The sequence below is a fragment of the Girardinichthys multiradiatus genome, chromosome 3, assembly GCF_021462225.1.
Source record: "Girardinichthys multiradiatus isolate DD_20200921_A chromosome 3, DD_fGirMul_XY1, whole genome shotgun sequence".
NCBI lineage: Eukaryota > Metazoa > Chordata > Actinopteri > Cyprinodontiformes > Goodeidae > Girardinichthys > Girardinichthys multiradiatus.
In genome coordinates, this window is record NC_061796.1 from 24,340,999 (window position 1) to 24,917,714 (window position 576,716).

Genomic DNA, 576,716 nt, shown 5'->3' on the forward strand with positions numbered 1-576,716 from the left:
ATAACAAAACTCAGGGAAACAGATCTAAGCGAAACTATGGACAAAGATAAATAACCAAAAGAGGCATAAGAACCTAGAATAATCATTAACTAAAGTAAACTGAGAAACTAGAGGGAACATAAGAAACACCATAACCTAAGATATTAGAAACTGGCAAAATAATAATTAACAAAATAAATAATAAAGAAACCATAACTACAAAAGTAAACAAACCTAATCCAACACTGACTGAACTAACTGGGAAGGAAGCAGAGAACGTGAGGACTAGAATAAAAAGAAACCAAGATGTAAACAATAACTAAAGCTAACTTATCAGGAGAGACTGGAAGTCTAGAAATTAATTTGAGGAACTTAGCTAGAAAGGACTACAATTATAAAGGGAACTGCCACAGAGAAAATAATAACTGAAGGGGAAACTAATGACAAGGAGTAGCAGAGGAAAGAAAACTAATAAACTAGAAGAGTGCAAAAAGAGAACAAATACCCAACCATAAATAAACACAGATACTAAACGGGAAACTAAACTAGAGAACCCAAGGAAGCCAGAGAACTATAATAATAAATAATAATCATAAAAATAATAATAAAGACAAAACCTTTCTGAGTCATTAATAAGAAAGCAACAACAACTAAAGGAACTATGAATGAGGGGAGAGAGAACTGCAAACAGTAGGAGGCAAGAGAGAGAACAAAACTAACACCCAAAATAACTGAAGGAATAAACAAACACAAAACCAAAACAGAGTCCAACATTTCGCACCCCGACAAAAATAAGAAATACCAGTGAACTATATACAAATGAGGACAAGGGAATCAAATATGTTTAAAAACCATGACCAATAAAATGATGCAAAATTACCCTTCAATGTTATTTCCAATTTAAATCCCACTCTTTAAATGTATTTCCTGTCTCTGCAGGTGTGCCCCAGGGTTCCGTATTTGGAGCTTCTTCTGTTCTCTTCGGTTACAGGGGTTATGACCCCCCCAAAAATCTGATCCAGTCAATAAAACCCCACCATAAAATAACATCATTCTGATTTACAAATATATCCTGCATGAATAACTTATTTTATAACTTTTGTTTTGATTTGCCAGCAAAATAACATCATCTGGTAATGTAACACCCCCTCCTCCTCCCAAAAGCTTTGCATCACCCAACCCGCTTTCTCCACCAAGAGTTCACTGTTTGTTGTACTTTAATTCAGTTGCTGATGAGAGTGGTTGTACTTTTAAAAAAGTGGGCCGTCAACAATTTTTCACTGTTGGTCGACAACAGCACCTTGTAAAAAGAGCAAAAATCTAAATGAGGTAAATATACATGTATTGTTAAGTTAGTTTTCTCTATGCTGCTCGCACACGTATTGAATGGCGGCGCATGTAGACTAGCTCTGTAATACAGTGGTACCCAGGTGCTTTCTTAGACCTGTCACCTGGACCTCTGGGGCTGAAGCTCCAGATGTTTTCAGAACAGCCCCGAATCTCATGAAAGAAGACATTTAGGAGTTTGTCTGTTCAAAAGATGCATTAAGCCCCAAAATGACAGACTTCACATTTTTATTAAAAAACAATCAGATTAGTTTCTATTGTGTTCCATACAATAACTGCCTGCTCTACCCAACCTGACAATGAGTCGAAGGAAAGAGAAAACAAAAAGTATTTGTGCGCAACTACGCACACAGGCTGAGGCGGACTGGTAATTTGTCCATTCTGGAGAAATCCAGCACATCTGTTCAGTCCAGGAGTGTTGGCCTGTCTCATTTATCACCAGAAAAGTTACACTGAGTTCATCAAACAGGGCTACAATAGGAGAGACGGCTCATTTCAGAGCAGCGGTGGAGCCCAGAAACAGGTGGAAGCAGAGCGGCTTAACCCAGACCGAAGTTAGTGTTAAACCTAAGAGTTGGCTCAGAATGGGCTACTTGTAAGCTAGCGCTACTCACTGATTCACCCAGCAAGACATGAGGTGGAGGTTCACTAATAAGCATCTTCAGGATCACTATCAGGATAGAAAACAGTAGGAACCCCCTTTGTGAGCTTCTAGCTGAATCTACATCATGATGTGAAAAATATCTGGTCCTTTAGTTCAGTCAAAATCAAAGCAATAATCCTAAAGTTACTAATCACAATAAAAGGTCCTTCAGATCAACACATTGCATCTCATTGCTGCAGCCGGTCCTAAAGTCCAGTTGATATATAGACTGAAACAAGTGTTGCTCAGTTAACCAGGAAAATATCTCCTGGTGCAAGAGCAAAAGTAAGCCTCCCTCTTCTCTATCATATGGTCTGATCCTAAACATACAGCTCTGGGTTGTTTAAAGGTGCAGAATTAATGAGAAATAAATCATAGGTAATCAAAGGGGGACCATTACTTAACTGTTTTATTTTTCTGAATAATATATGTAATATATAAACTAAACTCATTAAACAAGGATACAGTTTTACTCAAATGTAATACATACATACCACTTTATGTATACATTTATTAATAACTGTAATATTAGTACTGATAACAGGACAAAAGGTGAGAGTCCAAGAAAGGTCCAAGATGAGGGTCCATGTTCTATTTTAAACACCTTTTTCTCTACAGATAGTGTTTATTAATAAAGACTGAACCAATGGCTCAAATGCTCAGTGGAGAAAAACAGTGGAATGAAAGATCGCAGTAAAACGACAGGTTCAAGAAAGAAGGCACATATTTCAATAAAATGTTGGGATAGCTCACAGTATAATTAAAATGAATAGGTGTGTTTTTAGGGTCTTACCATTCCATTAAAGTCTAAGAAAATCTATTTTATACCAGTTATCATTTTAGAAATGTAAGAAATTATGACAATGGAGCCTCAGGTGTGGGAGAGAGGGTGAGATAGTACATATTTAAAAAGTCATTTACATAGATAAGAAAAGAAGCACATTTATTTGAGCCACAGTAAACATAGTTTCTCTGAGTTTAAGAGCAACGTTAGACCGACGGACTGAGTAGAAAGTTTTTTCTAAATATCACAAAATGTATCATCTGCTTCAGCCAAAAACTTTTTTCATGAGTTGCAAACTGTTTCTCTTTATCCTTCATGTGATTCAACTACTAACAAGAAATTAAAACCATGTCAAGTTATTGTGAAGATTTTTTGTTTGATTCACAATAATTTACATTCAATGAAAATCCAGCCAAGGCAGAGACCTGTTACAACATATGTTCTGTTACTTTAACTTTAAGTGACTTATAAACTGGGCCGCTTAGTGCCTGGGCTAAAGACCCCAATGGTTCAAACCCTAATAGTGCCCCTGGTGGTGCCTCTACTTTATAAGTTAATTTGTTCCATGATGGAGCTCTTAACTGGAATTATGTATATGTGGAATCCATTTTCCTCTTTGAAATTAATTGAAATACAATTAATTCATTCCAGACCCCTGGAACACCACAGTGCAGCATTCATGAATATGATGGTGCTCTAAAAATGTTAAACATTTGGTTCTGTGTTAGAAAAAAGATGAAGTAAAGGTAAGCTTTTATTAATTGCTGAACTGATGTGGAACAGAAAAAGTGCAAACAAAACACAAAAGTTAGGTAAGTCACAGTAAAAGCAATGTAATTAATTTTGAAAACAGGAACGCCAAATTAGCCTGACTCCTTTTACAAAAGTAAATGATTCAATAAATAAATAACTAGGCAGAGAGCTTAACCCCCCCAATGGTAGTCCCAAAGTTCTGACCTTGGCTGGGGTCCCAACCAGTGTTAGGAGTAACGACGTTACAAAAAAGCGGCGTTAGTAACTGCGTTACTTTTTCGGAAACGGAGTAATCTAACTAATTACTCTTCTCATTTCCATAACGCCGTTTTGGTGTTTACAATGTAACATGACGCATCACTACACTCAATAAGCGGGTTTTAAAAGGAGCACATTCTGCTGCTGCGCAGAGATCTACTTTTCTTCCGCAGCTGCAGTGAGTTTTTTTAAAGATCTTCAAGGAAAAAGCACAAAGTGGGTGAGGGGGCACATGACAAAGGAGGGGAGTCTTGTAAAAGACAGCGTTTGAAAGCTGGAAGTATGGGCAATATTTCATGTTCAGTGAAGTTAAAAGATAAAATGTGCATGTAATATAAACGTTATGTCTGGGAACAAAGAAATGATCCCTGCCGTGACCAGCAACTCCAGTCTTGTGAAGCACCTCACATCGTCTCACCCTTTCACAACACTTGTGCTTAACAACTCGAGCCGTGCTGCAGTCAGTGCATGCTCCAACAATCCTACACAATGCAAACAGAAAAGACTTGATTTTTCTTGTCAGCAACTTTTAACATCATTTAAGATTCTAAAAAGTAACTGAATAGTTACTTTGCCTAGTAAGTAGTTACTGTGATAGTGGAGTAACTGAGTTACTAACTCAGTTACTTTTTGGGGGAAGTAACTGAAACTAGTTACTTTTTTTAAGTAACGTTCACAACACTGGTCCCAACACGGCATTTAAGATTAGAATATTAAATCAGACCAATAAATAAATATATTTTTAATACAGAAACATGGGTTTAATGAAGAATATGTTTAATACCTGCTTAATGGTTGTTATTTTCAGGGGGGATTTGAATCTGACAAATGAGGCTCATCTGAACCCATATTGTAATTTCTTGAGTATGACTATATTCACACATTATATATAATGTGTGTGTTTTGAGTTGGTGTGTTTAAGAACAGGATCCTTACAAAATAAAAGCTTGATGTAGATGATAAATGAAAGCAAACATATCAAATAATTAAACAGACTGTTTCATAACTTCCATATGAAACAAGTGTGTTGGTATTTTACAGTGAAAATACCTGCAAATAACTAACAGATGTTATTTTTGTAGCATTACAAAAACATTAAATGCCCAATAAATTTTGTTTATTTTTCTATTGAACTGCTGAAATGTATTACATTAACCATACAATTAGACATTATTTAATGTTAAATAATATCTTTACTTTATTACTCTACATTTTTTCCAGATTGATGAAATTTCTGTTCGTGAGCCATTAAGGCTTCGCCTGGGTATATGCTGGGAGTAGTTTTCTTATATTTACTCCTAGTTCGCACTCCTGTGCCCCCCCAGAAATTAGGAGACCAGGACTCACTAGAAGAGCTCTGTTCTTCTGTTTTAAAAGGATTGCTTAATTTTTCTTGCTTACTTATAGGAGTTTTAGGAACTGCTACAGCTCCTTCTATCTCTCCTCCAATTTGTTGTGCTGCAGCCTCCTGGCCTGCTTCCTGCTTGGCAGGGGGCTGCACTCCTCGCTGTCTGGATGCGACCACTGTTTCCTCATGTGGGTGCACCAAGACCGCAGCTGTCAGCTTCTCCTTTCGCTTCTCCTCCTTATCTTGCCTCTGCATGTCTCTTAACTTACTTTGTTCCAGCCATTTGTCTGAGAGTTTATACTCAACCTTTCTCTGTCCCTTTTTAGGTGGTTTCTTGGTTTTCATTATTTCTAATTTTAAATCTCCTTGTAATTTTAAGATATCCTTAATATTTAGTTTACCCAAGAAACCATGTTTTTTATTCCATCTATGACAGATCATACCTGCTCCTTCTACATAGTTATCCATAAACTTTACATCTCCTTCTAAGTTAATTAGTTTACTTTGTTTCTTCCCCATGATGTTTAATTTTAGTTCACAATACTATAAATGTCCCAGATAGAAGTTCACTGGCATGAGATTCAAGGAGAGGACATTAACACGCCCTTCTACTGCGACTAATCCGCAGCGGTGTTAATTTTCTGGGATTAAACCCGACCTTTATCTCCAAAAATCACCAATACGTCTTTCTATTCTGGGCAAAAGAAAACACAAGACCAGCAGAATCTTGCTATGATTCTTTCAAAATGCTTAGTCTTCCAAACACACACAACAGCACTCACACAGTTAGTATTTTAACATATTTATGTCCCTTCAGCAATATGTATGGTCGACCTAGCTTAATTTATGAGCTCCCTTATTATTCAACATTTCATTTCCTTACGGCGAAATGCTACCAACCAAATTATCCAGTTCCCTTACGGCGGAATTACCTAGTCATTTCTAGTCACACTACCAACGACTTATTATAACCTTTCTTTAATGTTAAACAAAACGTCTCACCTCTGAGCTGACTTCTAAGTGACTCTGTCGGACCTCCCAGAGTCACCCAGCGTCAAGCAAGACGATAACCCACTGGTCAGATGCAAATGTCACACACCGGGACTTTCAGCCAACAGGCCTAGGTGCGGCTGTGCGGCAGCGCTTAACTTGACGTCAGGCTGTTCCCGGAGATCCACCAGTCACTGCAATAAAAAATAAGATCGGTTTAGTTCTTATAAAATCCTGCTCAAAGGACCAAGTAATGTTAGGTATTTTTCAATCAACTCAGAGGTAAGGAACGACACAGAGTCAGTTTTACTTGCAGCAAGGGTAGCTCACACTCTGCAGTGCAGACTACAAAGTGTTGGCACCCCTCTCTCTTAATTTATACATGCTGGTTCACACACAGTTCAACAAACATTCAGGGTGTGTGTGTGTGTATGTGTGTGGGGTCAGAAAGTTTAGGGTTCATGTGTCTTGATTTTAAACAGAGAAGAGAGGGAAAATGGGGACCTGGTACGAATAGCCCCTAGACGCTGCTGATAAAAGCATAACTCACTCCTCTCCCCATCTCCCTTTCTGTGGCATGTAGGAGGGAAAGGCACTTAGAGCAGACATGAATGATAAACAATACAAAAGTTTTCAAACCCAAACATTTAGTCAACTAAGAATTTACATTTAATTCACGGTTTTGTTATTTTGCAATGTCTAAAGTGTGTGTGTGTGTGTGTGTGTGATTTGATCACTGTGTGTGAGATTTGACCACTGTGTATGTTTAAACATCACTAAAATGCATAAGAGTGTATGTAGGATTTGGGAATTAGTAACTGGAGGAGTAGTTGACATTTATTGGTCTTTAATACTACCTTGAGGAATCTAGGAGGGCCTTACCTGTACAGAAGGTAAAGGTGGGCTACAAATATAATAATAACAACAAACTTCCTCTGCCTCTCCAAACTGAACTCTGCCACTTGCCTCATGAGAACTGTAACCGGCAGTAGCCTTGGTGGCAGTTGTCGAGGAACCCAGAACAAAAAATGAGAGAGATGGATGTGACAAAAGGGACGACATTCCTGCCAAAATAAAAATAAAAACATTGTGTAAACAATCTCAATCTCAAACAGTGGAACAGCAAAGGTTAAAATGTCAATGTATGGAATGTATCTCACCTTCTGTTACGACTTCAACAAGTATATAGCTGATATGTTCCCGGACTCTGTTATCGCACAAACATACTCTTTGGGAAAAGCCAAGAGTCATCATCATCAAAGGTAAGCTGAGTCACATTAAGTATGAGTATTGTGTATGTGTATGCCTATTTGATAGGTGTGAATTCAAAAGACCTGATGAAGTCATAAGAGAAGTTTCCTATGAATATACATGGGTTGGACAATGAAACTGAAACACCTGTCATTTTAGTTTGGGAGGTTTAATGGCTCTTCATTGATTGCACATTGCACCAGTAAGAGCAGAGTGTGAAGGTTCAATTAGCAGGGTAAGAGCACAGTTTTGCTCAAAATATTGAAATGCACACAACATTATGGGTAACATACCAGAGTTCAAAAGAGGACAAATTGTTGGTGCACGTCTTGCTGGCGCATCTGTGACCAAGACAGACAGTCTTTGTGATGTATCAAGAGCCACGGTATCCAGGGTAATGTCAGCATACCACCAAGAACGACTCTCCACATCCAACAGGATTAACTGTGGACGCAAGAGGAAAAATATGTTCAGCCGACTCAATAAGACTCAATAAGCCTGGTTGTTCCGAATCTCAGGGTTCCAGCTATTTTGGACAAAACCCTTTTACACCTTAAGGGTCTCTCTCAACTCTGATCACCAAGACCTAGGACATCAGTGCTTGTCTACTAAGAGCAAGGGAACAAATACTTCAGTTGCCTTCCGCCCAAGAAATCAACTAGTTGCCTCCTGAATAATTCATCTTGATCGGGTGAATGGAAGATCCTCCGTCCTTCTAAGCCTCCACTTCAAACACTTCAGTCTCAGCATTAAGGAAGTTAGGTTAGGTTAATTTATTATTTTATATTATTTGATTATTCTGTGTTGTTTAGTTTTATACTGTTACTGATCCCTGCTAAAGCATTACCAATTAAAGAAGCACATACAATTTCAGAGGAATTGTGGACAGTCAATTTTTTGTCACCTTATAATTTTGTTTTTCAATGGTAGTAAAAACGTATTTGTGCATGGTTAAAAAATAATTAGAGGAGATTTTTAAAGGTTGTCTTAAGCTCAGACTTGTTAAATAACATCATTGGGATTCAGAGTCACTAAAACTAACCTAGCACAGTTACCAAATGTAAGTTGTAAAATTAGGGAAGTGAGCAGCCGATGTGATTATTGTGATTTAGCTGACTGCAGGGCTACTCAGCCCTGCCAACATAGGTTGAAAAAGGGTGTGACTCCTGGATATACAGGTCCTTCTCAAAATATTAGCATATTGTGATAAAGTTAATTATTTTCCATAATGTCATGATGAAAATTTAACATTCATATATTTTAGATTCATTGCACACCAACTGAAATATTTCAGGTCTTTTATTGTCTTAATACGGATGATTTTGGCATACAGCTCATGAAAACCCAAAATTCCTATTTCACATAATTAGCATATTTCATCCGACCAATAAAAGAAAAGTGTTTTTAATACAAAAAATGTCAACCTTCAAATAATCATGTACAGTTATGCACTCAATACTTGGTCGGGAATCCTTTTGCAGAAATGACTGCTTCAATGCGGCGTGGCATGGAGGCAATCAGCCTGTGGCACTGCTGAGGTCTTATGGAGGCCCAGGATGCTTCGATAGCGGCCTTTAGCTCATACAGAGAGTTGGGTCTTGAGTCTCTCAACGTTCTCTTCACAATATCCCACAGATTCTCTATGGGTTTCAGGTCAGGAGAGTTGGCAGGCCAATTGAGCACAGTGATACCATGATCAGTAAACCATTTACCAGTTGTTTTGGCACTGTGAGCAGGTGCCAGGTCATGCGGAAAAATAAAATCTTCATTTCCATAAAGCTTTTCAGCAGATGGAAGCATGAAGTGCTCCAAAATCTCCTGATAGCTAGCTGCATTGACCCTGCCCTTGATAAAACACAGTGGACCAACACCAGTAACTGACACGGCAACCAGACCATCACTGACTGTGGGTACTTGACACTGGACTTCTGGCATTTTGGCATTTCCTTCTCCCCAGTCTTCCTCCAGACTCTGGCACCTTGATTTCCGAATGACATGCAGAATTTGCTTTCATCCGAAAAAAGTACTTTGGATCACTGAGCAACAGTCCAGTGCTGCTTCCCTGTAGTCCAGGTCAGGCGCTTCTGCCGCTGTTTCTGGTTCAAAAGTGGCTTGACTTGGGGAATACGGCACCTGTAGCCCATTTCCTGCACACGCCTGTGCACGGTGGCTCTGGATGTTTCTACTCCAGACTCAGTCCACTGCTTCCGCAAGTCCCCCAAGGTCTGGAATCGGCCCTTCTCCACAATCTTCCTCAGGGTCCGGTCACCTCTTCTCGTTGTGCAGCGTTTTCTGCCACACTTTTTCCTTCCCACAGACTTCCCACTGAGGTGCCTTGATACAGCACTCTGGGAACAGCCTATTCGTTCAGAAATGTATTTCTGTGTCTTACCCTCTTGCTTGAGGGTGTCAATAGTGGCCTTCTGGACAGCAGTCAGGTCGGCAGTCTTACCTATTATTGGGGTTTTGAGTGATGAACCAGGCTGGGAGTTTTAAAGGCCTCAGGAATCTTTTGTAGGTGTTTAGAGTTAACTCGTTGATTCAGATGATTAGGTTCATAGCTCATTTAGAGACCCTTTTAATGATATGCTAATTTTGTGAGATAGGAATTTTGGGTTTTCATGAGCTGTATGCCAAAATCATCCGTATTTATCTTCAATAAAAGACCTGAAATATTTCAGTTAGTGTGCAATGAATCTAAAATATATGAATGTTAAATTTTCATCATGACATTATGGAAAATAATGAACTTTATCACAATATGCTAATATTTTGAGAAGGACCTGTAGGCTGTCAGAGGCTATAGGCATATACTTCCAGACACCAGCTTCAATAGATTCTTCAGTAATCCTGTTCAGTGTAATACTCATCAGGTTAGGAAGATCCGGACCTGTTAAAAGGAGAGCTTATTTGAGGAATCCTCTCAGAATTAGAGAGTAGGAGGAAGGAGTTTAGCTTATCGGACAACAAAATGTGACCCTGGTTCTATGTTAATCTTTATGAACCTGAGTGTAATAGTTGTGAAGATAAAGTTTGATTTCATAATATCACCAAAATCTTAAATATTCCCTATAAAAATATGCCTTGTTACCTGCGCTCTTTCCACCATGACTTTACCCACCTGTTCACTGCATCAAAGGAGAAACCACCTAACACAGTGGTGTCCAAACATTTTACACCATGGGCAAAATTGCCAACAGGAAAGTACTCCATTTTGTTTCAATTTGAAATTGTAACGAATTTTAATACGCAATATTTCAATGTACCAAAATAGAAAATAAAAACATTTGTAGGTTCGAAAAAGGGTCTCAGATGTTTGCCTTAATAAAAGGCGGATTGTTGGTCTAGAAAATATTTAGTTTATTCCCAGCAACATAAATAAGAACTTTCTTTGAAACCCCTAAATGTTTTCAGCCTACTATAACATTAGATTTAATGCAAAAAACAACAACAATAAAACTCATGGCTAATAAATGCATAATAAATGTTATGCATTTATACAACTTGGTGTTGTACCTAATATTGAAGAAGATATAAATTTGTCAAAGATAGGTTTGTCCTAACAAAATTATAAACCGTGTCCATCTGCATCAGCTCCATTCGCTTGAGGGCCAAATTTGTACCATTCTTAAACTATAGTCAGGGCCCATGCAAAACTACTCCAAGGGCCAAAAATGCCCCTTTAGAAAAGGACTCTGGAAACCCTTGACCTAACACAACAAACAAAAACAGAAACTCTCCTACCATAACTTTTCACATTTTGACCCTTAACAACACCAACTCCTCAGTGACTAAATAGGCAGAGAAAATGTTTTTATGAATCCACATGTAAATTAACCCACTATCTCAAAAAGCAGTGCTTATCTTTACTGGTAATCAAACACTGTTTATAGGATTTGGTTCAATGGCAGCTGTTGATAGCTTACAAGGTTTCTGTAAACTCATAACACACATTGTACCATGACTTGAATAATCAAAGTAAATAAGGCAAAACGAGAGAACACATAGAAAAAGCTAGCAACAATATCAATCCTTCCCCTTGTTCATTCTGGGAAACACCCTAATTCTTTTGTTTCAGTAAATCGCATAGACACATAAACTATTTCAAAGCTAACCTTTATTGTGGAATGCATTTTTATTCAAACAAGTTACCAATACTACACACTGCAATACAACAGTGAATAAATTACATAAAATCTGAGAAGATACTTTCATTCTGTTCGAAACCTTTGAAAGTAATAGAGCAAAACAGTATACATCAGCAGAGACAACTCTGCTTTGTCATTCCAGGCTCAGTATTCGTCTAGTTCTCTACGAAACACTGCATTTAGGAACTCAAGACGTGCCACACTGATAAGACCAGTTTGCAGTGATGAAATGAATGACTGAGATCAAACAAAGTGTGGTTTTACATATCAGGATATAGTGAAAAGTGTCTGCTAGTCCTAAAATGATCTATTCTAAAATGTCTGTTAAAACACGCAACAAAATAAAGGCATTATTAAACAAAACAAAACCAAAAAACTAGGTCAACCATTACTGCTTTCTATGGATTTAAAAGTAGAAAGCAGACCGGGCCTGCTTATCACTCGTGTATTGGATCATTACTTCTAAAACACCTGGAGTTTTGGCAGTTTGCTGCTGTGCAGCAATATCTGTGTGTCAACTCCAATAAGGACAGACATCAGCAGTGACTTTAGAGAATCAAATGCTGCTGGCTGTGAATGTGGGAAACACTTTAAGGACATTTTCATGCTATTTAAAGTTCAGTTGCTCCTAAATAAGAAAATAAAAAATGTACTGAACTTATACAGTGCTTTTCCAGTCATACTGACCACTCAAAGTGTTTAATTAAAGCACTAGAGCCACACATACAGGGGTTGGACAATGAAACTGAAACACCTGTCATTTTAGTGTGGGAGGTTTCAAGGCTAAATTGGACCAGCCTGGTAGCCAGTCTTCATTGATTGCACATTGCACCAGTAAGAGCAGAGTGTGAAGGTTCAATTAGCAGGGTAAGAGCACAGATTTGCTCAAAATATTGAAATGCACACAACATTATGGGTGACATACCAGAGTTCAAAAAGGACAAATTGTTGGTGCATGTCTTGCTGGCACATCTGTGACCAAGACAGCAAGTCTTTGTGATGTATCAAGAGCCACGGTATCCAGGGTAATGTCGGGATACCACCAAGAAGGACGAACCACATCCAACAGGATTAACTGTGGACGCAAGAGGAAGATGTCTGAAAGGGATGTTCAGGTGCTAACTCAGATTGTATCCAAAAAACATACAACCACAGCTGCCCAAATTACGGCAGAATTAAATGTGCACCTCAACTCTCCTGTTTCCACCAGAACTGTCCATCGGGAGCTCCACAGGGTGAATATACATGGCCGGGCTGCTATAGCCAAACATTTGGTCACTCATGCCAATGCCAAACGTTGGTTTCAATGGTGCAAGGAGCGTAAATCTTGGGCTGTGGACAATGTGAAACATGTATTGTTCTCTGATGAGTCCACCTTTACTGTTTTCCCCACATCTAGCAGAGTTACGGTGTGGAGAAGCCCCAAAGAAGCGTGCCACCCAGGCTGTTGCATGCCCAGAGTGAAGTATGGGGGTGGATCAGTGATGGTTTGGGCTGCCATATCATGGCATTCCCTTGGCCCAATACTTGTGCTAGATGGGCGCGTCCCTGCCAAGGTCTACGAACCATTCTTGAGGACCATGTGTAGGCGGTGCACCAATACACACAGCAAGACTGGTGAAAGATTGGTTTGATGAACATGAAAGTGAAGTTGAACATTTCTCATGGCCCGCACAGTCACCAAATCTAAATATTATTGAGCCACTTTGGGGTGTTTTGGAGGAGCGAGTCAGGAAACGTTTTCCTCCACCAGTATCACGTAGTGACCTGGCCACTATCCTGCAAGAAGAATGGCTTAAAATCCCTCTGACCACTGTGTAGGACTTGTATATGTCATTCCCAAGACGAATTGATGCTGTATTGGCCGCCAAAGGAGGCCCTACACCATACTAATAAATTATTGTGGTCTAAAACCAGGTGTTTCAGTTTCATTGTCCAACCCCTGTATATACACCAGTATACAGATCAGTAGGCAACTTGAGGTTAAGTTGTCTTGCCCAGGGGCACATCGACATGTATTAGGAGAAGGCTGGAATTGAACCTATAACTTTCTGATACTCTCCCTGTTGACCCACAGGATTATTTATAAGTAAAAATTTGAAGAGAACTGCCAACGTTCGCAGGAGTGGAAGTCCCAAGAAATTTACTCCAAGGTCAGACTAAGCAATGCTATAGGAAATTACAAACAGCACCCAATAGCTACCATCTCAGATACTACAGGCCTCAGTTGGCATGTTAAAAGTTAGTTAATACCAGGACCATTAGAAAAACACAGAATAAGTGGAACGTTCAAGCCATAAAGGCTTAAGTTAATGTTACTGGGACAATGAGAAAGAGGCGACATATCTTTAGAGTACAGGAAAATATCTCAGTTTAATGAGAGATCTTAAGCACTGCCGGCTCAACCTAAACTGCCAATGGGAACAACACAACCCCAAAACATGTCACCAGTTTAAAATTGAAAGCACATGTACACCAACAAAACTCCACCACTTGCACAAGAATGAGTTGTCTGGAAGAAGTGCCAACGAAATTGTCTTTGCTCTAAAAATAACATAACATGACTTAGGTTTCTAAAGCTGCATTTGAATGACCCACACGACTTCTGGAACAATGTTCTTTGAACAGATGAGACAAAAATAGAGATGTCTGGCTGTAATAGAGATCACCATGTTTGGAGAAAACCAAATACAATACATCAGCACAAAGACTTCATATTAGCTATAGGTGGTGGAGAGGTGATGATCCAGGCTTGTTTAACAGCATCTGGAGCTGGACAGCACCACTCACATTAGAAAGAAGTGAATGGCCCTGTAATGGCCAATCAAAATCCAGATTTCAGCATGAGTGAAATGCTGTAGCGGGATGTTAAGAGAGCAAATGTCTGCAAACATCGGTAAACCGTGTTGGCAAAAATTTCTCCACAAAAATGTAAGAGACAACTTTTATTTTGTGCAGCTAAAGATGGTTGTATATGCTATGGAGTCACCTTTAACTTTTTTTTTTTTTTTTTTTCCTCATTTAGTTTAATGAGAATGTGGAATCTATTGAGGTCAGATTGAAATTGAGTTTTATACCCTGATATGTAAAAACACGACTCAAGCATATTCTACTTTCTTTTTACTTTGACTGTGTGATGTAATCAATAAAATCCCTCTTGTGGTGCCTCAGTATATACTAATACAACAAAAGCAGAAAGGAATAAAATGTAAAAAAGAAAAGACAGAAAAAGCACTAGACACGACTACATGAGATTTGGGTTATGCTGAAAAAGGCCCCCATCCCCAAGCGATCAGACATATGCACATTCAAGCAGAGCTGGAGAGGATGGAGTAGAGATTCTTTTTTTCTTCTGGATACCAGCTGAGCAGGTCAGGGATCAGACTGGGGGCAGGAGCAGTGCAGTGACACTGTAATGACAGCAGCTACCTGTAAAACACAAACAGAGCAGACAGAAGACATCAGTCATCCAGAAACGACATGACAGCCCCACTACCAGCTCCTCCTCAGTGATCCCATTGAGTGTTACCAAGGCGCACAGGGTTCAGAACTCTCACTGGAGTTGCCGACCTGTTATTTGCTTCTTTTGTGAAATATTAATTGGTACAAATTCTAAAAGTGTCACAGGTTATGGGAAGTAATTTATGATTAGTGGTCAATGGCAGAGTTTTAATTAAGTCTAGGCCAGAGTTCAGAGTGCTTGAGATGGAAGTGGTTCATTAATCACCAACTAGCAGACCAGCCCTTAACATGAAAGGCTAATGCGCATCACTTTTATCTGAGTTACATTTAATAACTATCCTCTTGGAAACATATGGCTGAGAAAAGCCCTCAAAGTAGAAACGGATTTCAGGTGACATGTTGCAGTTTGATCATAAAATACAGGTCCTTCTCAAAATATTAGCATATTGTGATAAAGTTCATTATTTTCCATAATGTCATGATGAAAATTTAACATTCATATATTTTAGATTCATTGCACACTAACTGAAATATTTCAGGTCTTTTATTGTCTTAATACAGATGATTGTGGCATACAGCTCATGAAAACCCAAAATTCCTATCTCACAAAATTAGCATATTTCATCCGACCAATAAAAGAAAAGTGTTTTTAATACAAAAAACGTCAACCTTCAAATAATCATGTACAGTTATGCACTCAATACTTGGTCGGGAATCCTTTTGCAGAAATTACTGCTTCAATGCGGCGTGGCATGGAGGCAATCAGCCTGTGGCACTGCTGAGGTCTTATGGAGGCCCAGGATGCTTTGATAGCGGCCTTTAGCTCATCCAGAGTGTTGGGTCTTGAGTCTCTCAACGTTCTCTTCACAATATCCCACAGATTCTCTATGGGGTTCAGGTCAGGAGAGTTGGCAGGCCAATTGAGCACAGTGATACCATGGTCAGTAAACCACTTACCAGTGGTTTTGGGACTGTGAGCAGGTGCCAGGTCGTGCTGAAAAATGAAATCTTCATCTCCATAAAGCTTTTCAGCAGATGGAAACATGAAGTGCTCCGAAATCTCCTGATAGCTACCTGCATTGACCCTGCCCTTGATAAAACACAGTGGACCAACACCAGCAGCTGACACGGCACCCCAGACCATCACTGACTGTGGGTACTTGACACTGGACTTCTGGCATTTTGGCATTTCCTTCTCCCCAGTCTTCCTCCAGACTCTGGCACCTTGATTTCCGAATGACATGCAGAATTTGCTTTCATCTGAAAAAAGTACTTTGGACCACTGAGCAACAGTCCAGTACTGCTTCTCTGTAGCCCAGGTCAGGTGCTTCTGCCGCTGTTTCTGGTTCAAAAGTAACTTGACCTGGGGAATGCGGCACTTGTAGCCCATTTCCTGCACACGCCTGTGCACGGTGGCTCTGGATGTTTCTACTCCAGACTCAGTCCACTGCTTCCGCAGGTCCCCCAAGGTCTGGAATCGGCCCTTCTCCACAATCTTCCTCAGGGTCCGGTCACCTCTTCTCGTTGTGCAGCGTTTTCTGCCGCACTTTTTCCTTCCCACAGACTTCCCACTGAGGTGCCTTGATACAGCACTCTGGGAACAGCCTATTCGTTCAGAAATTTCTTTCTCTGTCTTACCCTCTTGCTTGAGGGTGTCAATAGTGGCCTTCTGGACAGCAGTCAGGTCGGCAGTCTTACCCATGATTGGGGTTTTGAGTGATGAACCAGGCTGGGAGTTTTAAAGGCCTCAGGAATCTTTTGCAGGTGTTTAGAGTTAACTCGTTGATTCAGATGATTAGGTTCATAGCTCGTTTAGAGACCCTTTTAATGATATGCTAATTTTGTGAGATAGGAATTTTGGGTTTTCATGAGCTGTATGCCAAAATCATCCGTATTAAGACAATAAAAGACCTGAAATATTTCAGTTAGTGTGCAATGAATCTAAAATATGTGAATGTTAAATTTTCATCATGACATTATGGAAAATAATGAACTTTATCACAATATGCTAATATTTTGAGAAGGACCTGTATATATGGGATCCAAACTTAACATGTTTATAAAATCTATTTAGTTTCTAACATTATTTTTGATACTTAGTGAGGAAAAAACACAAAATGTATAATTAAAAATGTCAATTTCCTTAGCAAAATATGCATAGAAATCTACCATATAAAATGCTTAAAATTTAATGCGAAATTAAATGGATGACTGAAAATTCTTCTTCAGGGTAACTCCTAACAGCTTCAGTGAATTAATCTAAGAAAATCCATCCGTCCATTTTCTATACCCACTTCTTCCGTACAGGGTCGCAAGGGAGCTGGGGCCTATCTCCAGCAGTCTATCAGCAAGAGGCAGGCATGTTGTCCCAGTGCATGCGTAGGTTCTCTCTGGGTACTCAGACTTCCTCCCACAGTGCAAAAGCATGACTGTTAGGTTAATTAGTCTCTCTAAATTGCCCTTAGGTGTAAATGGGTGTGTATGGTTGTTTATCCTGTATGTCTCTGTGTTGCCCTGCGACTGGCGACCTGTTCAGGGTGTGCCCCGCCTCTCGCATGAAGACCACTGGAGATAGGCACCAGCTCCCCTGACCCTGTAAGGAAGAAGCGGGTATATAAAACGGATGGATAGATATTACAATTGTATTGTGAATTGTGTAGTAGGCTGAGTGAGGTATGAGTTAGTTTTCCTCTATTTCTTTATGATGGGTGATGAAAACCCCAAAGACATAGTATATGTTAAATGATACCACAAAACCAGCTATGACAACTGTACTATAAACTATTTAGCACATTAAAGTGTATCTCATTAAATCTAATATTTCACATAATGATGTTAAATATTTGGGAGTATGATCATTTACAAGTACAGGCCAATGTAGTATTTGAAGACATTAAACGGAAATAAATATATTGCTATTGGCTTTGTGTTGCTAATTGTAGTTAGCACCAAAATAAAATACAAATCCCACTGACTTTCTACTGGAACACAGTTAAGTTGTGTGCAACATCACTTCCAGATGTGAGTTCTGATGTTCATTGTAAATGGAAAACAGCATAGATATCTTCTTCATATCATATTGTTGTTGTAGCTCATATTATGCAGGTTTCTTCAAAGAGCTGTTGTAGATGCTGATGGCTGTGGGCAGGAAGGACCTCCTGTAGCGCTCCGTCTTACAGCACATCTGAAAAAGCCTCTGACTGAAGACACTATTGTTTTAGGACAGTCTCATGAAGAGGATGCTCAGGGTTCTCCACAATGTTCTTCATTTTATAAAGAATACTCCTTTGCTCAATGATCTCCAGAGGTTCCAGAAGAGTCCCCAGAACAGAGCCAGCCTTCTTTATCAGCTTGTGGAGCTTTTTTAAGTCCCTGGTTCTGATGGTGCTTCCCATCTCATGACAGAAGAGATCACACTCTCCACAACAGACTTATAGAAGATATGCAGCATCTTGCTGCACCGAAAGACCTAAGTTTCCTCAGGATGTGCAGTCTGCTCTGTCCCTTCTTGTAGATGGCTTCCCAGCTGCATCACCACTCCAGTCTGTTGTCCAGGTGAACACCGACGTCTTTATACTCCTCCACCACCTCCACCCTTCTACCATGATGGAAATAGTTTTTGACTTATTCCTGTTTCTCTTAATATCTACAATCATCTCCTTTGTTTTATTCACGTTCTAGATGAGATGATTGTTTCCACAACATGGCACAAAGCAGTCCACCACCTTCCTGTACTCAGCTTCTTGTCCATCTCTGATCCACCCCACAACTGCAGAATCATCAGAGTATTTCTGCAGGTGAGTACAGAACCCTGTGGTGCTCCTGTGCTGCTGACTACCTGGTTAGACACACAACCCTTATTTAAACATGAATGAGCTTCAAGCCTACATGAAGCCTTGAATTAGAGCTTAACATATATCCTGTTTTAGGTTACAGTTAGGCCAAACAGTTTAGCCATAAGGACAGTATTTATATGTTCCATAGAAACAGCAGAACATTTGTATGAAATGTAAATAAACTGCATATTTTTTGTTTTTGTTTTACAAATACCTTAGTTTAACTGTAGTGATTGTAATCATGTATGGAGATCTGCCACATTCTTTTGTTTGTTTTTGCATATCTCAATTTAAAAATATTTTATTGTCACAACGAAAATTCCAAAATCTACTCTTCTATTAATGTTTTGGTTTAGCGTAATTATGAATTCTTCCTGACAAGCATTAAACATTGCAAAAATAATGCAATATATCTCTATGTTATTAAAACTACAATGAAAACACTAAAAACCTTTTTTTGTTTTGTTTATTCCCATGTACCGAAGGTGTTAATAGTACCACGCTCATTTAACAGATAAAAATGCGAACATCTGCTGCAGGCATGATGATTGTTTAAATGACAAACATGGACATACTACTATTGCGTCTGTTTACGTAAAGGGACATTACAACTTCTTTTTTTTTACACTGCAACTTTAAATGACTCACTTTCCATAGCATATGTAATGTAATCTCTCTGTGTCGAAAAATAAAAGCACCTCATACTCTTCATACATTCACCAGGCAGTTTATTTGGTACATCTTGTTACTACCAGGTTGGCCCCTTTTTTATTTCAAAACTGCATTAGTGTTTTGAGGCACAGGTTCAACACGTGTGGGAAACATTGCACAGAGATATTGGTCCATCAGTTACAGCAGATTTATCAGCTTTACATTCATGATGCAAATGTTGCCCATCTGCTTAAGGGTTTCATGTGTTGTGTTCAGAGATGGTATTCTGCACACCTTGGTTGTAAATGAGTGGTTACCATCTTAACAGAGGTCTCCTCTGACCTCAAACAACAAAATACTTTCAACCAAAGAACAGCTGCTCACTGGATATCTTCTCTGTAAACCTGAGAGATGGTTGTGTGTGAAAATCCCAGTAGATCAGCAGGTTCTGAAATACTCAGACCAACAGCGATGACACATTTAATTAGGTTAAGGAGGCCTTATAAGTGACACACTTTATTGTCATGACAGGATATGAATCATGATGTTTCATCATGTTTGATACACCTTATTTTTTCCTATATGGACAAATTTAAGAAAATTCACCAACATACATGACAAGATAATTAATAATATGGCAGCTTAAACAGCAGTTTCTCATCCAGTGTCTTTTACATGATGTCCTGTTTATGTAGCCACAGATCCACCATTCTGGTTCTGGAATTTTATGGAGCAGTAAACGTTTATAGCGCCTTTCCAATCATACTGACCACTCAAAACGCTTTACACTAGAGCCACATTCACCCCGACGCACTCACTAACATGTACATATTTATTCACCGATCTATAGGCAATTTGAGGTTAAGTTCCTTGCCCAGGGGCACATCGACATGTAGCATGAGGAAGCTGGAATCAAACCCACAACCCTCAGATTGGAAGACGACCACTCTTCACTGAGCCACAGTTACCTCCATATGTATTTCACACCATACAGGTATAGCAAAATTTTACCTGTATGGTGTAAGGTCTGTATGAAGGGGTGCGTATGAATTAAACAGAATGAAATGAGAAATAAAATATAAATTACATTTCACACTGTACGTTTTTGAGTCTGGAATATAAAAAAAAAACAACCAAACCTAACATTACTCTTTAGTGATAATGGCTACACGTACATTAAACACATAATTAGGTAAATCATCTCCCTAACAGACAGCTAAATTACATCAAATAACCTATAAAATATTGAAGATTTGGCTGAAAAGCTATTGTCCTATGTGGTTAGGGGACGTTGGAGAAATGAAAATCTCCCATCTGAGTAAACGGGATAACTGACTGTGATGCAGGAAAAGTAAGCATGAAGAGGTGAGAAAAGGGCGAGAGGGAAAAAACGGAGAGCACCGGAGGGAGAGGAAGAGTGATGACAGGATTATGAAGTTCGACAGGAGAATGAACATGACTGCACTGCAGAGCCTGTCCATGCAAGGACCCCAGGCAACCGTCAGATTGGTGATTTTGTGCCCATCTGCACAATGTTACGATGCTGACCAACTGGAAGGATGTCAGTTTAGGAAGACAGAAGTTGAACACACCAACCAAAGGTACAATTAAGTGTGACTGTATTTGCATGTGGACATAGAGAGGAAACAAGTGTCAGAACTATCATGATCTGAAATATGAGAACAAGGGGCGACTGAAAACTTTGTCGATCATGGTCACATTGAACCTCAGTCTGCCTGCTGCTAAATAAAATGCGTTATATGTTTAATAAACACACACACACACAAACACACACACTTTTCTCTTCATTATCCTGTAATCATCTACAATCATCCTTCACTTGGTCTTTCTTCATCTTCACCTCACCCCAGCGTTGGAACAAAGTTCTTAGTTATTACAGGTTACACTCATTGGTTTTAAACTTATGTTTGATGAGCAATGGACTCAATAATGTCTGAAATTTTAGAATGGAACTTATCTCACAGCTCATTTACAGGGCAACGTTGAACTGGAAGAGTAAAGTTGGTTAAAGGTTTCAGTTGCAGTGTCCTTAAAAAAGCATTTCTTATAATATTTATTTGGCTAATTGAGTTAATGGAAATGATGCTTTCAAAGACTGTATTCTTACCAGCCACTTTTGGTCCGCTTTAAATATACCAGGGTTCGTTTCCCTGTTAGTCCAGACATTTTGTGCAGGTGTGAATACACTCAAGCGAACTCAGCTGCAGAACAGACCACCAGACCGAGACCCACTTTTTGAAGTGGTCTCGGTCTGCTTCCAAACAATCTCTGGTGCGGTTCACATCTGGTGTGAATACTAACCGGCCTCCATCCCACCCAACTACAGAAAACATACGACTCTTTGGACTTAACAAGCCACCGTAGCAGTGAGCGTTATACTGAAACCTTACTTGAACCGTGCTCTGTTGCAGAAAGCTGCTCATGCTGCTTGTCTTTAATCAAAAAAAAAAAAAAAAAGACTAAAGCAGGATTGTTTTGAAGATCCCATGGGATCACATACCCTCCTGGACTCTCCTCTGTCCCAGACTACATACAACCAGAAAATGACTCCCAGTCTTCGGATGAAGGTGGTAACATTGGACCTGCATGTGATAATGAAAACTGTAAAACACAAATTCATTTACTCAAGTTGGAACATCTAGCCTGAAATCAGTTATTAAAGAAGAACATGTCTAAAACTGAACTAAATGAATTAACTCCACAAAACAATAATAAACAAGTTCTTATGTTGACTACCTACATTTTCTATTTTGATGACACTTTTTAATGTTTCCCCAAATCTTAAAATTTAATCAGCTCTAACATTATTTCAGCAGTTTGTGTCTATATTAATTAAGCTACAAATAAATTTAAGCTTTGATTTTTTAGCTTTTTTATTTTGGAGTCGATTCCACCAGAGTTTCCAAACTTTTCAAGCACCTTGTTAGTGTAATGTACTGTAGATTAGTGTCAGATAAGTGGTCAGGTGACCACGCAGATCGGCTTTAAAATGAAGTGTCTCTTACCAGTTCATCGCTCAGACATCGTTCTTGCTCATATCCTTCCTCTGTGTCAGCCGAGTCTCCTCTCCAGAACCATACGTCCTACTCATTCTGTTTCCCAGTCTTCTCTGTTAACATCCAGGTCAACTTGTAACACTGTTCTTCTACCCGCGACTGTGTTAACAAGTGGGGGTGTTATTATATCAAATTGCGTGCTTCCACCTACCCACCGCTAACTTCTGCCGGAGTTCCCCAGCACGCTACACACCAACACAAATCTCAGTATCCGTGCCTCATTCTTATCCGTGACAATTAGTTACAAGTCTTATAGTCTTGCCTGAAGAGATATGTTAATAAAAACTCTTCCAAATGCATTTCGTAACAAACACTTTGAAAAAACAATTTGCATCAACTGCTTTGAAATATTCACTGAAAAGCCAAGTAACCTATTAGCTAGTGCCTAGTGTTATTCAATTTACAAATCACATCACACTATAAAATATCTGATTGCTATTAGCCCAAAGAGATCTATTAGTTTCATTTCTAATTGGTGGGAAGGCACAAGTGACAAGTTCATCACAGAGAATAGTAACTTTTATCAGACTTGCTTCCCACGAGACCCAGGTTTGGCAGATAGGGGCTTTAATTTTAGGGAGTCAGTTCAATCTTTCAAAGCTGACATAAATATTTCAGCATTAACCCATGGGAAAATCGCGATCAGATCCTGTTGACCTTGAAAGCACCTGAAGCTTGGCAGAATACATACTGAAAGGGTCATAAGAGTTGTTGTTGTCAGAGAAACACCGTACCCATTACCAGAGTTGCAGGCAACTCATTGTTTAGAAGTCTCAAGTAAGTCTGAAGTCTTTATTCTCTAGTCCAGAGTCAAGTCTCAAGCAAAGACAAGTCACTCTCAAGGCAAGTAACACGCCTGAAACTTTGAATTTCAAGTCCTTTTGAGTCTTTTTTTAAGAGTGTGGAATTATATGTTAAATGTAAATAATAGACAATGTGTTATTTCTTTATCTCAACATGTGATTAAACAAAATATACACAAGGTAATTCTGAAATTGCACCTCTATATTCTACAGTTCAATTAAACTTAGCTGCAAGAATAGTCTTCCTTTAAACCATAATTTTCCAGAATAAACATTCAGTAAAAAAGCAAAAGCAGAACTTCATGTTCAGACAAAAAGTGCTGACATTTCCACAGTACAATACAAAGAACCATGGGAGTAAATGTATCTCCTCTCCTCTGTCATCTGGTCTGTGAGTGTTTGTATGTATCTATGTGTGAGTGCGAGAGAGACAAAATAAATATATGAACCGAACAATGAACAGGAATGTGCACTTTAAGTTATTTCCGTTCTAAGGTCAGGTCTCAGCTATTCTGTATTACATCTGCAAAAGACCACATTAGCCAAAAATGTGTCAGTCATTTGTGCACAATGAGGCAATAGAATGATGCTGCCATAGCTGAAAACTCGCTCCACTGGAGCACTACATGAAGGCTCTGCCGAAACTCTGGTGGCCACATGAAACAGTGAAGGGAGAGTTTGCTCGTTCATTGCCCAGAACAAGCGGGTGTTTTGTCCATCAGCAATATCCAGATTGTGACTTCGCTGTAGCGGTGGACTGGTCCCCACATCCTTCTTATGCCTCTTACAGTAAGCTTCAAAGAGTCCTCCATCTTCGCAGTCTTCTTGATCTTCATCACCAGGAGTCACAGGTTCCTTTGACTTTGCAGGATCTGCAGCATCTTGCAGGATGAGACTTGAAAAAATATCAAATGAACAGCAACAAAAGTGCCCTCATTACAATTTTTGACAAAACACAGAAAAAAATTACACTAAATACAATCTTTACCTTTAACTTTTTGTGTCACCTGTGTCTTTGTGTCACGACTGCCCAACACATGGTTTTCCACTCACAACAGAGAAAATGCTGGATCCAAAGCAACGGCTTTGAGGTACATTGGATCTGAAAAGGGGAGAGTGATCTCTTCTGCTCAAGCCATTCTCACACCGATAAAAATTCCAATAAATCTTTTGTTCAAAGATGCCTGGAGACTCCCGACCAGACCATTCAGGAATGGACTTGAGGCTTCAGTTTCTCAGGATGTTGATTGAGGATCAGCATGAATGGAACAACAGCACTGATCGTGATTATTTTCTCACCTTGTGTCAAAGCGAATGTTTCTTCGAAAGGCTTCAATATGTCCACCATCTCCTTCAACAGGTTCCACTCTAGTGCTTTGAATAATAACTCCTTGTGCCCAGCCATTTCAAGAACAGCACAGTGTTGTAGATGTTGACATTGGAGAACTGCCTCCACTTGTCTCAGTGTTGAATTCCATCTTGTGATTACAGCAGCAGGGCTACCTTTCTGTTCACCAAATTCAGCTTCAAACACATCTTTGAATGTCATGTTTGTGTGCATTAGTGAGCTGAGCTTAGATAACTTTGAAAGAGATGGCCATGCCACTGTGGTCTCTGTCAAGCCATCTGTCACCACCAGCTGGTGTGTGTGCAAAACACTGCAGGCGCCGTTTCTTTGCCATAGCAGCATCTAGTGTTTCCTGATCTTCCAAGGTTAAGTCATGCCAGAGCGCTGGGTTGTCAAGATGATCACCATCATTGTCATGTTCCTCACTTTGCTCATTGGGGAAGCATACAGTGAATGCTTTCTGCATATTGGCAGCATTGTCACTAATAGTCTAGTTTATCTTTGATGTTGTATTCATCACATATAGCTTTACATTTCTCACAGATTATTTTGCCTGTGTGTAAGCCTTTGAAGCGGTCAAAGGCAAACAGTTTAGATTTTAGCTGTGTCTCTTTCTGTATCCACTGCATAGTGATACCAAGAAAACCTCATCTTTAGGTCCGATCAAATGTCCAAAGTGACTGAAACATGATCAATCTCATTCAACTGAGTTTTTAACATTGAACGTTTCTCTGCAACAAGATTCTCTATTTTTGATGCAATTGTTTTGTGACATACTGAGCTGTATTTGCTGTCAACTACTGTCTGAAAGTCCTAAAAACTCTTGTTTTCCACAGTAGACAGGAGCAGGTTGCAAACAATAATCAATTTACATAATAATGCATTTTTGATGGCTTTCTGCTAGGGATGATTCACGCTGTACTGCCTGGTATGAGTGTCTGGATATTGTGATATGGAAGGCTGTTGAGGTTCATTTGTGATCCTCTTGTTCACCTGGTATTCTTCAAATCCATCAGAGGTAAGCATATTAAACTGATGTCAGAAAATCCATTACAGCCATTCATGAATTGCATTTGACTTTAAAGCTGTTCCTGCTTATCTTAAACAAATATTAACACTAAAAACTTAATTGTTATCAGAATGAAAACTAAAAAAAAATAAAATAAATGCATTTAAACACTTCACAAAACTCTGAATGCAGTTCTACTATGCAATGTTCAGCATTTGCAAATAAACAACAGCTAATTACATAAGATCACTCAGAATATTTTATGTGATGTATTGACATAAATGAGTGATATGTGTGATGGACAGAAGAGTAAGACCATGTATAGCAGGGCTACTCATTTACATGTTAAAATTTCACTGGGCCAGACATTGTATTTGGCCTATCCACAACAGATAAAAGAAATGCAAAAGTTAAACACAGCCACACACTCATTTCAAATTAAGCTCAGTGGTTTTAAATTTGGATGTGATGGTAAAATAAATATTTGTCATTTGTTTATTTAAAGAGCTACGTAACTGGGCAAAAAACAAATAGACCTAATTGTTGGGGCCATCCATTTTGGTCGCACATTTTGACATGCGCAGCTCAACAGACGTCACAGCCCTGACATTACTGGGAGTATAAACCGGCTGAGATGCAGAGTTTCATTGCCATTTCCCGCCTGTCTCACAGGACGGCGCATCGGAGGCGCATATCTGGAGAGAAAAAAGCTCAGAGGTGAACTTTTGCTCCACAAGGCCATTCCCGGAAGAGCTTGAAAGCTGAAAATCTGTCTGATACGAGAAGATCAGGAGATATATTTACCGATTGAAGACCACATCGACACCCGGCGCAGGTGGAAACCCACAGAGGTTCTATATCCAAGGAGATGAGTTTTCCTCCTTGTGTAATGCAGTCGACTAATGGTTCATCTTTTCCCCTCCTGGACGGACGAGAAATTACCGGGGTTTTTTCTTAATTTGATCCTCCTCCCCTCATTTTTCTTCAGACCTGATCCTCAACCGGTGGAGAGCAGAAATCAACTTCAAAGTAATTCCGTTCTTTTCATATTAAACCGGATAGGTGCATTTAGAGGTCTGGGCAGGATGAGGCAATGAAGGTGATTTAGAATCACCAGTAATTAATCTAAGGTATTAACTTGTTGCATGCAATACTGATTGAATTATGTTATGCTGAGCTGTGTTTTGATTTGGTGCGCAAGCGCTGCTGAATTGTGCGTGGTTAATGTTTGTCCGGCTGACCCCAAATCAGCCAGGAGTTAGAAGTTGGACTTTTAAAAGTTTTTCATTCAAGGCAACTGCAGTCTGGGCCTCGCCCTACCACTCTTTGTTCCAGTTTTATTGCTGGAGATTTTCCACTGAGTTCCCGCCTCAGAGTTTATGACCCTTTGTCAAGATTTGGGGCGGTCAGCTGGTTGTGGCTAAAGGGGCGTGGCCCCACCGTTTTATCAACTGATTGCTGCGATCGAGACATCAACACGACAGGATGATTTCTTTCCATTTAACCCAAATTACACATTTTGTCCATAAAACTACTGGTTTGATCTTCATAGACACTAAATGCACATATATTTTTTTCTTTTATTATTATTGTTAGGTAGTAATTTTTATTCCCTTTGTGTAGAATAGTGCTTGTTAGTTAGGTGAAGGTTTTTGGACCAGAATAATGGTATATCAGGATTATTTGGCTTCAATACATTTTCATATATATAATTAAGAGAAGCGTTTGTGTTTATTTCGTGCATGAGTGATTAATCTGTCAAAACAAGGTCGAAGTTCCCCCACCTTCGGTGAAGCAGTTGAATAAACAGTGACAGTTTGTGGTTTGGTTAATAATTTGTAATTATTAAAGAGCTTTGAGCCCATAATCACAACACCAGAGGACATCTCTGATTTATATTCGTAAGTAATGATTTTTGGTTAAGATATAAATGTTTTTCAAATTATGATTTTAAATTATAATTCTTGATGAATATTAATTAATCAATAATCATAATCCTTACATAATGCTTAATGCACTGATTGCAGTAAACTATTTATTCTCAATCTCATTTGACCCAGATGTCTCCAAATATACAATCCATCTTTTGATGGAACTGGACCCGTTTCAATATTATGATGGGGAGGACACAAAGAGAAACATTCTTCCTTAAGTTCAGTTACAGGACCCACTTTCTCAAACGAACCCCGGCTCACCATACACCGGCGATCCTGAGCTAACAAGCAGCATGTTATTCTTGGATAGTCTTGTAGGACTGATTTAAAATAGCATGGCAAAAATAGCATTCACATTAAGGCCAAACAGTATCATCAACATAGCCTGAAAAAGATTTTCTAATAAGACGAAGTTTGGTAAAGTCAACTATATCATTGTAGCAAAAGAAAAGTACCACATACCGTTCTTTATGCAACTTCAAAATGTCGGACATCATGTCGGACATGCCGCGATCACTTCTTGGGTGTTTTGCATAGTGCATTTCATTTTTCAATATGGTTAATTTGATTGGCTGTGCTGCAGCTAAAACACATATAATACACAGTTTGTTAATACCAGATGAGTAAAATTTATAATGGTGTGCACTTTTTAAATAATAAGTGTTTTAAACTTTAGATTTTGGGTAAAATATTAAATCATTTCAAGTAAACAGATTCAAGTCCAATTCAAGTCCTAAGTCATTGGTGCAAAGGTCAAAGCCAAGTCACAAGTCTCTAAACATTTCTTCAAGTCAAGTCTAAAGTCATAAAATGAATGACTTGAGACCAAGTCATGTGACTCGAGTCCCAAACTCTACCCATTACATTTAATGATATTGACAAAGAAAATTGTCATTTATCTTGACAACTGTGAAAGTGTGTTGTGCTCTCCCAAATGTATGTGAGTTGATTGTACTTACACAGTCGGTTACAAGTATTGTAAATACAATTCAGATCACAAAATAAATACCATTACACTTAAAAACATTACCATTTGATAGAAGACTGAAATATGAACTGTTTAAGTAACGCAAGAACTATACTGTATGTATTCAATAACATGTTTTAGAGCTCAGAAAGACAATGTAGAATTTGTTGTTTGTTGAGGTTGTTGTGCTGCCTAAATAATTGCGGTCTTTTTGAGTTTAAATAACTGGTCAGTATTTGTCGTGCATGTAATAAGCAGTGTTGGCTTAGCTTTTCTTTTGTGATTTTTTTTTTTTCCTACAGGTGGGACAAATCCACGGTTTAGGTACCCTTTTTATTCTGAAACAAGTTTGATAAACTTCCTTACAGAACAAACAGGGCCGTGTCCAGCGGAGTGACCCACCAATCAGACGGGCCACCCCATGTGCCCCCCCAAGCTGGGACGATCAATTCTAAAATATAAATTAAATGTAAAATTATGTTGTCACATTGACCCTCAGAAATCCGAGTGTAACTGAATGCAGCACCTACTGCCGCAGCACTGGTTTTCGCCCACACCACAGAAGTAGGGAAACGTCAAACACAGCTGAAATGGCTTTTATATCAGAGGACCACATATAAGATACATAACGAGAGTACTAAAAATATCCTGGTAGGTTTGTTAACTAAAGTAAATATTGGTGAAATTAATTAAATATCACAGAACTATAAGTAACCTTAAAATAATTGTTAACGTCAAAGATTACAGACAGTATTTGGATAGTTGGCATAAAACAGCTCAAGTAGGAATATAAAATCCACGATGTAAGCTGCTGTATGGAGCTGCAGAACATTTCGTCCATGTGGATTCAGTGTTTGGGGTCCCCTGTCGAGGCTAAGAGGGGTCCACTTGTTGTCCTGTTGGGGTCTGCAGAGATCAACCTGTAGTGATGTAGAAGTCTCTTTCTGGGTCATCTGTCATCCATGGTTCATTCTTATCTCAGCAGGCTGCAGTTGTCCTTCAGAACACCATCTTATCAGTTGTTGTGGACTTTCTTGTAATCTCCTGTATGTGGCAGAGGCTTCTGGTGTCTGATTCACAGAACAAAAAATGTTGGAAGTGAAACAACACCTTGATATTGGTACCTTGAACTTTGTTCAGCAAATGAACAAAATCCTATTTTAATTTTTAACTGTTGCTTCCCAGCATCAAGGGGACCTGTTTGTATGATGAGGTTTTTCACGGTTGGATGCTCATTTGTGATCATCAATATTTTCTCTGAGATATCAAATATCAAATTATTGACAAAACTAAGCACTTTGGCATTTTTCTTGCTGCAAAAGCATTTAATCTCATTTACTGCTCTGTCACCCACTATTATTATTGTGAAGCAAACAACAAATAGGACATAATAACAGAAAACTTCAACATGCATAACTGTTGACCCCTCATAAATTCAGTACTTTGTGGAGCCACCTTTTGCGTCAGTGACAGCTACAAGTCACTTTAGATAAGTCTCTATGAGCTTGCCACATCTTGGGATTTTTATGCCCATCCCTCAAGGCAAAAGTGCTCCAGCTCCTGTATGATGGATGGTTTTTCGCTTGTTAACAGTGCTCTTCAAGTCTAACCACAGATTCTCAATTGGATTGAGGTCTGAACTTTGACTAGGCCACTCTAACACATGTAAATGTTTCTCCTTAAATCACTGAAGTGTTGCTTCAGCAGTATTTTGTGGGTCATTGTTCTGCTGGAAGGTAAGCTTCCATCCCAGTATCAACTTAAAGGCAGACTGACACAGGTTTTGCTCAAGAATATTCCTGTATTTAGGAACATTCATTTTTCCTTGACTCAGATCAGACACTGCTGCTGAAAAACATATCCACTCCATGATGCTGCCACCACGATGTTTCACTGTGGGGATGGTGTTCCTGGGGTGATGGGATGTGTTGGCTTTGCGCCAGACATAACGTTTTTCTTGGTGGTCAAAAAGTAAAATTTTAGTCTCATCTGACCAGAGCACCGTCCATTTGGGAAGTCGCCCACATGCCTTTTGGCAAACTCAAAACATGCATTCTTATTTTTAACACTAAGTAATGGCAATTTTCTAGCCACTCTTTTACGAAGCCCAGCTTCATGGAGTGTACAAAGCCATTCAGAAAAGGTGTGTTTGATCATGTGACACTTTGATACTACTTATGTGACTTTTGCAGGTAAGTGGTACAACCACTTACCTTCCTTCAAGACACCCTTATGAGGACCATTACATCGAAGCATGTGACGTCACCTGGTACGACGGAGCCGGGGTCCCACCTTGGAGCCAGGCCTGAGGTTGGGACTCGTTGGAGAGCACCTGGCGGCTGGGTTGCTCCTCGCTGGACCCGGGCGGGCCAAGCCTGAATGAGAGACACAAGGCCATTCCCCAGTGGGCCCACAAACTGCAGGGGGAACCGTGAGGGACCGGTGCAAAGAGGATTGGGCAGCAGATGAAGGTGGAGACCTCGGCGGCCCAATCCTCGGATGCTCAGGCTGACTCTAGGGACGTGGAATGTCACCTCACTGGGGGGGGGGGAGGAGCCTGAGCTTCTACGGGAGGTCGAGAGATATTGAGTAAAAACAGTCGGGCTCACCTCCGTGCACAGCATGGGCTCTGGAACCCATCTCCTCGAGAGGGGCTGGACTCTCTTCTACTCTGGAGTGGCCCACGGGGAGAGGCGGTGGGCAGGGGTGGGTTGCTTATTGCTCCCCAGCTCAGCCATCTCGTGTTGGGGTTTACCCCAGTGGATGAGAGGGTTGCATCCCTGCGCCTTTGGGTTGGGGACAGGTCTCTGACTGTTTGTTGTTTCGGCCTATGGGGCAAGCGGTAGTGTGGAGTACCCGGCCTTCTCGGTGTCCCTGTCGGGCCAAGCGTGCCGTGGCCCGGGCTGTGGCAGAGGCAAAAACGCGGGCCTGGGAGGAGTTCGGTGAGGCCATGGAGAAGGACTACTGGTTGGCCTCAAAGCAATTGTGGCAAACCGTCCAGCGCCTCAGGAGGGGGAAGCAGTGCTTCGCCAACACTGTTTACAGTGGGGGTGGGAGGCTGCTGACCTCGACTGGGGACATTATTGGGCGGTGGAAGGAATACTTCGGGGATCTCCTCAATCCTGCCATTGCGCATTCCCTGCTGAAAGCAGAGGCTGGGGACTCGGGGTTAGACTGGCTGAAGTCACCGAGGTGGTTAAAAAGCTCCACTGTGGCAGGGCTTCGGGGGTAGATGAGATCCGCCCTGAGTACCTCACGTCTCTGGATATTGTGGGGCTGTCATGATTGACATGCCTCTTCAACATTGCGTGGTGGTCGGGGACAGTGCCTTTGGACTGGCAGACTGGGGTGGTGGTCCCCTTTCATAGGAAAGGTGGCCAGAGGTTGTGTTCCATCTACAGGGAGTTCACACTCCTCAGCCTCCCTGGTAAGGCCTACGCCAGGATTTTGGAGAGGAGAATCTAGCCGATAGCCGAACCTCATCTTCAGGAGGAGCAGTGTGGTTTTTGTCCCGGCCGTTGAACACTGGACCAGTTCTATACCCTCTACAGGGTACTCGAGGATTCATGGGAGTTTGCCCAACCAGTCCAAATGTGTTTAGTGGACCTGGAGAAGACTGTATCCCTCGTGGTACCCTGTTGGGGGTGCCCCAGGAGTATGGAATCGGCAGCCCTTTATTAGGGGCCATCTGGTCTCTGTACAAGCAGAGCAGGAGTTTGGTCCGCATAGCCGGCACTAAGTCGGACCTGTTCCTGGTGCATGTTGGACTCTGGCAGGGCTGCCGTTTGTCACCGGTCCTGTTCATAACTTTTATGGATAGGATTTCTAGGCGCAGCCAAGGGCCTGAGGGGGTCTGGTTTGGGGACCAGTGGATTCCGTCTCTTCTTTTTGCAGATGACATGGTCCTGCTGGCCCCCTCTAGCCAAGACCTACAGCATGCGCTAGGGCAGTTCACAGCCGAGTGTGAAGAGGCTGGGATGAAGATCAGCTCCTCCAAGTCCGAGGCCATGGTTCTCGACCGGAAAAGGGTGGCTTGTCCTCTTCAGGTTGGAGCGGAGTTCCTGCCTCAAGTGGAGGAGTTCAAGTATCTCAGAGTCTTGTTCATGAGTGAGGGAAGAATGGAGCGGGAGATCGACAGACGGACCGGTGTGGCTGCCGCTGGGGCACATTGTCGGTCAGTTGTGGTGAAGAGAGAGCTGAGCCGAAAAGCGAAGCTCTCAATTTGCCGGTCGGTCAATGTTCCTACCCTCACCTATGGCCATGAACTTTGTGTCAGGACCGAAAGAACGAGATCTCGGATACAAATCGCAATAGAAATGAGCTTCCTCCGTAGGGTGGCCGGGCACTCCCTTAGAGATAGGGTGAGGAGCTCGGCCATCCGGGAGGGGCTCGGAGTAGAGCCGCTGCTCCTCCACATCGAGAGGAGCCAGTTGAGGTGGCTCGGGCATCTATACCAGATGCCTCCCGGACTCCTTCCTCGGGAGGTGTTCCAGGCACGTCCCACCGGGAGGAGGCCCAGTTTTGCAAAAACTGATGAAGGATGTCACAGCTTCTAGGAATTGGTTTAAATCAAAGGCTGAAGTTTCAAAAAACACCCTAATCTAGGCAGTCAAAATAGGCCTCTCACATCTTCTTTAACTCATCAGTCCACTTCGTAACAGTCAAAACCACAGGTTTAAAAGTTTTTAGTTTCTGCCATTAGGCTGGAATGAGGTAAAGCAGAAAGTGAACAGAAAGTCCCTATGTAGCCCTTGTGACACCCAAATATGTAGCTTTTAAGCTGTGTAGCAGTGGTCCAGTATGATTTTATCCCTGGTGGGACACTTAATGCTGCGGTCCGCTCAATACAGCTGGATTCTCGGCATCAGCTCGGAAGTCATAGTTTGTAGAGATGAAAAGCAGCAGTTGGACCATTTTGTTAGCCAAGAATTGGACATTAGCCGGGTGGATGGAGGGCAAGGGTTTGCTGAGTACCTGTTGCCGAAACTTCACAAGTGTGCCTGCCCGTTTTTCTCGACTGCGTCCCTGGTAGAGCCCATAAAGAGATTCCTCCACGCCAACTAAGATCACTGTGAAGTTGGAGTTGATGGAAAATGGATAAAAAATGTTGAGCAATGTTTGATTGTTAGGAGTTCCTCTCTAGTGTAAGTGATCACTGAAAACTGCCCTGACTTTGTGAAGTGCCTTGAGACGACATGTGCTGTGAATTGGCGCTATATAAATAAACTGAATTGAATTGAATTGAAAAGTGCCAGAGAGCAGATTAAACACACAAAAACATGCAAAGTACAAGAGAGGGAAGGACCAAGGCCACCATCGGCGGTGCCATCCTGAAGCCATCTTCCCTGATCTGAAGGAAGGTATTTATCCTTTGGCTTTACACCAAGAGTTCCAGGAAAGACTGTTGGTCGGTTTACTTTCATTTACATCAAAATTCTGTTTTTCTGTTGGTGCTAGTTAGCAGTCTGTTAGTCTTCTCACTGTTTCGAATAATCGGTAGGGTTGTTTCATTTCCATTCACAGCATTTTACCTCTACATTCAATTCAAGCCAATGAATTTTCATTTCCATCACTGCTATTTTCTGGATAAAGCCAAATGTTGAATGGAGAGGCATCTTATACTGATTATCTTGTGTTGCCACAAAAATGCAGCTGCTCCTAACATTTGGTCCCTCTCTGAAAAGTAAAAAAATATATATAATTGGCAAAACATGAGTGTCCATGATTGTCACTGCTGTAAAGTAGTTTAGTCCAACCTTTCTTTAGTTAAGAGAAATAAGAAGAGTAAAATAATGCCAGCAAACAGAGAGCAAGTAAAGCCATAGTTTCGGCAGTCCTCTCCTTTTCATAAGACTTGTGTTTTGTCTTGTGATGAAGCATTCTGAGGGAAACTCAAAGATGCCATCGCTTGTTGTGATTCTGAGAACACTTAAGAGTGTGCTACATTGCTTGCACTTCATTATGCGCTGCATTCACTTGGAGTCAGACATCTGATTTTTACTAAATAGACATTCATAATAGAAGCTGGTGAACAAAAAAAATGCTACTGTATTTTTCTTGACCTGACATGAGTTAAAGATGTCATTCAGCTGTATGAAAAGCTGCTAACAGTTGTGTGCAGCTAGCTGAGCAGACAAACCTGCAGCTGAACGGGAAGCATTTTGTATGGATTTCAGATTAAAGGTCATGCGAAAGAATTAAAATGCTTCTTCTCAAGTTTTGGGTAATCATCCCTCCACAGCTGTGAGCTGAAGGAGTCAGCAGCACTGTCAGATCACCGTTGTCACAGCATGTCGTCTTCCACTTTGCAGTGACAGAGCATTACCCAACCAACCGCTAATCCCCTTCAGCAAAGTTTGCAGTAAGCTGACAGCATAGAAGACGATAAATAAGGATTTCCTTTTTTTTTGCCCTGACATAAAAAGTTGGTTAGCCTTTTCACTCTTTGCAGCATTTATCTCAACAGATTCAGATAGAATTTACTGACAGGTAACATGCACAGAAGCATCTTAAAAAGTAGAAACAAAGACCTTCCAGGCTGTTCTTTCAGTGCAGAGTCAAGTTAGTATCAAATCTGTAACCAAAGAAACTTTGCCCACTCTGCGTAGAGAGACTGAGGACGTCAGTGACAAATGTCTTGCATTAACTTTGTTGTTTATGTTTCCCACAGAGGATGTGAAATAACCCTATTAAATCAAGTACTCTCCTGGCCATTAATCTCAATGCAGCTGACTAGTCCCTCAAAGCTAATGGGGTTTAGAATTTGCATGAGGCAAGTTTACCCACAAAGCTTCGCCTAAGAGGATTGCTGTTCAGACAGAGAGCTTATTGTCACACTTGTTCATAGACACGGATTAACGATACTGGCCCCAAAGAACTCCAAGAACTGTTGCAGTAACTCATAAGTTCTCCCTTACTGGCTCAGATATCTGTCACAGAAACACAGACATTCAGTCTGCATGATGCATGACAATATCTCTAGTTTTAGTCTAACTGACTGACTGACTGACTGAGATACCAAAACATGTCCCGCTACAGGCTGCAATGAAGTCAATTCCTTCTTACTAGAATATATGTTTTTGTTAGTTTGAAACTTTTAGAGTCGACTTTTTACATTCTCAAACATTCTTGTTTTCAAACAATTCCTCATTCCTGAATATTCAGTATTTATTTTTCTGTCATATCATCAAAGCCTGCCTGATTTCTGGCTCTGTGTTGTCAGCGGAGCTTTTTACATCATTTGAATAAGCTACTTTTGGTGTGAGCATATCTGCTGTGATATAGTGACTAAAGCAGCTTTGCAGTCTAAATATAACATGTATCCACTGCATTAATTCTTCATATTTACCAGAAGAAAAAAAGGTGCAGTAAATGTGGCTTACAGTAGACCCGTGACTAAAGCCCTGGTGGAAAACATCACATGAAAAATACAGACGTTCTGCCGAAGTTCTGACAAAGTTTAATTGAAACAGCGCAAATTTTTCAGGTTACTCATTAAACTACATAGAACTGATATACACTAATATACACTACACTAACCATTCAATAGTTCAATAAAGCTCTAGCTGTATGTTTAGGGTAGTAGTCCTGTTTGGAAGATGGAGCTTGGCCCAAGTCTCAAGTCTGTTGCTGTCTAGGACGTTTTTTGTTTCCAGGACTGTCTTGTGTGTAGCTCCATACATCTTTCCATTCACTCTGAAAACTCTCCGTGTTCACGCTAAAGAAAAACATCCCTTTAGCATTTTGTGATACAGTGATCCTAAATGATTTGCAATAGTGTTTTCAGAAGTTAGTGTTTAGTTTCACACTGAACTTTGCATGTAGGCCAAAAAGATGACAGATTAGAATATCTTCTTTCATGTGCTGAATTTGTCCACAATGTAATTTGTAAACTGCAAAGCTAAGCTGGACCTCTGAAGTTATATCTTGGCCTGGCATTTTGTTAAATCTGACACATTTCTGGAGGGAGTCATCGACTTAGCTATTACTGTCAATAATTTCATGTTCTATCTTAGAAAAAGCCAGTGCTGCAACTGTTGGGTACTAAAGTTTTCATGCTGCAGATTTTACTATTGGTTCCAAGCTTATCTGTTTAGTTGTATTTTCCTACTTGATGAAGCCACTAAAGGAGCTACTGCTGCCATTAACTCTTTACATTTTCTTTAACATAGAAAATTTACCAATGTACCAATTCTTCTATGTCGATCATAATAGTTGGCAGCTCACACAGATCCAGATTCAGCTAGAGGTTTCTTCTTGTTAAAAAGGAATTGTCCATTTTACTGTCGCAACATGCATGTTCGGTATGAGGGAGAGCTGCAAAGTCAATGGCTAAATGATGTAAGCTGTGTTTCCTTGGATAGAAAACCTATTCTTCTATCAGAATAATAAACTGAACTGTACTGCAGTGTTTCATAACATAGATTGCATTGGAATGTATGTCACTGACTTTAAATGTCTGTAGGATTGGTTTGAAGGATTGGTTTCTTTGTATAAATAGGACTTTTTATAAATTGCTATTAGATGTAATTTGTTGTGAATCAGCGCTACATAAATGAACATGATTTAACTGAACAGAATGAGATTAAATTACACACCGGTGGACTCTGTTCTGAAGCAGTTGGTTGCAATGGATTGCAACCAACTGCGGTTGGCATGCACAAGTCCTCTGTGCATGCCACTCTTAAAATGTTTATATGTAAAAGAAAAAAAAAAAAAGAAAACCCTGTATTTTATCTAGATCCAATTAGATATTGCTTTGTGTTGGTCTATCAAAACAAATCTAAAAAGAATACAATGAATGTGGTTGTACTGTGGAAAACTGGGAAAAAGTTCACAAAGTGGGAATATTTTGGCTCTGAAGTTCTTTTTGTTTTATTAACCACAACACTGCAAACATCATTTATTTGAACAAAGTGAAGGTTGAGTGTGAAAATCTATGCCAACTTTACTGCTGTTGGGACCCACAGCCATGGATTTCAACATTAAACTCCGGTACGAACTCTTCTGGAATTTTTCAAAATAAAGTGCATTAACCTTCTTCTGGCACAGACAGGAAGCGGGATAACTGCGGACTTCCTGTGACGCCACTACCCAAAGAAAAGCACAGCTGTTGGTACATCCGCCCTCTTTCCACATGGCCTCTAGTGGGACCGGTCAGGGGAGGCCCAGCGCGCTGATGTCTCTTTGCTGGCAAACAGACATAAACTCTTCAAACTGGATCCAAGAGTGTCATACGATCATCGATCATATGCACTAAATTAAGTAGGAATGAATTGCTGTTTGTGTATCCGGTATTCATTCATGAACAGGGGTAATTAAGGTAAAAGCATTGCTTGACTTTCTCTCCGAGCCCTGTAGGAGAGGACAGGACGGGCCGCCCAGCTACAGCTCCGGAGCTAACCCTGTTATTCACAGAGTGTATGCACCTTCAACCCCCGAGGTTGAAGGTGCATTCACTTAGCTGAAAGCTAACCGCTTGTTGACTGTGGACGTTTCTTCAAGCTTAGCCCCTTGGAAACGTTTCCTCACTATGGTTCATGAGGTTAGGTGTTTTGGGCAGAGACAGATTTAGAATGAAATGATCTAAATGTTTCTCATTTTATGAAGTTTTGTTTGTGTTGAACTCAGCTGTCTTGGGGCTAGCAGGCTATCTGCATCACACGTGTTCCTTGTGTGTTTTTAAAGTTAAGACAAACTTAACTTGAAGGGTGATTTTAAACAAAAGATTGATCATAACGCGCCGTCCGCGCTTATGCATTTTAACCCTTTTATTAACGATATTTTAAAGGTATGTGTTGATTCTGGTGGTAAGCAGATCATTATTGAAAACATTATTTTATTAAAATAATATTTTATCTGATCTTGCATTGTGAGTGGTTGTCTAAACGTTTGCTGATTATTGCTTAAGTTAGTTACAAGACTAACTTAACTTCACTTCCAGATTCTTCAAGATAATCCTTGGTTCTCAAACATAAACATTGCATGGTAATGTTGCATCACTCTTTTGGTCATGATTTTCAATCATATTTTTAATCAACTTGTTTATATTGTACATAACCCATTAGTCTTCCCTATTCTTTAATTCTGCTTGGTAGTTTAGTTGGATTGTTTTAGCATAGTAAAGAGTTTGTTGATTGAAATATGTTTGACTTTGAGTTAACTTATTTTTGTTAATAAATTCTTGTATTTTAAGAAATTGTGTGAATTCATTCCATGTGTGTGCAGAGTTTATGCTGTTCAATAATGTCAGAGCTCGTCTTACACCTTTCTATTTTGTCCTAATACCATCGCCTTACTGGGCTGGTATTCACAGGACAACCCTTAACAGACTGAAATATTATTTGATAAAATATTAAAATATTAAAATTAAATATTAAATAATATTCTCAGATTAATAATTCCAACACTGCTTACATCTTAAGCTCTCACAATCAACACAGATTTTAAAAAGATGAGGTGTTCACACTAACAGACTGATTTTTGTGTCACAACTTGAAAAATGGGGTCAGACACTTAACTGCACCTGCTGAGGGATCACAGACTACAGGATGTAGAACAGCTAAAGCCAACTGAGCACATCAAATTCTCAAGGCGACTCCAACATTAACAATGTATGATAAACAGGTTCTTTCTATGTGAAAAATATTTCTTCAGAAAAGTCCCATTACCTTTTGTTCAATATATGAATCGTTTGCTTTATTTAAACAAAGTCCATAATTATTTACTGTGTTTTAGTCTTAAATATCCAACTATCTCTCCAATGTTAGTAGTTAGTTGTTTATTTCCACTTAATTGTAATTAGGTTATATTTTGTATTATGCCCAGAACTGTTTTGTAATTATTTTGTCTATTTGTCTAGTTACAAATAAAGAAAAACAATAAAACTAAAACGTTATCTTGTAGCTGTTGCTGTGTCCCAGTCTCTCTTTTTCACTCGGTTAGCCATCCATTCACTCTACCTGACTGTGTCCAGATCTGCCTCAAAAATTTTTCGTTTTTTTTAACTGCAATTGAGGTTGTGTCAGGTTGGTTTCTTCACAAACCTGCAGACTCCAGTCTTCACTCCATTTTACACTAAGATGTTTGCACCAAAAGTCTCTGCAGAGTGACTGCAGCTAGCGCATACTAACCATACTGGTCTCGTAGAAACCTTTTCACTATCCAGTTAGTTAAACACCTCCATACATGAAGATGCCTAAATGGGTTTGGACTTTTGTTTTATATGGCAAGTTTGTAGCTGCAATGATTATAGGAAGCTCATTTCAGGCGCTTGTATCCGGGATCTCATTCTTTCAGTCAAGACCCAATGTTTATGCCCAAAACTGACAGGGAATGCCTCTTATGAACTTCAACACAGGTAGAGAACACAACACATACTCAAATTAACTAATGGCAAAGCCAGTACACTGACAGACTTTCTAAAACTGGGAATCTGGGGTAAAATAATAATCTAAAACTCTTTGAAGAAACCTGCATAATGTGAGCTACAACAACATTTAATTTCCCTTTAGGATTAATAAAGTACTTTTGAATTAATTTGAATTGAATGTATTCTGGTCCCAGCTTTAGTTAGGAGTGGAAGCCAGTAAATAAATTGCTGAGTATTACCACATATGAGCACCTCTCTGAAACTAGTTTTTCCAGTTTGCGGCTTTGTAGCATATAGGTGTGAATCAATTAACTGATCACCAAAATTCATAAAAAGCTTGTGGTTGCTGTCCAGTGATCTAGCAAGGAGTTTTAGAAAACTCCCAAGCTATCAGAAGGCCATCATTCGATAGTGAGAAAAATAAGAAGCAAAAAATAAACATTGCAGACAATCATCAGTCATCCCAAAAGTGGATTTTAGGAAATGCTTCATTGTGCAGTTCTCAAAGAAATAACATTTTTCTAACTACACAAGTTATCTTTTTGAAGCTACTGAAAACTACCAGAAAAGATTTATGACAGTAACTTCAAAAAAAACTGAATGGTGGTGCAGCTGTTAGCACTGCTTCCTTACAGCAAGAAAGTCCTTGATTTGAATCTTGGCCAAGGATCTATCCACATGGTGTTGTCTCCAATGGGTTTTTCTCTGGGTACTCCAGCTCCCCATAACAGTGCAAAAGCATGCATGTTAGTTTAACTAGTCTCTCTAAATTGCTCCCACGACTGAGTGTGTGTAAGCATGGTTGTTCGTCCTGTGTAGATCTGTGTTGGCCGGTGATAGACTGGTGAGCCAGATCACATGATCTTATGCCTCCTACCTGCAGGGACATGCTCAACATGGACTGAACTTTACCAGGAAGCTGTACAGGATGTACAGCTTTATTGGGTTAATCAACTTTTTTATAACATGACTGAAACATTCTCACCTATGGCCTTGCTGTGTTGCAAATCAGCTTCAAAACCACATAAGAGAAAAGCTAGCTAACTCATGACAGAGGATAAGATATAAGACACCATTATCCATTTGACTCAGTACCACTTAGGAGGTATAGGTCAGCCTGATAAGTCCTCTCCATCACACCTACCCAAAACTGTCTCACCTTTAGAATACAAAACTGTACCTGCATACAGTAAACCACAACAGATATAATAAACACAAAACAAGAACATATGTTCATAAGCTGAGTACATGTTTACACTTACTTAGTTAGTTAGTTAGTTTTCCAAGATGTTTGGAACAACCTACCAGCAATTATGATGTTTGTTTACAGGTAATGAAGGTTTGAATATCACATTAGGCCAATAACAAATATTTTAATACAGGAATGTGGGCTTCACGAAAAGTATGTTTAATAGCTGCCTAAAGGTTATTTTCAAAAAGTACTTTAAATCTTACAAACTAGCTTCATTGGAAGCCATATTCTAATTTATTAAATTCACCATGCTCACCTGACAGTTGATTTTTGTTTTGGTCAAACATTTAAAACACTCTTAATCAGATCGAAACACCCACTGAATCTTTATCTTCCTTCTTCCTTTGTTATCTGTACTGGATGTATAATGCTCCATGAATACTAAAAAGTGGAAGGCCTCATTTTCAGCTGCCAGTGTAGAATTAAAACATTTTAGTAGTATGCACAAACAGAGACCACTCTCCACAAATGACTGTGTAAACAAGATGGGAGGGCAGCAATGGTAACATAATTCGTATAGAACAAAGTGTCTGTTATCACAATATTTAGAGAGCCATAAAGAACCACGTTATTGATTTCTGAGCGGAAGTGGCTCCCTGGTTATTTCTGTCATTGTTACACTCATTAAACTGATGTATGGCACAGACCATTCTTTCTGCCTCCTTTCTCTGCTCTCCATTCTTCTTTCATTCACTGTCTATCTTATTGTCTATGACCACTGATAACATATTATTGAGCTGCGGTGCTGAAGTATCATCTGAAAGGTGTAACCGCAGTCACCTTTGCACCTGATGTGCATTTGTATTTATGGGAGTTTGATCTTCAATAAACATGATTTGGGAAAGAGCAGAGCAGCTGTGGATCAGCAGGAAAAAGTACTTCTCTGCCAACTGAAAGTTAGTTTCTCCTCTCACCACATGTAAAAGTGTCCTTGGGCAAGACACCAAACCCAACATTGCATGCCAGTGTGTGAAAGGATGACTTGTAAGTTTTCAGAGAGGCCATAGGTGCTACACTGAACAGATCACTCTATTTACTGTTAGAAAGCATCACACTGCCAATATTAACAAATTGCAACACAATACAAATAGTATTTAACTTTTGCACCTTAGTATGTTTTTATTTTTTGCATAATTCCTTAATGAGACAAACCAAGATGTGAGAACTTCTTCCTCTGCTTGCTCTCATTTCTTCTTCTATGAGATTTCTAAATGAATAGAAAAACAATTAGGCATAACTCGTTCGTTAGAGTTATACAATAGAAATATCTGTGTTTGCGCATTCCAAATCCATTCAAAAAGAATCATGCTGATGACTGTGCTGCACGTAGAACAACCAAGCTCTCTTGTTCATTATAAATGATGGGATGCTATGTATTATCAGGTTGTATTATTAGAGACTTTGCACTGTTTGTGCTCCTGTTAAACTGATATGTTTTTCATACAAAAATGGTGAAGCCATAGCCAGAAAGCCAGTTCAGTCTCTCACATTACATTAAAAGTCTTTTCCAGTAAATGTTGGCTTGACTGTCTTTTGTTTGTTCTTTATAGGATCACATGCATGGAGGAAATTTTCCATTGTAAATCACATTGGTTGTCATGGTGATCATGTGAAACAAATGCTTCACAGTGTTAACAAATGGTGTTTTAAACACTGGGGAAGATTTAAGCAATGCAGTCTTTTCAATTTAACTGCATCGCATGTTCTGTCCATTTTTATTTTACTGCTGATTCACAAAGCAGTTTGCACCAACTACGAAATAACCTAAATCAAACACATCCATCAAGTCCAGCAGGAGGGCACCATTTGCACCATTTTTTCTGTCTGGTTGCAGTTGTCCTCCCTTTAGCAACAAACCCAGCAGATGCAGAAAGTGATCAAAGATAGATAAAAAATCTACTTCACAATGATTTATAGAAAAAGTAGTGCAGGTCCTAACATGCTGTTAATGCAATCTCTAGTTGGTGTACTGTTGGCGAGCACAACTAAATAAGTAATTCCCGCCTCTGAATGGCACAAATGTAGCTATCAATCAGGGTTATACAAGCTGCACTCATCTGAGGTTTTGTCTTCAAAATATATGGTTGTGGTTCTAAATACAAAGAAATGGGTTATATGGATAATCTGTGGGTGCTGGTGAACCAACAGAAGTTTGCATTATGTAGTTATATTGAATATTTAACCATCATTACCTTCTACAGCATATCTTCATTTCTACCACTATCATTTACTTTGAAGATACATGAAGAGAACAGTTCATTCTACCCTCCATATAAACACAGCTGCTAAAGAACAAATGTATTCTCTCTAAAAAACAAACAATGCTTTCGTAAATGATCAATGCAGCACTGGGACAGCCCCATATATAAAGGACATCATGCATATTCGGATACACATGTAGTGTACTATGCTTATTAATTCTGACTCTTGCTTTCAGAGTAATTATAGTTTAAATGTCTGCCCAATATCAGGCCTGTACGATGTACACTGCATCATCTGTGGCAATCCACGAGGGTCATCCAGATCCTTCTGTGACAAATAATTTGAAGTCTAGTTTTTCTATCCGCTGACTAAACACATGATTATTAACACATTAAGATAAAACTCCCAGTGAAAGTCAACAATGCAAAGGTTTTACAAAGAACAGTAGTTTATTTTCCTTCCAGCTCCTGTTGAAAACAGTAGTTTCCTCTGCCTTAACAAGGACAGGGGTTGAGATATGATGGCCAAATGTTTGATTGAACTCATTGTTTTTTTGGTAACAGTGGTGATGTCATCAGCAGAAGCATAACTTATGCTACAACCCCAACATCCCCCAATTAAAACATAAATAAAAACAGAATACACTGATTTGCAAACCATGTTCAACCTGTATGCAATTGAATACATGACAGAGGCAAGATATTTCATGTTCAAACTGATAAACCTAATTTATTTTTTTGCAAAAATCTTTTCGTTTTGTATTTCATGCTTGCAACATGCAAAGCCGGACAGCGGCGTTTTACCACTGTGTTAGATCATCTTTCCTTTTAACACTCAATAAGCATTTTTGAAACTGAGGACACTAATTGTTGTAGGTAGAATTATTCCCCATTCTTGGTTTCTGTACAACTTCAGTTTCCCAACAGTCCGGGGCTGCTGTTGTCATATTCGGTGCTTCATAATGCTCCACACATTTACAATGGTAGACAGGTCTGGACTGCAGGCAGGTCAATCTAGTGTAGTAAAACCCACACTGTTTTACTACACGTGCAGAATGTGGCTTGGCATTGCTTTGGTGAAATAAGCATCGATTGATTACTTTATTGTCATTGTATCCTGTGTTTAAATGAAATTAGTGTTGGTAGAAGGTGTTTCTGGTTCTGTTTGTGCAATGCTTCAGTTCCCTGTACCTTCTATACCTCCTGCTGCAGAGCAGTGGGGTAATGTCAGTGTGGCCAGGATGAGATGGATCAGCAAGAATCTTCTTCGCTCTGCATAGCCCCCGAGACTCTGCAACATCCTTTAGGGAGAACAGGGGGCAGCCGATGTTGTCCTGTGCTGATACTCTGCAGGGCTTTCCTGTGCAGCTGGCGTACCATGTTAAGATGCCATATGCCAGCACACTGTCCACAGTGGTACAGTAGAAAGTCGGCAACAGGTTTGTCTCCAGGTGACACTTCCAGAATATTCTCAGAAAGTGCAACCTCTGCTGGGCTTTGCAGACCACCGCTGTTGTGTTGATGTTCCATGTGAGGTCATCAGCTACATTGACACCCAGAACTTGAATGAGGAGACTCTCTCCACAAAGACGTTTATTTGCAGTGGGGCATGATCTGCTCTCTTCCTCCTCCAGTCCATCACCATCTCCTTGGTTTAACTGGTGTTCAGCCAAAGATTATTGGCTGAACACCACGAGACCAGTTCCCAAACTTCTTACTTGTATGCTGACTCATTGCCACCGGAAATAGGTTCCACCACTGTGGTGTCATCAGCGAACTTGAAAATGATATTTGAGTGGTGGTGGGGGACATAGTCATGAGTGTAAAGTGTGAACAGGAAAGGACTCAGCACACAGCCCTGAGGCAAACCTGTGCTGTGTGTTTGGGTTGAGGATGTGTGTGGTCCAACCCTCACTGTCTGTGGGTGGTCTGTCAGGAAGCTAGTAATCCAGGCACAGGCGATGGATGGGAAGCCCAGGTTAGTTAGCTTTTTGGCAAGGATGTTTGGCAGGATGGTATTAAAAGCTGAGCTAAAATCTATAAAAAAAGCATCCTGACATAGCTCCCCTGATTCTCTGTGTTGCTCACAGCAGCAGGAAGGACAGTTGCAACAGCATCGGCTGTTGACCTATTTGCTTTGTAGGCAAATTGGTCTCGGTCAAAGTCCCTGGGTAGATAGGACCTGAGGTGGGGAAAAACTGGCCTCTCAAAACACTTCATGACTACAGATGTTAATGCCACCCATCTGTAGTCATTTAGACTATTAATTAAACTTTTTTTTTTAGGGACAGGTATGATGGTGGCTGCTTTCAGGCAGTGTGGAACCGTTGCCTGCTTCAAGGAGATGTTCATTATCCTCGTCAGGATCACTGAGAGTTGGTCTACACAGGCTTCAGTGTCTTGTCTTTGTAGTGTATTTAATTGCATATAGGTTACACAGGAATTCAACTCAATTCAAATTCAAATGCTCACCATACCACTGAGACTGTCCTTGTCAACATGTTCAATTCAAATTCAAAAATTCAAATTCAAAAATAATTTATTAATCCCAAAGGGAAATTAAATGTTGTAGCTCATTTTATTCAGGTTTCTTCATAGAGCCGTTGTAGATGCTGATGGCTGTGGGCAGGAAGGACCTCTTGTAGCGGTCTGTCTTACAGCAGATCTGAAGAAGCCTCTGACTGAAGACACTCTATTGTTGTACAACAGTCTCATGAAGAGGATGCTCAGGGTTCTCCATAATGTTCTTAATTTTATGAAGAATCCATCTTTGCACAATGATCTCCAGAGGTTCCAGAAAAATCCCCAGAACAGAGGCACCCTTCTTTATAGCTTTTTGAGCTTTTTTAAATCCTCTGATGCTGCTACCCAGCAGATGATGGCAGAAGAGATCACACTCTCCAAAACAGACTTATAGAAGATATGCAGCATCTTGCTACAAATTCCCAAAGGTCCTGAGCTTCCTCAAGAAGTACAGCCTGCTCTGTCCCTTCTTGTAGATGACTTCACAGTTGCATCTCCACTCTAGTCTTGTTCTCCCATGACAGAAATTGTGTTTGACCTTCACCTGTTTCTCTTAAACTCTACAATCATCTCCTTTGTTTCATCCACATTCAAGATGAGATGATTGTTTCCACACCATGCCACAAAGCAGTCCACCAACTCCCTGTACTCAGCTTCTTGTCCATCTCTGATCCACCCCACAACTGCAGAGTCATTTGAGCATTTCTGCAGATGACAGGAGTCTGTCTTGTACTGGAAGTCTGAGGTGTACAGAGTGAAGAGGAATGGTGAAAGTACAGTCCCCTGTGGTGCTCCTGTGCTGCTGACTACCTGGTTAGACACACAACCCTTCAGTCTCACAAATGGTGGTCTGTTTGTCAGGTAGTCTTTGATCCAGGAGATTGTTGAGGCCTCCACCTGAGTCTTCTGGAGTTTCTCACAAAGCAAATCAGGTTGAATTGTATTAAATGCACTGGAGAAGTTAAAGAACAAGATCCTCACAGAGTTCTGCTGGCTTTGTCCAGATGACAGTAGGTTTGTTGAAGCAGGTGTATGATGGCATCTTCAACTCCAACTCCACAGTGATAAGCAAACTGAAGAGGGTCTTGATAGTTTATTGTTTGCTTATTCAGGTGGGCCAACAGGAGTCTCTCTAGGACCTTCATGATGTGATGTCAGGGCATCAGGTCTATAGTCATTGAGGACTGATAGGTGATTTGTTTTTTGGATGCTGAGCTTGTTCCTGAACTGAACCTTTGAAGAATGTGTTTAGTTTATTGGTTCTGTCCAGACATCCATTGGTCTAATCTTCCTTCTGCTTGAAGCCTGTAATCCTCTTCATCCCTGACCACACATCTCTGATATTGTTTTGCTGGAGCTGCTCTCCAGTTTCTTCATTTACACCTTCTTGTTGTCTCTTATCTTGACTTTAAGTTGCTTCTGTATACACCTCAGTAATTCCCTGTCTCCCTCTCTGAAGGCTCTTTTTTTCTCTGCAATTGCAAAGTGCATTCTGTTTTTATTTATGCTTTACTCAAGGTTCCAACTTTATTGGAATTTGGGTTGTAACTACGCATGCTGGGCATAGGTGCAAATTTGGTGAAAGAATTTTCAAACATTTCGGGTGTTTTTTTTGTAAAACGACAGTTGACCATTTAGCTTGTCAGGGCTATAAAACTACCTATTGGACTAGAATGTGAAACGGATGAGTGAAACATTAGCTTCAATTGACCAAAGATTGTTAATTCAGGTATGCCTCAGTACCACATAGGGAGAGGTTCAGTGCACAGAAAAAAAACAATTTATGTTTTTACTATGATTGACTTTTCACTTATTTAATTTCACTTTATAAATTTTCACATAATGCCTTGTGGAACTACTTTTTGGATGCAGATTTAAGTGATAATCCCAAACTTTGAATTAGACTGGATAATTTCTCAGACGGTTTCTGAGAAAGCGCAAAATCAAATATAAATAATGTTTATAAAAAAACATTGTTATTGTTTCAGTAATAAACCGTTTATTTTTACTTCTGATGGTTTGTACATTTCTTGCAAATGTATTCATAACTTTTGATCTTTTTCAAACTGGTTCACTTTACGTCCACTCAAATTATTGCATAACTTTAAAGTTAAAGGGGAAATGTTCTGGAGTTACATTTGGCAGCAAGTGAACTCCATGAAGCAGTGAAAAGGTATGCATAATGGCTAAGCTCCAGGACCTTTCAGCAGAGTTCTACACAAGGTTCTGGCCACTGAACCTTTCCAATCCTACCTTCCAATGGAAATTCTGGAAATCTCTTCACTCTCTCCAAACATGAATTTTGTTAACATAAATCCTATCCTCAGGCTGGATAAAGATACAAAGACAAAGACACTCATTTTTTATAAAAATCAATATGCTATAAATAATACAAGAAGCTCATCAATCAATTCAATTCAATCCAATTTAATTCAGTGACACTTTTTAGCGCCAGTTCACAACACGTCACCACAAGGCACTTTACAAAGTCACTTCAATTGAATCATACAAATGTGAAGTCAGGTACACACTAATTAAAAAGGTTTAATTGTTTCATTAGATGCAAGTAAGGCTTTTGAGAAGTTTAACTGGAAATGTCTATTTACTACCTTACATAAATTTAGATTTAGACATACTTTTTGTTATGGTTCAGATTAACATGTAGCTCACCTAATGCTTGGGTAAAAACAAATTACTAGATTTTTCAGAGCTTTAGTTTTGAAAGAGGCATCAGACAGTGCTGTCCACTCTCCCACTCATTGTTTGCTATATTCATTAACTCAATGGTGACTGCAATATATCAAAGGAAAAATATGTATGTAATTCAAATAGCTAATAGAATCCACACAATTTCTTTATCGATTATGTGTTGCTCTTTCTGGAAAATACAAATCAATTTCCTAAAGAGACAGTAACCATAATAAATACATTCCAAAAATGTCAGATGTACACTATTAATTGGAACAAATCAAAGGCCCTTCCATCAGTCAGTCATTTTCTACTGCTTATTCCATAGTGGGTCACGGGGGAGCTGGTGCCTATCTCCAGCAGTCTATGGGCGAGAGGCAGGGTACACCCTGGACAGGTCGCCAGTCCATCGCAGGGCAACACACAAACAACCATGCACACACTCATTCATACACCTAAGGGCAATTTAGAGTTACCAATTAACCTAACATGCATGTCTTTGGACTGTGGGAGGAAGCCAGAGTACCCGGTGAGAACCCACACATGCATGGGGAGAACATGCAAACTCCATGCAGACAGACCCCAGGCCGGGAATCAAACCCAGGACCTTCTTGCTGCAAGGCAACAGTGCTAGCAACTGCGCCACCGTGCACAATATAATACTCTGGCCAAATTATAAACATCAGGTACCTGGGCATCAATATGGCCATTATTGATGGAAAATAATTAATACCCTTTAGTGTTTCTGATCATTCACATGACATTGTTTAAAAAAGGAAAATCTATCATCCAGTCAAATTTAAGATTAAACAAACATAGAACTTCTTAGAGTAATAACTAGCCTTAGTAAACTTCCACCCCTAAAGTTACTCTCAAAAACATACATAAAACTTTCATAAGTAGATTTAGCAATCTCATTGTCTATTAGTAAATGGGATGTTGATCTATCTGTGGGTACAAATTTTAACTAAACTATTGGAGTAAAATTATCATTAACACTTTTAGAATGACTAAAATGCCAACCTTCAGCTGATACAATACCTAGTCCTTCATACACAGGAAAAAATATGTTCCAAATGTTTTTCTCCCTTGCTAACACATGTCCAAACTGCATGGGAGATTTACGTGATGGCTATCTTAATGCTTTCTGACACTATCCGCCTGTCTATGGCTTTTGGTTGAAAGTATGTGAAGACCTGTCAACATCAACTTGTTTTGGTGAAAATAGCACAATAATTAGCAAAACCCATGAGTTGTTTGACTTCCAGGTGGAACATGTTGGATATAAATCATTCTAAGAACTGAGTTTTGACTTGGCAATAAATGAAATGCAGCATGGATATATCCTGTTATAATGCACATTTAGGAAAATTGTCTAAATCTTTCCACTATTTTCTCTTGATTTATCAAATCAGACTGAGACTAATATCCATCTTCTCAGTTTCAACAATTATATTGGAACTGAACTCATAAAATGTGTGATTTTCTAGCCAACATTAAGTTCCATAGCAGTGAGTAAAGTTGCTTACCATCAAACTTGTGGTTATAAGACCAGCTTAACAAACACAGCGAGGCAGTAATTTCACTGAGATTAAAGTGAGTCTAAAATCCAAATGTTTGATGGAACTCACTGAGTTTGCCAAGCCTATTACGACTATGATGAGACAAGACTGTGCAGGGCTGAACTCGAGTAGAGAGTAACATCATTTTCCCCAAATAGGAATAATAATACTAAGTGTTTCTCCGCCTCACACAAACACACAGATTTGTTGTAATCCTGCCTCATCTGCTAAAACATAGATTTTGGTCTCTTTCCATAAACATGAAGTGCTGCTAATCTGAGATCTGAGTAAATAAGCGGTCGAATCCTGCCTGAAATACATGCAGTAAAAATGGCCCTGAGGGTAAACTGGAGAAATCAGCGAAAAAAAAAGTGTTAAGAGTCAGGATCATGAGTTATGGATCCTTTTAATTTTATGACATTGCACACCATAATAAAACTAAGTCAGAATAACAAGACTAACCATCTAGTGAAAAACAAATCTACTATATTCTGCTAGTAAAGGCACAAAGCACTAGGCTTTACTTACAAATGGACAACGTGAAGGGAAAGCCAAAGGACTGAAGTCCAAGAAAAACAAATGAACCTAAAATGTAATTAGACATATTAATTAAACATTAATGATGTGTCTGTAGGTCATTATGTTACTGTCATGTCTTAATTTTGATTTGATATGTATTGTAAGAACGGTAGAGGGTGTGGCTTTAACCACAATGTCTGCCATAAATCAGTACCATTATAATGTTTGTAGACTTATTTGTTAAGAGGGTTTTGCATCAAAGTGTTTTTGTAACAAAGTGTGAGTAAAACTAGTCAATAAAATAAACTTGTTGCATTTAAAGAATCCAGACAGTATTGATGTACACATTGCTGTAGTTAATTTCTGTCTGTACAAGGTTGTTAAGCATGTGTGATGGTGACTGAACTGTAGGACAAATCACAATTACTCAAAGCAAAATATGATCTAGGCTTTACCCTTGAGTCTGCTGTTAAAACATACTTATCAAGATTTTTATCTTTAGAAACGTTAGGAAGTGCTTTGACAAATCAGCAAAAAGTTATCTTTTTCTATAATTTTTACATAGATATGTATTATTTGATCTATTTAAATAACAGTAGATCGTAACAATGATTCAAAGAAAGACATTTTTTTGTCTGAAGTTTTTTTTTTCTGACAGCAAAAGTAAATAATTAATAATTTAAAAAAATAAAACGTATTGTGTGCAAAACAATACTTTCCCAAATGTATTTTTATTTAGGTCTGAAAAGCAATAGAAACAAATGTTTATTCTGTTGTTAGATAAGGGAAGAAGTCAATTTGCCTTCAAATTCAAGGTCTATCTGAAGTTCTGACCTCAAACCTATTGAACATTAGGGAACATGGGGCTGAATAAAATCAATGAACCATTACCTAAGTATAATAGTAGTTCTGAAGTTAATGTGTAAATAGCACAATCTTTTCTGTAGCTTTGCTGTTTGGAATGTTAGAATCTGATGTTGGCTAAAGCAAGTCAGCTACCCAGCCTGCAGCAGGCTGTTTATTAATCAGTCATGGTAACTCAGTTAGCTTGCTGTAAACATTTGTCTAGTATGGCATTAGCTTTAAAGAGTTATGTGTGTTGTTTACATGGTTGCCATGATAGTTTGTGTTTTTTGTGACTGGTTCATTTAGAGGAGGTCCCCGTCTTAGATCAAATGACTAACAGCTCGTAGCAGAGGTGGAGACCGAGTGCTGCTGATTGCTTCAAAGAACCAAATAAACATCTCAATATATGGAATTTAGACGGCAGGACCAGATAGGTGCAACATTTTTCTGGTTTTCAAACAGTGATGGCAAAAGCATTTGATTACCTCTTAATTTATTTCTTTACTGCATTAAATAACCCACTAAAAGCACGTTAAAGTTAATAAAATTAGTTCTATAGTGTTGGCCTCCCATTATTTTCGCACTCTAGCTTAGGAAACATTTTGCTCTATTGATAGATAGGATTTGATTTTAGTATTAACCAGATATTACACTTGTGTGGCATTGCAAGGGTAAAATGTGTCCTTTAAAGATGACATATCATGCAAAATCCACTTTTTTAGCACTTAAATATCTTTTGTTGTGTACTTTGAGACTGTACTAGTGCAGAAAAGTTTAATTTAGTCTCTCCAGGTGCTGCGTAGATATCTTTATATATAATTATCTGTTTGGGTTGTTGGGACCCACAGCCATGGATTTCAACATTAAACTCCGGTACGGACCTTTCTGGAACTTTAAAAATAAAGTGCATTAACTTTCTTCCGGCACAGCCAGGAAATGGGATAACTGCGGACTTCCTGTGAAAATAAAAGCACAGCTGTTGCTACATCCGCCCTCTTCCACACCATTGACCATCGGGATAGGAGGGGAACAAAGCGCGCTGATGTCTTTTGATGGCAAAAACACTTAAACTCTCAGGAATAGCCGCCCAGCTACAGCTCCGGAGCTAACCCTTTTGTTCACAGAGCCAAGGCACCTTCCACCCCCGAGGTTAGCTGAAAGCTAACCTCTTGTTGACTGTGGGCGTTTCTTCAAGCTTAGCCCCTTGGACAACGATTCCTCACCACGGTTCATGAGGTTAGGTGTTTTGGACAGAGACAGATTTAGAATGAAATGATCTAAACGTTTTTCATTTTATGTAGTTTGTTTGAAACTCGGCTATCTTAGTGCTAGCAGGCTATCTGCAGCACACGTGCCGGTTTGTGTTCTTTGTCTGTTTTAAGGTTAAGATAAACTTCATTTAAAGGGTGATTTTAAACAGACCATTGCTCATAACGCACTGTCAGCGCTTATGCATTTTAACCCTTTTATTAACCCTGGTATTTTAAAGGTATGTGTTGATTCTGGTGCTACGCTATCCGCTTCTTTGTTAGCTTAACTGCTAACCAGCAAGAACACGTGCTTGCTACTAAAGAGTATTCAACAGAAAGGTTTTTAGATTTCAAGCTAGTGAATAATAGTTCCTAAACATCATTTACTACATTTGTTAACTAAGTAAACACCATTAAGCCCCATTTCTCCAGAACGATTTGTCTCTTTTCCAAAATTCTCCCTTAATAATATTTCTTTAAATATTATTTCAATAACTAAAGGCAGCTAATTAGACACTGTTGAGAAATGGTCATGCAGAAGGTTGGTTTTATTCAGCAGATCATTATTTAAAACATTATTTTATTAAAATAATATTTTATCTGATCTTGCATTGTAAATGGTTGTCTAAATGTTGCTGATTGTTGCCTAAGTTAGTTCCAAAACTAACTTAACTTCACTTCCAGATTCTTCAAGATAATCCTTGGTTCTCAAACATAAACATTGCATCACTCTTTTGGTCATAATTTCCAACCATCTTTAATAAACTTGTTTATATTGTACATAGCCCATTAGTCTTCGTTATTCTTTAATTCTGCTTGGTAGTTCAGTTGGATTGTTTTAGCATAGTAAAGAGTTTGTTGATTGAAGTATGTTTGACTTTGAGTTGACTTATTTTTGTTAATAAATTCCTGTATTTTAAGAAATTGTGTGAATTCATTCCATGTGTGCAGAGTTTATGCTGTTCAATAATGTCAGAGCTCGTCTCACACCTTTCTATTTTGTCCTAATACCATCGCCTTACTGGGCTGGTATTCACAGGACAACCCTTATCAGACCGAAATATTATTTGATAAAATATTAATATTAAATAATCTCAGATTCATAATCACAACAGGGTCATATTTTTCAATCCATTCAGTTTTATTTTCTATTATGTTTTTTTTAAACTATTACGTCACAGTATGTGCTGCAGCACCTGACCAATTTCACGTATCAGCCTTTTTTATTCCTCACTGCAATTGAGGAATTGCAGTATAGTTCAAGCTTCAGTATGCCTAAGTTGCAAGTAGATAACTAAATGTTCGGTTGTTGGGTGTATTAACTCGCACAATTCATTACACCATCATCCAGCATCAGAACCTCTTCAAAGTGCCTGGTTAAATTTTATTTTTCATAAAAATCTACCCATATCAGTGGGGAAATTCCTCTGTTTCCATGAAGCACTTCAAGGACAAGTTCTTCAGCAACCTCCAATATCAAGAAGGAATTGCTAAAAGACTTCATCTGATTAAGGGATCAGTTCCTTCTGTCTGTGGAACCGATGGACACAGCAAAACAGTAAGCCGCAAATAACGCTAAAATGATGAGAAACTTTATGTTAGACATGAATTTATTGTGTGTTGATATGTCGTCCTGGACATTGTTCTGATAGCAGAAGCATTGTGCCTTCTGCGTATGTTTGTGCCGTGTGCTGCTTTTAGCTCCTTGAGGACAGAACTGTACTGCATGTTTTAAATAGTATTATTGCATAAACAGTTTTGCATTGTTTTTACCGTTTTTGTCTTGTTTCTGCACCTCTAGATACTTGTATCTCTGCTATCAAACTAAACAAATAGGTCGAATGGAACGCTCTGTGACCTGAAGGTGAGCGGGGTGTGAAGTGCCTCAATATCATTTATAGAGACCGTACCAAAACCAGTTGCTCTCAGACGCATCTCGGAACAAGGATAAAAGAGGAGCCTGTGGAGCTACAATAACAAGGAATTCACATCAAAGCATTGCAGTTCCACTTTATATAGACCACAAATGAATAATTTAAACGTGAAAATGAAGGATTTAAAATCATATTTCCTCTTTAAAACAAATAATTCACTTTTTAAGTATATATAACCAAAAATGCAGTTCCTTAATTTTGATTAGGCATTTAACATTGTAGCCTATATTTCTGAAGACTTTAGTTTATCTTTACTGTGTGATTCCTGCTGTGCTCAGGTGAACACAATCAGACAATAAAACTAGAACAGTCCACTTCACAACAAGATTGTTTTCTTTATTAGCTTTCCGAATTGTCATGCTTTTTTTTAAATAGAGCTTTTTGATCTACTGTGTTACCATTTTACTACCCCAGAAGAAAGAAAAAAGACAATGTTTTATGCTTGCAATGACATCTTCAGTTGAATATGAGCAGAAAAAAAACCAATAGCAGGAAAGCTTCCCATCTCAGACCGAAATAAGGGTATAATTACTTTGGTTCAATCTACAACCCATGTACAGTAGCAGTGTTTATTAAAAGAAGTTCAAGTCAGCTTAAAATAATACTCAGGAATTTATAATGAATTAAGATTGAACTTTAAAATTAGGGCAATATATTCAAGGTTTTTTCTCTATAATTATGCACATTTTTGTTTTTTTTCCAATGTGATGATTTCAAGTAACATCCCAGATTTGAAACCTAGTTATGTCCTGCTGCCATAAATAACAGGATTAAAATGTTTTATTCTCAGTTCTTTAAAAAGACAAAACAAATCAGGGCCCATATTCACAAAGATTCTGAGAGTCCTCTCAGAGAGCTCCTTACTTATCCTAAGAAGTCCTGCCAAGGACCTCTATCTTAAGAGTGATTCAGTTTTCTGCTGAGAACAACTCTGAGCAAAGAGACAACAGAACTTCCTATCTTAGTGAGGAGGTGTGGTTGACCCAGTTGCTAGGTGTGACGCTGTCTTCTGAGAGCTGATTGGTTGTTGCAAAAAAACAAATGGTTCCTACTAAACAATGGAGATAAATTAACCGATGATAGAATTTAGGCTGGATTCTGAAATGTGTAAATCATTGATGTACGTAAATCAATTGTCATTATTTTGATTTGCTTATTAATATGTTTATTCGGCATGCTGGTCTTTTTCATACTGCATCTATTTCACAATTAAATAAAACTCAGCCTTTTACTGTGATCACCTTCTTGCATAAAGAGGTTTACTTTGGCAAAATGACCACAAAAAAAAAAGCGTAGAAAAAAAGATGGAGAAAAACCAAACTAATCAGCCGAGCAATGCCTGAAGAGAGGAGTGTTAAAAGGTAGATTTGGTCCTGGGATCACGGTGGGAACAAACAGGCATTCCTGAGCAGATCAATGCGTCGTTCCCTCTGCTTTCAGCACCAGCTTGGAATGTGATCAGCTCTGGTTCCTGATGCAGTCAGAAGCTACAGAGGAGATTGCAGAACACCAGAAAACTTCTCCACAGATAGGGAGCGTTGTAGATTACCCTTTAGGCTTAGGCTGCTGACATCATCTTGTACAATACAGCAAATACTTGTTCACCTTATTTACATCTTCCTTCAGTTTCTTCACATTTATTTTTTGAAAGCATTTTACTGTCTGTAAATATTTAAATAATTCTGTACTATATTGTTTGTAATTTTGTTCACATTTTATTCATGGTTATTTATTATTGTTTCTATTATTTATTTATCCATAACAATATTACTTTACTAGAGGTGTACCTTTAATCTGTCCTGCTGCTGAAACTTTTTTTATTTCACCCTAGGGGGATGATAAAGTTGATCTTATTTCTATATTAACAATTGTATGACTGTTCCAGAAGATGTGTTAATTTCTCACATATTAAAGGGGTGGATCCCTATTATTGTAATTATGAATATTAATATATTATTTAATATTTTCTATTAATACTTTAATGTTTTATTAAATAATATTCCAGTCTGTTAAGGGTTGTCCTGTAAATACCAGCCCAATAAGGTGGTGGTATTAGGACATAATTGAAAAGGACACAGAGAATGAATTCACACAATTTCTTAAAATACAAGAATTTATTAATAAAAATAAGTTATCTCAGAGTCAAACATATTTCAATCAACATACTCTTTGCTATTCTAAAACAACCCAACTAAACTACACAGCAGAATGAAAGAATAAAGAAGACTAATGGGCTATGTACAACATAAACAAGTTGATCAAAGAACGTTGAAATCCATGACCGAAAGAGTAATGCAATATTTATGTTTGAAAACCAAGGATTATCTTGAAAATCTGGAAATGAAGTTAAGTCAGTCTTGGAACTAACTTAGGCAATGATAGGTATAACTTCAAACAACCATTCACAATGCAAGATCAGCAAATCATTCTTTAAAATATTATTTTATTGAAATAATGTTTTATCTGATCTTGCATTGTGAATGGTTGATTGGAGGAATACCAATTATTGCCTAAGCTTATTTTTGTTAATAAATTCTTGTATGTTAAGAAATTGTGTGAATTCATTATGTGTGTACAGAGTTTTGCTATTCAACAATGCCAGAGCTTGGCTCATCCCTTTCAATTTTGTCCGACTACCATCACCTTATTGGGCAGGTATTCACAGTACAACCCTTAACAGACCAAAATATTATTTAATAAAATATTAAAGTATTAATATAAAAAAATATATTCATATTCATAATCACAACATTTGGCATCCCTGGGTGGGCATTATTATGAACAGCTCACACTGTACATATACAATAATGAATAAACCACAAATGCACATTATTGATGCACCAAATGATAATCTTAAAATCAGCTGTCACTGATCACAATAGGACTCAAAACGTAAGAGTTCTAACATCAGATGTCACTGATTATATTTAACAGAACCTTACAACTCGTAACATTCCTGGAGTTCACAATTTTATATTTTTGTCAAAGGTAATAACACCAATAATATTTCTGTGCTAGTAACAATCAACTCTGCTACATAGGCAAAATTTGTGATGTTCTGACACTCTGGTTTCTTCTATGTAAGAAATAACTTGAGACTTGGTTTAACTTCACAGTTAACCTCACTGTCCAGACAGTTGCTGCACATCTGTATCCATATGTTGTGTTCTGTGTAAGACCATAATTTGAAACTGAATTAACTTTGCAGTAAATTTTTGTATCTGACCTAAGATTTTTGATGCATGTATCCATGTTATTTCCTGTTGAAATAACAGGATTTATTGCCAGATTAAATCCCAAATTTAATCTAATCCACCCTGCCATAAAGGGGGGTGTAACAAAAGCCAAATTGCATGTATTACCTTGAGGAAGATGTAGCAATTTTCTTTTTCCTCGTACTCGTACTTGTCGTCATCCGCTTTATCCGGGACCGGGGGCAGCAGACTCAGCGGAGACGCCCAGACGTCCCTCTCCCCAGACACCTCCTCCAGCTCCTCCGGGGGGAGCCCAAGATGTTCCCAGGCCAACCGAGAGACATAGTCCCTCCAGCGTGTCCTGGGCCTCCTCCCGGTTAGGACGCGCCTGGAACACCTCCAGAGGAAGGCGTCCAGGAGGCATCCGGGATAGATGCCCGAGCCACCTCAAATGGCTCCTCTCGATGTGGATGGCCGAGCTCCTCACCCTATCTCTAAGGGAGTGCCCGGCTTGTATCCGGCCCCCTCTAGCCAAGACCTGGCTAGAGGGGGCCAGTCCTCTTCAGGACCACGTCATCTGCAAAAAGAAGAGACGAAATCCTCTGGTCCCCAAACCAGATGCCTTCCGGCCCTTGGCTGCGCCTAGAAATCCTGTCCATAAAAGTTATGAACAGGACCGGTGACAAAGGGCAGCCCTGCCGGAGTCCAACATGCACCGGGAACAGGTCCAAATTAGTGCTGGCAATGCGAACCAAACTCCTTCTCCGCTTGGACAGAGACTGGATGGCCTCTAGTAAAGGGCCCCCGATTCCATACTCCTGGAGCACCCCCCACAGGGCATCACGAGGGACACAGTCGAATGCTTTCTCCGGGTCCACAAAACACATGTAGACCGGTTGGGCAAACTCCCATAAACCCTCAAGTACCCTGTAGAGGGTATAGAGCTGGTCCAGTGTTCCACGGCCGGGATGAAAACCACACTGCTCCTGCTGAAGCTGGGGTTCGACTATCGGCCGGACTCTCCTCTCCAATACCCTGGTGTAGGCCTTACCAGGGAGGCTGAGGAGTGTGATCCCCCTGTAGTTGGAACACACCGTCCGGTCACTCTTCTTATGTAGGTGGACCACCACCCCAATCTGCCAATCCAGAAGCACTGTCCCCATCCGCCACGCAATGTTGAAGAGGCGTGTCAACCATGACAGCCCCACAACATCCAAAGACTTGAGGTACTCAGGGCAGATCTCATCCAACCCTGAAGCCCTGCCACCGCAGAGCTTTTTAACCACCTCGGTGACTTCAGCCTGGGTGATGAAAGAGTCCAACGCTGAGTCCCCAGCCTCTGTTTCCACCAGGGAATGCGTGATGGCAGGATTGAGGAGATCCTCGAAGTACTCCTTCCACCAACTGATAATGTCGGTACTTCCCCCTCCTAAGGCGCCGGACAGTTTGCCAGAATCGCTTCGGGGCCAACCGGTAGTCCTTCTCCATGGCCTCACCGAACTCCTCCCAGGTCCGAGTTTTTGCCTCTGCCACAGCCCGGGCCGCAGCACGCTTGGCCTCACGGTACCCGTCAGCCGCCTCAGTAGTCCCACAAGCCAACCACAGCTGGTGGGACTCCTTCTTCAGCTTGGCAGCGTCCCTTACTGCCGGTGTCCACCACCGGGTTCGGGGATTGCCACCATGACAGGCACCGCAGACCTTACGGCCGCAGCTACGAGTGGCAGCATCGACAATAGATGCGGAGAACATGGTCCACTCAGACTCTATGTCTCCAACATCCCTCGGAATATGGTCAAAGCTCTCCCGGAGGTGAGAGTTTAATACATCCCTGGCCGAGGGGTCCGCCAGACGTTCCCAGCAGACCCTCACTATGCGCTTGGGCCTGCCAAGTCTGTCCGGCTTTCTCCTCCCCCAGCGGATCCAACTCACCACCAGGTGGTGATCAGTGGACAGCTCAGCCACTCTCTTCACCCGAGTGTCCAAAACATGCAGCCGAAGGTCTGATGATACGACAACAAATCGATCATTGACCTCCTGCCTTTCTTTTTCCTTTCCATTGTAAACATAATCCACCCTGCCATATAGGGGAGTGAAGAATCACTAACATCACAAAATTACCTTAAAGAAAGGTTAAGAATGGTGTCTAATCACTAGTTCCTCCCAAAGAAAGGTGAAGAATTAATGCTAAATTCACAAAATATCCCTAAAGAAAGGAGTAGCATTGTTACACTCGGAGCATAGTGTTGTTATAAGTGACAGGTTGAATGGTCAACTTGTGCACCCATTTTACACTCATGCAAATATTTCCAATATATGTATGGTCAAAGATACATATATAGCTGGACATACATTTGTTAGACGTTGTTGCTTTTAGCAATATTCTCATAAGTTTGCTGTTGTCTGTAGTGTCTACCAGAACGATGGAATCACACTCGTTATGAATTCGGCAGACGTCAATTTAACCTTGCTGCATGTGATAAAAAGATTCAAGAATTACTTGATATAATTGCAAATCCAACTAGAGAGATTTGGATTTCAGATGTTGTTGGTAGGCTTACCTTGTTGTCTCAGCAGAAATCACAACTGGAAGCTAAACGATATTTCCAGTCACAAACTGGGTATCAGATGGCCCTTGAAAGAGAGAATGCTGTGAAGCTTTAGCTCTCAAAAGCTGAGGAGAGGATGGAGAAAACTGAAGCAAAGTTAGAGGACCTGAAGGCAGATGAGCTCAGGAAAGCTGCATCCCAAAAGAGTGGAAAGATGCCCCTCTCAGGTACCTGATTTGCATTTTCACTCACAGCTGCTGCAGTAGCCACAGCAGGAGGCAGACTCAGACAACAGACATCCATCGCCTACCATCCATCGAGTCCCTCCTTCCTAAGCTCAGTGTTCAGCTTCCACAGACCCTAACAGAAGTGTTGGAAGTCAGAAGCTCTCCAGTGGTGTCCTGCCAAATCCCATTGCAGTGAACAACGACCAAGATGACCGAGTGCCAGACTCGCATGTGCAAGTGGTCCAATTGGGTGGAAGGAGCAATCTTCCAAACTGATCTGCAACCCTCTCTCTTCTGACTCTTCCACCATTTCATGAACCTAACCAGGTTGACTTCTCAGATGGACACAATCCACTTTGGGAACATGGTGTCCGTTTTAAGCAGCTTGAATCCCTTGCTAAGGACATAGACATTTTTATTCCAGGTAGTCAGGAGTTAAATATTGTTGCTTACCTGCTTGAGGTTGAACATTGTCTTCTTGACTTGTGTTTTCTTTCTTTTCGTGACAAGCTGAGGCTTGTTTGGAAAACAACAGTTGAGAGTGTTCATGTGTTCATAAAAACTCTTCCTCCAGAAATTAGAGACAATTACTTAATTCTTTGTAAAGCTCTAAGAGAAGAGTATTCTGTTAACAGAGATGAAGCCGCTGCCACTATTGATGCTTTAGCAGTCCTGCAAAAAGCGGATGTACTTCCCAGAGAGTATTTCCACCATTTGAAGACTGCTTGCTTTCAGGGATGTTATGCCCCAGGTCTTGAAGAGGACCACACTTTTAAGTCTTTGTTTCTTCACAACCTCCATGTAAGCGTGCAGTATGGTGTGACCATGCATTGCATAACAGAGGATCTCTCCATGCAGGAGATTCGTAGACATGCACAGCTTGTGTGGGAAACACATATCCGTTCAGACAGAGCAGGAAATGGCAAGGTTATAGTGTTAAAACATTCAAACTGAGAACAGGCCTAAGAAAAAGCTCAAAGTCAGTCCCCAAAGGTGCCAAAACCTAAGCCGGTAGTTAAAAGACAACCATCTTTTCACAGTGCACATCAAAGTGTAAGGTTGGTGGTAGAGAGTGGAGCCACTCCAAAGATGTCATCACAAAGGAGTTTGAGATGATCTGCAGGTGTATTATAACTGAGGTAACAACGTTCATAAAAGATATGGCAAGTTGTTGCAGTCCAGTATCAACCCTGTAAAATCTATCAAACAAGGTATGAAGATGGTAAATAATTTCCAACACCCTATGTTATCTTTTAATCTTTTTCTTTCTTATGGTTTTGAACTTGAGAAATTATTAAGGTTTTAAAAGCAGTATTATGATGGTGTGAAAATTATTACAGGATTTTTCTTTTGTTTTTTTTCTTCACATTTTATTAGTATTAGTCTCTGCCCAAACCTGCTTCACTCCTGTCCAAACACTAACCTCTGAACTGAAAATTAACTATTGAACTGTTGAATGGCTGAGGACTGATGGTTAGCCCCAAAGACTGTGAACTTCATCTCATTCTTCGCAACTAAAGGGGGGGATGTTGGGACCCCAGGCATGAGTTACAACATTAAAGGCCAGTAAGAAATTTCTGGAACTTTCAAAATAAATCGCATTAACCTACTCCCAGTACAGCCAGGAACAAGAACTAGGGGGAGTAACAACGGACTTCCCTAGACGTCACTGTTTGAATAAAAATCCCGCAAGCCAACAAACAGACCTTCCACGCAGGTCCCCTGGAAGGAGAGACACTCCGCACTAATGTCTCTTTGCTGGCAAACAGACATAACTCTTCAAACTGGATCCAAGAGTGCCGTGACATGCGATCCCGCGATCATTTGCACTAAGTTAAGTAGGAATGAACTGCTGTTTGTATATCCGGTATTCATTTTTGAACAGGGGTTATTAAGGTGCAAGCGTGGCTTGACTTTTCTTTCTGAGGTCTACAGAAGCAAACTGTGTTCCAGGAAGTTCCCAGCAGAGACCCTGTCTCTGTAATGCAGAGTGGAGCAGTTTTTCCCGGTCTGAAGGAAGGACAACGGGACCGCATCACCGTGGCTATAGCAGTAACGTGCAGTTCAGTCGGCCCAGCAGAACAAGCTATGGAGGTTAGCTGCAAACTAAACCTTTGTTCACTGTGGATGCTTTCTTCAACTTTGTCGCCTCCTCAGCACGGTTCACGTAAGAGGTATTGTTTGGGTGGAGAATCATAGCTTAGAATGAAATAATCTAAAAATTGTTCGTTTTAGGACGTTTGGTTTTGTTTGTATTGAAAATTCAGCTATCTTAGTGCTAGTAGATTAGCTGCTCAGAACATGTGCTCAGTTTATGTGTTCTGTGTTCGTGTTTTTAAAGTTAAGACAAACTTTATTTAAAGGGTGATTTTAAACACAGAAGATCGGCCATAACGCGTAATGCATTTTGACCCTTTTATTAGTGGTATTTTAAAGGTATGTGTTTGATTTTGATGATAAGCTACAAGTTTCTTTTGTCAGCCCCGACTGCTAACAGCTAAGAACACGTGAGTCCGCTAAAGATAATTTACCCAAAAAGGTTGTTAGTTGTAAATCTAGGAAATATTTCCCTAAATATTATTTTACTAAACTTGTTAGCTAAGTAAACACCATTAAGACCCATTTATCCAGAAAGATTTCAAAATAATATTTCCTAAAATATTTTACTATTTCCTTAATAATATTTATTTAAATATTGCACGGTGGCAAAGTTGGAAGCACTGTTGCCTTGCAGCAAGAAGGTCCTGGGTTCGATTCCTGGCCGAGGGTCTTTCTGCAGGGAGTTTGCATGTTTCCGTTGCGTGGGTTCTCACCGGGTACTCCGGCTTCCTCCTACAGTCCAAAGACATGCATGTTAGGTTAATTGGTCACTCTAAATTGCCCTTAGGTGTATGAATGAGTGTGTGCATGGTTGTTTGTGTGTTGCCCTACGATGGACTGGCGACCTGTCCAGGGTGTACCCCGCCTTTCGCCCGTAGACTGCTGGAGATAGGCACCAGCTTCCCCGCGGCTCACTATGGAATAAGCGGTAGAAAATGACTGACTGACTATTTCTTTAAATATTATTTTAATAAATAAAGGCAGCTAGTTGAACACTGTTGAGAATTGGTCATCCAGAAGGTTGGTTTTATTCAGCAAATCATTCTGTAAAATATAATTTTATTAAAATAATGTTTTATCTGATCTTACATTGTGAATGGTTGTTTGAAGGTATACCAGTTATGGCCTAAGTTAGTTCCAAGACTAACTTAACTTCAATTCCAGATTCTTAAAGATAATCCTTGGTTCTCAAACATAAATATTGCATGATAATATTGCATCACTGTTTCGGTCATGGTTTTCAACCATCTTTGATGAACTTGTTTATATTGTACATAGTCCATTAGTCTTCCTTATTCTTTCATTTTGCTTGGTAGTTTAGTTGGGTTGTTTTAGCATAGTAAAGAGTTTGTTGATTGAAATATGTTTGACTTTGAGTTGACTTATTATTGTTAATGAATTTTATTTTAAGAAATTGTGTGAATTCATCTGTGTGTCTACAGAGTTTTGCTGTTCAATAATGCCAGAGCTTGGCTTATCCCTTTCAATTTTGTCCTAATACCACAGCTTTTTTGGGCTGGTATTAACCGGACAACCCTGAACAGACTGAAATATTATTTAATAAAATATTAAAGTATTAACATTAAATATTAAATAATATATTTATATTCATAATCACAACACTATCGAGCTGGTACTGTTTTATTATTGATTAATGTTCATTGTTTGGAGAATATCTCTCCTTTCTCTCGGTCTACTCCTAACATTCCTTCACGTTGGGAGCTCTCTTGAGGCCTAAGGTGCTTTGTGAATACTTACTAAACTGCTAAGAAAAATCTTAGAATTTGAGAAAACCTGAGACGTTTCCTGGAATGAGATCACTAGGAGTTACTTTTAGTCTTAGGGTTCTTTGTGAGTACAGGCCCAGAACTTTAGCTAGCATGGACATATGCTGAGGGTAAATGGAAAATCACTTACTAAAGGTTGACTTCTGGAACATTAGAAATTACTCACTCAACCAAATAACTCTGACTTAAGTAGTCTTCATAGTTCCGGTGATAATGGCTAATTCTTCAAAGATGAGCTTATTCAATAGGAATGCACGACCCTTCAACAAAGTAGGTGTAGTGACTCATTCTGATTCAGATTTTAAATTCATATCATGGCTTTACCTTGGATGAGCTCTGGAAGAGTAAAAAGAAAACTTGAAACTTGTTTTCTTAACCAATGTTCTTCACTAAAACATGGCTTTTACTCATCACAAAACATTTTACTGAAACAAATTGGGCATTATGTTCATCACTGAAGTCCTAACAGGAATTATTCTGGTCAGAGGGAACTAGAGGTTCTCCAATGCATGTTTTGTGGGTTCCAGTCTGACCCTGATATCTGAATTTAAATGTCTGCTGAAACTGATCCACAACCCAGTTACTTTAACAATTGTTGTTTAGTTCTTGTCACAATCTGTTTGAGTTTTGATTTTTCATTTCAAATTAGTATTAAGTGTGTGAGTTTGATATCTGTTTTGTCCTTGTTGTTTATGTTATCTAGTTACTTATTTCTTAGTATATTCTTGTATTCCTTTACATTTAGATTTATGTTAGGTTTCTTCCAGTGTTTCTGCGTTCCTCTCTTCTGTGTCTATTCCTACCCATTTCCTCTCCTCCCTCAGCTCTGTCTCTCTTCATTGGTCTCAGCTTTTACTCATTCCCATCTGATTACTCTCACCTGCTTGCCATGCCTTTCTCCTCACTTCTCACTCTGTACAGGTCCTTCTCAAAATATTAGCATATTGTGATAAAGTTCATTATTTTCCATAATGTCATGATGGAAATTTAACATTCATATATTTTAGATTCATTGCACACTAACTGAAATATTTCAGATCTTTTATTGTCTTTATACGGATGATTTTGGCATATAGCTCATGAAAACCCAAAATTCCTATCTCACAAAATTAGCATATTTCATCCGACCAATAAAAGAAAAGTGTTTTTAATACAAAAAACGTCAACCTTCAAATAATCATGTACAGTTATGCACTCAATACTTGGTCGGGAATCCTTTTGCAGAAATGACTGCTTCAATGCGGTGTGGCATGGAGGCAATCAGCCTGTGGCACTGCTGAGGTCTTATGGAGGCCCAGGATGTTTCGATAGCGGCCTTTAGCTCATCCAGAGTGTTGGGTCTTGAGTCTCTCAACGTTCTCTTCACAATATCCCTTAGATTCTTTATGGGGTTCAGGTCAGGAGAGTTGCCAGGCCAATTGAGCACAGTGATACCATGGTCAGTAAACCATTTACCAGTGGTTTTGGTACTGTGAGCAGGTGCCAGGTCGTGCTGAAAAATGTAATCTTCATCTCCATAAAGCTTTTCAGCAGATGGAAGCATGAAGTGCTCCAAAATCTCCTGATAGCTAGCTGCATTGACCCTTCCCTTGATAAAACACAGTGGACCAACACCAGCAGCTGACACGGCAACCCAGACCATCACTGACTGTGGGTACTTGACACTGGACTTCTGGCATTTTGGCATTTCCTTCTCCCCAGTGCTGCTTCTCTGTAGCCCAGGTCAGGCGCTTCTGCTGCTGTTTCTGGTTCAAAAGTGGCTTGACCTGGGGAATGCGGCACCTGTAGCCCATTCCCTGCACACGCCTGTGCACGGTGGCTCTGGATGTTTCTACTCCAGACTCAGTCCACTGCTTCCGCAGGTCCCCCAAGGTCTGGAATCGGCCCTTCTCCACAATCTTCCTCAGGGTCCGGTCACCTCTTCTCGTTGTGCAGCGTTTTCTGCCACACTTTTTTCTTCCCACAGACATCCCACTGAGGTGCCTTGATACAGCACTCTGGGAACAGCCTATTCGTTCAGAAATTTCTTTCTGTGTCTTACCCTCTTGCTTGAGGGTGTCAATAGTGGCCTTCTGGACAGCAGTCAGGTTGGCAGTCTACCCATGATTGGGGTTTTGAGTGATTAACCAGGCTGGGAGTTTTAAAGGTCTCAGGAATCTTTTGCAGGTGTTTAGAGTTAACTCGTTGATTCAGATGATTAGGTTCATAGCTCGTTTAGAGACCCTTTTAATGATATGCTAATTTTGTGAGATAGGAATTTTGGGTTTTCATGAGCTGTATGCCTAAATCACCCATATTAAGACAATAAAAGACCTGAAATATTTCAGTTAGTGTGCAATGAATCTAAAATATATGAATGTTAAATTTTCATCATTACATTATGGAAAATAATTAACTTTATCACAATATGCTAATATTTTGAGAAGGACCTGTATATAGGCTCTCTGGTTGTTCTCATTGATTACTGGATTCTGCTGTTTGCCAGCGTGTTCCATGCCTGTCTCTCTGCCTATGTATGTTCCATCTTCCTTGTAACTTACTAAATACAGGGGCTGGACAATGAAACTGAAACACCTGGTTTTAGACCACAATAATTTATTAGTATGGTGTAGGGGCTCTTTTTGCGGCCAATACAGCGTCAATTCGTCTTGGGAATGAAATATACAAGTCCTGCACAGTGGTCAGAGGGATTTTAAGCCATTCTTCTTGCAGCATAGTGGCCAGGTCACTACGTGATACTGGTGGAGGAAAACGTTTCCTGACTCGCTCCTCCAAAACACCCCAAAGTGGCTCAATAACATTTAGATCTGGTGACTGTGCAGGCCATGGGAGATGTTCAACTTCACTTTCATGTTCATCAAACCAATCTTTCACCAGTCTTGCTGTGTGTATTGGTGCATTGTCATCCTGATACACGGCACTGCCTTCAGGATACAATGTTTGAACCATTGGATGCACATGGTCCTCAAGAATGGTTCGGTATTCCTTGGCAGTGACGCATGTGGGGAAAACAGTAAAGGTGGACTCATTGGGGCAGAGGAAGCAGTCCAGCTGCTGCTGGCAGTTTGAAACTTCGCTGAAATGGAAGGTACATAAAGGGTAGGAACTTGTGTGATTCCTTTCTGCTGATAAAGCAAATATGAGGCGAATGAGGCAGACACACAGAAACAGCTAACATGCTGAAGGGTTCCAGATGATAGCAGTGCTAATACTAATAGTTGTTGTCTGAGAGTAACCATGAAAAAGCTCAGTTAAGCTTCTGTATCAGTAACAGTACAGTACCAAATCTTGAGATAACACAAGATATTATCTGTTAAATATTAGCTACTCCCAGAGACTCCAAGAACAGTGAGCAATATAAACTGCTATTTGGTGCAAAAGCCCAGACAACAGTCAGAACTCAAGGAAGGCACAAGGAAGAGACCCTCTTGCTCACCAAGGAGTAAAATACATTGAAGTTGCAGTTGTAATGTAAGAAAATGTGAAAGGGTTTTGGGAGTGTGAATACTTTTGCAAGGCATTCTACAAAGCAAAAATCTTGCTTTACTGCTTTGACCACAGCCTCAGATGATTAAATATTTTCTGCTTTACTCAATTAAATAATTTCTTTCAGATAATAAAGTCACTGAAAACAGCAAAGCATCAACTGTCTAATGTAAAGTTTTTCTCTGCATACTACCTAAGCCACATAGAGGCAAAATTCATGATCCATTCATTTTAAGCACCTGTTCAGTATTTCAGCTATCATCTTATTTAATGGCATGCATAGGGCTCTGAGGGTTCTGAACAATGTTGGTGAGTATATGTTATTCAGAATGCAATTTTATGAAAGTCAAACCTTAAAAAAATGGCACAACCTTCAGGTAGTGACACCACAAGTGCATTGCACCACCCAACTTTTTTAAAAAAAAGCAATACAAAGCATTAAATGCATGTTCTACACTTCAACAAAACTGTATTACCATTAAATTTCAATGTAAAACAGAAAGGGATAAGGTCAAATGCCTTATATAGGGATGGACGTGTTGTGATGTGTTATGGCTCTTACCAAAGAGGGTGGTCTCATTTTCTTGCTGAAACAGCAATAATGAGAATGAGGATGGCAAGGATAAAGGCACCGGCAAGCAGAAGGTAACACTTTCTTTTCCTCAGCTGCCTCTGTGAAGAAAAAAGGATATAAAAAAATGGATCTTAAGGATCTTAAAAAAATTAACATATTTTTTTAAGATGATATGTAGGTTTAGGTAAATGTTCCAGCATCACATTCCTATGGTTGTATAGGCAGTTGGATTTTCAACTAAGTCAGGATACCACATAGTTTTTGGAACAGGCCAAATAATTGTGCCACATGGGTGTCACAACTCAGACACATATGCACCATTGCTAAGGAATCTGCTTAATGTCCAGTTAAATTTCACTACAATGAACGATAATAACATTACCTAATCTCATGCTATGTTACACAGATGCTCTGTCTGCACTGAAAAATATTTACTTACTTCCGAATGCTTGATGCTTGTAATGAGGAAAACTGACCTAATTTCTGATTAAGTCAATTATTACATATTTGAACACTTCAGACCATACACAGAGCATTGAACTTTAAGCCCCAAATGGTAGGTTGATCTGTAAATATAGAAAAAATATGCCATCTGAGTGGTTGTTGGACAGTATTACCACCCTGTTAAAACATGAACGTTTTATTGTTTCCTTAACAGCTTGTTAAGGAAATTATAAGAGCAGTGTCATGATTCATGAGACAAGAAAAAAGACAAAAAGGAAAAGTATGTGAAAATGAAATATGCCCTTTTTCCACTGGCTCGTTTTAGGCGGCACAGCTCCGCTCCACTCAGTTCGGTACGGTACCAGTTGTGTTTCTGTTGACCCACTGACAGCTGGATTTATGGCAGCTGAAACTCCGCCTACAGCCGTCAGTGTAGTGCGCCGTGCTGCTATTAACGTTATTCTGTGACATTGTCACATTAAAGTAATCTGCGTGAAATGATAAAAATTTATAAACACAAACTAAAAACATAAACAAACAAAATACAAATAATGTTTGTATTATTGTATATGCCAGAATGTCTTATGCTTTTTCATGTATAAAAGTATCCACTGGGTTTATTATCTGGACCACAGCCCAGCCAGAACTTACAAAATAAGGCTCAGAGGTTCTAAATGTGAGGGTGGCTGGGTAGGAAGACCAGCAGAGAGGAAAGACGCTGCTGTCTGGATGGTGAAGCTCCAAAGTTTGTCTGACGAAGCTATTTTGGGCTTTATGAGGAAGTTTTTGTCGATGTAGGCAATCTATTTATGGGCAGCTGCTCTCTGCCTGCAGTAGTTCGCGTAAGGACCGTCAATACATTTCTGAACCAAACACGCTGTTTCATGGTGGTTGTTTTGTTTTGTGTGTTTTGGGGGAAATGTCTGTGTGTCTGAACAGCTGATTTTATGTGTGATCAGCTGATTTAGGTTGTTATTAAATACAGCGCTCTGCCTGCATGTACTGTAATTCAGAAAGCTGATGTGTCCTTTTTCTTTTCTTTCAGCCTTCAGGCATGGTTTGTGATTTGTAAATAGTAAAATTCTATTTTGATTTGACCCACTGTGGCCATTGTGGTCCTTAATATTATTGCAGTCGATCTTGCGTTTAATTAACTTTTCCCTGCACTGTCTCAATGAAAATGTTCTCATTTCTTCTGGTCCCACGGCCAATCAGTGAACAGCAAGTCTGTACGTCACATGCGGTCCCGATCGGACCAGCTCAGCAGGGACCAAAAAACTAGGTTCCTAAATATGTACAGAGCACATAGAAGACTGGCCTCTAAAAAGGTTGTATGTTCAACTGCACAAACAATTTAAGATTTAGCCTGTCACCCCCTAAATATTGTTGTTGTGGTGCCACAACGGAGAAATATGAGTTTGTAATTTTGACAAAAAAACGCCATAAAAAGCTGGATTTACCGATCTAATTTGGCAACCCTTTACAATTGATATACTACAAAGTAAGGCTTATATAAATAGCCTTAATAGTGCAGCTATTTCAGTTTATGTAGTCCTCTTAAAAAGAAAGGAAAATCCATCATAGAAGGCTGGCCTTTGGTTTTTTCGAAGCTGCGTACTTTAAAGCAGATCCCAAGGTAAATGGAAAGAAAATGGCGCCATATAAATGTAGATGAGTCCTACCTAATTTGGAAAAACAGTCTCTTGTTTTATAGAAAAACCCTTCACCAAGATGGAACAACATTTTTCTCTCCATTAACAGGGGAGAACAAGAGTTGCCCAACCTATGGTTTATTTTTAGTACTGTAGCAAGATTTACACAAAGTCATAACTCTGTCAAGGTGTCTATTTCCTCAGTGTCCAGTTGTGATGACTTCATGGAATTGTTTATGAATAAAATTGATTATATTCACCTTGATCAAAGTAATATATCACTGATGATACTTGTATTCTCATAACCTCAGATACTTGCCCTGTTAGATCTCAATACTGCATTTGATACAGCAGATCACAATATTATGTTACAAAGCCCCAAAAATTCTATAACAACACTTCAGGTTATCCAAAATGCTGTAGTCAAAGTTTTGATGAGTAAGAGTAATAATTTTCTCTAAACTTTAGCTTCTTTTTTTCCCGGTTAAATTTACAAAATAATTTATACTTAGCCTTCTTATTTATAAGAAGACATATTAAAGCCCTTAATAATCAAGTTCAATCATATATTAGAATTCTTATTGTTTTAATATGCTTCTACCACAGTACTTCCCTGTTACATGTCAGATTAAAAAACCATCTGTAATTGTTGCTCATTTTTCTGTCTTGCTGGAGGACAAACTTGCTGGAGGACATACTGAATTTTTCCCACTTAGTACTTTCTTCTACTACTCTCCATGCTATTCAATGGCAGCAATTATTGCTCAGTATTAGTTTTTCCAGGACCCATGGTGTTTTGTATGTATGCTGAAAAAGTTACATTTTGGTCTTATCTGACCAGAGCACCTTCCTTTGCTGTGTCCCTTACATGGGCTTTAGCAAACTGCTAACTGAACTTTTTATGCCTTTTTTCAACAACAGCTTTCTTCCTGCGACTCTTCCATAAAGGTCAGATCTGTAGAGTGAGCAGCAAATAACTGTCCTATTAACAGCCTCTCCCATTTAAGCTGTGGATTTCTGCAGTTCTTCCACAGTCACAATGGGACTCTTGTATGCTTCTCTGGTTAATGCTGTCTTTGACCTTAGGTGGACATCCATGTCTTGGTAGGTCTGCAGCTCATTCCATGTTCAGATGATAGAATGAACAGAGCACTGTGAGATGTCCAAAGCTTTGGATATTGTTTTAGAACTTAACCATGGTTTAAACTTCTCCACAGTTTTCTTCTTCACCTGTCTGCTGCGTTCCTTGTTCTTAATAATGCTGTTTGTTTTCTAGTGTTCTCCAACAAACCTCTCAGCCTTTCACAGATTAAATTACACATATTTAGGGGACTTTAGAAGGTGATGAGTTTCAATTTATTTTACGTGATGGTAAAAGAAGAAAGGGGGCTGAACAATATTGTGGTTTGTATTTCTGAAACTGTAGCATTTTCCATTCATTTTACAATTAATAAATAAACTTTGTGACAGTCTATCACATAAAATGCCAATACGTCATTGAAGTTTGTTAATGTGAAAATGAGAAAACATTTGGACTGTACATAACGTTTAAACCTCATCCACAGAAATGTTTCCTTCAAGGTTTTATGAATAATACCAGATGCAAACATTTACAGAAAAATACACAAAAATGTAGTGTCCCTTTTTGTTAAAAAAAGTTTTCAACAATTTTACCAACTAAATAATTTTTATTTTTGGTTTAATTGCTTTATCAGCAACTGTATAATTGTGATTTTAAAAAGACCAATAATTAGCCTTTGATGTACAAAAGAAGAAGGTGTTAGCCGTGTTGTGCAGGAAAAGAGCAGGACACAGCAAAGAGCTCGGGTTAAGCGGATATTTATATATTTTTCTTAGCTGCTTGTCTCCTCAGGCGGTGACGATGTGTTGGAGCGCAGAATCTATGTTGTTTTGAAATGCTTTTTCTCCCATTTTTTTTCTAGCCTGTTTTCTGCTACAAAGGCAGCGAGAGCAGCGGCATTAGACCAGAGCCCAAGCTGGAGTCTTCAAATCCTGACACGCTTCAAAGCACGGAGAGAGCAATTCATCTTCTTATCTGAGACTCAAAACAGGCTTTCTGTGTGGAAGAGAGAAGGAGAGAGGGGAAGAGTGAAGATGGATGAAAAAAAAATGCTGTCGAGTAATTTTCCGTTTAAACGTTCCACTCCACAACAATTTGCATAAGCAGCCTTGCGTCTGTGATAAGAAGATTGGTAATTTTCAAAGGCTCTGTGGGGATTGAGAATTAAAAGCCTTTCTCCACTATCTCGCCTCATGCAGCTGGCCACCACAGATTCCCCTGCTTCTCTCACACATTTCCTCCTAAACTACTCCTTATAAACTTTCTCTTTCCCTCTCCTTTTTTTCCTCTTCTCCTTTCTACTTCCTCCCCACCCACTCCTCCCATACACTCATCCCTCTCTTTTTCCTCTCAATGCTGCTGTTATTGGGGAGTACACAAAAATAAATAAGGTAGATTTGAGGAACAAGAAAGGGCTTAACATAACAAAGGAAGTTTTGCAGTATTTTTAAACTGCAATTTTACAGAGCGCTCTGCAGGCTAAGATGGAAGACAAAGCAGAAAAGAGATTGGACGCTCTAACCAGCAACAACTTAATCTTCCAAGTATGTCTCCTTAGCGCTGGCACTTCAGGGTATATAGGTGACGCAGGCATGAGAAAAAATACACTGTTTCACACCTTTTCAAAATCAACTTTGAAATCTAAAATGGAGACCAGTTGGAGTGGATCTCATGTTTTTTGGGATATATTGAATGTAAGCTCAGGAAACATCTGGCTACCTTATGTTCGCATTAAATTACCCAATATGCTCTCCAGGCAATTTCTATACATGAAGCAAATTTTTATCATAACATAAAATATCAGTTTTATGAAAGGTGAATCATAATAATTTAGGTTCTGTTAGATCCATTTCTTGTACATTTTCTTGTCACATTTAACCAACGGATTTCCAAACTGCCATCCACAAACAAATGCTTATTTCTAAATTTTTGCAGTTCCAGCAGCAGCTCACTCTTTTCTCAGTTATCAAGGTTCAGGTGAGCTGCTGCAGGGAAGAAGGGGCTAAGTGGCTGTGTTATTGCAGCTCTGCTGTCTGAAGACGGCAGATAACTTGAGGAGACAAAAATGGCTCAGTTTATGATTTGACCCAAATTAGTAGCATTTAATAATTCATTTCGAAATAATTATTTTGACAACGCCATATAAATAAACTTGACTTGACTTGAAGAGCCTAATGGTGCAGTGACCTGTCAATCACATGGGTGCCTCCTGACATCCTGCCATCCAGTCAGGTTCCAGAGCTGGCCAATGCTACCCTGCCACCCACCTAGCTCCACCCATGGTGTCACAGTTTGGCTGATACTGAACTGGGAAAAAAATCTATGTGATGTGAGGGATTAGACTATGTTCAAACCTCGACTTAAAAAGCTGTGATGGGACCATAAAAGAGTGGTAAATATTATCAACCCCCAACAAAATAAATACATGTGTTTTTTTTACAGGATGACATAAACTATTTTATCATTGGGGATTTGTACTTATTGCTTCTGCGTTTCAATTTAGTCTTTGCGTTAAGATCAGATTGTTGCTGGCAGGGGAATATCTGAGTAAGGCATTGTTAGGATAACCAGAGCACGTTGTCTTTTTTGATTAGAAATTAAGCACTGAAAGGTCCAAGCATGGAGGTTGTATGGAGGTCATTTTTATTTAATTTAGATGGATCTGCTTTTAATTATAATTATCTTTTAAAACTCGTACTTCAGTTGGTAACATAAGGAAAAGGAACCCACCAAAAGCATTCTCTGACAACAAACTGAAATTTTCCAGGAACAATGACGCTGATGCTGACACATCAGATTCATGATTGTAACATCAACACATCATATTAGATCTCAGAATGTGCCATAAGCCTTCTCCAAGTCTAGTCTACAGAGCACATATGAGCAAATCCAGGCTTCACTCATTCATTTCAGTTCAATTCGATTCAATTCAGTATTATATATTTATATAGCGCCAATTCACAAAACATGTCCTCTTAAGGCACTTCACAAAGTCAATTCAATCGAATCATACAGATTTAAAGTCAGGCACATACATTCCAATTAATCCTAACCATTGAACAGTGCAATCAGATTCAGTTGTTTATTCAAAGTGATTGAAAGGTTTTCTGTCTAAGGAAACCCAGCAGATTGCATCGAGTCAGAGACTTGTAGCATTCACTCCTCCTGGATGAGCATGTAGCGACACTGGATAGTCACTGGCGTTGACTTTGCAGCAATCCCTCATACTGAGCATGCATGTAGCGACAGTGAAGACGAAAAACTCCCTTTTAACAGGAAGAAACCTCCAGCAGAACCAGAACTAGGCTCAGTGTGAGCGGCCATCTGCCACGAGCGACTGGAGGTTTGAGAGAACAGAGCAGAGACAAAAAAAGAACGTCTGTGTTCTTTTGTCACACAGAAGCACTGATCCAGAAGTACTTTCTACGGGAAGGAAAAGTAAATGTTAATGGATGTAACTCCTTTAGTGGCTTCATCTAGGAAGAAAAACAGATAAACTCTGAGCCAGTTTTTAAGTTTAGAGCATGAAAGACAGCGCATACAGTTAGTCACAGTAAAAGCTCATTCAGTAGCTATGTCTAGGAGAAAAGTAGGGTTAAACACTGAAATACAGGGCCAAGTGTATCATTGGTAGAAGGTCAGCATTAAGTTGTTGGCAGCAGAAGCATGGACAATGCCCCTCACCATGAAGGTGTCAGAGGAAGATACAGAGTCAGGCCAGGTGTAGCTTCAAGGAAGGGAAAAGAAAGAGAACATAAAGTTAAAAGCTGAAATAACAGCAAACAATGAAAAAACTGGAAAGTAGTATGAGAATGTAGCTGAGAGAGGGCCAGTGGTCATTATGTCCTCCAGCAGCCTAAGCAGCATTTAATGCCATCCAGGTTAAGTGATTGACTAAGCATTTTCTTTTTCAAAGACTCCCGTCCAAAGACGACAACTTCTGTCTTGTCTGAATTTAGAAGCAGAAAATTTTAAATCATCCAAGTTTTTGTCTTCAAGAGATGCTTGTAGTCTGTCTAACTGGTAGGGCTCATCAGGATTTATGGATAACCGGATAACCGGGCTAAAAATGCTGAGGGACTTCTAGATCCAATCTTGCAAACATTTGATAACAAGCCAATTAAATAATGTGGTGGTGGACAAGGTAGGGCAATAGTGATAGTCATGAAAATCCCAATAGACAGAATTGTCCAGAAGGAAGATACAACTCTCCAGAAAAACCAAGGGCTCAAACAGGTTATAGGGAAGCTGTGTGAACACAAAGCACCAGGAGTTTTCGGAGCAGTGACCACTACAATAGCAAAGTGGGTCCAGCAGAGTCATTAGGGTTTGTGACCACCTAACACCTAAACAACAGCATACTGTAATAACACTGTTAATAAAGTCTAAGGCACTGCTTGACAAATCAACTATCACAGTAATCTCTACATGTTTGAAATTCTTGCTGTGTCTCCAGGAGGAAAAAATCTTGTATGACATGAGAAATATCCTCATAATGCAGTAATGCAATGATAATGACCATAATATTCTTCCCTTTTTATCGCATCTGCTTGGAAAAATTGGAAGTCCATAAAATAAATAGTATTTACAGCGGAACTGCCTGACTTGTAATCGGCTTATATGCAATTTACATAAACCTCAGACTCCCTTGCAGCCACCCTGATTATGATATTTAAGAGGAACAGCAAATAAACACAGACTTCATGGCCAATTTCGGCATCATGAGGGAACAACCAACAATAATCATCATAAGCAATGCAGCAAAAACCCTAAACACCATGAGCATATTTGATGTTTTGCAGATTGGCTTTTGTAAAAAAAAAAGTCATGCCCTGTTGCATCTTAAAGAAAAGTTTATAGTTCAACCTTTTACAGTTAAGTGTTGTGTTTATTATTATGATTTTGATTTAGTTTTTATTCCAGCAGGAGCTACTATTGCAAAATGTTGATCTATTAGTTTATGTGGCCAACATGGTAAATATTATAATATCAGAATATGCATATTGACAAGTATGTTATACAATAATACAATATTTAAGAGTACAATATATAATACACAAGCACAGGGGTAAGGCACAAGACCCATGGATGCAGGATACGGTACTTAATGCAGCATTTCCTGTCGGTCTACTTACAAAATAAAGGTCACTAGTGCCACAAAATAAAAAATAGAAATAAATAAAACTGCCACCTTAACCTTGAACCGCCACCTTAACGTGGTGGAAGGGTTTGAATGGTCAAATGATCCTAGAGACTAAGTTCTCTGGGGCTTAAATGCCCTTGGTAGGGTCTCCCATGGCAAACAGGCTCTAGGTGACGGGTCAGACAAAGAGCGGTTCAAGAAACCCTCATGACAACTATTAAATCGAGGCATGTGACGTCACCCAGTACGGCGGAGCCGGGGTCCCACCCTGGAGCCAGGCCTGGGGTCGGGACTCATCGGAGAGTGCCTGGTGGCTGAGTTGCTCCTCGCGGGACCCGGCCGAGCCAAGACCGAACGAGAGACGCAAGGCCATCCCCCAGTGGGCCCACCACCTGCAGGGGGAACCGTGAGGGACCGGTGCAAAGAGGATTGGGCGGCGGACAAAGGTGGAGACCTCGACGGCCCAATCCCCGGGTGCTTAGGCTGGCTCTAGGGATGTGGAATGTCACCTCGCTGGGGGGGAAGGAGTCTAAGCTTGTGCGGGAGGTCGAGAGATATCGACTAGAAATAGTCGGGCTCGCCTCCACGCACAGCATGGGCTCTGCAACCCATCTCCTTGAGAGGGGCTGGACTCTCTTCTACTCTGGAGGGGCCCACAGGGAGAGGCTGGGGTGGGTTTGCTTGTTGCTCCCCAGCTCAGCCGTCTCATGTTGGGGTTTACCCCGGTGGATGAGAGGGTCGCATCCCTGCACCTTCGGGTTGGGGACAGGTCGTTTCGGCCTACGGGCCGAGCAGTAGTACAGAGTACCCGGCCTTCTTGGCGTCCCTGTCAGGGGTGCTGGATAGTGCCCGTCCCGGGGGCTCCATCATTCTGCAGGGGGACTTCAACACCCACATGGGAAACGACAGTGACACTTGGAGAGGCGTGATGGGGATGGCCTCCCCGATCTGAATCCGAGTGGTGTTTTGTTACTGGACTTCTGTTCTAGTCACGGATTGTCCACAATGAACACCATGTTCAAACGTAAGGGTGTTCATCAGTGCACTTGGCACCAGGACGGGCGGTGGCAGAGGCAAAAACTCGGGCCTGGGAGGAGTTCGGTAAGGCCATGGAGAAGGACTACCGGTTGGCCTCAAAGCGATACTGGCAAACTGTCCGCCGCCTCAGAAGGGGGAAGCAGTGCTTTGCCAACACTGTTTACAGTGGGTGGGAAGCTGCTGACCTCAACTGGGGACATTATCGGGCGGTGGAAGGAGTACTTCGAGGATCTCCTCAATCCTGCCATCACACATTCCCTGGTGGAAACATAGGTTGGGGACTCGGGGTTGGACTCTCTCATCACCCAGGCTGAAGTCACCGAGGTGGTTAGAAAGCTCCGCGGTGGCAGGGCTTCAGGGGTGGATGACATCCGCCCTGAGTACCTCAAGTCTCTGGATGTTGTGGGGCTGTCATGGTTGACACGCCCTCTTCAACATTGCGTGGCGATCAGGGACAGTGCCTCTGGACTGGCAGACTGAGGTGGTGGTCCCCCTTCATAAGAAGGGTGACAGGAAGGTGTGTGCCAACTACAGGGGGATCACACTCCTCAGCCTCCCTGGTAAGGCCTACGCCAGGGTATTGGAGAGGAGAGTCTGGCCGATAGTCGAACCTTGGCTTCAGGAGGAGCAGTGTGGGTTTCGAGCCGGCCGTGGAACACTGGACCAGCTCTATACCCTCTACAGGGTACTCGAGGTTTCATGGGAGTTTGCCCAACCGGTCTACATGTGTTTTGTGGACCTGGAGAAAGCATTTGACTGTGTCCCTCGTGATGCCCTGTGTGGGGTGCTCCAGGAGTATGGAGTCAGGGGCCCTTTATTAGGGGCCATCCGGTCTCTGAACAAGCGGAGCAGGAGTTTAGTTCGCATTGCCCGCACTAAGTCGGACCTGTTCCCGGTGCATGTTGGACTCCGGCAGGGCTGCCCTTTGTCACTGGTCCTGTTCATAACTTTTATGGACAGGATTTCTAGGCGCAGCCAAGGGCCAGAAATGGTCTGGTTTGGGGACAAGAGGATTTCGTCTCTTCTTGTTACAGATGACGTGGTCCTGCTGGCCCCTTCTAGCCAAGACCTACAGCATGCGCTCGGGCGGTTCGCAGCCGAGTGTGAACCAACTGGGATGAGGATCAGCTCCTCCATGTCCGAAGCCATGGTTCTCGACCGGAAAATGGTGGCTTGTCCTCTTCAGGTTGGAGGGGAGTTCCTGCTTCATTGGTAGGAGTTTTAGTATCTCGGGGTCTTGTTCTCGAGTGAGGGAAGAATGGAGCGGGAGATCGACAGACGGATCGGTGCGGCTGCCACAGTAATGGGGGCACTGTGCCAGTCCGTTGTGGTGAAGAGAGAGCTGAGCGGAAACGCGAAGCTCTCGATTTACCGGTCGGTCTACGTTCTTACCCTCACCTATGGCCATTGAACTTTGAGTCATGACCGAAAGAACGAGATCCCGGATACAAGCGGCTGAAATGAGCTTCCTCCGTAGGGTGGCCGGGCACTCCCTTAGAGATAGGGTGAGGAGCTTGGCCATCCGGGAGGGGCTCGGAGTAGAGCTGCTGCTCCTCCACATCAAGAGGTGCCAGTTGAGGTGGCTCGGGCATCTATACCGGATGCCTCCTTGACGGCTTCCTCGGGAGGTGTTCCAGGCACGTCCCACCAGGAGGAGGCCCAGGACACATTGGAGTGACTATGTCTCTCGGCTGGCCTGGGAACGCCTTGGGCTCCCCCCGGAGGAGCTGGAGGAGGTGTCTGGGGAAAGGGATGTCTGGGTGTCTCTGCTGAGTCTGCTTCCCCTGCGACCCAGTCCCAGATAAGCAGAAGAACACGAGTACGAGTAAATAAAAAATAATGCATAGTGAAAAAATCTTAAATTCCTTAGGTTTAGTGTCAGTTTTATTCAGCTCACAAGTGAATTAGAAAAAGACCAAAATAATTTCTTACACTAAACATAAAATAGACAACAAATATTGCGTTTAAATGTTTATTGTCATATTGATATTGCATACAGTGATATTGCAACAATACAGGTGCATCTAAAAAGATTGAATATCACGATAAAATCAATATCTCTTATCCCTTATTTGAGAAAGGGAAACTCATTATACAGATTCATTCCACCTTGAGTGACATATTTCATGCCTTTATTTCTGATAATTTTGCCGATTATGGTTTATAGATAATAAAAAGCCAAAAATTAGTGTCTGAAAATGAGAATATAGTGAAAAAGTAAAAATTTGGAGACTCATGGTGTCACACCCCAATCAGCTAATTAACTCAAACACTCTAAGTGGTTTCTAAGTCTGGGTCACAGGCTACACATTTTAAATTAACCGTGTATCTAGAGATGTTTGACAGTGGTGCTTTCTACATTGTGCTAGATAATTTCAAAGACATTAATGACTTTTTTCCCTTTACCCCTTCTAGTAAAAAACATTACGGTATATACGGGTTCAGACGTTACACCAATAATTTTAAACTTCCCATTCTGTCAAAAGTGGTAATAGTATTGAACCTGAAGATCTGCAAGCAGGTTCTCAGAAAATATGCTGGTAGTTTATTGACAACAGAGAGGAATTAGGTGAGACAGATCTGGAAAAAATCCATAACAATTGGACAAATATATCTGTAATAGTCATGTACAGAATCCATTTCACAAGTCTATATGGAATTATGAAAAACATGATTTTAAATATCAGTCGTGACTGTTTTTGAAAATCTCTTTCTCACCAATGACTGCATCTGCATTTTGACAAAAGTTGCAAATGCAGCAGAAAATGTCAATTATTAAAAATAACTCCATTAGTATGAACAGGGCCTGTGAAAGGAAGGGATATTGCTGCTTGTCCTGAAGATTCTTCACAGCCATGTATTAATTACCTGTTGGACCATGGACCTTTCACATCTAGAATGCTGGTAGAGTATGTAATTCAAAACTTCTCAAAATTATGTATTTTAAATAAAATGCTGGAAACATAGCCTTGCATAATGTGCCAGTTAGCCTACAAATAGTTGTCTTGATCTCATGACTTTATTTTCAGATATACCATGGTTCTTAAAAGTGTTAAAAGCTCTCTGTTAAAATGACAAGCTTTATGGCATAGAATAGACGCATAAATCTGTTTCAAACTTTCAGAACTTTAATGTGTCATGTATCCTAATGAAAACACAAGAAATATAACCTGCATTAATCTGATTATACACCCTTTCACTGATGCTTTGCTGAAACAGCTTCCATTCAGTTTCAGCTTTTAGTCTGCATGAGTTTACAGCTGCCATGAGTTAAATAAAATCTGATGAGCCTGAAATAATGTGATTGTCATCATTTAGCTAAAACCATTGGTGTAGCACAAAAACAACACATCACATCATCAGCACAAGACTCAAATATGGTGGTGGCAGCATTATGTCCAGGGTGGGGCTAGGAACAACAATCAGTCGTACACTACACAAATCTGTCCTTTATGGAAGAGTGGCAAGAAGAAAGCCATTTCTCAAAGATATCCATAAAAAGTCTTGTTTAAAGTTTGCTACAAGCCACCCGGGAGACAAACCAAACATGTGGAAGAAGGTGCTCTGGTCAGATGAAAACAAAATCGAACTGTTTGGCCACAATGCAAAACGATATGTTTGGCGTAAAAGCAACACAGCTCATCACCCTGAATACACCATCCCCACTGTCAAACATGGTGGTGGCAGCAACATGGTTTGGGCCTGTTTTCCGTCAGGAGGGACAGGGAAGATAGTCAAAATTGATGGGAAGATGGATGGGGCCAAATAGAGGACCATTCTGGAAGAAAACCTGTTGGAGTCTGCAAGAGACTTGAGACTGGGATGGAGATTTATCTTCCAACTAGACAATGATCCAAAACAAGCCAAATCTATAATGAAATGGTTCACAAATAAACGTATCCAGGTGTTGGAATGCCCAAGTCAAAGTCCAGACCTGAATCCAATCGAGAATCTGTGGAAAGAGCTGAAGACTGCTGTTCACGAACGCTCTCCATCCAACCTCACTGAGCTCGAGCTGTTTTGCAATGAAGAATGGGCAAGAATTTCAGTCTCTCGATGTGCAAAACTGATAGAGACTTTGCCCAAGCGACTTGCAGCTATAATTGCAGCAAAGGGTGGCGCTACAAAGTATTAACGCAAGGGGGCCGAATAATAATGAGTCAAAGTATGCATCCAAATTAACCAAAGAATGGATGAAAAAGAGTAAAACTAAAGTTCTGTAATGGCCTAGTCAAAGTCTATAACTAAATTTGACAGGATATCTCCAGGGTTCTTTCAGTCTGAGAGATCTGCAGAACTTTTGCAAAGTGGTCAAATATTGCCAAGCCAAGACATAATGAAAGAAGACTGAAGGCTGAAATCTAATCTAAAGGTGCTTCAACCAGAAAACTGGTTCCTTTTTGCATTATTTTTTCATTTAACAGATTAGTATGCTTTTGAGATGAATTGGACTGAATAAACAGTATGTCATACTACAAACGGGAAAGGTTTTGAGATAATTTATCAAGGTCTCAGTTTTAACAGGCCTGAGTAAACTTTAGCCAGTATGTTCTATATGGCATGGGTGAGTCATGTTTAGGACTCACATGCACCACAAACAGGAAAAGCAGGTCTTAGTATGTACAGAAATGAGATACTTCATTCTGAAACACGCTGAAAACATGAAAGACACGTGAGCACTGCACTGCATGATGCAGAACAGCAGACACTGATGTGTCTGAGGAAAAATTACATTTCTTAAGTCATCAAGTATGGCTAAAGCTGTTCCATTTGGCCGCTTTACAGATCAGTTTGGAAGTTTGTCCCACTGACTTTGTACGTCTGTCTTCACCTCTGTTGTTTTTTTTCCATTCAGCTGCTCTGCCTCTGCAAAGATAGCGGATGTCTGGATTGGTGGAGAGCTAAATTGCTCAGTGTGAGCTCCGTCACGGCTCAGCTGTCCTTGAGATAATGAAATGACAATTAATGGGAAAGCTGTTGCCATTCGCTCGTTTGTTCGTTGGAAGTGGAGCAGCAGCTTGGGAGGAAAGACAGAGAGGAGTGCAGTCAAGACGAAAGCTGGAAAGAGTTCAATTGTTGTTTTAATAGCATATATAGTAGCTTATTGGCTGTCAATAATTTATGTAAATCAGGAGCTGAGCGAATAAACAGATTAAAAACAGGTTAAAAAGCATTTTGTAATGGTTCATAGCCACTTGGCAAACAATGAATGTCTGTGGATTTACAGGTCAGCAGATGATGCAGTCAACCTGGGACTAGACTTCATCCTGCACCACCTCAACCATCCAGGGATGACGCCAGGACCCTGTTGGAGGACTTTGCCTTGGCCTTCATTTTCATCAACCCAGACATCCTCCACCAGAAAATCGCCCAGCTCACAGTGCCGGCCTCCACCTGTCAGTGGGTCACTAGGTTCCTGACTGACAAGCAGCAGCAGGTGAGAATGGGAAGCATCTTCTTCTGCTCAACAACCATCAACAGCAGTGACCCTAGCTGTGTTCTCTCCCCACTAATTTTCTTCCTGTACACAAATGACTGCACCTCAGCGGACATGTCTGTGAAACTCCTGAAGTTTGCAGATGACACCACTGTTGTTGGTCAGATCCAGGACAATAGTGAGTCTGTAGACAGGAGGTGGATCGGCTGGTCCACTGGTGCAGTCAGGACCACTTGGAGCGTAACCTGCTCAAGACTGTGGAGGTGATTGTGGACTGCCTCACAACACCACCCACTGTTCCTCCCTCACCATGGTTAACAACACTGTGTCTACTGTGGATCACCTTGTGTTTCTAGGAACCACCATTTCTCGAGACCTGAGGTGGTCCTCACACATAGACACTGTTCGCAACAAGTCCCGGCAGAGACTGTAGTTCTGCAGCTACTCAGAAAGTACAGCCTTCCACAAGAGCTGCTGGTCATCTTCTACACTGCCATTCAGTCTGTCCTGTCTTCACCCATCAATGTTTGTTTTTGCTCATCCACAAAACAGGACAGGTCTATAAAAACAATAAGATCTGCAGCGGGGATCATCAGAGTTAACCTTCTCTCCATCCAGGACCTGTACAGGTCTTGGGTCATGAAAAGGACAACTAACATCTCTGCAGACCCCACACATCCTGGACACAGACAGTTTAGACTTTTACCCTCAGGTCAGTGCTATCAGAGCACTATTCACAAAACCCAGCTGCCACAGAGACAGTTTCTTCCCCTGGGCTGTCTCTCTGATGAACACAATGAACACCTGACAGCTAGGGTAGGCAGCTACTCTGCTGTGAAACAAAATAAGCATATTTGCACTCTCACAACCTGCCTTTTCTTTTTTCTTTTTCAAAAATATTGGCTGTACATACACAGTCAATCACATTCACTATACTGTCTTTTATTTCCTCTAAAGTTTATATACAGCATTTAGAGTTAATGTTGGTACAATGTGAGCACTGGAACCTGAAGTCAAATTCTCTATGCACACAATCTTGGCTAATAAAGATGATTCTCATTCTGATCTAAATCCAGCCCATCTGAGAGTCAGCGGGCAAGAGGTAAACTAAACACACACATATATATATTTAGAGATTAATTAACCTCTCCTCTTTCGGGTTGTGGGAGTAACTGGGGGAAACTCTCCATGGGGGGGGGGGGGGTGGGCATGCCATATTTCAACCCACAATGTTAGGCCCTACTCACGATTTTAACCTGCATCTTCTAAATCTACAGGTAACCATGCTGACAACCATGCCTCAGTGCAGCTGCACTTCGTGTTTACTCTTCCTTTTGCAAGATCGTGTTTACTTTTACAAGCTGTTGTTCCTTGCTACATTTCCTCCTTTTGGATTCATCTTTGGTTTTCCATTCCTTGTCTAGCAGCATTTTTTAGCCATTTAGGCTTGTATTTTAATAACGTAATATATCTTGCTTTGTCTGTGTTTTTGAGTCTCCATCTTCTCAAGTTTTTCTGAAGAAAATATGTCAACTTAAAAATATATTTGAATTCTTGCTATCTATGGCTGATGTCTATTAAACAGGGTTTCTGTTAAAATGGTTAGGAGATGTCAGTATCTTACCTGCAGTAGGTAACTCGTAGGCCCCTATGAAATCTGTTTTTTTTTCCCTAAAAATCTAAATTTTAGTTTTAGAAGTAAACATCAAAAAGTATCTATTCATTAGTTTATTGTATAAAATATACACAGATGGAAACGGAGACAAAACAAAATTAATTTAACTGGTTTTTATAGTGTTACAAGTGCATTTTCTTGTGGTTTTACCAGTGTGTCTTGTAAAAGAAAGGTAACACTTGCTTCACATTCAATAAAGGAACGCTCCTTTTTGGAAAACACAAACTCAGATATGAACTTGTTGCATCTCATATGCTGTGCAGTGTTTTGGACTGGTTGAATACTGCAGGTAGGTACAGGACCAGTGATGCTGAAGTTGTTCCAGGTGATTAATTCAGTTAAGTGCAGAGCAAGCGACATACTTTACTGCTGCTGAAAAATTGTACACTGACATAAAGATCTTGTTTGGTCCATCCTTTCTCCACTGTAGCTACATGTGAAACCTTAATATTACCAAATCAGTATATTATTCAAATTGGTTAAAATGTTTCTCTATCTAAGGAAACCCAACAGAGTCACTGATTGGAGCATTCACTCCTGGATGAGCATATAGCAGCAATTGCTTGAATTGTGTTACTGACTTTGCAGCAATCCCTCATAATGAACATGTAAAATGTTTAGATAAAAAAAAAAAAAAAAAAACAGTGACAAAGGTTTTATATAAGTTCATATAAAATACCGTGAACCAAGATTAAAAACAAAATTAGTTAGAAACATTATTAACAAATTTATTGAAATGCAGTCCTTGAACGTAGCAGGAAATGTTTTTGATTTGAAATAGGAAAAGGAACTGTGACACGTTTTTGTTAGCGGGTTTCTCTGCCTAAGTCAGTTTTATGCAATCAGTCACTACAGTGTCCTGTTCAGGATGTGTATCCTGCTGTTTTACTTATTAAACTGTCAAAAAGAACAACAGCATTTTTGTGATCCTTTTGAAAACCCTGTCTGTACAAAGCATGCATGTAGTGATAGTGGAAAGGAAAACTCTCTTTAAAAGGAAGAAACCTCCAGCAGAACCAGAACCTGGCTCAGTATGAGCAGCTGTCGGACATTACTGACTGGGGTTTGACAAGACAGAGCAGACACACAAAAAGAACACAGAAGCACTGATCGAGGAGTACTTTTTATGTGAAAGAAAATTAAAAGGTTAAAGGCGGTAGTAGCTCCTTTAGTGGCTTCATCTAGGAGAGAAAGACAGCTAAGCAGATGAACTCTGAGCCAGTTGTCAAGTCTAAAGTATGAAAGAGAGCACATACAGTTAGTCACAGTAGAAGCTCAGTCAATTGCTATATCTAGGAGATAGACAGGGTTAAATACTGAAAGACAAGGCCATGTGGATCATCGGTAGAAGGTGAGCATTAAGTTGTTGGCAGCAGCAGCTTGGCTGATGTCCCCCTCCAGGAAGGTGTCACTTATTAAATTTAAACACTGTATTAGTTTGTTACATCTGCATACTGAACCAACAGGGCTGTACTGGATATTCTTGGTACAAATCAGAATCAGAATCAGCTTTATTGCCAAGTTCGTACATACAAACAAGGAATTTGCCTCCGGTACACTTTGCTCTTTTGTTCTGTTTTTGCATTACAGAATATACAGATTTACAATTTACAATGTACAATATACAATGTACAATGTACAATGCAATATTCTGCATTACAGAATATACAAATTGACAATTTACAATGTACAATATACACATATCTAATAAAAAAGGTGCATTTGCAACATCTGTATGCTGTTGTTCTGTACTCTATTGAATGTTCATCAGAGAAACAGCCTGGGGGAAGAAACTGTCTCTGTGGCGGCTGGTTTTAGTAAACAGTGCTCTGTAGTGGTGGCCTGAAGGTAAAACTCTAAACAGTTTATGTGCAGGGTGTGTGGGGTCGGCAGAGATTTTGGCAGCTCTTTTCTTGACCCTAGTCCTGTATAAGTCCTGGATGGAGGGAAGGTCAGCTCTGATTATTCTCTCTGCAGTCCTGATTATTCGTTGCAGTCTGGACCTGTCCTGTTTTGTGGATGAGCCAAACCACACTGAGATGGATGAAGACAGGACAGACTGAATGATGGCAGTGTAGAAGATAACCAACAGCCCCTGTGGAAGGTTGAACTTCTTGAGTTGCCTCAGGAAGTACAGTCTCTGCTGGGCCTTCTTTCGAACAGTGTCTATGTGTGAAGACCATCTCAGGTCCTCAGAGATGGTGGTTCCTAAGAACCTGAAGTGGTCCACCGCCGATACAGTGTTGTTGAGGATGGTGAGGGGGGTGCTTGGGGGTGGTGTTTTCCGAAAGTCCACCACCATTTCCACAGTCTTGAGTGGGTTAAGTTCAAGGTAGTTCTGACCGCACCAGTGTACCAGCCGATCCACCTGCTGTCTGTATGCAGACTCATCACCGTCCTGGATCAGTCCAATGACAGTGGTGTCATCTGCAAACTTAAGGAGTTTCACGGACGAGTCCGATGAGGTGCAGTCATTTGTACTGTTACACCTCTAGTAATTTACTAAGATCCGGTAGATTATGTGTTGTGTTAAAAAAATGTGTTTCCTTCTAGCTCTTTTCAGCTCTGGTTATACAAACACAGCAGTATTACGATTTGTCAAATTATCAAATTGTGGCCCAATCATTTCATTTATAAAGACATTTACACTGATTCTAATAAATGCTAAATGATTTGTGGCTTTTATTTATCTTATTTTATTGTCAAATACAGGACTGCTTCATATTTTAAGGAACAAATTTGAACATCATTTTAAGCTGTCGGCTAGTCAGAGAATATCGTGTCAAAGCAACACTGATATAAGTGTCACTAGGTCATGTGACGATTATTAATTCAATTCTGTAAAACGGGACACATTAGGAGTATCAAACAATCATAGGAAGTAAAAATATATAATTATAACGGCTCAAAGGAGTGGTGTTTATTCATTTTATACTACCTTATTACTACCAACTGTGTTTAGGCGAACTGGCACATACCTTATTATTACTCTGGACTCAAAACATTCTGCTATGCAGTGGTTCACATAGGAAGGTCTTCGTTACATACCTCAGCCTACCATCGTCTTCTCTGTAAAGAACTAAGGAGTTCATTGTAATTAACCTTCTAATGGAAACATAATGGTGGGCAAAGATTTTAAAACAAGGGTCACATAAACTAAAACCTGTTAGTTGAAAAAACAATATCTCTTTAACTGGTGTGAAGATGCCAAATATGCTAATTGTTTCTACTAAATCTCATATACTGACTACCATTAACCTGCCAAGAAAACCTTGCTTAAAAAAATAAAACGGAACTGTCACTTTAAGACTTGATGTATACAAGATAATTTTTCATGACATTTTAATAATTTAATTTGTTTGAGTAACAACAGTTGATTTATTCAATTTTTAAGCTTATTGGTAAATAAATACTAGGTGATTGCTCTTTGCTTTAACTTAGAGATATTGGATGGGGAATATATTAATATTATTATTTCAAAATATGAAAAGCACAGAAATTCCTTTCCCATAGTTATCTGAACAAACAGGTAGATTTGATGCAGTTCTGTAGATGTGAACTGCATTAAAAGAGGTGTATACTTTATTAACCCCATGGCACTTCAATCAATACATTATATACCATAGCTAGAGGCTTACATGGCATAGGCACACAGAGAGCAGGCCAACTGTGACAGTCCCTGGAAAAATGGCAGAATATTCACATATTTCCTTGAACAGAAAGAGCAGAACCAGACCCTGGGGCATCTTTTAAAATGTCTCTCCAGAATGTACTCTGAAGTGGAAATTTTAACCACCCCAAACCACAGAACAGAACAAAAAACATTCCTGTTTAATTTTAACAGCAGTTGTTGCCTAATAATACATTTTACTCTAACTCAACACACGTCTGGGCCAACACTCGAAATGCATAATTACTATTTCTGTAAAAGGCACTCATGTAGTACAAATTATATATGTTGTTCTGTTTGTCTGTAAGACTCAAAGCAAGCACTTCACGTTTCCTCTCTCTACACATAATTCATTGAACTGAAAGCAGAAGCTAGTAGAAGATGACATGAAATTACATCATCTGTGTTGTTATGCTAGCAGGGGGTGTGATAAAGCTGTGTAATCAAGTGAGCTAAGTCTCTGTTTGCATGGCTGATTAGGCTAAGCTTTCTGTGGGTGCATTACAATGCAAAGGCACAGTATAGTTAGAACAAAAAGACTATGCAAAGTGAGAAACAGTAGACCAGAGTACAGTGCAGTTAATTGGTTACCTGATACTGATTGGCCTTGGCAAGCTCCTGGTTGGCCGATTCCACGTTAGATGATGTGGTCTGAATGTAGTCTTCAATACTGTCTGAAGAAAAAGAGACAATTTCAGTCACTTTCTATACAACAATCCACATCACTGAAGGCAAGCAGTAACACAGCGTCACAGTGTTTGATTTTATGTCGTAATAAATGTGTGAATTTGCACCTCAATGGGTTTAAAAATCTTCACGCACAAAAAGTCAATATACTTTAATAAATCACGTTTATAATGGCCAAAGCAGCAAAAGCTGAAACATCCTGACTCTTTCATGTGTCCACCATCACATCTTCATAGGTCTGACAAGAACAAAAAAAATCAATAAAGTCAGAAGAATAAGACAACGCTGTATATTTATTGTGACAATATACCAACCTGACATTTCTTACTCCGAGCTTAAGTAAGATGGTTCAAGTTACACATATTAGCAGCATATTGGATATAGAGTAAAGCCCCTATGACATTTCAACCAACCTAAGATGTTCTTCTCAGGATACTTTAAAAGACTGCACCAATCTTCCCTCAGACTGACCTTTTGCTTTAAAAAACCAATGGAATCACATAAGTGAGCCATCCTAGAAGGGCTGTTTGCACTCTGTGTCTCTACTTTGCAACCTAGTCTGCTACAAATTTCACTAATTCTTTTTCAGTCAATTAAGAACAAATCTGCACTGCAATCAGCAAAAGATGGTGCATTCATAAGCCAGAAACTGATACCTCATATTGCAAAAAAATAAAAAGATAATACAGTTTCAGCCATTAACTCACCATCAGCATGAATGCCATTATTTTTGGCCTTTTATTTTTTTAATTGAGGTATTTCTTCCAGATTGGAACTATTATATAACATAAGATTTAAATTTATTAAACCTAGAATTGGGTACAAAGTTTAAAGTTTCACTGGATTTGTCCGTTAAGAGCACAGGGTCTTAATTACATATACTGTATAAGATGTTTATTAAAGCCCCCACCAATATTTGTTAAATGTCCATTAAGCTCCTGGCATCATTCTTGCTGGATTCTTTAGATTTAATTTAAATAGGTTAAATCTGTTTTTTCACAGAGTGCTGATTCCAAGCCTATTTATAGACAGTTGAGTGGAAAGAAAAACTGTGCCAGGAGAAGCTGCACCTGCAACACTATTAACAACAGCCTTGAGGGGATTGTCAAGTAAAATCCATTCAAGAATTTGGGGAAACTTGACAGGGCGTAGACTAAGGCTGGAGTCAGTGCATCATGCACCACTCCGCACAGACTAATCTATACATGGGCTACAAGTGTTTTACCTGGACTATGGATTAAAAAAACTCAACTGTTGCTCAGTGGTCCAAAGTCCTATTTTCAGATGGAAGTTCAGTTTACAGTTGGAAATCAAGGTTCTAGAACTTGGAGAGCGGACAAGCACAGAATCCTTGTTGCGTGAAGTCCAGTGGGAAGTTTCCACAGTCAGTGATGATTTGGGGTGCCATCTGTCATCTTTTGGTGTTGGTCTACTTGATTGTCTGAAGTCCACAGTGAACTCATCCATTCGTAAGGAAGTTTTAGAGAACTTCATTGTTTCTTCTGCTGAAAAGCTTTATGGAGATGCTGATTTCATTTTCTAGCAGGACTTGGCACCGGCCCATACTGCCGAAGGTATCAAAAGATGATTCCAGGACAATGGCCCTGTGTTTGATTGACCTACAACTGGCCCGACCTGAACCTAAGGAATGACCCCTTAAGAAACATCTTAAGGTCCTGGAGTGGCCTAGCCAGTCTCTAGACCTGAACCCAATCGAAAATCACTGTATTGCCCAGCGACAGCCCCAAAATCTGAAGGATCTGAAGAAGATCTGTATGGAGGAGTGGTCCAGAATCTCTGCTGCAATGTGTGCAAATCTCATCAAGAACTACAGGAAATGTTGCAAACAAAGGTTTCTGTACCAAATATTAAGTTTTGTTTTTCTGATTGTATCAAATACTTATGTAATGCAATTAAAGACAAATTAATTACTTAAAAATCTCACAATGTGATTTTCTGGATTTTTGTTTTATATTCAGTCACTCACAGTTATATATGTACATATATTATTTTGGCTGAATTAAGGCAGTTAACCACAGTTGTATTAAAAGGTGACCATTATGATGCGCTTTGAATGAAATTATTTTTAAAAAGAAGACCTCACAGTCTGATCACAATTAGTTTAGACTTTTACGTTCAGGTCAGCAATCAGAGTGCCTTTTTGCAAAAGGCACCCCCAGGCTGTCTTTTTGCTGAACACAATGAACACCTTATAGCCTTGGTAGGCAGCTACTCTGCTGTGAAACAAATAGAGGTGGGTGGAGAAGCCTAAAATTGTACTCAAGTAGGTTCAGCATCATTTTAATATATTTTTACTCAAAAATTCCTCTAGTAAGAGTAAAAGTATTTGGTAAAAAGGCTACTTAAGAACTGAGTAACCGATTATACCGTCTGAATGATGAAATCAGACAGACAAAAATATTGAGTTATGTGTAAATTCCGGTATTTTTATATAATGAAGTAAAAAATTTGTAAAAATAAATGACAGCAGTATAATAACGCATTCTGGTAGAAGAAACCCCTTTCCAAATCAAATTTTACTCTCAAAATAAAGATTTCAAACCAATACTTGCTGTAGGTAATAAATAAGTTAGAACAGTGCAAAGAAGTTCACTGACAGTATCTGTATTGTCTACTAGGAGTGCAACAGTTGACGGTTTCCTACAAAAAATATCTGATGTAGCCCTGTTGGTTCAGATCGCATGTGAATTGACAAATACAGGCTTGTTTTCTACCTGGACCCATGCAGAATGTTTATGTGGGGAACTGCTCGATGCCATGATCTCTGGGGCAACTTTAGAAAGTGACTAGATTAAGACTAGTTAGTTTTTAAACATTAAGGTTTCTTATGTAAAGAAAGAAAAAAAATTAATAACCAGAACTTTATATCATCATTCAGATTTTTCAACAACATTTAGGTACATTGGTGCTTTGTTTTTAACTGAATTACTAACCTGAAACAACATCGAGCTGACTGTAAACATCACCGGTACTGCAGAAAAATCAGTTGATGTCCTAATGGCTACCTGTAGCATTAAATTAGTCCAAACTTTATACATGTGATGCAAGTCAGAGGAATCTGTGTTGATGGGAGGGATTTTTCCAACAGCTGCATTGAAGTCCACCTGGGACACTAGGAAGTGGAAATATCAAAACAACTCCAAAGCCTACTTCTAAGACTTTATTCATTGAAAATAATCCAACCAAATCTCCACTCAGATCTAAGCGTTCAGCTTTTTTAAGTTTTAGAACATAATTAAAATATAAAGAATTTCAGAAAATGAAATTCTCTGTTACCCACTAATTAAAGTATGTAAAAAAGTGCTCTGAAAACAAGCCTTAAAACAAACCTAAAACCTGAATATGTTCTGAACTGTAATTTGTGTGTAGGACCCTTACATCCCTGCTGTTTAGTGTAACTTCACTTGACCTCCAAATTGCACAGGAGGCTCAATAGATAGAAACTGATTTAAGAACAATGAAGCTTGTGTACAACAAGTCTTAATTTAACATAAACGTCAAGAGTGTTTTTGTGCAGAGAATTTATGGTTATACATGTTTGTTTTTCATTCAAGTAACTAGAGGTGGTTGGAGTAGCCAGAAACTGTTCTCAAGTAAGATTAAAGTTAAAAATGAATGGGAGTCCATTTTGGCAAAAAGCTACTGAAGTTAATGTAAATAGTTACTACCCACCTCTGGAGACAAAATAAGCATATTCCCACTATTACAACCTGCCTTTAATAAATATTGGGTAACTAATGGGTGTGAAAGCCTTGTGTAACTAATGTGGTGTAGCTGGAAAAAAGCCAGATAAAATAACAGAGAGAACACAGAGGGAGCTGAATTAAAACACAAAACGATCTACTAACCAAAGAAAAAAGAAATAACACTGAAATAAGAGCCAAAACCAAAGTACACAAAGAACACAATACAAGAAAGAACTAAGAAATTCAACACAAGAAATGGACTAGCTGTGTGACAAAGATAGACAGCCCTAAAAGAACCCAAATGTACAGGTCCTTCTCAAAATATTAGCATATTGTGATAAAGTTAATTATTTTCCATAATGTCATGATGAAAATTTAACATTCATATATTTTAGATTCATTGCACACTAACTGAAATATTTCAGGTCTTTCATTGTCTTAATACGGATGATTGTGGCATACAGCTCATGAAAACTCAAAATTCCTATCTCACAAAATTAGCATATTTCATCCGACCATTAAAAGAAAAGTGTTTTTAATACAAAAAACGTCAACCTTCAAATAATCATGTACAGTTATGCACTCAATACTTGGTCGGGAATCCTTTGGCAGAAATGACTGCTTCAATGCGGCGTGGCATGGAGGCAATCAGCCTGTGGCACTGCTGAGGTCTTATGGAGGCCCAGGATGCTTCGATAACGGCCTTTAGCTCATCCAGAGTGTTGGGTCTTGAGTCTCTCAACGTTCTCTTCACAATATCCCACAGATTCTCTATGGGGTTCAGGTCAGGAGAGTTGGCAGGCCAATTGAGCACAGTGATACCATGGTCAGTAAACCATTTACCAGTGGTTTTGGCACTGTGAGCAGGTGCCAGGTCGTGCTGAAAAATGAAATCTTCATCTCCATAAAGCTTTTCAGCAGATGGAAGCATGAAGTGCTCCAAAATCTCCTGATAGCTAGCTTCATTGACCCTGCCCTTGATAAAACACAGTGGACCAACACCAGCAGCTGACACGGCACCCCAGACCATCACTGACTGTGGGTACTTGATACTGGACTTCTGGCATTTTGGCATTTCCTTCTTCCCAGTCTTCCTCCAGACTCTGGCACCTTGATTTCCGAATGACATGCAGAATTTGCTTTCATCCGAAAAAAGTACTTTGGACCACTGAGCAACAGTCCAGTGCTGCTTCTCTGTAGCCCAGGTCAGGCGCTTCTGCTGCTGTTTCTGGTTCAAAAGTGGCTTGACCTGGGGAATGCGGCACCTGTAGCCCATTTCCTGCACACGCCTGTGCACAGTGGCTCTGGATGTTTCTACTCCAGACTCAGTCCACTGCTTCCGCAGGTCCCCCATGGTCTGGAATCGGCTCTTCTCCACAATCTTCCTCAGGGTCCGGTCACCTCTTCTCGTTGTGCAGCGTTTTCTGCCACACTTTTCCTTCCCACATATTTTCACTGAGGTGCCTTGATACAGCACTCTGGGAACAGCCTATTCGTTCAGAAATTTCTTTCTGTGTCTTACCCTCTTGCTTGAGGGTGTCAATAGTGGCCTTCTGGACAGCAGTCAGGTCGGCAGTCTTACCCATGATTGGGGTTTTGAGTGATGAACCAGGCTGGGAGTTTTAAAGGCCTCAGGAATCTTTTGCAGGTGTTTAGAGTTAACTCGTTGATTCAGATGATTAGGTTCATAGCTCGTTTAGAGACCCTTTTAATGATATGCTAATTTTGTGAGATAGGAATTTTGGGTTTTCATGAGCTGTATGCTAAAATCATCCGTATTAAGACAATAAAAGACCTGAAATATTTCAGTTAGTGTGCAATGAATCTAAAATATATGAATGTTAAATTTTCATCATTACATTATGGAAAATAATGAACTTTATCACAATATGCTAATATTTTGAGAAGGACCTGTACAACCCAGCAGAGCAAACACACACATCATGATGTTCACAGATTAAAACTACTTAATTTTATATTAATAAAATTATCTGAACATTTCTAACTTTAAACTTGTTAGATCTATAACATTTCCAAATGAAACAAGCTTTCAACATATTCATGTTCAACATTGCTGACTGAAAACCAATGTAGTCTGTTCATATATTGTACAAATGAACAGGGTTTTAACATCTCCTTTGTTTCCTGTCCCAGTGTCTGTCTGCTAAATAACCTTGTTGACTGTGTATCTTCACTCGTGGGCTTAATATTGTGTGACCATATTGATGTGCCAGCATGAATAGGCAATAAAAGCACTAATCTGTTCCTCTACAATCTATTCATTTCTTTGTATTATTGTACCTGCTGTTTTCCCTACACACAACTCCACAGCACAGCCTTGTATTATTCATATCTGCTACTACACCAAAAAAGCCATGTTCACAAAGAGGCCCACGGCAATTTCAGTGCATCCCTTTTTAATTGAAAAGGTCCATTATTGTCTGACTTAGTAATGATCAGATTGGACCTGTGCTGTGGGATAATGAACTCTGTGGTCTTCCTATAGGTCCTCCTCAATCTATCTGCTCACCCATTTGGATGTTCCACCATGTTGCCCCACCTTCCAAATCCACAACGCTCTACTTGCATGTAACTAGTAAGTCAGCATATTCAGCTTCAAGCAGATATTTACATTCATTGTATAAAAAGACACACAACCTTTTCTTCACTGTTTGACATTAAATCCAATTAAACATTTTTCATGTTTTAGTTCAGTTAGGATGATCAAATTTATTTCTCTTTGCTAAATGCCTGAAAAGAGAGAAATTGAGATTTGTTTTATTTAACTTTCTTCATATTCAGAAGTTTACATATATTTCCTCAGTAGAATCGATTTTAAACTTGGGTCAAATGTTCCATCAGCTTATCACAATAGTTTGTTAGTGTCTTGGCCCATTTTTTCTGACAGAGCTGGTGGAACTGGGTCAGAATTGTGGATCACCTGGCTCACATTCACTTTTTCAGCTCTGTTCATAAATGTTTTCTGGGAGACCTTGTTGGTATTCTTTAGTGGTATTCTGATGGACATTGTCCATTATGAAGACCCAGTGTTAGGGTTTGAAAACCTTTGTATTGTTTATCACTCATGTCTGCTCTAAGTGCCTTTCCCTCCTACATGCCACATAAAGGAAGATGGGGGAGACGAGTGAGTTATGCTTTTATCAGCAACATCTAGGGGCTGCTCGTACCAAGTCCTCACTCCTTCTCTGTTTAAAATCAAGACACATGAACCCTAACCTTTCTGACCCCACGCACACACACACCCTGAATGTTTGTTGAACTGTGTGTGAACCAGCATGTATAAATAAAGAGAGAGGGGTGCCAACACTTTGTAGATTTGCGCTGCAAAGTGTGAGCTACCTCTTGCGCAAGAAAAGAACAGAGACTCTGTGTCATTACTTCTTTCCTCTGAGTTGACTAATTAATACCTAATATTAACTTGGTCCTTCGACGCCGGAGAATTTTTTAAACCAACCTAATCTTGTTTTTTTTAACAGTGACTCTGGGATCCATGGGGGAAGCCTGACGCCGAGTGAAGCACTGCAGCACAGCCTCCATTAGCCTGAGTAGCTGAAAGTCCAGGTGTGTGAATTCACACTTGGCCGGTGGGTTACTGCCTTCCTCGGCACGGGGTGACTCCCAGAGGATCCAGAGAGTCACCAAGAAGCCAACTCCGAGGTGAGACAGTTTTAAAATAGAACAAGCGCTAAGATAAAAAAAAGTTGTTGGTAGTGTGTCGTCGTTAAGGACACTGCATTGGGAAGGTTTTATCCTGCCGGAAGGGGATCGCAAGCGACAAATCGTTGGTAGTGTCTCGCCGTAAGGAGACAGCAATTGGATAGGTATTATTTCGCCGAAAGGAAAGCAGATGGTCTGCTCATAGATAACTTTGTTACCCCTGACCCGAGGAGGGTCTATGGCCATAAAGCACAAACTCTTTTAAGTTGAGAGAACACCCACATACTCTTTAAATACTGTGTGTAAATGTTGACACCACACTGAACTCAAAGACAATGATGACACAGAAAAGGTTTATTTTACCGAGCTACAAAATAAAGACCACTACTCCTATGATGACATGTTGTAAATGAAAATATCTTTGACGCTTGAGTGTACTCATAATTGTACTTCATAAAATGACTTTATAGCAGAAATTTGAAAGAAGTTTCTATTTAAGTGAAATGAGAAAAAGTACAATGATGACATGAACAAGGCTTGTTTTAATTATTTTACTTTTATTACATTTTGTTTTCTTTGATTTATTATATCATTATTGTACTTTAACATGGTTGATGGTCGCCTTGGGCGGAGGGGCGTGTGAGTATTTTTCCCACAATATAATATGCTTACCGTCCATGGGTTTTTCGCTTACACAGAGTGTTTTCTTTTACATGTATCTAATCATGACTTTATTCGTGATAAAAAAGGAGGGACTGTTAGGGTTTGAAAACTTTTGTATTGTTTATCACTCATGTCTGCTCTAAGTGCTACATGCCACAAAAAGGGAGATGGGGGAGACAAATGAGTTATGCTTTTATTAGCAACATCTAGGTGCTGCTCGTACCATGTCCCCACTCCCTCTCTGTTTAAAATCAAGACACATGGACCCTAACCTTTCAGACCCCACGCACACACACACACCCCCTGAATGTTTGTTGAACTGTGTGTGAACCAGCATGTATAAATAAAGAGAGAGGGGTGCCAACACTTTGTAGATTTGCGCTGCAAAGTGTGAGCTACCTCTTGCGCAAGAAAAGAACAGAAACGCTGTCATTACTTCTTTCCTCTGAGTTGACTAATTAATACCTAACACCCAGCTTTAACTTCCTGACTGCTGTCTTAAGATGCTGAGCTGACCTGACTACAGCCAGGTTAAAAGAGCACACATCACCCCTCTGTTTGTTAAGTTCCACTGGCTATCCTTAGCTGCCTGCATCAAATTCAAATCATTCATGTTAGCCTACAAGGTTATGTCACGACTAGTAGTGCCTACACCTATTTTGGCACAACCACCCCCCACCGTTGTATGTATTAAAGTTAACCAGACAAGTTATTCCGGCTTTAATGTTATGTAGAAAACTTGAATAAATATTGATGGCTGCAGTCAATGTTCCCTGAAGAATTCAGCAGGTTAAACTCATATAAGGGTTTTCTAACATCAGTTAACAGCAGTTTCAGGTGGAAAACACAAACAATGAAACTGATCTGTCAGAAGCTACAGATCATACGCTAACTTCAGCTTGGAACAACAAAACAAACTGGCTGCTAGAGTAATGCTAGCATTACATTACAGTAAACTCAACTGTAATGTCAGGAAGATGTTACAAATGTTAGCATTCACTTTCAGGCACTCTGAAAAGTCATTTTAACCCAAACCGCAAGGGCTGTGGTTGTTCTTTATATTATCAATTTATATTATCAATTTTTTCAAGTGAGCATGAGAAGAGGTTGCTAGTCAGTGCTGTACATCATTGCTAATATTTTGTTTCAATGTTTTTTATTTATTTTTTTAATTGTCACAGCAGCGCTCCCTTAAGCAGTCAGCACCCTAGGCAATTGCCTATGTGGCCTATCCCAAGAACCGGCCCTCCCTACACCATGCTCCATTCAATCCAGACTCTTTTTCTGTGTTGTTCTACGATGGTGGAATGACCTACCGAATGCTACCAGAAGAGGGGCAATCCTGTCTATCGTCAACAAATTCTTGAGAACCCACCTGTTCAGCAAGCACCCACCCTGTACTTCCCTGCCCTTTCTAAATGGTAAATGAACTGAACTTATGTAATGCCTTACCAGTCATACTGACCACTCAAAGCACTTTAGACTAGAGCAAAATTCACCCAGATGCACTCACTTACGTGCACACATTCATACACCGATACGCAGATTAGTAGGCAATTTGAGTTTAAGTGCCGTGACCAGGGGCATATTGACCTGTGGCAGGAAGAATCATTTTATTGTCAAGTTTGTGCACAATAACAAGGAAAATGACTTTGTTCTCAGTAAGGATTTTTTTTCCAATATAAATGGAAGTATAAAACATCTTTAAAATGTGCATATACAGTCATATTCAATAAATTAGAATATTGCTGAAAAGTTCATTAATGTTAGTAACTTAATTCACTTAGTAAAACATTATATAGTCTATTTACACACAGACTCATGTTTTAAAGCCTGTGTTTATGTCAATTATGGTGATTTTTCTGCTTACAGCTAATGAAAACAAGATATATATTTTTTTTTATAACCGTGTCCTGTCCGGCAGAGTAGCGCTCAGAATTGTTGATTGAGTGCCAAGAAGAAGCCCAGCAGATTTACTTTCACAAGTGGAACATTATAGCTTATGCTTTAATGCATGAAAGACAGAGAGGTGGGGCAAAACAGAAAAAGGGATATGCAACTCAGTATAGAACATTTGTATATCTGTTAACACCTCAATCTAAACACCTGTGGGTCTGAGTGTGAGCACGCTTGTTTATACAAGGTTTCTCCATAAAAATATGCAATAGCGAGTGTGAGGAGCCACAGACCTGCCCCCCTGGACCTGTAACAGATACAGAGGAGATCCGAGCCAGAGACATCCAAAGTTCCCCCAGAGCACAGGAACACCAGGAGAACCACCGCCGGGACTACCGCAGCCCCCCCCCCCAGAGAAGAGCAGGGGAGAGTCCCAGGGGAACCACCCAGCAGCCACAATGCAGAAGCTCCAGGGAGCTGCAGCGACGAGCCCACAGTCCCCTCCGGCAGCCGTCTACGCCAGAGCAGATCCAACCATGGACCCAGAGACCCGAGACCCCGGGACATATCACTCCCCAAGCAGAGTCCAGACAGAGCCCAGGGGTCCAGGCCCCGGCAAGCAGCCACCAGGAGTGAGCCGTCTAACACCAAAGCAACCAGCCCCGGACACCGAGAACCACAAGTACACCAGCGGACAGAGACACCAGCCATCGGCAGGGAGTGTAGCGGGGAGGAAATGGGCCCCACATTTGATGGGGGGCCTGTTTCAACATGACTGGTAGGTAAATTGGTCTCTCTAAGTTACCCTTAGGTGTGAATAAGTTTGTGCATGGTTGTTGCCAATGCCAATACAGAACATGTTTCACTTTGCACTCTCTTACCAGTTTACTAGCAGCATCTTCACAACCACTTTTAGTTTTGCACAAGGGTTTATTCACACAGTTTACACCAAAACATGTTCATTCTCTGGGACACAGAACCCATCTCCTTTCATAAGAGTATGATGGCTGGATATTCCCATGCTGTTTATACTTGCATATTTCTAGCTGTCTCTGTAGTTGTTTGTGCAGCCAGCTGGTCAAATAGACTGAATGTGCTCACTACATCAAAGGCCAGATTACACTGCCTTGGGACAGGACCAGTTCTTATGTGGTCCAAATGCCAAAAAAAGCTACTTTCACAAATCAAATAAAGCTCTTATAAATGCCCAATTGAGTTTATAAGATTCTGCCAATAGTGGAGAACAATGTAATCCAGGTTTGAAGTGTCTAAGTAATGTAGTTTTTGAGTTTGAGCAAAATTAGGTGGAATTGCCCTTTAACTGTTTCCCGAATCGGAAGCTGCAATGTCGTAATTACAAGATCTTTTCTCATAATTATGAGATTCGGATTTCGTAATCATGAGATCTTTTCTCGTAATTACAAGATAAGATCTCGTAACTATGACATCTTTTTTTATAATTACGTGATCCTGATCTAGCTCCCATAATGTAGACATCTCCATTATCATTATGTTCTAAATAGTATTTTCATTCTTGTTTAATATTTTGTACAACATTCAGGTTATTAATAAGGGAGATATCTTGCCACCCCTGTTTTAAAGGGGACATATTATATAAAATCCACATTTGTAACCCTTAAATACATTTTGTTGTGTACTTGGAGTCAGTAGGAGTGCCGAAATGTGGAATTTTGTCTATCCAGGTGTGGCATTGATATTCTTATATTCTTTTTGGATCATATTTTTCAGTCTGTTCAGTTTTCTCTATTCTCTATTACGTTTTTGAACGGTATTTGCTGCAGCTAAACAACTAAATAAAGTCATCAACTTCTGGCTAACCAATTTACATATCTGCCATTTTTATTTCTCGCTGTGATTTTGTAGTCCAAGCTCAAGTATGCCGATGCTGCAAGTAGATTAAGTCTAAATGTTCGGTTGTTGGGTGTATTAACCTAATAATTCATTACATCGTCCCCCAGTATCAGAACCTCTTTGAGGTGCCTGGTTAAATTTTATTTTTCATGGAAATGTTCCCACATCAGTGGGGAAATTCCTATTTACCCACTTCAATGAAAAGTGCTTTCAGCAACCTCTGCCAGTATCAAAAAGGACTTCATCTGATTAAGGGGTCAGTTCCGTCTGTCTATGGAAACGATAGACACAGCAAAGCGGTAAGCTGCAAATAACGCTAAAATGACAACAAACTTTATTTTAGACTTGAATCTATTTTGAGTTGATATGATGTCCTGGTCATTGTTTTGCTAGTAGTAGCATCGTGCCTTCTGCTTATGTTAGAGCTGTGTGCTGCTTTTAGCTCCTTCAGTAGATAATCATATGCATGCTTTGAATATTATTATTACATTAACAGTTTTGCATAGTTTTAGCCATAATTGTATCTCTGTATTCAAACTACAAAAATTGCTGAACGGGTTAAAGTCTAACACTCTTTGACCTGGAGGGGGCCAGGGTGTAAATTGCCTCAACAGCATTTAAAGAGACGGCACCCAAAAGTTCTGAGAAACACCTCAGAACAAGGGTAAAAGAGGGGCCTGTGGAGCTACAATAACAAGGAATTCAGACCAAAACATTCCAGTTCATCTTTACATAGATTCTTAACTTCATCACATTTATTCGCAGGATTGGCTTCTCTGCATAGCAAGTATCTTAGCACTCTTTCATGTTTAGCTAGCCTATCCTCTATAGCACTCACCCTGCATTTGGCCTCAGACCTTTTTGTTCCAAGTCGTCTGTACATGTCGCAATATCAGTCAGATTCATCTCTATTCTGGTGAAAGGAGCTTTAAGTCCCAGAATGAGTCTGTATTTTGCTGTTGGAGGTTTTGTAACTCTGCCAGCATGTCGTTATCCGTGTTATCACTAAAGTTGACCATGTTGTTAGCTTCTCCCTTGGTTTTCAGTGAAGTCCCTTTGGATATTGTTAGCTGCTTTGGGGGTTTCATCTTCAGTTTTACTTAATTTTCCATCTTTCTTGTTCCTTTTTCAGGTCGACATGTTTGTTAGATTCTGTCTTTCACATAATCTGGTATTCATTTATCCAGAAACTTACTCAAAATGCCGATTTTTAGTAGGTCTGTTGGAGCTTACAGCATGTAGAAGTTCACATGCTGTACTCGGCCATGAAGTAGGCAGAAGTTCTCACTCTTCACTACTTTTTACTTATGCTTGAGTAAAATATATATTTAAGTAATGCTGCTCTTTAGTACTATTTTGGCTACTATCTAGACATTTATCTTATTCAGCTTTAAATTAATCTGCAAATGAGCTAATTCTCCTCGAACAGTCTGAAAGTTTGTCCACCAAGAACAAAGCTAAAGACAGTAATCTCGGTTTGGATCTATTTATCAGACCTTTCACCTCATGGCAGAATTGATCTACCACCCCATCAACAAGATATTTTTCAGGTTTGTCTCTTTAGCTTCACTGTTGCTTGACATTTAGTAAAGACCAATATCTTTTGAGTGTTCTTGATTGAGCTTGATGGAACAATTTGTGACCTAGCAGCAGATCATGAGTATCTCTGTGCTAAGCTTAATTTTTTGCCCAGACTACAACACTTCAGGAAATGGAGAAGCATTTACAGAAATCAGTGTGTCTAACTGGACTTTCTCTCACAGGCCAATGTCTCTGTAATCCTGACTGCATTTTGCAGATTTTCTGGTTAAAAAGTTTGTTTTGACCAGAAGAATTTTTGGGTTCATGTTATTACTTAAGTGTATTATAGTGAGGCATCTTTTTAAAGTTTTATCTTTTCTAACTTAGTCAGTCAAGGCAAATGAACCAGCTTTAAACACACAATAAAACCATGGCTTACCTATTGTGTCTCCTTGTTCATGGACCATGCTGGCTAGATCCTTCATGATTTGACTAACATCCAGCATGTTTCTCTGCAGAAAAAGAGAAATTAGTCAGTTATTGGGTAATTATGCTGGTGAATTCAGCATCACTTTGTTTAGCATCCACTAACTGAGAAATAAGCTGTTGATTGTTGTGGTTGATGTTCAGCAGATATTGTACATTTATTGTTTTTCTCTGTATAATCAAATCAAAAAGGAATGTAAGGAATATGATTGGATCAGGGATCAGGCTAGAGCACATCACCCAAGTTCTAAAGTCATTACACTGGCTCCCTGTATCTCAGAGAATAGACTTTAAAATAAAGATTTGTTGTCATTGTGTGTTGTCAACCTTCCAGACCACTCAGGTCTTCTGGTTCAAATCGAATCTGCATCACCAGAATCAGAACCAAACATGGAAAAGCAGCATTCAGTTATTTTCCACCAATCTCGAAAAAACGTCCAGAAAACTACAGAAATGTAGAATTCCTGAGCTCTTTTAAATCATGGTTAAAAGCTCATTAGTTTCAGTCTGTAGTCCAACTTTTCTTTACTTGCCTTTATGCCATTACAATGTGCTTTTTCTGTTTTCGTTTTTTAAAGTTTTCATCATGTAAAGCACTTTGAATTGTCTTTTTGTTGATTTTCTTTTATACAAATAAACTTGCCTTGCCTCTGAACTACATGTAGATCCACCTTAAGCTGCAACTACTTCAAATCATCCTTTTGATGTTTCAGACTTGCTTTTAAGAAAACACGCAAACAAAAAAGCCATAACACCATCAGACTGTTTAGTGTTTCTTTCTTTCTTTCTTCTGTTTCCTTTTTGTGTTTGTTTATCCTCATCTATCAGAGAATGATAGTTGTGTTCCTAGGAACAAAAAAGGTACCATTTTTGCATGATCATCTAATCAAAATTGTAGTCCCAAATCTAAGGCATATTTGTCACGTACTGGACTACCAATGCATCCTGGATTCCATGTCAGTGAGATAGAGGCACACAAAAGACTACAGAATACTTCCAGTCAGTCATTAACAGTGATGGGAATAACAACATTAAAATAAACAGTGTTACTAACGGCTTTACTTTTTTCAGTAACGAGTAATCAAACGAATTACTTTTTTCAGCATTACGCCTTTACCGTTACTGACAATTAAATGGGACGTGTTATAAACTAAAGCTACTCATTGAAGCTCTTGTCATCTGTCATGGCTCACAGCCACAGGAGCTTTTTTTCTTTGGTGAAGGAAGTAGGAAGGGTCGAGACAATCGCATAAGTGATGATGATTGGCTGAAGTAGAATAAGCTTTCATTGTAAGCCTATCAGAGGCTGTGTTTAGTTTACACACAAACCACAAACGCACACAGCAGCCCTGCCCAGGCAAACTAAGAGATGTAAGCTGCAACAATGGTGGGTCTGGAGGTAAAGATTGCGTTTTCAAAGCAGAAGTACAGACACTACTTTATTCTCCTTGTGGTAAAAGGCAAGAACGTACATATGAAGTAACTATTAAAAGTTTGATGTGAGTAGACTACTTGTCCATGTAATTCCACTTTATGCAACTGGCTTGTGAAACCTTAGGAAAAAATCTAAATTTGTAGACATACTTAAATATAAAAAAGTAGCACAATAGTTACTTTCCCTGGTAACAAATTACTTTTATAGTGAAGTAACTCCGTTACTAACTCAGTTGCTTTTTGGGAGGAGTAACTAGTAACTATAACTAATTGTGTGTTTAAGTAAAATGCCCAACACTGGTCATTAAGACCCCAGAAATACTAACTACTTGTTCAATAACAATGTATGCTGTGTTTAAGCTGCTTAGCAAAATGTAATGTGAACCAAACTGTTGGTTTAAAGTGGTAAGTCAGACCTTTAGTAAATTCTCTGTGTTTTGTGAAGAAAATGACTAGTATTTTGAATAAAAAAGTAATACTATTGTCTAGATTAGACTAATTATGAATCTGGTAAAGAGTAGCAGTGTGTTGCAGAGCAAAAAATCGAGAAGTCAATCAAAAACTAAAAGCTTTTAAAGTTCTGCAAAACATTCCTGATCTGCTGGTTAATAAGTACAGCAGGTGATTTAAACATATTTTGGTCATTTTTGCTTTCTGAGAAGGCTGCAAGTACTCAGTTCGAATCCCACAAGCTGCCACCTTGGGTCCCTGAGTAGGACTCTTAGCCCTGAAATGCTCCCTGGGTGCTGCTCCCTGGGTGCTGCTCCCTGGGTGCTGCACAGCTGCCCACTGCTCCCTATGTGATGGGTTAAATGCTGAGGACAAATTTCATTGGAATGTTCAATTGCAATGAGAAATAAAATAAAGATTGAGAAGATATTTTGTTCGTGTTGCAATAGTTTTTAAAAATTTACAGCACATTAAAAACACTTTTTATTTTTTCATTTTTTTAGGCTGATACTCTGTGAGTACATTAATGGATCAGCATTACAGGAACCAGCCTATAATATTAATGATTAAGATACACTTAATAAAGAGGTCTCATTAAACATAATTTGATCAAAGATGTCAGAACCCAGGCCAGTCAGAACATTTTCATGTTTCATGTGGCTGTACAAAGAGTTTCTCAGTGAAATTCAATGAAACTTTAATAACCAAATTCTGTTCGTTTGTCTTTAATCCTAACTGCTCTGTGCTTTGCTTAACTAGAACTAATATTTAAAAAAAACTTCACAGTTTTTGTTCACTTATTCTTCTGTCAGGGCACAGAGCAAACAGGAGCAGTTCTGGATGACCGCAACTAATTCTCCACAGTCTCTGAGCTTTGAAACTGCTCTCAATATTTCTGCTCAAAGCAAATGAAAGCTTATAAAACCTCTGTCTATCTCCTGCTCACAGGTCCCCCCTCCTACTCTCTATTCCTCCATTATGGTGCTGTGCAATCACAGCTGCGTTTGTGTAGACTAACCCACTGGGCCATCCATCACAGGTGGCGGAGATTGCTGTGGAAACTGGCAGTCATCCTGTCACTTGGCAAAAAATGCTTGAATGGAGCCAAAAAGGCCTCTGGCAAACCTTGCTCTGCTAAAGACTTTTTTGAATTTACCTTTAGGCAAGCAGGTCTATCAAGCTGTAATAGAATAACAAATTTATTTTACCTGGCAAAGCACTGGGCAATCAAGGCTCATTTCATCACAATGGCAAAACAGTGTGGAGCCAATTTAGTGTCTGTGGAGAGCTGTGTGTGTGAAACACACACATATACACACCAGAGGAAAATGGCAAAGATGTTATAGGTTAGGGCCTCTGCCTAAGGGCTGACTGTGTGGCCAGGCTTGGAGCCAACAATGTGCCCTTTTCTATTTTTCATAGGCTTTAAATTCTGATAGTAGTGAGTCTAACAGCCTCTGGATACAGGCAATAGGCTTAGAACTAGGGTTGTAGGTTTTTCCATTATGTTTCCAACAGCAGGTTTATTACAGCCGGTTTCCCAGGGCACAGTATATCAGCACTATTCAGAGGTGGTTTGTTTCAGTCCTTCAGGAAAATTAGGCCAAGCAAAGGGCTAGTTTCAAATTTTGTTTATTTACTACCTGCTGAAATTATGAAGTGAAATTTTATAATGTATTTATTGAGTACAGGTCCTTCTCAAAATATTAGCATATTGTGATAAAGTTCATTATTTTCCATAATGTCATGATGAAAATTTAACATTCATATATTTTAGATTCATTGCACACTAACTGAAATATTTCAAGTCTTTTATTGTCTTAATACAGATGATTGTGGCATACAGCTCATGAAAACCCAAAATTCCTATCTCACAAAATTAGCATATTTCATCCGACCAATAAAAGAAAAGTGTTTTTAATACAAAAAACGTCAACCTTCAAATAATCATGTACAGTTATGCACTCAATACTTGGTCGGGAATCCTTTTGCAGAAATGACTGCTTCAATGCGGCGTGGCATGGAGGCAATCAGCCTGTGGCACTGCTGAGGTCTTATGGAGGCCCAGGATGCTTCGATAGCGGCCTTTAGCTCATCCAGAGTGTTGGGTCTTGAGTCTCTCAACGTTCTCTTCACAATATCCCACAGATTCTCTATGGGGTTCAGGTCAGGAGAGTTGGCAGGCCAATTGAGCACAGTGATACCATGGTCAGTAAACCACTTACCAGTGGTTTTGGGACTGTGAGCAGGTGCCAGGTCGTGCTGAAAAATGAAATCTTCATCTCCATAAAGCTTTTCAGCAGATGGAAACATGAAGTGCTCCGAAATCTCCTGATAGCTACCTGCATTGACCCTGCCCTTGATAAAACACAGTGGACCAACACCAGCAGCTGACACGGCACCCCAGACCATCACTGACTGTGGGTACTTGACACTGGACTTCTGGCATTTTGGCATTTCCTTCTCCCCAGTCTTCCTCCAGACTCTGGCACCTTGATTTCCGAATGACATGCAGAATTTGCTTTCATCTGAAAAAAGTACTTTGGACCACTGAGCAACAGTCCAGTACTGCTTCTCTGTAGCCCAGGTCAGGTGCTTCTGCCGCTGTTTCTGGTTCAAAAGTAACTTGACCTGGGGAATGCGGCACCTGTAGCCCATTTCCTGCACACGCCTGTGCACGGTGGCTCTGGATGTTTCTACTCCAGACTCAGTCCACTGCTTCCGCAGGTCCCCCAAGGTCTGGAATCGGCCCTTCTCCACAATCTTCCTCAGGGTCCGGTCACCTCTTCTCGTTGTGCAGCGTTTTCTGCCGCACTTTTTCCTTCCCACAGACTTCCCACTGAGGTGCCTTGATACAGCACTCTGGGAACAGCCTATTCGTTCAGAAATTTATTTCTCTGTCTTACCCTCTTGCTTGAGGGTGTCAATAGTGGCCTTCTGGACAGCAGTCAGGTCGGCAGTCTTACCCATGATTGGGGTTTTGAGTGATGAACCAGGCTGGGAGTTTTAAAGGCCTCAGGAATCTTTTGCAGGTGTTTAGAGTTAACTCGTTGATTCAGATGATTAGGTTCATAGCTCGTTTAGAGACCCTTTTAATGATATGCTAATTTTGTGAGATAGGAATTTTGGGTTTTCATGAGCTGTATGCCAAAATCATCCGTATTAAGACAATAAAAGACCTGAAATATTTCAGTTAGTGTGCAATGAATCTAAAATATGTGAATGTTAAATTTTCATCATGACATTATGGAAAATAATGAACTTTATCACAATATGCTAATATTTTGAGAATGACCTGTATATCTTTACTCAGCAATACTTCAGGACTTTGTCAGCCCAAAGTAATAAATAATACATTCGTATGACTATTTGTGGGTAGTTAGCACTGTAGCTTCATGAAGGTCCCAGCCCAATCCCATCAGTGTTCTGTTTGCATGATCTCCCATTTTGGTCATTTTCTGTACATACTCTGGTTTCCCACAGTCCAGAATTATGGTGGAATAAATAGCAAATTTAGATGCTCTGAGATGAGAGTGTATAAGCATGCCTGTCTGTCCTATATATCTCTGTTTTGACCCAATAAAGGACTGTCCAAGGTGCACCCTGTTCCAAGCCCCTGGATTCAGGCACCAGCATCTCACAGCCCTGAGGAATGCCTGTTGTTTTGTTTATTAACCAGATATCTACTGAAATTAAAAGGGGACTAAATCACTGAACCCTGGGCAACACAACAAAGTTTTAGAGGCTATGGAGAGCTGCATCTCAGAAAACTGCAGAGGTATCTCAGAAAATGTAGAACTTGAATGGGAACCTGGATTAGGAAGAAATATCCAAATGTATTAAAATAAAGGCTGTAGATATAAATAAGTAATTAAAATTATTCTATTTTAAACTTATCAGACACCTTTTATTTTGAGCTTAATGAAATGAATTTATATCACAAGATATCGATTCAGTGGTGGTGACGACAAGTTTATGCCCCTTTGAAAGAAGTATAATGTAACCTTTGCCTTGCAATCAATGTAACAGGCCTAAACCTAAAAGTCTTCACAGGAGGCCTGAGTGCACAAAGGTAAAGGACTTATAATGATGATTTTTCTTCAAAGTTTCCTTTTAGAGTTTTTTAAAGCACAAATTCCTTGTGATTAGGTATTCCATAAGGTCAATACATTCAGTGTTGGAAATGATGCTGTTTGGATTAGATGCCTCTACTGACTATCTTCTGATCAGGCAGCCACAGAAACCCATTTCCTTTGAACGCATGAATAGATTTGTTTTTCTGTTCAAATGGCTTTGTCTTTTTGATTTAAAAGTGTCTGAAATTAGTTTTTAGAGTCTTTGTAGGACTCATGTTTTAACTTAGTTTTAACTTTTGATTTCTTTTTTGTTTAGGAAGGTTAGACCATCATTTGGAATTATGCAGCACTCTTTTCTGTTTAGGTTTAGGCAACATGATAGGGTTTTAGGAATCCAGAACATACACTGCAGTTCCGCTTTTAAATCCTGTTTCAAATCTGTTGAAAGATAAATTGGTGCTTCTTGTATGACAAACCTGATCTCTGTCAGGTGCTTAAACAAGAACACCTTGAGGTTTCACCTGACTGAACAATTAGTTTGGAGTTTTATATTTCATCAGGGTGTAAGTGTTTACTGCAGAATGGCAAAAATGGCTGGCAACCCACCTCGCTGCAAGGATATCCTTTACCAAATACAATAACTCATTTGACTGAAATTAAGAACTCTGTCATCCAGGAGTGGAGCTGCTGCTCCTCTGATACCAAAGCAATCAGTTATTTGATCAGGTTTGTGGGCACTTTCCTTTGAAGTTTTCTGTGCTCATTCCACCATTACAGTGGGAGAAAACCATGGGGTGCACCAAGTACTTATATATATATATATATATACAGGGGTTGGACAATGAAACTGAAAAACCTGGTTTTAGACCACAATCATTTATTAGTATGGTGTAGGGCCTCCTTTTGCGGACAATACAGCATCAATTTGTCTTTGGAATGACATATACAAGTCCTGCACAGTGGTCAGAGGGAATTAAGCCATTCTTCTTGCAGGATAGTGGCCAGGTCACTACGTGATACTGGTGGAAGAAAACGTTTCCTGACTCGCTCCTCCAAAACTCCCCAAAGTGGCTCAATAATATTTAGATCTGGTGACTGTGCAGGCAATGGAAAATGTTCAACTTCACTTTAATGTTCATCAAACCAATCTTTCACCAGTCTCGCTGTGTGTATTGGTGCATTGTCATCCTGATACATGGCACCGGCTTCAGGATACAATGTTTGAACCATTGGATGCACATGGTCCTCAAGAATGGTTCGGTAGTCCTTGGCAGTGACGCGCCCATCTAGCACAAGTATTGGGCCAAGGGAATGCCATGATATGGCAGCCCAAACCATCACTGATCCACCCCCATGCTTCACTCTGGGCATGCAACAGTCTGGGTGGTACGCTTCTTTGGGGCTTCTCCTCACCGTAACTCTCCCGGATGTGGGGAAAACAGTAAAGTTGGACTCATCAGAGAACAATACATGTTTCACATTGTCCACAGCCCAAGATTTGCGCTCCTTGCATCATTGAAACCGACATTTGGCATTGGCATGAGTGACCAAAGGTTTGGCTATAGCAGCCCGGCCGTGTATATTGACCCTGTGGAGCTCCCGACGGACAGTTCTGGTGGAAACAGGAGAGTTGAGGTGCACATTTAATTCTGCCATGATTTGGGCAGCCGTGGTTTTATGTTTTTTGGATACAATCTGGGTTAGCACCCGAACATCCCTTTCAGACAGCTTCCTCTTGCGTCCACATTTAATCCTGTTGGATGTGGTTCGTCCTTCTTGGTGGTATGCTGACATTACCCTGGATACCGTAGCTCTTGATACATCACAAAGACTTGCTGTCTTAGTCACAGATGTGCCAGCAAGACATGCACCAACAATTTGTCCTCTTTTGAACTCTGGTATGTCACCCATAATGTTGTGTGCATTTCAATATTTTGAGCAAAACTGTGCTCTTACCCTCCTAATTGAACCTTCACACTCTGCTCTTACTGGTTCAATGTGCAATCAATGAAGACTGGCTACCAGGCTGGTCCAATTTAGCCATGAAACCTCCCACACTAAAATGAAAGGTGTTTCAGTTTCATTGTCCAACCCCTGTATGTATATGCAAACCAGGGCGCTGGATCTCTGGGTTTTCCTTCAGGACCTGTTACCCCTGTTACCTGTGCACTCCCCTTTATTTTAAAATAGTGAAGTCAACGTCCACCTTGGCATATGTCACAACCTTACAGAAAATTTTATCATGCTTGATGTTCCACCGTAGCAGATCATAGAACACTTTCGCATGCCTCACCAAAGTCTATTATCGTCTTGTGTGCATCATTACAGTGAGCTCAGGCACATTTTTTTAGCACTGTGAGAAAAGTTTTTTTTTTTTTTTTAGCAATTTTGTTTCTTGTTTCTTTTTCTGAAAAATCCAACAAAAAGCCAGGCCTTTATTTTTAGAAAGTTTAACTTGGAGCTGCAATAGCTCCAGGGGGCAGCTTTTTACTGATAACCAGGGTCTTCGCCACACATGCAAAACCTGAACTTACTCGCCAAGAATCAATAAACTGTCCTGGGGCCTTTGTTGGATGCTCCCAAACATTATGGTCTAAGTCTAAGACTTCCTCAGGGCCAAAACTGACCTCCGAACCTCTGGCACTAGTCAACAGTGCTGCTGTTTGCTGCTAAGAGTGACTAGGAAGAAAACCTGAACAAATGAAGGGCTTTGGGTGTCTTCATATTTCTTTGAGAGCCAATCTGAAATTCAGACATCTTTTCTGTCTGACACCAGCATCGCACCAGAGACAACAAACAATTAAACTAGAGGCCAGGAAGGAAAATAATCATAACAAACCTGGTGGAGCATCTGATTGACACCTCAGTCAACATGCCTCATGTAGCTCCAGCTGTAAGGATTCGTCTGATTCAGTTTGATATAAACACTGAAGAAGCTGCAGCTCAGCTTAAAGCTTTGCAACCTGTGCAGATAACACGGTGAGTGAAAAGCCATGTGAAATAGTTCCAGCACAACACCTTGTCTGGCTGATCAGTTTTAAGATCAGCAAGACTGCTGGTATTTGGCCGCTTTGCAACCAAAAGGTGTACAGTTTTACCTGTTTATATATTCTGAGGCCCAATTTCATTTCAGGGGTTTTACTATTCATTACAGCAGGAAAAAAATGGTATCCTAGAAAGTGCATTAGACAAAGGGTGACAATTTTTTTCTTTAGAATGATTGAAGTTTATAGAGACGGACATCATTGACAGTAAAATATGAAGTTTTCCATCTCTGAGCAGTGATGGAAATCACTGCAATCCGATGTGAATGTTTTCTATTGTGCCTGCAGAGGGAAGTGTGGCACAGCAGAGTACTCCTGTCAGTGTCTTTAAAGGGAACCAGCACCACTAAGAGCCTGCTAAACACACAAGTCAGCTACGTGAAGGCAGAAAGCAGACAGACTGCAACACCTGGCAGAGGGTTGGAGAGGTTAAGGGTGTTTTCACATAGTGGTTACTCTCATGCAAGGACCTTTGAACCTGGTAGGGACCGGAACCATCTTGTTTGCATATATATATATATATATATATATATATATGAAGAGGTGGGAGAGCAACACAAATGATAAGTAATAAGAATTCCAAAGCCACATTCTGTTATTGAATGCATCGCTGCGTCTAAAAAAATAAACAACAAGCCAGTTAAGAAATGTATTGGCTGACAGAGTCATGTCACATAAGCCAGGTTTTACTGCAATCAATCTTCCTTATAGAGCAAAGTGCTAGTTTACAACTTTGTTTGATAAGTAGCTTTTACCTACAAACAGAACTGAAAAATGTACAGATATTTCAGAACAGTTTCAGCTAAAGGTGAGAAGTGGACTGCCTACCCTGTAGCCAGCGATGAAATGATTCTCATGAATAAAACCATTTCTACTGCCCCTTTATTGTTCCAGTCTACCAATGTTGCTTCCAGTGAGTGATTGGAGCCTCTGATTCAGCGAACACGATCCTCTCTACAGATGATGGTGTTTTTATTGTTACTACTCCTGTTTTGTTCTCACCCAATTCTGGCTGCTCTGACAGTGTTGTTGTTTGCTGCACATTTTGGAAAACCTTTACCTTTAAAAGTCACATTAAAGGTTGAGGCTGATTATTGGCCTGAAAGTTTATGTGCTTGCAGGATGCAGAGATCTTGATGATGGTGGATGTTTTGCAATTAGCACAGGGTATGACAGAAAAATAGCAGTGTTGAGGTTGACGTGTTTATTAATCGGTAGGGTATTTTGTGTGAGGTGATTTTGTGTGAGATGTAATACAACAATGTTGGCGGCTGTCCTGAATTTAGTAAAATCATTGGAAAATAATAAATTTTTACATATATAAATGTTTGATTTAACTTTTTGGCAGGAGAGGTATGTGACGCTATGTTTTAAAATTGGCAAAACTATAACATACAGATTGCCAACATCTACAACAAACTATTTTTGTGCTGCTAATATTACGTTCGACAGTATATTACAACAGTATATGTTCGAACTCTTAAAACATATACTGTCAAAAAAACAACAGAACCCGATGAGTCTCCAACAAGAATTAAAAGATACAGGGAGACAACTTAATCAACAAACATATTTGTGTCTTATATGGTTAATATCGATTGGCCAATTTGATGTGAATTGCGTCAAGCAAGATAAGAGAAATAATCTCATAAGGGCAGATGACCAACCTGCTGTGAGTAGCACAACAAAAGTTAACTAACTAACAGTCCAGAAAAGCAAGGGCCGAACAGAACAGAAGGAAAAAATCAGCAACTGGATTATTTATTATGATGCAATGTAACAATCCCTTCATCTTTCTAGCAACACAGAAGAGGATCTGTTTGCTTTTCCTCGTGTTCCAGCCAGTAGCACACGCAATTTCCTCATTTAAATAGGGCGGTCTGCACCTGTTTTGCACCTTTATCCATTGCACGTGCAATCTTTGAATATCGCATGTAACACGCCCCCTTATTGCACGTGCAATTTATTTATAGTACACGCAAATTAGCATCTGCTATTTGGGATTTTTGAAGATCTGGCCCATAATGTTATAAAATGATCAAATACCACCACAGTCGTATCCAACACTTCGTAAATAACATCACCGACACTTATTAGTTTATTAAATAATATTAAGAAACACTAGTCGCTTCTACACTGGTCTTTTATAAAAATGCTACAAAATATAAAATCCCCTTAACAGAGTCTGAGCTAATGAAGCACACACGGTTTCATTGTGAGACTTTCTTACAGCAGCATTTTTAAAGATTTTTTTTTTTCCATAATAACAAAATCAAAATGTCTCTCCAGTAACCATGGACAGCATAATCCAGAGGTCAGTGTTAAATCAGATTGGAAAGCTGCCGATTTTCTCTGGGGCGGTAAGACTGAGGGAAACTTAGTCTTGGTGACCATTTCAACAGTTCCTTCCACTCCTCTTTACTGAGAAAATATATTGTTCAACATGGGAAGAAAATCAGGTCATCCTTTAAATGTCGTATGTAGTTTCTCTAGAGTTTGTAGGCCTGATCAGTGACAAATATATGGTACAACATATAAGCAGGAATACCAACTGTGGAACCAAAAAATATGACAAAAATAGTTGCCTATACTGCACGAAGAGCTATTCCTGGGTTTATAATTAGCTTCCATAGAGACATAAAATAAGATAACATTTTCTAATAACAATTTGATTTTATTATTTTGCAACACTTCAAACAGTCACTAGTATATTAGTGACTGGAGCTTCGTCCAATTTTATTATTTTACCAAAACTCATGTACAGAAGTCAGAGTGCTCTAAAAGGTTATTTAGGAAGTACTGATAAGACTTTGGGGACATTTGATGATGAAAAAAATATTCATCTTGGAATCCTTTCAATATAGAAAATCGAGTGTATGATTTTATTTAAATGCTACAGGAGTTAAAATAACTGTAAAAATCTGTAGCAGCGCAGGTGGTAAAGAAATACGTCTGACGATAACCCCGGTCCTACACAACACTTGCATTAACTACTGATGGGCCTTACCCATTTTAAATATGTTCCCTGCTCTGATGTATACTGGCGTAGTTGGTGGGCTTCTTTTACCTAAAACCTAAGCACAGCAACACCTTGTGAGGAAGGAGTCCCACCATTTTACTCTGTGTTTTCAATGTGTTTAATGTGATTCCTAAAGGAATAAACTGTCTACTCTTTTTAATCATGTGTTTGAATTACACAATCAATGATTTTTGTTTAATTTGTTACTTGTAAAATGTTTATATTAAATTACAGTACCTATACAGTAACAATTTCAGATGTTAGATAATTTGATATACTCAAATGTCATCTAAACACACTTTAGAAGACAACAACAGATCCAATTCATATCTGTATCTTTAAATTGATCTAATTTATACCAATAAAATCAAATATCCATATTCAGTTCCATAAAATGCATCTTAATCATAAAAATAAACAATACAGTTGCATTCAGCTGATCCAGTAAGCCTAGTTGATATGACGTTATCCATCTAAGGGAGTCCAGCTGTTGGAATAATTGAATATAGATTTATCTTATATTTTCTCCTATTCTTTAACTTGACTATTTGATCTCATAACCTTTCATGATGTTTGTGTGAGTAAAGGATGTGTGAGTTTGTCTGCAGGCAAAGGTCATAAATGGTGCTGAACTAGCAGAGAAGGAAGCAGTCCAGTTGAGGAGGTCATAAAGATGAAGGCTGATTACACTGAACAAAAGGCACAACTGACCCTACAAGTTAGAGGAGACTGTGGGAATGTGTTGTTAATGTATAAAGCTGTTTATGACCTGTTTACGATGCAGTTGTTGTTTTCCCCCATCCTTTAGAGAACAATGTTTTTGTAAACTAGGGACCCCCGAAAGACATTAAAAAGAGGAAGCGGTCGGATAGGCTTCAGAGCGGTGCGAGATCTGTAACTGGGCATATCTTGACCGTTTCTCCTCGCAAAGCGAGTAAAAGAAACTAATACTTTGTCTCTCTTTTCTTTTTGTGTTGTTATAAGTATTGTTAGGTTGGTTAAACCTGACACCAGCTAATGGCAGCAAGCAAACGTGGTGACAGAGGATAGGGACGACTCCGTTTTAAAGGCTCCCACAGAGTCGGGTGTACTGTGAGCAATCCAGACTCTGAGCTCACTGTTTTTGAACATTTGAGATTTCATAGTCCAGCCAATCACCAATTTCCTACATTTCTTTCTGACAAATTCTTACATTTCCCAAACTTTCTGCCATGGGGTCATTGGAAGAGGAGGAGGAACTGATTTCCCCTGTAGCTTTGGAAAAACAACAGAAAAGAAGGTGGTATGTAAGGCCATTAACCCAGACTAGAGACAAAGAGGAATACAACCTCTCAATGCGGCGCAGAGAGGGCCAAGGACACTGCGCGTCCTCGCAACTGGTTCCTCGGAGCAGTGTGTCACATATAAAACAGTTCCATGTGGAGACCTTTTCCCACTGAAGTTGACCAAAGTGCTGCACCCATAAAAGGTCCGGAAGTATGAAAATAAAAAGGAAACTATGCAAGAATACCAGCAAAATTCTGTAAATGAAAATGAAAAATGCAAAAAATTTAGTTTGGTTTAACTGACGGGATATAAAAATTTGATGTTTAGTATTTTTAAAGTATGACATGCTGACTGCAGCACGAAGATGGTTAACACTAGAACTCCCAGAATTCTAACACTACTAGAACTCCCAAGCCCATCAATTTGACGGCGAGCATTCTGGATGCGAGGCGGTGATGATGTAATCACATTACATTGGTCAGAATGCTACAGGTTTTCTTGCACGCTATAAAATTATGGTTTTGACAAGAATCAATAATAGTATTTGATCAAAACCTATTAAGTTTTATTATTATTTATAAATAGTACTGAAAAATAATACAGAGTAGTGGGTACATTTAAAAAAAAAGCTTTACTAATCTGACCAAAAGCTGGACAGCTCCATGTTACGCCCCCCTTTCACTCCGCGGACATAAACTAGTGCTAAAAATGCCTTCAGCTCATCCACACTCATGTCTGAGGAGGAATCATCTCCCAAAACTCTGTTAGCCTCAGCAACAGCACAGCCCTGAACATGGATGAGCATTTCGGCGTCCTCCAAGCAGAGGAAAGCGGTCTGGGCATTTTGGATCTGGCTCTGTCAACGCGTTCTGGCTCTGACTCCTCCCTCTACTTTCTTCCTCCCCTACCACTGTCCACACAGTCAAATCCTTTCCTATCTCCTCCTCCTTCCCAGGTGTGCACTCGTCTTGCGATGAAAACGCTGTAAACCGCAGAATAGATTGTTGTTAGTGGGCTACTATATCTATGACCTAACTTATTGTTTATTTCTATTTCCATTATTAGTACCTTGTTTTTTAGTTTCTCTCCTGCCAGTGAGCTGGTTTGCTGGGTTTATAGCTGGGCACTGGGCACCAGGCTCGTCTCCCTGTCTCTGAACATGTGCTGATTGTGGCAGTGTTGCTATAGTTTATAGATTATTAGTTTACTAATCTATAAACTATAGCCTAAAATGATAAAATCGTTACATAAGCTAGGCTTTTACTTCCTTGAAATAATGCGCCACAACCTCCTGCTAATGGGACGACTCGTGTTTTTTAGCCGGGGGAGGCTCACTCTCTGACCCACTGTCACTGGAACTGAATGCTGACCAATAGCTGTCAGAATCCCTCTGGACCCCAGAATCATAATCATGTAATTTTTGAAGCATTTCCAATGCCTCTTGAGCAGAAAATATCCTTCTAGAAGCCATTTGTAGGACGCCAACAATCTCCTTCTCAGACTGCGTTCTAGAGTAGCGGTTGCAAGGCAACGCTCGCACGTTTACTCAGCCACGGGAAAAAAAATATCAATGTAAATAATAGGGCCGTCAAAATAGCGGCTGTGGTAGTTAGAGGTAGAAATACTTAGATATTTTATTTACTTTGTTATTTTTTTTAAATAGAGACATAGGAATACACAAGACTCAGGTTTAGAAAAAGTCAGGATGCCAGGAAGATAAGAGTTTTAATAAACCAGAGTTATGGCATGTCAAATTCTCAAAACCGTCAAATTGACGGCCCTGGGAGTTCTAGTGTTAAATACTTTATTCTGCATTTCAGCTTATGGAAGAGCATCTGCTCACCTGACCTCAGTGATACTTTGGAAGTGTGAGAAAGAGAAAATCTGACTGCTGTTCAGTGATTTAAAAACAAAGTTTCTGGTTCTGAAAAGCACATTTTGCTATTGATAGTATTGGACTTTGAACTGTAAAGTCTCATAGCTAAAGATTTCTCAGTTAGGACTGAGATTTTATTTAATGTCTAGCATATCAATCCTTTGAAAATATTGTGGTTGGGAAACAAACATTCCTGCTGACATCGCAAACATTCAGAGGGTTTAAATGTTTTGCAAGAGGGTAATGGCAAACAACAGGCATGTGTTGGGCATCAGCCAAAAAGGAAAATTTAAGTTTATATAGCAAAGAGTAGTTTTCTTGCAAATGGAAAGTTCAATTACATTTTCTTCACTTTTCACATATGGATCTTGTTCTTGAACAAGCCATTTAAGCCCAACTTGTCTTTACTGTATGAATGTGTGTGTGGGTGTGGCTAGGTGAACGAGACTTGTAGTTTAAAAGTGCTTTGATCTAGTCAGTACGAAAAGGCATTGAAGATTATTTTATCATTTTTATTGTCTTTTGCTAACGATCTAGCAGTAGGGGGTGTTATATCAGACTTTTTAATTTTGTTTTGTCCAAAAAAAAGTTGAAATGGGAAAAGATATGTAAACTGGTGTCACAATTATTCAGTACTGGCTGTGTGGAAACCGAAGGCCATTGTGCATGTGTGGGTCTGATTTTAGGAGGGTGTATTGCTGTACATCAGCTGTACTCTGGGTCAAGGAGCACATCAACAGATTCTGTCATGTCAGGTGTGATGTGGCAACATTCTGTGATGTATCCAGTCTCCACAGACACATTAGTCATCATTTGCTGTCAACACTTGTCATTTCAATTTATTCTGTTCTTGATGCATCCTGGCAAATTTATAGCCTGCAAGAGGGAAAACTATTTACAATGTGAAGGCGGCTCGATGTGGTCTGTGTTTTTTTTTTTTTTTTTAATGAATCAATCAGCAGGTTCAGAAACTACATTTAATAAAAACAACACAGCATTTGACACCAAAATAAGGAGTTCTGTATTGCCCATTGAGGCAGCTATGCAGGCAAGTGTTTAAACAGCCCAAATGAAGATGTCGCAGATAAATGGGGTGGGAATCTTTAGACACTTGGCGAATCAATTCGATAAGACTCAGAAGGCTAATGTAATTATATATAAATTGATGACAAACCATTGTATATACAGATTTTTCACTTAGTCTGGAACCAAAAGAAATTCCTTCATAGTGATCTGCTGTTTCTCTGCTAAACTCTCCCTTACTGCTCATGCTTGGAGCACACAAAACGCTAACTGCTGCGCATCAGACAATGCAGTTATGTTGACATTAGATGCTGTGGGAATGGCTTCCCGTGCATCATACTTTACATGCTTGTAATTTCGCCAGTTCGTTTTGGTCTAGCTGTAGTGTGTTGATCGATGGTTCAATGAAGTATTTTTGAGCTGGAAAGTTATATCCAAAGAGCGTTGCTCAAAAAGTCCTAATTTCCATTGACTCTTGATGAACCTTTGCACTAATAGTTGGAATGAACCTAAATTAACTTTGTCTTTTCTGAGTTAGCATTGCTAGCTTTATGGGCTTCTGGTTTACTGTGTTTTCTTTTAAATACCGACATTCTGTATATAGCTTAAATCTTATCCAATTAATTTTCTCTCGGCCTGTAATTCTCACAGTAAACTTTCTGGGCATCGCACTTACATTCATGAGCCCTGCCTTCTGTGTTACGCCTTGTGCGTTCTTCAAAATTAGGTTCTAAATCTACATTAAGAAAATCAAGTTTTGACGTTTGTTAATGGAGTCAGAATCGTGCATCTCTACTTCTTGATGCATAGAAAAACAGATTTTTTTTCTCCCACTCCTACATGTGAATGTTATTGTGCAATATCAACTGAAGAGAAAAGATGCATAAACACTTGCTATCCCCTTAACAACAGCACACAATTGTGCTGAGATGTGCTCCTCTATCACCTCCACCCACATCACATATGGAACAGCAATGTGGACCTGAGAAGTGCCCAGATTCCTAGATGTTTTTGTTTTCTATTCATGCCAACTCCTATATTATGTAACCTGTACAGCATGTTACATATAAGAGTACAGTCATTATTAAACAAAGCACCCTCTGCCAGTTCCACAGTTTTAAGGTAAAAATTATCTGGACCTTCTGGTTCTGATATTATTTACATTTTACCTTAAGCACACTAAAGTTCTCTCTCTCTCTCTGTAAATCTATATCTAGTCTATATATATATATATAAATATATACACTATCACTTCCATGGCTGCAGGTGCATCAATTTTGGTATCAAAAAGCTTGACTGGCCTGTTCAGTCCTGACCATCTTTGGAATGAATTTGTCACATTCTGATTTTGGGTCGGACCAAAATGCAGACAAGAGCTGGGCAGCCGCATGTTGTGAGAAGACTTCAGTCTTTATTCCAGAGGTTTACAAAGAAATGAAGCAAGGTACAGCAGGTACAACAAAGTCCAGATCCAAAATTTACTCAAGCTGATTCTGCAGTCAAGGCACATAAACGTGGGGTAGAGAACGGAGTGTGAACGAACAGGTGTTACATGGACGCAGGGAGACAGAGGGAGCAAGTGAACCTAATAAGATTAAGACATGAGGAAATGGACTAATTAACAAAACAGTGAAAAAGACCTAAACGAAAACTATAGACCAAGATAAAACAGAATCAAAGCATAAGAAATCAAGAAAAACCAAGAACTAAAGGAAACAGAAAAAACTGGAGGAATCCTGATACAAAAGTAAACAAACCTAAAACCACACTGACTAAATAAACTAGAACCAAGTAGGGAACGTGAGGACAAGCAAAGATGTAAACAAAAACTAAAGCTGACCTAACATAAATAAACACAGAGAATCCAAGGAAGATACAGAACTATGAAAAACACAGTAATCATGAAACTATTCTAAGTAAGGCAACACTAAAGGAACAAGGGCGAGAGGAAACCAACAATACTGGGAGGTGGTAGAGGAAAACAAACTAATAAACATGATACAAAAAACAAAAATAGAAACATCTAGACAAAATACACCATCACAAGAGACCAAAACCAAAGTCCAAAATGTCACACCATGACAGAATTAGAATGGAAGCTGCAGTTCTGGCTTTTTCATCTAACTATGAACACACTCCTAAACTTTGAGGAAGATGTTTACAAAAGTTTTAAAGTTGCTATTGCTGACAATGATGGGTCCATCAACAAATTGGAGCTTATAGATTAAGAATATGATGTCATCAAATCTCATGAATGTAAATGTAGAAAGACAAATATATTTGGTAGTATAGTGTATTAGTACACCATATAATTGTCTTTCTATAAAAAAGGAACAGCCACTGTGATTGTTTATAACTAACAGCTTGTTACAGCAACTATGAAATGCAGTTTTTAAATCATAATTTTTAGCAGTGGTCTCAAACCTTAGTCCTCTAGGGCAGGTGTCCTGTAAATTCTAGATGTTTCACTGCTTCACCACACCTGCGATTGTGGACTGCAGTTTGAGAAGCTTGATATAGAGAGTCATTACTTTTGTCATATGTAAAAAATATTAAAAGTCTCTTGACACAAAAGCCTTGCATCTCCAACAAGCTCTCTAGGGCTCTCTTACAGAAATGGGCTTTCCGTGTTTGGAATCACTGCATTTGAACTATGATGGGTACATCAATTAATTAAATATTGGAACTGGCTGTGATATCTTATATAGACAAAAACATTAAGACATCCACAATGGCTTAAACAATTTTGTATGATGTTAAACATCTGTTTACCTGTCTGTCTAGTCACAGTGACAGCAATGTCACAATCTATTTCACAATGCAGTCTGCAAAGACATGAATAATCAAGTAGCTAAGACAAGTAATTTTCATCTGCTAGTCACTGTGATTTCTTCTAACCCACCACACCCCCTCACATGGCTCTCGCTCTCTTTTAGAAGTGTGTTTAATGCAGATATGAAATTCTCCTCACATCTCCCACCCAAACCCAAAGGCATGGGGAAAAGAGAACAGTGTCACTACTGCAGTGAAAAAAGAAGTAAGTAGATTTACTCACATTTTTGCTACTGAGACAACCGGGAAGGACGTGTAAGAAAAAAATTTACATTTCTCTCTAACAAGCTGTATGAGAGACATGTTTGTTTTAAATGGTTTAAAAATGTAAATACATTTTTTCCTTTCCTGGTGGACATCCAAGGTCAAACATCCATGTATAAGATGTTGCCAACAGAAGGGACTGGAGGGCAGAGAGGAGACAGGGCTGAAAAATGTTAAAGACAGAGGCAACAGTTAAATACATGCACTGACTTATCTAAATTCCAAAACAACAAAAATTAAGGTATTCATTTAACTCTTTAGCTTTTGCTTTTGTAGTCTTTACTGAAATGTCTGTCGGCCTAAAGACCAGAAAATGTGTCCATCAGTTTAACCAGGGGAACTTGGTATAGAATCGCCTTTAACCTTCAGTATGGTGACTTGATCACCCGTGAGACTAGTATAACATTCTTCAGATTAGAAAATGTGTTATCATTGTTTTCACCTCATATGTGCTCTTTACACTACAAAATTACTGCTGACATTGGCAGATTGTGTAATTAAATAAAACCAATAACTAAACCGACCTGATCCACTAGATGTTTACCCATTTTTAATTTTTTTTAATCAGTGTGTGAGCTAAATGAAAGTCAGCTTGCATATCATTATAGTGACTTCCCCACCAGGCATCTCATGTTTGGAGAAAAGGCAATGCGAATGGCTTTAGACATCAGAGTAACAAAGCTGGTCAGTACCTGAACAGAAATTAACCTGTTAAGCCAGAGCATACCGGTACAAGAGCAGAGAAACGCCCATTTGTCGGCATCGAAGGAGGAGGATAAAGATTTGCTTCAGAGGAGACGTGCAGTTCATGAGTTTTTCTATTGGTAATTCTTTTTTGCGCATTTGTATACATAGTTTATATTGAATATTCCTTTTTCGCATCGTTTACATAGTTTGCCGTGGATTATTCTTTTTTCAATAAAATTCCTACAGCTGGTGACAAAATTAACCAATTTTGTTAGATTTTTTTTCACTATATTGATTTTATGTTGTGCACGATGGTACATTTTGATGATACACAAGGCAAATGTCAATGTAAAAAAAATGTCCAACAATGAAAATCAGCACTTTTATTTGACCAGACTCCCTTATACAAGTTGAAAAACACTTTTGGCACAGCTTTGGCACATTTGTAGTGGTGCATTTAGTGTCCCATTCACAATGTATTCACTCTTTGATAACTTTCTGCTGCCTTCCTGGCTGCTTTGTGCACCATTTATTTCTTTCCTGTTTTTTTATTTATTTTGCATTTCTTTACTTTAGGTATTACATATCATACAACCTGTAAGTGATATCTAGCTAGTCCAGGCTACCATGGATGTTTTGTACATGTCTAAATTCTGTGGCATGACCTACACAACTCAGAGACACCACGTTTTTTGCACATATGCTTCAATGGTACAAAATGTACATAAATGCTAAATGCTGAAGGTTTGGGAAGTTGGCCCTGTGCATTCAGCTGGATCACTTGAGGCACTCATATGCATTAATGGAGTTAAACTTTCATCCCAAGATTGTTTAGTGTTTGTGTAATTTATTTAGTATGGACACCATGGCAAAAAGCAACGATCTGTCTTTATGAAGTAGCACACTGTAAATTAACCCCTTCCTCCCAATGCAAACATTGCATAGAAAACAGTACACACCATAAACTATACAGACTTAAAAATTATGAAGGGACTTGATTTTACACAAAAACACACATTATGTCTTATGAAAATGCTTATTACCTCTCAGTTTTAGCAGAGTCTTACACCCTGCAAGCAGAAAATTAAAATATAGTTTTCATGAAGTGCCTACTCTGTGACAGAAAAGGAGTGTCACTTATTAGGGGGGAACATGCAACCTGAATGAGTGAATAATAAAGTTTGAGTGGAATATTAGTAATTTGATTTCACACTAGAGTGATATTCTCATTAATTTTGATGGGGAGGCCACCAGTATGCCGTCTACCATCATGAAATTAGCTGATCAGATTGTGATGAGAGGTAAAACAATACAATCTAATAATAAATGTGCTTCATAATTAACAGAATTTTCAAAGATTCTGCAGAAGATGGCAAATGAATATTCTTTGCTTATTAGAATGTACAGGGATTGGACAATGAAACTGAAACACCTGGTTTTAGGCCACAATAATTTATTAGTATGGTGTAGGGCCTCCTTTTGCAGCCAATACAGCATCAATTCGTCTTGGGAATGACATATACAAGTGCTGCACAGTGGTCAGACGGATTTTAAGCCATTCTTCTTGCAGGATAGTGGCTAGATCACTACATGATACTGGTTCCGGAAAACGTTCCCTGACTCGCTCCTCCAAAACACCCCAACGTGGCTCAATAATATTTAGATCTGATGACTGTGCAGGCCATGGAAAATGTTCAACTTCACTTTCATGTTCATCAAACCAATCTTTCACCAGTCTTGCTGTGTGTATTGGTGCATTGTCATCCTGATACACGGCATCACCTTCAGGATACAATGTTTGAACCATTGGATGCGTATGGTCCTCAAGAATGGTTCGGTAGTCCTTGGCAGTGACGCGCCCATCTAGCACAAGTATTGGGCCAAGGGAATGCCATGATATGGCAGCCCAAACCATCACTGATCCACCCCCGTGCTTCACTCTGGGTATGCAACAGTCTGGGTGGTACGCTTCTTTGGGGCTTCTCCACACCGTAACTCTCCCGGATGTGGGGAAAACAGTAAAGGTGGACTCATCAGAGAACAATACATGTTTCACATTGTCCACAGCCCAAGATTTGTGCTCCTTGCACCATTGAAACCGACGTTTGGCATTGGGATGAGTGACCAAAGGTTTGGCTATAGCAGCCCGGCTGTGTATATTGACCCTGTGGAGCTCCCGACGGACAGTTCTGGTGGAAACAGGAGAGTTGATGTGCACATTTAATTCTGCCATGATTTGGGCAGCCGTGGTTTTATGTTTTTTGGATACAATCCGGGTTAGCACCCGAACATCCCTTTCAGACAGCTTCCTCTTGCGTCCACATTTAATCCTGTTGGATGTGGTTCGTCCTTCTTGGTGGTATGCTGACATTACCCTGGATACCATGGCTCTTGATACATCACAAAGACTTCCTGTCTTGGTCACAGATGCGCCAGCAAGACATGCGCCAACAATTTATCCTCTTTTGAACTCTGGTATATCACCCATAATGTTGTGTGCATTTCAATATTTTGAGCAAAACTGTGCTCTTACCCTGCTAATTGAACCTTCACACTCTGCTCTTACTGGTGCAATGTGCAATCAATGAAGACTGGCTACCAGGCTGGTCCAATTCAGCCATGAAACCTCCCACACTAAAATGACAGGTGTTTCAGTTTCATTGTCCAACCCCTGTATCTTTTAGCTGATTTCAGATGTAACTTTGGACTCATGGTCCCCAAGGTGCAATGGTAGAATAGGCATAATTTGCTGTGGGATAACTTTTTTTAACTTTCGACCCATGTGTGGTGTGTTTCCCCTTGAACATTTTCCTATCTTATGCCTTTTTAAAAAAACAAACATTTTTGATTAAGTGTCATTCTGTGCCAAAGCACATAAAGTGCAGATGGAAGGTGACAGTAAAACAAATAAATCTGAAGTGCTGCACAGGCTGGATGGTGATATATATCAACCTCTCTCTTGTCAGAACATATGGAAAATTATAATGACACACAAGAGTAATGAGCCAAGCCTAAAAGCTGACCAGAGATCTACAACCAAAAGCCAGAACAGTTGAGAGTGAAAAGGTTTCCAAAACTCTGCAAATGGCACAGATGTTCTTATATCCAGATAATGCAACGTAACTTCCAGTGATAGCTGCAGCTTGTAAGCCTCCACAGGGCTCCAGTCTCTGAAGGTGGAAAATTAACCTCAGATCCAAACTTTTTGTGAGAGAGGGAGAGAAACTGATAATGATGACAGAAACCAGGTTCCCTTGGTGCTTTGGGAAGAAAGCATGGTGTGTTGGGACTCATTACTGATTTAGTGGTGGGAAGATATATGAATGGGAGGCTGTTTGGATGGAAAGAAAGGATGTGAAGATGGTGGTGTGGAGCTGAAAATGAGCATTGTTAGATTGTATCACTCCCCAAAGGAGCAACGTCAAGCCCCTTAGCTCCTGCTTGTGTGCTGCTGCTGACATTTGTCCATACAGCTATGACCAAAGAGCAACAAAGACTGCCCTGTCTGAACACCAATCATCTGCCTGGCCCATCTCTGCCAGGGTGCTAAAATGAGACTGTAATTTTGTACCGAGGCTCTTTCACAATGTGTCACTCCCTGGAAAAAAGATTGGTGCTCTTCCTTTTTTTGTTCTTATTCAGAATCTGACTCCTTGCAGTAGGATTAACGTATTTGGAACACTGATGAAGTTCAGACAGCTCAACCGGGCAGAAAGATACATCTTCATTATGCTTCTAAAGTGCTCCTAAAACATTATCATTAGTCTTGAGAGAGCTGGATGGCAAGCCAGGGTCCACAATGGGGCTGCCATGTAAAGGCTTGTCATTTTAAAAGCAGAATGTGGCAGCCTGTGTCAGGTAACTAACTGTTTTTTTTACAGACAAATGTTATTGTGGATAAAAAATGCAGTTGAAGACATTTTTGCCATTTTTGCCATTATAACATTTATTTGTCGATTAGTGAGTTTTATTTTACGTCCCTTTTACACCAGATTACGCCCGTCCTAAGGTCTCCAAGACCTTCACAAATATTTGAAAGCAAATTTGGAAAACGTCCTCCAGCTTAAAGTCAGTCATGACCTTCTGTACTCTAAGTCTTTGCCAAATATGCTTTTCTGTGCTGCTTTCCTAACCATATTAGAACAACGCTAGTGCCTAGAGAATCACATCTGCACTATGATGTTTTATTGAGGTATGTGTGTATTTTTCACTGATTGCTGTCAGACTCCTACAACAAGACGCTAAAACTGCTAGTTGGTTTTTACATTTTTATGAGTGTATTGTAACATTATATTCTGAAGTTTTTGCACTAGTGCGTTCCTTCTCGTCCTTTGTGGTTAATACTGAAAACAATGCCAGAGCTTTTTTTTTCACAGACTAACAGTTACATTACACTTCCAAACTTCAGCAACCTCCACAAACATGTCTTGGCACAATTTGGAGCTAAAAACCCTACATAACCACCCAATACATAGCTATTTCTATGTACAAGGGCCTGTATAAAGCAGTATTTCATAGTTTGTTGCACATGCATGCAAAGCATTAGTGAAATATGACACACATAGCAACTATGATTTTAAAAACATGGCAACAGCTTCCTTGGAGTGTTGCTAGCCCAGTGTCTGCATGACTAAGTTGTAGCCATCCCTTTAGAACAACAAGACCTGTCCCACCTGTAGTTCTCTCATGACCAAGCCATGCAGGTGTGTGGCAGCCCGATAGGATGGACCGCATGCCCCACCATGGACCACCATATGCTACCATCAAAATAATAAACCAAATTAACTTTTGAAACAAACGTTTAATGCATGCCCAAAACAGTTTGAGAGCTCACTGTCACATAAAATCAAAAGCCTAATGTACCTCAAGAGGCATCAAGAAGGAGTGTATTTTAATAATCTCACCTATGGTGCCTCTGGTGGAGAGGGCAGACCCTCTTCCCCACCTGTTTTTCTTTTTAAATGCACTCTACAACACACATCCACATTTGAGACGGCGGAGGTAGGCTTGGGGTCTTTTCACACACCCGTTCGGTGTTTGACATTTGGGGTCAGAGGCCAGGAGAGGGAGCGGGCCTTCTGGTTGGGGTCTGGGCTGGGGTGGGGGTTCGGGTCTTGGGGGTTGACTGGTGCCGGGTCTGGCATTTTTGGCTCCCTCAGGATCGCTTGGATTTCTTTAGATCTCGGTCTCTGGCTTCGGTGCCCAGTCCGTCTCCAGGGTTTGGGTGTGGGGTTGGCAGGGTACCTGGTCCTTGGCGTGCTGTGGTGGCCTTCCTCCGACGCTTCCTTCTGTGGCTGGCCCCTGATTAGGCACCGGGCTACAGTCATGCGGTCGGGTGGGTGGGCCAGTGGAACATGTCTTGGTGTGCTGCTCTGCTGGCTGTCATGTCCGGGGAGAGATCGGGGCAGTGGGCTAGAGGGTGGTGTGGAGGGGCTGCAGAGTGTGGGTGGGGCATTGTGTCCTTTTTTTGGATGTGGGATCACCGGCATTTGAATTGGCTGAGTGGCGATGGTAGATCGAAGCTGGTTAATGTTTCTCCCTGGGCAATTGTTGCAGTGGCAGTGATGTGGTGTGTTTGTGTGGATACGGAGGGCGTGGTGGGGGACGCCGGCCCTGGGTGGTTGCTGCTGGCAGTGGACCTCTTGCCGGGGGAGTTTGTCCCATCTTGGTGTGGGGTCGGGTGTTCCGTTGTGGGCGCTGTGCTCAGTGGTGTCTGCCCTGTTGCGCCTGTGAGCGGAGGGTGGGGTGGCGTTGCGTGGGGCCCTTGCCTTGCTGTCGCGGCGCACTGTGTGATGGGGGCCAGGATGCGGTGGGGGTACTTGGAGCGGGGCTGCGTGTTGAGCTTGCGCTGTGTGTCTGTGGCTTCGTCGGCTTTTCGGGGATGGATCTCACCTGAGGGGATGTGCCCCTGTGGGGAGGGCGTTTCATACCGTTTGGGTTCGAGGACATGTGTTCGATATCTGTGTCCTGGTTGGGGGTGGCCCTGTGGGGAAATTCATGTTGGGGTTCATTGGGGTGGGGAGCTCATGGGATTAGGGTCAGAATTCATTGGGGTTTTGGGACTGTTTCATCTTGTGGCGGCTCTAGTTTGAGGTGCTTTGGTGTGTCCTGGTTCACTCCCGGTGGCAACTTGCCGGGGCCTGGACCCCTAGGCTCTGTCAGGCCTCTGCTTGAGGAGTGATATGTCCTGGGGTCTCGGGTCTCTGGATCCATGGCTGGATCTGCTCAGGCATAGACAGCTGCCGGCGGGGCCTGTGGGCTTTCCAGGGGTTCCGGTGCTCTGGGGGTCCTTTGGATGTCTATGGCTCGGATCTCCTCAATATCTGTCCCAGCTCCAGGTCTTTGTCTCCTCACACTCCCTATTGCATATTTTTATGGAGAAACCTTGTGTTTAGATTTAGGTGTTAACATATACACAAATGTTCTATGTTGAACCGCATTTACCACTAAACACATTTGGTGTTTAGTGGAACCGTGCTTTTGGTAAAAAGCTGTTGATATGAATGTTTCTGCAGGTGTAGAAGTAAGCAGGGTGTTATCCTGCATTCTCATAATTCTTCTTTCTCTCCTCCATTCTTTTCTCCGTCTCTCTCTTTTTCCTTTTTGCCCCACCTCTCTCTTTTTCGTGTTTCTTATTTGTTTCCTTTTCGTTTCTCTCTCCGTGTCCATAACAATTGAAATAATCCCTAAGCAGTTTTTAATAAAGTTTCTTTAAAAATATCAAGCAGAGCTTTAAAGCATTAGCTGTAATGCTCCACTTGTGAAAGTAAATCTATTGGGCTTTTTCTTGCCACTTTCTAGGACACAGTAAAAAAAAAAAAAAAAGCCTAATGTACCTCAGAAGATTTAGACTGATTTTCATCAATTTAGCAGACACCTAGATCAAGACAAAAAGAACAATTGCATCAAATTTTAAAACCCTTAGCTATTAAAAAGTCATTTTATTTTCCTTCTAACACTACATGTCAGACACGTCACCAAATATAGATAGCAGTGAATGTAAAGGGCTCAACCACCAAAGAGTACCAACCGTTACATTTTTTATTTTATAGCCACAGTTAAAAGGTCTTATGAATATGTTTGTGTCATCCTTAAATGCATAAGGAAACAACACGAGCAGCTCTCTACCTCAAGCAGCCTCTAGCTTTCTAGCAGCTGATGTAAAGTTTACTTGGGTCTAGGTGTATAAAGTCTCGCAACAGACAAGCATGGACATTGTCCATGCTTGTCTGTAGCAAGTCTCTTTAACTCAATTCCTGTTACAAGTCTCTTTAACTCAATAACAGGTTGTTAGTTTTCATTGCCATAATGTAACTGAGGTCATGCTTATTCCCAGCAGGATCACCCAGATAATACATTCGGACTGCAAGCTTGAACCAGGTGAATCTTTTACAGCATCAACACAGCAGCTTAACTGAAACTTCTTCCAAACCTACACAGCAGGGGTCAGTGACATCAGCTAAGGAAAAGATCGTGGACTTGCAACTATAAGACGTTTCAGGGGTTTCTTGCCCCACAGCATCTTAATAATATCAAGATCTGGGCTTTGATTTACAGGTATGTTTTGGACTGTCACATTGCAGGGTCCAGGTTGGCCGCAGCTTTAACTTTTTTACAGGTTGCCTCTCATTTTCCTCAAGCACTTTCTAATGCACAGTGGAATTCATGGTGGATTCTATGATGGTGAGCTGGCTAGACCTTACTGCAACAAGGGATGTCTAATCCTGAGTTTTGTTTCCTGGAATGCTGTTTTAGAATTGTGCCAAACATGTCCTCTGTTCTGGAGTTCAAATAATTCAATGTTAGACTCATCAATTCAAAGAAAGTTATTTTAGATGTACTGGAGAAGCAGAAGAAAAAGACTTGCTTGGATTTCCTACTAAAACTGTGCATGTCTTTAAATGCAGAAAACTGTGTAAGCACAAAAACATCCAGATGTATGAACCTGTGCGTACGCATGAATTCAGGAACCTTTCCTTTGTACATACCAATCACTGTGGGATTACCTGACTTTTCCCTTGTTACCCTTCTCTTTACATATGCATTAAGATGGTCAAACCTGAAAAAATGGAAATTTATGAATATGAGACGTTTCTAAATGGGCCGTATAAAACCACAGACTCAGCAACTTGTTTTTCAAAATCATCCAGACATCACTTAATGTTGTGCACCACCGACATGGATCACAAATGCTTTTACTGTAAATGAATGTAGAAGTACTTTATCTTTTTTACAGAGGGAAAGGGTGAGGCTGCAGCATTTAACACAACTGGCCAAGTCATGGAAGGTGGACCTTCAGCCCACTAGGCATTGATACTGTATAATAATTCTTAATTTTAGGCAAGTAAGCATCACTAAAATACAGAGGATGGACAATGAAACGGAAACATCTGGTTTTAGACCACAATACTTTATTAGTATGGTGTAGGGCCTCCTTTTGCGGCCAATACAGCATCAATTCATCTTGGGAATGACATATACAAGTCCTGCACAGTGGTCAGAGGGATTTTAAGCCATTCTTCTTGCAGGATAGTGGCCAGGTCACTACGTGATACTGGTGGAGGAAAACGTTTCCTGACTCGCTCCTCCAAAACACCCCAAAGTGGCTCAATAATATTTAGATCTGATGACTGTGCAGGCCACGGGAGATGTTCAACTTCACTTTCATGTTCATCAAACCAATCTTTCACCAGTCTTGCTGTGTGTATTGGTGCATTGCCATCCTGATACACGGCACTGCCTTCAGGATACAATGTTTGAACCATTGGATGCACATGGTTCTCAAGAATGGTTCAGTAGTCCTTGGCAGTGACGTGCCCATCTAGCACAAGTATTGGGCCAAGGAAATGCCATGATATGGCAGCCCAAACCATCACTGATCCAACCCCATGCTTCACTCTGGGCATGCAATTTAGCCATAAAACCTCCCACACTAAAATGACAGGTGTGTCAGTTTTATTGTCCAACCCCTATAGAAATATCTTGGGTGTGTTCATGTTTGGTGGCAGCAGTGTCAGAGCAACGATGCCAACAGAGAGCTACTGTGTGTCTCCAATAAGGCACAGTGTTTGACAAATGGGTTGCATGTCATTGTCATCTCCAGCCCCAGCATAGAGAATCTCAGACTGCACACTACCTGCTTACCACTTCAAGGCAGGAACACACAGTTTAAGGCAAGATTTAACATTTTGCAGCTGAGGAGCCTGACATTTTTCCACCCAAAAGACGTAAAGCAAAAATACATCCAAAAAGCAATTAAATATTGAGCATAACTACATGTAGGAAAGCATAACCGACGCTTAATTATTATGTTTATTGTGGACTCTTTTACACAAATACCAGGTTCATTATTTAAACTAAAAATGAATGCTACCAAATGTGTCAGAAATTTGTCAAAACTAAGTAATTAAGTTTTTATAGTTTCTATCAATTTTTAGATCAACAAATAGTAAGTTAAAAGATCCATCCATTAGTGATGTTACTAATCAGAAATGTCTCTGTTTCTTGGTAGCTCTTGTACAGAATGTCTTCTTTACATGCCTGCTGCAAAAGGTAAATTAGGTGGCATTTTAATTTCAAACATACCTTTCAGGTAAAGGCCTTGATAATTGGGAAGCTTTCAATAGCCAGAAGCAGCTTTGGAGAACTGTCATGACGAAATATTTTTATAATTTTGAGGGTAGCAGCAGAGAAGGTTGCCTAACTGAATTTCAACTTACTAACTTGGCTATGTTAACCTCCAGGCTGCAAATAGTCGAAGAAACATAAAACATGAAAGTTGTCTTTCTTTTTCTCCATTTCAACCATTACTACATCAAATAAATCTTCTTTTTACATTCATGATATTTAAGATTTCAAATCAGATTTATAGACATGAAATACAGATTTCTATTTCTATTTAAATGCAGGTTTTCCAACAGTTGGTCGTCCTGGGTGAATGTCAGCAAACAGATTATATTCACAAACTGAGTGACTTTATTCTATGCAATGGGGGCACAGAATGAAACCTTTAGAGCAAAAGGTTATCTATGACTTTTTGACTGACTCATCCATGGTGTTAATATGAGTATGAAAGAAATATCATCCTACGGAACATTCAGAACTACTTCAAATGTATGCATACATGTTAAATCCCTAATGGTCCCTGGGTTCGACTGCCAAACAGGGTCTTTCTGCATGGAGTTTGCATGTTCTCCCTGTGCATGCGTGGGTTCTCACTGGGTACACCGGCTTCCTCGCACAGTCCAAAAAAAAACATGACTGCTAGGTTAACTGGTCTCTCTAAATTGCCCTTAGGTGTGAATGAGAGTGAGCATGATTGTTTGTCCTGTATGTCCCTGTTTTGCCCTGTGATGGACTGGTGACCTGTCCAGGGTGTACTCCGCCTCTCGCCCATAGACTGCTGGAGATCGGCACCAGCTCCCACGTGACCCATTATGGAATAAGCGGCATAGAAGATAAATAAATGAATGAATAATAATTCAGTCCAAAAAAAGAGTGTCAAACAGAGACACAAGGTGTTGTGAAGCCCAACACAGTGGCTTCTGTGTGAGCGGAATAGATATGTGGGTTTCTGCAACACCTCAGAACCTGACTGAGGAAAAGGGTCTAATGCTGTGGAAGACTTCTTTCTGGTACCAAAAAAAAACTCATCCATCAGTTTTCAATGACTCTAGACCTGTTGCCCTGATGTCTCACATCATAAAGGTCCTAGAGAGACTCCTGTTAAGTAACCAAACAAACACATATCAAGACCTCCTGCAGTTTGTTCATTGCAGTGGAGTTGGAGTTGAAGACTTCCATTAAAAACAATTGTTGGTGGCTTCCTGTCCCAAGCTTGTGATACCAGAATTATACATGCTCAACAAAACAACAGAGTCTTGCTACTACCACTTTCAGTAATGTCCCAACGTCACTTATCCAACAGCTTGTATTTCTGCATTGTCTCTGAGTTTTTAGCTCACTAATTGGACTTTACTTGAAATCTTCAGGTTTGTTGTGATAATATCTTACTTCAATCTGAAGCAGAGCCTCCTCTCTTTGACGAAGCACCTCCACGTCCTCCTCACTGATCTCAGACAGGAAAGCTTGACCTCCCTCCTCAGTAACTGCTGCTTCTCCAAACAGTGGGTCCTCCTGGTTCTGGTCACTAGATGGAGTTTGGGGACTCTGAGGACGCATGCAGAAGTATACAAAGGTTAGTGCCATCTATGAAGTTGTCATATAAATAAACTAATGCCTGTAGTAAACATACAAACTCTAGAAATAAAGACCCTGGGTGAGATGCCTGACGTTCCTTTAGAAATCACAGCCTAGATATCTGGAATTGGATTGGTGTTATTTAGTATTCTGCTTCATTTGTGTCTGTTTACATCATAAATGGTATTCATGGGTTCAGTGACATTTAGGAAGGCGCAATAAGACTTTGTACATGAATGTTTCTTAGTAAGAAATAGATCCATTATAATTTATTTACAATCTGTTTAAAAGTGACCTAAGCTAAATTTGTTTTAGCGTCATTCTATAATATATAATTCTAATTATTTGAAAAATATTTCTATAACATCCCAAAGTGTCAGGCCACAGAGCTGTGTGCAGGTTTCTCTTGCTGTGTGAGTGTTGTTTCTCCTTTCCTCCACCAGGGTGTGACAGCTAGGTGTAGCTGCACAGCATCAAGAGCAATCACTGAGGAGCTTCTTAAGCAGCTGAGACCTTGGAGGACATTGTTTACTCTGCTAAGTGGTAATCAGACCAACAAACCCTGCTCTGTGTTTGCCTTTGTGCTAACCCGCCTTTGTTAATCCCAGCTCTGTTTCTCCCTGAAGGCTGCTGTCAACAAGACCCTGCTCTGGATAAATCCTCCGTGGTTCTGGCTTTTACCCTGCTGGCTGTCAGCAACCCTCTTCCTGGAGAACCCACTGTGGTTTAGCCTCCTGCTGAATGGTAAATACTTCAGTGAATTTACCTCAGTCCAAGGACCGCTCTGGATCCACAAGATCAGATTGCAAGATCGCCTCTCGCTTCACCTGCCCTGCCTGTCCACCCTCCAACACTATTCACCATCTGGAGGAAATTGCTCGCACAGCACGCCTGCCTGTCAACTGTGGCTTGCTCACTTCTCCTCAGAACCAACCCACTCATCTACAAGTAAGCCTGGGACTCTTACCTTTAACAATAAGAACCACCTGCCTGATAGTAACCACTCTCTTTCTCCTAGTGAGCCGATCCCTAAAGGCAAAGTCAACTGTCACCACAAAAACTGACTTGGCTGAACATGGCGGCCACTGCCTAATCTTTTAGCCATGAACGCAGCTGCCGCATTCTTGCTGAAATGGTTGATGAGCGGTTAAAGATGAATAAAAAGCTGCAGTACTGTCTTGTTAATTCTGTTTTAAATCATCTGAGGAAACGTATCAGGGAATGATGACATTTACAAAATGCCAATTTGTGTAGTGGGCATGTAAAGAGTAACTGAAAATAAGACTACATTCAGTACACATGTTCTCTTTAAAATATGTGCAAAGACAAGAAAACAGAGCAGGAGCCAAAGTTAGCTGACTTTTTTGGATTGCTAATTTTTTTTGTTGAGTATGTATCAGAGCGTAGGGACCAACCTGGGCTGACTCACAGCGCTGTGTCCATTGGCCAGTGTGACTCACCACTCAGCTAATTCTGCAACAGTGTGCTCACTCCTACTCAAAGATGCATACCACTGTGGAATGTTTTAGTTTGGCAAACAGATGAGAGGAAAAAAGACTGTCAGGGCAATGATGCTGACACCTTATTCCACAAGTTCACAAGCTGCTGACGAGTTCAAACAACTTCAGGTTTCCTCATATTGATTTCTAGTCCATTATGATGGCTATTTTAAAGAAGTGTGTGGGAAATAGTCGATACCTTTGGTCGTGAAAATGCGTCCAAATGCATATGTATGAGATTCAAAATGTCACCTTTCATTATTTGATATTCTCCCACTGCAAATGTTTTCACTTGAAAAAGACTCCATTTTACTATCGCATAAAATGTTGTCTGACCAAGTAGTTCTTCCACAGTACACCCACTGATTAGCAAACTTGCTGGGACAAAGTGAAATCGGTCAGAGAAATATAATTTAGCATGCAGCTTTCCACCCCCGAAGGCCTCTCTGTCAGGTTCTTGCAGACCTTGGTAATATGCCTTCAGAGGGGAATAAAATGATAATTTATGTGACTTTCCTCTCTATAAAAAAGATGGATTATTAGGGGTTCTATGTGGAAACAAATGTTCCTCATTAAACCGTTTCTGCAAGTTCAAGCTGCAGTTGATTCTCCCTTCAGTTAGGAGTACAGGAAGTGTTCAAGTACATGTCCTTCAGTAACTCTACAGAGGTGCTGACAAAACAAAACACTTCCTTTATACACCCCTTTCGCACTAGAGTATTGCCTCACTAAGACATAAAAAATGGTCAGAATGTGAACAGACTTTCCAGGGTCTTGGCGAGGTCTTCTGGAGCACAGCACAGTAGGCTCTCAAATACAAGCAAAATGGCAAGCAAGTTCTCAGATTGGTTAGAGAATGCTTATAACCTCTGCATGGAGATGGTGTGGGCTTATTGTAAGTTTATATAAGAGGTGGGCATCAAGGGGCATACTGGCAGCATATCCATTCAGTGAGGAATGTGAAACTGGATGGTCACTGCTGTCCTCCATGCCAAACTAAAACTGTGTCATGCACACTGGCCTATGTACTTTTTTCAAGTGAACTATAACTTGTAGACAAAGCCATGTGGGTGACGATCATGGCTCCCATTGGAAAGAAATGACGGGGGCGGGACAGAGTACAGACCTGGAAATGGAGGAAAACAACTTTGGAAGTACTGCATGCAACACCTCTGTTCTGCATATTTGTGCCATGATTACAGCGGCAATATCATTGTGAGGGTCAAGAGCAGCTCATTCAACACAGATTGTGCAACATTCTATTCATATATTTTGCCAAAGAAGATGCTGTTGTCTGCTGTTTGGATTATGATTATTGATTAATTAATATTTATCAATAATTATAATTGAAAATCATAATTTGACAAAATTAATTTCTTAACCAAAAATCCTTATTTATGAATCGAAGACAAAGATATCCTCTGGTGTTGTAATTGTAGCCTAAAGCCCTTGATAATTACAACCATTAAATACTCAGTAATAATTGATAACTATTACTTGTTGTCACTGTTTAATCAACCATTTCTGCCAAAACGTGGGGAACTTTGACCTTATTTTGACAAACAAATCAGTCTTGCACAAAATAATCATCAACGCCTTCTCTTTATCTATGTGAATATTTATTAAATCAACAGCCCTGATACAACTCGCTCTTCCGCTTCACTAATCTTCACCTAATCAAACATGCAAAATTCTACACACAAAGGATAAAATATCTAACTAAACAAATAAAACAGACAGCAGTGGGTGTGTATGGAATAAACCAGCAGTTATGGCAAACAAATGATAATGTGACGTGAAGCGGAGTTTGGGGAGCAGCCTGCCAGAAAGTGTATCTTAGTTACTGTAAGCAATAAAACATCCCCCACCGTTGGGGATGTCCGACCATACAAAGGGTTGTAAACCTTTTGGCGGCAACTAATAAAACATGAAGTGTTGAAGACAAAGAAAATGGTTGACTATCACCATGAAGTTATTATAGCAGTTCAGTTCCACAGCGCACCTGCGCTTGCTCTCAGGTGTTACAACAAAGCAAAACACACACAGCTGGGAAGCACAGGGGCTTTCAGATGTCCACAGCAAATCAAAGTTTCAATAAAATGTTGCATGCACATACAGTGTAGAACACATTAGACTATAATTGACGATTCTAAATCGTACTAGATCCTACTCTACCCTGCCCACGCTATTCCTAATAAAGAAATAAAAATAAAATAAAATAATGGATTTTACTTGTTGAAGTTTTCCTTCTGGGGCAGCGAGTGAGTGGGTTACTGCGCATCCGCAGTTAAACTCCAAGAAGAGCGGTCAATCTGGCCTCCTTGGCAAAAGGGGAAAATATGATCTGACCGTTAGCAGTCGACTGGAACAAAACAAGGGTGGCAATCCATCTCCTTGAAACCTCTGTGAGGGTTTTTTCTTCTGTTATGTGTTTAACTCACGTCGTGTTAAACTCATGCCCAAGATTTGCGCTCCTTGCACCATTGAAACTGACGTTTGGCATTGGCATGAGTGACCAAAGGTTTGGCTGTAGCAGCCCGCCCGTGTATATTGACCCTGTGGAGCTCCCGACGGACAGTTCTGGTGGAAACAGGACAGTTGAGGTGCACATTTAATTCTGCCGTGATTTCGGCAGCCGTGGTTTTATGTCTTTTGGATACATTCCGGGTTAGCACCCGAACATCCCTTTCAGACAGCTTCCTCTTGCATCCACAGTTAATCCTGTTGGATGTGGTTCGTCCTTCTTGGTGGTATGCTGACATTACCCTGGATACTGTGGCTCTTGATACATCACAAAGACTTGCTGTCTTGGTCACAGATGCACCAGCAAGACATGCACCAACAATTTGTCCTCTTTTGAACTCTGGTATGTCACCCATAATGTTGTGTGCATTTCAATATTTTGAGCAAAACTGTGCTCTTACCCTGCTAATTGAACCTTCACACTCTGCTCGCTCTTACTGGTGCAATTTGCCATCAATGAGGACTGGCTACCAGGCTGGTCCAATTTAGCCTTGAAACCTCCCACACTAAAATGACAGGTGTTTCAGTTTCATTGTCCAACCCCTGTATAAGAATTCTTAGTTAGTTCTTCTTTAAAAAGCTCTCCTGTTCTCCACTCATTACCTGTAATAACTGCACCTGTTTGAACTCGTTATCTGTATAAAAGACACTTGTCCACACACTCAATCAAACAAACTCCGACCTCTCCTTGATAGCCAACAGCAGAGACTGTGTAAGGACATCAGGGATAAAATAGTAGACCTGCTCAAGGCAAGGATGGGCTACAGGAACATAGCCAAGCAGCTGGCTAAGAAGACAACAATTGTTGGAGCAATTATAAGAAAATGGAAGAAGTTCAAGATGACGGTCAATCTCCCTCAGTCTGGGTCTCCATGCAAGATCTCTCCTTGTGGGGCATCACTGATCATGAGGAAGGTGAGGAATCAGCCCAGAACTACACGGCAGGACCTAGTCAATGACCTGAAAAGAGCTGGAACCACAGTCTGAAAAGAAGACCATTAGTAACACTATGCTGCCATGGATTAAAATCATGCAGCGCACGCAAGATCTCCCTGCTCAAGCCAGCGCATGTCCAGGCCTGTCTGAAGTTTGTCAATGACCATCAGGATGATCCAGAGGAGGAATGGGAGAAGGTCATGTGGTCTGATGAGACAAAAATAGAGCTTTTTGGTCTAAACTCCACTCGCTGTGTTTGGAGGAAGAAGAAGGATGAGTACAACCCCAAGAACACTATCCCTACCATGAAGCCTGGAGGTGGAAACATCATTCTTTGGTGATGCTTTACTGCAAAGGGGACAGGACGTCTGCACCGTATTGAGGGGAGGATGGATGGGGCCATGTATCAGGAGATCTTAGCCAACAACCTTCTTCCCTCAGTAAGGGCACTGAAGATGTGTTGTGGCTGGGTCTTCCAGCATGACAACGACCCGAAGCACACAGCCAGAGCAATTAAGAAGTGGTTCCATAAGGTCCTGGAGTGCCTAGCCAGTCTCCAGACCTGAACCCAATTGAAAATCCTCGGAGGAAGCTGAAAATCCATATTGCCCAGTGACAGCCCTGAAAGATGAGGATCTGGAGAAGATCTGTAAGGAGTGGTGCAAAATCCCTGCTACAGTGTTTGCAAACCTTGTCAAGAACTCCAGGAAACGTCTGAGGTGTGTAATCGCAAACAAAGGTTTCTGTACCAAATATTAAGTTTTGTATTTCTGATGTATCAAATACTTATGTCATGCAATAAAATGCAAATAATTTCTTAAAAATCACATAATGGGATTTTCTGGATTTTTGTTTTAGATTCCATCACTCGGAGTTGAAGAGTATCTATGATAAATATTAAAGACTTCCACATGATTTGCAAGTGGGAAAACCTGCAAAATCGGCAGTGTAACCAATACTTGTTCTCCCCACTGGCATAGATAGATAGAGAGAGAGAGAGAGAGCAGCAGCATCATGATTGCCTTTACTATGAGATTCAAGTCAAAAAATACTTTATTAATCCCAAAGGGAAATTAAATGTTGTTGTAGCTCATATTATGCAGGTTTCTTCAAAGAGCCGTTGTAGATGCTGATGCCTGTGGGCAGGATGGATCTCCTGTAGCGATCTGTTTTATGTGCTTTTCAATTTTTCTATAGTTGAGCCACATTTCGGTCACTGACGTAATGGTAGCTGAAGGGTGGTTTTAATCCAGTGTGAAGTGATCCTTATTGATACAGATGAGTTTCTTTGGGTAACGTAGAGTCACCCAGACTCTAACATGGACACCTGCAAGGAGCATGCTCAGGTATGAAGTAATGCTACAATGTACTGATGTTATTTAATAAAAGCAATAAAATGTTCACATCTGATTGCAGACAGAGGGATAAAAGCTGACAACTGCAGCTCACTTAACCATTTTTACAGCTTTGTTTCACATCAATTAATGAGGGGGATTTTTAAATTCCAGCCTTTGACTCTGCTCTGACCTGTCCACAAAATGAAAAAGTCTTTCCATTCAGCCATGAAAGGGAAAGTTACAACAACTTATGCGTCACTGCTATATCAGAATGGAACACATTAGACAGGGCTTCAACGTAGCTCGTGTGTGGATACAAATGGCATCTCATCTCATCATGCCACACTCACATGAATAATGGCGAAACAAAGGGAGGATTTTCACCCACAGCATCAGCTCACCTTCTTCTTGTCTTTCGGTACTGGAGGGAGCAAGGCCCTTGAGCGCTCTGCAATTTTCTGTAAGAGAACCAAATGCATAGACAGGGTCAGGAGGACTGTACTCCTCAATATTAAAAGATTTTTTTTTTATTCCTGCCTCCACATGCATGAAGCAGCATAACAGATGTGTATGGTTATCTGCCAGCAAACTGTTGATTTATCTCTTAATGGTCAGCATTTATGAAACATGGCCTTGAATTTCAAATACCTTCTGAAGATCCCCATAGCGCTGCACTGAATCTGAGAGTTCAGTCTTCAGTCTGGTCATACGAAGACGTTCTTGCTGTGCAACAAAACCACACTTGCATTAATTAGCACAAATATTGTGTAATCTGCTGTATATTCTTCAGAATGACAGCCCATGACGGAGGAGTGGCAGCATAAAATACCCGTGAAGAGCTGCTGATTATGTCAGAGAGCTGTTTGATGAGATGACTTGTGCTGGTGATGACTTTGTTGGTTTGCTGCTGAGTGGAGTGTCTGGGGTAGAGACACAGAGACAGAAAGTACTGGATTATAGTCAGGCATTAAATTACATAAAGCTTATCACCAGCATATGGTAATGAATATAAATCCACTGGCCACTTTATTAGGTACACCAGTCCAATTCTATGTTATTACAAAGAAGAAATCAGCCATTCACATTTCAGAAGCTTAGTACATTTCAAGATCAAGATTAGAATCAGAATGAGGAAGACGAGGGATTTACAGGTCCTTCTCAAAATATTAGCATATTGTGATAAAGTTCATTATTTTCCATAATGTAATAATGAAAATTTAACATTCATATATTTTAGATTCATTGCACACTAACTGAAATATTTCAGGTCTTTTATTGTCTTAATATGGATGATTTTGGCATACAGCTCATGAAAACCCAAAATTCCTAACTCACAAAATTAGCATATTTCATCCGACCAATAAAAGAAAAGTGTTTTTAATACAAAAAACATCAACCTTCAAATAATCATGTACAGTTATGCACTCAATACTTGGTCGGGAATCCTTTTGCCAATTGAGCACAGTGATACCATGGTCAGTAAACCATTTACCAGTGGTTTTGGCACTGTGAGCAGGTGCCAGGTCGTGCTGAAAAATGAAATCTTCATCTCCATACAGCTTTTCAGCAGATGGAAGCATGAAGTGCTCCAAAATCTCCTGATAGCTAGCTGCCCTTGATAAAACACAATGGACCAACACCAGCAGCTGACACGGCACCCCAGACCATCACTGACTGTGGGTACTTGACACTGGACTTCTGGCATTTTGGCATTTCCTTCTCCCCAGTCTTCCTCCAGACTCTGGCACCTTGATTTCCGAATGACATGCAGAATTTGCTTTCATCCGAAAAAAGTACTTTGGACCACTGAGCAACAGTCCAGTGCTGCTTCTCTGTAGCCCAGGTCAGGCGCTTCTGCTGCTGTTTCTGGTTCAAAAGTGGCTTGACCTGGGGAATGCGGCACCTGTAGCCCATTTCCTGCACACGCCTGTGCACGGTGGCTCTAGATGTTTCTACTCCAGACTCAGTCCACTGCTTCCGCAGGTCCCCCAAGGTCTGGAATCGGCCCTTCTCCACAATCGTCCTCAGGGTCCGGTCACCTCTTCTCGTTGTGCAGCGTTTTCTGCCACACTTTTTCCTTCCCACAGACTTCCCACTGAGGTGCCTTGATACAGCACTCTGGGAAGAGCCTATTCGTTCAGAAATGTCTTTCTGTGTCTTACCCTCTTGCTTGAGGGTGTCAATAGTGGCCTTCTGGACAGCAGTCAGGTTGGCAGTCTTACCCATGATTGGGGTTTTGAGTGATGAACCAGGCTGGGAGTTTTAAAAGCCTCAGGAATCTTTTGCAGGTGTTTAGAGTTAACTTGTTGATTCAGATGATTAGGTTCATAGCTCGTTTAGAGACCCTTTTAATGATATGCTAATTTTGTGAGGTAGGAATTTTGGGTTTTCATGAGCTGTATGCCAAAATCATCCGTATTAAGACAATAAAAGACCTGAAATATTTCAGTTAGTGTGCAATGAATCTAAAATATATGAATGTTAAATTTTCATCATGACATTAAGGAAAATAATGAACTTTATCACAATACGCTAATATTTTGAGAAGGACCTGTACTTTGACAGTTTGGTCTGACTGCTTCAGAAACTGCTAGTTCTCATAAAATTATTTATTTGTGACTGTTTCAGTCAGAACTGAAAAGGGAATTCCTCCCATGTCAGCCAACTATAAAATCTTTGAGTAATTATCGAAACAAAGCTCTACATCTACTACAAGTGCATCTATCCAGTCAGTTCAAACATGAGTAAATCTATGTCTGGTGCCTCTGATTCAGCTGAAGGCATCCACTGTCTAGCAGGTGATGTACCTAATGTTACAGACAGGAATTCCCAAACATTTTTCAGGTGAAAAACCTTGATCAATCAATACAAAGAAAACAAAGAATCAGATCTGGAATAGTGTAAGAAATGCTCAAGTTTGAAAAAGTTTAAATATTGATGACTAAAAGACCATAAACAGTGATAAATACATTTTCATCAACAGCACTGAACTTCAAAGAAATTATGGCTATCTTCAAAAACTATCAAGAACTTCATAACAGTCTTTTTTTTACAGAAACAACATAAAGTTTACTAAGAAGAAATACTCTTATTTAAATGCCATAAATACACACTAAACAAACTAGTTCACATCATGTTGTCAGGAGCCATTAAGCAACAAATAGTTTACTCTCAACATTTAGCATGTTTGGCCGACACATGTCAGACTCCTCCCACAGTACTCAAGAGCTGTGCTTCGTCTTTCTGGTCCCTATGCCATCAGGTTATCACAGAATGGCCGCTTGCCTCCTCCTGCTTCCATGCTTGACTTGATGGATCATTGTTCTGTTGAGAGATTCTGACTTAAACATTTCAGGTGCATAACTAGTTATACTGCAGGATGCAATTCAAACATCTACAGTTGTAGGACCACCCATGGCATCAACAATGACCATGTCACCCATGTAACTTGGACCGCATCAGATGACGATGTTCATATAAATTATGTAAATTGATATCCAATAAACTTTGGAAAACCTTTCCTAAAATTTCAGTTTTTCTCATGATAAACTCAGTTAGCATGTGGATTAGGACGACCATTCATATTCATTAGAACGACTGATAAAAGCACAATATATTACCCAGAGAAAATAAAAAAATTTTTTATTGTAATATTTATTTATAATTATACACTTTTTATGGCTTAGTTAAACAGTCCTTTGTGGCTAGTTTGATATTTTAATATTTTAGTGTGGCAGCAAGTCTGGAGCTCAGCTGGGGGCTCAGTTTGAAAGATTATGTAATAATTATCATCTATTTTTCTTAATAAAAAAGATTACATGTGCTGTGATTTATTTTCCCTACGCCAATAATAGAGTGTCCTGATGGGGAATTTTTCAAGTTGGTCTGGATATCAGATCTTACATACTACAAAACAAAGCAGGATTTATTCACTGACGGGTGGTTTTATTTGGCTATATATGTTGATAACAGCTGAGTCTTCTCTCATGTTTCCTGCTATAAATAGTATAAATACTATTTATGAAATATGTACTGTTGTGAATGACAAGAGGCAAACAGATATATCCTGATTCATTCATTTAATCAGCATGTTCGCACTTTGAGGCAGCCTTTTTAAAGGTGGCCTGGGCTTATATTTCATTTAACCAGCATCGTGAAGATTAACTTGACTCACATAGTCATGAACATTTTGACAGCCATATTCTCTATTGTTCCATGTTTGTTTTTGTTTGTGACAAGACCCACTGAGGTGAAAGGTAGAAAGTACAACAATTTTTTATTACTCTGCGGCATGACCACTAGAAAGCCAGGTTAAGGCTGTTATTAAATATCTATGCTGTCAGGTCATCCTCAGGTTACAAGACACACATCACTCCTCCCTGCAATTTTCCTGACTTGACACCATATTGGTCAGGTCTGCAGAGATGGGCTGCTACACAAAAGCGTTTTAGTCATGGGTAGTCAAATATTGATCTCTATGAAACTGATGGCAGAGAACGGATGTGCAGACCTCAGTGGATTGGGGCAAATTGTAATTTAACATTGCCTCTGTTAGAAGTTCGAATGTATGTCTACAAAATTTATGTAATTTGTTTCAAAAAATGTATGTTGAAGTTTATTTTCTCTTTTTCTCAACAATGAATGGAAAAGTATTTATTGGCATTACAGCAGCTCCCCCTTACTCTCCCCTGCAGGCATTGCAGCAGGAATACCTTGCTAGCATTCAGTATATCAATATAATCTCTACTGTAGCCCTGTAGAATGGTGTGTACATGCTGCCAAACAATGATGCACAATAAACAATCATGCACAATATATTTTATTCTGTTTAATCATTATATTTTAATTTGTTGATTATCTAGAGGAACAGTTTCCAATTTACAGTGAAATCAAAATAAACTGATTTGACTGGAAACGAGACCCTGGTTGGTCCTTTTGTTTTTCTGCATTTTGCAAATCCTGTTTTTTAACCATTGTTGTCAAAATTTGTTTCTTTAAAAAAATGTTATATAGGTTTTACAGTCATTAACCCTATTCTTTCATTTATCCATATATTCGCTTATCCTTGTAGGGTCTCAGGGGGTTGGTGCCTCTCTCCAGTGGTCGTTGGGCTTGATTAACCCTATTTATGTTATTTACATTCCATCAACACAAAAACATATCCTTCCTATTTTAATGGAATCAGTCTGTTCTTCTTAGTCAACAACCATTTGATAGTTTCAGAGGAGGGCAGAGGGAAAAAGGAGAGCTCTTTAAGCACTTCATCTATTTTCTAAAAATACTGCCTGATCTGTGCATTGGTGCTGACGATCTCTGATGATTCATCCATGAGTCAGTGGGAGTCCCGCCCACAGCAAACAATCAGATTTTGCCCACTTCTAAGGACCACAGAAGGACCTGTGCAGTATCAGTGCACAGCGGTAAATCTGCTGGTCAGAGTCCTTCCTCTGAGCAAGCTTCCAGTTAGAAACAACCTGATGAAAATGGAGCTGCTCATGCTGCAAATTTCAATCAGCCACTTCTGTTGTATGTTTCACCTGCGTGGCTGCCATTTGCTTTTCCTTAGGGATTGGACTGGTTCTGGTAAAGGCAAACTGTGAGCAGCTGGCTGCAGGGGGAGGTGTAAGGCACAGGGGAGGCACTGAGTGGGATCTGCATTCTGGAACCTGTGGTGACGGGGTGCGGTTCTTAGCCTTCAATCATAATTTCAGGATTCTAACTGATGGAGTGTTCTAACCACTGAGACCTGACAATCTTTAAACCATCATGCTGGACTTGCTTCACACAGCTTGTTGACCTTTCATTGATTCACCTGACAAATCAGAACATTTGTAAAAACAAGTGCGTTACAATGACACCTTGCCAACATAAAAGTAGAGTCAATTCATCACAGCAGCCCACTCAACATCTTAGCTAAAAACGTCATCGATAGCAGCTATCAGAAACATTATGCTTTCAGTTTATCTGATGGCAGCTGAACTATCTAAACAAAGATCTGGGTGCTTTTCTGGAAAACAACTAAGAGAACAATGTGATCAGGTCAAAGTTAGCAGCAAAACGCAGTTTTTATTGCAGAATCATTTCCACTGTTGACTGAATAAGAATCAGGGGTAAAAATCTTTCAGTGAACTTTCAGTACATGTACAATAATTCCACATTGAGTTCTATTTTTGTTAATGTTCTTTCATATATTTTAAAGATTTACATCATATGTATTTAACTTTTGAATGAGGGCATCTAGAATGTACATAACTTTTTCCATATCATTAAGAGTAAGTAGAAAAAAACACTCCACTGCTATCATTCACAGAGCTACAGCTATGAAATCTATGTGACATGTAAATATGCCTCTCAGATGGAATATACACCTACAGTTATTCATACACGGCCGAAAAGCAAGAGGTCCCCACACTAATGTGGGTTTCAGAGGCGATGTGATGCCGGCTTGTTGTATAAGAGTGGGGGAGGATGAGGTGAAGAACCACATCAACACAGAATCTGTGTGATAAGATATCTGTGGCTTTTCTACTTTCTCCTGCTAATGCAGTGAAATAAATATTCATATCATAGTGTCTATGTATACTTTTAGTGGTATTAGTTTGGTGCAGATTAACTGTACTGTAGAGGAGTACAAGAATGGCTAGTACAGTCTTCTTCTTCTGTGTTATTTTTTGGCAGTTGGCAAATAACGTTATGATGTGCATTACCGCCACCGACTGGTATGGAGTGTGGTTCTTCATGGTTTTAAATCTTATTTACCGTTACAACAATCAAATTCTATTTATTAATTTAGTGCTTTTGAAAAATCTAAGTATAATTTGAATATGCTTGCTACCTAAACTTCTTTGCAAAGTATCTCTCAAAATAAAATGTTCTTTAATACCTACAAATTCTCTCCTTAAAATTGTTCTTTCTTGTTCATATTTCTGACACTTCAATATTACATGTTCTATTGTTTCCTCCTCTCCACAATGATCACATTTTCCTGTATTATGTTTCTTTATCTTGAACAATGTAGAATTAAGTCCTGTATGTCCTGTTCTTAATCTTGTAATTAATCTTTCCTCTTTTCTACTCCTTCCTGTTCTTACTTCTCCTACTATCTTGTTGATTCTGTAAAACCATCTTCCTTTCTTTTCTTCATCCCACCTTTTTTGCCACTCTTTCCTGATTCTCTATTTAATTATATTTATTGCCTCTGACCTACTAATATTTATTTTAAAGCTAATGTTGTTTTGTATTGCCTTCTTTGCTATCCTGTCCGCCTTCTCATTCCCTCCAACTCCTACATGTGCTGGTACCCATAAAAACACTAATATTAATCCCATTCTTTGTATTCTAAATAAAGTATGTTTTATTTCCAACAAAATGTCTGGTCTACCCTCTGAATGATTATGTTTTAAACTTAATAATGCTGAACTTGAGTCTGAACAAATGATTGTTTTTAATGGTTTTATATCCTCCACCCACTGCACTGCTAACAATATGGCTAATAATTCTCCTGAATATACTGATAATCCATCTGTAATTATTTTTCCTACTTTTATTTTAAATTCTGGTATTACAAATGCTACTCCTATTTTTTCATCTGTTTTTGATGCGTCTGTGTAAATCTGAACATAATGATAGTAATTGTTTACATATTCTTGTATTATACTTGAATCTAATCTACATTTTGGATCCTTTTTCTTTTCCATCAATGCCATATCCACCACTGCTTCTGGTAACAGCCACGGTGGCACTACTGGCAAAGGCAACATTGAACTTATTTCTTTTTCATATATTTGAAATTCTTCTGCTATATTATTGATAATCCAACCAAAACTCTTAACTTGTTTTTTTTCTTTTTCCCAGCATGGTTTTAAAATATCACATGTGGGATGATCCGGATTATTGCTTTGTAAGTTTATCCAGTAATTTATTGCTAACTGTTTCCTTCTTAGATCTAATGGCATCTCTCCCATCTCTACCTGAAGTGCTGCTATTGGACTGGTTCTGATTGTTCCTGTACAAATTCTTAAAGCTTGATTTTGTATATTGTCTAATTTTATAAGGTGAGTGTTTGCTGCTGATCCATAAATTATACTTCCATAATCAATATTTGATCTAATTAATCCTGTATAAATTCTTTTTAATGATGTTCGATCTGCTCCCCAATCAATACCAGCCATACATCTCATAATGTTTAATATTCTTTTGCATTTATCTATGATTCTTTCTATATGTACTTTCCATATAATTTTTTCATCAAACCATATACCTAAACATTTTATATTTTTTACTTGTTCTAAAACTTGATTGTATAATTTTAGTTTTATATTTTCTCTTTTCCTTTTCTGTGTAAACACCATTACTTTTGTTTTATCCACTGAGAACTTAAATCCCCATTGATTTGCCCATTGTTCTATTCTAATAATCTCATCCTGTATTTTCTTTTCAATAAGTTTGATATTACGACCCCTTTTCCATATAGCTCCATCATCTGCAAATAGTGAGCAACCGACTTCCTTACCAATATTTTTAAATACATAATTTATCATTATAGAAAACAATAACGGACTTATAATACTTCTTTGAGGAGTACCATTATCTATTATATATTTACCTGACAATTCTTGACCAATTCTTACTTGTATTGTTCTATTTGATAAAAAATCTTTAATCCAGTTAAACATTTTTCCAGTAATACCCAGTTTATTTAATTTAATTAATAATCCTTCAACCCACATCATGTCATAAGCTTTTTCTATGTCGAAAAATACAGCTACTACATTTTCTTTGTTTATTTGTGCTCTCCTAATTTCATATTCTAAACATAATGCAGAGTCATTTGTGCTTCTCCCTTTTCTAAACCTATTTTGATTTCTAGATATATATCCATTAATATTTAAATAATATGTTAATCTATTATTAATCATTTTCTCCATTATTTTACAAATATTTGATGTTAATGCGATCGGTCTATAATTTTCTGGTTTTGTGTTATCTTTTCCTGGTTTAGCTATTGGAATAATTATTGCTTCCTTCCAGCTCTGTGGCAGCTCTCCCTCCTCCCAGACCTTATTGTATAATTCTAATATTTTGTCTTTTGCTTTGTCATTAAGATGTTCTATCATCGTATAGTACATTTGATCTTTTCCAGGTGATGTATTTTTTGTTTTCCTGGTTACAAAGTTCAATTCTCCTTGTGTAAATGGTTCATTTATTAATTTATTTGTATCTACATTATTTTGCATTAATTCTTTATATTTCATCTTTGTGATTTCCCTACCTTTCTTCCCCTCTTCACTAATATTATTTGAACTATGAATTTTACTAAATGTTTTAGCTAATATTTCTGCTTTTTCTTTATCTTCCGTTATAGTTGTATTATCTATTTTTAATATAGGATATCCATATTCTTTTCCAATACCCTTCATTCTTTTAATCGTTTTCCAAATTTGATCAATTTTTGTTTCTCTCCCTACGGTATTACAAAAGTTTCTCCAATATTCTCTTTTTGCATGTTTAATGATCTTTCTTACCTTTGCCTGCTTTCTTTTGTACTCAATTAGATTCTGATAAATTGGGTTACTTTTTAGCATTTTAAATGCTTTATTTCTTAATTTTATTACTTCACTACAATCTTTTGTCCACCATGGCACAATTTTTTTATCGTTCTTTCTTCCTCCTTTTTTTATTGATTCTTCTGCAGCCTGTAAGATTTTTTTACAGATATTTATATTTAAACTATTTATATCAATTGACTCATCTATTTCTTCCAATTTCTTTTGACTTAAATATTTAAATTTTTCCCAATCAGCCTTATTAAAGTTCCATCTTTTATATAATCCTGTATTCCTGTTATTTATTAATATTCCTGATTTTAATGGGGTAATGATCACTGCCTACTGTTGTATCTTTGTCAATGTCCCACTCACAGTTATTGGCTAAACAATTTGATACTATTGTTAAATCAATCACAGAATCTGTACCTGTTTTTACATTAATTCTTGTTCCTCTTCCATCATTTATACATACCAACTTTTTTATTTCCATTATTTCTTCAATAACTTGTCCATTTTTATCATTACATTTTCCCCATAATGTGCTGTTAGCATTAAAATCTCCACACCAGACTACTTTTCCTTCTAAGTATCCCATTAATTCATCCATCAACTCAAATGATAATATTTTACATGGATTATAAACATTTATTATCTGACATTTTTCTTTTTTATTGTAAATTTCAACTACTATGTATTCTAAATTTTTACCTTTTCCTAATATCTGATATTGTATCCCTTCTTTTATAAATATTCCACATCCTCCTCCACTTCCTTCTTGTCTATCCCTTCTGATACTATTGTACCCTTTAAACAGAAAATCTAGGTTTGGCTTTAACCACGTCTCCTGTATACATATAATTTCTGGTTTTTCTTCAATTCCATCTACAGGTCCTTCTCAAAATATTAGCATATTGTGATAAAGTTCGTTATTTTCCATAATGTCATGATGAAAATTTAACATTCATATATTTTAGATTCATTGCACACTAACTCAAATATTTCAGGTCTTTTATTGTCTTAATATGGATGATTTTGGCATACAGCTCATGAAAACCCAAAATTCCTATCTCACAAAATTAGCATATTTCATCCGACCAATAAAAGAAAAGTGTTTTTAATACAAAAAACGTCAACCTTCAAATAATCATGTACAGTTATGCACTCAATACTTGGTCGGGAATCCTTTTGCAGAAATGACTGCTTCAATGCGGCGTGGCATGGAGGCAATCAGCCTGTGGCACTGCTGAGGTCTTATGGAGGCCCAGGATGCTTCGATAGCGGCCTTTAGCTCATCCAGAGTGTTTGGGTCTTGAGTCTCTCAACGTTCTCTTCACAATATCCCACAGATTCTCTATGGGGTTCAGGTCAGGAGAGTTGGCTGGCCAATTGAGCACAGTGATACCATGGTCAGTAAACCATTTACCAGTGGTTTTGGCACTGTGAGCAGGTGCCAGGTCGTGCTGAAAAATGAAATCTTCATCTCCAAAAAGCTTTTCAGCAGATGGAAGCATGAAGTGCTCCAAAATCTCCTGATAGCTAGCTGCATTGACCCTGCCCTTGATAAAACACAGTGGACCAACACCAGCAGCTGACACGGCACCCCGGACCATCACTGACTGTGGGTACTTGACACTGGACTTCTGGCATTTTGGCATTTCCTTCTCCCCAGTCTTCCTCCAGACTCTGGCACCTTGATTTCTGAATGACATGCAGAATTTGCTTCCATCCGAAAAAAGTACTTTGGACCACTGAGCAACAGTCCAGTGCTGCTTCTCTGTAGCCCAGGTCTGGGGAATGCGGCACCTGTAGCCCATTTCCTGCACACACCTGTGCACAGTGGCTCTGGATGTTTCTACTCCACACTCAGTCCACTGCTTCCGCAGGTCCCCCAAGGTCTGGAATCGGCCCTTCTCCACAATCTTCCTCAGGGTCCGGTCACCTCTTCTCGTTGTGCAGCGTTTTCTGCCACACTTTTTCCTTCCCACAGACTTCCCACTGAGGTGCCTTGATACAGCACTCTGGGAACAGCCTATTGGTTCAGAAATTTCTTTCTGTGTCTTACCCTCTTGCTTGAGGGTGTCAATAGTGGCCTTCTGGACAGCAGTCATGTCGGCAGTCTTACCCATGATTGGGGTTTTGAGTGATGAACCAGGCTGGGAGTTTTAAAGGCCTCAGGAATCTTTTGCAGGTGTTTAGAGTTAACTCGTTGATTCAGATTATTAGGTTCATAGCTCGTTTAGAGACCCTTTTAATGATATGCTAATTTTGTGAGATAGGAATTTTGGGTTTTCATGAGCTGTATGCCAAAATCATCCGTATTAAGACAATAAAAGACTTGAAATATTTCAGTTAGTGTGCAATGAATCTAAAATATATGAATGTTAAATTTTAATCATGACATTATGGAAAATAATGAACTTTATCACAATATGCTAATATTTTGAGAAGGACCTGTATATACCATTTAAATTCCTGTCCATTAGTGATTAAACTTCTTGCATTCCACTGTAATATTATCATATATTTCTATCAGCTGGGGTTCCTCCTTGCCTCCCATCTGTTTCCAACTTTTTATTAATGTTTTCCCAAGATCCTTCTTTAAACCCTAAGAACTTTTCTGCTCCTCTGACTATTATTTTAATCTTTTCTGTTTTGTGTTTAGCCTGTTCAGTGCAGTTAATGACATAAGCCATGAATAATATCAGTTTTTCCACAGACATTGTAACATTTGCCTCTGATTCTACTTTTCTTTGTTGATAAACTGGAATCCTAATGTGACCTTCATCCCTTGATCTTTCTTTCTGTACATTTTTTACTGCTTCGGCATAGCTTATGTTTTTAGTCATCTTAATTTGTTGAATTTCTTTTGCTTTCTTCCTTACCTGACAACCCCCGAATGTAACTCTATGTTGCCCTCCACAATTGCAACATTTTTCCTGCACTTCTTCCCCACAATCTTCAATTCTGTGATCTTCTCCACATTTTGGACATCTTTGTTTTCCTTTGCAGACAGCTGCTATATGACCATATCTCTGACATTTAAAACATCTTAGTGGTGGAGGAATGAAAGGCCTCACAGGAAAACTCAGATATCCTATTTTAACATTTTGTGGCAACACCTTTTCTTCAAAGTCTATTAAAATTGATAGGCTTCCTACTCTTTCTCCATTTATATTTTTTGTCAGTCTTTTGAGATTTTTTATCTTTGCACCAACAATGCTTTTTTTTAATTTGTCTATATCTTCCTCCAGAGGAATGCCATAAATTACCCCCCGAATGATTTTATCTTCTCCTATAATCTTCCTCTCTGTCACCGTTTTCTTGCAAATGTTTTCAACTTGTAAGGCCTTTCTTCTTTGTTCTTCGGTTTTACACACCACCAGTATATTTCCATCTCTCAAGACCTTCACCATTTCAACATCTCCTATCTTTTTTTTTATTTATCTAGATAGTGAAATAACACTCAGGTTCTCTTTTTCTTCTTCATTTTTTATCTTTAATATTATTTTACATTCTTCCCTTCTGATTTTCCTCCTAACTACTCCCTCTTCTTCAGAACTGTTTTCTTCCAGCTCTCTTTTACTCCTTTGGCTGTCTAGCAATTTCCCTTCTTCTGCTTTACCTCTTCCACGTCCTCTCCCTCTACTTACTGGCGTCCATTCATCAAAGTCCATATTGTCCTCCTGTGTATCCATTCTGAACCATTCACATACCAGTTTATGCCTTTTACTGCCACTTCCAAAAGTAAATAATTTCTACCACTGTGGGGTTCTAAGTAGACCAGCGTTTTCAAACCGAAGTTTCGCGCTCCGCCGACACTCAGCCTCACTCCCCAGCCTCTTCCACCATCCGCCAGTGCCTTCAAGGAAGGGCTTCGGCTACTACAGTCATTTTCAATAAAATAGAATATGTGTTCCTATGAGGCTCATTTGTCAGATTAAGTACCTTTCTAAAATAATCTTTTAGCAGATCTTAAACATACTTTTAATTAAGCTAATAATTCTCCATTAACAATGTTATTTTATTAGTCTGATGTAATCTACTCTTAAATGTCTTGTTTTCATTAACTGTAAGCAAACAATCCTCATAATAAACAGAAATATAGGGTTTAAAACTTCAGTCTGTGTGTAAATAGCATATAAATAATATGATGTGTTTTACTTAGTGAATTAAGTTACTGAAATAAATGAACTTCTCAATAATATTGTAATTTATAGAATGTCTCTATATTTGGTGGTAATATAGGCATTATTGTATCTCATCTTTATGAATATTAACACAAACTTGTAACAATGTTGATGCTAAAATGTCAACAAGATCTAACTTGTGTCTCTATATTTCCTCATAATGCTCTTTACTTATGATGCTATCTAATTTGAGAAGTACACCAGTCATCCCTGTATCAGAACAGAACATGCTTCCATCCCTGAGCTTTACAGGAAGTTCTCAGGCTGGCAAGCTTGTCCTTTTTCCTTTTCATGTAACAATGGAAATAATGGCCAGACACTTGGATTCTAGATTTATTAAACCAAAGAACATGTTTCTAAACAGTAATCTGGCTTTTTATGTCATTTTTGGATTAATGGCTTCTTCCTCTCTGAGTGGCATTTCAGCCCAATGTGGTACAGAATTAGTTTGAATGTTTGAATGAACCAGCCTTAGCCTATATCTTCACATAGTCTTTTACCTTATTTGTGGGACTAAAATACAGACTTAGCACAAAAACCCATTGACCTCTGGGACACAGAGCTCTTCACCTTCCTGAAAGATATGATGAATATACTTGTAACAAATTCTCTGAGCATGTGAAAGTGGCACCTCCAGGCCTGACTAAATATTGATTCCATTTGGCCCCATAGTCTCCATGGACCTTGTTTGCTTTGCTCATGGTAAACTGCAAACATGAGTTCTTATGACTTTCTTTCAGAATTTGCTTCCTTCTTGCCACTCTTCAATGAAGACCAGATTCATTGAGTGTACAGTGAATAACTGTACTATGAACAGGTGCTCCTACCTCTGCTGTGGATCTCTCTAAAAGACAATCATGCCACAAAACCATATAAAAATCATAAAAACACTCCACAATTATGCACTACTCTTTGCTGGCCCTTCAAAAGAAATCCTAGTGAAACAAAATTTGACAAAATGTGGAAAGGTTCAAAGGGTGGGAATATTTTGGCAAAGTACTGTAAATGGTTAGGACTAAAGTGGGAGCTTTACTTGTACGGAAATCTGGATTCCGACTGAATGAGCAAAAGCATCCTTCTGTGGAAATCTTTTGGAAGAACCAGATCCGTGGTTTCTTTCTTTCTTTTCTTTAGTTAACAAACAGCATCAATGCAACAAAACAAATACAGACAGGTAAAAGTAAATGCAGCCAACCACTGAAAGCTTCCAAGGCCATCATAGAATTGTTCGATGGGATTGATGACATGCCAGCTAAAACAGCAGGATGTGATGCATTTTAGACGGGTGCAATCATCTCAGATTGGACACTTTGTCAACAATGTTGAATCTGGACATTTGTAGGAGCTCAGTTGAAAACAGAAATCAATATGGAGGAGGATGTAAAAACAAAAAGAAAATAAGACTACTTAGCTTGTGGCTGTGTGTTACTCACAGGCTCTGACGCAGCTCTGCTGTGTCTCTGGATGTGCCCAGTGACTGAAGACTTTTCTCCAAGGTGACAACTGAAGGAACAAATGAATGAAATCAACTTGAGAGAATATCCTGGAATCACACACACCTCCAGACACTTCCAGAATCCAAACAACAAGCATAAAATATTTTAAATAAATAAACTAGAATCGAAATGCCTAATTGCAATTCAGACCACATAATTTTAATACATTTTAGGAATCATAGAATCATCATCTCAATAAAACCAAATCAAAAACTCTGAAGAACAAACCTTAAATCAGTATTCTGTTATAATCAAGCCCAGTGATGAGCTTATCTAACCCAAAGTTCAAGCCCTTATTTGATCTAAACAGAAGTTTATAACATAACTAAAACACATCAAAGTTAATCTGAATCAGCATTTTTCAGTAATGGTGTAAAATAGTCCAAAACTTGGACCTAGTCCTAGCCAAGCAGTGGTGAAGATAACCCTCTGCAAAACAAGGTTCTCATTCAAGTAATCAATATATTATGAAGCGTTGCTGAGTGTTTGTACATTAACAGAGACAACAGTGTGCCCCTAAAATATGTCCACCTTACAGATTTCTTCTGTTTATGCTATAATGTTTCAGATCATCAAAAACATTCCATTAGAGAAATAGAGTAAATACAAAGAATATTTACTAAGGTTATATTGAGTTATTTCTACATTTTCTTCTAATTGTTAGTTTGAGTCCCTGAAAAAGACTAAACAGCATTGAATAGATGTGCAGCAAAACTAAGGGGACTATTCCTTTCGAGCTCCAACAGATCTGCAGAACAAGAGTCACAAGGAAGGCTGAAGCTATCCATGCTAACCCAAGCCACCACTATACTATAAATATAAGCTGCTGACATCGGGCTGCAGATACATGGTGATAAATTCTAATTCAATTCAAATTCAAAAATATGTTATTAATCCCAAAGGGAATTTAAATGTTGTGGTAGCTCATTTTATGCAGGTTTCTTCAAAGAGCTGTTGTAGATACTGATGGCTGTGGGCAGGAAGGATCTCCTAGCGCTCTGTCTTACAGCAGATCTGAAGAAGCCTCTGACTGAAGACACTCTGTTGTTGTACAACAGTCTCATGAAGAGGATGCTCAGGGTTCTCCATAATGTTCTTCATTTTATAAAGAATCCTTCTTTGCACAATGATCTTCAGAGGTTCTAGAGGAGCCCCAGAACAAAGCCAGCCTTCTTTATCAGTTTTTTGAGCTTTTTTAAGTCCCTGGCTCTGATGCTTCTTCCCCAACAGATGATGGCAGACAAGATCACACTCTCCACAACCGACTTATAGAAGATATGCAGCATCTTGCTGCAAACACTGAAGGTTCTAAGCTTCCTTAGGAAGTACAGTCTGCTCTGTCCCTTCTTGTAGATGGCTTCACAGTTGCATCTCCACTCCAGTCTGTAGTCCAGGTTAACACCGAGGTATTTATACTCCTTCACCACCTCTACCTCTTCTCCCATGATGGAAATAGTGTTTGACCTATTCCTGTTTCTCTTAAAAACTACAATAATATAATTTGTTTTATTCGCATTCAAGATGAGATGATTGTTTCCACATCATGCCACAAAGCGGTCCACCAGCTCCCTGTACTCAGCTTCCTGTCCATCTCTTATCCAACCTACAATTGCAGAATCATCTGAGTATTTCTGCAGATGTACCTGAAGTCTGAGTTGTACAGAGTAAAAAGGAATGGTGAGAGTACAATCCCCTGAGGAGCTCCTATGCTGCTGACTACCTGGTTAGACACACAACCCTTCAGTCTCACAAACTGTGGTCTGTTTGTCAGGTAGTCTTTGATCCATGAGATTGTTGAGGCCTGCACCTGAGTCTTCTTGAGTTTCTGACAATGCACATCAGGTTGAATTGTGTTAAATGAACTGGAGAAATAAAAGAACATGATCAAAATGTCTTCTACAACACTGGAACATTCCTCTGTGCCAGGCTAATGTTGAAGAGGTGCTGCAGAATCCCACAGAGCCGCTCTGCACAGGCCTTCAGGGCTGTAGGGCTGACACTATCTGGACCTGCAGCCTTATTCTGGTTCAGCTTGCTCTCCAGCTGCTTCTTGCACACCTCCTTCCTGTCTCTTATCTTGACTTCCTGTCTCCTTCTCTGAAGGCTTTGTTTCTAATTAAGCAGGTCCTTCAAGTCACTGGTGACCCAGGGTTTGTTATTGCAGAAGCATCTCACTGTTCTGGTGGAGATGGTGTTGTCCACACAGACGTTCATATAGTTGGTCACACACTCAGTAATGGCATTGATGTCCTCTCCATGTAGGCTTACTCAGCTTCCTGTGACCATCTTCTCACCGTTCTTTTTATGACAGGTTGCTTCTGAACAAGAGGCTTATATTCCGAGCAGAGAGAAACAATATTGAGACCTTATTTGCCTATAGGATGTCTTTAGAGATGTATGAGTCATGGACATTTGCATATAACAAATCCAATGTTTTATTTTCTCTGGTAGAACAGCTGACAAACTGTTGAAACGTTGGAAGTGTAGCAGAGAAAGAAGTTAAAATTACCAGATATTGCCACAAACACATTGGGGTATTGCATCTGTAGCTTAGCAACAACTAAGCTGAAGACATAACATACAGTGTCGGCAACAGCTGATGGTGGAATGTAAACTGTTGCCAAAATAATACTGATGTGTTGGGGCTTGAGCAACGGACAAACCCAGAATGCAGACTAGCAGGCAGCATGATGATAAGTGGAAAAATATTTAATAACAAAAGAAAAACTCACTCACAGGATGTGACGGCAAAAACAGACATGGGCAGGCTGGCAAGACAGGCTTGGCGTGAACAGCAGGACATGAGCATGAATTGAAAACATTGAAAACAAGACATGATATGAGAATTGTTTCCGCGATGACTAACTGAACAGGTGTGTATATATGGAGTGAAAACCAGGTGGAGCATGGAGACAGATTAACTTTGAGCAGGTGAACTGAATAAACTTAATTGACATACAGAACAAAACGTGGCTGCGGAAAAAAACAGGAATTCAAGAATACAAACTAAAAGAAATCAAACTAGAAAAACATGAAATCAAAGCATAACCAGAAGCCCAATCCAAGAAAACAACTTAGCAAAACATGAATACAAAAACTAAAGCATGACCAGGAAAACAAACAGAAGAACGATTCAAAACTTCAACTGTGAAAAAGATAAAAAGAAAAAACCGAAAACAATAACCAAACAACCCCAAATCATAACACTGATGAACATCCTTGGTAAAAAAATATGGCCGAAATTTTACCGCTAACAGTTCAATATCTGGGCTGCAGAAATAACTAATCACAGTAACGTGTTCTGGATTACACCATCTGTTGTTCACAAGTACTACTAGTCCACCTCCTTTGCGTTTGACGCTCCTCTTTAAGCCTCTGTCAGCTTGTATGGTTAGAAAGCCTGACAGAGAGACACTGGAGATGGTGATATGATCCTGCAGCCATGTCTCAGTGAAACACATAATACTGCATTTCAGATACCTGGGTTCATCAAACCTGTTTTCCAACTATCTCGCATTGTTTTTCTCATCAGCAAAAAACACGAATAATTATTTGACACGGTTAACAGGTAAACAAACCCTCATGTAACTATAGCATCTGAACTCCACTCTACCAGGGCCTGCAACAAATTTGCTAACTTCTTAAATGAAAAAACCTTAAAGATCAGAGGGGCAATCAACACATCCATATCAAGTCCAGTACCAAAGTTGTTTCCAACTAGAACTGACTTTGAGAAAAATCTCAATTTCACCAAATAAACTACAAAAACTTTGAAGAAATCGTACAGCAACTAAGCTCTAATTCCTGCTGTCTTGATGTTATACCCACAGCCTTCCTTAAGAAAGCTTTGCCTGTCATCACATTTTATTTAACTCAAATAATAAACACATCCCTTTTTCAAGTGTTTTCCCCCAGGCCCTAAAAACAAAAATTAACACAACGCTATTGAAAAAGACTACTTAAACAAGCTGCTACTGCAGAACTACGGGCCTATCTCAAACCTCCCCTTCATCAGTAAGATTATTGAAAAAGCTGTGTTTCAGCAGTTAAACAACTTCCTAACAATGACCAGCCGCTTCGATGTCTTCCAGTTAGGCTTCCGTTCTCACCACGGTACATAGACTGCCCTTGTCAAGGTATTCAGTGACATCCGTATAAATTAAAACTGTGGAAGAACCACAGTGCTGGTATTATTGGACCTTAGTGCAGCATTCGACACAGTTGATAACTCCATTTTATTAAAGCTCCTGAAAAACTGGCCTCGGCCTTTTTGGAGAAGCACTTGTTTGGTTTGAATCCTGTTTAAAGTACAGGTACTTTTTTGTGTCAGTAGGAAACTTTACATCAGAGACCACAAAAATCACATGTGGCATTCCCCAAGGGTCAATCTTGGGGCCCCTGCTATTCAATATCTACATGCTCCCCCTAACTCAGATTATAATAAACAACAACGTAAGTTATTATAACTATGCAGACGACACAAAGCTATACGTTATGATGTCACCAGGTGACTATGAACCCATTCAAGCACTGGGTACATGCTTAGAAGAAATCAATGCATGGATGTGCCAAAATATTCTTCAGCTGAATCAAAACAAAACTAAAGTAATATTTAATATTATTTGTTATCTTTTTTATTATCATCTTATCATTTTAATTATTAATTTTTACTCTCTTTAATTATTTGTGTTCATTAATTATTTAATTACCTTTATGCCAGTGTAATGTACTTTTCCTATTATGTCTCTTTCTGTTTTTTTTTTTCATGTACAGCACCTTGAATTGTCTTCCTACTGAAAAGTGCTATTTAAATAAATGTTCCTTGTCTTGCATTGCCAACAGTACAGTAAAGTATTGATACATTTTAATTAGTTTGAGTTTGGACTTTGCTGCAAATTAGAGAGAGATCTCGAGGGGGCTACAGATGAGAGTAACAATTAACACACACACATTATATATATATATATATATATATATATATATATATATGTATGCCTCCCCAGCCCCCCCTCTAGCTCCGCCCCTACGTACTGGCAAGAACTACTTTTTAAAACTACTTTCACCCCTGATCATAACAAATGTAAAAACAATGTAGCTGCAAAAATCATTTTAGCTGCACACTTCCAATACTGGAGAGGATAATCGTCCAAACAAAAAAAAATGTATCCACCACCTGAGTAATTAGAGTCCTTAAAAAAAGAATATATCAGAATGAAGGTAACAGAGCTACTCCAACATGCTGCCACACTGAGCAGCTAATTCTGGAAAACAAGTGAAATACAAAAGGTAGAAATTTTAATTTGTTCCTGCTGTGTTAGCCTCATTAATAATTTGACTTCATAGTTCCATATAGAGACTATAGAAGCCAATGTTAGTATCCTGGTTGTATCAAGAACCAATTGTGTATATATTTGCATTTGAAAAGATATTCTTTATTTCCACTGCCATATATACATAAATAAATCCTCACTGAGAGCAAAGTGTACTGGAGTAAAATTCCTTGTTTGTCTGTACAAACTGTGCAATGAAGCTGATTCTGAATTCTGAATGTTTTGGTTTAATTGTGTTTCTGTTAGTTGCATTTGTACCTACTTTTCTTTGAATTGCTCTTTGCTAACTGCCCCTTGGGGACAATAAAGTTTGATCGTATTTATCTTAAATAATAGTTTGGGATTTCACTCATTAATTTGTTCAATTATTAATGCAAAAACCCTTGAAGGAGAATCTCCAGTGATCACTGTGACCTTAAGCTCAACCACAGTTGCAGTGAGTCAATGATCCAAGGCAATCTAGGAAGTCTACCTCTGAATGGTTCCAAAAAAAGGTTTTGAAATGGCCTAGTCAAAATTGTGAGATGCTGTGGTGCACCAAAAACATGCTGTTCATGGTCAACATACTATCAGTGTGGCTGAATTTAAACATTTTTGCAAACCAGATAGGGCTAAAATGTGAAAGAACTTCCCAGTAATTAAAAGCACTTGATGGCAGTTGTTGCTTCCAAGGCTGGCTAAGCCACTCATTAAGTTTAAAGGGCATTACACATTTAGACAGGGCCAGATTTGTTTAGATAGTTTTCTTTGCCTAAAAATGAAATAATTATTTACAAGCAAAAAACAGATGCAGTCTTAAGGGGCTTTTTAAGGTGGAACAAGTTAATACCAAATGTAACGTCTTGAAATGCATCAAAACAAACACTGCTGTGTTTGTTTTGTTCTAGCTGTGGGGATAACACATTTTGAATGATGATACAATGTTACTTTCATGTTGCGGTGAAGAGAATATTGACTGTAGTGACAATGACACATCTATTCTTGAGAACTAAACAGCTACTGACAATGATAGTGTAATTGATTGCACAGAGACTTAATGTGGATGTTAGATGGTGTAATGTGAATAAAAATAAAAAATGAAGGAAATACATTTACATTTGTGATCACAGCTGTTACACCTTAATTTTAACTGTGTCCTTGTAAGATCTTAGTTAAGGGCTAGACAGTTGTGCCCCTTAGCTATCAATCAACATCACAGAAAACATTCTAGGGTGGTAGTGCACAACGTATGGGTAGAGCTATGATGGGGGGATGAGGCCTTGGTCTAACCTAAAGTAAACCTAGATGATTCACTAAGGGAAGAGTTCCATCAGAATTAAAGTTGTGTTAAAATTAAAGCTTAATGACTAACTTCAGATGAGTTTTTTTAAATTCAAAAATACACAAATGTTTAGCGGTTTGTCGATGAAGATCAATACCACCAGCTAGTTCCTGGGGACCGAACGGAACCAGTCAAGGTTTGGAGTTTTTTTTTTGTTTGTTTTTTGTTTTAACTCAAACAGAATATTAAGTAAATCTCTCAGTAAAAACTACAACCAAACGTACATCAAAAAAGGAGATACAAAGTACATAGAAACCTAGAATTTGAAGAGGGGTGTGCCTTCATTTTACCCACACACATACAGTACACACTGAACTTGAGTCATAACTTTACCGTTGGCGTTGATCTGGAAGATACTGGTGGAGGCTTCTTGAAACACATCTTGTAGTTCTGAAGGGCTGACCTGTGTGGCTTTGAAGAAAACATGGTGTGAGCAAAAACTACACTATAGTCACATATAGTACACCATACTAAGCCATAAAAAAACAACACAGTTCAAACATGTACAGCATTGCAACAAATCACTATACATAATGAAAGTTTGGAGAGATCTGGATTTTTCTTTAATGTGACCAAACTTCATACAACCTGCAGGTTATATGATAACATTATTAACCAGTGTCAAATAACACAAGAAAGACATGAAGATTTTTGTTGGGTTTTCTGGCAGCAACATACACTATTTAATATTCACTGATTCCACACTTTGCTTTCTGTGGAAACAGCAACAGAACAGCATAAATTATTACGTACATTTCAGTCTAAACAAAAAAATAGATCTTACCCAAACCTTGCTGCTATCAAAAAACCCGTCAATTTCCTCCTATATTAGTCTTATCTGTTCAGTTTAACTACTTTTTTTGACTTTTGACTCCCAGCAAACATCCAACAGAGCATTTTACAGAGATGGGACATTTGTATGTTCATTATCATCTTTTTGTTGGTTTTACGTGCATTTTGGAAGGAGGAGGGGAGGAGGTTGGTCACGTGGTATTTATTTGGTCATGTGACAGTGACAATTATGTAGCACAAGATTGTGGGGTGTTTAACTGATGCTGAGAATCAATGTCAGCGGTGTAGCTGTTTGCTCACTGCGGATCAAAGGGTAGGGAAATATATATCGTTGTACTCATCGTCTTCCGCTTATCCGGGACCGAGTCGCGGGGGCAGAAGACTCAGCAGAGACGTCCCTCTCCCCAGACACCTCCTCCAGCTCCTCCGGGTGGAGCCCAAGGCATTCCCAGGCCAGCCGAGAGACATAGTCCCTCCAGTGGGTCCTGGGCAGTCCCCTGGGCCTCCTCCCGGTGGGACGTGCCTGGAACACCTTCCAAGGAAGGCGTCCAGGAGGCATCCGGTATAGATGCCCGAGCCACCTCAACTGGCTCCTCTCGATGTGGAGGAGCAGCGGCTCTACTCCTCACCCTATCTCTAAGGGAGTGCCCGGCCACCCTACGGAGAAGCTCATTTCAGCCGCTTGTATCCGGGATCTCGTTCTTTCGGTCATGACCCAAAGTTCATGGCCATAGGTGAGGGTAGGAACGTAGACCGACCGGTAAATTGAGAGCTTTGCTTTTCGACTCAGCTCTCTCTTCACCACAACGGACCAGCACAGTGCACCCATTACTGCAGCAGCCGCACCGATCCGTCTGTCAATCTCCCGCTCCCTTTTTGCCCCACTCGTGAACAAGACCCCGAGATACTTAAACTCCTCCACTTGAGGCAGGAACTCCCTCAAACCTGAAGAGGACAGGCCACCCTTTTCTGGTCGAGTACCATGGCCTCGGACTTGGAGGAGCTGATCTTCATCCCAGCCGCTTCACACTCAGCTGCGAACCGCCACAGCGCATGCTGTAGGTCTTGGCTAGAGGGAGCCAGCAGGACCACGTCATCCGCAAAAGAAGAGACAAAATCCACTGGTCCCCAAACCAGACCCCCTCTGGCCCTTGGCTGCATCTAGAAATCCTGTCCATAAAAGTTATGAACAGGACCGGTGACAAAGGGCAGCCCTGCCGGAGTCTAACATGCACCGGGAACAGGTCCAACTTAGTGCCGGCAATGTGGACCAAACTCCTGCTCCGCTCGTACAGGGACCGGATGGCCCCTAATAAAGGGCCCCCGATTCCATACTCCTGGAGCAACCCCCACAGGGCATCACGAGGGACACAGCCGAATGCCTTCTCCAGGTTCACAAAACACATGTGAACCGGTTGGGCAAACTCCCATGAACCCTCGAGCACCCTGTAGAGGTTATAGAGCTGGTCCAGCAGTGTTCCACGGCCGGGACGAAAACCACACTGCTCCTCCTGAAGCCGAGGTTTGACTATCGGCCGGACTCTCCTCTCCAATACCCTGCCATAGGCCTTACCAGGGAGGCTGAGGAGTGTGATCCCCTGTAGTTGGAACACAGCCTCCGGTCCCCCTTCTTATGAAGGGGGACCACCACCCCTGTCTGCCAGTCCAGAGGCACTGTCCCCGACCGCCACGCAATGTTGAAGAGGCGTGTCAACCATGACAGCCCAACAACATCCAGAGATCTGAGGTACTCAGGGCGGATCTCATCCACCCCCGAAGCCTTGCCTACTTTATAACCACCTCGGTGACTTCAGCCTGGGTGATGAAAGAGTCCAACCCCGAGTTCCCAGTCTCTGTTTCCACCACAGAATGCGTGATGGCATGATTGAGGAGATCCTCGAAGTACTCCTGCCACCGCCCGATAATGTCCTCAGTCGAGGTCAGCAGCCTCCCAACCCGACTATAAAAAGTGTTGTCGAAACACTGCTTCCCCCTCCTGAGGCGCCGGACGTTTTGCCAGAATCGCTTCGAGGCCAACCGGTAGTCCTTCTGCATGGCCTCACCGAACTCCTCCCAGGCCCGAGTTTTTGCTTCTGCCACAGCCCGGGCCGCAGCACGCTTGGCCTCACGGTACCCGTCAGCCACCTGAGGAGTCCCACAAGCCAACCACAGCCAATAGGACTCCTTCTTCAGCTTGACAAGACCCCTTCACTGCCGGTGTCCACCACCGGGTTCTGGGATTGCCGCCGCGACAGGCACCGCAGACCTTATGGCCGCAGCTACGGGCAGCAGCATCGACAATAGATGCGGAGAACATGGTCCACTCGGACTCTATGTGTCCAACATCCCCCAGGCTCTGCTCAAAGCTCTCCCGGAGGTGGGAGTTGAATACATCCCTGGCCGAGGGCTCTGCCAGGCATTCCCAGCAGACCCTCACTATGCGCTTGAGCCTGCCAAGTCTGTCGGGCTTTCTCCTCCTCCAGCGGATCCTACTCACCACCAGGTGGTGATCAGTGGACAGCTCAGCCCCTCTCTTCATCAGAGTGTCCATAACATGCGGCCGAAGGTCTTATGATACGACAACAAAGTCGATCATCGACCTCCTGCATAGGGTGTCCTGGTGCCAAGTGGACACCCTTATGTTTGAACATGTTGTTCATTATGGACAATCTGTGACTAGCACAGAAGTCCAATAACAAAACACCGCTCAGATTTAGATCGGGGAGGCCATTCCTCCCAATCATGCCTCTCCAGGTGTCACTGTCGTTTCCCACGTGGGCGTTGAAGTCCCCCAGCAGAATAATGGAGTCCCCGGGAGGGGCACTATCCAGCACTCCCAACAGGGACACCAAGAAGGCCGGGTACTCCGCACTACCGCTCGGCCCATAGGCCGAGACGACAGTCAGAGACCTATCCCCAACCCGAAGGCGCAGGGATACGACCCTCTCATCCACTGGGGTAAACCCCAACACGAGACGGCTGAGCTGGGGGGCAACAATCAAACCCACACCAGCCCGCCGCCTCTCCCCGTGGGCCACTCCACAGTAGAAGAGAGTCCAACCCCTCTCAATGAGATGGGTTCCAGAGCCCACGCTGTGCGTGGAGGCAAGCCCGAATATTTCTAGTCGATATCTCTCGACCTCCCACACAAGCTCAGGCTCCTTCCCCCACAGCGAGGTGACATTCCACGTCCCTAGAGCCAGCCTAAGCATCCGGGGATCAGGCTGCTGAGGTCTCCACTTTCGTCCGCCACCCAATCCTCTTTGCACCGGTCCCTCACGGTTCCCCCTGCAGGTGGTGGGCCCACTGGGGGATGGCCTCGCGTCTCTTGTTTGGGCTTGGCCGGCCAGGCGCTCTCCAGTGAGTCCCGACCCCAGGCCTGGCTCCAGGGTGGGACCCCGGCTCCAACGTACCGGGCGACGTCACGTGCCTCGATAGTTTTGTCCTCATGAGGGATTCTTGGAAATATATATAATATATACAGGCCCTTCTCAAAAGATTAGCATATTGTGATAAAGTTAATTATTTTCCATAATGTCATGATGAAAATTTAACCTTCATATATTTTAGATTCATTGCACACTAACTGAAATATTTCAGGTCTTTTATTGTCTTAATACAGATGATTTTGGCATACAGCTCATGAAAACCCAAAATTCCTATCTCACAAAATTAGCATATCATTAAAAGGGTCTCTAAACAAGCTATGAACCTAATCATTTGAATCAACAAGTTAACTCTAAACACCTGCAAAAGATTCCTGAGGCCTTTAAAACTCCCAGACTGGTTCATCACTCAAAACCCCAATCATGGGTAAGACTGCCGACCCGACTGCTGTCCAGAAGGCCACTATTGACACCCTCAAGCAAGAGGGTAAGACACAGAAAGAAATTTCTGAACGAATAGGCTGTTCCCAGAGTGCTGTATCAAGGCACCTCAGTGCCAAAACCACTGGTAAATGGTTTACTGACCATGGTATCACTGTGCTCAATTGGCCTGCCAACTCTCCTGACCTGAACCCCATAGAGAATCTGTGGGATATTGTGAAGAGAACGTTGAGAGACTCAAGACCCAACACTCTGGATGAGCTAAAGGCCGCTATCGAAGCATCCTGGGCCTCCATAAGACCTCAGCAGTGCCACAGGCTGATTGCCTCCATGCCACGCCGCATTGAAGCAGTCATTTCTGCAAAAGGATTCCCGACCAAGTATTGAGTGCATAACTGTACATGATTATTTGAAGGTTGACGTTTTTTGTATTAAAAACACTTTTCTTTTATTGGTCGGATGAAATATGCTAATTTTGTGAGATAGGAATTTTGGGTTTTCATGAGCTGTATGCCAAAATCATCCGTATTAAGACAATAAAAGACCTGAAATATTTCAGTTAGTGTGCAATGAATCTAAAATATATGAATGTTATATTTTCATCATTACATTATGGAAAATAATGAACTTTATCACAATATGCTAATTTTTTGAGAAGGACCTGTATAGTTCACTGAGGAAACTATGAATGCCAACATATACTGTGACATGCTGAAGCAGAGCAAAATCCAATCCCTTTGGAAACTGGGTCGCCCTATTAAAGAAACTGAGGATAAAGGTGCTGGACTGGCAAAGGAAGTCTCCAGACCTAAACCCTATTGAGCATCTTCCTGAAACGGAAGGTGGAGGACTGCAAGGTCTCTATTATCCACCTGCTCTGTGATGTCATCATGGAAGAGGATTCAAGTGGAAAACTGTGATGCTCTAGTAAACTCCATGCCCAAAACAATTCAGGCTGTGCTGAAAAATAACGGTGGCCACACAAAATACTGAGATTCTGGGCACAAAACCTGTACACTACTTTACACTGTATCAAAGTATCATATCTTCAGTGTTGTCCCATGAAAATATATAATATAATATTTCTCAACTTGTGAGGGGTGTACTTCTGTACATCTTACTCAAAACAATACAGACAAACCAGAAAACAAACCAGAATATGAACTTAACTGGTATAAATTCAAACCGAGCCTAAACCATAAAAAGCAGCACAGTAGTCTTCATAACATCAAACATGTGACTGTAGTCTGCTATCAAAAGCACTGCTCTTGTGTAAAATCAAGTTAATTGACAAGTTATAGAGACGTGTGATGAAGTGGTCTGCATTTTAGCCAAATGATACTAGCCTTATATAAGTAAGTACAAGCTGCAGTTGTCTATGACTTCAAAATTTCAGCTGTTGCCCTAACTACAGGGCCGCTCGAACTTGAATGGCACCGGCCCAGAAACCGACCCCCCGCCCGATGCTGGCCCCCAACGACCACCAGCCCCATCTAGAGACAGGCCACAAACTGTAATCCGCAAAAACAAACAATACATACAAAGAAAAAAAATAAAGGAGGGGTCCACCTGGTCCAAATAAGCCAGCCAACCAGAGCTGCCTCCGGAAGAAACAGTAACAACTGCCAATGAACTCCAATGTCAACCCTATGAACCTCCGAGGGGCCTGCCAACCTGCCCGGAGGAGCAACACCCAATATTCGCCGTTTATAAAAAAGTCATATGCTGCCAGTTTTTTTTTCTTAAATCCCTCACAAGAGGAGGCTTTAATGTTCACAAAACAATTCCCCAAATGAGTTTTGCACAAATATGTTTAGTTTTACAGCAATTTAAACACGTAATGACATTTAAAGGCCCCTAAGACATTCAATTCAGTTCAATTCAGTTTATTTATATAGCACCAATTCACAACACATGTCGTCTCAAGGCACTTCACAAAAGTCAGGTACATACATTCCAAATAAAATGGCTGACTGTGAGCCAAAAGGTACAGAAAGCACCTTTTTTTTGCAGCAACACCCCATGTCTGATATCATTACAAACTAGAGACACTCATCTTTCTAACAAGGCATATCTCGTGTTTCCAGCACCTTCTCTCGTGATGTAATTTGTATGCATAGCTCATGCGCTCTGTGTACGTCAAATTAGTCTGCTGGCTGCTACCTTGTGTTCTGCTCACGGAAGAGGAAAATTACCAGTTTTAAGACATTTAGCAGACCAGTGACATTGTAATGGCATATTCTTCGAACAGCTGAGTCAATTAGGAGGAGTGTTAAGAAGATGTGCTTTGGAGTAGGGGGTGAGTTCATGAGAAAGTTACGGTGTTACTTCTTTCTTCCAGCAGATTTACATTACATATCTCCTACTTCATTTTAAATTCAATTAGATAACCTTCATTATTTCGAGTATTGTCCAATTAAAACCAGCACAATATGGCCGTGGTTTTAGAACAATAGATGAAAGAGTGATTCGAGCACTGCAATTCTCAAAACAGCAAACACTGCACACACATGGAATAAAATTCCCACAACCTCTATCCAAAAAATTTAATTTTAACAACACAACAATCGAACTACATGTTAAATGAGGTAATAAACTATATACAAATAAAAAGGGAAAGGGGGACCAATAAAATGTATGCAATTTTATCACAGTTCATATTATTTCCCAAATTAGAAATTAATAATATTTTATTATAATCTGTATTATAATCTAGCTTGTCTTAATTACCCTCATGATTTGCTGGATAAACAAACAGCAGATCATAACTTAACTTTTGGCTGTTCTTCGATCGACAGATACGCTAACATCAGAGAGTATCCAACTTTGGATCCAAAGACCCTTCGAAGTAGAGTCTTATGACAGCTTGAATTTTTTTCGAATCTGTGTTCACCTGCCTGCTTTCAAGGATATACTCCAGGAAGGTCTTTTACTTCTCTGCTTTTATGTGGCATCCTTTCTCAAGGAGGTGTTGGAAGACCAGTCAGATAATTTTTTGATACTGAGATAAAGAAAGAAGTGACTATGCCATGGAGGTAAACAAACACATTGTCATTGAGGAACTCATGAAGGACATTATTCTCTTAAAAAAACGGATGGATCATTGTGAGGCTGAATGGCATCACAAGTTACCTGAAGTGACCAAGTGGGGTCTTTAAAGTGGTTGTCCATTTCTTAACTTCCTGAATTCTGATCAGATGGGGGGCATTGTGGAGATCTAGTTTAGTAGATGATCGACCAATGATCTCCCTGAATAGCCAGGCAGATTAGGTGTTCAAAAGACTTGGGCTCAACATGACACGGTTACTCATCTTTTGTTAGAATTAAAAATGTGTAAGGTCCTTCAACAGTTCGTAAATCATGCTGAAATACTGTGAAGCAAGAATCAGAAATTACAGAAGGCTTCTTTGGATTTAATATGAATGGACAATTTTTATTTAAGTGCAAAAAATTAGTGGTAAATATGAAGATATGTTGACATCTTTTTACTAGACAGGTGGACAGAAACACCACACATTTAATCTAAAGTGTAATGAAATATTCAAGCTGTAGAGGCTGTGCACTGGCAGCAAGATGCTGTGTGGATATCACCACAGATTAAGTTTGGTTTGTTTTGAAAAAAAAATGTCGTTAGTTCAGAGGGAATCGTAATTTCCAACCACACTGTCATACAGCATCAGCACATGTGTGACCAAGCTGCTCTAACAGAGATGACGAACCGCTGAAAAAATATCTCGAAGGCAGATGAGTGTTTTAACTTGTATTTGCAAAGGATTTATAATGAATGCTCTAATAACCCCAACAAAATCATGATTGGTATACAACACTTATATACTATCAAAAGTCTTATTTTATTCATAAATAGTAGAATGTTTTTTGTGAAAAGTCTGATTCACATGCAAAAATTATAAAAAATAAAAATAATCCTAAGGAGCAAATCAAAACATAGAAACATTTACAAACCCTGGAAACTAAGCCAATGAAAAGTTCATATATGTGGTCTCCAGACATAAATTCATGCTTATAAAATTGCTGTCACACTGTTTTTTACCTTGCCACAAACAACTATACTGACAAATGCGTTGGGTCACATACTTTTACACACTTTGGAACTTAAGTTCTCATTTTCAATCCATTATGTTTAATATTATGTTAAACCACTATTTGCAGCTATAACAGCTGCAGCTCTCATAGGAATTTTTGACCACTTTTCTAGAAGCACATACAGTAAGTAAGGCCAGACACTGCTGTGAGATGTCTTTATGGACCTTACTTTGTGCACTACTACACAGTCATGTTGAACTAGGAAGGGAACATCCCCATACCTTTCCTTAAAAGTTGGGAATTAAACTTGTCCAAAATGTCTTTGCATGCAGAAGCATTAAGAACTCATTTCTCTGGAGGAGAAAACCAAACTCCTGGAACACCAAACATCGAACTTTACACTTGACATACTGCAGTCAGGTAAGTGCTGCTCTCCTGGCAGCTGCCAAAACCCAGACTCTTGGCAGAAAAGGTCATATTTTAATCACTCCAGAGAACACACTGCTGGCACTGCTCTAGAGTCCAGTGCCAGCCTGCTTCTCACTATTGCATTCAATGCTTTGAATTGGACTTGGGGATGCAAGACTTGGCTGCAGTTTCTCAGCTATGGAAACCTATTCCATGAAGCTCTCTGCACACTGTTCTCTAGCTAATCTAAAGGACACGTGAAGCTTAGAGGTCTGTGGATATTGGCTACATTCAAACAGCAGGCAAATGCGGCACAAATCAGATTTTTACTCATATGCGACCCGTAATCCAACTTTTTCATGGCAGTTTAAACGGCCCCATTTGTATGCGGTGTCACATCAAACTGTTTTATATGTGACACCGAACTGATAGACCGAGTGGCCATAGCCACCATGCACCACACTGACAGGTGTGCAGTGCATGCCTGGTGGAAAAGAAATGGCGCTAGCCTCCCAACTAGTGCATCAAACTTGCTACTATCCATTCCCCTTCTTCGCCCCACTGACAGAAAGTGTAGGAATTTGTCACAAAAAAATTAGGAAATTGGTGAGCTCTAATACGAAACCTCAAACAACCACAGACAATGTGCGAGAACACGGCGCGGGTGACAGTTTGCGCAAAGTACATCCGACTGTGTGGGAGCCTTAAGATTTGTGCTCTTTTTTTTATTTGTTGTTTTATGATAATGGTAATTATATTGTCAGCTCCCATTGCACACCAATTTAAAAAATGATACACAGACGTCCGTTCGTAAACAGTGTGCTGCTGTGTGAACACAGCTGGACCATTGTCTGCTACTACACCTGCCAGCAAGGCATGCATGGCAGTTTACAGGTAGTGGGCGTCACAGCTCTGATGTGATGTCACAGCAAGCTATATAAGAGCACGTGAGACACTCCAACATTGCTTTTTCTCCTGCGAGAAACCGGGACTCGGTAACCATGCAATGGAAGCGCACATCATTGGAGAGTAGAAACTCACACGTGGGTTTCATTCAGTCTCCTCTCTGGCCTAACTCATAAGAAGCTCGATGAACTTAGAGCTTACTGTGATAAGAAGACCAGTAGGTTTTGCCTTAGAGATCAAAAGGCGTGGACCTGACACACAACTCAAGAAAAACCCATGGAGGTTTTCCAAGGAGATGACATTTCCTCTTTGTTTTTGCTCCAGTCGACTGCTGACGGTCCGTCATATTTTTCCCCTTTTGCCAAAGAAGAAGCCGACCATCCTTGAGTTTGTTACAAACGCATAACAACTCTTTTCCCCTGTTTTTCTTTCTCTCTTCTCTCTACTCGCTGCTCCAGAGAAGACGACACCAAGTCATTTCGTTTTTCTTTTATTTCTGTTAGTGCGATAGAAATAGCTTGGGCAGGATAGAGTAGGATTTTAGGGCGATTTAGAATCACCACTTATTGTAGGCCAATGTGTTCTAAGTTGTATGTGCATGAAATGTCTAATTGATCCTTTGACTGCTGTTGGACTCTGAAAGCTGCTGTGATTTGAAGCTGTGCATGTCTCACTGTGTGTTGAACTCCTGAGTGCGGAGTCAGGTGAACTTAAAAGTTGGACTATTAGAGGTTCTCAGAAGCCCAGAAGTTGCCGCTAGAACCTCATAGTGGAACACTCACTGTTCCATTGTCTTCACTCTTAGTGTCTTTCCACAGGTTGTCGCCTAAAAGTTTATTTCACTGAGCTCCCACTTTTTTTTTTTATTGGGGGGGGGATGTGTGTCAGGAATGTGTGAATGTGTGTATGAATAGGTGGATGACTGAATGTAGTGTGAAGCGCTTTGGGGTCTCTGGGGACTTGATAAAGCACTATACAAGTACAGGCCACTTACCATTTATGGCTGCAGGCTGGTGGAGGCCGCTCCCAAAGGGGCTGTCTATGTGAAACGTATTGCTGTACCGATTACATGTTCCACATTCCAAGTCAATACAAAGCTTTGTTCCATTACCCTTTTTGCCCATAAACTGCTGGTTTGATCTCCATAGACACTCAATGTTGTTTTTATTTTTGTTTGGTTAGTTATTATACCCCTTTTTGTAGAATTGTGCATGCTTGACTAGGTAAAGATTATTGAATCAGAATAGCAAAGTGTATCAGGGCTGTTGATTTAATAAATGTTCACTTAGATAAAGAAAAAGCGTTTGTGTTTATTTAGTGCAAGAGTGATTTGTCTGTCCAAATAAGGTTAGTGTTCCCTGCCAATTGGTGGAACAGTTCATAAGCAGTGATATTCAGTGTGATTTTGATTGATAATTATCAATTATTAATGTTAATTAACTAATTGTAATTATTAATAGCTGTAAGAGTGCATAGCCATAGTGCATCTCTGACTTCTATTTGTAAGCATTGATTTTGGTTAAGAACAATTAATTGCCTGATTTATGATTTCTAATGATAAATTCTGATAAATATTCATTAACCAATAATCATAATCCTTACACCTCAATATTCTGGATTTTATATACCAGTGTATTGTGATGAAGAGTGTAAAGCTTACAGTATACAATTGCACTAGGACAGGGAAAGTTAGGGTTGTGGTGACATCACCATCTTATTTCTCTAATTTATTTTTCCATGCTTAACAACTGCCTGACCATTTGGAGATGAAAGCTCATTGCTTAATAAATGCTTGATGAATGCCCTCATGTGGTCAAATAATTACAAGCTGATTAAGAAAATTGCCTTCAGTTGGAATCAATATGTGTAAACCTTCACTAATGCAGACAGAGTGCATACATGATGTAGCTTGATATTAAGTAATGTTATCAGTGGTCAGCTCATGCCTCAGAATATTTCGGCATATCCAAAATAATCAGTGGGAGCTTGGCTTTGTTGTTGATCAAATACTACAATATGGGATGCACTGGAGGAGGTTGTTTGAGTGTCAGATGGACATATTATTGTTGTAGAGAATTGTTGTGCATTTTAATAATATTCACAATTTTTAAGACAAATTATGAATAAAAGATTAAAAAGTATTTTTAAAAAGTTAACCAATATCTGGAGCTCTCTCAAACCTGGATTTATTAATAATTTTCAGGTCAGCACCTGGAATCATGCTCAGTTTTATCGACTAAAGAGGTTCTGTACAAAACAATTACACAGGAGGTCATCTTAAGGCACCAATTTCAACAAAAACTTGTGAGGACATAAAACAGATTCAGTAAAATGGCTGAAAAAATGTTTTGGAGTAAACATCAGTGATGAGTGTAACAATGTGTTTTTGGCCAGTCTTGCAGTATTTTCATTACTGACTTGTTCCCACGTTGTCCTCTACACATTTATGTGAGGGAATGGGCTGGAGATAGGAGGAGGAACTGCTTTCATTGAGTAGAAAAGGCCCAGCTGTCATAGACATGCTTTGCTGCTCATGAAAATATATTATTCTGCTTTATATTGAACTACTGACTGATCCTGTGTTATTAGTTTGTTTGGTCAGAAAATTGTAACAAACATATTGTACAAATAATTCAAAAACAAATAACTGACTGTCTAATCACTGTGCATAATAAAGCATTAAATCCTATTCATGTTTTACTAAAATAAAATTAAAATAAAAGGACATTTGATATTTATAGAAAAATTAATCAGAGCAAGTGTCTGTAGAGGAAAAGGGAATAAATGATAACAGAAAGCTGTTAAGTATATTCTTACTTAGCATGTCTCCAAGTCCTAATGAGAAACTGCAGTGAACTGATTATAGCTGATGATCATCAGTAAAGTTAGCTTCTCTCTCTCTTTTTAAAAGAACAGAATAATCAAAACAAAGTGCAATGATGTCTAGTTCTGAACTGTCCCAACATGCTGGGGATAAATTATCATCAATGCAATGTTTCAGACAATCTGCAACCTGTACAATTATACTCTCAAATCAAAGAGAAGCCTAATCAGGAGTTCCCATCTCATCACACTTGAGGTCACTGGTTGTCTCCTTTTTTATTGTCCTCAAAAGTGCAATCAAGTCCCTGAGCAGCTGGAAAAATGAAGACCTAGTCAGGCCCCAACTGCTAACACTGTAGGTGGAGCTAACTGACAAATATGCTTTGATCGACCATAACGCTGACAGGTAAAGTGGATAGTAGGCCTGTCCTGTAGCAGTGATGGTCTAATCTACACGTTGTGATGTGTAGGACTTTTTGGATGGACCCTGAACTATACGTAGAGCTTTGTAGAGGCAGGATGTTAAACATATCCCCAACATTTTATTTCCGCCATCTCCCAGTTTACACTAATCTGTAGTTCATATTTACTTGAAATTACACAACAGGGGTTCAGTATTTGTGTTCCCAAAAACAAAATTTAAACCCAGCCATTCATGCATGATATCACACTATTTTGCATTAAAATACATTGATAAAATCCACCAACCTTAGTGGAAATATTTAATTAAAGGAGGTCAAGAGTTCTGCTTTCAGCATCTCAACGGATATGGAGAGAGAGAGAGAAACACTCTTATCAGAGCCTTTTTTAAGAAATTCTAACTGGCAGCAGCTGCAGAAAGTGTGTATGGTTACAGTTCCTATGAGACATCTCGCAGGCTTTAATTATTAAAGATCTATGGATCATTAAAGAACTCCTTCTGAGTTAAAGCGATTAAAATTTTGTTTCAGAAATCAACCTCTATGAAATTGTCATCAATTATGTGTTTAGACAGTCGATTGTAATCCTGATTGGAGAAAATGTATGACATCAATGCTGTTTGGGTCTGACTTTGGTGGCTGAGGATCTTTGCTCCCTGATTGAAGCCGCACCCAGGAGAAAGGGAGCCACTCAGGGATGTTCAATTCTTGAGAACAAACACTGAAGAACCCACAGTCAAAATGCACCCTATAATATTTGAATGGCATCCACACGCTCTAAATACAAACCAATGAGATCGATTGACATCTGACAGAAGCAAATAAGCCCACAGACACCACTCCCCGAAGTCATAGAGGGCTCTAGAGGTCAGATGGTGACGTCCAAAACTAAATTCCCAGGATCCCCTAGATGTTCTTTGTAACTGGGACTACAAGGGTGGTTCTGGTAAGACTGGCAATTCATGAAAAACTTAAAAAAACTTTAATGTTATTTGGGTTCTTTTACAGACAAAAATCCTATATGACTGCTTCAGTGAACAAAATTAGCAGAGACAATGATTCTCAGTGTGTCGGGCAACGGTGGGCCATTATTTACAGAAATGCACCTTCCTCAGCTCTTCACTGCTGTGACATATAACACTCTGCTTTTAGAACTCATCACTGTGATCATTTCCTTGCCACCCTGGCCTACTGTGAGGGTAAGGAGTGTCAAAATAAGGTGAGATCTTTCCATGTAATCCATGCAACATTTAGTAACTGCTCACAGTTAACTCCATAAAAGTTACAATAAATATCCTTATATCATTATGTGTAATCCATGCAATAATTATTAAAACACACAGTTGAAGCAGTGGGGAGTGAAACAAGCATGTTCTCATATACTGGAGCTGAGAGACTGGAGAGGCCTGTGTGGAGCCACATATTATCTGCCACATGTTATCTGTCTTATCTTTTGCAAAAATATAAACAAGTATATCCAAAGAAATGATGTATGATGATTTTACACCCTTTCACATGTATTGAATAAAATTAGTAGTCTTTGATTAACAAGTTAAAAGATGTATGATTGAAATGTGGTTAAGAACTGAGAATTAGAGGAAAAACATTATGGTCTGACATTCTCAATCAGCTATATATGAAAGAAATATAACATTAATCATTTGTACAGCATGAATAAAAAGAATGAAGTTATGGTTTTGCAATGGTGTTTTAAAGTGAATGCTGAAAGCTGAAGAAAGAAATGTGTAATACTGTGTAAAGTTTAAAACTGAGCAGATTAGGGAAAAATTGGAGGATGACTGGGAGTGACGAGAGCCAGCTGCATGCTAACGGGAGGAAGGGCGGATGCGACTACAGACCAGCATGGCTATTATTGGCATCTCCAAGGCTGAGAAGCAGAATCAGTAGGTCACAATGACCATGACTAAGTATTGAGCAATAACCAAGAAGCTGAGCTGAATAGGTTGCACAATAACTACGAAGCCTAATAAGGGCCTGACCAGTGAAAGCATCAAGCGCTATAAAAACAATGCTGAGAGCAGAAACGGGGTGGTTTTCCTCACAGAAGACCAGCGAACAAGTTCGGACGGAGAAAATAAGCTTGGATGGAAAAGGAACAGAGACACAGCCCCACTGATCGACTGCATTAAAAAAGAGGATCAACCCGTGAGCCCAGAAAGGACTGTGCCTCAAAATTAAGAATCTGATTTAATCTAAAGCCTTTTTATCCAGAAAACAGAAGTGAACTTGACCGGTGAACAGCTGATTGCTCTAAGTTTCAGGCTTCTGGAAGTCCTGAATCAACTTCAGTTATGTCCCCGGGTTTCCTTCAAATCTTCAGCCTCTGGAAACTACTGTCTTCTGAGAGAAATAACAACAAAGATCCTGTTTAACCATCAAAGTCTGGAGCATCAGTGCCTGCAACTTAAAGGAAGAAGACTGAAGATTAAGTCGTATTCCCTTCAAGAAACTACTCGTTGTTACCAGAAGAATTTTTCTCCATCAGGTGCATGGATGAGCCTCCGTCTTCAAAGCCTCTTCAAACCCATTAGTTTCAGCATCAGGGAAAGACAAGTTGAGTTGATTGATTCATTTCTATTATTGAAATTATTTTGTGTTGCCGAATTTAAGCTGTTACTGACCCCTGCAAAAGAATTACTAATTAAAGAAAGCATATAAAATTCTAGTTAAATCATGGACATTCAATTATTTGAGTCACCGTATTGTTGGTTTTTCATTGGTGGTAAAAAGTCTTGTTGCCTGGTTCTAAGATATTGTAGGAGGGTTTTATAGGTGGCCTTAGTCAAGTTTGTTAAAACAGAGCCCTTGGGGCTCGTGCTGAGCTACTAAAATTAACCTAGCCCATATACCAAGAGCCAGTTGTAAATTAGGGAATGAGCAGCCGTGAACAAAAGTGACTGTCGAAGGTGTGGATGACTGCAATAGGCTACTCGGTCGCCCGGACCTCCAGTTGAAGAAGGGCGAGACTTTTGGATGAAGGCTGTCAGAGCCTAGGCGAGTCATTTCCCGACACCAGCTTAAACAGAACTTTCAGTAAACCTGCTTAGTAAGACCTTTCAGGTTTAGGGAAGTCCGGACCCGTTGGATGGAGAGCTGGATTGAGCAATCCCTTTAGACATGGGGAAGTAGGAGGGAGGGGTTAGCTCATCGGACAACAAAAGGAGGAAAAAACTGTGGCTAGCATGCATTTATGAAGCATAAATGAGAATCTTCCTCTTTAACTCTGTCACCACCTATCTCAAATAACTATTAGAATTAGCTCCTATTGATCACATGGGTCCCCAAAATCCACATTGAATTTAAGAGCTGCTTTTTCACATGTAGCATTGTGGTCATGAAACAAACTGCAAGGCTCGTTTTCAGATCTAGCATTTTATTCCCCTGTGTCCATTCTAAACACTTTTGAAAACCTTTTTAACTGAAGAATGTTTTTATTTGAATCCTTCAGATTATTTTTATTACAAGTAAACTGTTTGTCTGTTCTTTATTATTGTATTAATATTAAGTGTACTATATTGGTGTGCATCTTGGCCAGGTTCTTCCGAGCAAAATAAATATTTTCTCAAGGGACTTCCTGGTTAAATAAAGATGAAAAACTTATTGACGTAAAGCAAAGCTCCATCAAGCTGGAAAACCTGGAGATCATCACCAAATTATTCCTGGACTGTTGGAAGAAATTCCTCTTGAAGGATGTTTAGATCCTCATTCATGACAGTGTTCTTGGGCAGAATTGAGAGAAAGCCCACAACACATGGTTCATGTTTTAGTTCTTCTCAACAATCTGAAGAAAGACACCTCACTCCTTTGCTGCCATTCTTGTCACAAGGTGTTTTCTTTATCTCATGGTTCATACAGACAGACTCACATAAACCTCACGCCAATGTTGTGCACATTCTGGAAAATTCTGGAAAATTTTTCAGTGATCTTTTCATTTGCTGGATAATCTTAAAACTCCTGAAGCATTTTCATTGCAACTGAACCTCTTTCCTTGACGTCCTTAAAAACATGCAAAGCTGCTTGCAGGCGCTGTATTGTCAGCAGCAGCTTCCTTCCCTCTGAAGCCGTTTTAATACAAAGTGGATCTGCATGCTGCATGCTTTTATTTGGAGGTAACCACTCCTATTGCAAGAAGACAATCAGACTGGAATCCTGTTTCCCCTGTGTTGATGATATGACTACACTGAAATAAAGTTTGATGATCATTACAGCAACCATGCAGTATAAATGAAATTTTCTTGGAAAGCAAACTTTACAATAAATTATCCTTCATCTGATCACTGCACAATAAACTAACAATATTGTCTAAAAAACCTGAAGCCTCAAAGCTGAGTTCACAAAATAGCATCAACAGTTTAAGCAGCAACTGTTTTTGAATAGTTAAAGTAATTAAGAAGTCACAAAGACAGCAGTAATCCACCCAGGTTGTAACGTTGTTATCTTCAATGCAAACCCAAGCTAAGGTCAACACAGATGTGTATTATGATGCAGGACCAGAGAAGCTTGGAACAATGGTATCTCAGGTGGTCCATTAATCTGCACGTGGGTGTCTGACACGTGGCCCACTTTGGCCACTTACTGCCCATCAGCAAAGCATGGGGCTGAAGAAGCGAGCATTCATCATAGCTTTGTCACATTCAGTCCAGCATCGTGCCTCATTTGAGCTTAATAAAGCAGGCCTGCATTTCCTGGGTGCTCATCAAAGGCAGCTAACTGTGTCGATGGGTCAGGTCCAACAGTGGGCTGTTTTTCCTGCTGCAGAAATTCAGGTGGGATTCCTTTTAACTACAAGGATGCAAGAAAGTTGGGATTCTGCGATAATTAGATTTTATCACTCCACCCACTGAGGTAAACCTATTTTCTGTGCTGAATTTCATCTGTTTTCTAAGTCAAATGGCAGAATAAATATATGCTCTTATCTAAATGTTCCTGAAATTTAGTCACCTTTTCAACACCTTTTTTTTTATGTTTTAGTTAACTTTTTCATATAAACTAAAATTGTATGTATCAATTTCAAAAGTCCACAATAGCAACCTTTTATACATTATATATGAGATACACTGCTCAAAAAAATAAAGGGAACACTTAAACAACACAATATAACTCCAAGTAAATCAACCTTCTGTGAAATCAGACTGTCCACTTAGGAAGCAACATTTATTGACAATCAATTTCCCCAGACCTGAATCCGATTGAGCACATCTGGGACATTATGTCTCATCCACCAACGTCAAGTTGCACCACAGACTGTCCGTGAGTTGGCGGATGCTTTAGTCCAGGTCTGGGAGGAGATTCCTCATCAGCCGACTCATCATGAGCATGCCCAGGCATTGTAGGGAGGTCATACAGGCACGTGGAGGCCACACACAACACTGAGCCTCATTTTGACTTGTTTTAAGGACATTACATCAAAGTTGGATCAGCCTGTAGTGTGTTTTTTCACTTTAATTTTGTGTGTGACTCCAAATCCAGGCCTCCATTGCTTGATAAGTTTGATTTCCACTGATGATTTTTGTGTGATGTTGTTGTCAGCACATTTAACTTTGTACAGAACAAAGTATTCAATGAGAATATTTCATTCATTCAGATCTAGGATGTGTTATTTGAGTGTTCCCTTTACTTTTTGAGCAGTGTATATACAGGGGTTGGACAATGAAACTGAAACACCTGTCATTTTAGTGTGGGAGGTTTCATGGCTAAATTGGACCAGCCTGGTAGCCAGTCTTCATTGATGGCACATTGCACCAGTAAGAGCATAGTTTGAAGGTTCAATTAGCAGGGTAAGAGCACAGTTTTGCTAAAAATATTGAAATGCACACAACATTATGGGTGACATACAAGAGTTCAAAAGAGGACAAATTGTTGGTGTATGTCTTGCTGGCGCATCTTTGACCAAGACAGCAAGTCTTTGTGATGTATCAAATGTCAGCATACCACCAAGAAGGACGAACCACATCCAACAGGATTAACTGTGGACGCAAGAGGAAGCTGTCTGAAAGGGATGTTCGGGTGCTAACCCGGATTGTATCCAAAAAAAACATAAAACCACGGCTGCCCAAATCACGGCAGAATTAAATGTGCACCTAAACTCTCCTGTTTCCACCAGAACTGTCCGTCGGGAGCTCCACAGGGTCAATATACATGGCCGGGCTGCTATAGCCAAACCTTTGGTCACTCGTGCCAATGCCAAATGTCGGTTTCAATGGTGCAAGGAGCGCAAATCTTGGGCTGTGGACAATGTGAAACATGTATTGTTCTCTGATGAGTCCACCTTTACTGTTTTCCCCACATCCGGGAGAGTTACGGTGTGGAGAAGTCCCAAAGAAGCATACCACCCAGACTGTTGCATGCCCAGAGTGAAGCATGGGGGTGGATCAGTGATGGTTTGGGCTGCCATATCATGGCATTCCCTTGGCCCAATACTTGTGCTAGATGGGCGCGTCACTGCCAAGGACTACCGAACCATTCTTGAGGACCATGTGCATCCAATAGTTCAAACATTGTATCCTGAAGGCGGTGCCATGTATCAGGATGACAATGCACCAATACACAAAGCAAGACTGGTGAAAGATTGGTTTGATGAACATGAAAGTGAAGTTGGACATCTCCCATGGCCTGCACAGTCACCAGATCTAAATATTATTAAGCCACTTTGGGGTGTTTTGGAGGAGCGAGTCAGGAAACGTTTTCCTCCACCAGTATCACGTAGTGACCTGGCCACTATCCTGCAAGAAGAATGGCTTAAAATCCCTCTGACTACTGTGCAGGACTTGTATATGTCTGTGAGGGATTTACCCCCTCCCTAACAGGTGCTGTTTTTTGTACTTTCAACATTCTTATTTAGTTGGTAAATGTATTGCTTTGTTGGGAGGAAGTTATTTGCTTTATTTAATCTTTTGTTTTAATCATTCTCTCTTCTCTTTGAGGTCACCTGGTCTTGTGCCCATGAGCAGTGCTGACAAGGACCTGGTGTTTTCAATCAGCCTCAATGGGAAAATCCATTGTTTGAGAGAGAGGGGAGATGTTTTCTGGATTTTGATTGGGCCCAGATTGTTTTTGTTTTAGTTTTGAAGTTGTTATTTGTAATTAAGTAAATATTTTTCTAGGAATATAGTTTAGTACAAATTTTTTTCTGTCTGGAAATGTAAAGGTTGACTCCACCCCTTAATTAGTCCAGGTAGGAGCCAATGCTTTAAACACCAGGTGTGTTAGATCAGTGGGGGTGCTCTCCCTCCTGTGGTTGGAATGTATGTGATGCTGTGAACTGGAATGAAATGTTTGAAGAATGGCATAAAAAAAAAAGTCAGAGCTCTACAATTCCTGGATTCTGTCTGATTTTTTTTTGTCGCAAACCAACAATGTCAATCCCAAGACGAATTTATGCTGTATTGGCCGCAAAGGAGGCCCTACACCATACTAATAAATTATTGTGGTCTAAAACCAGGTGTTTCAGTTTTATTGTCCAACCCCTGTATATATACACAGAGAACCCATTAGTTATCTTTTCATTGTGCATATGCATGAGAAAATTCAGGCAAGAGGACTTCTATAGTCTCCATTTCTCTTTAAAGAAAAATGGGCAGACAGATGTATCTTTATATCAGGGTATTTCTAACCAAACAACCAGGTTGATAAATGTGGTTTAATATGTTTATGTTTATCCAAGCAGACAACTGTGATGAAATGTCTGGATGTCCACAGGTGGCTTTGTGTACACATTTAAAATTACTGGCCTAAACTGATAGGACTGATAGCATAAAGAGGAGAAATATGGAGATGGCATCAGTTAAGAGGGAGAGTTGTTGCAAATGGAACTTTGCAGACTATCATTTTATCAGCTATGTATATCCTCCATCCCTCTATGCTTTTTCCATCATTTCCTATGTGCCTGTGGTTGTTGAGTAGGAAACACATTTATTTTGATATTGCTGTTTATAAATTTACACCATGTAACACAATTCTTACATGGTGTAAATTGACATGACAATAGGTGACATGAATGTATGGGTGCATGTTAATATGCAGTGTGCCTCATATGTGTTCAGGTCTGTATAAATAGTCAGTTACACGACTCTGTCTGCCATTGCCTACCTAACCCCAGACCTCATGGCACATCACTGTTGAGTTTGGGAAGTAGTTAAAAACAAATGATCTCAACATGTACTACAGCATAACAGTAATGTCAGGTTGCTGAGCTACTGATTACAAAATCTGTAGTGTATCTTATCTACTGTTATATTCAATAAACTGTAGTATTAATTAGAACAACATATGGCAAGTCAGTATGTGTTGACACTGAAAACTGTTTTTTTATGCTATCATGAATAAGACACTGAGCTGTGTCGGCGCTGACACATTGCCTCTCAGAGCGAGACGATGTGGAGGGCTGGGAGCTTTCACCGGGAGAGGATGGAGAGATTAGCCTAATCGACAGCTCTATTAGAGACTTAACCTGTGCTTTGATCATTTCCTGAGCTCCCCCTCAGATCAGCCTGAGTAACAGCCGGCAAATCTGACAGGCTCCTGCTCTACCCACCATTACACCTACACTCTCACATCACCACCACCACCACCACTGATATCCCTCATAATGTACTCAGGCTCCACTACGATGAAAGAAAGCCTTTCTGGAGACTTAGGCGTCCATCTGCTTGGCCACAACAGAAATGATTTTGAGAGAGAAGCTGACTGTCCTATTAAATCAAAGGCAGATGTACTGTATGCTTAAAGTCTCTGGAGTCTACAGACAAAAAGCCACTGTGAGTTTTTTTTCCCTGTGACAAAACCTCCCTTCCTTCCTCAATGTGCTGCTAAACTAGACCATAATAACTCAGTGAGGAACAGAGTAAATTAGTCTAAAACATGATCTATAAATTTCTCTCGCATGTTTTCTCTCAGAATTGTAAATAAAATCAAAACCAATAAACAAACCTTTGATTAAACAAACATTATATCCACAACGAGTGCATGTAGTTTAAAAAATTAAACAATGATCAGATGCAATGATAATGAAATAAATAATAATCTTTGCTGTCTCTCAGATTTCTTGTTTTAAAAAGGCCTTCACTGATAAACATATACAGAAAATATTTAAATGTACCCAAGTTAGTTGCTCTGCTTATTGTAAAATGGCCTCTGTTGTCTGTTATAAAAACTAATGGAAAATAGAAAAAAATAACTGGAATAGATCATGTAATATTTGCACATATTTTATTCATAGTCACATAAGAAATTGTCTCTATATGATTACCTTTAGTAAAAGTACAATAATTACTATACTTTACTACATCTTGGTATCAACACCATTTAAACGTATTCCATGATTTCACTGATTTTATTTAATACAGAAAAGCATCAATTAGTCCTCAAATGATAACATCATATAATACTAAAATGATCTATTATATGTTGCTATTTTAATACAAAGATTTAAGTAGCTTGTCAGCGGTAGTTTTATAACATCCCTGTTTTGATGTGTCAGACAGATTCGTTTTTATTGTGAGGGTAAAGTACATCAGCCATCTTTTAGTCAGCTGATGTAGTGTAAAACAAAACCTGTGGGGAACTTTAACTTTTTTTTTGATAAAGTCAGGAAAAACTCGGATCCCTCCGGCTCCTTTGCTAGCATCTCATTTAAAGGGATTTAAACAGCAGGAATGGAAGAAATTAGCTGTTTTCAAACTGTAGCTTGTTTCCTGGTTTGTTGCTGAGGGCAGTGATGGGTGTGGCCTGTGCTGCATTGCCTCTTTTCCTTTAGTACTTAATTTGTTCGGGTCAGTTTGGATCAGGTCAGTTTAACACAGTTTGGTTATCTTTCCATTACAGTTGACTACCATTTCAATAAGGGTCGGATAGTTGATAGCAAGGCAGCCTCACGGTCCGAAGTGATGTGATAGAGACACAAAACAAACAACAAGAACAGCCTAGCTTTTGGCTGTGGTCAGACATAGAGTGAAAGAAGAGAGCCAGAGAAGATTCTGGGCAGTGAGATCCAAAGCACAGGAGAGGAAGCCATGGAGGGGTATCAAAATGAAGCGTACAAGCTAAAGGACATGTGAGGGTAAGCTAACGCAATGTTAGCTTGCCATAGTGGTCACGCACTGTAAGCTCAGCATACGATTTAGCGGCTGAAAATATTAGTTATTTTAATATGCTGTGACTACAGGTCCTTCTCAACATATTAGCATATTGTGATAAAGTTCATTATTTTCCATAATGTCATGATGAAAATTTAACATTTATATATTTTAGATTCATTGCACACTAACTGAAATATTTCAGGTCTTTTATTGTCTTAATACGGATGATTTTGGCATACAGCTCTTGAAAACCCAAAATTCCTATCTCACAAAATTAGCATATTTCATCCGACCAATAAAAGAAAAGTGTTTTTAATACAAAAAACGTCAACCTTCAAATAATCATGTACAGTTATGCACTCAATACTTGGTCGGGAATTCTTTGGCAGAAATTACTGCTTCAATGCGGCGTGGCATGGAGGCAATCAGCCTGTGGCACTGCTGAGGTCTTATGGAGGCCCAGGATGCTTCGATAGCGGCCTTTAGCTCATCCAGAGTGTTGGGTCTTGAGTCTCTCAACGTTCTCTTCACAATATCCCACAGATTCTCTATGGGGTTCAGGTCAGGAGAGTTGGCAGGCCAATTGAGCACAGTGATACCATGGTCAGTAAACCATTTACCAGTGGTTTTGGCACTGTGAGCAGGTGCCAGGTCGTGCTGAAAAATGAAATCTTCATCTCCATAAAGCTTTTCAGCAGATGGAAGCATGAAGTGCTCCAAAATCTCCTGATAGCTAGCTGCATTGACCCTGCCCTTGATAAAACACAGTGGACCAACACCAGCAGCTGACACGGCACCCCATACCATCACTGACTGTGGGTACTTGACACTGGACTTCTGGCATTTTGGCATTTCCTTCTCCCCAGTCTTCCTCCAGACTCTGGCACCTTGATTTCTGAATGACATGCAGAATTTGCTTCCATCCGAAAAAAGTACTTTGGACCACTGAGCAACAGTCCAGTGCTGCTTCTCTGTAGCCCAGGTCTGGGGAATGCGGCACCTGTAGCCCATTTCCTGCACACACCTGTGCACAGTGGCTCTGGATGTTTCTACTCCACACTCAGTCCACTGCTTCCGCAGGTCCCCCAAGGTCTGGAATCGGCCCTTCTCCACAATCTTCCTCAGGGTCCGGTCACCTCTTCTCGTTGTGCAGCGTTTTCTGCCACACTTTTTCCTTCCCACAGACTTCCCACTGAGGTGCCTTGATACAGCACTCTGGGAACAGCCTATTCGTACAGAAATTTCTTTCTGTGTCTTACCCTCTTGCTTGAGGGTGTCAATAGTGGCCTTCTGGACAGCAGTCAGGTCGGCAGTCTTACCCATGATTGGGGTTTTGAGTGATGAACCAGGCTGGGAGTTTTAAAGGCCCCAGGAATCTTTTGCAGGTGTTTAGAGTTAACTCGTTGATTCAGATGATTAGGTTCATAGCTCGTTTAGAGACCCTTTTAATGATATGCTAATTTTGTGAGGTAGGAATTTTGGGTTTTCATGAGCTGTATGCCAAAATCATCCGTATTAAGACAATAAAAGACCGGAAATATTTCAGTTAGTGTGCAATGAATCTAAAATATATGAATGTTAAATTTTCATCATGACATTATGGAAAATAATGAACTTTATCACAATATGCTAATATTTTGAGAAGGACCTGTAGTCCACGGAACCATTACTAATAAAGGCTAAAAAGTGAGTCGACCTATAGCAAACCGCTCTGAGTTGACACTAGTGGAAAAGGCACATATGACTGAGACTGCTGCTACGATCAATGAGTCGTTTTCAATGTTCCTACTTGGGAAATTGTTCAGATATTAACAAAATTACAGTCCTGTGGTTGAACAGTGTGAGGCATAGGATTCGTAGTGTAAAATGTGTCTGGGCATTTTGGACCTGCTGCAGCATATATCCATCATCCAGACAGCCTGGTCCAAACTATGGGGCTTTCAATTTCTCTTCCATGTTTTTTTATTGCTTTTTATTTCTTATTACCTTCTCCATGTCTCAGAGGTGACTAGGAACAGAATTCTCAACACAGCTAAGCTGCCTCACTGACTAATTTCATAAGTGATACTGGGTCTAGTTTAAAACAGCTCTGAATGTTTAATAAATTATAAAGTATGACTTCATGAAAGAACCTAAACTAACTTCGCATTTTATTGTCCATGATATGGAAAAAAATATTCTGCTCAGTGCAGAGTTTATGGATTAGTATTAATTACATCTGCAGGCTGAAAAGTTTTAGTTTTGCTCCAAGTCTTTTACAAAAGGGCACCATTATTAGTGGAAGAGACCTGTTAGTGAAAGGTTGTTGTTTTATTTAATTAATTGGGTATATTATAGTGAATAGTATCATTTTTTGGTGGTATTGCTTGGAAACAAATTGAATCGCAGTAAATCATACTTTTGTCACCCTAAAATGAAAGAATCTAATTGCATCCTAATAGACAAAACTAAAACATCTTCAAAGACCCCCCAGTGTGTTGCCATCAACAAAAAACAAAAACAGTTGTTAGGGTTTTATGACTTTTTATATTGTTTATCACTTGTGTCTGCTCTAAGTGCTTTCTTCCCCCACATGTCATAGACAAAGAGATAGGAGAGAAGGGTGAGTTATGCTATTATCAGCAACATCTAGGGACTGGTACCAATCCCCACTCCTTTCTCTGATATCAAGACACATGAACCCTAACCTTTCTGACCCCACACACACACACACACACACACACACACACACACACCTTGAATGTTGTTTGAACTGTGTGTGACCAAGCATGTATAAATAAAGAGGGAGAAGTGTTAATACTTTGTAGTTTTGCACTGCAAAGTGTGAGCTACCCTTGCCGCAAGTATAACTGACTGTGTCGTTTCCTTACCTCTGAGTTGACTAAATAATACCTATCATTAATTTGGTCCTTCGAACCGGAGATTATAAGAACTAAACTGATTTTATCCTTCTTTGCAGTGACTGGCGGATCTCCGGGAGCAGCCTGACGTCGAGTTAAGCTCTGCCGTACAGCCGCATCTAGGCCCGGTGGCTGAAAGTCCCGGTGTGTGACGTTCGCATCTGGCCGGTGGATTATTGTCTTACTCGGCGCCGGGTGACTCTGGAGGTCCGACAGAGTCACCTAGAAGTCAACTCCGAGTTGAGACAGTTTTAAAATACAGTACATGATATAAGAGTAAGCGCTATATAAATAAAAGAAGAAAAGTACTTAAAAGTTGTTTGGTAGTGTCTCGCCAAAAGGAGACTGCATTGGAAAGGTTTTATTTCGCCGCAAGGAAATAGTGATAAATTTAGGTAGGATCTCGCCGCAAGGAGATCAGAGACGACTAGGCGCCGTAAAGTGAACTGGATAATTTGGTTGGTAACATTCCGCCGGAAGGGAATGAAATTAAGTGTTGAATAATAAAGAGAGCTCATAAACTAAGCTAGGTCGACCATACATATTGCTGAAGGGACATAAATATGTTAAAATACTAATTGTGTGACTGTGTTGTTTTGGGTGTTTGGAAGACTAAGCATTTTGGAAGAATCTTAGTAGGATTCTGCTGTTCTTGTGTTTTCTTTTGCCCAGAATAGAAAGACGTATTGGTGATTCTTGGAGATAAAGGTCGGGTTTAATCCCAGAAAATTAACACCGCTGCGGGTTAGTCGCAGTAGAAGGGCGTGTTAATGTCCTCTCCTTGAATCTCATGCCAGTGAACTTCTATCTGGGACATTTATAGTATTGTGAACTAAAATTAAACATCATGGGGAAGAAACAAAGTAAACTAACTAACTTAGAAGGGGATGTAAAGTTTATGGAGAATTATGTAAAAGGAGCAGGTATGATCTGTCATAGATGGAATAAAAAACATGGTTTCTTGGGTAAACTAAATATTAACGATATCTTAAAATTGCAAAGGGATTTAAACTTAGAAATAATGTATACCAAGAAACCAATTAAAAAGGAAAAGAGAAAGGTTGAGTATACATTTTCAGACAAATGGCTGGAACAAAGTAAATTAAGAAACATTCAGAGGCAAGATAAGGAGGAGAAGCGACAGGAGAAGCTGACAGCTGCAGTCTTGGTGCGCCCACATGAGGAAACAGTGGTCGCATCCAGACAGCGAGGTGTTCAGCCCCCTGCCGTGCAGACAGTTGCAGGGCAGGCAGCTGGAGCACAGCAAATTGGAGGAGAAATAGAAGGAGCTGTTCCTAAAATTCCTATAAATAAGCAAGAAAAATTAAGTAATCCTTCTAAAACAGAAGAACAGAGCTCTTCTAGTGAGCCCTGGTCTTCTAATTCCTGGGGGGGTACAGGAGTGCGAACTAGGAGTCAAAATAAGAAAACTACCCCCAGCATATACCCAGGTGAAGCGTTAATGGCTCACGAACAGACATTTCATCCATCTGAAATACATTTAGAAGGAGACACATTCCCTCTAGTTGAGGTAGCAAATCCATACATACAAGTCCTTCTCAAAAAATTAGCATATTGTGATAAAGTTCATTATTTTCTATAATGTAATGATGAAAATGTAATATTCATATATTTTAGATTCATTGCACAGTAACTGAAATATTTCAGGTCCTTTATTGTCTTAATATGGATGATTTTGGCATACAGCTCATGAAAACCCAAAATTCCTATCTCACAAAATTAGCATATTTCATCCGACCAATAAAAGAAAAGTGTTTTTAATACAAAAAACGTCAACCTTCAAATAATCATGTACAGTTATGCACTCAATACTTGGTCGGGAATCCTTTTGCAGAAATGACTGCTTCAATGCGGCGTGGCATGGAGGCAATCAGCCTGTGGCACTGCTGAGGTCTTATGGAGGCCCAGGATGATTCGATAGCGGCCTTTAGCTCATCCAGAGTGTTGGGTCTTGAGTCTCTCAACGTTCTCTTCACAATATCCCACAGATTCTCTATGGGGTTCAGGTCAGGAGAGTTGGCAGGCCAATTGAGCACAGTGATACCATGGTCAGTAAACCATTTACCAGTGGTTTTGGCACTGTGAGCAGGCGCCAGGCCGTGCTGAAAAATGAAATCTTCATCTCCATAAAGCTTTTCAGCAGATGGAAGCATGAAGTGCTCCAAAATCTCCTGATAGCTAGCTGCATTGACCCTGCCCTTGATAAAACACAGTGGACCAACACCAGCAGCTGACACGGCACCCCAGACCATCACTGACTGTGGGTACTTGACACTGGACTTCTGGCATTTTGGCATTTCCTTCTCCCCAGTCTTCCTCCAGACTCTGGCACCTTGATTTCCGAATGACATGCAGAATTTGCTTTCATCCGAAAAAAGTACTTTGGACCACTGAGCAACAGTCCAGTGCTGCTTCTCTGTAGCCCAGGTCTGGGGAATGCGGCACCTGTAGCCCATTTCCTGCACACGCCTGTGCACGGTGGCTCTGGATGTTTCTACTCCAGACTCAGTCCACTGCTTCCGCAGGTCCCCCAAGGTCTGGAATCGGCCATTTTCCACAATCTTTCTCAGGGTCCGGTCACCTCTTCTTGTTGTGCAGCGTTTTCTGCCACACGTTGTCCTTCCCACAGACTTCCCACTGAGGTGCCTTGATACAGCAGTCTGGGAACTGCCTATTCGTTCAGAAATTTCTTTCTGTGTCTTACCCTCTTGCTTGAGGGTGTCAATAGTGGCCTTCTGGACTGCAGTCAGGTCAGCAGTCTTACCCATGATCGGGGTTTTGAGTGATGAACCAGGCTGGGAGTTTTAAAGGCCTCAGGAATCTTTTGCAGGTGTTTAGAGTTAACTCGTTGATTCAGATGATTAGGTTCATAGCTCGTTTAGAGACCCTTTTAATGATATGCTAATTTTGTGAGATAGGAATTTTGGGTTTTCATGAGCTGTATGCCAAAATCATCCGTATTAAGACAATAAAAGACCTGAAATATTTCAGTTAGTGTGCAATGAATCTAAAATATATGAATGTTACATTTTCATCATGACATTATGGAAAATAATGAACTTTATCACAATATGCTAATATTTTGAGAAGGACCTGTAGGTGACGCTAATCACCGACAGCCGCCAACTATTCTAGTATATAGACCATGGACACAGGAAGACAGAACTGCTGCTTTAAAAGGTATCCCATCGATACAAGAAGGCGTGGAAGAATTTCTAGACGCTATTACAGAACTCAGAGGAAGTTTTCATCTTAATGGCAGAGAGATGCTCCAGTGTTTTACCCAGTTGTTTGGCCACCGCTGGTGCAGATTTGCAGGAGGTTTCACTGGATGCGATGATTATGGTGACATACTAGCACATAATTCACTGGATTTAAGGGACGCCTTATGCTTACTCTTTGAAAGAATTCGAAGAGTTTATATACAGACAACAGATTATGGTAAAATCTCACAATGCAAACAGAAGGACGAAGAAGACCCACAAGATTTCTTGGATAGGATGAGACGTGTTTTTAGAGCAAACTCTGCTATACCATATGATGAAGCAGAGGCAGGAGCCTATCAGCAACAGTTGAAGAGAGCCTTTTTGCAAGGCCTTAAAATTGAACTCAGACGGTATATAGATAAACACTGGGTTCATCAAAATACAGGAACTGTTACACAAGCTTTGGAATACGCGGAGCACGCTCATAAAACACAACGAGAGAGGAAGACAGATACGTTTGGAATGCAAGACAGTTTAATGGCTTTGCATCGCTCAGGGGCAAGCGGGCAAAGAGGACGGAGGGGATTTAGAGGTCACAGAGGAGGAGGAGGAGGGCCACGACACAGTTACACACAGAGCAATGTGTGCCTGAGGTGTGGAAAGATAGGGCATTATGCTAGAGAATGTAGGACAATTTTACAAAACCCTGGCATAAGAGATGAAAACTGCTGGATCTGCAATGAGCCAGGACATTTTGCAAGAGAATGTAATGAAAAGCGGGTGTATAACCCCAATTCTACCCAGAATTGACAATTACAGCCACAGCCCCCACCTCCTCCCCCACTAGCAGAGAAAAACAGTAGTGAAATGGAGGAAGTTGATATACAAGCAGCACGGGAACTTATAGCACTAAGTAGGACACAAGATTTGCCATATAAAAACATAATAATAAATGGCAAAGTATATAGCTGTTTGTGTGATACAGGGGCATGTAGAACTGTGCTAACTGAACCTCCACCCGGAGTAAAATATTCTAACACCGCAATGCATGTTAGATCAGCAGCTGGCACATCAGAGGTACATTACCTAAGTGCACCAGTAACAATAACAGAACTTGAGACAAAACTTACTTGTCAGGCTCCCGTTCTGATAAGTCAAAAATGTCCAGTAAACCTGTTGGGAAGAGATCTTATGCAAAAGTTGCATATAAATATAGTATCAACAGAAACAGGTATGAAAGCTGTAGTAGAAGAAGGGGCCCTAGTCCTAAATGAACTCTCACAGCCGCATTATTACTGGTCCCTCGATCTAGGCCCCACACCAACAGCTCGAGAACTGCTGAGGAGAACCAGAGAAAAACAAACTTCCCAGGAGGCACAGTACATGCCAGATACTGAGCTCCATGTAACCATGAGATATAAAAATACTGCAGGGCCAGATTATCAGTATGATACTGTTTTTCACAGAGAAAATAATCAGACTGTTACCATACAGCATCTGTATGTTGACCCCAAAACAGGGAAATCTTCCACCTCAATCATACTGTCAGGAAGACAGCTTCAACAGTTTAAAGGCAGTACACCTCATCTGTCATTAACTAAACCTGTGGGGGGTCAGTGGAAAAAATTAGAAAACGTTATACAGCGTGCTGAAAGAGGGAGATATGAGGCTTTAACAAGCTCTGACTGGAAAGTAGATCCTAACACAGGAATCTGGAAACTCACTTTAGGGTGGATAGTCAAAGTTCATCCAAAGACACATTTGGATGAGGCAAAGTGACAGATACAGGGTCTAGCTGAAAGCAAAGAGAGCAACAGGCACCCTGCCTTAGCTGCTGTCCCACCTGAACTGTGGTTCCAATCATCGACTGATGTAGGATTTATAAAGGGGTTTCCACCATATAAGGTTAAATTAATATCTGAAGAACGGCCAGTAGTTCGCCAGTACCCCTTGAAGCCAAAAGCTGAAGAGGGTATTAAGCCAGTAATACAGGATATGTTGAAATCAGGAATATTAAGGGAAGCACCTGATGCTACATGCAACACACCTATCTTTCCAGTGCAGAAAGCCAGCACAGGAAAGTGGAGGATGGTTCAGGATCTTAGACCGATAAATAAAATAGTGTGACATGCGAGTCCAGATGTCCCAAATCCACATACATTACTGCATTCATTAACTCCAGATAAAAAATATTTCTCAGTGGTAGATCTTAGCAATGCTTTCTTTACAGTACCACTGCATGAAGAGTCACAGCATTTATTTGGCTTTCAGTTTAAAGGGAAAAAATACACTTACACCAGACTACCACAAGGCTTCAGTGAAAGTCCACATGTATATACACAAGCCTTAAGATACTCTATGAGCACCTGTGAGGTGCCTGAACATAGTCAAGTCCTGTTGTATGTAGATGATATTCTTATAGCTTCAGACACTCAACAACACTGTGAGGAAGCTACTATAACAGTTTTGAAACATCTCTACCAGACGGGGCACAAAGCCTCTAGGGATAAACTGCAGTTTTGCAAGGAGAAAGTGATTTATTTGGGACATATGTTATCACAACATGGTCGTTCCCTCCTAAGTAGTAGAAAAACAGCCATACAAGAAGCCCCAAAACCACGAACTAAACAACAAATGATGTCCTTTCTGGGACTGTGTAATTTTTGCAAAGAATGGCTACCAGACTATGCAGCCATTGTACAACCCTTGCAATCTATGATCTATGGCAAAGACATGACATTAAAAGACAAAATCACATGGACTAAGGAAGGAGAAGTAGCATTCACAGAGCTAAAAAATCTGCTTCAAACAACAGTCACCTTAGCTCTGCTGGATTATAGCCAGCCTTTCACACTTTGTGTAGATGCATGTAAGGGTTATATGAAAGCTGTATTAACCCAACCATTTGGCTCCAAAAACAGACCTTTAGCATTTTATTCTAAAAAATTGGACTCTGTGGCATCTGGATTTCCAAATTGTCTGCAGAGCTGCATCGCCGCAGTAGAAGCCGTGAAGCAGACAGCTGAAATTGTGTTGTGCCACCCGCTCACACTGAAAGTTCCTCATTCAGTGTCACTTATATTGCTACAAACTTCACTTCCTTTTTTGACTCATGCAAGGCATATTACGTTGACCTCATTGTTACTCTCACAACCAAATATAACTCTGCAAAGATGTGGTCCACTGAACCCTAGCACATTAATTCCAACAGCAGAAGATGGAAAACCACATTCTTGCAAAACAAAGGTTGAGGAAGACACAAAACCTAGGCAAGATATCTCTCAGACACCTCTGGAAAACTCACAAATAATTTTTGTAGATGGATCAGCATCAAAAGATGAATATGGAAAAAACAGAGTTGGTTATGCAGTAACCACTGAAACTAAAATTATAGAATCACAGGCCCTGCCCCATACATGCTCAGCACAGACTGCAGAGCTGTATGCTGTTATCAGAGCGTGTGAATTATATGAAGGAAAATTCCTAACCATTTATACAGACAGCCAATATGTATTCGGTTCTGTTCACCATTTTGCTAAAATATGGGAAAATAGAGGGTTTAAAACATCAGCTGGAACAGAATTGACACATTTTAATCTGTTAAAACGACTGCTGTTAGCTATCCAGCTACCTGCAAAGATAGCACTTTGTAAATGTAAAGCGCATCAATCTGATGAAGTCATGGAAACGAAGGGAAACACCTTTGCTGATATTTCTGCTAAAATAGCTTCGAGACTTCCCCTCACTTTGAAAATGTCAGATCTCTTGTTTATAGATACAGATGTGCTGAAAGATTCACAACAATCTGCACCAGCTGCAGAAGTTAAATCTTGGCTGAATAGAGGGGCCATAAAGAAAGATGACATTTATCATTTGGGAAATAAGCCAATATTACCAAAGAATTTATACAAGACAGCGGCCCATGCGACACAAGGGGTTTCCCATGTGTCGAGAGGGGGAATGATGCACTTAGTAAATCTACATTTCCACACCATAAATTTTTCTGACTATGCAAGAAACTTTTGTAGATCATGTATTATTTGCTGCAAACATAATCCACAGGGGAACATGAGACCCAAAAGAGGCCAGTTCCCAGCAGCTATCCATCCCTTTCACACGATACACATGGATTTCATAGAGTTATCATGGTCAGGGGGAAAGAAATATTGTTTAGTGGTCATAGATGCATTTTCAAAGTGGGTAGAATGTACCCTGCAAAGCACTGTGATGCGCTCACAGTGGCGAAGAGTTTAGTGACACATTACTTCCCTACATATGGTATCCCACAAATCATAAGATCAGATAATGGGACTCAATTTGTAAATAATGTAATAGAACTGTGCTCTAAAGCATTAGGGTTTCAGTTAAAAAAACATTGTTCTTACCACCCACAATCTGCTGGGCTGGTTGAACGAACAAATGGAACAATAAAAAATAGATTAAGGAAAACAATGGAAGAAACAGGGAGGCCATGGCCTGAATGTCTATCTCTGGTTAAATTATGGATGAGAATAACTCCAAATCAAACTGGTCTCACACCATTTGAAATAGTACATGGCAGACCTTTTCCATTGCCATCAGAAATGGATGACATAGGAAAAGCACAGCAGGAAACATCATTAGCTGAATGGATGAATAAGATGTTACAAACAAAAGAAGTACAGTTGTCCAGTAGTCTGCCAGTAAATTCTGCTCTGATTTCACAGGAGAACCTGAGGCCTGGGGATCTGGTCCTGATTAAGACACTCCACAGAAAGGACTGGAGCACCCCCTGCTGGAGAGTTCTTCTGACCACACCAACAGCTCTGAAAATCGCAGAGAGACCATCCTGGATCCACAAGAGCCACTGTAAGCTAATATCACCATTACAGGAGCCAAACCAATCGACGGGGTAACAGGGGAATGACCTGGTACAAAGGGGTTTGATCCATATGGTCTAACATCTCAAACCGGCGAAGAAAACAACTGACCTGTGCCCAATTTAGCATGGCTTTCTGTGACGTGTGGACAGGACTGATAAGCCTGAGCATAAACCTGGTAGCAGGGCTCTTTCTCTGTTTAAGACAGGATCCACAGGATGCAACATCACACGAGAAGAGATGGACAAGATGAACACTGGACCCAAAAAGCAGATGATTATGATGACATGTTGTAAATGAATGTATCTTCAATGCCTGAGTGTATTCATACTTGTACTTCATAAAATGACCTTATAGCAGAAAATCGAAAGAAGTTGCTGTTTAAGTGATTGAGAAAAAGTGCAATGATGATATGAACAAGGCTTGTTTTAATTCTTTTATTTTTTATTATTATTACATTTTGTTTCTTTGCTTTATTATATTGTTTCACTCTGCCATGATTGGTGGTTGCCTAGGGCGGAGGAACCGTGTAAGTGTTTCCCACAAAATAATCTGTTTTCCGTCCTGTGCTTACACAGAGTGTTTCATTTTACATGTATTTACTCATGACTTATTTGTGATAAAACAGGGGGGAACTGTTAGGGTTTTATGACTTTTTATATTGTTTATCACTTGTGTCTGCTCTAAGTGCTTTCTTCCCCCACATGTCATAGACAAAGAGATAGGAGAGAAGGGTGAGTTATGCTATTATCAGCAACATCTAGGGACTGGTACCAATCCCCACTCCTTTCTCTGAAATCAAGACACATGAACCCTAACCTTTCTGACCCCACACACACACACACACCTTGAATGTTGTTTGAACTGTGTGTGACCAAGCATGTATAAATAGAAGAGGGAGGAGTGTTAATACTTTGTAGTTTTGCACTGCAAAGTGTGAGCTACCCTTGCCGCAAGTATAACTGACTGTGTCGTTTTCTTACCTCTGAGTTGACTAAATAATACCTATCAACAGTCAATGGCAATTTTTCAGCTCATGACAGCAAGACTAAAACTAAATAGGAAGTAAATTCAAATGACAGCAACTGATAAAAAATATTGAAAACAATGGGAAAATATTCAGTCAGATCTAACTTCTGTTGTGTGAAAAGGTGGGATATTTTTACATTTTATCAGTACTACTGTGCATTAATAATGTTTTAAGATGTAATATATACATTTAACATTTAGGTAAAAATGTTCTGATGGACAATGCTAATTTTAGTTGTTAAAATGAAGACAAATGCTGCCTTGAAGTTTCAGATGGTTATCTGCTTTCACATTTTCTAATTTAATGAAGAGGTTTTTAAGTTTAGTTTTTTACAATAATCCCCTTATTATGAGCATAAGATCTGGGTTTTGGAACTCCAAATGAAGTTGTTTCCAAAAACAAAAGTCTATCTGTGCATTTGACCACAGCAACATATAACTACAAACCGTTGCAACTCGCAAAATCACCTATACTTGCAGTAGCCAATTAGAACAGCTGGGCACGGCTCTGCATGTTGTGTGTTGCATTTCCAGAGACCTGCATTTGCTCCGCTGAAGGGAACACCTCCTGGAGGTGCGGCTTTAAAGCATCATGTGTCGTGCTGCATAACCGGGAATGAAACACGTGGTGGTGGTGTTGGAGCACTACCATTCTTCGCCAACTGCCAATGTAAAGAAGAAGAAGACCGAAACACATTAAAAAACAAGAAGTAACATGTCTATTGCCAGGGGATTAAATCTGCTGACTGCATTGACAATCAGATTTGATGAGTAGGATTTTGACATCCATTTTATTATTATTATTAAAGATTTAACTTTATTTGAATTAGGTCCCCTTTTATGTCTAATAGTTGTTGCCAGCTGAATAAATATATATAAATATCTCCTATGATCATCAGAAAAGCTTGCACCTCTTCGTTGCTACCAAAAAAGTAGGTAACGGTACTGAAATAACGGTAATGGAAATTCTCGCGAAGCGAGCCGAGTGGCGCAAAGTCGGACCACATTGAGCCAGTGGAAAAGGGGCATGTTGGGTTAGGATGTCATTTTGTAGCCTATGACTATCATGATAACTGTATAACTACACTGTGTAGTAGGCTATTTCAGTACACTTACATTCCGTGTTTATGAAAAAAATGGCTTCCTATGCTATTATTTGCATTTAACTGTTAACCATTTACATTAAAAAATACCATTTAAGAGACATGTAACCATTTTTATGTCAAAGAAAATGAACAGAAGTCTTTTAAAGAAGCCTTGTTTCCTCCAGAGGATTGTGCACGAGCTTGAGGCGCATGTTTAGTCTTCTGCATGTTGACTGGACGGAGACCAGGAAGGACAGAAGGGTTTTTCATGGGGAAAAACGGTTGGGGGCGGGGCTTACACCAAACTAAACTCACTCATGGTTCCAATTTGTGCAGGGTTAGGGATAGTTTTTTTTAAAACGTATGCACAGACTGCTCAGAGGAAGTTTTGAGTCCACTTTTTGCTTAAAAACAATCTACTACAAAACCAAAACCAAATTTGTATACTCACCTTCTCCATTCACCTCTGCTGGTGGCACAGTGTGTTTCTGCACAAAACCCCTTTAACAATCCAAGGGTAATCTGGAAAGTCCTACCCCAGACCAGAAAGTATGGACCTGGGAATCTGAAATTACTCTTCTAAAATTTTGACGCAATGTATGGAGGGCTTTTAAAATCTCGGGTAATGGTTGAAAGTCCCTGCAGTGAAAAAATGACCTATTGTTTACACCAAGAATCAGCTGTATGTGCTCCACTGTAGTTGTGATGCCTCCCCATGTCCTAGAGGTATCTTTTTTGTATTCTTGTTTGCTTTTTGTTTGTAGTGATTTATTTTTTATTTTTAATGATGTGTCTATCTGCGTGCTTCTATTTTCCTCTTGTTGCTGTACACTGAGAATTTCCCTGCTGAAGGAATCTAAATGTAAATCCTTGTTTCCCAGTTTCCTTGGAGTGTGTGGCCTTACAAATACCACATATCTAGTAGTTCCTTAACACCTACACAAACTGTTCTGAAAAGGCTCAAGCACTGGTGTCTATGCTACGGTTTCCCTGTGGTGACAAAGGAAAATTAAGACATTTGCTTTCGCTTGTGAAATCTTCATAAGAAAAAAAATAAAAACTTTAGTTATTCCAAAGGTAATCAGCGTATTTCTCTATACAGAAGATGACCAACCACCCAATTATTGCAAGGTCTGGCCAACAAGAAACCAACATCATTAGTCTTTCTTTCTATTTTCCACAGTTTGTGACAGTTCAGTTTCCAGCCCTACATGTGCTGAGTTTCTCTCCATCGGTCACGGAAAATCTGTTTTACACACATACACCTCTAGCTTGGCTGAACATGTTTTGCCTCTGGGCTTCTGTCTCACTCTTACCCCATTACAAGGCTAATGAAAGCACCAAGAGGATCAAATCCAATGAAGCTGCTTTTCACACCATTTAACCCTTTAGAAAACCTGTGACCTCTGTATGAGAGCATGAGCATCAGGACGCACACACACTAGCAGACACTTATATCTCCTGCTTCAACAGACATTTTATTATTGAACAGATTAAATGCTCTCAGCCATTCAGCATCTTATTGAACCTCAAAGCTGAATATCTGACAAAGGGAAAAATGTCATACCCAGCTAGTGACTGAATTTTGTGTTAACTGTGTTATGTATTGTGATATCCTGTGTAGCACACTGTTACATCTGGTTTTTGGTACTCTGTGTCCTGGCCTGGTTCTGGCTTATCATGCTCAAGGTTCGCTGCCTTGTCGGAAAAAGAGACTAATTAAAACTCAAGTTACTTTCACTTACCTTGCTCCTGGAGTCTTCTCCGCACGTTGGTCCTACAACAATCCGTAATTATGACAAAAAATGAACCTTGCTTTCTATGTATAGAAAGAAATTTGGAAATATGATGCTGAACATAAATATATGTTATCCTGACCTATCTCTTTAGTACATCATTGAAAATACAACATTGTCTTGTTTCCAGACAGGATGACTTTCAGTTGAAACCCTAGCCCTTATCCTCACCTTCTCACACCAGGATTAAAGTATAGCCCTGTCCATTAGAAGCTTCCAGCCCATCTGTCCAGTATCACACTTGTGATTGTATTTTAGTCGTCTTTAATTTGGACATCATTACGACCATTTCAAAGCATGTACCTATGATCAGTCTGGTTATACTTCTGAAATACTTAAACCATTTCAATCGTCTACCAATATAGTTTAATGCACCTTAGTTATAAATTACAAAAAGGATCCCTTCAGGGCACTTTACATGAAATCAGACAAGACCAAGTTGACTTATTATGCCAAAATTGCTTAATATAAAGTTATCATGTCATTTTAGGAATGCTGTACTGTATATGTCTGAACTATGGAAAAAGTAGGTATACTCAATGATTCAGTAGTAGCCTGTAAAACCTATTTTAGCAGGAATTCTTACAAGTCACTGTCTCATATGTCCTTATCAGTCCCCATCATTGAGAAATATGGTCTGTTTTTTCATTACATTCTTGCTTTAGTTCATTCAGGTTTGAGCATTTGTTTCTCTACAGATTTACAACTGTTGAGAACCTGGCTGTCTGAGTCAATGTAGTGCATTTGCTGCTGTGTTTGGAATCATTTTGCAGTCACATGGTCAGATATTAGCCAATCACAGATGGCCACACTTCTGCCTCCATGAAACTGGTATATAGATGAGTTCACGGTTCATCCAAGGACTGGAGTCTGCCCATGCCCTGTAACTTTAGATGAAGTCCAAATCATCAAACCGCAATCGCCATGCTTGGCAGTTGTTAGGAGGTGTTTGTGTCAATTTGCTGATTTAAGATTTTTTTTGTTTTATTTAGATCCAGCTTTACAACACTAAAATACCTTGTTTATGAAATAAAATATATTAGCAGGCTATGCTTTGTTCTAATTAAACTGCTATGAACTTTTGCATTCATCACGTTATCTCTGTTGTGGTCTGAGTTGTAGCTCTTCCTCTGAACATTTCCCCATATGATCTAGGAGTTAATTTGCAGAGACATCCACTTCTTGTGGGATTGAATGGTCTTTGAAGTTTTTAACTTTCATACTAAATAAGGTTTGGCTTCTTTGTTTAACCCTTCCTAGAATGCTGAGCAGTTGCTTCTTTAAGGTCATTGCTTATGTTCTTCCGCCTTGGGGTTGATTTTCACACACATAGACCATACTAGCAAACTGCTAAACAGTTGCTTTTATCAAGGTTGTCACACTTGCTTAGAATCATTGAATCAAAGTTTTTCAATTGTGTCTTTCATTTTCAATTATAAATCAGGCCAAATTACAATTTGTCACCTTTTACTACTTTGCCCACATAACTTTAGAATGTGCTGATGAAACTGGTTTTCACATAAGGGCCTACATAGAAACACACCTATTGAACATATTCCTTTAATGTTATGCTCAGCGAATGCTTTTTATTTCTACTTCCGGTTTATGTGATTTATGTACTTTTTATACTTCAGCTCATATGTATGTGGTACAGATGCCTGAATTATTTATTTTTTTCTCATTCACCAGCGCTAGGCTGGTTTAAATCTTATTTTTCTGAAATACTCCAGTTTGTTCATGTAAATGATCAATCATTTTAAACTCCAGGGTTAATTGTGGAGTACCATAGGGTTCAGTACTTAGGCCAATTCTCTTTACTACATATATGCTTCCAATAGGTAAAATTATCAGGCAGCATAGAATACATTTTCACTGTTACGCTGATGACACTCAGCTTTACTTATCCATGAATCCTGATGAGCCCAACCAGTTAGACAGACTACAAGCATGACTTGAAGACATAAAAACTTGGATGACTTTAAATGTTTTGCTTCTATATTCAGACAAGACAGAAGTTGTTGTCTTTGGACCGGAGTCTTTAAAAAAGAAACTGCTTAGTCAATCACTTAACCTGGATGGCATTAAATTCACCTCCGATAATAAAGCAAAAAACCTTGGTGTTATTTTTGACCACGACATGTCATTTAAATCCTATATTAAACTAGGATTTCCTTCTTTCATCTCCGGAACATTGCCAAAATTTGAAATATTGGCCATGCATTTGTTACTTCAGGGCTGGACTATTATAATTCCTTACTATCAGGATGTCCACAAAATGCAGTTAAAAGCCTTCAGCTGATTCAAAATGCTGCAGCAAGAGTTCCAATGAAAATTAAAAAGATAAATCATATTTCCCCTACTTTAGCTTCCCTTCATTGGCTCCCTGTTAAATCCAGAATAGAATTTAAAATTCTCCTCCTCACATATAAAGCCCTTAATGATTTAGCTCCATCATACATCAGAGATCTGATTGTTCTATATGTTTCTAACAGAGCACTTCGTTCTCAGACTGCAGGTTTACTGGTGGTTCCTAGAGTCTCTACAAGTAGAATGGGAGGCAGATCCTTTAGTTATCAGGCTGCTCTCCTGTGGAACCAGCTCCCATCTTTAGTCCGTGAGGCAGACACCCTGTCTACTTTTAAGGCTAGGTTTAAAACTTTTCTTTTTGATAAAGTTTATAGTTAGAGTGGCTTAGGTTATCCTGTGCTATCTCTGTAGTTATGCTGCTATAGGCTTAGGCTGCTGGAGGACATAATGACCACTTTCACCCTCTTCGCTACATTCTCACACTACTCTTTAGTTCTGCATTATTTCCTGTTATTTCAGCTTCTAACTCTATGTTCTCTCTCTTTTCTCTTCCTAGAAGCTACACCCGGCCTGACTCTGTGTCTACCTGTGACACCTTTCTGGAGAGGGGCATCGTCCAAGCTTCAGTTGGCAACAACTTAATGCTCACCTTCTACAGATGATCCACATGGCCCTGTCTTTCAGTGTTTAACCCTTTCTCTCTCCTAGACATGGCAATTGACTGAGCTTTTACGGTGACTAATTATATGTGCTCTTTTTCAGACTCTAACCTTGAAAACTGGCTCAAAGTTTATCTGTTCTTTCCTTCTAGATGAAATGACTAAAGGAGCTACATCCATTAACATTTACTTTTCCTTCCCATAGAAATGACTCCTAGATCAGAGCTTCTTTGTTCTCTTTGTGTCTCTGCTCTGTTCTCTCAAACCCCCAGTCGGTTGTGGCAGATGGCCGCTCACACTGAGCCTGGTTCTGCTGGAGGTTTCTTCCTGTTAAAAGGGAGTTTTTCCTCTCCACTGTCGCTACATGCATGCTCAGTATGAGGGATTGCTGCAAAGTCAACGCCAGTGACTGTCCACTGTCTCTACATGCTCATCCGGGAGGAAGGAATGCTGCAAGTCACTGACTGAATGCAATCTGCTGGGTTTCCTTAGACAGAAAAACATTTTATCCAATTTGAATAAATAACTGAATCTGACTGCACTGTTCAATGATTAGGATTAATTGGAATGTATGTACCTGACCTTTGTGAAGTGCCTTGAGACGACATGTGTTGTGAATTGGCGCTATATAAATAAACTGAATTGAATTGAATTGTATTAATGACAAATGTGTTTTGCTTTAGAAGGTTGGAACGATGGTGACTTCAGGTGGACTCTGATGAAACCACAACATTAAGAGTCAAATGTGGGGGGGGGGCAGTGAGTGGAGTAGCAGTAGTTTGTGCGACCCATATACGGAGACCTCAGTCCTTGAGCAGCCATCCTGGGTTCGATTCCCAAAACTGGAGGCCTGTTCTGTATGTCTTCCCCCTCTCTCCACACCGCTTCCTGTCTGCCTACGTCTGAAAATTAACAAAAATACAGGCCACTAGTGCTGCAAATAAAGGAGTAAAATGTGATGATAAAAATAAAGTTTAGAGTGTATTCTTGTATTTTACATGTTTAGAAAAAGTTTGATTTCTGAAAGTGAAATGAGAAGTTCGTTTAAGAAGATTTTATATTAACTTCCACTGTAATAACTATCCTTACTGACTATAATGTTAAAATAAGATGTTCTATAGATGAATACAGGTAGTTACACATTTTTTCTTTATTGATTCCTTTCGATCATTTTCAGAAAGGAAGAAGGCTTTCAGATAAGAAGCTAAACGTTTTTAAGGAACAAGAGAAGTCCAGTTGTGTTCTATTTAAAACACGTATTGGATTACTCCACTCCTCCATAAAGTACAGATTTGTTTAGTGACTAATAGTTGTCCTGTTCTCCCATCTGAGCCCTGTGTCTTTACAGCTCCTCTAGAGTTACAATGAGCCTCTTGGCTCCTTCTATGATGAATGCTCCTCTTGTCCAGTTTGTCAGTTTAGGTGGATGTCCATGTCTTGGTTGGTTCATCTTCATTCCATCTTCAGATGATGGATTGAACAGAGCTCTGGGAAATGTTCAAAACTTGGGATATTGTTTTAGAAGCTAACCCTGCTTTAAACCTCTCCACAACATTCTCCCTGACCTGTCTGCTGTGTTCCTTGGTCTTCATGGGGCTGATTATTCTCTAATGTTCTCTAACAAAGCTTTGAGACCAGAAACAGCTGCAGTTAGACTGGGAATAAATGACACATAGCTGCACTCTGTTTCCTAATTAGGTGACTTCTGAAGGCAATTGGTTGGGCTGGATTGTATTTAGAGGAATCAGAATAACTGGGATAATACAAATGAAGACAGCAGTTTTCCAATTGTTGGTTATAAAATATTTAGAAAATTATTATTACATTATTTTATCCCACATCACAATTCTTCTCTACTTTGTATTGGTTAATGACATTAAGTCCATTGAGAATACTTTGGAGAAACTTGTGGCTGAAAAGTGACAGAAGGTAGAACATTTCAAGGGGTGTAAATATTTTTGGATGACACTATACTCATACTTTTTTCCTTAACCACAAAAAACTCACTTTAATTACTGCTCTTGTTCAATCCTGCTATTTATGTTGTAACAGGTCACCACAAGCAACTTGGCTCACACATGAAACTAAATCATAATGATGACTGTATCTGATTGGTTTAGTGAAATGCATCCTGAATGCTAAAATCCTGGGTGAAGGACCTTTTAGTGTGCAGCATGAAGAGGAACATTCATCAAAAGAATCATAATTTGCCCTTACCTACTGGCTGATAGCCCTGCCTTGTGGGACCCCCAAATGGGTTACGACTGCCAAAGGAGCCTCCATCTATGGACCCGTATGACATTCTGTGGTTTGATGGTGTGTCAGCTGCAGGTAACTGGTAAGTAAAACACAATTGACAAGAATCAAACAAGATAAAACAATTCATTTCCAGTTCAGTCTGCTAGCCTTGAAATTAATGCACTCACAACACTGACAGTAAATGAATAAAGTAAATAGGGGTTGTATTATGCCTTAAGGTTTTAAACCCATAGCAGATGGAACTGCTGAAGAAAGCTGGTGATGGAAGTTTAAAAAGTGCTCCTCTCTGACTATTACCAATTTTCAAAACTGTCTTTTTTTGTTTTTATTAATGGTTATTATTGTTCAGATTGTTGTTTGGTGCCCTACACTGTAAAATACATTTCCCCTCTGAAGGACAATAAAATTGAATGACGTTGCATTGACAATCTATATGTAAATGAGAAAACACGTTTTTTGAGCATTCCATAACTTTCCCAGTCTTTTGTTGCCCCTGTCTGAGCTTTTTTGGAAAGTGTTGAAAACATCAATTTCAAAATGAGAGAATACTTGCATAAAAAAACACATTCATCAGTTTGAATATTAAATATATTTGTAGTATATTCAATCATATATAGGTTAAACAGGATTTGCAAATCACTGTATTCTGTTTTTATTTACATTTTACACAATGTCCCAACTTTTTTAGAATTGGGGTTGTTGTCAGAGTTGTATCCATCAACGATGATGATGAAGAAATTTTGTTGATGCCTTTTTTCATGATGATAATGAGATGATGACGAGCTAAACATGGCTCTTTGATGACTAAAGCTATGCTAAAAGCCACAGGGGTGCGTCAGTGACAAAATGCAGCCCCAACCATGACCTGTGCACAAAGAAGAACAAACTCAAAAGTACAGGTACATTATAATTTTGGCCAATGCTGTTCCTTGTACATTTATAATTTCTGGTAGATTTTCAAAGAATATTATTTATCTCTATTCAGCACCTCTGTTAATTTTTCCTCCCTCAGCTCTCGTTATTGCTGTTGCTTGTGGACCCTTTTCTATCACATTTTTTCCTTCCTCTAGATTTTCCTAGGAATATGCTTGCATACAGCATCCTGTGGACAACCAGCTTCTTTAGCAATGACTCTGTGGTACACCCTACCTGTGGAGGGTCGTAGTAACTGCTGGACAACAGTCTAGTCAACGTTCTTCCCATGATTGTGTCAGCCGAAATATGGCTATAACACATCAGTTCTGTATCAATTTTTTTAATAGGTTTGGTAATATTGATATTATCAGACAAACAGAATTTCGGGATTTTCTTTATAGAATTCAACTTTTGTAAAGCATCTATGTAAGAGGACACTCACTACTGAAATACATTTATTTTTTGCCAACATTCCTTTTTTTTCAGATCACACTTTTGTTGCACAGGAGAAATCAAGCAGGTTAGAAACATTATTTAACAGCGAATCAGTTTCCAAGTCTCAATGGATTATCTGTATAAAAAGGACACATGAGACAAAAACCAGTAATGTGGCATGCAGGTGTACTGTGTAGTTGTGCTGCTAAAGGCTTATAGCCTACTGGAGGACACACTGACCAGTTTTCCTCATTCTCCTGTCGTTTCCCATTACATTTTCTTCATTGACTGGTGCCATTAACTTTTCTTTTCTCCTAACTCTTCTTTGCTCCTTTTCTCCTTTTGATTCCCCATACGAAGTAATTCTGATCTAGTGCTTTGTAGTTTCTCCCTCTTTTCTGCTGTTTTCATCTGCTGAATTGTTCTGTGTTATATTTTAACTGGACTGAGTCAAACTTATATGAAGTACATGAACCTGACTGAACTGAGTTGTCTTTGGAGTGAACTGGATGGAGTTGTATTCCGTAACATTAGGGATAGAGATTTAATATGTTTGTCTCTGTTGCGGTTGTTTAGGGTTCAGAATCATATGATACACATGAAAGAAAGATGTTCATTTAAGAAAGATGTTGCCCCTTTTTTACAGCACCTGATGGACAGCAGTGTTTACAAGCCAAATACATATAAAACCTGTGGATTCAATCCACATCTGTAAAAAAGTATGAGAACATTTTCAACATTCTTTGTTTTATTTGATAAAGAGAGAAAATACAATGTGCTGTATGAAAATTACAGACTGCAGAAAACATAAAATGCTTGAAGTAGGTCAGACCATGCCTGAATGAATACATTAGTCAGAGGCAACTTTACAACAGATTTGCATTCCTGCAAGGTCACAATTAAACGTGGATGTGGATCAGTTGAGGACAGCAACTGGAACATTTGGAGCCAAGGAACAAGTGAATATTTCACAGTCAGCCTCTTCAGGATGTTACCACATAACCCACTTACATGAATAGAGAGGCACAGGGCACAGAATGCTAATCAGAACACTGCAGAAAAGGTCAGAACATCATGCGAACATGTGTTTGACCTGCGGCCAAAGACACACAGATGAAACGCTAATCAACAAATCTCTCGGCCCTTCAGCATGCCTAGCAAAGGTCAGAGTACAACATTGGTCAAGTGGCCAAAACTCTTTCCCCAACCGTGAAAGACAAGCATTCAGACAAGCAGGAGAATGTGATTACACTCCGAAGTCCCTGTGCTGCCCATTGTTCCAGTCAAGCCAGTGATTCCAGCTTATAACACTGGCACATTGGGAGCAGAAGCAGGATGGAGAAGCAGCAAGAGATACAGTGTCCGCACATTACAAAGAGACAGATTCAGTTGAACAGGAGAAGCTTTAATCCGATTAAATTTCATTGAGAAAAGAGATTAATTACTTTTGGCAGTCCATAAACAAGCTCCACGCCGCTTTCGTTGTCCGATGAGCTAACCCCTCCCTCCTACTTCCCTATGTCTAAAGGGTTTGCTCAATCCAGCTCTCCATCCAACAGGTCTGGACTTCCCTAAACCTGAAAGGTCTTACTAAGCAGATTTACTGAAAGTTATGTTTAAGCTGGTGTCTGGAAATGACTCGCCTAGCCTCTGACAGCCTTCATACAAAAGTCTCGCTCTTCTTCAACTGGAGGTCTGGACAACTGAGTAGCCTATCGCAGCCATCCACACCTTCGACAGTCACTTTTGTTCACGGCTGCTCATTCCCTAATTTTATAATTGGCTCTTGGTATATGGGCTAGATTAATTTTAGTGGCTCGGCACGAGCCCCAAGGGTGCTGTTTTAACAAACTTGGCTAAGGCAACCTATAAAAACCTCCTAAAATATCTTAGAACCAGGCAACAAGACTTTTTACCACCAATGAAAAACCAAAAATAAGGTGACTCAAATAATTGAATGTCCACGATTTAACTAGAATTTTATATGCTTTCTTTAATTAGTAATGCTTTTGCAGGGGTCAGTAACAGCTTAAATTCGGCAACATAAAATAATTTCAATAATAGAAATGAATCAATCAACTCAACCTGTCTTTCCCTAATGCTGAAACTAGTGAGTTTGGAGAGGCTTTGAAGACGGAGGCTCATCCATGCACCTGATGGAGAAGTTTCTTCTAGTAACATCGAGTGGGTTCTTGAAGGGAATACGACTTAATCTTCAGTTTTCTTCCTTTAAGTGGCAGGCACTGATACTCCAGGCTTCGGTGGTTAAACAGGATCTTTGTTGTTATTTGTCTCCGAAGACAGTAGTTTCTAGAGGCTGAAGGGTTGAAGGAGACCCGGATACATAAATAACTTTGATTCAGGACTTCCAGAAGCCTGAAACGTAGAACAATCAGCTGTTCACCGATCAAGTTCACTTCTGTTGTTTGGATAAAAAGGCTTTAGATGAAATCAGATTCTTAATTTTGAGGCACAGTCCGTTCTGGGCACACGGGTTGATCCTCTTTTTAATGCAGTCGATAAGTTGTCTCTGTTCCTTTTCCATCTAAGCTTCTTTTCTCCGTTCGATCTTGTTCGCTGGTCTTCTGCGAGGAAACAACCCCGTTCCCTCCTTCAGCATTGCTTTTATGGTGCTTGGTGCTTTCACCAGTCAGCCCCTTGTTAGGCTTCTCAGTTATTGCGCAACCTATTCAGCTCAGCTTCTTGATTATTGCTCAATACTTAGTCATGGTCATCGTGACCTACTGATTCTGTTTTCCAGCCTTGGAGATGCCGGTAATATAGTTGCATCCTCCCTTCCTCCCATTAGCCTTGAAAAGGTTCGCTGTCAGCATACATACAGCATTGTAATGCATCTTTGAGGGACCTTAAAAGCGCTAATAAAGGTCTGATGTTCTGATGATCATTGCCAAACTTATATCTTAATAGGGTTTCCAGAATCTTTTCCGAAAAATCATATAAAGATAGCAAAGGTCCTACCTGTATTGAAAATACTGATAACCATAAGAAAGTTCATAGTCTTCAATTTTTCACAATTCTTTTACAAACAGGATATTTAAACTTTCATGTGGCCAAATGTCTGTGTTTGACTTTCTGTTTTTGTGAAATAAATGTCTTTCATGTTATGTAAAAATTAGAGTCCTCAACAGTACCATAATAATATTAGGTCAGTTCTTTATGGTAAAACAAAAGATTTTAACAGATGTTTAGGCTTTTTCCAGTCAGGTTCAAAACGATCGAATTAGACTCAAACTTAACACAAGATGAAATTAACCTTAACAGAATTACTGGACTGGATGGGCTGAAATAGAGAAAACTTGAGTTAATTGAAACAAACTTTAGTTACTTGAACTAAATACAAAGCTGACTGAAACTGTACGGTGTATCTATAAAACTGGGTAAGATAAACTAAGATTATAAGATATAATATGCCCTTCATTTTTTGTGTTCATCAGTGAGTGAGTTTTTATTTTTTATTTTTAATAAGAACTAAACCAAGCACTATATAAATCAATAGCCACTACCAAAAACAGTGATCTCATTTTTAAATGTAATAAGGACTTCCTTTATTAAAAAAAATTTAATAAAGTCCCCAATAAAATAAAATATGATAAAAAAAGAATAATATGAATTTGGAGAAACAGAGGCTTTAAAACCTCTGCAGGAACAGCACTGACACTGTCGAACGTAGAGGAAATAACTTTGCATATGTTTCCGCAAAAGGCTGCATTTAAACTTCCCATAACACTGAACATGTCAGATCTGTTATTTATAGATGCGGACATCCTGAAAGACTCACACTGACAGCAGCAACAGAAGTTAAAACTTGGCTGAACTGTGGACTTGTTAAACAGAATGACATCTATCAGATAGAAGATAAACCAATCCTCCCGAAAAAATGTGTACAACACAGCGGCTACAGTGACACATTGGGAAGACCCACGTGTCAAAGGGGGAATATGTTACATCTGGTAAAGCATTAATCCTACACTATAAATTTTTCTGACTATTCAAAGAATTTTTGCAGATCATGCATAATTTGTTGCAAACTCTGCAGGAGGAGTAGTGAATGTATCGCTGAGGAATGTACAGAAAAAGTCTTCAACACCCTTCCCCATGTCTCCTTCTTCAGGTTTCATGGTAAATTCCATAGGGGGTGCAAACTAACATAAAGTTTCAGAGCAAATCTGCACCCTATGTGTAAATTTCACACTAAAATCGAGCCGCTTATGCTTGTTTTTTGGGGATATTTCTAAAAGGGAATGGCTGAGGAAGGAGGGAAAAGAGGGGGAGGTGGATTGTTTAAGTAAAGCGCAGCTTATAGCCCAACTTTGAGCCGTTATTGGCCTCTCCCCAAGATAGTCTGCATCTCCAAATCGCAACCCCCCCATTAAGCACCAGTGAGTCCAGAGCTTCGGTTTTCCGGTGAGACTGATTTAATTTTATTGTACATTTTTCAGATCCTTATAAAAAAAAATCATTATCTTTGCAATTTGTTTTTTGCTGTAACACCATTTAAACCCATATTGACCGCTTCGGACAGCCAGAGAGTGGGGGAATACTGGCTGTGAATGCCATGTTGAGGGAGAGCCTTCCAGTAACAGCATTGATACAAACAATCTTTGCGTTAATGCAGCTCCAGTATAGGTGCAAACAGATGTTTTCTATGGCACGGAGGTGTTTCACAATACTACAAGGAGGGAGAAAAATAAAAAAAAGAGGATAGTTTCTGCTCAGTCTGCCGTGGGATGATACCCTTCATCTTATTAGAAAATGGCGGGTGTTGCACCCTTCCCCTCCCCTCCATTCATTCAAAAAAAATAAAAATATGCAAGGGCATAAACCTCCATGGCAGCAAAAATTGATATCTTGCAAGAGATTGCTCGAATTGTTTTTATATTTCTGCTTTTCTCTTTTTGCATTGTTTAAAAAAAAAAAGAAAAAAGCTTCAGCCAATAATCTGTATGTTTTGTTGTTTGCACCACTTCCTAACAAATCCAAAAGGCTGGAGAAGAGTGACTTAATTGATCTATAGCAAGTCAAACGATTATTTACACGTGATCCTATTTTATTATGATAAAAACAATGTTTTAGTTTGCTTTAAAACGACTCATAGGAGCTACAAACACACCGTTATAGTATTACCGTATTTTCCGCACGATAAGGCGCACCGGATTATAAGGCGCACCTTCAATGAATGGCCTATTTTAGAACTTTTTTCAAATATAGGGCGCACCGGATTATAAGGCGCATAGAATAGAAGCTACTGCAGTCAAACGTTTGACTGGGGTTGCGTTATGCACCCACTAGATGGAGCTGTGCTAAAGAGAATGTCAACAAAAATGTCAGATAAGTCAGTCAGTCAAACTTTATTAATACACTACAAACCAGCGTTCTGATAACTCCATTCACTCTCATGGTAAGGTCTCCTCTACATAGAATTCTATTGAATAAAGCCAACCGCACGTTAGCAATGCATTGGAGTCTATGAAGTTGAAGTTGAAATCAAACGTTAGTTAAAACGTGAAAGGGAACTTTTCCCTGATTCAGTAAACACGTAAAAGAAACAGTTTGATGCACTAAATCAAACGTTAGTACTGTTAACCTTTCCTGTTTCTGTCCCCTGACCGTAGTCTGATGACACAGGGGAGACGCTTTCTCCAGGGCCGAAGTTACTAGTTTCCTCGGGGTTAACTCCCTCACTCATACGTTGCTGAGTTGAGCATGAAGAAACAGCATCAAAACACTGAGTTGTTGACGAGATTCGGGGTTCTTTTTAATGACTTTGCAGCACGTAGAAACACAGGGCTTACAGACTCATACACCGCTGCTCCGGTCGCCGTCTCTACCCACCCCACACACACAATAATACCGACGTCACTCCTTCACTCTTGATTCTCAGCTACGGCAGCACACAGCGCCACCTCTGTCCGGAGGAGTAATGTCAACATCTTCCATACACACACACGAAACATACACCCCACACACTGAGCTTCTAATCACATATAGTTCAGGCAATTCCTGCAACAGTACATTCAAACGTTATACACACACAAGTGGTGTTGGACTAGGAGTAAGCACAGTACAGGTGTTTACCGCTATTACTTCGGCGACGCCCCTGACTACGTTAGCCGTAATGCTGCAAGCGGTGCGGCTTTGTAGTTTACCAGTCGTACTGAAACATTTTGACAGAGCGCCGTGTACAACCAGTATGGATCAACCAATTAACCAATTGATCCATATATAATGCGCTCCGTCATTTTTTGAAAAAATTAAAGGTTTTTAAGTGCGCCTTATAGTGCGGAAAATACGGTATTTGGATTCAAAGGGCAACAAGTGTTTGTATTCATTTTTCCTGAACTTTTAATCGTGTTCCGATCCAATTCTGAAGCAAATCCTGCGCAGCATGGGGTGTAAAATAATCATTTGACATCTTATACTTGTTTTAAAATTGTATTTTACCACATTTATAGCTTACAGTTTAATATAAAACTGTATTTATTTAAATGCCTTTTAAGAAATCTGTATTTTCCTATTTTCTGCCCTATTTTGCAGCACACGTTCCTGCTGTAGTGTGTGTTTTCACAGGGTCACATGGGTATTTGCAGGCAGTCACACATTGCAGCCACAGTGTAGCCTATATACGGCCATGCATTGGCATGCATCTCTGTGCTGCTCTGGTTAGAAAACTTTCCTCCTGCAGCCTGAGCTTCTGTTTCGGTTTACAGTTTTCATTTTTGACTGATGAGCTAAATTTGTTTTCACATTTTTTAAACACCTTAAATGTAATCAGGTTTTGCAATGTCATGCATGAAAGAAGTAAAAAAAAAAAATAAATAAATGTGATTTTGCATCAAGTTGCCAAATATATTTCAATGATTATTGTAATTTTAAATGTGTCATTTAAAGAATTGGCTTAGTGTTTAGTAATTTTTCTTTTTAAAGCATTTACTTACAGCATCTGAAACTGAAATAATATTTAAAAGTCTTAAGTGTAAACACCCGTTAACGTTATTCTTAAGTGATAAAAAAACATTTATTTAGACTATTTTAACAAGTTTGTTTGGATCAATGAAGCTGTCATATGTCGTACAAATTTTTTTTTACCACTTAGGGTTTGCAAGAAATAATTATAATATGAGGATATTTTCAAATTTATAGTAAATTCATTTCTCAGACTGACACAATTTTGCATTTATGATGCATTCAGGAATCATCTTTAATGTGAATAAATATCCTTTAAACCCCTCCAATATCTAGTTTTCATGAAACACTTTCAATTCCTATACTAAATGTTAAAAAATTTAACATTTTGGTTTGTGTCATCTGTATTTTCTTCACTGATAATTTTTGGCCTTTGCGGTTTTGCAGACCAACCTGGCCCAGATGTGGCATCAAGCTGGCACATCCAGCAAGCGTCTGACATGGCAAATGCGACATCAACCAGATGTTGGCCTGGTCTGGCAATGATGGTACGGTTCACATGATGCATGCCACAGGTGGACCAGTGCTGGCTTAGCTTGCTGTGACCCATATCTGTCCATGCCAAATATGGGCCAGTTGTGGAAATACAGGTCCTTCTCAAAGAATTAGCATATTGTTATAAAGTTCATTAATTTCCATAATGTCACGATGAAAATGTAACATTCATATATTTTAGATTCATTGCACACTAACTGAAATATTTCAGGTCTTTTATTGTCTTAATACGGATGATTTTGGCATACAGCTCATGAAAACCCAAAATTCCTATCTCACAAAATTAGCATAGCATTAAAAGGGTCTCTAAACAAGCTATGAACCTAATCATCTGAATCAACGAGTTAACTCTAAACACCTGCAAAAGATTCCTGAGGCCTTTAAAACTCCCAGCCTGGTTCATCACTCAAAACCCCAATCATGGGTAAGACTGCCGACCTGACTGCAGTCCAGAAGGCCACTATTGACCCCCTCAAGCAAGAGGGTAAGACACAGAAATAAATTTCTGAACGAATAGGCTGTTCCCAGAGTGCTGTATCAAGGCACCTCAATGGGAAGTCTGTGGGAAGGAAAAAGTGTGGCAGAAAACGCTGCATAACGAGAAGAGGTGACCGGACCCTGAGGAAGATTGTGGAGAAGGGCCGATTCCAGACCATGGGGGACCTGCGGAAGCAGTGGACTGAGTCTGGAGTAGAAACATTCAGAGCCACGATGCACAGGCGTGTGCAGGAAATGGGCTACAGGTGCCGCATTCCCCAGGTCAAGCCACTTTTGAACCAGAAACAGCGGCAGAAGCGCCTGACCTGGGCTACAGAGAAGCAGCACTGGACTGTTGCTCAGTGGTCCAAAGTACTTTTTTCAGATGAAAGCAAATTCTGCATCTCATTCGGTAATCAAGGTGCCAGAGTCTGGAGGAAGACTGGGGAGAAGGAAATGCCAAAATGCAAGAAGTCCAGTGTCAAGTACCCACAGTCAGTGATGGTCTGGGGTGCCGTGTCAGCTGCTGGTGTTGGTCCACTGTGTTTTATCAAGGGCAGGGTCAATGCAGCTAGCTATCAGGAGATTTTGGAGCACTTCATGCTTCCATCTGCTGAAAAGCTTTATGGAGATGAAGATTTCATTTTTCAGCACGACCTTGCACCTGCTCACAGTGCCAAAACCACTGGTAAATGGTTTACTGACCATGGTATCACTGTGCTCAATTGGCCTGCCAACTCTCCTGACCTGAACCACATAGAGAATCTGTGGGATATTGTGAAGAGAACGTTGAGAGACTCAAGACCCAACACTCTGGATGAGCTAAAGGCCGCTATCGAAGCATCCTGGGCCTTCATAAGACCTCAGCAGTGCCACATGCTGATTGCCTCCATGCCACGCCGCATTGAAGCAGTCATTTCTGCAAAAGGATTCCCGACCAAGTATTGAGTGCATAACTGTACATGATTATTTGAAGGTTGACGTTTTTTGTATTAAAAACACTTTTCTTTTATTGGTCGGATGAAATATGCTAATTTTGTGAGATAGGAATTTTGGGTTTTCATGAGCTGTATGCCAAAATCATCTGTATTAAGACAATAAAAGACCTGAAATATTTCAGTTAGTTTGCAATGAATCTAAAATATATGAATGTTAAATTTTCATCATTACATTATGGAAAATAATGAACTTTATCACAATATGCTAATATTTTGAGAAGGACCTGTAGTTATATCGTCCATGTCACAGCATGTGAAGGTGTCAAAAAGTTTGTGAAAATATATAAAATAAACATGTGTATGTTTCCCAGGTGGCAGGTATAGGGACCTAATTTCAACATTTTCTTTCTATACTCGAGATTTTTTTATCAACGGAAGGTAGGGAAGGAAGGAAGGAAGGAAGGAAGGAAGGACACTATCACATTCATATTTCATTAGAGTCAATTGGAACACCAAGGATTAGTACCCAAAATAAATGGGAACAGAGTATAACACAAAGGTTTTATTTTAAAAAGTACACAGCAATATCAATCAATATCTGCAGTGAACCACGGAGAAAAAATGCCTGTTAAATATCCAACTAAAAGCTACCATCCATCTTAAAATAACTTCACTGAAGGAGTAAAACCAAATATCTGAATTAAAAACTGACAGAGGATGATGAGAAGGACTTAACTAAAGTGTCGGTTACTCTTAGTGGAAAGCTGCAGGCATCCAGGTTAAGGATGAGGCTCACTTCTCCCTTTGTAGTTTTATTAAGTTTAATTAGGTTTTGCTCAGTTTTGTCCTCATTACAATTCCTTTGTGCATGGTTCTAGAAAGTATATTGGTCACATATCTGTGCAAAGTTTTTATTCAACTGCTCTCATCAATTTAAAAATAGTTCAAATCAAATAAGTAGGAAAATAAATCCTACATAAGATAACTTCCATATTTTCAATAAAGAAGATATTAAACATTCACATACAAAATAGACAAATCAAAATAAACCTTCCATTAACTTTCTTCCACATTTGTCAAGCTAACATCCAGCATTCTTTGATGAACTAGCTAAATACAGGGGTTGGACAATGAAGCTGAAACACCTGGTTTTAGACCACAATAATTTATTAGTATGGTGTAGGGCCTCCTTTTGCGGCCAATACAGCGTCAGTTCATCTTGGGAATGACATATACAAGTCAGTGGTCAGAGGGATTTTAAGCCATTCTTCTTGCAGGATAGTGGCCAGGTCACTACGTGATACTGGTGGAGGAAAATGTTTCCTGACTCGCTCCTCCAAAACACCCCACAGTGGCTCAATAATATTTAGATCTGGTGACTGTGCAGTTTGGCATTTCTCTGATGGCTTTACCAGCCCTGCTCTCAATTCTGAAACATCACCATCCATTTCTGCCCAAAGATGGCAGAACATTGCTCAGAACAAAAACAACGTACTAAATTGAGACTTTAGCAGGTGGAATATTTCACTACTTTGGAATACTAAATGCATTCCATATGGTTCTGGATAACGTATGGTCAGTAACCATTTAAATGTGTGATATACTACAGTACTGGTGCTGCATCTAGACATTTTTTTTTAATTCTGATGTATTCCCCGTTTTTACAGTAAAGAATACATTTTCTAACAGCAAACGTGTGGCTTTTAAGGCAATTTTACAACCCACAAAAAGCTTACTCCAGCGCATCAAATGCCACTTTTGTATGGGGACAGCCTTAGTTTGTAGAGGAAAATAAGCCCTAACACTTGTAAACAGAGCAGAAGTGAGACAGAGCAGCTTGCTCCCTCATGTGACACCGCAGGACACAGAAAGATGGTAAATACAGGCATGGCAGGACAGAGTGACTAGATCCGCAGCTTCTTACCACCCCCACTGCTTTTCATTTAGTCCTCCACTCCTTTCTCAGCTGTCATTATCAGCACCACAAGTCTTAGGCTTAGCCTGTGCAGGCAACTGAGCAGAAATAAGCCAACACCCTGGCCACAAATGCTGCATTCATCACAAACAAGCCAAAGTGTGTGTAAAAGGTTAACAGGAGGATGTTCTGAGACAGATTGCATTATTTTACACAGAGTAATTTGGGCTTTTTTGTAAACATTTGATTATTTTTAACTGTTGTTTTTTTTTTTTTGCCAAGCAAATTATTTAATACTCAGGAGAAAATCCCTTTAAACAAACCTTAACACTAGGCTGTGGGCAACTTTTAACCACCACAACAGCAAGTTTATCAATTACTCTAAAACCTTGTAAATGGTTAAAATGAAGAAGCACCCAATTGCTGCTGTGCCTAAATGGAAATATTAATGTAAAACTGATTTTATGACTGTAAACTTAGTTGTTTCATTGTAAAAAAAATGATTAAAAAAATGTAATTGCTGTAAGGCTTTTGCATTGGTTTCCTAAAACAGGTGGTGCCTATATTGTGGTACATGTTGGTGAATTCACAGTGTTCTGCTGTGTCGTTATGGGGCACGTTGTTTTTTCCATGATGTCATTGGCTTGTTTTATTTTATATTAAATGGTCAACTAAGCTTTAGTCTGGTGATCAAACTATGTATGCTACAGTGTTAAATGCATAGTAGGGTGATGGTGGTGTAATATTAAGTGACATGAAAGGCAGATCACAATGTCATGAGGGTATTCTCATGACCATCTATTTGGTCTTTTATAAGGTTCCAAATGAAGGGATTCTTTTTTGGAGTGAGTAAATAACTCCCAAAACTTATGCTATTTATCTTCTAAATAGCATAAGTTAAAGTAATGGCCTCCAGGACACATGTGACCCATGTATATTTTTATGTGGCTCACAAAAATAGATTTTAAATATGAATACAAACAACCACTTCATTCAGTATCAGGACTGTTCAAAGTAGAAACAGTGTTAATGTGTGGCATTATGTGTAAAAAAAAAAAAACTATGACCAAGTCATGCTAAAGCAGTGGTGTTCATTCTGGTTCTTCGCAGATAGTGTCCTACATATCTTATTTGTGACTACACCAAGGTCAGTCACCAGTGCAAAGGCTTTAAAATTGTAAGGTTTTTCAGCTGTTTAAAATCCGTTTAAAGAGCTGCCAGAGGAAGTACCGGAGTAAACTGAACAGAAGATTTAAAGCATAAAGTAAATGTAGTGTTTGTCCTCCCAATTTGTTACTTTTCTCCGCTGTTCAGCTGGCTGAAAGAAGGCTGCTACACATCCTATCACATAAAGTCAGCTGTTTGTAAATAATTTCTGGTCACTAAAAAAGATATCCACTCATTGTGTAAACACTAAATAAGGGCCACTCATCACTCTTTGTAATTTTTAAAAATAGCTGGAGTTGGGAAGGTTTGAATCTGTTGAGCCCCTATATCTGTTAAGCTGCAGACTGCAGACTAAAATTTATTAGCATAAAAATAATAAATAAATGTTATTTTTTATTAAAGGTTACTTTAGTAGCAGTATGGGTTACTGTTGCTTTTCTGTTTTAAATATGAAGCCAGTAGATCAAGTTATGCTTACTAAAAAAAATTGTAAATATGATACAATAAAAAGGTTTTCATACAGTGTGAATGTCATACTGGTCCACTGTGCCCACTGTGGATGTGAGCCTGTCCACCACACCTCATATGAATCAATGGGTCATTCACTGGTCCCTGCAGGACTTCATGATATGGTGAGGAGGTAATTAAACAATTTGGATCTGCTGTGTTGCAGCAGAGATGAATCTAAAACATTCAGGACAACCCTGAGGAACCGGAAATGGACGCAGCTCAGTTAAAGTGTTTATCGGATGTTTGAAGTTGTTTTGAAGAAGTTTGTCAGATGGAATGTAAGAAAAGAACCACCACAGATCTCCAAGATGATGTGTGAGTTTTGATTTCACTGAGAAATATGCAATTTGAATGTAATTACACTGCAGCCTCACTGGGTGGAGAAATCAGAGGCACAGACATGCAGTGAGGGTTTTTCACTCAGCTCTGATGAAGTTACGGGTTGGTCTTGCATCAGATGGTATGACAGAGAGTGGGACTCAGCTATTAGAGCTAATTTTTTCTACTGCAATGTTAAACCCTAAAATTAAAACTTAAGATTTTCACTGTAAGTGTTGTAAGCTGCTTTGACAGCTTGTGATAGAAAACGTTTGCAATTAAAAGTGAGACAAAACTGTTTAAAGAAAGCAAGCACACAAAATGACTCTTTTATCAAAATAAAAAAAAATACGCTCTTATTTTATATATGTATTTTGTGAATTGAGGACAATTATCCTTTGTATGTGGATAATTGGACATAATACATCTAAAAATGATTTTTAAAAGTTTTTCAGTAAATATTCACAAGATAAAAGGTGGCCTTCAACTTGAACCTAGGTTTTAATTTGCCCTGAACATTGTACAGTAGTTGAGTTTAAACCACATGGTATACTTTAAAAAGCTCAGCAATACCTTCTCAACACTAAACAGCAGCCACTGAAGGCTCAGTCATTTTCAGGAAACACTCTGCTTTGTCAATCTGTGTAAATAACATAATTCTGTATTGCTGGGTCCTGCCATAGCAATGCAAGGAGGCACCTATTACTATCCACCTCTAAACAGGACTCGTTATTTATTATTCTAAAGTAAATGGGAAATGGCCTGAACTTGTATAGCGCTTTATCAAGTCCCCAGAGACCCCAAAGGCCTTTACACTACAATCAGCCATCCACCAATTCATACACACATTCACACACTTGCAGTGGTGAGCAACAATGTCGCCACAGCTGCCATGGCACAGACTGACAGAAGTGAGGCTGCCATACACAGGCACCACCGAGCCCTCTGACCACCATCAGCAGGCAAGTCAGGTAAGTCCTTGGGCAAGTTTCTTGCCCAAGAAAATAATGACTGAGATGGACAGAGCAGGGATTTGAAGCGGCAAGCCACAAGACGAACTCCTACCACCCCATCTATGTTAATGCGGCATGAACCATGGCACGCACTCCTACAATATATATATATCAAAACGTCCGGCTCGGTCTTGAGTTGTGTGCTATTACTTTAATTGGCTTTTTGAGTTACCATGGTGATGTAATCAACAAAAAACCATGCCGCAAAATCCCAATAGAAATGAACGGAGGCAGGGGAAAATTCACTGCTTTGAGGCTCTGCTGTGTGGACATGCTTTCACCTAGGAACAGAGTATAACTTTGAGTTTGAAGAGAAATCAGTCATCTTTTCAGAAGTGAGAACGGTATATTGATACCTACTACGGTTTCTCTAAACTTAGACTAATTTTGACTTCTCTCTCACAGCCACAAATTTCGCTCTACAGTCACCATTTCCGGTCAGTTTGTAGGAATGGACCTCTTCTTTTAAACAAACTCTTCGTGATTCCTCTAGGTCTCACGGTTTTCCGTCAATCCTCTCCCGATCGCCAGGTGTCAATGATTTCGGAACCCCTTTCACATGTATTTTCAGTAACAGTTTCTTTCTCTCATTCAGTCTCCAACTGTAAATGAAGTAGAACTATGAAAACCGCCATGATCGGTGACGAGGGATGGCAGTCGGCCACGGTTCAAACATTTTTCAACTACCATGTCTTGCCTGGTCTTTGACTGCAGCTTTCTCCTCTGCAAGAAAAGGTAGAGTTCTGTTGCTATGGTAACGGCTCCCCAGCTGGCAGCACACGCATGTGTCTGTGTGTAATAACAGGTACACTCTATTCTCTGCCCGAGTCTGCGTACCTTAGAGTCTCAAAAAGGGGCACGAACAAATCGGCGCTGTACAAAGTGACAGATATTGTACAAAATAACACAAAAATTACAGTTTTAGGCCACATTACAACAAAAGAAGAATTCATACTGATCTTAAATACCTAAGCAGCTCAAACCAGCAGTGGAAAACAAGATTTATGATTCATGCTTTCATTTAAGTGTACCAGCTGCTGTTTAAAAACAGAGCCATCGTCGTATAGTTGTCAGATAATGCATATATTAGGTGTTCCAAGTTGGCCTACAACAGAGCTGCAGAGTTTCAGTCATGAGGACTTTCAAAATAAAAGCTAAATTAGCTCTACTTTTTTTATTTAAAGCTGATTAAGTAAAATACCGGAAATTTAACATAGGAAGCAGGCTCTATATAACTAATGGAACTAACCCAGACCTGAAAGGGATACTGGACTTTCAAAATAAGACTAAACATACTCATTATCTTTTTTACTCACCACTCTTTTACTCACCACACCCAGACTTAATTACTGTCAGACCTGTCAGCAGGTTTGGGAATAAATAGTTAGAGCATAAGTAATTTAAATTCAAGTAATATTACTTATGGAAATATTCATGTTTACACTTTGTATTACATCTAATTATTTGTGACGTTTGCGAAAAAGCAAGGCTATGTTTAGTAGCATTTTGGGCTGTTTTTATATCGTTAAGTTTTTTGTTGCCAACTAGACTGTGTTGACAAGGTAAACACATTTACCTTAAACACTGAAAACAGCAAACTTCTACAGGTACAGTAGAACAGTTCCATAAGACTCCCACTGACTCGAGAATGTTTCTTTTCTCGGGACCAACCAGCAGAGTTGGGAACGGGGGGACAACTGAGGCAACAACAGTTAAAAGACATAAAACATCAAGGATTCCTTTATTGGGAAGAAGATTAAAATAGAGCCAGAAGCAATTATTTTCCGGTTGAAGAGGAAAAAACATTACCGTCCAGAAAGAGTTCTGGAGTCCAACATGTGTTGAAATATTGGAGAAAAAATGTAAGTCATATTGACAGATGATTATTACCCTTGAGTATACAAGTACATGACAGAAAGCTTTTCTTTAAAATATGGAGGGTTTTGCAAAAATTAGAACTACTTGAGATATAAACTTGCTGATTTAAAAAGATAAAAAAACGAGATGAAAAGTTTGAAACCAAAAAAAAAAAATTGCACGAATTTCTGGAAGCAATTTTCTGATTACGTAAACTTTAAAGCAAAGTGTAAAATTAGTAAAACATTGTTTGGATCCTCTCAGTGCTTATTTCCCAGATAAAAAGGACCCCAGACTTCTTCTTTTCATATTAAACTGGATAGGTGCATTTAGAGGTCTGGGCGGGATGAGGCAGTTAGGATCACCAGTAGTTAATCTAAGGTATTAACTTGTTGCATGCAATACCGATTGAATTATGTTATGCTGAGCTGTATTTTTATTTGCTGCGCAAGCGCTGCTGAATTATGTGTGGTTAATGTTTTGTCCGGCTGATCTCAAATCAGACAGGAGTTAGAAGTTGGAGATTTAAAAGTTTGTCATTCAAAGCAACTGCGGTCTGGGCCTCGCCCGACCACTCTTTGTTCCAGTTTTATTGCTGGAGATTTTCCACTGAGTTCCCACCTCAGAGTTTATTACTTGTTGTTAAGATTTGGAGCGATCAGCTGGTTGTGTCCAAAGGGGCGTGGCCCCACCGTTTTATCAGCTGATCGCTGCATTCGAAACATCAGCAACATGAGGACTTCTCTTTTCATTTAACCCAAATTACACATTTTGTCCATAAAACTACTGGTTTGATCGTCATAGACACTAAATGCGCATATATGTTTTTGTTTTATTATTATTGTTAGGTAGTCATTTTTATTCCCTTTGTGTAGAATGATGCTTGTTAGTGAGGTGATGGTTTTGGACCAGAATAATGGTATATCAGGATTATTCGGCTTCAATAAATATTCATATATATAATTAAGAGAAGTGTTTGTGTTTATTTCTTGCAAGAGGGATTTATCTGTCAAAACAAGGTCGAAGTTCCCCCACTTTCGGTGAACTGGTTGAATAAACAGTGACAGTTTGTGGTTTTAGTTAATAATTTGTATTATTAAAGAGCCCATAATCACAACACCAGAGGACATCTCTGATTTCTGTTCGTAAGTAATGATTTTTGGTTAAGAAATTAATTTTTATTCGAATTATGATTTTAAATTATAATTATTGATGAATATTAATTGATCAATAATCATAATCATTACACTATTAATCTGCAAGCTATTAGAACTACAGCTGCTATGACAAATCTGAATTATCTGGTAAGTAACTAAAAAGTAACCAAACCTAAAATGTTACATTACTTTAAAAGAGCTCTGGGTAACTCCATAGACTTTCTGCAGTGAATCAATACCCTGAACAAGACTTGATGCAGAACAGTAAACAATGTCATCAGCATAAAGATTCAATTCAGTTTATTTATATAGCACCAATTCACAACACATGTTGTCTCAAGGCACTTCACAAAAGACAGGTACATACATTCTAATTAATCCTAATCATTGAACAGTGCAGTTAGATTCAGTTATTTATTCAAATTGGATAAAACGTTTTTCTGTCTAAGGAAACCCAGCAGATTGCATCCAGTCAGTGACTTGTAGCAGTCAACCCTCTTGGATGAGCATGTAGCAAAAATGGACAGTCACTGGCATTGACTTTGCAGCAATCCCTCATACTGAGCATGCATGTAGCGACAGTGGAGAGGAAAAACTCCCTTTTAACAGGAAGAAACCTCCAGCAGAACCAGGCTCAGTGTGAGCGGCCATCTGCCACGACTGACTGGGGGTTAGAGAGAACAGAGCAGAGACACAAAGAGAACAAAGAAGCACTGATCCAGGAGTCCTTTCTATGGGAAGGAAAAGTAAACGTTAGTGGATGTAGCTCCTTTAGTCGTTTCACCTAGAAAGAAAGAACAGATAAACTATGAGCCAGTTTTCAAGATTAGAGTCTGAAAGAGAGCACATATAATTAGTCACCGTAAAAGCTCAGTCAATTGCCATGTCTAGGAGAGAGAAAGGGTTAAACACTGAAAGACAGGGCCATGTGGGTCATCGGTAGAGGGTGAGCATTAAGTTGTTGCCAGCAGAAGCTTGGACGATGCCCCTCTCCAGAAAGGTGTCACAGGTAGACACAGAGTCAGGCCAGGTCTACCTTCTAGGAAGAGAATAGAGGGAGAACATAAAGTCAAAAACTGAAATAACAGCAAATAATGCAGAATTAGAGAGTAGTGTGAGAATGTAGCGAAGAGGGTGAAATTGGTCATTAGGTCCTCCAGCAGCCTAAGCCTGTAGCAGCATAACTACAGAGATAGCTCTGGATAACCTAAGGCACTCTAACTATAAACTTTATCAAAAAGGAAAGTTTTAAGCCTAGCCTTAAAAGTCGACAGGGTGTCTGTCTCACGGACTAAAACTGGGAGCTGGTTGCACTGGAAAGGAGCCTGATAACTAAAGGATCTGCCTCCTATTCTACTTCTAGAGTCTCTAGGAACCACCAGTAAACCTGCAGTCTGAGAACGAAGTGCTCTGTTAGGAACGTATGGAACAATCAGATCTCTGATGTATGATGGAGCTAAATCATTAAGGGCTTTATATGTGAGGAGGAGAATTTTAAATTATATTCTGGATTTAACATGGAGCCAATGAAGGGAAGCTAAAGTAGGGGAAATATGATCTCTTTTTTAAATTTTCATCAGAACTCTTGCTGCAGCATTTTGAATCAGCTGAAAGCTTTTAACTGCATTTTGTGGACATCCTGATAGTGAAGAATTACAATAGTCCAGCCTTGAAGTAACAAATGCATGGACTAGTTTTTCAGCATCACTCCTGGACATGATATTTCTAATTTTGGCAATGTTCCGGAGATGAAAGAAGGAAATCCTAGAAACCAGTTTAATATAGGATTTAAATGACATGTCCTGGTCAAAAATAACACTAAGGTTTTTCACTTTATTATCGGAGGTCAATTTAATGCCATCCAGGTTAAGTGATTGACTAAGCAGTTTCTTTTTTAAAGACTCCGGCCCAAAGACGACAACTTCTGTCTTGTCTGAATTTAGAAGCAGAAAATTTAAAGTCATCCAAGTTTTTATGTCTTCAAGACATGCTTGTAGTCTATCTAACTGTTTGGGTTCTTCAGGATTCATCGATAAGAAAAGCTGAGTGTCATCAGCGTAACAGTGAAAATGTATTCTATGCTGCCTGATAATTTTATCTATTGGAAGCATATATATAGTAAAGAGAATTGGCCCAAGTACTGAACCCTGTGGTACGCCACAATTAACCCTGGAGTTTAAAGATGATTTATCATTAACACGAACAAACTGGAATCTGTCAGACAAATAAGATTTAAACCTGCCTAGTGCTGTTCCCCCGATCCCTACAGCATATTCCAGCCTTTCTAAGAGAATATTGTGATCGACTGTATGAAATGCAGCACTGAGATCTAAGACACAAGTCCATTATCTGAGGCCATAAGAATATTATTAATGGCTTTCAGCAGCGCTGTTTCAGTGCTATGATGAGCTCTGAAGCCTGACTGAAACTCTTCAAACAGGTCATTGCTGTGTAAATTCTCACACATTTGATTAGCAACTATTTTCATAAAGATGCAAATTGGCATCTGACATGTTCAGACCAAGATCATTTCTATAGATAATGAATAAGAGGGGACCATGAACCTTGTGGCAGGCACCCCCTTGTGGGCACCCATCCAGAGCCCCCAACACGCTACATAGGCTTCAGTTTGCTGCAGTAGCAGGAAATATAGATCCTTAGGCTGCCAGCTAGGAACCCACCACACTGCAATGTAGCCAAAGCTCCCATAAAAAAGCTCAACAACAATAAACAACGAGAGGTAACCCCTAACCTAAGCAAAGGCAGCCTTACCCACAAAGAGCCAGAGCAAGTGACAAGTGCCCTGTGGGATACATTTGTAGATAGTCTTCAGGTATATCTGTCATGCAGTTCGGACATGTATTATTGTAAGAAAACCCCACTTGAAACATCCCTTGTCCTGTGCAGTGTGTTCTATTGAGTATTTTATATTGTAATTGCTAAAGATTGGTTTGTTGGTATTTTATTCTGAAAATGTTTTACTCCAGTGGCTGAAAGCTGTACTGAAAGGTAGATCAATGTCCCATTTAATGATAGGAAGTGAGATTGTCTAAACATTTATACACATTTAAGAAAGTAACTTTGAGAGCTGAAGTTTAAGCTGGTTATTACTTCACTCTCAGACTGCAGGTTTCTTGGTGGCTCCCAGAGTTTCTAAAAAATGAATGGGACACAGATCTTTTAGTTATCAGGCTTCTCTCCTGTGGAACCAGCTCCCAATTTTATTCCGTGAGGCAGACACACTTTCCACCTTTAAGATTAGGATTAAAACTTTCCTTTTTGATAAAGCTCATAATTAGAGTGGCTTAGGTTATCCTGAGCTATCTCTGTAGTTATGCTGCAATAGGATTAAACTGCTGGAGGAGATAATGACCACTTTTCCTCACTCTGTTACATTCTCCTACTACTCTCCAAATTTGCACAATTTGCTGTTATTTCAGCTTTTAGCTATATGTTCTCTCTCAGTTGTTTTCTCTTAATTGAAGCTACATCAGGCCTGGTATTCTGTTTAGCTGTGAAACCTTTCTGGAGGGGGGCACTGACTGAGGTGTTCTCCTTCTACAGATAATGCACTTGACCCTGTCTTTCTGTCTTAAACCCTTTCTCTCTCCTAGATATAACTATTGGCTGAACCTTTACTGCAACTAACTATATGTGCTCTCTTTCGTTCCTATAGAATTGCAAAGTGGCTCCAAGCTTATCTGCTTAGCTGTGTTTCTCTCCTAGATAAGGCCACCAAAGGAGCTACTACTGCCATTGATTCCTTTTCAGCAACATAAAAAGTACTCCTGGATCAGTGGGATTTTGTGTTTCTTAAGTTGTGTGTATGCTCTGTCTCCTCAAACAGTTGTGGTAGATGGCCACACACACTGAGAAAGGTTCTGGTTTTGCTGGAGATTTGTTCCTGTTAAAGGGAATTTTACTTTCCACTGTTGCTACATGCTAATCCAGGAGGAGTGAATGCTGCAAGTCACTGACTTAATGCAAAATGGCTAGTTTTCCTTTGACAGAAACCTTTTCTCCTAATTTCAATAATAAACAAAATTTGACTGCCTTGTTCTGCAGTGATTGTTGAAATTGTTTTTTTCTTTATTCTTTTTCAGTTGATTTGCAAGACATTTGCTTGCATTATTACTTTGATCAAAGTTTTCCAAGCATAATTTTTGTATCTGGAATTGTGCTCTTGTTTCAGTATTCAGCTTACCTCTAATTTTAGTTTTCTGTCAGGATGTGGCTAAAAGAGGAGCGAACTGCAGAGCATAGTAGTGGCAAAAAATAAAGATCTTAATAAAGGAAATACGAAAACGTACAAAAATGTGTTAACAGGAACTTGAAAACACAGGTAGAGAACTGAGCAGAGCAACAGAGACACAGGGACGAAACTCAAAGACCATAAAGCAGAACAACAGACATGGAGCAGGCAGGCAAACAGAAGAAACCAGCCAGGAATAAAAAGAACCAGAGAGCATATATACTGCGAAAAGTGTGGAGAAAAGGCATGGAAAGTAGGTGAGAGCAATCAGGTGGGAATGAGAAACAGCTGTGGAGAATTAAGGCAGAGAGCTGAAGGAGTGAGAGAGAGAAAAGGGAGCAGAATCTTAACAAAGACACAGGGAATCTCACAGAATAATAATTAAAAATTAAAGCAGAATGACCTAAGACACTACACACAAAGGAACAACTGATATGGTAAGAATTTGGAACAAAATTAACAACAGAGAAATCAAGAAACAGAAACATGAAAAAAGTTCACACTCAAACACCCAACACTGCAGGATGATGACATTTTCTTATTTCATTGAACATATTGTCTTTTGGGGTAGAACATAAACGGCTTCCAAAGCTTCTATTTTCTGTTCTTGTTCTAATTCAGTTGCTTTGCTGTACAAATGTATTTCTATTTACAACAAATGTGATCACGACCTCAAAGAACTTCAAACCCACCTCCAAAGGCAGTGAAACATAAGAATGACTCAAGGCTTTTTTTCACTGTAAGCGCATTACTGTCATTGGTCTGGAAACCAAGGCAATAGGACATGATGACCATTAAAAGAGCAGTGCTGTCTCTGAAAGAAAAGATGGACTCTAATGAGGCAAGCTCATTTTAGCCAATCTGCTCATTTTGTCATCTGAAATATCCTGATTCCCATCTCAGATTAAAGCTCCCTATCTAATTATCTCTCTTACACAGTACAACTAAGTCGCTCAGGTCAATGAATATATAAATGTGTTAGATAAGATTAATTTACCAACCCAGAAATGTCTGGTGGAATTATTTCACACTGCACAGCGTACAGCAGTGGTTCCCTTTTGACCCTGGTGTTTATGTGTGGCCTCAGGCAAGTTCAAGAACTCAGTGAGATGAGTGTGGAGATAAACTCTTTTATCAATTTATCTAATATCCAGATAAGAGAAAACAGTTAAACAATATTCTGATAAACAGAAGTTTAGCAGTTTTAATGACGGCTAAACGTTTTTATTCCTGGGCAAATATTTAATGATGTTAATAATAATAATAATTTAACAATGTGTCTGATCTGCTGATCTTAACAGATGAATGTGACCTGGAGTGTAAGACACCTTTAAGTGCTAAACATGACAAAGAGTGATATAAAAAAAACAACAATCGATAAACACTTTTATTTTTTTTATAAAAACAATTCTGAGCAGTGTAACATATGTACCACCCTGTACTTTCATACCTCCAAATTCAATATAGTTGCCTTCCAAAGTTGGCTTATTTTTAAACAGTGTGTAATTTTATCTCAGTAAAAAGGCAACAGTTTTATTACGTCCTCACAGGTTGGTAAAAGAACATTAGAGAACAAACAGCTGCAGAGAGCCATAATTCAGGTGGAAGAATGTGTCCACAGGACAACTATTAGTCATGCACAAATCTGACCTTTTATAGAAGAAAGGCATTGTTGAAAAAAAGTTAGAAAAGTTTTATATGCAGTTTTCCACAAGTTACATAGGGGATTGCACCAAACCTGTGGAAGGCAGTGTTCTTGCCCAAAACTAAAATTGACTATTTTGGCTCACATGCAAAATGCTGTGAATGGCAAAAAACCTTCACCCAGATCACACCATCCCCATCGTGAAGAAAACCTGTTCGAGACTACAAAAGACTTTCGTGGTGTGATGGTTCATCTTCCAGTCACAAGCTTAAATATACAGCCAGAGCTTCACTGGAAAGCATAGCCATGTGTTAGAATGGCCTAGTCAAAGTCCATTTATAAGTCCAATCTGAATGAGCTTGAGATATTTTGCAAAAGTGAAAAGTGGGTAAACAGAGTATTGACTTGAGGAGGATGAAATACAAATTCACATTAGTTTAAACTTTTCAGATTTTGATTTGAAAAAATAAAAATAAATCGAAAACCATGTATTATCTTCCTATGTCTTTGAAGTTAGAGACTACCTTGTGTTGCTTTACATAAAATTTCTTAAATTCCAATTAAATAGATAGAAGTTTGTAGTTTTAATGAGAGAAAATGTGAAAAGGTTCAAGAGGCATAAATACTTTGCAAAGCACTAGAGCATGTCATTGTCTAAAGCACACAAACTAAATGTAGAGGTATAAACAACACATCCCCAACACTGCATTAATGTGGGACTTTAGCCGCAGGCATACAGACACTTTAATGCGGAGGCCTAAATATTCAAAGCAATACAGACTGCTTACATGGACTCTGTAAGCTCTCTGATCATCCGGCGAGGAAGCATAAATTACTGCAAAGTTATCCCAGTAAGGATAGATTACCTCAATCTCACTTTAAAATAATTGCAATAAAACAGGGCAGAATTGATAAATGTCTCATGTTGTATTCTATTACACTTCAAAGTCTTGCCATTGATGCTACAACAATATTCCATCCCATAAAAATCAAGACAAGGAAGTAGGTCTAAAGGTCTTTAATATTTCTTTATATTTTTATATTTATTTTTAGTAATATTTTTGACTAAAATGAAAAATCTATCAGAGTCAATAAAACTGGGTATTAGGATTTCCTAAGTTTTTGCAAGTTTGATCTGAACACTATAAAAAATGACAGGTGTCTGAAAGAAAGACAAAATGGAAAAAATGTAAATGAGCTTCCCTACACAGTCGTGCTTATCTCTTCAGGTTTATACACATGTCAGCCAATAACATGGATGCAACTTAATACCTTTGGGTCGAGATCTGGTGAAAATTACTTGATGAGGTTTAAACTGAGCACCAGAATGGAGAAGAAAGGGGAAGAAAAGTGACTTTAAACATGGTTGTTGGTGTCAGATAGGCTGGTCTGAGTGTTTGACAAACTGCCTATCTACGGAGACTTTCATTCAAAACCATCTCTCCCCTGGGTTTACAAAGAAAGAAACTATAGGTAGCGATTAGCAGTTTTGTGGATGGACATGCCTTGTTCATATCAAAAGAAAATGGGCAGACTGGTTTGAGATGATAGAAAGTCTTTAGCACATCAAATAACTACTTGTTAGAACCAGGGTAAGCAGAATATCATCTATGAATACACAACACATTGAATCTTGAAGCAGATGGGCTACAGCAGCAGAAGACCACACTGTAATGATTGAATGTAAAGTGCTTTGTATACTAGGTGGCAACAATGGACTTGTGTGTGTTTAAAGGTGATGAAAAGAAAAACAGAGCAGATAACCTATATGTGCAGACACGTGAGCAGAGCTATTTTATGCCTGAGCAACAGAAGAGGACTTTCAAACGCAAACATAACATGGTGTCAGAAGTGAACTAAAACTCTGATCGAAAACCACCAGAGAGTTAGAAAATGAGAGATTGTTGATGAGAATTGGTGTGCCTTTAAGCTACTCTTTTAACAAGTCAAAGCCATGGAACCTGAGACCGAGTCGAAAGCTAGAAAGGTATATGTTGCTAATAATAGCAGGACCCCAAACCTTAGTAGTTTTAAGCCCTTTTGTGTTTTTGGTCTTAATAACAGTGAGATGTTAGACGCTTTGCTCAGTAAATTTGATGGTTTTGATTAGATGGACTTAAGAAGAATCATTGTTATAAGGGATACGTTTTTTGTTCCCATATGCAGCATGAACTGTTTGACGGTTTTCTGACAGACTTGAGATTAAAAGCCCAGTCATGCACCTTTGCATTGTTGAAGGACTGCATGATCAGAGATCAGATTGTTTTTGGCGTGCATGATGGATAGCTCAGGGAAAGGCTTTTGAGAGAACCGGAAATGACTCAAGATACAGCTATTAAGACTGGTCAGGCAAGTGAGCTGTCCCTGAAAAAGGTGAGGATGTTCTGCAAACCTTCTGCAGGAGCTACAGTATTTCACATTTCAGAGACGGAGCAGCGGTTGTCAGAGCATTGTCCTGCCAGAGGACACGACATGCACAGACACAGCCAGTAAAGCAACCAAGTTTGATTGGGTGATTAGCTGTAACTGGTGTGGTTCACATCTTTAGCCACAGCAGTGTCCAGCCTATGGTAAGCAATGTTAAAATTGCTTATCATTTTGCAAAGCAATGCTTCATCAGGAAAAAGGAGAACAGAAAGAGGAATTGTGTAAACTTAGCTAAAAACACTGACCTTTTTGTTGGCATTGTAAAAATGAGCTAAGTAATAGAGGTAAAGTAAAATATATTGCCAGAGAAGATAAATGGATAGCTCCTCTACTGACAAATAGGATTATAGTAAGCACAAGATTGGACACTGGTGCCAAAGCAAATCTTAGCATCTGACATAAACGAAACACAGAAAAAGCCTCAAATGAGGGGAACTAAGTTTTACATGAAAGACAAAAATGGACGACCAGTTGAGTGCATCACATGTAAGCTGAGTGTTACAGTTAAAAGGAAAATACATAATTTGTTCCTCTCAGTAGTAAATAAGGGTCCTGAATGACTTCCAGGAGAAACATCCTGTGAAGAGCTGGGACTGGCAAAGAACGTTTATCACATCAGCATGGCTTTGAACACACCTAATAACGCTGTGGATTTCAGTGCTCCAAGTTATGAAGATGTTTTTAAAAGATTTTGTGCATTACCATTCACATACACGACTCAGCTGAGAGATGAGGCACAACCAGTTGTGCATGCTGCAAATTAGGTTCCAGCACCATTAAGAGACGGTCTTAAGAAAGAGCTGGACAGGATGACTATATTAGGAGTAATTAGAAAAGAGGATGAGCCCACAGATTGGGTTCACTCCATGGTGATCACAAAGAAAAACAATTAATAGTTTAGACTATGCAGGGATTCAACTTCTACCACCATTACTACTGTCATTAGTAGTAATGGACAGACTGCTGTGGACAGACTGAGATACAACCATCGAGGTTTGTTATCTCTGCACACAACCCATGGACAAATAGACCTGAACTCAAAAACCACAGATCATCTACACAAATGGCTTCCATTTTGTCTGCCAAGGAAATTTACCATCAGAGTCAACTTTTAAATCGGGTCACAAATCCACCCTCAGATCTGCAAGAGTCAACCTGAATAAGGCTATCAGAACAAGAAAAAGCACATGGTCAAAAGATGTCATTTCATACACCACAAAGACACCAGAGAATTATGACAGGGAATCCGATTACTGAATAAATCTGAATGTAGATATGCCTAAATGAAAAAGGAATACTTGGGACTGATTTATGGATTAAAGCAGTTTCATAGCTATATGTATGGACTTCATCTTTTACAGTAGAGACAGATCACCAACTACTGGCTGCCATCATGAAAAAGAATCAGAATGAGATGTCAAAACAAATTCAGCTTTTGATAAGGATGGTAAAATTTGTGTAATTCCCCCTCCAGGCCACATGGAGGCAGTATGTTTTTGAAACTCAACAACACGCACAAACACTTCCTGCTTACAAAACGGGAGAAAATTAGCACTTTGTTGGAGAACCATTGTCAGATTCAAAAAAGTCAACAGCACAAGTACTTTCCAATTCGCCAATGTTATGTTGATATTGTCTTCTTCTGTGGGTTTTAAACTGGTCAACAGCCATTATGTTGTGCGCATGCGCATTGATTTATACTGATTTTAATCATACTGCGCATGAGCCAGGACTTCCCCATAAGAAAGATTATATTTTTCCCATCTACACAACTGACATCTACTACTGTTGTCATGTAAATAAACACAACTAAACTTTTCTTCAGAAAACGTGGTTGTGTAAAGTAGCCCTAATTCCATACAAAATAAACTCTCTTAACTTTAAAGTTGGGTTTTTATTTTGAAACCCCTAAATGGAGATGTAATTTGCTAAATGAGTTACCCTGGAACCAGAACTTATCACAGCCCTTTAAAATGCTTATTTACCCTGTCGTGTTGAGGCAATGAATAACAGCCATTTCATTGTCTATTATGTCTGATAGTCCACATCCTTTCTTTATCTTTTTTTTGCATCAAAAAATGCAAAATGGCAAAATATATTACAAAATATGCATCTGCAATGCAATCAACCCAAAATCCCATTGTTGTAGAAATGCAGATTAGGCTGTCTAAGAGCCTAAATCCTGGTCTGTGTACAACTACTGTATGTACAAACCACTACAGTATGAATTTAAGCGTGTTTATAATTGTTGATTAAAGCAAGGGAGGTTTTGCAAAAGCCATAAAGAGAACCAAGTTTTACAAGGCTGATTTCAAGCTTTTTGATGTGCATATTTGGCGATATAGACAGCCACATGACAGATTTGTATGAAAGGATCAAAGGGGAGAAGAAAATCAAAAGGCAGTGTGTTTTACAGCTCAACACTCTACAGCAATCTCTTCAGCAAAGAAAGGAATGAGGAACACTAAAATCAGAGTCTGTATAGAGGAACAATTGGCTCTGCTTCAACTCCTCTGTTCACTGTCACCTCTCCAGCTGACACTGCCTAACTAAACTGGGGCTCGTTTGGGGTTAATAAAGCTTCTTCACATGTTCCCGGTCTGATCTCAGGCCATTCTGTTTGTACTGCCTTCCTCTGAAAACAACATTCCCTCTCAAGAGGAAGGCAGGAAAACAAAAACACCTTTGGACGGTGAAATTGCCTTGTCACACAAAAATAAGTCATTATTGAGATAAATCACCCCACTGTATTCCATAACTACACTCTGCCTTAGTTTACCTTCCAGTGGCACCAGACATCCTGAGTCCTCACATGTATGGAATCTACAGAATAAAAGAGACTACAGCACCTAATAAGAACAACCATTGGGCCAATTCTTTTTACTTTATATAAATATGCTTCCACTTCAAAATTATCAGACAGCATGGGATAAATTCCCACAGTTAGGCTGATGATGTTTAGCTATATTTATCCTTAAATCCAGACGAACCACTTAGGCAGACTATTTGGAAGTCTTAAAGACATATAAACCTAGGTGACCATAAATCTTATGCTTTTAAAAGTAAGAAGTTGTCATCTTTGAACAGCAACACCACAACTACGGCATTATCTTTACCAGAACATGTCATTTGGGATTATGATCCAAGATGGCGACGCAGATGGTCGCCTCGGCGTGTTGGTGCACATTGTTTTGTTTATTTCCAACTTTTCTGCCTACTGCTCTGGAATTTTTGGACATTCTGGTCAAAGGTGCGCTCACCTTTGTTCACGCGGTGAAACGCCGGAAGAGAGGGAAACGGGCTGGGGTGCTGGTACGTCTTCACCAGCGTGGACTACGGACACCGTTACCTGGAATATTTCTCTCTAACGTGCGCTCACTTCCCAACAAAATGGAGGAACTACAACTGCTGTTGGGGAAAAACGGGGACTTTTATTCATCGGCAGTTTTGTGCTTCACGGAGACGTGGCTGTGTGGATTAATACCGGACTCTGCGCTGCAGCTGGCAGAATTCCAGCTCTACAGAGCGGACAGAGACACGGAACTCTCCGGCAAAGCGAAAGGTGGAGGAATCTGTTTTTACCTCAACAGTGGTTGGTGGAACGACGTGACAGTGATTCAGCAGCACTGTTCTCCAGACCTGGAAGCCTTCATCATAAACTGTAAGCCTTTCTATTCCCCCCGTGAGTTCGCTTCGTTCATCCTGGTCGGTGTTTACATCCCGCCGCAAGCTAACGTGCAGGTCGCACAGCGCATGCTCGCCGACCAGATACTGAGTGTGGAGCGGACCAACCCGGACTCCTTAGTAATCGTCGTTGGCGACTTTAACAAAGGTAATCTGACCCACAAACTCCCCAAATATAGACAGTTTATAAAATGTCCGACCAGAGAGGACAACATTCTGGATCACTGTTACACCACCATCAGAGACGCTTATCACGCCGTCCCACGTGCTGCACTGGGCCAATCCGACCACATCATGGTCCACTTGATTCCTGCATACAGGCAGAAACTAAAGCTTTGCAAACCTATTGTGAGGACGACAAGGAAGTGGAGCAGTGAGGCTGTGGGGAATCTCCAGGCGTGTTTAGGCTGTACAGACTGGGATGTGTGTTCAGGACTACTACCAACAGTCTGGACGAGTACACAGAGGCTGTGACTTCCTACATTGCTTCTGTGAGGACAGCTGTGTAACATCATGCACCAGGGTGAGTTACAACAACGACAAACCCTGGTTCACAGCTAAACTCAGAAGGTTAAGACTGGATAAGGAAGAGGCCTTCAGGAGTGGGGACAAAGACATATACAGAGAGGCTAAGTACAAGTTTGGCAAGGCAGTGAAAGAGGCCAAACGACTGTACTCTGAGAAGCTCCAAATCCAGTTCTCAGCCAACGACTCTGCGTCTGTCTGGAAAGGGCTCAAGCAAATCACCAACTACAAGCCGAAAGCCCCCCACTCCATCAACGACCGACGCCTCGCCAACGACCTGAACCAGTTCTACTGCCGCTTTGAAAGACAAAGGGACAGTCCTGCAACCATCCCCCACGACGCCCCCCAACAGCTGCAGCCACAATCCACCACCCCCACCTCCCCAACCTCAAGAGGGGCCTTGGCACCTCCAACCCCCACCCTGAAGTTCCCCCCCACCAGCCCCCTACCCACGCCGAGGACGGCTCTTTCTATCCAGGAGAGGGACGTCAACAAACTCTTCAGGAGACAGAACCCCCGGAAAGCTGCTGGTCCAGATTCTGTCTCACCAGCCAGCCTGAAGCACTGCGCTGATAAGCTGTCTCCAGTCTTCTCAGACATTTTTAACACCTCACTGGAGACATGTCATGTGCCAGCCTGCTTCAAGTCCTCCACCATCGTCCCTGTTCCCAAGAAGCCAAGGACCACAGGGCTTAATGACTTCAGACCCGTCGCCCTGACCTCTGTGGTGATGAAGTCCTTTGAGCGCCTTGTGCTCTCACACCTAAAAGACATCACCGACCCCCTCCTGGACCCCCTGCAGTTTGCCTACAGAGCCAACAGGTCTGTAGATGATGCAGTCAACCTAGCCCTTCACTTCATCCTCCGGCACCTGGACTCCACAGGAACCTATGCCAGGATCCTGTTTGTGGATTTCAGCTCTGCCTTCAACACCATCGTCCCAGTTCTGCTACAGGAGAAGCTCTCCCAGCTGAGTGTGCCCGACTCCACCTGCAGGTGGATCACTGACTTCCTGTCTGACAGGAAGCAGCGCGTGAGGCTGGGGAAGCATGTCTCTGACTCCCTGACCATCAGCACCGGTTCCCCCCAAGGCTGTGTTCTCTCTCCTCTGCTCTTCTCCCTGTACATCAACAGCTGCACCTCCAGTCACCAGTCTGTCAAGCTTCTGAAGTTTGCGGACGACACCACCCTGATCGGACTCATCTCTGATGGTGACGAGTCTGCGTACAGATGGGAGGTGGACCATCTGTTGGACTGGTGCAGCCAGAACAACCTTGAGCTCAACGCTCTAAAGATAGTAGAGATGGTTGTGGACTTCAGCCAGAACCCAGCCCCAACTGCCCCCATCACTCTCTGTGACTCCACAATTGACACTGTGGAATCTTTCCGCTTCCTGGGAACCATCATCTCCCAGGATCTCAAGTGGGAGCCAAACATCAGCTCCCTCAACAAGAAAGCCCAGCAGAGGATGTTCTTCCTGCGGCAGCTGAAGAAATTCAACCTGCCAAAGACTATGATGGTGCACTTCTACACAGCCATCATTGAGTCCATCCTCACCTCCTCCATCACCATCTGGTACGCCGCTGCTACAGCCAAGGATAAGGGCAGGCTGCAGCGTGTCATTCGGTCTGCTGAGAAGGTGATTGGCTGCAGTCTACTGTCGCTCCAGGAACTGTACACCTCCAGGACCCTGAAGCGGGCAGGGAAGATTCTGGCTGATCCCTCCCACCCCGGTCACAGACTCTTTGAGACTCTCCCCTCTGGCAGGAGTACGACGCTGGACTATTGTAATTCTTTACTATCAGCAAGTCCACAAAATCCAGATGAAAGCTTTCAGCTGATCTAAAACGCTGCAGAATTCTGATGAAAATTAAAAAGAAAGATCATATTTCTCCTATTTAGCTTCCTTTAGTTGGCTCCTTGTTAAATCCAGAATAGAATTTAAAATCATCCTCACACATAAAGCCCCTAATAATCAAGGTGCAAGGTGACATTGGTGGATGGAGCGAGACATGATGTCCCAGATGTGCTCAATCAGATTCAGGTCTGGAGAACGGGCTCATACCATCCTCATGGAGTCAGTTTCTAACCGTTTGTGCAGACACATGCACATTTGTGGCCTGCTTGAGGTCATTTTGCAGGGCTCTGGCAGTGCTACTCCTGTTCCTCTTTGCACAAAGGCGGAGGTAGAGCTCCTGCTGCTGGGTTGTTGCACTCATACGGCCTCCTCCACATATCCTGGTAGCGCCTCCAGGCTCTGGACACTATGCTGACAGACACAGCAAACCTTCTTACCACAGCTCGCATTGATGTGCCATCCTGGATGAGCTGCACTACCTGAGCCACTTGTGTGGGTTGTAGAGTCTGTCTCATGCTACCACGAGTGTGAAAGCACCACCAACATTCAAAAGTGACCAAAACATCAGCCAGAAAGCATAGGTAGTGAGACGTGGTCTGTGGTCCCCACCTGCAGAACCACTCCTTTATTGAGTGTGTCTTGCTAATCGCCAAAGATTTCCCCCTGTTGTCTATTCCATTTGCACAACAGCATGTGAAATTGATTGTCAATCAGTGTTGCTTCCTAAGTGGACAGTTTGATTTTACAGAAGTTTGATTCACTTGTAGTTATATTGTGTTGTTTGAGTGTTCCCTTTATTTTTTTTGAGCAGTGGTCTGCTTTTGGTCTGCTTCTGTACTGTATATATATACACCAAAAAGTTTGGACACACCTTCTCATTCAAGGAGTTGTCTTTATTTTCATCACTATGAATATTGTAGCTTCACACAGAAGTCATCAAAACTATGAATTAACACATGTGGAATTATATACTGAACAAAAACGTGTGAAACAACTGAAAATATGTCTTATATTCTAGGTTCTTCAAAGTAGCCACATTTTGCTTTGATTACTACACACTCTTGGCATTCTGTTGATGAGCTTCAAGAGGTAGTCACCAGAAATGGTTTTCCAACAGTCTTGAAGGAGTTCCCAGAGATGCTTAGCACTTGTTGGCCCTTTTGCCTTCACTCTGCGGTCCAGCTCAACCCAAACCATCTCGATTGGGTTCAGGTCCGGTGACTGTGGATGCCAGGTCATCTGGCGCAGCACCCCATCACTCTCCTTCTTGGTCAAATAGCCCTTACACAGCCTGGAGGTGTGTTTGGGGTCATTGTCCTGTTGAAAATAAATGATGGTTCAACTAAATGCATACCGGATGGAATAGCATGCTGCTGCAAGATGCTGTGGTAGCCATGCTGGTTCAGTATGCCTTCAGTTTTGAATAAATCCCCAACAGTGTCACCAGCAAAGCACCATCACACCTCCTCCTCCATGCTTCACGGTGGGAACCAGGCATGTAGAGTCCATCCGTTCACCTCTTCTGTGCCGCAGAAAGACACGGTGGTTGGAACCAAAGATCTCAAACTTGGACTCATCACACCAAAGCACAGATTTCCACTGGTCTAATGTCCATTCCTTGTGTTCTTTAGCCCAAACAAGTCTCTTGTGCTTGTTGCCTGTCCTCAGCAGTGGTTTCCTAGCAGCTATTTTACCATGAAGGACTGATTCACACAGTCTCCTCTTAACAGTTGCTCTAGAGATGTGTCTGCTGCTAGAACTCTGTGTGGCATTGACCTGTTCTCTAATCTGAGCTGCTGTTAACCTGCGATTTCTGAGGCTGGTGACTCTGATGAACTTATCGTTCACAGCAGAGGTGATTCTTGGTCTTCCTTTCCTGGGGCGGTCCTCATGTGAGCCAGTTTCTTTGTAGCACTTGATGGTTCTTGTAACTGCACTTGGGGACACTTTAAAATATTTCCCAATTGACTGACCTTAATTTCTTAAAGTAATGATGGCCACTCATTTTTCTTTACTTAGCTACTTGTTTCTTGCCATAATACAAATTCTAACAGTCTATTCAGTAGGACTATCAGCTGTGTACTGTATCCACCTCCTGCACAACACAACTGATAGTCCCAACCCCATTTATAAGGCTTGAAATCCCCCTTACTAAACCTGACAGGGCACACCTGTGAAGTGAAAACCGTTTCAGGTGACTACCTCTTGAAGCTCATCAACAGAATGCCAAGAGTGTGCGGAGCAGTAATTAAAGCAAAAGGTGGCTACTTTGAAGAACCTAGAATATAAGACATATTTTCAGTTGTTTCACACTTTTTTGTTCAGTATAAATTTCCACATGTGTTAATTCATAGTTTTGATGCCTTGAGTGTAAAGCTACAATATACATAGTCATGACAATAAAGAAAACTCTTTGAATGAGAAGGTATGTCCAATGTTTGATGAATAGGGTCAAACTGGAATTGAATCTGTAAGATTAGACTGAATAGATTTTTTTTGTTAGGACCTTTGAAACAATATTTGTTTTGAAATGGTGCTATATGAATAAACAGAAACCACATAACTATCCTGCTAACTCACTAACTCAGATCCGTGGTGCCAACTTAAAACCAGTTTATGCTGAAAAAAACTTTTAATATTTTTTTTCCTGATTATTTAAGGTAATGCACAGGTAATGCAACAGAAATTGTTTAAAAGAACAAGAAAAAAGTAAATTATACCAACACTGCAATCCACTGTCTGGTAATTTTCTCTATTGTCTACCAGTAAACTGCTCACTGTGTCTCCCTGTGTTTCATGATCAATTTGAACAAATTGATAGAGAAAAATTGTCTTTACAGGAAAAAAATAACATTGAAAAATGTTGTGAAATTTTTCTCAAGGACTCTGAAATGCTGAACCTTTCAAAGCAAAATCTAATAAAAATGTTTTTGCACATAAAGTGTTTGTGGGCTCAGCCCCTTATAATGGCTTTCTACAAGGTTTTTGCCTCTAATAAAGCAAGAAGGGTAACTTCAATGAGAAAACAGTGCAAGAACTGCTCACGCAGGATATGTCAACCGGCTTTGTATGAGTTGTCCACTTATTCACTGTCTTTCTTTGTTATCACTAAGAGCAATGCATTTTGAACAAAACTTAATTGCAGCAGTGCTTCATCATCACGTAGTGTAAAGAGAGTTACATTTAATATGGAGAACAGCTGGCAGGATGCAAACAGTACATGTACATCTTTACAGACTTATGTTTTTGTTGTTTTTTTAATTCCACAGGCATTTGGAGCTGAATACAGCTGTATGTTTTTGAGAAAGCATAACACCACCTACCACAGATGTTCCTAAATGGAGGGACCCGTTAGCTGGCCTTGCCAATGTCAGATTATAACAGTGGCGCAGTTGGTAGCACTGTTGCCTTGCAGCAAGAAGATCCTGGGTTCGATTCCTGACCGGGGGTCTTTCTGCATGGAGTTTGCATGTTCTCCCCGTGCATGCGTGGGTTCTCACTGGGTACTCTGGCTTCCTCCCACAGTCCAAAGACATGCCTGTCAGGTTAATTGGTCGCTCTAAATTGCCCTTAGGTGTATGAATGAGTGTGTGCAAGGTTGTTTGTGTGTTGCCCTGTGATGGACTGGCGACCTGTCCAGGGTGTACCCTGCCTCTCGCCCATAGACTGCTGGAGATAGGCACCAGCTACCCTGTGACCCACAATGGAATAAACAGTAGAAAATGACTGACTGACAGTTAGCTGGCCTTGCCAATAACAGATTAACATTTCTTTGTTTGACTTTTGACTGAAACAAGAATAACCATTGTATTATGTTTTAAACGCTGTATCAGCATCAGTTAAATACTGAACATTGTGATAAACATATTTTTTAAAGGTGAGAATGAATGATCAAAAACTAGAAACATAGCATTCTGGTCATCAATGTATTAAAAATCTATATATAAATGATCTAGTACCCAGTGTAACATATGTATACATATATTGAAATAAAAAAAGTTAAATTATGTACAATTACAAAAGAACAGCAGCCATTACCTATGAATTATCTCTTTATTTTTTTCCCCTCATACAAAATTGGCAGTTTAACTCTGTTTCTCCTTTGGAAGAAACCACTCCCATCAAAGTGAGAAAATATTTTTAAAACAGAAAAATATTTTGTTATGGCCATGGTATGGCCAACCATGATTGGTAAATTGATAAATTTCGTTTAGAGATTTCCTTACTTTGTGGTGCAGGGCGGACCAGCGCAGACTTGTTTCATTTAAAGAATTCTGAATCCAGCTGTTTTATTTTTAGAGCAGAGGGTGAATTGATCTCATCTTAGATACCTGTACAACAATGACCTTTTTAAAACATGTGGAAATTAATCTTTAATGAAGAGGAGACACTAGGTAGAAAATCAAAATCTTTGATAATTTGATTCATTTGAAAATAATCTCATGAGGCTTTTATGTTCTCTTTCCCTCATGAAAGCTGTCAGCTTTCACCACATCCAACCCAAATCTGCCAAGTAAAACTATTTCATAGGTTCTCTATGAACGTCTGATGTTAGTTCGGCAAAAACACAGGTGTGTGAGCAGGCAGTAGCCACAGCCACCCATCAAACTTTCTTTAGAAATGTTCAGATTTCACATTACAGCCACAAGCCTCAGAGTATTTTACTGGGATTTTATGTGAAGTGGAAGGAAAATGCCTCATGGTTCTGGCCATTCAAACAGATAAATAAATTTTTATCTAAACCGATCCACTCTAGCTCTGGCTGTATGTTTAGGGTTGCTATCCTTTGAGTGAGATTGGGGTGGGTTGTGGTGTGGCTGGGGATTAGGGGAGGTGCAAGTGGTGGGCTAATATTAATATTCAGTAATATAGGTCTATTTTAACCAACATTTTTTGAAAAAAACACTACAAGCTGCTTAGTTGATGGTTGATTATAAAAGACCGACCCATTGCAGAGATAATTATCTGTATTTGTTCTTTAACCACAGATAGCTTTAAGCTACTGTTTGAAACCTCAGCAGAATCGAATCTTTCAGAAGAGATTGAGGATGTTAGAAATGTATAAAAACATCTACTTCTCTGGCTGCATCATCCAAAGCATCCGGACCCACTTCACCACTTTGTGGTATAGATGCAGCACCACCGTAGCATCAGCAGAGATTAGTGTGGAGCACTGAGCAGCTTGATAAAGCATCTCTAATATATCTGCAGGGCATCTATGCATGAAGAACACATGTTGAACTATTGACCTTATCTGGCCCGGAAATCTCTCCATTCTAAGCTGGAGAAGACTAGACAGGTAGCCCATTTCAGGGCCATTGGCCTGGTTCAGGAGCAAACAACAGGAGACTCCCTTTAAGGAGTCTGTGCATGCAGCTGAAGCAGTGGCACCAGTAGCACGAGTGGCAGCGGACAAATGTAACTCCATCTTTAACTAAAACTTCGGAGATAAACAATCTGTTACAAATCTTCAGAGAGAAACAATCTGTTACAAAACTTCAAAGAGAAACAATCTGTTACAAAACCTCTTTTTAATCTGACTCTTTTTGTTTCTCTGTCCTGATTCTTTTTCCTGTATCTATGGTATCTTGGAAGTCATGTACACAGGCTTAGGGTTGTTTAAAGGTCCACAATTATAGAAGCAGAAATAGGGGTACTAATTCACAGCTGGATTTTAATGTGAATGTGTTTGTTGTTATTTATCTTAACATTAATAAAAAGTTAAACTTTATGTCAAACTATTAATTTTATTAAACTAGTCTAATCCAAGCAGTAAAATCCAAGCAGCAGGTATAGAACTTTTCAAAAGTATTAAAACAACTTGAACTTTTTCACATTTCCAAATTCCAACCACAAACTTCAGCGTATTTTCTGGGATTTTATGTGACAGACCATCACCAAGTTATGTATCATTGTTAAGGGGAAGGAAAATGATGCATGTTTCTTTTAATGGCATACATTATATGCACCCAATTTGGGCGAAAGTTTCAATGCAAAGCTTTTTGATTGATTTGGGTCTGGACTTTGACTGGGCCTTGAATATGCTTTGATCTAAGATTCTGTATTCTCACAGCATGATGTTAATAACACCATGTTTTTCTGTGGGTATGCCATGCCCCTTCGGTCAGTTTTTTTTCACCCATAGCATTTTCACTATGTGGAAAAGAACAGACAATTAAAATGATTGCTGTGTCCTCTACAAACTTGAAACAGAACTTCTTGTGGCTTTCTTTCAACAATTGCTTACTCTTCACCACCCTTCCATAAAGATACAATTTGTGGATTTGCATGACTAATAGTTGCACTTTCAACAAATTCAACTGAGCAGCAGCTCCTCCAAAGTTACCATGGACTTCTTGGCTTCTTCTCTGATTAATGCTCTCCTTGCCCTGGATTTGTTTAGGGTCGCCTGAGTAAAGGGGAATGAATAAAATGTCCACCAGATTTTATTAGTGAATTTTTGTTTTGTTTTTGCTTTTCTGCTTTTACTTAAAATTATTCACTACTTTGTATTGTTCTATAACATAAAAAGTCTATTGAAGTACATTGAAGTTTGTACTTTCATTATGACAAAATATGAAAAGGTTTAAGAACCAGGGTACTGTAGTAGATGATTGGAGCACAAAATATGATAGAGAGGGAGACCGGAAATACCAGAATGAGGGCTCTATAGCAAGAGTGTATGAGTGGAGAAGTTTAAAAAGCAGCATACTTTTTATTTACATCCATCAAAATGCAAAATGTTGTTAGAGACATGGATACCAGGACAACCTTGTTGGTGGCTGTTAGTACAGGTCCAAAAAGTGTGCCCTTTCCAGAGAAAATCCAGGGCTGTGTTGTTCTCCCAGTTCTCCCCACCCTCAAGTAGAATTTAAGAAGTGTAAAACATCAAGTCTGTGGAACAGCTTCTATCCTAAAGAAAGTTAGATGATTATCTCCTTCAAACATCCAGATCAGAAACTACACACTTGTACTGTTGATCATTTAACTGTAGGTTTTTGGTTCTTTCTTTAAAAATCTTTAATAGCATCTCTACATGTTGTTCTGTTGTTTTGTCCAGTTTTATCACTGTTTCCTAAACGTTTTTAATTTTCTCATGTTGTTGCTTCAGTGTGAAGTAAAGCATGACCTTGCTGAGTACTTGATTCATACTTTAAGTTTTTCTTGTTGTTTTCTTGATTGTCCAATCACAATGATCCCATAATGCCACATATGAACTCTGTTTCTTCACAATCAGCAATTTCCTAACCAATACAAAAAGGTTTTACAATTAATCTGCTGGAGAAGAAAACTTCATCAGTAATTTCATCAGGTTAGGGGAAGCAGAGGAAGTGATAATTTTTTTTTTTTTTTGCACACCCTTTTTTTGTCCACTGCTCGTTATCTGTTGCAGACCTTCATGTGTTTAGGAATCATATTGAAATCATGCAATTTAAATTATGTTAGAAACCCTATGAGCCACTGTCCCCCTATCCAAAGCTATAACTACGATGTCAGCAAACATTTTACATTTCAACTGCAATCTATAGCACTCTCAACGTCTCTTGTTGTCCCAGCAACCTGTCTATATTTTCAAAAGTACACTGCCCCTGGATGCTGGAAGCCTGCAAGAGCACACTTTAGACTAATCTCCGTGCAAAACGCCGTGGCACAATGAAGTTTCTTTTCGTTGCATGGAGAGTGTTGCTTGTTCATAACAGCAGAAAGTTTAGATACTTTCCATTGCAGCCAGAGCAGAGACAGGACAATAAATTAGGTAGAGTGCTAGCAGCACAGTTTGGGCATGGGTAGATTGACTTTAGGCCAGCGTGGACAGTCACGATCAAGCAATGTTCACAGTCATTTTCAAGCTACACAGGTATGCGTCAGCCACACATACAGTAAGTTATCACTGCTGCTACCAGGATGCAGCACCGCCATAATGACAAGCTAAAATCTTATGGGGTAAGAACGCTGTCAAAAACAATGTGTATGTAAAGATAGAAATATGTGCATATTAGTCAATAGTTGTGCATAACTAAAATCCACAAGAGGTATTGTATATTTTCTCTATAAGGATACAGACTAAAATGTTACAGCTTCAAGAAATTACAAACACAAAGTTCAAGTTTACAGTTGTGGTTTATTCTTTATGAATACAATATGCTATAACAGTTTGTGAATACGATTTATTTTCTATGAGAATACGAATTTACATCAGCGACTTGGCATCACGTGATTTCAGGCTGGTTAGTGGAGCACAGAGTTAGTCGATTCGCGTTGCGCATGCGCTGTCACACTCCTCACCGCCTGTAAACGTAGTGCCGGAATGGGTGATAATTCAGTCTAAAAGGAATATTAGGAACAGAGTCGAGATAGGGGGGAAATCAAGAGTATTATAAATAAAGCATTGTTCTTATTTTTATGAAATACAAAACTAAAACATAGAATATAGTCGGTGGAGTTATACAATGATGTACAGTAGATGGCGGTATGCACCTCAGAATTTGTTGCATACCGCCATACAAACTGTTATAGCATATTGTATTCATCAAGAATAAACCACAACTGTAAACATGAACTTTGTGTTTGTAATTTTTTGAAGCTGTAACATTTTAGTCTGTATTCTTATAGAGAAAATATACAATACCTCTTTTGGATTTTACTTATGCACAACCATTGACTAATATGCACACATTTCCGTCTTTACATACACATTGTTTTTGACAGCGTTCTTACCCCATACAATCTCACCATGCAGGTTTTGCGTATGCTCAAAACTAACTTATTACGGGGTTAAAGGTTTGTGGGTAGTAACATCTGTTTGGCTACTCAGCTAAGACACTGTGAGAGAAATCCCCAGCCAACAAAGTCACTGTGTTTCTTCTTTGATGGGCAGGATTTCCACAGGATTGTCTGTGATTCGTTTGTGTCTCGCCTGACCATTTTCCTTATTTAGAGACTAAAGAGTCATGGCAGAGTAAAAAAATAAATAAAAAAACAGCAAGAGAGAAATAGGCCAGAGACTTGGCAACCCTAAAATTGTGAACCTGCGCTCCTGTCGCCAGTCTTTTGTAGCCTCCAACAGGTTTTCTTCCAGTATTGTCCTGTATTTAGCTCCATACATCATAACATTAACTCTGACCAGCCTCCTTGTCCTGCTGAAGAAAAATATCTCCACATCATGATGCAGCCATCACGTTTTTTTTCACTGTCTGGATGCCATGGTCAGAGATGGACAAGTCTACCGTGCACTGCCGAGTAAAGTCAAATGTCATTTTGAGAACCCATATTGCTATCCCTTTTAAAACACACATAGGAAAGGCCATTAATCCTGTTGTCACACATGGCTGTTATCTCATGTAGTTTTTTGTTTTTGTTTTTACAATGTGTAAACAATGGCCTGATAGTGCTTGTGCCTCTGGTGCTACAGCATATCAGCATGTTTCCCTCTAAACATAAATTTGAAACTACAGCTGCACAAAGAAAACTGGCTAACGGTAATAAACAGTAATAAAGCAGAGCAGTTAGCACTCTGACACTGTCTTATCTTCCTCACCCCGCAGAAAGCCTCATGTCATCGCACAAACAAGATCTGCTTATCTACAGCAGCGCTTTCTCTTCCTCTTCAATAATATGTGTGGATTTGCAAGTTAAAAGTAAACAGTTAGAGGGGATATTTCGATGGAACATAAAAGATCAGTTATCTGTGTTTGTTCTCTGTCGCAGCCTTGGCCTTAGGAAGGCAAACACCAGCAGCAGTCTGGCTCACTACATAAACAGTTTGTAAGGAGAGAGACGTGAGGATGGGACTCTCTCAGGATATTTTACTGATGCCATATTTATGCACTTTTTGCACTGATTTAAGCTCCATTGTCAGTAGGAGAAAAATTCAATAATAAAACTATAAACAACAACCAGCATCTGACATGGGTTCTTTACATGACTCACTGAACACAATGAGACAAAGTGCAGTTTTCTGATAGGGATACACTGATGGTGCTGCTGGCTTACTGGGTGAAACCATACTCTGTACCTAACTCCAAGATCTGTGTCTGTAATAGGAAAAAACGTTTAATGGGTGTGCAAAGCATAGAGACTGGTAATCTGTCTTAGAACTAATAAGCAGAAATAGACACATTGAGGAGAGGGGGTATGATGCTGAGAAAGGTGGGCATGGCATTGCCAAATGGCAGCTCCACAGGCCAGAAGCCAATGATAGAAAATATTCATGTGCAGTAGTTTTTCACTGGGACATGTTTAAATGAAATTGAAGAGTACACAAATACAATAAAGGTGCCATTTCACTGCAAGAATGTTTTCCAGAAGAACGGTTTGGATGGAGACTGAACTATAAATTGAATTTAGTGGTGAGAAGGTGCTAAACGTTTATTGAAGGTTGTATATTTCCAGGGTTCTGACACAGTCATCTCCCAGTTTAACCTAAAGAAAGCAACTTCCAGTTATTACAACTAATTATAAGGTTTGCAGAAAAGATCAGAAGGACATCAAAAATCATGTTTCTACAAAAAGGGCAAAATTTACCCCAAGAGGGAGATGCATTTGTCTATTTGGTATTTTGCAATAATGATAACAATTCCATACATTGCTATAATATGTATGTCACATTTATTCTATACCCAATCTTGTCATATTTGAATAGTGATTGTGGAGCTTAGTTCAGAATAGTTGGACCTCAAATGTCCACCTTTTTAAACTTACTGACTGTTAAATTACACAAAAGGAGTAACTGGTATTCTTGTTTATATTCTGGCTACCGGACTCGAGGTACACAAGAGAAGCCAGAAGCAGAAACCAGGAAAACAAACTGGATGCTCTCCACCAAACCATTGAAGTTCTACTCTCAGCGGCAGGGTAATAACACAAGGCAAGAGCCATCCAGAGTTGAGTCTGAACATAACTTGGCTAGGAGCCTGTAACAAGGCCATTGAAATCTTCCAGAGCAAGACGCAGCACATGTCAGTGTATCAGATTAATTTATAGGAGCCTCCCAGAGGGGTGACCCAAAGACGCATAATTGTGATGATAAAAGTACCCCAGAAAGGGGCCCCCCCATCCAACTACTGACTAATAACAATCCTCTGTACTACGTGGTAGCTCATAACAATCTGTTCATGTTAGCTTCATAATAATGACCACATTAATGTCTCGCCAAATGATTGTATTAAATGACTTTAGATCATTTAGGAAACAAGATAAAACTAAATAACATGTGACATTCAATATCTGTTAAGCTAAATGTGATGTTATATGGACACTTGAATGAATACAAAAGCAGTGTGTCTTGCTTCTGAAGTCAAAGTAAAAAAGGCAACACTGTTAATGCCATTGCCAAAATTGTCTAGTGTTGCAGCATAACCATTACTTTATCTGGACCCCAAGCGGTTGTTACATTGGACTAAAATATTTTTGATGCCTCTACATGTGTCACAGTTATGTCTAGCTGTATCTGTATATATAAACATCCCTGAGATGTAGAGAAACAAGTGCCTAAGAAAACCATACTGCAAGTTAGTGAAAAAAGACCCCATAGATGGCCCTACAAGAGAGAAAATGTTATCATTTAACAACACTAATTAGCTACAGCAGGAACTTGTATTTGTTTTTTCTGTCTGAATGAGGGAATGTTTGCATGTTTGATGTCAGCGGCTGTATAATTTGAACCTCCCTTTCAATTACAACATGAGCAGAATTAGCTCAATTCTGTTTAGAGTCAAACGACATGTCAAGAATTAACTAAATGAAAATGAGCTTATAGACTTTCTGTGGAGTGACAGTGTGATCAATATTATATATTGTGTAATAATACTATATGTTTTATGATATAATTCTATAATACTGATGACTGCTGACATCCTGATGCCTGTGCAGATCAGTTACAGGCCTGGTCAGAACAGAAATTACAATGTCAACCTGGAATGTACAGAATTTTTGGTTTTTGAATTATGCATTTTGCCACAAGCAGTCATTGCAGCCACGGCAAAGTCAGACTGGGCTCCCTGCCGAGCGGAGCTCTTTTATATCCCTGCTTAGCGTGTTAGTCAGTTATGGTTCCACGTTACTTCTCTCAGCCACAAGGCTTTCCCTGACTTCCTCCTGTTTATTAAAAATTACCATGTAACTATTCAAAGGGGACAGATCATGCTTTTAAATATTTCCTTTTCACACTTGGATTATTCAGTTGTGGTCTAAATAGAGTGGAACTGTAATGCTTTGGTCTGAACTCCTTGTTATTGTAGTTCCACAGGTCTTTCTTTTACCCCTGTTCTGAGGTGACTCTGAAAGCAACTGTTTTGGTGCCGTCTCTTTAAATACTATTAAGACACTTCTCACCCCGCCCCTCTCCAGGCCAATAAGCATTCCACTCCAACTTCTTTGGCCATTTTTGTAGTTTGATAACAGAGACACCATTATCTAGCGGCGCAGAACATTTTTACTCCCAAATTAATTAAAAGGTGTCAAGAAGGCATGTCCATCCAGCCTTACATGTTTGAGCCAGAGTGTGACTCAGAGAGAGAACAGAATGAATACGACGAACCTGCAGAACCACGCGTTCTAATGAATGCATCGCAATTGTGTGCTATTACTGTATTTACTTCCTCTCCATCAATATCAAGTAACTGCACAAAGGAGCATAGTTAACACTTCGGAGCGGTTCTGATGTTGGAGGACAGTGTAATGAATTGTATGGGTTAATACACCCAACAACCAAACATTTAGACTTATCTTAAGACTTGCAGCTTCAGCATACTTGAGCTTGAACTACAAAATTGCAGTGAGAAGTTGATCAGCCAGAAGTCCATGACCTTGTTTAGCTGTTCTGCAGCAAATACTGTGATGTAATAATTCAAAAACCGTAATAGAGAACAGAAAAAAACTCAACGGACTGAAAAATATGACCTAAACAGCACCTGGAGAGACTAAATTGAACTTTTCTGCATCTTAAGTGCTAAAAAAATGAATTTTACATGATATTCTCCCCTTTAATGTAGGAGCTTACTTGGAGGCTGGAGGCTGTTACTACTTTTATCTTGGGTAGCCATTGTGTTACAGATTGACGTCGGAGTTCAGTATATCCTAGGAACAACCTCTGTGACCTTTGTTTAGAAATATATTTGGTAATCACAAATAATCTAAAAAGTGAAAAGTTCAGTCCAATCTTATGTCAGAAAGTGAGAAAAAGTATTATCTTTTTGTGCAGTATATGTATATATCTAGTTTCAGAAATCCAATCATCTGTCAATTCTGATAAATGCATCAATAGGCTTACCTAATTTCCCCAATATTCTCATTGTGATTGTTAACCTAAGACAGCCTCCCTGTGTTTTAGTGTCTTTGGGCAGCTTTAGTGAAACAGCTAAAATTTTTAAAGCCTTTCAGTTTCCATGTAGCCTCCCCACTTAAAGGTTCAGTAGGTTACTTTTGTAAAGAACATATTTACATATTTGTTAAATCTATCACTATGTCTTGACAGTAGAATATGAGACAGATCATCTGTGAAGAAAAAAAAAAATCAAGCTCTTCTTGCTCCTCCCAGTGGTCATAATGCCATTTCCAGAAATACACCGCTCCCATTTAAAAACAACCATTCAGAGCCAGGAGGAATGTCTCACCAGTGTCAATCACACACGCGCTGCTTACACCAAGTAGTCAAAGTATGTGGAGGTCATAGTCAATGTAAAGCTTATTATTTATGTTTTGTCCCTACTAGTGAATGTGCCATAGCTATAGCTATTTATCCACTGTCATCAGTGGACTTGATTACTAGCCTGCGCGCTCACAGCAGGCTCAACTGTGGGGGGGAGCTGAGGAGGGAAGGTGTGCTTGTTCAAATCTTCAGTCAGCTTCAGTCCATGGTGTTCTCACAACTCCCTACAGCACCTTTAAAACAGTGATCACTCCCACGACCAAAACTGAACAGAGCTGTGCGTGTTTCCAGCCGCTAACCTGACACTAGCTTTCAAATCAAGGTTTGTGCTCCAAATCTCAAGAGCTCCAAATGTGAGGATACCACATTAAAAAAATTCCTTTTTTATGATTCAGTTCTTTGTCATGGGTAAAAATGACAATGACATAATAAACACTTACTGGCATTTCACAACGATCCCTGACCTGTGTAGGTCTACTGCAGTCATCACTTCTCTCAGGAAGAATAACCTGAGTATGTCTCATTGGCTTCCAACCCTGTCATTCAGTGTAATAGTAAGGATTTTCCTACAAGGAAACCAAAAACCCTGGATTGGCTGAAATCTTCATGCAGATAGCCTAACCCTGACCCTCTGAAGTGTAGCTGAGGGTTTTGTTAATGTTCCTCCTGCAGCCTTTAGCTTTTGAAGCAATAACCATGAGAAATTGTGTTCTGAATATAGATTAAATAAAAAAAAAAACTCAACAAACCAGTATTCCTTGAAAAATTATCTACAAATGATTAAATTGCTTATAAATAAATCAATTTCCACTGTAAAAGATGCATTTCAGGCATCTCAGCCTCCCAACTCTTACATGACCAAACCAGTCACCAGTCTAAACCACCTCTCACCAGCTGTGAAATAATAACAAATCCTAAACTCTTAGTATATTTTCTCATCAACAGTTTTTTCACATTTTCAATACAATGAAAAATACAGCATTCATTTAGTCTGGCTCTCCTATGATTGCTCTTAGTCCCCGAGGGCACAGAAATAGTTGGAACAGCCAAAGATGAAAGTAGTGCCATCTTAATAAATTCAGAAATTCATCTTTTTTTTTATCAATTTCTATCATCTATATAAGGAGGCATTTTTTCCTTTGCATATGGAAGATGAATTCTGGGCTTTCCATTCCGCAGAAAAGGAAAGAAAATAAAAGAAAAGAAAAGGGAAGGAACATATAGTGGCCAGTGAGAGAACAAAAACCTTATATGTGAACCTATGTACTGCATTCAGCTTCGAAGGAACAGTTAAGCAGGTCACGTTTCCAAAATAAGAGAAATAAGTATAGGAAGTCCGCTTGAAATGTGTGTGAATATTCACTTGAAAAGAAATGTTAAAGCCCTCTAAAAGTATGAGTCTGAGTTGCAACCCAACACTATTGGTAAAGGAACATTAAGTGGTCATGTCAGTCCTCAATATCTTAATTTTACCACACAGTGTTATACAAGCCAGGTCAACAGAATGTCTCCGATGTCAATCTGATCCCATTGAAGAGGAGTTGGTTTGGAATTTCGTTTTTCTCTGACATGCTGATAAAGTCACCTGAATAGAAACTGTCTTATTCCTTTTTTCACATTGACAATGTGCCATCTTTTAGTCTAATCATTGAAATATTATTTGTTCAGAGTTCAGCAGAATATAAAACCCTGTTTTATTTAAGTAATTTTTTTTTATCATTAACTGATCATTAAGCAGAGTTGGAGGTAAAGAATGTGAAGAAGCCAAATTACTGTGGATCCATTTAAAAACCACTGAAGTGTTGTAAGCACGACTGCTGATCCCAGAGTCCTGAAAAACTGCAACCATAATGGACTAGACTGAAAACCACACCATTAACATTAGATGACCAACAAAAATGCTAATGAAAGAAGTTGTGCATCACGTGTACATGAGCACAACTGATGACTCAATAACTCCTTATTAGTTTTGCCTTCTGTTTGACAGTAAACCCTCTCCTCCAAACTCTTCCACGTTTGTAACCCCCCCCCCCCCCCCCCCCCCCCCCCCCCAGTGATTCTGACTTCCTAATGAAGCTGAACTGTGTTGTTACACTTGTATTCAGAGGTGTACAAACACACATCAAGGACACGAATGTCATGTCAGTTTTGAGATTTTAATGTTTTTAATTGTTTTGCATAACACAACTTCATTGGATATTAAAACAGTAATTGCGTGCACAGCATTGAATGTGCAGCCATATTCAATAAATGAAGAAATATTATTGAAAAATAAATTTTTTGCAGTAACGTTATCTCGGAGTGAAACCCATTATATCGATGAATTCCACACAGACTGATTTTCTCAAGCCTTTATGTATGTTAATCATTAAGATTTTCTGCTTCCAGCCAATGAAAACATGACATTTAAGATTCTAATATTACTTCAGACTAATAAAAAATTTCTTACACAGAAATGTGGGCTTAATAGAAAGTGTTTGTTACCTGCTTGAAGGTTCCTGATCTGACAATTGGCTTTATATTGTAAGGGGGAGTCAGGATAAGCCTAAACTAGCTCAGTTATGGTTGAGGTGCAAACATACCCTCCATTTCTGCTACCTGTATGACCCCCTCTCTTTTCCAATGGTTATAATCAATCTGACAGAGAGAGGTATCCCAATCGTTGTAGTTTTTAGTATAACAATGGCCATCAGTGGGCTCTGGATGGACGAACTATCTACTTTTAAGGCTAGGCTTAAAACTTTCCTTTTGGATAAAGCTGATAGTTAGAGTGGCTTAGGTTATCCTGAGCTATCTCTGTAGTTATGCTTCTATAGACTTAGGCTGCTGGAGGACATAACCACTTTCACCCTCTTCACTACATTCTCACACTACTCTCCAATTTTGTATTATTTGCTGTTATTTCAGCTTTTAACTGTGCTCTCTCTCTCTTCTCTTCCTAGAAGCTACACCTGGCCTTACTCTGTGTCTTCCTCACCCTCTACTGATGATCCACATGGCCCTGTCTTTCAGTGTTTAACCCTTTCTCTCTCCTAGATGTGACAATTGACTGAGCTTTACTGTAACTAACTCTATGTGCTTCCCTTTCTAAACTTTAATATCTGGCTCAGAGTTTATCTGTTCTTTCCTTCTAGATGAAACGACTAAAGGAGCTACATCCATTAACATTTAATTTTCCTTCCCATAGAAAGGACTCCTGGATCAGTGCTTCTTTGTTCTCTTTGTGTCTCTGCTCTGTTCTCTCAAACCCCCAGTCGGTCGTGGCAGATGGCTGCTCACACTGAGCCTGGTTCTGCTGGAGGTTTCTTCCTGTTAAAAGGGAGTTTTGCCTCTCCACTGTCGCTACATGCATGCTCAGTATGAGGGATTGCTGCAAAGTCAACGCCAGTGACTGTCCACTGTCTCTACATGCTCATCCGGGAGGAGGGAATGCTGCAAGTCACTGACTGGATGCAATCTGCTGGGTTTCTTTGGACAGAAAAACTTTTTATCCAATTTGAATAAATAACTGAATCTGACTGCACTGTTCAATGATTAGGATTAATTGGAATGTATCTACCTGACTTTTGTGAAGTGCCTTGAGACGATGTGTGTGAATTGGCGCTATATAAATAAACTGAATTGAATTGAATAATGTTTGACCCATACAGAGTTAAATTTATACATCCATGGATACTAATAATAGTTAAAAATTCCCTGTTGCACATCATTCTAACACTCTTTGTAGCCATCAACAAGCTTTTGCAATAATTCTGGAACGATGTTAGACCACTCATCTTGGAAGAATCGATTTATTTATATTTGTTGGTTTCTGAAAAAATTGGCCATGAAGGAGATGCTAAAGATTGTTGAGGTAGTCCACATTCTTCTCTATTCTGTCCATTTTGCACCATGCACCAATACCCTTGGCAGTGAAACAGTTACACTGTGACCTATTACCACAACCAAGCTGGACAGCTGATGCAGTGTTTTTAGGTTTGAAAGCCTTAGCTTGCCTTACCCTTTGTGCTTGAAGCTTTTTTCTTATTCCGTTACCTCTCAGTTCCTGGCTATAGACACACAGCTTCCAATTCATGCCACGCTCAAGCCTCTGTGGTTCCTGGGTTTTTTCAGAACATCCAAACCAATTTTCTTCTTCTGGAGCTTGGCAAAAGTGGTGACACATCTGGATAACTTGTTTTAAGGTACAGTTGTTTAAAACAAGAAACCATATATTTTGCAATCTGCAGATCATTTGGAGCCTTTTAGAGATGACTGATTACCACAAACAGCCCGTATAACCTTTTATACGCTTGGAGCCCTGCTAGGAGGTGCACCATTTTCACTATTAGTACCTCTCACTTTGATCACTTGATGCCTGCTGGCTCCAAAGCATTGTGACCAAAAACTAGCTAATGTTCTGAATGCTTCATTCTGCTTATTTTCAGTAACATTTTGGTCCTTTTTTCAGTTGGAAAGACACACTTTCATGCAGTTTGTTCAGTGTCTAATTTCCCTGAAACTAAACTTTTCATGTTAGCTAGAACAGATATTTGCAGCTGTACAAGACTGTTTGGTGTCTGAAAGGCAACAGCTGTCTTTATGGATGAGGCAGGTGTCAAAACACACCTTTTAGCTTGATGAGCATCAGTCACACTACCAAGAGTCACAATGCAACTGGAATACTTGAGCTCAAGGTGACTTTGGATCAGAGGGCTGAAACACTATTCTGCTTTCATTTGTTTGAAAGGACCAGAGAGGTTGTCCTCTCTGCACTTATTTTATTGGACCATCAATGGCAGGTGACATTGCTGCCTCATCTGAATACAAATGTCGCAGCGAGCAGGTGATGGTCCTGTGAGGAAATTGTTCATTGTTCCACAAATTCCTTTCTTTATTCTGTGTTTAAGGAGGGTTTGGCTCTCTTTTCCCTCATCTCTCAACCCCCCATCCCCCCCCCCCCCCCCCCCCAACCTCATTTCAAAGCTGGCTCTGGCATTTCTTTAAAGGACATTCAAGCATGCAAGAGACTTATTATGGCCTCCTTTCAGCTGACCTTTTTTGGAAACAGTAGCCATTATGTTACCACAGGGTTTTGTTTCACGTATCCGTATACCTACAGTAATATCTCAAGTGAGTCTAATAAATAAATTTGTCAGCTTCTAATATTTTTAGCATTGTGGCTCTGGCAGAAAAAAAACCCCAAAATCTATAACAATACCGAGGGCTTTGTATTATTGCTAATACTGAAGCATAATAACACAACTTACACAATGGAAGTGTAGAGATGTCAGATATAGAATTTGATGTCATTATACAATTTGTATTGCAGGAAAGGCCTTTTCATTCTCCTCAAAGGTAATGTGTTTGCCATTCTAAAAACAGTTAAGTAGAACACTCTCTTATCTGAATGGAAAAAAGAGATTTTGTGTTTGGAAATTGACTGCAGCATGATTACTATGCTGGCACAAAGTTAGCCATTCCACACTGGAGTGTTTTTTAAGATGCACCCTTAACTTTCCCCTGGAGGCTTGCTTTAAAAAACATAGCATGTGAGTAAAGTTATTCGAAGTGTTTTTAAATAAGAACATCATCTATTAAAAGTTATTTTCTCCAGAACACTATTTATTTGTTCCTGCTCTACACTGGTGTTTTTCCACTTCTCCATGTCAAAACTGAAGAGTTCTAACCCTCCCCATGATCATGGGAAATGTTTAATGACTGAAGGTGACTGAAAGAATGAAATCAGAAAATTATCTGGAAGGAGTGTTTTTTTATGTATTCAGAGCATTGTTTTATTTTTTCATTCAACAACAGACCCCAGCATCTGATTAAACTGTGAACCTTTTCAAGCTAAAACACAAGTCCCCACTCCACTCAGTCCCTTATCACTTATTCTGTTTCACAAGAAATCATATATAGGTCCTTCTCAAAATATTAGCATATTGTGATAAAGTTCATTATTTTCCATAATGTCATGACAAAAATTTAACATTCATATATTTTAGATTCATTGCACACTAACTGAAATATTTCAGGTCCTTTATTGTCTTAATATGGATGATTTTGGCATACAGCTCATGAAAACCCAAAATTCCTATCTCACAAAATTAGCATATTTCATCCGACCAATAAAAGAAAAGTGTTTTTAAAACAAAAAACGTCAACCTTCAAATAATCATGTACAGTTATGCACTCAATACTTGGTCGGGAATCCTTTGGCAGAAATTAATGCTTCAATGCGGCGTGGCATGGAGGCAATCAGCCTGTGGCACTGCTGAGGTCTTATGGAGGCCCAGGATGCTTGGATAGCGGCCTTTAGAATCAGAATCAGAATCAGAATCAGAAAAGCTTTATTGCCAAGTACGTTTTTGGACATACAAGGAATTTGTTTTGGCGTAGTCGGTGCAATACAATACAAATTAAACAGTACAAACATATCTACAATATAATATAAATATAAGTGCACAGTTTTAAGTGAGTGAGAGTAAATATAGAGCAGTATAAGATGCAAGAGCAATACAACAGTGCAGGTGATCATTGTGCAAGTAAAGCAGTGCAAGTAAGCAGGAGTCCAAGCTGAGCGTTAATGTAACGCATAGAGTTACAGGTTACAGGTGTCCTGTCAGCAAAAAAAGGGGGGGTGTGGGGGAAAGGGAGAATGTCAGTGTGGTTTCCGGGCTTTGTTAACCAGGCTGGTGGCAGATGGGAAAAAACTGTTCTTGTGGCGTGAGGTTTTGGTCCGGATGGACCGCAGCCTCCTGCCAGAGGGGAGAGTCTCAAAGAGTCTGTGACCGGGGTGGGAGGGATCAGCCAGAATCTTCCCTGCCCGCTTCAGGGTCCTGGAGGTGTACAGTTCCTGGAGCGACAGTAGACTGCAGCCAATCACCTTCTCAGCAGACCGAATGACACGCTGCAGCCTGCCCTTATCCTTGGCTGTAGCAGCGGCGTACCAGATGGTGATGGAGGAGGTGAGGATGGACTCAATGATGGCTGTGTAGAAGTGCACCATCATAGTCTTTGGCAGGTTGAATTTCTTCAGCTGCCGCAGGAAGAACATCCTCTGCTGGGCTTTCTTGATGAGGGAGCTGATGTTTGGCTCCCACTTGAGATCCTGGGAGATGATGGTTCCCAGGAAGCGGAAAGATTCCACAGTGTCAATTGTGGAGTCACAGAGGGTGATGGGGGCAGGTGGGGCTGGGTTCTGCCTGAAGTCCACAACCATCTCCACTGTCTTTAGAGCGTTGAGCTCAAGGTTGTTCTGGCTGCACCAGTCCAACAGATGGTCCACCTCCCATCTGTACGCGGACTCGTCACCATCAGAGATGAGTCCGATCAGGGTGGTGTCGTCCGCAAACTTCAGAAGCTTGACAGACTGGTGACTGGAGGTGCAGCTGTTGGTGTACAGGGAGAAGAGCAGAGGAGAGAGAACACAGCCTTGGGGGGAACCGGTGCTCATCCAGAGTGTTGGGTCTTGAGTCTCTCAACGTTCTCTTCACAATATCCCACAGATTCTCTATGGGGTTCAGGTCAGGAGAGTTGGCAGGCCAATTGAGCACAGTGATACCATGGTCAGTAAACCATTTACCAGTGGTTTTGCACAGTGGCTCTGGATGTTTCTACTCCAGACTCAGTCCACTGCTTCCGCAGGTCCCCCAAGGTCTGGAATCGGCCCTTCTCCACAATCTTCCTCAGGGTCCGTTCACCTCTTCTCGTTGTGCAGCGTTTTCTGCCACACTTTTTCCTTCCCACAGACTTCCCACTGAGGTGCCTTGATACAGCACTCTGGGAACAGCCTATTCGTTCAGAAATTTCTTTCTGTGTCTTACCCTCTTGCTTGAGGGTGTCAATAGTGGCCTTCTGGACAGCAGTCAGGTCGGCAGTCTTACCCATGATTGGGGTTTTGAGTGATGAACCAGGCTGGGAGTTTTAAAGGCCTCAGGAATCTTTTGCAGGTGTTTAGAGTTAACTCGTTGATTCAGATGATTAGGTTCATAGCTCGTTTAGAGACCCTTTTAATGATATGCTAATTTTGTGAGATAGGAATTTTGGGTTTTCATGAGCTGTATGCCAAAATCATCTGTATTAAGACAATAAAAGACCTGAAATATTTCAGTTAGTGTGCAATGAATCTAAAATATATGAATGTTAAATTTTCATCATGACATTATGGAAAATAATGAACTTTATCACAATATGCTAATATTTTGAGAAGGACCTGTAGTGTTTCAATTCACTTAGTAGAGAGTTAACAAAAGTAATTGCAACATCCCATCAGCAGCAGAATATCTGTCTCTTCAGGACCAAGGGCAGGCCTCCAATGACTTGGTAATGATTTCCCTGACTGGAGTGGAATAAAACAGCCTGAGGACTTGGCCTGAGATAAGGACGAGTAATGATCTTTGGCCAGTGAGTGAGACATGCTGCGGCCATTTCCACTTTTGTGGTCTAATTCTACTCTCCAACAAATGCTCTGCATGGAGTCATTGCCCCACTCAAGGATGTGTACTGGAAGTCCAGCCGAGAGAAACTAAGGCTCAGTGTCTGGGATGTGCTGGGAAGTTTCTTCGGGAAGCAAATGCTGTCCTTCACCATGGCATTTAGAAAGGCCAGTCTTTCATTATGGTAAGGGGATGAACAGAGAGGGGGTGCTTCCTGGCCCTGTCTGCAGGACTACAACAGATGGCCAACTGGACAGCCACAATGGGGCCTTCTGGTGCCATCCTCATGCTACATATGCTTCACCCTCCGGCTATGACTTCCTGGAGGTTGAAAATTCTCACAATATTTCACAGCCATCACCATGACTACACAGCCCTTATTGGATGAACAGAATTCAGCATGGATAAACACAAACACACACCAGCATTAAGACCCTCTTCAAACAGTAAATCCCCATATGTGAAGCAGTCCAGAGAAGTTTTTGGTTATTTGTTTAAAAACTTAACACAATCACTGCAGTAATTTCCTCTTAATATTCCTTCACTTTTTGATTTCTCAAATCAGGATGCTGGCTTGTTAGAACCAGATGATAAGATTCATCTCAGTCAACTTCCACAAAAGCACACTCTTGAGCTACATTATTTAATTCGATTCATGTGATAATCAGAGGAATTTCCAAACACAATGCTTAGCAGTCATCTGGATAAGCTTAGTGTAAGAGTTGGCCTGCTTTGTTCATATGATAGGCTCTTTCTAATCTGTGAAACACTTTCAGGGCAAACACAAGTGATTTTATTGTTATCAAAAGGGTTCAGCAGAGTGTGGTCAATGAACTAGCCAGGCAAGAGGGTGGATTAACAAGCAGAAAGTGCTCTGAAGAAATAAAACCAGGATTACAAAATCATTGTTCGAACCAGATGCACCCATGGACAATGGGTGCAAGTTTGATCAACATTTAGTTTTTTTAAATAAAGTTGATGTCATATAACTATAATATATGAAAAAGACTCATTGCAAGTCTTTGCAAGACTTGATTCCATCTGTAATGCTTTTTACTTGTAAGCAAAGGAAAAGTTTAGTGCTTTCGGTCAGCTGCCTGGCAGTGCTCAGCAACATCTGGAGCAAAGACAGGAAAACGCTGGTCATTACGAGTGAAAATGTACTGGCATTTTCACAGAAAGAAAATGATTTACGCTTAAAATGAAGCTATTAGATACAAAAATAATTTTCTACACAAAAAAAACTAACTAAAATGTGTGGTTAATAAGAAAATGTTTGTTAATCAACTGTACAGATCCTAAATCCCTCTTGATATTTTGAAGACATCTCTATTATTTTATTGCTTATTTTAAAACAAATTATCTGGTCTTTCTAAAACAACAATATGGTTTAAAGTTTTTTTTTTATAGTCAGACACAATTATCGAAATTTTTAAAATAGATATTTTAAGCTAGGCAGGGTACAGTAGTGTGATGTCATTTAAGCCTATAAAGCATAAAATGGAAGAGAATGAACTGAGAATTTGCTTTACATTGGTCTAAAAATTAGGAAATAAAAAAGATGTTGGGAAAAATTAAGCCTCCATGTTTTTAAAGTATCCTGGCAAGACTTACATTGATTCATTCCTGTTCTGATATATGTGAAGAGTGCCTGTGTCTCTGTATTAAGATCAGTGGTTTGAGATTCACAATGTTCTGTGGCGTCAGGTGGTTTTTGTATAACACTAATCCTTGGTGTTGCCAAGGATTAGTGGTATCAACACCAGGGGTCATGTTAAGCGAATATTTTGCGTTCTGGACAGTTTTTTTTTTTAACTGTGACGGAGAAATCTAAAGGCCATAAGTCATTTTGATAGATTGCAAGCCGCACTCCTGACCACTTGGTGGCGAGTTAACGTATTAATTCTCTGTTTTCACATTTGATGCATGACCTCGTTGGCTTTCAAATGTCACAGCAGCTGAGTGTTTTGTCAAAAAGCCCAATAACGACAATGGTGTTGATAAAAATGTGTAAAAAGAGGGACTGATGCAGTGGAAGATATAGAATAAACAAGTAATCAGCCCGCTGCAACTACGGAGCGAGTTCAGATGCAGCAGTTCTCCTGGCTGAGGAGGGAGGATGAAAAAATGTCTTGCAACGTGTAGAAAAGCCAATATAAAAAACGGATTTGTCCAAGAATGAACAAACATGCAGAAATTGTCATAATGATAATTAAACTCTGAACATGGGCAACAATCACGGAGGCAGAGCAGCAGTTTAACTGATTTATTAAGCATAACAAGGTTGAGACAGAACCCGGACTGGAATTGCCAGAGGGATCTGGGTAAGTACTGAGGATGAGAGGAGAGAAGTTATTCTTACTGTAGTTATTGTATAGGTAGTTGTGCAGGACAGAAGTGAGGTCTGCTTGCTGTCTGTGGTGGATGATGGCTTGCTGGAGGAAGTAAGTTTTCCCACGGAGGCTGGGTTTGGCAGGAGGAATGGCACGGAGGTTCTCAGTACTGACCTAAGTGGTGTTGGAGGGTGGACAGGAAGGTGAGCAATAGTTTGGTGTTTCCAGGAGATGTTGTCTGAGTCGCGGAGCTGGAGACAGGAGAGGAAGGGAGACTCAAGGCCAGAGAGGCATGGAGTAGTTCTAAGGAGCTCGCCTGAGCAAAATACAGAGAACAGGAGCATGGAATCCAAAACACGGTCACCAGAGGAATCCAGATTTGTAAAGGTAGGTCAGGGACTTGAGTAAGCACCGGCTCATGAACACAGGAGAACTGCAGACCACTGTCAGGATACCAGGCTGGCAGAGATAACGTTCTGACATCTCCTGGTTCCTGCTTCTTAAGAAGCTCTCTTGATTGGAGTGAGTAACACCTGTGGAGCTGCACCTGCCAGTCACACCCTGTAGGGGGAGAGAGACAGCACCTGCACAAACACCTGCACACAACCTCTGTGGGTCTGACGGACATAAAAAGAATGAAAATAAAGGCTATTGAATGTTTAATTATTATCACTTTAAAAATAAGGTGACAGGTTAAAATAAACTGTGACATGATTTTTTTTTTACCCTGTCAGTCAAAATGACAGACAACAAAAAGTCTAGCCCTACCTCTGTTCAACCTCTGAAGCACTTTGCTGCCACTCTGCCAGATTGAATTATGACCAATTATGCATATTTTCACAAATTTTCATACTGCAAAAAACAAAATTTATATTTATTGCATATGCCATATTAATTTTAACAATCTCAACTTTATTTGGAATCTGTTTCTCTGCAGAATTAGGTTATTTGTTTAAGAAACAATTGCATTGACACAAATATTTTTTATATAATTGTAATTAAACTGAGGCAGTAAGGGCCACCTGGGAATTGAATTTCAGCACTCTGAGTGCCTCAAGGAAGTCAGACTATTATTAGCCAAATGAATTGGAAGGTAAATCATTCTTTCAGTTCAAGTATTCTGCATGCAGAGGAGAGTAAGGAGTCTAGACAGTGTAGTGTGATATGAAATAATGTTAAAATTTGGTCATTGCTGCAGTAGTGTTTGAGTGACAGTTGCATTGATTATGTAGCAGATAATCACACCTGCTGCAGTGCTACAGAGCTGTGGTGCTTTTATGGCAGAATTTTTGACATGTCCAAAACATCCATGGCAGCCTAGCTTAGCTTGTGATCTAGTTTTGTATGCTACAGTGTTAAAGATGTAGGAAGGCAATGTGGGAGCATTATTTAGCAATGGCATACAGCACTGACACAAAAGAGAGATGTGCAAAAGTGAGACAGGGGGTTGTGTAAAACCTGACCACCACACTAAAGATCTACTGGGTATTAAAATATTTTACAACAGATCAGCACAGAAATCAGCAATGATGCTCAATATGACCACTAGTAACCACAGGAGGTTTCTGGAACAAAGAAAAATGGTAGAAAGTTAAACTTGTAAATCTTCTATCTTTATAGTTTGGTCAGACACATGACTAATGAAGAAACAACACAAACACAGCTGCTCATTATATGCATTCTGTTGTTCTATCAGTCCATTCTCAGGGGAAAGTAAACCATGGCATCTCTATGCCCTTGTCAATACTTTGTGGAACAAACAAAGTTGTGAAGCAGAACTAGGAACTAATTTCATTAGTGGCTGCCATTTGTGACTGATTACAAAGTGTTCTCAGTGGCGGGCAAGGAGGTCTAAAGTTTTAAGAGGTTAATAACCAGTAACAATCAATTACTTATCCAATTTGAAATGATCAATGGGGTTTCCAAACAGCTAGACAGGAAGATGAGTGGAGGAATAAAATAAAACCTCAAATATGCAGAGCAATGACCTACAACTTGGCTGTACACATGCAAAAACAAAAAAGACTGTTAAAAGGTGTTATCTGTGAAGCCACTGTATCACAATGCACATCATGGTGATAATCTGCAAAAGTATTCATGCCCCTTAAACTATTTCCTTATAAAGGCAGACTGTGGAAGAACCACAGTGCTGGTATTATTGGACCTTAGTGCAGCATTCGACACAGTTGATCACTCCATTTTATTAAAGTGCCTTGAAAACTGGGTCGGCCTTTCTGGTACAGCACTCCATTGGTTTAAATCCTACTTGAAGGACAAGGAATTTTTTGTGTCAGTAGGTAACTTTACATCAGAGACCACAAAAATCACATGTGGCGTTCCCCAAGGGTCCATCTTGGGGTCCCTCCTATTCAATATCTACATGCTCCCCCTAACTCAGATTATAATAAACAACAGCATAAGTTATCATAACTCTGCAGACAACACACAGCTATACACTACGATGTCACCAGGTGACCATGAACCCATTCAAGCGCTGGGTAAATGCTTGGAAGAAATCAATGCATGGATGGGCCAAAATTTTCTTCAGCTGAATCAAAACAAAACTGAAGTAATAATCTTTGGACACAAGGAAGAGCGTTTAAAAGTTAGCACATAGCTTCAGTTAATACAGCTAGAAACCACCAATTAAGTTCGAAATCTGGGTGTAGTGATGGACTCAGACCTAAACCTTCAGAGGCGCATAAAGACTGTAATAAGGTCAGCCTTCTATCACCTAAAGCACCTCTCCAGGATTAAAGGACTAATGTCTCAGCAGGACCTTGAAAAACTAATTAATGCGTTCATCTTTAGTAGAATTGATTACTGCAATTGTGTCTTCAGAGGTCTGCCTAAAAAGTTGATCAGACAGCTGCAGTTGATCCAGAATGCTGGTGCCCACGACCTCACTAAAACTAAGAAAGTGGAGCACATCACCCCAGTTCTAAAGTCCCTACACTGGCTCCCTCTAGCTCAGAGAATAGACTTTAAAATACTTCTGTTAGTCTATAAATCACTGAATGGCTTAGCACCAAAATACATTACAGACTTGTTGTCAGTGTATCAACCACCCAAACCTCCCAGGTCTTCTGGCTCAAATCTACTCTGCATAACCAGAACCAGAACCAAACATGGAGAAGCAGCTTTTAGTTCTTATGCTCCACAAATCAGGAAAAAACTCCCAGAAAACTGTAAAATCGCTGAAACCCTAAGTTTCTTCAAATCAAGATAAAAAACTTATTTGTTTAGAGTGGCCTTTGAATGTGTCATCTAAACATTATTAGTTCAGTTTTCAGTCCAACTTTCCTTTCATTTTCTTATCCATCATTCTATTCTCTTTATTTTTTTTATTACCTCTGTTGTTTGATTTTCTCTATCATTATAATGCTTTTCCTTATGTACAGCGCCTTGAATGTTTGTGGCTGAAAAGCAGTATATAAATAAACTTGACTTGACTACTATGAAGCAAACAAGTAGTTTAACTGCCACTACATGGTCATTGTTAATTAACAAAAGACACTGGAACCATTCCATCTAAAAATTAACTTCCAAACACCAAGTTAAGGACCCAATCACTATTAACTTTGACAATCTCGGCATGTGTTATCAACACTTTGGATGTCCTGTATTATTGAGACTGACAAATGTACATATTTAGCATGTAGAAGAAAAAGATACATGGTGTGTGTATGTTTTTAAATGGCTTTTGAAAGAGACCATGGAGTCCACCGATCTCAAGTCCAAACAAAGAGTTCCAGAGTCAATAAACAAAAGGCTTTTTCTACTTTTGTTTTCAACTTAGAATGGGGCATCCTCTGCACGCCCTGATGACTGGAGCCCAGGAACCTGCAAGGGTCATATGGATAAGGAGGTTGAATGAAATACCCCGGTGTCTATCTGAGGAGCTCTCTGAGTCAGTAAAAGAATCTTAAATTGCACCCTGAAATAGACCAGAAGCCAGTTTGATGGCATCAAGATTGGAGTCACGTGTGAAAGCTTGGATGATTTTGACAGAAGTCTGAGAGCAGCATTCTGCACAACTTACAACCATTTTAAGTGAAGTGAAGTCAAGTTTATTTATATAGCGCTTTTCAGCAACAAGGCACTCAAAGCGCTGTACACAAGGAAAAACATTACAGTGATACAGAAAATCAAACACAAAAACACATCAAATGACACTAATAATCCTTGGGAGTAATAATAATTAATAATCCTTTCGGGTTTACTGGTAGAAATTGGTTCCAAGCCACTCTTAATAATAAAGCATGCAAGCAAATATGCTAAAATCATTCCACTGAATTCTAACTAGGGAAGCTGAGTCACTGGTACAAAACAGCTTTAATCCACATTTTCAGGTGCTAATAATATATTGCTGTTACTGGTAGTGAAGTTGAACTAAGTAATAACAGTCCATTGTAGTCTAACTAAGAAAGTTGGGTCATTGGTGTATAAGCAGCTATAGTCCAAATTTTCTATTACTAATAATGTTTGGTTGTCGCCTGTAATCCTTCTGATAAAACAAAAAATCTATGAAAAAGTAATGAAATCACACAATTAGGTGCAGGGCTAAGCAACACACAAGAAGAAACAATTTTGCAAGAGTGCGATGGAATCCTGGGGGTGCGAATATATAACTGAGTGTGTGTGTGCAAGAATTAGACTGTCAACACAGATAGAGCGCCATTGTCCTTGAGGAGAGAGATGGAAGCTTTCTCAATCGGCCGCAAAGTCTTCTCTGGGTCACAGCTGTTCGGGGGTACTGGGAAAGAGCCCCATGTTTACATAACATCCAGGAGATATTTTGTCGATAGCCACTTAGCAGAAGCTGCCAAAGCTACGTTGGGGCACCAGATTTAGAAAACAATACGTGTTGTGGTTCAAGCAGTTGTGTGGATTTCCAACCACTTTAACAGTTTTTACTGTTATCTCTCAATTGTGAATCCAAATATCCAAATTTCTGGGACTTTCCGCAGTTCTAGAGCAAAAAACCTTCTCCATGATTAAATCCTTTCACCTCTGAGTCCAAAAGCCGCTTCCAGGCTACGATTCTGTTCAAGAACCGTATCCAGCCTGCGGCTTAGCTCTCTTAACAATTCAGTCTGAGCATTGATCCCTCTGCAGATTCCATCCAGCATTGCAGGCAGCTTTGGGATGCTTTGAACAGCCGCCCACGTTTTGCTACTCACTCGATAAGTCAGGTAACCGCTGGCTCCAAAAAGGAGAAATCCTATTATCAAAAATCCAAATATATAAACTCCAGTTTTTTAGGGAGGAAGACATGTGAATAGTGTACTGCAATAATATAAATGCGATTTAACAAAATGATTCAGGACGTTCAGGATGTAAAACAATTCTCAGATGATAAAAACAGGAACAAACCAGAGACTTGACCTGTGCATTCAAAGTAAAACTGGAGTCAAAGGTTCTGTGAAGCTTCCTAATGGAGCATTTTGCTAAAGTATCAAGAGGTCAAAGAGTCTGTTTTATCCTTAAAAATGGGGCAGAAAACATACGTAAACTGTACATTTCAAATCTTTTTCGTAAAAACTTTTGAAACCCACATATGTTATTTATTTTTCTTGCAATGATACACTACTTTGTGTTGGTCTATGAGGTAAAATCCCAATAAAAAAGCCTTCTGAATATTTTTGCAACTTATTGTACATAAACTGCCAGACCGGTCATCCAAACAAATTAGGCCAATAAATTTCCACGGATGTGCAAGGCACCAACGAGTTATGAGGATCCTTGCATAGCCAGTGGTACACTGGGTAATTCATGTTTGGATCGAAAGGGCAGATTAATATATGAAATCTTACCGCAACAAACAGTAAACAGTATTGCCAAGTCAAGCATAACTCTAAAGTACACTCTGATACTTTAACAGATCACGCTACACCCCTGGTTATGTTTCGTCTCAGACAGTGCACAAACAAGGAGAACAGTACAGTTCATTTGCAGAGATCCATTAACAGCTGGTGTATGTTGCTTTCACCTCTGACTGAACAACACAGAAGCAGAAAAGGATGTACCTATTTAAGGAGAATCTCGCTTTCACACACACTGAAAACAATTAATTTCTTCACAAAGAATATTCAGGAAAAAAAAAACTAGGAAAAACTGAACATTCAACTTGGGCAACAGAATACAATAACATTTCATATATTTTATATATTTCATATATTTACTTTAGAAGTTAGCTGAAGAGACAGCTAGAGAGTAAAGTAGAATAAGGCTGCTGGTCCATATGGTGTCTGCTTCAAAATAACCTCTGTCATATGGACAAAGGCAGCAGCTCTGTGAGGATCATGTTCTTTGATTTTTCCAGTGCATTTAACACAATTTAACCTGATTTGCTTTGTCAGAAACTCCAGAAGACTCAGGTGGAGGCCTCAACAATCTCCTAAACAGACCATGGTCTATGAGACATAGGGGTGTGTGTCTAACCAGGTTGTCAGCAGAACAGGAGCACCACAGGGGACTGTACTCTCAATCCTTCCTCTTCACTCTGTACACCTCAAATGTCCAGTACAAGACAGACTCCTGTCATCAGCAGAAATACTTTATTAGAAATGGACAAGAAGCTGAGTACAGATAGCTTTTGAACCGCTTTAGGGCATGGTGTGGAAACATTCTCCTTATCCTGAATGTGATCAAAACAAAGGAGATGATTGTAAATTTTAGGAGAAATGAAACTAGATCAGACACTATTTCCATCATGGGAAAAGAGGTGGAGGTGGAGGAGGAGTATATTCACTTTTGAACTAAATTAAATCATGTCCACTCAGAGGAAACATGTTGATAAAATTTTATTATTTTAAACCTAAATCTGTCAGAAGATGGATGGATGGATGGATGGATGGATGGATGGATGGATGGATGCTTCTACATTTCTAGAATCAGTAACGGTGAATTAGCTGGATTAAGTCATAGCCAGTTTATAGTAACTTCTCAAAATCCCAGGTCTAACACATTTCTTGTGTATTAATTTTTTTTTTCTATTTTATATTGGATCAAATTACTGATTATTTTCTCAATTCACTGGCTGTTTAATTTGTTTCATATAATATTTACTGGAAAAAGCAACATCAGCACTGATTTTCTGATGTTTTGAAGCCCTCTTCATCTTATTGGTTGTTCTGAGGAACAAGTACACCTTTTAAAAACATTTTGGAGATGCAGAAATGATTCATTATTACTCTGTGATTTAAAATTATATTTGGGTAAATGACTTTTTAAAGGCTGGTCTGGACTTTAACTGTAGTCATGTTTCTCTTTGCACCAGTGCTAAGTAGAAACAGAAGCACAATATTTGACACAAATCCCTAGTAAAAGTCCCAGTCCATGTAGAGGTCAGTCCTAAGTTAAAGTAACCCTTTACGAAAGTACACAGTAGATGATCACACTATCATTTCAATCCCTACTGAATATTGGTGTAACCAAAGGTGTTTAACAAATAGTAAGGAATAATGCATTTTATTAAAAAAATATGCATATTTTCATGTATATTTTCCTGAGAGCTTTAGATTTGGTTTTAGAGTCATTACTCCTAAAATGGCAAGCAAATCTAATTATTTGCATAGTGTGACCATTTGCCAAAGGATGATACAAAGAAAAAACTTCTGCATATAACAACAGATAGCAGGTCTGAATGGGAGCCATATGTAAATGTGTGGGTGTGTCTCTGAGCTTCCCCATCAACATCTTAACAGGGAGTCAGAAATATTCAATTCTGATACAAATGAAACAAACATCAGTTAATATCATATATGAAGCATCAAAGCAGTATTACTACCTACAATACTAGCTATGTTACTAGATGTACAGCATCTAGCAACAGGTGCATTACGAATAATTATGGTATGTTTTAAAGAGGACCTATTATGCAAAATTCACTTTTTGATTGTTTTTATACTTTCATTTGGGTCTCTAATGCTTCTACAAAACAGTCTAAACGCAAAAAAACACAACAAAAAAGCCCTTGTTTGGCTATAAATGAATGTTTTACTTTTTTAGGAAACACGCGCTCTCAAAAGCTGTGTAATAGTGAAAAATTCGGTCCCTACTGTTAGTGGCAAATCTACAGATGACAGAAATGTAAAATCTTACTGTTGTGTCTTATAAGTTTCGGTTTCGTTTTCACAAGTACGAAGTGCTGGTTAGGGGCATGGCCAGATGCAGTTAATTTGCATTTAAAGTGACTCTTTTAGTAAGGGTGTATTCACACCAGGAAAGTCATTTGGTCCGCTTGTTTGGTCCAGACCAAAAGCAAACTTTATTTTTTTCATTTTGTGCAGTTTGTTTTCACATTGTACTTTTTGCAAGTGAACTATTGCTTGTAAACAAAGCCATGCAGGTGACGATCATTGTTCCCATAGGACAGAAATGACAGGGGCGAGACAGAGCACAGACCCGGAAATTGAGGAAAACACCTGTAGACGTGCTGCGTGCAGCACCTCTGTTCTGCATATTTGTGCCGTTATTACAGCTTTAATATTATTGTGAGTGAAGAGCAGCTCATTCAACACAGACTTTGAGACGTTCCATTTATAATTTAGGAACCCCGTCGGAGAATGCGTGCTAAACGCCGACGTTCTCTACGTGCCTTGTCCCACAACAAGCCAGTAGCGATGCCAGGCAACACACAGTTTATCAGGTATGATTACCTTCCAACACACCTTTGCTAGTCGCTACGGTGGCTTTTTATGTCCAAAGAGACGTACGTTTTTCGTAGTTGGTTCGGATCGGGGCCGGTTTGTATTCAGACCATAAGTGAACCGCACCAGAGTCTGTTTGGAAGCGGACCGAGACCACCTCAAAAAGTGGGTCTCTGTCCTGTTGTGTGGTCCGGACCAGGGTTCGCTTGAGTGTATTCACACCTGCACAAAAGGTCCGAACCAAGGAGGGAAACGAACTCTGGTCCGTTTAAAGTGGACTAAAAGTGTCAAGTGTGAATACACCTTTAGAATGAGCACTAAAACAGCTCATTCTAAAAGGAGCTAAAAAAAAAGGGAAACTGAGGAGGCAAAATCTCATTATCTGAAAATGATTTTGTGCAAAAAATTTAATTAACATGCTTTCTATAGCCCATAGACCTATCCCAAATGTTTAAAAGGAAGTATAATAGGTCATCTTTAAAAAAGTGAGTAAAGCTCTACATTTGCAGATGCACTAGGAACTCAACACATTCTACTCCAAACCAAACATGAAGAAATTCAAAGCACAATGGAAAAAAGTTACACAGATGCACTGAGGATATTTTTGCCACATCTATCCACACATGGAGGCTGTGAAAGTTCATTTTTAGTATGCCAAAATAAATGACTAAACCTTCCAACCTTTCCCAACCTCCATAGACATTGAAAACGATGTGAAGTGTAGCTTCCAAATGGATTCTAATTGTCTTTTTATTACAGTTTTGCTTCTCATTTGACGTTCTCCGAAGACTTCCCCCCAACATAATTTTGGGCCAGGGGGAAAGGGGGCACCACATCATGATCTCATTTAGGGCACCACAATAGCTACAGCCAGTTGGGCTGTAGCTATTGTGCTTCCACTTACTGTATGGAAAACAGAAAGATCCAGTAACAAGTGTTAAGGAGCCCAAATAAAAGAGAAGTTGTGTTCACAACTGTCTGTCAGTTCAAGGCTAAAAGCAGAAATGATGCAGCAAGCTACAAGCTGGCAAAACCAAAATCACAGACATCTCCATTTAGAAGCAAACAATGAGCTTTGTGGTTAATGTACAGGAGCACATCACAGTCTTATGTCCTGCAGAAAACTAAAAAGCAAGACACATAGCCAAAAGATGGACTTTTGAAAAGAAGTGTCAAATCTGTCTTGTTTAGGGGCCTGAAGATGAATAAAGATGTGGTCAAAGTCAATTATTCTAGACATTATAAAGATTAAACAAATTTTGTGAATACTCATACTCGTCGTCTTCCGCTTTATCCGGGACCGAGTCGCGGGGGCAGCAGATTCAGCAGAGACGCTCAGACGTCCCTCTCCCCAGACACCTCCTCCAGCTCGTCAGGGGGGAGCCCAAGGCGTTCCGAGGCCAGCCGAGAGACATAGTTCCTCCAGTGTGTCCTGGGTCGCCTGGGCCTCCTCCCGGTGGGACGTGCCTGGAACACCTCCCGAGGAATGCGTCCAGGAGGCATCCGGTATAGATGCCCGAGCCACCTCAACTGGCTCCTCTCAATGTGGAGGAGCAGCGGCTCTACACCGAGGCCCTCCCGGATGGCTGGGCTCCTCACCCTATCTCTAAGGGAGTACCCGGATCTCGTTCTTTCGGTCATGACCCAAAGTTCATGGCCATAGGGGTAGGAACGTAGACCGACCGGTAAATCGAGAGCTTCGCTTTTCGGCTCAGCTCTCTCTTCACCACAACGGACCGGCACAGCGCCCCCATTACTGTGGCAGCCGCACCGATCCGTCTGTTGATCTCCCGCTCCATTCTTCCCTCACTCGTGAACAAGACCCCGAGATACTTATCCTCTGGTCCCCAAACCAGACCCCCTCCGGCCCTTGGCTGCGCCTAGAAATCCTGTCCATAAAAGTTATGAACAGGACCGGTGACAAAGGGCAGCCCTGCCGGAGTCCAACATGCACCGGGAACAGGTCCGACTTAGTGCGGGCAATGCGAACCAAACTCCTGCTCCGCTTGTACAGAGACCGGATGGCCCCTAGTAAAGGGCCCCCGGCGCTGGACGGTTTGGCAGAATCGCTTCGGGACCAACCGGTAGTCCTCCTCCATGGCCTCACCGAACTCCTCCCTGGTCCGGGGTTTTTGCCTCTGCCACCGCCCGGGCCGCGGCACGCTTGGTCCCACGGTACCCGTCAGCCGCCTCAGGAGTCCCACAAGCCAACCACAGCCGATAGGACTCCTTCTTCAGCTTGACAGCGTCCCTTAGTGCCGGTGTCCAACACCGGGTTCAGGGATTGCCGCCGCGACAGGCACCACAAACCTTACGGCCCTGCGGGCGGCAGCATAGACAATAGATGCGGAGAACATGGTCCACTCGGACTCTATGTCTCCAACATCCCTCGGAATCTGGTCAAAGCTCTCCCGGAGGTGAGAGTTGAATACATCCCTGGCCAAGGGGTCCGCCAGATGTTCTCAGCAGACCCTCACTATGCGCTTGGGCCTGCCAAGTCTGTCCGGCTTTCTCCTCCCCCAGCGGATCCAACTCACCACCAGGTGGTGATCAGTGGACAGCTCAGCCCCTCTCTTCACCCGAGTGTCCAAAACATGTGGCCAAAGGTCTGATGACACGACAACAAAGTCGATCATTGACCTCCTGCCTAGGGTATCCAATTCGTCTTGGGAATGACATATACAAGTCCTGCACAGTGGTCAGGGGGATTTTAAGCCATTCTTCTTGCAGGATAATGGCCAGGTCACTACGTGATACTGGTGGAGGAAAACGTTTCCTGACTCGCTCCTCAAAAACACCCCAAAGTGGCTGAATAATATTTAGATCTGGTGACTGTGCAAACCATGGGAGATGTTCGACTTCACTTTCATGTTCATCAAACAAATCTTTCACCAGTCTTGCTGTGTGTATTGGTGCATTGTCACCCTGATACACGGCACTGCCTTCAGGATACAATGTTTGAACCATCGGATGCACATGGTCCTCAAGAATGGTTCGGTAGTCCTTGGCAGTGACGTGCCAATCTAGCACAAGTATTGGGCCTAGGGAATGCCATGATATGGCAGCCCAAACCATCACTGATCCACCCCCATGCTTCACTCTGGGCATGCAACAGTCTGGGTGGTACGCTTCTTTGGGGCTTCTCCACACCGTAACTCTCCCGGATGTTGGGAAAACAGTAAAGGTGGACTCATCAGAGAACAATAAATGTTTCACATTGTCCAAAGCCCAAGATTTGCGCTCCTTGCACCATTGAAACCGACTTTTGGCATTGGCATGAGTGACAAAAGGTTTGGCTATAGCAGCCGTGTATATTGACCCTGTGGAGCTCCCGACGGACAGTTGTGGTGGAAACAGGAGAGTTGAGGTGCATATTTGATTGTGCCGTGATTTGGGCAGCTGTGGTTTTAGGTTTTTTGGATACAATCCGGGTTAGCACCCGAACATTCCTTTCAGACAACTTCCTCTTGCGTCCACAGTTAATCCTGTTGGATGTGGTTCATCCTTCTTGGTGGTATACTGACATTACCCTGGATACCGTGGCTCTTGATACATCACAAAGACTTGCTGTCTTAGTCACAGATGCGCCAGCAAGACATGCACCAACAATTTGTCCTCTTTTGAACTCTGGTATGTCACCCATAATGTTATGTGCATTTCAATATCTTGAGCAAAACTGTGCTCTTACCCTGCTAATTGAACCTTCACACACTGCTCTTACTGGTGCAATGTGCAATCAATGAAGACTGGCTACCAGGCTGGTCCAATTTAGCCATGAAACCTCCTACACTAAAATGACAGGTGTTTCAGTTTCATTGTCCAACCCTTGTATATACAGTACAGACCAAACGTTTGGACACACCTTCTCAGTCAAAGAGTTTTCTTTATTTTCATCACTATGAATATTGTAGCTTAAAACTGAAGGCATCAAAACTATGAATTAACACATGTGGAAATTTATACTGAACAAAAAAGTGTGAAACAACTGAAAATATGTCTTATATTTTAGGTTCTTCAAAGTAGCCACCTTTTTCTTTGATTACTGCTCCGCACACTCTTGGCATTCTGTTGATGAGCTTCAAGAGGTAGTCACCTGAAAGGGTTTTCACTTCACAGGTGTGCCCTGTCAGGTTTAATAAGTGGGTTTTTCAAGCCTTATAAATGGGGTTGGGACCATCAGTTATGTTGTGCAGAAGGTGGATACAGTACACAGCTGATAGTCCTACTGAATAGACTGTTAGAATTTGTATTATGGCAAGCAAAAAGCAGCTAAGTAAAGAAGAACGGGTGGCCATCATTACTTTAAGAAATGAAGGTCAGTCAGTCCGAACAATTGGGAAAACTTTGAAAGTGTCCACAAGTGCAGTCACCAAAACCATCAAGTGCTACAAAGAAACTGGCTCACATGAGGACCGTCCCAGGAAAGGAAGACCAAGAGTCACCTCTGCTGCGGACGATAAGTTCATCCGAGTCACCAGCCTAAGAAATCGCAGGTTAACAGCAGCTCAGATTAGAGAACAGGTCAATGCCACACAGAGTTCTAGCAGCAGACACATCTCTAGAACAACTGTTAAGAGGAGACTGTGTGAATCAGTCCTTCATGGTAAAATAGCTGCTAGGAAACCACTGCTGAGGACAGGCAACAAGCAGAAGAGACTTGTTTGGGCTAAAGAACACAAGGAATGGACATTAGACCAGTGGAAATCTGTGCTTTGGTCTGATGAGTCCAAGTTTGAGATCTTTGTTTCCAACCACCGTCTTTGTGCGGCGCAGAAGAGGTGAACGGATGGACACTACATGCCTGGTTCCCACCGTGAAGCATGGAGGATGAGGTGTGATGGTGTGGGGGTGCTTTGCTGGTGACACTGTTTGGGATTTATTCAAAATTGAAGGCATACTGAACCAGCATGGCTACCACAGCATCTTGCAGCGAATGCAACATCTGCTTTGCGTTTAGTTGGACCGTCATTTATTTTCAACAGGACAATGACCCCAAACACACCTCCAGGCTGTGTAAGGGCTATTTGACCAAGAAGGAGAGTGATGGGGTGCTGCGCCAGATGACCTGGCCTCCACAGTCACCGGACCTGAACCCAATCGAGATGGTTTGGGTTGAGCTGGACCGCAGAGTGAAGGCAAAAGGGCCAACAAGTGCTAAGCAGTATATAATTCTACTTGTGTTAATTCATAGTCTTGATGCCTTCAATTCAATTAAATTCAATTCAATTCAAAGATACTTTATTGATCCCCGAGGGGAAATTAGAATTCCAGTACAACCCATCCAAAAATACATCATGACACAAGACAAGGGGGGACGGGTCACCGAGGCTTTGCTGCCCACTCACAGGCGCTGCCCTTGTTAGATGAGAAAAAAGGCCACATTAGGTAAGTAGAGGAAAAAAATCATATTTCACACTTTATCCTTAGCAGGATACAGTTTGAGATTGCAAAAAACCTCAGCACAAAGAAGCAACAAGTTGACAAAACAACATCATGCCGGGAACGGTGAAGGTGGTGTGAGGGGTGCATATGTTTATCTTGAGCATGTGTGTGTGTGCAAGTGATTGTGTGCAAGTAAGTCCATGAAGCACTGTCACAGAGGCCATTGTCCTTGATGGTTCGTTGGAATGTTCATCAACCGGCCACAAAGTTCTGAGCAGGTCCACAGGTGTCCTCAGGGAAGGGAGGGAGCAGATGGAGCAGAGCGTCATGTTTACATAACTTCCAGGAGAAGTTGAAGATAGCCAGCCATCAAGGCCGTGCAGGGGAGCCAGATTCAGAAAAACAATAATTATTTGGGTTAGGCTGACTCTTAATTTTCCGTCAGCCTTGAGAGTCTTGCTGGTGCTTCACAAAGGCAAATCCAAATAGACAAATTCGTGGTCTTTCTGCCAGATCTGAGCGAACAACTTTCTCCAAGATTTATCCCATTTCACCCCTGAGTCCAGGAACCGCAAACTGCCTGCGATCCTAAGGATCACATCCAGTCTGCGATTCAGCTCACGTAACATCTCAGTCTGAGTGTTGATCGCCCTGAAGATCCCATCACACGTGCCAGGCAGCCTTACAATGGCCAGAACAGCTGCTGACACTCCGAATTTCTCGATATGCCAGGTAACCGCTGACTCCAAAAAGCAGAAATCCTGATATCAAACATCCAATTATATACACATCTTCCACATCCTCGACTGACATTATCGACAAACACACAATCCTCCACTTCCAGGAGTCCATTGTGTATCCAGAGAAAAACATCCAGTCCGGACAAGTTGGGATCTCCTTCACCCTGTCTTCTCCTCGAGAAAATTTGATCAATTGCATTGAGAGACCAGCTGACCAAATCCATAACTCAGAATTTGGAAGATATGCAAAAAGAGGCTCCAAAGACAAGACACAGAGCTGAAGCAGGGCAGATAAATTCAGTGTGAAGCCACAATATTCATAGTCATGAAAATACAGAAAACTCTTTGAATGAGAAGGTGTGTCCAAACTTTTGGTCTGAACTGTGTGTGTATATATATATATATATATATATATATATATATATATATATATATATAAATAAAAGCATGACAAGATTTTTACTGCTCCTCATTCTGAAACATAAAAGAAGAGACATTTTATATGTTGATAGGGTTTAAATTACAACCTTTGTAGCCACAAACAGCGGTATTTCATTTCAAGAGTAAGGTCACATTGTGTTTTGGATCACATGTACTTATAACACACTTTATACTTTTATGCAGAGGGTATTAGTAAAGAGTAGAGTGTATATCCCAAAGTATAGCTTTTTACAGCACATGAAGAACATTTGTAGAATAGAAATGAGAGAAATGCAGGAATCCCCTGTACTAAAACAGATAAAAATACACACTTATCTCACTTTATCACACATCCACACATCTCCGGCTAGACTTGTCCATGCAAATACCTTAGCATCACACACAACCTACAGGTACAGCCTTTTAACAGATAGATTTCTACAATTTAAACATCTGTGCTCTATTGTTGTCTACAGAAAATCTCCCTTACAGCCTCCCATCCCCCTCACCCTTGCCTTTTCTCTCCTCCCCTCTCCTCCTCCCTCTGTGCTACGTGAGGCTGCAGCATCCCTCTTTAAGGCAGAAAATGACAGGGTGAAGAGGAGCGAATGCTCCAGCTTTACCTTTCAACGCAGGGAGTGATGTGGGGAATTCAACTGAGACGTTGTTGCTCCTGATTGTCGGCTAATAACATCATATGACCATAAACCAGCTGCTCTTTGTGCTCGGTCATATGACCAGCTTTAGCTCTGGAATAGCGCTCTGGGATTTGTAGTTTGGTAGTGTAGACAAGCCAGTGTTTCAACTAAAGACTCATTTAGAAACCATTTCTCCATTAATAATTATGTAAACACTAGCAGAACCCTTACTGATTTTGTTTTTATCAAGAAGCTACATAAAAGCAGTAGTTCTTTTAATTGGATGAATAAATGGGTGCGATCACCTCTATAAAAGCTGAAATGATGGGAGTTTTAAAATCAGTAGCATTCCATACAGTGGAATGCTGCTGCGACAGTCAGTTGATGAGTTCAAAAATAATAAAGATAACAGACCTGGGACTAAATGTTTTAACAGCTGAACATTGCTTTAATAAAGTTATTATATATTCATTCAAAATATACAGTATATACAGGACAGACAGACAGACAGAGAGAGAGAGAGAGAGAGAGAGAGAGAGAGAGAGAGATAGATAGATAGATAGATAGATAGATAGATAGATAGATAGATAGATAGATAGATAGATAGATAGATAGATAGATAGATAGATAGATAGATAGATAGATAGATAGATAGATAGATAGATAGATAGATAGATAGATAGATAGATAGATAGATAGATAGATAGATAGATAGATAGATAGATAGATAGATAGATAGATAGATAGATAGATAGATAGAGGAAATTAACTCATTAAAAGAGAAAATCCGGACTTTGTCTTTATAAGTTTTATTCAAAGGCATTCAGCGTTTGAAGACCGTGTCACTGAGGTTGGTCAATGAAGCAGAGCCTCGATAAACATTTACACACAGTATTTAAAGAGTATGTGGGTATTACGTCAACTTCAAAGAGTCTGTGCTTTATGGCCCTAGACCCTCCTCGGTTCGGAGGTAACAAAGTTATCATCTACGAGCAGACCATCTGCTCTTCCTGAGACATAACCCTCCAGGATGTGTTTTAACCATTAAACGTCTGATAATGGTTTTACAGACCAACTCCTCTAGGGTAACAAAACAAACAGGTCAGAGGGGAGAGAGGTAATTCAATTCAATTCAAAAATACTTTATTAATCCCAAAGGGAAATTAAATGTTGTTATAGCTCATATTATGAAGGTTTCCTCAAAGAGCCGTTGTAGATGCTGATGGCTGTGGGCAGGAAGGATCTCCTGTAGCGCTCCGTCTTACAGCAGATCTGAAGAAGCCTCTGACTGAAGACACTCTGTTGTTGTAGGACAGTCTCATGAAGAGGATGCTCAGGGTTCTCCATAATATTCTTCATTTTATGAAGAATCCGTCTTTCCACAATGATCTCCAGAGGTTCCAGAGGAGTCCCCAGAACAGAGCCAGCCTTTTTTATCAGCTTGTTGAGCTTTTTTAAGTCCCTGGCTGTGATGCTGCTTCCCCAGCAGATGATGGCAGAAGAGATCACACTTTCCACAAAAGACTTATAGAAGATATGCAGCATCTTGCTGCAAACACCAAAGGACCTAAGCTTCCTCAAGAAGTACAGTCTGCTCTGTCTCTTCTTGTAGATGGCTTCTCAGTTTCATCTCCACTCTAGTCTGTTGTCCAGGTGAACACCAAGGTATTTATACTCCTCCGACACCTCCACTTCTTCTCCCATGATAGAAATAGTTTTTGACTTATTCCTGTTTCTCTTAAAATCTACAATCATCTCCTTTGTTTTAGTCACGTTCAAAATTAGATGATTGTTTCCACACCATGCCACAAAGCAGTCCACCACCTTCCTGTACTCAGCTTCTTGTCCATCTGATCCACCCCACGACTGCAGAATCATCCGAGTATTTCTGCAGATGACAGGAGTCTGTCTTGTACTGGACGTCTGAGGTGTACAGAGTTAAAAGGAATGGTGAGAGTACAGTCCCCTGTGGTGCTGCTGACTACCTGGTTAGACTCACAACCCTTCAGTCTAACAAACTGTGGTCTGTTTGTCAGGTAGTCTTTGATCCAGGAGATTGTTGAGGCCCCCACCTGAGTCTTCTGGAGTTTCTGACAAGGCAGATCAGGTTGGATTGTATTAAATGCACTGGATAAATCAAAGAACATGATCCTCACAGTGCTGCTGGCTTTGTCCAGATGACAGTGGGTTTGTTAAAGCAGGTGTATGGTGGCATCTTCAACTCCAACTCCACAGCGCTACGCAAACTGAAGGGGGTTCTGATGGTGTACTGTTTGTTTACTCAGGTGGGCCAACAGGAGTTTCTCTAGGACCTTCATGATGTAAGATGTCAAGGCAACAGGTCTATAAGTCATTGAGGACTGATGGGTGAGTTTTCTTTGGTACCGGAACAAGACAGGAGGTCTTCCACAACACCGGAACCTTCTTCTGGGCCAGGCTAAGGTTGAAGAGGTGCTGCAGAATCCCACGGAGTTGCTCTGCACAGGCCTTCAGGACTCTAGGGCTGACATGATCTGGACCTGCAGCCTTATTCCGATTCAGTCTCTCCAGTTGCATCTTCACTTGACTTCTTGAGACACACAGGTGGAAGCAAAGGAAGCATCAGCATCTTCTGATATGGTTGAATGCAAACATGTAGAAGCAGAAGGGTCTAGGGCTGAAGTGGAAGATAAATAATTTGAGGTGTTACTGGACAGCTGTGGGTCCTGTGGGTCAAAGGAAGGTGGAATGTCTGTTTGGCTGTGAGCAGGAGAGGAGGATGCGAAGCTTGTTTCTGAACTGAACCTATTGAAGAATGTGTTCAATTCATTGGCTCTGTCCAGACCTCCATCGGTCTGATCATCCTTCTGGTTGAAGCCTGTGATCTTCTTCATCCCTGTCCACACATCTCTGATATAGTTTTGCTGGAGCTTGCTCTCTAGCTTCTTCTTGTACACCTCCTTGCTGTCTCTTATCTTCACTTTAAGTTGCTTCTGTATACTCCTCAATAATTCTCTGTCTCCCTCTCTGAAAGCTCTTTTTTTCTTGTTAAGCAGGTCCTTCAGGTCACTGGTGATCCAAGGTTTGTCATTGGGGAAGCATCTCACGGTTCTGGTGGGGATGATGTTATCCACACAGAAGTTTATATAGTCGGGTACACACTCAGTCATGGCATTGATGTCCTCTCCATGTGGCTGGCAAAGTGCGTCCCAGTCTGTAGACTCAAAGCAACCTTGCAGAGCTTCTTCAGCTTCCTGTGACCATTTTCTCACAGTCCTCTTTATTACAGGTTGCCTCTGAACAAGGGGCTTATATTTCGAGCAGAGAAAAACAAGATTGTGATCTGATTTGCCTAGAGGAGGTCTTGCTGTAGAGATGTATGAGTCCTTGACATTTGCATAAAACAAATCCAATGTTTTGTTTTCTCTGGTAGAGCAGCTGACAAACTGTTGAAACGTTGGAAGTGTGGCAGAGAATGAAGCATGGTTAAAATCACCAGAAATTGCCACAAAAGCATTGGGGTTTTGTGTCTGTAGCTTAGCAACAACTGAGCTGATGGCATCACATGCAGTGTCGGCAACAGCGGAAGGTGGAACGTAAACTGTTGCCAAAATAACACTGGTGAACTCTCTGGGTAAATGATATGGACAAAAACTTACTGCCAACAGTTCAATATCTGGACTGCAGAGATGACACTTCACAGTTACATGTCCTGGATTACACCATCTGTTGTTCACAAGTACTGCCAGTCCACCTTCCCGAACTGTTTCACCCGAAGCAGAGACAGAATGAACATATCAACCACTCACTTTTTGGCTGCTCTTTGATACATTTAGCTGATAAAACAGAGTGTGTCGCTCCTGAATCTACAACAAAATAAATTTCTTTACCTATCACCATCATAGAAAACATAGGCATTCTTTTAAAAGCAGGGTTCTGTGTATGGAGATACATGCCTGGTAAAACTACAGAGGCACCTTCTAAGTGTAATATGGCCTCTGTAAGCAACCTATGTGAATCAGTATCATCATGTAACTGTGTGTGTGTTTGTGAAACCTCACGGTCCTTAAGAGACCCCTCCTCAATGCGAGTGACAGCCAGATCCAGGGTCCCGTCCTCCCCCCGTCAGTTACCACTGTCAGGCCGCTGCAGTTTCTCTGGACATTCCCAACTTTCCACAGTAATGGCAAGCATCGGAGCGGGACCACTGTCCCCTTTCCCGACCTCTGCCTCAGCGTCCCCGGCCTCGTCCTCGAGGAAAAGAACCACGTTGATTTGTACTGCAGTACAGGGTCAAGGCAGCGTTATACAAATCAGTCTCTCTTTTGTCCACTTTTTTCTTCTTCCTGTCGTTGATGACATCATCGCTGTGTAAAGCATGTCTTTTTAGCTCCTCAAAACGCATGTCTCCAACCAACATAAAGAATCTTAGTTTGTGCTGCGATCTCAGGGAGAAGTCCTAACATAATATATCCACAAAGCATCTTTTCCCAAGGGCACAAAACAGTAAAGTCAACAGGGCGTTCCATACCTGAATGTTTATTGAACGCTTCTTCCATCCGGTAAAGAAAATCAGCGACAGTCTCATCAGGACGTTGTTTAACTTACTCTTCTTCCTCTTTTAACTTCTCCTCGTTTTCTTCCACTTTGTAGCCATGTAAACTCATGAAAGCTAACAGGAGAGGAGAGGAAAGGTATTTTCTGGTCCTTTGATGATCCTGGTCACTGCTCATCTGTAGGCTGGTGCATGATCACACCTTCTGCTCTGCTGGGGCCACTGTGCTCAGTGAGGTCCGCCTGCACTGCAGGTGGATGTGTGGGTTGACTCACGTGCTGATGCTGAAGTGGACTGGCGAGTTGTCTTGGCTGACTTGCGGGCAGATTTGCTGGTTGACCCGCTAATGGAGGAGGATGGGAGTCTAGATCGAGGTCTGCCATCTTGAGGGCCCACAACTCCGTCTGTAAAGATGGATATAGACAGGAGGGTGAAGCATCACTAGGTCTATATGGGGGTGGAAACGTGGGGTCATCAACGGCACAATCAGCATTGTCATACCTGTTTCTCATGTTTCCCGGTCAAATCTTTTCCCCCTGCCATCTGTTTCAATTCGGACTTTCTTTCCCTACGCATAGCCTCTGTAATCCATTCATTCCAACACTTCACCCATATTTCTCTCTGATCTAAATCTTGTTTTTTAATCTTTTTTTTTTTTTTTCCCCCAATCACCATCCATTAACTGTTTTATTTTATTCAACTGATTTACACTCAAACTTCCACCTTGTGGAAAACCAAACTTATCCTCCCAAATTAAAGCACATGTAACACAATCATCCCCACCTTTTTCTTTCATTATTTTATCAATCGCAGAGTCTGGAGAAGGAGGCACCCCTGATGCCTTTGAGGTTCCGGAACCCTTTTTTTTTTTTTTTTTCTTTACCGGTTCAGCGGCACATCTGCCGTCTGGCTTTTCTCTTTTATGAGGTGTAGAAAATTGCAAAAAACCACCCGCAAAATGGAGGTGGACTGTGGACAACTTAGTCTCCAGGCTGGCCAGGCGTCCGTGTCCCCTCCTGCGGTTTCCTCTGGAACGTTAGATCCTGTTCGTGACGCCAAAATTGTAGTGGAATTTTCTTATCAAAGTGGGAGAGAAAATTAACTCATTAAAAGAGAAAATCCAGACTTTGTCTTTATAAGTTTTATTCAAAGGCATTCAGCGTTTGAAGACCCTGTCACTGAGGTTGGTCAGTGAAGCAGAGCCTCGATCAACATTTACACACAGTATTTAAAGAGTATGTGGGTGTTACCTCAACTTCAAAGAGTCTGTACTTTATGGCCCTAGACCCTCCTCGGGTCAGAGGTAACAAAGTTATCATCTACGAGCACACCATCTGCTCTTCCTGAGACACAACCCTCCAGGATGTGTTTTAACCATTAAACGTCTGATAATGGTTTTACAGACCAACTCCTCTAGGGTAACAAAACAAACAGGTCAGAGGGGAGAGAGGTAAGGGAAGTTCAGAGCATTAAAAAGAATTTTCCACAACAATAGATAGATAGATAGATAGATAGATAGATAGATAGATAGATAGATAGATAGATAGATAGATAGATAGATAGATAGATAGATAGATAGATAGATAGATAGATAGATAGATAGATAGATAGATAGATAGATAGATAGATCTTTCATTTCTTGTAATTTTGTTGATTATGTCTTATTCGCAACAATAACCCAAAATTCAGTGTCTCAGATATTTGATTATTGTGAAAAATGTAAATACTGGAAAACACTTGGTGTAACATTCTAATTAGTTAATTGACTCAAAACACCTGCAAAGTTTATCTGCACATCTAAAAGGTATCTTTCTCTGGGTCATAGGCTGCACTATAATGGGAAAGACTGCTGACTTGACAGATGTTCAGAAGACCGTCATTGACATTCTCCACGTAGAGGGCAATCCACAAAAGCTCATTGCCAAATAAGCTGGTTGTTTACATAGAGCTGTATCCAAGGATTTTCATAGAAAGTTGTGTGGATGGAAAAAGTATGGCAAGAAAGGCACCATAGCAACAAGGATGACTGCAGCCTTGAGGGGATTGTCAAGCACATTCCATTCAAGAGTTTTGGGAGGTGCTTCACAAGGAGTAGATTTATGTTAGAGAAAGTTCATCAAGAGGCACTCCTGAACCCCATACAGAATATATATATGTATATATATATATATCCAACCCCTGTTGGATATATATATCCAACAGGGGTTGGACAATGAAACTGAAACACCTGTCATTTTAGTGTGGTTTCATGGCTAAATTGGACCAGCCTGGCAGCCAGTCTTCATTGATTGCACATTGCACCAGTAAGAGCAGAGTGTGAAGGTTCAATTAGCAGGGTAAGAGCACAGTTTTGCTAAAAATATTGAAATGCACACAACATTATGGGTGACATACAAGAGTTCAAAAGAGGACAAATTGTTGGTGTATGTCTTGCTGGCGCATCTTTGACCAAGACAGCAAGTCTTTGTGATGTATCAAGAGCCACGGTATCCAGGGTAATGTCAGTATACTATCAAGAAGGACGAACCACATCCAACAGGATTAACTGTGGACGCAAGTGGAAGCTGACTGAAAGGGATGTTCGGGTGCTAACCCGGATTGTATCTAAAAAACATAAAACCACGGCTGCCCAAATCACGGCAGAATTAAATGTGCGCCTCAGCTCTCCTGTTTCCACTCGAACTGTCCATCGGGAGCTCCACAGGGTCAATATACACGGCCGGGCTGCTATAGCCAAACCTTTGGTCACTCATGCCAATGCCAAAGGTCGGTTTCAATGGTGCAAAGATGTCCTCTGGTGCAAATCTTGGGCTGTGGACAATGTGAAACATGTCTTGTTCTCTGATGTGTCCACCTTTACTGTTTTCCCCACATCTGGGAGAGTTACGGTGTGGAGAAGCCCCAAAGAAGCATACCACCCAGACTGTTGCATGCCCAGAGTGAAGCATGGGGGTGGATCAGTGATGGTTTGGGCTGCCATATCATGGCATTCCCTTGGCCCAATACTTGTGCTAGATGGGCGCGTCACTGCCAAGGACTACCGAACCATTCTTGAGGACCATGTGCATCCAATGGTTCAAACATCGCATCCTGAAGGCGGTGCCGTGTATCGGGATGACAATGCACCAATACACACAGCAAGACTGGTGAAAGATTGGTTTGATGAACATGAAAGTGAAGTTGAACATCTCCCATGGCCTGCACAGTCACCAGATCTAAATATTATTGAGTCACTTTGGGGTGTTTTGGAGGAGCGAGTCAGGAAACGTTTTCCTCCACCAGTATCACGTAGTGACCCGGCCACTATCCTGCAAGAAGAATGGCTTAAAATCCCTCTGATCACTGTGCAGGACTTGTATATATCATTCCCAAGACGAATTGACGGTGTATTGGCCACTAAAGGAGGCCCTACACCATACTAATAAATTATTGTTGTCTAACACCAGGTGTTTCAGTTTCATTGTCCAACCCCTGTATATATATATTACAATTACAATTTTAAGGTCTATTTCCCATGATTGTCTGCTACTATGAGTATCATAGTAGCAGACAATCATTAAATCTTTTTAAAACTTTTAAGTGGTCCAACACTATCCTACTCTTATATCAGACACACAGCCCCATATCATCAATGAGTGTGGATGTGCTTTTTTTCTGCAGGTACTCATATTTTATGTTTCATTAGGATAGCACCGCTTCTGTGATTTATTTTTTATTTCAGTCTACAACTTTTTTACTGCATAATTTTGCAAAATGTACAACGTGTAGGAATCTGTTACAAATTTGCCTCCAGGTTTATGAAAGGGGTTATAAATGTGTAGATTCAGACTGGCATTAAGAGCAAACAAATGCAGAAAGTGAGAGGTAAATATAACACAATTTTTATTCAAAAACAGAAAGTCAAACTTGAAGCAAACTTTGAGCTATAAATGGAGAAGCAGCATTCAGTCACCAACTAGGGACACAAATCTACTGGACTCGTCGTAATATTCGTCTTCTGCCTATCTAGAACCGGGTCGTGGGAGCAGCAGTCTCAGCAGAGATGTTCAGACTTCTGTCTCTCCAGACATCTCCTCCAGCTCCTCCGCAGCTTGGCTGGAAGGAACGTTGTTGAGAAGGGAAAAGTTAATCTGTCTCACAAGTTTCTGGTGGAAAGGTACTTTTGTTGCACCAACTGGCTACTAAAATCAACGCATTTTCAGCTTCTAGGCCTTTTTATATCATCTCTGCTGTAATGTCAGAACTGCAACGGATGTTGGGAGGTGTAGTTAAAGTCTGTTTCTGGGGCAAGATAGCCCCAACACTCCTACAGTCAGAATGGGCTCATGGAGTTGGACCCAATTGCAGACAGGCAGGTAGGAACAGTTTGGTAATTAGAATAATTTAATAACTAAAAGGTGAAAAACTTATAGGCAGGAGAGAGCATGAACACAAAATGCACCATGAACATAATAAAAGAACAAGTAAGAAAATAAACCTAAAGAAAGATAAAATAAAGCACCCCCTGGAGAATAGAAACAATTATGAGCAAGATCCAAAACAAAACTCAAAAACCTACAAATCATGACACCTATTGACACCACTTATCGTACAAAGCATTTTCTATTGCTGAGATATGAACAAATAACCTAAGAACAATTCACAAAACACCAATCTGTATGTCCCTCTCTGGTAGGATAGTGTGGTCAACATTACCAAAGCAGCATTAAGGACTAGTAATAGCAGGAGTGAAGGCTTATTCTGATCCATGTTACATCTGAGGTCATTTACAATCTTTAGCAATTTTTCTGCTATAAATGAATCTATTATTAGTATGGTATTTTTTTGCAAGGTTTCAAGTTTAGCTGATTAGGAGCACACTGATCTAAAACCTTACTTGGAAATAGGCAGGTTAGAAATTAGTACATTTTAAAAAATATGATTAATAATTAGTTGCTAAGCCCCATATGAGGAGTTCTCATCATAAAGGCTTTAACAATGATGTCATTCTGAAGAGAATAGTTTACAATATTAAAAACATCATAAATATTAGACCACTGTATGTGTTCAAAATGGCAAATGTGAAACATATAGTTAAAGGCTTCTCAAGACCCTGAAAACAGCAGCAGTGGTTTGAAGGTGCAGTCAATGGGACTCCTGCACCACCTCTTGGCTCAAACCCAGGCTGCAGTGTAGGCCTGACAACTCGACCCACTGGACAGAATATATGAGCTAAATCTGACCTTTGTCTCCTGTTTTATGTGTACTATAAAGCCATGCCTTGTTGGCAGAACAAATACAAGGCAAACTGATTCTGACACAGTCAGAACAGTGATTCCTTTGCATGGATTTAGACTCTAGATTATTGTCTAACTGGTCTTTGATGCTCCAAGCTGTATCACACGGTCATAGAAAATAAGATTGTGTTGCTCATTATAACTGGAACAACAAGGGACTGCTGTGTCCTAAAATATTATTGTCATCGTTCTACCAAGCTTTTTTACCCACATGCAAAAACTCTCAGGAGACTAGGAAGGTTTAAGGTATTTATTTGCAAGGATCACAATAAGTGTTGGGAACTTTTAGGCAGCTCTTGCTCTTAGGGAAAGCAGAAAGGTGTGTTTGGATGGAAGAATGAGGAGGAATGGTCAGAGTGAGGATTTGTTACGGTTGCGGGGGAATGTGGAATCCAGGAGGGGAGGTCATGTTCACTCAGGAAGCTCTGAATTTGCGGAGGCAAGCAGTACGTTGGAGGGCGGACAGGTTTAGGCAGGTGGAGCGCGTAGGGCAGGTCGGAGTCAGGCTGCAATTCGGAAATGTGGAGTCCCTGAGATCAGTTGGACCAGACAGCACGGAGAACACCAGGAGGTCCCAGGAAGTTGCCTAAGGAGGCACCTTAGAGGAAGGAACAGAACTTGAGGTTACAAGGGTTTCAACACAAGGTTTAAGTCAGGATCGAGATGCGAGGGCTTGAGGTACCACAGAGTACGACACTCAGGCGTCGAATGATCAGCAACCTGCTCCTTATAAGCTGCCTTAACGAGACGGGTAACTCACAGGTGTATGAGATGGCAGCAGCTCAGCTCCACCCTCTAACTGAATCTGCTGAATAAGTCAAAACAGAAACAGATCCTGACAATTATGTGCAAACAAAGCTGAATAAAATGTTCTCCAACTCAACATTTGCACACCATGGTTCAAGAGGAAACAGAGTCGTGTGTTATTTACAGTTATTTGTTGGCAGTGCTCTATTACATTTGATCATAGATGACATATGAAACCTTGCCTCTAACAGACTGACCTGTTATGAAGTCAAAACAGTCAGAGACAAATACTGCTGGAGGATGTTGGTTCTCAAAGAGAAATGACCTGCTGATGTCACTCATTCATTAGTAATTAGTTATTCTCCAATTCATTATGTGCATGTTAGAGCTTTTAGCTTTTTACCCAGATATAAATGGACCAGCAGCTGGACCAGCACCCTTCCCATGGCAAAACAAAAATCTAATGTTGAGCCTAAAATTAATCAGTCAGTCAGTCATTTTCTACCGCTTATACTATTGTGGGTCGCGGGGAAGCTGGTGCCTATCTCTAGCAGTCTACAGGCGAGAGGCAGGGTACACCCTGGACAAGTCGCCAGTCCATCGCAGGGCAACACACAAACAACCACGCCTAAAATTAATCAGTCCTTGGCAAAATAAGTTAAAAGTAATCCATAAAATAAAAGTTTTGGAGTGGCCCAGCCAAACTCTCGACCCAAATCTTAAACAGAATCTGCGGAGAGAGCTAAAGATTACAGTGATGGCAAGATGACCTTCGAGCCTCAAAGACCTGAAGTTCATCAGCAAAGGCAAAACATTTTTAAAACTTTGAAAAATTGTGGTGTCTGTAATGACATCCAGCTCAGCTTTGGATTCATCTGACTGCTGGCTTGTCCAAATGTGCTCCAGCAACTTTAAACAAGCATCAACATGCATTTCCTTTAGCAGCGGTGTGAGTGTACATAAAGGCCTTTGCAGATGAGTGCATCCTTATTGTTTTAATGGGAAAAACTGAACCTGAAGCTCTCTGTGAGTGCTCTGTGAGTCCTTGGCTCTTGAACAACTATTTTGATCATTCTTTTGACCCCTCTGTCAGAAACCTTACAAGGGCCACCAGGACAAGGCTGGTAAAATTCTATATTTTCCTCTTCTGGCATATGGCTTCAAATGCGCTGACTGGAACATTAAGAGAATATTGAAACATTAAGAAATGCAGCTGTAGCAATTCCCAGTAATATGTTTTGAAACAGTGAGGCTTTTCCGAAGGTCTCTGGCATTAACCAATTATACCACTCTTTGCAATACTTTGTTAATTAGAAACCATTTAATAGGCAGTCAATTAAAATTACATAAACCGATACTGATTTGCAGATCGTAGCAGAAGATTTCAGTATTTAATTTTTGTAAAATTTCAACAAAGCCATTACTTGGGCAGTTCTTTAACAATACCAAGAAACAGACAGGTATCAGAAAAACGTCAATCAAAAGGATGTGCAGTGCAGAGCATGGAGAGTCTAATTGGGCAGTCAACACACTCATCGACATGTCTAAACCTAATGATGCAAATATCTTTAAAAATACACATATAGCTGAGGCCCTTAGGCACTGAATGTTGTAAAGTTCAACATTTTAAATAATTCACATAATGAATCAATGTCCTCCACTGTATTGATGGTTCCTGTCAAATTGATGCCAGATACAGACTTAATAAAGTCTATCATTCATTAAGGATTCCATCTCTAAAAAATCATTTTGTAGAGGAGGACTGCCCTGGCACACATGGGGTAACCAGCTTCTTGTTAGGATGTGTCTAAAAGGCTGAGACACAACATGTGAAAGAAGAGAAAAGGAATGGATGTCACTTAAGTTAATGTTACATTTCCCAGAATAGGTCACTCAAAGTCTGATTAATAAACATAATGAAGGGTATTGTCCACCTCCCCTGACAATTGTAATGCAAACACACATAATCTGTATCCTTGATCTTGTTGGAGAACTATGGAAGAAGTAGTCTCATAAAAATCAGACTTTCTTTAACATTGAATTTATAACACTCTGCAATTATGTAATGTCTTTTTATTTTAAATTCACCATCAAAAATTTCAGCTGCGAAAATTTGCAGAAAAAAACATTTGCCTGCCAAAATTTGGTGTACGTGTGTGAGCTCTCCTCTACATATGATCTCTGCTGGAGGGCATGGCTACCTGCTGCTCACCTGGCAGCAATTTGCCATTTGGCTGCTGGGGATTTAAGGAGCTGTTTGATGAGCAGACCTCTCCTGAGGATCACCGTTCTTTCTAGAGTCAAGCCACAAAGATCCTGTTATCGTCTGAACTCTTTGGAGGTCTTACCTGGTTTTGAGTTCACAGTCTCCTGCACCTTTCAGGTTGAGTTCCTGTTTGATACTTACCTCTAACTCTGGACCTTTCCAGGAAAACCTCTTTGTGACAGACCTCTCCTGGAAAAACCATCCACGGTCGTCCTCAGCAGTTCCGCTGTCTCCAGCCATCACCTACCTGGCTGGTCACCACTCGATGTGGTTTACATCAAGATCTCCTACTGCCACCCACCTTAACTTGAAAACACTCTCTGGAACATTAAGCTGGTCTTGTTTCTAGATAAACATTTATTTGATTTCTTACTTTTTCTGTGTCCTGAGTCTGCATGTGGGTCAAAAGGCTTTCTAGTACCATGGCACCGTTCTGGCAGAACAGCAAACAGTCCACCTGTCAATTGGATCATCTTTCAGTTCCCATTAAATGTTCCTTACATTTCTTAACATGGGTGTTATCCTGAGGCCAGGTTTCTGAGAGATGAGGTGGAGATATTGCCACATTTACCCTATTTTAGCCTACTGTATACAGTGATAGTTAGATGTGCATGCTGTCTGTCGATCAAATTTCTCTTCTGGCTTTCTTTGCTCTTGTTCGATGTCGATTAAGTTGTCATTTGTAGAGGTTGTTTGGTCTAGCTGTCTGCTGGATGACAAGAGATGGTGAGAAAGTCTGCAGCACTTCATGAAATCCCTCAGTTTCCTTTGCAGAAACTTATGTTTTAACAAAAACTACAAGCAAGAACAAAATATCTGTAAGGAGACAAATGATTAATCACAGCCCTGTATATAATTTCACATATTTCTGCTTGACCGCCTATTTGTTTGTAACCAACAAAACATGTTATTAAGGTTTAAGTTTATATGTTACTTCTGCACGTATTTGACATATATTTTGTTCTTGATTTTCTTTAAAACACACATGCAACCTATCCTTTTGAAAGGCTGTCAGTTTTGTCAGGAAAATTGCTCTCATCTTTGCATAGTTCTGTTTTGTCGTGTTGAAAGCCTGTTCTGCTCCAATCACTGCAGTTCCTTTCACTAAAAACTGGGATTTCTCCTGTGGCACTCTGTCCCCAGAGACATCTGCCTCGCTGACACTAAAAGTGACCTTCACACTCCCCCCTATTGAAACTGCATATGGCAAGAAATAACAACAGCAGAGTGTGGCCAGCTGTCCTGTTCAGAGTGACAATGATCTATGTGGTGATCAAGCTGTTAATGACTTCTTTGGACCTTAGCCAGGATGTGCTGTCCATATCTATGTTGATGGAAAATTCTCCTGCCTTTAAAAAGTCTTCATACGGTCAATGTGTTAAACAAGTTGTCCAGCATGAATGATCACGTTGATAAAAGCTCCATAAAAATCTTTAATAGGTCAAATAAATTCAGGGAACAATACGGGAGTACACCTAGATAGTCGAGGATGTTGTAAATGTATAATAATAATCTCTGAGATGTCTGCTGTTCATTGGCAGAAAGGGCAAAACAGTCTCATTGAGGCTGTGTAATATGAAAAAGTAATTTTTTGTATTTCTAAAACTCTGCCTTAAATACTTCTGTTTCCAGAACTCTGAAAAAGATAAAGAGAATAACTATTTAGTTGGTCAATCAATTCTTCATTCAAATAATTGATCTGTTTGTGTAAGCACTGCAGTGCAACATTGCAAAAATGTTTTTCATGTTTACCATGGCTTACCTGCTTGAGGTTGAACATTGTCTTCTTGACTTGCGTTTTGCTTCTGATGGTGAGAAGCTGAGGATCATTTGGAAAACAACAGCTAAGAGTGTTCATAAAAACTCTTCCTCCAGAAATTTGTGACAGTTATCCAGCTCTTTGCCAGGCTCTTAGAGAGGAGTACTATGTTTACAAAGATGAAGCCGTTGCCATTATTAATCCTTTGGCACTTCTGCAAAAAGAGGATGAACCTCCCAGAGAATATTTCCACCATTTTAAGACTGCTTACTTTCAGGGATGTTATGCTCCAGGTCTTAAAGAAGACCACACTTTTAAGTCTTTGTTTCTTCTGTTGGACCGTTTGTTTGCTACTATATACCCCAGTATGGTCTGCTACCACAACTCCCAGCTGGAATTGCAGCTGATAGGAAAGGGCGTCGCAGCTCTGATGTCACAGTGGACTATATAAAGAATATGAGGCGTCCCACCATTGCTTTTTCCCGCTGGAAACCGAGACCGGTTACCACTCAACGGAGGCACGCATCCCTCTGGAAAAGAAACTCACATGTGTGTTTTCATTAATTCTCCCCACTGGCCAAAACTCATGAGAAAACGTTTCTGGGATAAGAAACCAGTAGACTTTACTTTACCAATCAAAGGCGTGAATTTGACACATAATCTAAGCAAAACCCACGGAGGTTTTCCAAGAAGACGAAATGTTCCTCTGTTTTTTTTGTTCCAGTCGACTGCTGACGGTCCATCATATTTTTCCCTTTTGCCAAAGGCGGAAGGCCGGCCGTCTTTGAGTTTGTTACGGATGCGTAACAAACTCCCCCTCTTTCCCTCTGCTCCAGATCAGACGACACCAAGTAATCCCATTTTGTTTTTATTTCTATTAGAAATAGCTTGGGCAGGATAGAGTAGGATTTTAGAGCAATTTAGAATCGCCACTTATAGTCCAATGTGTTCAATGTGTCCAATGTGTTGTATGTGCATGCAATGTCTTATTGAAACTTCGATTGCTGTTGGACTCTGAAAGTCGCTGCGCTTTGAAGCTGTGCGTGTCTCACTGTGTTTGAACACCTGAGTGCAGACTCAGATTAACTTAAAGTTGGACTGCTAGAACCTCATGGTGGAATACTCACTATTCCTTTGTCTTTGCTCTTTGTGTTTTTCCACTGGTTGTCGCCTAAAAGTTTTATTACCCTTTGTGTTTAACTGAGCTCCAACTTTGGGGGTTTTATGACTGCAGCCTAGTGGAGGCCGCTCCCAAAGCTTTGCTCAGTACTATATTTTCTCTTGTTTTAGCCATAACACCTGGTTTGACTTCATACACACTCAATGCTGTTTTATCTTGTTTAGTCAGTTATTTTACCCCTTATGTGTAGAATTTCTGCATGCCTGATTAGGTGAAGATTATTAAATCAGAATAGCGAGGTGTATCAGGGCTGTTGATTTAATAAATATTCACGTAGATAAAGAGAAAGCATTTGCGTTTATTTTGAGCAAGAGGGATTTGTCTGTCAAAATAAGGTCAAAGTTCCTCCACCTTCGGTGAAGCGGTAGTAATAGTTATAAATTATTACTGAGAATTTAATAATCATAATTATCAAGGGCCTTGAGCCATAATTAGAACACTAGAGGACATCTCTGATTTCGATCCGTAAGTAAAGATTTTTTGGATAAGAAAAATGTTGTTTTTTTTCAAATTATGATTTTAAATTATAATTCTTGATAAATATTAATAAATCAATAATCATAATTCTTACGCTTCACAACCTCCATGTAAGCGTCCAGTATGACTTGACCATGCATTGTATAACAGAGAATCTCTCCATGCAGGAGATTCGTAGATATGCTCAGCTTGTGTGGGAAACACATGTCCGTTCAGACAGAGCAGGGAAAGGCAAAGTTAGAGTGTTAATCATTCAAACTGAGAACAGGCTTAAGAAGAAGCTCAAAGTCAGTCCTCAAGTGATGCAACAGAACCTGGGGGGTGGTAACTGGCGTCAGCCAAAACCTAAACCGCCAGGTAAAAGACAACCACCTTTTCACAATGCAACATCGAACTGTAAGGTTGGTGATAAAGAGTGGAGCCACTCCAAAGATGTCATCACAAAGGAGAAGTTTGAGATGATCTGCAGGTGCGTTATAACTGAGGTAACGGCGTTCCTAAAAGACAAGCCGTTGCAGTCCAGAATCAACCCTGTAAAATCTATCAAACAAGGTATGAAAATGGTAAATAATTTTCAACACCCTAAATTCTGTTTTAATCTTTTTCTTTCTTATAGTTTGAACTTGAGAAATTATTAAGGTTTTCAAAGCAGTATTTTGATGGTGTGAAAATTGTTACAGGATTTTGCTTTTGTTTTTTTGTTAGTCTCTGTCCAAACCTGCCTCACTCAAAACACTAACCTATGAACCGAAAATTAACTCTGCCTACAGGAACCCAGTGACTCTTTTCACATGGCTGAGGACTGATGGTTAGCCCCAAAGACTATAAACTTCATCTCATTCTTCGGGACTAAAGGGGGGAATGTTGGGACCCACAGCCATGGCTTACTGGCTTACATTCAGTACGAACTTTTCTGGAACTTTCAAAATAAGTCACATTAACCTACTTCCAGCACAGCCAGGAACAGTAGTAACAGCAAACTTCTCGTGACGTCACTGTTTGAACAAAACCCCTCTTGCAACAAACTAATCTCTTCCATGCAGGACCCCAGCGGAACTAGACAGAGGGACACAGCGCGCTAATGTATCTCTGTTGGCAAACAGACATAATTCTTCAAACTGGATCCAAGAGTGTCATATGATCACGCAATCATATGCACTAAGTTAAGTAGGAATTAATTGCTGTGTGTGTATCCGGTTTTCATTCATGAACGGCGTATTTAAGGTACAAGCACAGCTTGACTTTTCTTTCTAAGATCTACAGATGCAAACTGTGTTCCAGGAAGTTCCCAGCAGAGACCCTGTCTCTACAATGCCGAGTGGAGCAGTTTTTCCCGGTCTGAAGGAAGGACAACGGGACCGCATCACCATGGCTATAGCAGTAACGTGCAGTTCAGTTAAGACCCATTTATCCAGAAAGATTTGGTTCTTATTCAAAATAACATTTCCTTAAATATTATCTTAATAAAGGCAGCTAATGAGAGCTAATGAGTTGGTTTTATTCAGCAAATCATTCTTTAAAATATTATTTTATCAAAATAATGTTTTATCTGATCTTGCATTGTGAAGGGTTGTCTAAAGGTATACCAATTATTGCCTAAGTTGGTTCCAAGACTAACTTAACTTCATTTCCAGATTCTTCAAGATAATCCTAGGTCCTCAAACATAAATATTGCATGGCAGTGGCGATTGCTCTAAGACTGCAAGGGAAGCTCAGCTTCCCCTAAAATTTCAAAAAATAAGTGATCAACTGTATACTGTTGTGTGTACATGTCATTGACTAAATATGCCCTACAACACGCTCAACTTTTGTTCAGAATCAGCTTCTTATCACTGGTAACGACACAGGTTTCTTCTCACTCATTCCTGCAGCTTCACATTGCTTTAAACAGTGAGTTCCATATTGAAGCAAAAATGCTGGGCTTTGTCCCACCCATCAGACGCTCAGCGTCTCTGGGGGTCTATGGGGCAGTAGGCTGGCCTCGGCTGACCCAGACGCTCAGCTTCTGCATGATGATTGGATGATCTCTCTGAGGCTGAATCCCTTTTTGATTGACAGCCAAATGAACGAATCAACGACCTTGAAATTGAGCTTCCCCTCCTTGAAAGACCAGCATCCGCCACTGTTCCATGGTAATATTGCATCACTCTTTGGGTCATGGTTTTCAACCATCTTTGATTCACTTGTTTATATTGTACATAGCCCATTATTCTCCCTTATTCTTTTATTCTGCTTGGTAGTTTAGTTGGTTTGTTTTAGCATAGTAAAGAGTTTGTTGATTGAAATATGTTTGACTTTGAGTTGACTTATTTTAGTTAATAAATTCTTGTATTTAAAGAAATTGTGTGAATTCATTCTGTGTGTGTACAGAGTTTTGCTGTTCAATAAGGCCAGAGCTTGGGTCACACTTTCAATTTTGTCCTAATACCACCACCTTATTGGGCTGGTATTCACAGGACAACCCTGAAAAGACAGAAATATTATTTAATTAAATATTAAATATTAAATAATATATTCATATTCATAATCACAGTAGAATGTAAAAATCTTACCACAGGTCTTTCTGGAATACGTTGGTTACTCACTATTTGATTTTAAGGTTTTTTTGTTGTTTTGCCAAGCAACGTATTCCACCAAGTCAAGTTGTTACTTTTTTCTAATTTATATTAGTTTCCAGAACATGTTAAAAGTTCAAAGACTTTGTATAATATCATGACAAAAGCAGTGTCTTTTTATCTAAATGGTATATGTTTGACTGGCAAAGGCATACGTTTATCCTTGTATTATCTTTGCAGATCTAAAGACAGAACTTTCCCAGCTGCATATTGAATGCATACTGAATGCATGTTTACTTGAAAACTTGGAATTGAGTCTGGGACGCCAAGAAAACTGACGAAGTGGTGAACAGCTTTACATGACCTGACACTTAAACATAATTAAATATGACAGAGCTGGTGGATGACAAACACAATCTGTACAATTATTTATCACGACTAAGAGTGTCGTCTGGAGTATCAAGGCAGCATATGCCAAACACAAAGTAGGTAAACAGAGAGAAGCAGTATTGGAGAGTCATAGCACAGGCAGTAACAGGCAAAAATATCACAGGACAGATGCTTCAGACACTGAAGAGTTCTACACAGCACAGGATGGCCAAGAAGCTCTGAGATAAAATGCAGGACAAGTTCCATAGCAAATAACTCAAGTTTAATTCATGGAATGCAGGCTATGAGGTAAAATACTCCTGTTTAACCATTTACTGTTATGATTTGGGGTTGTTTGGTTTTTTGGTTTCTGGTTTTTTCTTATGTTTTTCACAGTTAAGGTTTTGACTCGTTCTTTTGTTTATTATTTTTCTGGTCATGTTTTAGTCTTGTTCATGTTTTGTCAAGTTTTGTTTGTATATTAGAGTCTCTGTTTTTGCCGCACCCACATTTTGTTCTGTCTGTCAATTAAGTTTATTCGGTTCACCTGCACCATGTTAATCAGTGTTGTTTTCCACCTGTACCATGCTTCATTTATACACACCTGTTCAGTTAGTCATCGCGGAAACATTTCTCATTATCATGCTCATGTCTTGTTCGCAAACCTAGTCTTGTCTTTTTGATCATGCCATGCCTTTCTTGCCTGCCCGTTTGTTTTGTTCCTGCCTCCTGCTGAGTGTGAGTTTTTGTAAATAAAACTTTTTTCACTTACCATCACAATGCCTGCTCGTCTGCATTCTGGGGTCCAATATCTCGTAAACCTTAACAGTTACCTAATGTGTAACATGCAGCAGACTTATAAAACCTTCCTCCATAGTCTGGATGACGTAAGCCCAATATGTCTCCCAGGTTGGAGATTTAAAAGGGGATATGTCGTGGTTTTAAATATTTCCTTTTTACACTTAAATCATTCAGTTGTGGTCTATATAAAGTGGAACTGCAATACTTTGGTCTGAATTCCTTGTTATTGTAGATCCACAGGCTCCTCTTTTACCCCTGTTCTGAGGTGAGTCTGAGAGCAACTTGATTTGATGCAGTCTCTTTAAATGTTACTGAGGCCCTTCACTCCCCACCCACAAAAACAAGACAAAAATGGCCAAAACAATGCCAAACTGTTAATTTAATAATAATATTCAAAACACACAGTACAGGTATATCTTCAAGGAGCTAAAAGCAGCACACATCACTAGTTGAAGCAAAAGGGACAATGCTACTCCTGTCAGAACAATGCCAAGGATGTCATATCAACACACAATAAATTCATGTCTAAACTAAGGTTTTGTTGTGATTTTAGCGTTATTTGCATCTTACTGCTTTGCTGTGTCCGTGGTTTCCACAGACAAAAGGAACTGACCCCTTCATCAGATGAGGTCTTTTTCTTCTTGATTCTTGCTGAATTCAATTCAAATTCAATTCAAAAATACTTTATTAATCCCAAAGGGACATTAAATGTTGTAGCTCATATTATGTAGGTTTCTTTGAAGAGCCATTTTAGACACTGATGGCTGTGGGCAGGGAGGATATCCTGTAGCGGTCTTTCTTACAGCAGATCTGAAGAAGCATCTGACTGAAGACACTCTATTGTTGTACAACAGTCTCATGAAGAGGATGCTCAGGGTTCTCCATAATGTTCTTCATTTTATGAAGAATCCTTCTTTGCACAACAATCACCAGAGGTTCCAGAGGAGTCCCCAGAACAGAGCCAGCCTTTTTTATCAGCTTGTTGAGCTTTTTTAAGTCCTTGGCTCCGATGCTGCTACCACAGCAGATGATGGCAGAAGATATCACACTCTCCACAACAGACTTATAAAAGATATGCAGCATCTTGCTGCAAATTCTGAAGGTTCTAAGCTTCCTCAGGAAGTAAATTCTGCTCTGTTCCTTCTTGTAGATGGCTTCACAGTTGCATCTCCACTCCAGTTGGTTGTCTAGGTGAATACTCCTCCACCACCTCCACTTCTTCTCCCATGATGGAAATAGTGTTTGACCTTCACCTGTTTCTCTCAAACTCTACAATCATCTCCTTTGTTTTATTAACCTTCAAGATGAGATGATTGTTTCCACACCATGCCACAAAGCGGTCCACCGCCTTCCTGTACTCAGGTTCTTCTCCATCTCTGATACATCCCACAACGGCAGAATCATCCGAGTATTTCTGCAGATGACAGGAGTCTGTCTTGTACAGGAAGTCTGAGGTGTACAGAGTGAAGAGAAGTGGTGAGAGTACAGTCCCCTGTGGTGCTTCTGTGCTGTTGACCACCTGGTTAGAAACACAACCCTTCAGTCTCACAAACTGTGGTCTGTTTGTCAAGTAGTCTTTGATCCACGAGATTGTTGAGGCCTCCACCTGCACTCATCCTTGAAATGGGGGAAATAGAAATTTCCCCACTGATGTGGGAACATTTCCATGAAAAATTAAATTTAACCAGGCACTTCAAAGAGGTTCTAATTCTGGAGAACAGTGTAGTGAATTGTGTGGGTTAATACACACAACAACCGAACATTTAGACTTATTTACTTGCTGCGTCGGAATACTTGAGCTTGGACTACAAAACCGCAGCAAGAAGTAAAAATGGCGGGAAAAGTAATTGGTCAGCCGGACAGTTCAAACAGCTCAAAAACGTAAAAGAGGATAGAGAAAACTAAATGACTTGAAAAATATGACCCAAACAGAATACAAAGATATCTATGCAGCACCTGGAGAGACTAAATTCTACTTTTCAGCACTCTTACAGACCCCAAGAATACAACAAAATGTACTTAGGGGCTAAAAAGGTGGATTTTGCATGATATGTCCTCTTTAAATGGCCTTGAAGTAAGATTCAATTTTCTACTGTAATAATTTACATAAATGATCGGATTCCAATTATTCTGCAACATTTACCTCTATTAGTGAGTTTTGTTAAAGCACATTTGACAAGTCACAAGTTCATCGTAGAACAACATAGAGATACACAGGATGCACAACCATGCACACACACACACACACATGCGCACACAAACTCGCTTAGGGGCAATTTAGTGAGACCAGTTGAAACAACACGTCTGTTTTTGAACTATAGGAGTAAGCCAGAGCTCCCTAGAAAAAAATTTACATATGCATGTCGAAAAACATGCAAACTACATGCAGAAAGGCCCTGGCAGGGATTCAAATTCAGAACAATCATGCAGAATAGCGACAGTGCTAACAACGGTACCACCGTCCAGCACCACAAAATACAATGGTACAAAATTATGTTTCTCTTGGATATCAAAGAAGTAAAGTCTTTCATCAGATGTAGATTAAATTACTTTTAGGAGGAGAGCAGCACCTGTAACACCTCAAGGATTAAATAAAAATAACAAAACGGTACAAACGTTTTACAACTTTACAGCTCTGTGCTTCATGCTGTCACTGTTGCTAAATGAGAGAAGTTATGCTGAGCTAAGGGCAGGAACAGGATTCACACTGAAAATTATGATCTGTGTGTTAATTTACATTAGTATTAGTGATATTTGATACAACGGATTTCTGTTTCGATCTGTTACTAAGTTAAATTCAGGCTGGTACAGGCAATATAGATCCGAGACAGATCCGATACCAATGCTTTGTACAAATAAACAAAAAGTGTTGCTGTTTTTAGACTAATTTAGACTTATTGTAAGTAACAATACATACAGTACATTTAATTGATGGAAAGTTATTTTTATCCATCTTTTCTTTTATATATTTTTTAAAGTTCACCATAGCTGTTTTTTTTTGTTTTTTTTTTTGCAATTGCTTAATATCATTTATTGACAGTTTATGTAACCCACTTTAAATAATCAATTAATTAGGAAACCTTACTTGAATTTAGGCTTTTTTTGCTAATGTTCTCTGTTTTACACAGAATGGTATTTTAAGCTGAACTCGTGGAGTTGTATGCTTAAGCATGAATTTATTTTGTTTACCTTATTTCATAACCATAATAACTACTTTGAACAACAGCAACAGTCCACTGCTTGCACTGTTTCACATTTTCTCTCTCTGTACCTGGATAGTGCCTGCCTGCAGTATCGAAGGACTCCACCAGAGACACTAGGCTCTCCTCTTCTGTCTACCTTAACCTAAGGTGTCTGCCTAGGTCTGTTGTGCTACCACAACAGACATAGGCAGAAATTGAAATTGTTGCAAATGTATTACAAATAGAAAACTAAGAAACCACATTTATATTTACACCCTCTGCCATGAAGCTCAAAATTGAACTAAGTTACATACTGTTTTCACTGATTATCCTTGAGATGTTTCTACTGCTTAAATGGAGTGAACCTGTGGGAAATTCAGTTGATTGGACATGATTAGGAAAGGCACACCTGTCTATATGAGGTCCCACAGTTAACAGAGCGCTCTTGGTCTCACACTGAGGCGATGGTTTATTTTTCATCAGGACAACGACCCAAAGCACACAGCCAAGATTTCAAAGGAGTGGCTTCAGAACGACTCTGGGAATGTCATGGAGTGGCCAAGCCAGAGTCCAGACTTGAATCTAATTGAACATCTTTGGAGAGACCTGAAAATGGCTGTGCATGTCTCCGATCCATCCTGATGGAGCCTGAGATGTACTGTAAAGAAGTATGGGTGAAAGTGCCTAAAGATAGGTGAGCTAAGCTTGTGGTATCATATTAAAAAATACTTGAGGCTGTCATTGCTGCCAAATGTGGATATACAAAGTATTAGGCAAGGCTGTGAATACTTACAGAAATGTGATTTCTTAGTTTTCTATTTGTAATAAATTTGCAACAATTTCGAACTAACTTCTTTTACATTGTCATAATGGGGTATTTTGTGTAGGATTCTGAGGAAAGGTTAATTTGTTACCATTTGGAACAAGCCTGTAACATAACTAAATGTAGAAAAAGTGCAGCGTTCTGAATTATTTCCCAGGACAGATTTGTATGGTAACGTGATTGGGAAAATTTTGCATTTTGTAAATGACGTCACCATAATTAAACATGGGGCATGCAGCCTTTCTTTCTAAACCACATGACTCTGGAGGTGTTCAACTACAGGTCCTTCTCAAAAAATTAGCATATTGTGATAAAGTTCATTATTTTCTATAATGTCATGATGAAAATTTAACATTCATATATTTTAGATTCATTGCACACTAACTGAAATATTTCAGGTCTTTTATTGTCTTAATACGGATGATTTTGGCATACAGCTCATGAAAACCCAAAATTCCTATCTCACAAAATTAGCATATTATTAAAAGGGTCTCTAAACGAGCTATGAACCTAATCATCTGAATCAACGAGTTAACTCTAAACACTTGCAAAAGATTCCTGAAGCCTTTAAAACTCCCAGCCTGGTTCATCACTCAAAACCCCAATCATGGGTAAGACTGCCGACTTGACTGCTGTCCAGAAGGCCACTATTGACACCCTCAAGCAAGAGGGTAAGACACAGAAATAAATTTCTGAACGAATAGGCTGTTCCCAGAGTGCTGTATCAAGGCACCTCAGTGGGAAGTCTGTGGGAAGGAAAAAGTGTGGCAGAAAACGCTGCACAACGAGAAGAGGTGACCGGACCCTGAGGAAGATTGTGAGAAGGGCCGATTCCAGACCTTGGGGGACCTGCGGAAGCAGTGGACTGAGTCTGGAGTAGAAACATCCAAAGCCACCGTGCACAGGCGTGTGCAGGAAATGGGCTACAGGTGCCGCATTCCCCAGACCTGGGCTACAGAGAAGCAGCACTGGACTGTTGCTCAGTGGTCCAAAGTACTTTTTTCGGATGAAAGCAAATTCTGCATGTCATTCGGAAATCAATGTGCCAGAGTCTGGAGGAAGACTGGGGAGAAGGAAATGCCAAAATGCCAGAAGTCCAGTGTCAAGTACCCACAGTCAGTGATGGTCTGGGGTGTCGTGTCAGCTGCTGGTGTTGGTCCACTGTGTTTTATCAAGGGCAGGGTCAATGCAGCTAGCTATCAGGAGATTTTGGAGCACTTCATGCTTCCATCTGCTGAAAAGCTTTATGGAGATGAAGATTTCCTTTTTCAGCATGACCTGGCACCTGCTCACAGTGCCAAAACCACTGGTAAATGGTTTACTGACCATGGTATCACTGTGCTCAATTGGCCTGCCAACTCTCCTGACCTGAATCCCATAGAGAATCTGTGGGATATTGTGAAGAGAGCGTTGAGAGACTCAAGACCCAACACTCTGGATGAGCTAAAGGCCGCTATCGAAGCATCCTGGGCCTCCATAAGACCTCAGCAGTGCCACAGGCTGATTGCCTCCATGCCACGCCGCATTGAAGCAGTCATTTCTGCCAAAGGATTCCCGACCAAGTATTGAGTGCATAACTGTACATGATTATTTGAAGGTTGACGTTGTTTGTATTAAAAACACTCTTCTTTTATTGGTCGGATGAAATATGCTAATTTTGTGAGATAGGAATTTTGGGTTTTCATGAGCTGTATGCCAAAATCATCCGTATTAAGACAATAAAAGACCTGAAATATTTCAGTTAGTGTGCAATGAATCTAAAATATATGAATGTTAAATTTTCATCATTACATTATAGAAAATAATGAACTTTATCACAATATGCTAATTTTTTGAGAAGGACCTGTATAGACACAATTTGGAGATGGAGGTTGACTAACGTTTACTGAAACAAAGCTGCAGCTGTTAAGCATTAATTTGCACATCAAAAATCATTTGCATACAAGAAATTTGAATTACTCGTACTCGTGTCGTCTTCCGCTTTATCCGGGACCGGGTCGCGGGGGCAGCAGACTCAGCAGAGACATCCCTCTCCCCAGACACCTCCTCCAGCTCCTCCGAGGGGAGCCCAAGGCGTTCCGAGGCCAGCCAAGAGACATAGTCCCTCCAGTGTGTTCTGGGCCGTCCCCTGGGCCTCCTCCTGGTGGGACGTGCCTGGAACACCTCCCGAGGAAGGCGTCCAGGAGGCATCCGATATAGATGCCCGAGCCACCTCAACTGGCTCCTCTCGTTGTGAAGGAGTAGCGGCTCTACTCCGAGCCCCTCCCGGATGGCCGAGCTCCTCATCCTATCTCTAAGGGAGTGCCCAGGCACCCTACGGAGGAAGCTCATTTCAGCCGCTTGTATCTGAGAGCTCGTTCTTTCGGTCATGACCCAAAGTTCATGGCCATAGGTGAGGGTAGGAACGTAGACCAACCGGTAAATCGAGAGCTTCGCTTTTCGGCTCAGCTCTCTCTTCACCACAACGGACCGGCACAGCGACCCATTACTGTGGCAGCCGCACCAATCCGTCTGTCGATCTCCCGCTCCATTCTTCCCTCACTTGTGAACAAGACCCCGAGATACTTAAACTCCTCCCCTTGAGGCAGGAACTCCCCTCCAACCTGAAGAGGACAAGCCACCCTTTTCCGGTCGAGAACCATGGCCTCGGACTTGGAGGAGCTGATCTTCATCCCAGCCGCTTCACACTCGGCTGCGAACCGCCCCAGTGCATGTTGTAGGTCTTGGCTAGAGGGGGCCAGCAGGACCATGTAATCTGCAAAAAGAAGAGACGAAATCCTCTGGTCCCCAAACCAGGCCCACTTTGGCCCTTGGCTGTGCCTAGAAATCCTGTCCATAAAAATTTTGAACAGGACCGGTGACAAAGGGCAGCCCTGCCGGAGTCCAACATGCACCGGGAACAGGTCCGACTTAGTGCCGGCAATGCGAACCAAACTCCTGCTCCGCTTGTACAGAAATCGGATGGCCCCTAGTAAAGGGCCCCCGATTCCATACTCCTGGAGCACCCCCCACAGGGCATCACGAGGGACACAGTCGAATGCTTTCTCCATGTCCACAAAACACATGTGAACCGGTTGGGCAAACTCCCATGAACCCTCGAGTACGCTGTAGAGGGTATAGAGCTGGTCCAGTGTTCCACGGCCGGGACGAAAACCACACTGCTCCTCCTGAAGCCGGGGTTCGACTATCGGCCGGACTCTCCTCTCTAATACCCTGGCGTAGGCCTTACTAGGGAGGCTGAGGAGTGTGATCCCCCTGCAGTTGGAACACACCCTTCTTATGAAGGGGGACCACCACCCCAGTCTGCCAATCCAAAGGCACTGTCCCTGTCCGCCACGCTATGTTGAAGAGGCGTGTCAACCATGACAGCCCCACGACATCCAAAATCTTGAGGTACTCAGGGCGGATCTCATCCAACCCCGAAGTCCTGCCACCGCGGAGCTTTTTAACCACCTCAATGACTTCAGCCTGGGTGATGAAAGAGTCCAACCCCGAGTCCCCAGCCTCTGTTTCTACCAGGGAATGCGTGATGGCAGGATTGAGGAGATCCTCAAAGCATTCCTTCCACTGGCCAATAATGTCCCCAGTCGAGGTCAGCAGCTCCCCACCCCCACTGTAAACAGTGTTGGCGAAGCACTGCTTCCCCCTCCTGAGGTGCCGGATGGTTTGCCAGAATCGCTTCGGGGCCAACCGGTAGTCCTTCTCCATGGCCACACCGAACTCCTCCCAGGTCCGAGTTTTTGCCTCTGCCACCACCCGGGCCGTGGCACGCTTGGCCCCACGGTACCCGTCAGCCGCCTCAGGAGTCCCACAAGCCAACCACAGCCGATAGGACTCCTTCTTCAGCTTGACAGCGTCCCTTACTGCCGGTGTCCACCACCGGGTTTGGGGATTGCCGCCACGACAGGCACCGCAGACCTTACGGCCGCAGCTACGGGCAGCAGCATCGACAATACATGTGGAGAACATGGTCCACTCGGATTCTATGTCTCCAACATCGCTTGGAATCTGGTCAAAGCTCTCCCAGAGGTGAGAGTTGAATACATCCCTGGCCAAGGGGTCCGCCAGACGTTCCCAGCAGACCCTCACTATGCGCTTGGGCCTGCCAAGTCTGTCCGGCTTTCTCCTCCCCCAGCGGATCCAACTCACCACCAGGTGGTGATCAGTGGACAGCTCAGGCCCTCTCTTCACCCAAGTGTCCAAAACATGCGGCCGAAGGTCTGATGATACGACCAAAAAGTCGATCATTGACCTCCTTCCTAGCGTATCCTGGTGCCAAGTGCACTGATGGACACCCTTATGTTTGAACATGGTGTTCATTATGAACAATCCGTGACTAGCACAGAAGTCCAATAACAAAACACCGCTCGGATTCAGATCGGGGAGGCCATTTCTCCCCGATCTCCTCCATCACGCCTCTCCAGGTGTCACTGTCGTTTCCCACGTGGGCGTTGAAGTCCCCCAGCAGAATAATGGAGTCCCCAGGAGGGGCACTATCCAGCACCCCCGACAGGGACGCCAAGAAGGCCGGGTACTCCGCACTACCACTCGGCCCGTAGGCCGAAATGATAGTCAGAGACCTCTCCCCAACCCGAAGGCACAGGGATGCGACCCTCTCATCCACTGGGGTAAACCCCAACACGAGACGGCTGAGCTGGGGGGGTGACAAACAAACCCACCCCAGCCCGCCGCCTCTCCCCGTGGGCCACTCCAGAGTAGAAGAGAGTCCAGTCCCTCTCGAAGAGATGGGTTCCAGAGCCCACGGTGTGCGTAGAGGCGAGCCCGACTATTTCTAGTCGATATCTCTCGACCTCCCGCACAAGCTCAGGCTCCTTACCCCCCAGCGAGGTGACATTCCACGTCCCTAGGGCCAGCCTAAGCATCCGGGGATCGGGCCGCCAAGGTCTCCACCTTCGTCCGCCGCCCAATCCTTTTTGCACCGGTCCCTCACGGTTCCCCCTGCAGGTGGTGGGCCCACCGGGGGATGGTCTCGCGTCTCTCGTTCGGGCTTTGCCCGGCCGGGTCCTGCGAGGAGCAACCCAGCCACTAGGCACTCTCCGACGAGTCCTGACCCCAGGCCTGGCTCCAGGGTGGGACCCCGGCTCCGCCGTACCGGGCGACGTCACATGCCTCGATTTTGTAGTCGTCATGAGGGGTTCTTGAACCGCTCTTTGTCTGACCCGTCACCTAGAGCCTGTTTGCCATGGGAGACCCTACCAGGGGCATTTAAGCCCCAGACAACATAGCCTCTGGGATCATTCGAGCACTCAAACCCCCTCCACCACGTTAAGGTGGCAGTTTGAATTATTTATTGAGCATTTTAATAATTAGAATGTAGCCTTTATCAGAATCAGAATCAGAATCAGAATCAGAATCAGAATCAGAAAAGCTTTATTGCCAAGTACGTTTTTGGACATACAAGGAATTTGTTTTGGCGTAGTCGGTGCAATACAGTACAAATTAAACAGTACAAACATATCTACAATATAATATAAATATAAGTGCACAGTTTTAAGTGAGTGAGAGTAAATATAGAGCAGTATAAGATGCAAGAGCAATACAACAGTGCAGGTGATCATTGTGCAAGTAAAGCAGGAGTCCAAGCTGAGCGTTAATGTAACGCATAGAGTTACAGGTTACAGGTGTCCTGTCAGCAAAAAAAGGGGGGGTGTGGGGGAAAGGGGGAATGTCAGGGTGGTTTCCGGGCTTTGTTAACCAGGCTGGTGGCAGATGGGAAAAAACTGTTCTTGTGGCGTGAGGTTTTGGTCCGGATGGACCGCAGCCTCCTGCCAGAGGGGAGAGTCTCAAAGAGTCTGTGACCGGGGTGGGAGGGATCAGCCAGAATCTTCCCTGCCCGCTTCAGGGTCCTGGAGGTGTACAGTTCCTGGAGCGACAGTAGACTGCAGCCAATCACCTTCTCAGCAGACCGAATGACACGCTGCAGCCTGCCCTTATCCTTGGCTGTAGCAGCGGCGTACCAGATGGTGATGGAGGAGGTGAGGATGGACTCAATGATGGCTGTGTAGAAGTGCACCATCATAGTCTTTGGCAGGTTGAATTTCTTCAGCTGCCGCAGGAAGAACATCCTCTGCTGGGCTTTCTTGATGAGGGAGCTGATGTTTGGCTCCCACTTGAGATCCTGGGAGATGATGGTTCCCAAGAAGCGGAAAGATTCCACAGTGTCAATTGTGGAGTCACAGAGGGTGATGGGGGCAGGTGGGGCTGGGTTCTGCCTGAAGTTCACAACCATCTCCACTGTCTTTAGAGCGTTGAGCTCAAGGCTGTTCTGGCTGCACCAGTCCAACAGATGGTCCACTTCCCATCTGTACGCGGACTCGTCACCATCAGAGATGAGTCCGATCAGGGTGGTGTCGTCCGCAAACTTCAGAAGCTTGACAGACTGGTGACTGGAGGTGCAGCTGTTGGTGTACAGGGAGAAGAGCAGAGGAGAGAGAACACAGCCTTGGGGGGAACCGGTGCTGATGGTCAGGGAGTCAGAGACGTGCTTCCCCAGCCTCACGCGCTGCTTCCTGTCAGACAGGAAGTCAGTGATCCACCTGCAGGTGGAGTCGGGCACACTCAGCTGGGAGAGCTTCTCCTGGAGCAGAGCTGGGACGATGGTGTTGAAGGCAGAGCTGAAATCCACAAACAGGATCCTGGCGTAGGTTCCTGTGGAGTCCAGGTGCCGGAGGATGAAGTGAAGGGCTAGGTTGACTGCATCATCTACAGACCTGTTGGCTCTGTAGGCAAACTGCAGGGGGTCCAGGAGGGGGTCGGTGATGTCTTTTAGGTGTGAGAGCACAAGGCGCTCAAAGGACTTCATCACCACAGAGGTCAGGGCGACGGGTCTGAAGTCATTAAGCCCTGTGGTCCTTGGCTTCTTGGGAACAGGGACGATGGTGGAGGACTTGAAGCAGGCTGGCACATGACATGTCTCCAGTGAGGTGTTAAAAATGTCTGTGAAGACTGGAGACAGCTGATCAGCGCAGTGCTTCAGGCTGGCTGGTGAGACAGAATCCGGACCAGCAGCTTTCCGGGGGTTCTGTCTCCTGAAGAGTTTGTTGACGTCCCTCTCCTGGATGGAAAGAGCCGTCCTCGGCGTGGGTAGGGGGCTGGTGGGGGTTGGAGGTGCCAAGGCCCCTCTTGAGGTTGGGGAGGTGGGGGTGGTGGATTGTGGCTGCAGCTGTTGGGGGGCGTCGTGGGAGATGGTTGCAGGACTGTCCCTTTGTCTTTCAAAGCGGCAGTAGAACTCGTTCAGGTCGTTGGCGAGGCGTCGGTCGTTGATGGAGTGGGGGGCTTTCGGCTTGTAGTTGGTGATTTGCTTGAGCCCTTTCCAGACAGACGCAGAGTCGTTGGCTGAGAACTGGATTTGGAGCTTCTCAGAGTACAGTCGTTTGGCCTCTTTCACTGCCTTGCCAAACTTGTACTTAGCCTCTCTGTATATGTCTTTGTCCCCACTCCTGAAGGCCTCTTCCTTATCCAGTCTTAACCTTCTGAGTTTAGCTGTGAACCAGGGTTTGTCGTTGTTGTAACTCACCCTGGTGCATGATGGTACACAGCTGTCCTCACAGAAGCTGATGTAGGAAGTCACAGCCTCTGTGTACTCGTCCAGACTGTTGGTAGTAGTCCTGAACACATCCCAGTCTGTACAGCCTAAACACGCCTGGAGATTCTCCACAGCCTCACTGCTCCACTTCCTTGTCGTCCTCACAACAGGTTTGCAGAGCTTTAGTTTCTGCCTGTATGCAGGAATCAGGTGGACCATGATGTGGTCGGATTGGCCCAGTGCAGCACGTGGGACGGCGTGATAAGCGTCTCTGATGGTGGTGTAACAGTGATCCAGAATGTTGTCCTCTCTGGTCGGACATTTTATAAACTGTCTGTATTTGGGAAGTTCGTGGGTCAGATTACCTTTGTTAAAGTCGCCAACGACGATTACTAAGGAGTCCGGGTTGGTCCGCTCCACACTCAGTATCTGGTCGGCGAGCATGCGCTGTGCGACCTGCACGTTAGCTTGCGGTGGGATGTAAACACCGACCAGGATGAACGAAGCGAACTCACGGGGGGAATAGAAAGGCTTACAGTTTATGATGAAGGATTCCAGGTCTGGAGAACAGTGCTGTTGAATCACTGTCACGTCGTTGCACCAACCACTGTTGAGGTAAAAACAGATTCCTCCACCTTTCGCTTTGCCGGAGAGTTCCGTGTCTCTGTCCGCTCTGTAGAGCTGGAATCCTGCCAGCTGCAGCGCGGAGTCCGGTATTAATCCACACAGCCACGTCTCCGTGAAGCACAAAACTGCCGATGAATAAAAGTCCCTGTTTTTCCCCAACAACAGTTGTAGTTCCTCCATTTTGTTGGGAAGTGAGCGCACGTTAGAGAGAAATATTCCAGGTAACGGTGTTCGTAGTCCACGCTGGCGAAGACGTACCAGCACCCCAGCCCGTTTCCCTCTCTTCCGGCGTTTCACCGCGTGAACAAAGGTGAGCGCACCTTTGACCAGAATGTCCAAATATTCCAGAGCAGTAGGTAGAAATGTTGGAAATAACTCCTCTGGTGTAGTAGCCCTGATGTTCATGAGTTCTTCTCTGGTGAGAGAGCTCCGGGTACCATCACAGAAGACCGTTTTAAAGCAAAAAACAAAACAAAACAATGCGCACCAACACGCCGAGGCGACCATCTGCGGCGCCATCTTGTTGTTATCTCCAGGCTCTGCAGACCCTCTCTGCATTAAAAAGACCATACTTGTTAATACCTTATTTGATCATACTTTAGATCAAAAAACAATACATTATCTGAGCCAAGAAAAATATAATAGTTTCTTGGACCAAATAAGGTCTGTTTTAGTGTTGTAGTAACTTAGACACAATATGTGTCAAGTCTTGGGGTTAAATATGAGTGTAACAAAGTTGCTTGTTCTTTTCTGTGTCCTTTCCAGGGGGTTTGGACTAATGCTTCCCTGGGGATCTGGACACCATTAAAGGTTCCGGGAGAGGCCATGGAATAATATCACCTTGCCTTTCATATACTCCTCTGTTCTGTTCATTCCTCGCTGGATCATTGTCTTTCCATACTGTCACCCATGTGGGAAATTTCATGTACAGGTTTTTTTTTTGTGTGTTTTCATAATGTTACTGTGGTGTAAGGTTAATATACTAAGTAATTATTGATATTAAATGGTAAAATGTATATATTGTGAGTAAATAATGATTTAGTCCTTAAACAGCTGAGACTGTTTAAGGCTGCCATTTGTCATTAGAAAATGGACATTCTTGTTGCTGCTGGAAGGCTTGACATGTCATTAGTTGTCCATCAAGTTGTGCCAAATAGGGACAAATTAACACCTGCTCTTTCCACCGTACACTGCCTCATTCCCCATCTCCACTGTAGACCCTGCCACAAAAGGCCACCTTACAGGGTGTAAATAGAGTCTGGACTTGGGAGGCGGTTAGGGGATTTGGGTCCTCAGCTGCGGAAGGCGGCGGACTCACTTAGCTTGACTGGCCCGAGTTCTCCCTGGATCCTCCCGTCCAGCAAGCACAAGAGACAGACACATCATGTCACGGTGGTTTCAGAATGCAGACAAGCTTGGGTCACTAAATCATTATTTACTCACAATATATACATTTTACCATTTACTATCAATAATTACTTAGTATATTAACCTTACACCACAGTAACATTATGAAAACACACAAAAAAAAAAACCTGTACATGAAATTTCCCACATGGGTGACAGTATGGAAAGACAATGATCCAGCGAGGAATGAACAGAACAGAGGAGTATATGAAAGGCAAGACACTGGTGATATGGCATGAAACACGTCGACAAGATGAAGTCGATTACAGGCTGTGGCAGGAGGGAACACAACATGAATGGGCTGAACAGAGAAACAATAAAACAATCCAACCAAAGGAAGTTCCCACAGAACACAAACTAAAATGAATGATAAACAAGAATAAATAAGGAATAAAGTGACACCTAGAAAACATACACAATAATCAGAACAAGAAACTAAGCTCAAAGTAAATTAACCAAAGCACCACATAGAAAACAATAACGAAGAATGTCCAAAACAAAAATCAAATATTGTCAGATCACGACATATGGGGCTTTGGGGCTGGGATGGAGAAGACTCAGTCAGCAAACAGGGGATCTTCACTGTGCCAGCAAGTCAAAGTTTTATGGCTAATGCCATATTGCTCTGCTTGATATTTATAAAAAACTTTATTATTAACTGCTTTGGAATTATTTTAAATGCGACGGACATGGAGATGGACACAAAAGAGAAAAAATAAGAAAGAAAAAGAGAGAGAGGTGGGGCAAAAGGTAAAAGGGAGAGGACAAGATAAGAATAGAGGACATAAAGAAGGATAAGGAGAATACAAGATAACACCCTAGAAGACTGCTTCTACACCTGCAGAAAGAGAAGAGAGAGAGAAAAAAAAACCACAGGGACAAACAACAAACACATAGATTACAACAGCGGGTGTGAGGAGCCATAGACCTGTCCCCCAGGACCCGAGGCAGACACGGAGGAGATCGGAGCCACAGATCTCCAAAGGCCACCGAGAGCTCAGCAGCCACCATCACAACAATTACCGCACACCACCCATGGGAACCGCCCAGCAGCCACAGTGCAGAAGCCCCAGGGAGCTGGAGCAGATCCAGCCATTGACCCTGAGACCCATGGGAACACCACCTCCGAGCAGAGGGCTGACAGAGCCAGGGGGCCCAGGCCCCACCAAGCAGCCACCCAGAGTGAGCCGCCACACACCTGAGCAGAGTAAAGTTCATAAAAAGTACAAAGTTCATAGACATAAAATGCATAGAGAAATGTAGACTATTTCATGCAGAAAGAATTCTGGCAAGCTATCTCATTATAACCACGTAAACGTTTTTGACCCTTCCTCTTAAAAAAATTGGAATCGAAAATTTGCTCGGGACCGGAATCAAAATGAGGAATTGGAAACGGAATCGTTGAAATTCAATCAATGCCCAACCCTAGTCAGCCTGGAATAATTTGGTTTTCGTGGAGCAGCAGAAGCCTATTGTGCAAACATATGTGCAGCCATTTTCAATCTTGTTTATCTGTTTGCAGGGTTTCTGAAAACATTTTGACAATTTTGCAAGAAATGGGAAAGAACCAAAGACAGAGTATCAGTAAAACTGTGGAATGTTTTGAAAATAAAAATAGTCGTGCATTCTTACAGTGTCCTTGCCTGCATAGTATGTTTTTATGTTTAGCAAACATTTCTTATTTTCTTGCTTTTGTCATTTTTCTAAATTTGTGTGCACAACACTAGGTAACTAAACAGGGCTTCCCTTCACCGATTGGAAATTATAGACAAGCAATACAACCACCTGTCAGTACTGGCGACATGCTGTAATAGAACAATTCTGCTCTGGCATTTAATGTTAAAGTAAAGCAAAAGAAACTGCAGAACTGTCTTCATTCATCACTATGCATGGGCCCACATGCATGCACGCCCCACAGGGGCATGCCTGTGGGACCAGGGGAGTTGTTACGGAATGTCCCAGACAACCTCTGGAATAGTAAGGGTAGACGAAATAAGGCTATCCTTCTCCTTTGTTGCCAAATGTTGCCTTGTCGGTCTTCAGAAGCAGCGATGAGACAGGAAGAGAAACAGCATGAAACTGCCTCTCGACTGAATTATGCATGCTTCCATCTGCTGACAGAGAGCAAGTCTGTCAGGCTGCCTTAGTGTCATTACTCATATAAACAGATATATGTGCACTATACCCCAGGTCAACTGTGCATTTCACTCTGCGGCCCTATTCTTCATCCTCTAAGCATGCATCCGTATTCCCTGCAGCACCCTTATTTATGAATATCCACATAAAGTGTATTATCCACCCATGCCACAGAAATATCAACAATTTTAAAGCTGTTAAAACAAAAGTTTAAAACTAGAAGAATAAACATAAGTATAATTTGTTTTCAAAATTAGTTTTAGAATATTTCTCAATGGATTGAATGTGTTCTTATAACTATAACCAACAGAATAATTCCAGTTCTCCAATAATGAACTATCCCACTTTGTGGTCCAGGGGTTTTTGGCCTTGCTGTCTTGGTTGACCAGAAGGTGGGCTCGTGGCTGTGGTGGCTGGGCTTGGTTTGCTAGGGTATGGAGGGATGGTAAGAAGAAAAACAGGATGGGGCTGGAAAGGGGAAAGGGGCAATGGGAGGCTAAGTGTTCTTGATGTCCTGTTGCCATTGGGCTTCCCTGGGTCCTAGTCTGCTATCAGGGTGCTCATTGAGTGGGTTTAGCCTGAATCCCTCCAGACTGCAACAACCACCCTGCTGGGATTCCTCTTTGGTGCTTTGGATCTCTGGAAGAGTCCCTGCAGTATTTGAGGTAGTGGTGGGAGCGAGGGTGCCTAAGGTCAGTCATTGCCCTCACTTGGACATACATGCTGATGCTTTAGCAACCATTCTATGATCCCTAATGCAGGCAACACATGTTGGGAGTTAATGTCTTTGTAAGAAGAGTACTATATTGTTGACCTCATAGCATACCTGCCATATTATCTAGGCAATTATGCTATGACAGCATGTGTAATTTTATTTTTATATTTTTGTTTTGTAAATAATTTTCCTGTACATTCTTCATAATTTTAGTTTTTCCTTTATACACTGCTCAAAAATAAAGGGAACACTCAAATAACACATCTTAGATCTGAATGAATGAAATATTCTCATTGAATACTTTGTTCTGTACAAAGTTGAATGTGCTGACAACAAAATCATACAAAAATCATCAATGGAAATCAAATTTCTTAACCAATGGAGGCCTGGATGTAGAGTCACACACAATAACTCAATCCTTTATTGAGTGTGTCTTGCTAATCGCCAAAGATTTCCCCCTGTTGTCTATTCCATTTGCACAACAGCATGTGAAATTGATTGTTAATCAGTGTTGCTTCCTAAGTGGACAGTTTGATTTCACAAAAGTTTGATTTACTTGGATTTATATTGTGTTGTTTAAGTGTTCCCTTTATTTTTTTGAGCAGTGTATTTTAAGTTTTCTTTACAGTTTTTTTTTTCATCATTTTTACTTAAATGGTTGGTTTTATACATGCTGCATGTTTGTGTTGAGTAATGGGTATCAGGAGAACAGTAAAAATTTAATTATTGGCTTGTGTTTTTATATTCGGTGATGATTCTTGATGACATGATGGGGTTTTGGGTCGGACCACAGTGCAGACAAGAGCTTGGGAGGCGCATCTGAATTTATCCTCATTTGTTTAGAGGTTGCAAGGTGAGAGCAAAAACGTAGCAAAACACATTGCAGGTACGAAGCATAAGTACACTCCAAACTTACATGAACTCTGCAGGTTATTCAAAGCAAAAATGTAGCAAAAACGTAGCATGGTTTCTAAGCTAAGCAAAAACAAAGCATAGTTATGGTAGGAAACAGGGTAGTGACAAACACAAGGAACCAGCAACGAACAAAGACACCAAACCAACTAATATGCTGTGGGATAACAAAAGCAGGTAATCAAAGGAACAGGGAACAGGTGTGACAAGGAGGCAGGGAGGCAGAAGGAACAGGTGAAACAAATACAAAGGCTGAGGAAGAGTGAAAAGAATAATAATAAACAAAAAAACAGAAAACACAGACTAAACAAAATAATTAAATCAGAGGAGGAATGAGGAAACTAGAATAAGAACTAAAGTAAACAGAGAAACTAGAGGGAAACATAGGAACACCAACAACAACAAACAAAGAACCCATAAGGAAAACCTGATTTACAAAGTAAACAAACCAAACGTAAACAATAACTAAAGCTGGAATGAGAACAATTACCTAACCATAAATAAACACAGAGATAGTAAATGAGAATCCAAGCGTGAATAATAATAATAATAATACCACACAAAGTAATAAGAAAGCAACCACAAAAGGAACTAAGAGCGAGTGGAAAAAAACACACACTAGGAGGTGGTAGAGGGAGGAAAAGAACTAATAAACATGATGCCAAACTCAAAATGGAAACAGCTAAAGCTAGAAAAGCTAGAGTGGCTTAGTTTATCAGCCTTCCTCCCTCCCTGTTGGTTGGAGTAAGGGGGAGTCAGGTTTAGCCTAAACCAGATCACTTATGGTTGAGGTGCAAACACACCCTCCATTTCTGCTACCTGTATGACCCCTTCTCTTTTCCAATGGATATAATCAGTCTGACAGAGAGAGGTATCCCAATCCTTGTGGTTTTTAATATAACAATGACCATCAGTGGGACCCTTTGTGGGGTTCCTTGAGACAACATTTTTGTAAATAAGTACTGTTTAACTAATCTGAACTGAAACTATCTGTGTAGTTATGCTGCTATAGGCTTAGGCTGCAGGAGGACATAACGACCACTTTCACCCTCTTCGCTACATTCTCACACTACTCTCCAATTTTGCATTATTTGCTGTTATTTCAGCTTTTAACCTTGTTCTCTCTATTCTCCTCCTAGAAGCTACACCTGACCTGGCTCTGTGTCTTCCTGTGACACCTTTCTGGAGAGGGGAATCGTCCAAACTTCTGCTGGCAACAAGTTAATGCTCACCCTCTACCGATGATCCACATAGCCCTGTCTTTTAGTGTTTAACCCTTTCTCTCTCCAAGACATGGCGATTGACTGAGCTTAACTTTAACAAACTATGTGCTCTCTTTCAGACTCTAACCTTAAAAACTGGTTCAGAGTTTATCTGTTCCTTCTTTCTAGGTGAAACGACTAGAGCTAAATCCATTAACATTTACTTTTTCTTCCCATGAAAGTACTCCTGGATCAGTGCTGTTCTTTTGTCTCTGCTGTTCTCTCAAACCCCCAGTCGGTCGTGGCTGATGGCCGCTCACACTGAGCCTGGTTCTGGAGATTTCTTCTTGTTAAAAGGGAGTTTTTCCTCTCCGCTGTCGCTACATGCATGTTCAGTATGAGAGATTGCTGCAAAGTCAGCGCCAGTGACTGTCCACTGTCTCTACATGCTCATCCGGGAGGAGGAAATGTTGCAAGTCACTGACTGGATGCATTCTGCTGGGTTTCCTTAGATAGAAAAACGTTTTATCCAATTTGAATAAAAAGCTAACTCCGACTGCACTGTTCAATGGTTAGGATTAATTGGAATGTATGTACCTGACTGTTGTGAAGTGCCTTGAGACAACATGTGTTGTGAATTGGCGCTATATAAATAAAACTTGACTGGTTTTAGCTTGATAAGCTTGATTTTGTCATGATTTTATGTCATTTACTGATCCACATGCATGAAAACCACTTAGGACAAGAAGGTAGTTATTAAAGAGTTTATTCAAGAAATGATGACCAGGGCCCGTATTCACAAAGAGCTCTCTGATTCCTCTCAGAGAGCTCCTGTCTTAGCCTAAAAATTCATGCTCAGGAGTTTCAGCTTAAGAGTGATTCAGCTAGCTGCTGAGAGCGACTCTGAGCGAGGAGAAAACAGAAATTTCTATCTCAGTAAGAATGTGTGGTTGACCCTGTTGAATGCTGTCTTCTAAGCACTGTGATTGGTTGTTACATAGGACAAAAAATAAAGAAGTAGACTGAAAATTTTAGACCATATTAAGGCATGTTTAAGTCAACAATCAATAATCAAACACCAAGTAGATCAGTTGGTTTAGTTGGATTTCTTTGATTTATAATGTATTCATTCATATTGACTCATATAAGCCTAGACTACAACTGTACATATATCACAGTGTTTACTATCCTAATTACGAATGATATCCACACAAATCTATTAAGAATCTTGAAGTTTTAATCTTGAAGCTTCTGCTTCAGGCGACTATAACAACAACATTTCGATTTAATATGAATTTTTAAGTGGAAACTTATTTTACTTAAAACAATGAGGTAATTGAAAACACATATTTAAAAATATTTAAAAATAAATGAAAACACTCCATAAGCAACTGTGCTGAAAAACACAGCGTGAAGCTCAAATAAATCTCTGGGTTGCTGACAGAGAGTTTGGATGCTTAAAATGTCACAGTTTTGTTTACTTATGTTATTGAAACTTTGGAACACTTAATAAAATAATTTCCATTACAACTCTATTATTTTTAATTAATTATTGATAGAAAATAAAATTTGACCATTCCCTTCCATGTTCTTGCCAGTTCCCTAAAATTACATAAATACAACTATTGTCTAAACCGGCTTATCCTTGCAGAGTTGACTGAGAGACGGGGTACACCCTGGACAGGTGGCAATCCATCACGGGGCAGCACAGACACAAACAGGACAAACAACGATGCATCTATACTTAAAGAGGAATTTCAAGTGACTACTTCACCTCACAGTCGTGTTTTTGGACTGTGATGGGAAGCCAGAGTACCCAGGAAAAACCCATGCATTCACAGGGAGATCATGCAAACTCTATCTAGGAAGACCTCAGGCTTGGATTCGGAACCAAGACCCGTTTGCTGCAAGGCAACGGTGCTAACAACTGTGCCACAGTGCAATTCAATCCAGTCATACATACTGCTTTAAAGACAATACATTTAATTTGATCCTAGTTAATAAGCAATACAATCAAGTTCAGTCTATTATCTAAATTGGCTAGAAAAAGTTTTCTGTCTTAGGAAACCCCATATATTACATTGAGTCACTGACTTGCAGCAATGACTGTGGCTCAGTAGAAGGATCAGTTGTCTTTAAATCTGAAAGTTGTAGGTTCAATTCCAGCTTCCACATATCAACATGACCCTGGTCACCGTTCTTAACCAAGATTCTAACTGATCTGTGTATCAGTGTATGAATGAATGTGGGACTGGATGAAAGTGGCTCTAGTGTATGGTGCTTTGAGTGGTTGGTATAACTTGAAAAGTCAGTCAGTCAGTCATTTTCTACCGCTTATTCCATAGGGGGTCACGAGGGAGCTGGTGCCTATCTCCAGCAGTCTATGGGCGAGAGGCGGGGTACACCCTGGACAGGTCGCCAGTCCATCACAGGGCAACACACAAACAACCATGCACACACACTCATTCATACACCTAAGGGCAATTTAGAGTGACCAATTAACCTAACAGGCATGTCTTTGGACTGTGGGAGGAAGCCGGAGTACCCGGTGATAACCTACGCATGCACGGGGAGAACATGCAAACTCCATGCAGAAAGACCCCCGGTTGGGAATTGAACCCAGGACCTTCTTGCTGCAAGGCAACAGTGCTAACTTGAAAAGTGCAATATTAAATCAATCTATTTAGCATGCCGTCCATTTATGGCTGCATTGAATGTTTAACTTTGCAACAGTCACTCATACTGAGTGTGTATGTAGTAATAGAGGAAAGGAGACCTCCCCTTTCCCCTATCAGGGTTTTAGATAAGGTCTTACTGAACCAATATAGCAAAGGAATCATCACAAGGATATCACCTCTCAGGCTTTGGTGGATGTATTATGGCGCTACATTTTGGATCAGATTGATATCTTCCCTTCAACAGAAAGATATCAGCAGAACCTACCTCAGTGTAAGTGGCCATCTACACTGGGTGTTTCAGAAGACCGAGCATGCTCAGTCTTAATCAGAAGACCGAGCATAAAACACAGAAGCCATGATCCATGAGTACTTTCTATTTCTATATTAAAAATTAAAGACAGTAGTAGATCCTTTAGAAGCTTCATCTTGGAGAAATACACAGGTTGACTGATAAGCCCTGAACCAGTTTTAAGGTGTATAAGATCAAATACAGCTTACACAGTTAGTCACATCAATTACTCTGTCAAGGAGAGAGACAGGGTTAAACACAGGAACACAGAGACAACGTACAGTATAATCCATAGAAAGAAAACAGGAGGTTTCTGGCAGCAGTAGCTCAGCACCCCTCCAGGAAGGTGTCGGACCTAAACAAAATGCCAGACCAGATACTAATCCTGCATATAATACACCTGCCCATGCCTGGGAAGTTATCACATTGTGATCCATTCCTTACCACAATTGCTCAGCCAGGCCAAATCTAAAAAGCTTCTAAAGGGACAAGGCTACTTATTCAGTGTCCACATCACTGCAGGACTGGCAGTGGAGAAAATAGCCCTTAGCCGTTCAGACTGCAAATTAAATCAAGTTGTGTTTTAGTTTCAGTTGTGCTTTCTGGCAATTTTGCTTGATTTACAAAGTGTTCTTATCCTGATCAACAATATTCAGTTGTTTGTGTGGTATATATGAAATAAGTTATAAGGGCACACTGAACAAAAGCAGACAACAGAAAAGCTATTTTGTTGATTACTTTGGTGAGACATCAACATAGTATTAAATTTGTCTTGTCCTGATTTGGTTTACTCAATAATACAAAGTGCTTCAGGTAAAAACTGTTTAGTTTTAAATGTAATATTTCTACAACACTAGATGCTGTTGGATGCCATGCAGGACGGACCAGAAAATATCCAAATGGTAATCCAATAAAAGCGTGGCTTTGCACATTGTCTAAACAAACAAGGACTATGTTCACTCAGCCTTTTTACTTTAAATGGGAATGGTCTTGTTCCATTATATGAAAGACAAGAAAACAATTAAAGTCCAATAACAAGGTTTGTCAGGCTATTTGTTGAAAATTAACACAAAGGAGCCTTGTAAATTTGAATAAAATCAGTTTGCTTGGAAAAATACTATCTTGTAAACTTCTTGTTATTTCCAGTCAGTGGATTAAGCAGAGGTGCCTATATACTCCAACCCTCCTGACCATATGGAAGAGACTGGCAAAACCCATCGTAGAGGAATAATTCTGATAACACCTGGAGTACAAGAGTGAAGAGGACAACTGTAGAGCAAACATTAAGTGAAATTCTCAGTCAGTGTTGCAAGGACCCACATTATCTTGGGAATAAATTATATGACTGCACTCAACAGAAAAGGCTGTACAACACAGCAAGTTTTTACTAAGGTTAGCAGCAGCTGTCTAGGCAGTGCAGCTCTAACTTAAAAATGAATATAACGATAGTTTTAACCTTCAGTGAAAATAAAAACATGTTACTGATCCATTCAATAAATTAGAATATTACTGAAACATCTTTATTTCAGTAACTCAGTTCACTAAGTGAAACATATTATATATTACTCTACTCTGTAGATTAGAATACTACAGAGTAGAATACCTCAGACCAATAGCAAGAATGTGGGTGTAAATAAACAGTATGTTTAATATCAGCTTAAAGTGCCTGCAACAAATTTTCATGATAAATCTAATTACATTTATGAAAAGGAAACATGAATATAATATTTCAATAAGTAAATTCATGACACTGAAATGAACAGTTGTTGAGATATATGGTCATAAATGACACTAAAAGGGCATTTCCAGTCTACTCCTTTGCACTCTTTTCTGACGTAAAAGCGGAACCTCCGCATGTAAACTGACTGCTGCTAAAAAGGCCAACAACACGAGCAACAGCAAAGAATCTGTTTCCTTAGATAAATTTCAGTCACTTTTAGAGACACAGCAGTCAGAAGAAGAAAGTCAGCTTTCATCAGATGGCAGAGCACAATTGCAGCACCGTGTGTACGGCAATCTAATTTGACCAGACTATTTTTACTGGATGCCAGAGCACACCCAGAGTCAATATGCATGAATCATACCACACCACCAGGAAACAGAACGAGCACAACATCCAGATTTTCAAAATAATTCACCAAAGACAGAATAGATCTCGCTATATTAATAAATACACACATACTGTATATTTATGTATACACGTGTATATATTAACAGTTTACATTAGATCAATTAGTTCAGTTACTAGGCTATATACATTACCTAAGGTTTTCTAAACCAAACAACTAAACATTAAATGCACCAAACTTAACAACAAATATAGCTTTGCTGCACTCAGTGAACTCACCCATTGTAGAAGAAAACACATGCAAATATTTGGATGTATAAAATGAAAAATAAAACAGTTTAACTGGTATAACTTCCACAGAATGAGTTGTTTTGGACTTGCTTCTTCAATTATCACTGGCTTTTATTGGCGATCTGCGTGTGGTTCTTGGAGATCCTCCAGGCTTCGCAGTGGACCGGAGCAGTGTGGATGTAAATCAGAATGGCGGAGAAGTTGTTGGCTGGACCGGAGCACAGCAGAGCAGATACAGTGTAAATCCAGGGTTAAAATAAATACTGAGTGAAACAACTGGAGGCGAAGTGAGCTGCATGGAGTAGCAGCAGCAGGCACAAGGGATGATTCAAGATCAGAAAACATGTATTTATGTCATGATCTGTCTGGATTGAGATTGTTTACTTTTCTCAGCCAGGTGTTTTCTGTTCATTCAGGTTTATTAAGATCTCTTCTGTTTAATTTTTGTTACTTTCTGAATTCTGGTGTTTCATGTGTTTTGTTACATTTCCCTTTAGATCTATTTTCCATTGGTTTTGTTTCCTAGTCTAGTCTCTCTTTATCTTGTGTTCAGTTCCTCATGTCCCGGCCATTTCCCTTGCTAATCAGGTTCAATTAGTCCCTTCCTCTGTCTCCCTGCAGCCCTGGTTCACACCTGTGTCATATTGCTCCTGATTAGCCTGTCTCCCAGTTCATTGGTTCTCACTTCACTTCCCTCAGTTTATAAGCTCTCTGGTTTTTATTGTTCCTTGCTGGTTCCTTCTGTTTACACCTCGTCACCTACCCTGTGTCTTTGCCCTGGTCCAGTCCTGAGTTCTTCCATGTATGTTGCCTGGATTTTCATGTGGCTTATGTTTTTCACCTGTCTGAGTTCCTGTACCTGGTTGTTTGTAAGTTTATTTTTTCATTAAACCTTTTTTCAACTCCACTAAAACCTGCATTTGGGTCCTGTCTCAAAAATTCATCATGACAATTTCAATATATTGTACGCGCATGTAATTTATCTTATTTTAATAATAACAATTTCAGAGTTTTATTAGAAATAAAAATCATTTCATTTTTTTAAATAATTAACAATAACTGCCGATATTTAAATGTGCTTTTGTAACAAGGAAGTGTTCTTACCTGCTGAGCCTTGATCCTTTTAGCAACAGCAAGCAACAAGCTTTTCTTTTGGGATCTTTTCTGATCACTGATCCTCTTCTGATCCTCACTTTAGGAAAATAGTGCAGAGTAACGGCTACTGTTGCAGTATTGCTGCCACCACCAGCAATGTGCCATTTCACCATATTAATACTGTTTTAATGCAATTTAGCTTCAGCTTGAACTGCTTATCATTGACGTTCACACAATGAATGACCGGAGACTTACCCTGTATTGTATTGTATGTCTTAGTTGTCATATGCAGGTTGACATAGTCAACAATGCAATAAAATGCTTGGGATGATAAGAACCATTCAATATAAAAAGTACACATTGTGGAGCAGCAATAGCTAATAAAGTGTCACAAATGTGGTTTGGTGCAGTTTTGTTGTCCAGAGTTCAGTAGTCTGGCTTGTGGGTATTAACTGTCTTTAAGTATTTTCGTGCGTGCTGGCTCCATCGTGCTTTCTTGACCACAGTGTCTGCATGTACTGTCCAGCATAAGCCCTCAGTGATGTAAAAACCGAGGAACTTGAAGCTGCTGACCTGCTCCACCTCAGTGTTATTAATATAGATGGGGAAATGGTGGCCTCCACACTGTCTCCTAATGTCCACTATAAAGCAAAACTCCTTAGTTTTGCTGACGTGCAGAGAGAGGTTATTTTTATGACACTCCTGGAATGAGGCCAAAAATGGTGATGTCGTCAGCAAACTTGAGGATAATGTTTAAACTGTGCCTGGCACTGGTGCTGAGGACTTTTGTGGCGAAGAGGTGTCTGCCGATTCTCACCGCTTGTGGTCTGTTGGTAAGAAAGTCCAATATCCAGCAACAGATGGACTTTTCCAGTCCCAGGGTCGTGTGCTTGGTGACCAGCTAGAAGGGGATAATAGTATTGAATGCTGAAGTGTAGTCAATAAAGAACATTCTCACATAGGTGTTTCCCCTCTTCAGGTGGTTGAGGGACAGGTGGACTGCTAGAGCAATGGTGTCGTCTGTGACCTGTTTGTTCTATATGTGAACTTTAGAGAGTCCAGGGTGTCAGGAAGGGAGGCACAGATGTGGTTTTTGACAATTCGCTCAAAGCACTGCATGATGACAGATGTAAGTGCAACGGGCCGAAAGTTATCAGAATGGGTAGCTACAGGGATCATAGGAATAGGGACAACAGTGGAGGTCCTGAGGTGGGCAGGCACAATACACAGGCTCAGAGAAAGGTTAAAGACGGTAGTAAACACCTCGGCGAGTTGGTCACTCTCAGCACCAGTCCTGGAATGCTCTCAGGCCCTGATGCGTTACGAGGGTTAACCTTCTTGAACACCTGTCTCTGTAGCCATTTCTATGTTGAGTATAGTGTCCTCACTATCCACCTGTGCTCTGGTGATGGGTGTGTTGTTGTCCTCCTCAAACCGAGCGTAGAAGATGTTAAGCTCATTCTGAAAAGATAAACTGGACATTTCCACAGACTTGTTCCTCCCATTGTAATGTGTGATGCATTGCAGTCCATGCCACATGCGGCAGACTCGACAGTCTCCCTGAACTCCCTCTGTGATGTCTTAACAGCCTTTCTGAGATCGTACGTGACTGCTTTGTAGGCCTGAGGATCTCCAGAGTTAAAGGCAGCAGTGCGTACTATAAGTTTAGCATGTACTTCAGGCCCGACCCATGGTTTCTGGTTGGGGTAAGTGCAGATGGAGGTTTTTGGCACATGATCCTCAATGCACTTTCCTATAGCCTATGACATAATCTGTGTACTCATTAATGTCACCGTCAGCTGAGTCTGCAAACATCTGCCAATCCATTGTTTCAAAGCAGTCCTGCAGGGCCTCATCAGCTGCATTGTCTCACTTGAAAAAGTCTCTTGGAACCGATTTTTCCTGTTTGAGCCTTTGTTTGTATGCAGGCAGCAGCAAAATGGCACTGTGGTCTGCTTTATGAAAGGCAGAGCATAGGAGAGGTTTGTAGCTGTGTTTGAATGGTGTGTAGCAGTGGTCCAGGGTCTAGTCCCCCTTGGTGTGAACAGATATGTGCTGGTAGTATTTTGGCTTTCATGTTGGCTCTTTTAAAGTCCCCCCAAACAATGAAAGCAGCATCAGGGTGTGAGTTTTCAAATCCATTTATAATCCCATACAACTCATCCAGGGCCTGGGTTTTAGCAGCCTGAGGTGGGATGTACACCACAGTGAGTATCACTGAGCTGAATTCTCTGGGCAGATAAGGGTCTGACTTTAATATTAAGCAACTCTGGTGTGCAGTGGGTTGTTAAAATATGTACATCTCTGGCCAACAAAGAATTAATCATAAAGTACACACCTCCCCTGCAAGACTTCCCTGAGTCCTCAGTTCTGTCAAGCCGGTAGATGGAGAAGTTTTCCGTGGATGCACAGCTTCAGCCACTTCTCCGTGAAGGTGAAACCCAACAATTCCTCGTGTCACGTTTGCAATAAATCCGTGTGCGCAGGTCATCTAGTTTATTCCTCGGAGACTGAACGTTTGCAAGAAGGATAGTGGGGAGAGGGGGGTTGTAGCTTCTCAGACAGGTCCTGTACAGAACACTGGCTCACTTCCCTTTCCGTATTGTCCTCTTATGGCATCTGAGTAAACAAAGGACCCAGGAGAGAATGTCTGCCGCGCAGTCCTCAAAGATCAAAGAATCCTCTCTCACTGATAATCGCAATTCTACAAGCGTGTCGTGGATGTGTGGCACAAGTGCAAAAGGTAAAAATAAACATAATACACGTCATTTTCAGGCAACTTTGGACTTGCAAAATGTAACAAGAAAATATTTGTGTCACAATTGTCTTTTATCATGAGTTTAATCCTAATATTATGTCAATTACTGCCCAATTTCTTCAATATTAAGATGTTTTCTTTCAATTTCTGCATTTGTGGAAAAAGCGTGTCACAGGCATTTTAAAGGTTGTTATATACAAATGGTACTTTTAATTTTACAAAAGGGCCTCATTGAAATCCATATTCTAATATTTGGAACTGGGGAATTGAAAACATGGAGCAGACACACACAAAAAACAAACACACAGAAACACTGGTCGAGGAGTAGTCTAAGCCTAGCCTTAAAAGTAGACAGGGTGTCTGCCTCATGGACTAAAACTGGAAGCTGGTTCCACAGGAGAGAAGCCTGATAACTGAAATACATGCCACAGTTTTCTGATTTTTATTTGTAAAGAATTTTGAAAACTATGTATTCTTGTCCTTCAACTTTACACTTATACACAACTTTGTGTTGGTCTATCACATAAAATCTAATATCTAATATTCTGGCCTTTAAAACGCAAATTAGGAAACAGATCAAGGATTATAAATTCTTCTGCAAGAGACTGTATGATGCAATATAGTTAGATAGGACCTTTTAAAATATAGAAAAAAATATCTGTCAATCAAAGGGGCTTACAAAGAGTATATCACTCAAATTAGGCCTCAGCTCCACCACCAGCAGCTTACAGCAACAAGAAGAGGTGAAATGTTACTTTTCCTGTCAGTTTTATATGAATCCCAGTTTCCTGTGAGCTGTACCTGCAGGAATCTTGGATTCACTAGGTGCTAGCTTGTACATCTGGTTTTTGTGTTACAATCAACACTTACTAAAACTTGAGCAAAAGACCTACCACATTGCTTTTGATTTTGTGGTTGAAAATACTTAGTACATACTGTATGTCTGTGCTAGACTGGGCAAATTTATTCTAAAGGTCTCTTGCCATTTTGGTGCCATAGGTATGATTGTCATTTGGCTCATTTTTGGCTAATGTTATTATGGTTACAGATAGTGTTTAGTAATCGATACTGTTACATTCATACTGTTGGAATTCTTAAAGGGCTGCACAGTGGCGCAATGGGTAGCACTGTTGCCATGGGCTTCTTCCCACAGTCCAAAAAACATAACTGTTAGGTTAATTGGTCTAAACAGCTGTTTAAGACCAGGACACTGAGGCACTAAGGTAAAGAGTAACACTATTACCAAAAACACAAAACACGGGAAATAAAATAAAACTTAAGATGCTATAAAGAAAGCAAAATGTACCACAAAGTCAAAAAACAAACAAAAACAAAAAAACACCCCCAGATTCAGCGGATATAGCTTAGGAAAGACGGCAAGAAACAAAGTGCAAAACAAAATAGGCGAACAGGTCTTTAGAGGCCAGCCATGTAACCAGCAGGACCCATGCTGGAACTTGGGAGGCCAGTGGGAAAGCCACAGATGCCAGTAATGAAGCTCAGGAGGAGGGCATGATAATTTGTGAAACAGTTTATTAAAGTGAGAGAGACTCTCCGGAGACATGAGCGGTAAAGTGAAAGATGCATGGAACTCAGAAACATGGATGTTGTAGAGGAGGTAGATGGAAGATCTCGGCTAGATGTCTCAATGGTCCATCTCCTCCACCTCCAGCAACTCCACTATGCTGAAGGAAAGCAGCAGAGGAGCCCACTTTCACAGCAAATGTATGCAGTAAGTCACTACACTCAGACACCTTCACTGAGTACTTATGTTGAGAACTCAAATGCAGAGACAAGGAAGGGGAGCATGGTCAATAAATTAACAGAATGGACTGGAAACAGCATTGTATGGACAAAAGAGGGCCTGACATGGAATCACTAAGGAATATTTATACTATGTCTGTTTGCTCTGTCTGAGATGCACAGTTGTTAGAGTTGTGAGAACAGTAAAGGCCAGAAAAGGTTCTCCAGAAGGTTACAGCAGCCCTGGCAGCCAGACCCGAGGATCCATCCCAGAGCAGCCATAAGCACCACACAGACATAGGTCGTTGGTGAAGCACAGGAGCAAGAGCCCCTAGGCTAAAGAGGCACAGGGTAAGATGTAGTTACCTAGATGGAAGAGTGGAATCTTTATCCAGCCTGAGGATAAGATTTATGTTAACACAATTCCTGAATTTATGTGACCATCCGTTGGAAGGTGGGGGTCAGAAGTACACAGAACTCTTTTTAGAATTCTGCAGGGATGCCATCAGGTTCGTGAATTTCTGTGTTATTTCTAAAATTTTGTGCTAAAGGTTCTAAAGCAATCACAAACAGTCCGGAACTGAGCGGGCAACCTTGTCTGTTAGACCTTTGCAATGGAAACAGGTCTGACATAAATCCATATGTCAATACACAAGCCGAGGGTGTATCCTATAGGGTTCTTATCCATCTAATAAAATGATTACCAAACCTGAACTTTTCTAATGTCTTAAATAGATATCCCCATTTAGCACAATCACATGCCTTAGCAGCATCAAGTGATAAAGAATTGTGGAATGTGTTAAATCATATTGTCATGGTATGACATCCTTGGACTTGGTTTGTGTTTTTGTATTAACCGTTCTTAGGTCTATGGTTTCCTTTATTGTTAATTAGTTCCACCTGTCCCTTATGCCTCCATGTCTCCTTGCCACACCTGTTCTTAGTTCCTGTGATTACCTGCCTTTGTTTTCTCCCTGTATATTAGGTGGTCTGTGTTCTTTGTTCCCCGCTGGTTCCTCCGTCACTATTCCTCGTTCACTACCCCTGTTTATGCTCAGTTTTTGCTACGTTACAGAACTATGTACACATGTAAGTTTTTGGCTCGACTCATGTTTGTACTTGTTGGATTATGTTATGTTTTGGAGACCTTTAATTAAAGAAAAGTCTTCCTCTCATCAAGCGGCTGCCAAGCTCTTATCTGCACTTTGGTCCAATCCAAACCAAGAACGTGATACATATACATAGTGTTGTAGGTTAACCAAACGTCTAATATTATCAGATCCATAACGATTTGGGATAAAGCCAGATTGATCCGCATGAATTATTTTTGCTATTACTGTTCTGAATCGACCTGCTAGTACCTTCGCCAAAATCTTTTGGTCACAGTTAGGCAGAGAAATAGGCCTATAGCCACTGGGATCCAGAGCATCTTTCCCTGATTTGTGAATAAATGACTGAGGTACGGAACCCGCCTTGAATGCACTATAAACTTCAAGCAATAAGGGGCTCAACACATCTGCAAATGCTCTATAAAAGTCCAGTGGTAGCCCATCTAATCCCGGAGCTTTATTTAGTGACATACTCTTAGTAGCACGAGAGATTTCCTCTAGCTTTATGGAGCCACCAATAACTCACGATCATTAATTGAAATTTGTGGCAAATTTAGATCAATGAAAAATGTTTCAAATTTTTGTTAATCTAAATCACCTTTTGAAAAATGAAGCTTGAAATCCATCATTTATCTGCCTGGATGAGGTTAAAATGGAGCCCTCAGATTTTTGTACACCTGTAATATGATTCCTACTGCTTAACTGTTTGAGACGGCATGCGAAAAGCCAGCCTGGCTTGTCATCCATTTCCAATATGTCTGATTTAAGCACAATAGAGCATATTCTGCCTTTTTATTATACAGTGTGTTTAACTTATATTTAAATGTGATAATTTTATTTAATACAGACCTATCCTTAGTGTGAGAATGCAAGGTCTTTAAATTTCTTAGTCTCCAGTGCAGTGATATTTTCATTGGCTACAATCTCTTAAAATTTGCAAAAGATAGAGATAATCCTCCCTCTCAAATATGCTTTCATAACATCCCACCAAATAGCAAGTGTAGTGTCCTCTGGATTATTTGACTCCTTAAAAATTGTATTTCATCCTAATCATTTTAATAAATGTTGTGTCCCAAAGCAAGGAATCAGTCAAGCACCATCTACGGCTTTTAGGATGTGAGGTATTTTTCAGGCAAAAAGTTGGTGCATCATGCGAGATTACTACATTACCAATAGTTGAGTCTACAGAATTATTCATTAATGCTTCTGATACAAGAAAGTAGTAAATTCTTGTATAAACATTTAAGTTCTAATTTTAGCTTTCTTATTTTGTTTAACAGATTTTCTTCATGGGATGTACAGGGGTTGGACAATGAAACTGAAACACCTGTCATTTTAGTGTGGGAGGATTCATGGCTAAATTGGACCAGCCTGGTAGCCAGTCTTCATTGATTGCACATTGCACCAGTAAGAGCAGCGTATGAAGGCTCAATTAGCAGGGTAAGAGCACAGTTTTGCTCAAAATGAAATGCACACAACATTATGGGTGACATTCCAGAGTTCAAAAGAGGACAAATTGTTGGTGCACGTCTTGCTGGCGCATCTGTGACCAAGACAGCAAGTCTTTGTGATGTATCAAGAGCCACGGTATCCAGGGTAATGTCAGCATACCACCAAGAAGGACGAACTACATCCAACAGGATTAACTGTGGACGCAAGAGGAAGCTGTCTGAAAGGGATGTTTGGGTGCTAACCCGGATTGTATCCAAAAAACATAAAACCACGGCTGCCCAAATCACGGCGGAATTACATGTGCACCTCAACTCTCCTGTTTCCACCAGAACTGTCCGTCGGGAGCTCCACAGGGTCAATATACACAGCAGGGCTGCTATAGCCAAACCTTTGGTCAATCATGCCAATGGCAAATGTCGGTTTTAATGGTTCAAGGAGCGCAAATCTTGGGCTGTGGACAATGTGAAACATGTATTGTTCTCTGATGAGTCCACCTTTACTGTTTTCCCCCACATCCGGGAGAGTTACGGTGTGGAGAAGCCCCAAAGAAGCATACCACCCAGACTGTTGCATGCCTAGAGTGAAGCATGGGGGTGGATCAGTGATGGTTTCGGCTGCCATATCATGGCATTCCCTTGGCCCAATACTTGTGCTAGATGGGCGCATAACTATCCTGCAAGAAGAATGGCTTAAAATCCCTTTGACCACTGTGCAGGACTTGTATATGTCATTCCCAAGACGAATTGACGCTGTATTGGCCGCAAAAGGAGGCCCTACACCATACTAATAAATTATTGTGGTCTAAAACCAGGTGTTTCAGTTTCATTGTAGAACCCCTGTACATATATCAAGTCCTTTTATTTTATATCGTGGCACCCGGCAGGGATGCCCCTTGAGTCCCATGCTATTCGATTTGGCTATAGAAATCCTCGCTATAGCACTCTGCAGTTGCAAAGCTTTATCTGGTATTCGAAGGAGGTGTGGAAGACAAGCTCTCCCTTTATGCTGATGACCTCCTGCTGTATGTCTCCAATCCAACTGAATCACTTCCTTCGGCTCTAGTGCAGCTCAGTCAATTTGGCAGTTTTTGGGGCCACAAACTCAACATCAGCAGGAGCGAGCTCTTCCCCATTAATGAAGCAGCACAAGCCATAAACTTACTTAACTTTACCTTTAAAATTGTTTCTGACAGCTTTACCGATTTAGGAGTTAGTTACCAGAAATAACCCGTATCACCCTTATCCAAGTCCCTGGTTCGAAAGGTGAACGGGTGTTAAAATGATAGTATTGCCAAAACATATGTACCTTTTTCAAACGTTAGCAGTTTTTATTCCTGGCTCCATTTTTCAGCAGTTGGACTCTGTTATATCCTTATATATATGGCAGGGTAAGCAACCCCGTCTAAATTAAACCCATCTTTAAAAAGTAAAACTGCAAGGTGGGCTCGTGCTGCCAAACTTCCATTTCTATTATTGGACTTCCAACTTGAGGAATCTTGTGCATTGGTCCTTTTATCATTACCACCCTGATCGTCCGGACTGGGCTGCGCTGGAGCTTAGCCCACATAACAATCTCCTTCCACTGGCCCTTGTCGGCTCTGCCTTACCTTTATGTTCCATTGGGTCACTTGATAACCCTGTGGTTAGACATTAACTAATAACAAGGGCGCAGTTTAGGAGACAGTTTGGCCTTTGCAGTTTTTCTGCTTGGAGTCCTATTGCCACAAATCACCTCTTTAAACCATCTGCTACAGATCCAGGCTTTCAGCGATGGCGCATAAGTGGTATCATTTGATTTAGGGATCTACTTATAGATGATACCTTGTCATCATTCACACACATAAAAGACAAATTTGACCTTTTAAGTTGATTTTTATTCACCATCTTCAAATACAGCTTTTTGTTTTTTTTACCTCACAGCTGCCCAAATTCTCTATAACCACACAGATGGAAAAATTCAACAAAATTGCCACTTAATCCATCAAAGAAAGGTCTTATCTCTAAAACTGTATAATATCATGCTGGATCTTAAAAACCCTCATGTGGAGAAAATTAAGATGGGGTGGGAAAAAGATATATTTGATATATAATTTGAAAGTCAACCTTGGAACAATTACAAGTGTGATCTCAAACATGCTTGTGAAACCCAACAAATACTTTATATCTTTATATAGACAAATACAATTAACAAAAAATGGGGTTTAGAAACTTTAACAAAGCAGGGACAAAAATGCTAAATAAATAATAAATATTAATAAAACAAATCCTTATTTCTTCCAAAGCACAATATTTTAATGAAAGTGCATTTGTCACAGCTGAATGCTGATGTTTTCATGTGGTGTGAGGAAGGTGGTACTTTGCATTTTCATGAAAAGGAGTTTAGATTTTGTGTAGAGTTGGATGGAAAACTAGCAACAGTAGGAGAGGAAACTAATATTATATTCAAAAGCAAGACATGCATTTGATCTTGGACATCACCTGTCAGACTCAGCTGTCAGAAAGCAGTAGGGCTTTGTGCTGCAAAGACATTTAGACACTGGTGAAGCTGTGCTGCCGCTAAAAATATTTTTATTAAAACATGCACTGACAGACAGCTGTAGAAAAGAAACTATTAAGGCTCCACCTGACCTGCTGAACTTCAAACATCCCTATATTTAAGGCATTTTGTATATTGGCTGAACAGTGTAAAAAAACCAAATGTTTATTAATGTTACTAAATAAAAATTTCTGGTTAGTCTGAAAAATATGTTTAGCAGTGATGGGACACTAACGAAACATTTATCTAATTTATAAGTCTTGATTTCAAACATTGATATTTAACATTAAGCAAAATTTTAGCATTGAAATAAATGTTTGGTTGAATATATGGACAAATACATAAACTTAAACAGTGACAGCAAATGTCGACTTGCGTATTTTTGCTCTGAGTTTGTACTATGACTAATGTAGCTAACATTTGCTCTGGTGCTTGCAGCAACATGTTTTGCAGTGAGCTGATACTATAGGCTTAAAGTGCTGCAGAGACCTAGGAAAGACCAAGACCAAGGAAACCTGTGGAAACCAAGTCCAAACCCAAACCAATCTGAGATCTTGCTGAAATCATAATGATATAGCTTTGTTAAAAAAATGTAAAGATCAAACCAATCTGGTTCATCCAATTACCTGGGTGTTTCTGACCACAAAGCAGCTACCGCATTTCTCTCGGCCCGTTTAACATTCTAGAACCCAACACGCTTCACCATTAATGAGAACGGTTGAGAGTAAGAAGTTGTGTCTGGGCAAAGGTAATTAGTTTAGGGAAAACCATGTAAATATTGTTTTGTTCATTGTGTTTTGCTTTGTTTTGTTGTGGTTACATTGTTCAGGCATAGGTAGGCCCAAGAGCTGCTAACCCAAGGCTATCAATGCTACATGTTGTATTTATGAGTGCCTGGAGTACTGGTAGTCCAGAAAGGTAAGCTTATTCTGTTTCATCTGTGTTTTGTTTTCCTCTCTTCTCACTGTAGCATGAATTTATGTCAGCATAGTCCTTAGAAATGGGTGTGAATATAGTTGTTAATTCCAGCTGCTAACACTAAAGCTCTTGTAAAACACTATGCCTTCCGTCCAACCAGCATATTGTTAATCCATATACAGGTCCTTCTCAAAATATTAGCATATTGTGATAAAGTTCATTATTTTCCATAATGTCATGATGAAAATTTAACATTCATATATTTTAGATTCATTGCACACTAACTGAAATATTTCAGGTCTTTTATTGTCTTAATACGGATGATTTTGGCATACAGCTCATGAAAACCCAAAATTCCTATCTCACAAAATTAGCATATGATTAAAAGGGGCTCTAAACGAGCTATGAACCTAATCATCTGAATCAACGAGTTAACTCTAAACACCTGCAAAAGATTCCCGAGGCCTTTAAAACTCCCAGCTTGGTTCATCACTCAAAACCCCAATCATGGAGGCAGTCTTACGACTGCCGACCTGACTGCTGTCCAGAAGGCCACTATTGATACCCTCAAGCAAGAGGGTAAGACACAGAAAGACATTTCTGAACAAATAGGCTGTTCCCAGAGTGCTGTATCAAGGCACCTCAGTGGGAAGTCTGTGGGAAGGAAAAAGTGTGGCAGAAAACGCTGCACAACGAGAAGAGGTGACCGGACCCTGAGGAAGATTGTGGAGAAGGGCCGATTCCAGACCTTGGGGGACCTGCGGAAGCAGTGGACTGAGTCTGGAGTAGAAGCATCCAGAGCCACCGTGCACAGGCGTGTGCAGGAAATGGGCTACAGGTGCCGCATTCCCCAGACCTGGGCTACAGAGAAGCAGCACTGGACGGTTGCTCAGTGGTCCAAAGTACTTTTTTCGGATGAAAGCAAATTCTGCATGTCATTCGGAAATCAAGGTGCCAGAGTCTGGAGGAAGACTGGGGAGAAGGAAATGCCAAAATGCCAGAAATCCAGTGTCAAGTACCCACAGTCAGTGATGGTCTGGGGTGCCGTGTCAGCTGCTGGTGTTGGTCCACTGTGTTTTATCAAGGGCAGGGTCAATGCAGCTAGCTATCAGAAGATTTTGGAGCACTTCATGCTTCCATCTGCTGAAAAGCTTTATGGAGATGAAGATTTCATTTTTCAGCACGACCTGGCACCTGCTCACAGTGCCAAAACCACTGGTAAATGGTTTACTGACCATGGTATCACTGTGCTCAATTGGCTTGCCAACTCTCCTGACCTGAACCCCATAGAGAATCTGTGGGATATTGTGAAGAGAACGTTGAGAGACTCAAGACCCAACACTCTGGATGAGCTAAAGGCCGCTATCGAAGCATCCTGGGCCTCCATAAGACCTCAGCAGTGCCACAGGCTGATTGCCTCCATGCCACGCCGCATTGAAGCAGTCATTTCTGCCAAAGGATTCCCAACCAAGTATTGAGTGCATAACTGTACATGATTATTTGAAGGTTGACGTTTGTTGTATTAAAAACACTTTTCTTTTATTGGTCGGATGAAATATGCTAATTTTGTGAAATAGGAATTTTGGGTTTTCATGAGCTGTATGCCACAATCATCCGTATTAAGACAATAAAAGACTTGAAATATTTCAGTTAGTGCGCAATGAATCTAAAATATATGAATGTTAAATTTTCATCATGACATTATGGAAAATAATTAACTTCATCACAATATGCTAATATTTTGAGAAGGACCTGTACATTTGTTCTTGGTAGTCCCTAACTCTCTTTAACAGTCACTGTGATGGCTGATTAAGAATCATTGGTCCAAAACTGCTATCTTTTCTAATTTAGCAAATTACTTTTGAAACATTTTTTATGGTAATAATGTTTTGTTTTTCCTTTTCCTTTGCATTATGGATTTGTTGTTTGAAGTTTATTTTTGACCTAATTTGGCCTCATTCCCAAGTCCTCAAAAAACTTCTTGACACATTCCTGTCAATGCTGCATTGTTGTTTCATTATTGGTATTTCAGTTGTATTCTTTTTTGGCCCTTTTTACTTTATTAGTTAATTAGTTTCCAATTAATCTTTTCATATTTGGTTTGGAGTTCAGTTGAATGTTACTAGCCTGGTAAAAAAGTTTCTTGACTAAAGTAAATCAACTGGAAGTTGGATTATTTTGTAAATAAATTCTTGTATTTTGGAGAGAAGTTGTTTGTGTTTATTCTGTTTATGTGTGCCGGGTTGTTGATTGGAAAAGCAGGTGAGAAAATTCACTCCTTCATTTATTGTTCTATAATACCACACCTCACCAATCAGGAATTCATAAAACAATAACTGACAGATCAGGTGGTGCCCTGACTTGTTCATTTCAACGTAGAAAAAACACTGACTTTTTTAGCAATTGCCCTTGGCACTACAGACTTCAGAACGTCTTTCAGGCCCATGCTCCACTTAAATACCAACACCTTACATTTTTAAATTCTGCTCTGTGATTTACAATTAAACTTTGGCAGATGGTACTGACAGGGTAGGTCCTTAAAAGGGTTAGGTTTCAACCCAGTTAGAGGTTCTTAACCAGCATACCAAGAAATCTAAAAAATGTACTCTAGAAAACGTATCACTGCCAGATCACAGCTCTTTTCAAACATTAACAATAATCCAAGCAACTTTTTTTCTGGAATAAACCATCTTCCCAAATCACATACACCTATCTGTATGTTACAGTTTATCTGCACATTTTAGCAAAACGTTATCTAGCAATTTCCAGTTTATCTACAGTGTAGGGATGGGTACCTTTCACCTTTGAATAGATACAGTACCGATACCCAGTACCTGCTAATCGATACCTGTACTCAACGGTACCAGTTTTTGGTACTTTTGTGTGTGCTTATGTGGTAATAAATGTAAATTTGTTTAGTAATAAAATCTCAAACTTTTTTTATTTAACACATTTATTTCTCAATACTTAAACTTTAATGAATGTATCAAAACAACATCCAGCTGTTTGTATTGTAACGTCTCAGTCGTTTCAAACATTTTTTTAACATGAAAACCCTTAACTGACTACACAGTGTTTTTTCTTAATAATGCACAATTTAAAACCCAGCCATGTTGCTGGTATTTTCTGCCCTTTTAACTCAGACTAGCTCAGCACTTGTGGTGGGAGGAGATTTTAACCTCACTCTAAACACACAGTTAGACAGACTCAGCAGATCAACTGCACTTCATAGCTTGCAGTCAGTTAATAAACTAAAGTAATATCAAATATTTTGGTCTGTGTGATGCATGGCGCTAAATGTCAACCATAAGATAAGAATTTCACCTTTTTCTCACATGTCCACCAGTGTTACTCCCATATAGACTTCCTTCTAATCAGCAACTCTGTTATGAAGGAGGTATGTGAGTCAAAAATTCATCCTATTTCCTTTAAGTGACTATGTACAAGTAACTATGATGGTGATGGAAAAAAAATTAACACCATCTGGAAAACTTTGGCTATTTACCACATCATTACTAAAGGATGAAGATTTTACCATTTTTTTCTTTAATTCAATTCAATTCAGTTTATTTATATAGCGCCAATTCACAACACATGTTGTCTCAAGGCACTTCACAAAGTCAGACACATACATTCCAATTAATCCTGATCATTGAACAGTGCAGTCAGATTCAGTTATTTCTTCAAATTGGATTAAAAGTTTTTTTTAATCTAAGGAAACCCAGCAGATTGCATCGAGTCAGAGATTTGTAGCAGTCACTCCTCCTGGATGAGCATGTAGCGACAATGGGCAGTCACTGGCGTTGACTTTGCAGCAATCCCTCATACTGAGCATGCATGTAGCGACAGTGGAGAGGAAAAACTCCATTTTAACAGGAAGAACCCTCCAGCAGAACCAGGCTCAGTGAGAGCGGCCATCTGCCACGACCGACTGGGGGTTTGAGAGAACAGGGCAGAGACACACAAAGAATACAGAAGCACTGATCCAGGAGTACTTTCTATGGGAAGGAAAAGTAAATGTTAGTGGATGTAGCTCCTTTAGTCGTTTCATCTAGAAAGAAAGAGCAGATAAACTTTGAGCCAGTTTTGAAGGATAGAGTCTGAAAGAGAGCACATATAATTAGTTACAGTAAAAGCTCAGTCAATTGCTATATCTAGGAGAGAGAAAGGGTTAAACACTGAAAGACAGGGCCAAGTGGATCATCTGTAGAAGGTGAGCATTAAGTTGTTGCCAGCAGAAGCTTGGACGATGCCCCTCTCCAGAAAGGTGTCACAGGTAGACACAGAGTCAGGCCAGGTGTAGCTTCTACGAAGAGAAAAGAGAGAGAGTGGACATTTGTTGTGAAAATAAATGATCAATTCAATATATCTGTTATTGTCCTCAGGGAAGCAGCAAAAATTGCTATGCCCTGGTAAAATTATATTTTATTCATCAACTAAGAAAAAAAATCAACTGAACCAGAAGTAAGAAATAAAAGACCGAAGACAACTTATGCTAGGGGTTCGACAATGAAACTGAAACACCTGGTTTTAGACCACAATAATTTATTAGTATGGTGTAGGGCCTCCTTTTGCGGCCAATACAGCATTAATTCGTCTTGGGAATGATATATACAAGTCCTGCACAGTGGTCAGAGGGATTTTAAGCCATTCTTCTTGCAGGATAGTGGCCAGGTCACTACGTGATACTGGTGGAGGAAAACGTTACCTGACTCGCTCCTCCAAAACACCCCAAAGTGGCTCAATAATATTTAGATCTGGTGACTGTGCAGGCCATGGGAGATGTTCAACTTCACTTTCATGTTCATCAAACCAATCTTTCACAAGTCTTGCTGTGCGTATTGGTGCATTGTCATCCTGATACACGGCACCGCCTTCAGGATTCAATGTTTGAACCATTGGATGCACATGGTCCTCAAGAAGGGTTCAGTAGTCCTTGGCAGTGACGCGCCCATCTAGCACAAGTATTGGGCCAAGGGAATGCCATGATATGGTAGCCGAAACCATCACTGATCCACCCCCATGATTCACTCTGGGCATGCAACAGTCTGGGTGGTACGCTTCTTTGGGGCTTCTCCACACCGTAACTCTCCCGGATGTGGGGGAAAACAGTAAAGGTGGACTCATCAGAGAACAATACATGTTTCACATTGTCCACAGCCCAAGATTTGTGCTCCTTGCACCATTGAAACCGTTGTTTGGCATTGGGATGAGTGACCAAAGGTTTGGCTATAGCAGCCCGGCCGTGTATATTGACCCTGTGGAGCTCCCGACGGACAGTTCTGGTGGAAACAGGAAAGTTGAGGTGCACATTTAATTCTGCCGTGATTTAGGCAGCCGTGGTTTTATGTTTTTTCTGGGTTAGCACCCGAACATCCCTTTCAGACGGCTTCCTCTTGCGTCCACAATTAATCCTGTTGGATGTGGTTCGTCCTTCTTGGTTGTATGCTGACGTTACCCTGGATACCGTGGCTCTTGATACATCAGAAAAACTTGCTGTCTTAGTCACAGATGCGCCAGCAAGACGCGCAACAACAATTTGTCCTCTTTTGAACTCTGGTATGTCACCCATAATGTTGTGTGCATTTCAATATTTTGAGCAAAACTGTGCTCTTACCCTGCTAATTGAACCTTCACACTCTGCTCTTACTGGTGCAATGTGCAATCAATGAAGACTGGCTACCAGGCTGGTCCAATTTAGCCACGAAACCTCCCACACTAAAATGACAGGTGTTTCAGTTTCATTGTCCAACCCCTGTAAGTACCTTATGTAAAGTACCTTGATCCAAAAGCTAAAGGCAGGCTCAAAGCCAAATTTGTCCAACACAGCAAAAAAATAAGGCCATTCAACCCGATCGAGTGCTTTTTTCTGTGTCAATAGTAATCACACACTGGGGGCTATCTTCAGGAGCAGAATAGAGAACATCAAAAAGCCGCCTAATGTTAGAATATGCTTGTCTGCTTGGAGGAAATTGCTCCAGTCTCCAAGCAAGGACTGTTGATAGGACCATAGCATCTGTGTTTAAAAGTGAGATTGGTCTGTATGATGCGCAGTTGGTTGGATCATTACCATTTTTACAATAAGAGTAATACAGGCCTCAGTGCAAGACCCATGTAAATGGCCTAGTTTTCAAGACTCTGAAAAGACTAAGCATAGCAGTGGTGAGAGTTGTGCAAAAAATGTTTTGAAGAATTCTGTTGGAAACCCATCTGGGCCAGGGCACTTGTTTGACTTCATTTCCTTGATGGCAGCAATTATTTCTGCCTGTGATATAGGCTTATCTAATCTTTTCGTAGAGTCTTCGGAGAGCATTGGAATATTAAGACCACCAAGGAAGTTTAACACTACACTGGAATCTGCCTGAGCCTCTGAGGAGTACAGTTTAGTGTACAATTCTTTGAAGGTGATATTAATATCCAAAGTGTCAATTGTGATTTCACCAGTGTCTAACTGTATTTTGGGGATAGCCTGTTTTGCTCTAAAGCCATTGAATTGGTTAGCTAGTAATTTGTCAGACTTATCTCAGTGAATGTAAAACACGGTTTTATTTCTCAAAAGCAACCTTTCAATATGGTAAGCGCCAAGCAGGTCAAATCTAGTTTTCAATTCTACTCGTTTCATATATATGTCAGGGCACATATTTTGGAATATTGCTCATCAATAATGCTTCCCTGTGTGCCTCCCTGGTCTCGCTCCTGGAAGTAGGCAGTGGAGATTTAACCCCACACTTCTAACAGACGCAAACTTTATTAAGTTTAGTGGGAAAAAAATAACCTTTTTTATGAATACTAATGTGGACCCAGAAATCTCCCTTCTTATTTTATGGGATACACTCAAAGCTTACTTACAGGGACAAATTATTGCTTATTCTGCTCATATAAAATATGAATCAAATAAGAGTTGAAATTAGCTGTTTCAGCAAATAGGAATTATTTCTGTGCATTTTGGTGTGAAGCTGAAAAAAGTACATTCTCAGTACTGTACAATCTGTTTGCATGTTGTGTACAGTGTAATGTGTCATATTTAGTTCTTGAGAAGGTGGAGATCAGACAGGGGTCCTGGTCATCTCTGGTTCTGCTTGGACTCAATGGATAATGAAATGACTTCTTTATCAGACATACATGTAAAGGTCTGTGGCTCAGACAGCAGTCAACAGCTAATTAATTCCCAAAAACCTGGGAAACCATACAAGATGAATGGAGTACAAACACAATGTAAAGATAGAAATGGATCTTTAAGTCACTATTTACAGTCTTTTCAAGGGTCATTTAAAAGAGGTACCCTGTGTGGGTTTTCACAGGGTACTCCGGCTTCCTCCCACAGTCCAACGACATGCCTGTTAGGTTAATTGGTCTCTCTAAATTGCCCTTAGGTGTGTGAATGAGTGTGTGCATGATTGTTTGTGTGTTGCTCTGCGATGGACTGGCGACCTGTCCAGGGTGTACCCAGCCTCTCGCTCATAGACTGCTGGAGAGCTCCCCCAAGACCCACTATGGAAGAAGCGGTAGAAAATGACTGACTGACTGTTTAAAAGTACAAAGTAGTGACTGTCAATATTTTGTTTAGGTTGGGGTTAGAAAAATTATCTGTCTCAGTGTCTGTCATGTTTTAAAAAGTTGAAAATATTGATGTGCTGCAGTGTTTTCTTTCTTGAATCATTTAGCATAAAACACCCTCTTTACATTCAATATTTACACAGTTTTAAATGAAACAAGTGTTGCTTATTGTGATAAGTAAATGTTTTAGTGCATGTCCTTGTGTTGAGGCACCTATTACTAACCTAGAAAAAAAAAAAAAAACTGATTTGAATATGCAGGGCACGGCCTCCTTTACTGTGCAGGAGGGGTATGATCATCTAGATAATCCCAGAATCTACAGAGCTGGTCAGAAGTTTACGTCCTCTGATTGCGGGCATAAATGTCATCTTAATTTGGGGCTTTCAGTCATTTATCTGAACAGTTTTGTTTTTAGAGTGGGTTAAACAGATGGTATAAACAGCAACTGGGTGTATATTGCCTGATTTTTTTAGGTGTGTGTGTGTGTGGGGGGGTTCAAGCATAAATAACCTGTTTAAGATTACACCACAGCATCACAGATACATCTGGACTTTGACAAAACAACTCTAACACTTTCAGTGTGTTTTTTAGCCATTCAGAGGTGGACTTGCTCTCCAGGCTTTGACTTGTATGTGTTCCTTGACTTGTATGTGTTCAGTTTCAGCTGGTTAGGTGGCAGTCTAGACACATGTTCTGTGTTGCCATTGTTGTTGTCAAAATGTTCATAGAACACGTTTAGATCCTCAGCAAGCCAGGGGTCACCATCAATGGTCAGAACGTTGTTGGTTTTATAGTCGCTGAGAGTGTGTAAGTCCTACCACATGCATCTGAGGTCCTTGTTGTTTAAATGTTCTTCACTCTAGGCCTGTAGCCATTTTTTGCATCTTTGATGCCATGCTTAAGGTTGGCTCTTGTGAGGCTTTAAGCAGCAGTGTCTCTGATCCTATATGCTTAATTTTTGATCCTCAGTAGGTTCCTCACCTCGTTATTAAACCAAGGTTTCTGGATAGGAAACACACAGATTGTCTTATTGTGTGTAACAGTTTTTGAGCAGGAGCAAATGTAGGATTACTGAAGCTGTGTAGTGGTCCAAATCACATCTATCCTGAGCAAAGAGAATACAGTCTGTATTCTTAAAACAGTCTTTTAGTTGTGATTCTGCAGACTTAGACCAGATTCTGATATTTCTGCTATCTAGCTTCGACCTGGTAGTTAGCGATTTTTAAGTTGGTAATATTAACAAAAAGATGTGGCCAGATCATCCAAGGTGGGGTCACTGCACAGTGTTGTCGCATACAAATCAGGTCACATTACTTTTTGGACTCTGGGTCCGCTGTGCTATGATGACCCCACTTACATTAAGATGGAGACGAGTGTAGCCAAGCAGGTAGGGCCATTAGTGGTTGTGTTTGTATATATGTGGGCCTGTGCATGTAACTTTGGACCTGTGTCAATGAGAGAAAATCCACAATTACCTTTTTTATTGCCTTAACGTTGTGCACTCACTTTTTGTTTTGTTTTTTAATTTATTGTATTTAATCTAGGAATGCAGAACAATTGATGGAGGGTAGCTTATTAACATAAATGAGTAGGAAATAAAACATAACTCAAAATACAGGATTATAAGTTGTAAACAAGGAGCTAAACAACAAATATCTAAACTCATAATATGACTGAACAGAAATAACAGCAACTAAAGGAGAGAAAACAGACAAGGATCTCAGAATCTCAGAATCAAAAGCCTAACCCAGGCAGATCATGACAACTTCTGGTTGATTGGTCTGGAATAAATAGTAAAAGATGGAGAGATGTAAACACAATTAAAAATATCTTTTAATAGGGTATTTTAACCGATACAATTTAACTTTTGCAGATAAAAATTCGGTAAAACGTGCTTCTCAAAGAGAGTCTAAACATTAACAAATAAAATAAAATGTCAACATGAAAAACATACAATATAATGTAAAAAGATCTCTAGGAAAGGCAAGTTTGAATAACAATGTCTTCAGCTGCTTTTCAAATGAATCCGCATTCTCAGGACAATGTAAAAACAAAAAAGGATCCCCTCAAGTTTTATATCTGGTCCTTGGGACCACAAGTAGATTTTGATGGACAACTCGAGGTGGAATGTGCAGCTTTAACAATGTAGACAATGTAGAAGGAATTTTGACCCTGATAGTTAAAGTCAGGATTTTAAGATTCATTTTAAAACATACTTTCTTTTATTAATGAACTCTAAAACAGCAGTGACCAGTTTTGGACAAATTGTTTCAACTGCTCTTCAATTTTTTGAGTCCAATTCCATTTTATAGGCCGACAACTTTCATTAAAGAGAGGTTGTGAGAATACAATATGGCTTCAGGGTTTGATGTTTTGTAGAATGACACTGAAGTGTGAAGGATGTCCATGGTTTTAAAGAACATAGAGAAATTAAGGAATAGGGAGGTGAAAAACTAGCCCTGATGTTCATTATTTTACACTCAAAGAATGTCAGAAAGTGGTTAAGTTTAGACTCTGAAACCTCTGGTATGAGATATGCTTAAAAAAATTATTCTTATTTATTTCATCAAAACAAAAATATTTGAGTTTTTGTTTGAAGACATAAGATGAACAACGTAAGCAGTTCTGTAGCCTTCTATGGTCTCATTCAAATAATTTAAGTTCTTTGAACAGGCACCTATGAACTTCCAAAATAGTTTTTCTTTTTTCCCGAAGCCTCTCACTTTTACAAAACGTTCTTCTAAAACCATCATTTATCCAAAAACTCTTTCTTTTGTGATAAACAGGACTGTCTTTAACTAGTACCACTATTCCAAAAATGGAGCAGTACTGCTGGGTAAAGGATAGAATGAGGGTGTTAGGATTAGTGCTATGAACTAAGTTTTTGTCAGGTAATTGGACCTTAAAAAAAATCCAGCCTTAGTCACTCACATGAACCTCTTCAAGATATAAGTGGCTGAAAATATAGTCCTAGAGAAAAAAACAAGATCAGATATATGATCAGTTTTATGAGTGGGTTTTAGTTTTTCAAGGTACATATACATATATATAGCCATAACTGCAGCGGCACTGCACAAAGTGTCATCAATGTGCAAGTTGAATAAAATAAAAAATTTAAACATTCTCCCAATGGATTATTGGTTCTTAAAAGTATGCCAATTCAGAAAGAAAAGGGCTAACTGGACGAGGGGTTGATAAATTAGAATACAGTAGAAAAGATTGTGAAGAAAAATAGAATTATCCTTTATCATCCCTCAGTGTGGAAATTCACGTACATCAGCGGTAAAATACACATCGATAGACAAAAAAAACCAATACTAATAAACAATAAAAATAAGATAGACACTGAAATGCTTGAAAAACTATAGAGTTGGGAAAAATTGTAAATGCAGATTCTAGTAAAAATGTTACAAGATAATATCAAAACTGTAGAAATGGTGCTACCTGTATATTAAGAATATACAGTAGCAATAAGACCAACAAATATATGTACAAAAACAGACTTATTGGCATTTTTTTTTAAGAGGAGTGACCGTTATAGTGTTTAACAGCAGTGGGGTGGAAGGACCTACAATAGTGCTTTTTTGTGCATTTAAGATGCTATAGCCTTTCACTGGAGGAACTGTCTGGTTCTGTAAATAGGGTCATGCATGGGGCAGAAAATATTCACCGTTAGTCAAGTTCTTCTGTCTCCCACCACCTGTACTGGGTCAAGGGGGCATTCTGGGACAGAGCTGGCTTTTCAATGAGCTTGTCCAACCGCTTTCTCTCAGCCGATTATAAGCTGCTGCTCTAACAGACAGCAGAATATGGCTGATGTCACAGGAGACTGGTCAAATCTGGTCTTCAGGAGCACCCAGTGCACTCCAAAAGACTTCAGTCTCAGTGGGTAAAATTTGCTCTAACCCTTTATGTAAAGTGCATTAGTGTTGTGGCTCGAGTACAGTTTATTGTTCAGGTGAACACCCAGGTCAGTGTTTCCCTTGTTCTGCTCACACCTCCAGCCTCATCAACAACCCCCTCCATCCCCAAGACTGTCAAGGTCAAGTTAATAATTACATCAAATTTATTTTCTAAATAACATAGATCACATCAGAAGTAATTCAAGGTTACATTTCCTATGTGAACCAGGTCTATTAGTTGTCCTTTTATAAAAAAACAAAATGATATTGTTATTTATGTTATTTTCACAACACTGTGTCATTGTGTCTCTCTGTATCACTCCCAATGCGCAGAAACCTGTGACACGTGAGGTCACACAGGTGAAACTTCCAAACTTCCTCCTGTAGACGATGTCAGTGTGGAAAAAGATGTCAGAACCACCAGCTAAAATATCAGGGTTTTCACAAACCTCCAACGTTGTTAGGATAGTAGCACTTTCTCTCCTGCGAGGAGCAGCGATAACCTCCTATTCCACATCCAACTATAGAAAATAGCCGAAGTGCTTCAAGCACTTAAAGCAGAAAAAATTGACACATCATCCGGTAACCAGGCTGCACTGTCAGAGGGGAAATACTCCCCCTGGCTGTACAAGATTGATCTTAGTAAGTAACTATGTAAGTACATATATGTAACAAATAAAGATAGAAAGGTGGCGATAAACTTGGATATAGAGATTGAGAGAAAAATAAAGAGAGAGATGGAGAGGAACAAAGATAAATGAAGGTAACGTACAGGATGAAAGTTGGATGCTTTTACATTGTCCAATGCTGGCCAAGTTGTCGTCTTTCTCTCCTCAGCTCATGAAGAACATCGGGACACTCATGGGTAGGTGGCAATCTCCCAATGAGGAGGTATAACCAGTGTAACCTGTGGGACTATAGGTACTTAGGGCTCTTCTCACACACATAAACATCCAGAAAACAATTTAAAAAGAGAAGAGACTCAGAGCTGCTGAAAATGCTGCCAGCTTGGGTGACACCATTTAAGTTATTTGAAAACCTGACATTCAAAAGTAGTAAATGAACCATTGTCCATCAGATTACAGATGAAAGGATCTTCAATGGCCAGAGCAAAACCTCCACCACAACCTGACAGGCATAGTGTAGTAAATGCAGAACAGGTTAGAGGATATAATACTGACCAAATTTCCACATAATTCAGTCTAGAGGACTCCTTAATCAGAAGCTTCAGATTTTTCAACAACATTGACCTGGATGGTGATGGAGGAGCTGTACAACTGAGTGATGCCACCTGCAGAGGTTTTTGGATGGCTCTGCTATAATTGGATGTATTAAAAATGGAAAGGAGTACAGGGAACCGTTGGATACATTTATACTCTTGTTGAAATTATCTGCTCCTCAGTGTCACCAAAACCTAGGAGATGATGGTGGACTTCAGGAGGAATATGCTCTGTTCAAGGTCATCAACATAAAAGGATAAGAGGCGGAGGTGGTTAACAATTACAAGTTACATGTTCTACTAGTGATGACAGGTGGTATTTATTCTCATGTGATCTGTTGGAGGAGCTGCATCAGTGCCAGGAATATCAGCAGGCTCAACAAAGTCATTAAAAGTCATTGGACAAAACCTGAAGGAGTTTAAGTCAGCAAGGGATAAAAGTACACTGAACAAACATCTCTCCATCACAGATAATCCATCTCATCTCCTTCATGGCCCCTACAGAGACAGGGGTGCTTTCAGATACAATACTACAGAAAATAATTTATCCGTGTACTATTTTAAGTACACATAACAGCTCTTCTTTGTGGAACAGGTGATCATCATCAAGCAATCCAATGAAATTCATGTCTTTGCTTTGGATGCTCATCTTTAGGTTCTTATGTTATCAGACACACAAAAATGTCAAAACATACCTGACATGTTTCTTTTTATAATTTTGTTTTCTAACATGTACTATCTGGCAATGTAGCACTCATAACTGTTGTCTGAGTTCCAAGAAGAAGCCCCATAATAGATTTACTTTCACAAGTGGAGCATTACGGCTAACGCTGTAATGCTCAGCTTGATGTATATATATATATAAAAAAAAACAGGAACGAAAAGGAAAAAACAGAAGTAAGGAAGAGCGAGAGGCAGGGCAAAAAAGGAAAAAGTTAGAGAAGGAGAAAAGAACAGAGGATAGATAGACCCCCCTCTGGATGACATTAGGTGCCCACGCCCAAGGCTCTGCATGTGTGTGTCATGAGAATGTTGTAAGTGAGAGTGTTTTTTTCCTTGGACCTATATTCTTTTAAATGCTAACTCTGTGGCTAAAATGAAATCCTCATATTGGATCTTTTTTAGAGTGCATTGAATTCAGCTTTAGTTAAGACCATGTTTGGTAAGGCTGCAAATCTCTTTAGCATGTATTGTTTATTGTGCATGTTTGTCCCTCTTGGCCATTATATTCCTTGATTTTTAGACTTGTCTTTTTTTTGTTTTTATGTACTCACATAAAAAGTGTTAGTGTTTTTTGAGTCTCTTCTCCATTTTCTTGTTTTGGGGCCGATGCTTGAATTCCTCCAGTTTGTGTTTTAGTTGTGCCTCCAGGTTATTAATTCTGTTTGCAATGCATTCAGATGCATTAATTGACCAAAGCAATCCCTACTCTTTTAATCATCAGTTCTGTGTTGTTGGTTCGGATCAGATTCTTTATGTTGAGGCTGGTTGGTGTAATTCCTTTATAATGGTAGCAGAGACTAAACTGCAGATGGTTTTTTTGGTGTGCCTCTTTCAGTTTTAGCTACTTCAGATGGCTCACTTTTTGACCCAGAAAAACTGGATTAATTAAAATATACACACAGATTGGTAAGTTTGTTCGAGGGGTTTTGCTGATGTCACTTGTACTTATAAGTACGCATAAGTTGTCCAAAACGTATGCGTAATATTTCACACTTTTCAACAGATGAAAAAAAGAGCATCAAAAAGAGAATGTAAAAAAGAATTTAAAAAAAGACTTATACAATCAAGAAAAGAAAATGCATTAGTAGAAAAAATTTAATTAGCAATAACGGACCACTGAAAACGGGCAAATCATATTATGGATTGGAGAAAAGCCAAAGTCATCCACACAAAACACAGGCATCAGTGTTGCTTGATGGGGGCGGTGGAAACCAGAAAGCAAGCCTACACAGCCATGAGTAAAGTCAAGGGAGCTTTCTTGCTTTCCCACACCAGGAGCGACATCCTTTAGCGACAAGCCGTCAGCAGGAGGTGGTGTCAACCTGCCAACATGACACCTCTGACAAAGACGGAAGTTCTGCCGAAGGACTTTATATCTTCATATGGTTTATATTTATCAGTTACATCTGTTCATATGCTTAACCTTGTCATAATGGAGCGTTTCTTTCAATTCTGAGGTGAGCACAACAGTGAGACCTGGACAGCGTTTTAACAGATTTATTTGTATAATGCAACGGTTAAGGCTGGATAGGAACCCAGATAGCAGCAGCAAGGTAACACGATCTTCACTGGAAAGGAAGGCGACAGGGTTACTGTTGTTCCAGGAGAATTGAGAGGTGATATTTTCTAGAGGATTAATTTTGCACTCACGGTTGAAGAGATTCAGGTTTGGCTGAAGAGGAGTTTGTACTTCCACTGTGGAGATTGGTAGGATGTGTGCGGCAAGCAGCAGTAATTTCTTTCCGTTCCCTTTGAGAGGCTTGATGTCTCAGGGTGAGTGTTCCCACATAGGAGGGTGGACAGGCAGGTAAACAGGAGTACAGTTTCTTGTAAGGGATATAATCCTGAGTAGGCTAGCCAGGAGCTGAAGAGGAAGGGAGACTCACTCCTGGAGCTGCAAGGAGTTGTTCCAATAACTCGCCAGAGCATGACACAGAGACCAGGATTGGAGAATCATTGCAAGGCAGGACAAGAACTAATTAGTTCAGGTTTTAGAAAAAAAAAATGCAAAGAACTGCAGAACATGGTCAGGTTACCACGTTGGTAGCAAGAACAGGCTGCCATCTCCCTCCTGATCTCAGCTTCTTAAGAAGCCCTGTAATCAGGTCCTGATCTGCTACAACTGCCAGGGAATGCTCTAGAGCAGAGGGTGGAAAAAACACACACAAACTGCACACCAACACAGAGGTCTGACAAACCTGTACAAATCACTAACTGCTATTTTTTTTTTTATATGTTGTCTCAGCAAGAATCCATATTGATCTGGACAGTGATTTCCATATGAAATCTCAATCATGAAATTATTTCATTTAGTATTTTGTAAAAAAAAAATTTAATGTTATATTTCTTTACCCTGTGTCTCAACCACGGACCTCTGGAGATAGGCACTAGTGACCCTCCATGGAATAACCAGGATGGATGGATGATTCCTTCTTATTTAATGCAGTGTATTTGAGATCTCTTACATCCATCCATCTATCCATTGTCTTCATTCTTTGTGAAACTTGGTAAAGGGGGCAACAGTTCCAGGCCAGAAACCCACATATGCCTCTTTGCAGCAACATACTCCAAGTTATTCTGGGGGTCCCTTAATGTGTTCCCAGGCCAGAATGAATATATAAATCCTCCATATTAAACTGAATCTCTCCTGGTGACATCCCAGTGGCACCTGCCTGGAAAACCCCAAACTGTGGCAACCAGGAGCTATCCTAATCCCCAACCACTACAACTGACTACTTTCAATGCAAAGGAGCAGTGACTCTACCCTGAGCTGCTGCCGGATGACAAAGCTCCTCACTCTAAGGGTATACCCAGCCACCACATGCAGGCAACTCATTTCAGCTGGTGGGTCCTGAATCTAATTCTCTCACCCATGGTCATTATCCACTTATGACCAGAGGTGAGAGTTGTGATATAGGCAAACTGACAGATTGAAGCCTTCCCTTTTTTGGGATCAGCTTGCTGGAGAAGGCAGTGGCACAAAATTGTCTTGAATAAAATGAATAAACAGACAAAAAGTCTTCTCGTCTCAGAGTTGATAATGGGGGACCTTTATCATCACCAAAATACAAGGAATCCTGACATTTGATACAAAGGATGGTGTATAATATTAGTGTGAATGTGAGAATGTCTTTAACCAATCCCACCAGAGTATGTATTTACGTAAGTCACCTTGGCACTCAGTACTGTATGTCAGCCTGACCTGGACAGCTGCAGGATGTAATAATTGTTGCATTGCTATACTGTTTCTGAACAGGCCTACCTGTTTGTTTGTTTTTTACAATAACAATTTTATAAATTTTTCCATGCGTCAAGAACACCTCTTTATTTAAAATCCTCTTAAACTGGGATTGTGTTCTATATGGGAATTAACATGGTTCTCTTCCACATACTCTACTTCACCCTGACAGACCAAAGCAATGTACACATTACAGAAGGCGAGGTCTCAATTTGTCTATCCACCTCTCACTTCATCCTACCATTACTAGTGAACAAGACACCAAGATACTTAAACTCCTCTGCTTGAAGTAAAAACTGACCCTCTACCCAAAAGGAGCAATCAACCTTTTTCTGGTCAGAAAAATGAGCACAGACTTAGAGAAGCTGAATCTCATTCCAGCCACTTCAAATTCACCTGCAAACATCTACATTGAAGCCCATGGCCTGAAGACACCAACAGAACCAAGTCATCTGATAGAAGCAAATGTGACATCATGAGGTTCCTAAAAGTCCAAATACTATCTAAATCATAGTCTTATAGGTGACATACACAGGAAAATTGGACCTTATCCATGCAAAATTGCACAGTATTAGTGGAGACATGTGGCTTTAAGATTTATCACTAAATCTCACAATCAGCTCATCCTGTAAATTAGCTTACAGCTTTACATTTGAAAAAGCACAAGACCTAAAATTATAATAAATCTTGTAAAATGAGATCTTGTAGTATTTCTTGTTGTGTTGACTACTATCTCATGAGCACCAGCCAGTTGTGGTCAGCATGGCTTCTCTTGAGTTGAAATAGTAGATGCCCCAGTTACTCTAAATTTATTTTTTTGGCAGCATTTTGGGTTTCCTGTAGAAATTATAAATGGCGACAGTGACAGACAATAAACGAACAATATGTAAGCATTGCAAAAAAATATTAGCGTACACTCCGGCTAACACTAGCACAATGCACAGATACCTTCAGAACTACCACAACAGACCAAAAGGACATTCATTCATTCATTCATTAATTCATTCATCTTCTATAACGCTTATTCCATAGTGGGTCACATGGGAGCTGGTGCCTATCTCCAGCAGTCTACGGGCGAGAGGCAGGGTACACCCTGGATAGGTCACCAATCCATTGCAGAGAAAAAGGAATGACAAAAACAGACGAGAATTTATGCCTTTGCACCTCAGTATTAGTATAAGTAGTACTATAAATATTATTAAAATCTTGTCCCATCTGGGTCTCATTAACCCAATATTGTGTCTTGTCTCTTGTTTGTGAATTTAGACCATGGTGGTCCCATATTTTCACATGCCTTTGAAAGGCAAGGCAGATACACAATAGTTGATGATTGTACTAGTATTTGAGGATATTGGTTTTTGAAGACCCTTTTCTCTTTAAACTAGTTGAAATACACTGAGCTGCCTCTTACGGCAATATTTGCTGAGGGGCATCTATCTTTTTCAAATTTTTGCATTCTCTGTGTTTATATGGGGTAGGGTGATGATGGCTTAGGTCGTAGGGGTCTGTCCTTCAAACTAGTGGTTCAAAGTACTGCACAGTTTTTGTGTCCTTGGGCAAGACAATTCACCTGCCTTGGATGACTGATTGTAGTGCACTTTGGAGTACTCAGACGGCCTGATCAGCGGCTCTGGGCAGTTTTCATGAAAGTCTGACCCCAGTGCTGATTTGTTATGTATTTGTATGCTATCTATCTATCTATCTATCTATCTATCTATCTATCTATCTATCTATCTATCTATCTATCTATCTATCTATCTATCTATCTATCTATCTATCTATCTATCTATCTATCTATCTATCTATCTATCTATCTATCTATCTGTCTGTCTGTCTGTCTGTCTGTCTGTCTGTCTGTCTGTCTGTCTGTCTGTCTGTCTGTCTGTCTGTCTGTCTGTCTGTCTGTCTGTCTGTCTGTCTGTCTGTCTGTCTGTCTGTCTGTCTGTCTGTCTGTCTGTCTGTCTGTCTGTCTGTCTATCTATCTATCTATCTATCATCTCTCTCTCTCTCTCTCTCTCTCTCTCTCTCTCTCTCTCTCTCTCTCTCTCTCTCTCTCTCTCTCTCTCTCTCTCTCTCTCTCTCTCTCTCTCTCTCTCTCTATCTATCATCTCTCTCTCTCTCTCTCTCTCTCTCTCTCTCTCTCTCTCTCTCTCTCTCTCTCTCTCTCTCTCTCTCTCTCTCTCTCTCCCTCCCTCCCTCCCTCCCTCCCTTGGCATTCTCTGGTCACGTTAAATGATTTTTAAACAATCTTTAAGGAGTTCCCAGAGATAGGAATAAAATAAAATAAAAAACATTAAATGAGAAAGTGTTTCCAGACTTTTTACTGGTAGTGTACCTGCACCATTTCAAATGGCACATCAAAAATTTGATGTAAGAAAAAATGTATTGTGTTGTTTGGGTAAAGTGAAATAGCTAAGTTCATTTAACAATGTTTACATTTAGTGCTACCTATTTGTTAATGAATGGACAGAACTGTTAAGGGATTTGTTAAGAGAAAAAGGAATTTAACTATACTGCACTTTATCCGTTTGTTGTACAGAAGGCTTTGGGTTGCATTATATTGTGCTATAAATGATGAAAACCTTATTTCTGCTTTTCTGAAATCTAGTGTGAGTCTCCCAGAAAAGCTTGAAACAAAATAAAATCACCCTGAACATATGCACTCTGAATTATCCAACTAAATTTATGTCCATGTCTGTCTGTGGTTTCTGTCAACTACAGAAAAGGAATTCTGTGTCAGAACAGCAGTAAATAAAACAGGAGCTGACTTCTCTACTGGGTATGGTGGCTTTTGAAAAGTTACCCTAATGATGTGCTTTTGTTATTAGAAAACTTTCCAAACATGAAGTACTGATGAAATGTTTGTACATTTGGCGAAGCCCGAATGAGAGACTCATTTATCTGGGGTATCGCCCAGTGGGTCCACTTCCTGCAGGGGGAACCATTAGGGACCAGTGCAAAGAGGATCGGGCAGCAGATGAAGGTAGAGAACTCGATGACCCAATCTCTGCATGCTTAGGCTGGCTCTAAGGACGTGGAATGTCACCTCACTAGGAGGGGAAGGATCCTAAGCTTTTGCGAGAGGTCGAGAGATATCGACTAGAAATAGTCGGGCTCGCCTCCATGCACAGCGTGGGCTCTGGAACCCAGCTCCTCCAGAGAGGCTGGACTCTCTTCTACTGTGAAGTAGCCCGCAGGGAGAGGCGGCAAGCTGGTGTGGGTTTGCTTGTTGCCCTCCAGCTCAGCTGTCTCGTGTTGGGGTTTAACCCAGTGGATGAGAGGGTCGTGTCCCTGCGCCTTCGGGTTGGGGAGAGGCCTCTGACTATCATTTCAGCCTACAGGCTGAGTGTTAGTGCGGAGTACCCGGCCTTCTTGGCGTCCCTGTCGGGGGGAGCTGGATAGTGCCCCTCCCAGGGACTCCATAATGCTGCTGGGGGACTTCAACGCCCATGTGGGAAACGACAGTGACACCTGGGGAGGCGTGATCAGGAGGAATGGCCTCCCCGATCTGAATCCGAGCGGTGTTTTGTTATTGGACTTCTGTGCTAGTCACGGATTGTCCATAATGAACACCATGTTCAAACATAAGGGTGTCCATCAGTGCACTTGGCACCAGCACACCCTAGGCAGGAAGTCAATGATCGACTTTGTTGTCATATCAGCAGACCTTCGGCCGCATGTTTTGGACACTCGGGTGAAGAGAGGAGCTGAGCTGTCCACTGATCACCACCTGGTGGTGAGTTGGATTCGCTGGGGGAGGAGAAAGCCGGACAGACTTGGCAGGCCAAAGCGCATAGTGAGGGTCTGCTGGGAACGTCTGGCGGACCCCTTGGCCAGGGATGTATTCAACTCTCACCTCCGGGAGAGCTTTGACCAGATTCCGAGGGATGTTGGAGACATAGAGTCTGAGTGGACTATGTTCTCCGCATCTATTGTCGATGCTGCTGCCCATAGCTGTGGCCGTCAGGTCTGCGGTGCCTTTCGCAGCGGCAATCCCCAAACCCGGTGGTAGACACCGGCAGTAAGGGACGCTGTCAAGCTGAAGGAGTCCTATTGGCTCTGGTTGTGGGACTACTGAGGTGGCTGACAGGTACCGTGAGGCCAAGTGTGCCACAGCCTGGGCTGTGGCAGAGGCACAAATTTGGGCCTGGGAGGAGTTTGGTGTGGCCATGGAGAAAGATTACCGGTTGGCGTCAAAGCGATTATGGTAAACTGTCTGGCACCTCAGGAGGGGGGAGCAGTGCTTCGCCCACACTGCTTCCAGTGGGGTGGGGACCTGTTGACCTCGACTGGGGACATTATCGGGCGGTGGAAGGAGTACTTCCATCATGCAGTAAAAGAGAGTCCAATCTCTCTCGAGGAGCTGAGTTTCAGAGGCTGCAGACTCAGGGTTAGACTCTTTCATCAACCAGGCTGAAGTCACCGAGGTGGTTAAAAAGCTCCACAGTGGAAGGGCTTCCGGAGTGGATGAGATCGGCCCTGAGTACTTGTAGTCTCTGGATGTTGTGCCATGGTTGACACGCCTCTTCAACAGAGAGAGAGAAAGCGGTTGAAGAGTTCCACATGTCCGCGGATACTCAACCAAGCAGTCCGTTTTCTTCCTTGGTGGACTCAGTGACAGAAAGGTAGAAAATAATGATGGACCATCACTAGTTGACTGGTACAAAACAAGGAGGGAAAATTGCATCTCCTTGAAACTCCGTGGTTTTTTGGTTACGTGTTAAACCCACGTCTTCGATCGGTAAAGTGGAAAACTTGCAAGCCTTCTTATTCCTGTAAGCTTAATTCGCTTAGTTTCTCGTTGGCCGACAAAGGAGAATAAATGAAATACACATGGAACCTCTTCTCCAGAATGATGCGCTTCACTTGCTGGTCTGGTTTCCAGCGTGAAAAGCAAAGTGTGGGCCGTCTCATAGTCCATTTATATAGTTCAGTGGGGCATTGGAACTGGGACGCCCCGTCTTATCAGTCGCAGATTTGTAGGAGACTATCATGCAGTACAAAATGGCCGATGACGTTGGAAAGGTATAGTGGCATCCAGCAACGTGCAAATGGTCCAATATTCAGCAAACAAGTGGTCCAACACAGGAACTGAACATTTGGTCCTCGAAGTTGATAAGTTAGAAGCAGGAAAACAGCATTCTAAGGAGCAAGTTTAACAAGGTTTATATTGTGATGGCTAGAAAATTGGGTCAGACTGTTACCAACACTGCAGTTCTATTGGAGTGTACTGGTCAGTGTCAAAAGTTGTCCAAGAAAGGAACAGCGGAGAACAACACTATAAGCTAATGCTTACGCTATGAGCTACAGTATTAAAGAATGTAATACTGGTTCTGATAATATAATATATAACCTTACAAATAAAAAGTAAACATCCAATTTATTTATAGATAGATAGATAGATAGATAGATAGATAGATAGATAGATAGATAGATAGATAGATAGATAGATAGATAGATAGATAGATAGATAGATAGATAGATAGATAGATAGATAGATAGATAGATAGATAGATAGATAGATAGATAGATAGATAGATAGATAGATAGATAGATAGATAGATAGATAGATAGATAGATAGATAGATAGATAGATAGATAGATAGATAGATAGATAGATAGATAGATAGATAGATAGATAGATTGATTGATTCTCTTAAGTGGCTCCTATTAAATCCAGAACAGAATTTAAAATGCTTCTTACAGATAAAGCTTTTAATGACCAGGCTCCATCCTGTGCCAAAAACAGAGTTTCATATTTTACCAGCAGTGCTCATTGTGTTCCACTGTGGTTCTGGGAGTATCTTGAAGTAAAAGATAGATTAATGCTTGCTTTAATGTATTATGCACACATTTAGCTCTTAGAACATATTAGCTTGTTGTCAGCTGGCAAAGGGTGTTGAAATTCTTTAGAAGACAATCTGATCATTTGTCAGCAGCAGTCATTTGGAATGAGTTTGGGTAACCAAACCAATAGTCTTTAGTTTAGCTTGATGTTTATATGAAGCTACATTAAATCTCTTCAGGCTAATCACCCTTTTCTTAACATACAGCTGCTTCATTAAACAATAAGTGATGTTTCCCTGTAATGTATTTACGCCTGGTGGCAGTCAAACGATATGTTACAGCTTGTTTGTTTAAATATGGCTGGGTCTATTCTCATATCTGCCACATTATTTTATTACATACCGTAAATGTATCTTATTTTCAACTGTGCTATTTTCAGTGTAAACTGCATGCCAGGGTTAGTTCTTTAAACATTTGAGCTATTTTTCAGTGATCTGTTTGGTAGATCAATAAATACCTGGTAAACATGTGTAGAGAGGCTGGATGCAAATAGCTTGCGGGGCTTTTTAATTTAATATAATTAACAAGCAATTGTCTATCCGCAAATGTGGCAGTGACAGAGCATCATCATTTGGAGTGGTGCTTGTGATCATTTGATTATTGGAGAACTCTTGCTGTGTTTTCTCTGACTCTTGAGGGGAATTTTTGACTCTTAAGCTGATTAATGTTGCACTTTGATCTTAGGTTTGTCATATAAGGTCTCACTCCAGAATGGGACACCTTTTCATCAGAGAAGAAAGAAAGTTTTGTCACATAATATGAGAAAAAAAAGTAATTAATGCTAATTCTGGCCTCAAACTCCCACGTCTGTGTTCGCCTTGCATCATATTTGCACTATATTTTGCAATACATGAAAATATATCACACATTCAAAGAAAGAAGTTATTTCCCTCATTTTGAAACACGCAGAAAACAGTCTAATATTATTACCATTATGAATAGTGTATATATGTATAATTTCTACCAAGATTAAAGAAATAGTTTTATGAGCCCTATCATGTACGTGTGTTACATTTAGAAAAAAGGAAACAAGGCACATAAAGTTAAATATTTAAACATGGTTAGGAAACAATTAAATTATACAGAGGTTTAAAAGATAAAATAAAGGGAGAGAGCTGTCTAGCAATTGGCAAGTATCAAAATATTTGAACCTGTAATATGATTTTCTGTGCTGACTATACACCTCATGTGTGTGGGCTAGTCCCTCCTTCCAGACGTCTTCCTCCCACACAGTTCCTTAATGGCTCTCCAGCTTACTCTGTCCGTCGACTTCTTCGTTTTTGGCTTCAGGGGCTGTCTGTCCAATTTTTTGTGGACTGGGAGGACTATGTTCCTGAAGAGCAATCTTGGGTCCCGGTTTGTGACCTTTTGGATCCCATGGATCCCACTTTCAGCCCAACCAGCCTGGTGGGTCATCAGAAGCTGACCCTGAAGGGAAGGGTAATGTCACAGTTTGAGCTTGCTCTGGATTTTCCCAGCCTGAGCTGAATGCATCCTTCTTCCCACCTCAGTCTGTGCCTGCCTCTATTTTACTGCCCTGTTTTCATCAGTCTTTTGCTAAATTGTCAGTTGCCTTCCTGTGACAGTGTTTCTGAGCCATTCTATCTGTGGATTTGACACATTTCTCTGTCTTCTGACTCTACCCCTCCTTAGATTTGTAAGTACTTGTTCTGCCTCCCTGGTTCTGGATATTAGACCGTTTACATGAATATGACATCAGATTCTGGCTCCATCGTTTTGTCTGTCTCCTTTTCTAATACTTTATCATTGTAATTTTCACCTTTGACTCATTTTATTTTATATTTGTTTTCTCTTCTGTTAATGTTTAATTTCTGCTACTCTTCACTTTATGTTTCACATCACGTCCATACAGCATCTTTCTTCTTCTTTAAGGCATCTGCTCGTCATCTCTTTGAATATAAACCTTTTTTGCACACTCCAGTGTTTCCACCTGGGATTGTACAGTACATTTATTTGTGAACTGCTGAGCAGCTCTGGAGGCCAGTATTGAGCACCACTATAGCTCCTGAATGGGCTTATGAAATATAAAGCAGCAGTGCTTTTCCCGAATCAGCATGCTGGTAATTGCTTATGACAGAAATGGATTTTCTGTCACTCCTAAGCTTGATGAAGAGGCTCAGCCACATTTTCTTCCTATATGAAGTGTTTTGACTTTTTAGAAACATTAAACAGGCTCAGTTGATTCCTGGATCAGTTATTGAGTTAGGTGTAACGTGACATATGATGGTCAGTTCTTTTTATCTTACTCTTCTGAAAATTTGTTTTCAATGTTTTTGTATTTATTATACTCATCTGTATCACATCCCGAAGTAAGAATCAGCACACAATATGCAACTCAGTGTTCACTCTGTTGGTCCAACATGAGCATCTGAAACAGAAGGATAATAACAGTGTTCATGCAGGTGTTCATGTGTGTGGTCAACAGTTTCACACTCGAGCTCACCCCACCTTACTTTACAGCATCCAGGTGAGGCAGACAGGTGAGTATAGGTATGTAATCACAAAGCACATGCTAAAGTGACTGCCCCCCACAGTGTTTTTGCATATTGTGTCATGATCCTCCAGTGTTTGAGTTTTTGATTTTGTACTATTTGTCTGTTTTCTTTATTTCCCTGTCATTTATGTCTTCTTGTTACTGCCATTTTTGTTAATTCGTTTGTAGATTTGGCTCTTATTTGTTTTTTTGGTTGCATATACATTTTGTATTATTTTTTGTTAGATTTCTTCTCTGCGTTTGTTTCTATTCAGATCCTGCTCATTACTCTCCTCCCCTCAGTTCCCTCAGCCCTCATTGGTCTCGGTTTTTCCTCATTTCCACCTGATTACTCCCACCTGTTTTGCCAAGCAATGGCCAATAGGTGCAAACACGAAGCAAACTGCTAAACACGCTGCAAACACATTCCCGATACAAACTCCAAAACACACAAAAACAATGCAAAAGAAAAATGCTGCAATCAATGAAAATATAGAAAAGTAAAAACCTACAACCACCAAAACAAATGCTGAAGAAAAATGCTGCAAATCTCAAAAACGACAGCAAGCTAAGAAAATCTGCAAACTACCTCCACAAAATGGAATTGTGCCTGACCACTAGGGAGACTCAACCAGCAGACCCTTATGCCCCTTTTTCACTGGCTCGTAGGCGGCGCGGCTCTGCTCCACTCGGTTTTGGTCTACCTAGTATGGTACCAGTTGTGTTTCCACTGACCCACTGACAACTGGAGCTATGGTGGCTCGAACCCCTACTCCAGCCGTCAGTGTAGAGGCCGTGCTGCTATTCACATAACTGTGTGACATTGTCACATTAAAGTAATCTGCGTGAAACAATAAAAAGTAAATATTAAATAGAAAATAAAAATATAAACTACATACTAATAATGTTTGTATTATTGTTTATGCGAGAATGTCTTATATCTATTTCTTCATGTATAAAATGATCCACCAGGATAATTATCTGGACCACAGCCCAGCCAGAACTTATAATATAAGGTTGTGAGGGGGGTGTGGTGGGAGGAGCAGAGGAGGGACGCTGCTGTCTGTATTGGTGAAGCTCCAAGGTTTGCCTACAATTTTGGGCTTTATGAGGAAGTTTTCGTTTCAGCCATGGCGATAACAAAGACAAGGACTTTGTTCCTGTTTCTCTTCAAATCTACAATCATTTCCTTTGTTTTATTCATGTTCAAGATGAGATAATTGTTTCTACACCATGCCACAAAGCGATCCACCAGCTTCCTGTACTCTGCTTTTGTCCATTTCTAATCCACCCCATGTCTGCACAATCATCCAAGTATTTCTGCAGATGACAGGAGTCTGTCTTGTACTGGAAGGCTGATGGTGCATTCAGACCGAACGCGAATGACACAACCAGAGCGAGGGTCTATAGCCCTCTTTTCAGCCCAAAAGTTGTCATACAAGTATGAAACTCACAGCAGTTGCTCTGGGTACATCTATGTTCATGTAGGAAATATTTTAGTATTTGATTTTCAGATGCATATGTAAGCCTGATTTCTAGGTCGCAGATCAGCCGTTAATACATAATTTTTCAATACTTATGGCTACCATGCTACATTCTGTTGTCATATCAGCTCTTGCCTGGTGAATTTTGACAGTCCTCATCCATATTTTTTGGCACAAAAATGTTTATTATATTTAGAAGATTTGGACAGTACATTTTGGCTGTTTTTCTGTTAAGCTGAGATTTATTTTCTCACTGAAGACAGATGGACTGGCATTCTGCAGCGGGGATACAGCGCCTGCAGTTGGTGTCCTGGTGGAGGCTGATTCATCCCCCACTGCAGGGCAGCAGGTCCTCAGACTGGGTCCTGGATAGATGGAAGTACCGCTGAAAGCGACCGTCATCCAGACGCAGCTCCTGGAGTAGGTGGTGGTACTCTCCAAACTGGTTCCGTCTCTGGTGAACCAAGTGACGTCAATACCGGTGGTGTTGTTCGGCTTTCCATAAAGCACCGTGACTAGCTCCATGTGGAGTTGAAACTGGCAAGCAGCAGATAGAAGCTGCTTTGAATTTGATGACGGTGAAGCAAGTGGAGCATTGTCGCCCGTTGGCCATGCGAATTGCTGCCAAAATGTCAGACAAGCGAGAGCATGCGAATGAGGTGAAAATTTCGGTGGAATTGTGTTTAGTGTGAGCATACCATCAGGCATTTAGAATGAAAAGGAATGATCCCCTGTGGTGCTCCTGTGCTGCTGACTACCAGGTTAGACACACAACCCTTCAGTCTCACAAACTGTGGTCTGTTTGTCAGGTAGTCTTTGATCCAGGAGATTGTTGAGGCCTCCACCTGAGTCTTCTTGAGTTTCTGACAAAGTAAATCAGGTTGGATTGTGTTAAATGTATTGGAGAAATCAAAGAACATGATTCTCACAGTGCTGCTGGTTTCATACAGACCCGCAGACAGTGGTTTTGTTGAAGCCGGTGTATGATGGCATCTTCAACTCCAACTCTACAGCAATAATCAAACTGAGGAGGGTCCTGATAGTTCATTGTTTGCTTACTCAAGTGAGACAACATTCTAGGACCTTCATGATGTGGGATGTCAGGGCAACAGGTTTATAGTCATTGAGGACTGATAGGTGAGTTTTCTTTGGTACCTGAACAAGACAGGAGGTCTTCCACAACACTGTCTTGGGACCACACAGCCATGGGTGTTCAACACTAAAACTCCGGTACATACTTTCCTGGAACCTTTCAAAATAAAGTGCATTAACCTTCTTCCAGCACAGCCAGGAAATGGGGTAACTGCGGACTTCCTGTGGCGCCAATACCCAAATAAAAGCCCCACCTTTCCACAAGTCTTCCTCTTCCACACCGATGACCATCGGGTCAGGAGGGAACACAGTGCGCTGAATGTTTTGCTGGCAAAAGGACATAAATTCAACTGGATCCAAGGACCGATCATTTGCAAAAGTTAAGTAGAATGAAATACTGTCTGTGTATCCGGTATTTTCATTCATGAACGGAGAAATTAAGGTGTAAGAGTTGCTTACATTTTCTCTTCGAGGCCCCACAGAAGCAAACGGTGTTCCGAGAGAAGCTGTTTCGACAAGCCGAGTCTGGAGGAAAGACGACGGCCGCAACCGTGTTTACGGTAACGAACAGCTGGTCACCTTCTGATCGGGAGAAACTGAGGAAGTTAGCGGGAAGCTAACTCTTTGTTCATGACGGATATCTTCTTCAAACTTCGCCTTGGGACGACATTCCCTCAACAGCTTCAGAGGCTGGGGTTTGGGCAGATTAACAGATTGGTTTAGGATGAAATGATCTAAACGTTTTCATGTTATGAAGTTTGTTTTGTGGAACTCGGCTATCTTGGTGCTAGCATGCTACCTGTAGCACCCAGTCCGGTTCAGGTTCTTTGTATGTTTTAAAGCTAAGATAAACTTTATTTAAAGGGTGGTTTTAACCAGAACATTGCTCATAACGCGGCGTCAGCGCTTATGCATTTTAACCCTGGTATTTTGAAGATATGTGTTGATTCTGGCGCTAAGCTATCTCTAGCTTAGCACTTTAGCTAGCTTCTTTGTTAGCCCAACGGCCAGCCGGTAAGAACACGTGTGCTAGCATTAAGGCTAGTCAACAGAAAGGTTGTTAGTTTTCAAGCAAGTGAATAATAGTCCCTGAACATCATTTACTAGAGTTGATAACTAAGTAAACACCATTAAGCCCCATTTCTCCAGAAAGATTTGGCTCTTTTCCAAAACACTCGATAATATTTCTTCAAACATTATTTTAATAAATGAAGGCAGTTAATTAGACACCGTTGAGAATTAGTCATCCAGGAGGTTGGTTTTATTCAGCAGATCATTATTTAAAACATTATTTTATTAAAATAATATTTAATCTGATCTTGCATTGTGAAGGGTTGTCTAAAGGTTGCTGATTATTTTCTAAGTTAGTTCCAAAACTAACTTAACTTCACTTCCAGATTCTTCAAGATAATCCGTGGTTCTCAAACATAAACACTGCATGGTAATGTTGCATCACTCTTTTTGGTCATGATTTCTAATCATCTTTAATCAACTTGTTTATATTGTACATAGTCTATTAGTTGTCATTATTCTTTAATTCTGCTTGGTAGTTTAGTTGGATTGTTTTAGCATAGTAAAGAGTTTGTTGATTGAAATATGTTTGACTTTGAGTTGACTTATTTTTGTTAATAAATTCTTGTATTTTAAGAAATTGTGTGAATTCATTCCATATGTGTGCAGAGTTTATGCTGTTCAATAATGCCTGAGCTCGTCTCACACCTTTCTATTCTGTCCTAATACCATCGCCGTAATAGGGCTGGTATTCACAGGACAATCCTTAACAGACCGGAATATTATTTTGTAAAATATTAATATTAAAATATTAAATAATATTCTCAGATTCATATTTACAACAACTGGAACCTTCTTCTGGGACAGGCTAAGATTGAAGCGGTGCTGTAGAATCTCACAGAGCTGCTCTGCACAGACGCATGTAGTCTTTTCTCAGCCCCATTCGTACCTGCTCAGGAGGAGGGACCAGAAAAGTAGGTACCGATGTGAAAAAAATAGTCATGGAAATGCTCGCATGGCGGGTGAAGTGGAGTGGACCAAATAAAATTCTGGCCGGGCCAAATTGATCCAGTGGAAAAAGGGCATCAGTAAAGACATTAACATGATGACCAGAAGATACTTGGAGTAAAAAACAAAAAGTATGTTTTCCCATGTTTTTTTTAAAGTAGTAATATTTTACAGTATTGTAGAACAGCAGCATATTTAATATTTTTTACGATAGTTTTATGCCCAAACATTTAGTTGGGATGTAAAACCATGTGACCAGAGCACCTTCTTCCACCATTCTGAGGTATCTCCTACATTACTGTTTGATTTCATGTTCCTGAGGTGATTATGTGTTGTTAGTGTCTTCTTCTCTCTTCCTTCCTATGTTCCTGATCTTCTCCATGGGTGGAGGACCAATGAAACTTCTGCACTGCCACGTTGATCCATCTAATGTTGCAGTAATTTAGCCTCTGTTAGTGTTATATTTCCAGTGAATATTTGCTGTTTACACTTTATTTCTCCGTTGTATGAACTCAGAAATGTGAAGTTTGGCTCGAGCCTTCATCTGAGTGTCATTGATATCCTCAATCCACTTCATGGTTCAGACCACACCGACAATATACTTACCCTGAAAACCTACCTTTTAATTTTGAGAGTTCACTGCTTGTCCTCCTTAACTTGGTCTACCTACATTAACTCACCTGCTCATCATCCGTGTTACAAAGTTATACAATTATACAATATAACCTTTTCTTGAACCTTACCTGATGTCTTTTTCGATCATTTTCAGGCATTCAGTTAACACAAACAAGCCTCTAAACATGGTGTCGGATTAACTGATACTGACGATTGTGCATTGTCATTTTACGGGTTGATACAGAAATGGGCATTTCAGAATGAACATGATGTTCTCTTAATAGGTGCTTTTAAAATGACTTGAACATCACATCAACATAAGAGGAAGGATTTTAAGTGTTTTCTGCTGCCTCATTAAGAGAGAACATCAAACACATGCACGGAGATAATGCCAGGCCGTCCTTAGCACTCAGGCTTTCAGCAATAATCAAAGAATAAAGGTAGATACAGATTAGGCTAATCCTACAGATTAGTGGGAGTGCATAAAAATAAAGGAGGACAGAAACTAAATAAGGAAGAAAAATGTATGCCATGGATAAAAGCTCGGGAAAAACATACTGAATTTCAGGAGACAGGAGAAAATGTTGATGCTGTTAGAGCTGCTTTTCTTCAATTATTTAAACCAGCCTCTTAGGTTACAAGTTATTCAGATCAATTCCATAGAAATCCAAGTGTAATCCCCTTAAAATATCAAGACAAGTCAACAGAAATTAAAAAGTATTGATTACATGATGTTTGATAGACCACTGAACCAGGATTCAGGATTTTATGACTGATGCATCAAGGCAACAACATTTTTGTATTTGAATGAATGACAGACCTATAAAGTTTAAATGTTCTCTAATAACTGGACTACTTACTGTGGAGACAAATGGTGCCAATTCACTCCTTCAATGTGAAGTATGTATCTAAGGAATGTTTTGTTTAAATTTGTTCTACAAGCTCCTTTTCCATAGAATGCTGGAAATATGCCGAAGCTACAAAATAATGTGGTTTCCATCTTATCAATATCTTCATATGATTGTCTTCTGCAACACTAATTTACATGCATTCATGTCATCTTTAGAAAAGCATTGTATTCTGAAGCATATTGAGCTAACTACTTAGGTGTATAGCTGTACAATCAGCTGTAACATTTTATTCTGTGGAATTTCTTCCGAGAAACAACCAAGATGGAACAAAAAAAGCCTAACTTTTTTTAATGGGCCAAAGAACCAGTAAAATACGTAATTGAATAGCTGCACTTGACAAGCTATCCAAGATGGTGCTGCAGATCGTAGGCTTGGTATGATTTGTTTTTGTTTTTTTGTGTATTTTAACTGTAACTTTGCTGCTATTCTGAAGAAACCTTCTCCAGAGAGGGACTCCTAAACATAGGGGAGTCCTTTCTGGGCAGTTTTCTCCAGTTTTCCATTGATTCAGAGAGTTTTTCTAAGATCCTGGTTGGCTCTCCGATCAATTAAAATAAAATAAATTCATATAAACATTGCAATCAGAAAACCAATGCAAATTTAGTAATTGGCATCTTTAATATCTTTATTGTTATTTCTGTAATTACAAAAAATGTCAGGAACAAGTAATCCACACATATAAAGAAATCAAAAGAAATTATTACATGAACTGAGTCATGGTTAAATATAAGGAATGACCCAAAAAATAAGTATTAAACACACAAGTAAAAAAATCCCTACAAAGAACTGAAGATCAGGGGGTATAGAAAGGCCCCCAGAACATCAAAGATTTCAAGACTATGTGGAAGAAGAGGTTACACCTGAGCAATGCCTGTAACTATTTGCTTTTCATATTGAAGATGTCCTGAAGTTGTGATTACCAAAAAAACACAAAACCTTACTTTTGAATTTGTTTTGATTTCAGTTCAGTTTACTTTATTGCTGCGTCTATCATACAAGTTCAGCATAGACAGACGGGTTCTCCATTGATCATGGTACTCAGCAACACTGTTTGAAAGATGGTACACACACACACACACACACGCATATCTTTCTATCTTTACAAGCACTTTACATTGTCTTCCATTCATTTTCCATTGATTTCTATTGTCTAATCCATACCCTAGCCCCAAGCCTAACCATTATCATTACCCTAAACTCAATTCACACCTTAGTCCTAAACCTAACCCCTGACAACACTTCTTATGGGCCCCAGACTTTGGGCCCCATAAAGAGCAGTGGGTCCTCACAATGCACTATATGGTGAAAACAGATGTTACACTGTAATAATTCTTAAAGAACATCTGCAGTATGAGCTATTCAAAAACAACACATATTTATCTTAAATCAGTGAACCAGTACATCAATTTACAGCTCCTCTGTACCAGTGTTTTTAAACCCTGCCCTGCAATTTTTGCCTTGAGGAACAGGCTTAAAAAACATTGCTCTATACAGCCCTCTGGTGATACATTTTGCAGGATAAAACCTTAACCCTAATACCTGGTGTAAAGTCCACGCTGATAGCAAAGCACTTTGCAAGTTTCACTCTACTGATCATTTTATTCAGCACCTTTTGTCCCATCAACTTTATGAATTCCTCACACACATTCAGGGAGAGGTAGGATGGACATCTTCCACCAGCCTTTCCATATTTTCCGATACAGGATTTAAAAAAAAGAATTATACTGACCACTCAGCTCCATGCTGCAATAATCATTGCTGTTATTGAGGTTTCCAAACCTGAGACTTTCACCCTTAAAAGCAAGTCCCAGCTCTGCCAAATAGGGTATTCTGCCTGCTTTGATGCCTCCTATGTTGCTCTTCTTCTTCGAGCTCCTCCCAGTCCCCACTTGTCTGCTCCTCTCCAGCAGATAGCCACCGTGCAGCGTGTGCCACACCTGCGGGCACTGCCTCATACTCTCCCTAAGGTCGTGAGTGAGCAAGCTTTCTCCTGTGGTGGGTCCAGCTTCTGTATTAGCTGATTTGAAGAATTTTGTCAGCTTTGGTATGTTGTACAGTTACTCTTTTTCACAAAACATCTCACAAAGTATTTTTCTTTTCTGAGCACTGCTCTCAAATGTCTTTCCTGACATTTTTCTAAGTTCCCTTAATCACAGAGGGACACACCTCAAAATCCTCAATACATAAACTAACTTGTGAGCTCAAGGTCCAATGGACCATACAGCTCACGAGGGTGTCGTGGATCACTTGGGATTTGGTTCAATCAGCAGCCACAAGTGAGCATACAAGATGACCGACAGAAAACCTTATAAAACAATGTTTTTTTCTTTGTTTTTGTCACCCAAAATGATTGACCGTTAAAGGCCCGGGGGCTGAAGCCAGTGCATTAAGGCGGCCTTACTTGTTACAGAGGAAATACTGTTCAGCTACCCGGTATTCTCCTAAAAGCCTGAGTTATAATGGATTCACAATAATTAAATGCATGTGAGTTGGCACCTGTGACCTACACCAAGAGCTGCCTCTAAAAGCAGTCTTTCATGCAGCTACTGAATCAGAGACTCCAAATTATATGCTAACTTCAGAAGGAAAGGTTAGTAATCACCCTCAGACTCTTTAAGATCTACTAAAGAAATAAAAGTAAACTACTTTAAACATTTTCCCACGTACTTTGCGTCAATTGATTGCAGGTCATCTGTAGGGGGCTCCAATGTACATTATATGTGATTAACAGCAGTGGGAGGTTAATGTCACAGCAGGTCCATATGGCCAGCTTCCGAGAGATGGTTCCATTAACTTCATGTTCCCTTTCTATAGATGATACACTTGGCTCTGTCTCTAGCCTTTTCTCTCTTCTAGACAGCAACTGTAGGAGTTATTGCTGTGATTAACTGATTACCATACTTTGGAGGGATTTCTGGGATTTTATCAATTTACAAAATGCTAAGTGAGTGAACCCAAACATACAGCCAAAGGCATTAAGAACTATCTTCATTGTAAAGAAGAACAAGACTTACTGGAAGTGATGGTATGGCCCCCACAGAGCCCTGATCTCAACATCATGGAGTGTGTCTGGTATTACATGAAGAGACAGAAGGATGTGAGAAAGCTTACATCCACAGAAGATCTGTGGTTAGTTCTCCAATATGTTTGGAACAACCTACCAGCAGAGTTCCTTCAAAAATTGAGTGCAAGTGTACCTAGAAGAATTGATGCTGTTTTGAAGGCAAAGGGTGGTCACACTAGATATTGATGTGATTTAGATTTCTCTTTTGTTCATTCACTGCATTTTGTTGACTGATGAAAATAAATGATTAACACTTCCATTTGTGAAAGCATTCTTTGTTTACAGCAGTTTTACCAGCCGCAGTGGCCGCTGGGATTTGTAGGACAGACTATCATGCAGTACAAAATGGCCGATGACGTTGGAAAGGTATAGTGGCATCCAGCAACGTGCAAATGGTCCAATATTCAGCAAACAAGTGGTCCAACACAGGAACTGAACATTCTGTCCTCGAAGTTGATAAGTTAGAAGCAGGAAAACAGCATTCTAAGGAGCATGTTTAACAAGGTTTATATTGTGATGGCTAGAAAATTGGGTCAGACTGTTACCAACACTGCAGCTCTATTGGAGTGTACTGGTCAGTGTCAAAAGTTGTCCAAGAAAGGAACAGCGGAGAACAACACTATAAGCTAATGCTGACGCTATGAGCTACAGTAGCTGTAATTGAAGAATGTAATGCTGGTTCTGATAATATAATATAACCTTACAAATAAAAAGTAAACATCCAATTTATAGATAGATAGATAGATAGATAGATAGATAGATAGATAGATAGATAGATAGATAGATAGATAGATAGATAGATAGATAGATAGATAGATAGATAGATAGATAGATAGATAGATAGATAGATAGATAGATAGATAGATAGATAGATAGATAGATAGATAGATAGATAGATAGATAGATAGATAGATAGATAGATAGATCTAGCCTAAGCCACTACCATTCCAGTCAACACCAAAGGTAAGTAATGAAGTACTAAAAAAAAAGAAAATCACGATGCCTCCAGACACAGAGAGGTCATTTGGATATGTGTTCCTTCTGAATCATACATTGAAATTGTAAATATTCCAAAATGTCAAGCACAGCCAGGGATAGCCGTGCATATGGCATTTACAAGAAAGGAAAACGCATTGCAGGAAATTTGATAGAAAACAGGAGTATAAATAAATTTGTTCCGTGTGTTGTTTCCATAGACAAAAGAAACTGACCCCTTAATCAGGTTTTTGAGGACACACCCGCCATTTTGGTCAGGTAAACGACTACTGCGGCATGCAGCGACGCTGACGTCATCAGAGCTTATAAAAAGCAGAGGAGACAAACCTTTGGCTGCCATTTCCTGTCTACAACGTTAGGGGGCATCTCTGGAGAAATAGAAGCTCGCGGGCGAGCTGTTTACTTTTCCTCCACCCTGGCCATTCCCAGAAGAGCTTGACAGCTGGAAATCTGTCTGATACAAAAAGATCAGAAGATTCATATCCAATCGAAGACCGTTAGATGCATCCAGGCGTAGCTGAAAGCCACAGAAGTTTTGTTCCAAGGAGACGAGTTTCCTGTTTTCTGTTTCCTGTTTTTCAGTAGACTACAATGGTTCCTCATATTTTCCCCATTTTTGGTTCAATTCAGTTTTATTTATATAGCGCCAATTCACAACACATGTCGTCTCAAGGCACTTTACATAGTCAAATCAATCAAATCACACAGATTTCAAGTCAGGTACATACATTCCAATTTATCCTAACTATCAAACAGTGCATTCAGATTCAGTTCATTATTAAAACTGGTTAAAAAGGTTTTCTATCTAAGGAGGATGAAAGAGAAGTTTACAATTTTTGAGTTGATCACGGACACATGACACTCTGGTGCCCCCCTGATTTTTCTTTCAGACCCACGACCCCTCCTCAAGCCGGTGAAGAGAAGAAATGAACGTCAAAGTAATTTAGTTTTTTCTATATTAAATCAGATAGGTGTATTTAGCGGTATGGACAGGGTGAGGCATAGTTAAGGTGAATTAGGATCACTATTAGTTAATCCAAGATATTAACTTGTTGCATGCAATATTGAGTGAATTGTTTTTTGCTGAATTGTCTTGATTTACTGTCTGAATACTGTGAAAGGGCAACAAGCAGATGCGCTTAAGTTGGATGCGTTTATCCAGCTGATTGTCAATCAGCCAGGGGTTAAAGCTGAACTTTGGAAGTTTTTCATTCAAAACAGAGTGCAGTCTGAACCTTGTGACCTGGCCACTCCATTGTTCGTTCCATCATTTTATTACCCTTAGAGTTTTTCCACCGAGCTCTCTCCTTAGAGTTTTATGACCCTTTGTTCAAGATTTAGGGCTATCAGCTGCTAGTGGCTAAGGGGCATTGCCCTACCGTTCTACCAGCTGATAGCCAGTGTCGAGACACACACACGGAGAAGGGCTTCACAGTGTAGTGGTTTTGTTCATGTTTCCAAGTTAATCCAAATTGTTGTGTTATTTCTCATTATTTCTCAATTCAAATTATTTTTGCGTCGTTGAAACCAGGGAACTTAAATACTGTGGGTAGAGGACAGTGAACCAATGAAATGGGAGAGGAGCTAATCAGGAGAATGTGAGACACCTGGGGACCAGGGAACCTAAACAATACAGAGGGAGAATGACTAATTAACCTGATGAGCATGGAGAGCAGGGAGGTGACCAGAACACAAGAAAACAATGACTGGACTTAAGAAAATAAACAGTAGGAAACCAGATCTTTCAGAATATAATATAACACATAACACTGGAACACAAAAATGGAATCTAAATAACCAGAAATGAACAGAAAACCACCTTGCAAAGCAGAGAAGGTAAACAAACACAAGTCTAACATACAGATCCTGACAGTGAGTTAATACACACAACAACCGAACATTTAGACTCATTCACTTGCAGCATTGGCATACTTGAGCTTGGACTACAAAATTACAGGGAGAAATAAAAATGATGGATACACTAATTGGTCAGCCGGAAGTCCATGACATTGTTTAGCTGTTCCGCAGCTAATACTGTGACATAACAGTTTATAAAATTTAATAGATGATAGAAAAAACTGAATGTACTGAAAAATATGACCCAAACAAAATATAGATATCTACGCAGCACCTGGAGAGACCGAATTCATTCATTCTGCACTCCTACAGACTCCACGTACACAACAAAATGTATTTAAGGGCAAGAAAAATTGATTTTGCATGATATGTCCCCTTTAAGAATCTGTTTAAAGTTCCTCTGTCACAGTTTTTAGTAAATCCAGCTGACCACCAAACTTACTGCTTTCCATTTTACTCACTGTCCTGAATCACCCAGAGACCTGAATGTACACAATGAGAAACAGTTTGTTACTTTTGTTGAACTTTTTTCCTTGTGTGTGTTCCCTCTTTTTTTAAGTTTTGCAGATGAAACTTGTACTTCATCATCCAGCTGTGTTTTGTTTTTAATAGTTGTACAGTTGTCATCACTACACAGAGGTAGTTGCAAGGCTGGTAACTTTTATAGAAGGATGAACAAATTGCAATCCCATAATTGACCTTAAACACCAGTACCTTTCTTACCCATTGTTTAAAAGTTTATTATTGTCGTTAGCAACATGGTTGCATATACAGGTCCTTCTCAAAATATTAGCATATTGTGATAAAGTTCATTATTTTCCATAATGTGATGATGAAAATTTAACATTCATATATTTTAGATTCATTGCACACTAACTGAAATATTTCAGGTCTTTTATTGTCTTTATACGGATGATTTTGGCATACAGCTCATGAAAACCCAAAATTCCTATCTCACAAAATTAGCATATTTCATCCGACCAATAAAAGAAAAGTGTTTTTAATACAAAAAACATCAACCTTCAAATAATCATGTACAGTTATGCACTCAATACTTGGTCGGGAATCCTTTTGCATAAATGACTGCTTCAATGCGGCGTGGCATGGAGGCAATCAGCCTGTGGCACTGCTGAGGTCTTATGGAGGCCCAGGATGCTTCGATAGCGGCCTTTAGCTCATCCAGAGTGCTGGGTCTTGAGTCTCTCAACGTTCTCTTCACAATATCCCACAGATTCTCTATGGAGTTCAGGTCAGGAGAGTTGGCAGGCCAATTGAGCACAGTGATACCATGGTCAGTAAACCATTTACCAGTGGTTTTGGCACTGTGAGCAGGTGCCAGGTCGTGCTGAAAAATGAAATCTTCATCTCCATAAAGCTTTTCAGCAGATGGAAGCATGAAGTGCTCCAAAATCTCCTGATAGCTAGCTGCATTGACCCTGCCCTTGATAAAACACAGTGGACCAACACCAGCAGCAGACCATCACTGACTGTGGGTACTTGACACTGGACTTCTGGCATTTTGGCATTTCCTTCTCCCCAGTCTTCCTCCAGACTCTGGCACCTTGATTTCCGAATGACATGCAGAATTTGCTTTCATCCGAAAAAAGTACTTTGGACCACTGAGCAACAGTCCAGTGCTGCTTCTCTGTAGCCCAGGTCAGGCGCTTCTGCTGCTGTTTCTGGTTCAAAAGTGGCTTGACCTGGGGAATGCGGCACCTATAGCCCATTTCCTGCACACGCCTGTGCACGGTGGCTCTGGATGTTTCTACTCCAGACTCAGTCCACTGCTTCCGCAGGTCCCCCAAGGTCTGGAATCGGCCCTTCACCACAATCTTCTTCAGGGTCCGGTCACCTCTTCTCGTTGTGCAGCGTTTTCTGCCACACTTTTTCCTTCCCACAGAGGTGCCTTGATACAGCACTCTGGGAACAGCCTATTCGTTCAGAAATTTCTTTCTGTGTCTTACCCTCTTGCTTGAGGGTGTCAATAGTGGCCTTCTGGACAGCAGTCAGGTCGGCAGTCTTACCCATGATTGGGGTTTTGAGTGATGAACCAGGCTGGGAGTTTTAAAGGCCTCAGGAATCTTTTGCAGGTGTTTAGAGTTAACTCGTTGATTCAGATGATTAGGTTCATAGCTCGTTTAGAGACCCTTTTAATGATATGCTAATTTTGTGAGATAGGAATTTTGGGTTTTCATGAGCTGTATGCCAAAATCATCCGTATTAAGACAATAAAAGACCTGAAATATTTCAGTTAGTGTGCAATTAATCTAAAATATATGAATGTTAAATTTTCATCATGACATTATGGAAAATAATGAACTTTATCACAATATGCTAATATTTTGAGAAGGACCTATATACCAAGCCCTAATTATATGAGACGGGAAATGTACTGGGAGCCGTGCACTGATCGAATTTTGTGAATATGCTGTACCTGCTTTATGTAAAATACAGAAATATATTTGACATGAAGTGATGGTTGTGTAATGTCATTTTCTGCAGAGTTGCCTCAGCAAGTTGTTTTGAATAGCTGGCTGAGCTGGATAAGATTAAAGCTGTGATGAAGTGAACATTTATTTACTGAAATATCAAAGTGTGCACTGAATGACATGACAGCTGCAGTGAAATGTTCTCAACATGCTGTAGCTGTAGGGAGGCTGTATCTAACAGGGCGAAACAGCACATATGCTGTTTGTGTGCATGTATATGTGTGATGTCAGCGTGGGTTTTTGTGTGTGTGTGTGCCTCTAAAAGCTAATATTTATTAGTGTGGTCTACTGAATGTGGGTCACTTTTTTAGCATGTTGTCCCAAAGTGAGCAGTACCTCCAGGCATGCTGACTTGTTTGTTTTCTGGGCAAAACCTTAGAAGTAGTGTGCAGCCTGTTTTCCAGATTTGCAGAGAGAAAAATATTAAGTGCAGCACAGCAAGTAAAATGACTTATGACCTTTTTATATGTAAGGGGAGGGGCAATATAGTCCTAGTTCCTTTTTACCCCTGGAATGTTCTTAGTCCTTCTCAGATACAGGAAAGGGAGTGTTTCAGATTTTGATCTTATATTTTAGCTTCCAGCTGCCTCTGCTGAAACCAAAATCTGATACCACAAAGTGATCTGGAATGGGAAATACTGTCCCCATTTGTTCTTTTAGTTTAGTTATCTTGGAGGATATTAAATTTGAAGACTAATGCAAGGGCTAATTATATGGTCTTCTTCACATTAAAATGTGGTTTTTAGTGTACCAAGTATGTCATTAAGAGCTTTTCAGGGCTGAAAGTCTGTAAATAAAAGATTATTTAACTGCAAAGTGAGAACCATTCTCACTGAGTGAAAACAAAAACCTACTTTTTATGAAGTAAATGATTTTATATTTGATTAACAAATACTCATCAAGATGTAACTTTTAATGTAGCTTTCAAAAAGTACGTAAGAAACTAGGGTCTGCAGGAGGACAATGATCCAAAAAACACCTGCAAGATCACTTCTGAATGGCTGAAGAGAAACAAAATGAAGAAGTCTTTTTAAAAAGACCGCTCATGCTCAGAAACCATCCAATTTGGCTGATTAACATTTCTGCAAAAATGAGGGGGCCAGAATTCCTCCACAGCACTGTAAAAGATTCATTGCAAGTTATCACAAAAGCTTGATTGCAGATTTTCTCAACCGCTTATTAGGTTTAGGGGGCCACCGCTTTTTCACATAGTGCCATGTAGGTTTGGACTTTTTTCTCGCTTAATATTAAAAAACAGAATTTAAAAACAGAGTTTTTTGTTTACTTGTGTTGTCTTTTACTAATATCTAAAATATATTAATATCTAAATCTATTTGATGATCTGAAACAATTAAGTGTGACAATCATGCAAAAAAAAAAGAAACCAGGAAGGGGGCAAACACTTTTTCACACCACTGTATTTGTAATTTTGCTTTTCCACAGGAGTTGCTGTTGGAACTGATGGAGCATGGGTAGCAAATGATGACACGATTAGTGCGCAGATGATGGCGCAATCGCTACAGACATTCAAACTTCACTTGGCCTTCAGATTAGATCAATAACAGTGTGCAGAGAGCTTCATGGAACGGGTTTCTATGGCTGAGTAGCTGCATCCAAGCCATACAACACCAAGTCCAGTGCACAGTGTCGGATGCAGTGGTGTTAATCACGCTCCCACTGGACTCTAGAGCAATAGAGGCGCGTTCTCTTGAGTGTTGAACGACGCATCTCCATCTGGCAATCTGATGGACGAGTCTGGGTTTGCCAGTTGCCAAGAAAACAGTACTTGTCTGACTGTATTGTGTCAAGTGTAATGTGTCAAGTGTAATGTCTCAACAAGAGTTGAGACTGGGGCAGAGGTTTACCTTCCACAGTGACAATGACCTGATGAAATGTTGTTGATCTGCATTTCTCCAACAAATGGAAAGGTTTAGATCAAAGCATAGTCATGTGTCAGAACAGACCAGTCCAGACCTAAATCCAAGTGACAATCTGTGGCCAGCCCTGCAAATTTATGTCTTACATATCCTTTCTATTAAGACCTGACTCTTAAATGTGCCCCACTGGTTGAGAAATACCCCAAAAGACTTGCACGTGATACTGCCTTCAAAGGAGTTTCTGCAATGGAAAGAATCGTGGGGATTGAATAGGAATGCACACTACATATTTTAATTTAATTTTGGGAGTACATTAAACCCCCCCCCCCCCCCCCCCCCCCCCCCCAAATACATTGAAATTTGAGATTATGATTTTTTGTCAATCTGAAAAAGTTCAAGGGGTGTTGAGACTTTTTGCAAGGCACTTAATATTGTCAACATACACACATTCACATAGGTTGTTAAAGCAAAAGCTTAATCAGACATGTATTTAGCAGAGATAAAATTAATTTATCAAAGTTAATTTTGGACTGAAACTGCTAGAATCATTACTTTTAAATGCACTAAATGGTTATTTAATGTTTAACTGTTTTCTTTTCCATTGCAGAAGGACATTTAAAGGAAAAGGCTCCAGCCAATGGCTAAGGACTAACCAGATTGCAGGAAATGTGGTTTGTACATGGAAAGCAGGCACCTTGAAATGAGCATGATTTCCATTTCATCCCAGGGGACCTTCAAAGCACCTTGGAACATGATCATCTATTCAACAGTGATGTGGCAGCATCCAAACCGGAAGCAGATGCTGATGGAAAAATGTGTGTTGAGGTTGGGGGGGTATGGGTTTATCAAAACAGGCAAAGCTCTCAAGGGCATATACAGCCTACTTAGAATAATTTAACCCATCCAACCTTGGACTGGACAGTAAAGCAGACAAGACCAGTTTGTGTTTAACTCACTCTCAAACAACTGAACTTAAATAAACAAAATAAAGACATTCTATATCAGAGCATGTTTGGCCACTGCCTTTTAGCGGCAGATGTTTATAGAGTGGGGAGAACAAGTATTTGATGCACTGCCGATTTTGCAGGTTTTCCCACTTGCAAAGCATGTAGGAGTCTTTCATTTTTATCATAGGTTCTCTTCAACTGTGAGTGAAGGAATCTAAAACAAAAATCCAGAAAATCACATTGTGTTTTTAAGTAATTAATTAGCATTTTATTGCATGACATCAGTATTTCATCACCTAACAACCAGTAAAAATTCCGGCTCTCACAGGGATGTTAGTTTGTCTTTAAGAAGTTGAATTTGAATTTGAATTTGACAACCATTTGGGTTGTCAAATGCACCGGCAGCTTTCCAAAGAAGCATGGAGGGGATGCTTGACGAGCTGAGAGATGAGTGTTGTATCCCTTACCTCAATGATGTCCTGTGCTTCTCTAGATCATTTGACGATCACATACAAGTGTTACGCAGAGTTCTGCAAGCCTTGAAACGCCATGGTGTGAAGTTGAAACCGGAGAAATGCGAGCTTTTCCATCAGGAGGTCAGATACGTTGGCAGGTTGGTGTCAGCAAACGGAGTGATTCTGGACCCTAAAGATCTCGAAGCAGTACAAGCACTGAAACACAAGACACCGCGAACCGTGGGTGATATTAGGCAATTTCTTGGATTCCTGAGTTATTATAGAACATACGTGCAGGATTTCTCAAGTATTGCTAAGCCCCTGTATGACCTCCTGCAGTCAAAGGCTGACACTCCTCACCTGATTATCTATACTATGCCCCACACTTCACCGTCTTCACGGACAACAACCTTCTCACATACGTCCTGAGTACCGCCAAGCTTAATGCCGTGGGTCATCGGTGGGAAGGGCAACTGGCCGATTTCCATTTCGACATCAAATATCGGCCAGGGAAAACCGCCATTGACGCGGACACCTTGTCGCGCTGGCCCCTGAACATAGATATCTTTATGGCTGAGTGTTCTGAGGAACTATCAGAGGAGACAGTATGTGCCATCTGGGAAGGAGGTCGGAGGGCTCAGCAGGGAGATGTGGCCTGGGTGGCTGCCCTCAACCTATCCTTTCCTAGTCAGTCCTGGCTTGAGGGTCTACAGACAATCAACCATAAGGAGCTGGTGAGGGAACAGAGGAAGGACCCAGCCATTGGAAAGGTCGTGGAATGGAAACAACAAAACAAACCGCCAACAGAGAACGACAGGAGTAATGAGAATGCACACACTAAGAGGCTGCTGTGAGAGTGGGGCAAATTATATATGGAGAATGATCTCCTTTACCGGAAGACTGTGAGTCGAAAACAACTAGTTTTACCCAGAATATATAAACAAATGGTCCTAACCCAGTTACACAACAAGATGAGTCATGTCAGCATGGAGAAAGTGTTGAACTTGGCTAGGGAGCGATTTTATTGGGCTTTCATGAAAAAGGAAATAGAGGAATACATCACCAGGAAGTGCTTGTGCATCAAGCAGAAGAAGCCGGTGACACATGAGAGAGCACCAATGGGCAGTATCATGTCTACCTCACCTCTTGATTTGTTGTGTATTGATTTCCTTCCATTTGAGAATGAACTTTTTAGAAACCTCAGACGATTAGCTGGTGTGGCCCACTCAAGAACCTCTCTGTACCATCCCCAGGGTAATCCAGCTGAACATCTGAATCGAACATTACTGCAAATGCTCCGGACTCTGGGAGAGAAAGAGAAAGAAAATTGGAAGGATCATCTACCTCATGTGCTGCATGCATACAACTGTACAAAACATGAGGCCACAGGTTTTTCCCCATACTATTTACTGTATGGTCGACATCCCCGCCTTCCCGTTGACATTCTCTTTGGCCTCCTAACAGAGCAAGGGGCCGAAGTCAACGAACCAAGTGGATATGCTGAGAGGTGGGCCAGAAAGATGACGGAGGCGTATCGGATAGCTAATGCGAACAGCCAACAGTCCAGCCTTAGAGGAAAGGCACACTATGATAAGAGGTGTAAAGGCGTCGTCCTTCAGCCTGGGGATAGGGTCCTGGTACGGAACCTCAGTGAACGAGGGGGGCCTGGAAAGCTTAAGCCATACTGGGAGCAACAGATCTTAATTGTGAGAGAACAAGTGGGCGACAACCCCGTCAACAAAGTCAGCCCTGAGTTTGGCGGTCGTCCAGTTCGCACCCTCCACCGGAACCTGTTGTTACAAGTAAACGGCCTACCGATAGAACCAGTCCAGAATCCGACCACAAGTATAGCAGAGGCACAAAGGACATTCAAAAGGAGCTCCAAAGGCCTTCGGTCTTGACACGACATACCGCAACCAGCCACGAGTGACTCTGATGACAAGGAGGATGAGGAAGAACCTCGTTACTGGCTTCGGGCCCCTGTGGGGAAACTCCCACCTAATAACCAGTCACCTGATCAAAATGCTCTCTGGGACTTCCAAGGCATGGCTGAAGAGGATGACACCAACCTGAGCGAAACAGCTCCTGGGGAATCTGAACGGGAAGGGGAGTGTCATAGAAGTGGAACACAGTGGTGGCCGGTGAGGACGAACAGTGTGACGAGGAGCTCCGGTCAACCTGCATGGAGGATCTACATCCTGCCCCTCAAGAGGACAACACCCCCGTCCCGCAGGCCGAACATCCGGTTCCCCTGAGGAAATCTACAAGCGAAAGATGGCCGAGACCTGTGTTTACTTATCCATCTCTGGGTCAACCAATGTACCAACCACGCTCCACTGTGAATGCAGTTGGGATTCAAACGACACTGAGCATGTAACAGAGTTTCCCCTCCCCGTACCTCCAACCTATCCAGCCTCCATCCATCAGCCCCTACCCTTACTTACCTGTTGTGTATTCCGGCATAGGGAGTAGAATGCCTTGGACAGTTACATACATCCACTTTTGTTTGTCGGGGAGTGTGTGATACACTCTATGGTGAGAGTTCGTCCACTGTTTATTTATTACAAAGGAAGAAAATGAAGGTTAAAAACCAATACAGAACTTATGGGTTACCAGTGAGGGACAGCGACACTTACTTTTGGGACTGAAACTGTGTTCAAGCTTAATGGGAACAAATCCTTAAACTCACATGTTTTCGAATTGCCGCCTCTCGTAAACCGTTCGAGGTAGAGACATGAACCTTGTGGAGATTTATCTTCAGACCTTGCTGGCACTCACAGTGAAATAATTTTTTTGATACCTTTTATGGTTTTGTCATAAAAAAAAGTTTGTTTAGGAGTACCAAATCTGTCCTTTCCAAAATCGCTTGAAATTGAAAAATTTCAAAATTATTGACTTTTCTACACTGTCACATCTCCTACATGGATTTATGTAGACACATGAAAATCTCCAGGATTGTTCACCGATCCCTGCTGATACCTACGGTCCAAACATTTTTTGGATAGCTTTTATTGTTTCCTCGTGAAGTTGGTTTGTTTGAGAGTGAAAAATTCACCTTCACTTAGGTTACAAATGGTCAAAATGTTCCATTTTTTCACAGAGTCACACCTCCGAGACAGATTTTTGTAGAAACTTGAAAAGCTTCATGATTGTTCAGCAAGGCCTGCTTATTCATACGGTGAATTAATCAAATCGATAATCCTTATAGTTTCTGAGTTATTAGACATTGTTCGAGAGTATGTTCACACAAGAGCCCTGACACACACACATACACAAACACACACTACATCAAAAGCTGGAAGAAAGGTCCATTAGAACCTGGTACAGACTTCTGCCAGAACCACGTCCAATATCCATCAGAACCTGGAACTAACCTCCATCAGAACCAGAGCCAAACTCCATCAGAAACAGTTAGGAACCCTCCATCAGAACCATGTCCAAAATCCATCAAAACCTGGAACAAATGTCCCTTAGAACCAGATTCAAACTCCATCAGAGCTAAGAGGAATTCTTCATCAGAACCAGTTAGGAACCCTCCATTAGAACCAAGTTCAAACTCCCTTAGAAACATGGACAAATCTCCATAAGAACCAGACCAAACTCCATCAGAACCAGGAGGAATTCTCCATCAGGACCAATTAGGAACCCTCCATCAGAACGAGGTCCAAACTCAATCAGAACCAGAAAGAACCCCCTATCAGAACCAGTTCCAAAATCCATCAGAACCAGTCCCAAACTCCATCAGAACCAAGAGGAAATTTCCATCAGAAGAAGTTAGCGACCCTCCACTAGAACCAGGTCCAAGTCGCCTTCAGAACCAGGAGGAACCTTCTATGAGAACCATGTCCAAACTCCATCAGAACCTGACAAAAAGCTTCATCAGTACAAGGACAAAATCTCCATCAGAACCAGGTACAAACCTGCATCAGAACCAGGTACAAACCTGTATCAGAACCAAGAGGAATTACCCATCAGGACTAGTTAGGAACCCTTTATCAAAACCAGCTCCAAACTCTATCAGAACCAGAAAGAAACCTCCATTAGAACCAGGTCCAAAGTCTATCAAAACCAGGTCAAAACTATCAGAACCAGGAAGAAAACTCCAACAGAACCGGTTAGGGACCCTCCACCAGAACCAGGTTCAAATCGCCTTCAGAACCAGGAGGAACCTTCCATGAGAACCAGGTCCAAACTCCATCAGAACCAGGCAAAAAGCTATATCAGTACCAGGACAAAATCTCCATCAGAACCAGGTACAAACCTGTATCAGAACCAGGTACAAACGCTATCAGAGTCAAGAAGAAACATCCATCAGAGCCAGGTACAGACTTGCACCAGAACCAGATACAGATCTCTATCAGATCCAGACCCCAACTCCATCAGAACCAGTTAGAAAACCTCCATCAGAACCATGTCCAAAATCCATCAGAATCAGATAGAAACTCTCAGAACAAGAAAAAACATCCATTAGACCCAGAAATAAAATCTCTATCAGAACCTGGTACAAATCTTCATCAGAACCATGTACAAATCTCCATCTGAACCAGGTCCAAAGTCTATCAGAACCAGGTCAAACCTATTAGAACCAGGAAGAAAACTACGCCAGGACCAGGTCCAAATCTCCTTCAGAATCAGGAGGACCCTTCTATCAGCACCAGGTCCAACATTCATCAGAACAAGACCAAAACTCCAGCAGAACCAAGAGGAATTCTTTATCAGAACCTGTTAGGAACCCTCCATCAGAACCAGGTCCAAACTCCATCAGAACCAGGAACAAATCTCCATCAGAACCAGATGCAAACTACACCAGAACCAAGAGGAATTCTCCATCAGGACCAGTTAGGAACCCACTATCAGAACCAGGTCCAATCTCTTTCAGAACCAGAATGAAACCACTGCCCTGTGACTTATGATTATAAGACCATCTCCATAGGTCCCAGTGGAGCATCAAAACAGCGACCATTTGATGTCAGCTACTTAAACAGCTTCTACTGCTGTTCCAACACCTGAACAAGAGTGAATAATTTTAAAGGGCAATTTCATAGACTTTTGAATATAGGCTGTAGTAAGCATCAGCATTTTAGCTAATTTTAGCTTATACATTGCTTTTTACATAGTAAATGAGGCAAATTAATATCAGCCTCCATGCTAGTGATAGCCAATATGCTAATGTTAGCTTTTTAGCTTCTTTTTCTCCTCTCTTCTCTTCTGATAGTCTTCCTGCTTAAACAGATCAGATGACACTTTTTCTTTGCTGTTTCTGCTATTTCTACTAATTTATCAGATTTCATCTGATATTCTGCTGTCAACCTTAGCCACTTTCCAACAGCTTTCAAGAGGAGTTTAGCATTTCTGTTCTCTTCTAAGTAATAAAATTTTAGCAGATTTTCTGCTGTCAATTTCAGCTTGTTTCTGCCAGCTTTCAGCTAAACAATTCAGCTTACAGCATTCACACTGCATTTTCACAGGAAATGCTAATTGTTCTAGTTATTTATTATTTCTATTCATGGGGCAACACTGAAGATATGACACTTTGATAGAACATAAAGTAGTCAGTGTATAGCTTGTAAATTTGCTGTCCTCTCAAAATAACTCTTCACACAGCTATTAATGTCTAAACTGCTGACAACAAAACTGAATATGCCCAGAAGTAAAAATATTCAAGTTGTGCCCAAAGTGTCAATATCTTGTGTGGCCACCATTTCTCCAGCACTGCCTTAACTCTCTTGGGCATGGAGTTCACTAGAGCTTCACAGGTTGCCACTGGAATCCTCTTCCACTCCTTTATGATGGCATCATGGAGCTGGTGGATGTTAAACATTGTATTATACCTTCCATTTGTGGCAGCCCCACAGATGCTCAACAGGGTTGTAGCTGTGGAGACATGCCTGGTCAGTCCATCACATTTACCCTCAGTTTCTTTAGTGAGGTAGTGGTCGTCTTGGAGGTGAGTTTGTGGTTGTTATCATGTTGAAATGCTGACCTGTGGCCCAGTTTCCGAAGGGATTGGATCATGCTCTGCTTCAGTACATGTTGGCATTCATGGTTTCCTTCGTGAACTGTAGCTCCCCATAGCCAGCAGCCCTCATTTAGCCTCCAACCAATAGCAATACATGGGTAAAAACAAAAAACAAGCTTTCAGGGAGGGAAAAACCAGGAAAATGTCCACCTGTGGATTTCCTGTACAGCTGATGACTGGTATGTAGCCTGCTACTTTACCTCCTGCACCCTCATGTTATTGCTGACTGCAATTGTCCTGGTTTTCTTCACATACTTGCCTTTCTATGTTATATTGGGAAAGCACCGAACAAACGCCTCCTCCTTAGGGGTTGCAGATTCTGATGCATTTATCCCACAATCCCATTTTAATTGTGTCATCCACAATCCTTGGTCGCTTCTCTTGTGCCCACTGAAGGTGGTGTTTGTGATAGTTGCATTTTGGCTTTTATGGGCATTAATCCCATTTCCTTCAGCTGAACTCTTGCAGATGGCCCAAAGACAATGCCTCCTGTCCTCGCCCCTTTGTCTTCCATTTCTTGGTTGTGCACTCCCTATTTCTGTGGCTAATCGTTTTGAAATTTCAGTTCTAACAGGTTGAATCCTGCAATGGTTTACTTGCATGTTTCCATTTTACAGCCTGAACATTTTGCTTGGACTGCTTCAAATTTTACACACAGCTAACTGGAAAAAATTTACATCTTTTGCTGCTCTAATTTTAATTTGCCTTCCCAAAAACATTTTAGAAACTTTTTTATTTTTATTATCTTACATCTTTCTTATTGGCATCATGATTTCTGCCAATCAGCCAGCTGCAACAGCTCATTAAGGTCTAAAAGTGCTCCCTTTTAACTGCAGAATTAGACAAATCCAGGCATTACTTCAATACTATTAGAAATGTATATTACAGGCTGATTCTGCAGTGTTTTCCACAAGTGGAGTAAAAAGAAGATTTTCTGTTATTTACAACTTTATTGTTTAATTTCTTTGGAAGTATGTTTTACATTGTCCAGCTGGTGAATAAAATAGTTCTACTGTATGTCATATCTGTAACTTATGTGCATGCTTTTTGCTACATTTTCCAAGGGTAATTATTAATAAGGCAGTAGGCATAATAAGGTTTTTTAACCATTGGTTTTAGATCTTAAACTAAACCTGGAAAACATTTAACTGATTACAAAGATGCTGTAAGTACCCTGTAAAATGATCCTATTACGAATCTATAATGATATATAAAAGCATCGCTTTTGACGGGTGAATATGATTTATGAAATGTCACTTCAAAAAATTAATGCATTCATGCTTTAACACAGAAAAAGTTTTTAAACAATGGCAAATTCCACATGTCTACCTTTGGACATTGACGTTACCATGTTAATGACACTTTTATACCAGTTGCTTTCTAAACATTATTAAAATTATAACAATAGCAGAATCAGGAGACAGCCATGAACTCTGCAGGGGAATTGTATCCATGTACAGGGCTGCTCTTAAACAGTGTATAAGAGTAGAAATGCAAATTCTCAGTCTTTCCATATCCACACACTCATCCATTGTTACAGTCACATTATGCACTTTATGCTCCCTAAGCTGACACTTACTCACATCCCTGCCGTGCCTTTCTACTCGCTCACAGCACAACCATGGCTGGAGATGTGAGCAAGGATGATTTCTCTGGCTTGGACGGTCCCATCATCCTCCCCCGCACAGTTAACATCCCAGACACAGCGGAACTGGAAAGGGGCCAGGTCCCAGCTCAGCACACTGGGCTTGACAAGGCCTCTGCACAACCAGGCCTCGAGGATCAATGTATCACTTTAACTACGCTTGGTACAGGAGTCGGCCTTTTAAAAATAGCCCCATGTGATGTGTAATTAAAGACACGGCGAATGGAGCTGAGACTATATTTAAAGGTTACTAGAGTTGTTAAGGGTTTGCACAATTTTCCTTATGTTAGACTAGGACAATTTGTGAATTGCTACTAAGCAGGCAGAGGAAATAATCACAATGAACACGGCTGCCTTTCCCTGGCTGCTTAAGATAAAAGCAGCTAAAAAGGTCACAGTGAAACTGTGGTTTAATTTTGCTGACAGTGTTATCCAGAATAAGCTTAATGAATCCGTCTGATATCACTGTGCATGGGAGAAAAAACAATTGCCACAGTTCACAAAAATAAACAATGAGAGTTAAAGTTGCATAAAAAACAATTGAAAGAGATGAATCAGTCTGTTTTATGCATAAAGTAACATCCATTTATTAATGACCCCTGTCAAATTTGACCAGAGGTGCATCTGCAAGATGACTAGCAGTTCTGTCTGCAGGTAAGGTCAAAGCCAGCATTCAGCGCCGTCCTGCATAAATGCTGCACTGAAATTGCTTGTGCTGGATTGGTAGATAGTGTGTGGTCTTAAATATTTAATTACACATTTAGACTCTTTGGCCACGTGCTGAATTAGTCATGTTTGAGAATGGCGTCCATGCAGAAGACAGGGCACAGCAGCCTCCAGGGCAGTACAGCCTCCTAGAGTCCCACAGAAAAACCTGCTTACCTACATTACTGAAAAAAAAGCAGAGGGGCCTATTTTGAAGAGAATTGTTAAACAACAGCCAAATGTCTGATTACAGCAGTGCTTCTTTGTATTAACAGCTTGTTGCCAATGACCATTAATATCAGTTGTCATGGTCGTGCGTCCACAGCTTCAGGGTAGGTTTCACCTGTTAAACCTACACAGAAAAAAGCCAACAACGCAAAACAGAGGGAAATAAAACTGCTTCTTTTTCTGTTGTCAGTGGCAACTAGAGATTGTCACAAGTCATTTTTCAAGTCCAAGTCAAGTCTCAAGTCTTTTCACGTCAAGTTCCAGTCAAATCTTAACCTAATGATGGAAAAAACTCTCATTATGAAATCCTTGTCATCCATTATATATATATATATATATATATATATATATATATATATATATATATATATATATATAATTACCAATAAAAGCATGAAAATCTGTTCTAGAACTTTAGAGATATGTCTAACAGTGCTGGACATTCGGAGCCAGAATTTTTGCCCATTTCTTTTTCCAAATAAACTCATGTTCTTTAAGATTGGATGAAGAACATCAGTGAACAGCAATTTTCAAGTCTTGCCACAAACTCTTATTTGGGTTTGACTGGACCATTCTAATATATGTGTTATAATTCTGGACTGTTTGTCTGCACTATCTCTGTCTGCATGCTGATCATCTCTGTGCTGCAGCTATTAGGAGGATTGCTTTCACCTACAATCTGTGCAGAGGTGATCTGGAGAAGCAGCGCGATGAGCATCATTGCGGGGATCGAGCCGGCAGAGGAGACGCCACTGAGGGGCCGACCGCTGTGAGGAACGCTGTGAGGACCGCCTAGGATCGAGCAGATCCCAGGAGACAAACAGAAGACTACGCCCCCAGTGGCCAAGTCAGTTTTCTTTCCTTAAAGACTTTTATTATTGTGACACCTTTTTAGTATTTTGGCTTGGCTGGACCATTTTTGAAAAATAATTTTGTTTTTATGGTATCGATACCTGGCCCTATTAAAATGATTGAATTCCTAAGTTTCTGGTTTATTTTCTTACACTGCTCACCCCCGTGTTTCCAACCTGTGCGGGGGAGTTGGGACCTAGCCCTGTAAGTCTAGGTGGTGTTGCTGAAATCTTAATTATTAGTAAACTTTATTTAATCCATTTATTTGGATTCTGTTCTTTCTTTTCTTGACACTACTTGGTCACAGTTACAAGAGGCTTTTCTGTAGATCGTAATGGGTTTTATATGTGTACTCAGTTTTATTACTCTGAGTTAAACAAGGGGGCAGACCTGATCATTTGAAATATTCTGGGAGGTGCTGTGGTCATTTTTGCCATGCCCACATAAAATTTTAATTTATAAGTTTAGGACTAGACTAATGTCAACTTTGTTTAATTTGGTGCATGGATCATGTATATGGAAACTATAGCCAAACGTACTGCATTGCAGTGACATGGAAATTCACCATGCAGCCACAGCCACATTGTATATTGAAAAGTCACAGTATTGGATACCAAGCAAGACCCACTTATTGTTTCTCATTTGGCATAGTTTAAAATGATTAAAGTCAAGAGTTTCAGAGAGGAACTTGCACAAGTAAAAAATATGATTTCCTATTTTAAAGGATCGGGGCGTTTACTAACACACAATTTGACCCTGGATTGATTAGGAATGGTCTGCAATAAATCTTAGAGTTTTTTGTGTGCCTGTGACATTTCCTTGATGAGTTATAAGATTTTTTTGTTTCATGGTAAGAACACAAATTTTAGGTTGTAGTCATGCCCACCCCCATGAACAAAAACTCAAAAATGTAACAACCTTTCATGTCCAATTCCCTTGGAGAAGTATGAAACAATTTTGAAACCAACATGTCAAAATCCCTAGGAGGAGTTAAAATACAACATGAGTAAAGAGTCAAAGAAACACATTTCCTGTTGGGTTTCCTGTTTGGTCTCCTGGCTAATTCCCTGAATAATTTTCTCCTTGCCAAATTTGTTCCAAGAAAAGATTGGGCATGTTGTCTCTTTACCGGGTTCTGGCTCTGTCCAAGGTCTCCTCCCAGTGAGATGCCTGGGAAACCTCCAAATGCAGGTGTGAATGAGGCATCCTGTTCAGATACCTGAACTACTGCAGCTAACTCATTTCAGTGTGGAGGAGCAGTGGCTCTACTCTGCACATTATGTGCAACAGGTACCAATGATTTTCAGGCCACAGCTCCTGAAAGTCACATCTGCAGTGGAGGCCCTGAACATACACCATGATTCCATGTTCCCAACCTTACTTGGAACATGAAACAAACATTCCCTTATGCACACAAACATGGTGTGGACATTTCATACCTAGTACAGAAGTCTATCAACAAAACAGTGCTAGAGTTCAGATCATGGAGTCCCCTTGTCCCAGTCAATTCTCTCCAGGTGACATCATGAATTCCCACATGAGCATGAAACCCCATTAGAAGCACTACTGAATCCCTATATGGCAACCCTTCCCGAACAGTGAGACTCCAAGAAGGCCAGGTAAATTGAACTGTTGTTTTGCTTCATACACACATATGACAGTCAAAACCTTCCCTCTAGCAACTTGAAGATGCAAAGAGGCGATCCTCTGACTTAATGGGAAGAACTCCAACATCATGGCGCTCAGCAAGGGGCCTTGTGAATGTCCCGAAACTCACCTGGTGCCTCACTCCCTGGGCAACTTTGGGGTCATAGAGTTCAGACCCTCTCTAAAACTTGGGTTCCAGAACCCAAGATGGGTGTGGAGGTAAATCTTAATATATCTATCTCATATCGTTCAACCTCCCACACTAGCCTTTTGCATCAGTAAAGTCAAATTCCACACCCCTACAGTCAGATAGTGATGCTTGGAATTGCCCAGTCCTGGTCTTCACCTTTCCTGACACATGGCTCACACTGCCACTGATCTTGATGTCCCTCCCATGTAGGTGGTGGGTCCATGTGGAAGCGGCTCTCTGTTACTTTTTTGGCACTTCCTGACAAGCGATAACCAGGCATGGCTCCAGGAGGGTGCTCTGGAGACCTAATCCTAAGCCAGGTTTACCTATGTATGCTATATTCTATCATTGAGCTCCTTGAATTACACATTCTGATTCCCTTTCCAAAGGCCAATTTGCTATGGGAAACCCTACCATGGGCCAAATCCTTAAAAAATGGCTATTTAAACCCCTTTACCACATAAAGATAGGGATTCTGGGAACACCATTGCACCAGTTAGAATTTAGCTAGTCGTAAATTAGTGGGTAGTCCTAGAAGGTATGATAACCTTACTCACCCCCCTTTCAGCAGCTAAAGAAAATGATCTGCACAGGCTTCTGCTATGCACTGTCACCACTGGCTGCTGACGAAAATACTCAGACAGCACTCTGCTGAATGCCAGAAGTAAGGTTGTAGAAAACTGATTGCACTTTTGCTGTGTACATTCCTTTAAAAGATAGATGTTGATTTAAAAAAAAGTCTCCGTAAGAATATTGACTTATAGTGAACTTACCAGCAATAAACATGACTCCTACTGTAACTACAGAAAGAAATACTTAACATATTCATGGATGCAAAATAAAACATTGCTGCTGTGAAGTCCTGAAATCATGTCACAACATGAAGGATGTTTGCAATTAAGGCAATGTGCCCCAAATTACAGCTTCATTAAAGCTAAAAAGTAGGATGATGGGAAATGTTTACTCCACTGCTTTTATTCTGCTTTACATCATGTTGAATAGCAACATTCATTCATACCAAACATAATTAATTCCAGAAAACATAGCTGTTACTTCCTCCTTTATGTCACTCTAAGGCATTAGTTAATGGGTCATCTCTTTTTTATCCTATATTATCTCAACTGCTCACTTTAGCTTTCCCGTCATTCTTATTTTACATCAATTTTTTCCCCTAATGTGTTAGTTATACATAATTCCAACATAAATAACCTCCAAAAATGCACTCAGTCACATACAAATGCATTTCTTGCCATAGCTTCACAACACTTTGACTGTATGAGGAACTGAAATCCTTTATGGCTGGGAGAGTGAAAGAGGAAAGTATGTGTACACATAAGGGTACTGCCCTGTAGCATAAAGCAAAAAAATCTAAAATATATTTGATAACCACATGGAACATCACAGTAATAAAGAAAAGTCTTGGAAATTTCAACACTTCATTCTGATGCCCAACATGAATTATTCATGTGAAACAGCTCACTCATACGTAAATCTGACAACACTGTTTGCTAAGTGGTCCAAAGATGCTTTCTGCATCCTTATGTGCTCTTGTACATGCCAGTGTATCCTTGACTGAAGTCAGGACAATGACAGTGATGAAGAAAGGATGCATTTGTTTGTTGTCTTGCATCCAGAAGCCTGTCAGATCTTTCTAAGTTTCAAATCAAAGGGGTTTTTCCAGCTGTGTGCACGTGCCCTCTAGCAATGCTGTCTTCATGAGTATATGTGTGACTGGCTGTGTGAGGGATTGTGCTTGAGGACACAATATGTGCATCTTAAAGCAAAAGCATGAGACTGTGAGGACAGATTGAGACAACAATATCATTAGGTTGTTCATGAGGATTCAGGGTCAGAGTGCCTACTGCTACACTGACCCTCTGTTTGCATGAGATATGTGGACTGGGAGTCTAAACTGAAATCTGTCCAGATTCCAAGAGATCCAAAACTGACATTTATATACACTACCCGTCAAAAGTTTGGAGACACCTTTGTCATTCAATGGCTTTTCCTTGTTTTTATTACTTTCTACACTGTAGATACATAGTGAAGACATCAAAACTATGAAGCAAAAGTATATTGAATTATGTAGTAAACAGAAAATTATGAAATAACTCATCTTTAATAACTAACAACTTTTATATTGTAGATTCTTCAAATTAGCACCTCTTTGCTTTGAACTCTGCTTTGAACACTCTTTGGATTCTCTTGATGAGCTTCATCAGGTAAATGGTTTTTTCAACAGACTTGAAGGAATTCCCAGAAGTAGGAATTAAAAATTTTTTTAAAAAAACCATTGAATGCGGCGGTGTGTTCAAGTTTTTGACTGGTAGCATACATATTTAAAAGAAGATGCTACTAAAGTGTATTAATGGACTTCTAGCTATAAATTTTTCATACCGTGTGCAGGATTTCTTTCGGTGCAAATTCACTGGCTTTTGGTCCAAAATTTTCTAAACTTTTTTGTTTCCAGGGGTCAAAGGCTTTAAATCTGACTGGGTAGTTTGTCCCCAGTTAGGCAGCAGTAAAAAGAGGCCACAGGTTGATAGGATGTGTATCTAATAGATAGAGTGTATCGTAACCTTTTGATGCACAGCATTGGTCAAAAGTGGCCAATGTTGTGCATTAGTCACTTTTGAATGTCGGCCATTTTTGACCCATTTGGTGTATTAGAAATGGTGTGAATATGCTGTGCATCAAAGAGTCTACTTTATCTACTCAGGTAATTTCCATGACACCTCTAACAACTAGAAAGCCCAAACCCAATTTCACTCTGAAGCACACTGTTATCGATTTTGTACAGTCAAGGAGCTGAAAAGGAAGGACCAAGGGCTTTTGGAGCTTACCCATAAACCAGGATCAGAACCTTAGGCTAAGATCCAGTGAAAATAGCAAAGGAATTCTGTTTTTGCTCCTAAATGTTTTCAAAAAGTGGCACAAAGAATTAATCATTTGTGCAAGTTGCAATCATAAAGAAACATTTTATTTAACACACATACAGACATAAAAAACACACCCATTATGTCTTTCTATCTTTACATTGACTGCATTGACTTCCATTTGTTTTCCATTCATTTCTATGCCCTAACCTTGGCCCTAGCCCTAAACCTACCGATTACCAGTCCATACCTAACCTTAACCATAAACCTTGCCTAAACTTAATTCACACCTTAGTCCTAACCCTAACCCCTGACCCAAAAACAGCATGTCTTCTTATGGGGCCCAGCCTTTGGACCCCATAAGGTGCAGCTGGTCCTCCCAATGTCATAAAAATGGGTATTTTACACGGTAACAAATGCTAGAACACACACACAGTCATAGTTTTGAAAGGCTATTTCAGAAGCTAAACATTAACACATTTTATCCATTTTAAAGTAAGTTTTATTGTGTTGGCAGGTTTTCTCTAAGATTCATCTGCCTAGCTGGGGATATAAGGTAATGCTGAACAGTTTTGAAGTGAGTGATCCATCTTGATTATTTATCTAACTAATACAAGTTTCTTCAAGTGGCTTTTGGCTTGTCCATGTGGGCAAATTTCAGTTGAGCTTTAAAGAGTTAAGTTTGGAGCAGATGCATTGTTCTTGTTTGGCACCTTTTCAGTCCATAGTGACATAACACTTCACTGTGTACTTTCAGCACCTAGAGATTATTTATTCAGACTTGGAGGTTTCCTTGTGGCCAAACCTTGGCAAAGTACTGACACATCTTAATAACTTGTATATATGGATACTGATGATCCGACAAGGTGGAGTTGTTTGTAACTATCTCCAAAAGACTGCAACTGAATTGTAACTGTAAAGGACACTTGTTCTTGAAAGTATTGTCTGAGGGGGCTGAATACAAATGCATACAATGCTTTTTATTTTTTTTTTGTAAAACATTTAGACAATGACAAACCTTTTTTATTCCCCTTTACACTGCTTTGTGTTGTTCTATCATATGCAAACCCAGTACAATACATTGAAATATGTGGTTGTGAGATAACAGAAAATCCATAATAACTGTACATTTGTTCGCTGGATTTTTGTTTGAGGAACATAAATGAACGTGTTTGTTGTAAAACCATGGTAGTCAATGAACCCTTTTTATCTCAAAGAATTAAATTAAAATCGTTAAAACAATATGATCATTCTGCCTGTGTATGAAAACATCTAGCCAGTTGTACGACGCCTGGTGGGGGAAGTTACACTCAAAGCTTCGCTTTTCATAATATTCCTCTTGTATTTTGGCATAACTGTCATAACTGCTGGTTTGATTTCATCCACACTCTAGGCTGTTTTATTGTGTTTAGTTAGATAAAATTTCCCCTTTTGAGTAGAACTTTTCATGTTTGATTAGGTGAAGATTATTGAATCGGAAGAGCGAGTTGTATCAGTGCTGTTGATTTAATAAATATTCACGTAGATAGAGATTCTTGATAAATATTAATTAATACAAATTACAAATAAATCTTTCCCAGCCCATGACCCTACAGCAGTCACCACCTACCTTAAATGTTGGGGTTTTTTTTAATCAAAAACGTGGCTGAACTGTGATGTACCAGCCATTTATCCTCATCAAAGTAACCCTGTCAAACAATGTGTGAAACCATACCTCCTCTGGCCTTTGGGGATATACTGTAAGTGGCTTGTTTGATGTTAAAAGCCCTTTGGAAAATCTCAGAAAATAATACCAAAAGCTACTGTTGTATAGTGCCAAATTACTGTCCTACAGTTTTAGAGATGTTGCTTATCACTTACTTTCTAATTTTACCTTATTCATGCCTTAACTGTTTTGCAGCTATGCAGTCCCTTACACGACAAACCACAATGCACTGAGAATGTTGACTTTTTTTTTAATCAGAAGCAGCACTTTCTTAGCAGTTGTTAGCATTGACAGATAAGTGCTGTGTTTTGGAGCTGCTCTGACTGTGCTGTCTACCCATCATAAACTCAGACACTCAAATCCTTCTGCTGCCCATTAATACTGCTTTTAACAAAGAACAAGGTGTTCTCTTAGTGGCTAAAATATCCTACCCACCAACAGGTGTCATGATGAAGAGATGGCCACTGTTATTCACTTCACCTGCCACTGGTCATAATGTTTTGCCTAATCAGACCAAACATTTGTTTAAAAGTGCATTTGTTATTTATACAAAGCTGTCTCTGCCAATATACGGTATGTCACCTAGCCTTTACAATGATTGCAGTATTCACATTTTTAAAATCTGTTATTTACAATGTGTGATCTTGTTCTTATATATTTGCTCCATTCATTTTGCTACTGCAACATTACTCTCTGTTCTAAATCATTCTGTGGATAATCTGGACATGAGCCCAAAGGGCATGAAACTGTTGTGCACACATCATGATCCACTCTAAATGATAGAGTAAATTTAGCTAGTCAAGTTGATGAAACTGTTAGATGATGTTCCTCCCAGAAAATGATGCGTTGCTATATCCAGTGTTCCCAGAGCTCTCAGAAAAAAAATGCCTAGGCGCCATTTACTATGAACGTTTTGATATTGTGTGAGAAAGGTGGTGCCACAGCCCCGGCACGACTTCAATTGACGCCGTTTGACTCCAGAAGAGGGGGCTGCTGGGTGACTTTTACACTGAGAGGATACTTTTCAGCTTTGAACACTTTAAAGATACAATGTGGTAGGAAAATGGGCGATTGGGCTTCAAAATAAGAGTATTCCCACGAGGAAACTGGAATTTCTGAATGAAATTGATGTTATTGCATTAAAAACTAAATATACATGTGGAAATGTAGGTCTTTCTTCCTTAATTTGTCTGCAAAGCTCTACCACATAAACACAATCACCACTGATATGTATATACATATAAATAATATTTTTAAACAATAACACAACTGTGCTTTTTGCTCATATACGTCTACGCTTTTTACCCTCTTATTTCATACAGATCGTCTTTGATTTTATTGTAAAACGTACTAGAGGTATTCTAACAGTGCAGCCTACATAATTAGGGAATGTCTGTCATAACATAATAACTCTATCCAAGGGCTTAATCAAAGGGTTTCCCACTACCGTTTCGTTAAAACAGGGATTTATTTTGAAAGATTTGCCTGGAAGTGAGTTTGGTGTAATTTGGCACTCTTGATACCAGCGCGAGCCCCGGGCTTCCAAATAAGGAATTTGGCTGTTGCCGCGCGGACACACGGACGGACAAGGACTCTCCAGAGCCGCGAGCTGGAGACTGCGGTTCCCGAGACGGGCGCGAGCTTCCCTTTGATCTGCGGCTCCGTCGCAGCTCTCACAATCACCTGGAGGAGCGTGCGGAGAGGAATTCCAATTTGCAAAATCGCCTAACTTTTTCCAGACAAATACGCACTGAAGATTTCTGGAATTTCAAAAAACAAACAAACAAAACAACAAATTAAACAAGAACTGAAGTGAAAACAGCGATATTTCTGTCCGAAGTGAAGAGCAGAGGGGGAAGTTTGATGTTTTAGCAGTGGGGAAATATACAGAGAGAGAATACAGTGAGGATTTACTGAATCCGTTTTACGCACTGGGAGCGCATCAAGCGGACAACCTGAACTCATGACAGTTTTTCACCCATCTTCATCCCTGAAGCGACGCACCTATTTTGCTCAGGGTGAGGGGAGATTTTTCTGAAGAAAAACACGTTTTGTGGACTTATCGCAGGATTTACCCCTCCTGGAATTGGTGAATACGCCGTGAAAGCACCGAACATTGACCACTGCCATGCTTCGGACCGAGTGGTAACTTACTCAAGGTAAATTATTTTTTATTGTGTCCAGTTCACTATATTTTAGTGGCTGCCGTGCTTATCTCAAAGTTTCCTTTAGAAGCATTTTGGGGCACGGTGCCTTTTTGTTTTGGCAATTATTACATTTGGCAAAAGGGCAAAAAACGCAAAAAGAGGTCAGATATTAAAAGATGTCAGCTGTGGTTTAATCAGTAAGTTGGAAATCTTTGTACCAGGTCAGGAGTCAACAGCTGAGTTATTCCCAAAGCTCACACGCCCAGTCGGTTTAAGGCTCAGGGCTCCGTCTGTCCGCGGGGACGGAGCGCGGCGCGGTGCGGCGCGGCTCTCCGGGGATGCGGTGTCGCCCAAACCCAACCCTGTTCAGACCCAAGGCAGCTGAGCCATTCTTTGTTCTGATGGAGGCAAATAGGAGCAACAGCGTCCATCAAAAAACTGTGAGGAGTAGTGAGCGCAACTATATGAACTGGCTCGCTGCGCACCACAGAATTGCTCCTGACATGCTATTTTTCCGATCACTTACATTACCTGTATTTTTTATTTCAAAAGGTGTGTAGTTCAAAATAAAAGACTTGTATATAACCAGCTCATCTAATGCAAATTAAAACAATGTAAATAAACATTTAAACACACTGGAAATTTGTTCCATTCTTAAATGAAGAGGCGCGGGTCCGTAGGAAGATGAGTGCATCACTCATGACTTCCATATTTGGTCATTTGTATATTTATTTACACTATAAAGTTATTTTCGAACATGTATTTATGTATTTATTCGTATGAATAAACAACGACGCAAATCAATCGAAGTGTATGACTGCCCTTTTAGATTTCTCGATATGAGGCGTTCAGGTGACATGGATCCACTTTCCAACACCCTGAAACCAGGAACTGTATCTGCAGGAACACATTAAAATGTGCAGAAGTCATGTCCTGGTGGTACCTGATGAATAGGCGTTGTAATCATGTCTCCAGTGATGCTCATGGGGCAAACCCGAGTCTTAGCAGTGGAGGAGACGGATTAAGGGGCTGTGGCGCACTGTCTGTCTCCAGCTGATGGCCCTGCCTCTCAGGAGACCTCATCACCACAAAATGAGTTGTCATTCACGGTCTTCTTCTGCTTCAGTGAACCTCCGTTATGTCTCCTGGTGCTGGAGTAGTGTGTCCAAGCTGTGACAAGCAACAAGGGCGGACTCAGAACCAGGAGAGGATGAAAGTTTGGAAACATTTCAGATATTGGAACTGCTGTGGTCTAATATAAGAGCTAATAATTCGTTTTCACTGGGCATTAAAAAGGAAAAGTCAATATTTGATCTCCTCACGGTTTTTAGAACACTCCTTCCTTCATCTACACATTCTTTGTATAAAATATAAACCTTCAGCTCCATTGGGTTACAGACTGAGCTGGTTGGTGGCTGCTAAATACATAAAGAATGTACGGTTTTTAAGAGATCAGAGATTTCTGACAAATCAGCCTTAACCATACTAATTTAGCTGGCTTGTTTCCTGTTACCAATCAGAAAATACAGTATCAGGGATTAGGCTTAATTTTGTAGGCCTTTCCAAATATTTTCTGACTTTTTGTTTTGATATTGAATAAAAGCGTCACACCACCTTCTGTTGTAGGCAGATTAATGGAATCCTGGCTAGGAACTAATTTACAACCTCCGGTGGTAGGTATTTATTCAAAAGGCATATTAGAAATGAATGGGTAAATAAAAGCAGTCTTGATACCCAAGCATTTACGCTGTCATCCACAGCTGACGCATCTCTCACATATCTTTTTTTTCAGTTATCACATGGTCTAATTAATTTGACTTAAAGCAAAAAAGAAACATGTATTCCTACTGCAACTAAAACAATGTAGTGTACTTACCAATGGAGTCATAATAATGTTATATAAAACATACATTTATTGATGTTTTTATACATAGACCGAAGCCAACATATAGAATAAATCCCCACTAAATGTAGTATTTTCTAAGTAAAAATACTTGTTAGCAGATTATTCTTTTTCCTGTTCTGCTCTTTATAGAGTAACACTGGGAGGCTAACAAATTTATATTTCCTCTAGCTGCTCAGGTAAAGCCGGCAGTCTGCTGCTTCACAGACATTTTATTGTTACCATAATACCAGCGATGGTTGCAGTCTTTCAGTTTGTCCAGCAAATACAGGTCCTTCTCAAAATATTAGCATATTGTGATAAAGTTCATTATTTTCCATAATGTCATGATGAAAATTTAACATTCATATATTTTAGATTCATTGCACACTAACTGAAATATTTCAGGTCTTTTATTGTCTTAATACGGATGATTTTGGCATACAGCTCATGAAAACCCAAAATTCCTATCTCACAAAATTAGCATATCATTAAAAGGGTCTCTAAACGAGCTATGAACCTAATCATCTGAATCAACGAGTTAACTCTAAACACCTGCAAAAGATTCCTGAGGCCTTTAAAACTCCCAGCCTGGTTCATCACTCAAAACCCCAATCATGGGTAAGACTGCCGACCTGACTGCTGTCCAGAAGGCCACTATTGACACCCTCAAGCAAGAGGGTAAGACACAGAAAGAAATTTCTGAACGAATAGGCTGTTCCCAGAGTGCTGTATCAAGACACCTCAGTGGGAAGTCTGTGGGAAGGAAAAAGTGTGGCAGAAAACGCTGCACAACGAGAAGAGGTGACCGGACCCTGAGGAAGATTGCGGAGAAGGGCCGATTCCAGACCTTGGGGGACCTGCGGAAGCAGTGGATTGAGTCTGGAGTAGAAACATCCAGAGCCACCGTGCACAGGCGTGTGCAGGAAATGGGCTACAGGTGCCGCATTCCCCAGGTCAAGCTACTTTTCAACCAGAAACAGCGGCAGAAGCGCCTGACCTGGGCTACAGAGAAGCAGCACTGGACTGTTGCTCAGTGGTCCAAAGTACTTTTTTCAGATGAAAGCAAATTCTGCATGTCATTCGGAAATCAAGGTGCCAGAGACTGGAGGAAGACTGGGGAGAAGGAAATGCCAAAATGCAAGAAGTCCAGTGTCAAGTACCCACAGTCAGTGATGTTCTGGGGTGCCGTGTCAGCTGCTGGTGTTGGTCCACTGTGTTTTATCAAGGGCAGGGTCAATGCAGCTAGCTATTAGGAGATTTTGGAGCACTTCATGCTTCCATCTGCTGAAAAGCTTTATGGAGATGAAGATTTCATTTTTCAGCACGACCTGGCACCTGCTCACAGTGCCAAAACCACTGGTAAATGGTTTACTGACCATGGTATCACTGTGCTCAATTGGCCTGCCAACTCTCCTGACCTGAACTCCATAGAGAATCTGTGGGATATTGTGAAGAGAACGTTGAGAGACTCAAGACCCAACACTCTGGATGAGCTAAAGGCCGCTATCGAAGCATCCTGGGCCTCCATAAGACCTCAGCAGTGCCACAGGCTGATTGCCTCCATGCCACGCCGCATTGAAGCAGTCATTTCTGCAAAAGGATTCCCGACCAAGTATTGAGTGCATAACTGTACATGATTATTTGAAGGTTGACGTTTTTTGTATTAAAAACACTTTTCTTTTATTGGTCGGATGAAATATGCTAATTTTGTGAGATAGGAATTTTGGGTTTTCATGAGCTGTATGCCACAATCATCCGTATTAAGACAATAAAAGACCTGAAATATTTCAGTTAGTGTGCAATGAATCTAAAATATATGAATGTTAAATTTTCATCATTACATTATGGAAAATAATGAACTTTATCACAATATGCTAATTTTTTTAGAAGGACCTGTATGTCAAAGTACCCCAATTTCTCTTTCTTAAAAAAGGGGGAAGTGAAGTAGCCCTCTTCCACCCAGCTGACCAACAGTGTGCAGCAACCAGCAGGGTGGGGGTAGCGCTGCATTACTCCATCTTCCAGACAGAAAAAAAAACTGTCTAGTCTGGCACCACTATTCGGTTGGATCTCCTTAAAGGACTTTTGGAACTGCATGATGGAAGTTTCTAACAGTTTTAAAACTTTGGAACCCATATGGACGAAATCTGTCCATATGGGTTCCAAAGTTTTGAGCACCTTTTTTTTTTTTTAAATAACAGAGCTCCCAATGATGCATTCAGTGCCAAACATAAATATAACATTTGAAACGTTTGAAAAGAAAACATATCCTATCAAGATTTCAGATTTTCTTGTCAGAAAATATGTTTCTAGCAAAAATGCCAGGGAAGCAACATTGACTTTTTTTAAACAAACCATCTAGTTGCTAACAGTTGATAGTAATAGAGAAAAAGCAATAGCAAAACAGTTTCCACTTCACACTCCTGAAGGACAGAAAATACAGTTTAAATGGAAGATGAATGAAGGTGGATGGTTCTATTCTCACCTAGAATAGTTCTTTTCCTGCGTAATTCTGAACCACTTACTAAATCACAAATAGGCAGCTGTAAACAAGTACCTAATGTGTTTACTGTGATTTTACAATGTAAGCTTTTAAGCAAAGGAAAATGGTTTTAAAAAATAGATATTTTATATATTCACTGTTTACTCTATGCTCCACATAGTTGGAGACAACTCTCTATCTCTTTCTGGAATCACATTTAAATTAATTTAAAATGGAGGAATGGTCAGATTGAAAATGTCACGGGGTTTGAAACATGAAGATTTTAAACCCTTGTTATAACAAGCCCCTGCATAATGGTGACACAGAAGACACACATCATTATCCAGTGATTGACACAACACTAAGCATAAAAGTGTTTCATACAGACTTTTTTGTCATGCTGCCATTATTTCTATGTCAGGCTGATGACAAGACTCTGTGGAGGGTCCAACATACAGGACTTGTCTGATCTTTTAAAGTCACAAGCATTTCTGGGACAGAGCCAGGTTTAAGGTCTGACTAGCATCACCCCAGCTTCCCTCGGTACAGGTACTACATGTTAGCAGTCAACTGTTTCATCTCCAGAAAGAGAACAGATAAGCAAAGGGTAGTCAACAGTGGAGCCCTGACAGGCACTCCTGGCTCCGGGTTGCAGGGATGAGACAAGCCAACAACGCAACACTGGCCTTTTCAGAGGCATTCATGCATGTTTTTTTTTACCTAGATGTCCTCTTTTGTTTTCGCATCCACATCCTCCCGCAGCTTTGGAAAACACCCATGCTGTCGACTCACTCGCCCTCCCTCTGTCTTCCCATCCTCTGATCGCTCCTTTATCAAACAAGGCCACAGTGTCCAAGGCTGTGAGCCGTCAAAGAAGCTCATATGTGAATTTGTAACATCAGAGGGACCCGTATAGACAGTGAGGGGAAACAGGGGGTGTCATTGAAAGAAGGGAGACGAATGAATGGACGGCTGGCAAGGAGACAGTCAGTGAGACGATCAAAGATGGATTAAAGGCATGATAGAGAGGGAGTGTAGACAGGCTTGATGACATTCATAAGATGTTCTTCTCGGAGGCCCTTGAACTCTAAAAAGTGCTTTACCCATCGTGCTTTGAAGTAAATGGCCAGCATCAGTCTTACCGGACAAGTTATTGATACACTCACAAACACAGGAACTTCAGAGTGAAAACATACTGTGATCCCATGTCCTAAACATTCCTGCTGGTCTGTCAGCAGTAATGTAGAAAATCTTTTTTTTTTTTGCATGAAGGGACTTGGAGGTTCACCAGATCTGGTAAAACTATTTGTTTTCCTAATTAGGGACAAAATAAGAGGCTTGGGAAGCTACCTAATGAGGCTTGGCTTGTGTGGGGAAAGAGTCAGCAACTCAGTTTTTCTTCAGTTGCAATTGTTTTATCGCAACATTTAACCAAGCTGTTGTACACCTTAAACTTACTAAATGCTATTAGATAAGACTGATCAGTCAAGTCAAGTGACAAGTCAAGTTAATGTCAGAACGTTCTGCAACCTGGAACAGTTGTTGCAGCAGATGCTAACCTCACAAGCTTGGATGAGGTTTGATAGGATAGTTAGTTGGCATGGTAAAATGTTGCAAGGTAAACATGAATTCTAAAAATTTTAATTCAACAATTATCCTCTGAATATTTTGCTGCCTATTCATGAATTGAAGTTGTGACAGTCATCTTGTGAGAGCCAGCAGCTTGGAGGAAAATGTCTGATCACTTCATCAGTCCTGTTTCTAAGGTATAAAAGCAGCGCTCGGTATCTGCTCTTTTATCTGGAAACAACTGCAGTCAGAGCATCTGAGCAGAAACAAAGAATGCTGGGTGCTTGTCACAGGTGTTTATGAGCATAAAAACACAAATGTTGTGTAAACTAAACAGTGTAGAACATGATCCTTTGGAACAGATTGGTTTTTTTCTGTTCTGTTTCAGGTTCAATTGATTAAACTGTAAAATCTGTTACCTTGTATCATACTTCTAAAACAAATTACCTTATTGCTTTTTTACCATCTGACACTAAGCAAGACAAATCACAAATTTCTTAATTAGCCAAGGCCAAACTCTAGAGATACATGTTATGGTTTGCAACTGCATTAAGCAACTGTTGGAAAACAACAACCCAGCTGTGTTCTATGGTACAGGTTTAAAGCTTTATTGATTACTTAATATTTACTGGGAGTCTCTGGGATATGGAGATTATGATGTTCTGCTCTGACTGTTGACGTTTCCCCACTACTGACCAAGAAGGATTTTGACTATTGAGATATTGGAAGAAATCTTAGTGTGTATCTTCGGTTGCTGAATCTGATTCAGGTTACCTTGGTAAAAACTATCACGGAACACCACTGTATGGTCTGCTGGGTTCATATAGCAATACCTATGGTCTACACTGGGGATGGGATCTTATTTTATCATGTATCAAACATGGAAAATACTTTTCATAATAGTTTACATTAATTGTGTTTACATTAAACTTTAATCGATGATGTTTGCAAACTCCCAAAGCTGACAGTATACTTAGGATTTTTTGAACTATTTTCTTCCACTGTTGTTTTATGTCAGCATCAAAGTATATCAGTATGTTTTAAAAATGATCATAAAGCCACCTTTGGTGATTACCATAAGTTGCTCATATAAGCAATGAGCCACAGTGAAGGTTTTATAAAGCTGATATGTGATGGAGGAGGTTCAGGAGGATTTCCGACTGTGTGCACTCACCCCTGGCTGTTATTTCATTTCAGTCTGGCCCAGTCTGAGGCATGACCTGCTACAACACAGTACCTGAATGAGGCTGATTTCAGATACCGCTACCAACTATCAGTAGCTAAATGTGACTGTTCTATATCCATTTGGAGATGAGACAATATGCAATATTGGGTTCACAAGGACCAGACAAGATTTAAGTTATATTTTTGAGAAAATTTCTGCTGTTTGTTTCTTGACAAATAAAGTAAACTACTATGCAATCAATGTAGAATAATCCCGTCCAAATGTGACCAGTCCATATACTTTGCTATTTATTCTTAAGATTCTGAAGTGTTCCTAATACCAAAAGTATTGACCATGCTTTTGGTGTTTGCCTACTCAAATAAAAAAGTTTTCATAAACTTCAAAATCCATTCATTTTGAAATAATTTGTAATATGTCTAGAATTAACCACTACTGGTTTGACCAGTTTAAGTATTTTGGATTTTGAACAAGAGATGATGAAATACTGTCAAGACTCATTAGGAAACTGTAAAATAGCCATTACGTTTAGTGCAGAAGGTAGTACTTACATATCAGCCATATCTTGTCTTTAACTCTTTCATTGTTGCTTTTTTATGGAATACCTGAAAATCTGCCAAACAGTTGAACATTGGTGGGAGCTTCTTGAATGCTTTTGTATTTGGCATTTTTGTTTTGGCATCCAACCTAGCGAGCAGCATTCATCAGTCTGTTAGGTCAACATAAAAATCCAGAACTGCTCCCTTTTTAATTTAAAAAAGTCTCAAACATAGATACATGATGCTAAGAGGACAGAGGACACACCTTCATCTCTGCGGGGGGTCATCATTGTTGGGATTATGAATCTGAGAATATTATTTAATATTTAATATTAATATTTTAATATTATATCTTTGCCATGCGATGGACTGGCGACCTGTCCGGGGTGTACCCTGCCTCTCGCCCATAGACTGCTGGAGATAGGCACCAGCTCCCCCGCGACCCACTATGGAATAAGCGGTAGAAAATGACTGACTGACTGACTATTATATCAAATAATATTTCGGTCTGTTAAGGGTTGTCCTGTGAATACCAGCCCAGTAAGGCAATGGTATTAGGACAAAATAGAAAGGTGTGAGACGAGCTCTGACATTATTGAACAGCATAAACTCTGCGCACACATGGAATGAATTCACACAATTTCTTAAAATACAAGAATTTATTAACAAAAATAAGTCAACACAAAGTCAAACATATTTCAATCAACAAACTCTTTACTATGCTAAAACAATCCAACTAAACTACCAAGCAGAATTAAAGAATAAGGAAGACTAATAGGCTATGTACAATATAAACAAGTTGATTAAAGATGATTCAAAATCATGACCAAAAGAGTGATGCAACATTACCATGCAATATTTATGTTTGAGAACCAAGGATTATCTTGAAGAATCTGGAAATTAAGTTAAATTAGTCTTGGAACTAACTTAGGCAATAATCAGCAAATGTTTAGACAACCATTCACAATGCAAGATCAGATAAAATATTATTTTAATAAAATAATGTTTTAAATAATGATCCACTGAATAAAACCAACCCTCTGGATGACCATTTCTCAACGGTGTCTAATTAGTTGCCTTTATTTATTAAAATAATATTTAAAGAAATATTATGGGAATATTTGGAAAAGAGCCAAATCTTTCTGGAGAAATGGGGCTTAATGGTGTTTACTTAGTTATCAGATTTAGTAAAATAATGTTTATGGACTATTATTCACTAGCTTGAAAACTAACAACCTTCCTGTTAAATATTCTGTAGCAACAAGCACGTGTTCTTACCGGTCAGCAGAATCAAACACATACCTTTAAAATACCAGGGTTAATATAAGGGTCAAAATGCATAAGCGCGGACGACGCGTTATGGCCAATCTTCCGTGTTTAAAATCACCCTTTAAATAAAATGTGTCTTAACCTTAAAAACACACACAGACAAAGAACACAAAACTGAACATGTGTGCTCCAGATATTCTGCTAGCACCAAGATAGCTGAGTTCAACACAAACAAAACCAAACTTCATAAAATGAAAAACCTTTAGATCATTTAAATCTAAATCACTTCTATATTATTCTGCTCTGCCCAAACCTAACCTCTGACCATGTTGCGGAGTTGTCCTGGTGACGACAAAGTTTGAAGACAGTATCCACAGTGAACAATGGTTAGCTACAGCTAACCTCCTTAGCTGTGGAGGGGTTTGAAGGTGCAGCTCGTTGTGTGAACAAACGGGGTTAGCTTCCAGTCCTGAAGGCTTGTGCAGAGCAGCTCTGTGGGATTCTGCAGCACCTCTTCAACCTTAGCCTGGCCCAGAAGAAGGTTCCGGTGTTGTGAAAGACCTCCAGTCTTGTTCTGGTACCAAAGAAAACTCACCCATCAGTCCTCAATGACTATAGACCTGTTGCCCTGACATCCCACATCATGAAGGTCCTAGAGAGACTCCCGTTGGCCCACCTGAGTAAGCAAACAGTAAACCATCAGGACCCCCTTCAGTTTGCTTATTGCTGTGGAGTTGGAGTTGAAGATGCCATCATACACCCACTGTCATCTGGACAAAGCCAGCAGCACTGTGAGGATCATGTTCTTTGATTTCTCCAGTGCATTTAATACAATCCAACCTGATGTTCTTTGTCAGAAACTCTAGAAGTCTCAGGTGGAGGCCTCAACAATCTCCTGGATCAAAGACTACCTGACAAACAGACCACAGTTTGTGAGACTGAAGGGTTATGAGTCTAACCAGGTAGTCAGCAGCACAGGAGCACCACAAGGGACTGTTTTCTCACCATTCCTTTTCACTCTGTACACCTCAGACTGTAGATGACCCCTGTCATCTGCAGAAATACTCGGATGATTCTGCAGTCGTGGGGTGGATCAGAGATGGACAAGAAGCTGAGTACAGGAAGGTGGTGGACCGCTTTGTGGCATGGTGTGGAGAAGAAGTGGAGGTGGTGAGGAGTATAAATACCTCGGTGTTCACCTGGACAACAGACTAGAGTGGAGATGAAACTGAGAAGCCATCTACAAGAAGAGACAGAGCAGACTGTACTTCTTGAGGAAGCTTAGGTCCTTTGGTGTTTGCAGCAAGATGCTGCATATCTTCTATAAGTCTGTTGTGGAAAGTGTGATCTCTTCTGCCATCATCTGCTAGGGAAGCAGCATCAGAGCCAGGGAATTAAAAAAGCTCAACAAGCTGATAAAGAAAGTTGGCTCTGTTCTAGGGACTCCTCTGGAACCTCTGGAGATCATTGTGAACAGACAGATTCTTCATAAAAGGAAGAACATTATGGAGAACCCTGAGCATCTTCTTCATGAGACTGTCCTACAACTACAGAGTGTCTTCAGTCAGAGGCTTCTTCAGACCTGCTGTAAGACGGAGCGCTACAGGAGATCCTTCCTGCCCACAGCCATCAGCATCTACAACGGCTCTTTAAAGAAACCTTCATAATGAGCTACAACAACATTTAATTTCCCTTTTGGATTAATAAAGTATTTTTGAATTGAATTGAATTAAACACTGAATTTCATGGTTTGGGGCCTTGAAAGTGTTATTCTATGTATAATACATATTATTTTTCTGAGAGGTGCCACAGAGGTCTGTACTCGCCACGCTGTTTAATAGAAATGCTGGGCATGATGCATTTTAAAGCACAGCTTTATAGATACTCAACAGCCCCACACAGATATGATGGACTTTGCTTTCAGTTAGGATTAATTGGAATGTATGAACCTGACTTGAAATCTGTATGATTCGATTTAATTGACTTTGTAAAGTGCCATAAGATGACGTGTGTTGTGAATTGGTGCTATATAAATAAACTAAATTGAATCGAATTGAATTAATCAAAAATAGAAAAGTTATGTAAACCCTGTGTTCAGGCAGCAGGAATTAGTTCCAGTATATGTATCAGAGTTTAACATTTGCAAGACAAACTCAGTAATGTGGTTTCTTCTGTTCTGCATAAGATGCTTTCATTATGTTAGATTATTATTATTTTTATTTTTTTTCTCTGATATCAGTCGCTCATTGGATTGGACACTGGCAGCTAACATATGATAATTTGTATGCTGAGGCTGGTTGGTCATGTATTTTTATGGCAGGATCAATTCACTACCTGACATTTCTTTATAAAGCCATCCTGAAATTGGCTCCATCTTTTTATGGCCTTAGTCTTTGAGCCCCCCTGTGATTTCTCATTTTCATATCTTTCCTGGTTTAGATGAAACTGTAGGAGAAATCAAACACCTAAGTCTTATTGATCTTTATTTGAATTGTTGCAAGATGATTCATGGTATACTGCCTCTCCTCTGTACCTTCCTGAGCAGATCTTTGATGTGAGATTCCATTTTAAGCTTTACGCCGTTTAAACATTTAGTCTGTTCTGAAAATAAAGCTGCTCACCCAGGAGCTGCAGCCTTCAGGTGACTTTTAGCGCCTCCTGCCAGAAAAACACGCTGCTCATACATCCAGAAGAATGAGCTTTTGTCAGTGTGGTAATAGAGTCTGCAGCGCTGCACTCTGTCTGTTGCTTTTAGGAAGGAAAAGGATTTCATTTGACTTCTGGGTGCAGCCTTATATTTCTGGAGCCCCTGAGTAGTAGCAGTAACAGTATGGTAGGATCTGAGGTGAATATCTGTGAATCAGGGTCTTTAATTAAGAGGATTCTCTTTGCAGGTATTTTTGGCTTCGTGTTAGCATGTACTGAGAGTGAAGCAGAGGAAACACCTTCACACTTCATTCTGCTCCTCAGAGAAGCCATCCTGACTGCAGATCTGTTTTTAACACTGCGGACTGTGTGAAACATGAAAGAGCAAAACCTTTTTTTAGAACACACTTTTCTGCTGGAGTCATTGTAGTTGCATTGTTTTGCAGCTTTACTTCAAATTTTATGTACCAGATGTTTAAGTGCAATGTGACTAACACAGGAACTAGAGAAAGGCCTGAGAGCAGAACTATAAAACAGTACATGGCAAGCTGACGTTTTTGGTTTGTTACTTTATGATTGGAAATTACTAATGCATAAAGGCTGCTCTAGTCAGCCTCTGAAGATAAACACAGCTCGCTGGTACAGAGATCTGTAATTAAACAAAAAATACTTCACAAGTCAAATTAAATACCTTATTTCACCATCTCCCCCACTTACAAAGTGCACAGAAACAATGCCAGTTGTGGATTATAGCCATTTACACATTTCACAGTTTCACAGCGGTTTCAAAGCGGAAGACGACGAGTTTCTTTATTTTACCCTTTAATAATATAATGGAAAATCCTGGTCCAAATGTGTCAGTATGATTACAAGCCATTTTTGACTGCTAAAAAAACATGTATTTCAACATGTAATCATTATCTGGGAAATGCCTTCTCTGAGCGCACATGTTAGACCTTAAAGCAGATGGACTGCAGTGGCAGCATTCCAGACAGCAGGTTATGGGAAAACTCAAAGTAATTTAATCCCAAATATGGGGAAACTATAGGTTTTCTAGTCCCAAAAGAGAGCTCTTCCAACTCTGACTATATCACCTTGGTAACAAACTCTGTAAAGATAATCTCACTGCTAGGTTTTCTTTCAGAAACTGTGGAAGCAGCTGCCTCACATAATGCTTTCATTCTTAAACTCAGACTGATGTTGAAGCTATTTCATTAAATGTCGTAAATTGCCTAAAGTTGAAGACCTTTAACTCACAGATGCATGCTTTTGTTGTTATATTGGTATTACCATTTCCAATTCTCTACTTCAGTAATATCAGTAATGTTTGCTAGTTGAACATAATCTTACAGTGAACACATGCACGCATTTCCAGATCAGATCACATGTTCTGAATCTTGTGCCGTTTTATGAATGTGAGAGTTTCTTCATTTAACCTATAATATGATGGAGAAAGACAACTTGGTGAGAAAGGTCTCTGATCTGAAACACCTGGGCGCAAACCTATCAGAACTATCAGGGAGAAAATTCACAGGATGTTAACAGGTTGATGTGAAAAACTAAACTAAAAGTTACATATTTTATATTAGATTAAATTATGTTAAACATTCTGCTACAGCCTCACACTGGGATTACAAACCTGTTTAACTCATTTAGTCAAGCTTCCACATGTAACAGGATAAGAGACAGCACACAGAGCTGCTGCAGAGTACAGAGGAGAATGAGTTTTTATGGCATCACTATTCATGAATATTATCTCATTAACTGTAATACTAAATATAATACGCTTCAAAAGTGCATTCTAAGTTTCACATTCAGTCCAGCAGTGGTTTACTTCCAAGCACCCTCTGTCTTTCTACATCTGATGTGTTAGTTTTTTAGAGCCTATGCAAACACATTCTTGAAAAGCTCTATGGAGGATTTCCGGCTGCAACGCTGTCATAAATTTGTATTCAGCAGTTGCTGTGGTGAATCAATATATGGGGACTCTACTGATGGTGGCTTTTTCATCTGTTCATGAATGAGCGTAACTCAAGGTTAACATACTCAGGGTTGATTGAACTTATTAATATCAGCTGTTCTGGAATGTCAAACTCAGCCTTCACTCGTTCAGGATTAGCTAAGAGTTCATGGAGAGACAGTTCACACAGGCTTAGTAGATTGAGACAATAACACATTTTACAATGTTTCCTGATCCCAAGAGTCTTAATTTCAGCTGCAACATTCAGATAGTAGGGTCAGAATTAGGTGACAAACCTGCAGCAACTGCTTGATGCTATCGTGCCGATATGATTTTAAATCAACAAGAAACATTTCTCACACCTTATTGCATCTTTGCCACAAAGAGTTAAAGGGGACATATCAAGGCCAGGCAAGTTTATTTACATAGCACATTTCAGTAGCAAGACAATTCAAGGTGATGCACATGAAAAAAAGAGAAAGAGACATAATAGGAAAAGTACATTACAGTGGCACAAAGGTAATTAAATAATTAAAGAGAATAAAAAATGAATAATTAAAAAGATGAAAAAAAATAAAAAATTTATGATAAAATGATTGATAAGAAAATGAAAGGAAGGTTGGACTGAAAACGTAACTAATAATGTTTAGATAGCACAGCCAAAGGCCGCTCTAAACAAATACGTTTTTAATCAACGTGGATTTTGTATGAAATGTTTTATCATGCAAAATCCAAGTTTTTCCAACTGTTACATCATAGTAATTATTGCGGAACAGCTAAATAAGGTCATGGTCTTCCGGCTGATCAGTTTCGCGTATCCAACATATTTATTTCTTGCTGCGATTTTGTAGTCAAAGCTCATGTATGCCTACACTGAAAGAGGATAAGTTGGGTTCTGTTGTTGGGTGTATTAACCCACATAATTCATTACACCGTCCCCCAGCACCAGAACCTCTTCAAAGTGCCTGGTTAAATTTTGTTTTTCATGGAAATCTACCTACAGGGGTTGGACAATGAAACTGAAACACCTGGTTTTAGACCACAATAATTTATTAGTATGGTGTAGGACCTCCTTTGCGGCCAATACAGCGTCAATTCGTCTTGGGAATGACATATACAAGTTCTGCACAGTGGTCAGAGGGATTTTAAGCCATTCTTCTTGCAAGATAGTGGCCAGGTCACTACGTGATACTGGTGGAGGAAAATGTTTCCTGACTCGCTCCTCCAAAACACCCCAAAGTGGCTCAATAATATTTAGATCTGGTGACTGTGCAGGCCATGGGAGATGTTCAACTTCACTTTCATGTTCATCAAACCAATCTTTCACCAGTCTTGCTGTGTGTATTGGTGCATTGTCATCGTGATACACGGCACCGCCTTCACGGTACAATGTTTGAACCATTGGATGCACATGGTCCTCAAGAATGGTTCGGTAGTCCTTGGCAGTGACGCGCCCATCTAGCAAAAGTATTGGGCCAAGGAAATGCCATGATATGGCAGCCCAAACCATCACTGATCCACCCCCATGCTTCACTCTGGGCATGCAACAGTCTGGGTGATACGCTTCTTTGGGGCTTCTCCACACCGTAACTCTCTCGGATGTTGGGAAAACAGTATAGGTGGACTCATCAGAGAACAATACATGTTTCACATTGTCCACAACCCAAGATTTGTGCTCCTTGCACCATTGAAACCGACGTTTGGCATTGGCATGAGTGACCAAAGGTTTGGCTATAGCAGCCCGGCCGTGTATATTGACCCTGTGGAGCTCCCAATGGACAGTTCTGGTGGAAACAGGAGAGTTGAGGTGCACATTTAATTCTGCCTTGATTTGGGCAGCTGTGGTTTTATATCTTTTGGATACAATCTGGGTTAGCACCCGAACATCCCTTTCAGACAGCTTCCTTTTGCGTCCACAGTTAATCCTGTTGGATGTGGTTCGTCCTTCTTGGTGGTATGCTGACATTACCCTGGATACCGTGGCTCTTGATACATCACAAAGACTTGCTGTCTTGGTCACAGATGAGCCAGCAAGACGTGCACCAACAATTTGTCCTCTTTTGAACTCTGGTATGTCACCCATAATGTTGTGTGCATTTCAATATTTTGAGCAAAACTGTGCTCTTACCCTGCTAATTGAACCTTCACTCTCTGCTCTTATTGGTCCAATGTGCAATCAATGAAGACTGGCTACCAGGCTGGTCCAATTTAGCCATGAAACCTCCCACACTAAAATGACAGGTGTTTCAGTTTCATTGTCCAACTCCTGTACATCAGTGGGAAAATTCCTATTTCCTCACTTCAAGGATGAGTGCCTTCGGCAACTTACAGTATCAAGAAGGATTTGCTGGTGCGTGGCGCTGATGGTGTAGGGGCGAAAGCGCATGACCATATGCAGAGGCTATAGTCCTCAAAGTGGCTGTTCAGGGTTCGAGTCCCAGACTCAGCGACATTTGCCAAATGTCTCCCCCTCTTTCCTGTCTGCCTACTGTCAAAAAATTAAAAAAATAAAGGCCACTAGTGCTGAAAAAAATATCTTAAAAAAAAAAAGAAGGATTTGCTGAAAAATTTCATCTGATTAAGGGGTCAGTTCCTTCTGTCTATGGAAACAAGCTCCAAATAACACTAAAATGACAACAAACTTTATTGTAGACATAAATTTATTGTTTATTGTGTTGATATGACATCCCGGCCCTTATTTTGATAGCAGTAGCATCTTGCCTTCTCCACATTGTGTAGACCACAATTGAATGATTTAAGTGTGAAAAGGAAGGATTTAAAATCATGAATGTCCCCTTTAAGGCAGTTGTTAAGGCAAAATTGGCTTAAGCAATACAAGCCTAATAACGTGGCTGATGAGTGTAGAATACGCAGTTTAGCATGTATATTATGATTTTGATGCAACGCTGTCCATTGTATGGAGTGACTGAGAAAATTTAAACCTGCAAAAGCTTGATGAGCAGTGTTAAGCCCTGAGCCCTGGTTTTGGGCAAGGAAACCTGGGGAGTTATCAAATCTAACTTTAATTTGGCTCTCATGTTTTCCAGGAATTCACAGCTCACTACAATGGAGCATCATAGATGGGTGTCATATTCACCAACAGCAGTGCCTACTTTTACTTAGAACACAAATGTTGATCATATTATGAGCATTTACTGTCTTCTGAAGAAACTGAACTTCTCTCCACAGCCACGTCAGCTGTTCTCCTTTGACATGCTGTGAACTGTCGAAATGCCACAGAAATTAGCCAATTGCACGTGGGCATGTTCACGGTGTCTCCTCCGCATGCACATACTGTACACAGACACCTTGCTTGTGAATTCACAGATGGTTCTCTCTGCTTCCTCCACAGCTTTCTCAGTGGTGGCGTGACCCTCTTTTTGGCTGCAAGCGTGACTTATCATCAACACATTATGGTGTCATTTCTGTAGTTTATATTCCTGGCACTTTGCTGATTTGCTCAGTAACCACAGGCACATGTATAGCAAAAGATTAATTTCTAGTAAAATTCTGTGAGTTATTGCGGCCAGATATAAATTGATGACCATATGTGTAACAGTTGGTACATACACAGATGCATGATGCTCTGTTTGATGCTTGTTTGTTTAAATTGGGACAGCTCTGCTGCTCCTTTCAAACGTATCTCAATAAAACAGGCGCAGGTAGTTTTATAGTGCAGGGCGAAATGATCTATTCTTTCTCTGTTATGATGAGGCCAAGAGAAATCTTTGATCTGGAGTGTCTGGATAATCATCTGGGGCTGAGCACTGATTTCCATCTCCTTTCAGCTCTCTCCTGGAAGCTCCATAAGAAGCCATCAACGCTGGAACTAATCAGGGTTATTACCACTCTCCCTATTGAACAGCATACTCCTCCAGATGTGGACTCATCCTCCCCACACAGCTTGTTCTTTGTGTTGATGTTTCACACTCGCTTAATTCTGTCTGCTGATGCATTATTGCTGATGCTGAAATTGTCTTGGACAAAAAGGTAGATTGATAAATTTATATTTTTCACCATCTAAAAATTCACTGCTGCGAATCCTGATTTAAACCAGACAAGGTGAAAATTTGCAAACTGATGGCATTCTATAATTTCAGGGTTACAATTTTCCCCCCAGCAGCAAGAATTTGCAAAAAGAAAATGCATTAAAGCCAGAAACATTCAAATTACTGAGGCCTTGGGGCTTTAAGGGAAATTATAATTCATTGTGTGCCTTTTTCAATGCATTTCAAGTAAATTGAGATGTACATGATCTCCAGTTTTTGACGTGCTGATAATATTAGCTAATTCGAAGATCTCTTTGAAAACTGTGATTTAAGCACATTTAAGAACAGCATTCAAAAAACATGTTCAAACAAAGACAAAACTACTGTTCCCAAGACAACACTGTTCCCAACTCCTTAGTTGGGAGACTGCTATTGGCTGTCCTAAAAGCTGAAGTTGCTAACCTAATGATCTTAATTGCGCATATACATGTAGCCATAATGAACACAGTAGGAGAGAAGAATAACATTATGGGAGAGGAGAAAAATACACCCTAGATAGAACTAGAAATAAACTTTCCCCTGCATGGTCTGATTTATCAAGCCATAACTTCTTCATCCAGGCTTGGGACTGACTCCCCCCAAAATCAAACAGGGACCTTGTTGGTGGCGTGTAGGCCGCGATGCCAGGCTCTCTCGGTCGCTGCACAGGCCGAATTGTGCTGGGCTGCGAGTGCCTTCAATGCTGCTTGCAGCTTTAATTATTAATTAATTTATTTAATTGTTTTATTTCTATGTCTATTGTTTAGTTTTCTTAAGTGGGGTTTGGCTTTTGAGCCTAAAGTCCTCTTAGAAGTCTACACCATGGCACAATAAAACATAAACATTTTGTTGCCTGATGCTTTCCTTGCCGGTTGACACTGGCTGTTTGCATGATCCAGAGTATTATATAATTTATTTTTACACATTTATGTTATCAGTGGTGAATACCAAATAAGTTTGGACTGCTCTAAAAAATTGTCCCTGACATCTATTTTTTTGGGCAATACACCAGCTAATTGATAAGAAATATGCCTTCTGTAGCTGGGAGGGACTGCTACTCAGGAAAATGGTGGCCTGCGAGCCCTTTGGTCTTTTGGAGATTCATGTCAGAATGTTTGAAAGTATCCACTAACACCAGAAAAAGTTACTACTTTTCTATGTTGGCTTTTTTGAAAAAGAGTCGCTAGTGGTGTCAGGGCAGGACAAGCTGAAATATGGCCGATTCTGGTAACCAGCTGATTTCTCTGTCCATCAAGTCACAAAAAGTCCAAAGTTCAAATCAGATACCTGCAGCCAGCTTTCTGAGAAGACTGATTACTTTCCAAATGTCATCTTTGAATGTCCTTTGTTCAGGAATTAAGTTGATTTCATGTCCTCTCACTGGTTGTGTTGTACAGTCTCATTGCTGTCTTGCTTTTCTTTTTAACTTTCTACAGGCCGACTCTCCTAAAAACGATATTTGTCAGACCTGTGATGCCACAGTCATAAAAATGCTTGGCTTTTCTACAGATATTGATCCACAGTGCATCTGGGGACAACTTGTCTTATGTGACATAAAAGTCTTTGTAAAGTTTTTGTCTCCCTGAAGAGGAAAACATGTGGTTCTGAAATGCTGAGTTTCCCATCCACTGCTGTCAGTTGTGTTGTACAACAGTTCTGCTTAAGTAAAGCATTTATTTGTGACCTCCCTGCGTTCCACTTCATTACATCCACAATGTTGTTTTTCCTCCACTTAGAGGACATTGCAGCTGGTACTGAGCTCAGCATATTTTGCTGACTTAAGCACTTGTTAATTTGCTGTTTTGCTCTTACATGTTGAGCTAACGATCGATGAAAACAATGTTAACAAAACAGGGAGTTTATGCATCTTTTATTCTCTCTAAAGCAATATATTTATGAGTGTTCATATTTCATTTTGTGTCAACTTATTTACTCTCCTTTTTGGGCTTGTTTTATTTCATCTCCATCAGTGTATGCCGGTTTACTGTCCAAACAAATTGTTCTTCTCCACTCTGACCTCCTCTCCTGCCTTCTTGAATATCTCTTCTCCTTTGTATTACTTCTCTTCCCCTTAAATCCTCCCTGTTCCGTTTTCCCTCTCTGATCTCCTCTGCTCGAAGCTCTGCTTAACTTTCACCATCTCCACCTCAAATACGTTTGTTTTTGATTCATTTACCCAGAGGTGTTAACATGAGCAGACAAAGTAGTGAAAGAAAACATGTTACTCCTTAGAAAATAGAGATGCATATAAATAAAAAATACCGAATAAACAATGTTTCCATAACCATCTTAAAGTAGAGCATAATTTAATTTAAGTTTGAATATAAAAAAATGCACACTCAAGATTGAATTGAAATTACATTATTTTAAAAATTCTTAAATAAATTCATTGAGATTACAGTGTTAAGTTTCCGATTCTCAGGGCACAAAAACCACACCAAATATGAAAATGAAGGTCTCATTCTATTTGCTATTTAATGCAAACATCAGAATTAAGGCTGCTGGAAATGTTTGGCGTAATTGATGATGTTGACCGTAATAAAAAAAAAAAAAACAACACGTCTTTATTCTGGCACTCACAAACATCAGCACATTTCCCCCATTTAGCCTCACTCCACTGGCTCCTTGTGCATTTCAGGATTCATTTTAAAATTCTCTTCATTGCCTTGCTCCTTTCTGTCTTTCTGAGCTGCGGCACCATAATGCATCCTCCCGTTCTTTCAGGTCAGCCGATCATTTGCTCCTTAGTGTGCCCAAAACAAAATGTGAGCCAAGGGGGGATTGCGCCTTTGCTGTGGCAGCTCCTACAATGTGGAATGACCTACCCCTACACATTAGACAGGCTACGTCTCTGTCTTCAATCACTTCTTAAAACTCGTTTCTTTGTCGTGGCATTTGACGCCACGTGAGGTGTTGACTTTCATCTGAGTTTAGGTTAGTTGTTACTGCATGACTGTGTTTTTTTAAGTACATGAAATTAGTATTTTATGTTTTGTCTTCAGTATTTTATGCTTTTTAATATTTTATGTATTGTTTTTAGTATCTTCCGATTTTTATTACTATGTGTTTGTTTCTGTGTAATTGTCTTTTTGTAACTTTAATGCCTTATGTTTTCTGTACAGGACTTTGGTCCCTGTGATAATTTAATGTGCTCTACAAATAAAGCTGGACTGGACTGGAATATAATTTCAACAGCAAGATTTTTAAGATGACATATTTTTTAGGAAATACTGTTGTTGTTTTCTTGAGCTTTTTAACAATTGTTTTGGTCCACTACGCTGTGTGGGGACAGACCCCTAGCTGCAATCTGTAGGTGTCCTGCTCATAGCTGTGCTGCAAACCTCAGTGGAGTTCACCTCCACTCATTAGATAAACTCTGTTCTGTATTTCCAATCATGCCAGATAAAGCATCTGTTTCAGTGAGAAATCAGCCAAGTTACAAACGTTTTTTTAAAGTTATGAAGCCAAAGGAAGTATTTCAGTCAGGAGGTAGTGAACGAGGGTCTGAACACTGTAAATGTTCTTAGTTTAACTCATGTAAATGTTATTATGCCTGCTATGTTTTCAGTTTGAGGACAGCTCCAACAAGAATCTGGACTCTTGTTTGATTGGTCAATGTTTTGTCTGTGCGTGTTAATGTGCAGGATTCACGCAGTGTTGCTTCTGCTTGTTTTAGGCACATTAATCTGTGTTGATAATTCTGTGTCATAGTAAAGAGCATCTGATGGAGACAACTTTATAATTAATACACACCATTACTAAATACAATTAATCTGTATGTTACATGGAAATGGTACAGTCTCAATTTTTACATTTCTATTCAGATCCACTAGATTTTTTTTTTCTTTGGTGTTGTTCTCATAACTGACATGAGCCCTGTTTTAGTTTCCATTTCAGTCTGATGATATTTGACATTTACAATACGCTGAATATTCTGGCTGTTTATTTTTGTTAGATAAGATAGAATAGACTTTATTGATCTCACAATAAAGAAATTAACTTGTTACAGCTGCTCTTAGTAACACGCAAGTAGGGTGCAGATAGTTATGAAGAAATGTGCTATCAAAAAAGAACAAGGTAATTGTGCAAAAACAAGTAGTAATAATGGAAAAAAATAAATTAAAACATTTGTTAAAAGTACTAAATTAGTAAATTAGTAAAAAGTGGAGATCATTTGTGCTAAAGTGACAGTGATTGCAGGTATTTACAAATACCGAGGTTATTACACGAGTCATTATACAGTAGAATTGAACAGTCTGGCAGCGGTGTGGATGAAGGACCTGCCATAGCACTCCTTCCTGCAATGAAGCTGTCTCAGTCGGCCACTGAAGGAGCTGCTCAGCTCCTCTACAGTCCGGTGCAGTAGGTGAGAGGTTATGTCCTTGATGGATGTGGGCTTGGTTAACACCCACCACCTCCACCGAGTCAAGTAGGGATCTCAGGACAGAGCTGGCCCTCCTGACCAGCTTGTTCAGTCTCTTCGTGTCCCACTCTGTGTTGCGTCGGGCCCAGCAGACGACAGCGTAGAGGATGGCAGAGGCTACCACAGAGTCATAAAAAGTCATGAGCAAAGGCCTGCACACTCCGAAGGACCTCAGTATCCTCAGGAGATGGAGGTGACTCTAGCCCTTCTTGTACTGGGTGTTGGTGTTATAGGACCAGTCCAGTTTATTGTTGAGGTGAACACCCAGGTTCTTAGAACTGTCAAATGTCTCAATGTGATCCCCTTGGATGTTCACTGGTGAGTGAGTTGGTGTCCTTCTCCTGAAGTCTATCACCATCTTCTTCATCTTACTGGTGTTCAAGCACAGGTGGTTGCGCTCACACCAGTCCACAAAGTCCATGATGACCGATTGGCACTCTAGCTCGTTCTCCATCGTCAGAGTATTTGTGGAGATGACAGCTGTGCTTGTTGTAGGTGAAGTCCGTGGTGTAAAAGGTGAAAAGAAATGGTGACAGGACAGTATCCTGTGGGGCCTCGGTGCTGCAGACTACCACCTCTGACTCACAGCTGTGCAGCCTCACGTATTGCCACCTGTCAGTAGGGTAATCAGTGGTCCGGGCAGGATAAATAATTGTATAGATAAATAATAAGGTTTCCCTTATATACATTTTTTTTCTTGCTGGAGTTGGCACTAGAAATCTCCAGGTTTTGTACTTTAATGTTTTAATGTTGAGTCTTTCTTTAAAGGGGACATATCAAGCAAAATCCACCATTTAAAAAATTTAAATACATTTTGTTATGTTGTTTGAGTCTGTAGGAGTGCTGAAAAGTTTAATTTAGTTTCTCCAGGTGTTGCGGAGATATCTTTATATTCTGTTTGGGTCATATTTTTCAATCTGTTTCTATCTTCTATTGCATTTTTTAAACTATTACATCACAGTATTTGCTGCGAAACAGCTTAACAAGGTCATGGAGTTCTGGGTGATCAATTTTGCGTATCCGCTGTTAAGGGGTCAGTTTCTTCGGTGTATGAAAACGACGGACACTGGAAAGCAGTAAGCTGCAAATAACGCTAAAACGACAACAAAATTTATTTTAGACATGAGTTTATTGTGTTATGATGTCCTCGTCATTGTGTTGATAACAGTAGCATCATGCCTTCTGCATATGCTAGAGATGTGTGCTGCTTTTAGCTCGAGAACATAACCGTAATGCGTGTTTTCAATTGTATTATTACATAAACAGTATTGCTTTTTTTTTCTTTTTGCTGTTTTTAACTTGTTTCTGCATTGCTAGATAATTGTATCTCTGTTATTAAAGTACAACTATGGCCAAACGGGGTGAAGTGGAACGCTCTTTCACCTGGAGGGGGGCGGCGTGTGAAGCGTCTCAACAGCATTTAAAGAGACGGCACCAAAACCAGTTGCTCTCAGACACACCTAAGAACAAGGGTAAAAGAGGAGCATGTGGAGCTACAATGACAAGGACTTCAGACCAAAGCATTGCAGTTCCAATTTGTATAGACCACAACTGAATGAATAAAGTGTAAGAAGGAATGATTTAGAAGCATGATATGTCCCCTTTTAAATTTTTTCGAAGCATGCAACAACTGCCAAATGTGGCTGGTAAAATATTATTATTATTTTTTTTTTTCTTTTTTTTGCAATTACCAAGTCTGGGCCCCACCTGATTATTATTATTAGAAATTTAAAAAAATAGCTTTCAGTCTCGGTCGGTTATTGTTTATAATTACCTGCCTGGTGAGGTGTGGAACAAGTTTGTTCTGTGCTACCTGCTCAGTTTCAGTGTCTATCCATGCTTAAAGCTTGTCAGAACAATTTGATCATCAGTATGGACCCGACTGAGTAGAAGTCTTCAGATGTCCTTGAAGGACATCATAGCCCGCCAAGAAAGGTTGTGCATCCCGTTGCCTCCCAAGGGCTGTATGATCCACATCCCCCTCCATTCTCAGGTGAGCTCTCCAAATTCCAAGGTTTCCTGTTACAATGTTGGATGGTGTTTAACCAGCAACCACTAGCTTTCTCTTCTAACATGTCCAGTAAATATTATGTCATGGAATTGCTGAGAGAACAGGCTTTAGCTTAGGCATTTGACTCTGCCACACCTTTGGCCTCCCTTAATTTCAAACAGTTCTCCTCTGAGTTAGGTGAGGTGTTTGATCACCTGGATCATGTCGGAGGCACCTCTAAAGAACTGCTTAAATTACGCTAAGGCTCCCCTAGTGCTGCTGAGTTCTCTGTGGAGTTTTGAACATTGGCCACAGACAGCAGGATTCATGAGCAACGCTGGGAGTGAACTGGTTAGGTGCCATCGGCTCTTCCTCAGCAATATCCACCCACCTCGTAGCATACAGCCCCTTCCACTCAGTCACAGATTCCGGAGCCCCCTGGTGGCATACCCATGCAAATCGGTGGTACACATTTAACTTCCATAGAAAGACAGAAATGTCTTCTAGCATGTTACTGCTTTTACTGTGGTAAGCCCAGTCAAATAATTTCCTGCTGCCCGGTAAAGCCAAAAGACAGAGCTCATTAGAAATGGGGAGTCTAGTGACAATGTTGGCAGCCCCGAACCTTATCCAGTCATTCATTAGTTGATCTTAAACCTTGTCATCAGTCTTTTTCCCATCCATTAACTTCCATGACTTTGAGTAAGAAAAAGTGTTTGGGGCTGGTGGGTTGGTGGACAGGCAGACAGACAGATAGCTTTGCAACACAATAGGGGTGTACCACTACACAAAAACCCTTAGGTATGCTTTAGTCAAGAAAGTAAATTAAAATATAGTTGTTTTTTTTTTTTACTTCAATCAGCTATAAACAGAGAATATTTTTCAATTTCTGAAATTTATTTGATTTTATTTTGTTTTACAACTTAAAAAAGCGGAAATTTTAGAACTGAGTGAAGATTTGGTTGGATTTCGTTCAACAAATTAAGTAGTAGCAGCAGGCATAGCCAATACCTGGATGGGCAGGTTATACAACAATACAGAATAACCAGTTGAAAATGGTCAGTGTTGATGTAGAAATGCTGAAATATGACAGAGCCCATATTTAAGACTAAAACATGTTTAAATCACTTTGGAGTTGTTTCGATATTTATACACTCTAGTGTCCCAGCTGTACCTGAATGCAGCATCCTGGAAAGAATCCCTTCTCATCAACAGAGATACCTGCTACTTACAAATATAATGTACAGAGTGTGAGCTGATTGGGTGCTACAGGTAGCCATCAGTACAAGTAATATTCACATTCGCTTGATGTTGTTTCAGGTGAGCTATTCAATGAAAAACAGAGTGAGCTAATATTCCTGTCATACTTACGCTGACATAAACCTTTGGTTCAGTCCACCTTTCTTGCTCCACTGTAGCTGCATGCGGAACCTTAATGTTACCAAATAACAGAATTTAGTGTTAGCAAGACGTCCTCAATGTTGAGTACTTAGTTCTCAATACTAGCATCCTGCATGCGTTCAGGTATAACATAATGCTACTATTTATTTCGGTATATGTGCGTACCAGACCAACAGGGCTGTACTGGATATTTTCGGTACAATTGCTTGTACCATCACACTTCACAGTTTTCTGTAATCCATGTGAACATGTTGAAAACATTCAAAGTGTTAGCAATTGACATGATCATTAACTCACTAGTCGCTTCTTTTAATGGCAACATGGCTGCAGTGGCATACTTTGTATTCATTTAGCATTTGGAGGTACAAGAGGGGTAATTGTTAAATGCTGGATTCCTTCTTTCTCAGCAGCTTTGCATGTATTTGTCATTCTGACATTTATTGCTAGCCTGCTTTAACCTCTACTAACATCATGTCTGCTCCTGAAGCTTCAGAAAAGCACTATTCGAGACACTCAGAATTTGTATATAGCAGAATAACCAGCTGCCAAAGAGCAGCCTGTTTGATACACAGCCATTGTTTGACTTTGGCACAGGGTCGAAGTGAGAGCAGTAGGCAAAAACTGACAGACAGATACCAAATCAACAGTCTGTACCCCCCTTTCCCCCCTGTCTCTGGTGTCTAATGAAGAAGCTAAATGTGTTGGAAGGGATTTTGTTGTTGGCCTTTATTTCATCCTCTCCACCATCTGCCCTTTCTGGAATCTCTTAACGCTTCATCTCTGCATGTGCCGGAGGAGCAGATTAGATGTTTTTTAATGTTGATGAAGTCTGAAATTCTGCAGCAGGCATTGTTTTCATTGTCTGTTCAGCTACTGCTTATCCTAACTACGCAAGTCTTTCAGTTGTGCCAAAGAAATGGGAAACAACATGCCTCACTTCCTTTGCACCCAATGACTGTTCCTGATAGAAAAATCTCAAATGTTAAAACTTTTATGAACTAGCTAAACTTTCCATCAACATGAGAGCAGCAAACAGACTTTAATTCAATTGAAAATGCCACAGTCCATTACTTTAATGTCTGGATATGGAGTGGAAATAAAATGCTGGCAACAATAACAGTTTCAGTCTGCAACGGAAAGCTTAAAAACGCAGCTCACTGTAGAAAGGAAATGTTTTGTGACAGGAAGAGAGGATCAGGTAGGCACCACAAGCTCAGTGTACAGTGATGAATCAAATCTGTCAGTGTGTGTAATCAACCGTGTACACTGTGGCCAGTCATCTGGGACACACACTGAAGGTAACACACACACAGACACACACACACACACAAACACTTAAAAAAAAAAATATATATAGATATATATACAGTACAGACCAAAAGTTTGGACACACCGTCTCATTCAAAGAGTTTTCTTTATTTTCATGACTATGAATATTGTAGCTTCACACTGAAGGCATCAAAACTATGAATTAACACATGTGGAATTATATACTGAACAAAAAAGTGTGAAACAACTTAAAATATGTCTTATATTCTAGGTTCTTCAAAGTAGCCACCTTTTGCTTTGATTACTGCTCCACACACTCTTGGCATTCTGTTGATGAGCTTCAAGAGGTGGTTTTCCAACAGTCTTGAAGGAGTTCCCAGAGATGCTGAGCACTTGTTGGCCCTTTTGCCTTCACTCTGTGGTCCAGCTCACCCCAAACCATCTCGATTGGGTTCATGTCCGGTGACTGTGGAGGCCAGGTCATCTGGCACAGCACCCCATCACTTTCCTTCTTGGTCAAATAGCCCTTACACAGCCTGGAGGTGTGTTTGGGGTCATTGTCCTGTTGGAAAATAAATGATGGTCCAACTAAACGCAAACCGGATGGAATAGCATGCCGCTGCAAGATGCTGTGGTAGCCATGCTGGTTCACTATGCCTTTAATTTTGAATAAATCCCCAACATATCTATATTTATATATCTATATATATATATATATATATATATATATATATATATATATATATATATATATATATATAACATACATTCTAGGGGTGCAACGGTATATGTATTCTAACCGAAAATATCCGATACAGCCCTGCTGGTAAAGAGAGGACTCACACACACACATACACTATATATAACATATGACACACACACATATATATATATATATATATATATATATATATATATATATATATATATATATATATATATATATATATATATATGTATATATATGTATATATATATATATATAACATATGACATATATCACAGGGACATATAAGCAACATACATACAGCATGACAGTACTTGATGTTTTGCAAAATGCATTTCCTTTTCTCATGTTTAGAGCCACGCTTATGTATTTTTAAGAACGCCACAATACAAGCAAGATAACAAAAGAGCGTAACATCAGCTCTGTATTTAGTGACATTAGCGATGAAGAGCTTCAGAGTAAGGCAATAAAATAGACTAATGTATGAGAAATACATCTTAGAAAAACTTACCTCATTACTTTTTTTTGTTTGTTCTCTGAACAGTAAAGGTCGATAAGAATCCATTGACTGTTATTCTGATGTGTATGTTAATAAGAGCCAGAAAAGGTTAAGGGACAAAATGCTTAAGGGGCAGTTTAAAGATTGCTAGAACATAAGGCACGGTAATGGTACATTTCAAATTGCAACTCATTACCTGAATGTGTGTCCTGGAAGGCATTGAACCACTCACAGCAATGTTTAAAAGTCTCTGAGTTGGGGTGTGGTGCTGGTGGCGTAGGGAGTTAAGCGCACGACCTGGAGGCCTTAGTTCTTGACGCAGGCTGTTGCGGGACTGAATCTTGGAGTGTTGATGCTTTCTGCAACTCCTATCCCACTATTTCAACACCATTTCCTGTCTATCTACTGTCAAAAAAACTATTTTGAAAAAATATTAAAAGCCACTAGAGCCTACAAATAACTTTAAAAAAGTCTCTGAGTTCCTTTAAAAGAAATCCATGTTTAGAGATACAAAATATTAGTAAAAAAAATATAATACAATTCTCACGTTTCTTCTGAAACATAATGCTAATATTTTATTTGAATGTGTTCATACCGGCAGTCACACATTATGATGGTGGTGTCATGATCTTGCTGATATTGATGGAAATGAAATCAGCTCTCTACCATACAATTCTGTATAACACTTTGGTTACACAGCAGGGAAATGGCAGAGCTGCAGTTCTACCTATGAATGGCTCAACAAAACTAAACCTAAGGTTAATTAAGAGTGGGCTAGATAAAGTGTTGACTTAAATCCATTTGAGATATTTTGGCATGGCCTTATGCCCCTACAGGTGATTTCTTCTCGAAAACCCTTTATTGTGGCTGACGTTTTACAATTCTACAAACAACATTGGGCCAAAATTTCCCCACAGTGAAGTAGAAGATTCATTGTCGTTCGGTTATTGTCCTTGCCACCAGAGGCACAACCATTTTAGGGGAATACTACTTTCATATAATAATTGTTTGATAATAAAATGTGTTTGAACTGAAAATGTGTGACAAAAAAAAACACAAAGATAACATAAATCTCTAAAGGATCATGTACTTTTTCTCGGCACTGTAAATAGTAGTACTTTGGGGAACACAGAGGTTCTGTGCTGGTTTTGGGTAAACATACCCTAAATGCCATTCTTGTTTTCTTACTTCTGTGTAGAAGAATCGCAGCATCATGCCACAGGAGTTTAAACGAGTGGGGGATGGTGAAACAGATACTAAATACAGAAAAGAAATGTTGAGAATATTATGTCATGAGCAAGTAAGCAGAAACACTCTGTTTTGCCCCCTAGTGGTGAGTGCTGGGCCTCCAGTGATAGTGTAGTCTGGTAGTATAGACTGTACTGCATTTTCTAGTCATAATGAGCATTTGTAGTGGTGCATTTTGTGTGGTGGTAGATAAACTGTTCAGCAGCAAACCAAACTCCATTCAAATGAACACAGGAGCCAAGGTATGGCCTCCAAGCTTTATTGAGAAAGGGGCAGAGAGAAATTGGTTCAAAAATTATTCCAAGCAAAGAACATCTTTGAAAAATGTAATTTTGAGTAACCTGTTAATCAAAAAACAAGTTCTGAGAATAATTTACAATGTCTATACAAAAGTTGAACTTCCATTTTTATGATTTGCTGTTTTTTCAGATTTAAAAAAAAGATTAAAGACCAAACTTTACAAATTTTGTTATTTTCAAATCACTTTTTACAGATTACATTCTCCATGTTTTGTGTCTCCACACTTCCGGGGTCGGGGCTTCCTTTGAAGGGTTTCCATGCATCGCATTTTTATTGTTGAATGTTCCGTAAGTGCACACATTTCTGTTGGTCAGCATGGACACAAACTGAGAAGTATTTCTTTTGGTCTATTTATATATATATATATATATATATATATATATATATATATATATATAAAAATATATATATATATATATATATATATATATATATATATATATACATATATATATATAAAGGAAGGCACAAGCCTGCATCCACATTAGGTCCATACGTCATGTCTTCTTTTCTTCGTGGGCAAGTTTAGGTCCTCAGGTGCGAGCTATAAATTTGCCCTTATTGATTTGTAGTATAAATTGATTTTTTTCTGCCCCCTGAAGCTCCAGACTAAAATAAGCTTTGTTTGTTAGCCTATGCACTAGTAAATCTGCCTGTGACATTTTGATAGTTGGTTACACACTGCTGGGACAGTAAATATCATTAGAAGGGGACGGAATTCAAATCTGTCACTCAATGAGTCTATTTTCTACAGAACCACTGTATGGCACCCAGAGCCAGCAATGATAGGAACCCTGGACAAATGAGTGATGAAGGAAAAAGTAACAATGAATAAAGTAGAAGCTAAAGTAGACAATGGAGAAGTAAGGAGTTTGAGGAAGGGTCAGTCAGGATGTCCCCAGTAAACAGAGTGGTAAATATTTCAGCCGTCATGGCTGAGGGTAGGCAGCTGGTCCTCTTTGCATGGCAATGAGGGGAAAGGAGCACAGCCTTGTTCAATAGAGCCCTTTAACCGTGGGAAATCTCCTCACACTAACACACACACACATAAACCAGCTGAGTAAGAACCACAGGACAGTGAAGGTCTGTACTGCCTTGATGGACTCTCTTCACTCTCGTAGTCAAACTAGAATTGAATCACAGGTGAAACCATAAGAATGGTGCTTGCATTTTAAACAAGCATCAGTTCAACCCTAGTTTTGCTCATTTTAAGTTTTTAAAAACAACTCCACTGGTTAACTTGGTGCTAACCATACCAATATTTTTAACTTTTATATATACTGGGCGGATCTCCTGGCCAAGGAGTTATTGATTATGTAATTAAGAAGGTATCGGAATGTGACTGAGTAAACATTGGCTGTGTAAACTTTGGCAATTTTGCTAATAGTACATGTGTTTTTTAGTACGGAGGAGCCAGACCTGTTTTCAACAGCCTAGTTGTTTCAGACTTGGTGAAGTGTGCACTGTTTGTAGAGCATAGGAATTGCTCTGCCTAACCAATCAGCAGCCAATAACAATACTGTCTATGAAAAATACCTTTGACCTACAGATTGTGCAGCAAACAGTGGATTAGTCTATAGAGTACTGATACCAAATTATATATTATATATAATATTTGAATGCTACATTTTAAACCCTCAGAAAATATAATTGTAAAAAAGAGGGTTTTGACTGACATTTATAATGCAAACAAAGTGACGTTAGAAAAAAAACTTTTTTCTGGTGGGTTACATTCTGCCCCTTGAAATATCTTGCAAATCCCTTTGCATGTTAACACAACCAATAACTTTAGATTTGAAGGACGTTGTACATAGTTTTGGTTATCTACATTAGGAAATTAAATAAGCCTTTAAGTAGAGACTTGACTATTCTGTGATTACAGGTTTTCCAAGTTCTGAATAGTAAAGTGTTGATGGTGAGAGTTGGATTCTTCCTGATCTCCTCAATGGTTGAGGCGTTCCCACGTCTGTATTTCTAAAAGTTGTTTGCTTGCTTCTGGTTCCGCGGTCTAACACATGTGGAATTATATACTGAACAAAAACGTGTGAAACAACTGAAAATAGGTCTAGGTTCTTCAAAGTAGCTACCTTTTGCTTTGATTACTGCTCTGCACACTCTTGGCATTCTGTTGATGAGATTCAAGAGGTAGTCACCTGAAATGGTTTTCCAACAGTCTTGAAGGAGTTCCCAGAGATGCTTAGCACTTGTTGGCCCTTTTGCCTTCACTCTGCAGTCCAGCTCACCCCAAACCATCTCGATTGGGTTCATGTCCGGTGACTGTGGAGGCCAGGTCATCTGGCGCAACACCCCATCACTCTCCTTCTTGGTCAAATAGCCCTTACACAGCCTGGAGGTGTGTTTGGGGTCATTGTCTTGTTGAAAAATAAATGAAACAACAACCGTGTTTGTTGTGGAGAGGAACAGTGGAGAGGAAAAACTCCCTTTTAACACAAAGAAACCTTCAACAGGACCAGAACCAGTGTGAGCAGCCATCTGCCACGACGGACTGGGGGTTTGAGAGAACAGAGCAGAGACACACAAAGAACACAGAAGCACTGATCCAGTAGTACTTTCTGTGGGAAGGAAAAGTGAAACATTAATGGCAGTAACCCATTTAGAGGCTTCATCTTGGAGACAAAGCCAGCGTGGAAGATGAACTCTGATCCAGTTTTTAAGTCTAGAGTATGAATGAGGGCACGCAAAGTAGAGGTAGATGTAGCTTCTAGAAAGAAAAAAAAACAGACAGAACAAAGTTAAAAGCTGAAATAACAGCAAATAATACAAAATTGGAGAGTAGTATGACAAAGTAGCAGAGAGAGTGAAAGTGGTCAACATGTCCTCCAGCAGCCTAAGCCTATAGCAGCATAACTACAGAGATAGCTCAGGATAACCTAAGCCACTCTAACTATGAGCTTTATCAAAAAGGAAAGTTTTAAGCCTAGCCTTAAAAGTAGACAGGGTGTCTGCCTCATGGACTAAAACTGGGAGCTGGTTCCACAGGAGAGGAGCCTGATAACTAAAGGATCTGCCTCCCATTCTACTTCTAGAGACTCTAGGAACCACCAGTAAACCTACAGTCTGAGAACAAAGTGCTCTGTTAGGAACATATGGAACAATCAGATCTCTGATGTATGATGGAGCTAGATCATTAAGGGCTTTATATGTGAGGAAGAGAATTTTAAATTCTACTCTAGATTTAACAGGGAGCCAATAAAGGGAAGCTAAAATAGGAGAAATGATTTCATAGGTCATAGGTCAAAGCAAAGAATTATTGTTTCTGCAAGCTTGAGTAAAAACAGTCTGGGATGATGCTGTGGCTGTGGTTCACTGGCAGAGGTTACATGGAACATATGCAGTGCGGCAAGCTTCCGATTTTGAGTTTCCGATTTTTGATTCACAAACAGGTGTTTTCATGTTGTATCCTGAACATTTGTTTTTTGTCAGAATCTGACGGTAATCTGATGAGTTGAGAGCAATTACTGGGATCTCTTGTTGAGTTAGGGTTTTGGAAAGGATTGACAGCAGTAATGTAATGGGGATTTGGGGACTAATCAGCCATTTGCTGCTTAAGACCAAACAGTTTTAAATCTCTGCTGGTTATAGGAACTGGAAAAGGACAAAATACCTTCATGGGCTTTTGTTTGGACCTTTTTTTTGCATCCCTGAAATATATTTTGTGGTGCTAAAACTCTCTTACCTGCCTATTGGGTCCATAAACCTTGGGCTTCACAGTTTCTCCAATCTGCTATTTTTTTGTGCTTTTAGAGCTAAACATTTAGATATGCTGTTTATAACAACAATGTGCTTTAATTCCAGCTTCACAGATTGCATTCAACCAATCACTGAACCAGTCCTGTTTAAGGGTCCATCCATTCAACCCTCCATTTTACAGCAGTGTCACATAAAGAAAGCTTCTCCTCTGCAATAGCAACTTACAAATAAACCATAACAGAAGTTCTGTGATCTAAATTAGATTAAACGAAACAAGAAGAGGAAGAAATTCCCTTTAAGACTTCATTTTGCCGTATTATTTTCTCTGCCAGACTGGACTTTAAATATTTCTTACATTATTATTCCTTATGGCGGAAAATATTTGTCTGATGAGGCTGAGATGAAGATGGAGACTCTGGAAGAATGTAATTTTTTCACTCTGATAAAGCTTAAAGTCCTTCAACAGTGGTTTGATGATTGCTGTTTTTAAGATCTGGGGGAAAACTCCTGACAAAAGGGAGGAGTCTATTATTTGTATCAAGTCAGATGTTTCTTAAAGAAAGCTGTGGGTGAAATATCAAGGTAGCAGGAAGAGGAGCTTAGTTGTACAATTTCTTCAAGTTCAGATTTTATCGTTGATTTGGTAAAAATGTGTCATTTTTTCCAAATTTGTTTAGTTTGGAAACAGCATTGATGCTGAACTTGATGTACAGACTACTTTTCTAATCGTCAGAAAGGGTTAGGGTTAATGTGATTAATGTGATCGTGTCTGTGAGGCATCCTCAGTTATCTCTGAGTGTCTAACTTATTCATTCTCCATCCAAAGTAAATAGAGGCATTTGAAAACCCCGGGAACACAAGCTGTAAATATCTGATTTCAGCATTTAAATAGTCTGAGGAAGAATTCAGCCAGAATCGCTTCTCACTCAACACACAGCTTTGTTTTCACAGGCTTTTTCATGCTACCACGAGTGCTTTGACGCGTAATGGTGTCAGGATGCACTGAAAATCTTTTCCCCACATACACACACACAAGGTCTGTGATTCCACTGTTAGTTTTTCCTCACACTCATACTTTAGTTCTTTGGTAGACGCACTCATGGGAAACTGATATCTTCAGAGGTGTCATGAGGCTCAGTGGTAGAGCCAGTGCAACATATGCTGAGGCTATAGTCTTAGACACCCTTGTCCCGGGTTTGATTCCCAGCCCCAGGCCATTTACCACATGTCTTCTCCTTCTCTATCTGCATTATGTCCTGTCCCACTACTAATTATTGAAGGTTAGTAGTTCCTAAAAATCTTTTTAGAAAAGGAAATTGATATTTGGAAGATCCACAATATTATATGTGATTAACAAAGCTGAAAGCTGTTCTTGTCCTGTGGACACAAAAAAATGTGTTTTAAAGATTGCTATAGTAAAATCTTATGTATTGGCATACTTTTTCCAAGAGGAAAAATAGTGAATGTTGCCCATTCACCAATGGAGATCAGGTCCCCGGCTTAATCCTGCAAAGATTAAACAGGTATAGAACGTGGATGGAGGGAGGTTGTGGTGCTTATTTTTTATAATCATAATATAACAAATCTGTGTTAAAACTCAACAATTAAAGTCTGTCTAAAGAGACACGGATTGTTGGTTTAAAAGGCGCAAAAGACTTGGAAAAAAATGGAAATTAAAATTCACTTCAAAGTAGACAATTGCGCTAATGTTACATCACTTACATAAAACAAAATCTATGAAAAAAGTAAATAAAAAAAGCACATCACCCATTTCCTGCTAATCTCGTAATAAAGCATAGTGTAAAATAGTTATACATGGATGTCATTAATCCAGGGCTGACTATTGTTAACAGTCATCAGGATTAAGCACTGAAGCTGTGTGTCTGATGTGTGACCACTTCATCTACTGAGATCATTTTCACAGTGGCTGTTTTACTCACTCATTATCAGTGTGTGGGTGTGTCTGCATGTGTGTATAATTGTGCATATGTCTGCATTGGTAAGTGATTAGTAATATGCATCTGGCATAAACAGGCTAATGTCAATTTACTCACATAAACTGTTAATGATGAATGGGCAACATATGTTTTCATCTGCTCATTTGCTGAATATGAACTCATTTTACATGGCAACTGATGATATGCAGCATCCATCCATCCATCCATCCATCCTTAAAGTCATACTATTTTGCAGTCTCAATATTTAAAGCCCAACCACTGAAGAAACATCTCCCATGAAATTATGGTGAAGTTTAATATTTATACAGTTGACTAAAAAAAGAACTTGGAATGCTGGGAAATTTTAGTCGGGAAAAGTGTCGGATGTTTTCCTAAAATATGTTGAGGAGTACTTCACAAGTGTCTTCCTTTTTTTATGATAAATTACTGCCATGTGGTGTTTGCATCCATGCATTACAAGGATGTGCTTGTATTGCATTGATGAGAGGGTAATTGTTCCCACTTAAATTTTTAAACATTACAAAAACAATTTATCTAATATGTGTAGGCTGACATCAGTCATATGACTATCCCCAAATTATATGTTTTCATTTGTCACAAAAAGCCAGGAAAGATTTTTAAACTTCTAGTGATTTAATTCTAACCCGTCCCTTACTCTAACCATGTTCAAACTAAAGTGTTGTTGGCACAGTTTCAAAGGCTTAAAAGCTACATTGCAACATGTATGCAACTATAAGTGTATTTTGAAGCTTTACTGAAAGTTCACTAGAAGCGATGATGTTTGTGTCTGCTCCTGAGCTGGTAAAACAGGCTGGCATTTGGCAGTTTTTGGCACATTTGCAGTGGCTTAATGTTTTCCCCTCAGAGGTTGCTGTTTTTACATCTGTCTCCAACTAGGAAAGTAGATGTAAATGAGCCCTATAGCAGTCACTATAAGGTTTAATTATACATGATAGTCCCCTGCTGTGCCTACGCAGTGGGTCATCGGTATGGGGGTAGATGCACTTGTACCAATTATTGGAACATCTTTCAGAGATTTATAATCAAAACTGAAGCGTCCTCTGGTGAAACATGATGAACACTGTCACTAAATGAGGGCTGCAGCAGGCCTGTTGGAGCATGCTGCTCAGAAATATAAATCAGTGCAGATCTAAAAACATTCTACAAGTTTTATTTGCTTCCTCTGACTGCATATTATAATCACAAAGAAAGGAACAGAGAATGTGTGTTTAATCTGTCTGACACAAACACAATGAGTTCGTGTTTTGAAGGCTTTCAAAGGTTTGAGCAAACTGTATTATACAGCTGGATGGAGCAGAGCTGAAATGGCATTTAAATGCAGTCAGTTGTATATGATGTTCTCCTTCAGCTTTAATCCCTTTTCCTTTGTGCAAACACATAGCTTTTCTGATTAACTCATTTTCATTTGAATGCAATCTAGCATGATTTGATTTGCCATCCTAAGCAATTGGCTTTCATATTAATGCGATTAGGTTGTAGAACAAAGCGGCCATTATGCAGAGACTTATGGCACAAGTGGAAAAAAGGACCATCACATTGCCATCAGTAACATCCCCACTGAGAGATATGGGCATTAGGAGGGGAAGATAGCACATACACACACACGCGCACACACACAAGCAGCTTCACATGCATCTTGACTCTAATCTTGCAAGGAATCCAAATGTGATCTGTGCTCTGTATGCAGCAACACTGTAATCTGGGGTTACATATGTTACAAATTCTCATCTCAGTGAAATCCAATGATGGTCATGTTCAACACTGCATCTACTTGAACAAATCCAATGTCTGTTGGAATGACTCCCTGTCACTCTGTTTTGGTTTTGTTCTCTTACTGTGGACAGAGCAGCATTTAGCAGTCTGTACAGTAAACCTAATAATAGACATGTTCAATTACACTCATGGGGCTTTATGAGCTCTAGTGTTGGAAACAGTGCTGACGTCTGTTTGCTGTCTGCAGCCTGCGCTGTGGGCTTTGACTGATGCACACTGACAGCATCACAATATTTCTGCTCCACTAGCGGCTAAGAGAGGATAACGTTGTTGGCTGAATGGTCTAGCCATCCCACACATTTATCTAGACTGAGACACCTTAACAAATTTAATAGACTAGACTGACACGCAATGAAGCAATTGCCTTTTAAGTCACAGTAATGGTGAGCCATCTCTTCTCTGAATGTCCCGCTCTGCAGCAGTCTGAAAAGGTTGTATTGCATTTTGAGAGTAGGCACTGTTAATAATGTTGGGATTATGAATCTGAGAATATTATTTAATATTTAATATTAATATTTTATCAAATAATATTTCGGTCTGTTAAGGGTTGTCCTGTGAATACCAGCCCAGTAAGGCGATGGTATTAGGACAAAATAGAAAGGTGTGAGACGAGCTCTGACATTATTGAACAGCATAAACTCTGCACACACATGGAATGAATTCACACAATTTCTTAAAATACAAGAATATATTAACAAAAATAAGTCAACTCAAAGTCAAACATACTTCAATCAACAAACTCTTTACTATGCTAAAACAATCCAACTAAACTACCAAGCAGAATTAAAGAATAACTAAGACTAATGGGCTATGTTCAATATAAACAAATGACCAAAGAGTGATGCAACATTACCAAGCAATGTTTATGTTTGAGAACCAAGGATTATGTTGAAGAATCTGGAAATGAAATTAAGTTAGTCTTGGAACCAACTTAGGCAATAATAAGCAAACGTTTAGACAACCATTCACAATGCAAGATCAGATAAAATATTCTTTTAATAAAATAGTGTTTTAAATAATGATCAACGGTGTCTCATTAGCTGCCTTTATTTATTAAACTAATATTTGAAGAAATATTATTAAGGAAATATTTTGGAAATCTTTCTGGAGAAATGGGGCTTAATGGTGTTTACTTAGTTATCAAATTTAGTAAAATGATGTTAGGGACACATTATTTACTGGATTGAAAACTAAACCTTCCTGGGTAAATATTGTTTAGCGGCAAGCACATGTCCTTAGCTGTTAGCAGTTAAGCTAAGAAAGAAGCTGCTAGCTTAGCACCAGATTCAAACACACACCTTTAAAAATACCATTAATAAAAGCGTTAAAATGCATAAGCGCGGACGGAGCGTTATAATCAATCTTCTGTTTAAAATCACCCTTTAATAAAGTTTGTCTTAACTTTAAAAACACACAAAGAACACAACCTGAACATGTGTGCTGCAGATAGTCTGCTAGCACCAAGATAGCTGAGTTCAACACAAACAAAACCAAACTTCATAAAATGAAAAACATTTAGATCATTGCAATCTAAATCACTTCTATATTATTGTGCTCTGCCCAAACCTAACCTCTGACCATGCTGAGGAAAAGCTGTCCGGGCGACGATGATGTTTGAAGAGAGTTCTGTGAACAAAGGGTTAGCTTCCAGCTAACCTCCGTAGCTCTGGCTGGAAGACGGCTCATTCTGTCCGCTGACCACACTGCACGTTAACTGCCGTAATGCGGCTACTCGTTTGTCCTCCTCTCAGGCAAGGAAAACCATTTCACTCGGCTTGAAGAGACAGCGTCTCTGCAGGGACTTCTCTGGGGCACCGTTTGCTTCTGCAGGTCTCAGAGAGAAAGTCAAGCCAGGCGTGTACCTTAATTCCCGTTTTTATGAATGAATACTGGGTACACAAACAGTTATTCACTCATACTTAACTTGTGCATATGATCGCATGATCTTATGACACTCTTGGATCCAGTTGAAGAGTGTATGTCTGTTTGCCAGCAAAGAGACATCAGCGCGCTTGTCTCCCCTATCCGGTCCCTTTCGAAGGCCGTGTGAAAGAGGGCAGATGTAATAACAGCTGTGCTTTTATTTGGGCAGTGACGTCACAAGAAGTCCGCAGTTATTCCGTTTCCTGGCTGTGCTGGAAGAAGGTTAATGCACTTTATTTTGAAAAGTTCCAGAAGAGTTCGTACCGGAGTTTTAATGTTGAAATCCATGGCTGGGTCCCACAATAAAATATTCTTTTTTAATTCCACTGTAGATGCTGGGCATTATAAGTTGACAATAAACTAAAATAAATACAAATCTGAACTTTGCTCAAATGTCCAGAAAAAGCAATGTGAAAATAATAACTAGAACAGGAAAATACACTAAGGAAGTATAAACTATAGCAACTGTCAAGAGAGTCACTTATTCTTGACTTGAAGGACGCTTGGGTTGATTTTTGCTGTTTTGAAAGTGCTTTCAAAGGGTGTCACCTGATGTAATGGTAGAGCAGGGACTCCGCATACATGGGCTATTAGTCATCAATGCAGCCAACCAGGGCTTAACTTTTGACCTTGGGACATTTACTGCTTTGCTGTCTTCTCCCAGTTTCCTGTCTGATTCTAGTAAATAAAGGCCATCAGTGCCAAAAAAAGTGTTTTCAAGACTCAAGTACTGCGGGGTTGCATTAAAACATGAAACTGAATAATAGTGAGCAGGTTTGTGTGTGTATTTAGGGGTGTGGGGGTGTGAAATGTCTTTAATATGCTTATTAGAAAGGCTTTGACATTTACCACAGTAAACACATTCATCAGCAGAGACAGATAATTATCTGTTTAATTTCAGAGCATTGCAGGTTTTGTTGCAGTCAGATGGGTGCAGATGTACAGAAATGGCAACAGTTTGCTGAGAAAAGAGCCCTCTGCTGCTCCTAATGCTTGTTCGGTTATTACCATCCTAACTTTAAAGAATTTAAATTTGAAAAGGGCTGTTTTTGACTGGAGACACTAACAAGAAAAAACCTGTTTGTTTTGGAGGTTTGCATTCAGACTAAGACGCCTATGCTGAAAGAGGATAAGTTCGATTGTTGGGTGTATTAACCCACACAATTAATTACACGTTCCCCCAGCCTAAGTGCCTGGTAAAATTGTATTTTTCATGGCAATGTTCCCACACCAGTTTTTTCTGTCTATGGAAATGTTGGACGCAGCACAGCGGTAAGCTGCAAATAACGCTAAAATGACAACAAACCTTATTTTAGACATGAACTTATTGTGTGTCGATGTGATGTCCTGGCCATTGTTCTGATAGCCGTAGCATTGTGCCTTCTGCTTTTGTTAGTGCTATGTGTCTTTTAGCTACTTGAGGACATAACTGTACTGTGTGTTTGGAATAGTATTATTACATAAACAGTTTTGCATTGTTTTTGCAGTTTTTGTATCACTGTTATCAAACTACAAAAATGGCCGAACGGGTTAAAGTGGATCGCTCTTTGACCTGGAGGGGGGCAGGTTGTGAAGCTCCTCAACAGCATTTAAAGAGACGGCACCAAAACAATTTGCTCTCAGAACAGGGGTAAAAGAGGAGCCTGTGGAGCTACAATAACAAGGATTTCAAACCAAAGCGTTGCTGTTCCTCCTTATATAGACCACAACTGAATTGTTTAAGTGTGAAAAGAAACAATTTAAAAGCATGATGTGTCTCCTTTAGGGGAATCCATTCTGTCGTGATGGTTTCTTTGTCAAATTTCATTTGGATGCTTTTTTGAAGAATTTTGCAAGCTGATGTCTTGCCAACAGTGAAGATGTTGCATTTAAGGTCAGGTTGAACAAGCAAATTCAAACAAAATAATCCAAGACTTGATATAGTTCTATTTGATTTTAAATTCTTCAAATAAGCCTCTGAGTAAGTTTGTCCTGTCCCCATCAGCATCTGCTTTAGAAATGTTGTGACTCTTGTACTGTCCTTCACCATCAAGCACAAGTACGAACTGCAAAAGGCCACACTGATTTCCTTCTTACATTTTCCAATGCTCAGCTTTTCTCTCAGAACTCTAATAGACGTGGTCTTTAAAATGTTGCCAGTTGTCAAGCATGTTGGTCAGAAAACACTAGAAAGGTTTTATGCAAATACAGGTCCTTCTCAAAATATTAGCATATTGTGATAAAGTTCATTATTTTCCATAATGTCATGATGAAAATTTAACATTCATATATTTTAGATTCATTGCACACTAACTGAAATATTTCAGGTCTTTTATTGTCTTAATACGGATGATTTGGGCATACAGCTCATGAAAACCCAAAATTCCTATCTCACAAAATTAGCATATCATTAAAAGGGTCTCTAAACGAGCTATGAACCTAATCATCTGAATCAACTAGTTAACTCTAAACACCTGCAAAAGATTCCTGAGGCCTTTAAAACTCCCAGCCTGGTTCATCATTCAAAACCCCAATCATGGGTAAGACTGCCGACCTGACTGCTGTCCAGAAGGCCACTATTGACACCCTCAAGCAAGAGGGTAAGACACAGATAGAAATTTCTGAACGAATAGGCTGTTCCCAGAGTGCTGTATCAAGGCACCTCAGTGGGAAGTCTGTGGGAAGGAAAACGTGTGGCAGAAAACGTTGCACAACGAGAAGAGGTGACCGGACCCTGAGGAAGATTGTGGAGAAGGGCCGATTCCAGACCTTGGGGGACCTGCGGAAGCAGTGGACTGAGTCTGGAGTAGAAACAGCCAGAGCCACCGTGCACAGGCGTGTGCAGGAAATGGGCTACAGGTGCCACATTCCCCAGGTCAATCCACTTTTGAACCAAAAACAGCGGCAGAAGCGCCTGACCTGGGCTACAGAGAAGCAGCACTGGACTGTTGCTCAGTGGTCCAAAGTACTTTTTTTGGATGAAAGCAAATTCTGCATGTCATTCGGAAATCAAGGTGCCAGAGTCTGGAGGAAGACTGGGGAGAAGGAAATGCCAAAATGCCAGAAGTCCAATGTCAAGTACCCACAGTCAGTGATGTTCTGGGGTGCCATGTCAGCTGCTGGTGTTTGTCCACTGTGTTTTATCAAGGGCAGGGTCAATGCAGCTAGCTATCAGGAGATTTTGGAGCACATCATGCTTCCATCTGCTGAAAAGCTTTATGGAGATGAAGATTTCATTTTTCAGCACGACCTGGCACCTGCTCACAGTGCCAAAACCACTGGTAAATGGTTTACTGACCATGGTATCACTGTGCTCAATTGGCCTGCCAACTCTCCTGACCTGAACCCCATAGAGAATCTGTGGGATATTGTGAAGAGAACGTTGAGAGACTCAAGACCCAACACTCTGGATGAGCTAAAGGCCGCTATCGAAGCATCCTGGGCCTCCATAAGACCTCAGCAGTGGCACAGGCTGATTGCCTCCATGCCACACCGCATTGAAGCAGTCATTTCTGCCAAAGGATTCCGGACCAATTATTGAGTGCATAACTGTACATGATTATTTGAAGGTTGACGTTTTTTTGTATTAAAAACACTTTTCTTTTATTGGTCGGATGAAATATGCTAATTTTGTGAGATAGGAATTTTGGGTTTTCATGAGCTGTATGCCAAAATCATTCGTATTAAGACAATAAAAGACCTGAAATATTTCAGTTAATGTGCAATGAATCTAAAATATATGAATGTTAAATTTTCATCATGACATTATGAAAAATAATGAACTTTATCCCAATATGCTAATATTTTGAGAAGGACCTGTATGCTATTGAGCACCATCACCTTTTGCATTTTAATGGCAAGTAAATATCTTGATATTTTTAGCAGTGTATCTTCCTCCATCATCTGGTGCTGTAAAACCTATCCAGTCTTACAAAGATGACCTTGTTCTCTTCACACAACTTGTTCAACAAAGCCTGTGTTTTGCTGCATCTTTTAAGAGATTAAAGTGCAACAGCTTGACTATGCAGTAATAAAATATCTCATAGCAGGAGACACTGTGATCAGCTAATTTTGCACAGTTTTATAATGTGTGTGTGTGCAAGCGAGGTCCCACTGCTGCCAGTTGCTGTAGTCTTGGTACAATGCCATGGTTTCAACATTGAAAGCAGCCCTATCAGTGCTCACAGCAACCAACGTTGTTGCCTAGTCATCCCAGCCTGCATCCTGGAAAAGATTCACAATCCATTATGGCCTGTTTGAGCTATTAGCTCCCAGTTCAATTGGTATTAGAAAGTCAGTGGTAAACTCTCAGCTGCTGGACAACAACGACTGATGTGGAAGGACATGGAATGAATGCGTTTATCATTGGTTTTGATCCAAGGGACAGCTTGAAACCACTTTAAAGAAAGAAACAAAATGTTCACCTACAATTCAGCTTGTTGCTTCTTTGAAGATGACAAAATACCAAATAGTTTTTGGACATTTTATGAATAAACACATGCAGAATATCAGACTTTCAGATACACAAAGTATTATTTTGATAAAGATATTTTAGTACACAAATTATTTTTGTTGCAAATGTGTACTTAGGTACAGATTATGTGCATACCTATATATATGCCAATCAGCCATAACATCATGATCAATGAAAGGTGAAGTAAATAAAATTCCAGGAAGCTGTCACAGCTATACAGAAACGGCAGGCCAGGTGTTACATCTGCAAAGACAAAACAGAGAGAACATATGGTTAATTTTAGAAAGAAAAATCATCACATAATGAATAATTGGAGAGTGGTAGGAGAAAAATGCAGAGTGAGGAAAGGTGCTCAGTTAGTCCTTTATCAGTCTCCATAACTAACTTGTAAACATACTAGAGGTGTAAGAAGGAGGGAAGTCCTAGAAACCTGTTAATATGGGATTTAAATGACACATGGTCAAAAATAACACCATGGTTAATTTTTTTATTACTGGTGGCCAATTTATTGCCATCCATCTTAACTTACTAAGCAGTTTCTTTTTCAAAGCTATTAGTCCAAATACGAGAACTTCTGTCTTGTCTGAATATAAAGCAGAAAATGTAGTCATGCAGGTTTTTATTTCTTAAATACATGCCTGCTGTCTATCTAACCGATTGGATTTACCAGACTTGTAGAAATATGGCTGAGGATCATCAGCATAACAGTGGAAGATTATTCCTTTCTGTCTGATAATTTTACCAAACAGAAGCATATACATATATGTGAGGATTTATCACACCCCAGGGTTACTTAGATATTAGATTAGATATTAAGGCATCTTGATCGAGAGAAGGTTTCTTAAACAAACGTTTAATTACAGCAACCTCAAAGGCCTGTCGTATTCATCCATTTACTAAGGACAGATTAATCATTTCTAAAATGGGGCAGTAATGAAGGGGAACAAATCCATCAGCTGAATCAAAACAGTCTAAGTACAGATCAGGTTGCACAGTTACCTTCACAGTTGTCTCACTTACTGAGGACAACGTAGTCATATTCGGGTGGATGACATAATTTTATTTTTATTAGAATTAATTATATTTTTAAAGAGCTCCATTAAGTCATCACTGCGGAAAGCTCAGTGGATGTAAACACTCAAGAGAGATTTGACTCGTTAGTTTGGCTACTCTACTAAAAGCAAGCATCGGGTTGTTCTTGTTCTCCTCTATTGACAATGAGAAATATGCTGTTCTAGCTTGGCCAAGGGTCTATTTATACAACTGTAGACCAATTCTCCAGAATAATAAGGACCGTTTTAGAGGTCTTTCTCTTTCTTAGAGCTTTGCATTTTTTTTTTTTTTTTATCACATGTCCTCTTTTGGCCTTTCAGGCATACCATATGGAGAAGCTGGTTGACTACTTGTGCCAGGTCAGTTTTTGCACCACAAAAAGGATATCACAAGCATCAAAGAAGGCAGGCCTGAAGTAATAGTGACCTGTGTTTGCATGACCTTTCACCATTTGGATTATCTGTGTGTCAGTGCGGGGGTGTGTGCGTGTTATAGCTTTGCTTTATAGAACATAGCTCTGAATTTAACCGGGCAGCAAGACTTCTTGGGCTATTTTTTCACTTTTTCTAGAGGACTAATGCTGTCTAATGCTCCAAACATCAAATAGTAACAACATAAATAAACAAGAAAATCAGTTGTAGCTTTATCAGATTTATTTTAACAACAGCTAATAACAGAAACAGGTTAATGATTGTTGCACATTTCTTAAATTAGTCTTAAAATTTTTCTGGGCTGTAGACTTGCAATAAATATAATTTATTTACCTAGAGTCCTGCTTCTGAAAACAACCTGCCAGTTAGAACAGAACATTAAGGCTGATGTGGATTTTTGTTTCTGCTCATTCCTTAAGTTTTCACCTGTCCAGTCCATTCAAATGGAGAGGATGGTGCATGTTCCCGAAGTAAAGTTTTTGCTCATGCATGGCTCCAGTTTCCAATTTGTAATTGTCTTGAAATAAAATAAAATGTGTTTGGTAGGTGTGCTGAACTCATTATTTGTAATGGTGGTTGGCAATAACTTAATGTAATGCCATCTTGTGCTTGTGTTGTCAACATTATGGTGTCACCGCTCGCCAGTGGTAAGTATAGAAAATATATGACCTAAATTTAGTAATAGTTCTAAGGTGAATGTCCCTATTGAGTAGAATATTGTTTTCTGGTGTTTTGGGAGTTCATTTAGTAGATGTGTGCTACATTTTAGACAGGTTATCTTGGTAGGATGTTGATTTTACAGACAGACATGCTTACTTGTATAATGTGTTTCCAATGTTTAGTTTAAAACTGCATGAACATCAACACAGAGATTGGTTGTGCTCCTCCTGTACTGTTTCAGAGTTTAATCACATCTGGAAATATTCCCAGTCAGACTTTTGCATTTCTTTTAACATGGGCAAGTGTAGCAGAGCTGTCTTCACCTAACTGACAGCAGTGGGCAACAGGTAAGGGCTGGTCGGGGTTGTATTCTGTGCTCAATAAAGCAGGGGTGAACGGAGGTCACTGTGGTACTTTCTACATTTTATTTATAGGAATTTGCAAAACTAGAGCAACCAAATAATTTAATCCTGTTGTAGCTCATTATTTACTACTGGCCTCATTCTGTTCAAATTCTTACAAGCTCAACAGCCTCCTAATTCCAAATATTGCATACCCATGTTCTAAAAGGCTGCGTGAATTTTGTTACACTTATTACATTTATTGTTCTGATTGCTTACATCACCAAACTATGCCTGATAGTGTGTATTTTATACCCCTTTTGTATATATAAAGTGTATTAATGTCCTGGCTCAAATGTCACAACAAAAAAGGAGACATGCCTTGTATAAGAGATCTAAAATATATATTATTACGAAACAAACTAAGGTTTAATCAAAGTTTCTAATATGAAGTGTGAAAGTCAATGAAGTCAGTGGTGTATGGTGTGCATAAGTAGAGGATGTAAGTGTTATAATGTGCAATCAAAGAAAACTGCAAAAGACGACAGCATATCTGGGGAGGAGGGCAGACAGAGGTTAGTTGGCAGTCAGGGAGTAAAGACAACTGAGAGCCTTACCAGGCCACCAGGTGTCCTATATCAGTAATCAGTGTGACATATGAAAGGTACATGCTCAACCTAACCATAAGGGGTTGTAACACCCTTGCTTGTTTTGGTGATCCCCAAAGGGATCACCAAGGTCTTTCTGCTCTCTTAACATTACACAGTAATTTGCATGCCACTCAAAATAGACATTCCTATCAAAAACCACCAAGTGACTTCTTATGATGCAAAAGGAGGCTAAACAATTCAAACAACCAACCAACATGCAGTTAGGTTGTTACAAATGGATTGACCAAATGTATATAAAGTTCAACCCTAGTCTTCAGAGGTCAATGATGATGTGTCTTTATGCACTGAATAGTTTGGTAATGTGACCATCACTGTGGCAACCCTACCAAAGCTATGCCTGGGCCTCTGAGACAACTACTCTAACCATATAAATTCACACTACACAAACAACAAACAGGCACAAACTAAAGAAGAAATGCCATGCAGCCTAACAGGGAATTCTCTTTATACTTGATCAGCAGAACAAACAAAAGCACATGGTGTATCCCTAAATAACCACAGATAAAGAACATTTTTCAAATACTAAATACCCTGGCATTAGTGCATACTTTGACCAACAGAGCTTAGCTGGATTTTTTTATCTAATCAGCATGAACAAAAACATGTGCCCACTGCCAACCAAAGATTTATTATCTTAACAATGAGCCCCAATTGCTACTATGCTACAAAAGCAAGTTTTAAATCATTCAGAAATCCCGGATGAGCCCCCAGTTGTTATGACCTGGCTCAATGGCTACAACAAAACGAGAGACACACCATGTATTAGAGTCCTAAAATATAAATGTATTCAATATGAACAAAGTGTGAAAGTCAGTGGAATCAGTGGAGTATGGTGTGCATGAGTGGAGAGTGTATGTGAAAGTGTTGTAATGTACAATTAACATAATATAAATAGAAAAAGATGGCAGCATATCTGTGGAGGAGAGCAGAGAGAGGTTAGTTGGCAGTCAGGGTTTAAAGAAAACTGAGAGCCTCAACGGGTCCTCAGATATCAGTAGTCAGTGTTACATATGAAAGGTAATTGCCCAACCTAACCATCAGGGTTGTAACAGGAGACATACTATATATTTTAATCACTGACGTCCGGAATTAAGAGAGCTATTTTGAAAAAGCCTACAACAGTAAAGGGGTGGGGGAGTAGGGAGGTTCAATGTATTATACCTCCTACATGTACAGTATTTCCTGACAAAAGAAAATTGTTACAGGTGAAATGTGTATTTTGAGGAATGTAATGTTAAGACTGAGTTAGGGCTATTTTAAAGTAAAGATTTTGCAGCTGTCATCAATGGTTTTCAATTAAAAATACTTGTATACAGTACAGACCAAAAGATCGGACACACCTCATTCAAAGAGTTTTCTTTATTTTAATGACTATGAATATTGTAGCTTCACACTGAAGGCATCAAAACTATGAATTAACACATGTGGAATTATATACTGAACAAAAAAGTGTGTAACAACTGAAAATATCTTATATTCTAGGTTCTTCAAAGTAGCCACCTATTGCTATGATTACTGCTACACACACTCTTGGCAGTCTGTTGATGAGCTTCAAGAGGTAGTCACCTGAAATGGTTTTCACCTCACAGGTGTGCCCTGTCAGGTTTAATAAGTGGGATTTCAAGCCTTATAAATGGGGTTGGGACCACCAGTTGTGTTGTGCAGGATGTGGATACAGTACACAGCTGATAGTCCTACTGAATAGACTTAGAATTTATATTATGGCAAGAAAAAATCAGCTAAGTAAAGAAAAACGAGTGGCCATCATTACCTTAAGAAATGAAGGTCAGTCAGTCCGAACAATTGGGAAAACTTTGAAAGTGTCCCCAAGTGCAGTCGCAAAAACCATCAAGCGCTACAAAGAAACTGACTCACATGAGGACCGCCCCAGGAAAGGAAGACCAAGAGTCACCTCTGCTGCGGACAATAAGTTCATCCGAGTCACCAGCCTCAGAAATCGCAGGTTAACAGCAGCTCAGACTAGAGAACAGGTCAATGCCACACAGAGTTCTAGCAGCAGACACATCTCTAGAACAACTGTTAAGAGGAGACTGTGTGAATCAGGCCTTGATGGTAAAATAGCTACTACGAAACCATTGCTGAGGACAGGCAACAAGCAGAAGAGACTTGTTTAGATTAGACCAGTGGAAACATGTGCTTTGGTCTGATGAGTCCAAGTTTGAGATCTTTGTTTCCAACCACCGTGTCTTTGTGCGGCACAGAAGAGGTGAACGGATGGACTTTACTTGCCTAGTTCCCACCGTGAAGCATGGAGGAGGAGGTGTGATGGTGTGGGGGTGCTTTGCTGGTGACACTGTTGGGGATTTATTCAAAATTGAAGGCATACTGAACCAGCATGGCTACCACAGCATCTTGCAGCGGCATGCTATTCCATCCGGTTTGCGTTTAGTTGGACCATCATTTATTTTTCAACAGGACAATGACCCCAAACACACCTCCAGGCTGTGTAAGGGCTATTTGACCAAGAAGGAGAGTGATGGGGTGCTGTGCCAGATGACCTGGCCTCCACAGTCACCGGACATGAACCCAATCAAGATGGTTTGGGGTGAGCTGGACCACAGAGTGAAGGCAAAAGGGCCAACAAGTGCTAAGCATCTCCTGGGAACTCCTTCAAGACTGTTAGAAAACCATTTCAGGTGACTACCTCTTGAATCTCATCAACAGAATGCCAAGAGTGTGTGGAGCAGTAATCAAAGCAAAAGGTGGCTACTTTGAAGAACCTAGAATATAAGACATATTTTCAGTTGTTTCACACTTTTTTGTTCAGTATATAATTCCACATGTGTTAATTCATAGTTTTGATGCCTTCAGTGTGAAGCTACAATATTCATAGTCATGAAAATAAAGAAAACTCTTTGAATGAGAAGGTGTGTCCAAACATTTGGTCTGTACTGTACATGCAAAGGTTGAGATTTTTTATAATAGATAAACAAGATTTTTTAAATAATCATTGAGTTAGAAAGCACGCTTTAAACAGAGATGGATGATGACATTATTTTCTAAAGGCAGTCACATATTAAGGACACTTCAACAGAAGTGTAAAAATACATAAGCATTTCAGCATGGCAACACTGCATTTTTATTTGCCCTGACTCAAGTTGAACATGGTGCAGCTTCAGCATCGAGGAAATGTGCCACTATGTGATCTCCAGAAGCATTATGCTGAAAGATAAATCATTAACCTACTGCTGGAAAACACCTAATTTCCTTTTGACATTTCTTGCACATTGTTTTTCTGCTTTTGTGACTTCAGATATTTAAACCTCACTAAGAAAGACATTAAGTACTCTACATGCTTTATCATGTTCTGTTGATCTGTTTGATAAAACAGTAGTTGCACCAGTGAACAAACTAAAGAATGTCTGGCACACTGAGGTGATCATGTGGTTGTAGTGAAATGGGATGCTGTATTAAAGCCTTTGATTCGATATAAAAATGTCACTTCTATGTCAGCCTAATTTTCACATATGTGGCTTTATTGTCATGTCTGCCTTCCCATTGCTCTGCTCATCTTATTGGTCGACATAATATATATCTATCACTAAATGTGAATATTCTCCTTGGCACATTGTTATGCATGTGAAAGAATAATGAGATAGAATAACACTGCTATGTTTAAGGTTTAAGAGAAGAGAAATACATGTCTGTTAGGAATATCTTTTTCTTTTTGTTTTTCTGGTTTTGTTTATGTCGCAGAACAGCAGCATTGTATCAGATCCCTGAGCTACACTGCTAATCAGTTAGTAATCCCTGTGCTGGTGATGTGACAAGTGATATGCCATGTGACTCTATCATTTTCTCATCAATGCTCTTATGTCTCTATGTCTCCTTGTATGTGTCAGTTTGGGGACTGTTGTTTCACTGTGATTGAGCCATTGTTGTGACTGACTCACTGTGCGCCTGTTGGGCGTGCTTACATGGATTTGTGCTCCTAGGTTGCTGTCTGATGCAACCTGTTCTCTTTAATCATTTGATTATCGTTTGGGCTGAAAGAAACGGAGAATATCAAATCACAGACGAACAACGTGTATTGTTTTTGTATTTTTTATTTATTTGTTCTTCTAAACAGAACCAACAGTCTGACCCTTGTTTGAATGGAATCACATGAGCAAAATGTTTACCATTAAACACATATTGTTATATCGTTTAGAATTCAGACCAATGAAAGTAACTGTATCTATTTCTTCCTGTTCCTGTCATCTCTGCTAGATTTGCACAAATTAAGGCAGAAAAATGAAGTCTGACTTTTTTAAACCTTTTTGCTAAACAGTAGGTTCTCTCCATCAAGTCCCATGGTGGGGAGAACTGGAATGCAGGAATTAACAATAAGATTGTGACAATACACCTAGCTCAAGAGGCAAGACAATAAATTATATTGGGTTAAAGAGATGGGGCAAGATTTTTAGTAAAAGTAAAACTTCCATTTTTTTTTTGCTTTACAAATCTAAAACAGTGTTTTGAAGAGTCAGTAAACTGTGTAGAATATCCTGGTCCAGCTTAGGCTGATTCATATATTGCATTTTTATTCTAAAGTTGTCCTAATGTCAAAAGCCAAAAAAAGTCCTTTATATAATCAACACATACACTGTTGATGTTCTATCAGGGATTGATCCACATAAGGTTCATTGACACTGCTAATTCTTCCAGGGTCTGATTGGTTGGTTCTGACTGGAACCGGTGTATTTCTGCAAATAGCAGTAGGTACACTAGGAAGAGCCAGAGGAGCTTGATTTTTTTCACAGATTATTTGTCCATATTCTAGTATTCTAGACATAGTGACAGTTTTAAAGGGGACATATCAAGCAAAGTCCACTATTTTAGCCCTTAAATACATTTTGTTGTTTACTTGGAGTGTGTAGGAGTGCAGAAAAGTTTAATTTAGTCTCTCCAGGTGTTGCAGAGATATCTTTATATTCTGTTTGGGTCATATTTTTCAGTCAGTTCAGTTTTCTTTATCATCTCTTACGTTTTTCCTATTGTTATGTCACAGTATTTGCTGTGGAACAGCTAAATACGGTCATAGACTTTGCGCCAGTCCAAGTTCAAGCCTGCCTACGCTGTAAGAAGATAATTTGGTTCGGTTGTTGGGTGTATTAACTAACACAATTAATTATACGATCTCCCAACATCAGAGCCTCTTCGAAGTGCCAGGTTAAATTTTATTTGTCATGGAAATGTTCCGACATCAGTGGGAAAATTTGTATTTCTCCACTTCAAGGACGAGGAGACTTCATATGATTAAGGGGTCAGTTCATTCTGTCTATGGAAACGACGGACAGAGCAAAGCGATAAGCTGCCAGTAATGCTAAAATGATGAGAAACTTTAGTTCAGACATTAGTTTATTGCATTGATATGAGGTCCTGGCCATTGTTCTGATAGCAGTAGCATTGTGCCTTCTGCTTTTATTAGAGCTGTGTGCTGCTTTTAGCGACTTGAGGACATAACCGTACTGTGTGTTTGGAATTTTATTATTACATAAACAGTTTTGCATTGTTTTTGCGGTTTTTGTCTTGTTTCTGTGCCACTAGATAATTGTATCTCTGAGGTGCCTTAACATCATTTAAAGAGACGGCACCAAAACGAGTTGCTCTATCACTCACCTCTGAACAAGGGTAAAAGAGGAGCCTGTGGAGCTACAATAACAGGGAATTCAGACCAAAGCATTGCAGTTCTACTTTATATAGACCACAACTGAATGTTATAAATGTGAAACGGAAGGATTTAAAAACATGATATGTCCCCTTTAACAAATATGTAAAAATGTATTTTAGCAACGTTACCTACTGCAATTTTAATCAAAGGTATGTTTAATACCTAATTAAAGGTTGTTATTTTCAAAAGCTACTTTTAATCCAACAGTCGTGCCTAATTGGAACATATATTCTGGATCGTCTGATTAACATAATGATATATTAAATAAGAAAATGTACAAACTTACAAGGTAGAACAAGGAGAACAGGATGAGGAACATGGGCAGAGTCAGAGGCACAGCAACGGGGAGTATAACGGGCATGTAAATGGGTAGTGTAATGGATGGATCCGGCAGAGAACAATGTGAGAAAAGCACTATACATTCCAAGAGAGTTATAGGGAATGACATTGGATGCAGGTGGCTGGCAATCAGGTAATATGTGGAACAGCTGAGACAGAGTTAAAGCAGGTAGCAGAAGAAGGGAGACTAATTAACCTGAATGGAGCTTAAGATAGATTATTCTACATGTACAAAAGAACACATGAACGAATTAAAAAACTGATGAAGAAGGAACAACTAAAAAGGCAGGCTAACTAAAAAATAAGATGAAATTAATAGAATATGGCAGTGATAAGGAACATACTGATCAATAGCGAATCGATAAGAACAAACCAAAACCTAACACCTAAGGATCATAACAGAACTATTTCTTTTTTCTCTGATTCTCTAACAAAGATACAGGTACAGATATATTAAAGAACTCACCTTTATCAGGGGCTCATAATAATAGCTTTCACTTATTTCAGAGACACTGTTCACAGGAAACCAAGAAGCTTCTTCACACTGATGGAATGAAAAACTCAATGCAGAGCAGATGTGGTACACAGAGTGAGACATCAGGTGTCACTGAAGGCAGGAACACCGCACTGCAATCAACAAAAGAAAGATCTTTAAAAGGGGCTGCACAGTGGCGCAGTTGGTAGCACTGGTACCCTGCAGCAAGAAGATACTCAGTTTAAATTCCGACCGGGGGTCTTTCTGAACAGAGTTTGCATGTGTGGGTTCTCTCCGGGCACTCCGACTTCCTCCCACCACCCAAAAACATTATGTTATTTGGTCTCTCTCAATTGCCCCTAGGTGTGAATGGGTGTGTACATGGTTGTTTGTCCTGTGTGTGCCTGTGTTGCCCTGCTATGGACTGGCGACCTGTCCAGGGTGTACCCTACCTCCTGCCCATAGACTGCTGGAGATAGGCACCAGCTCCCCCGCAACCCTGTATGGACGACGCAGGTATAGAAAATGGATAGATAGATCTTTAAAAGAATAAAACACTACGTAAAGTGAACTGAAACAGAATCAAAAAGCTAAAAAATAAACTGATTACATTGGTAAGCCATAACAAATTAACAACACCATAGAAATCTGAGTAAATGAGAGCAAATAACTTCTTGAAACAAATATACAAACAAGCAAAGGTAAAACCTGAACAATCAAACACTTATTGGACGAAATCTTTATTTACAAGCTTTGACAAAAATATAGAATTGCTGCTCTTGGAGAATCAGAGGATGTTCAGTTAAGTCAAATAAAATAGTTCTGTTAATTTATTGAGTCTCTCTCTATGCTTTGCTGCAAAACAAAACAACTGCCTGAAGTGTCTGACTGTCAGAGAACCTGAAGAGTAGATTCCTTGTTTTTGCCACAGATTGTAGAACCCAGCTCAGACATACTGACAGTATAGTAGATATTTTTACAAATTACATTTTAAATCTACATATCCTTAGAAAACATTAAAACAATCTAATTATGTTCCATTTTCTGTTGTAGATTTAAATTCTAGAATTATTTGTAGCCAAAATGTAGTTTATTTTACAATTAAAAATGTTTAAAAGGTGGTTGAGGGTTGTGTTGATGCATTAAACGAGAACATTAATTAAGAATTATGAGATAGTTCTTATTTAACATTGGTGTTCTGTAGCAAAGCCTTCAGACTCTTCCTGCATGTGATCCTTCTTAGCTTCCGAGTGGATTTGTGTTCATGTCTGCTTTCTGTAAGCTTCTCAAATACAAAGATCAATAGGGGATGGTTGAACTACAGTCCGTGTTTGAGTGTTTCAGGTTTGGTATTGGCATAAACAGTGAAGGGATATAAATGAGAGAGGATTGCCTAATGTGGGATGATATGACTCTTTCAAAGAGAGGGAGAGGATGGGGATATGGTGTGGGCTTGGTGAGTATGGGTCCGGAGACAGAAAACATGGAGCCATCAAGAAAAAAACACATCCTTGATGTCTTCTTCTAATGCATGACTTCGCTTCATTACTGCCAGTTTCCTGATCATGAGGATGAAGTAGTGTTTTCTGGTTGCTTTTCTGTTTGAGCACAAGTCAGAGAGCTGCCAGGATGAGGCCAGATGAACTGAGGTGAAATAAGATGAGACATGACTCAGGACAAGTTGAAATGATGACTCACTGAAGTGGAAGGAAAAATATTTGGTCATAAGTGATTTTGGATACTGAAGCTTTGCCAGAGCATAAGTTTTTGAAAATTTGGAAATTATTTCCATTTAACAAAAAGCATTGGTGATTGTTTATTGTAAGGACTCATAGGTTGTGTTTTTCAGACGGCCTAATAGTTTTGGAGTCACTATGTCCCCCCACCTCAACCCTTCAAACAGTGCTCTGATGAGGGCAAAATAGCTGTTCTTGTTTTTTTTCTCCAAACCAGATGTTTACATTTCAACAGATTTTTTTTCTATAAAATATTTTTCAAATGTACAGATTGCCATAACATCTTGACAAACGTTTTTTAATCTTGCCACACATTTAGTACAAAACCCAACAGGTAGTCCAGGTCTCTAAAGCTTGAAAGTGGTGGCTGTTTCAGAAAGTTCCATACCTGCACTGAACCGTTGTTCATTAGGAAGAAAAACACATGATGAATAGGCTGTTAAATTTGTGGCATCAGAGATTAGTGGTAGGGTTGGAAAGCAACTGTTCATCCTATTAGTTATTATTTTACTCACCAGAGGAAAGAAAACAAAGGAAGATGTGTGATAATGACCATCTGTTAGTCTCTTAGCACTTCTGGCTTATAAGAATTGATGCAGCAGTAAACAGCTGCATCTAATGTGGGGCGACCATCACTACAAAGGTGTGGGATGACGAAGAGGTGGAATGAGCAGGATGCTGAATCCCACCGAATATTCGTCTGCTATGCTCTGTTCAGGATTACAGGAATTAGCAGCTATATGTAATAGTAAATTAATTAGCATTAAAGAAAACCTGTTTTACATTTCAGATTTAACAAGGAGAAATGTCAGCTTATTCCATAGTGGGTCACAGGGAAGCTGGTGCCTATCTCCAGCAGTCTATGGGCGAGAGGCAGGGTAGACCCTGGACCGGTCGCCAGTCTATTGCAGGGCAACACACAAACAACCATGCACACACTCATTCATACACCTAAGGGAAATTTAGAGTGACCAATTAACTTAACAAGCATGTCTTTGGACTGTAGGAGGAATCCGGAGTACCTAGTGAGAACCCACGCATACACGGGGAGAACATTCAAACTCAATACAGAAAGACCCCAGCCCGGGATCGAACACAGGACCTTCTTGCTGCAAGGCAACAGTGCTACCAACTGCGCCTGACCCTGAATGTCGTTAATTACCAGAGAAAATATAATTCAAACTGACCAGAAACACAGAAACTGAGCAGGGCTGCTGTTGAATACATTTTTTGAAAAGAATCCAAGGTTGATAATTCCATCACAAATGTTGACTCATCTAGCAAATGTTATCTTGTGGAGTGTTTTGCAATACAGAACATTTACACTTTTATTATTTCAGTTTTACCAAATAGCTGCTGAATTTTGTACTACTTATTATTTTGCTCTAATTAAGCTTATAATAATACTTTCATACTGTTTCTATTTGAAGAACCCTACAGCTTTAACACATCTCTGCAGCAATGAAAATATTATCATTAGACAAATAAATAAAAAATAAAAAAAACATAAATTTATTTAATAAATCATCAATAGAAAAAATCAAAATATATATTTAACTAGTTTGAACAATCAATTTGTGTTTTGAAAATCTGTATTGGGAATTTCCTCATTAAAAATAATGCAAATTAAAATAATTCATGCCACCCCCACTCACACCCCAGACATACCATGCATAACACTCAGAGTCCCAGTTATATACTCCATAATTAATTTTATGACACGGCAAGAAGCATTATACAATGTAATAATGATGAAACAACAAAAAAGACAATGAACATAGTTTCTCCAGGAAAACCTGCTGCTTGACAAATCCCATACCACACGGCCTGTATAGAGTTATGCTTCATGAGGCAGCTTTGTTAGAGTGATCCTACACAGTGAAGCATTGCACTTCAAACACTGTGGACATCTCTGATGGGTTTGAAAGAAAACACTTCGTCCAAAGGCTGCTTTGCATTTTAGTCACAGGAGAAGCTGGGAAAACAACTTCGGAGGTGACATGCACCCTGAGTCTTTGGAAGAGTGAGACAACATTGGAAGTAACTGTAGAACCTGATTTGTGTTTGGACTGCTTTGATCCTGTGGAGCTTCCTGAGTTATCAGAAATATTAGCTTCATCTAAACCTTCAACTTGTATGTTAGACCCAATCCCAACTAAATTATTTAAGGAAGTGTTCCCTCTGATTACCAGCCCCATTTTAGATATGACTAATTTATCTTTAATAAATGGATATGTTCCACAAGTTTTTAAGGTAGCTGTAATTAAACCTTTGCTTAAGAAACCTTTGCTTGATCGAGATGACTTAATAAATTACAGACCTATATCCAATCTTCCATTCTTATCTAAAACTCTTGAGAAAATAGTTGCTAATTAAATGTGTGAGGATTTACACAGCAATGACCTGTTTGAAGAGTTTCAGTCAAGTTTCAGAGCTCATCTGAAACAGCTCTGCTGAAAGTCACTAATGATATTCTTATGGCCTCAGATAATGGACTTGTGTCTGTACTTGTCCTGTTAGATCTCAGTTCTGCATTTGATACAGTCGATCATAATATTCTCTTAGAAAGGCTGGAATATGCTGTAGGGATCTGGGGAACAGCGCTAGGCTGGTTTAAATCTTATTTGACTGACAGATTCCAGTTTGTTCATGTAAATGATAAATCATCTTTAAACTCCAGGGTTAATTGTGGAGTACCACAGGGTTCAGTACTTGGGCCAATTCTCTTTACTATATATATTCTTCCAATAGGTTAAATTATCAGGCAGCATAGAATAAATTTTCACTGTTACGCTGATGATACTCAGCTTTACTTATCCATGAATCCTGATGAGCCCAACCAGACTTCAAGCATGTGTTGAAGAGATAAAAACTTGGATGACTTTAAATTTTCTGCTTCTAAATTCAAACAAGACAGAAGTTGTTGTCTTTGGGCCGGAGTCTTTAAAAAAAAAACTGCTTAGTCAATCACTTAACATGGATGGCATTAAATTAACCTCCGATAATAAAGTAAAAAACCTTGGTGTTATTTTTGACCAGGACATGTCATTTAAATCCCATATTAAACAGGTTTCTAGGATTTCCTTCTTTCATCTCCGGAACATTGCCAAAATTAGAAATATCCTATCCAAGAGAGACGCTGAAAAACTAGTCCATGCTTTTGATACTTCAAGGCTAGACTATTGTAATTAATTACTATCAGGATGTCCACAAAGTGCTATCATGAATTGCTTAAATAGTCGAAGTAGAACAAAACCAGAGGATGAAATAGACTCAGCACACAGGATAAAATGGTAATTGAGGTTTATTTCTACTGTAGACTTTGTTTAAGGAATCTTGAGTTGGAGTTGTCCAGAAGCCAGAGGAGGAGGTAAACCCAGGAATCCAAGGAGAGAGAGAGAGTACTGGTGATTAGAATATTTACTGTGCAGTCCTTAGGAGGGAGTATTACCAGATGTTGGCAGGCAAGTAGGCCGATAGGCAGGTCGACAGGCAGACAGGCAGGCAGACAGGAGTCCACATAACTGAGGTTATGTTCCAGCAAAGGTCTGTATCAGCAGCTACCTTAAGAAGCCCATGAGCTCATTAGGAGAATGTGTTGCAGCTGCAGACAATGAGCTGCCAGAACCAACCAGAAGGGGAGGAGCAGAGATCCTACAGTACCCTCCCCTCAACGATTGCCTCCAGGCAATCCAGAACGTTTTTCAGGATGGCGTTTGTAAAAGGACGTGATGAGAGCAGGGTCCAGGATGTGAAAACGTGGAACCCAGGTTCTCTCTTCAGGTCCATATCCTGCCCAATCCACAAGATATTGAAAACCACGTCCCCTACGCCGAACATCCAGGATACGATTGACCGTATATGCAGGGTGGTCATCAATAAGTCGAGCAGGGGGAGGGGGCTTGGTGGGAGGACTCAGGGGGCTTTCCGAGACTGGCTTGATCTGGGAAACATGGAAAGTAGGGTGAATGTGCATGGAAGATGGTAGTTTGAGTCTCACCGCAGATGGGTTGATGATCCTCTCGATGAGAAAAGGACCAATGAAACGGGGGGCCAACTTTCTAGGAGTATCTTTTAATTTAATATTCCTGGTGGAAATCCAGACTCTCTGATTGACGCGGTAGACAGGTGCAGCAGAACGGTGACAGTTAGCGAACCTCTTATTTTGTTCCAGAGTGCGTAGGAGGGTCCTCCTGGTCTGTTGCCAGATCCTACGACACCCGGAAACATAATGCTGAACAGAGGGGACCAGGATGTCAGATTCAACACTGGGAAACAGCGGAGGTAGATAGCCCAGTGAAGCCTCAAAGGGGGACAAACCAGTAGCAGAGGAAGTATGTGTGTTGTGAGCATATTCGATCCATGTGAGATGTTTGCACCAAGAAGAGGGGTTGTCATTTATTAGCACCTCAAGGTGACTTCAAGTTCCTGGTTGCATCTTTCTGTCTGTCCATTAGATTGGGGGTGGTATCCAGACGAAAGACTTACGGAGGCACCAAGAGCTTTGCAAAACTCCTTCCAAACTTGCGAGATGAACTGCAGGCCTCGGTCAGAAACAATGTCCAAAGGTATGCCATGGATGCGGAAAACGTGGAGAACCAAGAATTGGGCAGTCTCCAATGCAGACGGAAGCTTGGGTAAAGGAACAAAATGGGCTGTTTTAGAGAATCTGTCAACAACAGTAAGGATGACTGTGTTACCGTCACATGGCGGGAGACCAGTGATGAAATCAACGGAAATGTGGGACCAGAGGCGGCTAGGGGTGGGCAGAGGTTGAAGAAGACCAGCAGGGAGTTGATTAGTGTTCTTGTTTCGAACACATGTGGGACAAGCTGCAACAAAATCTTTAATGTTGAGGTTCATAGTCGGCCACCAGAAATACCTTTTGGTAAATGTGATCATACGAGTCACCCCAGGATGACAAGTCAGTTTATTGTTGTGCACCCAATCCAGAACTTTATTTACGACAGAGTTGGGAATGAACAGCTTGCCCACAGGGTCAGTACCTGGGTCAGGTTCGGACCTCTGTGCCTCCCTGATGTCTTTTTCAATGGCCCAGGTGAGGGCGCCCACAATACAAGAATCCGGTAAGATGGAAGCTTCAGTCTTGAGTTGGTCAGAATGAGTAAACTGGCGAGAGAGAGCGTCAGGCTTAATGTTCTTGGAACCGGGTCTGTAGGAGATAGAAAAATGAAAACGAGCAGAAAACAGAGACCAACGGGCTTGTCTGGGGTTAAGTCTCTTGGCATTTTGAATGTAGGAGAGGTTCTTGTGATCAGTCCAAATGAGAAAAGGGACTTCAGTACCCTCTAACCAATGCCGCCATTCCTCAAGCGCCAACTTGATGGCTAAAAGTTCACGGTTGCCCACATCATAATTTTGCTCTGCTGGAGACAAGCGACGAGACGAATAGGCACATGGATGTACTTTATCATCCAGAGGAGACCGTTGAGATAGAATAGCCCCTACTCCAATGTCAGAAGCATCAACCTCTACAATAAATTGTGCACATGGATCAGGATGGGTCAATATGGGTGCTGAAGAAAATAGAGTCTTTAACTCACCAAATGCCCTTTCTGCCTCAGGAGTCCAATGGGACGTTTTCAGAGAGGAGGTGAGTTGAGTGAGAGGTGCAGTGACCTGACTGTAGTTCCTTATAAACCTCCTATAAAAATGTGCAAATCCCAAGAACCTTTGAAGTTGCCTGCGATCAGTTGGAGTAGGCCACTCTGCCACTGCCTTGGTTTTCTCGGGATCAGTTCTGTACCTGCCTGCCTCAAAAATAAAACCCAAAAAAGACACAGATGTGACACTGAATTCGCACTTTTCGGCTTTAACAAAGAGTTGATTCTCAAAAAGCCTCTGGAGAACTGTTCTGACATGCCGGCGATGTTGTTCTATGTCCTGGGAAAAAATCAAAATGTCATCCAGATAAACGAAAACAAAGAGGTTGAGAAAGTCACGAAGAACATCATTAATAAGAGCCTGGAAAACAGCGGGTGCATTAGTCAACCCGAAAGGCATAACCAAATACTCAAAATGTCCCAGGGGGGTTTTGAAAGCCGTTTTCCACTCATCACCCTCTCGGATCCGGACGAAATGGTAAGCATTGTGCAGGTCGAGTTTAGTGAAGATCTTGGCAGAATGTAATTGTTCATGTATGGAATCAATAAGTGGTAGTGGGTATTTATTTTTAATAGTGATTTGATTCAATCCTCTATAATCAATACAAAGTCTTAATGTGCCGTCCTTCTTACCCACGAAGAAGAATCCGGCGCCAACAGGGGAGGTAGACGGACGAATGATCCCAGATGCTAAAGAATCCTCAATGTACTCTTTCATGACCTCCTTCTCGGGTCCAGAGAGATTAAAGAGTCTGCTGGATGGTAGCAGAGCGCCTGGGAGGAGATCAATAGGGCAGTCATAGGGTAAAGAAAGAGCCCCTTGTTTGCTAAACACAGGTGCGAGATTGTGGTATTCAGGTGGAACTTTGGACAGATCAACAGGCTCAGAAGGTTTGAGTTGTTTGACAGAGTGAGAGACAGCAGTTCTTAAGCAGTTCTGGAGACAGAGATTACTCCATCTCTCTACTCTGCCCTCCACCCAATTAATAGCGGGATTATGTTTCTGCAACCAGGGAAACCCCAAAACTAATTGTGGAGAGATGGAAGAGACAACAAAGAACTCACCCCATTCATGATGGTTACCAGAGGTGATGATGTGAAGCTGAGGCACTTTAAATCTCACTTGAGACATGGTTTGACCAGTGATGCCAGTGACAGAAAGGGAATGGTTGAGAGGCTGAGAGGGTATTTGAAGTTTATCAACCAGATCCGAGGAAATAAGATTCTGTTCAGCACCAGAATCAATAAAAGCGTCAACAGGAAACTTCTCTTGACCAACAATAATAGTGACCGGAAAACACAGACGAGAGACAGGGGAAGAATGGCATATGCTCACCAAAGTCCCCTGACCTATTGATGAGCCCTCTCTTTTCCCTTCTTGGGGTATTTTGTGATAAAATGTCCTCCTCGTCCACAATATAGGCAAAGACCACCCTCAAAGCGACGTTGTCGTTCCTCTGTGGAGAGTCGAGTGTGACCAATCTGCATCGGCTCCGGTTCCGCAGATCCCTCTGAAGAGGAAGTGGGTGCATCAAGGAAAGTGGTTCGAGACGCCAGAGAGTGCTGCCACTGTGAATTGTAGTTCCTTTCTGTTTGTCTCTCTCTTAGACGGTTGTCAATGCAGATCGATAGGTTGATTAATTCATCCAGTCTTTCAGGTTCATCTCTCAAAACCAACTGGTCCTTTACTTGATCTGCAAGGGAATTAACAAAAATACCCTTGAGTCCCGCTTCATCCCAACCCACCTCCTGAGCTGCCACCCGGAAGTCGATGGCGAACTCCGCCAACGCTCTCCTTCCCTGTTTGAGGGTGAGTATCTTCTTAGCCGCTGCCTCCTGCTGGAGTGGTTGATCGAAGACTCTCTTGAAGTGACTGAAATAACTAGGAGACTCAACAGGGTTAGATGCTAAATAGGCGTGCGCCCAGCGCAGAGCAGATCCCTTTAGCGAGGTAACAATATAAGTAATCTTGGAGGCAGCAGTAGGGAAAAGGGAGGGGGAACGACTAAATGCTAATTCACACTGGAGAGAAAAACCACCAAAGTTATTAGGATTACCATAAAACAGTTCAGACGGACGGAAGTCAGGCTCTCGGATCCCAGAAGATAGAATTGGGGGTGGCTGAGGATTCTCTAAACGAACTGGAGGATTGGAAGAGGCAGGTGAGAGTTTGGTTAGGATTTTGCTTAAAGCATGAACCATACCACCAAGTTCTGTGAGATGAGAATCCGTAGTCCTTTGTTGTTGCAGTAGCTGTTGAAGCATGGTTTCAGTAGATTGTTGGCGTTCCTTTAAGGAAGTCTGTTCATCATCTGAATTGTTCTTCGACATGTTAGATGGCTGGAACATACTATCATGATTTGCTTAAATAGTCAAAGTAGAACAAAACCAGAGGATGAAACAGACTCAGCACACAGGATAAGATGGTAAATGAGGTTTATTTCTACTGTAGACTTTGTTCAAGGAATCTTGAGTTGGAGTTGTCCAGAAGCCAGAGGAGGAGGAGGTAAACCCAGGAATCCAAGGAGAGAGAGACAGTACTGGTGATGAGAATATTTACAGTGCAGTCCTTAGGAGGGAGTATTACCAGATGTTGGCAGGCAGGTAGGCCGATAGTCAGGTCGACAGACAGGCAGGCAGGCAGGCGGATAGGCAGTCAGACAGGAGTCCACATAACTGAGGTTATGTTCCAGCAAAGGTCTGTATCAGCAGCTACCTTAAGAAGCCCATGAGCTCATTTGGAGAATGCGTTGCAGCTGCAGACAATGAGCTGCCAGAACCAATCAGAAGGGGAGGAGCAGAGATCCTACAAGTGCAGCTAAAAGACTTCAGCTGATTCAAAATGCTGCAGCAAGAGTTCTGATGAAAATTAAAAATAGAGATCATATTTCCCCTACTTTAGCTTTCCTTCATTGGCTCCCTGTTAAATTCAGAATAGAATTTAAAATTCTCCTCCTTACATATAAAGCCCTTAATGAGCAAGCTCCATCATACATCAGAGATCCGATTGTTCCATTCGTTCCTAACAGAGCACTTCGTTCTCAGACTGCAGGTTTACTGGTGGTTCCTAGAGTCTCTAGAAGTAGAATGAGAGACAGATCCTTTAGTTTTCGGGCTCCTCTCCTGTGGAACCAGCTCCCAGTTTTAGTCTGTGAGGCAGACACCCTGTTTACTTTTAAGGGTGGGCTTAAAACTTTCCTTTTTCATATAGCTTAAAGTTAGAGTGGCTTAGGTTATCCTGAGCTATCTTCCTTATTTTTTTACCTCCGTCTTCTTCCCACCCTGTTGGATGGAGTAAGGGGGAGTCAGGTTTAGCCTAAACTGGCTCAGTTATGGTTGAGGTGCAAATACACCCTCAATTTCTGCTACCTGTATGACCCCCTCTCTTTTCCAATGGTTATGGTCAATCTGACAGAGAGAGGTATCTCAATCGTTGTGGTTTTTAGTATAACAATGGCCATCAGTGTGCTTTAGATGGACAAACTGTCTACTTTTAAGGCTAGGCTTAAAACTTTCCTTTTTGATAAAGCTTATAGTTAGAGTGGCTTAGGTTATCCTGAGCTATCTGTAGTTGTGCTGCTATAGGCTTAGGCTGCTGGAAGACATAATGACCACTTTCACCATCTTCGCTACATTCTCAGACTACTCTCCAATTTTGCATTATTTGCTGTTATTTCAGCTTTTAACTTTGTTCTCTCTCTTTTCTCTTCCTAGAAGCTACACCCGGCCTGACTCTGTGTCTACCTGTGACACCCTTCTGGAGAGGGGATTCGTCCAAGCTTCTGCTGGCAACAACTTAATGCTCACCCTCTACCGATGATCCACATGGCCCTGTCTTTCAGTGTTTAACCCTTTCTCTCTCCTAGACATGGCTACTGACTGATCTTTTATTTTAACTAATTATATGTGCTCTCTTTCAGACTCTAACATTGAAATCTGGCTCAGAGTTTATCTGTTCTTTCTTTCTAGGTGAAACGACTAAAGGAGCTACATCCATTAACATTTACTTTTCCTTCCCATAGAAAGGACTCCTGGATCAGTGCTGCTCTGTTCTCTCAAACCCCCAGTTGGTCGTGGCAGATGGCCGCTCACACTGATTCTGGTTCTGCTGGAGGTTTCTTCCTGTTAAAAGGGAGTTTTTCCTCTCCACAGTCGCTACATGCATGCTCAGTATGAGTGATTGCTGCAAAGTCAACGCCAGTGACTGTTCACTGTCTCTACATGCTCATCCGGGAGGAGAGAAAGCTGCAAGTCACTGACTAGATGCAATCTGCTGGGTTTCCTTAGATAGAAAAACTTTTTATCCAATTTAAATAAATAACTGAATATGACTGCACTGTTCAATGATTAGGATTAATTGGAATGTATGTACCTGACTTTTGTGAAGTGCCTTGAGACGACGTGTTGTGAATTGGCGCTATATAAATAATCTGAATTTAATTGAGTTAACTGTCAGGTGTGGTGTGGTGGAGGACCCCAGAATGTAGACAAACAGGCATCTTAAGCAAAGCAAAGCAAATAACTCCAAGGTGGAGGTAGTAATTAATTACAGGCATGGACAACACAGAGAAGTGGTGATGTTTCCGCGATGAGCAAAGGAGTATACATGGAACATGGTATAGGTGAAACCGGGAGACTGATTGCTTAATGCAGGTGGACAGAATAAAGTTAATTGCTATGGCTGACAGAGGCAGGGAGAACAAAACGTGACTGGTCAAAACAGAAAGCCAAAGATATAAAACTAATCGGTAAAACATAACGCACAGAACATGAACAACAATAAGAAACTAAAACACAGCCAGGAAAATAATAAATAGAAACAAGAACCAAAACGTAAACTGGAAATAAGAATAACTAAAACCCAAACAAAAACCCTCAAAGCATGACAGTAAACATGATTTTCAAAGAAATCATTTGAATTTTTTTCCCATGACATCTTATCTATGTAGTATGATCATTATTCTTTTGATACTCTAAAGAATAATCTTTCATTTTATATGTATTTTTTTTTGTCTCAATCATAGTGATACAGTTCTGCAAAAGAGAGAAAATGAGAATTAATACCATGACCCTGAGTGGACCTACCAGACTTCACAGCTTCGAAATGTTAATATTTACTGATTTATGTTTCATTGATTTGATTGTGAGGGTTTAATTAATTTCTGCAGGCATACATGGAAGGATATTAGTTCATTTTGATATTTAGAATGTAAGGTTGTTATGGAGACCTGGTAACCCCAGGATATGACACTTTGCTGCAGTTCTTTGTCAATGACCTTTGGATATTTTTACACCTCTTCCATCCTGCTCACTGTGCAGATGACACAGAAATATGGGCCGTTGTTTAGCTAAATAGCCAGTAGCTAAAATAAATGGACCTCTGGGTTATGTCATGTTTAAACCCCAGGAAAACCGCAACTTGTGTATTACTAACTAGAAATTAGTAATCCTTAAAAAGGTCCAGAATAAATAAAAAATGATTTCACTACTATTTTGTAAAGGGTTTTGTTAGCAACAAATCTTGCCACCAGTGACATTTTGATCCCACTGAATACATGAAGTCAAATGAAAGGTTTGATTTTTCTACATGTTTATTTTGAGAGTATTTGATGGAGAATCCTGAAAGTAAACCCTTCACTGTTTGAAGATGTTCTTATGATATCAGGTCTTACAATTGTCCAACATCATCAATAATTCACATTTGCTCCTTTTCAAAGCAGAGAACAGTATATGAATTAGGATAACTTGTAATGTCATATATACATTACATATATGTAGAACATGCAGATTGGCTAACTCTTTATAACACTTTTCCAGAGACTTAATGTTATTGTCTATGGATGAAAATCACATTACTGTTTATTCCCAGTAAAACTATTTTATCTTTGATTCAGAGTAGTATCTAAAACATCTTTAAATCTTTTTGTTTTCCAGCTTTGCTGATCATTTCCTCTAAATGAAGCCAATTAGAATCATTCAGCTGAAATATGTTTTTTTCTCCAAAAGTACAAACACTTTGTTTTCCACAGATTGTTTTCCTTGTTTTCCTTTTCTAAACTATATTACAGTGGAATCTCTTTGAATAATGCAAGATACTCATTAAAATACTGCCAATTTTATTTTGTATTTATTTTATTTTTATTTTGCCCATCTTGGGGATATAAAGCATTCATTTTTGACATTCTCTTTAAAGGTAATGCATTAGCTGACTTTTCTGGGTTTAATAAAGCAAAAGCAAAGATAGTACTGATCACAGCAGAGTAAGATCAGTATTGAATGGTTGCAGGTGTTGCTTTTTTGTAATTAATAGTCTTCTAATTGGACAAATGATTTTGCTACCAGATGAGATGTGGGAGCAGACGTAAGAAAAGCAGTAGTCTCTTAGGAAAAGACCAATCTGAACTTGCACAATGAAGAAAAACTCCATAAAATTGCTAGCTCCCTCCTTCCATCTGTCTGTATTCTATCTTGTAGTGTTCTAGAGCTAAAGTCATAGCAGCTGTTCTGGGAAAACAGCACAGATTATGATAGCAGATAAAAATTTCCTATTGTGACGTTAAATGGAATCAGTGTAATCCTGTTCTGCTGTCTGATCAGATTCTAAATCTAATCCGATTCTTGTTTTCCTTTTTCACAGGTTTTTGTAAACATCAAGGTTGGCTAACACAGCCATGGGGCTATCGCTGGATCTTTGAGAAGAACTGGATTTCCTCACTCTCTTCCCTTCCCCTTCTCCATTTTCTATGCATTTTTTGTCTTCAAACCTGGGGAATTGTCTCAAGAGCCGAACCCCATAGACCCACCTGTGACACTGCCTCCTTTCTTTCAACTGTAAATCATGAAAAACATTTTTTTCAATCCTGGCCATTCAGGTTGGCCTTTTCCTGCACTGCTGTTGCTTTTTGCCTCTTTTTCACTGATGAGGGGTTGCTGTCATGCAGCCCCTTCAGGCCCCGAGTCAGATTCCTGCTCCACCTTAGTGCAGAACCGTTTCTTTGGATTCTTTTTATCATCATCTGTGTTCCCCACTGTGCCTTGTTCCTGGACCCTGCAGAACCCGGATCCACGAAGGTACACTATATTTATCAAGGTGACTAAACCCACAGGGGGCTGCAAGCCATTTCAGCTGCGCACTTTCCAATATGACTCCTTCTTGGAGACCACACGCACCTACCTGGGCATGGAGAGTTTTGATGAGATTGTGAGGCTGTGTGACACCACTGTCTCTGTGGCCTTCCTGGAGGGTGGAAAACAGTTTCTGCAAATGAGGAAGGGACCTCCTCGGGCAGGCATGGCCATTTATGGTGGTGAGGATTTTAAAACAGAATACCTAGTGGTGGGGAAACGCAATCCAAGCATGGCAGCCTGTCAAATGCTGTGCCAGTGGCTGGAAGACTGCTTGGCCTCCAGCACGTCTAACAGACCCTGTGGCATAATGCAAACCCCCTGTCTGTGTTGGGACAAGCCTCCACAGCTCAGCGTGGTTGATAGTTGTTACCACAATGGAGTTTACTTGGAAAACTGTTTACCCAGTGTGAAAGAGAGTGGAAGAGATGCTGAAAAAAATGGTGAGTAGTATTCATTTTATGGTTGTGTAAAATGAAAAATGTCAGTAGAAATTACATTATTGTTTGTGGTTCAACTGCTCGGTCTTCCAAAAGCTCTGAGATGCTGAAACTAACAATTATCTTTGCTTTTCTTCAAAACAAATAGTTTTCCTTCAAGAAACTGCAGAGAAAAAAAAGATTTTAGTTTTGTCTGTCCTTGGAAGATCAGCATTACTGTTTAGCATGCTCTCAGCAAGATGTTGGAGAAATGGTATCCTCAGTGGCCATCAAAGCAGGGAAAATGTGTATGATTTGTGAAAAGGGAAGACAGTTGTGTGACATTGCCTCAGAAGCACATGGGGTGCTTTGGCTGCAAATGGGAGAAAGAGGGACAGAAAGAGGCAAATGAAAGGTTTAAGGTTTCTCCTGATGGAAGCGAGCTCTGTGACCTTGCAGTGTCTGCAGCGTATTTAGGCCCTTTGCACTACAACAAGTGACACTTGATCAGCCTCAGGGAAGCTTTGGGAAACTGAGGAGAATTGAGTGCTGATATTGGATAGCTGTGAGGATGCTCAACACAGAGTGAGGAGGTGGGGTGGAGGACTTAAGTGATGTAAATAGAGACCAAAGAAGAAGCTAGACACAGAAAGGCACAAATGCAGTGGGCTAAGGGCTCATGGTTTGAAGTCTAATTGTCTGCCGCTTGATCCCAGCTCCCCTCCCTTTCCTTGTGTAGACAGGATGTGGCCTGACATCTCTATCCTTGCTTTGTCAGGACTATGGCCAGAGGGATGAAACATTTCTTGGCTCCCCTCTCACATCCTAACCTTTTCCAGCATCTATCTCACAGTTTCTTTCTCTGGTCAGCCTTTGGTCTTATTCCATCTCCTCCTCCTGTTCTGCCTCCTTCTTATCTTTCCCACCATCACTGCCTCTCCACCTCTCCCTCCCCAGGCTGATGGTGGGCTGATACTGAGCTAGTCATGGGAAGCCAACCAAGCAAGATGTTGCACTGGGTATCTCCTGCCTTATCCACCTCCAGTTTCCAAAGAAGCTAATATCCCCTTGCTACCTCTGCCTCCTCTTCAGTAGTTATCGCACTTATGTAATCCTGCTTATGGTGCTTAACAGCAGGGTGTGGGCTGTTTGTGCCTTAAGGTGTGAAAGTTAAAACAGAAACAGAAGTATATCATTCACCGTTTGCTTATGAAGTGATAAAAAGCGAAGGACACATTATAGCTTTTCTGTCTCCATGTGCTGTAACCCACGCAGACGAAATGTCTTCTAGATCATAATCCAAGGTTTTCAGTGAAAGCCTTATAATAAAAAATCTATAATAAACTCAAATAGAAGATGTCTACTGTTTTTGGAATATTTAGCTGGAAGGGTGATGGGATGGATTAAATTGGTGGATAAAGACAAAGAAAGGCTCCAGATATGAAATGGATTGTGAATGAAAATAGGCCAGGGAGTCAGCAATTTAAGGCCTGCTGTGTAGCAACAAATGGGGGTAGAAGGGTGTTGGCTGTGAGCAAAGAATGAAGACAGGAGATCCAGTGCAGACAAACAGAAATGGAATGAAAGAATTAAAGTTGAGGAAGCTCAAGATAGCTCAGAGGTGAGAGGTGAAACAGGTTTGATTAAGATTAAGATTATAGGTAAAAGAAAATAGTTTTTCATGTGTGTTTTCTTTATGGATGGAGGAATATCATATCCAACATCCAAAAAAATCCAATTGTGCAGTTTAATCTTTGAAAGTCACGGTACTTTAAATCGGCACACTATACCAGAAAAGTGCTGCAATTCAGCAGTTGACAGTTGTTGGCAGTTTTTTTGCTGGCTGGTTGTGTTTAGTCAAATTTCAAAATGTGATGCACATCAACTATTATTAAGTGAGGCAGAGGTTTGAAGGTCTACAGATCTGGGTGGTTTATGGACTTGTAATACATAGAAATTACTATTTTGTTAGCATTAATCTTTCCTTTTCAAAAAACTTATTAATATTGATATTGATGTCTTCGAAAAACTGTAAACAATCATCAGCTTCTTTAAATCACTGATTTAATTTTGGAGTTATGGACATCAGTCTCCTTGCTTACCAGTAAAATTTATTTTATAATCTGAAGCATGGGTTACACCTTCCCATTGAGTTCATTTTTTCCCTGTCACACTATTGTTGCTATTTCTCAGTGTTTGTTTTAATGGTAGTTGAGGACACAATTGCTTAGGAAAATACTGCTCTCACATTGCTTTCCTAAGCATTTAACAATTTGAACGGAAAAATAGTCTGTCACACAGTTTTATGACACATTGAAAAATGTCGCCGCTCCAGCGCCATCATATGCACCAAATATTGCAGCAATGACCCAATAACAGCATAGCTTAATTTCACACTATGCTATACCGACTTTATTCACCAGTGGATGTGGGATGAGGGATGGGTTGAAAGGGAAATTTACCTGATTAACTCAACAAATAATTATTTGATCACATTGGTATGCTTTATTATAACAAAGATTATATTGACAATGCAGAAATGTAACATACCTGGTAATGAGGCACCAGAACACTGAATTCCACCTCATCGATATCCAGTATACACAAACTTGTGTGTGTGACAGCAGTTTAACAACTTCATTCATAAAGAAAGTTAGATTTCTATTCAACTTTGTAGTTAATTTTAAGTGGAAGAGTAAACATGGAAAATCAAAGTTTACTAAACATTATAGAGAAATTAAAACACAACAAATATTAATCCAGCAATGTTTACATATTACTATTGATCAGGTAAACTAAATGGAAAGAAAGCAAGCCTAAATACTAAAAAACAAAGCAACTATTATTATCATATAAATGTACTACTATCATTATTTGCATTGTGTCATGGTCTGCCTGTAAAAGGTTTAAGTCTGAGTTCCTAATCTGTTTTATCTTACATTCTTCAGTAGCTGTTATTTTAGTGTATGTTCAGATTCCCCCTTCCATCCTTGTATTTAGATTATTTTCTTTGACTTCTGTGTTAGATATGTTAGTTTTATGTTCTTATAGGTAGGTTCCTCCCTGTTTATGTTCTTTGGTTAGTCTGATTGTTTGTTTATTTATTTCTGTCCTCTTAGACATGTTCAGTTACCTCCCTGGACTCCCTGCTCATTTGTTTTAATGAATCACCCTCCATTCAGTCGCCTCCTTCTCTCCCACACCAGGGAGCCACACCCTGCACCTGATTCTGTCCTTGATTAGCTTCCTCAGTTCATTGGTCCATTCTCCACTTCCCTCAGCATTTATACTCTGGTTTTCGGTTCTCGCCACTAAATTCTCCTGCTTGTTACCCATTATTGTTCTTTGTTTTCCTTGCCTCCAACTACGAGCCTTATTTTCAAGCCTGTTGTCAAAGACCTGGACTTTGTAAGCTTCAGCCTTGTATCATTAAATTCACTATTCAACTCACCATGCTGCTTTCTTGCTCTACTCTGCATCTTGGTCCTACACAAATCCAGTGATCCCTGACACATATTTTTCCATATATTTTGAATAGTCATAGTAGTTTTTGTGCACATTTATAAAGCACAGCTTGTACATTTTTTAAGTGATTGTGTATTGGACATTTAATCTTACTGTAAGGCCATTCTTATTTTCTTTCTTTTCATAATTATTGTTTATGTGAAGTAACAAAGCTAATGGGTATCTGTAGAATTTCCCCACAAGAGACATCCTCAGGGCATTAGAACTACAAGATGGTTCCAAGTGAATCAGTGGATAATGGGTTAAAAAGAAACCAACAGTCTTGAAGAATATAGTGTTTAGAATGCAGCGGTCCATTTTTCAGCCGTCCTCCATCCACTGACTGAACACAGCTTCTGTGGTGTGTGTGAAATCTTTAACCTTTAAGATGAGAGCTATGGTGGTTTTAAGGCTATTTTCGAAATGACCTGACATTCAAACAGTCAAGGTAAAAGGTCGTGGGACAAATGTTTGTTGTTGCTAACTTCCAAAAAATATAAATGAATGAATGAAAATCTTTTTTTCAGATTTCTGATGAAAAATGTTGTATATTAGTCTGGAGTTAGGTTAGTTTGTCTCAAGATGTTTGGCGTAGAGACAAAATGTTTCTTTCGTTCATCTTTACTGAACAGCTGGACAGTGGGTGATTAAAGTATGGATTGGAGGACATCAGAAATGACTTGATTGTAATAATTTAAACAAAGGCTGCAGAAATAAGGCAGTGTCACACGTTACCAAAAAGCCAAGTTTGAAGTCAACAGTCAACTATAATTTCTCCAAAAAGCACAGGAGTATTTGAGTTTTGACCTTTAACCAAACAACACATTTTACACTGACACACTGCTGTGGACTTCAGCTTCCAGCTAATTTCCGCTTTAAAAAGGTCCAGGTTTATGAACCTTTCTTGACCGCTTCTTTCCATATGAAATGTCATACACCGAGTTGTGAAAAAGTATCTGCCCCCTTACTGATTTCTTGTATGTGTACATGCATGTTTTTGCTTTTTATCAGGCTTAAGTCTTTCAGACTATCAAGCAAACTTTAATATCAGACCATGAAAACCTGAATAAATTAGAGCTGGAATTATTGAATATTGTAGCAATGCAGAAATCTATTTTTTCAACAAATGTGCCCCCCCACCACAACCTTTTCTTTATGAGAACTGTGCCTGCTCACATACACAAACACATTCCAGCCTACCATTTACAGTCAGTTCAGTCATCTTGAAAATCCTTTAAACATTTCTACCTGTTTTTAGCATGATAAAATCTTATCTTGCACTTGATAATGATTAAATCGGCACAGGTTTTGTGTTCTATAATTTTGGGTGATATGTTTGTAACAAATACTACCTTATATTGTATGATGATTTAAATAGAGCACTCTTGAAAATGAGACCCTGTGTATCATTGGGGGCTCCCCCATATAAAAGAAAGATTATGAATGAATAAATACAATTTAAGATTTATGAAGTTTATAAAGAAAAACGTAACCTTCAGTTTTTCTGTCTATATGGACCAGGGTGCTCAATGATAATCTAAGTTTTTTTTTTATCTGTCTTCTTTATGAAAATCTTTGACAGTGAAACAATTATAGACGGGCTCCTCCTACATATGATATTCTAAGCCAGAATTGTAGAAGTCCACCAACTCATGATTTCTATGTAAAAATATCTCAACATTGTTACAAGTTCTCCAAGGTTGTTGAAAATCTGTGCGTAAAAAGAAAATCAGAGCCAACCTGTTCCATGTGTGGAGCGCATCATTCCAGCTCATTATTTTAAGCTTTTCTTGTTCACATCTGGAGTTTTGTTCATAATGATCCTGGATGATCCATCTGCTTGTGGCTCCAACAATAGATTGATTATGTAAAGCTGTGTTTTTCTCGTCTCCTATGTCTCACTACACCATTTAGTTCTTTTGTCTGCTTTAGCACAGGAAAAACTTGAGCTTTGCAGATGAAATGTAGCCATTATCTATTTGTTATTGAGAAAACCCTGCCTCTTTTCCACTTTACTCTGGTGTGGACGAAAAGACCTCAGTACTATCGATGTTTTGAGTTGAGCTCCAGAAAAATGACTGTAGCTTACCGAGTGGAAGCCCCCTTCAGAAATTTGTCCGCTAAGTTATTTTATAACGTCACACTGTTTATGCTAAGCTAATTTGGTTCACTGTAGTGGAATTTTGTTTCTTTCTTTTTTAATAGAGGCCTAATCTTAGACCATTTTATGTATTTTCTTAAAAATACATAAATCATTTTCAGGTCATTGTCTACTGTCTCTGGATAACAGTTAATATAAATATATTAATACTGTGCAAGCTCAATAACAGGCCCCCCATGGAAAACAAGAACAGGTGGGGAAAATATTAGGTGAAAAGGTTTGAAGCTGTAGGATAAAAAAGAAGTAAATACAAATAAAACAGAAAAGGAAGTTTTCAAATGGAAATATAATTTGCCTAAGGAAAACAGCCATACAGCCTGGCACTGTGCAAAAAAGGAAGTTGCCCCCGGAAACTACTAAAACCTAATAATTGTCACAACTGTCATCAAGCAACTAGGTCTTTTACAACATTTAGGGCATCAGAACAAATTAGCTCTCACAACTAACAAAGAACAACAACTGATGAACAACCACAATGCATAACAGAAGGAAAAAATAAAACTATTTAACAGCCTCTCTCAGTCCCACATGTACCTTTTTTAAGTACCGTTAATACGGATATTTTGCGATAAATTCACCAAAATCACCAAAAGCCTTAGCTCCAGCTCGCTTTAGGCCTGCTCCGGCCCAAGACAGTTTAAGCATCCAAACAGCAAAACACAATGAAATAAAAAAATCATTGAAATTGCTTGGTGAATTAACTAGATTTGTCAAGTGCTTTTCCTGTCACACCAACCACTCAAAGCACTTTACACTAGAGCCACAGTAACCCAACCCCACACACACACATATTTACAACAGATGAGCAGATCAGAGCACAGGGACACATTAACATGTGGCAGGAGGAAGCTGGAATTGAACCCTTAACTTTTGGATTGCAGGATGACTAATATTCCTACTGAGCCATAGTAACCCATTAAACTCATTCTGATGAACAGTGGAGCATGTCCGACAGGCCAGTAAGTTGCATGGCGGCCACTTTCTATCTAGCAGCTGGAGTTGGTGGTTGCCCAGTACCGGTACCCTCATTCAGTGCATGGAGCTGCACTTTCAATGTCGTCTTCTTCAGGCACTGTGGAAAACTGCTTTGTCATCGTAATTACAGACACCATCTCTTCTTGGGGAATCTGTTCTCAGATTCTTTCTGCGAGAACCCAGAAAGACAGGTTCAGGTGGCTGGTCTTATTTTTGGGCTGTGATACAGTTACAAGTTACACATGACAAAGAGAGTTCTACAAACGTCTGAAAGACCTTTACCTGAAATGGATGCAACCTCAGGGAAAAAGAAAGGATGACATTGGGGAGATTCTCATCTTGGAACAGTTCTTTGTCACCAGAGCTGAGAATATGGGTCAAAGAGAAGAACCCAGCATCAGCACAAGAAGCAGCAGAACATTTGTACTAAACTATATTCCTAGAACAATATTTACATAATTACAACTAACAACTTCAAAACTAAAACAAAAACAATCTGGGCCCAATCAAAATCCAGAAAACATCTCCCCTCTCTCTCAAACAATGGATTTTCCCAGTGAGGCTGATTGAAAACACCAGGTCCTTGTCAGCACTGCTCATGGGCGCGCTTCCATGGCAACACAAGACCAGGTGACCTCAAAGAGAAGAGAGAATGATTAAAACAAAATGTTAAATAAAGCAAATAACTTCCTCCCAACAAAGCAATACATTTACCAACTAAATAAGAATATTGGAAGTACAAAAAACAGCACCTGTTAGGGAGGGGGTAAATCCCTCACACTTCCCTCCCCTTCAGGAGACTCGCGGTTCACAGCGAGACAAAAAGTATGCGACTGTTTTCTCTTTTCCTGGAATGTAGCCTATCTTAAATCGATAAGGTTGAAGAGAAAGAAACCATCGTGTTATGCGACTGTGTCTTTCATGGCCTCCAACCATTTCAGTGCCCGATGGTCAGTGAACTCTCGCCCCACCGGGAGGAGGCCCAGGGAAGGGCCAGGACACGCTGGAGGGACTATGTCTCTCGGCTGGCCTAGGAACGCCTTGGGCTCCCCCTGGAGGAACTGGAGGAGGTGACTGGAGAGAGGGACGTCTGGGCGTCTCTGCTGAGTCAGCTGCCCCCGCGACCCGGTCCCGGATAAGCGGAAGATGACGAGTACGAGTACAAATGTTTTTCTATCTGGAAATGTAAAGGTTGACTCCACCCCTTAATTAGTCCAGGTAGGAGCCAATGCTTTAAACACCAGGTGTGTTAGATCAGGGGGAAAAAACGCTCTCCCTCCTGTTGTTGGGATGTATGTCATGCTGTGAACTGGAATGAAATGTTTGAAGAACGGCATAAAAAAAGTGAGAGCTCTACAATTCCTGGATTCTGTCTGATTTCTTTTTCGTCGCAAACCAACAACAGCACACTGTATTTTACCTTGAATCCAAGGTTTTCTTCGAAGATGTAGGATTTTACTTAGCCAGTGAGATCAAAACTTTCATGCATGTGTCTAATACATGAAGAGCTGCGGGCAGAGAGAAAGAAATGCTGCTGCGTCTAGAGTTTTGTAGCTATATGACATTACAGGGAATGCTGTTGTGACTCCTCCTTCTCGGAAGCTGTCATGAAAACAGGTTAGTATTGTGCATTCTGGGATTTAGAGAATCTTTTTTGTTGCAGTTCATTCCTTGCTCTCCATGTGACTGGGGTGGATCCCCAAAAATCGTCTATGTTGAAGGTTTTGGCCGCTTCTGTGATTGAGTTTTACCATCCCTGGTTTAGATGGCCCAGATAAATTCCTGACTGAAATCCTGTTGGCAATCTGTCACAAGATTTGAAAATTAATGTTCAGAAAAGGCTAACCTATTTTGCAAAGAAGAATCTGTAAAAATATGAGTCTCTAGATGTGGAAAGGTGGCTGAAACATACCATTAAAGATTGTTTTAATAGCAGAGAATGGGATATTAACAGAGGGCGACCGAATGCAAATGCTTGTCACTTCTTTAGAATTGCATTTAAAAATGACCATACTGCTATTATAACCTGACAGTTTGCGGCACTATCTAAAAACTGAATTGTGCTTTTTTATTAATAATATTTAATTACCTTCAAAAATCTACTACAATCTTTTTCCAGACTAGAAATGCTATTAAAATCATTTATTTAGTTTTGATTAGGTGAAACATCCTTTTACCTTTCAGTAATCATTTTATTGAAACATTCTTTTTATTTCTAGTTTCTCCAGAGTCTGGGACATAAAAGGTATTATTTTAAATAAGTTTATGGTTGGGGCCCAGTCACCTTGTATCACTCTTTTTGCTGTGGAAGGTTTAATATTCAGATAATTATTCAGATAATGTTAAAATGATAAAAAAAAAAAACCTGTAAAGGAACTTTCTTACTTTTAAATATCTGTATTATCTTTCGATTGGCAATAAATGACGAATGACCATAAGCCAGTTGACAGCAAGGGAAATCTGACTGTCACCTTTCTGCTTTTAACTCAAGTGTTCTGCCTCCAGTTGAAATGTCACAATCAGTGTGACATCACATTCCACGATTTGATCACTACTGTCTGACTTTTTGAGTCTGACTGACAACTAAATAAATAATGTAGAAGGACACTGTCCACAAAAAATGACATCATATGGAACAAATAAGAAATAGTCAATAAGCCTACAGTTCCCTCTCCGGCTGCTGGCAGCAGCTGCAGCTGAGGAAGATGAATGTGAAGGCTGCTTCCCTCCTTGCAAGCCTCCGCCTGGCTCAACCTTTTGTTGCTCATCTAAGGGCTTTAAACGCCACCATAAGGACCATCAAGGAATTGTACGGCAAGGTTCATGCATCTGCTCCTCTCCACACTATTATGCGTGGATGCTCACACGCCTTCGCACACTGGATCACGCCGTGTAAAGTCCACACACACACACTTTGTAAGATGTCACAGTAGAAAATGGCTAATGCAACCACACACTGGTTCCTTGTGTGAAAGTGGGTGGCTGACTGAGGGAAGAGGATAAGGCTGATTTTGTGTGTGTGCATGTACAGAGAGCTAGGTGTGGCGTTCACAGCAGGAATAGAGTGAGGAATGGCCGGGAGACGTTGTGTGTTGGTGCAGAGGTCACACCCCCTGCAGGCAGCCTCACAGTCTGCTTTCTTTTATTTTAAACCGGGGGGGGTTGAAATAGGGTTCTCTTAATATTGTCACATGTTCACCCCCTTAATGATCAGCATCATTTCCCAGAACCAATGACTGTGGTGATTATCATTGTGTTTATGTTGTTACTCTGTCGAATACATCTGCTTGGCAGCCTTAATCTAATAAACTGAAGCAGGGGTTAGATATACGCTTCAGTGTTTCACATTATTTCAGCTTACTGCTGTGCTTTCTGTGAAAGAAACTGCCTAGTTTTCATGTGTTGTTCTGCAGCTGTTTCAGTGGAGGTGGTGACAAAAGCATGAAATAGTCCTGCATCAGCGTGTAACAACAATGAAAGCAATGCAGAAGATGTACATTCAGCAATGTTCAGTAAGTGTATCATTGTTTGCAGCTCTACGTCCCGCAAGAAGATAGTATCCATACTGGGATTTCTGATTAAAGCAAGGGGATACTATAAATAGTAGAAATGTCATAATTGAAAAAATAACTGACAGCTCAGCTACTTTGAAGAAGGTAATAGTGAAAGCAGCTGTGGATGTATTTTATCTTGTATGTAACTTTCATTGTGTTTTGGGGGAAGGCTATTGTTTAAAATCAACAGTTATAAATGACAATGTAGCTATGAAGCTATAGCACAGCAGAACATGGGAATAGGTACATTAGTTGTTGTTTGCAGTAACAACACTAAAAGAATAAACTGAAAAATGATTAAAACATGCACAACAGTTTATGATGGTCCAGATGGCAATGCAAGGGCAGGCAGGTTTATGAGTAAAGCACATTTCAGCAAGGGGCGTGACGCTGGGGGTTGAGCACACAACCCATGTATAGAGGCTATAGTCCTCGAAGCAGCCGTCCCGGGTTTGAGTACTGGACCCGGAGACCTTTGCAGAATGTCTTCCCCCTCTCTTTCCCCCTATTTCCTGTCTTCCTACTGTCAGAAAAATTGAAAAATAAAGGCCTCTAGTGCTGCAAAAAAAGCTCATTTCAGCAAGACAATTCAAGCTGCATTACATGATATAAGTTTGAGTTAATAGTATAAAAAGAACATTCAAAGGCAAGGCTTTTTATCCTTGATTTAAAAAACCTCAGGGATTCAGCATTTCTGCAGTTTTCTGGAATTTTGTTCCAGGTTAGTGGAGCATAAAAACTGAATGCTACTTCTCCATGTTTGGTTTTGATTCTGGGATGCAGATTAGACTTAAACCAGAAGACCTGAGTTGTCTGAACAGTCGATAAAACAGAAATACATTGTATTTTGTTGCTAAACCATTCAGTGATTTATAAACTAACTTAAGTATTTTAAAGTCTATTCTCTGACAAACGGAAATCCAGCTGTTCAAACTGGGGTGATGTGCTCAACTTTCTTAGTTTTAGTGCGACACAGGCAGCAGCGTTCTGGATCAGCTGCAACTGTCTGATTGACTTTTCAGGCAGACCTGTGAAGACACCATTGCAGTAATCCATTTCACTAAAGATAAGCAGATGGATGAGTTTTTTTTAAATCCTGCTGGGACATAAGTCCTTTAATCCTGGAAATGTTCTTTAGGTAATATAAGGCCCACCTTGTGACCTTTCTTTATGTGCCTCTGAAGGTTAGAGTCTAAGTCAATTGCTGCACCCAGATTTCAGACCTGTGGTTTCTAGCTGTAATACCTAAAGCTGTGTGCTGACTCTTGATCCTTTGGTCCAAAAATAATTACTTTATTTTTTTTTTTCATCTGAAGAAAGTTGTGTATCATACATGCATTGGTTTGCTCTACCCAATGCTGTAATAGGTTCTTATTCTGGTGACATTGTAATGTAAGGCTGTGTGTCATCTGGGTAGTTATAAATGGCAAATGGACTGAACCTATGCAGCTCTTTTCCAGTCATATCGACCACTCAAAGCGTTCAGTACACTAGAGCCACATTCATTCAGTCATACTCACCAACAGGCAAACATCCATACACCAAGGCACAGAGGCACTTAACCTTATCATGTGGCAGGCGAAATCAAACAAAGTTGCCTAAGTTACAGCTATATTAACTTATCTTGGCGTTTGTTAGAATCTGAGCTAGGAGGAGCATGTACATACTAAATAGGGAATTGTGGCTCAGTGGGGAGAGTACAGGGGTTAGACAATGAAGCTGTAACACCTGTCATTTTAGTGTGAGAGGTTTCATGGCTAAATTGGACCAGCCTGGTAGCCAGTCTTCATTGATTGCACATTGCACCATTAAGAGCGGAGTGTGAAGGTTCAATTAGCAGGGTCAGAGCACAGTTTTGCTCAAAATATTGAAATGCACACAACATTATGTGTGACACACCAGAGTTCAAAAGAGGACAAATTGTTGGTGCACGTCTTGCTGGCGCATCTGTGACCAAGACAGCAAGTCTTTGTGATGTTTCAAGAGCCACGGTATCCAGGGTAATGTCAGCATACCACCAAGAAGGACGAACCACATCCAACAGGATTAACTGTGGATGCAACAGGAAGCTGTCTGAAAGGGATGTTCGGGTGCTAACCCGGATTGTATCCAAAAAACATAAAACCATGGCTGCCCAAATCATGGCAGAATGGTGCAAGGAGCGCAAATCTTGGGTTGTGGACAATGTGAAACATGTATTGTTCTCTGATGAGTCCACCTTTACTGTTTTCCCCACATCCGAGATAGTTACGGTGTGGAGAAGCCCCAAAGAAGTGTACCACCCAGACTGTTGCATGCCCAGAGTGAAGAATGGGGGTGGATCAGTTATGGTTTGGGCTGCCATATTATGACATTCCCTTGGCCCAATACTTGTGCTAGATGGGCGCGTCACTGCCAAGGACTACTGGACCATTCTTGAGGACCATGTGCATCCAATGGTTCAAACATTGTATCCTGAAGGTGGTGCACCAATACACACAGCAAGACTGGTGAAAGATTGGTTTGATGATCATGAAAGTGAAGTTGAACATCTCCCATGGCCTGCACAGTCACCAGATCTAAATATTATTGAGCCACATTGGGGTGTTTTGTAGCAGCGAGTCAGGAAACGTTTTCCTCCACCAGTATCACGTAGTGACCTGGCCACTATCCTGCAAGAGGAATGGCTTAAAATCCCTCTGACCACTGTGCAGGACTTGTATATGTCATTTCCAAGACGAATTGACGCTATATTGGCCGCAAAAGGAGTCCCTACACCATACTAATAAATGATTGTGGTCTAAAACCAGGTGTTTCAGTTTCATTGTCCAACCCCTGTAGTCATCAATCTGAAAGTTGTGGTTTGATTTCAACTCTTCTAGACAAATTCAGTCAATATACAAAGGGTATTTTTGCTGTCTAAGCACAAGTTTCTGTACAATTCATTTTGGTTCATCATCACAGTATTTCAAAAACAGCTTTATACTGAGAATTGGATATCATTCAAAGTCTGACCAATAGATGGCAGCAAAGTACTTCCAGTATGATCCATTGTATGTGTTAAATATGCATAAACAGATGTCAACAGTTTGAGGCTATTTTGCAACTATAAACTAAAAGGGTTTAATGGGAATACACATTGGAAACATCGGTAAACCTCATCTGGAATCTTCAAAACACATTAGATGCATAACTGTGATGTGTATTAAGATGTAATAGATTGCTGGACTTCATGAATGATTAGTTTTGTCAAAGGAGTCAAAACTACTGAGTAGAAGATGTTTGAAAGCGCACTGCAGCTTCAAGGATCAGCCACCAACCTCTGCCCATGCGGGTTAGCAACCAAAAAAATAAAAGGAGTATATTTTTGTAATGTAGGTCATATGTCACTAATGTGTGTTGCCCTTTAGGCTACAATCATTTAGATTTTCGTACTCTTACTCGACATCTTCCACTTTATCCGGGACCAAGTCGCAGGGGCAGCAGACTCAGCAGTGACGCTCAGACGTCCCTCTCCTGTGTTGCACCACTTGTTTGCTGAATATTGGACCATTTGCACGTTGCTGGACGCCACTATGCCTTTCCAACGTCATCGGCCATTTTGTACCGCAGGATAGTCTGTCCTACAAAACCCATCTGCCACTGCGGCTGATATGACAGGGCCATCCCAGGTCTGACGTCACAGGAGATAATATAGGAAGGCGAACATTTGAAAGAAGCGCTTTCACATTCGATACCGGACCAACATCTGAAGCATCTCTCTCTGGAGAACAAGAGGTCCCACGTGGATTCTTCATTTATTCTCCTTCGTTGGCCAACAAAAAATTCATGAAAAGGTTTCTGGAATGAGAAGGCCAGAAATTTCACTCTGCCGATCAAAGACGTGAGTTTAACACGTAACCAAAATCATGGAGTTTCAAGGAGATGCAACTTTCCCTCCTTGCTTGGTTCTAGTCGACTGCTGATGTTCAAATCAAATTTATCCTTTTCGCCAAGGAGGCCAAAGGACGGAGATTGACCACTTTCTTGGAGTTTAACTGCGGACGCTCAGGTGCTCTTCAAACCTTTTTTTTCCTCTCACTCGCCGCCCCAGAAGGAAGACTTCAACAAGTAAAATCCACCTTTTATTTTTATTTCTTTATTAGGAATAACTTGGGCAGGATAGAGGAGATTTAGTGTGATGTAGAATCACCACTTAGAGTCTTATGTGTTCTGAATTGTATGTGCATGTCATTGTTCTTTTGAAACATGACTACTGTTGTTGTCTGAGGCCGCCGAGTCTCGCAAGATTGTGCTTTTACTGTGCGAACACCTGAGAGCAGGTGCGCCGTGAAACTGGACTGCTATAATAACCTTATGGTGAAAATAAACCATTTTATTTGTCTTAATCTTCATGTTTTACTGGTTTGCCGCCAAAAGGGTTTATGATCCTTTGTGTGGGCTGAGTTTTACAACCTTGCTGGGGGAAGGTTTATGACTGCTCATGTCCCGCTGAGCTACACTTTGGTAGGGGCGTGCCCAAAGCTTCGTTCAACCATAGTCCCCTTTTATTTTGCCATAACTGCCATAACTGCTGGTTTGATCTCATACACACCCACTGCTGTTTTGTTTACTTTGTTTAGTTAGATATTTTACCCTTTTGTGTAGAACTTTGCATGTTTGATTAGGTGAAGATCATTGGATTGAAGAGCTGATTGTATCAGGCTGATTGGTTTCATACATTTTCACGTAGATAAAGAGAAGGCGTTTTGTGTTTATTTTGTGCAACTGTGATTTGTCAGTCAAAATAACATTAAAGTTTGACACGTTTCGGCAGAAACGGTTGAATAAACAGTGACATCTCTGGTAATAGTTATCAATTATTACTGGGTATTTAACGGTTGTAAGGCGTTGAGCCACAATTACAACACCAGAAGACATCTCTGGTTTCGATTCATAAATGAGGATTTTTGGTTAAGAAACAAATTTTCTCAAATTATGATTTTTAATTATAATTATTGATAAATATTAATTAATCAATAATCATAATCCTTACACCCCAGACACCTCCTCCAGCTCCTCCGGAAGGAGCCCAAGGCGTTCCCAGGGCAGCCGTGAGACATAGTCCCTCCAGCGTGTCCTGAGCCTCTTCCCGGTGGGACATGCCTGGAACACCTACCGAAGAAGGCGTCCAGTAGGCATCCGATATAGATGCCCGAGCTACCTCAACCGGCTCCTCTCAATGTAGAGAAGCAGCGGTTCTACTCCGAGCCCCTCCCGGATGGCCGAGCTCCTCACCCTATCTCTAAGTGAGTGCCCGGCCACCCCACGGAGGAAGCTCATTTCAGCCGCTTGTATCCGGGATCTTGTTCTTTCGGTCAAGACCCAAAGTTCATGGCCATAGGTGAGGGTAGGAACGTAGACCGACCGGTAAATCGAGAGCTTCGCTTTTTGGCTAAGCTCTCTCACAACGGACCGGCACAGCGCCCCCATTACTGCGGCAGCCGCACTGATCCGTCTGTCGAACTCCCGCTCCATTCTTCCCCCACTCGTGAACAAGACCCTGAGATACTTAAACTCCTCCACTTGAGGCAGGAACTCCCCTCCAACCTGAAGAGGACAAGCCACCCTTTTCTGGTCGAGAACTATGGCTTCAGACTTGGAGGAGCTGATCTTCATACCAGCCACTTCACACTCTGCTGCGAACCGCCACAGCGCATGTTGTAGGTCTTGACTAGAGGGGGCCAGCAGGACCACGTCATCTGTAAAAAGAAGAGACAAAATCCACTGGTCCCCAAACCAGACCCCCTCCGGCCCTTGGCTGCACCTAGAAGTCCTGTCCATAAATGTTATGAACAGGACCGGTGACAAAAGGCAGCCCTGCCGGAGTCCAACATGCACCAGGAACAGGTCCGACTTAGTGCGGGCAATGCGAACCAAACTCCTGCTCCGCTTGTACAGAGACCAGATGGCCCCTAGTAAAGGGCCCCTGATTCAATACTCCTGGAGCACTCCCCACAGGGCACCACCAGGGACACAGTCGAATGCTTTCTCCAGATCCACAAAACCGGTTTGGCAAACTCCCATGAATCCTCGAATACCCAGTAGAGGGTATAGAACCGGTCCAGTGTTTCACGGCCGGGACGAAAAGCACACTGCTCCTCCTGAAGCCGAGGTCCGGCTATCGGCCGGACTATCCTCTCCAATACCCTGGCGTAGGCCTTACCAATGAGGCTGAGTAGTGTGATCCCCCTGTAGCTGGAACACACCCTCAGGTCACCCTTCTTATGAAGGGGGACCACCACCCCAGTCTTCCAGTCCAGAGGCACTGTCCCTGACCACCACGCAATGTTGAAGAGGCGTGTCAACCACGACAGCCCTACAACATCCAGAGACTTGAGGTACCCAGGGTGGATCTCATCCACCACCGAAGTCCTGCCACCGCGGAGCTTTTTAACCACCTCGGTGACTTCAGCCTGGGTGATGAAAGAGTCTAACCCCAGGTCTCCATCCTCTGTTTCCACCAGGGAATGCATGATGGCAAGATTGAGGAGATCCTTGAAGTACTCCTTCCACTGCCCGATAATGTCCCCAGTCGAGGTCAGCAGCCTCCTGCCCCCACTGTAAACATTGTTGGCGAAGCACTGCTTCCCCCTCCTGAGGCGCCGGACGGTGTGCCAGAATCGCTTCGAGGCCGATGGGTACTTCTTCTCCATGGCCTCACCGAACTCCTCCCTGGCCCGGGTTTTTGCCTCTGCCACAGCCCGGGCCACGGCACGCTTGGCTCCACGGTACCCGTCATTCACCTCAGGAGTCCCACAAGCCAACCACAGCCAATAGGACTCCTTCTTCACCTTTTTACTGCTGGTGTCCACCACCAGGGGATTTCCGCCGCGACAGGCACCGCAGGCTTACGGCCGCAGCTACGGGCAGCAGTATCGACAATAGATCAGGAGAACATGGTCCACTCGGACTCTATGTCTCCAAGATTCCCCGGAATTTGATCAAAGCTCTCCCGGAGGTGGGAGTTGAATACATCCCTGGCCAAGGGCTCTGGCAGACGTTCCCAGCACACCCTCACTATGCGTTTGGTCCTGCCAAGTCTGTCCAGCTGTATCCTCTTCCAGCGGATCCAACTCACCACCAGGTGGTGATCAGTGGACAGCTCAGCCCCTCTCTTCACCCGAGTGTCCAAAACACTAGGCCGAAGGCCTAATGATACAACAACAAAGTCGATCGTCGACCTCCTTCCTAGGGTGTCCTGGTGCCAAGTGCACTGATGGACACCCTTATGCTTGAACATGGTGTTCATTATGGACAATCCGTGACTAGCACAGAAGTCCAATAATGAAACACCTCTCAGATTCAGATCGGGGAGGCCATTCCCCAGATCACGCCTCTCCAGGTGTCACTGTCGTTTGCCACATGGGCGTTGAAGTCCCCCAGCAGGTTTTCCAAAAAGCAACTTGTGTGTTGAAATTCCTAGATCTGAGTTTCAACTTCTGATGAAAATTGAATGCACCATAGATGCAGCTGTTCTGTTTCTGGCCTCAAAGCTTTGTTAGAGAACATTAGAGAACAAACAGCATGAAGAAAAAGGAGCACAGCAGAAAGGTCAGGGTGAAGGTTGTGGAGAAATTTAGAGCAGGGTTAGATTTTTAGCATTCTAACAATAAAATGAACTTCAAGAACCTGTGACCATACTTGTCCACTAGAGTTGTTTTAAAATCTCTGTCCAATAAACTACTGTAACTTGTCAGGTAATTTCATTTTCAAGAAGCCAGTATCAGACCAAGTGGCATAGAGCACAAGCCTGTGTTGTGTAATTGGGTATAGAAAACAAATATAGTAAAGCCAGCCTCATAGCGCTTTAAAATGTAAGACATTGACCTTGATGAACTTGAAGTTTCTGTACTCCATTAAAAGCTTCAGCTGCATTTTAAGCTTGCTTAAAGTGAGTTAAGTAGCAGCCTATCTCCTTCCTGGAGGCTGGTGGTGGACGCTATACCAGGTCCCTCCTCCCACTGATATATTAAACATTCATGCTTTAATTAAGCGATTTTATTGCTGATAGTTACTACTGGATGATAAAAGCTGCACTCCAGAATAAAAATGATAAGCATGCACATGTGGGAGTGTGTGTAAGTCTCCTAAAGGCGAGACCATCAATTTCAAGATATTTACAAAAAAATATATAAAGATTAGGAAAGCAAAAAGACCTCTGAAGTTCTTTTCAGTAGCACTGTCATTTTTGATGTGTGAAGTCATGTGAATAGTCAGCTGATGTAAAGACTTGATAGGGAAGCCTCAGGTTTCTCACAGGCAGCTTGTGACCACTGTTAGTCTTTTTTAAAGAAATCCGCCACGGTGGAGGGGATTTGAAGCCCTTTCTTCCCTTTAAACAGGTATTATTACTGGCAGACTGTTGTGTCTTGGAAGTTTGAAATTATGTGTGTGTCAGAGAGAAAATGGAGAATTAAAGTGTTGGCAGTCTCTTCGGCTGCAAGGACATTTAACGTGTGACTGTTGCTGTAGTTCTTCACATTTCGACAATGAAGATGAATCACCATGGACCTCGGTGAAGCCCGTGTTTACTGCTGCCATGTGCTTGAGCTGGACCGATCCGTCTGTGTGCCCCTGCATCTGTGTGCCTCTGTGTCCTTGTTAAGCACAGGCGGTGGCTCTGCAGGATGGCTGTAAAGGCTGCTCTCCTTGGCAGTATCACCTGAAATGACTCCCAGAGGTGACACACTGTCACACCCACAGCAGGCACAGGACCCAAACTCTGATATACAGAGCCATAATAAGCTGAGCAGTCTTATCCAAAGCCTGCCATGGCCAGGAAAGGGACTCATTTGTGTGGACATCTTCCATGAAAAGATTTAACAACACTCATACACACAGAAGCAAATAAACAGACGTCGAGCAACACACACCCATCCAAGTGCTCTCCATAGTGGACCTAACTTCTAAAGATAAGTTCTGCAAATAATATCGGCACTATACGTCTAAGCTCTCTTAGCTGTTTCCTGGACATGTTTGGATCTAGTTTGAACGTATAACGCACCTGTGAGGCAGAAATATTGGGTGTTATTTAAATTTTCTACCTTAAGCAGTTCAGATAACAGAGAGTGCTGTTTCACCCTATAAAATGAAGCTGCTGTCACGTCTCAAGGATTTCTCAGCTAGAGATGGTGGATTTGTGCATACAAGTATTTCATCATTTAGGTGAAACTTAATCTGCTGTCTGTCGGTTTTTTTTATTCAACTGGACACAAACTGAAGGGCAGTCTCCTAAGATTGTATAATTTAGTGAAGCTTAGACTGAGGATGTGCAGGTATGAGATCCTCACAATAAGATAACATTGAGGGAAAATAGGGTACATGGTATTTCATAGCATCACGGTACTTACCTAAAAAAATTAAAACAAAATTGCTCAAAATGTCTCTTATATAAACGGAAAAACAGTGGTTACTCCATTTTCTGTAAAATAATTTAACTTTTACAAGTACAATTTTATCTGTTACATTTATGTACAGGTCCTTCTCAAAATATTAGCATATTGTGATAAAGTTCATTATTTTCCATAATGTCATGATGAAAATTTTACATTTATATATTTTAGATTCATTGCACACTAACTGAAATATTTCAGGTCTTTTATTGTCTTAATACGGATGATTTTGGCATACAGCTCATGAAAACCCAAAATTCCTATCTCACAAAATTAGCATATCATTAAAAGGGTCTCTAAACGAGCTATGAACCTAATCATCTGAATCAACGAGTTAACTCTAAACACTTGCAAAAGATTCCTGAGGCCTTTAAAACTCCCAGCCTGGTTCATCACTCAAAACCCCAATCATGGGTAAGACTGCCGACCTGACTGCTGTCCGGAAGGCCACTATTGACACCTTCAAGCAAGAGGGTAAGACATAGAAAGAAATTTCTGAACGAATAGGCTGTTCCCAGAGTGCTGTATCAAGGCACCTCAGTGGGAAGTCTGTGGGAAGGAAAAAGTGTGGCAGAAAACGCTGCACAACGAGAAGAGGTGACCGGACCCTGAAGAAGATTGTGGAGAAGGGCCGATTCCAGACCTTGGGGGACCTGCGGAAGCAGTGGACTGAGTCTGGAGTAGAAACATCCAGAGCCACCGTGCACAGGCGTGTGCAGGAAATGGGCTACAGGTGCCGTATTCCCCAGGTCAAGCCACTTTTGAACCAGAAACAGCGGCAGAAGCGCCTGACCTGGGCTACAGAGAAGCAGCACTGGACTGTTGCTCAGTGGTCCAAAGTACTTTTTTCGGATTAAAGCAAATTCTGCATGTCATTCGGAAATCAAGGTGCCAGAGTCTGGAGGAAGACTGGGGAGAAGGAAATGCCAAATGCCAGAAGTCCAGTGTCAAGTACCCACAGTCAGTGATGGTCTGGGGTGCCGTGTCAGCTGCTGGTGTTGGTCCACTGTGTTTTATCAAGGGCAGGATCAATGCAGCTAGCTATCAGGAGATTTTGGAGCACTTCATGCTTCCATCTGCTGAAAAGCTTTATGGAGATGAAGATTTCATTTTTCAGCACGACCTGGCACCTACTCACAGTGCCAAAACCACTGGTAAATGGTTTACTGACCATGGTATCACTGTGCTCAATTGGCCTGCCAACTCTCCTGACCTGAACCCCATAGAGAATCTGTGGGATATTGTGAAGAGAACGTTGAGAGACTCAAGACCCAACACTCTGGATGAGCTAAAGGCCGCTATCGAAGCATCCTGGGCCTCCATAAGACCTCAGCAGTGCCACAGGCTGATTGCCTCCATGCCACGCCGCATTGAAGCAGTCATTTCTGCAAAAGGATTCCCGACCAAGTATTGAGTGCATAACTGTACATGATTATTTGAAGGTTGACGTTTTTTGTATTAAAAACACTTTTCTTTTATTGGTCGGATGAAATATGCTAATTTTGTGAGATAGGAATTTTGGGTTTTCATGAGCTGTATGCCACAATCATCCGTATTAAGACAATAAAAGACCTAAAATATTTCAGTTAGTGTGCAATGAATCTAAAATATATGAATGTTAAATTTTCATCATGACATTATGGAAAATAATGAACTTTATCACAATATGCTAATATTTTGAGAAGGACCTGTATAGTTATTTAAACGACAGAGGTGCTGCCACTGTATGAGAGACTCATAGTTGTGATTGAAAATTATGAATAATGTGCAACAACTGCCATTTTTCTGTCAAGAAAACAAACTGAACTTGGTGGTGATGTCGAGAAACTGTTGTTGACAGTTTTCTATGACATTTTTCATAAAAATGTGTACCAATATGTAAATGTGTCATCACATTTCCCATCATTGTCTAAAATTCTCACTCAAAATTAAAATACATTTTTGCCAAATTATTATATTATTGCCAAATTATCATAACTGAAAAATGGTTGAAATGTATTTCCTTTGAAACAAATAAAGCTGTCTTTGAGTTTTTGTTTCTTTTTTATGACCTTTACGAAATTTTGCTTACAAGTGTAAGCTGAGGATGAATCAAATGACACCCTTTTATAAGTGTAATGGAAATTGACAAAAATATTTGTTTTAGATGTTCAGTTTAAGTCACAGCACATCCAGAAACTCTAAGCTCTTCAGAAAAAATTTATGATTTTTTTTAATTGGGTTGATTGGTTCAGATTATTTTTTTTATATAACCATCTCTATGTGAGTCATTGATTATTATACTGAAGATGTTGCAAATACCCTAAAAGTGTTCATGATGTTTCTCCAAGTCCAATCCTTTTTGTAAAATAAATGTTCTGGTGCCATGGAAACAAAAAAACAGGGGGAAATGAGTGCATTGTAAGAATTATGATTATTGATTAATGAATATTTATCAAGAATTATAATTTAAAATCATAATTTGAAAAAAATGTATTTCTTGACAAAAAAATCATTACCGTATTTTCCGCACTAAAAGGCGCACTTAAAAACCTTAAATTTTTTCAAAAAATGACAGTGCGCCTTGTAATCCGGAGCGCCTTATATATGGATCAATTGGTTAATTGGTTGATCCATACTGGTTGTACACGGCGCTCTGTCAAAATGTTTCAGTACGACTGGTAAACTACAAAGCCGCACCGCTTGCAGCATTACGGCTACCGTAGTCAGGGGCTTCGCCGAAGTAATAGCGGTAAACACCTGTACTGTGCTTACTCCAAGTCCAACACCAGTTGTGTGTGTATAACGTTTGAATGTACTGTTGCAGGAATTGCCTGAACTATATGTGATTAGAAGCTCAGTGTGTGGGGTGTATGTTTCGTGTGTGTGTATGGAAGATGTTGACATTACTCCTCCGGACAGAGGTGGCGCTGTGTGCTGCCGTAGCTGAGAATCAAGATTGAAGGAGTGACGTCGGTATTATTGTGTGTGTGGGGTGGGTAGAGACGGCGACCGGAGCAGCGGTGTATGAGTCTGTAAGCCCTGTGTTTTTACGTGCTGCAAAGTCATTAAAAAGAACCCCGAATCTCGTCAACAACTCAGTGTTTTGATGCTGTTTCTTCATGCTCAACTCAGCAACGTATGAGTGAGGGAGTTAACCCTGAGGAAACTAGTAACTTCGGCCCTGGAGAAAGCGTCTCCCCTGTGTCATCAGACTACAGTCAGGGGACAGAAACAGGAAAGGTTAACAGTACTAACGTTTGATTTAGTGCATCAAACTGTTTCTTTTACGTGTTTACTGAATCAGGGAAAAGTTCCCTTTCACGTTTTAACTAACGTTTGATTTCAACTTCAACTTCATAGACTCCAATGCATTCCTAACATGCGGTTGGCTCTATTCAATAGAATTCTATGTAGAGGAGACCTTACCATGAGAGTGAATGGAGTTATCAGAACACTGGTTTGTAGTGTATTAATAAAGTTTGACTGACTGTTTTGTTGACATTCTCTTTAGCACAGCTCCATCTAGTGGATGCATAACGCAACCCCAGTCAAACGTTTGACTGCAGTAGATTCTATTCTATGCGCCTTATAATCCGGTGTGTCCTATATATGAAAAAAGTTCTAAAATAGGCCATTCATTGAAGGTGCGCCTTATAATCCGGTGCGCCTTATAGTGCGGAAAATACGGTACTTACAAATCGAAATCAGAGATGTCCTCTGGTGTTGTAATTATGGCTCAAGGCCTTTGATAATTACAATTATAAAATTCTCAGTAATAATTGATAACTATTACTAGATGTCACTGTTTAATCAACTGCTTCACCGAAGGTGGAGGAACTTTAACCTTATTTCGACAGACAAATCACTGTTGCTCAAAATAAACACAAACGCTTTCTCTTTATCAACGTAAATATTTATTAAATCAACAGCCCTGATGCACCTCACTATTCTGATTCAACAATCTTCACCTAATCAAGCATGCAAAGTTCTACACAAAAGGGGTAAAATAAACTAAACAAGATAAAACAACATTGAGTGTCTATGAAGTCAAATCAGCAGTTATGGCCAAACAATAGAAGATATGGTACTGAGCAAAGCTTTGGAAGCGGCCTCCACCAGGCTGCAGTCATAAAACCCCCAAAATTGGAGCTCAGTGAAACACAAAGGGTCATAAAACTTTAGGCAGCAACCAGAGGAAAAACACAAAGAGTGAAGACAAAGGAATAGTGAGTATTCCACCATGAGGTTCTTGTAGTCCAACTTTAAGTTCACCTGAGTCTGCGCTCAGGTGTACAAAAACACTGTTAGACACGCAGAGCCTCAAAGCGCGGCGGCTTCCAGAGTCCAACAGCAATCAAATTTCAAAAAGACATTGCATGCACATACAACTTAGAACACATTGGACTATAAGTGGCGATTCTAAATCGCCCTAAAAACCTACTCTATCCTGCCCAAGCTATTTCTAATAGAAATAAAACAAAACGGGATTACTTGTTGTCGTTTCCTAAAAATGGTCGGTCTCCTTTCTTTTGTCTCCTTTGGCGAATGGGAAAAATATGACGGACCGTCAGCAGTCGACTGGAACAAAGCAAGGATGAAAATTTGGTATCCTTGAAACCTCCGTGGGTTTTTTGGTCACGTGTTAAATCCAAGTCTTCGATCGGTATAGTTTCCTGATCTTCTTATCCCAGAAACCTCTTTCATGAATTTGGCCAGTGGGGAGAATGAACGAAAACCCACGTTTGAGTTTTTTCTCCAGAAAGATGCGTGCCTCAGTTGCGTGGTTAACCGGTCTCGGTTTCCAGCGTGAAAAGCAAAGGGGAGAGGCCTCATATTTGTTATATAGTCCACTGTGACATCAGAGCTGCGACGCCCCTTCCTATCAGCTGCAATTCCTTCTGGGAGTTGTGGTAGCAGATCATACTGGGGTATGTAGTAGCAAACAAATGGTCCAACAGTGTTCTAATTTACCCATTGTACAATCATCAAAAGGTTCTATGGATGTAAGGTTTTGGCGGCCTTATTTATGGTTTTTAATCTAAGTAGTAGTTCATGTACTGTACTTATGTTTTGAGGGAAGTCTTTACTGGTTACTGTTTTTTTTTTTTTACCTTGGCTGAATTAGACTGAATTAGAAGAAAAAAACAAAAACACAAAACAGAGCAATTAGAGTAGGGTTTTATGTTCTGCTGGATGAATGGAAACTGCTGTTTCGTGCCTCTGCACTTTAGGACCCTGAAATGTGACAGAAATTATAAGATCAGAATTACTGACCAGGCAAGTTAGGATGTTGTAATATTTACAAAAAGAAAAATGCTTGAGAGTCAAATGGTGAAAGGCAGGGTACAAAGTGGTCAAGTAACCACAGTGCAACACATCATTCACTCACACACACACACACACACACACAATGTCTTTCTATTTCAACTGATAATACAGATGGTATCCATACCAATTACTCAACCAGATTAATGACTGAAAGGTAAGACAGAGAGAGAAAGAGACATGCAAAAAAAAAATTTGAATGAAATAAAACAGGAATTTAATCAACTCATTCATTTCAGTATGTTGGTCACTACATCCCCATTTGCCTCTGTTAATCAAGGTAAGTTTCAAATAAATAAATTATAATATGTTGGAGACATTTCTGCTGCTGCTGCTGCTGGTAGACCAATTTCGAGATGGTAACTGAAAGTGGCATTAAATTACATGATCCAAAGCTATGGGGAGGAAATAACACAATTAGTAAAAAATGTTTTATTTCCAAGTTTAAATTGTATAAACAAGCCCAACTGTGCATACTGAATGTGGACTCTGCAAAACATATCAATCACTCAAGAAATAAACATGTGCTCCATCCAACCAACTAAGTTTGGATTAGATGCAACATGAAAAGAATCTCTCTGGTGCTGCTATGAATCAGAAAAAGGCGGACCCAAGATTCAGCCAGACACAGTATTGAAAGTTTAAAAGGTTTATTCAGCCACAGGAAAACGTCACACAGGTAACACTCATCACAGCTTCCAGGATTCACTGAGGCAGAAAGAGGGATTAGTGACTTGTAGTCTCTCAAGATTTTGCAGGGATCAGAAAAGCCACTAACCTGCTTTTGTCTTGCGTGGAACTTGAAACCCAGAGGGGAAACCTCAGTGGGCGGCAGGCGGTGATCTCCACAGCACAAGTAAGAAGTGACTCCAGGCTGAATAATCCGAGGGCTAGGCTCTCTCAATAATCCAAGGACAGAAAAAGGGTCAACGATCGGAACAAGAGGCGTCAGGCAAGGGGCAGGCAGAGGCATAAACCATATGCAGGAAACAAGGTCGACAACCAGAATCCAAATAGTCCGACAGGGAGCAGGCAGAGGCATAAATCCAAAAGACAAGGCAAGGTCAAGAACAATGATCAGACAGGAAGGAACGCTGGAGAGCTACTCACAAAATGGCTTTCAAAAATCTGGCACCGTCTGCTTGTCAGAGTCGGTATATATCAGGGAAGACACAGGTGTATGGCATGCCACAGATTGCACTGCACAGCAGCAGCCACCAGGTGCATCTAATCTGCTGATTGCAGCCAGAGAGACAGGGTAGAGCAGACGTGCCAGAATCATAACAGGTGCCACTGCAGAAATATGTCTTTTTTAAAATGCATGCATTTTTGCCATCTTTAACCTATTTTATGCATGCATTACAGGTTTGTCTGGACTCAAACACAGCAGTGCCTATCTTTTCCCAATTTAACTGGGGAAAGATAGGAAGCTGTGAAAGCCACTGTGTGTAGAGGCTGTGTGCAGACATGTATAGATGTGTCCTGTCTTAAAATGAAATCCAGTTAATAAAATCTTCACATTTTTCAGCAAAATGTTATAAACAGCAGGACGGTAGTTTACCAGACTAAAAATTTACCATGAACAGTTGCAGATTAGAGAATTATTAAGAAATGTAAAAAAATAACCTCTAGATGTTTTGTGGACATCTCTTACATGTCAGTGTTGAAGGATATGATTTGTAGGATATGATTTCCACCATAACAGAAACTAGAGACAGTTTTTTCTATAAAAAAATGTTTTATTCTACTCAACGAATAGATGCTTGACACCATTTACTTGCCATTCTTTACTCGTGCATCCAAATCAGTTTGATGCAAAAGTTAGTTTTCTCCTTCTCAGCACGTTTTTTCCATCAAAACCTGCACCTGTACCCACCACACTCTTGGGTCCTTTACAAACCAAACATAGAGTCAGAGTAAGCATAACACCAAAGTCAACAAGAAAAGAACCCAGAAGCAAACAGTGCCAGGGCAAGAATGACAAATCTTACTTTCAGACTGAGACGACTTTGTCTTATTTGGCAATTACAAATTAGAACAATGAAGGATCACATGTGGGGTTCCTCAAGACTCCTTTGTCAGATAATTTTTATTTAATACATGCTCAGATAATAAATATATTCTATAATCATAATTTAATATACTATGGGCCTGATCTTCAAAACGTTTGCATGTACAAAACCACACGCAAACCTGTTTGCCTTGAAAAAGCTACAAACCAGGTGTCAATCGGATTACGTGTGTAAAATCAGCAGAACAGCGGACGCAAACCTTTTAGCTTAATATGCAAAACATATGATAATGACCCAAACGTGCAAATATATGTGAGGAGAATATGCAAATGCAATTTATCAAGCCTGAAATGGATTGCGGCATTGTTTTTGCGTCTAGATTTAGCATATTTAAAATGCAGGTACTAACTGAGGCGCAAAAATGTCTGCTGTCACTTTGACCTGAAGGAGGGATAGATAGAATGACAGATGATGGAGAGAGATAATATTCTGTTCATGTGTCAAGAGATTTGGGTTTTCCAAAATCAAAATAATAATAGATGTAGGATTATCCAAGCTCTGATTTGGAGCCAAAGACAAACAGAGGCCATGACATATCTCCTGCAATAAAACTCCTTGCAGCACTTTAAAAAAAATGTAAATGCACATCATGTAAAGAACCCACTGTGTTTTGATGTTGATAATTTAATTAATTGGAAATAAGGCAGATTCAAGCCATCGTTTGCAAAGTGGATGCAAATGGATTGAACATGTTATATACGTTAGATTATTGGCAAAACAAACAAAACGAATTCAGTAAAATTATTGAAACATAATAAATTCTTAAGTTATAAATGTAAAATTTAAATTCTTTGCAGGATGGTTATGTGACGTTATGTTTTAAAATTAGCAAAGCTATAACATACAGATTGCCAATTCCGGAAACAAACTATAAAGAGAGTTTGTTATCAGAGGGACAACAAACGGGCTACATTCATGCTTGTGGCTGTTTATGATAAACTCCAAACTCCCCAAACATATACTCTAAAAGCAAAAAGTACATGGTGAGTCTCAGAGAAGAATTTAAAGATCAAGGGAGGCAATCCTCTAGTAAATTAATTGACAGGAAATTGCCAGCCAATTTGTTGTGGGTTACGTCGAGCAACCCAATTAACAAGCGGTAGAGGCTCCTGTGGTATTGTCAGCCTAGACCAGCTGCTCTGTGTGCGAACTGATGGGAGGGCACGTGCTACTCTGCACACAGCTCTGCCCTCCTGCACAATATCCTGTACTTCCATAGTTTAATTAAAGGCAAAGCAGGATGTAGTCTTTGCCTCACTGGGTCAGTCTGAACCACAAACATAAAGCATTTACTCGCAGAACAACTTCAAACTCAGCCTTCTGCATGCGCAATTACGCGCTCAGAAGCACCCTGCACAAATGAACAGAGAGGAGAAATACTCTAATCTGGGCAGTGGCTAAGATGACAAACTTGCTGCTGTGAATAGTGACAAGAAAGGCTAACAAACTGTAACAGTCCAGAAAAGGAGGAGCCGAATGGAACAGAAAGAAAAATAACAGCAACTGGATCATTTATGGTGATGCAGCGCAACAACCCCTGCATGTTTAAAGCAGCACAGCAGAGGATATGTTTGCTTTTCTTCTTGTTCCACTGGGAGCAGTAGCTGCCAGCCAGTTGCACATGCAATTTCCTCATTTAAATAGGGCAGTCTGCACCTCTTTTGCACCAGTTTTCCATTGCACTTGCAATCTTTGACGATCGCACGCAACATGCCCACTTATTGCACGTGCAGTTTTTATATTGCGCAAGCAATTTAGCACCCCCTATTTGGGACCTTTGAAGATCAGGCCCTATATTTTATAGCATAATAACATATTTTGCCATACATATGCTGATGACAAACAATGTTATATTTTTGTGTCACTTCATGACCACATTGCCTCACAGTCACAGCACAGTGTAAATGTAAGTAGCAAGATGAGAATTTCCTCAGTTTTTGAGATGTACAGAAACTGTAGACTGCTTTGAATTATGACTAAAGTATTTATTTCAGACTACAGCTTCCATGATGAGGCAAAGGCTTATTTTAAATAGTTTCTGTTAACTTTCCTTAAATTTACATTGTACTTCTTACTTTAAATCTTATGCCAACATTTTGACCACATTATTTTTAACATATTTTTTGTTGCATTGTATTTTTTAAGTTCTTTACGTCATTTTTAATTTTCTTGCCTTGATGTCCCTTTCTTAGGTAAACAGTGCTTACAGTCTGAGCCTAAAACCGACAAAAAAGAAGTAGCTTATATGTTAAAGCAGAAAAGTTGATTAAAAGGTTTTTTTCTGAGTAAGATGCCTGGTTATCACGCGTTTTCATCTAAAATTTAAACAAAATTAGTATTTGGTAATATTAGAAACACTATTGTAGGCGGATAGGTCACTACCAGGTTACACATAATGCACATCTCAAGCCACAAAGTAGTCAAAAGATACTGATCAGACAGTACAAGTAAGATGCAAAAACACAGTCTGATTGTTGTGTTAGGACTACATCCAGTCCAAAGCTCGTTGTCTAAAACATGTTTATTTGAATAACAAAGACATTCATGTTATTAGGGAATGTTGTAAGAACTTTAAAATGTTTGGGATTTCCTGAATGGGATTTCTGGGTAAGTTCAAAAACAGAGTGTGTGGGTTTACAGGTGAACCTGAACAGAAAAATAAGTTTTAATGTGCTATGCCTGATGCGAACATCCAGCAATCACTGATGAGTTCCTGCCAGAGAACATCCCCAAAGGATTGACTGTTTACTTTTCATGTTCGGTTTAGTTGCATTCTATTTCAGCCACAGAAAAGTACAATATTTATCTAAAACATGATAGCTGAAATTCAAATTCAGCGTCTCAAAAGTACTGCTCCTTTCTTTTTTCTCTTGTTTAACTATAAGACATTGTACTATGGCACAGCTTTGTTTTCTTCCATTTAATACCTTGATTCAGAAGTACATTTGCTAGATGGAAATTCAGGTCTGCTCAGTACCACCCACAACATTTATTTAAGTGGGGTGCAGTGGGTATCTATAAACTGAAGAAGGACCCGCAGTCCATCAGGCTTAAATACTTAATAATAGCAAGCAACAATCAGGCAGTTCTAGCTGCTGATATAAAACACAATATCTATCTATCTATCTATCTATCTATCTATCTATCTATCTATCTATCTATCTATCTATCTATCTATCTATCTATCTATCTATCTATCTATCTATCTATCTATCTATCTATCTATCTATCTATCTATCTATCTATCTATCTATCTATCTATCTATCTATCTATCTATCTCTGAACAAAAATATAAACGCCCCATGTCAAATATAAGAGGTTTATTAACATTTGGGTTACGCAATATATATAGAAACTCAAAATATATTTTCAGTAATTACTGATCTTCATATCGGCATTGATAACATCGTGGTATGGCCATTTGTAGCAGATTGACAGTCCTTTGAACATGATAGGGGTTAGGTTGAGGAATTTGATTTTTCAATATCTTGTGTGTCCGCCACCTGCGTCTCTCAGAGCAACACATCTTCTGCGCAAGGAATTGATCAGATTGTCTATGGTGGCCTGTGGAATGTTATTCCATTCCTCCTGGAGTGCCACATGGAACTGATCCACATTGCCTGGAACTGGAACACGGTCCCGGACACGCCTATCCAGAACATCCCAAAGATGCTCTATTGGGGACATGTCTGGGGAATGTGCAGGCCAGTCTAGAACTTCAATGTCCTCTGTTTGAAGGAATTCCATGCAGATGAGTGGTAACATGAGGTCGCTCATTGTCATGTTGAAAGGTGATGTCAGGCTGGCGCACAAACGGCACAACATGGGGTGAGGATGACGTCCCGATACCTTTGTGCATTAAGATTCCCTTCAATGAAGTGCAATGGTGTCCTTTGCCCTTATGTGATGCCTGACTACACCATAATGGCACCACCTCCATGGACAACCCTGGGGAATAACATTTGCATCTGCAAACCGTTCACTTACGCTTTGCCAGACACGCTGTCTTCCATCTGCACGATACAACTGGAACCTGCATTCATCCGTCAACATCATTCTTCTCCAGCGTGCCAAGGGCCATCGGACATGTGCATTTGCCCATGCGAATCGGTTCCTACCCCGGACAGCAGTGAGATCCATACCATGGTGAGGGCGCCAAGCATGCAAGTTGGCTTCTTGTAGGCGGTTACGGACAGTCTTAGGTGTGATGTGCCTGTTGTGCAGACCAATAGTCTCATCAGCTGTGTGTGTCGCTGGTTTTAAGCCAATCCCGCAGATGGACGAGCCGGATGTGGCGATCTTGTGCTGGAGTGATCACACGTGGCCGACGAGGATGAGGTCAATTTGCAGCAGTGACAGTCTGTTGGAAACGAACTCTTAAACAGCCTATGGTCCGATAATGGACACTGAGCCGTGCAGCTACTGCTCTGGTGGACATCCCTGCATCCAACATGCCAATGGCACACTCCCGCATAACTTGCGACATCTGAGGCATCATGACTTGTGACTAAATTTGACATTTTGGGGTAGCCTTTTATTGTCCCCAGTCCAAGGATTGTCCAGCTGTTGCTCATTTTGTCTGATCACCCACTGGACATGCCCCACCCATGCACTGAGTAAAAAACAACTCACTGAGTAGTGCTCACTGACAGCAAGTTGGATTGAAAATTATACACAAATCAAGAGAAACATTACTTTTGTACAATAAAATGTCAGGAAATGCTCATTTACAGTTGTTAACTCCACATGGCAACAATATTTTACTTTGGGCGTTTATATATTTGTTCAGTGTATGTATATATATATAGGGGTTGGACAATGAAACTGAAACATCTGGTTTTAGACCAACATATTTTATTAGTATGGTGTAGGGCCTCCTTTTGCGGCCAATACAGCATCAATTCGTCTTGGGAACGACATGTACAAGTCCTGCACAGGGGTCAGAGGGATTTTAAGCCATTCTTCTTGCAGGATAGTGGCCAGGTCACTACGTGATACTGGTGGAGGAAAATGTTTCCTGACTCGCTCCTCCAAAACACCCCAAAGTGACTCAATAATATTTAGATCTGGTGACTGTGCAGGCCATGGGAGATGTTCAACTTCACTTTCATGTTCATCAAACCAATCTTTCACCAGTCTTGCTGTGTGTTTTGGTGAATTGTCATCCTGATACACGGCACCGCCTTCAGGATACAATGTTTGAACCATTGGATGCACATGGTCCTCAAGAATGGTTCGGTAGTCCTTGGCAGTGACGTGCCCATCTAGCACAATTATTGGGCCAAGGGAATGCCATGATATGGCAGTCCAAACCATCACTGATCCACCCCCATGCTTCACTCTGGGCATGCAACAGTCTGGGTGGTACGCCTCTTTTGGGCTTCTCCACACCGTAACTCTCCCGGATGTGGGGAAAACAGTAAAGGTGGACTCATCAGAGAACAATACATGTTTCACATTGTCCACAGCCCAAGATTTGCGCTCCTTGCACCATTGAAACCGACTTTTGGCAGTGGCATGAGTGACCAAAGGTTTGGCTATAGCAGCCCGGCCGTGTATATTGACCCTGTGGAGCTCCCGACGGACAGTTGTGGTGGAAACAGGAGAGTTGAGGTGCACATTTAATTCTGCCGTGATTTGGGCAGCCGTGGTTTTATGTTTTTTGGATACAATCCGGGTTAGCACCCAAACATCCCTTTCAGACAGCTTCCTCTTGCGTCCACAGTTAATCCTGTTGGATGTGGTTCGTCCTTCTTGGTGGTATGCTGACATTACCCTGGATACCGTGGCTCTTGATACATCACAAAGACTTGCTGTCTTGTTCACAGATGTGCCAGCAAGACGCACAACAACAATTTGTCCTCTTTTGAACTCTAGTACGTCACCCATAATGTTGTGTGCATTTCAATATTTTGAGCAAAACTGTGCTCTTACCCTGCTAATTGAACCTTCACACTCTGCTCTTACTGATGCAATGTGCAATCAATGAAGACTGGCTATCAGGCTGGTCCAATTAGCCATGAAACCTCCCACATTAAATGACACGTGTTTCAGTTTCATTGTCCAACCCCTGTATGTTAATATTTTTTATAGTCCTGCAGCAAGCAGTTACTATGTTGTGTTATAACAACTTCAGGCATCTCTGATTTAAAACAAAGTCAATCAGTGTGTGAACTCAGTGTGCCTGTGAAAGATGCCTCTAATTTTGTTTCATACATTATAAGGAGCTCAGCCGTGGCAGAGGCTGGCTAAGATTTATTGTATCTATTCGGTTTCTTTCAAATGAAAAGCAAAATTGCTACAAGGTACCAAACTTATACTAACTTTTGAATGCCAAATTCTTTATGGTTTGATGTGTCTTTGACAAGTCAGAGAGTGAAATAACTTGCTTAACCACAATTCTTGGAATTATTCTTCATATTGTATTTATTGTTTAGTACTAGCTGCAGAAATAAGTGATTTGTGGCCCTACATCTGAGCTCAGGCTTCTATAAAGCCTCAGAATTGCAGCTAAGTATTTTAGTCGATTCTGATTTATCTTGCGGAATTATAATCAGACGTTAGTTATATCAGTTTATATTACCAGCAGAGACAATGCTTTTACTGATTCAAAACAAAGACAGAATGTTAAGTAGTTGAGATTTTGTAAACACTTTCACATCTTTGTTGAAGTGAATAGCCTGGTGAGCATTGTTAGCAACGATGCAACTTTGACATACTACTTTGAGGCTTATTCCCTGTTTAATAGTAGCAGCCAAAATGAATGGCAGCATGCCTCTATACTAAATAAATCTCTGTGTTCAATAGTGTCTTACCCCTTTTGTGCTTCCTCTGGCAACACTTTACAACACCCCACTGAAACGTATAATAATTAACTGTGAGTATTCTTCCTTCAGTAACAGCTTCCACACTGCAAGTTGGTGTTGTTACCTTGACCCGAGAGGGCATAGGTGTGATGTGTTTATTGACTAGATAAGATTGGATTCTATAGCTTTTGAATTGGTGTAATCATCTAACTGTAATCATTCCTCTGCTTAATTTAGAATAAAAGAGTTGAAAGTTACAAGCTGTTTGAGAGTTGTTCTTTAAAGAGAAAGTGCTATTTAGAGTGTGATTGCTTCTGGGGACCAAGGACCGGAGGAACTCCGAGACGTCAGTAGTTCGGACAGAAAGCCGGGGACGAGATGATTTAAACGAAGCAGAAAAAGCCATCAGAGGAAGCGATACATTAGACTGCCTCGGGAAATGGTAAAATGAGAGAAACCAGATTAATGAGCTGCCTCCGTAGGATTTAGAGCTGAGCCTGAACGAGATGATAAAATACATGAGAGTAAGTGATCAACCTGAATGAAAAAAGGGGTGGGAAACATCGCAGGCTTGAAGAGCACCTGAATGAAAAAGATAGAGAAGAGAGAGTGGAGTGATACATCTCACCTAGAGACGAGCTAGGCCAGGCGCTAGCAAGGGTGGGATGGTGGTAGGGCAGTGACGATGCAGCGGGATAGAGGAAGTGCTGGCGTAGCTGGGATGGTAGCGAACTCACAGAGCAGGTGAGTAAGGGATGACGTAGAGCGCTGGAGAGAATCCATGAACGAGATGAATGAAGCAGGGAAAATTGTGGGATGGTCAGTTTGAGGGATGAAGATGGAAGGAGAAACTGCTGGAGAAACCAAGCCGGGTGACGCAGCGGCGGGAGCCGGTGAGGGGGCAGGGCCACCTCAGCGACGCTTAGCAAGAGAAGTGAAGGAGTTTTTAATGTGCTTTCCACTTGCCCAGAGCTGAGACAAGGAAGAAATGAGCCATCAAGGCGAGGCGAGCATTCCTACGAGCGCAAGGGGAGGAAGGATTATGAGAGTCTGTTACGAACAGTGCGAGGAGGCGTCGAAGTCGTAGATGAGCTCAGCTGACAAGCGAAGATGAACACAGCTGAAGGTCCTTTAAAAGCGAGGCATTGGAAGGTGATTGGAAGCTGATTGGAAGGCAGAGAGATGCACAGAAGAGTCAATGGAAGGCTCAGGCGGTGAAGGTGAGTCTTTCATTCTGAATTTTCGTCAAAACTCCATTTCAATTGACATCCACATGATTGGCTCTGACTATGCATACACACAGACGTCTCTACAAAGGTCACTGCACCAATAAAGACCATTGTAATTAGTTGTGCTGTCTTTTTTTCTTACCTTTCGTCATCTTGTGCATGATATGGTCATAATATTGTCAGCTCCTATTGCAACAACTTCGTAGTAACACAGAGAGATCCACATCCATTCCATAAACAGTATGCTGCTGTGTGACCTCTACATTCTCCTTTTGCACATTCGGGTCACTTTGGTGTCATAAACTGCTCAGACTGAAGTCTGATGGCAGTTGAATTTAATTATGAGTTTAAATGACCACTCGAAGAAAAATAAGATTTTAGCAAAGAAATTGGAATTAACAATCAAGACTTGCAGTGTTAATGTAGCCTTATTCATGACACCTCTTTAATTCAAAGTTCAGTGTTGTTTGGAGGTATTTTGGACATGAGTTAGGAAAACAGGAATGTTTGTCTACAAAACTACAAAATGTCTACGATTCCTTATCCAGTAATCAAAATAGTGCCTGGAAAGGCAAGTATTACCACAGACTTGGTGAAGACTGACACTTTGATGTTTATGAGGAAATGAAAACGATCAGTAACACTTTTATTTTTACAACAGCAAAGTATTACACATCTTCAACCCAGTTAATGTTATCTGTTTAAATATAAGCCACTTACCAAAAGCATTCATTGCTGCAGAAAATGTAATACATGCTGCACATTTCAAAGTTAGTAAAACAGTATTAATTTAACCAGTTAAGAATCTTTGGTTTCCAACAACTTGTTCAACAACTGGATCCTGTCACGATGGCTGATCATAGTGGACCCCAGAATCCAGATGGACAGGCAGTGTAACGTAAAGTAAAAAGGCTTTATTTTAAGCCAAAACAAAAAACTCACTCTCAGGAGGAGTCATGAACAAACAGGCAAAACAGGAACAAATGACAGGAAAGAAGTGGTAATGTTTCCATGATGAGTAAATGAATGACTCCACGAATTATGAAGTATATATGGAGCATGGTGCAGGTGAAACGAGAAACTGATTGCATGATGCAGGTTGACCAAATGAAGCTGATTGCAGGTTGACAGGTGCAGGAAGAACAAAACGTGACTAGGCAAAACAGAAATCCAATAATACAAACTAATCAGGAAGACATAATGTACAGAACATGAAATAGAAAACAATAATAAGAAACTAAAGCACAGCCAGGAAAATGATAAACAGAAACAAGATCAAAAACTGGAAATAAGAATAACTAAAAAAAAAACAAACAAAAACCCCAAAACACCCTCAAATCATGACAGATCCAAGGAAGACTTCCTCATAAATAGCAACTGTCCCAGCTGGTGATATCTTGTCTATTGTTTTGCTACATAATTTCATTTTTTTTTTTTGTTCATGCTGATTATCTTTTACTTACTGGTTTCACTAATTACGATGTTGGAGTCATCCATTTTGGTTGCACAGTTGAACATGTGCAGCTCAACAGACATCACAGTTCTGACGTCACCCAGGATTATAAAACCCGCGGAAAATAAACTTTCGTTGCCATTTCCAGCGTGTCTCTCGGGACGACGCAAAAGAGGCGCATATCTGTAGAGACAAAAGCTCGCAGGCAAACTTTTCCTCCGCACGGCCATTCCCGGAAGAGCTTGAAAGCTGGAATTCTGTCTGATACATGAAGGTCAGAAGATTCATATACTGATCGGAGACCACGGCAACAACCAGTGCAGGTGGAAACCCACAGAGGTTGTATGTCCAAGGAGATGAGTTTCCTCCTTGTTGATTCAGTCGACTAAATGGTCCTTCATATTTTCCGCTCCTGGACGGATAAGAAGTTTACCGTTTTTCTTTAGAGTTGATCATGGACGCGTGATTCCCCCCCCCCCCCCTTCGTTTTTCTTCAGACCTGACCCATGCTCAACCGGTGGAGAGAAGAAATCAACGTCAAAGTTATTTTGTTCTTTTCTTTGATATTAAATTGGATAGTCTGGGCAGGATGAGGCATAAGTAAAGGGATGTAGAATCACCAGTAGTTAATCCAAGGTATCAACTTGTTGCATGCAGTACTGATTGAAGTGTTTTATGCTGAGGTGTGTTTGATTTGCTGTGCGCTGAATCATCCGTGTTCATGTTTTGTCTGGCTGATCCCAATTCAGCTGGGAGTTAGAAGTTGGACTTTTAAAGTTTTTCCATTCAGAGCAGTTACCAGCTGATTGCTGCAATCAAGACAACAGCACACCAGGAGGGCTTCTCCATCCATGTTAACCCAAATTGCACATTTTGTCCATAAAACTGCTGGTTTGATCTTCATAGACACTTTTATTATTATTTTTAGGTAGTCATTTTTATTCCCTTTGTGTAGAATAGTGCTTGTTAGTTAGGTGAAAGTTTTTGGACCAGAATGGTGGTATATCAGAATTATTTGGCTTCAATAAATATTCATATATATAATTAAGAGAAGTGTTCGTGTTTATTTCGTGCAGGAGTGATTTATCCGTTAAAACAAGGTTGAAGTTCCCCCACCTTCGGTGAAGCGGTTAGATAAACAGTGATATTTTGTGGTTTTGGTTAATAATTTAAAAATTATTAATGATGAATAGCTAATTGTAATTATCAAGAGCTTTGAGCCCATAATAACAAGACCAGAGGACATCTCTTATTTCTATTCATAATTAATGATTTTTGGTTAAGAAATTATTTTCCTGAATTATGATTTTTTTATTATAATTTTAGATAAATATTAATTAATCAATAATCATAATCCTTACAAGGCTTATGATGTTCAGACTTGATATTTTTGCAATCTGACAAGCAGACATTACAGGATAATATTTTCCATCAGAATATGTACTGATTCATTCTTGACCTTTCAAGTGGCTGCATGGATGACTTAAACAGTAACACTAACTGCACTGTCTGAGGTGCCACTAGTAAAGGCCACTGTGGTAAACTGCGAGGTTGTTTATGAAGCGTGATGGTCAGAGTGAGTTCTTTCCAGTCAGTCAACAATTCTTCTTTCTGGCACCCTAAAATTCAATTCAGCTTTATTAATAAAGCGCCAATTCACAACACATGTCGTCTCAAGGCACTTCACAAAGTCAGTTCAATTGAATCATACAGATTTCAAGTCTGGTACATACATTACAGTTAATCCTAACTATCAAACAGTGCAGTCAGATTCAGTTATTTATTTAAATTGGTTAAAAAGTTTATCTATCCAAGGAAACCCAGTAGATTACATCGAGTCAGTGAATTGTAGCATTCGGTACTCCTGGATGAGCATGTAGCGACAGTGGACAGTCACTGGCGTTGACTTTGCAGCAATCCCTCATACTAAGCATGCATGTAGCGACAGTGGAAAGGAAAACTCACTTTTAACAGGAAGAAACCTCCTGCAGAACCAGGCTCAGTGAGAGGGACCATCTGCCACGACCGACTGAGGGTTTGAGAGAACAGAGCAGAGACCGAAGCACTGATCCAGGAGTACTTTCTGTAAGAAGGAAAAGTAAATGTTAATGAATGTAGCTCCTAGTGGTTTCATCTAGGAAGAAAAAACAGATAAACTCTGAGCCAGTTTTTAAGTTTAGAGTAGGAATGAAAGCACATAGAGTTAGTCACAGTAGAAGCTCAGTCAGTAGCTATGTCTAGGAGAAAAATAGGGTTAAACACTGAAAGTGTATCAACAGTAGAAGGTGAGCATTAAGTTGTTGGCAGCAGAAGCTTGGACGATGCCCCCCCTCCAGGAAGGTGTCACAGGTAGATACAGAGTCAGGCTAGGAAGAGAGAGAACATAAAGTTAAAAGCTGAAATAACAGCAAATAATGCAAAATTGAAGAGTAGTATGAGAGTGTAACAGAGAGAGTGAAAGTGGTCATTATGTCCTCGAGCAGCCGAAGCCTATAGCAGCCTAACTACAGAGATAGCTCAGGATAACTAAGCCATTCTAACTATAAGCTTTATCAAAAAGGAAAGTTTTAAGCCTAGCCTTAAAAGTAGACAGGGTGTCTGCCTCAGAGACTAAAACTGGGAGCTGGTTCCACAGGAGAGGTGTCTGATAACTAAAGGATCTGCCTCCCATTTTACTTCTAGAGATTCTAGGAACCACCAGTAAACCTGCAGTCTGAGAACGAAGTGCTCTGTTAGGAATATATGGACCAATCAGATATCTAATGTATGATGGAGCTAGATCATTAAAGGCTTTATATGTGAGGAGGAGAATTTTAAATTCTATTCTGGATTTAACAGGGAGCCAATGAAGTGAAGCTAAAATAGGATAAATATGATCTCTTGTTTTAATTTTCATCAGAACTCTTGCTGCAGCATTTTGAATCAGCTGAAGGCTTTTAACTGCATTTTGTAGACATCCTGGTAGTGAAGAATTACAATAGTCCAGCCTTGAAGTAACAAATGCATGGACTAGTTTTTCAGCGTTTCTCCTGGATACAATATTTCTAATTTTGGCAACGTTCCAGAGGTGAAAGAAGGACATCCTACAAACTTATTTAATATGGGATTTAAATGACATGTCCTGGTCAAAAACAACACCAAGGTGTTTTACTTTATTACCGGAAGTCAATTTAATGCCATCAAGGTTAGGTGACTGACTAAGCAGTTTCTGTTTCAAAGATTCCGTTCCAAAGATGACAAATTCTGTCTTGTCTGAATTTGGAAGCCGACAATTTAAAGTCATCCAAGTTTTTATGTCATCAAGACATGCTTGTAGTCTGTCTAACTGGTTGGGCTCATCAGGATTTATGGATAAGTAAAGCTGAGTATCATCAGCATAGCAGTGAAAATGTGTCCCTTGCTGCCTGATCATTTTTATATATATATATAGTGAAGAGAATTGGCCCAAGCAATGAACCCTGTGCTTTCATTGGAGTTTAAAGAATATTTATCACCTTTGTCAGACAAAAAGATTAAAACCAGCATATTGCTGTTCCCCTGATCCCTACAGCATGTTCCAGCCTTTCTAAGATAATGTTGTGATCGAATGTATCAAATGCAAAACTGAGATCTAACAGGACCAGTACAGACACAAGTCCATTATCTGAGGCCATAGGAATATCATTAGTGACTTTCAGCAGAACAGTTTCAGTGCTATGATGAGCTCTGAAACCTGACTGAAGCTCTTCAAACAGGTCATTACTGTGTGTAAATGCTCACACACTTGATTAGCAACTTTTCTCAAGAATTTTAGATAAGAATGGAAGATTGGATATAGGTCTGTTATTTGTTAAATCATCTTGATCAAGCGAAGGTTTCTTAAGTAAAGGTTTCTTTACAGCTACCTTAAAAGCTTGTGGTACATATCCATTTACTAAGGACAGATTAATCATACCTAAAATGGCGCTGGTAATCAGAGGGAACCTTCCTTAAATAATTTGGTTGGGATTGGGTCTAACATACAAGTTGAAGGTTTAGATGAAGCTAATATTTGTGATAACTCAGGAAGCTCCACAGAATAAAAACAGTCCAAGCACAGATCAGGTTCTACAGTTACTTCCAATGTTGACTCGCATACTGAGGATGAAGTAATCATCTTGGGGAGTATGCCAATGATTTGTTTGTAATAGAATCAATTTTATAAAAAAAACAACAACAAAAAACATAAAATGATGACTGCTGAGAGCTAAGGGAATGGATGGCTCAACAGAGATATGACTCTGTGTAAGTTTAGCAATGGTACTAAAGATTAACCTAAGAATATTCTTATTCTCTTCTATTAATGATGAGAAATAAGCTGTTCTAGCTTGCCGAAGTGTCTTTTTTATACAACAGTAGGCTATTTTTCCAGATTAAGTGGGAATCCTGTAAGTGTGTAGAGCGCCATTTTCCCTCCAATTTTCCAACATTTTGTTTTAAAGTACGCAGCTCCAGATTAAACCCACGAGCCAGCCTCCAATATATAATTACCTTCTTTTTCAAGGGGGCTGCATTGTCTAATGCACCACGCAATGATGAAGTTACACTATGAACAAGAGAATCAATTTGTGAAGGGGCAGAAACAAAATGATTGCCCTCCACTGTGTTTTTCTGTGATAATGAGGAAATTAAAAGTGGAACAGGTTCTTTAAAGGTTGTTACAGCATTGACTGATAATGATCTACTATAATGAAATTTTATTTCAGGTGAGTAGTACTCAGTTAAATTAAACTCAAAGGTTATTAAAAAATGGTCAGACAGAACAAGGTTATAAGGAAATATTGTTATTTCTTTACACTTAATGCCATATGTCAGCACAAGGTCCAGAGAATGAAGACAAAGGTGGGTAGGTTTGTTAATGTTTTGAGCAAAGCCAATTGAATCTAACATAGCATTAAAGGCTATATTTAGGCTATTACTTTTAGTGTCAACATGAATATTAAACTCCCCCACTATGATAACCTTATCTTTATTTAACACTAAATCAGATCAGAAGTCTGAGAACCGATCTAAAACTTGAGAGCAAGGGCCTGGTGGACAGTACAAAACAACAAACAGAATTGGTTTTAGTGCTTTGCAATTTGGATGAAGAAAACTAAGGATTAAATATTCAAAGGTTTGTAGCTATTAATTGGTCTGGGACTAATCAATAAATCGGACTGAAAGATGGTTGCTACTCCTCCTCCTCGCCCACTATTTCGAGGTATGTAAAAATGTAAATAATTAGTAGGGGTTGACTTATTATAGTAACTTAATCCTCTTGCTGCAGCCAGATTTCTTTAAGACAAAATAAATCAATCTGATTGTCACAAATCAAGTCATTAACTAGCAAAGTCTTTGAAGAGACGGATTTTATGTTCAGTAAGCCACATTTAATTGTTTTCTTTTTCTTTTTAGTCTGAGTTGTGTTTATTTCTGTGAGATTTTCATGATTTCCTTCTTTTAGATTATTTTTCAGGCTATTCAATTTTGGTCATGGGCGAGACACTGTCTTAATAGGGTAATGGGTGGGTAGCAGTACAGAAGCTGCAGAGAGGAGTGTTAAACTACGACCCTGTTTCCTGGTCTGAACCCTGGGTTGTCAGAGTTTTGGAGAACTAATAAATTTGGCCAGATTCCTAGAAAGAAGAGCTGCTCCATCCAAAGTGGGGTGGATGCCGTCTCTTAAACAGTTTCTTCCCCTACATCATACTAGCTTGCAGGAAAATACTTCAAATTACTTGCATGTGGCAATCTACACAAGTTTTTAAGAACAAGATGATTTTTTTCTGAAAGCATTTTACATATGTATTCTAAAATTACACATTTTTCCTGAATAAATTCATTAACAAATGCTTTGCTGAGGGACACACTGATGTAGAAAGGAAGATGGAATTAAACTGTCAACGTTCGGATTATAAGACCAATACTCTTCCAATTGAGCTAGGGTAACTGAATCATTGACAGCACAGTGTGAAGAACAAATCTCTGTTTGTGGGAACTTTGTACATTCGACAGATGTGCAAGGCACTGTCCATACATGTTTTGTTTACGGTAGACCACACAGAGCTGTAGTGAATCACGTCAAATGTTCTTTTACACAGTGTAAATTAAATTGTACATTTAATATATCCAGGAGTGAATGTTGCAAGTAACTGACTTGATGCAATCTGCTGTTTCCTTAGATAGAATTTTTTTAACCATTTGAATAGTAAACTGAATCCAACTGTGCTATTTGATAGTTAGGATTAATTGGAATGTACCTAACTTTAAATCTGTATGATTCGATTGAATCGACTTTTTAAGTGCCTTGAAGCGACATGTGTTGTGAAGTGGCGCTATATAAATAAAACTGAATTAAATTGAATTGAATTGAATATATAACATTTTAACTAGTAAAACACAATGTTTTTATGGCTGATTATTAGACTGCTTCATATGTCAAATTGTTTATCTGTATTTATGATTTAGTGACCGTGTTGGAATAAAACTGAACTGTTGATAAGCTGATGGTGGGATTGGTTTTGTCATGTAAATGCATTTGTGATTTCATTGCTACTGTTTCATATCTGCAACGAGCTCATTGCCTTATTGACACCTTAAAACGTGTCCATGTAATGTTGCCCGTGTTGTCCAGATAAGGACAATACAGACTCAAGGTAGGGCAAAATTCCAGTGATGGTTTTTACATGAGTTACATGTAGGATGTTCTGTTATCCTCGTTTACATGTTACTCATTACTTTCTGATTAATGACAAGTTAAGCTTCTGTTAACTGCATAGCGGTTTGTGGTGTTGTACATCAACATCCCTTTAACAGAATGAGTCACATATTGCCTCGAAAGTGTCTTCCCGCAGCCTTTCTGTTTTGAGCTGACAGTTAGAGTCCTTGTTGCCAGAATTTGTGACATAACAAGCAAGCCAATTTATGAAAACAAGCCGAAAACAAGCAACTTGGTCCCAATAAAAGAAATTTGGTGCTGTGTATAATGAGCAGAGCTGGTGCCTTTGAAAGCCAAATGCATTTGTTGTAAAGCAGCAGTGTGTGTCATAGGATGCTGTAAAAAATCAAAATGAAGTAGGTGATTAAGGTGACTAAACATTTCTGTGAAATAGACTAAAGTTTAGCATAAATAAGCATGATTTGAATATTACCTGCTCTAAATATGACCTAATTTGCATCAAGGGTGATCAGGATTACAAAATGCTGATTACATGCATCTTTCTGTGAGTGGTGTCCTAATCAGCTAATATGTGAAACTGCTACCCTGAGAAAATCCCACAGGTGGCTTTGAATTGATTTCCTTGATCAAGAACTTGGAGAGGTGAATAATTTCACCTGAGTGTAATCTGAGTGATGCCTCAGTGAAATGAAATGATCCTGGTACTGTAAGTCCAACCTTTTTGGGCAGATGTGTGGCCAGTTTCACTGATATTCTTTATGTTTGATTACTGACCTCGAACCGGTGGGAAACATTGTCTTCATCAGAACACTACTTTTTACCGAAAGAACAGTCATTCCAAGAGGCATTAAAAAGCAACAGTGGAACAGGCAGGGCATGGGTCTTTCATTTTGTTGAGTGATGTCTAGAGCTGCTGTTTCAGTATGGCAATCTAGAGTAATTATTTACAAAAGAAACGGGGTATTCAAGGATAATATATTTCATCATATTTGTTTCAGTTTTCTAATTTCTGGTACACTTTTAACATTTATACACATAATCCTAACCAGTCGTTGGCAGTGAGTTACCCAAAGTTTGGTTGCCATGCAAGCACAGGAAAGTTTGTTGAACAGTGAGAAGTGATGATACTGCACTGATTGGCTTATTGGGCAGAAAGTTTTTACTTTACTGGCAAACCATGTAGCTAGCCAACGATGGACCAGATGACAGGGTTCACAGCCAAAATAATTTCAATTCATGTCTAATTATGCATTGCCTATTTCGTCTAATATTGCTATTTGTTAAAAATGCAATTAATTATGGTTAATTAATTGCAAACTCTTTGATAACATTTTTATAATTCATGTCTCTTTCAGAAAAACCAGTCAACAAAAACAGTGGGACTGAATGATTGGTTAAAGGGTAAGGTTTAGGGTTGTGTTCCAGTTTTATTTAGTAATTGAAAATCTCTTGTTTAGAGTTGGAAAAAATCAACAAAAAGGTCCCTAGAAGTCAGAATTCATAGTGGGAAAGTTGAATGTTCCTCATCAATCACAACCTTTCAATCCAATATGACCACATTGCAGCTTAAACCTTTAGCCTATAAATAGCGTCTTATAAAATGTTGTTGCCATATTTAAAAATACAGAGAAAACATAAATGATTAGCCAGTAGTCGGCGTGGATACTAAGTTTATTGATTGGCAAATTCCACTGGTTTTTAAACTTGGAACTCAGTTCCAGTTTGTGACTTTAGAGGTAATGAAACAAGACATGTTTCTGTTTCACTGCTTCTAATGAATAAAAGAACCAGATTACTTAAACAGCTCATCTTATTCCATGTGGGAACTTATTAGCACCGTCACAGTTATTGAAGAATCCTTCATGAGGACTAGTAGATCAAGGCACGTGACGTCGCCCGGTACGGTGGAGACGGGGTCCCACCTTGGAGCCAGGCCTGGGTCGGGACTCGCCGGAGAGCGCCTGGTGGCCAGGTTGCTCCTTGCGGGACCCGGCCAGGCCAAGCCCGAACGAGAGACATGAGGCCATCCCCTAGTGGGCCCACCACCTGCAGGGGGAACCGTGAGGGACCGGTGCAAAGAGGATTGGGTGGCGGACGAAGGTGGAGACTTCAGCTGCCCGATCCCCGGACGCTTAGGCTGGCTCTAAGCATCTGGGGATCGGGCCCTGCGCTATGCACTCTCTGGGGAGAGGGTATAGCGCATAGTGAGGGTCTGCTGGGATCGTCTGGCGGAGCCCTCGGCCAGGAATATATTCGACTCCCTTCTCCGGGAGAGCTTTGACCAGATTCCGGGGGATGTTGGAGACATAGAGTCCGAGTGGACCATGTTCTTCGCATCTATTGTCTATGCCACTGCCCGTAGCTGTTGCTGTAAGGTCTGCGGTGCGTGTCGTGGCAGCAATCCCAGAACCTAGTGAATCCCAGTGGTGGACACCTGCAGTAAGAGACGCTGTCAAGCTGAACAAGGAGTCCTATTGGCTGTGGTTGGCTTGTGGGACTCCTGAGGCGGCTGACGGGTACCGTGAGGCCAAGCGTGCCATGGCCCAGGCTGTGTCTGCTGGCCTGGGAGTGCCTTGGGCTCCGCCCCGGAGGAGATGGAGGAGGTGTCTGGGGAGAGGGACGTCTGGGTGTCTCTGCTGAGTATGCTGCCCATGCGACCCAGTCCCAGATAAGTGGAAGACGACGAGTACGAGTACAGTTATTACATTTTATTTTCCCAGAAAATACAAAATGTCATCGGATTACCACTAAAAGGATCCCAAGTACTACTTATACTACAGTTAAGGAAGCATGGCTTTAATTGTGCTCATGAACAACAGTCTAATGATCAGGAACCACAAGTGTTAACAGAACAAAACAAAATCAAAAAAGTCAGTCAGTCATTTTCTACCGCTTATTCCATAGTGGGTCGCGGGGAAGCTGGTGCCTATCTCCAGCAGTCTATGGGCGAGAGGCGGGGTAGACCCTGGATAGGTCGCCAGTCCATCGCAGGGCAACACACAGACAACCATTCACACACTCATTCATACACCTAAGGGCAATTTAGAGAGACCAATTAACCTAACAGGCATGTCTTTGGACTGTGGGCGGAAACCGGAGTACCTGGTGAGAACCCACGCATGCACGGGGAGAACATGCAAACTCCATGCAGAAAGACCCCCGGATGGGAATCAAACCAAGGACCTTCTTGCTGCAAGGCAACAGTGCTACCAACTGCGCCACCTTGCATCCCATCAAAAAAGTGTAAACGATAATATTAATAATAACATTTTGTTTTATTTAAGCAAAAAAGTGCTACATAATAAAACAAGACTGTAGAATTTAAAACCCATTTGACCCAGAATATTTCTACACTGTATACCTGGCTGCATCACCAGCAGTGCTGTGAGAGGCTCTTTTTTAATGGTCCACCAGAAGGAAACCCTTCCCACCTCCTCATCCTCATCATTCTCTCGTTGTTTCTCTATCTGTGCCTGTATGTCTGAGTCACAATGCAGTCACCATCCCACACTGTGTGGGGAGACGAGGGCCTGTGATGTATGAGAGAGGTGCAAAGCGTGGGAAGAATAAACTGCATTGCTCAGGGATCTGTGTGTGTGTGTGTGTGTGTGTCCCTGTGTGTGCCTGTGTGTGTGAGTGCCAGTGGATCTTACAGGTTAGTGATCCCTGGACGCCTCTCAATATTTTTCATATACTGGAGCAGGCTGTGTGCATTTTTAATGGAGCAGTTTATTATGCCCACAAAGTAACTTGGAGAAACATAGAAAACAATGATGCATTCATCAGCTTCATAGTGAATGAAGAAGCTGCAGAGAGACCAAAAGAACATCAGGGAGGTTTTTGTCCCAAGAGGGGTGTGGGAGATGGGAATCCCACTTAAAGTCATAGAGAAAATAGATCTGGAGGGTCTGGGAGTTCCCCCAGGGACAGTTTAGCCTGATGCCAGGTACACCAGGGTGCTAAGAGGAAGACAGCTTGTAAACAGCATCCATCTGAAGTCAGAGTCATTCTCAGCAGTGCTCTGTGCTTTAATTGAAGAGGAAAACTTAAAGACCAGTTCACAGCAGGGACATCCAGATTAATTGAGCTGAACTTTTTGACAAGCAAACCAACAAAAAGGAGTTGAGCTAGCACATTTGTCATTGTGATCTAGGACCACAGGCTTCCATCTCAGCTAAAGATGGAGACAGCTGTTAAAAGCCTCATTCCTGTGAGCTGTCAGTCAGGCTGCAGAAAAGTAAGAAAAGCATCTGATTCCTGCAGTGAAAGACCTCTCAAGCTTTTTCTTATCATTCTCTCTAAAGTACTGCATCCATCTTCGGAATTGAAATGTCTGCTTGGCTGACTTACACCTGAAACCGAAGAGCTGTCCATGATGGGCCACGTATTCATAGACAATGGTTTCGGCACGACAGGTTCAGTGATGGCATTTGCTGATGAAGCCAAAGGGACAATAAGCTGAAGGACTAACAGAAAAATAGTTTGTGATGAAACTACTAACACTAGCAACAGCATAACTTTCATTGTGTCTTCAAAAACCGAGCCTGACTGATGACACACTGCTTTAACCATGCTGCAAGTTTGATATGTTGGCCTTAAATCTGAAAAACATTCTGAGTCACATTTCTATCAAAATCTCATCAGTCTGACTAGCCTGAACAACACTGACGACAACATTTATTTTTAGTGCCTCTTTGTTATCAGAAAGGGCAGAGCTGCAAGAACAGTTGTACATCTTATTCAATCTTTACGGTAGCTCTTTTTGTGTTTTTCTCTGTGCACTTGAGATTTTCTATTGAGTTTTTTGATAAAAAACTGATATTTGCAGCAGTTTTGCATCTGTTCTCATCTTTTAATGAGTAACCTTGCTGACTACAAAGTTGTTTTTTTATGCAGGAGTACCATATGCAAGTTTTTAAAAGCCAAGAAATGCATGTAGTTGGACCCCCAAATCTAAGACATTTAACAAGGCTTAGAAACTCTGAGAAGAAATAAAAATAGCAAAGAACTAAACAGAGAGATGGTAGAGGTAAAGGAATAAATCATTTCTTTCCATGGTTGTCGTTGGAGGTGTGTGACAAAAGCAGAAATATCAGAAATGTGGTGTTTTGTGGATCCAAGAGGGTTCCTGATTTGCCCGTTGTTCCCGATTTCATACCCATGAGTTGTCATTTCCCCCTTTCCAACTACCATGTTGTACTTGTTAACAAACACATGAGCTTAAACCAATGCGTATAAGTTAAGCTTGGATTTTAGTTTTTTGAATTACAAGATACATGTCATAAAATAATCGAATCTCATGCATAACTCCATTCAGTTTTATTATCTTATCTACATCATGTGATTTTTAGCCTAAAATGGTCACTTTGTCCTTAAATAAATAAAAAGGAAGAAGATGATGTCATTGCAAAAGTAACCTTTCCCAATTAAGCAGAGCAAGGTGAATTATATGCCTTTCTTCCCCGTCACACACTTACAAAACAGTGATGCATCAAGAGTGACAGATATATGTTAAAGGTGTGACAAAGCTTTATTTTTTCCAAAATGTGCTTCATTTCCACATATTTAGACCCATGTAATGCTTTTTTTTATATGTCAACATACATGCAGGACAAGAAACAATATGTAGCCTCTTCAGTGTTTGGATTTCTGAGGTTTATCATGTAGGACATGTGGGACACACCGATTTTAGTTTAATCACAGTGCTTCTTGTTAAACGCATAAATTATCTGGAGCTCTCGTAAGCATAAATTTAGATTGTGTCATCATGGATTTGGGTTATTTTATATGTAACCTTCCTTATTTCTTAAAAAAAAATTGACTGAATAGAGAGTTTTGAACTGATTTACTGTTTGGGACCATGTGAAAAGGCAAACTTAAAACAGAACTTCTCTTTCCTTCGTGTTATTTTCAATTCATTTCTGTTCTCCAGCAGCATCTCAGAGAGCTTAAACATTGTGGTACATTTTCTTAAGATAAGTGTCCTATCGTGCACTGATCCAATTGATGGGCGTTTTTGAGATGAAAAAACCTGTCACATTAACAGGATGAGCAGCCAACACTAATATATCAGAGCCGGACTTATAGATGTAGAGCTTCAGCTTTGAAGGCTGCTGCTGAAATTTGTTAGAAACGACAATCTGAAAACCAACCAGTGGAGTTGGAGAAAGATACCTAAACAATGTGCTTGGACGGCTGCTGGTGGGGCCTGTAGGCTCGTCGCTGAAGCTCCCTGGGAATTTTGCACTGTGCCTGCTTGGTTGTTCCCCTGGGGTTCTCCTCTGCTCTTCTCTGGGGGGCTGCTTATAGACCGAAGTTCAGAGGTCCAGATAACCCACTGCTGTACCAAAAACAAGCCTTTGGCATCAGATAGACACCAGAGTACCAGCTGACCTTTTCCACTCACACCGATAAACTTACCACTGCTTCTGTCCCAACTCAGCCTTACATAATACACACTGATGCAGGCACCACTGGGCTCAGAGCTATGCTTTACCAAGAACAAGAGGGGAAACTAAGGGCCATCGCAGTTGTCAGCTGTGGGTTGTTCCAGAGTAAGATCTGCTACCCAGCGCACAAACTAGAACTTTTGGCACTTAAATGGAGCATGGCAGAGACATTTCAGGATTGTCTGTATGGAGCCAATTTTACCGTAATCACAGACAGTAATTCCGTGACATTCGTCATGACTTCTGCCAAACTGGATGCCACTAGTCTTGCAGCCCTATGAACTTTCTTACTCAAGTTGCAGTACACAGCTGGAAGGCAGAACTTGGATACAAATGCTCTATCTTATTGTCCTCATGAAACTTCACCCAATAAGTTGATACAAAAAGCTCATGAGCTCCTCAACCAATTCAGCAATGTCTGTCTGGTACCAATGACACTGGAATCCTCTTTGATGTTGATGAAGCAATCTTCCATGGCAGTCGTCAAGTTTCGCTTCATTATGGCAGTTGCTACACCTGACACCTTAAACAATGACCTCCACAGACTGCCCATAGTCCCTATAATGTCTCATCTTAAACTGCAAGATAAGCAACAAGCCGACCCTAGTTTAGGTTTTTTTTAAACACCACCACTATTTTTTTTAACAAGAGACATCTTTAAGTTTTGATCCTAATCAAACTTATCTTTAGAATCAGAATGTAAATGTAAAATTGTATTTACTTTATTGTAATAAATAAAGGACAATAGTAATAATTAAAATGCTTTAACACTATCTTTGCTATACAGAAAGATTATTATAAATAAGTACAGTTCTGATCACATCATGTTTTTCAATGAAAAAATACTTTCAGATAAGAAAGCTTTGTTCCTTTTATATGAGGATCTCACATGAGCATTTTCATCTATGTACAATTTTAATGTTTTGTGCCATTCAAGTTAAGCTTATCTTTTTTCCCTATTTCCCCTCTTCTTATCCGTCTTCACATTTTTCCCCTCTTTCTGTTGCTGTCTCCCTTCATCTTCCTTCCCACCCCCTCCCTCTTTTCACCGACTGTTATCTCTGCTGTGCAGTTGACTGCCTCTGTCCTCTGGGTGTCAGCACTCGCCTTATCCTTCATACAGCCGCACAGCTTTGTGTGAACCAGTCACCCCATTTCTGCCTGTGCTTCATGTTTTCATGATTATTCTCCCCCTACGTCTTTGTGTCTCTGTCTTTCTAAACATTTCCCCCCAGCCAGGGCGTCTTCCTCCCCAGCTGCTGCTTGTTTCTACAGCAGCTGTCAACATTATATTTTAGCCATTCTTTGCCCCCATAACAGCTCCTCAAACACATACATTCTTCAATCATAAATCTGCAGTATTACTATCCGTAAAAGACCTGTGTGTGTTTGAATGTGAGTGTGCGTGTGTGCTCACGAGTGTGTGTGCATGCACTAAGTGCTAGCTATTGATCAAAAATACAGAAACTGGAGCTGTAAGAGGAGATGCCCATGCAGTCTTCCTTTCGCTCCAAATAGAAGATGAAGGTGACTTTCAGGAAGTTCTTTGACACACTCACATGCACCCAGTGAACCATGTAACCACACACCCTCACACCCACTCAGTGACTGCAAAGAAAGTGTGTGTTTTGGCAAAAACTAAATGTCAAAATAAAGTAGGGATTCTGGAAGGTGAAGAATGGAGGATGAGTTTAAGCCTTATTGAAGAGAGATGCTCCTGCTACGAGGGGGCCCATAGAAAAGACCCCCTCTAAATTGAGAACATAATAAAATGTCCTTGCAGACCTGGGAAGACAAAGCTCTATTACTCCCCCTACATTTTTCTACCCTCTCCAAGACTGTGATTATGAGGCAGGAAAGGAAAAAAAAAGTTTTCTTTAGCATTTCCAGAAAAAGGTAGGAGATAGGACTCAGTAAAATGAAGAAAATATTTGTTTTTGATATAAATATCAGAATGATTTACAAAAACATTTGCAAGCGCAGTTTTTACAATGAGATGCTACAGGGTGAGACAATTAATGTCCTTCTCTGAAACCTCTGCTACGTTCTTAACATGTTTATACTTTTTTGTAGTTTTGAACAAAGTGCCTCGTCATATGATTTTATGTGTTAGCACTCACACACCAATGTAAGAGGGTAATATCCAGTGAGGATTAGATTGGCATGAAAACACACGACAGGTCTCTGTAACTCTTTTCGGTGGCATGTGTCACCAAACGCCTTGATACTTTGGAGCCACAAGCAAATTTTGAATCTGGAGACCTTTCCTCAGACATCAATGTTCTCTTCCTCACTTTTGGTCAGCTGTTTCCCTTACCACTATGGACCATGCCGGGTGTTGCCCATATAAAGTAATAACACATAAGTTCAGTCTTTTTTCCCAAACCGACGCTTTATCCGATGTTTCCTCATTGCATTTGGTATCTTTTCTCATCGGTCGAGCTACCTGCGTAACATTTTACCAAGATTTACTGTAGGATAAAATCATAATTGTTTGCTGAATTTAAGATGTTTGAACAAAATACAGAAAGCAATAGTTAATATGCAGCATTCTATAAATCAGGATAAAGCATAGAATCACAGTGTCACAGATGCAAACAATGCAGACTGCCATGCACACTCAAACTCACACCAAAGAGAAATTTTGAAACAACAGTTAACGTGGATGTCTTTGGACTGTAGGAGGAAAGGTGATTTCTGGAGAAGGGACAAAAAAGTCTGAATTTTTCAATTTAATTCATTTTTATTTATACAGCACCAACCTCACAACACATGTCGTCTCAAGGCACTTCACAAAGGGTTTGGAATGGTGCAGGGTTGTTGGGGAGGTTAGAATAAACTGAGTGTTAGAATTTGGCCATTTTAGAATGGTCTATGTGTAGGGGTACTAAGTAAAATAATAAACTGATAAAGTTTGTCCATCTAAAGTCCACTGGTGGCCATTGTTATACTAAAAACCACAAGGATTGGGGGTATCTCTCTCTGTCAGACTGATTATAACCGCTGGAAAAGAGAAGGGGTCGCACAGGTAGCAGAAATGGAGGGTGTGTTTGCATCTCAACCATAACTGAGTCAGTTTAGACTAAACCTGACTCCCCCTTACTCCATCCAACAAGGAGGGAGGAAGAAAAATAAATAAAAAAAAGAAAGAAAAGTTTCAAAATAAAATAATTGGTAAAAATAATTGGAGTGTTTCCTGTTGCATTGTGTGAAAGGTGGGTAACTTTAAAATGGGCTAAGTCAATTCAATCGAATCATACAGATTTCAAGTCAGGTACATACATTCCAATTAATCCTAACTATCGAACAGTGCAGTAAGATTCAGTTATTTATTCAAATTGTTTAAACAGTTTTTCTATCTAAGGAAACCCAGCAGATTGCATCCAGTCAGTGACTTGCAGCATTCACTCCTGGATGAGCATATAGAGACAGTGGACAGTCACTGGCGTTGACTTTGCAGCAATCCCTCATACTGAGCATGCATGTAGCGACAGCGGAGATGAAAAACTCCCTTTTAACAGGAAGAAACCTCCAACAGAACCAGGTTCAGTGTGAGCGGCCATCTGCCACGACCGACTGGGGCTTTTTCAGGGTTAGAGTTTTTTACTGACGAATGGAAATCTTAAAATAGTAAATGTTAAGAACAACATAAAGTAAGTGATTTTTATCAACCATTTTATTTTCTTTCATTTTAATTTCATAGTAAGAAGGAACACAAACATCCAGTGACATTTAGCTGACATAAAGCTGACAGTGCACACATTCATCAGTTTCACTAAATACAGCAAGCGATTTCAAAGAGTGACCCTTATCCTGTTCTTGTAGTTTTCCTTTTTATGATTGAAATGTATTCATTTACAGAGGTCTGACTACTTTGTTTTATTAAAATATTGCTTGTTTAGTTATTGTTGAGCAGGTAAAATCACATAAAAATTATTTTTGTATTTTATATTTAAGGAAAAAAATCAAATATTTGTGACCTACGAGTGTTATGATTCTCGCACGTCTGCTCTACCCTGTCTCCCTGGCTGCAATAAGCAGATTAGATCCACCTGGTGGATGCTGCTGTGCAGTGCAATCTGTGGCATGCCATACACCTGTGTCTTCCCTGATATATACCGACTCTGACAAGCAGACGGTGCCAGATTTTTGAAAGCCATTGTGTGAGTAGATATCCAGCGTTCCTTCCTGTCTGATCATTGTTCTTGACCTTGCCTTGCCTTTTGGATTTATGCCTCTGCCTACTCCATGTCGGACTATTTGGATTTTGGTTGTCGACCTTGTTTACTGCATCTGGTTTATGCCTCTGCCTGCCCGTTGCCTGACGTCTCTTGTTCCGATCATTGACCCTGTTTCTGTCCTCGGATTATTGAGCCAGCCTAGCCCTTGGATTATTCAGCCTGGAGTCACTTCTTACCTGTGCTGTGGAGATCACTGCCTGCCACCCACTGAGGTTTCCCCTCTGGGTTTCAAGTTCCACTCAAGACAAAAGCAGGTTAGTGACTTTTCTGATCCCTGCAATATCTGGAGAAACTAGAAGTCACTAATCCCTCTTTCTGCCTCAGTGATTCCCGGAAGCTGTGAGGAGTGTTACCTGTGTGACGTTTTCCTGTGGCTGAATAAACTTTTTAAACTTTCAGTACTGTGTCTGGCTGAATCTTGGGTCCGCCTTTTTCTGATTCGTAATAACGAGTACTTTCAACTGGGTGATTTTTGCCCGTGTGGCAAAACATTTTGACACCACTATTGTAGACACAAACATGCAGATTGTATAGTGTAATTAAAAGTACACAACTAATACTAAAATGCAAAAGACAGTATATGGAGATTGTGCTTGGTAGTTTAAAAAAAAGATGCTCATAATGTTTCTGAACGGAAAATTCACTGTATGTAGATAGACATTTTTTTTTACAGCACTCTGTCTACATCAGTCATATTCTGGTACTGCCATGTTGGGATGACACACAGCTGCAGATGAGGTGTGTGTGTGTTTGTGTGTGTGTCAGACTCCTTGCACTGAATCAAGTGCTTTTCATAGTGGACTCACTCATCCCAGCCTCGCCACTAAAGGAAATTGATTTGCAAGTAATTAAAATTGTGTGTGTCTGGATGTCGGCCAACTTCATGTTCTATTCATGCAGATTAATACATATTTGTCGTCGCCTGTGGGGGCTTAAAGGCTTCTGTCTGTGCCATTAAACATTTATGAGCATGCAGGACACAGGGAGGGAGAGAATCTTTCAGTAGCACTTTACCTGATCCTCCTCATATCAGCACATATCTTAATGGTGAGCATTAAATCAGAATGGCCAAACAGGGAATTTGATGATGACAATGGCATTCATCACACCATAGTTTTAGAGGAAAAGGAACTGTCCCCTCAGACACTCTTTCACTGCAAGATACAATCAGTCTGTGATGCTTATTTCATTCTGTTGCAGGTTAGTTTTCAAAGTATTCACTCACACACAGCCTTAACCTCTTTGCATCTGCTTTGATGATCACTTTAATGCATTTTCAACAGAAGAGATTTTTTATGTTGTATTTGATAGTTTTGAAACTAGTTTTTTGCCACTATGGTATGATAGATGCCAGCTGTACCTCTTATATTTTCTCTACCTCGCCCTAGGGACTGTGGAAATTGGTAAAGGTATATCGCCAGGTATAGATTTTTGTGGAGATAACTGAAGAATATCAAGAGAAAGTAAATGAGCAGCATGTGCCCAAAGGTGTGTTGTGCAGCAATATGTTTGGTTTGGCTATGAATACCTATTAATAAGTGCCAAAGACAATTATTAACAAAGTCATTTTAATCCAAATTACCATGTGGGGGTACTACTTGATTATCAGGAATTAATAGCGAATCAGCTCTCAGTCTAAGCCAGTTATTGTTTAATGAACATCTGCCTGTTGAGGTGTGGTATTATAGAACAATAGATGGAGTTAATTTACACACTGTGGTCAACCAGGAAGCACTGCACACCTACACAGAATAAACACAAACAACTGCTCTATAAAATACAATAATTTATTAACCAAGTACTTAAACTTCCAGTTGTAATACAGTCAAGAAATTATTTCAAAAGACAAGTAACATTCAACTAAACTATTGAGTAAAAATGTAAAGAATAAACTAATAAACCTTCACGACTCCCGCTCCCATCCTGGTACCATGACTTTTGCCTGTTTTTCGAACTTCAGACTGATGAAAAACAGCGTGCACCTGGCTTCTCGTTTCTCGCTCCCATGCTTGTTATGACTTGAGCTTGCTCGTTGACCTTCCATCCATGCCCAGTTCCCATGAAGCTGGCTCTCCTCTGCCCCTCCCGTCCTGATGTTATGACTTTGCCGCTTCTGGCCTGGTGCCCTCCTTATGTGCTCAGCACCAAGCTTTCTAACACAGTGTTTCTCTGCTTCTTGCTGTCACACCAGTTACAGCTAAAAAAAACAAAAAAAAAAACACTTCATTTTTATTCATACATCACCATTAACATTACCCCTCTTCATTACATTTAATAATTGTAGAAAAATAAAAAATCATCATACTTTTTCTTAGATTATACTTGTAGTTTTCTACTTTTGAAAATGATAAGACAGTTACAGTTAATGTGTGACTCCATACAGACCTCTTCAGTCCTCAGTTCCAGAGAGCAAAGATATACTCATTTTACTGTTTCATGACATCTTATTATCAATTGTAATTATTAAGGGCTTTGAGCCCATAATCACAACACTAGAGGACATCTCTGATTTCTGTAATTATTTTTGGATAAGAAATAATTTTTCTGAATTATGATTTTTTATTATATTTTTTGATAATTATTAATTAATCAATTATCTTACAACTTACTATCTGAAAGAAACGTATTACGTCAAAGGCAGTAGTAGCTCCTTTAGTGACTTCATCTAGGAGAGAAACAAGGCTAAGCAGAAAAGCTCAGAGTTTTTAAGTCTAGAGTATGAAAGAGTACATATTGTTAGTCATAGTAAAAGCTCAGCCAATAGATATGTGAGAGGCAGGGTTAAACACTGAAAGACAGGGGCAACTGTTTCATCTGTAGAAGAACATTAAGTTGTGGGCAGCAGAGATAGCTCAGGATAACCTAAGCCACTCTAACTAAAAGGTGTAAATAAGAAAGTCTGAAGCTTTATAAATGAGAAGGAAAATTCTAAATTCCATTCTTAATTTAAAAGGGAGCAAATTAAGAGAAGCTAAGATAAGAAAAATATGATCTCTCTTTTTTATTTTATATTTGCTACAGCAATTTGGATCAGCTCGGCTTTTAACTGCATTTTGTGGACCAAGCTGTTCAGTACATCTGATGTGAAAAGATCTGGTTGTTGCTGCTGCTAAACAAATCAAGGCTCAGTAGGTAAGAAAAGTTATTTCCAAAATTACGTTTAGATTTTGACAGTTATTAACAATAAAAAATGTGGAGTTATAATAATAATAATAATAAATATGAAATTCTTATTATCATTATAATAATTACTCATGCATATGATATATTGGACTAAATGTTTCTCTAAAGATTCAAATGTAAAGTTTTAAAAAATTATACACCAGATAGCAGAGATGTGAGTATTTAAATCATGAAACATCCATTGTGTTCTCTGCTACTGCTCCATGCTGCTCAGCTTCACTTCCAGTTGTTTCATTGCCATGTGGTGCTGTCTGCTCCAAGATATAAGATCTGCACCCAAAACTTGTGCTCTGCCAGGTGATGTCAGATTCTTCGCTACTCTGCTGTTAGCCATTGCAGCCGCAATCAGTTTACGTGCCGGTGTTCCACTTTCATGTCAAAACAGAGCACAACAAATTCGCAAAGCAGTAGATTAATCATGTCTAAAAAAGGGAGAGAGGAGGAGACTCAGAGAGAGTAGGAAAAACAACAAGAGACAGAACAGTTTGCAATAATAGAGCTGAAGCTAAAACAAAGGTACCAGCCCCTTACCATGACAAGAAAAACCGTGTGAACACAGAGGGTTCCCAAACTTTAAATAATATATGTGTTTTAATGTACTTATGTATTAGAATATGTTAGAGAAGTGACAGTAAAGAGAATTCAGATCAAATCGAGAGAGCCTGACACACCATCCAATCCACTGAGTGCAACAGTAAAAACAGGAAGTAATGCAATATACAGGTCCTTCTCAAAGAATTTGCATATTGTGATAAAGTTCATTATTTTCCATAATGTCATGATGAAAATTTAACATTCATATATTTTAGATTCATTGCACACTAACTGAAATATTTCAGGTCTTTTATTGTCTTAATACAGATGATTTTGGCATACAGCTCATGAAAACCCAAAATTCCTATCTCACAAAATTAGCATATTTCATCCGACCAATAAAAGAAAAGTGTTTTTAATACAAAAAACGTCAACCTTCAAATAATCATGTACAGTTATACACTCGATACTTGGTCGGGAATCCTTTGGCAGAAATGACTGCTTCAATGCGGCGTGGCATGGAGGCAATCAACCTGTGGCACTGCTGAGGTCTTATGGAGGCCCAGGATGCTTCGATAGCGGCCTTTAGCTCATCCAGAGTGTTGGGTCTTGAGTCTCTCAACGTACTCTTCACAATATCCCACAGATTCTCTATGGGGTTCAGGTCAGGAGAGTTGGCAGGCCAATTGAGCACAGTGATACCATGGTCAGTAAACCATTTACCAGTGGTTTTGGCACTGTGAGCAGGTGCCAGGTCGTGCTGAAAAATGAAATCTTCATCTCCATAAAGCTTTTCAGCAGATGGAAGCATGAAGTGCTCCAAAATCTCCTGATAGCTAGCTGCATTGACCCTGCCCTTGATAAAACACAGTGGACCAACACCAGCAGCTGACACGGCACCCCAGACCATCACTGACTGTGGGTACTTGACACTGGACTTCTGGCATTTTGGCATTTCCTTCTCCCCAGTCTTCCTCCAGACTCTGGTTCCTTGATTTCCGAATGACATGCAGAATTTGCTTTCATCCGAAAAAAGTACTTTGGACCACTGAGCAACAGTCCAGTTCTGCTTCTCTGTAGCCCAGGTCTGGGGAATGCGGCACCTGTAGCCCATTTCCTGCACACGCCTGTGCACGGTGGCTCTGGATGTTTCTACTCCAGACTCAGTCCACTGCTTCCGCAGGTCCCCCAAGGTCTGGAATCGGCCCTTCTCCACAATCTTCCTCTTCTCGTTGTGCAGCATTTTCTGCCACACTTTTTCCTTCCCACAGACTTCCCATTGAGGTGCCTTGATACAGCACTCTGGGAACAGCCTATTTGTTCAGAAATTTCTTTCTGTGTCTTACCCTCTTGCTTGAGGGTGTCAATAGTGGCCTTCTGGACAGCAGTCAGGTCGGCAGTCTTACCCATGATTGGGGTTTTGAGTGATGAACCAAGCTGGGAGTTTTAAAGGCCTCAGGAATCTTTTGCAGGTGTTTAGAGTTAACTCGTTGATTCAGATGATTAGGTTCATAGCTCGTTTAGAGACCCTTTTAATAATATGCTAATTGTGTGAGATAGGAATTTTGGGTTTTCATGAGCTGTATGCCAAAATCATCTGTATTAAGACAATAAAAGACCTGAAATATTTCAGTTAGTGTGCAATGAATCTAAAATATATGAATGTTAAATTTTCATCATGACATTATGGAAAATAATGAACTTTATCACAATATGCTAATTTTTTGAGAAGGACCTGTATTTGTTTATTAGGACTATGCAGACATATTTTAGGCGGGTTAGTAATAGAAGAGAAGGGAAAACACAGATAAAATGGAGCAAGCTCAAATTGCTGGACCATCAGTGTTTAAACTAGTAATTAAAATAAAGTTTGCCTCAACTTTAAACCACAACAAAAAAACTAATTCTGTAGCATCAGGTTCATTGGCTTGTTAGCACTCAAGCAGTTAAGTACCACAAACAAAGCAAAACATTTCATGAAATAATGAAATAAACAACATTTATGATTGTTTTATCCTGAATTAATTTCCTCTGCCCAGACACAACCTCTTACTGTAAACTGTTCTGATGAACAGGAGGGTGTGTTCAGCAGGTCAGGTGAGTGGAGCTGAAATTTCAAATGCTGTCTTTTTCAGGGCAGTGGAACGAAACCGGCTTATATTTAGAGCACTGTCTCTCCTCTTGATATATATTCTTAGATTCTTTCTGCAGGAGCTCAGACAGAATAGTTAGACAGTTAGTCTTATTTTCGGCCAAGATATGGTCACTGGATACAACAAACAGCAGACTGCACTTTCCTTTGGATCCAAAGTTTTCTTTGATGATCCAGTCTTTTTTTCTGCATCTGCCAGATCAATGTTCATGCGCTTATCTACCCCATTGCAGCCTTTGGAGAACTGTGGGCAAAGATGAAGAGAGCTGATGCACCTAGAGATTTGTAGCTCTATGACATCACAGGGATTCCAGCTGTGACTCTTCCTCCCTGGGAGTTGTCATGAAAATGCATTAATGATGTGCATTCTGGGATTTAGAGTTTTAATCAGTCTCTTTCATTCACTGTGTGTAGTTCAGTGATGTCATCCACACTGTTACCAGCAGACTGCAAACACAGGTCCTTTCCTGATCTCTAGGGGCTTTAAACATGTCTCCCTGTCCTCCAATCTCCCCACTTTCACCAAGAATGTAACCTGCTGCACCAGAGACAATAACATACCAGGGCTTATTGTATGCCTGCCCCCCCCAGCTCCAGGTCTTTGTCAGATTTGCTCCAGTTCACCTACCAGCCTGGCATCAGGCAGGTATGTAAAGACACAGGACTGTCTCTAACATTGTAATATGGGGGATCTATACTGGCACCATTTCTGTTCACCCTCTCCACTGCAGACTCCTCCATCAACTCCCTAAGTTGCAATCTACAAAAGTTCTCTGATGACTCTGGCATAGTCAGCCTCGTCACAGACGTGGAAGTCTCAAAATACAGACAGTGGACACAGGAGTTCATCAACTGGTGCCAGCAAAACCACCTCCTGATAAATGCCGGTAAAACCAAGGAGCCGGTGGTGGATATCATCAGGTGCACACCCACCACAATGACACTGGTGAACATCCAGGGATCTCAAATTGAGATGGTGGACTCTTATAAGTACCTGAAAAATAAACTGGACCAAAGTCACAGCCCTGCTGTTATTTGCACACTTTTTATAATTTTTGTGTAAATATTTTGTTGTTGTTTTTCCTGCTCAGTGACTAGTGTGCCTTTTGTAAATGTTCACATTACCGTAGTCAGCTGCACATTTGATTAATCTCAGTATGTTATTCTTGATAACTGTACAATATTGTTTTCTTATGTTGTAAATTTTGTTCTTTACCGTACAGTGTAGTCTTACTTTTTGATCTTTGTTTTTTATGTTTTTGAGTTCCTGTATACTTCCATTTGCCTTTTACTGTGCTGCTGACACACCTGAATTTACCCATTGTGGGACAATGCAGGGTATATCTATTCTATTCTAGTCTAGTCTAGTCTAGTCTAAGTTAAAGTTAAGTTAAACTAGATGGGGAGAGTATGTCAACATCAATGTTCAAGTCTGGTTGTAGATTCTTATTAAGTCCAGCAAAGGAGTCTAAACTTAAGAGAGAATCAGTCTCAGTGAGGAGACAACATAAATTATCTTATTGAGGAGGTGTGGTTGATCCCATTGCTAAATGTGACGCTGTCTTCTAGGAGCTGTGATTGGTTGTTAAAAAAACAAACAAAACAAAAAAAGAAATGAGCTCCTAGTAATCAATCAAGAAAAATTTACCAATCATAGAATTTTGTCGGGGGAGAATCTCGGGTCGGACCAAAGCGCAGACAAGAGCTCGGTAGCCGCATCATAGTTTATTCTTAAAAAAGGTCGAAACGTAACAAAAACACTGCAGGTACTTTGGCAAAACGTAGAATAAGCAAAGCATAAGCGAAGCAATAACAAAACATAGTCATGGTAGGGAAAGGGGTAATCAACAGAATAACAGAAGGAACCAGCCCAGAACAGAGACCAAACCAACTAATATACTGGGGAAATAACAAAAGCAGATAATCAACGGAACAGGGAACAGGTGCGACAAGGGGGCAGGGAAGGAGCAGGAGCAGGTGAAACAAATACAAAGGCTGAGGAAGAGTAAAAGGACAGAAAACAAACTAAGCAAGAGAATAAATCAGAGGAGGAAATAAAGAACTAGAATAACTATGAACTAAAGTAAACAGAGAAACTAGAGGGGAACATAGAAACAATAACCTAAGAAATAAACAAAGAGCCATAAGGAGAATCTAAATTACAAAATAAACCATCAAAGAACCCACAAAGTCCAAAATGTCAATCCATGACAAATTTAGACTGGATTCAGAAATGTGTAAATAATGACGATGGGTTATCAAAATTAAATTAATTATCACACAGCATGAAAATGTTTGAACGTAGCTTATTTACAAGCTCATCATTATTTTGATTTGTATATTATCCTACTTCATCTATTTGATTTTATATATATATAATATTTCGGTCTGTTAAGGGTTGTCATGTGAATACCAGTCTGATAGGGCGGTGGTATTAGGACAAAATTGAAAGGGATGAACCAAGCTCTGGCATTATTGAAGAGCAAAACGTGGAGAAAATTCACACAATTTCTTAAAATACAAGACTCTATTAACAAAATTAAGTCAACTCAAAGTCAAACATATTTCAATCAACAAACTCTTTACTGTGCTAAAACAACCCAACTAAACTACCAAGCACAATGAAAGAATAAGGAAGACTAATGGGCTATGTACAATATAAACAAGTTAATCAAAGATGGTTGAAAACCATGACCGAAAGAGTGATGCAATATTATCATGCAATAATATGCAAGATAATCCTTGGTTCTCAACTTCTTTTCCAGATTCTTCAAGATAATACTTGGTTCTCAAACATTTATGTTTAAGTTAGTCTTGGAACTAGTGGTACTGTTGGCTGGGTTCCCAACAATATATATACCTGTCAGCATTTTACTGTGATCTCCTTCTTGTATAAAGAGGTTTATTTGGTAAAACGACCAAAACAACCAAGAGAACAAAAGGTGGAGAAAACCAAACTGGATAGAGGAGCAGAGTCTGCTGGGATCATGGTGTGAAGAAACAGGCATTTCCAAGCAGAGTCATCCCTCTGCTTTCATGCACCAGCCTGGAATGCAGGCATCACTGGTACCTGCTGCATTCAAAAGCTAGAAAGGAGATTGCAGCACACCAGAGAACTTCACAGACAGAGAGCGTTGTAGATAACCATTTAGGCTTTGGCTACTGTCATGAATGGAGGTATTTTATTTGAAAAAAATGAGAACTATGTGGTTGCATCTCTGGAGAACTCTCCGTTTAGTTCACACATGCACACACATGAACATCTAGCGTAGGGCGCATGACCACAAGTCCCCCCTGCTACAGAAACCCGTTGTGACCAAATCACCACATCTCCCCTTTCCAGTAGTGAAACACACCTGCTAAACACAAGATGAATATTTGAACCCCATACCAAATCAGTCAGAAAATAATATATCTTAACAGGACGTAAGGGTAGACTGCCCTCAGTCCACAGCAACGTAGGTATTATTCTGCCCTAGTTATAATAGTAGAACAGTTAGAAAGTCTTTCATCTTCTCCTCAGAAGACAGTCCATAACTCTAACATCTGAACCATATGAAATGACCATGCAGACTTCTGGTATAACATTACATCCTGCTTCTGTTACAGTGAATAACTATTGTTAATATGTTTCTGAACCTGAGGACCTAGTCCGTAATGCTTTGGTTAACTGAAACATAACTGAAATAGAGAACTTTAAATAACTAAGTGTCACTATATCTGAGAGGAACCCTGACCACACGACCCCTGAATGTAACGTGCACTTCAGCACCTGGAGAGAAACATGCTATTACTGGGCTCGATTGTCTCTGAACAGGGCTTCTGTTAGGACTAACCCCAGTTAAGGAGTTGCTTGCTGGCTCTGCTGGAGATCTGTATAACTGCTTCTGCAGTCGGTCAGGCGGGTCAGGCGGATCTAGATAGACCTGCAGATGTCTACGTTTCTGTAGCAGAACTGTCCCATTCTCAGTCTCCACCAGGTAGGAGCGTGGCTCTTTACATGTGGCGATGACTCTAGCGGGGGTTTTCCATCCCTTTTCCCCATCCAATTTTATCCTGCCATCTTGTCCAGGATGTAGTGTTAGAAGCGGCTGTGCAGAGTGATGGCGGTCATAAAAGAAACAATAACCTGTCTTTGACTAATCATCCTACAGCTGCACCAGTTGTCTGTCCACAGGAGTAGCTTGCAACTACTCCAATATTAGAGCAACCATGGTTCTAATCTCTATTCCAGCCATGAGTAAAACTGGGCTGATGAGGGCTTCTGCAGCACATCAGGGCAAGATGTGGGTCAGGCTGCCTCAGGATGTCTTAAGCAGTCTGAACAGCTCGTACGGCAGCCCCATTTGCCAGTGGGTAACGTGGGCTAGAGGTTGTGTGCACAAATCCGTACTCATGGCAGAAGTCTTTGAACTGAGTAGCATTATCACTGACCAGTTCCAGTGGTATTCCCCACCTCACAAACATGTCCTTGAGCCGACTGATGACATCATGGCTGGATGTAGAAACCAAGTGAGCTATTTTGATGTCTCTGTAGTAATAGTCGGTCACAATAAGATAATTCAGCCTTGCAAACTCACGCAAATCTGCGTCTATGCACTGCCAGGGGCCCTCTGGCAGTGGTGTGGTCAGGAGGTGTTCACGCCTCTGAGTGGGTTTGTTTTCAAAACAGAATTTGCATGATGTCATAATTTGATTGATCTCTGGTAGAAATCTTCCCACGTAAGTAATGGTAAGGACTCTTCATCCTCAAAACCGTGTTTAGGTGGCTGCCATGTTCTTCTTTAGTTCCTCCATAAACAAGTAAATCATCCATCACAACAACAACAACCCCTTCATGACCCTTTAACAGCCTAGACAGCTGCCTTTGGAAGATTTCTTTAGCTGAAACAAAATCTACCAATGGTTGTTACAAGTGTTGTCAGCCTTCTGCTGCTCGCATCTAACGGGATCTGCCAAAATCCACACGAGGTGTCTAAATTAGAAAACACTTTAGCACCGGCCAGCTTTGGAGCAATGTCTTCCAAAGCTGGCAAAATGTAACGCTGTCGTTTCACTGCTTTGTTCAAGCGCCTCAGATCCACACACACCCTAACCTGGTCCTGACATGCGCTACAGTTCTGTCTCGTGGCAGTTTGCAAGAAAGAGAGAGAGAGACAGACAGAAAACGAGAGAGAGAGAATCCCCCCATATTGAAATCATAGGGGAAACACTTTTATCTATATATATAGTTTTCGAGTTTTTCCAATTTATGCCAAATTTGTATTTTTGAAAGCATTTTACAGTCTGTAAATATCTGAATAATTCTGTACTATCTCATTCACTTTTTATTCATGGTTATTTGTTATTGTTTCTACTATTTATTTATCGTTCCTAATATTATCTTACTAGAGGTGCACCTTTAATCTGTCCTGTTGATGAAACTATTTAAATTTCCCCCCAGGGGAATGATAAAGTTTATCTTTTCTCTATATTGATAATTGCATGATTGTTATAGAAGTTTATGTGCTCATTTACTTGACTATTAAGGGGGTGGATCCCTGCGTGATTGAACCGGCAGAGTTTTATTAGTTCACTGTTGTTCATTGTACAGACAATATCTCTCCTTTCTCTTTGTCTTTCCTCCATCTTGCCTGCTTAAGACACTTTTACGCTCACTAAAAGTCCTCCTCACAACTCTCAACATTTCCACACGAGCTCTATTAAGGCCTAAGGTGCTTTGTGAATAACTTTTATCTTACCGAGGGAAAAATCTTAAATTCGAGAAATTCTAACACTTTTCTTAGAAGGACATCGCTAGGAGCTACTTTGAGTTTTGGGATTCTTTGTGAATACGGGCCCTGAACGTCTGCTGAACCATTCTAACTTTCATCTTGACTTTTCAATTAAGGCCACATTTGTGCAGTCCACAACTAAGAGTTATATTTTTGTCATATTCTCCAATCTGAATTGTGGATGTCCTCCAGAGTTAACGTAGGACTCCTAGATGCTTGTCTCATTTCAATTCAATTCAATTCAATTCAAAAATACTTTATTAATCCCAAAAGGAAATTAAATGTTGTTGTAGCTCATTATGAGGGTTTCTTCAAAGAGCCGTTGTAGATGCTGATGGCTGTGGGCAGGAAGGATCTCCTGTAGCGCTCCGTCTTACAGCAGATCTGAAGAAGCCTCTGACTGAAGACAATCTGTTGTTGTAGGACAGTCTCATGAAGAGGATGCTCAGGGTTCTCCATAATGATCTTCATTTTATGAAGAATCCGTCTTTCCACAATGATCTCCAGTGGTTTCAGAGGAGTCCCCAGAACAGACCCAGCCTTCTTTATTAGCTTGTTGAGCTTTTTTAAGCCCCTGGCTCTGATGCTGCTTCCCCAGCTGATGATGGCAGAATAGATCACACTCTCCACAACAGACTTATAGAAGACATGCAGCATCTTGCTGCAAACACCAAAGGACCTAAGCTTCCTCAAGAAGTACAGTCTGCTCTGTCCTTTCTTATAGATGGCTTCACAGTTGCATCTCTACTCTAGTCTGTTGTCCAGGTGAACACCGAGGTATTTATACTCCTCCACCACCTCCACTTCTTCTCCCATGATGGAAATAGTTTTTGACTTATTCCTGTTTCTCTTAAAATCTACAATCATCTCCTTTGTTTTAGCCATGTTCAAAATGAGATGATTGTTTCCACACCATGCCACAAAGCGGTCAACCACCTTCCTGTACTCAGCTTCTTGTCCATCTCTGATCCACCCCACGACTGCATAATCATCCGAGTATTTCTGCAGATGACAGGAGTCTGTCTTGTACTGGAAGTCTGAGGTGTACAGAGTGAAAAGGAATGGTGAGAGTACAGTCCCCTGTGGTGCTCCTGTGCTGCTGACTACCTGGTTAGACTCACAACCCTTCAGTCTCACAAACTGTGGTCTGTTTGTCAGGTAGTCTTTGATCCAGGAGATTGTTGAGGCCTCCACCTGAGTCTTCTGGAGTTTCTGACAAAGCAAATCAGGTTGGATTGTATTAAATGCACTGGAGAAATCAAAGAACATGATCCTCACAGTGCTGCTGGCTTTGTCCAGATGACAGTGTGTTTGTTGAAGCAGGTGTATGATGGCATCTTCAACTCCAACTCCACAGCGATAAGCAAACTGAAGGGGGTCCTGATGGTTTACTGTTTGCTTACTCAGGTGGGCCAACAGGAGTGTCTCTAGGACCTTCGTGATGTGGGATGTCAGGGCAACAGGTCTATGGTCATTGAGGACTGATGGGTGAGTTTTCTTTGGTACCGGAACAAGACAGGAGGTCTTCCACAACACCGGAACCTTCTTCTGGGCCAGCTAAGATTGAAGAGGTGCTGCAGAATTCCACAGAGCTGCTCTGCACAGCCATTCAGGACTCTAGGGCTGACATGATCTGGACCTGCAGCCTTATTCCGATTCAGTCTCTCCAGTTGCATCTTCAATTGACTTCTTGAGACACAGGTGGAAGGGGGAAGCAAAGGAAGCATCAGCATTTTCTGATATGGTTGAAGGCAAACATGTAGAAGCAGAAGGGTCCATGGCTGAGATAAAAAATTTGAGGTGTTACTGGACAGCTGTGGGTCCTGTGGGTCAAAGGAGGGTGAAATGTCTGTTTGGCTGTGAGCAGGAGAAGAGGATGCAAAGCTTGTTTCTGAACTGAACCTATTGAAGAATGTGTTCAGTTCATTGGCTCTGTCCAGACCTTCATCGGTCCGATCATCCCTCTGCCTGAAGCCCGTGATCTTCTTCATCCCTGTCCACACTTCTCTGATATTGTTTTTCTGGAGCTTGCTCTCCAGCTTCTTCTTGTACACCTCCTTGCTGTCTCTTATCTTGACTTTAAGTTGCTTCTGTAAACTCTTCAATAATTCTCTGTCTCCCTCTCTGAAGGCTCTTTTTTTTCTTGTTAAGCAGGTCCTTCAGGTCACTGGTGATCCAAGGTTTGTTATTGGGGAAGCATCTCACGGTTCTGGTGGGGATGATTTTATCCACACAGAAGTTTATATAGTCGGTTACACACTCAGTCATGGCATTGATGTCCTCTCCATGTGGCTGGCACAGTGCGTCCCAGTCTGTAGCCTCAAAGCAACCTTGCAGAGCTTCTTCAGCTTCCTGTGACCATTTTCTCACAGTCTTCTTTATTACAGGTTGCCTTTGAACAAGGGGCTTATATTTCGAGCAGAGTAAAACAAGATTGTGATCTGATTTGCCTAGAGGAGGTATTGCTGTAGAGATGTTTGAGTCCTTGACATTTGCATAAAACAAATCCAATGTTTTGTTTTCTCTGGTAGAGCAGCTGACAAACTGTTGAAACGTTGGAAGTGTAGCAGATAGTGAAGCGTGGTTAAAATCACCAGCAATTGCCACAAAAGCATTGGGGTTTTGTGTCTGTAGCTTAGCAACAACTGAGCTGATGGCATCACATGCAGTGTCGGCAACAGCGGAAGGTGGAACGTAAACTGTTGCCAAAGTAACACTGGTGAACTCTCTGGGTAAATAATATGGACGAAAACTTCCTGCCAACAGTACAATATCTGGACTGCAGAGATGACACTTCACAGTAACATGTCCTGGATGACACTGTCTGTTGTTCACAAATACTGCCAGTCCACCTCGTTTATATTTGCCGCTCCTCTTTAAATCTCTGTCTGCTTGTATGGTTAAAAAGCCCGGCAGAGAGACGCTGGAGTCGGGGATATGATCCTGCAGCCATGTCTCAGTAAAACACATAATACTGCATGCCCGGTACTCTGGCTGGGTCCTTTGTAGGGCTTGGAGTTCATCCAACTTGTTTCCCAACGATCTCACATTGCCCATCATAATCGACGGAAGAGATGGTTTGAACTTCCTCCTTCTCTCTTTTCTCTTAGCTCCTGCTCTGCATCCACGGCGTCTCCTTTTCAACTCATCGGGGATTTGGGGTTGTAGTTGAAGTATTATTTGAGCTTTTGAGATATTAATCAGCTGCTCCCGGTTGTAAGAAACAATCATGTTGCCATGGCAATGCATCATAACAAATGTCCAAAAATAGAAAGTATTAGGAAAAATCCTCCAAGCTGCACAGCATCTGACACCTGTGGAGATATATTTTGTGTGTGCATCATTATTATTACTATGTTCATAACCAGTGTGGGAAATAAAATGTGTAACCTGTGTTAGTATAAGACATTGTGTATTGTGTGGTCTGCAAAAGTATTTCTCTCAGGAGAGGTGAAGTGGAAAATTACTGAAGAACTGCAGGAGTGTGTGAAAAGTAGAGATAGTACAACTGACTGACTTACTCCCTTCTCATATCAGTAGAAAACATGGTGCAGGTGCAGGACAATGACTGTCTAAATATGGTAAAGCCGGAAAAGTGTGTACGTGACTACATGTGAGAAAATATTGTAATGTGTGTTTTAATAAAAGCAATGAGCCCAGTGAGAAGCTCAGAAGACATCTCGCTGTGAGCTCTTCCCCTGGTCCAGGTATTTTGAATTACATACAGCTGTCTCCATGTGATTTATTCTAATGTGTTGTGAATTCCTCCAGGTTACGATGAATAAACGAACGCGCGGAAGGCCTCTTTAAAGGGGTACTTCAACACACCGGAGAGGACAGTCGTCTAAAAAAAAAAAAAATCAACTGTATCCACCACAAGAGGAATAGTTCCCAAAAAAGAATAAATCAGAATCAAAAGTAACAGAGCTACTTGTATCCGGGATCTCGTTCTTTCGGTCATGACCCAAAGGTCATGGCCATGGGTGAGGGTAGGACATAGACCGACCGGTAAATTGACCGGTAATTCGCTTTTCGGCTCAGCTCTCTCTTCACCCCAATGGACCGGCACAGCGCACCCATTACTGCGGCAGCCGCACCGATCCATCTGTCGATCTCCCTCTCCGTTCTTCCCTCACTCGTGAACAAGACCCTTAGATACTTGAACTCCTCCACTTGAGGCAGGAACTCCCCTCCAACCTGAAGAGGACAAGCCACCCTTGTCTGGTCGAGAACCATGGCCTCAGACTTGGAGGAGCTGATCTTCATCCCAGATGCTTCACACTAGGCTGCAAACCGCCCCAGTGCATGCTGTAGGTCTTGGTTAGAGGGAGCCAGCAGGACCATGTCATCTGCAAAAAGAAGAGATGAAATCCACCCATCCGGGAGGAGCTCGGAGTAGAGCCGCTGCTCCTCCACATCGAGAGGAGCCAGTTGAGGTGGCTCGTGCATCTATACCGGAAGCCTCGTGGACGCCTTCCTCGGGAGGTGTTCCAGGCACGTCCCACCGGGAGGAGGCCCAAGGGACGGCCCAGGTCATGCTGGAGGGATTATGTCTCTCTGCTGGCCTGGGAGCACCTTGGGCTCCCCACAGAGGAGCTGGAGGAGGTGTCTGGAGAGAGGGACGTCTGGATGTCTCTGCTGAGTATGCTGTCCCCGCGACCCGGATAAGATAACGAGTACGAGTACAAACAATGAGCAAATTGATCAGAAAATCCTTCTGGTTTTCCCACTTGTGACTGCAACAAGGTAAAGTGGGATATGATTTCATTCAAAGTTGGAAATTCAGACCTTTGGGATAAATGAAGTGCATATATATATATATATATATATATATATATATATAACTGTTATATATAACTCTACTTTAAACGTCTCCAGAACTTTCTGCCTGACCTGTCTGTTGTGTTGTTTGGTTTGTTCTCTAATGTTCTCTAACATATCTCTTAGAGTTTCACAGCTGCATTTATAGTGAGATACACATACGTACATGTGCACGTTATTTACGGTTTGGGTAAACTATGAAGGCAATTGGTTGCCCAGGGTAAACAAGCCTGAACACAAATTCAGGTACAGATTTTTATTTGTAAAAAGATGCTGAAAACCATGTATCATTTAGCAAAGTAAGCACTATTGAGAAACTATACGCAGGTTTACTTTCTTTTTTGCCATCAAGGTGGCATCATTTACTGTCCTCTGACCACTCTGTCATTATGAATTCCTTGGCATAGCAGTCTTTATGCTTCATAATCATTGCCAGTATAATCAAATCTAAATAAAATACTTGCTTGAAACTGTACAAACATTAATGTTTGTTTGATCACGTCTTGAAAAAAACTGTATTGTATTGTTAAAAATAGTGGTTGGAGAGAAAAGTTCAATTAGCTGATGTTTGCCAGAAGTGTTGAAAGTACTGCAGTGATTAAAGAATGCCTGCTTCCGTGGGTTGTATTTGTGTCTGCAGGTGGTTGGAGTGTGTGGGGCCACTGGGGGCAGTGCAGCAGCGAGTGCGGTGGTGGAATCCAAACCCGTGCTCGGACCTGTCAGTCACCTCCAGAAGAGTATTTTCTGTGTGAGGGTGTAGTGGAGGAGGGTCGGCCCTGCAACTCCCAATCCTGCTCAGGTTAGTTCTTTATGCTGTGCTTTTGGTTCTGTCCACCAATGAAAACATTTTTAGCTCTCCTTGAGTTGGATGTTTTAAGGCAATTCTTTCTTTACCTTTCTGCTTGACTAACTTGTTTATCTGTTTGCATATCTTAACTGTGTCATTCAGCATTTTGAGTTAAGGAGTGCATGTTGGAAAGGGGACTTTGATCGATGAAAAAAACAAAAACTGCATGGTCAACCTTTTTTATGGCCAAGAATGCAAGGACCCAAATATTTCAAAATCTTAGAAACTCTCAAATGGCTAAAGTGACTCAGGCAGTGAACATCTGAGTGCTTTACATTTTAGAGAATATTTACCAAGTATTAGTGCTTTCATTGAAATGTTTGACAGCTTAAAGCTTTCATCTGTGGTGAACAATTTATGCATTTCACTTTCTCACAGCAATAAGTCATTGGTTCAGCTGTGATGGGTTTAAATGTATTTTTGTACTACCATCAGAGACACTTAAAGTCATATGAACAGCATTATACAACAACTGAAAAAAAAAATCGGCAGCACACAGGATCAGCACATAAACACCAACAGCACAACACAAGACCCAAGTTTGGCTGATGTTGTTTGGGTGACCAATCACGTCACGGTTGTGTCCCAAATATAAGCCTTTGATGAAGGAGCTCTGGTTGCTAATCCCGCCCCTCCTCCCCCTCCTGGCCTTGCCTCATCCTCCTTTAGGCAAAGGTCGCCATCTCTCTCGCAGCCAGTCTCTCCGCTCGGTGGACAGCCGCAAGCGTGATGACACAGACAAGCCCCGCGGCGGACAGCAGAGTCCTCAGACAGGTAAGACAACGGGACGCAGAGGGATCCCATGCATCAGTCACTGTGGCAGCTTGGGTGACCAGTTTACCTCTACAACATACAGCTGTGACGCACTTAAAATATACACATCTATCAAAATCTCCCACAGCAGTGCCTTGTCCACAGTGGACTACTTCCAACATGGACCCTGACTGAGCATAGTAAAACTGATTTAAATGAGAACAGAACACTGTGTACCTTCTGTAAAGTATAAAATCAGATTCCCTCCTCTCTGGTAAAGTGATGCTGCACCAAAGCCAAAGATGCACATAAAGAAAAAGTTCAATAAATTGGAACTGCTATTTTTTTTATCTTCATTTTTTACGATTCAGAGAGAAGGTATCATTCATATATCAGTGCTTCATGTAAACAGAAGGACAGCATACATAATACTTTACTTCCCATTAAGTTTACTAAATATAGAAATTCTTCTTTAGTATCTAGTAAGAAAAGATCATTAACTAAAATGCACTAAACACTCACCTACATATCCCAACCAAATGCATATACTTGCATATACAGATCCATTCAAATATAAAAAAAAACAGCATTTAAAAAACAATGTGCATGAAAGTGCACAGGGAAAGAGAAACATGATTTCAATACCACTGCGTTTTAAAAAGGTTACAGCTAAGCCAATAAAAAAAAATTTTAAACTGTTTTTATGCTAATGAATCTTTGTGTTTTCCCAGATAATATTTAATAAAACAATGAATATAGAGAATCCTGTAGACCTGAGTGCTTTCTTATCATTGGATTAATGATAAGAAAGCATTACGAGCTGTATGTTCGTATCAACTGGTTTGGTTATTGTACCAAACTGTTAGATTTAAGGAGAAAATAGTAAATTACCTATATACCATGATTAAGTGGTTAAGTCTGAGTACTGGCATTAAAGCTTTTTAATTCTCTCAAAAGCATGATTCATTGTCTTGACTTTTTATAAGTGTAATTTCTATGGAATTAGAAACAACGTCTGATCCACAAGTGTTTCCAGTTATCTAAAAGTAGTACTGTGCTCTAAGACTTGTTTTTTAGTTATTGTCCTAAATACAGACCCCTGGAGTACAATTGTCTGTCAAACCAAACGTCAAGATGGTCAACATAGTGAGAGCAGGTGTAGCATAGATCAGTGCTAAACTCAATGGCAGCCACTTATTAGTTTCAACTCTGCAGAAATACTTTTTTAGTGTAGAGTTAAACCAAAAATTAACATTGATTTCTTATTTTATGTTTACTGACATAACACATCGTTTCAGTGTGTGGTTTCATTCTTCTAACTAATAATTTATTTAGACCTTTTCCCATGTAGACCTAATTATCATCTCTCAGAAAGTCTCCACAGAACAAAGGATGAATACATAAAGTGACTCCAAGTTGGAGTATTAGATACTGTAAACAGACACGAACCACAAGATTCTGAATACTAGAAGAAGGTTTCAGAATCAGCAAATGTTCACCTCCAAAGATAATTTTTTGTAGATATCACTCTGCCAGCATCACAGCCTCATCAGGTCTATATCATGTGAAGACCTGATATAAATGTCTCTTTGTAGAGCACACAGTGGGAGGAAGGCATTACCTTTGGCCACTATATGTATCAGAGGTTCTCTACAATCTCCAGTCAGCCTTATCTTCTGCTTTTTCTCATGTCTAGTGTGACCAACAGCCTCCATCACAGGTATTCTTTGGTAAGAAATACCTTGTTGGCTTTTTCTTGTGTTAGGTAGGGTTTTTCCACTTCCCTCCTCACTTCAGTGACAATAAAATCACTTGCAACATTTCTAGTCAGTTTTTCAAAGTTTAAAATCAACTAATTAACATATCCATGCAGGCTAACACAGCCAGGAACAACATGGCTGAGTGACCGTTTATATTTGTTACATTCAACTGCAATTTTATATCTAAGCAGTAGGCATTACTGTATAGAAAGGTATATTAATACATAACAGTAGTGGCAGCAGAAGAAGGGCAATACAGAAAGTACATTCTTCACACACAAACCCACACCTAACTATATTTGATATGAATATTCTGAAGGATTTTGTCACCACTCAAACCCTGCTGTATGACTTAGGACTCCTGCTATTTCGAAACATTTTATTTTAGACAAACAAATGTGATTACATGGTCGTTTTTCGCTGAATCTACACACCATGTCAACAAAATAGTATAGCTGTGAGTGAAGCAATCTGGTGCATTACTGCCACCTTGTGGTATTATTGTTAACAGAGGTAATAGTAACAGGTGGCAATTATCAAAACAATAGTTGTTTACCTCATCAACCTTTAACATTTCAATAAATATCCTATTCAGATTATTTACCTGCACAGTTGAATTTTTGTTTAGGCACATTTACATTAAGTCTGACAGTCTTTCATTGATTAAATTTCTGGTATATATTATTCAAGGTCCACACACTTAGCAACAGAGGAAGCTTAACAATTGTTTTAATATTGGCAAATACTCCATGGTAGCCCCATGTTGTTTCAAGGGATTAGTGTTCGTAACTTCCTCAAACTTGTCTTCATCATAGAGCTCAACATATTTCTAGAATTGCTGAGCAATTCCTTGTTGCTGGTTGCAGGGATTACGTTTTGAGAGAAACTGATGGCTGTGCTCCGTTTTTGTTCATTCATTCACTGTTTTTGCCTAAATTCAAACTAAGATGGCAAAGCTTATTAGCTACCCACTTCCTGTTAGTATCCCTTCTCTCCAAGTCCATCTATGACTGCCCAGTTTTCTCTAAATGGTTCTGTGACCCATCTAATCAACAGTCTCTGCCTGTAAGGCAATGGCATTTACTTTTACATAGAGTCAATGCAAATGATATGACATCTGAGCCTGACAAATAACAAAGAACAAGCTGATCCAATGCTGGGGTCCATTTCAGGGGTCTCTTGTTTGAGGGGAGCAATATGTGAATTTCAACAAAGGAGGTTAGCCTTTAGCTGTTGCAACAACACAGGGTAATATTTATAGTGTCACTTGTAGGCCCTCAAACAGCTCCTCATCTTGTCCTTTAGAATGATCAGCTGTGCTGTTTGGAAGACCACTCCTCTTAAAGGACACTAAGTTTAATTTGCAATGAAAAATCCGTATGTCTGCCTAATTATTTGTGAAATCCTAGGCGTTTGGTGAAAGCGGCCCCTGAAATGTGGCACGGATAGACTTTACCATTTGATACCACATCCCCTCTTTTTTTGGCCCCAGAGGCTGCATCCTGCTGCATCCTGCATGCTAAGTAGTCATGGCCCTCTCCTTCTCTTCCTTTTCCTCTCAATCCTCCCATCCTTTACCTATTCCATCTTCCTTAGTAGACTCCACCTCAGGTGAGGAGTGGTCAGCGTGGAGTGTGTGTTCTGCCACCTGTGGGGAGGGCTGGCAGAGTCGCACTCGCTTCTGTGTGTCCTCCTCCTATAGCACCCAGTGTAGTGGACCGCTGAGAGAGCAGAGACCTTGCAACAACTCAGCCGTTTGTCCAGGTAAGCACCCCACCCCTCCTTCCACCAACCCCCCTCCACAGTCACCTGCTCCTGTCTCCTTCCAGTGCTTAGCCCTCTCCCTGACCTTGCATTACATATAGTAGACCCTCCTGGTGCTACTCTAAAAGTAGATAAGCTTTCAAAGTGTTTCAGGCTCATATGGAAACTGACAGCAGGTGAAGGTCCTATAAGCAATATTAAATAGCCCACAGCAGAGGAACAGATGGGTCACCTGTTTCTGTGAAGTTATGCTCGTTTGCTTCAATTTGTAAAAATGGGCATACAGTATATATCTGTCTACTAAATCACACCATAGCTGCTCTGATTGCAGTGCATGGCGCGTGGGACGAGTGGTCACCGTGGAGCTTGTGTTCGTCCACGTGTGGCCGAGGTTACAGGTCCCGAACACGAACTTGTACTCCCCCACAGTTTGGGGGAGATCCCTGTGATGGACCTGAAAAACAGACCAAATTCTGCAACATAGCCGTCTGTCCAGGTAAGCATGACACATCAACAAATGACTACAAATACTGCCTGTTTTCTACCTGAATGGATCTATGTGAAAATCCTTAGACCACAGAAAATGTTCTCGGTTTGCTTGTTTTTGAAAAATCTCCCAACTTAAAAAAATCTTGGTTGATTACATTCTTTGTCCTGTTGTTGCTGTGGCCCTACCGGCCTTCAGTGGATGGAGTCTGGAACGAGTGGTCCAGCTGGAGCTCCTGCTCTGCTACATGTTCCAACGGGACCATGCAAAGAACCAGGGAGTGCAACGGCCCCTCATATGGAGGCTCGGAGTGCAGGGGAGAGTGGCTGGAGACTTTTGACTGCTTCCTGGGGGATTGTCCAGGTATACAAATTTGTAGCAGAATATGTGGAACAGGTTATTCTGTTACTCTGCAGTTATCATCAAGACTATTTAAGACTTCTCGTGAGCTAATATTTTATAACCCTGTGATGTTTTATATTTGGTTTTCAAACTTATCTTTTCCATTACCCTTAGAATTCAGTCATTAATGTGGAAGTTAATGCAGTAAAGAACATTGAGATTCAGAAGCATTTTCAGTGATTAAAAATCTTCCGTCTATGTTGTATTCATTCTGTTAGTGGATGGAAAGTGGCAGCCTTGGTCCTTGTGGTCAGGCTGCTCAAAAACCTGTGGAGGGGGGAGGCAGCAGAGGAACAGGATTTGCTATGGGCCCTTTTTTGGAGGACAGCCTTGTCCTGGAGAGCAAGAAGAGATCCGTCACTGCAATGAAAAGAAATGCCCAGGTGAGTTAATGGGAACATAAATTCCTTTATACCATCTGTATCTAAAACGTTTGAATGTTTTTTGATCTCTAGTTTTACTCATGTTTATATGAGTGTTACAGTTTTCTTCAGCTTTCTGTTGAACATGTTTGCTGTCAACAGAACCTCATGAAATATGTGGCGAGGACAATTTCTCTAATGTAGTATGGAAGATGACTCCTGCTGGGGATACAGCAGCAGTACGTTGCCCTCTCAATGCCATGGGTGAGCTTCCATTCTTCATGCATTCACAGAATGTTCTAGCAAAAAATACTAGATGACAGAGTCCTGAGTTTTCAGATGAACTCTTGTGTCCCCCACAGGGCTTATTCTGCGCCGCTGCTCCTTGGATGAGGAGGGCATCGCCTTCTGGGAAAATCCAACCTATATGAAATGCATTTCCAATGACTATCGCAGTATACAAACCTTAGTAAGCAGTATTGTTGTTTTCATTTCACTCTGATTGACCCCTCTTAGATTGTTATATTGGACAGGTCATATTAGGTGTAATTATACATCTACCTTGAGCTGTATGATTACAAGATAGGGGGTTCATGAGAGCAAGATAAGAGATAGCAATATTTGTTTGGGAAACTAAAAATCTGCATTTTTTGTTTTGCTTGTTTTCAAAAAAATATTTTGTTTCTGCAAATAGAGAATTGTTTTGCAAATCACAATCTGTTTTATTGCAAACAAATGTGTTTAATATTCCCTTTGTTTCTTTTGTCTGTTAAATTTAAATCTTGATTTTAAACAATCTTTGCTTAGTGTAGAATTATCCAGGTCTGATTTGATCAGTTTAAGTGTTTAAAATTTTTAACTACAGAAGATCAAGGCCAGTTCAGCCCCATTAAAAACCGGTGAAATAGGCCATGAATTTACAACCAATCAGATGCTCAGAAGAAGATGCCAACTTCAAAGCTATCCGCAACAAATAGACCATTGCCACACCCTCACAGTGCTTACAAACTTTTATGTTTTGTTTGTGATAAAATCTTTTTTTTGTATCGAATACCTAAAATACTGCTTCACAAACATGATTGGAATGCCTTCAGCGCATTAGTAAATGAGTGTTTTCGGCCAGCCTGATGAGCAATCATTCTTTGCAGACTCTGTCAATACAACAGGGCAACTCTAGAAGTACTTCCTTTATTACTTCATAGTAACATAAGAATCTCCAGCACATATACAACAGGATGTTAAGGTTAAAGCACTCATGTTCATAGCTGAGTTTCAAATTGCTACTATTAATAGATATAATTAGCAAATAATTATTAACAGAATCACTAATAAAGTTAGATTATAACATGTTTAGCTAGACTAACAAATCAGGGCACCACCTGATTAGGAATCATTAGCCAAACAACTGTTTGGCTAATGATTCCTAATCAGCCAAACAACTGTTTGGCTAATGACTGTCAGGTATTGTCCTGTGAATACCAGCCAAAGTGGCTGTATTATAGGACAATAGATAAAAGAGGAGATACGAGTTCTGTCGACCTAGAACAGCAAGCCCAGCAAACATATATAGAATACCCACAAACAACAATTTTCCAAAATATAAGAATTTATTAACAAAAATAATTCAACTCCAAGCTAAAATATTTCTGTCAATAAACTCTTTAACTAGGCTAGTTCCACTCAGCTACACTACTAAGCAAATATGAATGTTTAAGGAAACTGATGAACTGTAAAAAAAAGAAACAGAGAATAAACCATAACCAATAAAAAGATGCAGTGATATCACAGTTCAGTATGAACAAAGTTTGTCTTAAGGATTTTGTAATGAGGTCAAATTAGTTATAAACTAATTAAAACAACAATGATATGTATTCAAACAATCAGATTAAAATGCAGATCAGAAGGGTAAATAAACATTTTAGAAAAATAATATTTTAAAATATTATTTGCCAAATAAGAAATCGATAGTCTTTAGGACAAGTGATGTTTAATGTTCTTCACTAGCCATCTAGGTGGATAATTTAGGAGTGCTGCTGAAATGGCAGAGAGAACCGTTTATTGCCTATCACAACATGGCGAACAAACAGCAACCGAACAGACAGACATGATGATGTTACGCCTCAGTTATCAAAGTGAAATATATCTTATTTATCAACTCTTTTAAGTCACACACTCACCTTTACCATTAATATAATTATATGTGGGTATGAGCGCTGGTAACACATGACAGATGATCTGTGTTTAATTCACTCATTGAAATAAAGTTTGTCTTAACTTTAAAACACAACCCAAAAAAATAAACTAGTTTCAAGGCTTACAGACCTGTTAGCACTCAGGCTCAATGGCCATTAGCATAGCTTAGCAGGTAGCCTTCTAGCATTCAAATAGTTTAGCTTTTAGCACCTCAAACAAAGCAAAACACATGGAAATAAACAATATTTAAATTGTTTTATTCTAAACTAACTTTCTGCCCAGACACCACCTCTTATGTGAACCACTTTGAAGAACAGGACGGGGGAGCTTCAAAGGGGGTGATGAGTTACATTGCGGACGATGAATGAAATATCTCTGTATAATAACTTTCTGTACCAGCTTTGGGTAGCTTCTGCTTCCTGGACCAGCCTGCAGGAAGGCATGCAATGCTGATAGTTCCTACACTGTCCTTTCTCAGGACAGTGGAAGGAGGAAGCAGCTTCACTCGATTTGATTAGACACCATCTCTTCGGAGGGAATATCTGCCTCAGATTCTTTTTCCGCAGAAGCCTAGAAAGAAAGGTTTAAGACAGCTTGTCTTAATTACCCCCATTATACAAATGCTGGTTGAACACACAGTAGATCATAACTTAACTTTTGGCCGGTTTAAGATCGAGGGGTATAGGAAAACTTCAGATCATACTCAACTTTGGATCCATACTCGTTTCTCCCTAGTGTGGTTTCGCTCTGAAGTTTGTAGATCTGATTCAGAGTTTCACCAGTCTGTTCTTCTCTGTGTACAGTTCAGTCCATGTTTCATCCCATGGCTGGGGCACAACAATATTAATTGCTTACACTTCTCTGGATGAAGTCACATGCTCTGAGCAGCTTGATACTGATTCACAAAACAGAGTCACTTTGACAGGAAATATTGTGGTACTTTATTACAAGATTTCATTACACTCCTAGGTCTTGCTGATCACATAGAGATGATAGGAGATGCCCCTGAAATAAATAACAGAGAAACTAACAGATGCTTTCTTAATCAGACTCGGGAACATTTGTCCAAAGCACAGCGTGGCCTTGTGGGAGATGGAGTTTCAGAAGTGATGACCAAACTGAGGGTTACATCCAGTGATGGAACAAGCTATAGCGGTGATCTGTTGGCTATCTTGGATGTACTGAAGAACATGACTGAGATCTTCAGGAGGGCATACTACAGCCCCACCAGTGCAGACATGAGGGTAATTCCTATGTGGTTTCACAATCTTTGGGATGTAGAAAAGTAAAGAGTAAGAATAAAATTTGTTTGGTTACATGGGGTCGTTCTACTTTGTTTTTTGTTTTTTTAGTTTCTGCACATCTCAGGTATTCAAGAAGCTAGTTCCAGAGCTGAGAAAAATATTGTGGAAAGTAAATGTTTCTTCTTTTTGTTTCGTTCTAGTTTTAGGAAGACTGAGTAAACATGTCAGATGACCGAAGGGGGCTAGATGGTTTGTGTTTGACAAGTACCTCTTTTTAAGCTAGCCTTGGAAAACCCATGTGTCATATTAGTTTCCTTTGCTTTCTAAGACCTGTTTGTCTGCCAAGCAAGGTATGATTCAGTTTAGCACACTGAAACAAAACTTTTCCCATTTTTGAACCCACCTAGAATAACATCTAATTGGATTTGATGCATGTTGTAAAATACAGAAAAAATATCTTCTCTGGGAGAGGATGTAGCTAAAAAGTCAGAAATTGTGTCCATGAAGACACTAACCTCCACTTTTCACAAAATATTCATCAGTATGATTTTTGTTTCAGGGTTGTGTTAACAAAGTATTTAATTAGAAGTACAGTAGTAGATAAAATGCGCATTGTAGAATGTGGTGTAATTATTTGATCATACAGTAGTGAAACATAAACTTTGGCCATGCTTCAAAAAGCTAAACTTATTAATCTGATTGATAGTAAAATATAGCATTTTTGTTTTGCAGAACTTTGTGCAGTCGGTAAGCAATCTGTTGATGGAAGAGAATCGGGACAGATGGGAGGAAGCACAACTGGTGAGTAACACCCTCTTTCTAAAACAGTTCTGCATTGTTTGTAATTTCCTCTCCCGTTGAACTCTGTGTTCAGTAATGACAACCCTGAAGCTGATGAGTGAAACAATGTCACAACGGCCCACCTGTGTCTTTTTAGACAGACAGTGGATAGTAGAAAGGATAGACGAGAAGATAGAAATAGCTATAGCTAATGAGGAACTGAGTCAAGGCAAACACCCACTCTTCCATCTGCTGCATCCATCAGTATATACGTTGTTGTGCCAGGCCTGTCACCATGCAGGTGGAAGAGAAACGCTATATCAACCAGCTGGGCTTTCTAAACCTCTTAAAAAGCAGTTTTTTTTTTTGTTTTTTTTCTAAAACAAAGATGAAACAAAGAATTCAGTATAATCAGTTTTTTGATTTTGCTCAGTTGAAACTCAAGAAGAGTTGTTTGATAATACTTAGACAATGCTTTTTTGAGGTGCACGTATCTATATGACGCTATAGATGTATCTTAATTCTGGGAAAAGATAACACTCATTGCAATCTAGGGCAAAGCACATTAAAAAGGCTCTATTCTCAGCAGCAAGCACAAACTCTTTACTTACTGCATATTAAAAGATGCAATAGAACATGCAACAAGTAAAAATTTTATATGGTCCTCTTTCACCTATGGGAGATTCTTCCCTCCCTTTCTAATGCCGCTCTTGGCAACCATCCATATGCCTCTTTTCACAAACAGCCATTGTCAGCACTGGTAAGGTTTTAAAGAATGCAGCTGAAATCACTCTGTCAATCTAATTATCAGACTAATTGCTGTAAGATGGGTAGATGTCTTGAAATCATAGCTTTCCTGTGTTAGTAATTGTTACCTCCAAAGAAAACATACAGCCTCCATCACTTTGCATTAAAATAACTTGCTAGGTAATTGCTGCTAAGAATATTGCCCCTGAAAGAAAACAATTCTATATCATTGGGAACTGTGTGAGCAGTTCAGTTCCACTGATGTAGGATTTGAAACATCCCAGAGGGTGCAGCTGGTGCTATTATTGTCTTTTCCTGAAAAGTGTACTATCAAATTTTGTTGCCACTAGTGCAGAAATAGCCAAATGCCTTGTAAAGAGAAAGGGACCAAAGAAGTCACTTCTTTCCAAAGTTATGATATAATTCTGCCGTAAGAACAAGGATGGTGCAAAATAATTTTCAGTGAAGAATCCTTTTTCTGATTGTTTGGGACATCTTGAAAGTAATTTATGGAAACAACGAATCAGCCTGATACCATTCCTGTGTGTGGATGCTACTTATTGCGAGCGCCACCTTACAAATTTGTCCAAAAACAAATTCATTAGGAAAGAGTGGGATCTAAACAATCCAGAACCATTTGGTGTTCATCTGCACATTCTCCAACATGATCGCACACCATGTCACAAGACAAAAGTTACACAGACAGTGGCTAATTGATTAGAAATATGTACCCATGGCCTTCAAACCCCACAGATATTAACCCTGCTGGAATCTGAGGTTGGTTCTTAGTGACCAGGTGGAGAAACCATCCAACAGATTCAGGGCAAACTCTAAGAAAACAAGAATGGGTCACCATCATTCAGGGATCACCCCTAAAAATGACACTGTGCATGTCAGTGTTCAATAACGTCAGTTCTCCTGAGATTTACTTTTTACATGAAATTTTGCTGATAAAAGCTGGAGAAATGTGTGACATTTTCTATCTGTTTTTTTTTTTATAGAAATTTGAAACCTACATAAAAATCAATGCGGTTTTATAAAAGGGAATTATTTTGGCTCTGTAGAATCAGTGAGGAAAATAATTAAAACCCTTATTAGGGTCTAAACATAAGCTGCAAAAAGGTTTTGGTGAATTTGATGGTTCTTTTAAAATTGTATTGCTAACTGGCAGCACAAAGCTTGATGCACAAGCATTGTACAATCTCTGAAGTTGAAGCTGGTCACAGCTTGGTGTAAGACACACTAGTCAACAAGCAACAGTGGGACAATGTTTGACTTGAGTTTTTGCGTAAACAAAAAAAAGTATTTAGTGTGTTTTAGATTTCAGCAGCAGCTCACAATATTCATCTCATATTCCTAATCTTTTCTTTCTCACACTTCTCATGTGTTTCTGTTTTCTTAGCTGGGGCCCAACATCAAAGAGCTGTTCCGTCTCGTGGAGGACTTTGTGGATGTCATTGGCTTAAGGATGAAAGACTTCCATGACATGTATGAAGTCACCGATAACCTAGGTCAGCTTTATCTTCATACAGAATCTATCAAAAACAATTTCTTTTTGCTTCCTTTTTTTGCTTTTTACTCGTTTACCGTTGTGCCAACTCAAGTTTTGAATTAGTTTATATTAATAAAGATTAATATAAATGTATCAAAATCTTAAATAAGTTATTTAAAAACCTTTTAAAACAATGTTATACAGCTCATTGACTCTTCGTGCTAATGCAGATCAACAATTGTTTTAGTGAAATATGTAGTTATTATAAAGAGATTTTTAGTTTAGGCCAAAGTGAATCTGACACTAGAATATCATCATCATCGTCATCAACTTTATTTATAAAGAGCTTTTACACCAGCCACACCTGAAACAAAGTGCTGAACATCAAAAGCAATAAAATAACAACAAGCGATGAAATAGGAAACCAAAGTACACAATAATAAATTAAGTAACTTGCTACAAAACACAAATAGAACAGTGCAAAAACAGAGAAAACAATACCCGTACAACATTAAGTAAAATCAAATCTCAGTTGAGTTGAAGGCTAGTGAGTAAAACTAAGTTTTCAAATGAGTTTTGAAAATGGGCAGTGAAGGGGCCTGTCAAATGTGCAAGGGTAGAGCGTTCCATAACTTCGGGGCCCCAATAGAGAAGGCCCTGTCTCCTCTAAGTTTCTCCTTTGAGCTGGGAACCACCTGGAGCAGCTGATCAGCGGACCTAAGGGACCGACTGGGGGTGTAACGGTAGAGAAGCTCTACCAAGCAGTGCAGGGCCAAGTTATTTAAGACCTTAAAAGCGAAAAGAAGGATGTTAAAATGAACTCTGAAATACAATGGATGCCAATGAAGAGAGGCCAGGACTGGACTAATATGCTCCCTTTTACGTGTTACTGTTAAGAGACATGCTACAGCATTTTGCACCAGCTGCTGACGAACAAGTGAGGGCTGGATGAATGCGAGATAAAGGGAATTACAGTAATCCAATCGCAATGAAATCGAAGGTGTGGACTGTTGCTTTGAAAGGATAGCTTTCATTTTTGCTTTTTTTTGAAAAATCCTAAAAACTATACTTCAATGTTGACCTTTTTTGTCTGTCAAGTTTAAAATCATTATCTGTCTCAAAACCAAGATTTCTTACCGTGGGCCTAGCATACATTGCTAGGAAGTCAAGATCCACCGGAGGGCTCTGACATCTTCCACTAGGTCCAAAAACAAGAACCTCCATCTTATTGTCATTGAAATGTAAGACATTTAGGGCAATCCAAGCTTTAATATCCTCAACACACAATAAAATAGGTGTAATGGACCAAATGCAATAATTCTTTCAATTCTGGAGTGTATCAGAAGATCATAAGAATGTTTGCCAATCACTGGCTGTTAAATACACTCGAAGTTGATCTCATGCTAGCTCTATTATAGGCTGTGTTTTCTGGCTTTCTTCTGTTCTGGAAAACAAAGGCATGTTAAAACTACATCTTGGCTTAAAGACATCAGCAAAGAACTTCGAGAAGCAAGTGTTGCTGCAGATCAATGAAAGGTTTATAGGGTCTTTTCTGAATGATTTGATGTCTATATTTGTACAGTGGGAAATCTTATTCACATTTAAACTAATTGTTTAAGACAGTTGCCAGTCTTCCTAGGACTCACGTTGTCCAATATGGACTGAAACTGCAAAAAAAAAAAAACAGGAGCTCCATCTCCGACACAGCGGGCTTCACTTCGCATGTTACATTGAGATTAATGACAGATTTAATTATGATGTAGGATTACAAAGTTGCGTCTAAATTAATCACATGACTTCAGGAACAAAGTCCTTCAGACTGATCAGAAAAAGTAGTTTTATGTAGAGGAAACTAAACACTGCGTCTCCAAACCTCAGACAAATTGTAAAGCATGGTGATGGAGAGGTGATGTTTTGGACTTTTTTTGATGTCATAGGTTCTGGACACCTTGCAAGCATTGAGATGACTGAACTATTTGAATGCTAAACTGTTATAGAACCAAATGTTAGACCATCTTTCCAATATCAGAAGCTTGGTCCAAACTGGGCCATATATAGGACAATAATCCCACACACAGCAGCATGTTTAGAGCTGAATGATTGGAAACTAACACAATCAGGGGGTTGCAGTTGCCCAGTCAAAGTCCAGAAATCAGTTTGGTTGAAATGTTGAACGTCCAAGCTTTAAGACCTGAAGCAATGTTGTATAGAAGAGTTTGCTAAAATTTCCCCATAGCAATGTGAATAACTACTAAATTAGTTCTGCAAATATAAATAGCATTTCAATGTCTAGCTATTATACCGCTCAGGAGGATTAACGTGTTTTGGTGTGTTTTGAAGGTTTTCTGCCACAGACCCAGTTTTTTACTGTAGGGTAATTGCAGAAACTTAATTTTAGCCTACTTTATATTTTCATTTTTAATTTGTGTTTGAGATCATTGACCTGTTGAAATCCCAAATTCTGTCAAAGTTTAAACCTTCTTATCACCCTCAGATGAAAGGAAACTTGTTAGTATGTTTAAGAGCAACCCAGGAACCAGCACAGCTGAGGCCATAAGGCTAAGCTGAAGACTGATAGAAATGAGTTCAATATTTACATGGACTGAAAAGGTGCTTACCAAGAAAGAATAACCTTCTATAATCAAGACCCAATAAAATTAGCATTAACATGATCAATTTTAAGAAATGTCAAGAAAGGTTTTCAAACCGACAAATATTTTGCCAGTTATCAAGTAAAGTGTTGGTAGTATCATAATGACGGTCTGTTTTACTGGCAGTGGGACTGGGTTGTAGTACTAAGGAATACGCAAACATTTTATACTAATTCATGCACAGAACTAAACACTTCGCTAATCTCACCTAGACTGTAAAAAAGACCTTCAGGTGAGGTTATATTAAACATACTCTTTAAGTGGACAAAATGTGCCATTGAGATTGTCCAAATGCAATATTTATGACAATAAAACTTTAGTTGGATGCTCATGTCAAAATAACCGTCTTTAAAGTTAATGATCTTTTCCTGTTAGATTAAAACTCAGTAAACTGAATATAACCTTGTTTTTTTTCCCTGTTAAGAACATTTCAGTACATGTAGTATTGATAAGGCTTACCAGGGAGTATGTCAGTACTGCAGGGTTGGGAGGCTGGGTGCACCTGCCGAAGTTTCTGGTTACAGGGATCCTGGCTGTTCTTTGAACACCATGCTCAAGTTCCCCAAGTTTTCCATTTCTGCAGCCTCTCTTACACATGCAAAACTGCATAACAGCCTGGTGGTGTGGGAGATGATTACCTTGCGGGGTGGACCCTGGTCGTGTTGTGGGGGATAGCCCGGCCGGGGGGTCAAACCCCATGGCATGGTGTTGTTTGTGTCGGGGCTTGGACCATGTCACACAATATTGGGTTCCTGGCTGGCAGCACATGGTTCCTTGGAATGTATCTGTCCGTTAAAATGCATAGGCGTGGACGGCGTGTTATGGCCGATCTTCTGTGTTTAAAATCACCCTTTAAATAAAGTTTGTCTTAACTTAAAAAAACACAAACACGTGCTGAACAGATAATCTGCTAGCACTAACATAGCTGAGTTTTCAACACAAACAAAACCAAACTTCATAAAACAAAAAATTTTTTGATTATTTCATTCTGAACTACTTCTCTCTGCCCAAAACACAACCCATTACGTGAACCATGCTGAGGAAAAGTTGTCCGGGGCGACGAAGTTGAAGAAAGCATCCACAGTGAACGAAGGGTTAACTTGCAGCTAACCTCCAGCTTGCAGCTTGGGGGGGGACGACAGGGTCTCTGCTGGGAACTCTCTGGAACACAGTTTGCTTCTGTAGACCTCAGAAAGAAAAGTCTAGCCTTGTACCTTAATTACCCCCGTTCATGAATGAATACCAGATAAACAAAGAGCAATTAATTCCTACTTAACTTAGTGCATATGATCACGTGATCGTGTGACACTCTTGGATCCAGTCTGAAGAGTTATGTCTGTTTGCCAGCAAAGAGACATTAGCGCGCTATGTCCCTCCGGCCAGTTCCGCTGGGGACCCGCGTGGAAGAGGTCAGTTTGTTGCAAAAGCGGGGTTTTTATTTGGACAGTGACATCACGGGAAGTCCGCTGTGACCCCGTTTCTAGCTGTGCTGGAAGTAGGTTAATGCGATTTATTTTGAAAATTCCAGAAAAGTTCTTACTGGCCCTTCATGTTGTACCCTTGGCTGGGGTCCCAACATGTATATATATATATATATATACATATATATATACTTATATATATATATATATATATATATATATATATACTTATATATATATATATATATATACTTATATGTATATATATATATATATATATATATATATATACTTATATATATATATATATATATACTTATATATATATATATATATATATATATATATATATATATACTTCGCTATAGACTGATGCTACCATGATGTGTGGGCTTTAGTCAGATAGTAGATATCCATATCTATTCACTGCATGGTTCATGGAATAATTAAGAATTTGAGAACTACCTTTAGCTCAAATCAGTAGCCAGGAAGTTAACTGGGAAACTGGTTGTTCCAACAGGACAATGCTCCTAAACACACAATGAAATTGGTTTGGTAATGTATAAAGGAAACTAATGTTAAGCCCTGTGATAGCTCAGTCCTTAGCCCTAATCAAAACCTATATACGCTATGCTTAAAAGTCACAGTGCTGCCAGGAAAACAAACACATTACCTCTACCATTACGGATGAGTTGTCAGCCAGGCTCATGGAAAGACTTTGTTAATGGCTACAAAAAGTATATGGTGTGGTGCGACTTGGTTCTGAAAACATTAGTGGGGGTGGATGTATATATGTTTTTGACACTAGGTGGATTAGGGAAAGGTAAAACTGTAAACTACTCTCACAAATTTTAAGTTTTCTTCTGCAAAATTAGCAACCAAATAAACTTTGAGCCATTTTTGGTTGCGATATCTAATCAAACCTCTCGACCTACAATTTTCACACTGCGTGCTTGTAGGCAGAATTACTCAATCAGCTTCCCCATAGATTAATTTTTAGACAGGGAAATGTCAATAAAAACATCCTTGTAAAATACATTGACAGATGCACTGCACCAGGTTACAGCAAATTTGCTACTTTCTACGGTAAAAATATATTTATGGAAAAAAATTTATTTGTCCCACAATGTTATAAATGCAGACAGTAGCATCATATGCCATGGCAGAAAATGATCAGGAGAAAAAAAAAACATTACAAACAAGTCACAGAATCCACATCCTTCAACACTCATTCAGAAACGCATAAATACATTTACTCACTCCTCAGTGACCCCAGTCTGCAAGTCCAGAGGCACTTTCCCCGACCGCCACGTAATGTTGAAGAGGCGTGTCAACCATGACAGCCCTACAACATATAGAAACTTGAGGTACTCAGAGCGAATCTCATCCACCCCTGAAGCCCTGCCACCTTGGAGCTTTTTAACCACCTTGGTGACTTCAGCCTGGGTGATGAAAGAGTCTAACCCAGAGTCCCCAGCCTTTGCTTCCATCAGGGAATGTTTAATGGCAGGATTGAGGAGATCCTCAAAGTACTCCTTCCACCGCCCGATAATGTCTCCAGTCGAGCTCAGCAACCTCCAACCCCCACTGTAAACAGTGTTGGCAAAGAACTGCTTCCCCTCCCTGAGGCGTTGGACGATTTGCCAGAATCGCTTTGAGGCCAACCTGTAGTCCTTCTCCTTAGCCTCACCGAACTCCTCCCTGGGCTCCTCCCAGACGTTTTTGCCTGTGCCACAGCCTGGGCTGCGATACACTTGGTCTCACAGTACCAGTCCCACAAGCCAACCACAGCCGATAGGACTCCTTCTTCAGCTTACTTACTTTTTATTGTCTTGATTTATAAAAAAGGAGGGTGTACTTACTTTTTACTGTGAATGTCTAAACTATAAAACCTCACATACAGTAAATAATCCATGTATGTGTTTTAGTCACTGTTCTCTCTATTACAGTTTTGAGCATCCATAAGCGCCCAGTAATGGATCAGACTGACTTCAACTTCCCCATGAAGGGCTGGAGGGGAATGGTGGACTGGGCCCGGAACTCTGAGGACCGAGTTAGCATCCCAAGGAATATCCTGTCCACAGAAAAGCCAGGTAAGAGCTTTAATGACACAGTCTTAAAAAAGTCAAATCCAAACATTCTTAAAAAACTAATTGCAGGCTAGTCTAACTGGTATTTAAGAATTGAAATGTGTTTGTTTCTATGTATGCATTTGTCAGGACAGAAAAGTAGATGCATAGGGACCACTAGATAATTTGTGAAACAGTGTTTACAGCTATTAATCTGCAGAGCGAAGCACCCCGCTTAGATAAACACACACAGAGACGCTTGGATTTAATGTTGCAAACAAAACATGCAGGAAAATGAAAGGATTCTGTGTTACCCGCTGTTCAGCAGCTGCACAAAAAAGAGAAAAAGACAAACTAACTTTTATAAAATGTTAATACAAAGCCTGTCTGCTTTAACAATCTGATGACACTAAACTGCAAACACCTGCATCCAAATGTTTATTTTTGCTTACAGACAAAATAAATTATTCATCCAATGTGTGACTTTAAAATAGTACTGATTAAACCTCTTTTTGCTTTTAAAAAAATATTTCTTCATATGGGCCTGGGTTGTGTCTGCATTTAGAATAACTGTTTGATAGTCTGATCCATAATTAATACTAGGAATTAATGAGAAAAACAAAATCTCAGCAAGAGATCACTTCTGTGTTTTCTCAAGCTTTCCAGAATCTTTCAGTCTTCACAGCTCATAAATTGGGGAAAATTGACCTGAAAGATCATTGAAACCAGTTTCATAACTGAACAAACAACAGGGCCCTATACGATGAAACAGGTTTAGCCTATCTGGCTTTTCTTAAAGAGATCTATGGGGGAAATTTCCGGCAGAAAATCAAGAGCACATATTTTTAATTTGAGAGCAGGATTTCATTCTGCTTGTAACAAGCGCATCCCGACTAAGCCTGTCACCTAGCATTTGCACACTGTCATTCTATTGGGTGACATGGTTGCTAGGAGATGATACAACTTTAATCTGAGAGAGAGCAAAAATAATTTGCGAGCAGGGAAGAAACTTTAGAGCGCAGTTTTGATCCGAGCAAAGAGCAAGTTTGTGCGCATGGAGGATGAAGCAAGCAGGAGAAATTATCTATGCAAGAAGCATTAGATCAGAGCGCAGAAACAAAGATTTGAGAGATAACAGAGTATATTTGAAAGAAAGCAGAAGTTTGGACTGCAGGCATTACTAGTTTTGAGTGCAAGCATTACTAAGTTTGAGTGCAAGCAGAATGAAATCCTGCTCTCAAATTGAAAATATGTGCTCTAGATTTTTGGCAGTAAATTTCCCCCATAAAGATCTGGTTGAACTTAGAACAATCTTCAGTGTCATATTAAGTGGTACAATGAAGCTGGATATCAACTTTGAGCTTGAATAAAGGAACCCATCACAACGAAGAGGCAGGAGCAAAGCTGGTCCCACAGGGAAAAAAGACAGTAAACGTGCAAATTAATAAATATTTAATAATTGTTATGGTTAATGTGATATTAAACAGTCTTAATATAGTTAGTCAGATTTCATGTTATGCAAGTGATGTATGATCATGCATGTACAGGCACAATGTGGAGACTTTTGGACAGTATGATGCACTCTGTGCTCCTGACAAATGATGAAGAAATATTCCCACTTTATTTGAGAAAGATAATTGAGGTCAAACTTAAACTTTAGGAAAATCTTTCAGAGTAATCAGTCTGTTTTAGGTACATATATGTTGCTAAAATTATTGAGAGACGTTTACACACACATTTTAATGACATCCTATTTTTAACACATAGGCTTTCAAAGTGGAGTTGGCCTGCCATTAGAAGTTCTTCTGGGAATGCAAAGTTCTAGGATTGTGTTTATGGAGATTTTGGATCTTTCTTTAAAAAGAGTATATTTGAGGTCAGACACTGATGGACGAGAAGGTCTGGCTCACTCAGAACTAAAGGTGTTTGATTTGGTTGGGATCATGATTTGGTGCAGTGCAATTATGTTCCTCAACACTAAGCTCGCTTATCCATGTCTTTATGGATCTTGCTTTGTAAACTGGTGTGCAGTCATGTTAGAACTGCAAGAGTCCTTCCTTATCTGTTCCTACATACGTACAAGCATGAAATTGTCCAAAATGTATTAAGAGTGCCTTTCAGTGAAGGTAAGGGTTTCAGAGCCCAACTCTTAAAAAAACAGTCTCAAACCATAATCCCCTCTGCACCAAACTTTGCACTTCACACTGTCCAGTCAGACCAGTGGCGTTCTCCTACTGAAAACTCAGTCATCTGATTTCCACACAATGAAATGAGATACCTCACTCCAGAGAATACAGTGTACTTATACCACTGCATCCAACCCTTTGCATTGAGCTTGGAGATGTAAGGCTTGGATGGTTCACTTCAGCCATGGAAACCCATTACATGAAGCTGTTTGGTGCAGTTATTGAGCCAATCTGAACACCACACAAATTTTTGACTTTTCTAACAACAATGCCACTAACTACTGATTGTAGAATGTGCCATAATGGGGAAATTTCATAAACTCACGTATTATACTGGTTGGCATCCTACCATGGTGCCACACTTGACATCACAGTTTCTGAAAGTGACCCGTTGGATTTTATACACTTCCTGGATTTTATACACCTGTGGCCATGGAAGTAATTGAACACCTGAATAAAATGATCTGGAAGGTTGATGTGATTGTTTTGGCATGATGTTTCAGACATTCTGATGCAATGGTGTAACTTGGTCAGGAAAAAAAAGAGTGGAGCAGTAGTACCTTCACTCACCATTGTTCTTCTCACTTTCTCATGGAATCCATTGGTTGAGAGACAGTGCTTTCTTGGTCCTGACCTCTAATCTGAGGTTAAATTATAATGTTGCAAGAGCCAGAAAAGAATAGAAGAAGGTTTATGATATAGAAAATGCTCAACTCTGAACCTGAGGTTACTCTGTTAGCCCACTAATCCTGCTTTCTATACAGACTTAAGATTAAAAGACAAAAAATAAAATAAACTAAATGACAAATGACAAATGAAGATACAGAAACAGAACAAAAATTTAAGTAAGTTGTAACCGGAGATAAAACAGAACATTTACAGCAGCAAAGGAAAAAGAAAAACAGTCAAAACTTAAAATCTATTTATTATTTACTCCAACTGACTTTATTCTGTGCAATGTTTTACTTTTCTTTGCTCAGTCTCTGCAGAGGCTTGTTAAAACAGGTGTGTCAAAGCAGGGAAACAAAACAGTGGTCCACCAGCTTTAGTGCTGAAGGCCTCTGTCATGCATGTTTAACGCATGATGTCCAGGCTCACTCACATCTCATATATCAGATATTTACAGTACAGACCAAAGGTTTGGACACACCTTCTCATTCAAAGAGTTGTCTTCATTTTCATGACTGTGAATATTGTAGCTTCACACTGAAGGCATCAAAACTATTAATTAACAAATGTGGAATTATATACTGAACAAAAAAGTGTGAAACAACTGAAAATATGTGTTATATTCTAGGTTCTTCAAAGTAGCCACCTTTTGCTTTGATTACTGCTCCGCACACTCTTGGCATTCTGTTGATGAGCTTCAAGTGGTAGTCACCTGAAATGGTTTTCACTTCACAGGTGAGCCCTGTCAGGTTTATATAAGTGGGATTTCAAGCCTTATAAATGGGGTTGGGACCATCAATTGTGTTGTGCAGGAGGTGGATACAGTATACAGCTGATAGTCCTACTGAATAGACTGTTAGAATTTGTATTATGGCAAGAAACAAGCAGCTAAGTAAAGAAAAACGAGTGGTCATCATTACTTTAAGAAATGAAGGTCAGTCAGTCTGAACAATTGGGAAAACTTTGAAAGTGTCCCCAAGTGCAGTTGCAAAAACCATCAAGCGCTACAAAGAAACTGGCTCACATGAGGACCGCCCCAGGAAAGGAAGACCAAGAGTCACCTCTGCTGTGGACAATAAGTTCATCTGAGTCACCAGCCTCAGAAATCGCAGGTTAACAGCAGCTCAGATTAGAGAACAAGTCAATGCCACACAGAGTTCTAGCAGCAGACACATCTCTAGAACATCTGTTAAGAGGAGACTGTGTGAATCAGGCCTTCATGGTAAAATAGCTGCTAGGAAACCACTGCTGAGGACAGGCAACAAGCAGAAGAGACTTGTTTGGGCTAAATAACACAAGGAGTGGACATTAGACCAGTGGAAATCTGTGCTTTAGAATGATGAGTCCAAGTTTGAGATCTTTGTTTCCAACCACCGTGTCTTTATGCGGCGCAGAAGAGGTGAACGGATGGACTCTACATGCCTGGTTCCCACCGTGAAGCATGGAGGAGGAGGTGTGATGGTGTGGGGGTGCTTTGCTGGTGACACTGTTGGGGATTTATTAAAAATTTAAGGCATAGTGAACCAGCATGGCTACCACAGCATCTTGCAGCGGCATGCTATTCTATCCGGTTTGCGTTTAGTTGGACCATCATTTATTTTTCAACAGGACAATGACCCCAAACACACCTCCAGGCTGTGTAAGGGCTATTTGACCAAGAAGGAGAGTGATGGGGTGCTGCATCAGATGACCTGGCCTCCACAGTCATCGGACCTGAACCCAATCGAGATAGTTTGGGGTGAGCTGAACCGCAGAGTGAAGGCAAAAGGGCCAACAAGTGCTAAGCATCTCTGGGAACTCCTTCAAGACTGTTGGAAAACCATTTCAGGTGACTACCTCTTGAAGCTCATCAACAGAAGGCCAAGAGTGTGCAGAGCAGTAATCAAAGCAAAAGGTGGCTACTTTGAAGAACCTAGAATATAAGACATATTTTCAGTTGTTTCTCACTTTTTTGTTCAGTATATAATTCCACATGTGTTCATTCATAGTTTTGATGCCTTCTTTGTGAAGCTACAATATCTATAGTCATGAAAATAAAGAAAACTCTTTGAATGAGAAGGTGTGTCTAAACTTTTGGACTGTACTGTATATTATCCAATTCTCTGTTGCTCTTCAAAAGCCAGTAGAACAATCATCAATTTAAATCAGGTGTGTTAAAGCAAAGAGACATCTAAACTATGCAGGAACCCGACCCCTGATGGCTTGCATTGAGTACCGCTGCTCCAGAACAACAGCTGATTGTGAAATGAATCTTTCAGTGGAAAGTAATTAGACCCTTTGTGAATTTAATTACTTTCCTCCCCAACACCCCTATGGTAAATATTCTTAAATAGAGTTATAAAACTAACATCCTCTTACTAATACAAGTTCAAAGTCAGTAATTCACTGTGATAAATTATTGTTCCTACAAACAAAATTGTTTTGTTTTTTATACCGACATTGCTCAGACCTTTCTGTCTGCAGTTTGTATATTTTTTCTGACTTTCTTCAAAAACAAGCATGTTTGGTCAATTCTGTGTTGACAAAGCAACAGTATATATCCTGCCTGCCGACCTATGTCGTCCTTTATGTTTGTAAGAATTATGATTATTGATTAATTAATATTTATCAAGAATTTTAATTTAAAATCCTAAATTGAAAAAATAAATTTCTTAACCAAACATCATTACTGACAAATAGAAATCAGAGATGTCCTCTGGTGTTGTGATTATGGACTCAAAGATCTTTAATAATTACAATTAGCTATTCATCAATAATAATTGATCAATTATTTACCAAAACCACAAAATGTCACTGTAATTCAACTGCTTCACCGAAGTTGGGGAAGCTTTGACCTTGTTTTGACAGATAAATCACTCTTGCACGAAATAAACACAAACACTTCTCTTAATTATATATATGAGGATTTATTGAAGCCAAATAATCCTGATATACCATTATTCTGGTCCAAAAACCTTCACCTAACTAACAAGCAGCATTCTACAAAAAGGGGATAAAAATGACTGCCTAACAATAATAATAAAAGAAAAATATATGCGCATTTAGTGTCTATGAAACCAAACCAGCAGATTTATGGACAAAATGGGCAATTTGGATTAAATGGAAAGAGAAGTTGTCCTGGTGTGCTGATGTCTCAATTGCAGCGATCAGCTGATAAAAGAGCTGCAATGTCTGTTGAGCTGCGCATGTCAAACTGTGCGACCAAAATGGATGAGTCCAACATGTTAAAAGAATAATTTAGGGTATTTATCAGTTAACGTGTTGAGCCCATTTATAACAAGCAGCATACTAATGATCAAGAGTCAATGGGATCCAATCAGGTGCAAATAAAGGTAATTTCTTAGCCAGCAGAGGAAATTCTCCTGAGCAGTAATGTTCTACCATCTGCCATCCCCTTATAACGTTTTTACTTCTATACATGGTTTAAAATGGCGTTGGTGCTTCATTTCAGCATCTTTAATGGAATTAAACCAAATGGTGATGGACTGCTATTTATCAGAATCAGAATCAGAACCAGAATCAGCTTTATTGCCAAGTTCGTACATACAAACAAAGAATTTGACTCCGGTACACTTTGCTCTTTTTTCTGTTTTTGCATTACAGAATATACAAATTTTCAATGTACAATATACACATATATAATAAAAAGGTGCATTTGCAACATCTGTATGCTGTTGTTCTGTACTTTATTGAAAGTTCAACAGAGAAACAGCCTGGGGGAAGAAACTGTCTCTGTGGCGGCTGGTTTTAGTGAACAGTGCTCTGTAGTGGCGGCCTGAAGGTAAAGCTCTGAACAGTTTATGTGCAGGGTGTGTGGGGTCTGCAGAGATTTTAGCAGCTCTTTTCCTGACCCTAGACCTGTATAAGTCCTGGATGGAGGGAAGGTCAGCCCTGATTATTCTCTCTGCAGTCCTGATTATTTGTTGCAGTCTGGACCTGTCCTGTTTTGTGGATGAGCCAAACCACACTGAGATGGATGAAGACAGGAAAGATTGAATGATGGCAGTGTAGAAGATGACCAGCAGCTCCTGTGGAAGGTTGAACTTCTTGAGTTGCCTCAGGAAGTACAGTCTCTGCTGGGCCTTCTTTAGAACAGTGTCTATGTGTGAAGACCATCTCAGGTCCTCAGAGATGGTGGTTCCTAAGAACCTGAAGTGGTCCACGGCCGATACAGTGTTATTGAGGATGGTGAGGGGGGTGTATGGGGGTGGTGTTCTCCGAAGGTCCACCACCATTTCCACAGTCTTGAGTGGGTTCAGTTCAAGGTAGTTCTGACCGCACCAGTGTACCAGCCGATCCACCTGCTGTCTGTATGCAGACTCATCACTGTCCTGGATCAGTCCAATGACAGTGGTGTCATCTGCAAACTTAAGGAGTTTCACGGACGGGTCCGCTGTGGTGCAGTCATTTGTGTACAGGGAGAAGAGGAGTGGGGATAGAACACCAGTACTTATTGATCTGGATCAGGAGAAGATGCTCCCCAGTCTCACCTGCTGCTGTTGGTCCGTCAGGAAGCTGTTGATCCACTGACAGGTGGAGGCTGGGACGTTGAGCTGGGTGAGCTTCTGGTGGAGGATGTCTGGTATGATGTTGTTGAAGGCCGAGCTGAAGTCTACAAACAGGATCCTGGCGTACGTCCCTGGGTGGTCGAGGTGTTGCAGGATGAAGTGTAGACCTAAGTTAACAGCATCATCTGCCGACCTGTTTGCTCGGTAAGCAAACTGCAGGGGGTCCAGCAGGGGGCCTGTGATGTCTTTCAGGTGCTTCAACACCAGCCGCTCAAAGGACTTCATGATCACAGACGTCAGGGCTACAGGCCTGTAGTCATTTAACCTACAATGGTGGGTTTCTTGGGAACCGGGATGATGGTGGATCGTTTGAGGCAGGAGGGGACCTCACATTTCTCCAGTGACTTGTTGAAGATCCTTGTGAAGATCAGAGCGAGTTGATTTGCACAGGCTGTCAGGCATGATGGGGAGACGTTATCAGGTCCTCCAGCTTTCTTTGTTTTCATGCGCTGAAAGAGCCTGTTTACATCTTCCTCTAAGATCTTTAGTGCAGGCAGAGGATCTGAAGGTAGGGGGTTGGTAGCTTTGTGGGAAGAACTTGTTCCTGAATGGGATGTGGAGGAGATTATTTGAGGTGTGAATAGCTTCTTGTCATGTCTGCAGTAGAAGCCATTCAGACGGTTGGCCAAGAGACGACTCTGTTCAGGATGGGTGGGGGGGCTCCTATAGGCAGTCAGGTTTCTCAGACCAGTCCATACAGTTGAAGTGTCACCAGTAGAAAGGCTGTTCTTCAGCTTCTCACTCTAGCTTCTTTTGGCTGCTTTGATCTCCTTTGTTAGTTTGTTCCTGGCCTGCCTGTACTGCGCCCAATCTCCACTGCTGTGAGCTTCTTCCTTTTCCCTGTGCAGATTCCTGAGGTGTGGAGTAAACCATGGTGCAGATGGTCTTGGTCTGCACACACATGTCCTCACAGAAACTGATGTATGATGTCACCACATCAGTTAGTTGGTTTAGGTCAGTGGCTGAGGTTTCAAAAACAGTCCAGTCTGTGCATTCAAAGCAGGCCTGTAGCATCTGCTTTGATTCCTCAGTCCACATCTTAACAGTGTGAACCTTGGGTTTGGAAGCTCTTAGTCTCTGTCTGTAGGTTGGGATGAGGTGGATTTGATAATGATCTGAAAAACCCAGAGCAGCCCTGGTAACAGCATAATATGAGTCCTTTAAAGCTGTGTAACAATTGTCCAGTGTGTTTTTGTCTCTGGTGGGACACTTAATATGCTGTCTGTATTTGGGGAGTTCATTGGACAGGTTTGCTCTGTTAAAATCTCCCAGTATTATGATGAAAGAGTCCGTGTATTTTTTCTCCACGTCTGTAATCAGCTCAGCAAGATGTTTTTCCGCGGCAGAAGTGCAGCCATGCGGTGGAAAATATGAGCCAATTATTAGGAGGAAAACTCTCTCGGTGAATAAAACGGTTTACAGATTATGGAAAATGACTCCAGATCTGGGCTACATGTTTTTCCCAGCACTTTTATGTCTCTGCACCAACCTTCATTTATATAAAAGCAGATTCCGCCTCCTCGCCTCTTCCCGGATAGCTCTGCGCTGCGATCCGCTCTGAACAGCTGTAAGTCCGGCAACAGCAGTGCGCGGTCCGGGATGTTTTCACTCAGCCATGTCACGGTGAAGCAGAGAACCGCTGATCCACGGAGATCTGTGTTTTTACCGGTGAGGAGAAGCAGCTCGTCCATCTTGTTGTTTAGAGAGCGGACACTTGACAGGTGGATTGAAGGCAGTGGTGTGCGAAGTCCTCTTTTGCGGAGCTTTACCAGCACGCTTTCCCCTTCGACGCTTTCGGCGCAGTATCCTGTATAGCACCGCAGCTCCGCTTGCCAGGAGCTCAGTGAACTTCGGATCGATGAAAGATGGTGAAAAAATCCCAAGAGGACTCTCTGATGTTGAGAAGTTCCTCTCTACTGAATGAAACCACAGGATTGTGGCCCGAGACCACAGAACTGTGGCTCGAAAAACATAAAAACACACAAAATACAAAAACAAAGAGAGAGCGAAGCTCCGAGGCTGCCATCATCAGCGCAATCTTGGTTGCGAGAAAGTGAGTTTCCATGCAGGACTGAAGTAAAAATGAAACACAATGCTCTAATCTTCTGTTGCTTCATGTTAACTAGTCTCACATTTGACTTGTAAAATGCAGTTTGGCTAAATGCTGCAAGACATAATAGAAGCTACTGTTGGACCACTTGTTTGCTGAATATTGGACCATCTGCACGTTGTTGGACGTCACTATGCCTTTCCAACGGCATCAGCCATTTTGTATCCAGGACGGTCCGCTCCTACATATCCCGTCAGACATTGCGACTGATATGACGGGGCGCCCCAAGTCTGATGTCACAGGACGCTATATATGAAGGCACCCAGTTTGAACATACGCTTTTCAGCTGGAGACCGCGTCCGGTCACCAACATCTGAAGCATCACCTGGAGAAGAGTCCCGAGTGAATTTCATTTATTCTCTCTCGTTGGCCAACAAAGAATTCATAAAAGAGGTTTCTGGACTAAGAAGGCCAGAAATTTCACTCTGCCAATCGAAGACGTGAGTTTAACACATAACTAAAAAACCACGGAGTTTCAAGGAGCCACCTTGTTTTGTCCTAGTCGACTTTGATGGTCAGATCATATTTTCCCTTTCGCCAAGGAGGCCAGAGGACGAAGATTGACCGCTTTTCCTGAAGTTAACTGTGGATGCACAGTAATTTCCAACTCCCCCCTCCATTCACTCTCAACTCCGCTGAGAAAGAAGGCTTCAACAAGTAAAACCCATCCTTTATTTTTCTTTCTTTCTTAGAAAGTCTGGGCAGGGTTTTAGTGCGATGAGATTCGCTATTTAATCTAATGTGTTCTGAATTATATGTGACTGTAACCTTTTTATTGAAACTTTCATGTGCCGTGTTTGACGTCTGGAGGCCGCTGCGCCCCCCAGCTTTGTGTGTGTTTTGCAGGGTTATTGAACACCTGAGAGCAAGCGCAAATGCGCTGTGAGACTGGACTGTTAAAATAACCTCATGGTGAAATTCCCCATTTTCTTTGTCTTCAACCTCACTGCTTGCTAGCTTGCCGCCAAAAGTTTTATAACTCTTTGTCTGCTCAAGAGTTGGGGGAGGTTTTATGACTGAGTATCACTGAGTTACAGTGGAGCTGCGCCCCACCCTCCACTCACAACCATATCCTTTTTGTCATATTATCATTTTTGCCATAACTGCTGGTTGATCCCACTGCTGTTTTGCTTTATTTTTGTTTAGTTAGATATTTTACCCCTTTTGTGTAGAACTTTGCATGTTTGAGTAGGTGAAGATTATTAAATCAGAAGAACGGATTGTATCAGGCTGTGATTTAATAAATATTCTAATAGATAAAGACAGGGCGTTTCTGGGTTTATTTTGTGTATGAGTGATTTGTCAGTCAAGATAAGGTTAAAAGTTCCACACGTTTCGGCAGAAGCGGTCAATTAAACAGTGACATCTCCGGTAATAGTTATTAATTATTACTGAGTATTTAACGGTTATAATTATCAAAGACGTTGAGCCACAATTACAACACCAGAAGACATCTCTGGTCTCGATTCATAAATGAGGATTTTGGTTAAGAAATTAATTTTGTCAAATTATGATTTTTAATTATAATTATTGATAAGGATTAATCAATCAATAATCATACTTCCAACACTACCCTCTGTGTATGAAGTTAAATCTCAGATAACCTGCTTAGTTTAATTAGATGGCAGATAGGTTTTTATATTTTATTTTGCCAGATATTAATAATACAAATGTGTTTCTAGTTACAATATTTGAGGTGCTTAGGAACAGTGGCTTGTCAGAAGTAGACACAAATCAACAAAGAATCATGTTTGGTTTGCAGTAGGACCCAATTGCAGGTAAACACAGAAGGGATGAAGTAAAATAATATTTAATAAAACAACAAAGACAACCTGGCAAGAAGGGTACAAACAAAGAACTGGGACACATGACGGACCAAAAACTGAACAGCGGAGCATCGGGCCAGGAGCAGCATGCCTGAAGAAACCAGCAAGGAACAGATAAAACCAGACAGCTTAAATACAGAGGAGAACCCTAACCCTTCCTCTTAAATACAAAGGAGAAGGCATGAGAAGCAGGTGAGAGTAATCAGGAGAGAATGAGTAACACCTGAGACCAATGAAGAGAGAGGGAGGTGAGGAAATGAGTAGGAGCAGACAGAGAGGAACACAGGAAAGATTTCTAACAGAAAAAAACTAAATGCACCGTAATTGGCCTCAGCTTAGTGGAATGGTTGACTTTTGGGCTAAACTTATCAGATGGGAGATGTTCAACTACATGGCATACAGTGCCTTATAAAAGAATTCACCCTTCTTGGCATTTTTCATGTTTTGTTGCCTGACAACCTGGAAATAAAATTGACTGTTTGAGAGTTTGCACCATGGTATTTACAGAACATGCCTAAAACTTTGAACATTTATTTTTAAATTGTGAAGGAAACAACAGATAGGACAAAATAACATACAATTTCAGCGTACATAGCTGTTTACCCCTCCCTACAGGCCGTACTTTGTAGAGCCACAGCGGCAAGTTGCCTTGGATAAGTCTATGCGCTTGCCACTGGAATTTTTGCACATTCCTCAAGGCAAAACTGCTCCAGCTCCTTCATGTTGGTGTGATACCTCTTGCTTAGTGGCCCATTTGGGGCCTTTCAGAAAATGTTTGTCTATACTGACAGATCACATGACACTTAGACTGCACACAGGTGGACTTCATTTCACCAAATACAGGTCCTTCTCAAAATATTAGCATATTGTGATAAAGTTAATTATTTTCCATAATGTAATGATGAAAATGTAACATTCATATATTTTAGATTCATTGCACACTAACTGAAATATTTCAGGTCTTTTCTTGTCTTAATACGGATGATTTTGGCATACAGCTCATGAAAACCCAAAATTCCTATCTCACAAAATTAGCATATCATTAAAAGGGTCTCTAAACGAGCTATGAACTTAATCATCTGAATCAACGAGTTAACTCTAAACACCTGCAAAAGATTCCTGAGGCCTTTAAAACTCCCAGCCTGGTTCATCACTCAAAACCCCAATCATGGGTAAGACTGCTGACCTGACTGCTGTCCAGAAGGCCACTATTGACACCCTCAAGCAAGAGGGTAAGACACACAAAGAAATTTCTGAACGAATAGGCTGTTCCCAGAGTGCTGTATCAAGGCACCTCAGTGGGAAGTCTGTGGGAATGAAAAGGTGTGGCAGAAAACGCTGCACAATGAGAAGAGGTGACCGGACCCTGAGGAAGATTGTGGAGAAGGGCCGATTCCAGACCTTGGGGGACCTGCGGAAGCAGTGGACTGAGTCTGGAGTAGAAACATCCACAGCCACCGTGCACAGGCGTGTGCAGGAAATGAGCTACAGGTGCCGCATTCCCCAGACCTGGGCTACAGAGAAGCAGCACTGGACTGTTGCTCAGTGGTCCAAAGTACTTTTTTCGGATGAAAGCAAATTCTGCATGTCATTCGGAAATCAAGGTGCCAGAGTCTGGAGGAAGACTGGGGAGAAGGAAATGCCAAAATGCCAGAAGTCCAGTGTCAAGTACCCACAGTCAGTGATGGTCTGGGGTGCCATGTCAGCTGCTGGTGTTGGTCCACTGTGTTTTATCAAGGGCAGGGTCAATGCAGCTAGCTATCAGGAGATTTTGGAGCACTTCATGCTTCCATCTGCTGAAAAGCTTTATGGAGATGAAGATTTCATTTTTCAGCACGACCTGGCACCAGCTCACAGTGCCAAAACCACTAGTAAATGGTTTACTGACCATGGTATCACTGTGCTCAATTGGCCTGCCAACTCTCCTGACCTGAACCCCATAGAGAATCTGTGGGATATTGTGAAGAGAACGTTGAGAGACTCAAGACCCAACACTCTGGATGAGCTAAAGGCCGCTATCGAAGCATCCTGGGCCTCCATAAGACCTCAGCAGTGCCACAGGCTGATTGCCTCCATGCCACGCCGCATTGAAGCAGTCATTTCTGCAAAAGGATTCCCGACCAAGTATTGAGTGCATAACTGTACATGATTATTTGAAGGTTGACGTTTTTTGTATTAAAAACACTTTTCTTTTATTGATCGGATAAAATATGCTAATTTTGTGAGATAGGAATTTTGGGTTTTCATGAGCTGTATGCCACAATCATCCGTATTAAGACAATAAAAGACCTGAAATATTTCAGTTAGTGTGCAATGAATCTAAAATATATGAATGTTAAATTTTCATCATGACATTATGGAAAATAATGAACTTTATCACAATATGCTAATTTTTTGAGAAGGACCTGTATGTGATTTTGAAGGACAATTGGTTGCACCACAACTTTTTAGGGGCTTCATAACAAAGGGGATAGAAACATATGTGTATATATATATATATATATATACATATATATATATATATATATATATGTGTATATATGTATATATATATATATAGAGAGAGAGAGAGAGAGAGAGGAGTAATCATGAGGACTACCTGACATGAACAGTGTTGTGCAGTTAGAATGCTTATATTATTTAATATTTACTTAAATAACTTTTTGGTCTGTCCTGGCAAAACTCTGCACACAAGGAATAAATTCACACATTTTTTTTATTTTTTTTTTTATGTATGAATTAATTAAAAAATACTTCAACTGCAAGTTAAACATATTTCAATTAACAAACTCTTTATTAGGCTAGAACAATTCAAATAAGAATACCAAGCCAAAAAAGGAATAAAGAAAACTAATGAACATACAAATGAAGGAACAAGCCAATAAAAGTCAAACCAATACAAATTATGCAACATTACCATTCAGTATATCTTTGTTTGAGAACCAAGGTTTATCTTGAGGAATTTGGAAACAAAAATTTGTTGTATAATTAGTCTTAGTGTCATATTAGAACCGATCTTTCTGACCCACATGCAGAATCACTGTAGGACACAGGTAAGTTTCAAAAGTTTAATTATCTCAAGAGGAAAAACCGTCATTTTAATTCTCCCAAAGGATGCGTTCTCTGGTCGTCTAGTCCAGACTCTCGGGCTTGTGATCTCCAGGTAGATGATCTAAAGGGGGGGTTCTTGGGGCACAATCCGTAGGCAGCGATCCGGAGGGTCAGAAGGTGTGCTTCCAGTAAAGTTGGAGAGCGGGCAGGCTGGAGGATAGTTGGAGCTTGCAGAGGCAGCTGGTAGCTGGGTTCCAGGGTTTTTCTGTCCAAAGGTGAAGGGAATGAATCCGGAGTTGTGATCCACACGACCTGAGAGCAGCAAAAAACACGAGCTTAGGTTACTGCAATGTTTGCACAAAGACTTACAAAGTTTCAACCATGAACTTGGAAACTGGTATCTCGGAGGCATGAGTTACCACTCAACGTGGAGCATCAGGCGAAGAATGCTTGTCCTGCAGCTCCTTAAAAACGCTCCAGCCAAAATTGGATACACAGTCTGCACACCACGCCCACCAGCAAAGCCTCTCCTGGAAGACAGGAAGACACACAAACACACACACACACACTCTTGTTTTACTATATGTAGTGAGGACCATGTGTTGACTCCCATTGACTTCCATTGATTTTCAGTCATTTTCAACCCTTTCTATGCCCTAACCCTGACAATAACCCTAAACCTAACTATTACCAGTGCACGCCTAACCCTAACCTTAACCTAAAGTCAATTCATACCTTAGTCCTAAATCTAACCGTTAGCAAAATAGGTCGTGAGGACCAGCAAAATGTCCTCACTTTGGTACAAATGGTCCTCAATTTGATGGTGAAATCGGGAAAATGGTTCTCACTGTGATTGCAAGACAGGAACACACACACACACAGATTGTGTCACTTAGAACTTAGTAAGAACAATTATTGGTACGTCTTTAAACAACCAATTACAAAGCAAAATCAGAAGAGTAGATGAAGCATTATTTGAATAAAACAATATTTAAGGAAATATTTTCTGGATTGGGAATCAATAACCTTTCTGTGGCAATGATTTGTAATTGTGTTTAATTAGCTTTGTTTGTTTGGTAAAATAATATTCAAGGAAATACAATTATCTGAATTGGAAACCAATAACCCATTTTTAGATAACTGATTCTAAACATTTTAACGAGCTATCACATGCGGTGATGGACTACTAAAATGGCAGAGAGGAATGTCTTGACTCTCAAGAGATGGTAATGAGTCGGATGTGAACATTTGGCCTGTCTGGCACTAGCACTAGCCTTTAGCGGTTGTAGCTAACAAAGGAAGGCTCATAGCTTGTCCACCACTACTTTAAAGTCAAACATGTACATTGAAATTCCATTATTACAAAGATTAAGATGCATATAGGAGTTGACAGCGTTTTATTGCCGATCTGTGTTTAAAAACCACCTATTAAATAAAGTTTTGTCTTAACTTTAAAACACAACACAGAATTAATAACAGGCTTCAAGACAGAGAAGACTGTTCACATTAGCTGAATAGACTGCTAGCACTTAAAATAACTTAGCTTTCGCACCACAAACAAAGCAAAACATCATCATATAAACAGTATTTAAATTGTTTCATCTTAAACTCATTTTCTCTGCCTAAACACCACCTCTTACGTGAATTGTTCTGACAAAGGGAGATTGACGGCCCAATGGCCGCTGGTTTCATTTCAGACTTTGAACAAAGAAACGTTGCAACTACTTTCTTTAGGAGCTTTGGGGGAAACTTTTTCTGAGCTCTATTGCATCAGCACGCAGAACTGCGGTTCTGATACCTTTTTCTCCAGGCCGTGGGGAAAACCACTTCACTCAACGGATTAGAGACAAAGCAGCGGCTGGGAATTCTGTGACACTCTGCATAAACTCAGAAAGACAAGTTTCAAGTTTGCTACTTGGGCAGTGGATCATACATAACTGTGGTTGCTCTCCAACGGCGGGTACTCTAATGTCAGATCGTAGTCACCTCCAGATCCAAGTTTAAAGAATTAGTCCAACTTGCCAGCAAGTCAGACATTCAAGTGCGTTGCCTCTCCTGTCCAGTCCTCTGGGAGATGTGTGGAGGAGAACGAGGTTCATTGGAGAAACTGTTTGTTCAGGGATTCCATGACATCATAGGGATTCCAGCTGTGACTCCTCCCTCCTGGGCTGGGCCAGAAGTAGGTTAGTGTTGCATCAAAAAGGTGCTGAGTGGTTTCTACCAGCATTTTTGTGCACAGTCAAAGTCCATGTTTTTATCCATGGCTGGGGTCACAACAACAGTTAGAGATATGTGGAGGTTAGACTATTTACCTGTCCTTAAACTGGTTCCCTTGAGTTGCAGGACTTTTCTAATCTCCACAAATGTAGCATAATCAGTTTAGCCATGACCAATGTATGATGATTTTTTTAGATTGATTATTCACCCTGTAACCTTGGCTTGTATCCACTTCAATGAAAAAACACAACATCTACATACAAAAGTCTGATGCAATCAACAGTCTCAATTAAAATCTATGATTAAGAATATATTGGTTTAAGGTTTTTTGGATTTTTAGATTAAACAAAATTATACCCCATAAAACTCTTTCCTCTGTCAGGAAAATAACAACCTACCAAGGCTGAAAATTCTTCGTGTTCTGAGACACCAGGCCAGCACCTTCAGAAGATAAGAGTTTGCTTTGAATAAATATATGGTCCCATGTCACCAATCGGACTGTCCTACAAAAAGACAGTTGTATAGATTCGAGTTTACATACTGTGTGTGTGCGTCTTTGGCTACATTGTGGTCTGATTCAGTGCTTTATTATAATTTTTTTACACCATATCACAATTGATTTATTTACTTTAATTACAGACAAGTAGTGGGAGGTTCTGTTTCACAACAGACATGCTACAAAATACCCTGATGTGGTCTATACTAGACCCACAGTAAACCTGTTAAGGTTTGGGATGTTTTAGTTGGGAAACATTAGCTGCTCTGTGAATTGGTTAATCCGCTACATTTCCCCTTTCTACAACAGGCATGACAGATTTTAAAAGATTCTGACTTATTCTAGTCATTTTTTGTTGCTGTCTTTAGAGAACATATCTTCAGCTGAAGTTAACCTCACAGTAATATAATAATTTTATTGTAAAATTACAAAGTATTGATCAGGTGCCTATCCTTCCATACTTGACATATTGACTTCGTTTTTTAGTTCAATGTTGATACCATATACTTTTATCTACACTGAATAAGCAAATGCTTATTTTAGTCTTTATGTTTTGCATCCGTCTTGCAGACAAACTCAGAACTGTTTGAATCACTGGTTAAAATCCCTCCAGATTAGTTCTTGTTGGGCACAGTCAATCTGGCTGAGCATATTGTATGGGGCAGCCAAAGAGTGCATGAACAGGACACATAATACTTCATCCCCCTCACACTCCCACACATCTTGCTCAGTTCCCCCATGATGCCCATGGGAGCTCAGCTGTTGCCTGGGAGCTACTGTCTCTGCATGCTGCCTGGCACACTGCTGTGTGCTTTCAGGCTGCCATATAGTGTGCAGGAGCAGAAGAGTTGGATGTCTTCAGATGGCCCAGCAGATGGAGACGTGTTTTTCTATGGGTGTGTGTTTGCATCTCGTTTCAGCCCAGTGTGTGCCTCTGTTGAGTCCAGTTGTCAAGTTTTGACAAATCTCTTCCCATGCTGCTCTGAAATGAGGAATTTTATGAGAGCTGAAGCCATATTTAGTAGTATCGCAGATTAATGTGGGCCACTGAATTTCACAGTGTCCAGAGTCTATTGGATGAGTTTTCTGAATAGATTATGGCCAGTATGTCAAAGGTAGGTACACTTTATCATCACAAATGCAGTGTTTGGCAAATGTAAATTGTGACAGTACATGTTATTCTTGTGTGGAATGATCAGATGGATGCTGAAATCCATTTGACAATCAAAGTAGCTGTCTGCTAGTATTAACAGTGACTGGATCCTAAAGAACTAGTTTGTAGACATCCCTTCCTTCCAATACAATATGTGGCAACTGCTGTAACAAAACTGCATATAAAATATTTTGTGTGGATCATAAAGAACTTCAAGAGTTGAGGCATAATTGCAATGAAAAAACTTTTAGGATTTCCAAGAATGTCCAGCTACATCTACTGCTGATGAGAGCTCTGTAGAACTTCATAGCCACCTGTGTAGAACTTGCTCAAATTGGCAGTTGGTGGGTGTGACACATCTGCAAGCACAGTGAGAAATATGGATAGTTGCCTTTGGACAAGATGGATGGCAAAGAAGCCATTTCTGCCCAAACAAAAGCCCCATGAAATTCAAGACTTGTGTTATTTTCTCTGAGGACTCTTTGCTGCAGTTGTTTGAGATACATGGAAAAATATTTGTGTGAAGCAAGAACGGTCAGGACCACTCCAGTAAGTTGAAATTGATAATGTTTCGTGAAATTTTACTCCCTCTCCTGCTTGATTAGCCTCATAAATGGTGGATCATTAACTGTAGCAATTTATTAACTGTTTAATTATATTTATGTAATCAAAAACATACCAGTCTCATCAAATAAATTGGCTCAATCCTATCTGTCTGTAAGGTAACTTCTTTTTGCTGGGGAACCTAACCTGCAAACTTCTGTCATGGATTGTTGAGGAGTTGGAGCTAAGAGCAGACAGGAGAAAGGCAACCTCATTTTTTAGATGAACATTTATTGAATGAAAACAAGCAACCTGCAGAATTTCAAACCAAATGTAAGGCATGTTTGAAACACTAAAAATTAATAAATAACCACCAACCCAAAATTATCCAAATAAAAAACTAAGATGCCAAACCAAAGGAGGATCATGTCGCACAACAGTTAGCTGCAAAAATGTCCCGGGTTTGAATCCTAACCTGTGGTCTTTCTACTGGTCCTTCTCAAAATATTAGCATATTGTGATAAAGTTCATTATTTTCCATAATGTCATGATGAAAATTTAACATTCATATATTTTAGATTCATTGCACACTAACTGAAATATTTCAGGTCTTTTATTGTCTTAATACGGATGATTTTGGCATACAGCTCATGAAAACCCAAAATTCCTATCTCACAAAATTAGCATATTTCATCCGACCAATAAAAGAAAAGTGTTTTTAATACAAAAAACGTCAACCTTCAAATAATCGTGTACAGTTATACACTCAATACTTGGTCGGGAATCCTTTGGCAAAAATGACTGCTTCAATGCGGCGTGGCATGGAGGCAATCAGCCTGTGGCACTGCTGAGGTCTTATGGAGGCCCAGGATGCTTCGATAGCGGCCTTTAGCTCATCCAGAGTGTTGGGTCTTGAGTCTCTCAACGTTCTCTTCACAATATCCCACAGATTCTCTATGGGGTTCAGGTCAGGAGAGTTGGCAGGCCAATTGAGCACAGTGATACCATGGTCAGTAAACCATTTACCAGTGGTTTTGGCACTGTGAGCAGGTGCCAGGTCGTGCTGAAAAATGAAATCTTCATCTCCATAAAGCTTTTCAGCAGATAGAAGCATGAAGTGCTCTAAAATCTCCTGATAGCTAGCTGCAATGACCCTGCCCTTGATATAAAACACAGTGGACCAACACCAGCAGCTGACACGGTACCCCAGACCATCACTGACTGTGGGTACTTGACACTGGACTTCTGGCATTTTGGCATTTCCTTCTCCCCAGTCTTCCTCCAGACTCTGGCACCTTGATTTCCGAATGACATGCAGAATTTGCTTTCATCCGACAAAAGTACTTTGGACCACTGAGCAACAGTCCAGTGCTGCTTCTCTGTAGCCCAGGTCAGGCGCTTCTGCCGCTGTTTCTGGTTCAAAAGTGGCTTGACCTGGGGAATGCGGCACCTGTAGCCCATTTCCTGCACACGCCTGTGCACGGTGGCTCTGGATGTTTCTACTCCAGACTCAGTCCACTGCTTCCGCAGGTCCCCCAAGGTCTGGAATCGGCCCTTCTCCACAATCTTCCTCAGGGTCCGGTCACCTCTTCTCGTTGTGCAGCGTTTTCTGCCACACTTTTTCCTTCCCACAGACTTCCCACTGAGGTTCCTTGATACAGCACTCTGGGAACAGCCTATTCATTCAGAAATTTCTTTCTGTGTCTTACCGTCTTGCTTGAGGGTGTCAATAGTGGCCTTCTGGACAGCAGTCAGGTCGGCAGTCTTACCCATGATTGGGGTTTTGAGTGATGAACCAGGCTGGGAGTTTTAAAGGCCTCAGGAATCTTTTACAGGTGTTTAGAGTTAACTCGTTGATTCAGATGATTAGGTTCATAGCTCGTTTAGAGACCCTTTTAATGATATGCTAATTTTGTGAGATAGGAATTTTGGGTTTTCATGAGCTGTATGCCAAAATCATCCGTATTAAGACAATAAAAGACCTGAAATATTTCAGTTAGTGTGCAATGAATCTAAAATATATGAATGTTAAATTTTCATCATGACATTATGGAAAATAATTAACTTTATCACAATATGCTAATATTTTGAGAAGGACCTGTATATGGAGTTTGCATGTTGCCCGTGTGCATACATCGGAGTATCTTCCACTTTCTCCCTTAGTCCAAAAACATGATTGTTAGTTTAATTGGACTCTCTAAATTGCCCTTCGGTATTATGACGGGGAGAGGGTAGCGACAGTGGCTATTGATGGTGGTCAGAGGCGCAAATTGAATGGCTGCCACACTTCTGTCGGTCTCGAATGGGTGGATGACTGATTGTACTATAAAGCACTTTGGGGGACTTGCAATTAGTCAGTTTGTGCATGGTTGATTGTCCTGTGTGCTTCTGTGTTGCCCTGTGACAGACTGGCAACATGTCTAGGATGCACCCCAGTTCGTGCCCAATGATGGATGGAGATAGGCACCAGTCACCCCCACCAACCCCACACAACCATTTAAGGACAAGAAGGAATAGACAATGGATGAATGGATGGAATGAAATAAATATATTATGAAAACATGTGTTCTGATGATTCCATTATTACTACTTCAATTGAAAATGAAAGTTTTATTGTACTTAGTCATTAAAATAACCAATAAATAAACTGTAATACAGTAGTTATTACTTAAAAAAATAAACTAGATAAATATGAAATCTAACTACTTAAAGAAATATTCTGAGGGGAATGGTTTTATGATGATCCTTAGGTGTGGTTTAATTTTCATTTGTGTTTTTGTTCTCATCTTCCTGGTGTTTATTATGTTCTACAAGGTATTGCCAGATCCTGTTTATTTGTCCGTGTTCATTATAGTCTCTAAATTGTTGCCATGCTAGCTTCAATGTTAATTAGTCAATGTTAATTAGTCTTGTTCTCCTTGTGGAACCCTGTAGGTTTCACTGTTCTTCTTTCTTTCTCAGTTCCTCATTTTCAACTGTGCACTAAACATATTTAAAAGATCTTTTACCTATTCCTTTTAAAATTATTATTTTGACATGTATTAACATGCGCTCATCATAACACTTTATCATAACAACTTCATGATCATAAACATTGCATTTTGGCAATCTCAGGACAAAGTCTGTTGAATAGCTTGCTTTGAGCTACTTCAGTCACTTTCAGTAACTGGAAACTTTATGCAAAGTCCAGGTCAGAATAGTGACGTGTTTACATCTGTGCATGAATAAGCATGTCCGACACTAGCTTTTATAGTTATCAATGGCGCAACAATGTTGGAATTTAAGGTTGGGACAGGTCAGGCTTCAAAAATCTGTACCTGGAAAACAATTTTATACATGTTCCAGAAGTTGTTGTTTTTTTATCTTTCATTACCTGAACATTTGGACTTTAACTCAGTTCATACATGCAGCACAGCTCTGTTTATGGTATTGCTAAAGGCCAGTTAATCTTAGCCGCCATCTTGCTACCTACTGATCCATTTTTCATGGAATTTGTCAAAGATTTGGCTGCAAGTGACCACATTTCATTTGGAAAGAACATAGAACCAAATAGTGATTCTTGAAAATTATCTGACAAAAATTATTGTATTGTTTGGAATCATTAAGATATCAAATAAATCACTCATTAATTTAATAAAAGTGTAGTAAAGTGATTAAATCTTTAAATCTAGCTTTACTTTATACATCTCTTATAATATCACAAGGTGTGAGGTATGGTGTTGTAAAGAAGCTGTGAGCATTTATTATGGACAAGTACAGGTCCTTCTCAAAATATTAGCATATTGTGATAAAGTTAATTATTTTCCATAATGTAATGAAGAAAATTTAACATTCATATATTTTAGCTTCATTGCACACTAACTGAAATATTTCAGGTCTTTTATTGTCTTAATACGGATGATTTTGGCATACAGCTCCTGAAAACCCAAAATTCCTATCTCACAAAATTAGCATATCATTAAAAGGGTCTCTAAACGAGCTATGAACCTAATCATCTGAATCAACTAGTTGACTCTAAACACCTGCAAAAGATTCCTGAGGCCTTTAAAACTCCAGCCTGGTTCATCAATCAAAACCCCAATCATGGGTAAGACTGCCGACCTGACTGCTGTCCAGAAGGCCACTATTGACACCCTCAAGCAAGAGGGTAAGACACAGAAAGAAATTTCTGAACGAATAGGCTGTTCCCAGAGTGCTGTATCAAGGCACCTCAGTGGGAAGTCTGTGGGAAGGAAAAAGTGTGGCAGAAAACGCTGCACAATGAGAAGAGGTGACCGGACCCTGAGGAAGATTGTGGAGAAGGGCCGATTCCAGACCTTGGGGGACCTGTGGAAGCAGTGGACTGAGTCTGGAGTAGAAACATCCAGAGCCACCGTGCACAGGCGTGTGCAGGAAATGGGCTACAGGTGCCGCATTCCCCAGGTCAAGCCACTTTTGAATCAGAAACAGCGGCAGAAGCGCCTGACCTGGGCTACAGAGAAGCAGCACTGGACTGTTGCTCAGTGGTCCAAAGTACTTTTTTCAGATGAAAGCAAATTCTGCATGTCATTCGGAAATCAAGGTGCCAGAGTCTGGAGGAAGACTGGGGAGAAGGAAATGCCAGAATGCCAGAAGTCCAGTGTCAAGTACCCACAGTCAGTGATGGTCTGGGGTGCCATGTCAGCTGCTGGTGTTGGTCCACTGTGTTTTATATCAAGGGCAGGGTCATTGCAGCTAGCTATCAGGAGATTTTGGAGCACTTCATGCTTCCATTTGCTGAAAAGCTTTATGGAGATGAAGATTTCATTTTTCAGCACGACCTGGCACCTGCTCACAGTGCCAAAACCACTGGTAAATGGTTTACTGACCATGGTATCACTCTGCTCAATTGGCCCGCCAACTCTCCTGACCTGAACCCCATAGAGAATCTGTGGGATATCGTGAAGAGAACGTTGAGAGACTCAAGACCCAACACTCTGGATGAGCTAAAGGCCGCTATCGAAGCATCCTGGGCCTCCATAAGACCTCAGCAGTGCCACAGGCTGATTGCCTCCATGCCACGCCGCATTGAAGCAGTCATTTCTGCAAAAGGATTCCCGACCAAGTATTGAGTGCATAACTGTACATGATTATTTGAAGGTTGACGTTTTTTGTATTAAAAACACTTTTCTTTTATCGGTCGGATGAAATATGCTAATTTTGTGAGATAGGAATTTTGGGTTTTCAGGAGCTGTATGCCAAAATCATCCGTATTAAGACAATAAAAGACCTGAAATATTTCAGTTAGTGTGCAATGAATCTAAAATATATGAATGTTAAATTTTCATCATGACATTATGGAAAATAATTAACTTTATCACAATATGCTAATATTTTGAGAAGGACCTGTATTTGGGCTGTAGGAGCAGAGGCAGCATGGCTGACTTGTTCTCTCCTATATTCCAGCCCATTGTTCTTGCAGTGACTTAACCATTAAGACTACATCAGCAGTCCTTTCAGCAACGTCTTTTTTGACTTTGACCTGCATGTTCACGATGTCCTTCTGCTTTTCCCAAACAGATGCAGATGACTCTTCAACCTTTGTAACCGGCGTTGTTCTCTACAGAAACCTGGGCAGTATTTTGGCTCTGCAAAGGTAAGACTAAATGGGATAAACTCTTATGCAATTAATCATCTAATGAAAATATTATGGTG

At 40.3% G+C, this 576,716-nt stretch overlaps 2 protein-coding genes and 2 long non-coding RNA genes across 12 annotated transcripts in view; 3 read left to right on the forward strand and 1 right to left on the reverse strand.

Annotated features, from left to right (window-relative positions):
* Positions 1–13,393: 13,393 nt before the first annotated feature.
* tsnare1 (T-SNARE Domain Containing 1) lies at positions 13,394–278,980 on the reverse strand. 4 transcript variants are annotated; one of them, XM_047362034.1, is made up of 12 exons: positions 278,875–278,980; positions 206,041–206,158; positions 162,979–163,056; positions 155,932–156,001; positions 141,593–141,683; positions 141,412–141,486; positions 141,165–141,221; positions 134,283–134,438; positions 103,252–103,324; positions 89,380–89,462; positions 68,637–68,746; positions 13,394–14,930 (listed from the first exon to the last, which is right to left on the reverse strand). In XM_047362034.1, the coding sequence occupies exons 2-11, from the start codon at positions 206,123–206,125 to the stop codon at positions 68,651–68,653; spliced, it is 864 nt and encodes a 287-aa protein (XP_047217990.1). In that variant the 5' UTR covers positions 206,126–206,158; positions 278,875–278,980; the 3' UTR covers positions 13,394–14,930; positions 68,637–68,650. The 4 variants fall into 4 exon arrangements, with proteins under 4 accessions (XP_047217990.1, XP_047217993.1, XP_047217991.1 ...); XM_047362037.1 differs by lacking the exon at positions 13,394–14,930 and adding an exon at positions 29,257–29,658; XM_047362035.1 differs by lacking the exon at positions 13,394–14,930 and adding an exon at positions 63,475–63,533.
* On the forward strand, positions 135,029–135,642 carry LOC124866311. The gene is made up of 2 exons (XR_007037777.1): positions 135,029–135,416; positions 135,487–135,642. It is a non-coding gene; the product is annotated as an uncharacterized LOC124866311 (long non-coding RNA).
* A 12,770-nt stretch (positions 278,981–291,750) lies between the features above and the next one.
* LOC124866275 lies at positions 291,751–293,377 on the forward strand. Its single transcript, XR_007037767.1, has 2 exons — positions 291,751–291,787; positions 291,876–293,377. It is a non-coding gene; the product is annotated as an uncharacterized LOC124866275 (long non-coding RNA).
* A 101,186-nt stretch (positions 293,378–394,563) lies between these two features.
* Positions 394,564–576,716, forward strand: part of adgrb1a (adhesion G protein-coupled receptor B1a) — a 266,143-nt gene continuing 83,990 nt past the window's right edge. For 4 of the 6 annotated variants that reach the window (XM_047360509.1, XM_047360505.1, XM_047360508.1 and 1 more), the window contains exons 1-10: positions 538,737–538,872; positions 539,062–539,226; positions 539,484–539,648; positions 539,790–539,891; positions 539,990–540,096; positions 542,870–543,064; positions 543,797–543,865; positions 545,994–546,102; positions 552,105–552,248; positions 576,582–576,657. In XM_047360509.1, the coding sequence (XP_047216465.1) occupies positions 539,127–539,226; positions 539,484–539,648; positions 539,790–539,891; positions 539,990–540,096; positions 542,870–543,064; positions 543,797–543,865; positions 545,994–546,102; positions 552,105–552,248; positions 576,582–576,657 (1,067 nt within the window). In that variant the 5' untranslated portion in view covers positions 538,737–538,872; positions 539,062–539,126. Of the gene's footprint in view, positions 395,152–462,037; positions 462,969–533,892; positions 534,052–534,768; positions 534,874–538,211; positions 538,377–538,707; positions 538,873–539,061; positions 539,227–539,483; positions 539,649–539,789; positions 539,892–539,989; positions 540,097–542,869; positions 543,065–543,796; positions 543,866–545,993; positions 546,103–552,104; positions 552,249–576,581; positions 576,658–576,716 lie in introns of those variants that run through there. The other 2 variants (XM_047360511.1, XM_047360510.1) reach the window with 2 other exon arrangements.

Coding starts and splice junctions, on each gene's coding strand:
- tsnare1 (XM_047362034.1), bottom strand. CDS start 206,125: ATGTCATACGGGTCCATAGATGGAGGCTCCTTTGGCAGTCGTAACCCA. Junction 163,057..206,040: donor GCAGGGCTATCAGCCAGTAG/GTAAGGGCAAAT, acceptor TTTTCTTCAAAG/CCACACAGGTCAGCCCTTCA. Junction 89,463..103,251: donor TGAACAAGGAGACACAATAG/GTAAGCCATGGT, acceptor CTTTTTCTTCAG/ACAGTATTGAAGACTACATT.